Source organism: Seriola aureovittata, chromosome 6, assembly GCF_021018895.1.
Source record: "Seriola aureovittata isolate HTS-2021-v1 ecotype China chromosome 6, ASM2101889v1, whole genome shotgun sequence".
Taxonomy (NCBI): Eukaryota; Metazoa; Chordata; class Actinopteri; order Carangiformes; family Carangidae; genus Seriola; species Seriola aureovittata.
The window spans coordinates 29,172,614-29,665,057 of NC_079369.1; the positions used below are offsets into that span (position 1 = coordinate 29,172,614).

Consider the following 492,444-nt stretch of genomic DNA (forward strand, 5'->3'; position numbering starts at 1 on the left):
GTCTAAAGTAGAGTTATTTGGTCACAATCAAAACCGCCATGTTTGGAGAAAAGCCAACACTGCAAATGAAGAAAAGAACCTCCTCCCAACAGTGAAGCATGGTGGTGGAAATGTGAAGGTCTGGGGCTGCTTCTCTGCTTCTGGACCTGGGCGACTCCATATTATCCAAGGAACCATGAATTCTCAGGCATATCAACAAATTCTTGACCAGAATCTCCTGCCATCAGTCAAACAGTTGAAGCTGGGACGAAAATGGATTATGCAACAAGACAATGACCCGAAGCATTCCAGCAAAACTACAAAGGAATGGCTTCAGAGAAAGAGGATTCGTACTCTGGATTGGCCCAGTCAAAGTCCAGATCTAAGTCCTATTGAAATGTTGTGGCGAGACCTGAAGAAGATATTACATGTCAGATGTCCCTCCAACCTCTCTCAACTGGCTGAGTTCTGCAAGGAGGAGTTGGCAAAAATCCCCATAAGCAGATGCGAGAGACTGGTTAGAGGTTACAGAAGATGTTTGGTTGAAGTAATGGCTGCAAAAGGAGGAGCCACAAGCTACTAATAGAAGGGTTCACATACTTTTGCACATGTTACATTTTCAGAGTTTGTGAAATAAACCACATTTGTTGAATTACATAATGGAAAAATATCTCTTTTTGTGTGTGTGTGTCCAGTATTTGGAAAGTGTGCTTTACAAATTAGGATTTGGATGTCTGTTAAATAAGGTTCTTTTAATGTTTTTTACAAAAACAGTGACCATGTCTGGAAGGTTCACATACTTTCAAGCAACACTGTATATACTGTTACGTGATGTGAATTTACTGTACTATAATTGATGCTATGTTCTAAGTTTGATTGAATATTTCTCTTTGTCTATTTTCTGATAGTTCCATGTTCATAAGTTTACTTTCCTCAGCTACAGCTGTTATTATCTGTGAATTAACAGGTAAAGTTTTTTTTCAACTGCTTTCACACATTTTCTAAACTAGGTCTTATTTTTTCCAAACTCTACACGCATATCCATAAATTGCACACAAAATGCAAAGTGCCACAAATCTGCTGGACAAATGAAACACTGCAAAGAAAATATACGTACATACCATACACTTTTTTCAGTATAGTAATTTTTTGGATACATATTTAAAACTCTTCTGTTTTCCATAGGCTTGTATATACATTTACATGCAGTGTTCTAAAGTGACAGGACAGTGATCTGCACAGAGATTGAAATGTACACAGTACAATAAACACCAATGCAATGTTGAAACAGAATATAGTTATTTTTCCAACATGTTACTGTTGTAACTGCAGTACTGTGTTGTGCGTCTTAACATTTTTTGCTCCATATTTTTGCAGTTGTCTTTTTCATTAAGTCAGCCAGGTTTTTATCATAACATTAAAACATTTGGTGCCTAAGTTTTGAAGCTCTGGTGAAAAGGTTAGTGAGTGGCTGACTTTGCATGTTTCGACACATGAACAATTTTGATTGGTTGATTTTGATTGATTGGCTTTTGCACAGGTTGCAGTGTTACACAGTGCGCACAGGATTTAGTGTTATGAGAAATGCATGTTGCTGTTTTGAGAACTGAATTAAGAGTTGTGAGAATGATGTTTCTGAAGAGTGAATTGCATCAAAGCAATTGAGAAAAAACCATAGATTACTCTACTGAATCATTTTTAATCCAGTCAGTTTATGTGTGGATCACAAGCTCTTCCTAAAGAAAAACTAGTCAGACTAATGTTAACGGACTATTCTAATGTATTTTACCGTTGATGACTTCTACCACCCAGCTGCCTCTTGTCCCCTCAGGTATGATTCTGAACATGAACGGAGCACTGTTAGGACGAACATCCTCGTCACAGCCGGTCACAACAACGGTTTTCTGATCGGAGCACAGACTTCTGTGGGTGGTGCAGAGGGTGGGACAGTGGTCGTTGGAGTCGGTCACCTGAATGGCTATGGTTCCCGTGGCTGTCTTTGATGGCATGTCTGAGGATGACAACAGCACAGACTGTGAGACGTGAAGGTCAAGTCTGGTCTGTGAAGGTCTGTTCAGTGGTGACTAACTCCTACTGTAGCTTTATTACAAATATACATAATGTACATGTGACAGCCAACATTACACATATCTGAATAACCCTGATTTAAACTGTTGGTACTGTGAGGTTTCTTCCTCAGAGTTTCATGTTAAAATGTTATGGACATTATTTCAGCCCCGGGCTTCTTCTCAGTCAGACACACCTTGAGTTACACAGTGGTTTGACAGCTTCTGTCACAGATAAGCTTCATCTCATAAATTACATCTTGAAACTGCATTTCTTAAGTGCTGATCTTAAACATGTGGTGATAAATCACGTTTATTAATTAGAGATACTTCAGTGAAGGAAGGCAGAGGCTGTTAAACAGATATTTATCCTGAGGGCAGAGATGATGCCTTACTTTTTACAAAGAGGATTATCAAGTATTACCTTGCCCTATTGTTTACAATGAACCCAGAGTATTATAAAGATTATAAAGTAATACCTTTGGTTATGGCCAGAACTTTGGCGATGTAGGTACCGTTCACCAGGAATGGGGACTCTCTGTCTGGGACCTTGGTGAGTTTAATCTCTGCTGTTTCTTCATCAATGGTGAACCAGTTGTCTGGATCATAGGCTTTAGCATAACTGAACCACAACCAGTACATGTATGGGAGAAAAGGAACAATGACCAACAGTTTGACCAGAAGAAGAGGTTTGGTTAAAGGAGCAGTTCAGCATCTGAGAAGATCATAATCATGACATCATCACTTTCATGTCTGTGTCAGCATGGAGGAGGTCATTAGCTAAAGTTAGCATAAAAACTAGAGGCAGTTCACTGATGAATAGTACAATGGCTTCCCTCCCTCCAGGATTTATGCTAAGCTAACTGACTCTTTGTGCAAACAAGAGATTAATATCAATCATACTGATGAGGCTATCACTATGTTACCATAGTACCTCACTGGGTTGGTCACACATCATCATCACAAGGTCAACATTTCAGATACATTTCTGATCAGCCTCATTCTGACTCACCTGACATCCTCGGCTGGTTTCCCTGTGTCTGGATCGACAGCAGCGAAGACTGTGATCACTCCATCCTCAGGAACTTGATCTGGATCCTCTGACACAGGGACGGTCTTGGTGGCAGGTATGAATGCTGGACCCTCTGGCACATTGTTCACTGCAATCTTGATGGGATAGCTTTTTGCTTGTGGACTTGGCTTCGTTCCAGGCTTAACCCCAGTTCCAGGGACTACACCCCCACCCCCTTCTAGGTCCACGTTTACATTTAGAGTCACACCTGCATCCAGGTCTACCCCTGCACCTCCACTGCCTACAGCTCCAGTTGCAGCTGCAGCTCCGGCTCCGGCTCCTGCTCCGGCTCCGGCTCCGGCTCCGGCTCCGGCTCCGGCTCCGGCTCCGGCTCCGGCTCCGGCACCACCTTCTCCAACCTGAACATCCACATCCATCAGAACAGCACCACCCTCCACCAAGGGAGCCACGTTCTCAATGAGCAGGCCAAGCTCAAGATTCTGGATTTCTTCAAAATCCACAGCCTGTTTGGTCCAGGATGGGGGTCGATAAGGTCCAGAGAGAAAAAAACAAGAAATTAGAGGCAGGATTCTACTGAGGATGAGTTACAGTGATTAAAATCGTAATTTTTAAAGTGTGAATACCTTGATCAGCTTCAGGATGCCCACATTGGTGTCTTTGTCTGTCTCAATGGCGAATAAGTTGTCATCATTTCCTGTGATGATTGTAAAGACAGTCACCCAGTTGTCTGTGTGTTCAAGGTCTTTGTCCAGAGCTTTGATTTTCATCACGACCACGTCAGCGATGTTTTCATCCACTGCACCAGAGTACTGCAAACAGATCATGATTTAAACATGCAGTCTATAGTGAAAACTTTACAGAAGTCCTGCTGTCTACTCTGTGTGCTTTAGTTCTGCACTCTTCAGCTGTCTATGAACTCTGGACCAAAACCACCAGACCAAAATCAGGAAGTCCAGCAGGAGTCAGAGAAAGTTTGACATAAATTAATAATGCTTCAAATATAAATATACTATTTTAATGGGAAACTTTCCCATCAGCATTATAAAACTCTGTGTGTTTACATCAGGAAAACCTTACCTGTGTGTGTGTGTGTGTGTGTGTGTGTGTGTGTGTGTGTATCACGTTCCTCACCTCAGATTTTTCCAGAGTGGGGACATTGTCATTGATGTCCATGACCTGGATCTCGACAGTCCCTGTCCCACTCCGCCCCCCTTGTGCCCCTCCCAAATCAGCCCCCTGTATAATCAGTGTGTAGAAGTCAAGAGTCTGTGGAGGACAAACATCAAACACACGACCTTCTGTCAGTGGATGAAACGTGATCATACTGTGATGATCATCAGCTGTCAGTCATGTTAAACATCAGAAAGCGGAGCTGAAAAACTGTCTGATTCCATCTTAATGCTAAGTTTTACAGAACAGTGATTATTGATCACTGATTGTCTCCATGAGGAAAGAACTCTTTATAGGTTAGATGTAGTGAGTGTTTCTAATGACGGGTGAAGATGAGAAGATTAAAGTCTCAGTATGTTTTGATATGGACCCTCTGGTACTGTATATGGTGTATGTTCAGAACTGGTTCACACTCTGAGGCTGTAGCCTACGTGGACTGTCTTACCTCTCTGTCCAGTGTGGGTTCTTTCACATACAGTTTTCCTGTCTTTTGGTCGATAGTGAACATGTGACCTGTGCCCTCTGGCTCCTGACCCACAATGCTGTAGGAGATCTCCGAATTAATGGTTCCCTCCTGGTCATCGTCCTTCCCCTGAATCTGCATCACAAAGGTTCCTGCGGTGGATCACAACAGGACAAGGTCTTCAGTAGAGTCCATCAGAGCTCAGTGGACCTGTTCATACACTGTATCAAGACTGTCACTATACTACACACCATTCATGCGAATGTTGTGTGATATATGAACTTGAATGGAATCATACATGGACAGTTCAGAGCTGTCCATGCTGGTTCCATTAGCTCCAGTTTAAATGAGTCATGAGCCTGACAGATATAATGAAATGTGCAGAACAATTCACAGCTGTTTTTAAATAGCTTTCAAGATGAAGTGGTCCCAAACATGAGTATTACTGTGGCATGTAAATTATTATCCAGTAATAAAAGGTTCTAAAAGGTTTATATTTTTAATGCTATGTATAAAAATATCAGAGCTAGTCGAACATGAGACGAGGCCCCAGTGTTGATGTCAGAGGTCAGATGTCTGTACATCTGCTCAGTGACATCATCATCCTCCTTGTTCATCTGCTAAAGAGAGAATGAGGATGAGGAACAAGTTCAAAACAAGTGTTATCCTGATGAGCATAGTCACAAAAACATTCATCATAGACAAACTGTCAATCACTCTTTGGTTGATATGTTGCTAAACTGTGATTGGTTGTGACTGGTTTTACTGAAACACATGACATCACATGTTCCCTCTAAAATGACTGAGAAGGAAACAGCTGGTTACCTGTCTTGCTGGCCTCTGTGATGTTCCCAGTACACGGCTGAAAGTAAGGAGTGTTATCATTTTCGTCCAGGACTGTGACTATCAGGGGGATGTCGTCTTCTGCTGTGGTCCCATTTCTGTATTTAGCAGTTCCTTTTAGCTGCATGAGTGACAAGAGGACGTGGGTCAGGGTGAGACAGGTTAGGGTTAGGGTCTCCTTACCTGATTTGTTCCTCAACTTTCAGCCAAATCTCATGGCATTGATCAGCAGATGGAGTTTGGAAAAAATCTAGTAAATTGAACTGAAACTGATCAGACTCCATCCACTGATGAAGACCACAAGATGTGGCTGAAAGCTGAAAGCTCTTTATAGTCCAGGTGATGTGTTCATTTATTCATAAAAGCATGAAACAGTTTTACAGTTTGGGCCCTGAACATTTTCAGAAATGGAGCCATCACTAAAACACCTTGTGGTTGCCATGGCAGCCATTTTACTTTCCGCCATAGCCAATTGATGTATTTTGCCTCCTGTCTCCTGAACCACACGATAACACAGGTTTGATTATTTAATTTTTGAAACCTTTTCTTCACAGTGTCCTCCACATGGACACACAGCTGTACCTCCGTCAGCATCTCCTGCAGCCACAACCTCACAGCTCAAAGATGGACCGGCTTGTCTGAGGAAGAGTTCACCACAATGGTCTCAGATCGCTTTGGACCTTCCAGCCCCAGTCTGTTATGGGAGTTTGGTGCCACCTCAAGCTCTTATCCCCAACAGTGTCATCCTTGGTCCACTGTTGCTTTGAGGTGTTGCAACTTTGTTCGTTCCTCTTTCCTTTTGAACGGATGCTTAACGGATATTGAGTTGGCTGCTGGTGTGATCGTGGAGGAGGACTGTGAAGTGCTCCACAATGGAAAAGTCTTTAACAGAGCCATGAGAGGCTCTGTTGCCACGTCATCAGTGTTCCAGGTATCCTATGTGGTCGTCTTGGCTCTGGTTGCAAATGTATATACTAGCTGTGTCCCAATTCAGGGGCCATATCATGGAGGATCCACCTGTTGGATCCTTTGTGGCCCAGGAAAAGAAGGATGAATTTTTTTTGAAGGAGCCTTTGAAATGGGAGAGTCTAATCACACCGCTGCGGCGCAGTCTCACGGTCAGGTGTTTGTATGAAGTTCTTGCCAGTCCCAGATGCCACCCAAAGCTCCTCAGTGTCCAGCTCTAACAGATGTGCAATGGCTTGGACCACAAAAACTGTGTCCCCAGTGTCTTTTTAAATTCTCTTCAGATACATGGAGGCTGATCTGTTTCTTGTTTCTTGTGGGTGGGGGAGAAGAAGGGGTCCTAAACTGTACATATGTACCAAAGTTAGCATCGTTTTCACACATCGCTTGGACTAATAGAGGGAATACAGTAAGTGGACCTTGAGTTCTCAGGTCTAAACATTGTTTATAGATGAATGATGAGGGTATGAGCACCAGCGGTCTACCTGAGTTAACAGGAGGCCTTCGTATAGTGTTGAGCTGTAGGTCACGCTCAGAGCCCATACACAATCAATTGAAATCAACTAACTTTATTCATAGAGCTGAATCTTAACAGACGTTATCTCATATTTAGAGTAGGTCTAGACCGTAATGTATTGTACTGTACAATCACTGTGGGTACAGGAAAAAAAGGAAATTAAACCTAAAATCATGGGCATTGCCACATCTACAGGTGTATAGCGTGAGTAAATGTGACCTGTTTCATGGAGTGTGTAGACAACTGGATAGATTAAAGTAGGGGTGTATCTATTCCTTCAGATGCACTAAAACACTATGGTGGAGCTGTTCAGTCAAGGTCAGACCAGTTTTTCACCTGTTGACCTGCTAACCTGTGCCACCTGCAGGCAGTGAGTGTTACTGCATTATCTGCACTGCCCCTTTAAGATAACAAAGCAAAGCTTTAGCTCCCAATCTATTGTCCCAACAGTCATCAACAGGAACTTACATGGAAGTATGGGTATTTCTCCCGGTCCAGAATACCAGTGATCCTCACAAAGCCAGTGTCGTGGTCCACCACAAAGAGGTTGAAGGGAGGTTTGTCAACTCCTGGTCCAGAGAGATAATACTCCACCTTTTGATCTCGGTCTTTATCAGAGCGGATCTGACAAGAAAACACAGATATTGTTGCTATGTTGGTGTTTTAGTCAGGTCTCATGAATGTGTATTACTACTCCCAACTATATAATGTATTTCCAAATACCACATGTGTTAATATATTGTGTGTTGTGTTATGTTCAGAATCATTGTTCCTCCATCCAGGAAGAAAACACTATGTTCCACCAACATGGATGTAAAATACAAAGTGATCTGGGTCAAAGTGGTCAGTGAAACATCAGGCTCCAGTCCTCTAGTCCTGCAGCAGGTCTGGGCTCAGCCGTTTCATGTTTTTACCACAATCCTCCACAGGAACGTAATTTGTTTACTCTGCTAAAATTGAAATTCAAAACCACACAGTACTGCAGACTCAACCCCTACAATCTTTATGCTGAGAAAGCTCTTGCTGCACAGTGATGCACAGACATGAGAGTAGTATTGATCATATCACAGATTCTAATACTGAGTGCTGTAGCAGTAACTAACTTTAATATACATGGTGCAGCTACAAAATGTCTGGAAAAATCCTTTTAAAAAAAGACTAAAAAATAAAATAAAGTGATAATCCATCTTCTCAGGCTCCAAGCTGTTTGCTAGTTGAACCACAGTGGTTTGGACCAATCAGCATCCTTTGAGTGAGGAGCTACAGGCAGCTACAGAGAAGAGACTGTTAAAGTTTCCTCACAAAGTCGACAACAATCATCTATTGACTTGATAAGAAGTTCCCCAGACTATGTTTCCTCTCCATCACTCTTCTACTGTGTCATATGATGGACAGATATTTGAGCCAATCACCTGCTTCTAGTAGGCTCTTCAGTGATCACATTTGGATTCTTGGAGACTCTAAGAATCTATCAGGACTAAACAATCTATCAATCAATCTAAAATGTCTCGCATTCTTTTTACTTGCACTATGCTCATTATTCCAACAAGCGAGGAAAAGCATTGAGCCAGCTGTTACCTGTGTAAAGGTTCCTGTGTTTGGCTCCTTCACTCTGTTAAAACAAACCTTGTTTAGCCCAGGGCTAAAGCCGAGGACTGGAACTCATTCAAAGCCTCTTCCCTGCAGGGTCAGTGTCAGAAACCAGTTAATCCATCCTGACGCTTATTAAAATAAGATTTTAATTAAATAAAATCAAATGACCTTAGCGATGAATTCCCTATCAGTGTAATCATAGTTCTCCATCAGCTTGGCAGGTGGAAGTATCCACTCCCTCTTCTTCCTCCTCACTGTTTGTGGCCTCCTCTCTCCTGCCTCAGCGCCGAGCACCTGGAAGCACAGCAGACCCTTAAATCCAGTTCACAGGGACTCGAGGGAACAAATACATTCAGCACATAACACATGGTTGACATATTATAGTACAGTATAGTATACAACATATATACACATACACAGGGTCCTTCATGATCAGGACCGGGGTTAACCACTCTGGGTGGGTCCCATCCATCAGCAGTTGGTTCATCTGTGCTGCCAGGCATTCATGGAGGTTGAGACTCTGAACCAGTTCTCAAACGTCAGAAACATTTACATGAAGCGCAACACTCTCACCATGTCTAGCACCTGTGGTGCAGCTTTTTAATTAAGGTGGTTTGGTTCTTCCCCCAAGGTGGAGCAGACTGTCTGATCAGAGGTTTGAGAAGCTGCTGTTCATGAGATATCTATCTATCTAAACACTCACTGCTCCTCTTATGAGAGAATACTTTTCCTTATAGAGGCTGCAGTGTTTGTGGTTATGCAGTTTGATTGTTGACGCCTCCTCTGTGAGGTCAGTTACTCCAATGAATTGGATTCACTTGTAAAAGGAGCTGGCCAAACAGGTTGTAAACCTAATATGACACAACTTAAGACAAATAAATAACAAACCAGTTATCTCCATCTAAAGCTGTTTATAAGCTGTATGTATGCAGTTCCTGCTCTATCACTACCCAGTTTATTTTACCACTGTCTTCATCACAGTGGCTAATTACCCACTGTGCATTTAAATGTACTAATCCCTCAGGTGTTTTCACACTGGTCTGATCTGCCAATCACACTAGCTTAGCAGTTAGCGATGCCTTCTCTCTCTGTCTTGATCCAGATCATTATCTGGAAATACTGAATGTCTGATTTTTTAGGTAAGATCCAAACAGTATTTCTTGTCGTCTCGCAATGTTAAGGAAAACAATAAGAAAAATTCCTGGATCAGGATCTAAACACCTCTACCACTTCTGGTGAGAATGGGTTCAGTACGTTTTGTGTCTTGTTGACAAACAAACCTTCAGGCCTGTGATTCGAGTCCTGGTTCACTGCCGATCACTAAAAAAAAAAAAACGCCTTCGCTATTTGTTTATTTATTTACCTTTATTTATTCAGGTGAATCCCACTGAGATAGAAATCTAATTTTCAAGAGAGACCTGAATGTACATAAAAAAACATCATAAAACAATTCATGAACAGAAAAAGAATTACTATGACAAACAATAAACATTTGATACAAAAATATAATGTACATTGTTTTGTTCCGTTATTTAATTATTTATTTTTGTTTGGACTCATTAATTTCTTCATGTACATTGTGTAAAAGTTTTGAGTTTTGTTTTCTCATCATCTACACTACATGCTCAGAGGCTCATAATATTTCCATAATAATGATAATAATCATAGTCTGAGAGCCTGTTTTCATGACCTGTACATATACAACAGTATTTTAATATCTTACTTTATTGTAGACTGTACTGTTTTGCTGACTCTTCACATCTTGCTGTTGAGAATGCTCTTTTAGTGCTATTCAAAATGCACTCATAACTTAAAGCTGGTGCTTAATGCAAGCAAAAGCAAGTTCACGTTTTTTTCTAGAGCAAGAGATATTGATTTTTTCCACACTAAATGGTAGCAATATTGAACGAGTCACAGAATATAAATATCTAGATGTTTAACTAATTTTCATTTAAACATCATATTCAAAATCTCATCATCAAACTGTGGCAAAAAACAGAAACAGATCCAACTTTCCTTGCATTGTGGGAAAAGTATAGTTGAGGCAATTTCTCTATCATTCCTAGATTATGGTGATATTATCTACAGACATTCTGCAGCTTCCACTCTCAAACCCTGTGTCTCAGCTTCATTAACAGAGATCACCACTGCATTCTGTAGAACAAGGCTGGTTGGTCCTCTCTGACACCTGTACCTTTTCTGACACCTGTACCTTTTCATCCATAAAGTGCAGTATCCATATAGCACCATAATAAAGCTCTTATTGGACATTAAACACCCCGTACATCATCTGTGCCAGACTGGACCGCAGGACCAAACTCACTCTACTAACTCTCTTATGCTTCAAGGAGGGTTTACTCTCAACTTAGAAAATCTGCCTCTCGTTTTTGCGCACCAAACACATGGAATTATCTGCAACACACTCTAAAGATTGACATGCTCACCACACCTGGACAATTCAATATGATCATTTCAAACCACCTCACCTCAGTGTGCAAATGTTTTCACTGAGTATTGTCCTCTTTTGAATTTTAACTCTGTATTTCTATGTAGCTCAACATAATTGTAAATGAAGGAAACCTCAATGATCTTTGATCAAATGTTTGAGGCTATATCAATAAAACTTGAATTTTCATTTGATTTTTTTTGGATAATAAACTATGCTGCCAGTTTAAAAACTGTATATACAGAAGCATGACTTATCATGATCAGTAATTACATTTAATGAAGTCCCTGAGATCCTGCAGCATGTGTGAAGCTGTGAGCAGCCTCCAGGTGAACACTTACCACGGCCAGCAGCACTGACAGCAGCAGCAGGCCCACTGCTGTGAGGGAGAGTTTAGCCATGAAGACGCAGCATGCACCAGCCTGTTCTGTCAGAGTGTATAAACCCACTGAGAACTCGAGTCAGAACACACTGACGAGCCTTAAATCCTCTGGAGCTGAAGACACACCTCCATCAGCTTCACCCCTCCACTCTGAGCAGCCCCCTCCTCCTCTTCCCTCCCTTCCCTCATACTCTTAAAACTTCAACGCATGCATGTTTCTCAAAGGTGTGTCTGCTTAGAAAGGTTAAGGTTTACACTTGATCAGGCTGACAAGGACAGACAGGTAGAGTACACTGTAAAAACACTCCCCAGTCATGAAAATGAAAATACATATTTCATCCTCTTGCTGTTCTGCTTGGTTTTCTCCAGCACTCGTTCAACAGTCGTCTCCACAGAACATCACGCTGCAGTAATATCAAGTGCAGATTAAGTTAAGTGAACTTAAACATAAGGAGAGTTTTCAGCAACTGGTACAGATGTTTTAGTCTTTGACAGTCAGGAGGGACCACAAGCCTTACCCCAGGTTGTGCCCACACACACACATACACACACACACACACACACACACACACACACACACACACACACACACACACACACACACACACACACACACACATTCCAGTTTACATGCTGAAGAAGAGACAGTAAATCACAATGAGATCAGTAGTAGTTTAACACAAGTTCTAGCTGCTGGTGGCTACACCTCTCAAATCTGCAACAAAGCTGTAAATGAAAGTATTGATTCTGATCAATCACATCATATCAGTTTTCTTTTGCAGATTAGAATAGGTGTGAGGTATGATAATTATATAATTATAAAACTCCTAAAGTGGCAAAGAAATGTGAATGACCTGGTTTTCTGCCTTCACTGGTGACAAAACGATCTGATCTTTATCCACAGTTGAAGTCAGAACTTTACTCCTCAGTCTCAATTTTGCATAATCCCTGACATTTAATTCTGATAAACATTACCTGTCTGTCTGAGGTAGGTTAGCATCACTACTTCAGTTTAAGAACAGGAAATGTCAGAATAACAGTAGAGAGAATGAATTATTTCAGTTTTTATTACTCTCATCACATTCCCAGTGTGTCAGACATTTACAGACATTTTGTTGGTATTTAGTAGCATTCTCTTTAAATAGTTTAACTTGAGTCCAACGTCTCAAGTAGCCTTCACAAGCTTCTCACAGTAAGTCCTGGTCCATTATGCCACAGATCTGGTGACCTGAGTCAGGATTGGAGGCCTCCTTGCAGGCACACCTTTTCAGTTCTGACAATTTCCTGACTACGTTTTCTTTTCTTTGCCATTTTTATCTCACCTGGAGATCTCATCACACAGTCTCCAGACTGACTTCAGCTCCATTGCTCAATACAATCTGCTGTCCCTGTGTCCTTTTAGAGACCTCAGGGTATGATTCACTTTAATTAGACATGAATAACAGAAGATTAATGCCTATGAGGCCAGAAAAACTAAGATCATGCAGTTTATGGCTTCAGCCGGACTTGGATTCTTGTCTTTCTCTGTCTTTACCTGCATCATTAATGAAGAACTCCCGTGTGTTAATGACTCTGACCCAGAACAGAACTGGTCATTTTGATAATATCTGACTCTTTGAAACTGAACTGGGACAAAGCATTCCTCGTTTATACTGTCGTACCTGCAGAACAAGTATTTCCAGCTGCTCACTGTTGACATGTTGACTGAGGTGCACACAGGGCTTTTCACATAGAAAAACTTTCATAATGAAAAGATGTAAATTATAAAATGCTGTGCATTCTAAATGTAAAAGTAAATATTAAGTATACAGTTAGAAAATAGTCACTTCTTTACTTCTTGTCTTGATATTTTCAGGGTGAGGAAACAAACACTTTTGATGTTGCCTTGCCTTTATTTTTTATAGTGCATATCAATCAAGCTACATCAAGCTCCTGAAATTAATTTGCTCTGACACATTCTCAGTATTAATATAAATTGATATGACTGACAGTTTTATTAGTAATTGCTTGGCACAAACCATGGGTTACACCTGTCATCTATAGATCAAAGAACCATCAAGAGCAGGTGAGCTGAGACCAAGTGGCACCTCAGAGACTGAATCAAGTCTAAAGCACCTTTTGTTGTGTGCTCATGTACAGGTGGGCTGTGTGGACCATCCACCTGTCCCCATGTGCTGTGGGTGCACGTCCTACAATGACATGTTTGTGATCTTTCTCAACAATTCAAATGTTAAGATAAAAAATAAATAGGCTTCGTTGTGTTTACGGATGGAGAGATGCAGACCCACTGTTTTTACCAGAGGTCTGTTGATGTTTCTTATCTTCAGCTGGAATAAATATATTGTTATATCACTGTGGGAAAATCACTGCCATGTGAGTGTGCACAGAGGAATTCATTCAACCTTTTTTAGTTCTTGGTCAGTGGCGTGCCATTAGGGCAAGATTGGCAAGCAGTGCTCTTCCAGTTAAAGATAAAAATAGAAATCAGTTCTGATTTCATCTGATCTCAGACCAGAGTTGTCCCATGAAGGATCTGACGCCTGTTTACATTCATCATGTAATTTATTGTGACAGCAGCAAGGTTTTGGTTTCTATCATTTTCATGGGTGTGACCCCTTGACAAAGACTGGAGCTTGTCAAGCAGCGAGGGGAGAAGCTTTTCTTTGGATGCGTAATGAGGATAATCCTGGTGGGTGAAGTGGGGTGGGGGCGGGGGGGGGGGGGGGGGGGGGGGGGGGGGTAGGCTAGCAATTGGCAGTATAGCTGTGAACACAGCAGTGTTAATTTAACGCTGGATAAACGTATACCTTTTTAGTGGGCTTTGACTCATGTGTCTATACCTAACACAGACCACCAGCCCCAGTGGGCGCATTTACCATTAGTTTAGCAAACACTAAGTTATCAGCTAATGCAACTAGCTAGCTTGATTAGCAAGGTATATCTATAATTTATGTTTATGTCAGATATTAATAAATCATATCTATGTGCTTATGGTAAGTGCAAAATGAACTGAATAATTGAATTCTGGAGACTCTAACCAATCTAACGACATATAACATGTCAATATTGACAAAAGTTCAAACATTGATACCTTCAGAATATCTTCATAAAACCTTTGGAACCATCAGAACTGCTTCACTGGATTTAAGAATATATTATAAACACTGTGTAAGTAATGTTTAAACTTAAACCAGTTTTGTGTCTGTGTGTTTTGTGTTTTGTTACAAATTGTTAATACAATGAAAAAAATTATGTGTGATTTTTACTGCTTGTTAAAATGAATTTAATGTCATTCGAAGCAAATACAATTACTGTAGTAGTGTAGTGTGTATAGAAGGATTTGTAGCTGCTGGACCATATTCTTTTATTGTGATGAACTGGCATCATTTCATCCAAATTTGATGCAACCAAAACTCTTATCAGTGCCACGGGTGCTCAGCTGGAGAGGAGTGCCTCGGGGCGGAGCCATCTATTAATATTCCTGGAATTTTCTAGTTAGCAGTATAACACTGTAGACTTGAGGCTGATGGGAGTACAGCTGAGGCTTTGCAGGTAATTTGTCATAAACCAAAGGACTCAAATCAGAGAATCACCAGACTCATTACATCTCATCTTGAGGAGAACATGAATGTATATAGAAAAGTTTGTGGCAGTTCCTGTACCCTAATAAATAGTTATGTACATATAGCATCGTTCGCTAGAGGATAAGTCAGGGGATCACAGCTCAGTATCCTCTGTGGACCATCAATGTCTGTATGACATTTCATGACAATCCAGCCAACTGTTGCCGAGATATTTTATTGGTGGACTGATGAGTTGACTGTGGCATCCCTACAGCCACAGGGCAGACTAGGATTCTATAAAAACACATGAGTCTCATTTATCTGTTCCTGGGTCAGTACAGAAAGAATTATTGTTATATGAGAGTGTACTTTGTCTTGTGGTGCTGTTCTAACACATGAATGCTGCAACCTGCACATGCTATCAACCTGGTTCTTCTCATGTCTGCTCCCTGTGTGAACACCAGCTCGCCCTCTTCACACCCTGCTGCTCCCACACTGATGTGCCCACCAATCTACATTACATGGTTCTCTACTGAGGGTTAAAGTCTCAGCAGTGTGTGCCGCATGCAGGATGTGCTCAGTGTGTTCTGAATTTCCATTGGCTGCAGCTCAGGGGGTGGTGTTGTACGCAGACCGCTGCTGTAGTAGAAGTGTCAGGCCAGGAGAGTGCCATGCTGTTGGTGCTGTGTGAAGAGCGGCCATGCATGCTGCTAGAAGCTGCTACATTCAAGCCAATGAGGCTGCCCATGTGTGATGCTGGTGGGTGATTAGCTGATGTTGGCACACATACTCTGGGCTCTTGCCGTGGATACTAGGTGGTTTAGTTTTGAAGAAGGGTCCAATGCTATTTGGACCAAGGGTCCAAATAGCATTGGAACTCTGTCCCTTTTCTTCATAAATCAACAGACTGCTGCACACCATGCACTTTGTACATGGACTAACATTAACACGGAGAAGACGAAGGGAATGTTACTTTGCCTCTTGTCAGTAAAGATTACATCCAGCACTAAATTACCAGCATGAATGTGCTCGAGGCAACATTTTGATGACATTCTTTGCACAGTTTGAAGTAAGTTGTGACATGTTTTTTCAGCCTTAACAGGTTGAAGTCAATGTCTGAGTCTTTTGTGGTTGTTTTCATCCAGGTAACTGCTATAATCTGGTCTTGCTCAGGTCGTCAGCCATTGTCTGAACTGCAACTTTAAAAACTTTATTGCCGGAAAACTGAGATGGCAAACTACATGATTTGAATTTCGATCACAAGGCAATGGATTGTTCACATATCTTAAAAAGGATGTTATCATAAACTACTTAGGAGAAGCACGCAGATGCCACACTCAATCTTAAAGGGAGAAACGTGTACATTGCATCCGGTCTTAATGGGTTGAAGGAAAATCCAACATAAAGTGTCTTAGTAAGGTGTTGGACCACCAAGTGCTGCCAGAGCAGCTTCACTGCTCCAAGTCTATGAACTCTACTGGAGGATGAACCATTCTTCATAAACATATTCCCTCATGTGGTGTTTTGATGATGATGGTGGTGGAAAGCGCTGGACAAAGGAACTCACACTCCACAGTTCCTCACTGTTCACACCTGGGGACGACCCTTCCCCCCACAGACCTTACTGGCCAGCCAGTGTGGGTCAGCGTGTGAAATGTGACCTCCAAGGGTGTCACCAAACAAAACCAGATCTAATATATGGACACAACTCACTGAACTGCTGTACTAAAAAACTCAACAGAATATGTTGCACTGGTTAGTTTGTTTGTGTGTTTGCTTTGTGTGCAACATACAGTTGTCGGTTTATTAGGTACACCTAACTAGCTTTTAGCTAGGTGGACCCAATACTGGCAATTAAGTATTTTGTACACAGATTGTTCACAGTAAAAGAAACAACAGTTGACATTGGTTTTACAACAAACAGGTTGACCACAAAACTGGAAATGCTGTGCAAAATTTACTCTGACTTAAGTGAAATAAATTACTACTAAAATATGAAAGTAACAATTTGCATGGACATTACTGAGTAGAATGGAATAAAATGAAGAAGTTAGAATATCTTAAATTAAGTCATTTGGCCACTTAGTGTCACCAAAACTAATTAAAATTAGGTTGGTTCACCTTAATTGAGCTTTTAGAGAGTACAAAGTGGAACTAAAGAAATTGAGTTAGTCCAACTATAAAAGTCTCATGTGATATACTCAATATTGGCTAATTTGGAATTACTTAAAAAGATCCATGCAGTATTTTTTGCATAAACACAGGACACAAGGGGAAACACCCACTGAAGTTTTGGTTATACAAAGACCAGGTGGGTTGTAGCAACGGCCCTGGGACTCCATACTCCTTACTCCATACACCAGTACTCCTAGCAAGGTCACCAGGGAACACAGTCGTAAGCTCTAAGTCAACAAAACCCCCTCAGCATTCCTGCAAGCATAAGGAGCTGGTCCGCTGGTCCACTGTTCCATGGCCAGGCTGAAATCTGAATTGCTCCTCCTGAAATCCAGTCAGACGCTCTTTCCGAGCACACTGGAATAAACGGGGCCAACCCTTAAAGGTTGACCTTCTGACCTTCTGATCACAGCTCCTACCTGCCTCTGCAATTGAGGCTTTGAACATGGCCCAGTGGGACCCCACACTTTCGTAGGAAGTTGGGGATGTGGGAGTTGAAGACCTCATCGATAGGGGCCACTGCCAGAGCTTTCCTTTCAGCAACTCAGAGTCACAGGGAGGGGACCTTCCCATTCCACTGACTGAACTCACATACAGCAGCACTCAGCCAGGGGCTTGTGAGTATCCCCACACCCATCTGGTGCCTGTAACACTGGGTAACTCTAGAAAAAGAGAGAGTCCAATCCTGTTCCAGGAGTTTGGTTCCAGAGCCCATGCTATGCGTAAAAGTGACCCCAACTTTAATTATTTTGTACCGGTCCACCTCTCACTCCAGCTTAGGTTCTTTCTCCGCCAGAGAGGTGACACTCCACATCCCTAGAACCAGTCTGTGATGCCTGGAGTCAGCATGCCTAGGTCCATGCCTTTGAGCTTTGTGCTCACAGGGTGGCGGCATAGGTCAAAGCCAGCTCACCAGATGATTGCCGGTGAGCTCCCCTTCCAGGTCTGGCTCTAGGAGTAGGCCCCGTTTTCCCACTGAGCAAAGAAACGTCCAAAACACATGTTTTGAATGTCTTTGTCACACATTAGAAAGACATCCCCTCAAGAGTCAGAATAAATGTTTTTCTGACATCTTGAATGTAAAATGTTGACATCCACAGCACCTCTCTAGAAGGTTAAAAAACAACTTAAAAAAAGTTTAAATGTGGTCATTGTGAATGTCTTTTAAAGTTCTTATTGTCAACTGCAGACACGTTAAACATTATTTATACTATACATTTTGGCACTGTTCACAAATAATGCTCTCATGCTTCATTCAATTCAAAGCTCACTTTCATTTATTTCAATGTAATTTTAATTTTTAGTTGCACAGCAGCTCTATAGACCCACCTCATCCCCAGATAACAAAGTAAATGCAGCCCATACTTGAGTCACATGCTGGTTTTCTTCCAATATCGGCCCAGTTCAATGGCCCAAATCTGAGCTGACTAATCTCAAAGATGACTAATATTATTGTTATTATGATTATTATAATATAATGATTATAATAATAATAAACCAGCATAAACACAGAAGTAACAACAATGTTATCATAAAACACAGGGACAACAAAATACTGTGAAAAGTATCATAGTAATATAAAATAACAAAAGTTGATAGATAAAACCAGGTGACATATTCAATATCCAGAGAGAGTGGATAATTGATTCTTTCTGGCACAATGGTGAACATCAGCAGTAACATGTTAAAATTAATTTTTAACAAAACACTGATACGAATTGTTATACAAAAGACTTATTGAAGAAAGTAAGTGTGAAATAGATAGACATATAGACATATTATGACATAATGTGAAACACATAAGCAACTGCACAGTAATAAATCAAACCCCCATTATACCCTTTATAACCATGAACATGTAGCCTACACACAATATAAAAAAGTGTAGAAGAAGAAATGATGGAACATTTTGTCTGTTTTAATGTCAGAAAAGGGTTGAATTGCTCAACTGGTTTAAATGTTACATTTGCCATTTAAAATTTTTGACCAAAAGACATGACTCATGACACTGTGACACTGACTACAAAAACATTTTGTTAAGCATGAAATATTTACTGCAATTGATTCAACTCTTATAAACATGAGAAGAAAAGTAGTAGTGGAGTAAAGAATGTTTAGATCAAGCTTGGTCACAAGAAACTAAAATGTAAATGAGCACAAGTGGATGTTTAAATCTAATTGCTTAGAAGTTATACTACTATTACAGAATTATTGTAAATATCATGAGCTTGGCAGGGAGACAAACACCTCCCTCTCTGGAACTGTAATAAATTATGGTTAACTGTTGACAGTGGAACAGTTTACTACACTCATGAAAACACACTGCAGTGGTTTTCTTAACCTGGCAGTACTTGGTGATCTGTTTTCTTGGTTGTTTCTTGATTGTCTTTTTGTTCGTTTAGGTGCTGTTGTCCTGTAATATGTGGATATGTCAAACAGTATTTTCCCCACCATGATGTGGTGGAGGTTTACTCCCTGGCCATTATATGAACATTTAAATTATAATTCAGTAATCTGGAAAACAGCTGGTCAGGTTTGTAATGAGGAGAAATCTGTTCAGCCCTACAGAATTTACAGAATATGAATGAAACAAGCTATAAGAAACATCCCATCAGTGACACATTTTAACCATTACTGTTCATTGAAAACATCCCAAGAAAGTCATAAATACCCTGATTAGACAACATTTGACTATATTGTGTTTAGATCCAAAGTTTAGGTTGCAAAAAATATTTTTCCAGAAAACTGTGAATATAAATATATCTCAATGATGTGTGATTTAAAAAAAACGGGTTCACTTGTCTTCAAACAGTGCTGTAAAAGAGGATGTATAAGTGTCTTAGTGTCAAACAGAAGAAGTATGAACATGCAGGTACATGTTGCTAGTCGAACTGCTGTAGCCACACCTTCAGAGAATCACACATAAAAATACTTGAGAGACTGCCTTGCCAGAAGTTTGACATGACACTTCACTGAATTTCTCTGGTCTCTTGCACCACCTTGTGGTAGGTGGGGGTTGTGCTCACTGTGGCGGTAGAGGAACCCACCACACTGCCCTGAAAGCCAGTGGATGTGCTGCCCTTTCTGTAGAGTATTCTCTGAGAACCTGAAATATCACTCATCTTGGACAGACCTTGTGCTTCCTGGACCAGCTGCCCTCCACTGCTTGTTGGCCCTCCAACCACCAGAACTCTCTGAGAACCTGAAATATCACTCATCTTGGACAGACCTTGTGCTTCCTGGACCAGCTGCCCTCCACTGCTTGTTGGCCCTCCAACCACCAGAACTCTCTGAGAACCTGAAAGCCCTCCTTGCTGTAGGGTACCTCCCTGCACGAGGCAGGTCTGACTCCCTTTCAGCAGATTCATTGACCCAACGGGTACCTTGCCCTCCACGACCATCATGGGCTGGGAGCCAGTGTGGATCAGATTGGTACTGTCCCCCTGGATCCCGCTCCTCTCCACCAGTACCATGCTGGGGCCTTGGGATTGTCCACCAGACATCACTGTCTGACCCTGAATGACCATGCCTTGGGCAGGTCTAGTATGGGTGCCGTTAACAAGTACCATGCCCTGCAGGTTGGTGGCCGGTGCCTCAGCCAACAGCATGGTGTTCTGAACCTGTGGCTGGACTACATATTGCATTGGTTGCAGCAGAGGGGTGGAGGTGTAGTACACAGGCTGCTGCTGCTGTAGCAGGAGCATCTGGCCTTGATTTGCTTTCCCTCCTCTCATTGGGGTCATACTTTCCTTCACCATCTGAGAACGCTCAGATGTCTCCCTGACCACAGTCTGCTCCGTTTTTGAGACAGTTGGCTGCAACTTGGGTGAAGGGGGCAGCTGTGGGACGGTTATCAAACTTGACACTGAGGTCGGAGTGTTGATGGTGGTACTGGGCGGAGCGGAGAACACTGGTTTGACTTCAGTTTGGATCGTCTTGCCTCCGCACACCTCAGCCAAGGTCTTAAACTTTGGTCCGAGGTCATTGAGGAACTGCAGGTCATTGTCAGACTCCAGGAGACTGCAGCAGCCCACTGAGCCCGCAGAGGAACCCTGGCCCTCGTAGTCATAAACCAAAAGACTGTCCTTCACTCCAAGGTTCTCATTGCCACTGGTCACCTTCTGTTGAAAAGAAGAAATTAAATATTACCAATCTTCTCTTTTTTTGAGTAAGGACAGGCATTTTTTGGTATTCATGAATGCCTCTGAAATCATAACATTACAATTCTAATCAAAAAATCTCATTATTAGTCAGTAGAAACCCCAGATACATGTATGTTGGTATGTCCATTAATACACAGTAGGGCTGTCCCAAACGATTATTTTTTAAACGATTAATCTAGCGATTATTTTTTCAATTATTCGACTAATCTAACGATTATTTTTGTTATTAACCTAACAGTAATTTTATTGCGATTATTTTCAAATTAATCATTTAATATAACAATTTGCCCCGTCAACATCTTGACTCGCTGCACCATGGTGTTTCCTCCTCTTTCCTCCGCACTGTTGGTGTCAAGATTAAAGTATTCCCAAACTTTGGAGGACCGTGTGCGAGCCTTTTTTGCTGCGTGTTGCTCCACGCGCTCCGTCGTACTGCTGGTAGACGCCGCCATGTTGTTCAAACAGATTACACAGACACAAATCATTCACGTAGTCAATGACTTCAATTACGTCACAGCGTTGTCCCAGTCCATGTGCTGCGCTTGTATCCGGGTAAACCAAAGACGATGGATATAAACGGTCCCTTTAGAAAGTACCGGTTTTGTTCTATGAACATTTACCCTGTGTGGTTTTACACGACGCGTCGACACTAAAATTCCACGTCTAATAATTTTTATAATCGACAACGTCGATTACGTCGGATAATCGTCCCAGCCCTAATACACAGTGAGTTAGCTTAAAGGGCTCTTTCAAATAAGTTCTTAAAATTCAAGGTCAAACTTAAAAAAAACCTTTTGCTGTAAGTGACAGGACAAGGATAAGTATACAGTGGGATTTTTGTTGAACTGTAAAGGCAAAGAAATTTGCAGCTGAGCAAATTTGTAACAGAAAATAAAGGGTAGAAATTATTCCTCACCTGACTGTAGTACTGTCCCAGGAAGTGGTCCGACAGAGCCATGCCATCATAAATTCCTCCACCTCCTCCTGATTCTCTGCCCTCAAACTCAGAGTAGAAGCCACTGCCGCTCATCTGGTTCACCCCCTCCCATTGTCTGTGGTCAACTGCAAAACCGGCCCCGTTCATCCCATCCATGGAAGTGACTGACTGTTCCATTGCTGCAGTTTTGGTACCCATGCCTGTATCCACTTTGATCAAATCTCCATCTATTTGTGTTGGCAAGTTCAGCAGTGGCACCTCCTACAATAGGCCAAGGATCCAAATGTTAGAACAGATTCAGAGGTTTTTCTGCTGTCTAGTGGCTAAAATTAATTTCATGAAGATTTCAAGTAGATTTGGTGTCAATAGCAAATGACCAGCGTGTAAGCCAGTATTCCTGTCCTCACCAGTGGAGGTCATGTGTTCAAAAGGTACTAAATATGTTGATCTTACCGTGTTCTCTCCCTGGCCCTCAGTGCGGTAGTTAATGAGGTGTGATTTGGTGTCGAAAGGCATCTCAGTAAAGCCCCCTGGCAGACCCGCAGCCCCCCCACATTGGCAGAAGAGCAGCAACAGAGGAATGACTGTAAAAACAACAACAAAGTTTTAGTCTAACTTAGTGTCTCCCAAAGTGTAATGCGAGAAATGCAGTGGTCCCCTGGGTCCTCCAAAGAAGGAGCTACAGTTTCAGTTTGCCTGGCACAATATGTTGTAACAGGTGACCGTGTAGTTCTTTATTAACAACACCAGGTGTTTCTATAACCCTTCTTGTGTAAATTACTAATGCTATTGTGCCAAAGATTTACTGTTGTCCCTCACTTGTAAGTCACTTTGGATAAAAACACTAAATGAGTAGATGTAAATGGTGCATGTTTTAATGTCTGACATTTTTGACTTGACTGAGGGACTGCCCTCTTGAATGTTTTCAGATTTGCTGCCACCTGCTGGCGTTACCGACCATCTACAAGTAGAGCACTCTCAGAATTTACCTTAAATAAACATGGGGATGTTAGAGACTGTGATCTAATTAATTTTCCCCCTGCAACCACTGGTTCCTTGTGGTTGTTGAAACATTTATAAGGAAAACTTGTTGTATCAGTCAGTTTCTTACTGTAAGTGATTCGATCCTACTGTGCTAGAGTTCAGTTAAGTGCTGAACTTCTGTGGCCCCCTGTCATCTTTATGCCAGGTGAAATATAACGGTGTGGTCATACTTACGTGCTAACAGCAGCAGCCCCAGGAATAGCAGTCCAATGCCTGCAGGCCCTAACTCTGCTCCTTTGCTGGACTGACCATTGGCACCTCGTTTTCCACACACCACTCCATCCTCACAGGTACAAACTTGGACTGTCACTTTCTGTGGTTCTGGACAGACGTGTCCCTGCTCATCCTTCACTAAAAATTCCACTTCATAGAAACCAGGCCACATGGACTCCTGGGCCCTCAGGATAGCTGCAGTGTCTGCCCGCAACAAACATAAGAAAAATGTAGAAAATCAATATGCCTTACTCCAAAGGTAACAAAAGGTTCTAGAACTTCTGCAAGCTCATGATCTAAAGCTGCTTAACACTTGCTGCTTTTCTCTCACATACAGATGGCAGCAGTATTCTCCTTACCATTGAGATGCTCCACCTTCCACTTGCCCATAGTGCCTTCTGGGACAATGGCAAAGTCAAAAGGAGGTCCATTGGGGAATCCATCCTCATCTTTGGCGTTCACAATAACGTTATCATCTGTGGTACACATAGTCTGGATATCACTGGTCAGGGTGGGGCAGTGGTCATTAAAATCCTCCACCTGGATGGCTATGGTGCCAGTGGATGTTTTACCGGGCATGTCTGTGTTAGAAAATTACAAACAAGAACAGATCATTCAGCATGTTCCTTATACCTTTCCTTTCTTCAGACACAAGTTCACAGACAAATGCTTCACTCTCTACACTCTGCTGCTTGACAGGTGTACACAACTGGTTGTGCTGCTAATGACGTGTTTGGACTGAAGATGCAGATTTTCTCCTCCTTCATTGTTGTGAGTTTGACTTCTGTAGTCTTTGCGCGGTCTGTATAGATCTTAGATGAAGCTAGCTGGTAGTTATGTGTTCATGTGACTTGCACTTCCTGTATATCCAGTATAGTCATGATCCCCAGCAGATGACCCATTTTGCATAGCCTCCTAAAAAGTCAAAAGGTTGGACACACCTACTCATTCATAAGTTTTTCTTTATTCTAACTATTTTCTACATTGTAGAACTGAAGACATCAGAACTATGAAATAAAACATATGGAATTATGTAGTAAAAAAAAAAAAATACATTTTAGAGTAATTTACCTGAGCAGCTTTGCACAATATTGGCATTATCTTAACCAGCTTCATGAAATTGTCACCTGGAATGTGTTTCAATTAATAGGTGTGCCTTGTCAAAAATGTATTAGTAGAATTTGTTGCCTTTTTAATATGTTTGAGACCATCAGTTGTGTTGTGTGGTGGTATTGTTGGTATACAGTAAACAACCCTATTGGACAACGGTACTAATCTATTTATGTCAAGAACTGCTCAACTAAGTAAAGAGAAACGACAGTCCATCGTTACTTTAAGACATGAAGGTCACTCAATCCAGAAAATTGCAAGAACTTTGAATGCATCTTCAAGTGCAGTTTTAAAAACCATCAAATGAGGACTGTCCCAGGATTGGAAGACCAACTTACCTCTGTTGCAGAGGATAAGTTCATTAGAGTTTACCAGCCTCAGACATCAACAATGAACAGCACCTCTGATTAGAGGCCACATGAATTCTTCACTGAGTTTAAGTAGCAGACACATCTGAACATCGACTGTCCGGAAGAGACTGTGTGAATCAGGCCTTCACGGGCAAATTGCTGCAAAGCAATCATTACTGAGGGAGGTCAAAAAGAAGAATAAAACAAAAGCACCAGTGGAAATCAGTACTTCGGTCTGATGAGTCAAAATCTGAGTCCTGTGAGACACAGAGAAGGTGAACGAATGGTATCTGTGTGTGTGGTTCCCTCTATGAAGTTTGGAGAAGGAGGTGTGATGATGTGGGGAGGGGCTTTGCTGGTGACGCTGTCTGCGATTTATTCACACTTATCCCGCATCACTTCCACAGCATTCTGCAGCAACATGCCATCCCATCTAGTTTGTGCATAGTAGGATCATCATTTGTTTTTCAACAGGACAATGACCCAACACACACCTCCAGGCTTTGTAAGGCCTATTTAACCAAGAGTGGAGGAGCACTGCATCACATGACCTGACCTCCACAATCACCCAACCTAAATCCACTTGAGATGGTTTGGGATGAGTTGCACTGCAGAGTGAAAGAAAAGCAGCCAACGAGTTCTCAACATATATGAACTCCTGTTGGAAACCATTCCAGGTGATGACCTCATCAAAGCAAAAAGGTACCCTATTTGAAGAATCTACAATCTAAAACATTTTGTTCTGTTTAGACTTGTTTTGTTGTTTATGTTGGTGTTTGTTTTTGTTTACTATGTAATCGGTGGGATTGCTGAATGAAGCAATCCCAGTATATGTTGTTGTTTTTTTTCTTCCAACCCATTTTTTGGCCTGCTACTAGTCCCACACCATTTGTTGTAGAAACCATTCAAATGTTAAAATGTGTGTCTCGATCAGCACATTCCAGGCATTACTTTTCTCGGTTTTCAATGGAAGCATTGACTTCCACTGTAAAAAGAAAAAGAGAGAATGTTCAAATCTTTGAAACCTTTCTCCTGTTTGAACCTCAACTACTTTGCTATACTTTTAGCTAGAGACTTTATTCAGTCTTTCAATTGAATTCAACTTTTTGATATCTTGTACAGTTTTTCATTTATCGCAGTTTTAGTTTTATGCTTTCTTCTGATCACTTTTGAGTTTATAATGGGTGTGTGTTGCGTGGAATGTTCAGGGATAGAGTGGGTGACATCACCACTAGAGTGAGAGGAGGGATTAAACTGCTAAAAACAATTACTTTTAAACTCGTCCTCCAGGCCACAAATTTAACTCAATGCTCATGATTATTTCCCATCAACTAGACAAACTTGTCGGCTTTCAGACAATGTGACTAACAAAGCACAGAGACTCACAGAATCTGAATTGTGCCCTTTCAAAGTGGCAGGTTACCATCTCACTAAAGTAGGAAACAGGAAGGGAGGCATTGTTAAAATCATTGCATAGGTCATTACAACATGAAACAAATCTGCACTGTGTAAGTTTGTGTGTTCATGTCACATGGTCATGTTAGCTCTATGTCATCCAGCTGCACACAAGTGATGCTCGTTAACAGCTAGATTGATCTCTATAAGCTTTAAAAGCGCAGCCAGACACACACAGCCAGATTCATACACACACAAACACAAACAGTCTGTCATTCTAACGGACTCCATTTAAAATCGCTGCATAGGCCACTTTTTTGGCACCACAGACAAACATTTTATATGACTGCGATCAAGTCTCCTCTCTCACAAAATCTAAAATTCATGTGATAACAGTTACGATATTTCAACTGAATCCCTGTCCCACTCAGTCAAACCAAAGCAGTTAAAATCACCAGGGCAACCTCTGAGTGCAGGATAGGGGCTACACAGATGGATCAAATGACCTGATTAGAGACTCCTCTGATATCTGTGGTGTTTATCAACCACTTTACTGACATTTCTGTCAAAGTCCAACTACAGACTGCACCAACACTAAATACAGACAATGATTTACACACATTTCAACTGTTTTTACTGGAAATATGTTTCAGTCCAGTTTTATTCAGGAAACATTCCGCAGTTAATTTCAGTTTGTCATTCTAACTGACTCCACATTAAATATATTGTAATTGATAGATTACTTTGAAGCTACTTTTGACTCCACAGACAAGTACTTTATATCACTGTGTTGAGCAGAGTCTCCTTTCTCAGAAAACACAAGTCTTTATCTGATAGGATTTGATAGTCTTTGATTGGCAAGCCAGAGGTCTCAGCAGAGACCAGGTCTCACTCAGTAGGAATTGAGCACTTAGGATCACCATGGCAACCTCTGAGTGCAGATGAACAGACAGAGGTGATCAGCTAATTAGACAAATTCTGTGATGTCTGTGGTGTTTTATCAAACTGACATTTGGCTATCGCCAGTGCGGAGGCATATTGATTTCAGGATGTCTGTCCATCCAGACGGACAAAGGTCCCATTCTGGTGGACACAATATCTCAGTAACGCCTTGGCGGAACTTCGTCAAATTTGGCAAAATTGTTCACTTAGACTCAAGGATGAACTGATTAAATTTTGGTGGTCAAAGGTCAAAAGTCAAGGTCACAGTTACCTCACAAATAATGATTTTGGCCTCCTGAATGCAATATCGCCAGATCTCACTGAGAAAAGCCATTCAAATTTTGATATAATAATTAGACTAGAAGTCAAAGTCATAGTGACCTCAGAACACAGTTTAGCCATTACTCAAGACTAACACAGACAAACAGAGTTTGAGTCCATTTAAAATAATAGTTACTGGCATTTAACAATGAAGCTCAGCTTCAGATTTTTCTCAACAGCCAGCAACGCAGTTTGGTTTCAGCTTGGGGAGAAGCAGCAATCCCACCGCAATTTCTCGGGAAATTGCATTAGTTATAGTAGTCACTTGTTCCATATGTGTTTTTAGGAAGTTTTGATGCCTTCAGCATTGTTCTACAATGTAGAAAATAACAAAAAATAACCGTTGAATTAGTGTCCAAGCTTTTCATTGGTACTGTATGTTGGAAAAGTTTACCTTCTGAAATGCAGAGTACTTGAGCAGAGTATGATCCATTGACAATGTACGGTGATTCTCTATCAGGCATCTTGTTCAATTTGATCTCAGCTGTCTCTGGGTCGATTGTTAGCCAGTTGTCAGGATCTGAACCCTTCACATACCTACAGAAGAAATGCACTGTGTCAGTTATTACTTATTGAGTGTAGGAAACAAAGCTGACATTTTAACTGTAGAGGCTTTCATGTGTATGTTTGTGTATGCACTGACCTGACATTCTCAGCTGGTTTCCCAGTGTCTCCATCTATTGCAGGGTAGCGGGCAATAACATCATTAATGTTGATGGTGTGGCCTCCCTCTGAGATGGGAATAGCTTTGGTTTCGGGGTCAAAACGTGGCCCCTCAGGCTGGTTCTTCACATTGATTTTGATCGGATAGGTTTTAAATGTCCCACTTTGCCATGATGATCCTCCAGATCCACCTCCTGCATTGGCACCAGTTGCACCAGTTGCCCCCCCAGGTCCAGCTCCTCCTCCACCTCCACCTCCGCTACCTCCTCCACCTCCACCTCCTCCACCTCCACCTCCACCACCGGCCCCCCCTCCCCCTCCCCCTCCAAAGCTTATACCAGCTCCACCACTTGCCCCAGATCCAATTAGTTCAGCCTTGTTTCTCACAGATAGTCCCAGTTCAAGGTCTTTCACATCCTCATAATCTATAGCCTGTAAAATAGCAAACACAAACACAAAGAACACACATTATGACAATGTTGTTAAAGTTTGTAGCAGGCTTATTAAATTTAATTTTGTGTACATGCATAATATTAAGGTAACTTTGCCTCTATGACTCATTTTCATTGGTAATGCACATAAAAAGTATTGTAAAAGTATGATTTGAAGGGAGTATTACAATTTCTATTAGGGGTACACTGCTAAAACATTTTAAGATTTTTTTCAATAAATAAATTTAAAAATTGTCATGTCTTGGCCAAAACCAATATCAAACATCACCAGCCCATCAGAGAATCACCACCTTAATGTGGTAGAAGGGTTTGCATATGTGACGCTCATGAAATGTAGGTCACATTTGATGTGATTTTATTTGCTTTATTTTGAAAATATTATTTCTGGGAAATAATTATGGTAATATGTGCCAAAATGTTCAAATCTTATCTCTTGATAAGGGCAAAAGCCTTCTTTATATGATACACTTACAGCTACTTAATGTTACCAGTAGGAGGCAGTGTGGCGATTTGCTGCTTCTCTTGGACTCTCCTTGCGAGTGGACTTTTGTTGACTTCCTCATTCTACTGAGCGAAGCTGCACTGAACAGAAGCAACGGTCGCCTGTCTCATTATTTCTCCTGTTTTACAGGTTGGTGGTGTTTCAAAATTTGTATATCTACATACACGTGTCACTATATATTTGAATAAGATGTCAGATCGATTTTGTAAAGGTACTGAATGTGTTTAAATAGTTTTCTAAACAGGTGGCAATAATACGAGTTTTCTGTGTGCCGTAGGTGAGCCAAAATGGCGCCACTGTATATATTTTTTTTGTGACCGACTTACATCGTAGTTTATGGCTCCAGCGCATTATGTTTTGAGTTAGAAACTGTTCGGTTAGTACTTGGTTAGTACGTATTTTGTTAATGTGTAAGTAAATTGGACATTACAGTTATATATATATACATATTGGGATATTTGAGTATAATAAGCAGTTAAAATTGTTAAACTTTGTAAGTTTTCAGCTCAAGTCTTCAGCTCATACATCTATTGTGAACCAACAGTCATTAAAAGTAATATGCTAATTTTCTGTTATTTGCACTATGAGTGAGGTTAAAAGAGGGAACAAGTGAGTACCTATATAGTACATATTTTATGGTATTGTTTTCAGTAGTTGTAAACTAAATGATAAAGTCAGTTAATTGACTGAGTGAGAATATATTACTACAGTTGTATACTGAACTCAGGATTATTCCTTTGGGAGAAGTGGAAAATGTGTTTTGAATTGAGAAGTAAGAGGATTGTGTGATAAATCGCCTATGTGTATTTTGGTTTTGTTTTTGATATTCTGGATGTTGTATTGTTAAATGACATTTGAATATGGAATAGAATAGAAATACAGAATAGGGATAATAGAGAATGGTAAAGAGATTTTGCACATTGATAAATAAATTCTACTGAGCGAAGCTGCACTGAACAGAAGCAACGGTCGCCTGTCTCATTATTTCTCCTGTTTTACAGGAACCTTATCTGTTAACCGGTACTCGGCCTGAGACCTGTTACACATACACTCATTATCCTGGGAGATCATCTGTTGGGGGTAATAGTTCTTTATAGGGTAACTTAAGACAAGCCCCAGGTCACGGGTCAGACCAAAATTGTTTCAGCTACCTACCCTGGACATCAAGACTAGGCTCCAGGCTCTGGTTGCTGTGCCTACATCCATGGGACTTGGTCAGTCTCATTCTGTGCCTTGTGAACCCAGCACCCAGCAAGATTGGATGTGAGGGTGAGGTACGTACCCAATTATGTGGCCTTGCGGTGCTGAGTCCAGGCTACAAAACCTGGCTCTAGGGTTGTGAAACATCTCTTCTACCTCTCTGGTGGCAAAGGGGGAGAGGTATCAACTATCATTCAATCCTGAAGGTGTGAGGAATACCTTGCCTGATCTGAGTTTCTTGTTGATGGACTTAATGTTTGTCATGGAGTGTCCATAACAAATACATTATTTTAGCATTACATGGTTCCTAGGTTTACTTGGTACCAGAACACCTTAAACAAAATGTTGACTTTGTAATGACTTCATCTGACCTGAAGTTGACACTCTTGTAAAGAGAGGAGAAGAGATGTCTACTGATCACCTGGCTGTCATTGATGGGTGAGATTGCCAGATAGTCCTGGTAAACCCAAATGTGGCCAACCTCCAGAATCATTTTTCATGCATCCCTGATGGGGCTGGGGCCAGGGCCATCAAAATCTCCATTGCAAAGCTGGCTAGTTGGAGTTGTGGCCAGAAGGCTGTCAGTGCCTGTCCTGATGGCAACCAAAGAACTTGCTGGTGGAAGGAAACCACCAAGCTCAAGAAGGAGTCCCCTCTCGGGTGTACCCTTTCGGCCCAGGGTACACACGAAGCAGCAGTCAAGTATCAGGAGGATAGACGGACTGCAGCTTTTGTACTTGGAGTTCGGGGAGGCAATTCAAAAAGACTTCAGGTTCAGCTCAAAATGGTTAGTTAATGGTCAAAATGTCAAGACAAGCCAGGAGGGGGAGGTGGGGCTCAGTCTAGACTGTTGTCAGCAGGGAAGAGAACTACTAACCTTGATTTAGGATACTGTTGAAAGTAACTTTTGAACCCACCTGTTCTCAACAAGGGAGGCAGAGATGGAAGGCTTGAGAGGTGCCTTGTACATTTCTCTTGCAGAGTTCACGATATTATCAGACAATATCAAGGATGAGTTGGCGACCAGGGATAATTGAAGATTTACACTTCATCATTTCAGTTTCAACTCGGTAGATAACCGCCTCTGCAAATGTTGCAGGCAGAAGTTAGGTAGCTTGCAAACCCTCACCTCCTGTCCACACCCAAGAATTGCCCCTCATGTCTCATCTTCTCTTTGTTAACCTAAAATAAGAGGCTTAAACTTGGTTGACTCCACATTAGACACCAGCTTTGCTTGGCTCTCCACACCTCTTTAAGCTAAGCCCACTCCACTTGAAGGAGGCAACACTCGGGATGACAGCTCTGAAAATTCATTAATTTCAAATTGATTGGACATGTTAAAAGCCAATCTTACTGCCTGTACCAGCCAAAATGAGCAGTCTTGAGTTAACACTGACCTGTGACTTGCCACATGAGGCTTTTTTTGTTTCTTGCTGTATCTTAGTCACTATTCTAGTCATGTCTACACCTATTTGTCACAGGGTTACTGTGCGCATGCATCTGATCCTGGCGGGGCTGTTTTTTTTTGGTGGAGACTTCCTGTGCTTTCGCTGGGTTCATTTGACCCGAGAAGACACCTGGGTGCGGGAGGCACTGATTGGTGCAATGGGCTCCACAGCAGCGTCTTCTACCTACTTCCACAGCTAATCAACAGAGAGATGCAGCATAGGTGTGCACAATGTGTTCGCTGAGAGCGGCGGAGGAACAGAGCTAGCCTTCGTTCAGGTTGAGGCTGCAGAGTTTGGAGAATGGTGGACAGCCTGCAGGAGCCACGAGTGAGGCAGGGCTAAACAGACTAAACACACGCACACTGCCACAACAAGCTGCTCCATCAGAGAGGGACATGCTTCGTGGGATAGCAAAGGGGTGAATGTATGCTTCAACTCTCCTCCAGTTAAGTCTTGCTTCTTTTCCTTTTCATGAAATTGAATGTTTCACCCTGGCAGTAATGCTCGACGGCATCAAAGAACTTGATACGAAACTTGCTAATCAGGAAAGAGCCTTTCTTTTGTGTTTTGCCTATGTTTGCCTTGGTTTGGAATATTGATTTAATTGAATGATTATTTGATTTGTTTTGCTTGCCTAATGAGTCTGTTGATGTGAGTTTTCAATTCGTTTGTTAGTTGGTCCACGTGGGTGCTTCAAAGAAGGAGCTGATAAGACTGACTGCGCTACTGAACGCTGCTGGACCCTGGACTCTTTAACACTGGCACTCTTACCAGTGGTTGGAGAATTTGGGACTCTTTTTATTGTTTTAAAAATTGTTCTTAACTGATTTTTTAATTTGAATTTCATTTGTTTTTTTTCTGTAATTACACATTTGCATGCTGTTTTTGGATCAGTCTGCTCCCCAGTACATTTAAATTAATTTTACCTTCAAGTCACACCCATGACGAACTTCTTTCAAGGATTTCATTTCTTTTCTTCTTTGTGTATGTAGCATGATGACTGCATTTACCACAATTACCCCTGCACACATATTTCTTCTAAATTAAAGCTGCAGTACCTTGTCAAGCATTAGGATACCCTCGTTGGTGACAGGGTCGGTTCTAATGCTGAAGTACCCAGCCTCGTTGCCTTTGAGAATCTCAAACACAGCTTCCCAGTTTTCTGTGCCCTTTAGGTCCAGGTCTTGTGCTTTGAGTCTCATCACCTCCACACCCTCAGTGTTCTCCTCAATACTGGCCTCATACTGCAAGTAAAACACATTATGAGATGAAAGTAACAGGGTTAATTTCAGCAGGATTTGTTGATTATCATCTGTGACATCCACATTTCGATATATACTTTTATTTCTCAGCAAAAGAAAAAAATTTAGAACTGTGAGAAAGAAACCTACCTTGTCTTTTTCCAGAGTGGGAAGGTTATCGTTCACGTCTTGGATCTTAATGGTAACAGTGCTGGTTTCACTGTTTCCGCCTGGTTTGCCATTGAGGTCTTGTCCTTTCACTGTAAGAGTGTAGAGATCTGCTGTCTGAAATGAGAAAATATTCACAAATCACTCAGAGCTTGAGGCTGTATAACAGATTGCTGGGAGATGGGAATAATGTAGAAGGTGTGAATCTGAAAAGTTAACAATGAATATAATAAAGTTTGCTGCATGATTGCACCTTGGAGAGAGCGGTGCTCTTGTTTGCTATCATTTCCATAAATTATAGGATTCATAGCTAATGATTATGACAGTGTCATTTTGAATTAGATTGGGGACATAGGACCTTACTGTATGATTCAGTGAATTTACTAATTCCAGGGATGACAAGACGATGTAGAAAAAGGACACCTCTAAGTGCTTTGTAATGTATGTGGGCCATGCACAATTGAAGTGCTCGACCTGAACTCATGCAATATTATATTTCAGTCAGAGACACTTTTGTAAAAAGTCCAGATGTACAGTGACAGTAGGTAGATAAGTATCTTTAAAGAAGAAATGTTAGAAGCCTTGTGTAGCGAAATTAGTAAGGGTCATCCATTTGATCTGGAATTTCCTTGAACATCATCACTTTCAATAATGTTGTCTTAATGCTATAACTTTTTGTCGCTTTATGGTCACTAGTGTTTGTTTGTGTTAACAAAAACTATGGTAAAATAGAAGATGAGATGGTGACGATATGAGACTTCAGTCATTAAACATTAACTGACTAAATCACCATACATTATTGTTGAAGGGAAAAAAAAGTGATGTTTTAAAAAACATATAAAAATGAAATCTCTCTATACTTCACAATAAATTACATATACTTTGTTTTGCAAACAATTACAGAATCCAAATGTCCAAATCATCTTCCTGCTGACTTTACAAACGAACACACTACTAACTGTGTTGGCCTGGGCCGAGCTACTGTAATGTACTTTACAGCTACAGCTGCAGCAGCTTGGACAACATATGGTGAAGGAAAAGAACATGACAGCAACAATGAGAGTTAGTTAGAAAAAGGCAGCTGCATCAGGACGAGCGAGGCAAGCATAGCTTGACCAGTTAAAGCTAAAGATAGACATCCTGTGGAAGTGATATCTCTCCTTACATCTGATCTCAGAACAGCGTTCTGTCCGATTGATAAAGGCTGGAGTTTGTCAAACAGAGAAGGGAGCAGCATTGAGGATAATCCTGGGATCTTTGACAGGTGATTAGCTATAGCTAAAGTGTGCTTGACAAGTTGTACTTTACTCAGCTTCTACTGTTCTGAGATCAGTTATAATATTGCAGCATTACTCTCATGTGCAGACATGTGTGGAAACTAAACTTGAGCATTAGAAAATTACGCCCAAAGTCTTTTTTGTGGAGCATTAAGAGACAGCAGTAGTGAATAAAAAAGCTAATTACACTGATTTATCATCTCTGTGTGAGATCTGCAGATCAGTATGTAGGTTGTATGAGTAGCAGGAGAGAGAGAGAGAAAGAGAGAGAGAGAGGTGTTGCATGTTAGGCTGTTTGTCAGTAAATAAATGCTGGAACAAGTTGAACAACAATAAATGTGAGGATAACACTGTTTGCTTGTACTTCATACTGTACCTCTCTGTCTAAAGTATTTTTCACATAGATGGTCCCATCAGATTCAATGTAGAACATGTCTTGGGCTGGATTCTGATCTATGATGCTGTAGGCGATCTGAGAGTTCTCATGCCCTGGTTCATCAGCATCAGTTGCAGTGATTTTCATAACTGAGGTCCCTGTAAAAACAGAATTGAATGAAACAGTAGCATGCTCATAAGACATAAAGATGTTCTGTGGAGTTTAGTTGTACACAAACAAAAGTTGAGTACATTCAGTGTAGAGCTGGGGCGATTATCCGACGTAATCGACGTTGTCGATTATAAAAATTATTCGACGTGGAATTTTAGTGTTGACGCGTCGTGTAAAACCACACAGGGTAAATGTTCATAGAACAAAACTGGAACTTTCTAATGGGACCGTTTATATCCATCGTCTTTGGTTTACCCGGATACAAGCGTAGCGCAAGGGCTGGGACAACGCTGTGATGTAATTGAAGTCATTGACTACGTGAATGATTTGCGTCTGTGTAATCTATTTGAACAACATGGCGGCGTCTACCAGCGGTACGACGGAGCGTGTGGAGCAACACGCGGCAAAAAAGGCTCGTACACGGTCCTGCAAAGTTTGGGAATACTTTAATCTTGGCACCAACAGTGCGGTAGTCTGCAGACTCTGTGTGTGTTGGACGGTACAAATTGTTATATTAAATGACTAACTGGAAAATAATTGCAATAAAATTACTGTTAGGTTAATAAAAAAATAATCGTTAGATTAGTCGAATAATCGAAAAAATAATCGCTAGATTAATCGTTTAAAGAATAATCGTTTGGGACAACCCTAATTCAGTGTTTGTCACATGATGTGTATATTTGAGGCCTGACAAATGAAGCTTAGCGCAAGTTCAATCCAGAAGACTATCTCTATTCTATCTGTTTCAACCCACTCCTTGTAATCAGCTGATTTCAGGTACTTGCGAACCAATCGCACCCGGTCTCAACCAGCCAATCAAGTTTTCCCTGTAATACTTGTCTCTCCCGTTGTCAGCTGTCATTTCAGTGCGGTTGCTGCGACCCTCCAATCCATTCCCGTCTCCTGCCTGTTTTTCCCATTCCCCTGCACCCAGTAATTCTCTCCCACTTTCCACACCTGCTCCACATCAGTAATCAACCCTGGATATAAGCACCCACCTCTTGACACTCTTTGCCAGATTGCTCTTTGCGTCATGCAAGTCTTTCCAGCACTTTTTCCCGGACTGATCGCCTGTTGCTGACCTATGACCTGCTCGTCTGTCTCAGCCCCGGTGATCACCTCTGCCTTTCGTCCCTGACCACGAGTTCTGCCTGAGCGTCTCTGGTGTCTGTCTGCCTGTTTCCCTGTCCCTGCTCACCTGTCCCCCGGATCTACTCGGCATTCCTCAACGCTTCCTGCTGGTATCCGCTCTCCTGCCATCCTGAGCTTTACCACTGCTGTGAGTACCTGGCGCTCCATTGTGAACGGTGCTGTTCCCTGGTCCCGGTTCGGCCTCTCTGAACCGTGCCCCCCCGCCACAGACTCTCCCCCTGAACTCCAGACTCTTTTCTTCCTGCTCGTTTGCCATAATACTTGCTGTGAAGTTCTCAATAAAGATAATTACAAATTATCCTTTGCCGTTGTGCTGCATTTGGGTCCTACACAAGCCTGTTTCACCTCCACCCCTTTCACCTCCAGTCTTCATATCCAGTCAGGCCAAGTTCATCATCACTCTCTTCAAACCCAGATCTCCAGCTTCTCCTCTTCCTACCTCCAGGACCACCACCAGTGTCTGGATCACAGGGGGTTTCCTATATTTTTACCCCCTTATCACATATGATGACATCATGATGAGGTCTAACCGCCAAAGACTGTCACATCTCTCACTTTTCCTCTCTTGTTTTGCACATGGCAATAAAAAATTAATTTGTTAAGCAAATGAGTCTCTCCTGACTGATGTCTGTTGAGTGCATTTCCTTTATCTTAAAACATGTGCAAAGCTGATTTTCTGAATAGTTTGGAATTGTGCATTGTTTTCATCCATGTTTACTTCACAGGCTTCTTCACTGCCTTTGTTGGCTCATTGATGAGCCACAGCATTGAGTCAGGCACGGAACTGAAGCTGTGCTCAGACTGGCTGATGGTATCAGCTGTTTCATATATGATTCACAATGGCTCATTCACAGGTGTTAAGCTGGTCACATCCAGTCATAGTCATATAGGTGTACAGTGCAGACATAATAAGCAGTCAGTTCTCACTAACCTCATGTGCTATATCCCTGGTTTTGTTATAACTAAGGTTGTTTATCTGTGTGTTTTATTAAAGGCCATTAACTCTCTCATCAGAATCCTTGTGTCTTCTCAGATTCTTTGAGCTACTTCAAACAGCATAGACTTTTTCAGCAAAAAAAAAAAATTGTGGAACCATTTGGAATAAATGGTCAGTTCCTCAATGTATCTCTGACTGGTTACCAACACCAACTGTCAATCAGTGGAATATTGTAAAAACAAATGGCAGTGAATCGTGCTCCATAAATCCTCCACAGGCCATTTGGCCTCACGTGGAAGTGTTTTTTAACGCTGGGTCCCTCTTTAGTTGGTATGTGTATTAGGATGAACAAGCTTGCAGTTGACACATTACATGTTCTTTGCTTGTGGTTGCACAGTATTCCGGAGATCACAGGTGGCATTGATACGCCAAGAAACACAGCTTTTGTTTTTGTACGACACAACTCAGCAACACAAGGTACCTCTAAACTGCTGAGTGTTGAAACAAAACAGAAAAACGATAATGGCTTCATTCATAATGAAGCCATGAAAGATTACTTTGCCATGACATATTAGGATGAGGAAACAGAAACACTAACCTGCAGCACTGAGTTCATTCACCGCCCCCTGCTGGATGGCTCCAAAAACTGGAGAGTTGTCATTCTCGTCTCCAACCTTGAATCGTATGGCAATGTTTCTCTCTGCCTGCCTGCCATCAGTGAACGTTGCAACACCTGACAGCTGAAACAACAGAGGAAGAGGAACACTTTTGTCACATTTACCCTCTGTCAATGCAGGTATATTCACAAACAGCCTGTGACACTGATTTGAAGCAAATGTTTGCCAAATATCTCAACAATAAATATGAAAAGCAACAATTACTGAATGTGACATCAAAGTTATAAAGTACAGCAAAATAGAATCAAATCTGCCACAGATCACTCACATTATATGAATCAATGACCTCCCTGTCAAGCCTTTGGGTCACACGAATTAGCCCAGTTTTAGGGTCAACGACAAACACATGGAAGGGATATTGGTTTGCACCAACACCTTCCAAGGAGTAGCGAATATTCCCTGTGCCATCGTCAAAGTCTGAGTGAATCTGAAACAGAGAGAAGAGCTGGTTCAGTTTAACAAAGTAAAAAAAAAAGCATTTGCATAAGAAAAAGGAGAACAGGAAGTTGTAAAGTTTGAAAACTATCTTTCTTTAGAGGAGAGAGACCAAAAACAAACTGTAAACCATCATTCATTACTGAGCATTATCAATGTACATCTCAGCACTGTCCCTCAAGGATTTTACTGTCACCAGCTTGTCTGGCTACTTGTGCTTCGCTTTAAAGGTCTCCACCCTGTAGATCCTTGCTTACCTGTGGTAAAATAGTAATGATAATAATACTTAATTTTTACTTATAAATAATCAAATCACTTAAGCAAACTTTACAAATCAGCCAGCCTAAACAAGTGTTTTCAGCTCTGACAGATGTGCACTTGCACAGAGTCTGGGGGAGAGCATTCCAGAGGATAGGGCCAGCTGCAATAAAGGCCCTGTCACCCAGGGTGCGCAGTCTGGAGGGGGGCGTGAAGAGTAGATGGGCATAAGAAGAACATAGTGATTGAGTAGGTTTATAGGGATGTAGAAGATCGGATAGATAGGTGGCAAGCACCTATCACAGACTCAGAGACAGTTGTAGACAAGAAGTATTGTAAAATGAATGCAGTATTTAACTGGGAGCCAGTGAAATTGCTGAAGGTTGGTGGTGGTGTGCATGTGATGTCCCAGGCCTGTGTGTAACAGAGACTCTGAAGTCTATTTATTGCATGGATGAGAGTCTGTGCAACAGATTGGGAAAGAGAGGAGCGTCTAGAGATCTTCAGATGGAAGATGGCTGTTTTGGTGATGTTTTTAATATGTGTGTTAAAAGAGAGAGTGGAATCTAGCGATACAAGATTTTTTACTTCAGCAACAAGGGGTGTAATGAGAGGATGGTCAGATTTAGACAGGGAACTTTTTGAAGTGTGAATGGGGAAGAACTGAGGATAGCTTTAGCTTTATCCTGGTTTGAGGTCATTGCAGTTCATCCAAGTGCCTGTGGTTTGGTGTGAATGTAGAGTTGTGTTGTCAGTATAGTGGTGGAAGTTGAGGCCATGTCGACAAACTATGTCAGAAGAGGGAGAATGTAAATAATGAATAGTGATGTCCCAAGAACTCAGCCCTGAGGAACACTATGGGGAAGTGCCTTCTTTGTTGCAGAAGCTGAAAATGTTTAAGTGGCTCCATCTGGTTGCTGGTAATGGTTATTGTGCACTAAGTGCTGTGTTCCAGAGGATTACTGCACTGACCATTGCTAAAATTGATATGATGGGGTTGCTCACACATGGAGGAGCAGGTGGAGTTTGGATAAAAACTCTGTTATAAGTTACATGTATTGTTCATGACAATAAAATCTGAAAACTCAAAATTCAAAGTTAGGGCATAGCTTTAAAGAGAGTTGAAGTCAAAGTTCAGTTACTCACCTTGGCAACAGACTCCTCTTGAGTGTAGTCTTTATTCTCCAGCAGTATCTTTGGTGGGGGAAGCCATACTCTTTTTTTCCTTACCAGTTTGTCTCCAGAGTTGGCCCAGACCACAGCAACTGCCTGGAGCAGGAATACAACAGTTGTAATTACTTCACAATAAACCTTTATCTGACAGGTGAAACTATGCTCCACACATGTAAAGTCAGCTGCTTATCATTAAAGGTTGGCATATCAATAAATCCAGAGGTGACAGTTCCATTACTGGAGTCAGAGTATAGATCTTCCTGGTCTAATATTACTCTAATATAAGTGAAAGTTATTAAGTCAAAGTTTTATTAATTTTCATAGTCAACCTCCCTACAGACTCAGTGTTAAATAGACTGAAACACTCCAGTGCTTGGGATTATACCACAAATATAAATATACCTCTAAATCTGACTGGTGGTGACCACACTAGTCGACATCTTTGCACATAGGCCGATATCGTACAATCATTTGCTAATGATGAAATGTTCTTGTTTTAGTCCCTCATTTCTGTGTGAATAAGAGGGACTGGGGGTTGTGGTTTTTGTGTTTGAATAGCATGTCCACAAGGGAGCCTTGATACCATATATCAAGAATAAAATCACAAAATAGAAAACAAATTATTATTCTCACTACAATTCAATGACAGTCTCACTTCTGTCTTACAAGACCAGATCCATAGTGTTGTCTCTCAAATCCTAAACCAGCAACCCCATTCCCTCCTCCTCATCTCTGGGGACTTCAACCACACGTCCCTGTCCTCTGCTCTTCCTACCTTCACCCAGTATGTGGATTGTCACACCAGAGACAATAAAACTTTGGACTTGTTGTATGCTAATATCAGGAATGCATACACCTCACCCCCCCTCCCCCCACTGGGACGCTCAGATCACAACCTTGTCCATCTGATCACAGACCACACCCCTCTGGTGAATAAACAACCACCTGAGAAGAGGTCTGTGAAGGTGTGGTCCGAGGAGACCAGTGCCAGACTCAGAGATTGCTTTGAAATAACAGACTGGGAAGCACTCTGCAGCCCCCATGATGGCGACATCGACACCATGACCCACTGCATCACAGACTATATTAACTTCTGTGTGGAGAACACTGTGCCCTCCAAGTCAGTACGCTGTTTCGCCAACAATAAACCCTGGGTGACCTCCGAGATTAAGGCCCTGCTGAACGAGAAGAAGAGGGTCTTTAGATCGGGGGACAAGGAGGAGCTGCGCAGAGTCCAGAAGGAACTCAAACAGAAAATCAGGAAAGGGAAGGACTGTTACAGACAGAAACTGGAAGAGCGGCTAGTGCAGAATAACACCAGAGATGTCTGGAGTGGACTGCAGAACATCTCTGGCCAGGGAAAAGGAGTGAGGAGAGACCTGAGCTGTGGCGACAAGAACCGGGCCAATGAACTGAATCTGTTCTTCAACAGATTTGATTCTGCCCCCTCCCCCCTTACCTGCCCTGCACCCTCTTCACACCTCCCTGGGCCAGCTCCCCCTCCTCTCCTCAACCCGCTACTTTCAACTCCCATTCACCTACAGCCCTCCCCTCCCCACCAGTACAACTTCCCCCTCTCACCCCCACTACCCCCATATCCTCACCTCAGTCATCTTCCACCCCCTTCTCCATAACAGTTGATCAGGTGAAGTGTCAACTTAAGAAGATCAAGACAAGGAAGGCCCCAGGCCCGGATGGCATCAGCCCCAGATTACTGAAGGACTGTGCAGATCAGCTCTGTGGTGTGCTCATGCACTTGTTTAATCTGAGCCTGAGCCTGGAGAAAGTACCGGCCCTGTGGAAGACCTCCTGTGTGGTCCCGGTACCTAAAACCCAGCGCCCCAAGGAGCCTAACCATTTCAGGCCTGTTGTCTTGACCTCTCACCTGATGAAGACTTTGGAGAGGATCATCCTGAATCACCTGACACCACTGGTGAGCACACAGCTGGACTCGCTGCAGTTTACTTACCGGCCTAATGTTGGGGTGGATGATGCAGTGATCTACCTACTGCAATGATCACTGCTACACCTGGAGGACAGTGGGAGCACTGTGAGAGTCATGTATTTTGAGTTTTCTAGTGCTTTCAACACGATCCTGCCGTCACTGCTCAGAGTGAAGCTGGAAAGTGTGGGAGTGGACCATTACCTGACTGCATGGATGATAGACTACCTCACCAACAGACCACAGTACGTGAGGCTTCGTCACAGTGTGTCTGATGTGGTGCTCTGCAGTACAGGTGCCCCCCAGGGTACGGTGCTCTCCCCTTTTCTCTTCACCCTGTACACCTCGGACTTCACACACAACACCACACACTGCCACGTCCAGAAGTTCTCTGACGACACAGCCATTGTTGGGTGTGTTTCGGAGGGAAATGAACTGGAATACAGGACAGTCATCAGGGACTTTGTCAGCTGGTGCAAGATCAACCAGCTTCAGCTTAATGCCAGCAAAACAAAGGAGATGATTGTGAACCCCAGGCGGAAGACATCTCACTTCACACCAATGAACATCCAGGGACTGGACATCGAGGTGGTGGAGAACTACAAGTTCCTGGGGGTTCACCTAAACAACAAACTGGACTGGTCCACCAACACCCACGCTCTCTATAAGAAGGGTCAGAGACGCCTTCACCTGCTGAGGAGACTGAGGTCCTCCTGTGTGGGGCTCTCCTCAGGACCTTCTACGACTCTGTGGTGGCCTCAGCCATCTACTTGGCTGTGGTCTGCTGGAGAGGGGGCAGCACTGACAGGGATAGGCAGAGGCTCAACAAACTGATCCGGAAAGCGAGCTCTGTCCTGGGCTGCCCCCTACACTCCATTGAGGAAGTAGGTGACAGGAGGATGTTAGCTAAACTGACATCCATCATGAACAATAACTCTCACCCTCTGCATGACACTGTAGGATCTCTGAGTAGCTTCTTCAGCAGCAGACTTTTTTCAATACCTGGTTGGGAGGTCTATGGTCCTAAGGAGTGGTCCTGTGGTCCTGGGTGCCCCAATGTTTTATTCTGGATGCTCAGATAATTAAGGAATTTCATTGTAGTCCTCCTGACAAACCTGGTGGGTTGCCAGGAGGCTCCCATTAGAGGGGGGTACTGTCAGGGTTAGGCTGTCTCCGATCCCTTTCCCTGTGTGTTTTGTTTGTTCCCAGTTTGTCTTTCCTTCAGTTGTGTGCAGATGTGTTGTCCACCTAGTGTGGCTCTCCAGTTACTTCTTTCACAGCAGTACAGCTACAAGTCATCACCTACAGAACAATCAGCTCTAGCTTAAAAGCCCTGGCTCATCCCTCCGATATTTGCCAGATTGTTCAGTCTACCAGAGGTTTACAAATGCTACAGCCAACTCTAGTTCTAGTTTGTATTTGCATTTGTGATTGCCAGATCTGTGTTTACTCTTTGTTGTACCGGTGCCTCAGATCCTGTTGCCTGCTCCTCCTGTCAGCCACATCAAGCCTTTGTCTCCATCCCTTTGACCGGCCTTCTGTCACTATACTCGTTCATCTCTGCTGCACCCGCTCTCCAGCCTGTGCTATTCAACCAAACCAGATGCTTTGCATTCCCTACAAACCTGCCCCAACCATTCACCCTGTCCTCCACAAGTTTGCAATTTAACTATTTTGAACTAGTACTACTACTACTACTACTACTACTACTACTACTACTACTACTGTTTCTCACTTGTCTGCGTTCTGCATTTTGGCTCCGAAATTTTCCAGAAACCATTCTTCAGACACTGTACAGCCGATCTGCATGTCCTGACACTACTGGCTCAACTTCAGATGCTCGAGGAAGCTTTGGAGGTAGGTATGGAAAGGGATGAACCTGGATGGGTGTAGGAACTAACCCAGAAAGTGCAGGCTGCCACATGTCAAAAGGAACAGATCCCCAGGCCATGCTCAAGAGTTTGCTTAGGATGTGGACAGCCTGGCCACTTTGGTGTAGCACTACCCTGTTACACCTGTGAACTAAGGAACCAAATTCAGAGAGATTCCTGGAACTAGGTCCTGGACCTTTCTCAGTGGGGAAGCAGCAAACCAAGTCAGGGTGTTGCATCCTGCAGAAGATATAGACGATTGGCTGGAGTGGTTTACACAATGCTCAACCAGCCTGAATAGGGCACTGGTGATATGCATCTGTTCTATTGAGGCAACCACTGCTCTTTACTGGTGGACACAGGTTCTTCAGTGAACCTGGTGAGGCCTGATATTGCAATAAAAACAATTATTCCCTCACTCAAATGTCCCTCACTGTCAGTAGAAAAAAAGAGCATGTGGTCTCCACCTTTAGAATTGGCTGAGGCCCAACAAAGGCACTGCCAAAACTACCAAAGACGAAAATAGTCACATCTTTCCTCAATTAATTTCCTTTCAAAGAGTGAGGGTGTTCAGTTGACAAGTCATGAGTGTTTAACACAAAGCTGACATTAAGTGATTTTAACATAATCTCTTTTATTCATCTTCCTCATTTTCCAGATATTTTGAAGTACAAGTTCTCCTGGGACCTTGAATAAAGAAAGGTATGTGTATTTCAGATATTATTAGATAAAGACACAGCAAAAACATGAAACCTTTTCAAACACATAGTCCTTTGTTGTGAATATTGGGGCAGTTTGTTTTTTTGTTTTCTTTTTGTCGTCCTCGTTTGTTTATCTGAATTCTGGAAGAATTATTAAAAAATACAGTTAAATAATAAATGTATATTAATAAATAAAATAATTACAAATTAAGAAAAAAAAAAAAATTTTCTCAATGAGAGTAATATCAGCTGAAAATTATTTTTTAAAATTCTACAGAGACAGTGAATTTGCAAATGAGACAAAAAGGCTGCAAAGGTTTATTGTAGGGCTGAAATAAAAGATTATTTTCATTCTTGATCAATCCATTGATTTTTTTTCAACTAATCATTTAATTTAATTTAATTTCAAATATCATGACACTATGAAAAATGCACGATTTTCTGCTGTTTGTATTTTCCACAAGCAATCAATTACATAAACAACAAGGATGAAAAAGATGAAGATTATTACTTTCTCTGTTTGTCCTGTAGTCAAACCATGTAAATAGAAGTTACCTGAAGTAAATACAAAGCCTTTTAACCAGTGTTTTAGCGTCAGACTGAAGTTTACTGATACTTTACGGTGCTGACAGGGATGGAGCTGAATCTGTTTGGGCTGTTAACATTTTTGTATTTATCTGCCAAGTGCAAACGTATATTTGTCTCACTCTAACTTGTAATTAAATCCAGGAGGTTGATGTGGAAGCTTTTTTGACTGGAATGCTCATATCTAGCATGAGTTAAGATACTGCAAGGGCCTGTTTGTAAAAGTCTCCACTTGTCAGGTACTGTGTAGCTGCTGTGTTCAGAGAGAGGCACCACACCCTACCACTGTTGGAAAATTTAACTACTCAGTTAATACATGGGCATGTCAGGATAATAAAGGTATGAGGACAAGAAGAGAAGGGTGTGGCAGTCTTTTGTTGAAAAACAAGAGCTCAGTATGACTCACTACGACATGTATGAAAAAAAAGAATGAACTGAATCAACACTAATGACAGGGACCGTTTGTCTCCATCTGAGAAATACCTCTAAGGGCATTGCCTTCCTTCTCTCACTTCATTACTCAAGAATGACTACATGAACATGAAGTCCAATGGAGCGTTAAGGAAAAAAGAAGATCAGTCAGCCAAATAAGAGCTGGATTATTTCAGAAATCATAAGGCCTCGGGCAACAAGGCTGCTGTGTTAACTTGTTGTGTTCAGATCAGCCACTGAACTCCTGAGGAATTGGTTTGGGCAGATGAGGGAGCAGGAAGAAAACAGTTTGTAATGACATTGGATTTTCATGATACATGATGATTGTCTGTGTTTTAGAGCAGAAACCAGCTGAAACATGTTGAAATACCATAAGAGTAACATCCAGCTGAGGCTCAGAGTCAGCACAGTCTGCTTAAAGCTGCTTTCAACACAAATGTACTTGATTCAGTTCTGATGTTTCAATTATTTTCTCGAGTCATGTAACTTCATATTAATACTGGCAGCATGACGTGTTTTTAATTTCACGCTGAAATGATATGATTATGGATATTTGAACATTTTTCATTTTTTTTAACACAATATTCATTCAAATTGACTTTTAATAAACTGATGATTCAACAAATCTCTCCAGCTCAATATGAGAAATGATGTGATGGTACAGCCCACATCCTTGTTTCCATGGCTGCCAGGTATTTGTTAGGGTCAACATGAACAAGATCACTAACCCATGATGTGAGAGGGTGAACAAACCTAGAGTCCGTGTTTTATCAAAAGAGTATAATTTATAATTAGCATGATTTAACAACAGGAACAAGTAAGAAATGTAAATAATTTGTATGAAGTTAATGTGGTTGAAAGATTCTGTATATCTACAGGTAGCCTTGATAAAACATCATGGAAGTGTCTCAGTTCTGAGCTTTAGAAATATTAACTATAAAAACAGAATGACATTTACATGTTTATATCTGACACCTACACAGACTCCTCACACTCTATCATACAACATGAAGTACTTCAGTACTCACCACCAACAGCAGCAGCACAAACACGGGCCAAGAAGCCCGAACCATGACTGGAGCAAAGTCCCACTACCCGTTTCAAGTGAACCAGTAGAATCCTGACAAGAGTTCCTGACTGACTGTGAGCTGATGGAGGAAGGAGGAGGCTTATGAGAGAGGAGTGCTGCACCACACACACACACACACACACACACACACACACACACACACACAGGATCAGAGAGATACCCTACAGCACAAATATTTTAATGACGCATCAAAAGAAAGAAAAGGAACACAAAAAAACCCATCAATCACTCTGAACCAGATAAAATGCTTTCTATATTCCTTTTGTTTTAAACCCAGTTAAATGTTGAGGTATTTGCTGAGCTTTAGAAATTTTTCTATCAGGAAAATTGTGATGCAACATTACGGTGATTTTACCATCATATTTAGTTATCACAGTAATTAATGTAATAATTGAAGTGCAGTCGTCATTGATCAGCTCTACCTGTGTCTAATGAGTCCAGATGTCTCTAGTCTAGAAAGCTAATACAGAGTTTATTGTCTCTGGACTTGATCACATGTTGTTTCTGTCAAGTTTTACATCACTAAATCAAAGTAAATTCACTTCTAACTATTTATTTTTTTACTTGATGACCAGTGTGGTTTGGTAAAGTGTAGAAGAAGAAGATGTTTCTGTCATTCACTTATTGGTCACCAATCCCTTCATATGGACACTCAGTAGAGTTCATATGAAGCCACAGTAGTTAAGCCTGAGCAGATACACTGTGGATATATATATGTTCAGTTCTTTGTGAAAGTCATCGGTACTGTGAACTGTGACTTTGTGTTTCATCTGTTAGCTTTAATAATGGACACACCAACTCTTTCTAAAGGGTGAAAAAAATTCTCACTCACACCTCAGACACTCATATAAAATAATAATAACAAAGTTTTTTTTTACATATCATGACTGATTTTTTAGATGAAAGAAAGCAGCTTTGGTCATTATTTGGGATTTAAAATTGAAATAATGCCCAGGCTGGTGACCTCAGGTTTAACCTGTGGGGTCAAACTCAGGTTTGGAGAGAACTAGCACAGTTCAGGCTCTGTTTTAACGATCCAAAGCTCATGGTGTAAAGTTCGTGGTGCAAGTGCATTCAGGGTGTGTCCATGTCTTCATTGCTATTAATATTGGAAAAAACCTGTCTCTGCTCCAGGTGCATGATTCAAAAGAGTTGTACTTAATCTCTTTATAAATCATGGGAGTGTTTTGGGTGTACAATCCAATACAGTCTCCTGACCACTGAGTACAGTCCTGACCAGTGAATCCACTCTTGACCAGTCAGCCCAGTCCTGACGAGTAAGTCCATTCCTGACCAGTGAGTCCAGTACTGTAATGTTCACCTGACTTAAACCAACATCTAAACTCATTTTCAGCTGACCTTACTTGTGTGTAACAGACAGTGTATGAGCTCTGTGCGCCCTTTACTGGCACATATTACTCTCTTGACCATGTGCATTAAAATAAAATAACAGTGAATTACTGAGCCACTAACTTAAGACGAGGTTTTTATCGGTCAATCACTTTCAGCTGCCAAAACATACCAATGTACCAACAATGCTCCTGACCAACACGCCGATGGGTGCACAGATAGGCACAAGTGTATTTGCTATTTAAACAACGTGGACGTTGGAAGGGAAATGATAACTGGTCAGTCTGAAATTTGCAAGATAAGATAAGATTTGTAAGATAGGGCCCATAGTGTTTCTAGACCAACTAATATAATTTGATACTGTCCTCCTGTAAAGCCACAGGTCATCTGTGCAGCAGGTTATTATGACCCATAGTTACGTTTTGTTGCTAGGCAATATCTAGTGGTTGTAATAATGATGATGGAAGCAAAGGGAAAAGTGCAGTGACATAATAGAAGAAGAGAAAACGTCCACGTCAGGAGGAGGTTGTGGTGGATGGATGAATATGACTCAGGAGAGCAGTTTTGTAACCATGACAACAAAGATCATCTAATATTGCAGAAGTACTTATTTAACCCAAATCATGATCTTTTCCTACACCTAACCAAGCCATGACTTTTCTTATAGTAACAATGGTGACAAAGGTAGATAAAGTCAGCATGTTTATTGTTGTAACCATGACAACCAAGGTCAGGTACACCTGCTGTTTTAGGGGCACTATTTCAACGGACACTCCTATGGGTCATATCAGAGGGTTGAAAAACAAGTTGTTTAATGACAAAGTGTTTTGTCATCACTTGGATCCAGTGAAATATACAACGGTGTGTCATCAGCATAGCATTCTAAATGATGCACTGACAACAAGTGGCAGCAAGTCTTCCTAGCTCATAGTTTTTTGCAAAATATTTGTATATTTTTTGTCGATTGATGTTTTTTATGCTACGTTGTTGTTTCGTCTGACAATAGAGAAAATAACGTACACAAAGGAAGAACTCCTGGCTTTAAAATTTTCCTGATATGGAGTTAAACATCCCATACTGGCTGAGCTAAAGAAGCTGTACCATGGATGCAGAGCTGGGGCTAAGCTAAAGGCTAGGAGATGGAGATATAAGTTTTTTCTTCCATCGATCCTCATGGGAAATGTCAACTCCCTGGCTAAAAGTGTGATGAACCAGCACCCTGATGTATTCATTGTAATATCGGGGGGGATTTTAATCATGTCACTCTCACCTCTCACCTGACTGGCTTCACTCAGTATGTTGACTGTCCCACAAGGGAAAATAAGACACTTGATCTGTTGTATGCAAATATCAAAGAGGCCTACACTGCTTCAGCTCTACCACCACTTGACAGATCGGATCATAATCTGTTTTTTCTTCAGCCTTCCTACAAGCATACAATGTCCATTTTTACTGCTATGCCGATGACACACAACTTTATCTACCAATCAGACCCTGTGACCAATCCAACATAGTAACCGTTCACAACTGTCTTACTGAAATAAAATACTGGATGTCAGACAATGTCTTACAATTAAACCTGCAAAAACAACACAAATCCTTGAAAATTTTGTTTAATTGACAATTTCCATGAAGCCCTCAGCCAAAAATCTTGGAGTAATCTTTGATCAGGATTTGTGATTTGAACCCCAGGTGAAAAAAAAGTTGTTCAGTCACGTTTTAATCAGTTGAGAAATACAGCTATGGGCAAATCTTTTACTTCAGCCACCGATCTGGAGAAACTTATCCATGCTTTTATTTCCTACCGTCTTGACTACTGTAACTCCCTGTATACGTGTCTCAGTCAGAAATCAGTCCTCCTCCTACAGTTAGTTTAAATGTTGCAGCTCGGCTCCAAACTCAGTAAAAGAAAATGTGTTCACATCACCATCACCCATCTCAGCGTCTGTACACTGGCTGCCTGTTTATTCTAGGATTGATTTAAAAATTCTTTTAATTACTGTTAAGGCCAGGTTTGGGCTGGTCGCTCCCTATATTTCTGAGCTTTTATCCCCCTATAATCCAGGACTCATCCTGAGATCCTCTAGTTGTTCACTGCTGGTCATTCAAAGGTTAAGGTTGAAAACCAGAGTAGATGGGGCCTTTGCTGTCAGGGCCCCTAAACTTTGGAACAACATGCCAGAGGAGGTCAGACTCTCAGAGACTTACATACATATTACATATTTATCTAGTATTTATTATTTAGTGTTTGTACTACTTTAATTGCTGCTTTGCACTGTCTGACACATCCAACACTCTTGTCTTGTTTTTGTCTCGTTTTAACAGACAAAATTCCTTGTATGTGTCCACATACTTGGCCAATAAAGCAGATTCTGATTCTTAAGACACAATTTATAAAAAACCTTTTATTTTGTGATGCCTTTTTTAATTTCATTTTATTATTATTTATTTATTTGTTGTAGAAGTAGTAGTAGTAGTAGTATTGTTATTATTTCTGCTATATAAATAAAATTGAATTGAATTGAAATCCTGTATCGTGAGCAGCACATTGACCCAGACTCATTTATGCATCAAATAGATCAACACAGGACACAGCATGTTAATGTACATGCACTTCTGGATCTGTTAGAATACCTGAGAGGTCACCTGGGGCAGATTTGTCATGTTCACGTTCTGCAAGCCTCCTCTCCACCTCTAGACACAGTGAAAGTTTGTTCCCAACATTGTGAGAGGAGGAAAGGTAGACATGAGAAACTCCCATTATTGGGCCACTCCTATGCACTTAGCAGATGCTGTCACACCCAGAGACTATGAGTAACTCTGAATTCAGTCTTTGTGAACATAGTTGTGTTTGTGTCCTTCCCTCTCCACCTTGGTCCTCAGGAGCTGGCTCAGCACTCTCAGTCAGGTTATGTCAGTGCAGGGCTGCAACAGCTTCATGTCCCATTCTCCTGTTTGGTCACCTGCAGCCTCCCTGTAGTCAGAGTGTTTGTGCAGAGTGGGAGACCTCCTGTTCCATAGCTACAGGACCAGAGAGGACACCCAGGACTTGGTCGGGTACCAGACATGGTTAAGTTTGTTACTAAAAAAACAGTCTGTGGATCTGCCTGAGGACAGTTCAGCAGATCGACTAACAGACCCGGATATATTTCATTCACTTTCACACCAGACAAATAAAAGCAGCACATACTTTTTATTTAGATGCTGAAACTTTTGATGACAAATTACTGAATCAACTGATCGACAATTATCAGCATAGAAGCTGATTATCATTAGTTCACCACTGTGTACTCCCTACTCACATCCTCCTGCAACAGGGTGTGTGTGTGTGTGTGTGTGTGTGTGTGTGTGTGTGTGACTGACTGTTTCAACTAAACTAAACTATTCATCAAATTTAAAGAAGTAGCTAAAGATCACACCAGGGTTCTCAACAAAAGAGAACTAAAGGAGATAAAGAGCTAAAGAACTCAGAGCACCATCAGGGTCATCCAAGAGGTCATCCAAGAGGTCAGGTTGTCCAGACATGATGATCTCAGAATACTTTCAGTCAGACAGACAGTGTAAATCATGTTTTCATATATTTCAGTCCAGCAGAGCCTGCATCCAATCTACTCTTTATTTTTATAGGCAGACAGATTTGAACATCACCAGCTCAACAATGAAAATAAATAATAATAATAATGTAAAATGAGAATAATAATAGAATAATATCATGGGAATAAAAAATAATGGCAGCATATACAATGAAAAGAGGATGGAGCCCAGGAAACTCCTGTCTGTGAGGTCTGACTGAAACCTGTGATGTGTTCTGCGATCCACAGGGTCAAAGATCAGCAGATCTACAGAGAGGATCATAAAAACTGTTGAGGAAGCTGTTTCAGTTTCAGGTTTAAAACCAGACTGGACCTTTTCATCAATATGATGGTTAAAGGTATGTTAGAGATTACAGTCAGAGCAGAGGCTGCACCACAGCAGCTGGATCACACACTGACATCAGACTCGTGCAGTGTTAAAAACTGAACAGGTTGAGTTAGATACTGTAGGGGGGAAGTTGTAGGCTGCAGATGAATGACACAGGCACAAACTGGTCAAACAGAAGGGCACACAGGAGGAACATTAATGTGACAAACACAAACACCACCTGTTTCTAACGTCATGCTGATTAACCTGTACAATGTGTAAATATCCCAGATGATCATCTCTTTTCTCCTTTTAAAAAGTAATTTTAACTCGTGTTCACATGCAGCAACTTGAAATCAACATGATGAGGCACATTTCTATTTACGTGGATCAGGCTGTGGCTGTGAGGATCAGGTGTATTGTGTTTCTGTGATCATGTGCTATGTTTTGGTTTGGTTTCAGATGGATTACCAGTATATTTGGTTTGAAGCTGTTGGGTTAGGTAACACAGTGACAGTGGGAACTGAGAGAGAAAGAACCTGTAATGTAATTAAAGGGTGTTCTTTGTTTTCTTTGACCTTTGATGAATGCAGTCAGATGGAGGGACATGTGTATGTGTGTGTGTGTGTGTGTGCGTTAGAAAACAGACAAGCAGGGCGTGGTGTCTTCTTACAGTTACATGTCTGTCTGTGACTCATGCCTCAGTATGAGATGAGCTGTGTTGTGGTAACATTAACATGTTTATGCTGTGTCAGTGGAGATTTGTTGATGCCTTCAGCAATTTGGCTCGTGTATCCACACAATAAAATGTCTGGATGAGATGAGCATGGCACCTGGTTTTTAATTACACCCGAAACCTCTGGCTGGGGCACATTCAGATTCCTGTATTGATGTTTGATTGGTAAAATGTCTCAAGATTTAGGAGTTTTAAAAAGAAACATGATCACACTGTTTGAAACTCTGTGTGACCTGTGAAAGAGGTGCCTGTTCTTTATCTGTAGTTCATCTCAAAGTCTGATTTACATAAAGTCAAAACCTCAGAGCAGCGTCAGACAGAGGGACAGTCAAACATTTAGTGTTTAATGCACAAATTCAGCTGCTTTGACACATGACAAAATGTTCAACTATGAACAGAAAAATGTTGCATTCCATTGATGCTTCTTCTCTCGTGACGTGACATCACCCACTGGTTTGTGAATGGCCATTTTTAAACCTCGCAATCTCGGTCTTTCGGAGCTAGGAGAATCCATGTTTGGACAAGAGGATGGGGCTGGGGTTGGAGTGAGGGGTGGATCTAAGCACACCCACCTGCCTGACTGCACCAGGCACCTGACTGCACTGTGCTGAAACTAGCTGCTGCTGCAACAGGTGCTGTAAGCTGTGAACAACTATTTCTATATTGTGGTCTCTCGTGTCAACATTCCACAACAGATGAAATGGAATGCAAACCTGTAATTGTATAACTTTTGCAAAGGTACATTTACACTAAATAAAACAATAATTAATAATAATAGAATAAAAAAAGAAGAAATATACTTTTTTTCCCAGCCCATATCAATTTACTGTGTCACAATGTTCCTAATAAAATGAAACCATCTACAATTTGTCAATGTGAAATGCATTGGTGCTGAAAAACTCGTTTTTTTGCACTGCTTCAATTATATTATTCAGACCTATCCCCTGTCTCTCTTATACCCCTCCCAGCCTTTGCAAGCAGCCGTGAAATGTTATGCTCTCTCCTTGCCACATACCTCTCTCCGCTGGAAGCTTTTCAAATTTACAGATAACTGTAATAGTTGTTGTTGAAATATGTCTGTACAACGAAGCAGCTGTCACATTGACATGAGGTACTCTACAATACAAACATTGTCCAATCTTCCCCAAATTTTACATGTTTGATGACATTCTCACACTAAAGACATCTGCATACTAATATTACACTATAGTGACAGCACCACTTACTGAAAACAGGACATAAGTCTTATGTGACAGTCATATCATTTACATTGTAAGGTCTGATACAGAGCCTCATGTTTGTCTATTATGTGATATCTGGCTCCACCTAGTGGTCACAATTAAGAATGCATGTAAAATTTTTATGCTGCCACATAGTCTGTGCAATAAATGTTATGGTGAGTGCGGTGTCCAGCGGTGGTTACGATGTGCGACTGCTTCAAATGGTGCACTGCAACAACCTCACAGAGCAGCTTGAGCTCTGATAGAATAGACAAATATCCTCCAAGGTCAAAATGATACAACATCAACTCTGTGAAGCAACAAGTCGCTAACCTCCCATGTGAAGAAATCCCAATCTTCAGTGGTGATGTTTTGTTGGACGGACCATTTATCAGAGCTTTTGAGCATGTAGTTAAACTTAAGACTGATAGTAGCACAGATAGACTGTACTTCCTTGAACAGTACACGAGTGGCCTTGCCAGAGATCTTGTTAGGAGTTGTCTTCACATGATCCCAGATAGAGGTAAAGGCTTTGCTAAGAGAATACTTTGGAGACGAGTTCAAAATTTGTTGTGCTTACATGAAGAGGCATTAGAATAGTCTGCAGTTAAAGCTGAGGACTCGAAAGCATTACAAAGTTTCACCATATTCTTGAAATTTCCCTATAAATTAAGAGAGAGATGGCACTCATATATATGTGTGAATGCCAGGAGAAGCAAAATGGCAGCCCTCAATTCACAGATCTTGTAGCGTTTCTTGAGAGGCAAATGAGGATAGTTTCCGACCCAGTGCATTGACACATTCAAGATAAAACCACCAGAGCTAAAGAAAGAATGCCCATTAAAGCTAAGCCCAAATCCAATGGAAGCAGCTTTGCCACTAGTGTCTCCACTGCTGTCTTTCAGCCCACTCAAGAACTTCAAAGCAATAACTTTCAAGTTTTGCAACAGCAATCACTCTTTGGAGCATTGTAGTTAAGCCCAAGGCATGCAGGAACACTGGGGTCGGTAATGGGCCTGGCAACGTCCTTTCAGTTGTGCCTGTAAAGGTTAAAGCTGGTAAAGGTGAAAAGGTCATCCAAGTGTATGCCTTTGTGGCAAGGGTAGGGTGGATGCTCACTCACAGATGTCAAATATGTTTGAGAAATTTATATGGTTGCACAACGCCACCCTGGGAATTTCAGTTCTAACTACTAGACACACAGGTTCGCTCTATTTATTTGGCACGAGACATGCTTCGAGGTATAAAAATATATATTTTATTACAATCAGTTAAAATAAATATCAAAATCATTCACACACAAAAAAAAAAAAAAAAAAAGCTGCAACCGCCAAAACGCCACCCAAGCAGCAAGTAAAACAACAACAGCAGCAAAGCAGGCAGCAAGCTGGAAGTAGAAAATATATTATTAGCGCTGTTCAATTTACACTGAAAATGATGCAGTTGCAAACCTAAATACATACCTTCAGCAGAAGTGAATGCGCGCACACACTCATACAGGAGGGAGGATGAGAGGGACAAATCCGGACATCAGCATTTCCTACGACCACACTAGCATTAGCTGTCGGAATGCAAGTACCAAAATGCAGAGAGAGAGGACACTTACCATGCCAAACAGGAGTGACAGAGCAGCACACACAGCGGGATGCACGCTGTGGTAAAAAAGGAAGCCGGCCTTCTACTGGAAGTGAATTGGAAAGCAGAAGAGCAGGGGAGGGGGGCCGTTTTAAATACGGGCCCCTGCTCACGGATAGGCTATCAGGCCATCAAGGTGCGTTCAAGGTGCATTAGGTGCAACGCAAAAACTATGCTGCCACACCTTCATAGATCCAGGTAGCACAGGTACTTTCTGTACAGAACGCCTGATGCCTCAACTGAATATCAAAGGCAGAAGAGCAAATATGTTAATGAAAACAATGGGTCATGAGAAAATGAAAAATAAATAAATATATATATATATATATATATATATATAGTCTCAGACCTTGAAGTTTCAGGACTGAATGGAAACAATTTTATACAGTTACCTGATGCATTCACATGAAAGGAAATGCCTGTAATTGCTGATAATATTCCAAGAAAGGAGGATCTTGCTAGATGGCCATACCTGCAAAAGGTTGATATTCCAGAGATAGACAGCAGCATTGATCTGCTAATAGGAACCAATGCTCCCAAAGTCATAGAACCCTGGGAACTTATAAACAGTCAGGGAGAGGGACAAAGTAGACAAGATGCTGAAATCAGAACTGCAGCTTCCCTTAGAGAATTCCCTATTCTGGACTGACAGTCAAGCAGTACTGAAATACATTGCCAATGAAAGTACAAGATTCCACACATTTGTTGCCAATAGAATCTCTGTCATAAGAGAGAACACTAGAGTCCAACAGTGGAGATAAATTGACAGTTAGCCCAACCCAGCAGACGCCTCCTCCAGAGGGCTAAGTGTGCCAACATTCCTTGAGAATAGGCTATGGATTCATGGTCCAGAATTCCTTTGGGAGCCCAAGCACACATGGCCAGTGGAAACTGTCAATCATAATTCACTAACATAAGATACAGTGGCTTGCAAAAGTATTCATACCCCTTAGACTTTTCCACATTTTGTCACGTTACAACCACAAACGTAAAAGTATTTCAGTGGGATTGTATGTGATAGACCAACACAAAGTGGCGCATAATTGTGAAGTGGAAGGAAAATTACACATGATTTTCAATTTTTTTTTACAAATAAAAAACTGAAAAGTGTGGCTTGCAAAAGTATTCAGCCCCCCTGAGTCAATACTTTGTAGAACCACCTTTTGCTGCAATTAAGGCTGCAAGTCTTTTGGGGTATGTCTCTACCAGCTTTGCACATCTAGAGACTGACACTTAAAACTAGTACTTAAACACTTAAATGAGTTTGAAAAGCTAGAAACAAAACCATCAAGTGTTTGCAAAAACAGCACAATTTACGGACTAGATCCATTTTTGAAGGATGGGTTGGTGAGAGAAGGAGGATGACTGTCACAAGCAGCTATGTCTGAGACGATAAAGTATCCCATCATCCCTCCCAAACAGTCTCACATCTCCAATCTGTTGCTGCGCCATATCCATTAAAGGTTTGGCCACTGCGGCAGAAATTACATCCTTGCTTAACTCTTGAAGAAATACTGGCTCATCAGTGGTAATAGTGCATCAAGAAGAGTAATTTCAAGGTGCGTGACCTTTGAAAGGTAGGACAGTGGAACAAAAATCGCTAATTTGCCACAAGAAAGGACCCAACCAGATCTCCTAACCATTTACCAATGTTGTCATGGACTGTTTTGTCTGCTTTGCAGAGCCATTCATCTTGAGATGGCCTGCTCCCTCAACACAGACTCCTGTATCCATGCCATAAGGAGATTCGTATACAGATGAGGTCAGGTAAAGCATATCTGGTCTGACAATGGTACCAACCTCATCTGTGCTGAAAGGAACTAAAAAGGCATTTGTCCAGTTTTAACACCAGTAAGATCCAAAGTGCCATGCTTGAGAGGGGAATAGGCTGGAACTTCAATCCACCAGGGGCTTCTCACCATGGTGGAGTATGGGAGAGATTAATCTGATCAGTCAAATGGATCTTGAACTCTTTTACACCAACAAACTGTAGATGATGAAGGTCTTCAGACACTATTATGTGAGGTTGAAACAATCCTTAACAATCGTCCACTCACCACTACTTCCTCTGACCCCTTTGATTTGGAGCCTCTCACCCCAAACCACATCCTTCTGCTAAACTTTCAACCTGTTCAGCCTCCTGGTGAGTTTTCGGTGGAAACAAGTACAGTACCAGGCCGACTTGAGGGAAAATTTCAAAGTGGGAGACACTGAATCTTGGAGACAAAGCCTGATGCCAATGGACCGGTCCAGTAAAACTCAAGACAAAGATGGGCATCATAGAGTGGCCAATCACAAAACTATGCCCTCTCCTGGAAGAAACCTCATGACTGGCCCAAAAACTATGTATGTCTTTTGTCTATGTTACTTATTGGCTGCCTACATATTATGTATTGAGTAATCGTTTTATGTTAAACATGTTAGGGTCCGGATGTGTAGGAGCAAAATGTTTGAATTGTAAAATCTAATCCTTTTTTGTCTGAGTTGACCCCGCCTAGCGCCTGTGGCTGGGATGGAGCAGGAAGACACAGTCTTTTGACCTCAAGTCCTGGCAGCCACAGACAATGTCCATCTTTTTTATTAGAGAATCCTTAGTTTATCATTAGAATCCTTATTTTCATTCATGTTTTAATAATCTGACTCTTGTGTTAATTTACAATACATAATAAATAGTTCTTCATTTTTTAGGCATCTTTTTGTAGACCATAGATTTTTTTAATGTGCAGCTTCAAGACATTTTTGCTCAGCCACCATAGTGGTTATCAAATAGAATACGCTAAGGAATAACCACTACACACAGGGCAGTTTCTAGCTTTTTGGGGGCCCTATGCAAGATGCTGTTTGGGGGCCCCTATTTTGTCAAACTACGATGGGGGGAATCCAAACCCTTTAAGATGATCCGAGGAGATCCTCTCGGCTGAGAGGCGACACCCACCGGACGACGATATCGCAGACATCGCAGTCATCGCAGTCATTTGCCCAACACTATGGCAAGCCGTTTTAACATTTAATGGCGTTGACTATCCAGAATTAACATTGCACATATCAATAACACAATTTTGACTAGTCCTAATTACATTTTGACTACTCAAAACAGTTAAAGTTATCTGTAATTCAGTTTTTACTTGTCAAAATTGAATTACAGATATCTGCAATGACGTCACTGAGAAAGACATTAGACTCGTCACACATCTATAAAGACAATTGCAGATATCTGTAATTCAGTTTTAACTAGGGAGAATTAAAGTTAATGATATTGCAAACGTCATTTTGACTTGTCAGAATTGTTGTGCATGACGTTGCTCGTGCGAGGCTTCCCATTGGATACTGGCGCAAATGAACTGGAGGAAGAGAGAAGAGGCTTTCCATTGGATATTTGCCCAGCAAACAAATCATTTGAACAGTGTTAGCAGAAGAAATGGCAGTTGTTGTTGTGGATAAGATAATTAGAAAATGCCATGAAATAGAAGAAGCTCATAATCAAGGAATTTGTGGGGAACGAGAGGAGAGTTGTTCCATAAATTGATGTCGTATTGAGCATTTATTGTCTGCAGACACACGATTGCAAGCCGCTCCCAGCTATGGCAAGCCCCTCCTCCTACTTGCCATAACTTCTGACATAATTGCAACATCGTTTTGATTAGTTAAAACATAATTTAAGATATCTAAAAAGGACAATATAGATTAGATTAGATTAGATTAACTTTATTAATCCCACAACTGGGAAATTCATTTACCACAGCAGAAAATAAACATCTATAGAATAAAACATCTATGGAAATATACAACAAAAATGATACCAATATACACTAATAAATACAATATACACAATACACACGATATGTACATGAAAAAGTGCAAGTTTGCACATGGTCAGGAAGAGCAGGAGTTGTGGAGTCTGACAGCTGCTGGAATGAAGGACCTGCGGAACCTCTCCTTCTTCCAGCGAGGATGTAAAAGTCTGCTGGTGAAGAAGCTACTCAGAGACCCTACAGTGTCATGCAGAGGGTGAGAGTTACTGTTCATGATGGATGTCAGCTTAGCTAACATCCTCCTGTCACCTACTTCCTCAATGGAGTCTAGGGGGCAGCCCAGGACAGAGCTCGCTTATCTTTAACTGACGGGAGTTGAAGACATCAGCTGTCAGAATTAAATTGTAGATATCTCAAACTGGAATTATGTATTTTCAGAATTTAGTTGCAGATATCCATATTTGACATTGTGGCTATCTACATTTGAATTAAAGATATCTGTAATGAGAAACCCCATACACATGAATGAGAAAAGTGACATCTTTTGACCTAGGAAGAATGAAGTTGTGGATATCTGAAATGTTCATTTTGACTAGGAATAATTGAATTAAGGATATCTGTAATACTATAACTCACACTACCGTTATTCTCCTCACTGATGTTCCCTGATGGGACGTTAGGCTGTCAGTCATCCCATCATACCTGACGTCACTCATTGCCTGACAGCCTAATGATGATTTTGACTTGATTACCCCACAAACACAAGCTACAGCTTCCCTGTCATTGCAGCTTATTTTTGTTTATATCCTACATTCAATTTTTGAGCATATAAGTGCTTCACTAAACACATGAGGAGGCTTTGCTGGCTACAAATAAAGACAGGTAATTGTAATTCTCCCCAAATACATTGAGGCTGAACTTGCAGCTTGGGGCCCCCTAGTGGCTACGGGGGCCCTATGCATCGGCATAGTCCACATATAGCAAGAAACGGCTCTACACATGGTCTTTTTTACCCTTGCCTGAAAAAAAGTGATATTTGATAACCATCACTATACAAGAACAATGTGTTGGGACTCATAATTCAAGAGACCAGATGTTTCTTTGCTCCACTGGATAAAGGAACTCACACTCCACAGTTCCTCACTGTTCACACCTGGGGACGACCCTTCCCCCCACGGACCTTACTGGCCAGCCAGTGTGGGTCAGCGTGTGACATGTGACCCCCAAGGGTGTCACTTTTTCTCTTCTCAGCTTGCTCTGGAGAGCAGCTCCTGTTCTCTCCTCTCGGCTCCTCAAAGGGCAACAAGGCCCCAGCCCAGGTCAGCCTTGCTACCTGAGAAACCAGCTCTCTCGCCGGCCTGCTCACAGCAGCCTGCAAACGCTCTTCTCCTCAACAGCAGCAACCTGCCCCAGCGACCAGCGATTAACTCAGAATCAGCAGCTCTGACACAAGGCCAGCTGATTTTCCAAGCAAGTGTCTGTGGGGACACAAGCAAAGGCAAGATGACCGATTCAAAGTGGTCACTGTGACCACATGACCTGAACAAAGAAGACTACACAAGATGGCGGTAAACAAAGAAACTACTCAAAATGGCCGCTGAGACCACCTGGTGTGTGTGGGAGGGAAGGTGAGAGTTTCTTTGTTAGCTCATGTAATCTAAAGGTACCAGGTTAGAGGGAGGAGGTTAGCTTCATGCAGGTTCTAGAACTGAGACGTACTGCTATGTGTGTGAACATACGAGTACTCGATTAACTGTATGACTGACCACGACCTAAGCAAACATTACAACAAGAAAACACCAATCAACAATTACATTAACAAAGTTAAGACTTCTGCTGCTTAGCTATGCTGTGCTGTGCTATGCTGTACTGGTAAAGTTTAAGCCCAGTCAGTTAAGGTTACCCAATCCTTGGAACAAACAAAGAGGTCCTTTCCAGTGTTGTTGTAAAGTCCAGTGAGTTGGGAGGCTTCCTGGTGGAGTAAAGTCCTGTCTGGCTGTGTTGCTTTGCTGTTATCTCCTTTGTTCTCCTCAAAGAGTTAGCTGTTCCACGCTAACTCTGCTATGACTCCTGTTGCTTGGAAAATCAGCTGGCCTTGTGTCGTAGCTGCTGATTCTGAAGAGAACTTGGTTCAATCTCAGTTAATCCGAAGCAGGTCACTGCTGTTGAGGAGAAGAGTGTTTGCAGGCTGCTGTGAGCAGGTTGGCGAGAGAGATGGTTTCTCAGGTAGCAGGGCTGACCTGGGCTGGGGCCTTGTTGCCCTTTGAAGAGCCGAGAGGTGAGAGCAGAAGCTGCTCTCCAGAGAGAAAAGGGCCAGAGATCTGGTTTTGTTTGGTGACACCCTTGGGGTCACATGTCACACGCTGACCCACACTGGCTGGCCAGTAAGGTCTGTGGGGGGAAGGGTCGTCCCCAGGTGTGAACGGTGAGGAACTGTGGAGTGTGAGTTCCTTTGTCCAGTGGAGCAAAGAAACATCTGGTCTCTTGAATGATGAGTCCCAACATTGTGTTTTTACTCTGTTCCATTGTAAATAAATGTCTTTAAGTATAACTACTGGTGTGTTTAATGTTGCACAAGCGTGAATATTGCCAACCTCTACTTTGTAGAATTCCAGTCCTTCAACTTTAACTTACTGTCGACATGGTAATTTGGTTATAGTTAGTAAGCTAATGGTTAATCAGAGTTCCAGATTAATGGTAATAAATTGAGACTAAAACCATATTGGCTATTTTGCCAATTAGTTTAGGCTGGTGCCCCGAGGACTTTAATTAATTTAAAAGTTATTATTTACTATTAATATTTTTAATATTAATATTTTCTTAATTTATGATAGCCAATAAATTGATAGACAACCGAAATCCAACATATTTGGCACACATGAGCAGAACCATGCTGCTGAAATTCCATATGATAAAAAGTAGTCCTTTATTTTCCCCATAGGTTCAGCTGGAGACATCATGCAGAAAGCAATGCCATCTGTAATAAACTATTTTTGCTGCTTACAGACCATCTACAATCAGCAGAGCTAAGCACATAAGCATGTCACCTGTTTTGACACTGCCCCTCAAATAATCAGATTTGAAAATTGTTTTGAATTGGAATTGATGGGCTTAGTCAGAATCTTTATAATCCAAATGATACCCCAATCTGCATCGAGTATGTGTGTATTGAGGTAGAATTATTCTTTCCTCTCTTTTATTGTGGAGTGTGTGTAGGCGAGTTGCCTCATTTGTTGAGTCTTACACTGTCTTGCCTTCACTGGGTGCCAAACACAATATATCCTGAAAATTCTGATCAATTCTCTGAACCTATACTTAGAGGTTGTAATGACGTAACTGACAAAAGTCCACTCTGGTCTTTAATATACGTCATATCTTCCTCTGCTTGACCTTCCTTGACCTTGACCTCTCACCACTCTTTTCAGCTGTTTCCTGGCACTGTTTTCTTTGATATTTTCCTGTTCCTCATCATCATCAGCTTTATTCAAAGAGTTTACCCACTCTTTATTAAATGTGACATCACCATACTACCTACTGTGTGTCATCAAATACTTCAGTGCATTTTTGACCAAATCTGTGTGGATATATTGATACCATATTTTGTCATCATATTCATTTCTTGAAAGTGTATTTGTTTCATCTGTGTTATGAATAGGCACAGAGACACAACACAATTTCATAAATGTTGTTCCAAGGAGTTCAGACATTTAAGTGCTGCTAGAATTTCTTCCAAATAAATGTTATTGGTGAGACCCTCTTGCACCAAGTATTTTTTTGTTGTTGACATGTATAGGAAAGGGCTGCACAGTGCGGTTAGCGCTGTCGCCTCACAGCAAGAAGGTTCTGGGTTCGAGTCCCGGCTCGGACGCGGGATCTTTCTGTGTGGAGTTTGCATGTTCTCCCTGTGCCTGTGTGGGTTCTCTCCGGTACTCCGGCTTCCTCCCACAGTCCAACGACATGCAAATGGGGACTAGGCTAATTGGATACTCTAAATTGACCATAGGTGTGGCTGTGAGTGTGAATGGTTATCTGTGTTTATGTGTTTGCCCTGCGATGGACTGGCGACCTGTCCAGGGTGTACCCCACCTCTCACACCAAAAGATGCTGGCATAGGCTCCGGCCCCCTGCGACCCTACTAGAGGATAAGAGGAAGAAAATGGATGGATGGAGCTTAGCCAACCAAGGGTTAGAATAAGAATACTGTATTTTTGAGAATTATCATTTAAGTCTTATAAAAACCTAAAGACTCAAGATTTTATTGTTTTTTATTGATGCAAAACAGACAACAAACAAATAGCATATTACCATGTAAGACATAAGACAACAAAGCAATTAAGAGAAAATATAAAACATCATAACATGAAGTTGAATTTAACTACTCAACAGCCGAATATCCATTTTATAGAAAATGATCCTGTGTACATTCCACAGACCAGGCAAAAGTTAAAAAAAAAAAAAAAAAGGATTAAGACATAAAGCAAGATAAAGTCACTAGATAGGTCAGCTGGGATAGTTTCAGTGGGCTAGCTTGTTACTATTGTCGTTATTTCATTTTGTTGTTTATTGACCATGTACTGTAATGTTGACTCCACTTTGGGACACCCCCAGATCTTTAGGAGGGTACTGTTTGGATGGAGCCAGCTAATTTCCTGAAAACTGTATTGTCAAATTTCAAGTTGGGAATTTGGGGAAACTTCTCTCTCTCTATTAGCTGTCTTGCATTGGTTGACTCCCACAACAATCCCATCACCACCTGGACCTGGCCAGAGGAACAAGCTCTCATTCAGTGGATTACTTTGGCCTCCGGCACCACCTTGTGGTAGGTGGGGATTGCGCTCACCGTGGTGGTAGAGGAACGAGAGATGTCATTAATCTTGGACAGACCTTGTGCTTCCTGGACCAACTGCCCTCCACTGCTTGTTGGCCCTCCAACCACCAGGACTCTCTGAGATCCTGAAAGCCCTCCTGGCTGTAGGGTACCTTCCTGCACGAGGCAGGTCTGACTCCCTTTCAGCAGATTCATTGACCCTACAGGTACCTTGCCCTCCACGACCATCATGGGCTGGGAGCCAGTGTGGATCAGGTTGTTACTGTCCCCCTGGATCCCGCTCCTTTCCACCAGCACTATGCTGGGGCCTTGGGATTGTCCACCAGACATCACTGTCTGACCTTGAATGACCACGCCTTGGGCAGGTCCAGTATGGGTGCCGTTAACCAGTACCATGCCCTGCAGGTTGGTGGCCGGTGCCTCAGCCAACAGCATGGTGTTCTGAACCTGTGGCTGGACTACATATTGCATTGGTTGCAGCACAGGGGTGGAGGTGTAGTACACAGGCTGCTGCTGCTGTAGCAGGAGCATCTGGCCTTGATTTGCTTTCCCTCCTCTCATTGCGGTCATACTTTCCTTCACCACCTGAGAACGCTCAGATGTCTCCCTGACCACAGTCTGCTCTGTTTTTGAGACAGTTGGCTGCAGCTTGGGTGAAGGGGGCAGCTGTGGGACAGTTATCAAACTTGACACTGAGGTCGGAGTGTTGATGGTGGTACTGGGCGGAGCGGAGAACACTGGTTTGACTTCAGTTTGGATCGTCTTGCCTCCGCACACCTCAGCCAAGGTCTTAAACTTTGGTCCGAGGTCATTGAGGAACTGCAGGTCATTGTCAGACTCCAGGAGACTGCAGCAGCCCACTGAGCCCGCAGAGGAACCCTGGCCCTCATAGTCATAAACCAAAAGACTGTCCTTCACTCCAAGGTTCTCATTGCCACTGGTCACCTTCTGTTGAAAAGAAGAAATTAAATATTACCAATCTTCTCTTTTTGTTGAGTAAGCACAGCCATTTTTTGGTATTCATGATATAGATTTTTTTTTGGAATTAAAAGAATGTAGTTATGTCTCTGAAATCATAACATTACAATTCTAATTAAAAAATCTCATTATTAGTCAGTATAAACCCCAGAGACATGTATGTTGGTATGTCCATTAATACACAGTGAGTTAGCTTAAAGGGCTCTTTCAAATAAGTTCTTAAAAGTTAAGGTCAAACATAAAAAACCCTTTGCTGTAAGTGACAGGACAAGGATAAGTATACAGTGGGACTTTTGTTGAACTGTTAAGGCAAAGAAATTTGCAGTTGAGCCTCTCGAGCATTGACCCATTAGAACTGCTCTGTTTATTATCATTCTCCTTAAAAAAATGATTTGTTGTTTTGAGGGCCTAGACGTTTTGGCAATTTGGTACCCTTATCAATGATGAAAATGTACATGTTTTACAGGGCTTGCACATGGGTGTGGCAAAATGGCTCAATAGTGCCCCTTAGAAAATATTAATGAGATGCCCCTCATGTTGTGTTTCACCTCCATGTACGACATTCAGTAGGTGCATGTAACATTACAAAAATTACAACAAAGCATCTTGGAGGCATACCCCAAACCCAACAAGAAGTCAAACATTTTAAATGTACTCTGCAGTTTTGGCAACGTTAGTGTAATTCAAAGGTGTTGCTCTTTAATTAACTCCTACTAGCGATGCTCAATTGCAAAGCTTTTGAGTTTTTGTTGAACAGCGTGTCCATCGATAGCGTCCAAACAAGGTAGTAATTAAAAAATTTGGTATGGACATTCCAAGTCAGCAATTTGATTGTTTTTTGGCCATTTCCATATTTGGCACATGTTCTCAAGATAGTGAACACAAGTTGTGATACAAAAGATGCATTACATTTTGTCAGGAGCCATGTACTCCATGCAGGAAATAAAATCTTACTCATCAGTGCAGTGTCCGATCAGTTGATTTGTTTTCCCAACATTTGAAAAGCATCATGATAATTATATACAGGACAACAAAAGCCTATTATGGTAACAGAAAATAAAGGGTAGAAATTATTCCTCACCTGACTGTAGTACTGTCCCAGGAAGTGGTCCGAAAGAGCCATGCCATCATAAATTCCTCCACCTCTTCCTGATTCTCTACCCTCAAACTCAGAGTAGAAGCCACTGCCGCTCCTCTGGTTCACCCCCTCCCATTGTCTGTGGTCAACTGCAAAACCGACCCCGTTCATCCCATCCATGGAAGTGACTGACTGTTCCATTGCTGCAGTTTTGGTACCCATGCCTGTATCCACTTTGATCAAATCTCCATCTATTTGTGTTGGCAAGTTCAGCAGTGGCACCTCCTACAATAGGCCAAGGATCCAAATGTTAGAACAGATTCAGAGTTTTTTTTTGCTGCTTTGTGGCTAAAAAACATTTAATGAAGATTTCAAGTAGATTTGGTGTCAATAGCAATTAGGGTTGTCAAAAAAATTGAAACTCAGATACTAATTGATACTAAAAATTTGTATCGGAATAGATACTCGTTTGCAACAGTATCGATACCAACAGTGCGCTCTTCGCCTCCGCCAGTTGACACTTCATACAGCACCACTGCAGACAGGCAGGCACACAGCCCCTCCCCTCACTAGCAGCTGAACACATGAACGCTAGTTGACGTTCACAACAATGAGCTGTTGTCACCAGCATAAAACTACATTAACATGGCAAGCGCTGCTGCTGAAGGACCATCGCAACCTGTTTTAGTTGAAAATGCCATTGGAATTACTTTGCATTATTATTTAAACTGGCCAACAGCACACGTTAATGTGAGCCGTTTAACTATTAGCAATTAGCCGATAGCCACAATAGACATCTGCTAAGTTATCACTAAGCTAGCGGCTATGGCTAATAATAAAACGACTAACGTTAATGTGGGAGCTAGGCAGCAAACGTTATCAGTCCTGCCTGTCTGTAACGTTAATACACAGTGTTAATTTAACAGGATAACACAATTTTTTGTGTCTGAAAAGCGTTATATTTCTCTTAAAGTCCCAGATTGAAGCTGAGAAAAGTCAACCAGCAATTAGACAGAAACAGCGGCAGCCTACCCGACAATTCTATTTGATCAGCAACGAAAACATGGTGCCAAGTCACAAGAAGCAGACAATAAACAGGGCTGTAGCTCAATACATTTTTTGTTGCACTTCCTCAAACAACCTAGAAGTAGTGTTGTCATTGATATTATTATTTGTATTGTTCTAATCTTTATTAAAAAAAAATGTATGCATCGTAATTTCTTGTCATTTTTTCACCCAAGTAGTATTGAAAATTGTATCGAGTATCGAGTATTTTCCTGTGTATTGGTATTGAGTTTGAAATTCTAGTATCGTGACAACCCTATGCAAATGACCAGCGTGTACGCCAGTATTCCTGTCCTCACCAGTGGAGGTCATGTGTTCAAAGGGTAAATATGTTGATCTTACCGTGTTCTCTCCCTGGCCCTCAGTGCGGTAGTTAATGAGGTGTGATTTGGTGTCGAAAGGCATCTCAGTAAAGCCCCCTGGCAGACCCGCAGACCCCCCACATTGGCAGAAGAGCAGCAACAGAGGAATGACTGTAAAAACAACAAAGTTTTAGTCTAACTTAGTGTTTTCCAAAGTGTAACGTGTTTGCCTGGCACAATATGTTGTAATAGGCGACCATGTAGTTCTTTATTAACAACACCAGGTCTTTCTATAGCCCTTCTTGTGTAAATTACTAATGCTATTGTGCCAAAGATTTAGTGTTGTCCCTCACTTGTAAGTCACTTTGGATAAAAACACTAAATGAGTAGATGTACTGTAAATGGTGCATGTTTTAATGTCTGACATTTTTGACTTGACTGAGGCACTGCTCTCTTGAATATGTTTTCAAAATTTGCTTCCACCTGCTCGCGTGACTAACCATCTATTAGTAGAGCAATCTCAGAGTTTAGCTGTTAGAGACTGTGATCTAATTAATTTTCCCACTGCAACCACTGGTTCCTTGTGGTTGTTGAAGCATTTAGAAAGAAACACTATTTTGTGCCATAGTTCAGTAAAGTGCTGAACCTCTGTGGTCATCTTTATGCCAGGTAAAATGTGAGGGTGTGGTCACATATTTGCTGATTTTAAGTTGCTTTTCCACCAGAAGTACTACTAGCAACTAGGGCTGTGCGATACTGCAAAATTTGGTATCGATCCAATACCAAGTAAATACAGGACCAGTATTGCCGATACCGATACCGATACTTTTTACTACTACCATGTACTTTTGTGTAGGGGGGAGCAATGTATCATAATTTATTAAGTGAATGCATCATCAATATGCAAATTTGAATGAAAACTTGAATTTTCATGATTATTCAATTATTTTGTAAGTTTTCCTTTAATTAATCATGTTTATGATGATAATAAAACACAGGACAACGTTTTCAGGCAAATAAAAATACTTTTATTAAGTAACTCAGAAATGTTTAGGCCTATAGAAAACTTAAATTTCCCTTTTGGGGTGGTAATCTGCATTTGAAATGAACAAACTGTGAAAATGTCTTAATTAACTCTTAAATGTACTAATTAAGTTGTGCAAATATAAACAAAAGAAAATACTCCTACTGGCTCTCTGTCTTTTTGCCCTCCTGTGTCCTAGAAATTATCCCCTGAGAGTCCCATTTTGGGAAACTGTCCCCTTGTTGAGAGCTACAGCTTTATAGGTTTTTGTTCAGAAACAATAACTACACATTACATTTTATCGTTTGCTCTGCAGCTCAGAGTTCTGGTTGGGGTGTGTTTTAATATGCTTATGTAAATTTGTGGTGTTGCCACAGTACCTAATTTCTTTCCTGCAAACATTGCAGATTGCAGTGGTTTGGTTTGTAGCTGTAAAAAAGCTCTGAACGGCGCTCCTTTTCCGCTCTGCCATCATGCAGCCACAGGCAGTGAGTGAGTGAGTGAGTGAGTGGGTGGGTGAGTGAGTGAGTGAGTGAGTGAGTGAGTGAGTGGGTGGGTGGGTGGGTGAGTGAGTGAGTGAGTGAGTGAGTGGGTGAGTGAGTGAGTTTAGCAGTGGAGGCCGGGGAGCGGAGGAAATGGGAGGGGCTAATTGAGCATGAGTGAAGAGAGAGAAGAGCGGTGTTGTACGGCCAGTCGGTCACTCTGTAAATGCCTGGAGTTCTACAGAAGATAAACTGAAACTTAAGAATCGATGTCATCACACAAGTATCGATCAATACCCAATACCAACGTTAGTATCGATACTATCGATATTTAAATCGATCCGCCCACCCCTACTAGCAACCCCAGAGCACTGTGAGCACTGTCCCTCCTCCACCTCATCACCTGACAACGCTAATCTTTTCTGCTTCTCTCCGCTTCCTGAAGTCATGAAATTGGTTAAAAAACAAGAGTAAGCAAGTCCTACTGTCAATACAAAGGATATTGAAGAAAAGTTATGTTTTGAAAGGGTTAAAATTACTTTACATTTCTGAAATTTTACTGAATTGAAGTCAAAATCATACTGAAGAAACAATTTGTTTAATGGCAACAGAAATATAATCTGCATATAATCTGCATTTTCTGTCAATTTAAAGTCAGATCTCACTTGGTCAAAGCAACAATTTCATGTTTCTCAAGATTGTAACAAGGGAAGTATTATGCCACATGTCGAAAGACACACGTGCTGTCTATGACCTAGTGTTGGTCTCAGTTTTGAGTAATTAGCTCCGATGTTACCTTTGGCCTAAACTGGACTTAACCTCAACTCAGCCTGTCTCCGGATAGTTATGAACACAGTGAATGTGTTAAGTGTTTTATCACACAACCCTTTATCAGAATGAACATCACATTATACTTACGTGCTAACAGCAGCAGCCCCAGGAATAGCAGTCCAATGCCTGCAGGCCCTAATTCTGCTCCTTCGCTGGACTGACCATTGGCACCTCGTTTTCCACACACCACTCCATCCTCACAGGTACAAACTTGGACTGTCACTTTCTGTGGTTCTGGACAGGCGAGTCCCTGCTTGTCCTTCACTAAAAATTCCACTTCATAGAAACCAGGCCACATGGACTCCTGGGCCCTCAGTTTAGCTGCAGTGTCTGCCCGCAACAAACATAAGAAAAATGTAGAAAATCAATATGCCTTACTCCAAAGGTAAAAAAAAAGGATCTGGAACTTCTGCAAGCTCATGATCTCAAGCTACTAAACAATTGCTGCTTTTCTCTCACATACAGATGGCAGCAGTATTCTCCTTACCATTGAGATGCTCCACCTGCCACTTTCCCTCAGTGCCTTCTGAGACAATGGCAAAGTCAAAAGGAGGTCCGTTGGGGAATCCATCCTCATCTTTGGCATTCACAATAACGGCATCATCTGTGGTACACATAGTCTGGATATCACTGGTCAGGGTGGGGCAGTGGTCATTAAAATCCTCCACCTGGATGGCTATGGTGCCAGTGGCTGTTTTACCGGGCATGTCTGTGTTAAAAAATCACAAATAAGAATAGATCATTCAGCATGTTCCTTATACCTTTCCTTTCTTCAGACACAAGTTCAGAGACTAACGCTTCACTCTCCCTGCTGCTTGACAACAGGTGTACACAACTGGTTGTCCTGCTAATGACGTGTTCAGACTGAAGATGATGCAGATTTTCTCCTCTTTCATTGTTGTGAGTTTGACTTCTGTAGTCTTTCTGTATAGATATTAGAATAAGTTAGATAGCAGTTATGTGTTTATGTGACTTGCATTTTTCCACTTCCTGTATCTAGTATATTAAATTTACATTTCAATTTCAACTCCAATATTGTCAAGGCTGTGTGATTGGCAAAAACTGTCAGTGTTCTTGTTTGATTTTAACACTTTAGCCTGTACAAGCTGCTGGCAGAGTTCAAACTTCACATCCACATCTACTTTTCACTAAGAGAAGGTTACAAGTCTTACATGTAAATTATCTGTAGCTGGAGCAGATATATGTTGGAAGACTCTACCTTCTGTAATGCAAAGTACTTGAGCAAAGTATGTCCCATTGACAATGTATGGAGATTCTCTGTCAGGCATCTTGTTCAGTTTGATCTCAGCTGTCTTTGTGTCGATGGTTAGCCAGTTGTCAGGGTCTGAGCCTTTGGCATACCTAAAGAAGAAATGTACTGTGTTAGTTATTCTTATTGAGTGTAGGAAACAAAGCTGACATTGTAGTTTTAACTGTAGAGGCTTTCATGTGTATGTTTGTGTATGCACTTACCTGACATTCTCAGCTAGTTTCCCAGTGTCTCCATCTATTGCAGGGTAGCGGGCAATAACATCTTTAATGTTGATGGTGTGGCCTCCCTCTGAGATGGGAATATTTTTGACTTTGGGGTCAAAACGTGGCCCCTCAGGCTGGTTCTTCACATTGATTTTGATCGGATAGGTTTTAAATGTGGTCCCACTTTGCCATGATGATCCTCCAGATCCACCTCCTGCACCACTTGCACCACTTGCACCACTTGCACCACTTGCACCACTTGTTCCCCCTCCGAAGTTTATACCAATGTTGCCATTTGACCCAGATCCAAATGGTTCAGCCTTGTTTCTCAAAGTTAGTCCCAGTTCAAGGTCCTTTACATCCTCATAATCCACAGCCTGTGAAATGGCACACACAAACACAAAGAACACACATTATTATTAACAGTTTTGCTGCCTGTTTGTTTGACTTTATTCGTCAATACAGGCTCAAAAAATCCAGTCAAATGAGGGATGGATTTTATGTATATCCACAATGTTTCAGTCATGTGCCTAAGATCACCTATAAAATTAAACATATTGTTGATTTTTAAATGAGAAAAACGATGCTATAGAACTGAGGCGACATATTTCAATTGTGTCAGTTTGTGTGGAATGCATCAATGCGTCATACTATTTACATTCATCCCCATCCATAATGGCATCTAATACACCTAGACGCAATAGTATCACTTCATGCAAAAAGCCCGATTGTCCAAAGTGTGGGAATCAAACATGACACCAGGTTTCTTAGGACCTTGGTTGGGGTGATTTTGATATTGATATTGTGTTGGAGAGACTGTTTGGCCGGGATGACTAAGATCTCAGTCTTAGAGAGGTTAAGCTGAAGGTGGTGTTCCTTCATACATGTGGATATGTCAGAGAAACAGGCCCAGATCTGCTCAGAGACTGTCGGGTTGTCTGGCAGGAACAACAGGTAGAGTTGGGTGTCGTCAGCATAACAGTGATATGAGAAGCCATGTGAGTGGACAATTGGACCCAGGGGGGTGGTGTATATTTCAAAGAGGAGGGGTCCCAGTGCCGATCCATGAGGCATTCCTGTGGATGGGATAATGACGTGGGTGTCATGGTTTGGCATGGCGGACATTTTATGTTTGAGATTGCTTGGATTTTTGTCATTTCCTGTTTTATTTTGTGGTCAGTTTCCTTGTGTCTCTTGATGTTTGTACTTCCTGTCTTTGTCCTGTTTCCTTGTTTGGTGATTGTCTGCCCCGCCCTGATGTGTTTCACCTGTGTTCAGTCACCCTTGCCACACGTCTCTGTGCACCCCTTTGTCTGGGTCGGTTTGTCTGCTGTAATGGTCCTCGCTGTTGTTATCTTGTGTTTCCCCGTGTGTCGGCTTCTGTTCAGTTGGTTCACCAGAGTTTTGTAAGTAGTCACTTTTTTTGTTATATCATTGTTTTTTTTTGGTTTGTTGTTGTTTTAACATTTTTTGCACCAATCTCTTATGTGCTTGCATTTGGGTCCAGTCTTACCCCCAAGACGTGACAGAACGAACCAACCAAAGAAATGGAACCAACAGTCTACGCCAACTTCATGGATTTTTTGAGGTTGTCTCGCGGTCAGCCTCATTGCTCCCAGCCAGCAACCCTGTAGGTCGTCACATCCCCTTTGCATGCTGGCTGACCCTGAATCTCACCTGGAGGACCCTGAGTCCCCTTTCAAGGGCACTCGTCTGGGTATTTTTCCGGGGTTCCATGGTTGCCACAGAAGGTGAGGACATCATGGGTCCCGTCACCACAGGGAAACCAAGCCACAGTCCCAGGTCCCCAGCTTCCACCCCAAGCAAGAGTCCCAGGTCTCCAGCTTCCAGCCCGAGTCACAGCCCTAGCTATTCAGAGCCTTTGCTGTACTTTCCTGAGTCGACCATACTAGCTGACGCATCAGCTGTTTCAGTGTCAGGGGTCCCGGTCGGTGTCTCCCTTGTTCCTGAGTTGGTGGTTCTGGGCAACATCTCATCTGTTCCTGCATCGCAGGCCCTGGCTGACACATCACCAGTTCCAGTGTCGGGGGTCCCAGTCCACATTACACCTGCTACTCGTGTTTCGTCAGCAGCCCAGCTGGCTCCTCATTCCGAGTCAGTGGTCTGGCCGAGTCCTGTTCCTTGTTTCCTGTCGGCGGTCCAGCCAACTCCAGCTCCTGATTTCCTATCGGCGGTCTGGCTGACTCCTGGTCCTCGGGTCCAGTCGCAGTCCGGCCAAAGCCTGTTCCCCAGTGGGCGGTTTGGCCACCAACTGCCCCTGTTCCCCAGTCACCAACCCAGTCAACTCCTGGTCACCCAACCTGCGACGCGGTCCTCCAGCTCGACCTCTGGAGAGAGGTGGTCTTCGCCGTCGCCTCCAAAACAGTTCCGTTCGTTTGCCAGACCTTTAGGTCGCCCCACTGAACTGCCCAACCTGTCCGCATTGCCTCTGGGCCGTCCTCCCAAGTTGCCCTGTTTTGCCCTGAGCATCGATTGATGCTCTTATGCTCTGCCCCTGTGATCCCAGGCTCCTTCCCTTGCCCGGTTATTTTCCTACCTGTCCACTGTCTGGATTTTTGTCACTTCCTTTTTTATTTTGTAGTCAGTTTCCTTGTCTGTTGATGTTTGTACTTCTAGTCTTTGTCCCGTTTCCCTGTTTGGTGATTGTCTGCCCTGCCCTAATGTGTTTCACCTGTGTTCTGTCACCCTTGCCTCCCTTGTGTCTATTTAGTCTCTGTGCTCCCCTTTGTTTGGGTCGGATCGTCTGCTGTAATGGTCCTCTGTGTCGGCTGTTGTTATCCCCTGTGTTTCTCTGTGCTTTGGCTTCTGTTCAGTTGGTTCACCAGTGTTTTGTAAGTCGTCACTTTTTTTGTTATTAAAACATTTTTTGCACCAATCCCTTGTGCCTTACATGCAAGACATGACAGTGGGTCCTTGCATGACTCAAACCAAGAAAGCACTTTGCCCTGAGATGACCATGTCTGACAGTGCAGACAGCAGGTTGAGGTGGTTCACGGTACCTTCCCAGTCAGTAGTAGTGAGTGTGTGGGTGTGCACAGTGTGTGATTAATTTAGTGTAATGCAAGGGTTGTTGTCAAATGGTTTGTGGTTCAAGTTCAACCATAAAACTATTATTATTATTATTATTATTATTATTATTACTACTACTACTACTACTACACATGTAAACATTCAATCTATTTCTATTTTCAGTCATGTCTACACCAACTCCTTTCAAACTAATTTCTTTGAGCCTTGTATTGAGCATGATCACTGCATTTACCACAGTTACCCCATCACATAATAACCCCAACATATTTCTTCTAAATTGAAGCTGCAGTACCTTGTCGAGCATTAGGATACCCTCGTTGGTGACAGGGTCGGTTCTAATGCTGAAGTACCCAGCCTCGTTGCCTTTGGCAATATCAAACACAGCTTCCCAGTTTTCTGTGCCCTTCAGGTCCAGGTCTTCTGCTTTGAGTCTCATCACCTCCACACCCTCAGTGTTCTCCTCAATACTGGCCTCATACTGCAAGTAAAACACATTGAGAGGAAAGTAACAGGGTTAATTTCAGCAAGATTTGTTGATTATCATCTGTTACACCACATTTATATTTTCTTTTCTCATCAAATGAAAACACTCTAAGGATGAAATCTACCTCGTCCTTTTCCAAAGTGGGAAGGTTGTCGTTCACATCTCGGATCTTAATGGTAACAGTGCCAGTTTCACTGTTTCCGCCTGGTTTGCCATTGAGGTCTTGACCTTTCACTGTAAGAGTGTAGAGATCTGCTGTCTGAAATGAGAAATCATTACCAAATGAAAAATGTAAAGTAACTCACACAACTATGATTTGATCCAATGAAAAAGTTTTTGTGTGTAAAGTCAAACACTGTCTCATTTGTCTATGCTGACAAAGAAAACATTGTTGCTGTAGTTGATACTATACCTCTCTGTCCAGCGAAGACTTTTTCACATAGATGGTCCCATCAGATTGAATGTAGAACATGTCATGGGGTGGATTCTGATCTATGATGCTGTAGGCGATCTGAGAGTTCTCATGCCCTGGTTCATCAGCATCAGTTGCAAAGACTTTCATAACTGAAGTATCTGTAAAAACACAATGAAATGAAACGGTCATTAAACTGAACAGTTCATGTAGGTACAGCCTTCTATATTCAGTCTGATGTTCTCTGAAACCAAAAAAACTGGATGCATTTAATTTCACCCTGGCTGGTGTTGTGGGTCAGAAGCAACAGACTCAGCAACAGCTCAGAAAACAGTTTGACAGCAGTGCTATATAACTTTCCCCATTGTCCCCAGAATCTCAAGTGATGTAAACTTGTTTTCCAAAGCTGCTAGCTGCCTTTGTATCAGTTGATAAATATATTTACACACTGTATGAACCTTTACAGATAGATTAATCATTATGATTTCCTGTACATTTTGAGCTCCTTTGGTATGTTCAACAGGAATTCCCTCTGGAAATAATTAAGAGGCTTGGTATCAAGCCACAGAACTCCTTGATCTGTTAATATTTTGAATCTGTGAATGGTGTTTATGTCAAAACATGATAAAGAAAGAAAGAAGAGAATCATTCAGTTTTTAATAAGAAGATACAAGCCCATTTTGAAGATACAGGTACATGTGAATGCATGCAGAGCACTGACAGATTCATCATTTGTCAAAAATCTGAACCTGTATGATTTAGTTCAAAGGTCATTCAAACAAATGTTGTGCGTAGCCCCAGAGTGCAAGCTCAACTCATCACATTTAACACAAGGCTGTGTTCAAAGCTTGTTTGCAGAGAAGCTTTGTATGGTATGTGCACTCTCTTTCCATCTGGCAGTCTCTCAGTGACTACAGTAAAAAGGTATATTTTCCATACACTTTGTTTTGTCTGCACCTTTAATAATCAAGACCATTTAAAGTTTAACTGTCCTTCCCCACTTTCCTTGCACACACACAGGGTGTCGGTGACCTTAAAACAGCTTAGTAGTAGGGCTGTCCCAAACAATTATTCTTTAAACGTTTGATCTAGCGATCTTACGATCTAACGATTATTTTTTTTATTAACCTAACAGTAGTTTTATTGCAATTAAGTTTTGCTGCCATCTTGACTCGCTGCACCAGGGTGTTTCCTCTTTATGTGCTCATGCATGACTGTCGTGCTAGAGTGATATGCCAGATGCACTTTGCAGCGTCTGCAGACTACCGCACTGTTGGTGTCAAGATTAAAGTATTCCCAAACTTTGGAGGACCGTGTACGAGCCTTTTTTGCCGCGTGTTGCTCCACACGCTCCGTCGTACTGCTGGTAGACGCCGCCGTGTTGTTCAAATAGATTACACAGACGCAAATCATTCACGTAGTCAATGACTTCAATTACGTCGCCGCGTTGTCCCAGCCCTTGCGCTGCGCTTGTATCCGGGTAAACCAAAGACGATGGATATAAACGGTCCCATTAGACAGTTCCGGTTTTGTTCTATGAACATTTACCCTGTGTGGTTTTACACGACGCGTCGACACAAAAATTCCACGTCGAATAATTTTTATAATCGACAACGTCGATTACGTCAGATAATCGTGCCAGCCCTACTTAGTAGTAAGAGATAATAAAACAGAAAACCTACAGATTTAAAACCATAATGATTTGCTTTATTCACAATGAAGCCATGAAGGATTACTTTGCCATGACATATTAGGATGGGGATTTGTTCACAGAAACAGGAGCACTAACCTGTAGCACTGAGCTCATTCACCTCCCCCTCCTGGACGGTTCCAAACACCGGAGCGTTGTCATTCTCGTCTACAACCTTAATTCGTATGTCAATTTTTTTCTCTGCATGTGTGCCATCACTGAATGTAGCAATACCTGACAGCTGAAACAGCAGAATAGAAACACTCAGCTCTTGTCACCTAAACACTCTGTCTTCACAGGTATATTCACAAACAGTCGCAATTTTTAATATCTCAATATTAAATATTAAAAGCAACAATTAATGAATCAGGAAATGTGACATCAAAGTTATAAAGTACAGCAAAATATAGTGCAATCTGCCACGGATCACTCACATTGTATGTATCAATGACCTCCCTGTCAAGCACTTTGGTCACACGAATTAGTCCAGTTTTAGGGTCAACAACAAATACATGGAAGGGATCTTGGTTCGCACCAATGCCTTCCAGGGAGTAGCGAATATTTACATCATTTTCAAAATCCGATCGAATCTGAAACACAAAGCAGAAGACGAGATCATTATTTGTACCACAACACCCTGTAGATCCATGATGTCTATGATAAGACAGCCCCTTCTTTGTCTGTTCCAGTGGCCCCACTCTCCCAGTGGCTGCTGATGGTTATTCATTATTTGGTCATCCAAATGGCAAACACACTACTAAGGTCTAGTTGAGCTGATATTTGTGAACATGTATCCAGATATGTATGTGAAGAGCAGTGGGTATTTTGCCATATTGTTAATCTAAGTTGACTGATCTGTGACCTGTTATGCAGTGCATTTTCTAAATGATCTATTGGAGGAGCTGCTCTTCTGACTGAATTTTTTATTATCTGTCTTTGTGCTGGTTTATTAGGGCTCTAACCCTGAGGGTTAGGGTATACTTTGTGTTCGTCCTCAGCCCACTCAAAATGGAGAATTAACCCACATTCTCAGTTCCTCAGTTTCCTTCACCTTTTCACATGTGGGTATGAAGTCCACCCATGGAGTATCATATAAGATTTGATAAACAAATTCAGTGTTCAAGGGTTTTGAATACATATAAGAGAAGTAGTGCCTGCGTCTGAGTGTGAATTTACCAACATGAGGACTTAAGATTACTGAGAAGCAGTCAGCTTTTATTAGAGGCAGACATATTCATAATCATAAATGAGACGTCTTTCATATACCTGTTGAGTTTTATAAATGATGACAGTCTTGTCCTTGTCTAATCATGTACATTAAAGGTTTCAGTTCATGTTGGCTGAGGCATGTGGAGGTGACACATGTTAAACAGCAGCTCATCTCAGAGCAGACACTTCACTCATACTGAACTCCTTGGCTACTGTGCTACTCATACTATTTGTGCCTGCAGTATTAACAATGCCAAAATAAATAAATAGAAATAAAACTAAATTATGTAAATAACATCCATCAGCATCTTTCAGTTGGTGATGTGTCAGAGTTGGTGGGAGATCAGGGACTCACCCTGGCAACTGATTCCTGTTGAGTGTAGTCTACGTTCTCTGTCAAAGGCTTTGGAGGCAGAATCCACTCTCTTTTCTTTCTCACCAGGTTGTCTCCAGAGCTGAAGCTCACCACAGCAACAGCCTGAATCTGGAACACAACACATGTCATTACCTCAGTATAAACCTTTACCTGCCAGGTGAATCTCAGGTGTAGAAGAAATCTCAATAAAGTTTCATTTTTCAGAAATACTGTATGAAAAAAAAACCTCTCTTTTTTTTATATAACATAACAGTCAAGTCAACGTGGATCATCACTCTATAAAGTCTGATTCATAATTATTGTTTGATTATTTGAATTATTTGGTTTGGGATCTCTCTAATTTCCATGAGCTTCATCTACTACAATGCTCATGTCTGACTCTTTTCATCCTCCTGTAGTAACTGGGTTAAATTGAAACAGACTGTGTAAGACTCAGCAATGTGTCAGTACTTTATCCAGCTGAGCCACTGTCATATTTCTGTCATAGCTTGAGCATATCTTCACTATATCTTCTGACTTGTTTACTACAGGTATTATAGATAAAAGATATCTCAGATTGGTCTATAGTGTTGGTCAAGTCTTAATGTTGGTCATAATTAATTCTGATGTTAGTCAGACTGTTTCACAAAAGTAAAGACTGACTAATTGTAAGTCAAAAACATTAGACACCTTACCCTCAGGCTAACTAAGGCTTAAGACCAATGTTACCATGGTAACATGGTTATCAATGACATCTGTGCTGACCAGTAGCACCCAGCAACAATAAACAGGAAAACATGGCTGATAATTTGTGGTTTGTTAACATTGTTATGGAGAGAGTGATGAGCAGGTAAAGAGTTTTTATACCAAATCAGATTTTTCTTTTTATTGTTTCACTCTTCAAGTAAAACTTTCTTGTAACTGTTGAATTCTTCCTGAAGACAAACGTTTTCTGCTGAGGTAAGTGGAGCTCAGCAGTTGGATGCAGTTCCTCGGTCAGCCATTTTTTTTTTTTATATTGAAAAAGGTCTTAATTTACTCACAATTCTTTGTACCACAGTCCAGTTTAAGATAGTCAAGAACTAAACTGCTTTGTGCCACAGATAAAACCATCCACCTGTCAGGTACTGTAGCTGCTTGTGTTCGAAGGACAAGCTGCCACACCCTGCCACTCCCTGGACATGTGGGTCTGGGCAGGGCAGAATAACAGAGGAGCTCTGACAGATTTCCTGAGAAAGGAGTGGCAGGTGAGAGAAAACCTTTCTCGCCAAGTATGTATATGAAAAACTCAGGACTCAGGAGGCAGAGCGGGTCATCCACCAATCACAAGGTTAGTGGTTCGATCCCCAGCTCCTTCAGTCATTGGGCAAGGTACTGAACCACAGACTGCCCTGATGAGCCCCATCAGTGTGTGTGTGTGTGTGTGTGTGTGTGTGTTGTGTGTGTGTGTGTGTGTGTGTGTGTGTTTATGTGTGTGTGTGGGGCACTCTGAGTGGTGTAAAAACTAGACCAGAGCTGTAGAAGTCTATTTACAAAACCCACATTATCTTCATTATTCATGTTAGACATTGTAACTAGGGTTTTTACTATACTTTATCTCCTTTGTTTAATTATTCACACATAAATGATCTCATGTTGTCCTGAATCTGCAGTGACAACAGTAATCTGTCCAGTCTGAGTGAGGACTTGATTGAAGTCACCACCAGGCGGTACGGACAGAAACAGAAGAATATGGCAGTGATCAGGTTAATCCCAGACAATGAACTGGTTCAGCCTCTGCGCTCCTGATGAACTGTTTGGTCAGTAACACTTAGTTATGAATTATAGTCTGTGAATTTGTCCACTGAATGATGTTATGAGAATAAGGTGAGTTTTCTCGTCTCAATATCATTCCATTTAAACCTGACAACAGATTTCCAGCAGTCTGCCTCTCTGAAAGACCTGGCTCCCTGGGGCCTGATATGACAGGAGCCATATATATATATATATATATATATATATATATATATATATATATATATATATAGAGAGAGAGAGAGAGAGAGAGAGTGAGAGAGAAAGAGGGAGAGGCTGTATACAGTCATAGATATGGAGGCCGCTCATGTGAACACACTTTCATTAGTTATGATGAGAAAAGAAAGAAGTTGTTGTGCCATGTTTCTGAACAACAGCACGGCCAACATCTGTTCTGTGTTGCTATGGCAGCCAGGGATTTGCTATAAAGCAAAGGAGTAAACACACCTGAACATAGCATTAAGGTGAAGGAATCTGCCTCCAGGACAGTACACTGCCCTCACCTCTTCTTTTAATGCTAACATGTCTGTTTAGAAACATGAACTATTAAAAACAGATACTATGTCTCTCCTCACACACTATCATACAACATGAACCACAGACACAGTTCAGACTGGAACAGCTGAAAGACACAGGAAACCCCTTCAGTACTCACGACCAACAGCAGCAGCACAAACACGGGCCAAGAAACCCGAACCATGACTGGAGCAAAGTCCCACTGCTCGTATCAAGTGAACCAGTAGAGTCCTGACAAGAGTTCCTGACTGACTGTGAGCTGATGGAGGAAGGAGGAGGCTTATGAGAGGAGTGCTGCACCACACACACACTCTGGACAGGGGGTGGGGTAGGGTGGGGGTTGAGATAAGCAGAGGCGTTGTTAGGATCCTGAAGCTCTGGGGGCCCAGCCCTGAAGTCCTCATGATAACTGATACCTGCAGCGTTTTCAAGAGTCAGAGGAACAGGTTAGACACTGAGCTCTGCCAGAGGGTTCAGTCAGGTGCACAGGCCTTATCAACAGATAGCAAAGTTAGAGAAGTCTCACATTACAGCAGCAGGAGTAAAGCCCTGAAAAAAAACATAAGAGCATGGACAGTGATGAAGCATTCTGATCAAATCAGTTCTGAAAACTCACCTGGTCTCTCAGCTGCTTCAGTGTAACCTGTGACAAACAGCATCAACTGAGTGTCTGTCTGAGTCAGTCTCCTCTTCTTCACCTGTCCAGTGTCTCTTCTGTCTGTCTCACTCCTCCTCTCTCCTTTCCTCAGGCAGAGGATGCAGTCAGTATATGCAAACAGACCCAAGTTCCCTCATGTTTTGTTCTGATGATTAGATAATCTCATTCATCAGTTTATTTTATACACAGACTTAAACAAGACAACAACTGGACTTATAGGAGCAGAAGAAGAACAGTACCAGGAGTTCAGGAGTCTTATTTCAGAGAAGAAAGATATAAATGAACCCGAACCCCCTCCAAACAAGACTCCATGCGGTTCTATAGAGCAGTCGCACACTTCCTACAGTCTGCGTACAATCTGTGTGGACACAAATATGAAGAGATCCACACAGAAGTCCACATGGACCCACAAGGATGTGATTAGTTGACAATGTTTACATCATGTGGACTAAAGCGCACCCTAGGCCTCATTAACACTCGCTACAGACACCATGCACAAATAGTTGTTTTTCATTTACGCTCCACCTGGAGGACATGTTCCAGACATGCACAGTAGATAGTATTCCACACATCCAGAGGGTTGTGGTGGACCTCCTCACAGCTTCTCTGCAAACTTAGCATCTATGTTTGTTTTTCAACTCACGCACAAAACTTGCACCGTAGACCCTAGTGGACCCTCATGGACTCGTGGATATGTAAAGTATAGGACTTCAGTTAGTCTCTCCTCCTTCATGAAGACCCTACAGCTGCAGCGAACGTCTCATCTCACCGCGCTGCAGAACAGAGAGGCCCATTGTTCCCACCATCAGGCTATACAACACCTCAGCCAAAGGAAGTGGACTAACCTAATTATTATTGTTGATTTATTATTACCTATTATTATTATTATTATTATTATTATCAACAATGAGCTAATGGAAACATTAATTTCCCCTAGGGGATAAATAAAGTATCTATCTATCTTGAGGAGTGGGAGAGCAAGTCTGTTTCCATGGTTATGGGACGCTCTGGTTTTCCCTGTAGTTTTGAAACTAGAGTATAAAAGTGCAATGACCTTCCCCTATTTGTGTAACTGGTCTGGCACCATGAACAGTACACTAACACGCTAATGGACACATGAATTTCCCCCAGGAGATAAATAAAGTATCTATCTATCTATCTATCTATCTATCTATCTATCTATCTATCTATCTATCTATCTATCTATCTATCTATCTATGTGGCACTGTAAATGATTAGATGGTGCACTATTTGTGTCTAATATTTGTAGTTCCTGGATGTGCTACTACCTAGCTGTTTCTAGGACTCATCTTACCCATACTTCACTCTGGATTAATAAATGAAGTGAACTGTAAAATAAAAGGTGAACTGTGAACAGTCACTACCATTCTAACAGTGTCTGTATCAGTTTATATTGTTGGTCTATGTCCTCTCTGTATTTTTCCCGTCCAGACCGCTCTTTGTTATCTTTCATGTCACATCTTTCCATCCCATAAATCTTTATTCTTCTGTTGTGCTGTATCTCTTCTCCTGACCCATGATGCACCTGAGGCACTAAATAATCTGTCAGAGCTGCAGCTACAGAGCAGGACAGTAAGTAGCACCTGTAAGATCACCTTCAGTGATAGGCGCTAAAAGCTTTTCACCACCAAGACATCCTGTGGGACTAGATGGATGTTGTAATGCAAGACCAGTTTCTCTGGGGACTACATGCACAGGAAGTGTTACTCCCTCTAGTTAAAACACGAACACAAGGCGTTCTTGTAGCTAAGGGCATTTATTGCATCCATACCGTCAACATGCCGTGAGAACTGAATGAAGACGAAAGCCACTTAAATAATGAATAATTAGCATTGAAGCTTCGGTAAGGTAACATGCAGTTATCACGTGAACTCAATACTTACAAACATATAGAAATAAAATAGACTTGAATACCTCATTGGCCGCATGAACTAAAGGGTGTAAGAAAATGAACCTCGAGCCTTTTGAGTCTTCATTCAGCTTCATACACTTAATACAGTGAGCAACCTTTTTCCATCCTCTCTGAAGAACCGAACCCTTTTCATCCGTGCTCCTGCTCAGTGTGCAACTAACCAAAAAACCCAACCCACAACAACGCAAAGAACATTTGTTCCGCTATCAAATATTACACAGCTCTTTTTCATGTATATTTTTATATATTTTTATCCGATCATAAAATTATTCTAATTTTTAACTTAAATTATTAAATGAACTTAAATTGTATGACTATCTCTGACGGCAGCTACAGGAAGGTTTCAGAGGTCAGGACATGCCTGGATATCATGATCTCATACCATATCTCTCCAGTTCAGAGGTCATTAGATTGATGGAGGGGTAGAAGAGCCTCTGCTTGAGATGTTCTGAATCATTGATCAGGTCCAAGCTGGACCCCAGGACCTCCACAACAAAGTCCTCCATCCTTGTCCTCAGAGCTCCTGGATGTTGTTCTCCTCACATGTTGGCTTTGTCAGGACATAGATGTCTTCTGCCACCTGTGACAGCAGGAAAATTCTTCAGGAGTAGATCAACAGAGCACACCTGACATGACCATCAGGTGATGGATATTTGCACAAGCTCCCCCTGCTCAATGCGGAGCACTTTCTTATAGCAGCAAACTGGTCGTGGTTTAGTGAGTATGAGTAGAGGTTGTCAAGCTGGTCAAAACAACCACAAGCCTCAGGAATGGCCTTCAGGTGTTGACCAGGTCCAGGGTTAGGTCACACATTTCAGGTCAGCCATGTTGCTGGACACAAGAACCTGCTCAACTGCATTTGTGACCGCTGCTGGACTACAAGCCATCCAGTTTCTCCAAGCAATGGAATCAGTCGTTGATGTCAGCATCTGGTGAACATAACGCACATATACGGGATGTGTTTCTGTGTGTGTATCCATGGCTTCGTCTACACACATTATTGATTCCTTTATTTCTTGATATATCTCCACCGTGACCTCTGTGGAGCAACAACAACTTTTGAGAAGAAGCTTTCATCATCTAAGGCCGTGGCTGTGTTGTTTACCTTGACATGTATCAGCAGCCATCCTTATTCTAATCACAGCTGTTGATCAGATTGGTCTGCTCAGTGGAGATTCACACGGAGATGCTTTTTGCTGGTTGGTCTGTTCTTTAGGACGTTAACATCCAACTGGAACACAGGTGTGAACCTTCTTTTACCTGGTGAACTGCTCATCAATTCTTTGTCCCACTCTTCACATCTCTGTGATTCTCCCTCCATCATCTTCATGTTTCTTCATCTCATTTTACAACCATTTATTTATCAGTTACAAATATTTATGACTAGTAGAAGTGTAAAACACATCATCATTTATTAATGAGTTACTACCATTTATAACTGGTAAAATGAGCCTTATAGTAACTCATTAATAAATGGTGGTGTGTTTTATACTCTACATTAAGGCTTCTTTAACCAGTTATAAATAATAGTAACTCATTAATAAAATTAATGAGTAGTAAGCATTAATTTGATCTTGCCAAATAGTGAGCCTGCATCAACGTATGAAAACTGTGTTATAACTTGTTTATAATTGTTTATTTATGGTTTATAAAGCCAAATTAATAACCTAATTATAAACCATTTAGTCCTTCATAAGGGTAATCTTATTGTAAAGTGGTACCATGTGTCTAATTTTAATCATCACCTTGTTTTTTACACCTTCTGTTTCAACTTAACGTAAGTCTTCCTCAGTCCTCCTTTGCATTGGAAGGTCAGGGTCTGTAGGTGTATGTGGCATAAAATAGTAGCAAATACCAACATTTGTTATTTCTGAATTTTGTGAATGTAAATTCAGGAAATATCACACAACTCCCATTTAATATGTCCTGTCTTCAGGAGATGGGTATGTATAGGTCTGACAAGTATGAAAACATTGTGTCTGTGTTTGTTTGTGACCAAACAAATGGAGAGCGAGTCTATCATCCATGAAGGGAAAACACCAGCTACTACCTGAAACACATGCAGAGATCTGCTTTTTTCCACCAAGCAACGTTTTACTCTCCTCTTCAGAGAGGAAGTTGTGTCTGCTGGTTTTAATGTAGTTCTCTGTTTAAAAAATGTTGAATGTTTAAATAATTGTGATTATTAAACAGGTTATTAAGTCAAATTAGGTTTCAGGTAATCATTACATATACACAAACATGGATTTGGACACATTTAAAAAAGATAAAATAAATTTGTTGGACTATATGTGTCAGTTTGAATTTGGTGAACCATTTGGTTCTGGATTAAGTATCTACAGTCACGTCCAGTCAGCCAGTGTCCTGTATTCTAGAGTAAAGTTATTTACTTATGATAATTCCTTGACTTTACCTGTAGCCTATGCATCATTATCATCATCATTTCACACAATCAGAAATAAACTACAAGTAAAAGCACCACCATGATAATAGCAGTGGGGTCATGGGTTGCCATGACGGACCTTTTATGTTTGAGATTTTGTTTGGACTTTTGGCATTTTGTCATTTACTGTTTTATTTTATAGTTATTGTCCTTGTGTGTCATGATGTGTTTACCTTCTGTCTTTGTCCTGTTTCCCTCCTAATTGATTGACTGCCCCGCCCTAATATGTTTCAGCTGTGTTCATTCACTCTTGCTTCCCTTGTGTCTATTTAGTCTCTGTGCTCCGCTTTGTGTCGGTTTGTCTGTTCATGTCCCCTGTTTTACTGCTTCAAGTTCCTTGTGTTCCCTCATGCTTCTGGTTCCTGTAAGAAGTCCCCTGTGTTACTCGCACTTTGGCTTTCTGTTAGGTTGGTTCACCAGTTTTAAGTTCTTCTGATTATTAAACATTTTTCACTGACTCCCTTGTGTTGGCTGAATTTGGGTCCAGGTCACTGCAAGTACAAAATCCTGATACCTATACCTAAAACCCTCAAAATAAAAAATAAATGATCAAAAACATCTGTCCCATCAGTCCAAACATTAATTCAACAGGCAGGATACACAGTCAGCAATAAATGGTAAATAAAAATAAACGCTCAGTAGAATAATCAGTTGTGAAGACCCCAGACTTTCAGGTTATAAAATTTCAAACATTTTAAAGTAACTGCTGCTTTAAGTTCTTTGTAAAAATGTCACTATCTTTGCCTGCTTTTAAAGTGTTATAAGGCTCACTGACACCTGTGAAACTCTGCACACCACACTACAGTTCTACAGTTAAGTTTACATTTCTTTCTGTTTATAAGATGGTTCTCTCTAGTCTAGTGACAGATGGTAAGTTGGAACCGGGCCCCATTTTGTCATTTAGCTTAAATACAGGTTCATAATACAAGCATTGTGAAAGATATCACATTCAGTAATCTGTGTTAAATAGGGTCAGGGGGAGTCTTCTACTGTCTTCTGTAGAATCTGTAGTTTTTCCTGATAACTAGGCAAAGTATTATACCATGTAATATTCCAGTCATTTATATGAGGCTCAAATAAGGACTGATAAAAGGTTGGAAGTACTTCAAATACCTCAACCTGGAAAATAAACCAATGTATATAGACAATTTTTTGGTCAACTCATTGATATTGACCTTTAAGGTGTAATATGTAAGATCCACTGCCTAATACTATACTTATTTTAGCATATTCATATCTATCCTTACCATTTATCATACACACACAACAGACCTAACATGTTTGAATATAAAGAACGTATGATCTAAACTAATTATCCTATCACATGTTTGTCTGTATCAGGACCAGAATTCCTGATGGACCAGCACCTGCCTTTTCTTCCGCATCTCGCCTCATCAACCATCAACAACCACATTACAGTAACACCTTGGAGTATTATCCCTGCACAGAACAGATATGGTCTATACTGTGATCTTTTGCACATCCTACTCAGCAGGAGTTTTCACAACACTTTTGTACATAGTTTTTTTCATAGTTTTATTTTTTTTTAATATGTGTATCTATGTATATTTATGTATTTATATTTAATAATTGTGTTATATATATATATATAATATATATATATATGACTGTTTATGCATACATATTGCTCCCGGGATACAGAAACGTCACATGTAATCACAGAGTCGAGTGTCAGTACTGTTATATTACTGTCAGATATAAAAATATGAGAGTGTGTAGCATTTTGTGAGGTCAAGGGTCAAAACAAATGTGTTGATAACGGTGAGGGGCCTTTGTTAAAAAGGGAAAGTCCCTATGTTACCTGACAGTGACAGCGTCACTATGTCATTTATGAGCCAAAGACAAGACACAGCATGTGGATGTTAGACACTGATGATCTCCAGTAGAAAACAACAGTTACAGGTTTCTTCCTGCTGCTCCGGGGCAGCGTCTGCAGAGACACACCCACAGAGGACATGAAGTCCTACCAGTGAGTCACAGACGTCTGAGCCAACACAAAAACCAGGAGGAATGTTGTCTACTTTCCTTCTCCGACTCACAGTTCACTGCTCCTGTAGCGTCCATTCCTGTACTTTCATTTCATTTTGTGTTGTGACACTTTCTCCTCCTGTATGTGAGTGACTGTCACTAATGTTTGGATGGACTAAACGCTTTGGATAAACACTTAAACACATTATTGAACGTTCAGTTCTCTCCACCATCGCGTGTGTGTGTGTGTTTGTGTCAAAGAAGGAGAAATGCCTCATGAGACCTTTTCTGTAGCAGAACCAATAACACTAATGCTTATTGATACTATGGTCTTTAATCATTTAGCCGTGGGGCCTGTCTAATACCTGGTTTCAGTACCCATCCCTGGTGTGAGTCATTAACCATATTCAGCAGTTTGTTTTCTTGTTTGTCTTGTTTGTCTGGTTATTTGTCATGATGCTGTCAGAGCCTGTAATTACTGTCATGATCTTATCAGTTCATCAAAGGCCTCAGTCAGTCTGTAAAACTGCATCACCATCAGGGTCAGTGAGCACCCTGAAGTGTCTGACCCATCATCAACCTGTTGTACTACTGTCCAGTCACAGCAGTCCCGGAGTCTCTGCTTCAGTTTCAGGCCCTTTTTCATGCTGGCTCACTGTCACATTGTCATGGTTCAGTTTGGGACCAGACAAACCAACATAAAGATCCAAATGTTTCTTTTAGTCTCTGACAGGAAGAACGTTACGACTGAGTAAATACAGCAGAAATCAGTTACACAGCCGGTCCCTGAGGTTATGAGACAGTAATAAAGACAGACAGGAAGTCCAGAGTGAGGATCATTTCCAGAAGGTAACATCAAACCCTGCAGGTAAACATTCACATATCGTTATCAACCTCAAACATGACTTCATTCAAAACCTCTCACTAGCCTAGCACCAGCCTCAACGATAGTCTTAAGCCAAGTCACTAATAAGTAGACTGCAGTACAGGTTTGGACACTGATACGTCCTATCTGGACCTGGACCTATGACCTATTATTCAAAATGATTCAATCTTGAGTCTTTCTGTTTTAACCAGCACAGCCTTTCTAGCCTTCATGGCACTGGTCACATGACGCTACTCAGCTAATCATTGAGACTCAAGTCACACACAGGTGAGATGAGAGGAGAGGTTTTTTTTTTTATATACATGAGAGACAACAGCCAGAGAAATGAGTGAGGACAGAAAGAGAGGAGGCTTAAAGCTGTTTGTTTGGATGTGGTATGAAATCAGCAAAGAAGATTAAGGGGAACTTTTGTTAACCTTGTGAACTATAATATTCTTTCTTAGCCCTGGACTAAACCTTTTCCTGATGAAACATATACTTAAATAATTAAGTCAATACCATTAACTTGTGACGACCAGTGGACAAATGATTTGAACTAACGACTTTCCCGACCTACCGACTGACCCACTGCTCAGTCGACCCTTAGAACCACAGAGAACAGACTGTCAGGGTTCTTGTACCAGAACAAACCAGCAGCTTGTTGTGTGTCTGTGCATGTCTCTGGGCTGAGCAGAGATCCTGTCTGCAGACGGACCTGGAGCTGAGTGACCACTGTAAAACAAAGCTCACTTCAGGTGAAGTTTGTTTCTTCAGCAACAGAGCAGGACAGACTTGGTCCAATCTGGCCCCTCAGACTTCATGTTCACATCACTTCACAATCACCCATACAGTCCTAATGAGAGTGCCAGCCTTTGCTGGGACACTTGAATACAACAGAGCCATTGTTAATGTCATTAATAAGACTAAATCAGACTAAATTCAAAGTTAACTTGCTAACTTTTCTTTTCACTGTCTTCACCAGTGAATGCTCACTTATTAATTCCCTCCATGACTCGTGCCTATTTCTACACTGGTTTTGGGGACATACTTCCTTCCTGTGTGTCTCCCAGTTGAGCTAGGACTCTGTCATGCCTGCTGCAGAGAGTGTTTGGGCTCATAGTATCATGGGAAGTTTGTACTATCTGTCTGATATCATCAGCACTAACAGAGTAACGCTGTTGTTTGATTCGCCCACATGGTGACGTGAAACGGGGTCCAGATTTGTCAGAGCCTGTCAGAGTGTAGCTGTTTGTAATGAGGAACCAGATTTCTGATTTGCTCAGGAGACACCACCCAGTCAAAAGGTTTAGACAGTATTATTTTTTTTATTTTTTGCCAAATGATGGAAAGATTAAAAGATATTCTTTAATTCTCTGCAAGCTATAAGGATCAGACGAGGACTGCTGTGTCTCTATGCTCATATTTGGTTTGGATTCAGATGGATTAACATTGTATTTAGATTGAAGATGTTAGGTGAGATAATACAGAAAAAAACTGAATGACTGTGTGAAAAACAGAAGTTATTAGTTATAACATATGAACCTTTTACAAGCAGTGCCTCGTTAGAAAGCAGGTGCCCTTTAGGAATCTGTGTTACCTCTGTTATCTAAAAGCCTAACACACGTTATATAAGAAGAAGAAGCAGAGTTGAGGTGAATGAACCTGCTGCTCTGTATAGCAGCCTTTTGTCTGTCTGCCAGTCCTGCTGTTTACAGGGTGGAGGCACTCTATTCATGTTCTCAGAGAACCGGTTCTACAGGAAACCCTCTCCTGCCAACCAACCTACACACACACACACACACACACACACACACACACACACACACACACAGTAAGCAGCCCAAACATGTCCTGCTATGTTTACTGAGAAACACACCTACACTCAGAGACACACCCTGTATATCATACTAATATTCATGTGGTTTCTCATAAAACGCACTTAATAAGTAACTAATAATACACTACAGTGTAGTTAGACACACGTTGTTGTTCAAGTGTGTATTGAAATATTTCTCAACAATATCTTTCTGTAATCATATTTAATGATTTAATTACACTGGATCAAAACTCAGTGTTACAGTCCTGCATTATAACACCTTTATCTGCAGGATACCTGTGGAGGGGTTCAGTCACCCAGTGAAAGTAAAAACTGGACCTGGTTGTAGATACTTGAAGACATTTCACCCCTGATCCAAGAGGCTTCTTCTGTTCTTACTGACTGGTGAGGAAACCCAGGTACTTAACCTCTGTGGGTGTAACCTCTGTTGTTGAACAACATTACAGGTAATGGTCTCAGGGAATATGCTAACCTGCTGGTACATGTGCTGATGGACATCATCGACGTTGACCTGATCCAGGCCACCCTTCCCTCTGGTTTCTAGTCCACCCCCATCACCTCCACCCCCGAGAGATCAACAGTTGACTGATGTTGACTGTCATAAGGACTCCTGTGTACCAACACACACCAGGGTGAGTTAGAACAATGACAAACCTCAGTCAGCTTCCACCAATGAAGTCTACAAGTATGCAAGGACCTTTACTGTCATCTAACCTTACATTACTAGTTTTTTATAATCATGTCCTACATGATGATGATGATGATGATGATGGGGGGCTTTGGTGAGAAAAGTAGGAGTTAAAAGAGTTAAAGGGGGGTTAAAAACGAATTTAGAATTAATTAAGAATTGATTCAAGAATTTAAAATAGTATATAGCCATCCATAATAATAAGCGCAATATAATGGAATAAATGAGGGTTACCTAAAAGAATAACAAATGGTATAAGAAAAGAACAAATGAAAAGAAACAAGAAGAGCAGGAGGTTGGAGATAGGGATTGTGTCATTCCAAGTGACACAGGAAGTAGAGGCGTTGTTGGGTCTTCTTGGCCATGGATGTAACACGGCCATGGCCATCCTTTGGGATGATGGTGTTACAGGCAGAGCTGAAGATAGACATAAAGATCAGCCTAACATAGATATCCTTTCCATCCAGATGTGTCTGAAAATGTCATGTCCACTTTGTGGTTTCTTCTGTTACGTTCAAGGATAACTGTATCCAAATAGAGACAAAACACAAAAGGCAGGACGCTGCAGTGTAAATGCTTTAATAAACAAGAATGTCCAAAACTTAACGCAGGAAACTAAACAAAGGCGATCCAAACTCAAGACGCAAACTAGAAGAAACTAGAAGAAAACTGAAAACCCAGAAGAAGTTAACGCTGGTAGACACGAGTGAAAGCAGATCAGGTGACACCAACAGATACAATCACAATAGGAAGGAAGTAAAACATTTGATGGATACGCAAAGTAAATTATTTCAAAATGAAACAGGAAATAATCAACACAGTCTAAACAAAGTCTTTTCAGAGGCAGACCATGATAAACTAACAGCACATACACACTGACCTGAGACCAGGTGAGTGCTCAGTCACATTATCACCTGGAGTAAGCTCAGAGGGAAATGTGAAACTGTACATTATGTCAAGCTTTGTATTTTTCTGGTCTCGTAGCTTTCCAATGTGTTTAATTTACACTAGAATAAAATGACTGCACATGTAATTTACTTACTGTGTGTTGTGAGTTACTCTCCCCCCAACACAACTGTCTAACTCCATACAGATGGATTATTTTTAAAATAATTTTTTCTTATTAGTGATTGCAGGTTGATTGAATTTGGAGGTTGCAAGGATCAGTATAGATCAATATCTGAGAATCATCTGCTGTAAAACCTGTTGCAACAACATACAGTATTTCACAATCAGTCATGTCAGGACACTGTATGTGAAACCAAAATAGCTTGGCTATGTGTGTGTGTGTGTGTGTGTGTCTGTGTGTGTGTGTGTGTGTGTGTCTGTGTGTGTGTGTGTGTGTGTGTGTGTGTGTGTGTGTGTGTCTGTGTGTGTGTGTGTGTGTGTGTGTCTGTGTGTGTGTGTGTGTGTGTGTCTGTGTGTGTGTGTGTGTGTGTGTGTGTGTGTGTGTGTGTGTGTGTGTGTGTGTGTGTGTGTGTGTGTGTCCCTCCCCCTTCCTTCCTCGCTCTCCCGACTGAAACATGACCCTGTAGTAAGGGGAAACCTGTGGCACAGTAACATGAGCTCAGGTCACAACAACAAAGACCAGTGTTCACAGAAGGCTGAGGAGCTTTTAAATCAGCTTCTTCTTCATCATCTTCATCACTGATGGAGGAGAATGTGAGTTAGAGCAGAATTTGGTTGTTGTGATCACTTTGAGGTTCAGGCCTCAGGAAACAGAACCAGTCTTCAGTCTCAGAGGGAGGATACAGTAGTTTGGTTCGTTTGAGAAGTCTAAGCAGTAAATTACATTTTTGAACCCTAACACAAACACAGTGAGTTGAAGCCATAAGGAACTCAGTGTTTAACACGTTGTTCTACAGGTGTCACAGTGTTGTATCAGCAGCCACATCTGTCATAACCTGTCAATACGCAGTCAGCTGTATGTCGCCTGGAAAAATTTGTGTCTGATAACTGGCCGTTGCCTTTCACCTGGTGAGAGTGCAACACAAAGTGAGATATGGGGGATGTCGGCAGTGGCTTTGAACTATGACAACTCTAACACTTATGTAAAAACAACATCTATAGAGTGATGAAGGATGAGGTTTAATAACATTTTATTGAATCTTAATCCAGTTCTTGCTTTCAAATCCCTGATCAAAGATTTAGTACCGTAAAGGTTAGTCTGGGAACCCAAGTGCAGTATTCAAGAGACAGAAGGTGAGTGAAAACTTGATTGATGGGGCTGAGCAGACTGGAGGCCGGGGGAAAGGGACACTGGCTGAGGCAGGGGTTGGCGGCTGGAGGGAGGTGAGGGCTGGAGCTAGTGCAGGGAGCTAGAGTCTTGCAAAGAAGGGGAGGCAGGAGACAGTAGGGAGACAGGAATGAGCAATGGCAGGTTTAATGAATCCACTGAACTATAATACTGGACTGGAACATGGCTAACTGTGCGACAGGACCTACGATCTGGCGGGGTCGAAGCTGGAACCAGGTACCTGGAATCTGTCATTTATTTCAGACAGTGCGACAAACAAAATGTATAACAAAACCATATAACTTGAAATTTAACTGATTTATTCATACATGACCAGATGAGCTGACACTGACACTAATTATGTATCAAACCCAAAGTGTGGATGTTCTGTTGACTGAGTCTTATCTATGTTCAGTGACCTTCATTAACCCTGTCCTCTCTGTTTGTCCTCACTGAAATGGTCTTTGGTGCACAGTGGTGGAGGATGCCACAGGCACACCTTATGTTGTGAAGAGCCCAGTGCTTATAACTTCCCAACAATGGTGTCATCTGGAGAGTCGTGCCTGTGCGTGCCTGTTTAAGGATTTATGTGATTGCACAGATTAGAATGAATTTTATAACACATGCTCTGACTTGAAAAGCTGAGACTTAATACAGAGCAGATAGATAGATAGATAGATAGATAGTTTAAGATAAACACAAAGCTTGTGCTACAGAAAATGGACCAGACTGAGTGAATAGCTCCCTAAGCTTAACATGTCCTATGATAACTATTAATTTAGCTATACAGACTAATGAGCAGTGATAACTAACATGTCTTTGGAGTCATCAGGTGGGAACCTCCTTTCACCAGTGTTTCGTCTAGTTGGTCCCACGACACCTCCAGGAGGCTAGACAGTGATCACTCGCCTCCCAGAGTCACTCCCCTAATGCCAGCCATCACTGCTCCTCACACCACCACTATTTTCTTTATCTTGCCTATGCTACCACAAACAACACCATCATCAACTCTGACAAAACACACTAGCAGATTCAGCAAACAAACTCCCCTAAACAGAAAGTGGCGGCCATTTTGAATGAGGGAGGTAGAGTCAGGGAGAGGTGCCTTTTTGGGCTAGATCTCCCCCGCCGGATTAGGATGTGCTCTACCCCCCCCCCCCATTATTTCTTCTCATCCAAATCCACTGACTGGATCTTGCTGCCTCATCTGACATGTCCTTTACTGTTTTCCTCACACTCTGTCCACTTGCTCCTAACTCCCTTACCAAAGAGACTTTGCTACAAATCCTCTACATCCTACTTCCACTGGACAAATCCTAACTTTCCATCCTCGCTGCCCTGCTTTTGCCCCTAACTCTACATACCTGAGCTTTTTCCTTTCATATGTCATTGCGGTGACTGTGTACACCCCCCCCTCGGCCGTCGCCGCTGCAGCCACAGACCAGATCCATAGTGTTGTCTCTCAACTCCTAAACCAGCAACCCCATTCCCTCCTCCTCATCTCTGGAGACTTCAACCACACGTTCCTGTCCTCTGCTCTTCCTACCTTCACCCAGTATGTGGATTGTCACACCAGGGACAATAAAACTTTGGACTTGTTGTATGCTAATATCAGAAATGCATACACCTCACCCCCCCTCCCCCCGCTGGGACGCTCAGATCACAACGTCCTTCATTCCAGCAGCTGTCAGACTCCACAACTCCTGCTCTTCCTGACCATGTGCAAACTTGCACTTTTTCATGTACATATCGTGTGTATTGTGTATATTGTATTTATTAGTGTATATTTGGTATATTTTTGTTGTATATTTCCATAGTTGTTTATTCTATAGATGTTTATTTTCTGCTGTGGTAAATTAATTTCCCAGTTGTGGGATAAATAAAGTTAATCTAATCTAATCTAATCTAATAATGCTTCTTCAACTAAGGCCTCCCACGGAACAGTCAGCTCTATGAAATATACTTTCATTCTACTCCTAGACCACAAGACTATATCAGGCCTTAGCTTTGTACTGACTATTTCCTGGGGAACAACAAGCTTTCCTCCTAAATCTACCTGCATTTCCCAATCAAAAGCACCCTCTAAGATGCCTTGCCTCCTTGTTGTCTTACCAACTTTCTCTCCCTCTTGAACAAACTTGATTGCAACTCTCTTTATTTAAGGCCCTCCTAAATTTGCCCGCCTCCGTAACTCTTCGATTCCTGCAGCTAAGCTTTTTAAAACCTGGTTATGTCGCCACGTATACCTGCCTTGCGACAGACTAACTTAACAGCCCGACAGATATAATAAACAGTTGATAATAAATAAACAATAATAATTATATTAGTCCACTTCCTTTGGCTGAGGTGTTATATAGCCTGATGGCAGTGGAATCAAAGGATCTCCTGAACCTCTCTGTTCTGCAGTGCAGTGAGATGAGATGTTTCTGGACAGGGACATTTTTGTACTTTGAAATAAAGTCAGAGAAACTTCAGTAAAGATTGTGAGTTTTAATTTGAGTCAGTTTACATCAATATAAACAGTGTTGGAGATACAAACTGATAAAACTCCTGTTAATACCTGGTAATCCTCCTGATTGTATCAGCTTATTGTTGTTTAATCCTCTTGAATTTTGTTTCATTGTGTTGTGTTGTATTGTATGATGTAGTCTACTGTCTGATAAACATCTGTTGTATAGTGTTGTGTAGACTCTTGTGTAGTATTGTGCAGTGTAATGTAGTGACATATAGTTTAGTGTAATGTTGTACAATGTAATGTAGTGTTGTATAGAGTAGATAGATAATTTATCCCTGATGGGAAATTCATGTGTCCATTAGCTCATTGTTGATAATAATGAGAACAGTGGTGTATAGCCTGATGGCAGTGGGAACAAGGATCTCCTGAACCTCTCTGTTCCACAGCGCAGTGAGATGAGACATTTGCTGCAGCTGTAGCTGCTTCTCTGTCCTGCCAGAATGTTGCGGAGAGGATGGTTGGTATTGTCCAAGATGGCCTCCATCTTACACTGCATGTTTCTCTCCAAAACAGTCCTGAGTGAGTCCAGACTCCTGCCAAGCACAGACCCAGCCTTTTTGACCAGCTTGTCCAGTGTTCATGTCTGACATGCTGCTGCTCAAGCAGACTGCAGCATAAAAGAGTACACTGGCCACCACTGACTGATAAAACATATGCAGCATTTCACTGCAGATTTAAAGGGACCTGAGCCTCCTGAGGAAAAAGAGGCAGCTCTGACCCTTCAGGTAGATGGCATCCATGTTCAGGGACCAGGTGCACACCTAGGTATTTATAAGTGTGCACAACCTCAATGTCCTTCCCTCGAATGTTGACTGGCTGAAGGCTGGGCCTAGACCTCCGAAAGTCCATGACCATCTCCTTGGTCTTGGAGGTGTTCAGAAGGAGGCAGTTCTTGTTGCTCCATTCACTGAAGGCCATCGTCAGATCCCTGTACTCCTCTTCCTGCCAGTCCCTGATACACGCCACAATAGCTGTGTCATCTGAGTATTTCTAGATGTGGCAGGACTCAGAGCTGTATTTAAAGTCGGCTGTATACAGGATGAACCGGATCGGAGCCAGAACAGTCCCCTGTGGAGCCACAGTGCTGCTCATCACTGTCCCTGAGCCACAGTTACCCAGCCTGACGTACTGTGGTCGTCTTTTCAGGTAATCCACAATCCAGGACGTGAAGCAGGGATCCACCCCTATCCCTTACAGGTTGTCTTTAAGAATGGGGGGTTGGATGGTGTTAAATGCACTTGAAAAATCAAAGAACATAATCCTCATGTAACCACCTGGCTCATCCAAGTAAGAATGGGCCCGGTGGAGCATGTAAAGGACAGCATCATCCACTCCAATATGTTCTTTGTAGGCTAACTGTAGGGGGTCTAGTGCATGTTTAACCTGTGGCCTCAGAAGGTGGAGAAGCATTTGCTCCAGGGTCTTCATGGTGTGTGATGTGAGGGCCACTGGTCTGTAGTCATTTATCTCAGCTGGTTGTCCTGCTTTAGGGACTGGAACAACACATGATGTTTTCCACAGGACCAGGACCCTCCCTGTTTGTAGACTTAAGTTGAAGATCCTCTGGAGAGGCTCAGCCAGCTGGGCTGCACAGTCCTTTAACAGCCTCGGACACACACCATCTGGGCCTGTTGCCTTTGCAGGACGTAGTCTCTTGAGCTCCACCCTCACCTCCTCCGTTGTAAAGGACAGGGGACTTGACCCCAGTGTGGAGGGAGTTGCAGCTGCAGTGTCAGGTTGTGAAGGAGATGCCGCAGGAGAAGCTGCAGCTGAAGCAGTTGGAGAGAGAACAGGTGAGGCTGTGTCAAACCGAACAGGTTGAACTCATTGGCCTTGTCCACATCACCTGGGGTGTATTCTTGTATCTGACAAAACCAGGCTGAAACTAACGAAAAACTTGTTTAATCAAGGCTGACTCAAGACAAGCTTGCATAGCCTGGCTTTGTACACTTCCTTGCACTATATAAGCCCTGACAAATGATGGATGAAAAAACAATCAAATGACGCACAGAGAGTCAAAAGTTAGAGCGACGCTTTTTTCTGCGGAAGAGCAAATGCCCCCGATGGAACTTTATGAAGAATATAAAGACATACTCACAAAAAGAGGCAATACCGCTGCCAATATTAAGTCGAGGGACAAGTCTTGGCAAACTATAGTGGACAGTGCAAGTTTACTACAATTGTTTCATGTTACATGTGTATTGTACTTTGTAATATTACTCTGTGCTCTTTTATCTTACATAAAGCACTTTTTTTATGAATGAACATTCAGATTGGCTATACTATCAGTAGTTTATTGTATTTTTAAACTGTAGGTGTAGGACAACTTCTAACCAATATAACTGCAATACATCTAAGGTTTTTACTTGGTCCTATATAATATGTAATATGTACCATTGCAGCCACCGAAAAAAAAAAACAACAGGCCACTGCTACTGGTGGAGGCCCAGAAGAACTAACACCAGCAGAGGAAATGGCACTCAGTTCCAACAGGGGATGGCCACTAATAGAGGGAATAGAGGGGGGTAGCTCGTCAGACATCATTTCCCAAGGTGCTCGGGACCAGAATGTTAAAGATAAAGAAACTGGAAAGGGATGTAAGTATACATACACAGCAGAATGTCATGGTTTGAATTGTATTTAATGTTCTGTTTTTTTTTTCTCTCCACAGCTTGAACCAATAACTAAACAATAAAAGATTCAAAAAAATGTTGGTGCACGTGTTTTTGTTAAATTGTACCACATACGTTTTGAAAAGAAAATAACTCAAAAGGTCACCACAACAGCTTTTAACTGAAATAAGTGTCCCTGTCTAGGTCCCTCACTGTCCTTCCGTCCATTTGTTCTGGAAGGGCTGGGTAGATGTCCTCCCATTGCTCCTCCACCAACATTACAGGCAGTCTCTCCTGCTGTATGTTAGCAATGTTGTGGGGCTGGTGGTCTAAACGCTCTCTGGATTATTTGAGCATCTTCTGCCACAGGGTCATAAATAAATGGGCAGGACAAGGTTGGCAGGAAAAACTGTGGTCTACTGTCACTCTGTACTCTACAATACATTCTAAGCTCGCACTAATACTCTGTCTCTCTGTCCTCCTATGTTGGTCTAACCTGCCTTGGATGCACCACTTAAATAGCATGGGCTTGTGTGGATTGACCTTGATTGAATGATTATTTCACCAGCCAATCAGAGACAAATGTCTTAATGGTGTGTGGGTGATAATTATATTTAAGCTTCTTTATGGCCCCACGTTCTTTTTACTTAATTTGATGTTAAGCCCTTAGAGTTGCATTTGATGTGTTACTTGGGCTATATAAATAGGTTTTATTGATTAATTGAATTTGCAATGATTTGATTTTTTAAAGCTTTTTTTTAATTTTCACAACGTGATGTGAGACCAGAGAATCACCTAGCGGAACCATCGTTTCGGAATTTTTTTCCACCTGTCGGACATTCTTTGATGCACAGCTAAAGACAGCATAAGTTACCATGGTAACTAAACGGGAATTCATATAAGCCACGTTGATGGAATAGAACTCTCACTTAATTAAGCCAGACTTAAAGAAATAAGCGTGGCTTTCCCTTAATCTTGCTTTGTGGAATACACCCCTGGTGTTGCTTGGCTGTTCTTCTCTTTATAGCCAGTGATGGTCCTCATCCCCTTCCACACCTCTCTGGTGTTGTTGTGCTGCAGCTTCCTCTCTACTTTCTTTTTGTAGTTGTGGTGGTCTTAGCTGTTTTGTGAGTGAAGGATAGGAGTGTTTAAGGAGACACCCTAGAGAGAGATCAGGCGCCAGAAGAGGTGAGCACCCCGTCTGTTCCTGTCTCCAAAACATTCCTAAGAGCTGACTTTTATTTTTCATAATAAAATTTAGGGTATGTTTTAACTTCATATAGAAAGACCATGTTTGGACATAAATGTTGGCTCTGTGCCTCTATATGTTATTAGGAATCAGCTAGGTCATGAATATGTAACTAGAGGTTATTCAGCCTATAAATTGTATGGTTTTGGGGAAAAACGGGAGAAGATCCTTTTTGGCTTTGGGTCCTCTCACAGGCAGTTTTTGATGCTTGTTAAACGATGCTGTGCCTTTTTGTAATAAACCTTTTTATATACAACTGAGCCGGTGTCAGCAGAGATTCCTTCCTCATCATCGCATCATCGCTACAGAAGAAACCACATAGTCCTCCTTCGCCTGCTTTAATCTCCTCTTCAGCTCATGTTGCACACACCTGAGCTTCTCCCAGCAGAGTGTTGTGTAGTGTTGTGTAGTGTTGTGTAGTGTTGTGTAGATAGTGACGCAGCTGTGATTGTGTTCTCTATAAACAAACCTGACTTGATAGGACTCGTCTTGTTAACATGGAAAAACCACAAATGAAAGTTGGAGCAGTTCTTTGGAAAACACAAATCAGAAAACACCTTCCACTGAATGTGACACACACCCACATACACACAGCCTGACACACACACACACCCCTGGCACACAGACACAATGTAATATTTATGACATATGTAATTTTTCTAGGAACAATCAAAGTAAATATTTGTCAGAATGACTTCTGTGACATGCTTACAAACAACACAGTTAGAATGACCAGTCTGTGTGTGTGTGTGTGTGTTTTAGTTTATATGTGTATGTCCATGACCTTGGCCCCTTCTTCCTCTGTTTTACCTCCTTACTCTTGCTCTACAGCCAAGAGGAGGAGTGAGGCTGTGTGTAGATTGTCACATTGTTTTGTGCTCTGTATGTATGTTTGTTAACTGAAGGTCCAGGTAAAAGGTCCAGTGCTCCTTCAACCTCTAACAAACACTAATGATGCACCAAAAAAAAAACACACAACACATGCTTTTACTGTTAAAATCCATACTTATGACCAGGATACAGTCTGGTTTCAGTTTCTCTCTCTCTCAGTGAGACATATCTGAGTCACAGTCTGTTCATACTGATTCAGTCATGCCTCATAACAATTTTTTTTTAAATTATTATTTATTATTTTTACCCCAGTCCTGGAGGTTGGATCAAATGCAACAGCAAAACATCAGCTCTTTCATACTTCTGTAGTACTGGACATGGGTTCTTCTAACTTATAAATAGTTTATCCCCTGTCTTCAAACACTCTTCTCCTTTTCATATTATCCTATTAAACCATTATCTCAAGTCTATATTTCCTAACAAAATTTTGTTATTGTTGTAATTGTTGTAATTAATCAACTATTTTTCATCTACTCCAACATGAGGTGGTATCCAACAAAATGTATATTACTTCCTACTTATTGAAGATTTATCAGTCTCACATACAATGATTTCATGACAAAATGTGACAGGTCACCACTGAGACTTTAATTATATATACTTTAATCCAATAGAAGATCTCAAATATCATAGGACTACTGTGAAAAATAAAACATTATTGTTATTTAAATAAATGAATGTCAACTTATAAATTAACGATTGATTTTTTTTGTTTCTGTTTTTTTTCAGCATGTCGCTGCAGCAGATTTTGAAGAGCTCCACAAAGCCATACCAACAGCTCCCTCCAGTGGCCACGAAGGTCATTGCGCTCACAAAAATGGTGAAGGTCAACCAGTGGCCCGTCCTCTCTCCACAATAAAAAATATGGAGTTAGCAAATTTGGACAACAAAAACAGCTGTCTTGCCACAACAAAGCTTTATATCATACAACCCCTGTAGATGTAGCTCTTCATCTGGAGCAGCAAACCCAGACCGTCCTCCCACCTTTATCCACTGTCATGAGTATTAAGGAGATCACTGCCAAAACTGATCATCTGGCGAGCATTCAGGGATGTGTGACCTAAGTAAGTTTCTGGAGATTTTCCCACTGCCACCACACTTTTGAACATTTGAACCCTTGCATTCTAATTCACATACTTTGCAACATTGAACATATTAATTTTACTCCTTTTGACACAAAAGTCTCTTCCATACACTGACAAAGAGAATCCTAATTTACACTGGCTTCTAAATGAACAGTAGCCTACATTGCACAGAAGTCAATGAAAGATTGAAATACTATTTCCAATATATCAATTGCAAGTTATATATGTGCTACAGGCAAGCCTACATACACACCTACAAGATTTTAAAAAGTCTTTCTATTTCAAAATACACAAACTTAACCCCATCATCCTTTTATTGCTTACCATTAATATACCACGGAGACGCCTGTTATAGAAATGCCAGAAATGTAAATGTACTGTTGCCAAATCAATGTGAAGTCATGAGTTTTTTTTTTTTATGTAATTTTTTTTTAAGTCCCATCCACTATACTGTCACCCTGATGCTGCCATTCAGCAGCATCAGGGTGACAGGGGCCCAGCTATGCCCCTAAGAACTGCCTGCATCAAAGAGGTAGAGACTAAGTTTTACTCAGTACCAAAAATGCATGTTTTTATAGACGGTCAAGTGAAATACACAGTCAGTTCTCTAGGCATTGTGTGTCTCAATCACACTTTGTTCAGAACTGCTTATGTGGCCTGTTTTATTATTGCAGGGTGAAGCACAGATGAAAATCTAACTTTGGAGGGAGGCCAACCTGACCTCTATTGCTACAGGCATGCTGGTGAGGCTTACCCACATGAGGGTGAAAAAAGTCTTTATTCTTTATTTTTCTTCTTTGTCTTCTATTCTTTTATTATATATATATATATATATATATATATATAATATATATATATATAATAAAAACACATAATAAGTGAATAGAAACGTGTGTAAATGCAAAAAGTAAAAGGTAATGTACGATGTGTAGATCCATAGTATGGATATAAGTACAAAATGAAGATGTAAAAAGTAGATAAATAGTAATTTAAGAGTAAATTAATCTTAATATGCAAATGTAAATTAAGTGAAAGTGTAATATTTATGTAATGTAGTTAAACAGTAGAGTACTGGTGAAGATGTGCACAAAGGGGAGGAATTGTGTAACTTGATGACATTGGAAGGAAGGAGGACCTGAGCCTTGGCCTCATAATATATTTACATTCTATATGTTGTGCCTGTACAAACAGAGATTGATGAGGGGCATCAGCATCCTCTCTTCAGAGGATATACCGATCCTCGGTGGCACAGACACGGAGCATGTTGTCCCAAGAGATGTGTTCCCAGAGCCACAGCTAACCGTCCACAAGAGGATTTATTTGAGATGTGAAGACGGCATTATACAAATAGTAGAATCCATGCTACAAGTCCTGTCTTTTATTGTATTGTGCATTGTATGCTATTAAAAAAATAATTTTGTCACCATCTACAGGTACTTGAGTGTGTGATCTGTAGCCTCTTGTCTGTTTATACTGATACAGTTGAGGTAATTTGGCCACAACCTTTTCACAGCATTCATAGAACTTCATGTTAGTGTTCTTTAAAAAAAAAACTTATTTTCATAAAATGTCCTCACAGTGCTAATGTCATAAAAACATGTGCACACATTCTCTACAAATTAACTGGACCTTCAAAAGGAGCCATTTGAGGGAGATACATTTTCAAAATAAAGGAACCCACAGTGTGACAACTACATTCAGTTTGTAGTAAATTGATGTCAGTGGGTTGCAAAGCAATGCAATTCCTATGATCCAGCAAGGAGATGACATTTAACAGCAGGTGTTGATTTTCTCTTTATATATTTAGACTTATTCAAGTCCCTAAACTATGACTTATTTACAACAATATACAGTGGTTTGCAAATTTCATCTCTCTCACTTTCTGTCTCTTTGTTCTCCTTCAGTTACTCCTTCATGCAAAATCAACACTTTAATAGAGTTTGGCTTTTCTTTTATGTCTTTATGTTTTGATTAGTAGCTGCATTCAGCTGCAGTTCAGTCCTTTTCCTGGAGGAGCACTGCCAGAGCCCGACAACATGACCTCCAGCATGACCGGTGTGCATGTTTCTGACCAAACTGTCAGTAGAACCCTTAGCAACTAACATGCGTTCACATGTTGGGGTTAGATGTGTTAGTTGATAAAGTGAGAACCGTTAGAACTATAGATAGATATAGATAGATAGATTGATTGAATAAGAGATTTATAGATGGATGTATGGATGGATGATTGGATGGAAAGATTGATCGATTGATGGATTGCTTTATTGATTGATTGTTTGATAGACAGACAGACAGATTGATAAATACACGTATAGATAGATAGATAGATAGATAGAAAGAGTGAGTGAGTGAGTGAGTGAGTGAGTGAGTGAGTAGCTTTAGGGGGCTGTTAGATTTCAACTGGTGGCATTTCTTTCTCATACGGCTTCACATGTGTGACACATGTATCACAGGTGCTGTCACATGACATGATGCTGTTATCATCAGGGCAGTGAAAGTTACGTGTACTTTCTACTGTGTACTTACTTGAACTTTTTTGTTAAATATATTTTTGTATATTTTAAAATGTATGCTCAAAATGATCATGGTAGCAATGCACTGACAGCATATGTTAAAACGTTACGTTTTAGCACATTTTAAATAACATTTGAATGTAATGTAGTGCACTTATTCTATCTATCATAATAAGACTTTTAACTCACTTAAAAGGATATTACTTACTTACTAACAGCCATAGTTAATTCATGGATGTTTATAATGCTGAATCTGCACCATGTACCTTTTGTCTTTGCCAAAACTGTCTAGTCTTAAAGGTTAAATGGGTCAGTATTAAAGAAGATTTTATATTCTACATGTGTCACACACAGTCATGTAAATTATCTTACTGTCATGGGAACCTCCATACCACTGGTCATAACAATCCACAGTGGGATATACAGACTAGTAACACTGATTTCCAAAGGAAAGATTGACTTGAGCACATTGGGTCTCATGCATGAATTGTTCGTACGTGCAGATTTGATCTTAAAGCCTCTGGAAGCGTGGCTTTAAATGGTATAAATGTACATAGAATATCAAAGTTGAGTGACTCATTGAGCATCCACAAAGATCTGGGTTTAAATAAAACATTCTAAAACAGCTAATTTTGCTGTTTAGACCATTTCTCAGACTGTATGGGCGTGGCAGATCACATTTTGATTGAAGGGAGTCCCAACACGGAAGCCAAGCACTGCTGTGTGTGGAAAGCTGTTGAATGTGGATGTATTATAAGAGCAGGTCTTATAATATGGTCTTAAAATACATCCATGCTGTAGACGGGTGCAGCAGCTCAACATATTTTAGCGACTTTAAAAAGGATTACCTTAAAAAATCAACATGGTTTTAAGTGTACGCAATCTTTAGGTAGCAGTGAATATAGAGTTAGTGTACAATTCTCACAAAAATGAATAGACAGATAGATAGATGGGTTATGGATTGATTGATGGATGGAAAGATGGATTGCTTTATTGATTGCTTTATAGATAGATAGATACACAGACAGACAGACAGAGTGAGTGAGTGAGTGAGTGAGTGAGTGAGTGAGTGAGTGAGTGAGTGAGTGAGTGAGTGAGTTCTTAGCTTTAGGGGAGTGTTAGATGTCAGCTGGGGCATTCCGTCCTCACATGGATTCCCATCTGTGACACACGTACCACAGGTGTTGTCACATGACATGATGCTGTTGTCATCGGGGCAGCCAAATGGCTGCCAGTTGTCCGGGTAAAGAGCTGGTGTTTGCTCTGGAGCCAGTGGGGCAACTTGTGCAGATCGAAGCACCTTCTTATTTATCCAGGACCTCATCCTCTGTGGAGCTGGCTTTGTCGCTTTCTTAAGCTTTGAGGTTGTGTCTTTGAGTTCTTGTCTTAACTTGTGCTCAATCACAATCTTTTCATTCAGTAATTTGACAAAATAACTTGTTGTCTGAATCAGATGTTGGTGTGTTGTCCGCAGCCGCTCCTGTATATGTCTCCTCTCACTGCATTGACTCTGCTGGATCCTTACACTACAGTCAAGCTTTGTCTGTAGACAGTGAGCCTGATGTTGATAAGCTACCCTGGTATCTTTATCCACCAGGAAGTTCTCATCGTCTCCTATGTGGCGTCTTTTCAGGTTCAGGACTCTGACCCTTAGTTTCCCGGGCACTTCGATATCAGCCATGCACACAGCTATATCCTCCTTTATACGTAGCAGAGATGTTTTTAGCTCAGCCACCTCCTCCCTCAGCTTCATACGGTCTGGCTCACTGGCCTTTACTTTGTACCTGAGATTTGTGATCGTTTCATTCAGGTCCCTGTTTCTGAACTTCATTTTATTTAACTCTGCTGCTGTTTCTTTCAGTTTTTCTTGTGTCTTCATATTTTCCACCGTGAGTCTCTCGATGGAAGACTCCAGTTCTTCTTTTATCACCTCATAAAGAGCATTTCTATCCTTTGATGTAGTCCATTCAGACACAATGGTTGCCTTCTCGCTCTTTAAAGAAATGATCTCTTTTTGTCTGTATTTGATCACTTTGTTTTTTGCTGTGATAGTGTCCTTTAATTTGGACACTGTCTCATTCAGTTGGCACACCTTCTTGTTTAGCTCCTTTGTAGCCTTAACATGTTCTTTTATTTTGACATTCTGGATTTCGTACTTTGATTCGTTTTTATATTTATAATTTCGGAAGTCATCCTTCACTTTTTGAAGGTCCTCTTCTTTATCGAGCATTTCCTCTTTCAGGATCCTCAGTCCTTTTCTGTGCTCCTGTTTTGTCTCAAAGAGCGTTTGCTGAAGCTTTGACACATTCAACATCCCAGGCTCATATTTTTCTCTCAGTCTTCCTTCAAGGTCTTTCAGTGCTTCAGCTGCTTCCTGTTTTTGCAGCACCAGCCTCTCTTCAAAGTCTGCTTGCATCTGTAACTTTGCCTGTTCTGCCAGTTCTGCCTTTTCTGCCTGTTCTGCCAGTTCTGCCAAAGACTTTCTATCTGACTCTTGAGATTTAGTTAACTGCTGTTCAAGGTACATTTGAATTCTTCTAAATCGTTGTTCCTGATTGTCCTTGTCAGCTTTAAAAGCAGCCCTGTCCATGACAACTTTTTTATTTTCTGTGTGGCTGAGCGCTAATTGGGTTTTCAGCTCCTCATGAACATTTTTGGAAGCTTGCAGCTCTTCCTCAAGAGCCTTAATTTTAGCCTCAAGAGACTCTATTTTCTGGCTGTTGGAAATCTCTCTCTTTGTCCACTGCTCCTCGGCGATCCTAATTTCATCTTTGAATCTTTCATTCTGCCAAAGGAGGAATTTTTCTGGTTGTTTTTGTTTCTCCATTGTAGATGTGGAGCGAGTACACTGGTAGATCACACTTGCTGTGTCTGTTGATAACACTTGTGTCTGTCACAGTTGTCTTGTCTTGTCTATAGTATAATTCTAATGTGACAAACATTCCATCAGCGATAAAAGCCACAGGAAGTGATGACATCATACATGTGATGTCATGGAATCCTTTGAAGTTGAGCGGTTGCTGAAAAAATGGAAGAACAGACAGATAGACAGACAAAGAGAGAGAGAGAGAGAGACAGACAGACAGACAGACAGGTAGACTGCTCCAGCACCAGCTGGAGCATGCAGCAGCTGCAGCAGCTGCAGCAGCTGGAGCTCGCAGGCTCTCAGCTCTTACAGCTGGCTTGCACTCGCAGAAGGTGAAAGCTCCTGAAACTGGGAGCTGTAGAAGCTGTCACCTCCAGAAGCTTTCATTCAGCTATTAAATCTGATAGCATATTTTTATCTTGTACACCTCATGGTTTATTTGTGACCATGAAAAATCTCAAACCATCAATAACTGTCCACACTCAACTGGTTTTTGACTATGTGAAAGATTTTATCATGACTCACCTGTACACCAACAGTTTCAGTTCTGTAGCCATTACAGTTTTCGAGATATAAGTGATTTTATGTACTCCTCATTAAAATGTATAACACTTATTAGTGCCACGGGTGCTCAGCTCCGAGGCATCTATTAATCTTCTGTTTCGGGTTTATTATTCTTCCGCCAAATTTCGGCGCGTAACTCGTCCCGCAGCTTTGAGAAAACCCCGGTAATATATACATCAAAACGTGCGTCTTGATCCCGCAAGGGGTGCTATGACTTTTGGTGTTAAAATTCCAATTTTTCCCAAAGTTATTCCAAAAAACTGGGAATAAATAATGCATTAGAAATGCATTGGAATTTTCTTTAGAAACCCACCTTTTTTCTACAAAATTGCACCTTTTTTCTGAGTCACCCAGCTCTCTCATACCTGCACGTAGAAATGTGATTCAAACTATAAAACGGAGGAAAACTTCTGCTCTCTCAAAAAGATAGGAACTGTTTTTACATAACATGTAAACTTTTCTAACTGTGAGCACTCAAAGGAGGAGTGCAAATCACTTTTTCTTCAAAGTTAGAGTGACAGCGTCAGTTGGCTAGAGTGCGTGAAGCAGTAAAAAATAACCTTTATTTTTATTTTTAACTCGAGCTCGCGGCCAAACCGTAAAAAGGAGACACATAATTCTTTCTGAAAATGTAGACATAGTTGTTGGGATTCATAAAATGTAACTTTGACAGGCAGGGTCTGCACAAAATTTAAACGGGGGTGCCGAGTCCGGCAGCAATACCTGTCTCACTCTCATTGACACCTAATGTAATCGTCTTTTTTTTTCAAAAGAATCTCACTCTGTCTTCGCACTGAGCTTACGCACTCATTTTAAGGAATATCTGAATAAAATAGAGACTGTAGAAACTTCTGGCTTCAGTGTCTGGCACGGACTTTTCGGTTTATGAAAAGAAGTAACGGTTTTCTCATAATTTGCAGTTGTTTGAAGCCATGTAGAAGCCAAATTCTGGGCAGATTTTCACATTGCCATGGCAACAGCAGCTCCTGACCTGTGTGCGTGCGTGTGTGCGCCTAGCAACCAGATAACCAACTCTCCAAGCTCTGCTAGCTTTACATTAGCCGCATGTTAGGTCTTAAATTACATTTAGTTAGGTCTTAAATATGTAAGTCCATTTACTGCTTCCTTCGTAGCTTTTTGTTTTGTTTTGTTAAAAGAGTGAATGAAGTTGTGACGGTCTCCGCTGAGACAGAGGAGAGGAGAAGCTACTAGCCCTCTCTCGCTGTCACTTCTAGTCGCGTTGCTCTCCTCCCCAGTAATGTTAAATTTAGCACAGAAAAAAACATAATAGTGGTAATTTAAATGGCGGTTCATGGGATTTATTAACCCTCAGGGGTCCCTCTGTCCTTTTTTGGACATTTTCTTCACTTTTCTTTTTTGATTTGCTGATCATTTTGGCTGTGTTACAGCTCAAGGTATGGATTTCTGCAAGAAAGTGTCTTTTTTGACATATTTTTAAAATCTAATGTCAGTTACTGTTACAGGTCTATTATACACTGGTAACACATTTTGTACCCTCTGGGGTTCCTCGCGTCCAAAAAAGGACACACAAAGAAAATGCTATAAAATCATCATATATCAATATTTTTTTCTGCTTTTTTTTGCATACATCTCTTAAACCACTTCAGTTCTGCTCAAACCTACCAAATGTTTATTAGTTTTCGGGATTTTAACCCTTTAAATGCCAGTTTGTTGACATATTGCCTCTTGTTTTATTAAAAAAAATAACACAGAATATGAGATATTTCCCACATAATACATGATTGAGGGATGTGACATTGTTTTATATCAGAGTCTTTTATATCAAGACATTTCTCAAAACCAGAATATGATCAGGGTGACTTTTGAACACTGGAAATAAATCATGTACTCATCCCGGCAGTAGCCCCCGTGGCACTCAAAATTTCCCTGGAGTTTTCTAAAGCACTCATGTGAATGCTTCTCGTGCCATAAGCACTTCATTCAAAGTCATACAGTCTCTAGTACAGTATAACAGTAGTCTTATGTAATGATTTTAACGATGTGTATGACTCCGAATGAACTGTGAAAACTGTATTGCACCGAATAGACATCTGACGCTATCCTGATAAAAAAGACAGGCAAAGAAAAAAAAGGCACAGAGTGATATTTAATGATCTCAATGGTGTGTATTACTTCGAATGAACTGCTTGTGGAACGAGAAGCATTCAGATGAGTGCTGTAACGTTTTCAGTACAAACTGACATAACATTACAGACATGACTATTTCACTTTATATTCATCCTATTTGCAACTAGTACAAACAGGAAACACCATACTGAGGCTTTCCTGTTAAAAAGGACAGGTGAAGTGAGAAAAGGCACAGAGCATTATGATAATGTTAAGGTTGTGTTTGACTTCGAATGAACTGCCTTTGGCATGAGAAGCATTCAAATGAATGCTTTAACGAAGCAGTCAGAGTGCATTAATGTTTTCATTACAAACTGACATTGTTACAACCCGGCTCACTGGGGAAAGGGAAGCAACACAAAACCCAGTTGTTAATAGGTATGAGGTTGTTTATTGTAACATAAAATGTAAAAATAATGGTTTACATGGACAAGACAAACCAAGGAACGGGGCCGGTGGGTGCTGTTCAAAGCAGAAACAGAATATAACAAAAGGAGGACTCTCTAGGAGCTAACCAGTAATATTATTTAACTAACTCAAAGTAAAAGGAAAAACAAGGCTGGCTACCAAAGCTAACTAAAAACCAAAGACACAACAGGAACAGCACCCCTGCACCTAGTGTATATAACAAAAGTAATTTCTATAGGTGGAGGAATAAGCAGAATCAGTCTGTTAGTAAAATCTAAACCTGACCCCACTTCCAGGCTTCAAAGACTACCAGATTACCAGGAGTACAAAACACACAACACACAACAAGCTACCAATATCTAATATCTTTTTCACACAAGACAAAAACACTTCCAACAAAGAGGTGAGCTGCCACTAAAAGTCAGCCGCCCGGACTGACATGCTGGCAGGAGTTTTATAGCGCGTGGCTCCTGATTGGGCGGCTGTGATTGGCCAGCTGCAAACAGGCCGCACCAATCAGGAACCCAGGTGAGCTGAAGGCGGAGCTGCAAGGAGCCTGGAGACCGCACCAATCAGGACAGAGAGGGTGGAGCATCTGGGTGGACTGTGCAGGCAGCTTGGCAGACAGAGGAAAATTACACACAACAAAAGTGGACAGAGCTGCGGCCGTAACAGACATAATATTACAGATAAGTTTGTTTCACTTCATATTCATCATAATTTGCAACTAGTACAAACAGGAAACACCATACTGCGGCTTTCCTGTTAAAAGAGACAGGCGAAGTGAAAAAGGCACAGAGTGCCAGCTTGGTGTTTCCCGTTTGTACGAGTTGCAAACAGGACGAATATGAAGTGAAACAGACTTGTCCGTAATATTATGCCAGTTTGTACTGACATAATATTACTCATCTGACTGCCTCTCCTATCAACAGCAGTCCATTCGGTGTTATACACAGCATCAAGGTCATTACATATCACTCTTTTTTTACTTCTCCTGTCTTTTTTTTTTTTTATCAGGAAAGCCTCAGTTGGTGTTTCCCGTTCGAACTAGTTGCAAATAGGAAAAATATAAAGTGAAAAAGACTTGTCTGTAATATTATGTAATTCTGTTCTCAGAACGTCAAAGTGTTGATCTGAGCGTCTGTAGTGCCAACAGCAGTCCATTCGGTGTTATACACAGCATTAAGATCATTACATATCACTCTGTGCCTTTGTTCACTTCATCTGTCTTTTTTATCTGGACAGCCTCTGCCTAGGGAGCAGAATGCAAAAGCCAGGAATTTTTCAGTGAAGGAGTCTTGTAGGAGTTGTGTAGGATAGTAAATAGTCCTGCAGAACTTGTTTGTAAAAATGTTCTTCTGACGGTCAAAAATTAATTTTAGAATTCATCAATGTAATCTCCAGATACTCAGATATCTGGAGATTACATTGATGAATTCTAAAATTAACACAGATAAATGTTCACTTTCATCAAAAATATGATCTATTATATTATTATATATGATCTATCTATTATATAGATTAACAAAGATAAATGTCCACTTTCATCAAAAATATGAAACACTGATAACGGCAACGAAAGAGAGAACAAGGGCTAATGGAGATATGACTGACCCTTCATTATTCTTACCATCTTTCATGCTCAGAGAAGCAAAGCGGACTGCAAATCTGGTAAGTGTCACCTTGAAGAGAAGAAAATACCCATTTTATATTAAAAACCTGGTTATTCAACTTTATTAACTTTAAGATTTTCAAGACATTTTCTCTGCTTTTTATTAACAGATAGAAAACAGATATGTTACTTCAGGTAACACCACTATATCCCAAACTGTCATCTCTTCCAGTGAAAAACCAGAGGTCAAGAGAACCAGAGATCCACCACTGAACATTGATGTTGCTCAACACGGTGATTGAGCTGTAATATATCATGAAATGGGATCCATGAGTAAATAAATCCATGTATGCAAACAGAAAGATTTTAACATGTATAATATGTTACATGTAATAGTTATAATATGTAATATGTAAGTTATATGAGTGGGACAGATGTGTGGGGATCACTAAAATCATCCCCGTCACTTTGAACAGTCATGTTTTCAGTACATGTGGTCCACCATGACTGTCCATACTGTAGTAACTTGCTTCGGCTGTGGCTCAGGAGGTAGAGCGGGCGGTTACTAATCAGAAGGTTGCTGGTTCGATCCCCGGCTCCTCCAGTCCACATGTCAAATGGTCCTTGAGTGTGTGTAATGGAGATGCACTGTATGAATGTGTCTCTGAATGGATGGATGTGAGTAGTAGTGTAGTTTCACAACTTTGAGAGATTGTGAAAACTAGAAAACAAAATGCAGTCCATTTACTTTACATGTGTACAATATCTAAAAATGTGAAATGAGTGTGAGGGCAGAAAACCAGATTAAATGTTACAAAAGTTAGCATTTTCTAACCATAAAAAATCTGGTTTGCTGACAGCAACCTAAAGGTATTTGAGAGGGTATTATGTTTCAGGTTGTCCGTCTGTCACATTCGTGAACGAGATACCTCAGTCTTGAGGGAGTTTCTTCAAATTTGACACAAATGTCCACTTAGACTCAAGGATGAACATATCACATTTTGGTGGGAAAAGGTCAAAGTTCAAGGTCACGGTTTCTGTTGTAATCTCGGTGATGTTCTTATCTGGAACGCCCAGAGGGAATTCCGTTACATCTGGCACAAACATTCACTTGAATAAACTGATTAGAATTTGGTGGTCAAACTGTGACCTCACAAAACACTGTCCAAAACTCATGAATACTAACACTATACTGACACAATTAAGCTCAAAAGCCTATAAGGATAAAGGTCAAAGGTCATAATGTTCTGAACTGGCAATTATTATTCAATGCTGTCACTCATGAAGGGGAGCTTGTTGTCCACCATATTTCCTGCAATTTGGCTGGTTGGCAGAGGCGGTAATTCTTTATATAATATAATCTAATAGTGCCCCCAAATTCTTACATTTCTTCCAAACTCACTGTTGATGATTTAAAATTCACCTGTGGACTGTTCTAACAAAAAACTTTACATTTAAACTTTGTTTAAAGGAAAATTCTGATATGTTTTTGATTTAAAAAAAAAAAAAAAATTTTGATAAATATTTGTTCTGTCAAGAAATCCCATATGCAGACCCAGCCAAACAATGAACTGATTCCACTAATAAGTATTGTGTGTACATCAAAACCTGATCTCTTATTCCACTTGAGCTATAAAGCTCCATTGCTGTCCAATAATTATTGAAAATACATCAGTGAACCACACTGTTAGACCTGTTCCACATTGTACTGTTTTGACTCAATCATACACAAAGTCTTGCTGCCCCAAATACTCACAAGAGCAGCAAAAGTGGATTAATCTGCTGCTGAATATAGTCCCCAACAAATGTACTATTTACTCTAGTTTGAGGAACATTTCCCAAAACCGGCCAATGTTAACCTGTTGTGGAAAAATACTGAACCCTTTTTTAAACTCAAAAATGTTTTACAATAGGAACAGCTTGGAGTTATTATACAGTGCATCTGGAAAGTATTCACACCCCTTCACTTTCCCCACATTTTGTTATGTTACAGCCTTATTCCAAAATGGATTAAATTCCTTTTTTTCCTCATCAATCTACACACAATACCCCATAATGACAAAGCAAAAAAGGTTTTTTAGAAATTCTTGCAAATTTATTAAAAAATAAAAAACTGAAATATCGCATGTACATAAGTATTCACACCTTTTGCTATTACACTCAAAAGTGAGCTTAGGTGCATCCTGTTTCCACTGATCATCCTTGAGATGTTTCTACAACTTGATTGTAGTCCACCTGGAGTAAATTCAATTGATTGGACATGATTTGGGAAGGCACACACCTGTCTATATAAGGTCCCACTGTTGACAGTGCATGTCAGAGCAGAAACCAAGCCATGAAGTCATAGGAATTGTCTGTAGACCTCTGAGACAGGATTGTATCGAGGCATTGATCTGGGAAGGGTACAAAAAAATTTCTGCAGCTTTGAAGGTCCCGAAGAACACAGTGGTCTCCATCATTCGTAAATGGAAGAAGTTTGGAACCACCTGGACTCTTCCTAGAGCTGGCCGCCCAGCCAAACTGAGCAATCAGGGGAGAAGGGCCTCGGTCAGGGAGGTGACAAAGAACCCAATGGTCACTCTGACAGAGCTCCAGCGTTCCTCTGTGGAGATGGGAGAACCTTCCAGAAGGACAACCATCTCTGCAGCACTCCACCAATCAAGCCTTTATGGTAGAGTGGCCAGACAGAAGCCTCTACTCAGTAAAAGGCACATGACAGCCTGCTTGGAGTTTGCCAGAAGGCACCTAAAGGACTCTCAGACCATGAGAAACAACATTCTGTGGTCTGATGAAACCAAGATTGAACTCTTTGGCCTGAATGCCAAGCGTCACATCTGGAGGAAACCAGGCACCTCTCATTACCTGGCTAATACCATCTCTACGGTGAAGCATGGTGGTGGCAGCATCATGCTGTTGGGATGTTTTTCAGCGGCAGGAACTGGGAGACTAGTCAAGATCGAGGGAAAGACAAACGGAGCAAAGTACAGAGAGATCCTTGATGAAAACCTGCTCCAGAGCGCTCAGGACCTCAGACTGGGGCGAAGGTTTATTTTCCAACAGGACAATGACCCTAAGCACAAAGCCAAGACAACGAAAGAGTGGCTTCAGGACAAGTCCGTGAATGTCCTTGAGTGGCCCGGCCAGAGCCCAGACTTGAACCCGACTGAACATCTCTGGAAAGACCTGAAAATAGCTGTGCAGCGACACTCCCCATCTAACCTGACAGAGCTTGAGAGGATCTGCAGAAAAGAATGGGAGAAATACCCCAAATACAGGTGTGCCAAGCTTGTAGCTTCATACCCAAGAAGACTTGAGGCTGTAATTGCTGCCAAGGGTGCCTCAACAAAGTACTGAGCAAAGGGTGTGAATACTTATGTACGTGCGATATTTCAGTTTTTTATTTTTAATAAATTTGCAAGAATTTCTAAAAAAAAACCTTTTTTGCTTTGTCATTATGGGGTATTGTGTGTAGATTGATGAAGGACAAAAAAGGATTTTAATCCATTTTGGAATAAGGCTGTAACATAACAAATTGTGGGGAAAGTGAAAGGGTGTGAATACTTTCCGGCTGCACTGTATATAGTAAATTATTGAGAGACAGATTACCAAATGAAGTCTTTCCATGGATTTAGTTGACAAAAAGAGTTAAGCAACTAAATCAATTCTATTTAAGTTCAGCCTTGAGTCTTGGTTTAAAGCTCTCAGAAGGAAACATCTTGTTATAAATTTGGGTCTCATAATGGATTTCTTTTCTTTTTCATCCATGGATCATGTGATCTGCATTTTATGACATCACACTTATTTTGCAATGCTGCGTCATTCCCTCTCTCTCTGCCTGACTTTCCTGACTCTCTCTCACTGCACCTATCAAAAATAAAGGCAAAAAATGCCGAAAAATAACTTTAAAAACTTTTGTGCATACAACCTTTCCAATAGATTTACATTTCTTTTGTTGGAGGTCTTCAGTTCCCCTAGGCTGTGAGACAATCCGTCAACAGTTATGGACAAAAAACTCTGTACTGCCAGCATATTTTCATCACCATTCTTTCTGATGACAAGACAGGAAGTCAGAACCACATTTCCTTCTACACAGGGCCAACTGAGTAATGATAACATTAGAATATTAGCAGCTGTGAGTATATGCTCTCCAGTGTTAATCTTTGAGCATGTTGAAAATACATGTCCTTTGTGCTAATAAAAATACTATAAAGATAAGCAAAAGAAAAACCCCAAAACATTAAGACCAGTGTAAGTGATACAAAATAATTTCTAAATATTCATGACAAATAAGTAATGAAGACTATATTTAGGACGAGGCAGAAATTAGAGGGTTATGAGAGTATTCGGTCAAGAACCAGAATGAGGCATGACTCTGAGTCTTTCAGGGTTGGTGTTTTGGAGGTATTGGTCTTGAGTCTGTGGCACCAGTCCAGCAGGAGGTCATCCTGTCCCCTCTCCTCTGTCTTCTAATCTCTCCTGTTTTGTGCTGCGGTCACCTCTTCAGCAGTCCTCCTTGTAACCTCCTCATCAGGCCGCAAGGACTGATGGAACTGGGTGGATACGACTCAGAGGAGACACAAAGTTTTCCGAGGGTGTCTTTCTGGGTACGGCTATGTTGCATAGTGATCAAAACTTCCTAGGTACTCCAGAGCAGCTCGGTAGCACAGTTGGTACTGGTCCTAGTGTAAAACAAAACAATATTTTGGTCAGTTTGTAAGTGGAAAGTAGGAATTAAAGCAGTAATAGATATAGTCATGAGAGTATTTCAGGTAGGACTTCGGTAAGATGTATGTTTGCTCTTGTCTGCTAATTATAAAAATGTTGCAAACTGCTATAACCTCAAAAATGTACAAGTGGAATGTAACTGGGGGCAGTGGAAAGACGCAGTGAACAAAACACTAACGTATTATTATGTTTTAAATTGATATGGTGAAATTGTAACAACATATTTGCCGATTTATATGGAGCAACATTTTTCATTTAATGGGAGAAACACTGCATCAACACACAGCAGAAACATTACTGACACATTTAACATCCATTCTTACATTTTCTTGATATGCTTTGCTGCTGTGTTTTCTGAAGTTTGTTCATCTGGGTTTCTTCGTATTTTTAAACAAACATTGACCTCAACATGACTTCGACATGCTGGAATCTTTCAACTGTGCTATATTCTCTTTTTATTGACATAACATGTTGTTATGTTTTCTTTTATGTCACATTCACTTTTCTTTTTATTACTGATTCACTCCAGCAGCAGGGTATCATACCTCTGTTTGCACCATGGCTGGTCTCTGAGTACGGAGCATCTTGACAGTCTGGAAGAGGTCGACCACTCCCTCATACCTCATCCTCTCCAGGATGATACTCAAGGTGATGAACACACCGGTCCGCCCAACACCAGCACTAATTGACACAGATTATTAGAACCCCATTGCAAATCACCATGCACATACATCTGAAAGATAAGTCAACATGACAGCCTGTATCACATGGCTAGTGAACTGAAACTGCCTGATGGTCCTCAATGTGTTGACTTTTATAAAAGTCAGAATAAAATCAGAACTTCAGAGAATCTCCAATAGATCCTGACAGCAGGAGGACAATAAGTATGGACAATAAGTATATTGTCCATTCTGTCAAACACTGTCACTTTTATGCCAGCGACAGTCAGAGGCATTATGTTTTCAGGTTGTCCATCCATCTGTCTGTATGGTTGTATGTAAGTCCATCCCATCCTTGTGAATGCAATATCTCTCTGGATATCCTCCCTCTTTGGCTTGAGGGAACTTCTTAAAATTTGGCACAAACATTCATTTGGACTCAAGGATGACCTGATTAGATTTTGGTGGGAAAAGGTCAAAGTCATTGTGACCTAACAAAACATGTTTTTGGCCATAACTCATGAATTCATACACTTATTATGACATAATTTAATTAAAATGTCTTTAAGGATAAAATGAAGTGATGACCTTTAATATCCAAACAGTCAAAGGTCAACTTCACTGGGACATCATAATGTTCTGCAAAAGCACTTCTTTTTTTCAATACTGTAACTCAGGAAGGGGACAATGTGACCAAATTTTGTGCAGCTTGGCTGGTTGGCGGTCCTTCTAGTTTAAATTGAATTGCAGTAATAAACAGTAATAAAAACAGTAATAACATAAAAATTGATATATTAGTCAATTGATCAAATGAATTGCCTTGTTACCGTTAACATTACCATTAGCGTTACACACAACCCAGGTCAAGACTGAGAAAGTTGTCTGTGCACAGATTACCTAAATTGCTGTGCTGCTGGTGTTTCTGTTGTTTATATGCTATTCAGATCTGATAGTTTCTTTAGCAGTTACCAATGAGTTCTCTCTCTCCCTCCCTCTCTCCTGCTCTATCTGCTCGGTGTGTCTAATGTGCCTTAGTAAAAATTATACTTCATATACACACACACACACACACACTTACCTGCAGTGCACAGTGATTGGTCCATCTTGTCCAAATTGCTCTTTAGTTTTATGGACTTGGCCGATGAAGTCAATGAATCCCTCCCCAGTTTTTGGCACTCCTTGCTCTGGCCAGTCAGTGAACTGAAACTGCCTGATGGTCCTCGACTGACCATCCTGACAAACACACAGGAAAATGAGGACAGAGACTGTAAGTAATTCTGCAGCCCACTTCTGTTAGATGAAGTAGAGACCAGTGTTGGGGGTGATGCATTATTACAGACTAAGGTATTCCTGTATTCCTGTAATTCTAGGCATTAGATCACAAACCTAGAACAGAGAGATATATAGGCCTACATATTGCTGAGGTGAGCCTACCCTGGCATCTGTGACTTTGAACTCTCTCAGGATGTACTGGGGCATGTTGTACTCAGCCATGGGGTCCACAACGAAGTACTGGTAGCGTGCAGAGCGCTCAGCGGGCCAGTACTGATGGCACTTTTCCTAAAGAACGGACAGAAAGTATGTATCAAAACATGTAGTGCATTTGAACAAGACATCTGACTTTTGACCAAAGAAAAACCACCATAATTAAATAGACTGTAAAAATCAAAAAATAGGCAGCAAATTAATGTTGCTCCGACCCCACTTAGTGTGTGTGTGCTAATTCATCCTAAAATGTTACACATTTACACAGACTTTGCTTTTTGCTTTTTTTTTTGTCAGAGGTGTAAAACCACTATTCTTTTATCTTTTTGATATGATTTAAGGCTTTAATTTTAGTCCGTTTGTTTTACACTTGAGAAAATTATGTTATATGATAACATATTACCATAATAACAATAACAATATTAATAATAATAATGATAATAATAATAATACTGTGATGTCTTACCCGTCCTATCTCACGGAGTTTGGTGAGCATGACTACAATGGTAGAGTTGTGTTCCCACAACATTCTCCAGAAGTCCTCTGTGGTCTCGGCTAACGGGCCCTGGGTGGCCATGTATGCTTTCTGCTGCCTGCAAATCGGAACAGACATGTGTTAACTCCTCAGTTGGTTTCCATTTCAGCTTTCTTCCTGTTCAGCCCTAGCAATGGTTCCAGTGCAACATTTCATTTATACTTGTAGCGGACACTGGTGGATGCCAGTGACCGGACACCAGATTTATGGTGAGGACACTGGGGTGCTCTGGAGGATATGGGGAGCCTCCCATGTCCACTTTCCCATCATCAAACTATCACTTGGATAGAAAACAGGGGCGAAATGAGTTCCCCTCACCAATAGACTAGCTTTTAAAGATACCATCGGAATTTATGGCTAGCTCATGGAACTCATCCTGAACCAACACTCCCGCAACACATGGGAGACAAACACAACTCTCCCCCACAGACTGACACTGAATTCATGTTGCATCCCTGACACTCATCTGGGACTGATAGGTGGGTGCCACCTCTTATCAAATAACATGAAAAGGAACATTTAGCCCATCAAGGTGCTAAACCACCAGGATTCACACTCTTGACTCATTTCTCTCTCACAAGAGAAAACAACACTCTCACCTTTAACACCATTTCTCACCCAAAGGGGGGTCTCATGAGGAACCACAGACCCCCGCCATAAAACCATCCTACATTCCAAGCCGGACTGATGAACTATTCCAAATTTATAAAGCATGATTGAAATGTCATTGAACCGAATGTCCTATCACCAGGCAATTCATGCAGTATTACTCTGGAAAGATTTCCATAAAGTATGATCCAAAGTTCATTTCTTTAGCCCAAAGGGAGGCTGATTCTAAGGTAAATATCCACCACGTTACAATACTGATCCTAAGGACCACTCTGGATCCCTTATCCTCTAGGGAATTAACGGATAGATAACTTAATACATCACTTTGACATTACTGTTTCATATTGTAACTTAGCTATATATTTGTGTGGTTACAAATTGTTATCCTTTCGTTAATCCATATATTCTATGTGTACTATTAACCATGATGATGTTATTAGTTTATCTTGTATATTCCAAACTTTAGTTAGGTAGTTGATATAGGCCGTCGTCAAAATGAATGGGCCATGGTGGGAGTAGAATACGCAACAATTGCGCGTAAAACCAAATTAAACAAATTAACTTAAGGTTTTATTTCTCTCTTTCTTTATTGAAACAAAGAAAGAGAAGGAAGACCAACGGGGTGGTGACAATTGTCAAGCCCCCCCCCACCCCCCACCCCCCCAGCTACACACACCCCGAGGATAAAACAGCAGGATCCTCCAGGGCAAATCCCTTCTTCTTACAATCTTAATTCTTACTGTTACGCATATGTCTCGTCTTGCGCACTAGCTCACGTTTGTTTCTAGCCTAAACTTTACTTGTTACTTTGGTACCAACTTCGTGTTCTTTGTCCTAAATTTTCTTATACTTTTGTGCGCGATTTTTGTTTTACTAGTTCAGCAAGCCAAGCCTTCCAAATTGAGTATAAGTAATTTCGTCGTTTCCTTTTTTCGACAAATCCAACTTTTGTCTAGAAGATTTTGAAGGTTTTGCATCGTTTGGCCAACACCAACTGCTTCCAACTTATCTGGCAAATTAAATTAGATACTAGCGTTTATTCCGCTGTCAACCTCCGGCTACACGTCACACCAGGACCTGCTGACCAGATCTCGAGAGTGCCTACGGAAGAAAGTCTGCTGGCAGACTGCACCGGCGCTGATCCACCGAGACATCGGCAGAGCCCGTCACCCCTGGCAACGGCCGTCATCTCTGAGAGAAACCCACTTGGAGCGTGGCGTCCCCGTCGCCTAGCAACCAAACTCCGGGGCTCCAGCCAGGATCTCAACAGCGCGCCGCAACTCAAAGTAGGAAACTCCATCCTTTGCCCCGAAGTGGGTTGATGTCGGAATAATACTAATCCCGATTTAATAATTTCCCACCGTTACGAATAAAAGCTATACACATATCTAAATCCATTCTCTTTCACCATCGCCCAAATTACTGCTAGTTCAGCTGGTAGATATAGTTATTGTTAGTTATAGATTCATGTCATTATCCTTGTTCATTTTACTGTGTTTAGTTAGTCAATAAATATTATCAACGTAACACAGTCGTTGCCCTGTGTTTCTTTGAAGTGAAGATCGGAGATCCCTGTAATTGAGAAATCACAATTTCGGATGAGAGATTGATCAGAATAATCTGTATTTTAATCAAATTGTCCTCCCTGAGGACTGGTGCCCCATTCTTTTAACGAGAGCAAAATTTCAAATTGTGGTATTCACGCTACATACTGTAAAAAAAATATAGGTGATGGCAGATGAAAAATGATGCTGTGGTAAGTTATAACATCAAGTCATATATGTCATCATAAACAATCAAGGATCTTTAACATTCTGCTGTTTAGTTTGTTTTGCTTGGCTGCGATTAGATGACTTTTGTTTGTGAACATGCATGGCCAGATGAACCCATGGGTAAAAATTAGTGTATATGTGACATCTTATGTCATAATTGGTGATGATTTATTTAAATCCAAAACATGTGCCATTTAAACATAATATCAACCAAAGTAATAAAGGACTAGATTTTTAAACAACTCAATTTGTCTCAAAAAGCATAAAACTTTTCTGTTTGTGTGGCACCCTGGGCATTTCATGAGTTAAGATTGTTTCCAGAATTGTGTTTAGATTAGTTTATGTTATTAACCTGGCCCCCACCATTATTTTTGTGATTATTATTATTTTTTAATGCTTGTGTAAATATGAGAAGGGTGAGAAGAGAAGTTGACATAGTTATAATACTTCTCACCAATAGGTGGCGGTAGCGGCCTTGTAATTTGAATGACTGACGCTGTAAAACCGTTGGTTAAGGAAGTCCGCTCAGTCACATCAGAGACTGTCACAGTTACAGCAGCGTATCTGAGAACTCACAGGCTGTCTTTTGTTTTCTGTTTGGTTGCAGCATTTCTGATTATAAAAATAAAATCCTCTTACACCTGGATCACCAGCGTCGGCATACAGTGTGTAACATTTGCCGCTGACTTCTTTTAAATCAAATTTGGGGCTAATTGCAATGTGATGCAATTTTTATTCCCCTATTACAAAACATTCCGATCTACAACATATAACATAGGACCTGTCTTGAGGTCAGCTGATGATGTACTTTACCATGGCAACAAGAGTGAACGCTGGCGCAACTTGCTGCCGCTGCTCGCCGGTAACCTAACTTTTTAACTTTTAATTTTTTTTTTCAACTTTTCAGAAGTTCTGACTTATTTTATAGTTTCTATAAACCTAATCGGACCTTGTAATTGCCTTCATTTGGAATATTTCTACGATCTACTGGCACTACGTCCGTGTGAGTCTTAACTAGCCGACCGTTAGCTCACCTGTTCTGTTCCGGCTTGAGCCTCACGTGACGTTTATCTGGTGAACACTGCCTGAGTTCTCGTCCACAATGTGGACGGTAGGACAAACATCTTGTCCGTATGTGTCTGGCTCTTTCTACTGCCCGTCCACCTGCCAGTGCTGGTGATGCTTCAGTGCTCGGCCGCTGACCTGCTCCGGCTGCGCTGTCGCCTGCCTGGACCTGCGCCTGGGGCACTCCACCTTCACCCGGACGTCGCCTTCCGGCCCCGCCGGAGATGCATTCGCCGAGGGTCCCGCCGGAATTTCCACTGTGACATCTCGGCAGCGGTGGGGTCCATCTGGTCCAGCTCTCGGCGCCCTCCGCGCTCCACCGGCCGGGTTGTCGACCGCGGTGTGTTGACCCGCCTGGCCTCGTCGGCTGGCACCACCGCCGGCTGCGACGGCACCTCACTCGGCTTCGCTCTGCTGGACATCCGCTCGCTGACGGGCGGGGGACATCTCGTCCAGGACATCATCGCAGACCGTGGGCTAGACTTTCTTTGTTTGGCCGAGACATGGCAACAGCCCAGCGACTTCTCCCGGCTGGTTGAATCCACTCCTAGTGGGTTTGTTTACGTCTGTCAACCCCGTGGCTCCGGTCGGGGAGGAGGTCTCGCGATAATTTACCGCGACAAGTGGAAAGTCTCGCCGGTGTCTGTGCCCGTCTCCAGCTCGTTTGAATCCACTGTCTGCGAGCTGTTTGGTCCCACTCCAACCATCATTGCTACTGTCTACTGTCACTTTTGTATTGTTTTTATTTTTATATTTCTTTTTTATTGTTGTTAATTAATTCTTAATATGTTTTTTAATCTCAATTTGTGTAACTGTGTACGGTGTCCTTGAGTGCCAAGAAAGGCGCCTTTAAATAAAATGTATTATTATTATTATTATTATTATTATTACTTTAGCAGTGCATATTCCCAAAAAGTATGAAATTACCCAAACTATCAAAAACCAACTGACACAAGATAAGCAGCTTGGGCATTGGGGCCACTTTCTTTGGCTGGTTTTGTATATGTAAATTGAAAATCAAAATAAAATCTTTTCTCTTGCTTGTTATCTTAAAAAATGCAAACATTTGATAATATACAAATAACCTATAATGTTCATTAAGAATTATTGGTACTAACAGTAACCCTGCGATACTAATACTAAAAAACTGAATTCATTCACCACATCATTTTAATAGCTTCAAGTTCATCCCACAACTCTTGAAGGAACATATCTAGCATCTCAGATGTTAAATGTTAAATTTTATCTACCCCCCCTTAAAGTAAATTTGGTGAGTCAGCTTTTGTGAACATATGCATTGATATTTGAATGGTTTTGCTTGAATACAGACCCTTTTTGGCAGCAGTTTCCATCCCAGCTGCTAAGCCAAACTCTGGGCAATCCACTGGAGTACATACAGGACACAATGACTAGGAAGCAGAAGGCTTGGGTAATTCTCTCAAACCTGTGTGCCTGAGTGCTACACATACTGAGCATTCTGTTACCTGGTCTATCATTTGTGTCTGCCATTGATGGCCGGAGGCGGTGTTGTTTTTGGTTATGTGTCCATCCCTGTCCAGCTCTCAGATTTACCACTGTGCAACAAGCACTGAAACTGTTATTTAAATACCATAAAACAACAGCCAAATATAAACTTAGGAACCAAAGCTGCTGTCTGTTGCTGGCTGTTCTGGCTCACCACTGCTGAATGAGTAGATGAAATTTGACCAGCAGCAGTGGATCCTGGATGAGTTTGTTTAAGGTCAGATGTTGGCAGTTAAGAAGTTAAGAAGTGCATCATTACTGACCTCTGTGCATTCAAGAACACACATAGTTTGGCTACTAATAAGCATCCAAAACCTTAGATAGTTTTAACAAGCCAATGTTACTATATAATTATCAAAAAATATCAGACTGATCAGACAAATCAAACTCAGAAGTGTGACTCATTTAAGTTTTGATAAATACAGAATTATAGAATATTCCTTTAGTCACATTAAAACCAAACAACACTTTGACATTTTAGTAGGTTCTTCTAAATGAATCATAACAGTGTGATATGACAAAATAATATGTGGTTTAAACAGTCTTCTCTAATGTAGAGGTAATGATATACTGCTGGCTATATATTTAGCCTACTGATAGCTTTCTGGCTTTCCATCTTTCACCACCATGGACAGACACTGAAGTGATTGACAACAGCTTGAGGTCACTGGACACCTTCACTAATCATCATAATCATGTCTATCCCCCTCATATTAATCTAGCCTAATCCACAATGTGCACTTTAAAGGCTGAGCTCAAGAGAATGCTGGAGCTCCCTGTATCGCACCCCACTCTTAATTACTGCAATAGGAATTAGAGAGGATTACAAGACACCCTTGACTCCTTCTTCGTCCTCCCCTTAGGTGGGGCTGACCAGGGGACTTTATTAGGTGCTGACAATGGAGAACAAGATACACCCACCCTGCAAGATATACCCACCCTACAAGTGCAAGTAAAAGGGGAGTCCTGACTCATTAGCCTCTGCTTTACTCTGCTAGTGCACTGAAAAATATTACCAATTAGTGTTTACATTTCTGAAAAAGATATGCTTCTCTGTGATTCACAGTTAGCTGACATAGAGCAATGTCAGTGCTGATGGTTGTATTAGCAAATCAGCCAGACTCCAAACTTTCGCTGTCACACAAGTGTGTTGATACATACAGGAGCACATGTATTAACATATAACAAGGTCTTCTTTTCATTTATTTCATTGTTTGTTTCATAAGACAATTAACCCTTGAATGATTTTTCTTTTTCTTGAAAAATCCAAAAATCCAACTGTTTGAACTGTATTCCTTCATCACCATGAAAAACATACACTGTGATGAACCCCTTTTTGGAAGCAATAAAAGTGACACACAGAGCTAAAGGTCTCGACGTTAACAGATGTTAGTTAAAACACTGAAATGATTTATGCGAACTCACCGGTATCCGTCAATGAAGCTGGCGTTTATGTAGTCAGAGCCCTCCACCCCTCTGATTGGTTGTAGGCAGACACGGGTAGACTCAAAAGGCATGATGTTCACCAGGCGGTTTTTGAATTTGTTACATGGCAGGTTGGCACTGATGAATCTTGAGGTATGTTCTTTAGAATTTGCAAGTTTCTGCAGACACAGAGAAGAGAAAACATGTCTCTGACTCTCCTCAGACCACCAATCCACAGCCAAGAGGTGACTGCACTGCAGCGTCACAAGCTTGTCCAGCTCTGCCAAGACTGGTTATAGTAGCACTTAAAAAGAGCAGAGTGTTGTGTGTGAACAAGGTTGTTAAAGGGCACTGGGAGCCACTTATTGAGGCGTGAAAATTGTGCGCTTTGAGCTAATCGTCTTTGTTCTCTGAGTTAAAAAAAGGTCTGATGTCCATTGAAACTCATTCTGTACACATTGATAAATTAAAAAAAAAACCCACTCACATTTACTGAGAGCTGACGTAGACAGGCTAGTGCCAATGCATATCAAACCGAGAATAATAAAACTTTAGAAAGCAACATTCCAACTGAGTGTGTTTTTTGGACAGGTCAAAGGTCAAGTGTCATTTTGACAATTTGCTGTAAGCTGAGGTTTAAAACCTAATTATGCTCTGTCTGGATTTACAGCCATCCTGCTTGCTTGAACAAGCAGCATATTTAGGTTGTGACATGCCCCCCCCCCCCCCCCCCCCCCCAAGACAGGACTCGTTAAATCACTGTGGATTCACTAAGAGCAGAGAAAGTAATCAGGGATGGTGGAGTAGTTCATCCCATTCTATGGCTCCTCCTCTGAAACAAAATTCATCTCTGTTATACAGGATGAAGAGGGAAATCTTCCCTCTTCCTAAACTTCCACTGCAGTTAAAGGGGCATACCAGCCATTTAGTATTTTATTGTAATTCCGTGAAGTCAGACTTCATGAAAAAACTGGTCAAAATGGTCAACATGGATGCAACAGAGGCCATGGTATTCCTGAGACTTTTGGTTCCTCACATCATTCTTATTATAAAGTCATACTCAATGACTTTAGGCCTCAGAGTCACCAACGTAACATAAATTGCATTTTATCATATTCAATATATATATATATATGAAGTAAGATGCTTTTTCCCTCCTAAACTCTATCAGTTTCTCCTTCTCCTTCTGAAGCTCAGAAGTTAAGCTCTTGAAGACAAAAATGCAGTTCAACTCAATAACACAATCACAAACGAAAAGGTAGCTACCTTAAACTCCAGTTCCATAGTTGTGACAGTGTCTCCAGGAGGGATCTGGGTGAGCTTCTGGATGTGGGTGTAAAGGTTGCGTGCGGGGACTTCTGTATTGCCACATGCTGCAGCTTCTAGCAGGACCTCATGGATGAATATATACTGATCCTCTGTCTGCACCATGTAGTTCCTCTGAGCTCGCATACATGTCACATGACCGTAAATGTCTACCGACTTATCGTGTTTCATCCTCTCCAGCATGGCTTCGATCACAATGAAACATCCTGTTCTGCCCACACCAGCACTGACAGAGCACAAAGAGAAAATATGATTGATACTTCATAATTGTGGGTTAAGTATAGTATTGTATGTTTCCTCTGTTACCTTTAAGAAGGTACCAAAGGAAAAAGGTTGTGACATGTTGTTGAGCATGTCTAAATGCAAATGAAAAGCTTGCTGTCATAGCCTCTTATTTGCCACTGCCTCCCTGATTTACCTCCAGGAATTGTGTCTTGTGCACATCTTGCTCACTTCACCAAATGTATCATACAAATGGGGATAAATCACAGGTGTTTGTTGATTAGCTAATTGACTGGGCTCAAAGCAAGTTACTACAGCTTCTGTATCTTTTTTAGGTATTTGAAAATGTATACAATTTTCAAAAAAAGTCTGATTGTTAATGGATGGCCAACTCAATTTACAATGGCCTTGGTTTGTAAGTGCTTGTGTGCTTGTGTAACATACTTTTATCTAAAGCTAAATGACATATTAAATCATTGAGTGCTCAAAATATCTGTCAAACAACATCAATAAGATTAAATATAGTACAGAAGTTTAGTCATACCTTCCTGCTTTGACAGTCTTTTTCATTTTGATGTTAATATTCCTCTAATATGTTGACCTACTGTGGTATGACGTTCCCATGAGCTGGGTTGTCACCAGAACCGATACTTTGGTACCAAGTCCATGCCACGTGGCAAAAAACTGTAACTGTTCTTTTTTGCAGTGTCAAAAGTTGTTTAATTTTATTGTTATATCTATTATATGTCCATATTTTTTATGTCTCAGAGTATTAAAATGCTCTGCAATAAAAAGTTGACTGACTGTATATTTTAGCACAGTATTGTTTATTTTAAATTGTTGAAGGCTATTTGCCATTTTTCTTTGTTTATTGGTTTTTATTCATATTTTTCAATAAAGGAGTGAAAGAGAAAGTACATGGAATTTATTATGTTTTTTTTTTTTTACCGTGGTATCGAAATAGTTATTGAGAATCGTGGAATTTCACTGGTATTGGTATCGACTACAACATTTCTGGTATCGTGACATCCATGAGTACTCAAGACCAGAGGTGTACAGTGTTACACTCACAAGAACAATAACAAAAGTAATTGTGCAAAGAATGAAAAAATATTACTTTCACACCTCCACACAAGTGACCAATTGATAGGTACAGTGCATGTGCTTGTTGGTTTGTCTATTTCAGAGAGTTACACAATTAACCAACAGTGTGATGCCATTGGAAAACACACACATTTTGAAGTATAATTATGGCTTTGTGTTGATGTAACAGCTGGTTTACCTGCAGTGGACCACCATGGGTCCAGCGTCTGGAGGGTTGCTGGCCTTGACTCTGTGTAGGAAGGCCAGTGTTGGTGTGGGATACTCTGGCACTCCATGGTCAGGCCAGGCCATAAACTGGAACTGACGAACCTCTCTCTTTTCACTCGAGCCATTCTATTCACATTTACACGTTTGCTCATTGAAAAAATATGATTCAACACACTAAAAATTCCATGATTTGATTATGGAATTAGCCATCAATTAAAATATTTATTAACATAAATGCACTGCAATAGCTGACGATCAATCATCATGCTGCCCTTGATGAATGAAAACATTCAGTACTTAGTACAGAAAGTACAGTAGGGCAAATAGAGATAATACATTTATTACAGTGATGTAAAAACCAAAACATGATAAGCAATTAATCTGCATGTCTACTCTTGTAACTGCTGCAGCCGTTATGATAATCGTTATGATCATACTAAGTAAAGATTTCCATCATAACAAGGTGAATATCTGAAAGATCTTTAGGGCTTTTTTTAGTCCTATGCTGAGTTATGCTTCACTTTGCTGCCAAGACAGTCATACTCCATATATACGTACAATATACATAGAGAGTTCTCACCTTATAGAGGGCAAATGAGCGTACATTGTACGTAGCCAGCTCCACAGTGTCCAGCATGGTGACCTGAATCATCCCATATGTCTCTGTGCCTCGACTGGGCCAATACTGGTCACACTTCACCTGCACACAAACAGTGTGTAACTGATGAAGACAGAAGTAGTTTTCTTACAGTTTTGGAAAGGTTACTTTTGAAATGTAATAGGTTACAGCTTACTAATTACCCATGCAGTTAAAACCTGATTTAATTACTTCATCAAGTAATATTACATTTGATTTCTTTTCAGTACAATTACTGAAATTTATGTAGAAATGTCACGACCCAATGACCTCTCCAAGTTAATATATGAAAACACACTGCTTAATTAAGTTAGTGAAGGTTATCTCAAACGCATCATTTATCTGACCTGCCAAAAGATGCAAAGCAATATAATGAATGTTACTTTCTACATATAAGCTTATATGTAGGTATTTGTATTCTCTGTATTTCACAAAAGGGGAACATGAAGGCAAATCAGCAATGATATACATGTACAGCCAGATACACATAGCCAGACCCCCCCCCCCCCCACACACACACACACCACACACACACACACACACACACACACACACACACAGTTTGTCATTCTAAATTACATATATTGTAAGTGGTGGATTTATTTGGAGCTACTTTTGACACTGTAGTGTATTATCCGCTTAATTTCCTTTTGTTACAACATTCAAAATTGTTGCATGTTCTTCTTTTATGTATGTTTTATCCTAAAGTTCAAGAACGCTGTCAACTAAGGCTTTGTTGATGGTTTCCTTGAACCATCCAGTTCAAGTTGAAGTTTAAGAATGCGCCTTAAGGGGTGACACTGTTTATACATCTGTTTTCTGTTGTATATGTTATGAGAGACTCAGGACATGGGGGTCTCTGTTGACCTAAAAGGTAAAAGACCAAAGGTCACATTTCGTACGTAATCAATCTTTGGGTAAAGGCTCCTCTATTGAAAGAAGGGCAAATCCCAAAGGAGGGTTGAGACGGATAAATATAAGGGTTTGTGAGACAGTGGAGAGGAGATCTCACATTGGCAGAGATGCTCCAGGATTCGGCATTTTTGACACTGTTTCTTTCTTGTAAATAAATTTCCTTTTGATTGCAAGTAAAGACGTGTCAGCGGTGATCACTTCTTCACATCAGCACCTCAAGATACCACAACACCACAGACAAGTACTTTATCTATACAAAGATTGCGAGAACTGTTTTTCAGATGGCAAGAGCAGGATGAACAGGCCATTGAAGAGGGGGAGGACAGCTTAGGGCCAAGCAGTGATTTGTAAGTATCCTAGCAGTGGCTTTGCTGTAGAGTAACTTGATCCAGGAAATGAACTCATCACCAACCAGGAACTTTTCCAGGATGGCATAGAGGTAGGGCCATTCCACCTGTTCAAATGCCTTTTCCTCATCTAAGCTTAGTATTATGAAGTCGTCCAGTATTTTAGGGGACTGCATAATATTAAAAAGACGTCTGAGGTTATGAAAGGAGTTCCTCTTAGGGGATGAAACCTGTTTGATCAGTGTGCACCAGTTTACCAATTCAAGGACTGAGTCTTCTTGCAAGTATTTTGGCCAAGATCTTTTGATCTGTATTCAGTAAGGAGATTAGCCTATATGAACTAACCTCCTCTAAATCCTTCCCTTTTTTGGGATTACAGTAATAACTGCTTCATTAAGTGTTTGTGGTAGTGTCTCATCTCTATGTGCCTGATTATACATTTTAAGTAGATAGGGGGTAGGTAAATCATAGCATATTTTGTACATCTCATTACCTAACCCATCAGGACCTGGGCTCTTGCCATTTTTAAGCATTCCCACTGATCTTTTAATTTCCTCACATGTATTTTTAGCACTCAGGATTTTACAGTCACTCTTCAGTGTTGGTAGTTTACATTTGCTTAGAAATTCTTTTGTGTCCCTTGGAGAAGCAGTAGATTGAAACATATATAACCCCTCATAAAACTGCCCTTATATATGCCTTAAAGATTTCCCATATTTAACTTTATTTTCCAACTCCTGAGTGGAATCTGAAGTGCCTTTGGTTGCCTGGGCTAACTCCTTTAGCGTTTCATTCTGAGCTTTAACTTGCTTTTTTAACGGACTGATGGTTGCGTCGTTCTCAGCTTTTAATGAGGCGATTTTCCCTCTCAATGTGGTCATCACATCAACAATCTTGTCATCGATCTTGTTGTATATCTCAGATTTAACCCGGACCAGCTAAGCGTGCAGATTTGCTAGGAAGAAGGAAGGAAGCACCCACACGCACAGTGCATCGCAATAACCTCAGGCCACGCCCTTTAAATGTGCTGCAGGAAAACACAGTGCCGCCTGAACGACCTCCGCTGGTTGACCAGCAAACTCGGTTGCCACCTCCTACCTGGTGGCTTCCCAGATTAAACACAACAATCAGTACCACTGGTGAGCCAGAACACTTCAAAGTGCAGCGATCACAGCGAGCTAACTATGGGCTTCCTCCAGCCAGGTATTGTGCTGAGTAATTGGTCGGGACGAACTGTGTTAAAGGAGGGGGGGAATGTCAAGGTGGGACTTTTTTTTAGCTAAGCTCTTTTTAATCAACTTATCCTCATTTTGCACATCTGAGCAGTTTTGGGTGCATATGTAAAAATATTTATTATGTTTGGTTTTGCTTTTTTTTTTATATTGCATGATTTGGACTTGCTGTGGTGTTGGTTTGGTCTGAGGACTGGGTTGATGAATGACAGCTGTCCACCACTCTTCACCCCCCTGCAGCTCAGGATTGGACAATGAGCAACTCTTTATTTTTTAAGTGAGTTGACACAGGTGAGTACGGCAGAAAGCAGAGATTACGAGGAAGGGAGCAAAGGCTCGGACGGGAATCGAGGCTGCAGCACAGACAGTCCGCTGAGGGAAACCGGGGAACCAGACAGGAAGTAAGGCCTGAGATGAGGAGCAGATGTGGGAGGCTGAGCTACAGCAGAGAGGATAGGGGCAGTGGTTTGCATAGTGAGGGGACACGCAGAGCAGGATGCCAAACATGCCAGCGGCCATATTAACCACCTACGTTTCCACCTCCCAGGAAAAATAACAGGACAGTATCTTCTCTGAACATTTAACATAAGCATTGGACTCTGGCATTGCCATTTTAAAGGACACTCATCAGCGCTTGTTTCACTTTTCCTAACCTGCCATTTTATTATTTCATTTCGTGTCCTTTGCATGGGTTTTTTTTAACAGTGAATATTTGGGTTGCTGGTATTTTAAAGAACCCCACTACTGTGTGACACATGCATTGGATTTGTGGCCAGCTATGTGTAACCTCACATCAGCAGAGACTACAGAGGGACAGGCTGAGTTTGGGTATCAGCAGCATGTCAGAATTAGCTCATCTTACCACTGGAACTAGTGCATTACAAACACAGCAGATAAAAGAAACAGAGACGTATATCACTAGAAAATTGATATACTGATGGTATCCTCAGCAGTGATGTACTACAATGGAGTGAATGTCCACAGCCCTTTGTGATGTTGTCATGCAGAAAGTTAGATTTCTCATGCATATTTATCGTACAGATTTACAAAGGTTAATTTACAACTACAGAAATTGTTATTTGTTATCATCACTTTACAACCTGAAAATCACTTTGACCCTAATGTGCTACCATGCCTCCTTATTTTGGCAACTGGCATAAGCCAAAGTGATGTTACTTGTGGGAACATTTAAGGAAACATTTGGAGTGGCCCTGAGTTCGCATTTGTTTGTATGAATGAAGTGATTGAATGCCTGTTGCTTTGTGCCTGTACTCTGGATACACTGTAAACCATGGCCATTGTCATCTGAGTATAATTTTTAATATTTCTTAACATGAGAGGCTCACCCGTGACTTCTCCTCTAGACGCGTCATCATAACAATGGTGCAGGTCCTCTGCTCCCACACCATCCTCCAGAAGTCACTTAGTGTCTCTGGCAGCGGCCCTTGTGTGGCGATGTAAGCATTCTGCTTCCTGTAACCATCAATGTAATTGGCATTGATGTAGTCACTCCCTGGAACTCCTGCAGCAAGGGTCAAGTTGGACATTAGCAAGCAAATTAAAATGGGAACAAATCAGAAAACAGGGTGGTATTTTTACACACGTGGAACTCTGGTTTGTCTAATATAAGCCTGTTGAAATAAAGGCCTGGTTGTGAGGTAAATAAAGTAGTAGAGGAAGAAAATCTCCAAAAAGGCCTTAGTTTTTGAGATACTTCCACCGAGATAGAACATAGCCCAACCATGCTTTTTCATATCTTTTGATATATGTATTTTATGAAATGGATGGTGTCATAAAAATATTTTACTGACAAAAGTAGTTATATTTGGATCCTCCCCAAAACTGAAAATAATGAAAATGTTGGATTCTACAAACTAATAATAGACAATTACAGATATTACAGACACAGTAACAAATGGGGCCTTACTGGTGTAAATCTGTTAAGACAATGACATTAAAAATATCTAAACTGAAAAAAAACCTACAAATATTTCATTCAAACATTTTGAAGAAATGTGTTCATCATTTCCAACATTTGTTTCTTCTACTATTTAAGTAATCACTGACTGCTGACATCATCATAAAAAAACACAAGACCATCTTGAAGTAAAAGATAATGTTTTCACACATTAGTGGCATATCTTGCATTTAAATAGCACCTAGTATTAGCATTAGTGTTAGCATTAAAGCGTTAGCATGTTTACTTATTAATTTATTTTTATTTTATTAAAACTATTAAAATCTATTTTATTGGGACAATGCACATTAATGAACATCAGTGTAAAACACAATATGTAATGCCGAATTGTAGCAAAACCTCTAACATTTCAACAGTAGGCTAATCATTGTAAATTTTGTAAATGAATGCCTGTATTTTTATGGGTATAGTCTGTATTTCAGGATTCTCTTTAAGTAGATCCTGAATTCAAAAGCTACACTGCATTTTTGATCAGTTTACCCAGTTACTGTTACTACAATAGTGTTTACATGAATTTAGTGCTTCCAACAAACCAGTAGAGGGATTACAAAAAGTTCTAGATTGGGCATAGTTAAGAGATGATGAGGTCCACATACATCTCTACAAAGAACTGGATTGGATTGGATTCCAAAATTCCGGTGGCTTATCATAAATTATGCAGAGCATAATAGACCACAAAGACAGCAGACAGAAAATGGAATGAGGCTTTATCTACACTACCTGTCTTATGTGGAACAGTAGGGAGGACAACATTTGATTTAATATTGCTAGAATAAATGCAGCACGTTTTACCAATCAATGGTGGTGAGTCCTTTTTTATGCTGCAGTCTGTTGGGGCAGCAGCATGTCAAACATGAGCTGGCCAAGCTGTTCAAAAAAGCTGGGTCTGTCTGTCGCAGGAGTTTATTTGTCCAGTATCTGTACTTTACTTGAGTATTTTTTTTTTTTTTAAACTTATGACTTTACTCCACTACATTTTTATGAAGTACTCTTACTTTGAGGCAGAGCATTTAGTCAGTGAATTAGTTTTATTTTATTTTAAATATGTGATAGACCATACACTGTGTTCATCACAGGAGAAAAAACAATCACAGCCAACTCCTACACTGTCAGTCACTTTTCAACCTGTCCGTGACAATGGTAACAATGGTTGTGTTAGATAAAAATAAGGCAGAAGATTCTTCACTAGATATTTTAGAAATAAAAAAAGATTAATTTTGTTCTGGGCTGCACGGTGGTGCAGTGGTTAGCGCTGTCGCCTCACAGCAAGAAGGTTCCGGGTTCGAGTCCCGGCTCGGCCGTGGGATCTTTCTGTGTGGAGTTTGCATGTTCTCCCCGTGCAAGTGTTGGTTCACTCCGGGTTCTCCGGCTTCCTCCCACAGTCCAAAGACATGCAACATGGGGACTAGGCTAATTGGATACTCTAAATTGACCATAGGTGTGGCTGAGAGTGTGAATGGTTGTCTGTCTCTATGTGTTTGCCGTGCGATGGACTGGCGACCTGTCCAGGGCGTACCCCGCCTCTCGCCCGAAAAGATGCTGGGATAGGCTCCAGCCCCCCTGTGACCCTACTAGAGGATAAGCGGTAGAAAATGAATGAATGAATGAATAATTTTGTTCTAAATGTTTGCTGTGTTTACCAAACCAACCAAACTTTATCACTGCCATGCTGTTTTGCCATGTTTATTTTGTAACATGTTCTACAGGTAAAAATGTACTTTTGAATACCTGCGTATTTTTAAAATCAAGTGCTAATAACTTTCACTTGTATTGGAGTAATATTTGACCAGGAGTATCTATACTTTGACTCAAGTGATAGAGTCAAAGTATAGATACTTGTCCACCTCTACTAATGATTGGATGCCACCTGTATTGTTCTGTGATGATGGAAGGAAGGAAACCTCCAAAACCGACCTGGCCAAGAAACTGGAGCCTGTTGTGAAAAATGAGTTCCCCTTACCTGATGTAACAGGACCATCAGCATACATCATAGATGGTATTGCATTACTTCATAGTCTGAATCAATCTGGATTTAAAACATTCAATAAGAAATTCTGAAAAAAAATCCTTCCTTGCTATCCGATGTGGAGAAAGGCAATTGTGTACTATAGTTTTTGATTGGTACAACCAAACAGTCTACCACTCTTGACAAGTTGTGTTTATGCCATTTATCAAACTGCCATTTGGTGGTACAGCCATCACCATCACCAAAAGTCAGGCTTTGGAGTCCTGTGGGAAAGGGGTGACCCGTGGAGCCTGTAATTTATAGCAATCCAGCAGCACCTCAAGAAGAGTGAGACCAGACTGACTTTTACTGCAAGGGCAAACAGTGTAGTCAGACAAAGAGGTCTCCTTGTATTGCAGCCAGCTTGCAAGTTCTGTGCATGTGACCCTCTAGAGGGCCCCAATATAATTCTTGATGAAAGCACAGTTACATCCTAATTTTAGGGCAGATCTATCTGTTGATTCTATTGTATCTTAGAGAAAACAACATTTTTTGAATTAAATGTAGTTTTTTTTATTTTTCACTCTCCCTATTGTAATCTATAAAGGACAGGCGTCTCTACTGGCTGCACAATATGTTGCCGCCTGCCATAACATGAAGGACAGTGAGTGTGAGCTCAGCCCAAGACTCTTAAACTAATGTTTGAATTTCACTTCTTATGTGTGTGGTTTATAAGTGTGACTGTGGGAACGTATGACTTTTCACATCACAGTAGTACTGTATATAATATATAATAATATAATATATTCTGTCTTTTCCCCCCTCAGTGTTATGTTACATACAGTGTTGTACTGTTCTTTGTACTTTGGGAACATTATATCTAAACAGTCCTGCTAATAAAGCCAATTTGATGAATTTGAATTAAGATATGTTTTGTGTCCTTTTGTGTCCTCTTAATACATTTACACCAGTAGAGCCCATTGTATTTTTCACTGTGCAGTGCTGGTGAGACTAGTTACACCAGCAAGTTAACTGAATAGTCAAACAACTTGTTTGTATGTAACAGTAATTGTGGTAATGTAAATCACATTTTGTGGTATTGTATATTTTATACTTTTAATTATCTATTCAATTCCTGCCTGTATTCAATGTATGTTTAACGGTATGTATTTTCAAAAATAGTCAAATATATTTGTGAATTTCTTATTTCTCTGTATGCATTTCTTTGTTGCCTTGGTGAGTTGGTCAGATTTATGTGAAGGAAGCAGCTGCGGTCCCTTTTGTAGAATCCAAAATCTTTTTTTATTTTCTGTTTTGGGGAGGATTCAAATATCATCCATGTAAACTTCTTTTGCGCTGGAGGGATTATATCTCTCGGCTGGCCTTGGAACGCCTCGGGATTCTCCCGGAGGAACTGGTGGAAGTGGCTGGGGAGAGGGCCGTCTGGACCTCTCTGCTGAGGCTGCTGCCCCCGCGACCCGGATCCGGATAAGCGGGAGACGACGAGACGAGACGAGATGAGACATTTTTATACCATCCGTTTCATAAAATAGACTTGTCAAAGATATGAAAAAACATGGTTGTGTTTGTTCTACCTCACCTTTGGAGGGCTTTGGTTCCTCTACCAAAGGCCCAGATCACTATTTGAGAATTTATGGTATGACTTCTCTTGAGATGTCTCTCACCATCTACAGGTGTGAGGATGACCCTGGAGTGGTCATAGGCGATAACATTTGCATAGCGGTTCTTTGGCTTGTTGACCTCCAGGTTGGAATGCTCCCAGGTGAACTGCTGTACTGGATCGATAGACTGACACACAGGGAGAGGGAGAAACACAGAAAGGGATATACAGAGTTGGGAGGGAGAGAGCAGGTAACCATTTATTACAAAAGTGCCTGTATTCTTTTCTGAGGTTTAAAGTCTATCAGAGTTTAGAATGCAGACCCAATGCAGAATGTGACACAGAAACTAATTCATCATCGCTCCAGTCTGCGGTTTTATATAATGAAAAGCCGTAGATGAGTTTTAAGCCCTCTGGATACACACTGGACTTTTAAAATAACCCTCTTCAGCCTTCCAACTACCAGCTCAGCGCTTGACATTAAGAAAGAACCGATCCAGTGTTGAAGGATACATGCGAGTAAGGGTTTGGGACAATGATCTTTGATGTACATTTCCCCATAGCACCTCCTGGGCAGATGAGGACTTGTGGTAGATTCTATTTGTAATATAAAGCCAACCATGAAGCAGATGGGATATAGGGGGGTATCTGAAATAATACAAGCATATAACAAGCTAAGGCCTAGCACTGCTTAGGAAGCACCATGTATAGCTGTGGATAGGCACTAAAACATGTTTTGACCTACATTAGAGCATGTGTATGATTGAGAAAGAAAAACAGGTAATGTGATATTGAAGCATATTATATTTACTTTACCTGTCAGACTTTATCATTTTTAACCTTTTCACCTAAAACGAATATCTACTCACTGATTCAAATTCACTTTGTCCAATACTTATGATACTTTATGACTGGATAGTTGCAAAACTGATGACTGACATCAGCCTCAAGTGTACTTGTGTAATTTTAGCTGTATAGCTGTACAGTGATTTTGTAAGTATTCTACACTGATTGCTTCTTTGCTCCAATTATTCAAACTACTTTTAGTTGAATTTCCCCTTGATTGCGGGGCTGAACAGCTACTCAACCCTACAACTGATAATAATGACAATTGAGAAAGAGGTTAAATGCACATCTTATTTGGGCCGGCTAGGTAAGGTCTCCACTGCGCAACACTAACAAGCCTCTCACACTACTTCTATACACATGTATGTGCATGCACACTGTACAGTACAGCTCAACAAGTCCCTACAAATCAACAAGATATGTTATCTATGCCCTCTACAATGAAAAATAGAAGCATTTTCTGATCTGACATCCCTATCAGAAAGATAAAGTGTGTGCCTGGTATATGGCTGGACCTCCCATGGTCAAATGGTGATTTTATAACCACAATGTCAACTCACAAAATCACCAAACACATAGATTAAAGACATAGACTGTGCTGCGATTACACGCAGCAAAGGGCCACAGGCACTTGGCTGTGACTAGAGGTGGAAATATAATCAGTCAGTCAGTCAGTCAGTCAGTCAGTCAGTCAGTCAGGGACATTCCAGATTATAGGGCTAGACCTGCTGTTGCAGTCCAACCAAAAACAAAGAAATTAAGGGGTTAGGTTTAGGGAAACTTGTTATTTGGGTTAATATAAGTACTTAAGGAAACCTGAATAGAAAAGTTAATGATGCCTAAAGAAAGAAAAAAAGAAAGAAAAAAAGAAAACAGGAGCAGTTTTCTGTAAACATTTTTTTGTTGAAACACCCATCCACACCCTGACCTCCTGTCTTTAACAACCTCCTTTGCTTCCATCATAATTACTGTGACTGCTAAGCAGTCTTGTTTTGTATGTTGATTTGGGGCACTTGGTTTAAACGACTGATTCTGTGATTCTGTGTATTTCCTTTGTGTTATATTCAAGCAAACAAAAGCAGAATAATGATTTTCCGATTTTATGAAGTAGCTTTAATAATTTCATCCGATTTCCTCCTTTGCTTTCATCATAATTATTGTCGCTGCTAGGCAGACTTGTCTTGTATGTTGTTTTGGGTTTGTTGTTTAAGGGATGATGATGATGATTACTGATATTTTGGGTACACTGACTTTCAGTTTTAACTCTAAATGTAGTACTTGCAAATCTGCCTGACTATGCACATGACCTATTTACAGTGATGTTGCAGCGTTTTGCGATATCTGCAATTACTTTGCAGAGTGCAGTGTTGTCATAGCTGAGACAACCAATGGCCAAAACTACAAAAACAAGAATCAAAATTCTAAGTGTAATGGGTTACAATGAAGAGGGACTGAAATGGAGTGATCAAAAATGCCTGTACAATTTGTAATCTTTTCATCAGTGGTCAATAAATAGTATTTGGAGAGATCCCTTCTCAGTGTGCAGAGAGTGTTGGTTTTGGTTGTTTGGTTGTCTCTGAACATGTTAGGCCCCCCCTTGGCAAGCCCTCCTGCTGCACTGATAACAGTATCCAGTTTTAACTGTTGCTGCACAGCCTGGATTCCTATTGGCACTTGTAAGCAACTGGAACTTCAGCAAAGCAGATCATTGGGAAGTATTATCGATGATTGAGACATGCCACTCCTATTGCACAACTGCACAAATTTGAATTTCATGTGAAAGCAAAGTAACTAATTACAGTTTAGCAGTTAGTGTTGACTGGCACTTGAACTTATCATCATTCACCTGATACATTCACTTAACTTCTCTTAGGTAAACAAACAGATTCCGTCCAACCTTTCTTATTTGTCCAATTCCAGTTCTCCATTTACACCTTACAACTCAAATTCGCTCAAAATAAGAATTGGATGTCAGCATCAGGGGTGAGCTAGTTGCATAGACTGCATGAGCGAAACACTCATCTGCATTTCTCTGGCTACGTTCATCCATCGAATCAAAGAATCCTCTGATACCAGAGGGACCAGGAGCTGATGAGAGGGTATCTGACTCTGATACAGCACATTCATTTTCCCCTGGAGTGGAACTCTTGTCTGCTGCATGTTTTGAACATTGATGAAATTTTTGGCACTTTGCAATATGCCGCTGCATTTTTGTGGCATTCTTCACGTATGTCTTTCTAGAATATTGACACATATACACAGACTTTCCTTCAAAACCGTCTTGCAGGAGGCAGAAGAAACAGTATCGCATTATTTCAGTTCTCTGATAAGGGCCAACCTTCAATTTAGTAAATTTCCTGTTTATTCCCGTTTATTCCCATGGAAAGTTTCGGACTTTGAAAATTCCCAGAATTTTGCAGCCCTAGTCAACACTACATTTTGGCAATGAGTGAACCTACGTGTTTTTTACCTCCTTTTGTTGCCTCTCTTTGCTGCCTCAACATGGCTGGAAACGTACCTCCAATGTTTTTGCCATGCCTAGGAGAACGTGTGGATGCAGATTTTCAACAATTACTTGCTGGTTATAAATGCAACAGGAAATGCTTGGCCTGAGCCACGGAAGAGAGCTACTTTACTCCATTGCCTCAGATCCGAGGGACATCGGATATTTTACTCATTGCCAGATACAGGTGATGCCTCTGCTGTCACTGCAATAAAGACACATTTCACACCCAAAGTTAATGTTGTCGTGGAACGGCATGCTTTCATACAGCGAAGACAGGCACCTAATGAGACTATTACACAGTATGTGGCTGTATTACGGGACTTTGCTTCAAAATGTGGATTTGAACTAATTGAACATGTGACCAATTTCAGCATCAGGGAAAGGCTTTTGCTCAAACCAGATCTGACACTGGATAAAGCCATAACATGAGTGATCTCTGCAGTTCAACAAGCCAAAGCAATTGCAGCAGATGGTGGTGTTCCAGTCCAAGCTGTACAATCCCGCCCACATGCACCTCCCAATGTCACTGCTACATCTCAGTCTAATAGTTTCAGGTGTGGCTCTGACAAACATTTGGCTAATTCCCCTCAGTGTCCTGCAGCTCATGACCTATAAAAAGACAATAATCCCTGTGCTTGGCTGCCTGCAAGTCAAAGTGAGTAGAGGAGTCTTAACCACCTCAGCAATGTTCTTTGTGGTGAAGAAGGGCACCCTTCTCCTAGGAAGAGATCTTATGGCTGCCTTAAACATATACATTAAAGGCAATACTGTCTTTCCTCCTGTGTTGACCATGACCTCTGCACCTACTTCCTGCATCCCTGTTGCTCCTCAAATAAACTGTGCAACTGCTTCACCTGCTCCTGTGCTGGCCACAACCTCTGCACCTGCTTCCTGCATCCCTGCTCCACCTGACATCGGCTGTGCACACAACTTTGTGGATAAGGTAAAAATTTACCGTACTGTCAAACAAGTACGCCAGAAACTATGACGCCTGCCTTTTGCTCTAAGCAGCAGAACTTGACTGCTTCCTGAAATCTGGTGTCATTGAAAAAATTGATGCATCACCCTGGGTTTCACCTATTGTGGTCACAGGACGGAAAACTGGTGGAATATGGATGTGCACAGATCTTCGTGAACCAAATAAAGCTGTGGTCACAGACTGCTACCCTGCCGCATGTAGATGAACTACTCGCAAACCTACAAGGTGCAAAGATGTTCTCTACAAGTGATCTGGCTAATGCATACTAACAGTTGCCTTTCCATGAAAATAGCAGAGACCTCATAGCATTCATTCTTTTCAGATCCTGCAGAGTTCCCTATGGCCTGGTGTCAGCCCCCTAAGCCTTCCAGAAAATGATGGCTGACATCCTAAAAGGCCTGGATCATCTGATCATCTACGGCAGCACCCCTGCTGAACATGACCACAAGCTCGACACCGTCCTCCAGAAGACAGGCTGGACTGGTGCTCAATGACAATAAATGTCACCACAAGAAGCCCTCCCTACGCCTCCTAGGTCATACCATCACTGCAGATGGCATTCTTTCTTGATGCTGTCCTGAAAGCTCCTTCCCCATCTGATGCTTCTACCCTGAGGTTGTTTCTGGGCCTGGTATTGTGGTACTCAAAGTTTTTGCCTTACTTTGGAACAGTTGTGTGCCCCTATGCGTGCATGTGCTACTGACAAGGACAACTTTACATGGACTCCTGCAGCACAAAGCAGTTTTGAGGAAGTCAAGCAACTCCTTGTGGACAGTCCGGTTCTGGCTCTGTTTGACCCCTCTCTACGCCCTGTGATATCCACAGACGCAAGTGATTATGGACTTGGCTCTGTCTTTGCACAAGTACTGCCTGATGGCACAGAGAAGCCAGTTGCTTTTGCTTCCCGCACACTGACTGAAACAGAGTGGAAATACTCTACTGTTGAAAAAGAAGCACTTGCCTGTGTGTGGGCTGCAGGAAAATGGAGAACATACCTGTGGGGACGTTGTTTTACTCTCCACACAGACCACAAGGCGTTAACAACACTACTCAGCCCAAAAGGAATCGGTCAGGCTGATTAGACATATTGTTTTTACTCTGTCCATTGTAAATACATGTCTGTAAGTATAATCACTGGTGTGTTTAATGTTGAACAAGCATGAATATTGCCAACCTCTACATAGTAGAATTACAATCCTTCACCCTAACTTACTGTTGATATGGTAATTTGGTTATAGTTATTAAAGTAATTATTAATCACCCGATAATCTGAGTTAACAGATGTAATCTGTTCTGAGTTAACAGATGTAATCTGTTAACAGATGTAATCTGTTAACTCAGATTACACATCTCAGTTAACAGTATCAAAGCTCAGTCTACCCAAGCTATTTACTCCCTAAAGTAGAGAATCTTGTCAAATGGGCATGAATGTTGAACGAGTAGCTTGTTTTGTCCTTCGCTTCCTGTAGTCTTAATTGGACCAAGTCAAGGTAGTTGGTACAAATAGGGTTTATGTTCACACCATTTCACCATCAATGGCTTGCATCCTTTAGTGTGTCAATTATTTAAGGTAATTGCAAGGCTTAACCCTTGCAACAGGCAAGACACCCAGCTGTATGAAGCAAGATGAGAGTAATCAGGTAGTCAAACTTGTCTTAAAGACAATTTTTAACTTCAAAATTTGGACAAAACTGAGCTTATTTTATTTGGCCCTAAACACCTTAGACCCAGATCTACTTTTGGTTCCTAGAGTTTCTAAGAGTAGAATTGGAGCAGAGGTTCAGCTATCAGGCTCGTCTCCTGTGGAACCACCTCCCAGTCTGGCTTCAGGAGGCAGACACCCTCTCTACATTTAAGATCAGGCTTCAAACTGTCAGGTGAGCCCCTAGATATGCTGCCATTCCCCTAGACTGCGGGGGGAACTCCCATGATGCATTGAGCACTCTCTCTCTCTGCATTTACATGGTACTACTTCATGTATGATATTATATTCTCTCATTCTGCAGGTATCTCTGATCCTGGATTTGCAGGATCCAGATCTGCGACTACAACACTAATTCTAATCATTACAATGTTAATAACTCTGAGGCATTTAAGGTAAAAGCGAGTGTGGGAAGGTCCTGGTGTCCTGGACATTAACATCAGGTCTCAAGAATAAGTGGAATGAGGATTATCATTATATTATATATTTAGACCATAATCACGACCATCCTTCAGTCTCACAGATCCATAGTTACATTCATACCTAAAAATAACAACTGAATTATCAATAATAGAAGAATTAATTTAACACAACATATTATGGCATTTTACTGTGCTAAATAAGTAAACATGGATTGAACTCTATAAGTTGTTTTCCACATCTCCCAACTACAAACAGTCTGAAATCATTTTTGTTTACCTAGAAGATAGGAGAATAGAAGTATTATAGAACAGTATTATATAACCAACCTAATTTGAATACAATTGTGATGCAGGTTATGGCCTCAGATGACTCACCTGGTCTTTCTCTAATCTAAATTAAAACAATGCAAAGAATAATGGAGATAACTGTCTGCTTCAAGTCTAGATTGTGAATGGGGGAATCAGACTCAAGAGTGATTTATCAATGAAAAATGCATACAAGAGCTCTTCAGTTCACTGGGGAACTTGTTTTGTGAAGGTGTCAACAACTATAAAACAGGATTTGGAAAATCCTATCTCATACTCTTGACATAAACAAAACACAATCAATTTAACTTCACAAAACGATCTCACTCATTTTAGCCAAAAACCAAAAGTCTTTGGTTGCTTCACTTGAAAAATAAATATAAAGCAGGAAGTGTTACCTCGTATTCCTGAGCGAAGCGCAGACCATCATTGGCTGTAAGCCTCTCTATGTCGTCTGCCAGGTCAGAGATAGCAATGGGAGGATGTTCCCTCATCCCTGCAGCGAGAGGTGGAGCAGTAAGAACAGTTCATCAACATCACACACACACACACACACACACACACACACACACACACCACGTTGAAGGCTTAGTGCTAACTGGCCACAGTGATATGGGGTGACAGGAGGATGGCGTCTGACTGCGGAAGTTTTAAACAGCATGCTATGACCACATTCAGGATATAAGCATCAACAAGCATGCTGGTTGGTAAAAATACCATAAAGTTATAGGTGAGTGGGAAGGTCTAATACAGGTGGTTGGAGTGTATAATGCACTGTGTAATTTTAAAATTCTTGGTGTCTTTCTACTGTATTTAATTTAATCTCTCAGCTTAGATGATGATAATTTTGTGCAGAGAGCCAACATGGACAGACAACAGGAAGAGGAGATAGCGGTAGGCTGCTGTGTGAAAAAGAAAGAGGCAGGAATGGTAGGAAATATTAGTAAAACACAAGAGGAATGAAAACTAACTTGGAGTGTTTGGGCGACTGAGAGCACAGGAATCTGTGGGGGAAAGACCAGACAAAACAAAGAGCACAGGGATCGGTTAGGAGAAGACAGAGAAATGAAAAGAAAGAAGATAGGGAGCACTGAGACAGGAGTTGTATATCTGTCATTCATTCACCATAGCATGGATGAAATGATTTTTTCAGCCCTATCAGTGGGGTGTAGCTCTAAGGATGGTAATATTCTTCAGACAGTCCACCACCTAAATCCAGATGAAAATATTGTGATAATTATTGGATGAATTGCCATGAAATTTAGTGAAGGTATTCAAAGAGGATGGAGCCTAATAAATCTTGTTATCACCTGACTTTTCCTTCAGTACCATCAACAGGTCAAAATTTTAATTTGTCCAATACTTGGGTTATGTCCAAATTCCTGCAAGCTAATTTGCATGTCAGCAAATGTTAAGTACCAGGTAAAAATATTACTGGCATTTGAAATAGGGACCCAGGCAATCTTCTTCTGCTTTGGCAGTGACAGAGAAAGGATATCACAATTACATACATTACAGTAATTGCAGCATTTTAAAGACACCCATATTACTGTCAAAGAAAAAGCATCTCTACAAAAATGACATTTTAGATAATTAGATCTGAATCTATAGAATGTATAACAATGCAGGACTATTGCTACATAGAATTACAACTCTCTTTTATATTGCTATTGTTATTTGCTGAGGGGAAGATGGTATTATGGGGTTTCAAGTAATTATTTGGGAGGGTTGGTCAGTGCATTAAGTGCAGCGCTTATGGACAGTGTTTCCCATATTTTTGTGTGGCTGACTGACACGGACACAAATGATGAATTCAAGAAAATTTTTCTATTATGGGAAATGGTCTCAACCACAAAATATGACTGCTCGAACCAATATTGTTATGAGCACCCTTATGAATCTAAAATAAATGAGCTACACATAAAAGTATGCATCTGTATGAATAACAGTGGTCTAACCAATTACATCTTCATAACACCTTCTTGAATACTTTGAATGTTTGTAAACCTGATTTTAAGAGGTTTCAATAGCTAAGACAATCATGGTACATCAGGCTGGGTAACTTTGCCTCAGGGACAGTGATGAGCAGCACTGGGGCTCCACAGGGGACTGTTCTGGCTCCGTTCCTGTTCACACTGTTTACAGCTGACTTTATATACAACTCTGAGTCCTGCCGCATCTAGAAATACTCAGATGAAACAGCTATTGTGGTGCGTATCAGGAATGGGCAGGAAGAGGAGTACAGGGATCTGACGATGGCCTTCAGTGCATGGAGCGACAAGAACTGCCTCATTCTGAACATCAAAGACCAAGACATACAAGACCAAGGAGATATTCATCGTCTTTCAGAAGTCTAAGCACACCCTTCTGCCAGTCAACATTCGAGGTAAGTGGTGCACACTTATTAATACCTAGGTGTGCACCTGGACAGTAAACTGGACTGGTCCCTGAAGACGAATGCCATCTACCTGAAGGGGCAGAGCCGGCTATTTTTCCTCATGAAGCTCAAGTCCTTTGACGTCTGCAGTGAAATGCTGCACATGTTTTATCAGTCAGTGGTGGCCAGTGTACTATTTTATGCTGCAGTCTGCTGGGGCAGCAGCATGTCAGACATGAACACAAAAAAACTGGACAAGCTGGTGAAAAAGGCTGGGTCTGTGCTTGGCAGGAGTCTGGACTCACTCAGGACTGATGTGGAGAGACACATGCAATGTAAGACGGAGGCCATCTTAGACAATACCAACCATCCTCTCCACAACAAAACATCATCATCATTCATCTCACTGAGCTGCAGAACAGAGAGGTTCAGGAGATCCTTTGTTCCCACTGCCATCAGGCTATACAACACCTCAGCCAAAGGAAGTGGACTAATCTAATTATTATTGTTTATTTATTATTGCAGGGGTGGTGGTCTCATCAATCCATCTTTTATAGGTGTGTAAGTTGAGGAGTCTTTCTCACAACTACAAGAACACAAAAGACAAATGTCGCATTCGCAACCATACATAAGATAAATACTATCAAACGACATTTGCTCACTACAATGCAGACACCACCAAACATATACCCTACACAGATTACATACAAAGCAACGTTATGTGTAAACATAGAGTTAGCTGCACTGTGTATTGACATAATTGATGTTGTTTACACCCACAGTGTTATCTAATGTTAGCTTTGGCTAATACATATGTTGGTCTATGATTAAATAGCTGAAACAGCATATGAAGCAGGTACCTACATTAATATAACACCGCCACCCTTCCTTCCCCTTCCCGAAACAAAACAAGATGATTACCTGTCTAACAGAACTACAGCTACCATCGCGTCACTTTTTAGCTCCTATTTTCCCTCAGTTGAAGGAATTACTGAAAGTGTTCCGCCCCGAGGCATCTATTAATATTCCTCAGGCTTATTAGTGCCACGGGTGCTCAGCTCCGAGGCATCTATTAATATTCTGTTTCGGGTTTATTATTCTTCCGCCAAATTTCGGCGCGTAACTCGTCCCGCAGCTTTGAGAAAACCCCGGTAATATATACATCAAAACGTGCGTCTTGATCCCACAAGGGGTGCTATGACTTTTGGTGTTAAAATTCCATTTCCAATTCCAATTCTTTTTTCTACAAAATTGCACCTTTTTTCTGAGTCACCCAGCTCTCTCATACCTGTACGTAGAAATGTGATTCAAACTATAAAACGGAGGAAAACTTCTGCTCTCTCAAAAAGACAGGAACTGTTTTTACATAACATGTAAACTTTTCAAACTGGGAGCACTCAAAGGAGGAGTGCAAATCACTTTTTCTTCAAAGTTAGAGTGAAAGCGTCAGTTGGCTAGAGTGCGTGAAGCAGTAAAAAATAACCTTTATTTTTATTTTTAACTCGAGCTCGCGGCCAAACCGTAAAAAGGAGACAAATAATTCTTTCTGAAAATGTAGACATAGTTGTTGGGATTCATAAAATGTAACTTTGACAGGCAGGGTCTGCACAAAATTTAAACGGGGGTGCTGAGTCCGGCAGCAATACCTGTCTCACTCTCATTGACACCTAATGTAATCGTCTTTTTTTTTCAAAAGAATCTCTCTCTGTCTTCGCACTGAGCTTACTCACTCATTTTAAGGAATATCTGAATAAAATAGAGACCGTAGAAACTTCTGGCTTCAGTGTCTGGCACGGTCTTTTCGGTTTATGAAAAGAAGTAACGCTTTTCTCATAATTTGCAGTTGTTTGAAGCCATGTAGAAGCCAAATTCTGGGCAGATTTTCACATTGCCATGGCAACAGCAGCTCCTGACCTGTGTGCGTGTGTGCGTGCGCCTAGCAACCAGATAACCAACTCTCCAAGCTCCGCTAGCTTTACATTAGCCGCATGTTAGGTTTTAAATTACATTTAGTTAGGTCTTAAATATGTAAGTCCATTTACTGCTTCCTTCGTTGCTTTTTGTTTTGTTTTGTTAAAAGAGTGAATGAAGTTGTGACGGTCTCCGCTGAGACAGAGGAGAGGAGAAGCTACTAGCCCTCTCTCGCTGTCACTTCTAGTCGTGTTGCTCTCCTCCCCAGTAATGTTAAATTTAGCACAGAAAAAAACATAATAGTGGTAATTTAAATGGCGGTTCAGGGGATTTATTAACCCTCAGGGGTCCCTCTGTCCTTTTTTGGACATTTTCTTCACTTTTCTTTTTTGATTTGCTGATCATTTTGGCTGTGTTACAGCTGAAGGTATGGATTTCTGCAAGAAAGTGTCTTTTTTGACATATTTTTTAAAATCTAATGTCAGTTACTGTTACAGGTCTATTATACACTGGTAACACATTTTGTACCCTCTGGGGTTCCTCGCGTCCAAAAAAGGACAGCTTTTTTTTCATGGCAAACCATGACAGTTCAATTGCTGCTAAATGTGTGTATTGCATGCTGGCTTGTAACCTGTCATGTGTTTTGTGGGGAACTGATTAGGTTATCATTACAAGCCTCTGTGGGACATAAGCTGTGAATCAGATTCAGAATCAGAAAACTTTATTGATCCCCAGGGATAAATTTGTTTGCGCAACAGTTGCTCCTTAGCAAAGAACAGAGAATATGAAGTAGAAAAATACAATACAGATAAAAATAAAAATAAATGTCTACATATATATCTATATACACAAGATAAATATATGCATAAATAGAAATATGTAAAGAAATGTGTAAGTGTATGAGTATTAGAATTGCACTTTACAAATTCCACTTCCCTATACGTATAATGAAATAAAAATAAATTATGATGTGAAATTGACACTCAGAGGGAAGAGTTGTACAGTTTGATGGCCACAGCCAGGAATTCCTTCCTGTGGCGCTCTGTGGTGCATCTTGGCTGGATTAGTCTGTCACTGATCCTATGCTGCACCAGCATACCTTGGAGTGGGTGGGAGGTGTGGTCCAGGATCGTCTGTAGCTTAGACAGCATCCTCCTGTCTGGTACCACCGCCAGAGAGTACCACTCCATCCCGACAATGTCACCAGCCTTCTGGATCAGTTTGCTGAGCCTATTGGTGTCTGCCACCCTCAATCTGCTGCCCCAGCACACAACAGCAAACAGGATAGCGCTGGTCACCACTCATAAAACATCCTCAGTATTTTCTTGCAGATGTTGAAGGAACCCAGCCTCCTCAAAATGTAGAGATGGCTTTGACCCTTCTAGAGGACTTCAATGATGCCCAGTCCAGTTTATTGTCTATGTGGACCCCCAGGTACTTGTTGTCCTCCACAGTGTCCATGCTAACCGCCTGGATGGAAACAGGGTTCACCGGTGCCTTGTTCCTGCTCATGTCCACCATCAGCTCTGTTGTTTTTGTCACACTGAGCTGCAGGGGGCCGACATGCATGCATACAGCAAGCCAAGGGTCCTTTTCTCTCTGGACAGACACAGATTATATCTCCTCTTCTCCTCTCTTCTCCTCTCCCCTGGTTGCCATTGTCTTTGCACAGCTTTCTTCCTTCATTTCTTCGTACCTCCTCTGCATCCCCTGTGTGTCCTTCGTGGCCTCAGCGCAATCAGCTGATCCCTGGTGTAAAAAACAATGTGGCCATGGAGATGCTGTGCGGCAACTTGGCTGAATGAAAGAAGTACTTCCATGGTGAAAAAACACAACAAGACATTATCAACATGCATATTTAGAAAGGGATCAGCTTAACAAGTTATAAAGTAAAAAAGTTGAACCCATAGGGTTAAAAAAAAAAAAAAGTACGAAACAGGAGCAAGCGCAACAGGCTGCCGCATGTGCACTCAAGTTGGTGATTAATGCACAATCACAGGGTGATTAACAGCCTTATACAAATGTACAGATGAGAATATTGTGGTTGTTCACAGAGTACAGAAGACGTGTTAAAATAATGGTGTATCAAATCAAAAGTGGTGACATTGTTAAAATTTGTGAATTTTCCTTGAGAGTTGGAGACATAGTTGTGAAAAAGAAGTAAAGCCTGCACAGGGCTTGTGGATACCGCCTTTAGTTTAGACCCTGTAGTGTTTCAACTGGGTGCTGGAGCGCTCCAGAGAAGAATGGGACAGAACAGACAGGTGGCTAAAATTTTATGAAAATAAGATAAGAGATATCGCATGCACCTCTAAGGGGCCTACAGGACAGTGAATAGTTATTGCATGTGCAGCTCAGCCGCACTGGCCAGAGAGTGTATATAGTGCGTGTTAATACTGCTAAAGATAAGTAGTTGTTTAAATAGTAAAACAGTGTTCAAACTGTGTTTGTTGTTAAACTGTACATACCCTTAGGGAGACCAAGACTGATGAATGAGGGTGGTGAAGTAGTGGTGAAGATGAAGTGTCTTTTTTAAAACATCATGAGAATGATGGAAATATAGAGAGAGGGAGTGAAAACACATTTTTAGTTAGAGCAAACCTACAGAGGCAAGGAGGGTTTGGAGCTTTGGCAAGATGAACAGCAAATTAATCAAAAGCTGTGGCAAATTTCCAAGTTTGTTAAATGCAAAGGGAGTTTCCTGAAGCACAGTGGAAGGAGGTACACAGTACACAAATGCTTGTCTAGCAGAGGGCTTTGTGGAAAGCCCAACAATTTTTAACAGAGTGCTAGCTCAATTCCCTATGTGGATGATTTGTTAATTTGTTATCTGACAAAACAACAGTGTGAAAAAGACTCAAGGACACAAAGTCAGTAAGGAGAAACTTCAATTCTGTCAAAGAGAAGTTGAATACTTAGGAAGTAATCTGTGTGGGGATAAGAGGCTTATTGTCCACGTCACAGTTGTGGCTAAAGCTCCAAAACCAGAAACAGTAGGACAAATGCTCTTTTTTCTGGGTATGGCAGAATTCAGTCGTCTGTTGCTTTGTGACTATACTATCAAAACAGTACCTTTGTGTGCCCTCATACGGGAGGCAGGACAAACAAACAACTCAGCCTAACTACAGTGGACAGAGGAAGCTGAAGGAGCCTTCAAAGCACTAAAAGGGGACTTGCAATCTGCCATAACACTGGGAAATCCTGATTACTCCAAGCCATTTCATTTATATGTTGCAGAAAAATCTGGTTATGCAAGTGCAGCATTGATGCAAAGGACACCAACAAGCAAGCAGCCATTAGCATTTTACAGCACCAAAGTAGATAACATTGCCTGCCACCCTGTTATCAGGGATTGGCAGTGGCAACCTTCGCTTTTCAAAAGGGCCTCAACATTGTCAACGGGACACAAAGTGTTCCTATATACATCTCACCAATTGCATGCCCTTGCTCAAAAGTCCAAGGTTCATTCTAACTAAGCTAGAAAAATAGGTTATGAAGTTACACTTTCAGCACCTGAACTCACTATCCAGTATCCTGCAATTAGGATAGTGTTACCTATAAATGGAAGAATGACTGTGTCCAAGCAACAGATACTTGCATGCAAGCACGTGATGATCTGTATAATCAACCAATCACAGCAAATCATAGCAGATCTCACGTTGTTTGTCAATGGCTCCTGTTTCAGAGATGCTACAGGAAACCATGCTGTACTTGTGAGCAAGGCATGTACAATTAGATAAAGATAGCACTTTAACAGAAGTTCACGCAACCACGGTTGGACAACCATGTTTTGCACAGCTAGCAGAAATCAGAGCTTTAACAGCTGCATTTAAGTTGGCACAAGGACAGCATTTCAATGTATACTGAAGGGATATGTTATGTTTACTACTGTATGCTTTGAGAAACTGAGTGGAATATTTTCAATGTGGAAATTGTAATTGGGAATTGATTTTCATTGTATCGCCTCATGTCATGTTTATTTTGCTGTTAAGTAATACATCTATTCTTCTTGGTTTGGTCTCACACATACATTTAAAGTGTAATATTTTCAATGTGAGGATTACAATCGGGAATTGAAAAATAAATAAAGCCAAGTGTGAAAGGGGTGGTAGATACAGTGGTGTCTCTGTGAGTTGCTGTTAGCAGGCCGGCGAGAGCGGTTTCTCAGGTAGCAGGGCTGACCTGGGGCTGGGGCCTTGTTGCCCTTTGAGGAGCCGAGAGGAGAGAGCAGGGACTGCTCTCCAGAGCAAGCCAAGAAGAGAAGAGAGAGAGAAGAGGGCCAGAGGACTGGTTTTGTTTGGTGACACCCTTGGGGGTTACATGTCACACGCTGACCCACACTGGCTGGCCAGTAAGGTCCGTGGGGGGAAGGGTCGTCCCCAGGTGTGAACGGTGAGCAACTGTGGAGTGTGAGTTCCTTTGTCCAGTGGAGCAAAGACACATATGGTCTCTTGAATGATGAGTCCCAACAATTGCATGAATGAGAAGTTTGTGCACAATATAACACAAGGAAAGCCTTTTCAGCTCCAATTGCACACATTCCTCCACCAGATGGTCCATTTGGCACCTAATGATAGATTATGTGGACATGATAATACGAATAGTGAGAATGAGATACATTTTGGTTGTAGTTGATAGATTTAGCAGATGGATTGAAGCAACAACAACAATTCAATCAGTGGCCATGTTTTTGTGCAGAGAGGTTTTTCCACAGTTTGTTCTGCCAGATACTATCAGCTCAGACAATGGACAAGATTTTGTAGCACAAGCTACCAAGACAACGTTAAAGATACTAGGGATAGAGCAGAAGTTTGGGTGTGTGTATCACATTCAGTCACATGGAGCAGTGGAACGAGCTAATGGTACCTTAAAAGCAAAATTTGCTAAAATAATGGCAGACACCAATGTTAATTGGATGGAGGCTTTACCACTGGTACTTATGTCTATGAGGTCACAGACCTACAGACTAACACCTAAAACCTCACGAGATGTGCACAGGGCGACCAATGCCTGTGCCATATCTTAGAGGAGGACCCTCATACGGCTGTAAAGAGTTAACCAGTTATGTACAGCATTAACTTGAATCCATAAAGTTATCTTCCAACAGGTGAAAGGTGCCACAGAGGAGAGGGAAGCTGCTATCCCAGACCAACTGCAGAGGATGCGCCCAGGAGAGTGGGTATACATTAAGGCGTTCAAAAGAAAGTGGGACCAACCCAGGTCTGAAGGCCTCTTTAAAGTCATCTTAGCAACACCAACAGCTCTAAAGGTTGAAGGTAAGAAAGTTTGTGTGCACCTCAACCACTGTTGCACAGCAGATGACCCAGAAAGAACACTTGAAGTCTACAGAAGAAGTCAAGTATTGGCTCATTAGGAGCAAGGCAGGGAACTGAATCAGACACAGAAGATGAACTCACAAGCCCAGCAGAAAGTCAAAGAGGGCAGAGATCAGACACAGCAGGACCATCAGGAACATGAAGACAGAGAAACCAAATACAGAGGTTATGGAGATTAGGGGCCATAATTATGATGATATTCTTGCTAATACATGGAGTTTTAATACAGAACTGTAAAAAGTTAGAGCCAACGCTATAAAAAGGGCAGTTGAATAATTGTGCATTAGCAGGAAAAATCACAGTACCACTAACTAAACATGTCCAAACACTGACCCAAAGCCCAGATAGCAGCAAAATAGACAATCTTGCTGATGAACGGCACAAAACCAAAGGGGTGATGAATCAGTAAAACTCCATCAAAAACAAAGTGTGCTTAGAAGTCTACATGGAATATTTGGTAAACTGAAAACGTCAAAATGGGAAAACAATATGTTTTACCAGTGGATGCAGTATGTTGCAAGTAAGCATGTGGTCTTGGGTGACATGTTGGAACACTAAGAGAATTCCCCAAATGATGCCCCTTCCAAGTTTTGACTCAAAAGGCTAATGAAAAGGAGACATGCTTTGCATACTGTGTGGTACACATGGCGAGAGGATATGGGAGATGGAGTGACGATGGGAGAAATTGTCCTGTATACTTATCGGATGAACTTGAGTCTTGGATACCACCAAGGCTCTATGGCTCTATAAGGTTCTATAAGGTTTTATAGTTCTATGTCAATAGACGGATCTATTTGTCATGGAAGAGGACAACAATCCCAAACCTTACAATAGGATCACGGCCACTGGCAGATGTGTTTTGGTTGTGTGATGACAATAAAAAGTAACAGTAGTACTACCAACAAACTAGACAGGAATTTGCACACTGGTTATGCTGACAGGACAAGTACAGTACTTGGTTCTCCATCACAAAATAAAAGTAAAACTGAACGAAGTCTAAATTCTATATTGAAGACGGAACCACACACAGTGCCCTCAGATAATCAGGCAGTAGGGGAAGACTGGATCATTTCAGGACAAGTAATAGGGAGCATACCACAACTAATTATAGGTGCAATGACAAATGCACACTAAATAGCACATAACAGCAGATTGATAAACTATTTATGGTACAATCAGCAAAGATTTATTAACTGGTCCATATCAGCAATAGGATCCATGCATGAACAACTGCATGCAACATCCTTGATGGCTTTGCAAAATAGGTTTGCTTGGAAGAAATACTAGCAGAATAACAAGGAGTCTGTAGTTACAGTGGAGAAGAATGCGGTACTGTTATTACAAGCAAACAACCTGACAAAAATATTACAAAAGTTAAAGACATGAGGGATGAACATGTGGAAAATTCTAACCGGAATACCAAGGCACATGCCTGTTTAACAATCTGTCTTGGAGAAAATTCCTACAGTTCATAGGAATGGTGATTGGAACACTGTTGTCGATTGACATGGTGGATGTGTTGAAGTGGCTGTGGCTCAGGAGGTAAAGCAGGTCTTCCACTAATAAGAAGGCCGGTGGTTCGATCCCCAGCTCCTCCAGGTTGCATGTCGAAGTATTCTTGGGCAAGATGCTTTTCTAGTCTTACTGAAAAGACTAGAAAAGTACAATATAAGTCCATTTACCATGAGTTGCGTGTTTCCACTTATTCAAATAATGATCGACTTAGTAACCGGACAATTTCCCCTTCAAATTCACAATGAAATTCTGTATATGATCATCCACGTGAATGTGTGTATGAGGAAATGAATGTACAGGTAGCAGGTGACCAACCACTTGAATGTGTTTGTGAGGAGGTGGATTTGAAGGATGTACAGATCAATTTATTATTAATTAATAAAAATTGCAAAATAGCAGAGCAACCAAAAAGACAAAAAAAACATGGAAAGGAATCATGACCCAAGAATAAAGAAAAGGCGGAAAAACAATATAATGAACTCCAAACCACATTAGATCTCTTACCATATGGTCCAATACAGCTTCATGCGTCTAAAACTGTTTTACAATACTTAGGCTACTCAATGCAATCAGAAGGGTATCTGTTACTATCACCACCCTATGACATCTGTTGTATGGTGTATGGAAAGAGTTTGCTGCAAGAACTGGCAAGCAGCAGAATGTTACATACTAAGACAGTCCATACTGTTTGGCACTCACACTACAATAGCAAGGTATGGGAAGAAAAGCATAGAAAAGCTTTCTGGCAAATACAAACACAGTTACAGAAGGACAAACTTATGCTTCACACTGGTAGTCATGTATGTTTATATCATATGGACTATGCTAAGGGTTGTATGGTTAAAAAAGTGAACTAATTAAACTTTATGTTATCTTGATAGATAGTCATGGTAGAAGGCCCATACAATTGGGACAATAACCAACCCTTCTGTCCACCCTCAGAAGTCCACAAGAATCAGGGCTATTACACAAGGTGCAGATACGTCTCCAGTATAGACTTCAGGTAATCCCCTTTGATCCAGCTAAGATGAGACCAGGCATAGGGTTCTCCCCTCAAGGACCCTACAGGGAACCAATGGTACCAACAGGGATATGCTCCAGGCCCCTCAGGCGCAGGTCAAACTCTGCAGGGATGTGCTCCAGGCCCCTCAGGTGTGGGGCCAGCTCCAGGACCAGCAGAACTAGGATGGATGGCCCAGCAACTGAGAGCATCAGGTCAAGCAGTTCCAATCCAAGGATACCAACGTAGGAACCTTTCTACCTCCTGCACCACCACCATCAAAGCCCTCACTATTGTTCCAGCTGGTCCAACAGCAAGATATGGCAGTCGAACAGCAAGACATGTCAGTCGAAAAGCAAAACATGTCAGTCCAACATCAAGAGATGTCAGTCCCACAGCAAGAACCACCAGCTATGACCAAGAGTCAGAAGAGGAGTCCTACTCTCCAACCTCACCTAACCTAGGTCCTTCACCTACATGGCCATGGTCACCACCGAATGATCCTGACAGGCAGGCCCAACCTATTGAGGATCCACTCCCACAGCCATCAACTAGCGCTGATGCTGAACATCAAGCTGCCGATGCTGATCCACCCATTGAAGTTGGAGACAAAAACACATTGGCTGATATGATGCTGCAGTAGTTTTGCCACATGATATCCAACCACCCAAAGGAAGAGTGACAGGCACTGAGCCTCATGAGGAGTAAGGAGCTGAAGTGGCACTCTAACAAAAAAGACCTGATTGACAAACATTGTCGTTACAGACAACTTTAACAACATGTGTGGGAATTTGGCCCTTGACAAGGATCTTGTTGCCCACTGTATCAACATCCTTGTAGTAAACTTTCATTAAAATGCATTCAGCATTATCAATATACTGAATGTTAAACTTATAAACTCAATGTATCAGCTATATCCACAGCTGAAGTTAAGTTTGTTATAGCATGTAACCTTGAAGGAAGGGATTAAGTTCTTTTTTTTTTTTTAAATGGTTGGAAAGTCCCTGGAAACAATGGTATGAGGGTTCCCTGGATTTGAGGAAATCCAGGGAAGGCTGGACACCATTGTTTCCAGGGCGTTGATAGGTTGTTTTTAGAAAAATAGTTGGAAAATTCACCTATGAAGGAGGGATGGTTTTACTACATAAGATAAAAGATATAAGAAGGAGCTGGCTTGGGTTTGTCCTGTGAAATGGAATAAACTCTATTACATGACCATCTCCAGTTAATTCCTTAAACTTTTGAGACTCCAGTATCTGTGCATCACTGTTGTTACATGTTGGTGAAAATGTCCAGACTTAAACTCTGGCCCAGACCTGGACTCCTGCCCTCCAACAACTATCAAATGCACTAATTAAATCAGAATGAATATTAGTTGTATACAAATTTTCTAGGCTGTTGAAAAACATATTATGAATCATTCATTTGACCTAGCTTGGAGAGACAGTGCAACTATGCCAACCCAATGCGCACACAGAGAGGGAGAGGGGGAGAGAGAGAGAGAGAGAGAGTTATAGAGAGAAAGCTGGTCATATCAAAATACCGATAGAAAACTTATAAAGTATGAATGCTGACGGTTACCATAGTTATTTAACCCTTTATTTGTAGGTGTGTGAAAAAATTTGAACAAATCCTTTCTGCATGTAGAACAAATAAGGTAGACCACACTGCCTTTTTAATCATTGGGATTTATGCTGCTTCAACAACAATAAATCACTGAATGCCTTATGGACTGTATTTTCATTGTTTAACAAACTGTGTTCTTTTAGTTCCCTCACTCGTTAGATGGGCAATATACAATGCCTATTTGTAGGTGAAGAAGATACCATAATATGGTAAAGTATTATTACAGTAGTAAGCCAAAGCCAAATCCTGGATAGCCAGCTAGTATAGGCTACCAGCAAAACAACTGGGCAAGCATGTTTCCTACCAGTACACTGTAAGATGAATGACAAAGTTAAAATGTCCTCCTCTTACTCCTCATCACTAGTTCCCTAATCATCAACATTCTCAACTACCAGTTTGTTGTTGAACTATTCCTCCTCGTCATTTTCCTCATCATTCTCCTCCTCCGCCCCCTTCTTCAACTTCTTCAACTATCCCTGTCATGGCTGAGCTAACTGCACTCGCCCTGCACATTGCTCTAATTCTATGAAACAGTGGATTAGGTGGTCCTCGCTGCCGTCAGTTGCCCTATTCAGGCCAAACAACTTGAAGGATGATGCCACAAATGAATTTACACACTCACTCCCTCTCTCTCTCTCTCTCTCTCTCTCTCTCTGTCTCACACACACACACACACACACAAACACCTTGGAGCAGTCTTTCACCAGCTCTGTACTCAACTTCATGTGTCTACCTTGTGTCTGATAGTTGAGTCTCCTCATCTCCACAGGGTCTGAGGAGTGGGCCAGTAGTGAGTCCTTGAAACCTGCCATGTGCTCATCCTTGGCTGGAGATGTTCGCTTCCTAGGGGAAGAAGTGGCGTGATGAGAGAAGGTCACCATTTAACCATTAAACCATATAGGACACAAATTAGTGCAGTTTTGAAATTTAATGTGATGCAAAAATGTTTTCAGCATCATGTTCACATAGCTTTGATCATTGTTGAGATATTATGAAAGCTGTGAAGTGAGAATCTCTATAAATATCACATAGAAACCAAGCAATTGCTATGCGAGAAATAAGATTGAGTAATGGATTCGCAGTGTATTTTGGAACTTTGGACAAAACCTGCTTTCCCCTTCTGAAACATGAGATTCCTCTCTCAGAAAGAAAGAGCACTGAAAAGTTAAACAAATACTTAAAAAACGTGAAATCAAATTACTTTCCTCATAGTGTGTTGTGGATTTAATAGATTGGTTTTGGTTTTGAGCAAGGATATTCTTCAGGGTTTCGTTATAAAGTTCAGTGCCATGTCTTTAACACTGTTTGACAAAGGCATTTTTTGAAGTTAGGTGCAAACTAAAGGGCTATCATTGCACAATTTGGTATTTTACAGAGCAGAAAGTATGAATTTGAGGAAACAAATTAAATCATTTTGACAAAAAGTAAATAAACAAATTAGCAATTTAATTAGGAAGAGAAGAGATGAACACTAGGAAAAGAAGAACATTTATCAAGCTCTATATTGAAATATTTCTGTTTTCTGCAAGAAAGTATTGTTCAGGCATCAATTTTTATGAAAAAATTTTTAGATTTTTCAGGTGTGGCGTTTGTTTTGCAGGCAAAGCTGCAGGTGTGAGAGTGACTGAGAGATGAAAAAACACTGAGAGAGGATTATTCTGAGGGCAAGCTAAGCAGGATTTGTGAATTCAGCATTCAGAGGTGAACAGCAGAAAACACACCTGAAGAAACAAAAATGCTAAAGCGTACACAATCACTAACACACAAGACACACATGCTTACAAGCACTGTCGGTTAAAGCCTTTTTTCCCTTTTACGCATGTAAGGTAAAAAACGGCTTGAAGACAGCTAGAGAAGCTGGCATGACGCTGTGAAAGTGTAACAACAATCTGTCACGTCTCATCATCACTGTTAGAAAATACGAGGACGATGTGCAGAAGCGAAGTGGGACGTAAAGTAGTGTAAAAGAACTGACAGACTCACTAACCTTTCTTGTTTGCTGCATCCAAAGAAAGCAGGCAGACATTGAACAAGAGGGTGGAAAGACAAATATTAATTTGTAACATGTCAGCAGTCGGAGTACCACACAGCGTCGCAGTAAACAGGTGTTTAAAGTGCCACGCTTATCAGTTTGATACATCAATATGGCCACATGGTACGCACACACCATGTGTTGGACAAGGTGGACAAGGCAATGACATATCTCAAGAGGACAGATTATAGATAGAATTTTCTCAACAACTGCAATGAACGCTACCAAAAATTAGCGTTCTCGTGGACAGTATAGTATGTGAGTGCTCCACACACTTATCTGAGCTTCTCTAGTAATCTAATTATGTTCATTTGGACAGCTACAAGCCGCATTTTTGTTTCTGGACCCTCAGGGAAAATCATTGGAATTTATCTGTCCAATGCCTAGAATAATAATAGAAAAGAATTTGCTGTGTTTGTCCTTATAACCAATTTAAGACAAAACATGGGAGGATCTAGAAAATCAGACTAACATGTTTTGCACTAAGTCTGAGTTTGATGGGTTCATGCAGACATGCAGACACACACACACACACACACACACACACACACACACACACACACACACACACACAGTGATTACTTTTAGCACAGTTAGTTATGTATGTTAGATATTAGTTAGTGGTTTCCTGTTTTAGTTATTTTTCCTGCTGGGTTTGGTTTCCCTCAACAGTAAACTGCTGTCCAGGAGCCTGTTCATAATTCAGATCTCTCAGCAACAGACTTTTGGATAGCAATGGAACCATAATTAGGAACACATTTAGCAGTGATGTGGACTTAGATCAGCAAGTGATTAAAGGGTATCTGAAATTCAAACACATGAAGAGAGAACAAGAGTAAAAGGAGGAATGAAATAAAGACAAAATGAGTGTTGCTATTTGAACAAAGCAGCGGCCATATGGATGCTAGGGGGGGTTCCCTGGAGGGAACCCAAGACCTCTCCTCTGGTCCATAGCCCTCCCAGTCCACTAGGTACTGACATCCACATCCCTGATGGCGCATTGCCAGGAGGCGCTTAACAGTGAAGGCAGGAACCCCATTGCTGACCCAGGGGGATAAGAGTCTGGAGCAGGGAACCAATGCGCTTTCGTTAACAGGTTTGGCACAGAAGACATAGAATGTGGGTTCAACCCTCCAGGGCGTGGGGAGATTGAGGCATTCTGCCGTCAAGTTGACCACATTGCAGATGGGAAGGGACCCATGAAACATGGAGCTAGTTTATGGACTCCACTTGCAGAGGTAGGTCTTGAGCTGATAACCAGACTCTCTGACCAGGACGACAAGCTCGAGCTAGAGTACGCTGTTTTCAGAAGTTGGGCACGGGTCCCTCCAGGTACATCAACACCTGTGAAAGAAAGCCAATGCCGAGGAAACCCCCATCTCCACCTCCAGATCTGGGAACAAGGGAGGCTTTTAGCTCTAAGCACACTGGAAAGGAGAAAGACAAATGGCAGAACAGGGTTGGGTGTTGTGTGCATACTCAGCCCACACAAGGTTCTTACTCCAGGCGGAAGGGTTGTGTGTAGACAGGTCTCCAATTCCTGGTTCATCCTTTCTGCTTGGGGGTGGTAACCAGACGAGAGACTGACTGAGGCACCCAACAAAGTACAGAATGCCTTCCAGAACTGTGAGATGAACTGGGAGCCCCTGGTTGAACATAACATCCCTAGGGAATCCATGTATATGAAAAACATCACCTCTGCCATCGCCTTGGCAGGGGGTAACTTAGGCAATGGAATGAAATGCACAATTTTGGAGAAACGACCCACCACCCTGAGAATGGTGGTGTTGGGTCTGAGCTCTACCTCATGAGCTGGACACCAAATATGTTGGATTTCAGTTGTTTATCAATTTATTGGCTATCATAAATCAAGAAAATATTCATATTAAAAATATTAATATTAAATAATCACTTTAAAATGAATTAAAGTTCACGGGGCACCAGCCTAAACTAATAGGCAAAATAGCCAATATGGGTTTAGTCTCAATTTATTACCATTAATCTGGAACTCTGATTAATCATTAGCTTACTAACTATAACCAAATTACCAAATCAACAGTAAGTTAAAGTTGAAGGATTGGAATTCTACAAAGTAGAGGTTGGCAATATTCACGCTTGTGCAACATTAAACACACCAGTAGTTATACTTAAAAGGCATTTATTTACAATGGAGCAGAGTAAAATACAATGTCTAATCTAGTATATACAGGTGTGTGTGTGTGTGTGTGTGTGTGTGTGTGTGTGTGTGTGTGTGTATGTGTGTGTGTCTGTGGAGACACAGACAAATGCAAGATGGCCGACTTGAAGTGGTCACTGTGACCAGATGACCTGAACAAAGAAGACTACACAAGATGGCGGTAAACAAAGAAACTAATTTTTTGTTAGCCTAGCTTATGTAATCTAAAGGTACCAGGTTAGAGGGAGGAGGTTAGCTTCATGCAGGTTCTAGAACTGAGACGTACTGCTATGTGTATGAACATACGAGTACTCGATTAACTGTACGACTGACCACCAACTAAGCAAACATTACAACAACAAGACATCAATCAACAAGTACATTAACAAAGTTAAGACTTCTGCTGCTTAGCTCTGCTGTGCTATGCTGTGCTGGGAAAGGTTAGGCCCAGTCAGTTAACGTTACCCAGTCCTTGGAACAAGCAAAGAGGTCCTTTCCAGTGTTGGTGTAAAGTCCAGTGAGTTGGGAGGTTTCCTGGTGGAGTAAAGTCCTGTCTGGCTGTGTTGCTTGGTGTTATCTCCTTTGTTCTCCTCACAGAGTTTAGCTGTTCCATGCTAACTCTGCTACGACTCCTGTTGCTTGGAAAATCAGCTAGCCTTGTGTCGTACCGTGTGTAGAACCGAGAGGAGAGAGCTGTAGCTGCTCTCCAGAGCAAGCCAAGAAGGGAAGAGAGAGAGAAGAAGTCTAGAGGACTGGTTTTGTTTGGTGACACCCTTGGGGGTCACATGTCACACTCTTACCCACACTGGCTGGCCAGTGGGGTCCGTGGGGGGAAGGGTCATCCCCAGGTGTGAACGGTGAGGAACTGTGGAGTGTGAGTTCCTTCGTCCAGTGGAGCAAAGAAACATTTGGTCTATTGCATGATTGAGTCCCAACAGTCCCCCCTTTGTTGTCAGGATGCCACCTGACGTGTCATCCTGAGAGCATAATGTATAGTTCATTTGTCAGTTCACTCAAGGGGTAACATCCAGGCATTTGTCAACACTATCTATCTTGGCTGGGCAAGAACAATCAGGTTACAAAGCAGAATTCAGATAATAACCACAATGATGAAATCATGTAAAACAACTAACATGTTTCCTAGTTATTCATGTTGTTAGTGAGGAATGGAAAGTCAGTGATGTTAGTTTGTTAAGGTGAGATATAGAGGGTGGCACCTAGAATGACAAGATTTGGGGTGTCTGGGTGAATGTGCCATGTACAGTATATGCAATGTCCTAACTAACGTTGTTACTAATCTTACCTGTAAAGTATGGCTAAGGAGTTACCTACCTACCTGCAGAATTTGACAGTAGTGTCTGATTCGATTCAGAATTTAGTTTACTGCTGCTGCTGCTGACAAACCCATTGTGTCCATCTGCAAGAGTGTAGGGTACCCTGAGCATACTTACTGTCAGTACTCAGTGCAGCGATCTGCGGAGTGTGAGTTCCTTTGTCCAGTGGAGCAAAGAAACATTTGGTCAATTGAATGATTGAGTCCCAACAGTGATGTTACCCTCAGAAGGTGGAAGTCCAGTGACGGTTACCCACATCATAGTTATGTTTGGCTTTGGACAGTTTCCTGGACAAGAAGCTGCATAGATGGAGTTTGTTGTTTTTGGGGGACTGCTGGGGCCCTACCCCCACATAATAATACCATAGAAATATTTGTTTTTAATGGCAATATCATCGAAGATGAGAGATGTAGGGCCCAAGGAAGGATCCGGAAGAGACTATTAAAGAGGATCTGGATCAACCCACGTAGACTACTCTGAACTGGAACTCGGGGAACAGAAAGAAGGCAAACAGATAAGAGAACAATTTTTTCCCCAGCCTGTTACCTCTCCAGTGGCCAAGTTGATGCTGGGATTGTGCTGGACGAGCCACAGGAGACCCAGAATGAGTGGAAGGAGAGGTGAGCTGTGAGAAAAGTTCTTTGGAGTGTCCATGAACCATGACAATCTTGACAGGTTGAATGCAATGAATAACTCTGCAGAGCAGCCTTCCATCAGGAGCGTTAGCCTCAAGGGTCTTGGGTATGGAAAACACTGAGAGCTTTAATTATTTATTTATAATTATTCATTTACTTATTATTTTAGCTAGTTTCCAATCCATAAAGCTCTCGTCAGCACCAGAATCAACTAATGATGGAGTATGAAGACAGGGTGATTAGCTGAAGCTGAGTCAGGGGGTGAGATAAGAGGGCAGAAGAGGTCGTTTGGCTCACCAATGCCCTCTTCTACAGTGGTGATCGTCCCATGTTCACGGTAGATACACTGTCCCTCCTGAAGATGGCGATGTCACTCCTCTAGAAAGAGATGAGCTTGACCCAACTTCAAAGGCTCCATCAAGGAGTATGGGAGTGCAACAGGAGACCTCTGGTGAGACAAGGAAGTGGCATACCTGGATCTGTCTTTCTCTCTCTACATCAGTCAACTGTCAATCTTGATGGCTAGAAAGACGGAGGAGTCCCGGTTAGCAGGGTGATCTATGGCCTGATCTACGGAGTTGTGTGCCCACTCTGGCGTGGCCCAACCCTCAGCCCGACAAGTGAGATGAGAAATAATACAGGCTACCTTGGCTCGTTCCATGGGAAAGGCTGCCACCTGCATCTCAAACTGGAGCCCACAGTCCAACAGTTTTCAGAGTCTCCAGAAAAACGTTAAATTTCCACCATCGCAGGAGCAGAAGCCATCTGATGCAGAGCTGGCAAAGTCAATGAGTCAAACCGACTCAACAGCTGTTGCATTTGTTTATTCAGGTAACTGACTTGGTCTGAGATGGAGGACTGGATGCCCTTATGGTAAGCATTGAGCTCATGCACACCATGGAATACAAAGGGAAGCTGCTCCTCATGTTTTTTGAGTTGGCGGCCTTGAGAACGGATTGCAACCCAAATGGCGGAAGAAATGGCTGAGTCCATTGTGGCCAGTTTGTGCTGTCACAAACACTGGATAAGGACTCAAAAATGCACGACTCAGAGCAGCAATCCCAGGCAGGGTCTTTAATGGAAACCAGGTCAGTACATAGGAGGTCAGTCAAAGAAGGCAAACAAATCCAAGGGCTGAGGCAAAAAGCTGGGTCAGTCAGAAAACAGGTCATACACACATTAGACTATACAGAAAGAATACTTGTACGTTTGCTACAAAGAACGAAGATGAACTGGCACAGAAGACAGGAAGCATGCAGACTAAATACACTAGGAGGGGGAAGACAATTGGACACAGGTGCAACACATTAGGGGCAGGGGTCAACAATCACAGTAGCGGGAAACACACAATGGCAGGAAGTGGAAATCTGAAATGAGAGGAAAAGTTAGACAACCCAAAATACAACAGGAAGATGTGCTGTTGTAGAAAAAGTGGCACAATAACTGTAAATCAATTATTGATTACATGTTTATCAGTAAACATGCGAAAAGGGTGTTCAGTTTTTTCCTGCAACCTGAAAATTTTCTAATATAGTCTTCTGATTAATTTCAACTTAAGTATACATGTCACATTTAACTGGGAAATAGAAAAAGAGGGTGTGTTGCTATTTTTCAATTATCTTATATCCAGAGTTCCAAGGATCAACTCTGCATGAAAATGGTCAAACATACCTGTTTGCAAAAATGGTGGCTTTAAAAAGCTTCACCCCATAAATCACGAGTTTATATCATAACACATGCCTACTGTTTTGTCATACTCACCTCTTGAAGAGTAGAATAGCAATGACTATGACGATGATGAGAATGACAGCCAGGACTGGACCCATCACCCACAGCATCTCTGGGTCCTCAGTTTGTCGGGTCATCCCATGGTGGAGCTTCACCATGATGGGCTCGGAGAACGGGCTAGCCGCAAAAGTTGTGTGCTGCAAATGACCAGAAGATGTTCCAGTGCCAGGTCAGTCACTGAGTTTATACACAAGAGAACATCTTTGATAAAGGCCCTATTCAAACATGGATTACCTACTTTAGGTTGACATGCTGTTGAGTTAAAATAATCCTGTGTCATCCAGTTCTCATCCAGCTAATTTAGTTCTTTGAAAGCAGTTTTAAGTTTGGTAGGTGATGTGGACATGAATGTCTCGATTACTGTGTTGTTTATTGATTTCCAACAGCAATGTAGAATAAATTATATAAATGTTCTTGTCAGTGAAAATAAGTATTATTTACCTGAAGAGTAGAAACACTTAGCATTTTGAGATGCCATGATTATATATACATATATCTAATACTGGAAATTTGGATGGATAGGATTCAGTATCCTTCTGAATAATAAGAATTGCTTTAATCCAACTGTAACTTCCCCATTTCCAAATATAACGGTTGCCATATTTGAAAGTTAATTTATAATACTGAAAAACTGGTTATGAAACAGATATGGGAAATTTATTTCATACCCATCCTGCTGCTTCGAATGTAAACATGAGAAGACAAGAGCTTCTAGATTAGAGCAGTGCAGAAAATGTGATCCAGTAAGCATGTGGTAAATAAAACATCCATACTTTTCTTGTGGAAGATCCATACTATCACTCTCCCTGGGTGCTCTCACACTCATCATCCTACCATCATAAATATCAACTTTCCCAAGTCATTCGCCATGAGAGTGACATCACTTGGTATGCAGGAATGACACTTGCTACAGCTGTCCATTATCACTAATTTAGTTTTCAAAAAGAATTATTTATGGTTAATATCAATAGAATCTGGAAACACAAAGCAATTTGTAGGAAGTGGGTTAGTCCAGCATCACTGCATATTATTTTTGTGTCTCACATGAAAGATGGCTTCAGCCTTAAATATCATAGTTGGACTGTTGGGAGTCCACATTCTACCATCTTTGAGATGACTTTGTAACCCTTTCCAGCTTTATGCAAAAAACAATTCTTCTTAAAGCTTTTTTTCATCTTTTTTGCAACTCATGGATAGCATCAGCAGGTGTTTCTTGTGAATAGCAAACTCAATATGTCTGAGAATTTTTGGGTGTACTGCAACAGCAGATCAAGTTACACCATTGGTCGGCCAGCTGAGTGTTGGAGTTTCTCGTGTGGTTGTTGTGCTTTCAAAACAATTTAGGGGGAAGAAGCAGTAAGCAGCAGTGCCAATTTAGCACCTTTGTTGCTAGATTTACTAACTTTTCAGATCCCTTTTGCACATTTTTACAAGTTAATATTGTTGAAATCACAGTTCAGCCATTATCTGTATGTGTATAGTGATTTTGTCAGATCACATTGTGGTTATAAAATTAGGATTTTAGCAGTGCAAAGCAGCAGCTTGGAAATGGCTTGGAGGTTAGTGCTGGGTTGCTGCATTTCACTCACTATTTCATACTTGTTCTGTTGTTGGACAACAGACACAAAAATTTAAATGAGAACAAGCTTTATTGGAAATTCAGCTGTATTAAAATGCTGTATGTGAGCATAAAGTGTATGAGAGAATCAAATAGAGAAAGGGCTGAAACCAGCTGACACTAGACAGAAAGCTATATATTAGGTTTTGACCTAGTCTTGTTTGTATTATTTTTGCTTAAATACACAAATACACATTTCTTTTTATTTTGTGGCAAATTAACACTCATGAACACATGCTATTATACAGTTTAGTGTGTTTCGACACTCATTAGTGTCTACCTTAGTTTCGCCACTATATGTACTTATGTTTACTCTGTGTATTACTCCATGTACCACTGGAGACATGTAATTTTGTTGTACAGTGTGAAATGACAATAAGGACATTGAATTGAATTGAATTGAAATGTAAACAGTGATATAAGATATGAGGACCTCTCAGCCACTTTTATTTTGTCAGTGTGGATTAAAGCCCAGGTAAGAATTGTTAGTTTTTCATTGTATCTAAAGGGAACATTTATTATTTATTAGGGCCCGAGCGCCAAGGGTGCCAGGGCCAGAATGGTCCCTTCATTGAGATAATTGGTCCTATCATAAAGGACATAATGCTTATTTTTCAAATCTTTCGAAATTTTCATTTTATGAACACGCTTTTGAGGTCTTTAGGATGCATGTTAACTCACAAAAAACTTTGCATACGTTTGTAGTAGTGAGTAGTTTGATTTGATATTGCAATTGGGCATGTTGGCTCTACAGAACCCCCTAATTACTGAGAATGTTTTTGAGATGCTAGGAGTGCTCAAAAACTTACAAAACTGCACATACATCAAAAGTCTGATATGTCAATATTTGATATGGGTGTTGGGCTTGGGTGTGTCAAAAAGGGCACAAGGGCACCCTAGACAATTTCAACAAAGTAGTGTAGTAAATTTTCACTAAAATATACTATGCATTACAAACACATTGAATGGTAAACGTATATGGCACCACTACTATAACCTGGCATGCCCGGTTTAGGGAAATTCCACGAAAAAATTATACTCAATGATACTCAATCCTGCTACTTTCCACTGACACAGAGAGTTCAGACCTGTGGCTTTAACGTCACACGTCATGTCACCTTTGAGAAACTGGTCCCCCAACACCTCACGCCCCTGGTTCGTGACCGCCTCGATCCACTTCAGTCTGCATACCAGGCTGACATTGGTATCAACTTCTCCAGTGCGTTTGACACTGTTCAGCGACTCTCAAGCTCTCTGTGATACTGGTGGAGCAGGACCTTGTGACATGGATCACAGACCACCTCACATATGTCAGGCTATGAGGCTGCTTGTCAGATGTGGTGGTTAGCAACACTGGCACACCCCAGGGTAATGTCCTGTCACCATTTCTATTTACCATCTACACCTCAGACTTGGGAACATGCCATCTGCAGAAGTTCTCATACGACTCTTCCATCATCGGCTGTATCACAGACAATAAGGAGAAGGAGTACAGAGGCCTAGTGGAGAGCTCTGTTGGATGGTGTGACAGAAAACACCTGCAGCTCAACATTGGGAAAACCAAGGAGTTGGTGGTGGACTTCAAACACAGAAGGAGACCCCCTACCCCTGTTGTCATTAAAAGGGTGGAGATGGTGGATGGTGGAGATGGTGGATAGCTACAAGTTCCTGTTGGTGCAACCCCTATGACCAACTTTGTCATGTTTCTGCTTAAATGCATCACAGATAAAGAAACTGTCAGAAGAGTGAATGATGAATTAAAGGATGTTTTCTGTCTTTTCGTGTTCACTAATTAACCATTTAATTCACTGAGCAGCTCAGAGGCTATCAGCAGCTAACGGACACTTTTATGGTGGAATATTTTTTTTGCATGTTACTTGATGCATGATTGACTTATGGGAATCAATCAATACACTTTAAATGTCAATATGACAACTTTGACTGTTTTTATCAGCTCTCTACATATGAACACTTTAGTGATGACCGGATATTATGGATTCTAAGAACTCTGGATATTTTATTTCATCACTCTAAGAAAAAAAGTGGTGGAGCATTGTTCTGGTGGCTCTGGCAGCTCCAGCAGCACTACACCTATGCTCACCTGACCAGATCTCATTGTGACAGACTCAAACATCCACAGTAGAGAGAAGAGAAGACAAATATTAAAAGATCGATCTCAGGTTTTATGAATCGATATCAGATTATTCAAATGAAGATCGATTTTAATCAGAGAATCAATTTTTTCCGCCCAGCCCTAGTCATCAGTGTAGAGGATGAAGAGCAGAGGTGAAAGGACACAGCCTGAGTGAGGAGCCAGTTGAGATGTGTAAGAGGTTTGAGAAGGTGTTGCTGACCAGCACTCTCTGTGACCTGTTGGTAAGAAAGTCCATTATCCACAGGATTAATTGGTCATCTAGGTGTAGGTCGGTGATGAGTTTCTCAGTGTTGGTGCAGTGCTCTGCCTCACACATGGGCACCATTGTGTTGGGCATTGGCTATCATAAATTAAGAAAATATTAGAGAGAGAAGAGAGAGAGAAGAGAGAGAGAAGAGGGCCAGAAGACTGGTTTTGTTTGGTGACACCCTTGGGGGTTACATGTCACACGCTGACCCACACTGGCTGGCCAGTAAGGTCTGTGGGGGGAAGGGTCGTCCCCAGGTGTGAACGGTGAGGAACTGTGGGGTGTGAGTTCCTTTGTCCAGTGGAGCATCTCACCCACATCTGGTCTCTTGAATGATGAGTCCCAACAATAATAAGTCATCCCCCAAAGCAGTTTTCAATTCGGTTTTGAAGATTTGTGCAATCTCTCTGAGTAATGAGGAGAGAAGCCTCACTTATTGTAGCCTCTACCAACATGGAGGAAGTTTCCTAGCTAGGTAAGTCTCTCTGAGACCCTATTATCCTTAGCATGACCATGTTGCGCTAACCGCAGATGCAGTGTATGCAGTAAATCGCCCAACAATCAACTTACGTTGACTGTGCCAAAACAGTGCTGATGAAAAGGTGGCGAAAACCTTTAAGGTGGGCTAATTCTGCAGGAGCTCCCTCAATGTGTGTCTTATTCCACTGACTGCTACGCTGGAAGTCAGCATCACAAATTTGCATCATCATCATCATCATCATGTTTTATCTTTATCAATTTAAATATTAAACTGAAACTGGTCAGATAATGTTTTTGCGATGTTCAAGAAGGCACAGCTGTGGCTTACTAGGATTAATGTGTTTATTAAAAAGTTGGTTATATAATTGCTAACACACTTGGCTTATTAGATAAGCTCTCAAAGGAAAAGGTTAGGAAAGCAATCCTAACCCCGTCAACCTAACCCTTAAAGAAGAGCCCTGTATGGGGTTTTCAGTAGCTTGTGTCTTAATGGACCAGATAAAGTGCCCTGATGCTCCACGGAAAAAATGGCTTCACTTCCTGAGAGATACACCTGCAGATGACTCATGGACATGACTTGTATCATTGAGAGCCTGGGACTCTTTTGTTTCACAGATAGAAGGGAGGAAAAACATTGCTATTCACAAAAAACTCACACTGAAGCTGCAAGAATGTGACCCACAGAGTAGAAATCAAGTTTTTACATAGTTTTATGAAAACCCATCCTCATACAGTGGACAGCCATTCTGTCATCCTTTAGTGTAGTTTTATGATTCATTAAATGGCAAAAGGAGTCAAGCACAGCTTTACTGACATTGCACTGCTGCATACATGGCAGACTGTAATTGTAAGCTTAATCCAGTCTAATGATCAATTTTGCTTCTCTTTCACATTGCAGCTAGCTGTAATCAAAATGTTGGAGTATGTGACTTAAAATAATTGGTATGATACCATTGATCAAGTGCACAATAACAATATAATGGAGAAAATAACAAAAACCCCTTAGTACTCCCTGCATCCCTCTATCAGCATGTGGATAAACAGGTACTGTTGTAAAGATGTTGTATGAATTAAGCAAGATTTTGAAACCGTTGACAGCACTATTCACAACACTTTATGCATTCCTTAAATCATCTGACTGCAGGCTGAGCAGATGAATCTCTGGTAGGTAAGAGATTTTGGTCAGCTCTCTGCATCAGTTCTTATTGCCCACATGGCTGCTAATGAACTGTCATGAGAATATTTCTCATTATATTATAACAATGAATTTTAGTGGACTGATGAAACTAAGTTTGAAGATTTTAGGAAAAACATGCAGCACTATCTATGGCGTAAGGAGGGCAATGGACTATTCTATAAGGAAGAATGGTCCAAAATTCCTCCTTAACATTATATGGGTCTGATCAGCACCTACTGCAATGTTGAATGTTTAATGGGTATTTTCTAGAAACACACAAAAGATGATTGATGATTAATGATAATAATGATAGTTTATGTGATTAATAAAGAGATTAATAAATATACAGTTTTTAGTGATAGAACTACAAACCATCTAGGCCTTGTGACTGCCTACCAACTGGCCAAAGACATACCATCCTCTGCTCAAAGAATCTTAAGGACTATACACATGCATACACCATTAGTGGGGAATGGTTGCAGCTCTAAAGTGTATTAAAGGTATTACATATGCTCATATCCTTGTAAATACATAGAGGTCACTCACAGCTTCGTCGTCCATCAGGTCAGCCAGGACAAAGCAGCGATAATGCTGCTGGCCAGGGAGGGGTTTGTTGTAGTAGCCATTGTATTTCTTCTCATCACCCAGAGTGAAGATCTCAGGCAGAACCTCCAGTTTGGCAGTGATGTAGGGCTGCAGGAAGTCCTGGCTCTGTCTCCTCTTTCTCTGCACACTGCTGTTAGCACCGGCCTCCAGGAGCTGCCAGAGGGATGACACAGTAAGAGAGTCTGGAATGGACATATCATGAAGAGGCGTGGAAAATAACACATGACGGAACAAATTGATCCATGTAGGAGAAGCTTTTTTTTTTGTGCTTACCTCCACACAGACAATAAGGGACAGTAAAATATACTTTCCACATTATTTCTTTAAATACTTATTTTCTGTTTTATGTATATATATTTTTTTCCAAGTAACTTTATGGTTGCCAATCCTATCCATAATCTGTGACTTTTATATTCCTCCACATCTGTCCAACAACTTTCTTTCAAAGTTTGGAAACATACTATCTGGTCCTAATCATAGGAAAACATATATATTTTTAAACAGTGAAAACAATTGGTAAAGTTAAAGGAACAGTTCGACATTTCGGGAAATACACATTTTCACATTAAAGTCCTTTCCAAGAACAAGGTAAGAATAGTGTTATCAATCTCATCAGTAATGTGGAGTGTATTTTTAGCAAAAACTAAGCACTTACATTGTTAGGTATAAAGTTATTACCACCAATATTTTTTTTCCATAAAACTTTGAAAAAAATATGTTGTGATAAACCAGAGGGATCATTTAAGGTTAGACAAAGCTTTTACACAAGACTGATGACTGTCACAGTGCATTTGGATCTAACATAACATAAACATGGTCATTAAAACTGATAAGCTGAGCATACTACCCATGATGTTGTTTTTCTGCTGAGCACAGAACTTCCAGTGGTCTGAATACTACAGTTAAATAGTTAAATGTGAAAGGTGAGGCATCTACATCAATGGTCAAATCAAAGCCCAAATTTGTACATAGTCCATCCATCCATTTTCTACTGCTTATCCTCTAGTAGGGTCGCGGGGGGGGGGGGCTGGAGCCTATCCCAGCATCTTTTCGGGCGAGAGGTGGGGTACACCCTGGACAGGTTGCCAGTCCATTGCAGGGCAAACACATAGAGACAGAAAACCAATCACACTCACAGCCACACCTATGGTCAATTTAGAGTATCCCATTAGCCTAGTCCCCATTTGCATGTCTTTGGACTGTGGGAGGAAGCCGGAGTACCCGGAGAGAACCCACACTGGCACAGGGAGAACATGCAAACTCCACACAGAAAGATCCCACGGCCAAGCCAGGACTGGAACCCAGAACCTTCTTGCTGTGAGGCGACAGCGCTAACCGCTGCACCACCGTGCAGCCCGTGTACATAGTCATAGATAGTAATTTTCAGAATCTATAATGAGACTGAATTTGCTTAGGTATATAAGGATTGCCAGATGATAGCCCTGCCCCTGACCTTCGCTATAAGTTTCTGGACTTCTTCCAGGAAAAAGTTGACTCTATCCATCTGCAGCTTCTGGCACTTGCCCACAACTGGTTTTGAAGAATTTGAGGTTGTGACCATCAGGGGAAGTACAGATGGTCATGGGTTCATTAGAGAAGAGCAGCTGTTTCCATTCTTTCATGTGTGAGTCTGTGTGTGACATGTTTCACTGCCATCTGCTCCTGATCTCCACCTTATGTTAGTGTCGTATTTACATGCTACTCATCAATGTTCACTGACATGCAGAGGAAATTGCCATTAAACTCACTGGAGAAACTTAAATAGCACTAGACCACAAATACAAGTTTTTTTCAGTGTCTCAACAGCTCAAACACAATCATTTGTAAAGAAAAGCAAATAAATTTATCAACCAAAGTGGAATCCTTCGGGAAAACTGAAGCACAAGTAGGGTTGCAAAATTCCAGGAATTTTCATAGTTTGGGAATGGGAATATATATGATAATAAACAGGAATATATGGGAATAAATGGGAATAAACACGAAATTTACAAAATTGAACCAGATTTAATGCAAGTACACTTGAATGTCTATGCTATTCCTCAATCACATGCACACAGCACATTACTTACTGTAGGGCTATTGAGGCCACACCCCCTACATGCACTGTGCATTCCTCCATAACATGCACAGATGATTTCTAGAACCCTGGAGGACTGAAGCCACACATTTGAGCCCGCAGACTACATAAAGTCAAGTAAGTTTTGATAATATTGTGGGGTAAATATATTTGATCTTTGGTATTAATGTTTAACTTGCAAATATTAAATGAAATGTATTTATACAGTAGCTAGCTAGCTGGTAAGTTAGGTGCTAAATGTAAGCTAGGTAGCACCATTTCATTGACCATTTAAGAGGCTAGTTTGTCATGATGCTAGCTACCTCAAATGTGATGCTGTTTCTTCTGCCTCCTGCAAGACGGTTTTCTGTGACCATACAACAATTGTAAAATATTTTGAAGACCATTCCAGTTGTTTAGCTAACTATATATGTATATATTTTTACAAGTTTTTTGTCATCTTATTCTACAGAAAAATGCCACGTTCACCTTCCAATGTCTTTGTATATGTGGAAATATTGTGGAAAGACATACATGAAGTATGCCACAAAAATGCAGCGGCATATTGCAAAGTGCCAAAAATTTCCTCAAGGCTCAAAACATGCAGCAGACAAGAGTTCCACTCCAGGGGAAAATGAATCTGCTGCATCAGTCAGATACCCTGGTGAGGGAGTTGTGGGTTTACCCCACCTATAGGAGCTCTCCATCTGCCCGTTTGACTGGGGATAGAACCCAGAGGAGGGACGGGCAGTGGCTCCCATCACGCTGCAAAATTCCCTCCAAAAAACCGAGGAGAACCAGGCCCCCCGGTCGGACACCACATTGACATGGAGACCATGTAGTTGTAGCGCCTCTCTAGCATGGGCTACAATGAGAAGTGGCTAACCTGAGTTCTTTTCTATATTCAGAATAGGTAACTGTGTTACTAATAAACTTACTTTAACTTACCTTATTTGCATGTAATTCCCTTATTTTAAAATGTAATGCTTTTCACTTTAAATCTCTAATAAACTAATAACCATTACACCTTACTTGCAATTACCATGTAATGCAATGCCTCTGAAATTACTTTCACTCTTAAGAAACACTTTAACTCTCATAAGACAGTATTAATGTTCTTAGAACTATCAAACTTCAAAGTTACCATCCATATGTCCAGAATGTCAAAATAGTCAGTAATCACACTTGTTTATAACATAGTATGAGCATTTACTTAGAAAAGCAGAAAATGCCATTTAAACGTTTCTTTTCCAAATTTCTTTCCAGTTCTCAGAATACCTTTTACATAATGTATTCAATTCAACAAAATATCAATACCCACAATGCTAACCTATGGGCCCAAGCAAGTAAACCTATAGCCGGCAATAAAAAATAAACCAAAATACCCAGTTTTAAAGTTGCTGGCCAGAAAGATGCTCGTGTACGCTGCAGCCCAAAACAGAATGGATCCTTCGCCCGCAGGCAAACAAACATTTGTACCTCTACAATATGACTGTCCGCACGCGCAATCCAAGGTGGCAGGAATGAGAGAAAGAGTCCTTTGACCCCGAATGTGATTCGCTCATTTACAAAAGTTATAAAAATATAGTAAATTCACAAACTCAGTAAATATAGTAAATTCACTATCTTCCTTCCACATATTATTGTACATATGAACACATTTCAATATAAAATCTTATACAACAAATAACTACCATGTCAATGACATGTACACCTTAATGACATTACTCAACATGCAACCCTCCCAAACTGACAAAAATATAACTTCATTGCTGGTCAATGAATTCTAAGCTTTTAATTTAATTACTATTTATTAAACTATGAACTTATTTATTGAATTTATATTCTCTTGAATACACTGCAATATATTTTAACAGGGTTACACAGGCCAAAGATGTGAAGCAGGACCAGCTGGGCAGTCGCTTTGGCTCACAGTAGCTAGGGCAGAGGCGCGTGTGGGCCATTTTGCTGAAACAGTCGACCACAGTGCGGCTGACTGTTGTCGTCGGAAGGAGGAAGGCCCGTGACGAAGTCCAAGGAGACGCATGACCGTGGATGATGCGGGACTGGGAGAAGCTGAAGGAGTCCCGCTGGAGCCAGATGGGAGGGTTTATGCTGGTTGCTGACTGAGCAAGCTTTGACAAAATCGCGGGTGTCCTCCTTCAGGGTGGACCACCATAAGTGTTGGAGGAGGACGTCTTGAGTTACCTGGAAACCTGGATGGCAGGAGAGTTTGGAGATGTGGGCCCATTGCTACGTACAGGTGATTTGGCGGGCAGGCGCTGGGACCAGGTTGACCCTCGGTGGCCAGCCTCACTCTCTCCTCTATGTCCCAGGTCAGGGTGCCGATGACACAAGGAGAAGGAAGGATGGTGGCAGATCCCTCAGCAGAATCCTCCCCCTTCTGGAACTGCCAGGACAGGGCTTTATGCTTGACGTTACGGGACCCCGGATGGTAGGAGAAAGTGAATTTGAACCAATTGAAAACTAAGGACCAGCGGGCCTAGCAGGAGTTCAGCCTCTTGGCTGTTTGGATGTATTCCAAGTTCTTGTGGTTGGTCCAAACAAGGAAGGGTTCCTTGGCGCCCTCCAGCCAGTGTCGCCACTCCTCCAGAGCCATCGTCATTGCCAGCAATTCTCTGTTCCTGATGTCATAGCTTCTCTCAGGGCCAAGAGAAGAAGGCGGAGAGGTGAAGCTTCTGGTCAGTGCCAGATCTTTGGGACAGAATGGCTCCCACCCCTATATCGGAGGCGTCCACTTCCACCACGAACTGGCGCTTGGGATCAGGCATCTGGAGGATGGGTGCCGAGGTGAACCTGGACTTGAGGGTCTTGAAGGCCTCATCAGCAGCAGAGGTCCACTGGAAGGGCATTTTGGAGGAGGTGAGGGCAGTGAGAGGGGCGGCTGTAGTTGTGGACGAAGCGGCGGTAGAAGTTGGCGAACCCCAGGAAGTGCTGCAGTTGTTTGCGGGAGTCAGGAATGGGCCAGGTGGTGACAGCAGAGACCTTTGCCGGTTCCATCTGCACGCTGCCTTGTGCAACGATGTTCCCCAGGAAGGAGATGGGTGAAGCATGAAAATCACACTTCTTGGCTTTGACGAACAAGGAGTTATCGAGGAGACGCTGGAACACTGACTGGACGTGATGGATATGTTCCACCCGGGTCTTGAAGAAGATGAGGATGTCGTCGAGGAAGACGAAGACGAAGCAGTTGAGCATTTCTCGAACCACGTCGTTCACCAGGGCTTGGAAGATGGCAGGGGCGTTGGTGAGATCGAAGGGCATTATGAGATATTAGTAATGCCCTGTGGGTGTGTTGAATGCTGTCTTCCACTCATCACCCTCTCTGATGCGGACAAGTTGGTAGGCGTTGCGATGGTCAAGCTTGGTGAAGATGGTGGAACCCTGAAGCAGTTTGAAGGCTGACGAGATGAGAGGCAGAGGGTACCGGTTCATAATGGTGATGTTGTTCAGACCCCGGTAGTTGATGCAGGGTCTCAGAGTCTTATCTTTCTTTTTGATGAAAAAAAGGCCGGAGATGAGGAGGGGCAGATGATGCCTGTAGCCAGGGAGTCATTAAGGTAGATCTCCATGGCCTTCCTTTCAGGAGCAGACAGGGAGTACAGACAGCCCTTGGGTGGTGATGTGCCAGGCAGGAGATCGATGGCGCAGCACTATCAAGTGATTAATGGTGAAGGCCACCCTCACCTCCTCAGCGGCGAAGGTGAAAGGCTGAAGCGAGAATAGCAAAGAACCTTTAGGAAAGGGCCACAAGTCTCTGGGTCTCCATCATAGTGCTCTGGGGTTCCCACCAATGGCTCAGGGGCATCTCTGGGCGATTGGGGAACTGGTTCCTGTGCAGTTGGAGCTGGTGAGGGCCTGGGAGCAGCACGCTGAGTGAGGACAGTTGTTAGCTGCTGCATTTGTCCTACTAATGCCGCTAATACTGAGAGTACATGGATAGGGCGAAGGCACTGTTGGGGGGCAGGCAGGAATCTTGACCAATGAGGATGCAGAGTTGCAGACAGACGGGCAGGCAGCGGAGCAGACAAACCTAGAGGGAGCAGGCAGAAGGGTTGTCGAGGTCAGGTGGAGGATCGAAGAACCAGCAGAACAGGGAACGCCAAAGGCACTCACATGGAGGAGATGTTTCGCTTGGCAGGAGTCTCTGATGACGGCAAGTGGAATGGCACTCGAGTGAGCTGAAGCAGTCAAATGCCACACAGCCACAGGCAGATGAAAACCAGGAAGAGCACAGGCAAAACTCGTAGTCAGGGACTGTTGGGTTTACTGGGGCAGAGATGAGGAGAGGTGGTCAGAGTCAAGCCGAGTCGAAACCAAGAAATCAGACTGAGAAAGAGTGCTGGAAGGTCATGCACGAGAGCGAAGACAATCTGGTGATGAATGAGTGAACCGAGGCTGCTAAAATACTGGCTTGATTAGAGATGGAGCGCAGCTGGGAGCAGCAGGTGAGGATGGTGAGGCAGATGAGAAGGTGTGGCGGGGTGGAGAGTGAGACAGAGGCGGGGTGAGTAGAAAATCCCCACCGCAGCAGGAAAGAAGCAGAGCAGGCTAATAGCTCAGATTCTTCACCAGCATTACCTTGTGGCTGGATTTTTCCTTTCAAACTGTGGACTCTCCCTAAATAACAGTTTTGTACCATCAACCTGTCTTTGCAATATAACTTCTGCACGTGGGTCCAGTGAAAATGTATATTGGAGTAAGGCAATTCCTATTAACTCCTACACATTTAAATCTGATCCAATAGGCGTCCCTTTTTAAATGTGTAGCATACATACCTGGCCTGGCATCAGTCACAAGCCATTAAAAAAGTTCATTGTAAGGTCATGCAGAGTTACATACCCACAATTGACACTTTGTTACTCTTTCCACCATCAAACTATCAAGTTGATAGGAAACAAAGACAAAGGACCTTTCTCTCTCAGTCCTTGCTTTTAGCATGCCAGAGAGACACAGAACTAGACCATGGGTCAAAGGGTCAGTTCCAGAGGATCAACCAATGGACACCAGACAACTGGAGAATATAGGCAAAATCTCCAGTTTGTAACAATAAGACTCTGTCTAATGATATTTGATTGTTTCTTATATAGGACAAATAACGCAAAAAGGACTGATTATCACTAAGGTGTAAATCATGGCCTCTCTGTGCCATGCATGAACAAACACACATGCACACACACACACCAACCTCCCTTCCTCTGTCCCTCTCTAGATAAGAGTCATAAACTACAACCCATATTCCAATCCTGGGTAGTGACCAGCAGAACACTCTTCACAGACACAGATCTGAGGAAGAATATAAAATTAAATATCTAACTGTTCTGTAACTCATGAGATGTTTCTATGTAATAGTTCAATTCCAAACTTCTTTCCTATAGAATGTTTGAAATGTAACATGTTGACTTTAAGACAATGTCCTTCATGTGACCATACTGTCAGCATCCTTCACACAAGCTATCACACTATATGACATCCAGAATGGCCATATTATTATTATTACAGTTAAAGTGTTAACAGTTAAACTGCTGTATAATCCACATTTATAGACTATTAGCTTTAAGAAATGTTTATATTGTTGTTTGATCAGTTAACCACTCGTATTATGATTAATTTCAAGGTTTGAAGGATGTCATATGAAATCCACGCTTGTATTAATCCTGTCTGTCATTATTAGTGCCATTAGGTTTATATGTTATTTCTTTAATGTTTTATGGTCATGGTGGAAGAAGGATGTGCGAGTTTATAGGTAAACTCTAGAATTAAACTATTCAAACGTTCCATGGAAAATTATTCTCTTCTCCAAGTTGAAACAAAGGAGAAGACGGGTGACGCCCCTGAAATGCGCGCCAGCCCCCAGGGGATAAAACAGTAGCGATCAATTCACATATTGCTAAAAGCTAAGACAAGAGAAGAGAAGAGAGAAACAATGCTAGAAGCAGAAAGCTAGAGCTAGAAAAACGATGTAGATACTAGAAGCTGAGAACTTTGCTCAAAGTTCAGAGTCCCAGCTCAAAGCCCGGCTCTGTAGCCATGTAAACTCTTAGCTCTAAGCTGCTCGCCACAAACTCATGGCTCTTAACCATTTTTGCACCTTTTCACGTCCTTTATTATTTCTTTGCCACAGGCTTCAAGTAACATTATTTTGTCTACACGTGCGATCTTTTATTTTTATAAGGCAACTCAAGACCAACTGAACCAAAACAACAGAAGTGCCTCACAGTAACTTTGTAACTTTGAATTATTATCAAGTTTTCTTTTTTAATGATTTTTGACAACTTTAGAGTCATCTGGTCAACGCCAGTCTCCTCTAAAGTTATCCAACCAAACTGAAGAGCATTAGAGTTTATTTCGCATCAACCCGCAAGAGACACCAGCAGATAACATCTGCACGACCGCCTGCAGAGAAGCCGAGCAGAAATCAAGAGTTCCTGAGACAGAAAGTCTCCTGGCAAACTCCACCAGAGCTGAACCGCTGAGACACCGGCAGAATCCGTCACCATGATAACGGGACACGTCCTTCAGGAGAATCCACCTAGATCCCGCGTCTCCAGGGTTACCATGGCAACCACAGCCACCTGGGTTCCAGCCAAGGGTCCTCAGCTACAGCGCAACTCACAGTAGGCCGGTCTTAACACTCTGCTCATGACTGGGTTGATGTCGAAATATAGTCATATTTAATTACCAAATCTCATTCATAGATGTAGCATCATTAGCTGTACAGCCATAGTGTATAGCCATAACATATTCTCTCCCACCATTGCCAACTCATCACACTGCTCATTTCATTATTATTTTCATCTTTATGATTATTACATCTTGCATTTACTCTGTACATAGTAGTTTAGTTAATAAACTCATTTATTTACACCCAGCTGTTGTCCTGTTGTGTTCTTTTGACGTAGAGACTGGAGATCCATTGAATCGAGAAGTCATGGCTTCTGATATGAGATTGATAAATTTATCAATGAAGTATTTCATTGTTGTCCTCCAAGAGGACAGGTCCTTCAATGAGAGTAAATTCTAAATTATGGCGTTAATGCTACATCTGGAATGATCGACATGAAGGATTTGGGAATCCATATCATATCCCCTAATTCTAAAATCTTCAGCCTTAATGGTCCATAAAGGACGACATAAAGGATGACATCAACAGAAGGATCGCCTTACCTCTTGCCTTTGTCTCTTTGAGGTAGAGCAGAAATATTGAAAATTAAGATGCTACTAAGACTATTCCTCTTAAATTTCCTCAAAACTGGTTTAAAGACATCAAATCCAATTTTATTTGATTCCTATGGAATAACAGAATGCCCAGAATTGCTTACATGTAATTAATCATATCCAGATCCGGGGTCTGTGAAGCTGATTCTGAGGTAGGCAACTGGGAATGGCTGGAGAAGATCAGCATGTCTAGAAATAAAAAAATATCTTTGCCATCATTGTGGTACTGACCAAAACCACCACTCACCTCATTTATGTCCATGTCTTCAGGATTCTGCCATCTGCTCAGAGAAGCCAGGGTGACAGGGACAACCACTATGTAGTACCACCTGAATCAAACACAAAAGCACAACTGCATCACACACCCTTATTCCATGTATACTTAGACACATAACATGCTTTCATACATGCTATTTAATATTTCAGTCATCTACTGCTAATGTAGTGTTTGCAGTGACTGTAATTAACACCAAACTGCAACTTCAGTGTGTCACATCTTACTGAAATTTTTTGAGTGGAAGAAATTAAATGTGACACTGCAGCAGGCATCTTTCTCAAAACTGCCTGGAATTGTACAAATATTGTAAGCTTACCAACTCCTGAGAATAAACGAGACCTGAAAATTTTCTTTACAAGAATTCTACCTCTAGTCCTATAATCTTGATGACTCTGAATCTTAGTGACTGGTGTGGGTTGGCTTGTTGTTGCAAATATTCTCAAATCTGGGATGCAGCTGTGAGACTGCCACTCTTAGTTCATTTTCAATGTCAAGCTTTGTTCTTAATTGAGGCAACTGCAAAAAAACTAAAAGTATTTAACACAGGATGTGGTAAAAGGAATGAGTGTGGTCAGGGCTCTCATGCCTAGCTGTGGGTAGTCGTATTCCACTCCAATCCAAAATGCAGCCAATGTCTTGGACTTAAACTGCAGCATCATTGTTGAATCAGAGGATGTCATCCATGAACTGCTCCTCTCCTGCAGTGCGGAAGTCAGCAACTGTTATTGCACTAAAGGGTCCCGGATCCAGTCATATTGTACAGAATGATGCACTGAAAAATACCTGTGGAAATTTTTTTTCAAGGCAGAGATAGGTGTTTTCGTAGATGGGACCACCGTGTTCAGCAGCTTGTTGACCTTGATGAATGATTTCAGGCTCTCAACTGAATCAATATTCCTCTCTTTCACTTGCTGCTCCCACATCTCCAGTTTTCTTGTGAATGATGTGATTTTTTCTGCCAGCTGTGGAAGATGTGTATTGGTGCCCTTCATCTGCAGATGTAGTTCATTGACTTTCTGAAACATGTCGCTGAGTTTCATGAGGGGTTGTTCATGAGGGGTTGTTATTTTTAGAATTGTTGAACACCCTAGATAAAACCTTCCAATGTGATATCAGGGCTTGCTGGGAAACAAAACAAATATGAGATCAGGTCCCTTTTCCTTGCACAGTATGGGAAAAATCAAGGCTTTTAAATGTCTGTAATTACGTCATTCAGCTTGAGACTCAGCTGTTTCTGTGTATCATACAGTTTGTCCACTACTCATTGGTTGAAAGGCGCTTGACCAGAACTCGCAGCCCCCCTTGTTTCCCAGCCATTGTTTGAGCCCCATCGGTCATAGTCCTCCCACTTCAGATCATCAAGTAAATGTAAATGGTTTTGAACAGTTCTTCCGCACACTGTAAATAATTACCAGGATTTCACAATATTCAACTGTAATATTTCACACAAAATTCCTGTATTATCACTTTTACAGGATTTAACTTTAATTTTCACAATATAAGATTGTAATTTCGACATTTACTATAAAAACAGTGCCACCACAGTAAACTGCTGTGATATTTGCAGTTTCAATTATTACCAGGATTTCACAGCATTGTATTGCATTATTTCACCGTGAAATACTGTATTAAGACTATCCTCCGCAAAAACACAGCCAATTACATGAACCGCGCTGAATTGTGGGACTTAACGTTACCGCTGATTTTCAAAATTTAATGTTTGATGCCACCCGGAGCACAGAAAAGGAAAGAAGTCGGGTCTGCATATTCTGTCAAGGTAATTCACCCTTGTTTTCCACCTTTGCTTTCACTGCATTTTTACATTTTAAACGAGTGTGTTCGTCATATTAATTACCATTTTCTCTGACGCTTTTATTTCTATAGAGCCAGGTTTCCTCAAGGTAGCCGAGTGACGCCCGGCCCACTTCACTGGGCTGCGAGCAGACTACCACACCGGGGACTAGCACGCAGGTAACATAACTAACTAACATAGTAGTTAGATCAACTGTTTGTGTGAGCTATAAACCAGCGACGTTTTGTATGACGGCAGAGTGAATCTATGCTCCACATTTTGATGTGAGGCTGTGGCTGTGCAGTAGATAGTTTGGTTTGATACCGTGCAAACGCCCACACTAGCTAACGTCAGCTACGCCACACATGTTCAGGTCAGGCAGTGTGAGGAAAAAAGCCCGGTCAGTTATCCAGCACTGTGGAAAAAGTTGTTAGTGGCTAGCGAGGCTATTTCCAGTTGGACGTGGAGAAGTTTAGTTTTCTTGCATCTAGCTCTCTGTAGAGCAGAAATTAATATAAGTGAATTTAAGCCCATTTCACGTATCTGTTAACGGTGTTTGTCTTTTCAACAAGGCTTTTTCCTTTTTTTCCCCTTTGATTTGCATTGGTTGTCCTGGTTCTTTGTAGTTTTTGGCAAAGTCAGTCTTATTACGTGTCATTATGACACATAATGTTCTGACTGATGAATCTCTAAATCAGTGAGACCAGTGAACTGATGCACCATGCAGAATCTTTGCTGCAACAGTTGTATGATACAGTTATCTTATTTTACAGCCATGTGCCACTGCCGCTGATGTCCAAATGACAGAGATTCTGCCAAGCACCCCCTGCTTGATTGTACAAGGTACTGTTTGGATTTTATCTTGATATTTGTAAGAAATAGGTGAAAATTGTGAATATTTTATAAAAGATCAAAAAGTTATTACATATGTTCACATACTGTAACTTGCTGATTGGTGTTTTGAGCATGTTTTTGTTCAATTTTGTAGCTTGTCTCTTCTGATTCTGATCTCTTCTGATTATTTTTCTTTGAGCGTTCAATGTTGCTAAACAGCTAAATGAAACATTCAGCGTTCCACATCCTTACAACGGTACATGATGGGTATCTGTACATTTCAGGTGACCTGATGAAGCCAAGGTCGTGGATGCTGTCCATTGAAAAAAATGTTGTGATGGGACCACACGACAACATTTTGAGCGGGTTGGCTGCGCTTTTCGCCAGCTTCTACAATCTCAATCTCCAGTACCCTGAGGACAGTTCGTGCACTTTGGAGTTTCCTCAAAGGTATAGTCATTTTAAAATTAGCATTTTATTGGATTCCTCCCTTGACCCCCTTGTTTAAAAGGATATTTCACTCAAAAATGAGAATCAAACTGACTGACTTTCATTTTTGGATGAACTATCCCTTTCTAATAAATGTTTACTTACCATAATTGCTTGTATTGCTTTTATGCTTATTAATTTAACATAAAAGATCACCTGATTTTAATGCTTTATTGATTATTTGATTTACAGATGCTTCTTGGGCATCAACCCAGAAACGGGCTCGAAGGCGAAGAGGAAGCGTGGCAACATCAACCCACATGTGAGCACGTTCAGCAGGAAAATTGTGGACTTTGAGTGGCAGGCAAATTAGAAGGAACTTGAGAAAACTTTGAGAACCCCGTTTAAGGTTTATTTTGGTTCAAAGGTTTTATAAAGGTTTATTTTGTTCTATATAATTCAGTAAAATGTACATATTCTGTTCAGATGTTATAATACTGACTTGACAAAAAAGGCATGTCATGCACTTAACAGTTAAATTAAAAAGTGAGAGCGAATTATCATTTTGTTCTGTTTTCATTTTTTTGAGCATATGAAAGCATGGTTGTGTAGGTGCAGTAAAATCACAATTAACAAGTGAATGTTACAATATCTTACAGTATTATTTAAATTGTAAATTTACAGTAAATAATTGGCTAATAATTGCATTACTTTCACAGTAATTCACTGTAGATATTTTCACAGCAATTTACTGTAATTATTTCACAGTAGTTAGCAGTAAGTCCACAGCTAAATACTGCTTTATCACAGTAATTCCATGGGCATGGCAACTGTGAACTTACAGTAAAGTGTTGTAGTTTTATTGTAAATTACTGTGAAATAATTACAGTAAATCACTGTGAAATAATTACAGCGAATTACTGTGAAAGTAATGCAATTATTAGCCAATTATTTACTGTGAATTTACAGTGAAAATTCTTACAGTGCAGGTAGTGTAGAGATTGTATTACTTGTTTTTCTCCATCCTCCTACTTCTTTTATTACAGCTTACTTGTGGGTCATTTCTACAGAGAAACAAACACTTGAAACACAATTAAGGCCAAATATTGTTTACAGTGCCTGTCTTCTTGCCTGAGCTGGGTAATAAAAAATAACTTTGTACTAAACTGCAGCCTCTGCACTGGGATTGTCTTGGCTGATTAATTGTTGTTTAAAATTGTTTATTTAAAGCTTTAAATAAATTGCTTTCTGGTATTAGACAAGTGCTGGGGAGTGGCAGGTTACTGTTAAAATGGTCATGTGATTACGGATGTAATCATTGCATTGTAGGGACTGAATGTTTTGTTTTCTTAAAACTACTCTGACCTAAAAGAACTATCTGTTGCAGCATATAATGGAACAGCTGGAACAGAACAGGAAGTAAATAAACCGGACCTCTAATGGCTGTTGAAACTCAGGCAACAGCCATTAAAGGTACTTCATACTTCCATACTGCAGAAAAAATAAAAATGTGACAATCTTCCAGCACAGTGGTCCCCTACCACCAGGCCCTGGACTGGTATCTTGGCATATTTACCTTTTGGCATATATAGGCTGCAAGCATAGAACAAATTACTCATCTATTTATTCATTTTTAATCGGTTAAATGTCGTGATTAGTGTGAACAGCAGAAGATCTGGACACAGAACCAGGTGACGAGGTGAAGTAAAGATAACTCAAAGATTACTCGAGTTGATGACAACTATCACTGAACTATCACTCTAAGTGCAATAAAAAGTAAAAGGCCAATAAGAACTTTAGCAAACAAGCAACCAACTGAAAAGAGATATTTTCATTTATTTTGTCTGCTGGCTCCCAGTATCTTTTACACAACATCATGAGCTAATAGTGAATTGTTAGGAAAAGCTAAAATGAAAGCTGTCAGGATGTAAGTCTAACTGATTATCTTAGTTTACCATGAACTGAGCAACTGGCTGAGACAAACCAGTCCAATCAATTCAGACCCTGTGGAACTTGTTGCAGCGTGGTGAGAAAAAACAACAAAAAATGTAATTGTTCACCGAATTGAAACTTTGAAGAAGGGATATCAAATAAATATATGCAGAATGGTGATTTCAAAGTAAAATATCTCAAAGCTTTTAATTGAGTAATACCTATATTTCAACTTTAAAAATTTACTGGTGTTTAAATTTCACACTCCAGTATCATTACAACTATTATTTGCTTTCATATAAAGCCAGTCTTAATTACTTTCTGTCACTCTAAAATCAAACTGAGAGAGAGGAGAGAGGATACTTCAGAGCCATTGTTGAAATTACAAATCATCCTTTTTTTTGTATGATTTCCCCTCAGACATACAGACGAAACAGACCTGATAGGGGCTCCAGCAGGGACCCTGGGTAGACTGATGGTCACTTTACCACCCTCCTCATCGTGTTGGTATCGAACAGGTTTCATCTTCAGCAGGTCTGGAGCTGTTCGAATGGAAACCTGCTGCTGGAGGCCCCCAGCGCTGTTCCCCCGGCTCATCAGCACAAAAGAATAATCAGTATCTGGTTGCAGTTGTGTGATTAGCTTCCTCTTCAGGTTGCCTTGAACCTCCACACTCTGCTGGTTGTACAGGATCTGAAGCCGAGATGAAGTTTCTTACTAACACAGATACAGTTTAATTGCATAGATAATCACTGATTATTTGAAATATTTTTACCTTAGCAACATGTATTATAAAAGCTGAATATCATCAGTGTAATTGATGATTTTTCCCTCTTTGCGTTGTACCCTCTGATCTTACAGGGATATTCAACAATGTGGGAAATACTAAACCCAGCAACCTCACTGTGACAGTAAGACTTCTGGGAGTTGCTCACAGTCACTGCTCAGGATGTTGTTTGCCATGAAAATGTTCCAGCACCAAAGTTGCTATAAAACTAGACTTGCTAGGCGCTGTTTGCCTTCGCCAACCAGCCAAGTTGCAGTTAATATGGTCTAAATCTCTCTTTCCTGAGTTACCACATTGAATAATGTCCAGAAATGCTTTAGCAGAACATTATGATGTAACAGTGAAATTGACCTTTGACCATTTGAATATAAAATGACATCGCTTCCTAGAAATTACGGTTATATTCAACTAAACTGCAACAACAAATACATTTCTTGGAAACATAAGTGCAACTGAATTACATTTACTTAATGTTTGACCATAATATGCAATCTTGCAGTACAATCTCCACCTGTAGTGACTCCAGCATCATTAAACAGATTTACGGTTCTGTTTAGACTGTTACAGCACTGGTCTGGGTTAATACAGAAAATGTTCACAGTTACTTCAGAAACAATCTGTTTATCTACATTCAACCAAAACCATCATCTTTTCCCTGACCTTAACCAAAGCGCTGTTGCTGTTGCAACCCTGGTCTCTGTGACAGTCAAGCACTTTACATGTTCACCATCCACCCAAAACATTTTTCTGTTGCAGTTTAGTTGTATATAAATTCTGGCAGACAGGGTTTCCCAAAAAGCTTTCGGTTTTGGTTAGTATATTTGTTCACACAGCCAGGATACCTGTTTCACCCTGCTTCCAGTCTTTAGCTAACCTAAACCCATACCAAATGCACATGACACAAGACACAATATTTTTTCGAAACATATTGAAGAATTCCTTCAATGTCTGTGAGTAGGTTTGCTTTGGCTGTACAACAGCTGTCATATTAGGCCAGTGCTATTGTTACCTTTACTGAATATGATATTATTGTTATTTGTAGCTTCAATTCACTTTTCTACTTGCACCAAACTTTGTGACCTTGACAGTACTCTCTGCTTTTGATGTGTTTTTGAGGGCAGACATGCATTACAAGGTGCTAAATAAATAAATTGATTGATTAGTTGCTTACTATTATTTAGTAATATTATATATACAGAGCTACATAGTACCACATGCTGAATGACAAGACAGACAGGTCCCTTATAAATGGCCAGTCATAAAGTACAGTTAGAGGCCAAATTTAATATGGGGGATTGATTTTCTTTTTGCTTTATGGAGCAGCTCTTCTTGTAAGGATGCCGATACTGTAAAAAGTGTCACAAAGTTAGTATTTTGTTTGGTTATTGTAGTTGAAATGTAAAAAAGTATTTTTTCTTATTATAGTAATTTGATTATAATGTGTAAAAGGTGCCGCTTCCTGCCTGCACATACAGTCTCTACTATACAGAAGGGTCACTCACAATTGATTTAATACCCAACAGTAAATTACAACTCATGAATGATTAAATGAGCACTGACTACTAAGTTCTAACTTATCAGTTAATAACCTCTATCAGTTATTAAACTGAGTGTCTAATGTCTGTGTGAGTGATGCTGCTGATGTCTGGGTTGAACTGTGGGCTTATCTTACCTTAAGAGGCACTTGAGATTTGTAGGTTTCTGGCACTTCCCAGGTCAGCAGGACTGAAGTTTTCATCACAGCCTTCACACCAAAGTTCTTGGTGAACACTGGGGGAAGGTCTGGATGATTATTAAGTGGTTAATTTGATTGTGGATGTAACTGAGATGTTTCAAAGTTGATGAACTGGTGCACAAAAGCAAGAAAATGATGGTTTATCTCAACAAAAATAGAAGCTATCTGATGATCTGATGCAGCTTGGACAGAGTATAAACCCTGCTTGACATTCCTGCCTCTCTGATAAAGCTGCTTCCCTAAACCACTCTCCTGCAGTGGATGAGAAAGTTCAGTTTTTGATGTATTGTTTGTGTGTTCCATGAGTTTCCCAAAACAACTTGTAGAATGTTGTATCTTTTCTGTGGAGTTGATATACCTATAGTCATCAGGAACAGGTGCAGCAGCAGGAATGATGTGAGCTCAATGACAGTCTCTGATTTGAGAGATGGGCTTTGTGTAATTTTACTCCTAGATGGCACAGTAGCAGAAACTTCAGTGATTATTTAAATTTTCAGACATGATAACAGACCCAGTCAGAATTTAACAGTAATTAGTGTTCTATGTTTTTCTAAATATCAATAGAAAGCTATTTTTCACAGATTAAGAGAAGCTGAACAGTAATATCACATGGTATCATATTAACTTTGTTTCATCTGGAGATCAAAATATTTTATTTGTCATATCAATAGGATAATTACAGTAGGCTTTCCATTTTTTTCCACTTCCAGTCATATTTATAAATATTTGCAGCTATTGCTCCAGGGCAGTGAAAAGCTAAGTGAAAATATTTTAAAGCAACTTCATATGTCAGGGTCATTTAAAAAAAAAAAATCTTTGCAGCAGACTTCTTTCAGTTTTCAAACCTATGACCTCCCGGGGTCTGTTTCCCATACAATGACGCAAGTTAGCACTGAACTAACATGGTACAATGCATCATTAAACTAAGTTCTGACCATCGAACTACAATGTGTCCAGATGTGTTCGGTCTGATTTTCACAGCAGAAAGGCATGTTTTCTTTTCTTTTCCTTTATTTGTTATTCTAAGTGTAATAGTGAAAAAGATTGAACCAAACATATAGATGTTACAACAAACACGTGAGAAAACAACAAAGAAAAATAATAAGAAAAAACGAAATAAGAAAAAATAGAATAAAACACTTGTGTGTGGGTGTGTGAATGTGTATGTGTGTGTGTTTGTGTGAGACAGAATAGACAGAATGGTTTTGCATGTATGATGAGAACACATAACCACTCACCATCAGCTTGTATACGCTCATAATTATAACATGAAGAAGAAAGAAAAAAGGGAAAAAGAAGGAGCTTGTGTATGTGGTGTGTGTGTGTGTGTGTGTGTGTGTGTGTGTGTGTCTGTTGATGAGGATTGGGTTGGGTGTTTTAAATGTTTTTTTGTTTTGTATTTTTTTCTTCCTCTTTTTTCAGGAGGGTATTGCTCAACCTGGCTGATTGATTGTGGTGGGGGGTGGTGTCATGTCCATGAAGAGACGTTAAGTTATGTTTAGTTTTGTCTGTCCCGTGACTTCTTGTTTTATTTTGAAAACCTAACTCTCCTCTCGTTTCAGGTAACTTCCTCCTTCCCTTGTGTGTTTCCCACTGGTCTGATTGTCTGCCCCGCCCTGATTGTTTCCACCTGTTTCCCATTAATTGTGTGTGTATATAGTCTGCGTTTCCCTTTGAACCACGCCAGCCACGTTATCCCACGCCAGGTTTTGAATTCGATGTTATGTTTTGCTATAGTCTTGTCACCTGTATCCTGAGTTTTTTTTTATTTGGGTACTTTGAATATATATTCCTCTGTTAGAGTGATTTTCCTTTGCTACTTTGTTATTAAAATATTGTTGATTGGTACTTTGTCTTGGAGTCGTGCATTTGTGTTCAAGTCTGATTCATACTTTCATTACACAAACGTATACAGTATAAAATAAAGTAAGCATATTATATCCTTCATAGTTCAGTTGTGACAGGTGGGAGTTTTGGTGGGAAACCCTGAGATCCAGGGAAAGAGGGTCATCCTAACAACACCCCTGCTGTTATTTATGATGGGACCCACGCAACACCAGCCCCCAATCCCCATGTAGTACCTATCCCGTAGTACCTCTAGGGCAGTCCCTGTGAACACATGAGACCAGGGCCTGCACCGCCGCTGATCCACAAAGCTAGAACCAGAGGATTGTTGGATGAGAGATTGAGAATTGAATACTTTTGTGTTGATTGACTGTGTGTGTGTGTGTGTGTGTGTGTGTGTGTGTGTGTGTGTGTGGGTGTGTGTGTGCATGTGTGAGTGTAACAGCTATATAAAAGCTACTAATAGAGATGGAGAAAAGAGAAAAGAGAAAAGTAGTTATGCCTAAAAATGACAGTTGTGATGATATTATCAAGGGTTGCCATGATGGGCAATTCATGCTTTCAGCTTTTGTGTTATATGTATTAGTTTGGTCAGTTAGTCTGTTCATGTCCCCTGTGTTACCAGTCCAAGTTCCTTGTGTTACCTTGTGCTTCTGGTTTCTGTTTGAAGTCCCCTGTGTTTCCTTGTGCTTCAGCTTCCTGTTTAACTCCCCAGTGTTACTTTGTGCTTTAGCTTGCTGTTCTTGTTCCTTGTGTTACCTCGTGCTTTTGGTTCCTGTTCATGTCCCCTGTGTTATCTGTTGAAGTTCCCTGTGTTTCCCCGTGCTTCTGCTTCCTGTTTGGTTAGTTCACCAGTTTTTGTAGGTTCTTCTGTTTATTAAACATTTTTCATTTGTCTCCCTTGTCTTGGCTGCATTTAGGTCCAACCGTACTTAATATCGTGACAGTACGAACCGACCAAAAAAATGGACCCAGCAGCCTACGCCGGCTTCGTAGCCATCTTTTTTGAGGTTGCCTTACAGCAAGCCTAAATCTTCCCAGTCAGCACTCCCATCGGTTGTCAGACCCCCCCACCTTGGCTGACCCACTGTCAGATTTGGATGTGGAGGACCCTGAGCCGTCTCCTTTTTGGGGAACCCGGCTAACCTTTCCTGCTCCAGGACAATTCATGTTTTCAACTTTTGTGTTATGTATATTAGTTTGGTCAGTTTGTCTGTTCATGTCCCCTGTGATGCCGATTCAAGTTCCTTCTGTTACCTTGTGCTTCTGGTTCCTGTTTGAAGTCCCCTGTGTTACCTGTTGAAGTTCCCTGTGTTTACTCTTGCTCCTGCTTCCTGTTCGGTTTGTTCACCAGTTTTTGTAAGTTCTTCTGTTTATTAAACATTTTTCACCGCCTCCTTTGTGTTGGCTGCATTTGGGTCCAGCCTTACTTTATACCCTTACAGATATTACATGTCTGTAAATACTGTATGTCATTTTTAACACTATTCATCCCATATTCACTAATGAATTCCTGGCCTACCTGATTATCAGAGTACCTGAGTGGCTCAGTGGGCTAGACAGGTGCACATGATCAATTACTCTTGATCACACAGGCACATGTTCAATACCCAGCAGTGGTTCATATTTTTCATAATGTCAAGGGAAGCTCTTAATGAGTAAAAATTGATATATAAAAGTGCCTTATAGATTTCTATGTTGTCTGAGAATAATAATACTACTAATAATAAACTTTATAATTGTACTAATAATAAATGTCATTTCTATAGCACTTTTCAAAACAGCAGTTTCAAAGTGCTTCACAATTAAAAAATAAAAATGAGAACACAAGCTTCCTCAAAAGCCTAGAAATACACACATATACACATAAAGGAAATATTAAAGGCTGTCCTTTCTCATGAGATGCATAAGATGACAATCTTGGAAATGATGAAATGAATCCTGCAGGCCTAGAAGTTATAGTGTGAACAGGGAATTACATCTAAAGTACTCTTATAAGTACATTTTACATTATATATGTTTGTACAGCATGATTAGTGAATTTTCAGTTCACTTACATGGTGGCTACCTTCCTGCGACTGTATCTTTTGTCATTTATGTGCTCGTCATCCCCACTGAGTGTGGCCCTGCCCACTGCAGCCTATTTAAGGGAGTTTGGAGCAGAGTGATCTCTCTCTAGCACATCAAACAGCTCTTTGATTTCCTGGTTTCTTTTGAGGTTTGAGGTTGGAGGTTTGGTAGTCACGTTTTTGGTTTTTGCTTGTAAGTCTAGTGGTTATTTTATGTTGGGTTAGTTTAAGGGGGGAATGTTCTGGGTACTACAGTCCATTGCGTGGCTGGCCCAGACTTCCCCCATTCTTTTGTTCTTTTTGGCCAACCTCCAAAGTCTTTGTGGTTTTGGTTAATATTTGTTTTTGTGTTGAAAAATAAACAACACTTTTGTTCATTGAATGTTGCATTCATGTTGCTGCACACAGGTTCAAGCAATATGTCTTGGTGTGGCCGTAGCATATTTTGGGGCTCGTCAAACATTGTTTTGGTGATGTAGTTTTAGTACTTTTGAGCGGCATGTTTTGGGCTATTGTTAATCGAGCTTGTGGTGGTGTGCTGCCTGTTACGGGTGGTATATTAGGTGCTGTGTCCTCTTATGCTGACTGTGCGTGTGACTTTGTTTCCCGTAGCACTTTGTTTGCGCAGTGGGTTTGTTTGTTCTCGGTTAATCTGTGCATGTTGCTTGGAATTTGTAACACTTCGGTTGTGCAGTAGGCCCTGGTTGTTTTTGTTTACAATAACACTAGTTGCACAAGGAATTGTTATCAGGCAATGTCAGGCACTACAACAGCAAAACTTACCTAACTACAACATTGTAACACTTTGGTTGCTGCATTTTTTGTGCATGCTGTTCCAAGTTGTAGTTAGGTAAGTTTTGCTGTTGTAGTGTTGGGAGTTGCTCTATTAATGCCGGATTCTGTGTTGCTGTTTTTCTGGTGTGCTATGATGGATTTTGACCTGGAAGGCTTTTTATCTCGTCTAACTTGTGATACGTTGGAGGCATGCACTAAGGACAATCTTAAGGTCATTGCAGAGAGGTTTGTCATTCACATTAGTAAACAAGACAAGAAACAGGTGAATCATCCTATCAGGTGAAGCTGAAAGAGCTCGAGTTGGAGTTGCATAACTGAGATCTGAAGGAGAAGGAAATTGATTGCAATATTGAGGTGAGGAAGCTTGAGGAAGGTTAATGTGTTGCATTTGACAGAATTGGAACTTGGTGCAATGTCTCCTCAGGCTCTGCAGCCTTCACCTGAGCAATGGTTTTGATATTTTGTGTGTCGCTCAGGAGGTTTACGCAGTTAGGTCCCCAGAGAGTAGTTCAGATTATGGGAAGGTTAAAGCTGGTGTTTTGAACAATATGAGCTGGTGCCGGAGGCTCACAGCCAGAAGTTTCATAAGTCCAGAAAGTTTGAGTCTCATAGATACTTTGATTTTAAGAGACGTGTTGCCAATGGTTGCGAAGTCTGCTGCAGATTCCGGGGTCTTAGTGTGTGGTTTTGGTATGCGATACTTAGGTGCACCTTTGCATACGGTTTTAGTTAGATCTGGTTACAGGTCAAGTGGTTGTGGGTGTTCGCCCATGTTTCTCAATTAGAGGAGTGGACTTTATTTTGGGGAATGGTTTGGCTGGCGGTAAGGTGTTTGTGAAGCCTGAGGCTACGGCTGTCCCTGTGGTATTCCACACATATCCTGAGGTCTTTTCTGCCTGTGCTGTCATCCATGCCACATCTAAACATCAAGCTGTGAGCGAGGATGTTGACTTGTCTGACAGTTTTATTGTCACTGGGGAGTTAGACTTGTTTACCATTAAAGCTCCATCTGATAACCTGGTATACATTAGCAGCCTTACTCATTCAAAGATTGCAAGCATATTTGAGCCAATGTAATTTAATATTTGTAAGTGTTTGTGTATATGTTGTATAGTTTTATTTTGGAACTTCAGGGAATGGAGATGGACTTGTTTTTCTTTTTCTCTGAGACCTCAGCTTCAATCCTTCATTTTACCTGCTACTGCTTTTAAAGGAAATGAAAGAAGAACATGGGATTGTCTACCTGCTGATTTATGTAGTCCTCCTACTAATGAATTCATGTTGCACAGAGCTGTGCCAGGTTTATGCCAAAACCTGTGATCATTTGTCACATGTAGTCAGGATAATAAATCATGTTGAAATCATGGAGTAATGTACAGAGAGCTGAGGTCAAAGATGAAGCTACAGGGAAATCCATCACTGACAAACAGCCTGTGGTTCTCACCTGGCATAGAGGTGGACATGGTCCTGATCTGGATGCTGGGGCTGATGGGACCTCCCCCCTTACTGGTGAAGGCTTGGACTCTGATGTCATAGGTTATGTCAGGCTGTAAACCTTGGATGGTCATCTGTGTTCCTGTGGTATGGTTTGTGTTGTTGTGCTGGCTATTGATATCCCGATACACCACCATGTACTTCACAATCTTTCCATTCCTCTCAGCCAGAAGAGGGGGGTCCCAGGCCAGCTGGGTGGAGGTGGCGGTCAGGCCTACCACACTCAGATTCTGGGGGTAGCTGCTGGGAATGTCTTCAGGGATGCTGATCTCCTTCATATATTCCTCCCCATTGCCTGCTCGGTTTTTGGCGCACAGTTTGAAGATGTAGGTCCCTCCTCTGTGGAGGCCGGTAACTGTGAAATGATCATCTATCTTTCTGAAGTCCTTGATGGTGAAAGCTTCCTCCTCTGCTCTCTTGTATTGCAGCTGGTACCCAACATGCTCCCCCACCATCTCCTTAGGTGGCTGCCACTGGATAAGGGCAGTGTTCCCTATGGTGGTGCTGATCATCATAGTGGGTTTACCAGGCACTGGAAGACAGGAAATACTTTTCACAGTCACATGTCTAAATAACTTGTTCAATACCAAATTCATGAAAAAATAACAGCATTTTTCTTTCCAATAATAGTACTCTCTCAGTTGGGTGGAGAAAATGGTAATAGTTTTTACAGGATCTCATAATTACAAGGTTCAATATCATTAAAAATAGGTCAGGAAATGCATGAGCAGCCACTTTCTAAAGTTAAAACTGAAAGTGAATATATCCATAATGTCATAAAAATCCCTTATCGCACAAGAAAATTGTTTGTGAACAACGAGGGAAAGTATGGTAAGTCAATGTTAAACTTGGACTTGGTCTGTACCCTGTAGTGTATGTTTAGAACAGACACTTTGAACTGTAAGTTTAACATTCCCATTTCTTTCCTCCTCAAAATAGTTTGTAAAAAAGTAAGTCTGCCACTCAGACTAGTTTCAGATTACATCCCTTTTTAATTAGAGACATATAAAATATTAACCATTTGTGTTAAATTTTGTCATAATTGCTGTGTGTAGTCATGAGTGTTTAGGTCACTGTGACTTGTGACATTTAACCACCAAAATCAGTTTGTCCTTGAGTCCAAATTAATGTTTGTATAAGTTACATCATGGTGTTTCTGATATCATGTCCACAAGAATGGGACGGACAGACAACCTGAAAACAATATGCCTTTGCTTCTGACTGTTGTAGGAGCTGAGAAATAAAAGTTTTGAGCAAAACTCCTCAGAGTCAGACCAGTCCACCTCCTCAGTTGGGTGGGCGGAGGGGTCAGGTGGAAGGAACCCTCATTGTCAGATGGCCCTTCCACCAGGAGGTTCACGTCAGTGGGAACTGGCAGGGAGGAGGCGTGGACCATCAGACAGGGACCCCTCGGTGGTGTGGCGGTACTGGGGGGCTGGTCAGGGTGATGGCGGTGGAGAACCACACCTTCTGGCCGACTTGGCAGGCAGGAGCAGGAGAGTGTTGCCGGTTGGCCAAGGCAGTGTAGCGACTCAGAGAACACGCAGTGCATGTCAGGACCCAGGTTCAACAACAGCGGGGGATGAAGGCTTGGACGGACGGGCAGGAAGCTTCCCTCTCCAAGGCTGGGAAGAGCGTGGGCTGGTAGCCGTAGGCACATAGGAAGGGCAAGCCTGTGGTGGAGCTGGTCAAGGAGTTTTGGGCGTACTTCTGCTGGTTGCAGACAGAGCAGGCCTTGACAAAGTCGCGAGTGTCCTCCTTCATGGCGGGCCACCAGAAGCGTTGGAGGAGGATGTCTTGAAACCTGGATGGCAGGAGAGTTTGGAGGTGTGGGCCCATTGCAGCACCTCCAACAGCTTGCGGGACGTACAGACGGTTTGGCGGGCAGGTGCTGGGAGCACGTTAATCCTCGTGGTGACCCTAACTCTCTCCTCTATGTCCCAGGTAAGGGTGGCGATGACACAGGGAGAAGGAAGGATGCAGAATCCTCTCCCTTCTGGAACTGGGCGTCAAGCTTGGCATTGCAGGACCCCGGATGCCAGCGGGCCTGGCAGGAGTTCAGTCTCTTGGCTTTTTGGATGTATTCCAGGTTCTTGTGGTTCTTTTGTTATGGTTTTGGAATACACTGACAAACAATGTTGTCCTGCTATTAGGGATGTCAGATCAGTGTTTCCTCTACATTCATTTAGAATGTAGAGGAAACACTGCTAAATCATAGCCGCGGCTAATTTACCACATTCATTTTAAGAGTCAAAATGTGTTATCCTTTTAGAGCTAACCACAATGTTGGTGTTGGCAAAAAATCTACATGCAACACATACCTGCCCCTGTGGTGGTGACCATCTTGGCCTTGCTGCGAGCTCCATCACCTTTGGTAGTATATGCAGCCACAGTCAAAGAGTAGGTAGTGTCTGGGAGCAGACCCGTTATAATGGCCTCCTTCAGAGTGAGACCAAGAAGAAGAAAGAGGGAAGGAGAGAGAAAACAATAGAGGGAGACACAGGGAGAAATGGAGACAGAGGTGAAGGAAAAAGGAGAAGACAGTGAAAAAAGGGCAACAACATTCAGGTTAAGACCATAGAATGTATTGAAAATAGAGACATCCACTCCAGGTCTGGAAAATGAAGCTAATGCGGAAGTTGCTTAAACCTGCATTCTATCTAATGTCCCTCAGGGGGTACCTCCACCGGTTGCAAAAAAAAGTCAGATTGTATATTGTATTGTAGTGCACCTCCACCTATTTTGAGGCCAGGTTCCAGATAGAAGTGCATATTGCGGTAAGAAATGAAACAATAACCACACGTCATATACCTTATCCGCTGTCCTTGTGGCCTGACTTATGGGTAAAACTTCCAGAGCGTTACACACTAGGATCAGGGTTGTGAAGCTTGTCGGGGGAGGCAATCATGAAAAAAGGCTTTCACAGCGTTAGACATTTTGGATTTATTTCCTCAATACCATGTCCCCTAATGGTTTAAATGAGGAATTTGATATTAAACCTTTTTTTTTTTTTATAACATTCTCTACTCTGCGCACTAATAACCACTTGTTTCCCAGCGCCCTAAAACTTTTTGTATCTCTATAATACTTTTTGTATTTCTATGTTATTTGTGCTTATGGTATTTTTGCAGAACAGAGAGGTTCAGGAGATCCTTTCTTCTCACTGCCATCAGGCGATACAATACCTCAGCCAAAGGAAGTTCAGTGATAGTCCACAACTCCATTAATCTTCAGATATCTTTGCTTCAACTGGTTCTGTGTCTGGTGCAGCCCCTGCCATGCAGTTTGCTCTGTGAGTGTGTGTTTGTGCACTGTGTACCTGCAGCCTCTCCCGGAGAGCAGACAGAGAAGCAGTGGAAAGAGTGAAAATTGCAAATTTGGTTTGTGGACCTCTCTGACTTGTATAGAAAAACTCTGTGTAGAATTTCAGCAAGAAATTATAGAGAAACAAGTTAAAATGGTTATTTATAAAGGTTTTACAGCACTAATAGATCTGATACCACAATGATTTTAGAGGCACAGGCATATTCTGCTCCACAACTTTGTATACTAACCACAAATAAAAGAAAAGGGCTTGCTCCCTCAGCTTCTTAGAGGAAGTAAAGAAAAGCCATTATCATAAACAGTTGCAGGTGTAAACAGGGAGGTGAAGAGCAGATCCATTCCACTCTAAATCAAGAAATATCTTTTATATAAATCATTAGCGAGACAAAAAGTGACCTCAGTGTTGAGTAACCATCATTCTTTCATATAGTAACTAGTGCATTATTGTGCTCTATGCATTCATGTCAGTGTATTTGTACATTCCTCTAAACCAATAATGACTGGCCACACCGCTTGCCTATCATAGTTCCTTATTCGTTTATTATTATATTACTATTCGAAGGAAGCTGTTCTGCCCTCACAAAGGGTTATCCTCATGGATGTATTCTCAGCTGTACAAAAACCTAAACACTTTCCCAATTAAGGTCCAAGGAACAAGCAGTTGTTGTGTTTGGCTGTTTAATTAGAATTTTGTGTGAAACCATAATCCACTCCTCCTTGAACCGTCACCTTACCGTGGTGGAGGAGTTTGAGAGCCCTAATGACCCTAGGAGCTATGTTGTCGGGGGCATTTTGCCCCTGGTAGGGTCTCCCAAGGCAGATTGGTCCCAGGTGAAGGGCCAGATGAAGAACGGTTCAAAAGATTAATGAACAGAACAAACAAGAACCCCAGTACCCGGCCCGGTGGGTTACTGGGGCCCCGCCCTGGAGCCAGGCCTGGGTTTGGGGCCCGTGGGCGAGCGTCTGGTGGCCAGGCCTTGGCCCATGGGGCCTGGCCGGGCCCAGCCCGAACTGGTTACATGGGTTCGTCTCCCAGTGGGCCCACCACCTGCAGGAAGAGTTAACGGGGTCCGGTGCAATGTGGATTGGGCAGCAGACCAAGGCAGGGGCCTTCACTCCAGTGGACGAAAGGGTTGCGTCCCTGCGCCCTCGGGTCGGGGATCGGGTTCTGACAGTTGCCGGTGCCTATTCACCAAACAGCAGTTCAGATTACCCGCCCTTTTGGGAGACTTCAACATTCACGTGGGCAATGACAGCATGACCTGGAGGGGTGTGGTGGGGAGGAACGGCCTGCCCAAGCGGCGTTCAGTTATTGGACTTCTGTGCTAGTCATAGTTTGGCCATAACTAACACCATGTTTAAGCATAAGGACATCCATAGGTGCACATGGCACCAGGACACCCTAGGTTGCCAGTCTATGATCGACTTTGTAGTCGTATCATCAGACCTGTGGCCGCATGTTTTGGACACTCGGGAGAAGAGAGGAGCAGAGTTGTCAACCGACCACCACCTGGTGGTGAGATGGATCAGATGGCGGGAGAAGACCTGGCAGGCCCAAACGACTTGTGAGGATCTGCTGGGAAAGCCTGGCGGAAGAACACGTCAAGATGATTTTCAACACACACCTCCGGCAGAGTATCGATCGTGTCCCGAGGGCGGTGAGGGACATTGAGTCTGAATGGGCCTTGTTCCGCTCTGCTGTTGTTGAGGTGGCTATTGCGAGCTGCGACCGCAAGGTAGCTGGGGCCAGTCGTGGCGGTAACCCCCGTACCTGCTGGTGGACACCAGAGGTGGGGGAAGCCATCAGACTGAAGAAGGAGGCCTACATGGCATGGTTGGCCTGTGGGTCTCCGGAATCAGCTGACTGGTCGTCCTGGGCGTGGAACTGTGGACCAGCTCTTTACCCTTGTTAGGGTGCTGGAGGGGGCATGGGAGTTTGCCAATCCAGTCCACATGTGTTTTGTGGATTTGGAGAAAGCTTACGACTGTGTCCCTAGGGGCTCCCTGGGGGGGGTGCTCCGGGAGTATGGGGTGGATGGCCCCTTGTTAGCAGCCATTAAGTCCCTGTACCAAAGGAGTGTGAGTCAGGTTAACGTAGCCGGCAGTAAGTCGGACCTGTTCCCGGTGAGGGTTGGACTCCGCCAGGGCTGCCTTTTGTCACCGGTTCTGTTCATAACTTTTATGGACAGAATTTCTAAGTGCAGCCTGGTGGTGGACGGGTTTGGGTTCGGTGGCGGGAGGATCTCGTCTCTGCTTTTTGTGGATGATGTGGTCCTCTTAGCTTCATCGAGCACCGACCTTCTGCTCTCGCTTGGGCATTTCGCAGCCGAGTGTGAAGAGGCTGGGATGAAGATCAGCACCTCCAATTCTGAGGCCATGGTTCTCAGCCGGAAACGGGTGGATTGCCCGCTCCAGGTCGGAGGGAAGGCCCGGCCTCAGGTGGAGGAGTTTAAGTATCTCGGGATCCTGTTCACGAGTGAGGGTAGGAAGGAACGGGAGATCGACAGGCGGATTGGGGCGGCGTCAGCAGTGATGCAGGCGCTGAATCGGTCCGTTGTGGGGAAGAGGGAGCTAAGCCAGAAGGCGAAGCTCTCGATATACTGGTCGATCGACGTTCCAATCCTCACCTATGGTCATGAGCTTTGGATAATGACAGAAAGAACGAGATCGCGATTACTCAGCCTTAGAGATAGGGTGAGGAGCTCGGCCATCTGGTAGGGGCTCGGAATAGAACCGCTGCTCCTCCATGTCGAGAGGAGCCAGTTGAGGTGGTTCGGGCATCTGGTGAGGATGCCTCCTGGACACCTCCCTGGGGAGGTGTTTCGGGCATGTCCCACCGGGAGGAGGCCTCGGGGGCCAACCAAGGACACGCTGGAGGGATTATATCTCTCGGCTGGCCTTGGAACGCCTCGGGATTCTCCCGGAAGAGCTGGTAGAAGTTGCTGGGGAGAGGGCCGTCTGGACCTCTTTGCTGAGGTTGCTGCCCCAGCAACCCGGATCCCTATGAGTGGGAGACGACGACGACAACGACAACGACTATAATCCAAAAATAAGAATATACTATTGTAAATACGAAACAAAACCATATTCTTATACGATAATATAACATAAAATATACTCTGATTCTACTATACTATGCATGATACAACAATGCACATAAATTACTGCAATACTAATAATCGAACGTTACTTACAGATGATGCCATGTCTAACTGTGAAGGAGAGCATTGTGTCAGAGTACAGCCAGCACCAACATGTGGCTCTACCAGATACTAAAAGAAAGTGAAACTAATTTTAATCACTAGGGTCAACAAATGAACTACCCAGAACAACCACTAGGGGTTGGCAAAGCAAAGCAAACCAGACCTGGTTCCATCACACTCCCCACCTGGCATATTTAAGATGTCAAACTTAAGAGTTCACCTAAACATGTCACACCTTCTACCAAGTCACTTGGCTTAGTCCTTAGAAACAGTTTTGGTAAGCTGTCTTTTATAATTTTTCCCTTGACCTTTCTGACCATTCCATCATCATCATCAGGAAAGGGTCTTATGATCAGTCCTGTGGGCCAGTCATGTCTCTTGACTTGGTTGTCTTTCAGAAGGCCAAATTCAGCAGATTTAGTCTCTCTGTTCTCCATTTCCATTGACCCTGAAGGCTGCTGCAGTACTCTCTTCCACCTTTCCCAGAATGTGTTGGCTAAACTTTGAACTTGACACCATTGTCGTGTGAAGAGGTCACTATCATCAAAGTTGCCACCAGTTCCTTCTGGCAACTTTCTGTGTTAGGAGCATAGCTTTCTCTGTTAGGAGCATAGGAGAGGTGATAATTAGATGCTCCTCTGGATCAGTAAACACTGAAGTCAGCGGTCTGTAGTTGACTATAGCAGTGGCCACCTCAGCCATAAAGGTTGTCAGTTTTACAGGGCAAAGATTGAGGAACATTGTGTCCAGGATCTGATATGTGACTCCAGATGCATCTGAGAGAGGATGTGTGAAGAGTGAGGTGGGTTGAACAACCAAATGCATTCCTGATTGGAAAAGTAGATAGGATAGATAGGTAGGATCACTTCCTTTTTGTGATAACCTGTGGAGATGATTTGGAGTTCTTGACAGGCTCCTATAAAATTAGTTCCACAATCCGACCCCAGTTGTTTAACAGGTCCTCTAATTGCGAAGAAGCATCTCAAAGCACTGATGAAACTGGAATAATCCATCCATTCAATAACCTCAGTGTGTATCGCATGCATGCTCATGCATGCAAATATGATCGGCCAATGCTTGCAGCAATAGCTTTTGTTGATGCATCACAAAAGATGCAGACCTCTTTTCTCTGAGCTGTGGAGAGAGGGATTGAAGTGTAGACTCTTGGTATCTTCAACTCCTTAAGATCTTGAAGAGAGGTGCCCCACCTCTGCCACTCCTCGAACTTATCCTGAGGGAGTGGTGATTCCCATTCACAAGTGTCAGTTGTCAATTCTCTCAAAATAGAGCGACCTCTGAGACTGACAGCAGCAGTGAACCCTAGTGGTTCAAATAGGGTGTTGATGGTAGATAGTACACCGCATAGTGTAAAAAACCTTTTAGTGGCAGGAACTTGGATGGTCCGTGTATCTGTATCAGTATCAGGTTCTATCTGAGGCCTGGGCTGTGCTGCATAGAAGGAACATGTTGACCCATATCCAGATCTTGTAGGTTGGTAGCCAGGTATTCAACTGGGAAAGCTCTCATAACTTTAATGCTGTTAGATGCAATCTTATACAGTCTGAGATTGGATTGAGCCAGCTTCCTCTGCACTGGGGAACAATATCAGCCCATCATCGACATAGAAATGTTGCTCTTCAAAGCTTCTCGCTTTAGGCCCAAATTCCTCTTCACCCTCCATGGCAGTCCTCTTCATTCGGTAAATGGCCACAGCAGTGAGGGGGAGTTACTGAACACATGAACTCTCATGCGATACTTGCTTCTTAGTACGGGCGGGTGGAGCTGACAGAAAGGCTATGGTTATTTAGATAGTCAAGCTTTTTCTTTTTTATGCCCTTGTGGCATGTACTCTCACCAGCTGGCTATTGGGTTGCCCCAGATAATATTTACAAGTGTGTGAGCAGAGAGGTATCTCAAAATGCACAACACATCAAACCTTGAGGTGGATGAACTACAACAAGAAGACCATGTCAGGTTCCACTTCCTGTCACCAAGAACAAAAACACAAGGCTATAGTGGACACAGGCTCACCAACACTGGACAGTTGAAGCCTTGAAAAACATAGCCTGGTCTGATGGATCTGGACAGATGGTAGGGTCAGAATTTTTTTTTTTTTTTTAAAGATAGTGTTTTGGGAAGTAGGCTGCACGGTGGTGCAGTGGTTAGCGCTGTTGCCTCACAGCAAGAAGGTTCTGGGTTCGAGTCCTGGCTCGGCCGTAGGATCTTTCTGTGTGGAGTTTGCATGTTCTCCCTGTGCCAGTGTGGGTTCTTTCCGGGTACTCCGGCTTCTTCCCACAGTCCAAAGACATGCAAAATGGGGACTAGGCTAATGGGATACTCTAAATTGATCATAGGTGTGGCTGTGAGTGTGAATGGTTGTCTGTCTTTATGTGTTTGCCCTGTGATGGATTGGTGACCTGTCCAGGGTGTACCCCGCCTCTCGCCCGAAAAGATGCTGGGATAGGCTCCAGCCCCCCTGTGACCCTACTAGAGGATAAGTGGTAGAAAATGGATGGATGTTTTGGGAAGTTTTGCCTTTATTAGAATAGCTGTAGTGAGCGAGAGAGAGAGAGAGAGAGAGAGAGATAGGAAAGTCAGACTGGAGCCAATCCCAGCTGACATTGGGTAACTTAATGTGATCACAAAGAAAGACAATGAAGACATTGTCTCATGCTTCTGCCAGTGCTGTGCTATGGTCTGTTGTTTTTCAGCAAACAGAGATGACCCACAGAGGTTGCCATGTCTCTTCAGAATCAAAAATCTGCCTCAGGGAGATCTTAAAACCAATGGATTTGCTAGCAGAAAAGCTAGGAGTCAAGTCTAAAGCAAGCAGTGGTGGCATTAAAAAGCCAAGAAAGAAAGCCAAGTGGAACAATTGATGGATTTTTACACACAGCTCAGCTCAGTATTCACAGCCCAGCAAAATACAGCTTTTTGGTCTTTTCTTTGGTGATACCACACTGAAACTCAGGAACTTTTGAAGGTCATCAGTCAAGCTGAAGGCTGGTGTCCATTGCCCTGACAAAGACATATGGGCTGTAAAAATGGCTCAACACAACAGGTTATAACTGAGATCAGAGCCTCCTTCTGAAATAACTCATCAGCACACAAGAGAGTTAACTCATTCATCACAGAGAATGTTTAATGTCAATACAAAAGGCCACAAAGTATAACCCTCTCTGCTGTTTTTCCACAATGTTAAGGGGCAAATATGGTCTGTCAGAGAACTGCAAGTCAGATGGTCAGCTTGGGAAACACAAAACAAATGTTTAAAGTTCTTATCATCAAGTTGTGTTAACATTTAAGTAAACCCTTTACATATGCATTATATGCATTAAGGGGTGGTGATCTGGCCAAAAAATCATTTGGCCAGATCACCACCAACCCATCACAAACCCATTTCTGCTCTGATTTTATTATGAAAGTCCTGACTGGAAGCTGTGATTTGTATCTTTCAGATGTTATCAGCTCATCGCTATTCTTCACCCTCAATACTGTCTTCTGTTTATAAATTGTGTCATAACCAATCAGACTTTTTTCTTAGTTCATATGGATTATTCATTTGGACAGCGTTGTTATTTATTTATAAAATATGTGCAGGTGATATATGTAAAGTATTTTAATTTCAAAGTTTAGTCTCTGCCCTGGCTCATCATATTCCTAATAAGTGTGTTGGTGTGTGTCTGTGTGTATGTTAAGATAGAGAAGTTGTAGATTGGTTGTGAGATATGGGGCCCTTATCAGGCCTCCAGCCTTGCACAGATAAGTCAGGAAAGCTGCTTATAAGGGAAATCAGTTTAACTTCTCGTGGAGACACCAGCTGAGAGGAAAGGAGCTGAACACCACTTAAGTGAGTGATGTTAAGCAACCTTCGACTTTTGCTTCAGTATGCTCATTCTCACTTTTGCTAACTTGCAAATAGTTTTTCTCCTTTAATCTTGTCTTTGTCTTGGGTCCTGCTGCTTCCTTTCATTCAAGCAGTCTTTTGTTCTTGGATATCCTGTTGCTTTTATCTTTCTCTTGTATGCCACACTTCTTATGGCTGCTCATGTTAACTAGTCCCAGCCTGATTTTTACAAGAATCAAATGTAACAAGCCTGACAATCATCACTTGGAAGACAGATGTGAACTGAGATCCTAGAAATAACAAAAAGGAGAAACCCCCAACTAATTCAAATCATGCCTCTCAATCATCACGCTTAAATGGTTTTACAGAAACAGTTGTAATCTGGTGGTAGTATTCTGGTGGTAGTTCTCTGGTTACAATGGTTGTATAGAGAACTGCTCCAAATCAATTTTACTCTTAACATTTTGAAGTGTTTGTGGAAGAGAAAGCTTTGTCTCAGTAGTTTGGGTGGAGGATGAAGTCAGATCACAAAATAAATAAGTAATTAAAATAAAATAAAGAAATTAGGTAAAAAACTGAAATTATATGGTCTATTTACTGACATTTATATCAATGCGGGGAGCTGGAGCCAATTCCAGCTGACATTGGGCAAGGGCGGGATACACCCTGGACAGATCGTCAGTCTATCACAGGTTGACATATAGAGACAAACAATCACTCATACTCACACTTACACCTATGGACACTTTAGAGTTGCCGATTAACCTCTGGAATACCCAGAGAGAACCTATGCAGACACTGGGAGAACATGCAAACTCCACACAGAAAAGCCCTGAGCCCCAGGTTTGAACCTTCTTGCTGTGAGGTGACAGTGCTTACCACTTTGTTTCAACAGTTTCATCATGTAATGTGAATGTGAATTTTGTTAATTTTTATAACATGCACAAACACAGAGTGACAAAACTGTCATTTAATTCATATTTGCTCACATTCTGTATGCTGAATATTATTTTATTCATCCACATAGCTGACATGAATGAAAATTGTTAATTTCGTATTGTGAACAGTGATGGGATGTGTCCCGCCGGTGCAACTGCTTCTCTGTAAAGTGCAGTACTAAATTGATAATGTTCATTGTGATTAACTTTATGGCTTTCTGTATTTTGTCCCTGTTGTGCGGTTTTTCATCAATCAACCATAAAAACACTTATTTACCAGAAGTAACTGAAGTTGACATTTGTCAAGTAATAGCATTTCCCGGTTACTCATGGGAACCAAACTCTCCCTTCTTCAGCCCTTAGTTGGTCATTGTTACATCAAGTTAAAGAAACAAAAATCACCTGCTTAACGTGTCACTGAACTCAAGTGAAACAGTGTGACAATACCTGGGCTTCAGGATGAGAAACATCCATGATGATCGGCTGGCCATGAGGCTCCCCATTCTCTAACCTGGAGTAGACCAGCTGGTAGCCTCTGATCTGGCCATGCTGCTTCACAGACAGGGGAGACTTCCAGGTCACCCTGAGGGCAGTGGAGTTGAGGGCATCCACCTTCACCTTCCTGGGAGGAGCTCCAGACACTGCAGCACAACACAGCACACAAATTCCACTTAAAGTCTTTAGGGAACAATGAAGGTTTCTTTTTTGTATATTGTTTACAATTTGGTTATAACACAAGTCCGCTCACACTACCACAGTAAGCTGCCTGAATTTCATATTTGTAGATACCGCTGAACACAGTTTTTACAAAGGATTTCCTAATGAAATGTTTTGCACTGAATTCCATGAGTCCTTAAGCAGTATCTCTCTGACAGTTGAATTGCTCTGCATTATCAGAAAAATGACTTCTGAAAAATGACTTCTTTGACAGTTTCTTTTAAATTTTTGTCTAGTCTCCAAGAGCATTTTCTATAAAAACCATACAAGTTTCAGTGTCAGGAAGTTTTGGACAGGATTTGAAGGATCTGTCTTCACCTCCAGCATGAACAAAAACAGAGATGTGGTTCGAAATGTCACAATGTGAGTTTTTCTCATCCTGCTCACTGATGCATTCTGTCAGTATGGATATGTTCACTGACACAACTTCCTGCTATTCATTTCTTTGTGATTTCATGCTGCCAGTGCTGTGTCTTTGAGTGGGATCTGGTTTAGCCCAGTCAATACTGGTCATACTGATGTGTTGCATGGGTGGGTTACCATGGTGAGCTGGAAAGTTTGCGGTCTAGGTCATGCATGCAAAGAACTATTTGATGTATTGTCACATCTTAAATTTGTTGGCGGATCTCGTGTTTCTTCAAAAAACTCACATCAGACCATCTGAGAGATCTTGATATTTGATCAGATATTTCAATTCACATTTTCTAGTAAAGCCTGAGGGGTGGCAATTACTGAGTGACTTGAATGGTCAATTTCTCATTGTCACTAGGTACCCTAATTCAGTTCATGTTTGTGCTGCTAAATATTTATGGCCTGAACACTGATGATGCAGCCTTCTTCCACAAGACCTTTGACTTGTTACCTGACCTCTCTAGCACAAACCTGATTGTTGCAGCGGACCACAATGTAATTCTTGACAAGTATCTTGACAGATCATCAAAGAAAACGTGTAGCCCACCTAATGCATCTGTGGTGCTGAATAATATAATTTCTTCCATCAATTAAGTTGATATATGGAGGTTAAAACACCCTACAGATCGAGAATATTCCTTTTTCTCCAAAATGCATAAGACATACTCCTGTATTGACAATTTTTTACTGGACTTGAAACTCATATCCAATGTCTAATATGAAATTTCATAACATTTTGATCTCAGATCACCCCCCGACCTCAATTACTCTTGACTTGAACAAACCCTGGCAAGGCTTTAAATGGAGACTACGCCCTTCTTTAGGTTGTGGCTTTTAGCTTTACCGGCATGAAGTTGGTAAAATTGGAAAATGTATATCCTGTCACGTATTCTGTTGCTATTGCTTGTAATATACATCTTGTTACATATGCTTGTACTGTAAGTGTTCATTTGAAGGAAAACCACTGATGTGAACTTATAAACTTTATGGGACTGTTTTTACTTTGTCTTTCTTTCCTAAAGTGTCCTTCTGTTCAGACACCTGCTGAATGATTGACCCCTTTGCAAAGTCTTTTAATAAAACTCACAAAAGACAACTTGGTCTCAACCAACTTTATTGAATTTCCACCACAAACTTGACACCCCAGATGGGACATCTTGAGTGATTCCTTTCTGTCTCTGGATCCACAGGAAAACTGCATGCAGTGGGACTCAGTGAGTCTGCCATCACTACCTCTGCCTAAAAGTCCTTTGGAGATGAAGAACTGCTGGTCCGAGGCAGACTGGATCTTCGCTGATGTCCCATTTTGACAAAGATTCATGCTCCTGGATTGGTGAGACCGTTTTGCTTATACAAATAAATAATCAGTTGCAAAAAAAAAAGGTTTTCTGTCCTGTGGAATGTGAGTTTGCCCACAGAGAAAATTCTACAAAAATTTACCGGATAAATATTGTATGACTGACAAGTTACTTGGACTAAGGACATCAGATAATCACAAGATATTTCATCAAGTGAAATATAAAGAGAAAGTGATTTATAAACTGAGCGGTCAACGCTAGGAAAGACAGAGGATCTCTAGTGATTACATTTGATCAAAACAGCCCAAATTTAAAATTCATGAAAGAAAGATATGGTGATAGGAGTTTGGCCCGACTGTCAGAATGGATAAATAACCATGGTTTTCCCTATAAGTGAACTTTTACTGGGCAACAACTAACACAATTAGGAGCATCGTTGGAGGAGAAGCAGAAGGAGATTAAAGAAAAACGTGAGAAATTCAGATAAAGGGAAAAGGTGGTTTGAACCATTCCAGGGTGACTGGAGGCTAGATGAGTCAAAAAGGAGGGAGAGACACCAGCAGGCAGGGATGAATGCCGATGGTGGGGGTCTCCAGGTGGTGGAGAGGGAGATGAGGGACGCCGTCCTTCACTTGCCAAACATGACAGAGGGAAGAGACGGATTTGTTGCTATTTCACCCAAGCACCAGAGAAATACGCAGACTCTTCTGTGTTAGGTTCAGTCTCATGATATGGGCCAAGATGGAAAGAAATTTCCCTATCAACAATGACATATGACCTGAACAAGCTGAATAACAGACATATAGAGAGGTTGTGGATGCTCTGTGTGACAGGATCCAACAGGCTTATCCTTACCATCTCGACCTGAGAAAACAGAAACATCAAACAAGACAAAGTGGGCTTGAAAGGGCTGGCAAGAAAACAATGTGATACTGCCCTGGGAATTGCATCTCAGAGACAGATTCATCCTCAGGTTGGGACCTGAAATCCAGGAGTATGTGAGAACATACTGGGTGGGGTGTTACATGGGAGGGCTGCAAGCAGTGGAGAAATATGCAATACATTGTTGGGACTCATTCAAGAGACCAGATGTTTCTTTGGTCCACAGACTATTTCACTACTTAATGTGGATGTCAAAATACTTGCTAAAGTTTTAGCGTGCAGACTCGAAACTCTTCTACCCACTATTATATCACAAGATCAAACTGGGTTTATCAAAAACTACCACTCATTCACAAATGTGCGACGGCTTCTTAATATAATCTTCTGTCCTACCTCAACAACTGTACCTGAGGTTGTTATTTACTTAGATGCTGATAAGGCCTTTGACCGAGTAGAATGGGCGTACTTATTTTTTTCAGGGTTAGGGTTATATAGGAGCATTTCATATCATTGTTTGTTTTTTGTAATGTATTTTGATGACTCCCAAAATGCCAATAAAATATATTCACAAAAATAAAGAAAAAGAATGGACAGAACAGGTGTATTCATGGCTTTCGATCAGCAAGGACAGGAGCTGAAAGAGGATGGAGACATCGGGAGACGTGCTGTGGAGTTTCATTCAGAACTATGTAGTAATGAATACACAGAAGGTAAAGAAATGTTTGACTGTTTCTGTGGAAGTTTGCCTCATGTCTCTGAGGAGTCCATCCTGTTGCTGGAGGAGCCTTTACGCCTTCAGGAGCTGTCTGTACCCCTGCATAGCATGGATGGAGGTAAAGGAATTGATGGGTTTCCTGTTGAGCTCATGTTGAGCTTTTCTGGGACCAGTTGGAAGGAGATTTGCTTGCTGCTTTAAATGAAAGCCTAACAGAAAAGTCATTACCCCTCGGCTGCATGAGGGTGGTTATTACCTTTCTGCCAAAAAAAGGTGATCTTCAGGAGATCTAGAACTGGTATCTTGTTTCCCTGTTCTGTATTGACTACAAAATCTTCACCAATGCTCTTGCCAAAAGACTGAGGGAAGTCATGGACCATATCATCCATCAGGACCAGACCTACTGTGTGCCTGGCAGGTCTATTCATGACAATGTTAATTCAGGATGTTTTGGACATCTCTAGTTCATTGGACATAGACCTTGGTCTCATTTCGTTAGGTCAAGAAAAAGCTTTTGACCGGATTGAGCACTTCTACCTCTCGAAAGTTCTGGAGTGTTTTGGTTTCAAAGTTATGAGAGGAATAAGGCAAGGTTGTGCTCTCTTATATGCCACAAAGTCCATGTTATGTAAAATACGCTCCTCCATTGACTCAGCCTATGCTGATGATGTTATTGTAATGGTAAAAAATCAAACGGAAATAGTTTTACTGGAAAAAATAGTACAGAATTTTGGTATATCATCTACAAAAATAAACTGGGTAAAGAGTGAAGGTTTAGCAGTTGGTTCTCAATCTAAATGCCTGCCCAACCTACCAGCAAGACTAACATAGAAAAGTAATGGTTTAAAATATCTTGGTGTGTTTTTAGGAGATGAGCTTACAGTACAGAAAAACTGGGGCTGGAGCTCACATTGTCCTTACACTGGTTGCTGGAGGAGCTTCTGATCTACAGGGCCCAGTTGGATGTTCAGGATGGATCCTTGCCGGGCCTTACACATGCTCTGATTTCAACTATTAACACCACATTGAGACAGATCGTGGACATAGCTGGACCTGAACTGGACAATATATAAAGAATGTTTTTTTTGTGGGTCAGTTGAAACCATTTTGTGTCAGACTGAGAGATCATTTTGGGGTATAGCTTTTAACAAAACATGGTCTAAAATAGTTTTTATCTTTGGAGCAGGTTACAGTAAAACAAATGCAGTGAAATGGAAACTATTAAACTTTTGAACAGAACAGGCAAAACTGGAGGGTAGACAAGGGAAAGTGGTGACTGATCTTTTTCTGTCCACGGTGAGAGCAAGAGTATGGGGGGACTTTAAATTCTATAAAGCTATGGCTAATTTTCAAGAGTCGATTCAAATGTGGTGTTATAGCAACATAATCTGCTCTGTGGTTGAAGAGAAGCTTATTTTCAGTCCTTTTTTTCGTATCGAGATGTGTGTCTTGATACTTAGGGCCTGATTTACTTTACTATCCAAATAAAGAGTGCTAAATTGTGTGCCCACGCGGATAAATTGTGTGCGCTGCCTGTTTGCGCTGTGATTTACTTAGATTAACAGCACAATTGACTACAGGTGCAAAAGTGATTGAGCCCAGCCTATTTAAATGAGGATTTTGCGCGAGTTAAGGGTGTTCACCATGGCGAATGCAAACAAGCAGACCCAACGGAAGCGCAAAAGCAAATTTGAAGCCACGGAATTGGAGGTGCTGGTACAAGAGGCAAACAAGCAGATTTCTGAGTTACAGCAAAGGAATTTAACTGTTATTAGGAGGAACGCAATATGGGAGGCAATCTGTGACAAGGTTAATGCTGTGGGGAAAACCAAAGGAAGGATGAAATGAAGAAAAGGTGGCAAGACATTCGTAGAAGAACAAAGGAAAAAAATCGCACAGAATAACAAATCGGCAAATAAAACAGGTGGGGGACCGGCGGAGGAGGACCCTCTGTCTCCCATTGAACAGCAGGTGCAGCTGACATTCTGCGATGAGCAGATTACTGGGATAGAGGGCTATGACACCCTTGAACCACATGCAGACCAAGGTAAGACCATATAGTACAACAAGGCATTTCTTTTGTTGGATAGCTATTTTTAATTCATTCAGGTACACCACATAAGACATAAACGTGCGTCATGAACATTCTTTAGCTGTGCAATGGAAAAGCGTAATTGCCAAAAGGTTTTTTTTTGTTTGTGCGTTCCAGCAGGGGCGCAGAAGTGTGTGCATTTTAATTTGTTTTAAGTTTCAGGAAAAAATTATAGGAACTAGGCCTAACTAAATGTTTCCTATGTCTAAAAGAAAGTGGGCTTTAGTACATAGAAATGTGAGTTTTTGGTTTTGTCAAAATGGCACAAACAAGAAACACTTGACATTATGATGCAACATTTATTATTTAAGGATTTTCTGAACTCCTTTTTTTTCAAAACGAATGACTTGTTTGTTTTTTTCTTTTTCAAAGGACAATCATGGCATCGCCGGATAACCGATATGTCTCGATTATTTTTTCTTCTGCCATTAGAAAAAGAGTGACAAGAACAGAAAAGATGCGTTCTCTCCGTTGCCTGTCGTCCCTACGCCGCCTCCTTGCAACAATGACCGTAGCCATTTGTGAGCACAGCTGTGCCAGGTAGCCTAAGACTTGACTTTCAACTTTCAACTTTCAAAAATAATCAGTGCAATTAATTTAGTTTTGGTAAATCACATTGCGTGCGCAAAATGATTCTATTTGCATCTACTCCTCCAAATATTTTGCGTGTTCTGGCAGGCACGCTTATATTGCATATTCATGAAGGCAGAAGCGCATAATGGCCAGACTGACAGACGCAATCCTCGGTGCGCCCGGTTAGTAGATCAGCATCAACATGTGTTTGCGCACGTTTTTACGCACGCAAAGGTTTAGCAAATCAGGCCCTTAGTGTTCATAGTTTGATCTCTGTTACAGATAAATATGCTGTAAATACTGTAAGTTATTGTAAATAAAGTTGTTTTTAAAAATCAATACTCTCTCTCTCTCACACACACACACACACCAGAGGGTGCAGATCTGCGTATGCCCTGGTTGTCAATAATAATAACGCTCCATTTACTGAAAGCCATTATCAGATCCCTGTACTCCTCTTCCTGACCGTTCCTGATACACACCACAATAGCTGTGTCATCCGAGTATTTCCGGATGTGGCAGGACTCAGAGTTGTATTTAAAGTCGGCCGTATACAGGGTGAACCGGATCGGAGCCAGAACAGATCCCTGTGGAGCCCCAGTGCTGCTCATCACTGTCCCTGAGACAGTTACCCAGCCTGACGTACTGTGGTCGTCTTGTCAGGTAATCCACAATCCAGGATGTGAAGCAGGGATCCACCCCCATCCCTTTAAGTTTGTTTTTAAGAATGGGGGGTTGAATGGTGTTAAATGCACTTGAAAAATCAAAGAACATAATCCTCATGTAACCACCTGGCTCATCCAAGTAAGTATGGGCCCGGTGGAGCATGTAAAGGACGACATCATCCACTCCAATATGTTCTTTTTAGGCGAACTGTAGGGGGTCAAGTGAGTGTTCAACCTGTGGCCTCAGAAGGCAGAGAAGCAGCTGTTCCAGGGTGTGATGTGAGGGCCACCGGTCTGTAGTCATTTATCTCAACCGGTCGTCCTAATATAGGGACCGGAACAAAACATGATGTTTTCCACAGGACCCTCCCTGTTCTGTTTGTAGGCTTAAGTTAAAGAGCCTCTGGAGAGGCTCAGCAAACTGGGCTGCACAGTCCTTTAACAGCCTTGGACACACACCACCCAGGCCTGTTGCCTTTCCAGGATGTAGCCTCTTGAGCTCCGCCCTCACCTCCCCCACTGTAAAGGACAGGAGTCTTGATCTCAGTGTGGATGGAGTTGCAGTTGCACTGTCAGGTTGTGAAGGAGATGCTGCAGGAGAAGCTGCTGCTGAAGCAGTGGGAGAGAGAACAGGTGAGGCTGTGTCAAACCTGTTATAGAACAGGTTGAACTCATTGGCCTTGTCCACATCACTTGGTGTTGCCTGGCTGTTCTTCTCTTTATAGCCAGTGATGCTCCTCATCCCCTTCTGCAGCTGCAGCTTCCTCTCTACTTTCTTTTTGTAGTCCTCTTTCACCTGCTTTAATCTCCTCTTCAGCTCATGTTGCACACACCTGAGCTTATCACTGTCTCCATCCCTGAAGGCCTCCTCTTTCTGGTTGAGGAGGGTCTTGATGTTACTGGTGATCCAGGGTTTGTTGTTTGGAAAGCAGTGTATAGTCCTTGCTGGTATTGCAGTGTCTATACAGAAGTTAATGTAGTCTCCAACAGTACATTCCAATCTGTGCACTCAAAACAGTCTTTTAGACACTCACTGGCCTCCGGTGTCCAGTTCCTGAATGAGCGGGTTGTTGCAGCCTGTCTCAGTACACAGAGCTTGTAGGAAGGCTGAAGTAAAACCAGATTATGATCTTATCTGCCAAGTGGTGGTAAAGCTGAGCAGTGTAGGCCTCCTTGACATTTGCATACAACAGATGAAGTGTTTTATTTTCTCTTATGGGACAGTCAACACTGTTGCTCTGGCATCTCTGTCCGCTCGTACTGCAATGAAGCCGGGTAAATCCACACAACATTTTTTTTCATTTAACCAGGTCTCCGTGAAACACATGAGACTACACTCACGATATGTTCGCTGGTTCTTCACAAGTGCCTCCAGTTCATCACACTTGTTCGCCAGGGAGTTTCCCATGAGGATCAATGGTAGAAAAGGCTTATATCTCCATCTCTTAGCCTTTAGCTTAGGCCCTGTCTCCACGGTACAGTATCTTCAACTCAGCTGGTATGGGATATTTAACTCCATATCTGGTCAATTTTAAAGCCAGGAGTTCTTCCTTTGTGTACATTATTTTTTTCCATCGTCAGAAGAAATGATGTAGTAGAATAAAAAAACACATCAATCGACAAAGAAATATACTAATATATACAAATATATTGTCAAAAACTACGAGCTATGTGGACTTGCTGGTACTTGTTGCCAGCGCATTATTTGAATTATAGTGGACATACCTGGTTTGGCATCAGTCACAAGTCATTAAAGAAGTTTATTGCAGAGTTATGGATCCAAAATTGACAATTTGTTACTCTTCCTACCATCAAACTATCAAGTTGATAGGAAACAGAGACAAAAGACCATTCTCTCACAAACAGACCATACAGGTTTCCGAGGGATGCACACCCAGACCATGGGCCAAAGGGTCAGCTCCAGGGGATCAATGAATGGACACCAGGCAAACTGGAGAGCAAAGGCAAAATCTCCAATTTGTAACAGTAAGACTTTATGAATTTATATTTGATTGTTTCTTATATAGAAAAGTAACACCAAAAGTACTGATTATCACTAAGGTGTGAATACTGGCCTCTCTGCATCATGAATACACACACACACACACACACACACACACACACACACACACGCACACCAACGTCCCTTTACTCCACCACTCTTTGGATAAGAGTCATAAACTATAACCCGTATTTTAATCCTGAGTAGTGACCAGCAACACTCTTCACAGACACAGATTTGAGGAAGAATATACTATTAAATATCTAACTGTTCTGTAACTCATGTGATGTTTCTTTGTAATAGGTCAATCCCATCTATCCTATAGAATGGTTGAAATGTAATGTATGTAGGTAAGCTGTAGAATTAAACAATTCAAAAGTTCCATGGAAAATTACTCTCTTCTCCAATTTGAAACACAGGACACCCCCACCCTAACCCCAGGGGATAGAACAGTTGTGATTAATTCACACAATGCTCTATGCTCTTTGCCTATGCTCTAAGTTTTAGCTCTTAGCAACAGCTCTTAGCTCCTAGCTTTTAGCCACGGCTCGTAGCCATTTTGCACTTCATCAATCCGTCAGTGTCCTTTGTTTTTTCTTTGCCACGTGCTCCAAGTAACTAGTTCTTTTTGTCTACACACGCGATCTTCTATTTTTATAAGCCAAGTCAAAACCAACTGAACCAAAACAGTAGAAGTACCTCAGAGTCATTATGTAACTTTTAATCATTATCACGTTTTCCTTTTTGAAGATTTTTGACAGTTTTAGAGTCAATCTGGTCAACGCCAGTCTCCTCTGAATTTAAGTGGCTCCTCCAGCCAAAGTTAAGTGCATTAAAATTTATTTCACAATTACCTGCAAGAGAAGTTAGCAGATAACAAATCTACCCATGACAGAAAGTCTACTGGCAAACTCCACCAGAGCTGAACCACTGAGACACTGGCAGAATCTGTCAGTGATAACAGGACACAGCCTCCAGGAGAATCCACTTAGATCCCCAGATATTGTTTTGCATTGCTTACCTTGCTGTGAACCAACAGCTTGACCAATGATGTTAGAGAGGAAGCGCAATGCTCATCATCACCCCTATTGACAAAAAATGGTCTTGAGAAGCTACATGATGTCTGCAATAACTTTTGCCAGTAATCACCAAATAACCCAGCAATGTCAGCTACATGATTGCTTTAGTTATGGTAGCTAGTCTCCATGTCAATATTGTTTTATTAGACTAATAGAAATAATGTTGCACTTTTATGGCCTGCCATCAGGAAGTCTCTCAATAACTGGCCTAGGTTTAATAGTACATAGTGAAGATGGAGGTACAGTATTATTAGAGCTTCTAATGTAATGCAGCAGTGTTTTATTGTGTAGCCTGTTCATGTAGCGTACATACCTGGCCTGGCATCAGTCACAAGCTATTAAGGAAGTTCATTATAAGGACATGCAGAGTTACGGACCCACAATTGACACTTTGCGACTCTTTCCACCATCAAACTATCAGATTGATGGGAAGCAGAGACCAAAGACCCCTCTTCCACAAACAGACCATGCTGTTAGCATGTCCGAACGACACAGAACCAGACCAAAGGTCAAAGGGTCAGCTCCAGAGGATCAACCAATGGACACCAGACAACTGGAGAATATAGGCAAAATCTCCAGTTTGTAACAATAAGACTTTGTTTAATGATATTTGATTGTTTTTTGTATAGGACAAGTAACAACAAAAGGACTGATTAACACTAAGGTGTGAATCCTGGCCTGTCTGTGCCATGCATGAACACACACACACACACACGCACACACACACACCAACCTCTCTTCCTCTGTCCCTCTCTAGATAAGAGTCATAAACTACAACCCACATTCCAATCCTGGGTAGTGACCAGCAGAACTCTCTTCACAGACACAGATCTGAGGAAGAATATATAATTAAATATCTAACTGTTCCCTAACTCATGAGATGTTCCTATGTAATAGTTTAACCCCAAACTTCTATCCCATAGAATGTTTGAAATGTAACATGTAGATTTTAAGACAAGGCCCTTCATATGACCATACTGTCAGCATCCTTCACACAAGGTAACACACTACATGACATCCAGAATGTCCATATTATTATTATTACAGTCAAAGAACTGCTGTGTAATCCATATGTATAGATTATTAGCTTTGGGAAATGTTTATATTGTTGTTTGATCAGTTAACCACTTGTATCATGATTAATTCCAGGTTTGAAGGATGTAATATGAAATCAACACTCCTATTACTCCTCTCTGCTATTATTAGTGCAAGTAGTTTTATATGTTATTTCATTTAATGTTTTGTGGTCATGGTGGAAGACGGATGTGCGAGTTTATAAGTAAACTCTAGAATTAAATTATTCCAAAGTTCAGTGGAAAATTACTTTCTTCTCCAAGTGGAAACACAGGAGAAGACGGGTGATGCCCCTGAAACATGCGCCAGCCCCCAGGGCATAAAACAGTGGTGAACAATTCACACATGGCCTATTTTCTAAGCCAAAAAAGCCAAAACGAAGCCTGTTCAGAAGCCTATTCAAAAGCCAAAACCAGGCCTAAGCCTAAGTCAGGACGACAAGAAGATGCGAGAAACGAGAAACGATGCAGAAACTAGAAGCTGAGATCTTTGCTCAAAGCTCAGAGTCCCGGCTCAAAGCCCGGCTCTGTAGCCATGGAAACTCTTAGCTCTAAGCTGCTATCCACAAACTCATGGCTCTTAGTCATTTTTGCACGTCTTTTATTTTTCTTAGCCACAAGCTCCAAGTAACATGATTTTTGTCTACATGCGCAATCTTTTATTTTTATAAGCCAAGTCAAGACCAACTGAACCAAAGCAACAGAAGTTTCTCAGAGTAATTTTGTAACTTTTAATCATCATCAAGTTTTCCTTTTTGAAGATTTTGACAACTTTAGAGTCATCTGGTCAACGCCAGAAAAAATTTTAAAGTTATCCAGCCAAAGTGAAGAGCATTAGAGTTTATTTCGCATCAACCCACAAGAGACACCAGCAGATAACATCTGCACGACCTCCTGCAGAGAAGCCGAGCAGAAATCAAGAGTTCCCGAGACAGAAAGTCTCCTGGCAAACTCCACCAGAGCTGAACCGCTGAGACACCGGCAGAATCCGTCATCGTGATAACGGGACACGGCCTCCAGGAGAATCCACCTAGATCCCGCGTCTCCAGGGTTACCACGGCAACCACAGCCACCTGGGTTCCAGCCGAGGGTCTCCAGCTACAGCGCGACTCACAGTAGGCCGGTCCAATATTTAATCATCAACCCTAATTCGTAGATGTAGTATCATTAGCTGTATAGCCATAGTGTATAGCCATAACATATTCTCTCCCACCATTGCCAACTCATCACACTGCTCATTTCATTATTATTTTCATCTTTATGATTATTACACCTTGCATTTACTCTGTACATAGTAGTTTAGTTAAACAAACTCCTTTATTTACACCCAGTTGTCGTCCTGTTGTATTCTTTTGACGTAGAGACTGGAGATCCATTGAATCGAGAAGTCACGGCTTCCGATATGAGATTGATAAATTTGGCAATGAAGTAATTCATTCTTGTCCTCCTAGAGGACTGGTGCCCCATTTCAACAAGGGTAAATCCTTAAATATGGCTTAACGCTACATTCATGTGCAGCTGAATGATCATGACACATCATGTCTGTTTTGAAAATGAAAGCAATTTACTGTTCTGAAAGACTGTTGAAAGACTGTTCTTAACAATTACAATGATCAGGGGTATAGAAGCATAGTGTGCACTGCCTCATCAACAGGTTTGTTCACTCAACATCTCAAAAACTAAAACAATTGTAGATATTGAAAACCAAAATCCCTGAAGCAGTACTTCTGCAGCCAGAGCCATGGCAGCCCCTTCCAGGTACAGAGGGATCTCACCTCAGTTCAACACAGATCACGGAACATAGAGGTGGACCACAGAATACACTAAACTGAACTGCTGTCGATTTCAGGGCAGAGACCTTGAAAGACCAGTGCTGCAGACAGTCCAGCCACCTCTGTGCACACAGGCTGTCTTTGAGGCACTTGTCTTTACATGTCTTCTTATAATGTCTATTTATTCCTTATTGAAAAGTTGCCATGTTACAAGTCTTGCACGTTGTTACTGGCTGTGGGCTACACATCTACTGCCAAAAGGTTGACACCCAGAAGCATCCTGAAAACAGCAAAATAATAAGAAAATGATAAATGACAGGCAGAGGGTAGGGTCTAATAAATACACTGCCACACAATTCTAGTGGGTCATAAGTGATTCAGAGGGATTACTTTTGTTATAAGCCTATACATTGCTTTTTGATAAAATTCTGCAAAGTATACCTTTACAGTCCAGTTATTCCATATTGCTCCAGTTATTCTTGCAGACTGCATTGTTGTGTGTATAGATGTTTCACTGGAATTCTGTTGCTAGGGAACATCGCCAGCTAGAAGCCAATTCTACTTCACCACCACAGTTATATCCGATAAAACTCATTTATACAAAACTAATATAATATTAGACTATGATGTTTCTTTGGTGGGAAGAAAAACAGACAGTCAATCTTAAGGCTGTCATTAAAATCTATATAGACATTAATCAGTGTTTAACGCATGAAATACATTAACACATTAAAGAAACTAATCTTGAACATAAACTCAACTAAATTAACCACAAATATAAAGTTCATGCTTAGTTCTTCTGTTCAGGGGGGGCCTAAAAACATAGACCAGTAACAATGTAGAAGTCTGAGCACATTCTGAAAGAATGGCCTTTGCTTTATTCAGCGGCTATCTTGTTAGTCAGTGTGGGATTTGTGCTTTTGATAAATTCAGAAAATGTTGAGATGGGTGATATCAGGAACCATATGACGTTAGCTGTTATCTAATAGGCTACTATAATACTATGCTATGCTTATACTAATGTTATGCTAATGAGGGAGTAAAAACTATCAATTTCTTGCCGTGACATCGCCTGAATACGCACATCTGTGACATCTGCATGGTATTGTTCACACATGCATAGAGACATGTGGGACTTTCAGTAAATAATCACACAAGAATACATGCAACACACACACACACACACACACACACAAAAACACACACACACACTCGACGACTTGCTGTCATCTAGCACTAATGATGTAGACTTACCTGTCATATGGCTTCATGTGTCCTCCTCTTGATTTATTTGTGATAAGTGACTTTAAACATGAAACAGACGAGAACTAAAAGGCAATGATCAGGGGTTAAAGTGAGCCGGAATGATCCGAAACAGCACTCCAACACCTGATAATAATAGTGAATAAATCCGTCTAAAGAGAGAGCAACACAGGCAGGACAGGAACTCCTGCCATCAGGGCAATGGTCCTTTGAACTCCATTTTTGCAAGAGAAGTGACGACCGCTTATCCAGCAACACACAAATAGCTTCTGCCCCATCTGCCACATCCCACTTTAACCCCTGGCAACAATCAGTCACCTACACCAAACAACCTGAACAACATGTGAAAAGTGACAGTAGAAAACTGTAGTACTTACAGGATTGGGCAGTCCTGCCCTCAATAGCCTGAGTAAAGACTCCTAAACCCATCTCAGATCGTGCTGCCAGGGAAAACATGTAGAGTGTATCTGACTTGAGATCATCAACTGCATAGGAGCCTGCAGGGTTGAAAGTGACACGATGCTGTGGAGAGATGAAAAGTACGAAACCATAAAGACCATGGTACATACACATGTATAAAGACACACGCGAATGATCGTTGTCACAGAATATATTATCTATTGGATGAACTTTTATAATCTGGGTTTTCATTTGTTCCAGAATTCGATTCAAAACCAACAAAATCTTTTTGTGTGCTTCCTGAGATAAAACTCGTCATCTAATCAATCTGATGCAGGGGTAATTTAGGGTCTAGAATATGGACTTGTTTATTGGAAGACTGTTGGTGGGAAATAAAGGGAAAACATGCAAATCAGCAATACAACATATACATACAGAATATGCGATTGGGGAGTAACAGAATACATGGAACGGCGTTACGTAATCAGGATACAAAAAAAAGGTAACTGTATTCCGCTACAGTTACAGAAAAAAAAAGACGTAATCAGATTACAGGTACATTTAGTAAACATAGGGATTATTTCGCTACAACTACTACCTCTGAAAAATATTTTGAGTGTTATATGCTTTGTTAAACAATAGCTCTGGTTTGCTGGTAATTAAAGTCTGTCCCACATTCCCACATGTTGATGTGTCCTTGAGGAAGACACTTAATTACCCAAATTGCTGCGTCAATGGTGAATGAATGTGTATGAATGGTTAGCTTGATGAGCAGGTCAGTACCCTGCGTGGTAACCTGTCATCAGTGTATGAATGTGTGTGAATGGGTGAATGTGACGTAGTGGCCACAATGATTAGTAAGATTTGTAATTGTAAATAAGAAGATGTTCTTAATTGCCTGGATAAATTAAGGTTATATATATTTAGAAAAATGCTATATAAGTACAGTACAGTTCATTGCATGACTAACTTCAAGAAATGTTAATACATCTTGTTGGCTACATGGTTTAAGTAAACATACAGACAGAAAACACACACACACACACACACACATGTATTAAACATTTAAGCTAAATCAAGGCTGTTAGGTTTTTCAATATGATCACAGGTGCAGATGCATTAAGCTGAAAGGCCCAGTTAACATGATCACTAAACTCAAACACTGGCATTAGGGAAATGACTAGTAGATAACTTTGGGATATGTCAGTAGTACCTCTTTCAGGTGGGGATTCTTACACCTACTACCAGTGTGAATAACAATAGAAATCTTTGTGATCATAGGTATTGTTATTATTGTCACTATTATATGAGTTATGAGTTACTGAATAGATTAAGCATAATATATGTATATTACAATTGTTTAATTTTTGATTTGTGTTATTGCAGAGGAAGCATCCAAGACTCTTGCATCTGACCAAGGAAGACACCAGTCCATCTGAGATGAATGAACAGCCTAGTAAATCTGAACATGGACAAGAGGTCTTGTATCCTCCCTTCAAACCAGTAAAACTTGAACTTGGACACAGTACATCCCAGAGTGCTGTTAGAAGACTGATATTTGACTTTGTGATTGATGATGTTCAGTCTTTCTCCTTGGTTGAGCAGCCCTCATTCAAAAAGCTCATAGAGGGAATCAGTGGTGGCAAAACAGTCATGTGCAGAAAGACACTAGTGCAGCGTATAGAGAGGGAATTTGCTGCCATGAGAGAAAACTTGACTGCAACACTTAACTACACTTAATTACTTAATGGTTTTCATGATGCGTTTGTTCTTAATTTGAAAGTTCAATAAGTAGACACCTGATTTGTTAAACATGGTGTGAATGCTACATGAAAGACTAAAGTAAGATAACTTTGTGTTCACTGTATAAGGAGCAGACTTTATTTCTGTTTTGTATATTGTGCTGTAAGACCATACTTTTAATTTAAACTCAAAAGCACACTGCCTGAATTTACATTATGGTTTTCAATATCTTTCATTTGCTTGGCATTTTTTGCAGGTTAGGCAGGTGGACACTGGGTGTGTTTAAAATAATATTGGGCTCTTAATGTGCTCTTAATTCATAATGTGAACTAAAACACAGCATATTGTGTCTGCCATGTAAAAGAAACAGTTTTATTTTTGCTTAATAAACTGTACTGTGTGGTCAAGACTCGAGCACTTTCTTAACTATAAGCTACTACCTGAACTTGGTTTCCTCTATTTCTTTTACAAGGTTACCTTGTTCAGTTTTCTTACAGAATACAAAAAAGTTAGTCATTTTATTTATATTTAGTTTCTTTTGTCTTTATTAGCATATTTGGTATTGTAGTAATCCAAAAGTAATTGAAAGTAATCAAGTTACATTGCTTTAATATTATGGTACTTGGATTACGATTACTACATTTTTCAACAGGTAACTAGTAACTGTATCGGAATACATTTTTAAAGTAACCCTCCCAACCACAATATGCACATACTATACACACGGTCCATGCATAAATATAAAGCCTTTAAATATACCAAATAAAGAAACACATTTCAGAACTAAATTCCATCCCTTCAAGCTATGATACTGAATGGAAATGTTTTTAAGATTACGTTACCTTGTCTGCGGGATTGTTCACCTCCCAGTAGAGCAGTTCAAAGCTGATGATAGGATCTTGGACAGGCCAGAGCCATGATAGCATGATGCGTGAATCCAGCTCAGCCTCTGCCTCAAAACCAGATAGTTGAGCTGGAACTGGAGAGTTTAAGAGAGACAGACATTGAGGGATGTATTCAAAAATGAAAATACAAAACTAGACAGACAAGCTGTGAAGAGGAAGCGAGCACAGGGAAGTCAGGTATTGTGACATGCTGCAGTCAATATTCATCAATATTCAAAGCAGCAACCCAGCTGAGGAAATAGGAATCATCACCTTAAAATCCTCTCAGATGATGTCAACTAAGAATCAAATTCACTAACATGTTTCTCTTGGCCATGACTGCCAGACTTTACAGGTGTGTTATGCTGTCAGTTACAACAGCCAGAAATCCTAATTATGACAAGTAGGGTGGAGCTGAGGTGAAACTCATGTCAATCCAGCAAACACACTCCCAGATGCATTAAACTTCTCTTTGTATATATATATATATATATATATATACAATATATATATATACACATATATATATACACATATATATATATATTATATACTTTTTTTTTATATTTAAGATCCCCTCCAGACTTATTTCAAGACATGAAAAAATACTGCTTTGACTAATAACGTCTGTCTGATGGTTTTTCCACAAACCTTTCCTCATTTTAGGTAGTTTCTGTTAAAAATAGTTGTCAACACCAGCACAAAACAACAGGCAGACAATGTTAATGAGTAGCCAGTGAGCTTAATGTCGCATTTAGACAGTTAAAAAAGAGCACAGGCAATACCAAATCAGTTGTTGGTATTAGCCGATTACTCTTGAGTTCTGGTATAGAAATCAAAATTGTAAAAAAATACGTGTGACTAGCATCCCGGCTGGATATAGACGTTGAATCTACAGTATGACTTCAAGATCAGTGAGGATGAGACTGTGTCCTGTTACGGCGCTCTTATTTTGTATAAACAACTGCTTCTTTGAACAGATTTTGGTGCAGATGTTACTTCTACTGATATAATATAGTAGATAGCCACAAAAAAATGACATGACTTGGGAGAATTTTCCCTTAATTGCAGCAATGTGATGATGAAACAACGTGTACAAACAGCCAATCCTACTCAGTCTAAGAGTATTTACAAGACTTTGTTATATGCACTCCAGTAAAAATTATTTATGTGAGCCTGGAAGGGTGCTGAACTCTATTCCACAAATAAATATAATGGGTCGGCTGACTCTGGGTGGCTTTATCTTCCATTGCAGCTCTGGTATGATGTCATGTTTTTTCTATCCGTGCAAAGTAAGCTGAGAACACTGAAAAACTGTCCCTCTGAATGAAATATTCCTGTATGTGTAGTCAGCCACTTTGTCCTTGAGTACAAAGTGTGTTACACACACACAAACCCACACATACTGTACCTGAATATCCTTGTACTATATATTATACAGTAATAATATTTGACAGATTAATGTTTCACATTTCACGTGTGAGTAAATGTATCCAGACCTGGCTGTCTGGGGACTGCTGCTACAAATAAGTTCTTGCAGTAGCCTACATGTGTAGCTTAGTACAAACAACCGGGCATGAATCTTAACTAAACAACTCTCAAATTGCACAATAATTCATTATTTCATGTTGGTGTCATTTGAGGGAACTACATGCAGTGGTGTAGATGACTTTTAGCTGTAGATTGCTCACTCTCAGCTTCTTGTTATAGTCTACTGTATTTGCTTCTATACTAACAATAAATCCATGCACTACCAGCAAACTATGACTTTTTAATGTGCTGTGACTGCCAAGAGGAAGCAGAATGGAATATATGTGTAATCAACAGCACAGTATTTTTGTCTATAAATACTGTTGTCTGAATACTATTTCATCACTTTTCTAGTGTGATTCACTACATACCCAAAAACTGCTCAAAGTGAGTCTGTAGTGAGGCGCTGGGCCACAGCTTAAGTTCAATCAAGCTAAAGAGCCAGATATTTTTCTCAGGAGTTTGTGAAGAACAAAAACACAGCTACAAGGGGAGTGGATGTTGGCCTTAGGGTGTTTTCAGACCTGTTGTTTAGTTGATTTGAACTGGAAAAAACTACACATTGTTGTATTTTAGTTCTGGTCTGGTTTGTGTTCACATTTACTTTTTATAAAAGAACCATAAGTAAACATGATGACATGCAGACTAGCAGGAAACCCACTGATTGGAAAATTTTGGTGATGTCACCATGCATCATCATCATTTTATCATCAGGATCCAGTGGGAAAATCTGGTGTCAGTCAGCACTTTGGTGCTTATTTATGTTCTCTTGTGACATAAAGAGCTAACAAAGATATGAGGGATTATAAGCGTTATTAGTATTTAGACAGCAAGGGTAAAATCTCCACACTTGTGCTGATACACTTGCGTGTTACCATGGTTATTGAATGATTTATGATTTGATTATGAAGATTGATTATAAGTTCACTTCCTGAACAGTATATATATTACATAATGAAATGTGGCCTGAAATGGTTTAAGTTTGGTCTTGGTCTGGTTATTTGGGCCACACTAGGGTTCAGCTCTCTCACCAGCTAAAACTAACGGTAACACTTCCTGTGAGGACTACATCTATAGTGATGAGCACATTCATAGTAAATTATAATGCTCATTATAATCAATCATAATGCATTACAACTACACTCACAGACACACATAACGCTTTATGATGCACTATATCAACAGTTATAAATCTAGTTTATAATGACTTTTAAATCCAGGGGCCTTATGAGTGCTCTTGACTGGTTATAAACTACAGGCTGACTATATGTATATTTAACTAATGTATATATAAGTTATCAATATATGCTTTAAGTAAAGTGAGGTTCATTTTGTGCATCTATAATGCAGTATACTGTATCATGATGTTTCATTGTTGGTGTTCAGTAAAGTGTAACACATTTGCATGCATTTAAAAGAAGCTATGCTGCATTATAAGTCATTTCGTCAGATACCTAATATAGAGGATTACACTAAGATTAGTCTGCTTTAGGAATATAACGGTAAAGCTTAGTTTCAACCTGTAGGGGACAATCAACGTGCATATTTTGACCACAAAATGTATATTTTTAATTAGCTACAGATTTGGACCTGAATCAATCACCAACACTACTGAATACGTAGACATAATAGTTTACAGCTGGAAACATTGGTTTTGGGGTTTAGTTACTGTTTAAGGTATAAAACACAAAAAGGGAGAAAAAGACATTGTACATTTTTAAAGCTTTATTTTAGCAATGAAAACAGTCCTGTTAACTGTTCTACCATCTTAAACGTTAAATGCGTAGGATTTAGATGCATCTACTTGTGAAACTATGCAGCCACTGTCTCTATTTACATTCATGAGTGTTGAATTTCCTCCTATCATGAAAGAGCTGGCGGTGAGGAGGTGAAAAATCACGGTTTGAACTTCTTTCTTAATAAACTGTAAAGTGCAAACATGGGCATGGAAACTACTTCAAGCCACTGCTACAAATATACAAATATAACATACTACATACTGTAGGTGTGAACTGCAAACCTGACCTTTAACAATACAACAATTCACATGTTTATACTTGGGTGGCGATTGGAAGCAGAGTGCCCTCTTGCTTCATTTTCAAAATCTTTTCTTTGACCTCTGGGGTCATGGCACTGTGGCACCTTTCAATGAATGTTGACAGCTTTTCTTTCCGCTCATCCCAGGCCCCCACATTTCTAAATATCTCCGGTGCAGCAATGCTGATTTCAGCAATGGGTGCTGTTCTGGACACGGTGTTTCTGTCAGCACCAACGGTCTCAAATGCTGCTTTCATCAAAACCCCTCGGTTGAAGGCGTCCATGGCCATTTTGTATCGTGCTACGATGCTCCTGGTGTTTCTGGCTGTAAATGGTACATTTAAACCAGATTGTGTTTAAAAAGCTTGCTGTCAAAATGTGCAAACTTGTTAAAACTGTAATGAGCAATTACCTCTTCTTCTTCTCATCGGCTCATCAGTGGGTTTAACTTCGCGGGAAGAGGAGGAAGAGGGTGGAGATTTCAATCGGTAGCTCTTCATGGATGAATGTAGAATAGAAATCAAGGGAGGATCAAAACAGATCATGATAGTGTCAACTTTCAAAATATAAACAAATGCCATGGAATAAGCTGCTAGAGATTGTTTTTGGCAGTACAGGCTCAGGTAATAAAAAAAATGTCATCATGATGACATGCATCTGAATGTGTCAATTAAATGATACAGGTTTGAGGTGAGAGAGTGATAAACATGGCCTCTTCCAAGCAACCAAAACTTGTTGATAAAGCAGATGCACTAAGGGAAATATGACATTATTGCCTGCAGAACTGACAGTGAAGCCAAAGCCCTTATGTCAAGCTTTCAGTGGACAGCAGATCACTGCATAACAAGTAAAAGTTAAAATTAAGAGTGTGACCTACCGCTAATTATTAACTATCTAATTAATATATCAATATAACTCTTAATAGCGATACATCGCCCAGCCCTACCAGACAAGAAATGTGGGATTTGATTCATCTGTATGTGCCTTCGTTACCTTCAGATGAATCAGAAAGAACGGAACTGGAGTCTTCATCTTCCTCGTCAGAAGCAAAGCTCATCAATTGCTTGGCTTTGTTCCCATTCCCATGCTCGCGTTTGACACCTGCAAATAACAAAACAAATTCTGTGGCTAGTGATCTAGTTGTGAGAAAGGAATAAATATGAAAACACATTTTGTCTGTGTACTGAAAAAAACCTGAGAGTGAAAAAAAATATACTTGTACTGTATGAATGTGAATGGATAATTACTCACCTGACTTGCCGGACATGATTGTGGAATTGTCTTCATCCTTCTTGGAGAGTAGCTGATGGATGAGCTCATCCTTTTTCTTAAGTTCTCCTTGCAGATAAGTCTTATCATCTTTGAGGAGGGAGATGGTTTCATCACGAAATTGCCCCTTCTCTTTCTCTGCCTCCAGAAGTTCTTTAAGTTTTTGAACCTCCAGAACTGCATTTGGTGAGCCTGTTGAAATAATTACAAATGAAGTAACCCTTACATAAGAATTTCTCTTACAATAATAACAGGAATAAATAATAATAATAACAGGAGGTATGTATAATTGCAACACATAAATTAAGAATCCCTGATTGTGTATCTATGTGTGCCAACACAAAGGTCTCAAAGATTCTAAGATGTAACTGATTGTGTGCCGCAATTGGTCATTGTGTCACTGTACACTCATTGTAATTGCTGTGCATGTGGAGTCTGTGTATCACCTGCCTGCCCTGTCAGTTTTGCTTTTTTTTGTTTTGTCTTATATCAAGTGTGATATAATATGACTATTGCGTATGTGATGTTGATGCTGAAACAATATATTGAACAGCCACAGCATCAGCTGTAGACATGGACCACACTGAGAACCTACTTTATTGATCCCAAACTGGGAAATTCTCTTGTCACAGCAGCAAGACACAGTGTACAGTATAAAACCTTGTGTCACACATTATTAAAAACAATGCTGTTGTCAATATTTAGTAGTCAATGACCCACATCTCAACAATTTGTTACAATACCAGAAAAAAAGAATATTACCATACCTTTTATGCTGTTCTGGGGAGATGACTCAGCCTTGGGATTGGCTTTCACCTTGCGACGACTCATGGTTCTAGCAGGCTAGATTAATAAAAAGCAAGGCACATGTTATGAATTTCAAGAAAATGCCATTATTGTTACAATATATTATATATTTCTGCATTATGATATCAATTACAGATGCATTACCTGTTAATTAATTATTAAAACATGAGGGGTGCACTTCAATGAAAATTCTTCATACCTATGACAATCTAAATATAGAAACAATATAAAAGATGCCAATAAAAATAGTTGGCTATTTATGCCAGTTTTCTTTTGCTGGGACATGTCCACCTTTTACAACCGTGGAGCGGCGGGTGGGGGGAGGGGGTCGACATATAGTCCTATTTTTTTGGAAATCGAATTTTGGTCATCCTAGTTAACATCTATGCAATAATACAATTTTGAGCTTTTCAGCTATTTTGAAAAATAACAACAGCTATGAAATGAAATATCCTACAACAAGCTCGTCACAGGAGAAAATACTTGCAGTGTCAATTAGCAGGTTTCCTTGCTAGCAAGCAAACTCAATGTTAGCCCGGTCTGTTTGTAACTTATGTTCGCAGTCTGTATTTGCAGGTGATTTTATTTTTCGTTTATCTTGAGTCACATATTTAATTTGTCTTGCTACTTTTTTTTTTCACCTCTTACCAATATAACCAGTCAATGCACCTTTTTCAAGTTGAACACGTTCAGGAAAGTAAATGTGGCAGGAGGTCAGACTTCACCAAAGACTAACTGAATCGCCATGAGAAAGAAAAAAAAGGAAGTTAACTGTCTGGGCTCCTTCCTAAAAGCAAACTGATTTTTTGAATATTGTAGAAAGTAAAGTTTGTGGCAAACAAAAAAGTATGACACTTACACGTTTTTCAGCTCACAAACGCACACAGCTCAGGCGTGCGGTCTCGGTCTGCAGCCGCACGACGCCAGAAGTGAAGAAGAGAGAGCTGTTCCGGATTGTGCGCAATGCGCATGCGCGAGGAGAACCTCCCGCAACTTTCAAACTGAGCGCCATTTTGGGGAAACGAAAAGCGAGGGTGGTCTCAACATGGGTAAATTAAAGCAAGGATTAACCGATTTATTGCGTGCAAGAGATACTTTTGGCAATGGAAGAAAGATTGTGCTGTGGATGCAGAGGAAGGGACTCTTGAAGCGCCAGATGATGTGTAAATCATGCGATACTCCGATGACTGCTGTGCAGGTTTCAAGACAGGACGGCTTCCACTGATAAGAAAAGCTAGCTAGGCACTTTCAACAAGACTAACCTTAGTGGAAATGTTTTGCTTGTGTTTGTAAAATATATTGTCTTGTTTTTGAAAAAAATGGCTATATCATATTATTTACGCCTTGCAGTCTTGACGCGTTTTATGTGTGTGTGTAATCTGGGGTTAGCGCTCTACAAATTTTAAATTATCACTCCCACCCCCACCACCCCTTGTTTATTTATAAAAAATTGTTTTAGACCCGTTATTAAAAGAGGCCGGCTGCTAATTAGGGCTGTCTTTAAATTGAGGAAATACCATATGTTCAATTTTTTTCTCTTGTATTTTTTTAAATTTTGATTTAAAATATTCTACATTTTTAGGCTGTGCTGTCTGTGTTTGTAAAGCATACATGACCAAGTAACTTTTTTTTACAGGATTTGCAGGCGACACAGAGGAAGACGTGTTTCAGTTCGCCAAGGATCCATGTTCTACAAGTCCCGCAGATCCCTCCAGAACCACCTGGAATTCATTTACAGGTGGGTTTGTTTTGTCTGTTGCTGATGGAACTCAGTTGAAATCGGACCAATGAGTAAACAAAGCTATCTTGTCTGCACAGTGTTAAGATATCACTTAAAGGTAAAGAGTACATGCAGGTGTTTTATTCTGAAAGTGACAGGACATAAAAGTGGTAACTTGAACACAGAGTAAACTAATATCCAACCAGGATACCACCACTAATTACAATGCTTCAATATGCAGTTTGCTATGGACTGAATCAATGGATTAAAAAAAACAGTAGCCTATGTCAGCTCTGTAAGAGGGAGGAGACAGAGACAATGTGTTACCATGGTGACTGGCCCACAGTTAGAATGCATTTATGTTATTACTGTGCAGCACTTTGGTCAATGTGCTCTATTGATGAAGTTGGTGGTATATAATTGAAAACCCAGAGTTTCTCTCCTCTCATTTTTACTTTCTGGAATAGGCCTTTGGCTCATAGAATTAAAAAAGAAATCAGTGTGAGTTTTTATATTCAGTTTTTATCCATTGGGCTAGTGATCTGTTCTTGTTTTCATGTCTTTGTAGATTTTCCCAAGTCTGCGCATGAGGCAAGTTGACCTTATCGAGGACGGTGTTGCAGCAAGTAGCAGAACCTTAACAAAGATGGCTTCATCTTTGAGAAAAGTATATAACACCACATTTTTCGTTTAGTAAAATTAGAAATACCATTGGTAAACTGGCTTATAAGCCACATCAAGATAATAGGAGATTCTTCATTGCTCAAAAAAATATGGTTGGCTATACATTATTCTTTATGGCTATACATTATTCTCTTATGTCAGAAACCTACCATGAGTTTCCAGTTAGTATTTAGCATTTAGTAATTGTTGTGCTTTGTGTTTTCCTATATGCAGGTCTGCAGACGCGCTATTCACAAATTGCGCAGTCAAGGTAAAATGAAAGTTGGCGGCCGACATTGCTTTGTTATGCTGGATGAAAGTAAGTTCTCACACAAAAGGAAGGTAAGATACATTACCTACAGTATGTAGTATGTTATATTTGTATATTTGTAGCAGTGGCTTGAAGTAGTTTCCATGCCCGTGTTTGCACTTTACAGTTTATTAAGAAAGAAGTTCAAACCGTGATTTTTCACCTCCTCACCGCCAGCTCATTCATGATAGGAGGAAATTCAACACTCATGAATGTAAATAGAGACAGTGGCTGCATAGTTTCACAAGTAGATGCATCTAAATCCTACACATTTAACGTTTAAGATGGTAGAACAGTTAACAGGACTGTTTTCATTGCTAAAATAAAGCTTTAAAAATGTACAATGTCTTTTTCTCCCTTTTTGTGTTTTATACCTTAAACAGTAACTAAACCCCAAAACCAATGTTTCCAGCTGTAAACTATTATGTCTACGTATTTAGTAGTGTTGGTGATTGATTCAGGTCCAAATCTGTAGCTAATTAGAAATATACATTTTGTGGTCAAAATATGCACATGGATTGCCCCCTACAGGTTGAAACTAAGCTTTACCGTTATATTCCTAAAGCAGACTAATCTTAGTGTAATTTTCTATATTAGGTATGACGAAATGACTTATAATGCAGCATAGCTTCTTTTAAATGCATGCAAATGTGTTACACTTTACTGAACACCAACAATGAAACATCATGATACAGTATACTGCAAATGAACCTCACTTTACTTAAAGCTTACATTGATAACTTATATATACTTATGGCATCCTATGAGTCCTTAAAACAGTTGATTGTTGAGGTGTGTGTATAGAGGGGTATAAGTAGTTATAATGTATTATAAGCCCCATCAGTCAGCCTGTAGTTTATAACCAAGTCATTATAAGCTAGATTTATAACTGTTGATACAGTGCATCATAAATCGTTATGTGTGTCTATGAGTGTAGTTGTAATGCATTATGATTGATTATGATGAGCATTATAATTTACTATGAATGTGCTCATAATGCACTATAGATGTAGTGTTCATAGAAAGTGTTAGCGTTTAGGTATAAAAACACCCTGGAAACTTGACTCCAATTGAATGCCAATGTTATATGTAATTTGGCAACTGTTTGCTACCGCATTTGCCAATACAGCTGTAAGGTGATAATATGTCAGTGTACAACAACTTGTTCCAATGCATCCAAGAGGACACACTGATACTCTGAATATAGACTTAAACATGTCAAGAAATATTTGACATTTAGAATTTCTAGAATTGACTTCAGAATTTTCTTGTGTCATGGCTTTGCAGTGACACAGTCAGCTTGTTCTCACCTCCTTGCTGGGTCTTGATCTGGAGAACATCAGAGGGAGGCCCGTCTCCCACTGAGGTGAAGCCCAGCACTCTCAGGCTGTAGCTGATGTCTGTGGTAAGACCAGAGATGGTGGTGAGCTGGCTGTCATCTGTGTTGTGTTTCTGCCATTTGTTGAGTGGGGCATCATACGCAGAGCTGTAGTAGACCCTGTAGCCCCGGATTTGGCCGTTGGGCTCCTCTGGAGGTTCCCACTGGACAAGCATGGTGCTGGAACTCAGCATGCGTGCCTGGACGCGAAGAGGAGGTGATGAGGGTGCTTGCTCACTTGTACGGGTGTCCACAATACCACTTGGGGGGCCTCGGCCGATGTTGTTGACAGCCATGACATGAAACTCGTATTCGGAAAAGGGGCTGAGTCCGCCTATGCTGTATCGGGTGGTGGCTACTCCATCTACTTCCTGGAAACCGTTGTCAGACAGTTTGGCACGGTACTGGATCACATAGTAGGACACAGGTTCTGGGTTGCCAGAGTCCCAGGTCAGGGTGACACTGGTTGCTGTGGTTTCTGTCACAATGAGGGAGGTGGGTGGCTTAGGCAGTGCTGTCAAATAACATAGACAGACAAGAGAGTCAGACAAACAAGTCCCCCACAGTATTCTTTTTCCATCTCTCTTACATAAAGGTCTGGCAGGAGGAACACCTGTTGAAGCTCTGCACACATGGAAATGTTCAACACTGTCAGTCTAACACTTAATTCTCATTCAGGAGCCTTTCTCTATCCTTTCCTCATAGATCCATATATTCCATATATATATTGTTGTCAGGCATATGGGTGTACAGAGCTGGACAAGAGTATATGCGCATGTTTAATTCAGTCACTTTGGAAAGATACAACAAAATTATTCATCCATTTCATATGGAGCTCACCAGATGCCATAGGCCAAGAAACTTTCATTAATTTGCACTCTCAAATTTAATAATTTGTGTAAAATATTTTTCAATTCTGGCGTCATGTGGCGTAGTGTACAGTTCTCCTCCCCGGTTCGAGTCCCACATTGGATGGCCTTTGCTGCATGTCATTCCCCCTCTCTGCCTCCCCATTTCCTGTCTCTCTACTGTACTATCAAATAAAGGCATAAAAAAGCCCCAAAAATATACTTAAAATATAACAAAAAATATATATATATTATTATTTGAGTTTCAGCAATACGTGTGGTTTTATGTTGCTTAGCCTTTATATGTATTTTTCTGAACTGGAACCATTTTCTCAGAACTTAATTTTACTGGGGTCCAACTGGGGACTCAGTGCTTACGGCATTTGCACTCATGTGGTATGTGGTATATCCCAACCACTCGGCTATCAGGTCTCCCCATCTGTTTAAACTTTAACCTTAGTGTTTTAATTTGTCAAAAGTAAAACAATTAAGGAATTTGAGAGCACAAATGTCATTCAGTGATTTGTGCTGATCTGAAAACATGATTTATTGGTTTTGCATATTGATTTGTTTTTTTTATTTCTCCATTACATCTTCCAAACTTAGTGTATATCTGGACCACCTCTTGTCAAATCCTGATTTTATTACCACGTCATGTGATGTTAAGTTTATTTACTGTAATAGGGGCGAGGCTCAGAGTATTGGAAGCGCTCCTCCTCTTCCCTGCAGTTCCTGAGCAGCCGAGAAACCTGAGCGGCTCGGTAGATTGAGGTATAGCCCTCAGCCCCCAGTCAGCATCCATACACAGTTCACTCATGAACCAGGTTTATACCCAGTCTGTTTGAAACAAGTCTCTAAATCTAGAGACAATGAGCGAAGTTGTGGAGTTGTGGAGGAAATATGATCAATTAGTCAATCAACTAGTCACTCAGTCAGTCATTCAGTCAGTCAGCTAGCCAGCCAGTCGGTCAGTCGGTCAGTCAGCCCGCCAGCCAGTCAGTCAACCAGTCAGTCAACTGGTCAGCCAGTCAACCGGCCAGTCGACCAGTCCGTCAGGGACATTCCAGATTATAGGGCTGGTTGATTGTTGTGGTCCAGCAAAAAGATGTAGTATGGATATATTTGAATGGATTTTGAAACAAGGTCCAATGAGGCAGAGATTTTCTTCATTCTGTCAGATTACGCACTCCTACTGTTCACGCTGCAGTGTCACTGTGTGGACAGAGCCATTTAATCAATTCAGTCTATTCACTTTATTACCATTCTGCAATCTACCACAAAAATGATAGAAGAGAAAATAGAGAAAAAAATGCCTTGCACAGTTGAAACTCATTTCATAAAGATATTTATCATTGTTACGTTGATCATCTTGAATTGAATTTTAATCGACACATCTATCATGATGTGGAGGTCTGACTCTATTTCTTGAGTGTAACATGAATTTAAAAAAGCTCAGACTCTGGTCTGGACATTGTGCTACTGGAGTGCAAATAGATGTGCTTCAGTAAGAAGCAGATCAGTGGGGTGTGTAGAAATGCTCACAGGCTGTAACCAGAGACTTTTACATCCAACCCTCTGCTGCTCCAGTCTTGACACCTGCTTTATTATTATGCAGTGTATCCAATGCTTCTTTTTCAGTACAGACGTGAGCCTGAGCAGGCAATGGCTGAATGAAGCTTCAGATTTTCACAGTATTCTCATCAATCTGTTATGACAAAACTAGAAAGTGCATTTATATACTACTCAATTCTTTGTTAGGATGCTAGGATTGTGTTCATAGGCATCATCATTTACAATTTAAGATGCAATGTCTCTCTTACTATTCATATATTTGATTACAACTGCAACTGCAACTGCTGATTTTAACAGGAAAACATGATCAAAATGTTGAATTTGCATTAACAGCAAAGAGCATCAATGACAAATCAGGAACAGGAGACAAGAGGGAGGCTCCTTAGCAAAATGTGATCAAATATATGTATTTAATAGTGAAAATAGAAATAAAGACCATTGTCTAATGGGAGCCTGTTTCAGAAAAAAAAATCTGCTTCTCTCTAATGGGGCTTTCATACAGAAAACTACTTGGGCCAGCACACTGCTGCCTAAACACAACCAAACATTATTCATGCCTTTTTTTCTTTTATGGACAAAAAACACATAATCCAAGTAGAATGACCTCTTTACAGAAGTAGTTACAATGTAATGGAGTCCCAGACAGATCACAGCAAGAATTTTTTTGAGGGCCACTTTTGTGTTAACTTGCAATAACTTCTGTGATAAAAGGTGAAAAAGGAACGAAGGAAAAATTTCCCATAGAGAATGAATGATGAGACATTTTACAAATGACCAAACCCAGCCCTATTAGGAGCTCTACTGCTGCGTCATACTTCAACATAGAAAAATGGTTGAAATGTTAAATGGGTCACAAGACAAAATCACAGTTTACGTTTTCTGTCATTAGACCATTTCAGACTTTAGACTCTTTGATCTCTGTGATGTTAGTCCTCATAGAGAGAGGTTACAGTTCAGAACAGTAAACACAGCAGTAGACATGTTGAATTTACTTTGAGCTTCGAGCTTTAGGAACTGTTCAACCATCATAGTAGCTCTCCCATAGACTGCAATACAAATTCAGAAGCTGATGGCAAACAGCAGGTCTCAGGTCTCAGCAGGTGTTACTAACGCAGTATCTGAACAGAAATGGATAAAGCTGATTCTTTTTTGGCTAATTGGACTCATTAACTCTGGCTCTAGAAACACCAAAACCACATAGACGTGTTCAGGAGAGTCTTGTGGTGCTGACAGTGTCATAATATTGCTGATATGATCTACTGTTTTGTATTAAATGGCGAGTTTGAGAGGTTCACTGACCCCTTTCTCCCATATATTTGTATGAGCTCTGTCTTCAACAGCCAGACTCTGTCTCTTACACACACACACACACACACACACACACACACACACACACACATGCTCCTCCAGTTTAACATTTTGGCATCCAAATTTTCAAAGCACTGTACTTCAGTTAATATGAACTGCTTTTTCAACTATTTTAGCATTGTGTCAGAAATCTCCTTGTGTGACATTACAGGTTTTGCTTGTACATTTCTTCTTTTTTTCAGTCATTTTTTCATTTAGGCCATTTAATCTTCAGCAGTTGCTTCAGCTACTTCAGCATTGCATCAGAAATATTTCACCCTCAGCATTCGCACGCATTTCCCCCCTTTGGGGGATCTGTACAAATTAATAGTAATGAATGTAATTTTTAAGAGGACATGGTTGACAGTAAATGACGTTTCTTGCCTTAATAAAGGTCATGTTATAGAATCTGTTCTGGTGTATGCACTGAAAAAAGTATAACAAAGATGGTCTTTAAAATTATATTTTGTAACTCTATCAGTCTAAAATCACTTTTTTTTCCAGTTCAAGATTTTTGACTAAAGCATTAATTTTTATTCAAATTACATGAAATTGGTCGATGAATATAAATATTAAAAATTCTTTGGCTAAAATGAATAGTTTATATGTACATCGTAGTGTCCATATGGGGTGGGGTGACATCTGCTGTACGACATTTTCACTGATTCTAACATTAACTTGTAAAGTTAGAAATTCAAAGTGGCTGCAGTTAGATCATGTTTGGTAAGCTGCTCCCCAGTATGAATGCATGTAGAAGAGTGACTCAGTCCCAGAGTTAATGGCAGTAGTTCTTTTGTGGTAGTGATGCAAAGCATTAGATTACATCAGAATCCCTTGGTCCACACCTCTAAGTTTATCAAACTTTCAAGTCTTTCGAGCTTTTGAGTATTGGGGCATCATACACTGTTCAGACCACGAGTGTTATACCCACACATCACTATCAGGATGTATGGGTATAAGTGGAAGTGGAGGAACTGGTGCTTTGTTATCCTCCTTCAGAATTAAGCTTTAGGCAACAGGAAGTTTTTTTATTCACCGTAATAATTGAAAAAAAATGACCTGGAGATAATAAACCAATTTAAATCAATTATGAAAAAACTATTATTAACACTAACAGCGACTGACAGTAGTCAATCATCAGCAAAATGCAGCAGCATATCTTGTCCACAGGCAGCAGAAACAGAGAGAGTGAAAGTGGAACTTTACTGCACGTTCTGTTCCAGAAGTAAGAGATCCGGTTTCAAAATCCCATGGACATCTGATACCATGCAGCTCACTTCCTATGTTTAGATAAGGGAAGGTAGTGTTGTAGTAGTACTGTATTGTTACCTATGTGATCTTATTTTAAATTTCTTGTGTGTGTGTGTGTGTGTGTGTGTGTGTGTGTGTGTGTGTGTGTGACGTAAGGGAGGTGGGTCTGTGAGACATAGGTGATGTGTGTATGTGATGTAGGTGAGATGTGAGTGACTTAGGTGAGGTGTATGAGAGGCCATCAGGGGCATTATCTAAAATTAACATGCATATACACATATGAAACCATACTCATTCACATACTATACTGAAAACCTCACACACATACAAGTGAAAAGGTTTTACACACACTACTGAAACCCTATCACACACACAACTGAAAAATTATACTCACACATACACAATTGAAAAGGTCTCATATATACTAGTGAAACCTTTTACACATACTACTGAAATCCTCTCACACAAACAACTGAAAAACCATGCGCTCACATAAACAACTGAAACACTCTCACACACACACAACTGAAACACGCTCTCACTCACATACATAACTGAAACACACTCACATACACAACTGAAACGCTCTCACACACACACAACTGAAACACGCTCTCACTCACATACATAACTGAAACACACTCACATACACAACTGAAACGCGCTCAAACACAACTGAAACATGCTCTCACACACACAGCTGAAACACGCTCACATACACAACTGAAACGCTCTCACACACAACTGAAACATGCTCTCACACACACAGCTGAAACACGCTCACATACACAACTGAAACGCTCTCACACACAACTGAAACATGCTCTCACACACACAGCTGAAACACGCTCACATACACAACTGAAACGCTCTCACACACAACTGAAACATGCTCTCACACACACAGCTGAAACACGCTCACATACACAACTGAAACGCGCTCAAACACAACTGAAACGCTCTCACACACACAGCTGAAAAGCTCTTGCACACTGAAAACTCCGGATTTCAATTGAAACGGAAGGCGTTTCAGTTGAAGCCATGGTTTATGTTTGTTCAGTTGGTGTTACTGTGAAAGTCATGCTTTTATTTTGAAGTACGATTACATTAGCGACCTGGTCCGTGTACTTTGTGGACAGCGAATTTGTAAGTTGAAATAAAAATTTAGAAAAAGGGAAAGAAATAACGGTAAACCACCCGTTTCCTGTTTTTTGTTTTGATAATAAAAAACTGAGCATATGGTGCATTAGTCTTTCAGTGAATGTGCTTTGCCGCAGCTCTTGCTGTTTTCTACCAGGTAATACACAAAAAACTTAGGCAACGTTGCTTCGCTCAAGATATTACGAACTTTTGGGATAAAACTATATGAAAGGAGCAGAGGAGACAGACCCAGAGCCCGGGACTACGCACGGTTATTTACAAGTAAGTGAGTAAACTCTTGCGTTTAGTTTTCTTGCTAACTAGGAGTTAGTTAGCCTTGTCTTTAACATCACAGCTGTAACGTGTACTGACTTTGACAGTTTTTATTTTTTACAGTTTTTGCCCGTTGCTTGAACACATTTTGCAAAACTTTGCTCATTGTGCCAAAACTCTACACACAAGTAAACATGACACAACACTGGGAAATATACCATCCACCAAAACCTAAACTCTGCTATCAAAACCTAACAATCCTTTGTCAAAATGTAACTCTGGTGACAAAATGACACACACTTGCATCATATGCATACACTTTCAGATCAGGGGGAACACACTAGTCTACTTTATATAAAACACTGCAGTCTTTGATTTTCACTGTTTATTCAGAAGGCACATTTTCAGGAGGCACATTTTTCAAACAACCAAAAAAGCAAATAGGCCTACTCAGTATTGTACATTGCAGCACTGTACATTGCAGTAACATGAATTCAGATAAAGCAAAAAAAAAAGGCACCGGGGAAAATATCCCCTTGCATGTCGAAACCATCCATGGATTGCTGTCACCTGAATGTCGCCGCAGGCCTGTTCCATTGCCTGCAGAAGAGGCAGTTGGTGGTCATATACACACCATCTCCAAGCCGAAAAGAATTCCTCTATAGGGTTTAAAAATGGTGAGTAAGGGGGCAAGTATACCACTTCAAATTGATTGTGGTTGGTGAACCAGGCCTGGACCAGAGCAGCCCGATGGAAACTGACATTATCCCATACCGCCACTAACCTGGGCTGATGTGGTCCGTTCTGTACAACTATATTATGGAGAGCATCTAGAAATGTGAGTATATGTTGGGTATTGTATGGACCTAGTTTTGCATGATGATGCAGAACCCCTAGTAGGCTTATGGCGGCACACAATGTGATATTTCCCTTGCGCTGCCCCGGGACGTGCACAATTGCCCTTTGGCCAATTACATTACGACTCCGTCATCTTGTTTTGCTCAGGTCGAATCCAGCTTCATCAATGAAAATGAATTCATGAGGCTGTGCAGCTCCGTGCATGGCCAAGATTCTCTGTAACAAAAAAAAAAAACCCAACAAAACCAACATATTACTACAGTGCTACACATACAGAACCCCCCACCCCATCACATCCATGGATCCATGTGGTACTGATATGGTACATATTCAGCTTCTACTGGATTTCACCAATACTGTATTGTAAATGTAAAGGACAGTTACACTTACCTGTACATATTCAAGTCGAAGTCCTTTGACCCTGACACTGTTCCTCTCAAATGGGACCCTGTAAATCTGCTTCATGGTGATGTTGTGTTTTCCCAAGATGCGTCTGACGGTGGTGATGCTCACATTCTTTATGTTGTTGAACACTTGCCTGTCTGCAAGTATTTTCTGTCGTAGCTGGTGGAGACGGATAGTAGTATAGTATATAGTATATAGACAGTACTATATACTGTACTTTACTGTATATACTGTATCATCCACTGTAATGAAACATCTCAATATAAGTAATCATGGTATGTTTCACAAAAACTACCACTTTGGCTGCAAAAGGAGCATTAGCACCCTGCAATACCCTGTGCACGTGATGTGGTAATGTGATATACTGTAGTACAGTACTGTAAATACCATCTGAGTAGAGTAGAAGGTAGAGAGGTGAAGACATACCTGTTTTCCAGTCGGAATGTTCTTATTACAGATGCCACTGTGAAGCGGCTTAGATGTGGGTGGACTCTCTGCCCAGCTTCCCTCCGTCAGGCCATGGTTGATGACATGGTCCACCAAAGTTGCTCTTATATCATCAGAAATAGGGGTCCGTGCATGGCCTCTTCCACCTTGACCTTGACCTTGTCCTCCTCCTCCTCTTCCTCGTCCTCTTCCTCTTGCTCTACCTCTGCCTCTGCCTCTCGCTCTCCCTCCATCCATGCTTGCAAAGTTCTTGAAATGGCTAAACTGAGGGCTTTCTGTAGCTGGCTGATTGGTGTTCAGTTTCGCAAGTAAGTGCCTTCAGGTGTGTATTTGAGTGGTTTGCAATTACTCGATGTATTTTGTATTTTGGATACATGTGTTTTCCATATGGCACCCTGAGATCTCCTTTTTGAACGAAGTGTCTTATGTATGAAATAGAGTGTAGTATGCAGGACCAAGTGTGTTGCATAAAGGAGTAAATGTGTTGCAGAATTGCAACTAGAGTGCAAAGCAGCGTTTTTGTTTAAGGTATGGGTACATGTGTTTGAGGTATGGTAACAAAAGCTTCAAGTTGTGTTACTTTAGTCTAAGCATGGGTCTATAGTGTTCAAGCAACGGGCAAAAACTGTAAGCTCTAGTGTGTGTTAACAAATGTGTGTTGCAAGCATTGTGTGTGAGGTTACAGACTGTACAGACCAAAGAAATGTTTGGACTAATTTAATAAATGTCCTGTGTTTCTGTTTGATAGGTGTGGGTCCTGCAAAGCTGATGTATAACTCAACTGTGTGGCTGTCATCGACAACATGGACTACTGAGGCTACCTACTGTATGACTGCACCTGGATAACTGGAGAAGGCCAGGCTGGAATTGGCAACAGGTTAGCTGACACAGTTCAGTATGTAATTTGGGCAGTAAGATGTTAGTTGTTTTGGCTCTGAGGTTGAGCTTCTTTGATTTTAAATGAAACAATTACCTAAATTAAAGCACTGGCTGGGCATTGAGCAATTCAGAGCCATACTGGGTGAACAGTGAAGCAACCGAAGCCTCTTTTTTTTTCCTTTTCACATATTTTGGCAATTTCAGGACACTGCAGGAAGATGACAATCCTAAACATCAACAGAGGTTTTACCACCCAGCTGTGGGCTAACTTGACTGGCAAAGTCATTCACATGGCCTCAGTCCATCTGACCAGGTGTGTCACAAAATCAGACCAAAAGCTAAAGGTCAGTTTGCAGTTGAGGCCTAGAAAGCATCAAAAGGTCAGATATCAGAGATCTTCTAATGTATATGGAGCATAGACCAGACAGTCAATGAATGAAAAGATTTGAACTCAAATATCAGACTACATAACCTAAGTTTATTTAACTGATCAAATTATATTTGGTCCACTAAAATGGGGGAATTGTAGTTGCAACTAAAAACTAAACCTACACTTCTTACACTGTTCATCTGTGGATATAAACACCCTCTAAAGACAGAGGAGATATTAACCTTCATCTTAAAGCCAGATGTGGCACAAATCAGTGACCACAAAGCAAAGACAGTTTTAAACTGTCAAAATATTTTCTGTTTTAGCAGCATCTACTACACTTCCCCTCTCAAAGGAAAAACATCCAAGGCACTTTGAGTGATTATAATAACCATATAATTATAATAACCATATAATATAATGATGAACAGATAGTGATTTATAATACTTCGATTAAGTATTGGATTTAAACAGTGTCTTTTAATTTACTAGATGTTTAGAGAGGCTTATCTATGTACAGTCAATGTATAAACATATTAATTCTTCATCTTGTTTTTTGTCATAATCTCTGCCTCATTCAAAAATAAATAAAAGCAATACTCGTTGAAGTTATCCATTATAAATGTATCCATCCATGTTAATATGCCAAACACTAATGTTGCTTATTCAATAGTGATAGATAGTGGCAAAAGAATATCCTGACATACTGAGTTTTAAACAGTGAACATAATTTGCAGCCTTATTGTTTCTGAAACTGGGATAGGTTTTGCATAATCCTTAGTTTAAGTTGCACTGCCATGAATGCAGCATCCCTGAACGGGAGTAGTTACTGCATATACATGATAACTCATTCAGGTGAAAGAAGTTTTATGTATAATGTTAGTAAGTTATGATGTAACTTGCAAATACAGGTAATCTTCCCCTGATTTTTTAACATTGATCACAGTTAGATGTCCTGATTGAAGCTGAGGTTGGCAATATTTAGTTCATTGCAAGAGTTCATTAATTTAGGTCATTCGTTGTCCGCAAAGTACACAGACCAGGTCGCTACTGTCATTGTACTTCAAAAATAGAAGCATGACTTTCGCAATAACACCAATGGAACAAACACCATAGGCTTCATCCTTCCATTTCAACTGAAATCCTGAATTTTCCGTTGTGTGTGCGAGATTGTTTGAGTTGTGTGTATGAGAACGTTTCAGTTGTGTGTGTGTGTGTGGGCGTTTCAGTTGTGTATGTGAGCGCATACTTTTTCAGTTGTTTGTGTGAGGGGATTTCAGTAGTATGTAAAAGGTTTCACCAGTATATATGAGACCTTTTCAGTTGTGTTTTAAGTAGTGTGTGTAAAACCCTTTCACTTGTATGTGTGTGAGGTTTTCAGTACAGTATGTGAATGAGTATGGTTTCATATGTGTATATGCATGGTAATTCTAGATAATGTCCCCGACGGCCCCTCATAGAGGTGTGTGTGTGATGTAGGTGAGGCGTGCGCCTACCTGTTTGTGTTCATATAGTGCGTACATTTTAGCTGCTTTTTTTTATTTCTTATACATAACATTTAAATTCTATAAGAGCAATAATTACAAATGTAATTCATTTATTCAAATTCGGGTTCCACGTGAGGCCACATTCTACCAGATGCCCCTCTCCCTACAGAGTCAGGTTGCTTCTCACCTTTGACAGTGATCTGTGCCGTGGTCTCGATCATGCCTAGGGAGGATATTGCCACGCAGGTGTAGTTGGCAGACTGGCGGATGTTGGTAAGCTCCAGGACATTGCGGCCAATGGGCATCTCCTCCTCTCGGGTCAGCTCCGCCTCGCCGGTCATCCACTTGATATAAGGCATGGGAGCGCCGACCGCCACGCAGGTCAGGTTGACACTGCCGCCAGGCATCACCTCATGATTGGTGGGGGGGATGGAGAAACGGGGAGGCACACGACGAACTGCGGGGGTAAAGAGAGGTTGTATGAGAGGAGAAGGAGGTTGGGGGTAGGGGGTGTCACTGGACCACAGAGCTGACTCCATGTCTGACTGGCCTGGCTTGTACTGTGCAGCACTTTGTGTGAACCTGTATAATAGTAGCATTAATACTAGGCCTGGTGGAGTTTTACTGTCCCATCATGTTTCTTTATCTGTTTCAGACTATTTCATGGAGAGTGCAAATGTTTTTTTCAGCTAAGTTTAAAGCCAATTTATAGGCAGGTTTTCATAAATCTGGTTTCGAAGTGGTTTCAGCTCCTTGTCCTACATTTTATATTAGAGACTGTCATTGATGTTAGTCTAAGTTGCTTTTTAAAATTTGATGTGTATGGATATCTATCAGGTTTTAATGTTATAAAGAGAGATTTATTGTCACCAAGTCTGTTTCAGACGCTGTTACTACAAATAATTGAACTAGCGTTTTGGTTTAAATCCACTCTCAGAGTTCTGTTAGAGACCCTCAAGCAAGCCAGTGCTTTCATTTATGATTTTATAATATTTCTATGTATATAAATTTAATTTGTACCAACTAGTTTTTATTTTGTCATAAAGTTACTATTGCTAGTAGTGCAGAACTTTTAATCAATCTACTTTTCCAGATGGATTACTTGGAATAGATAATGATAGTCTGACTACAGTGGAGAGGATGTTCAGTGTCATGGTTTACCTTACATAAGCAAGACTCAAGTCTCTGAAACTTGATTTTGATAATGAACAGCAGTGAATGGAAAACAATGGCTGCTAGAAGTAGTAAGTATTAGTAAAAAACATCTAACACAGTATGGTTACTTAAAATGAGAGAGTTTTATGCATCATTTGTGTTTGCAATCTGTCATAAGCATCTGATTTTCTAAAGCTGGTTTCATGCTGGTTAATAGCAGTTCTGCTGTAGGTATTCTGTGGTAGGTGTTTTTTTTCTTCCACAAAAGTAGACACATAATTTATGTGTGTGTATCATATTGTACTTTAAATGCATTACCTACAGTGACTGTGATTAAATTCTTTCATTCACTTCATATGAGAAACGACTGAAAATACATCTACGCATGTCTAGTTCTCCTTGTCTTATTACTGAACAGGAGACTGTGTCTCTGCAACCACAGTGTTTACATTCTTTCTTTCACTGTGATAGAGTGTTTTAGAGGTTTTAAGTGAAGCTTTTCTCAGTCTTTTGTAAGATGAATTGTTTTTAACCTTGTTACAAGTTGTTGTCACTGTCAACAATCCCAATACCAGTTCACTGTGGTCAGAGATTATCATCAATGACTGGGACTTTCCTCAAGCTGTGCTGCTGGATTACCTCAAACTCTCATTGTGATTCTTCACTCACATCTACTGCCATCACTTTCTGAGTGCAACACCATGAATGTAATCAAGGGGAGACATCCCATTTTGAACATCTTAAAGTTCAACAGGTTATTTGACTTGGGTTGTGTGAGGTAATTATACGTGGTCAGTGTAGATTTGGATCAGTGCCTTGCCACTTGGGAGAAGCAGCAGGAGCACAAATACAGAAGCTGAGTGATGAGCAGCCTTGAACGGGGCCATTGAAAAAATGTGTTTTAGCCACATTTAGTTTTTATGTATTTTACACTTTATCAGCCTTTTTCCTTCAGCCCTACATTTTCATAACCCTTGAACCGTACTCCTATGCACAAGCACTACCACACTGAGCTCTATCCAACGCAAACAGCTTGTCTATGGTGTGATACAGTGTTTAAACCACAAAATCTAAATATCTTGATGTGTGAAAAAAAAGGCTTGCCTTTATGTCCTGTCACACCGTGGTGAGGTTGTCTTGTCCTGGGTTTGTTTTGTCATGTCTGTTTTATTTTGAAAAGTAATTCTCCTCTCGTTTCAGGTCACTTGTCCTTCCTCATGTGTCTCAGTCTGATTGCCCTAAGTGTTTCCACCTGTCCCCTATTTCCCTCCATGTGTTTAAATCCATGTGTTTAAATCCCCAAGATTTGGGGTGGGGGGAGGTCTGTGAGAGAGAGTGTCTGCGGGACAAGACTCAGGGGAAGGCTACCACGGTCAAAGATTTCAGTTTCTGCTCACCCTGTTACAGACTCCCAGTACCCCGAGTTGACTTCGGTACCCACCTGTTACCACCACCTCAAGGAGGTTTTTAATAAAGTCAAGGCCACGTCACTTCCACCTCATCTACCATATGACTGCGCCATCGACCTCATCCCCGGTTCCACCATTCCTAAGGGGCGGCTGTACTCTGTGTCAGGGCCCGAATGGCAAGCCATGAAAGACTATATTCAGTCATCACTGAAGGTGGGACTCATTCGCCCGTCTTCGTCACCTGCTGGAGCTGGTTTTTTCTTTGTAGACAAGAAAGACGGGTCCTTAAGACCATGTATCGACTACAGCCCCCTCAATGACATCACTATCAAGAACCGCTACCCTTTGCCCCTCATGTCATCTGTGTTTGATCAATTACAACAGGCCAAGATATTTACTAAATTAGACCTCCGAAACGCATACCATATGGTTAGAATCAGGGAGGGGGACGAATGGAAAACGGGGTTCAACACCCCTAGTGGTCATTATGAATACCCTGTTATGCCATTCAGGCTCACTAATGCTCCTGCTGTCTTCCAGGCCATGATTAATGATGTGTTAAGGGACTTCCTTGACCACTTTGTGTATGTTTACCTTGACGACATTCTCATCTACTCACCTGACCTGGACACTCATAGAAAACATGTAGCAGCAGTATTACAGAGACTACTGAACCATAGACTTTATGTCAAAGTCGAAAAGAGCGTGTTTCACGCCGATACCATCTCCTTCCTGGGCTTCATCGTAGCCCCTCTGAGGGTGCAGATGGATCCGGCTAAAGTTAGTGCTGTGGTCAAATGGCCCACACCTGATAGCCGCAAAAGAGTTCAGCAATTCCTTGGTTTTGCTAACTTTTACAGGCGGTTCATCAGAGGCTTCAGCGCAATAGTGGCTCCTCTGCATGCGTTTCTCCTGGTCACCAGAGGCAGAGGCTGCCTTCCAGAGACTGAAGTCCCGCTTCACCACGACGCCGATCCTCACCATGCCGGACACACGGCGGCAATTCGTGGTAGAGGTGGATGCGTCCAACGAGGGGATTGGGGCCGTCCTCTCACAGTGGTCAGAGCAGGATGGGAAGATGCATCCCTGAGACTGTCCAGAGCGGAGCGGAATTACGATGTCGGCAACCGGGAGTTGTTGGCGGTTAAGGTGGCTCTGGAGGAGTGGAGACACTGGTTGGAGGGAGCTGAGCACCCGTTCATCGTCTGGACTGATCACGAGAATCTGGAATATATACGCAAAGCCAAGAGACTCAATTCTCGGCAGGCCAGGTGGGCGCTGTTTTTTAACTGCTTCTCTTTTTCTGTTTCTTACAGGCCAGGGTCCCGAAACGTCAAGCCCGACGCCCTGTCACATCTCTACGACCCTGAGCCTGTAGCCAAAGAACCAGAGTCTATCCTCCCACTGACCTGTGTGGTTGGAGCGGTGACTTGGCAGATAGAAAATGAGGTTAAGCAAGCTAATGGTGAGGCTCCGCCACCTAGTGGGTGCCCCGAGAATCGATTGTTTGTCCCTGTCGATCTGCGCCCACAGGTGATTCATTGGGCCCACTCCTCGCTGCTTTCCTTTCATCCAGGAGTTCGGCGGACGGTGTTCGCCATCTCTCTGAGGTTCTGGTGGCCGTCCATGGAATCGGAGGTCCGGGAGTATGTCGAGGCATGTTCGGTCTGTGCGAGGAACAAGATGTCCTCCGGGTCCCGTATGGGACTTCTGCAGCCACTGCCCATCCCCTCCAGACCATGGGCCGACATATCTATGGACCTCGTCACAGGGCTCCCAGTCTCTCAAGATAACACCACAGTTCTCACTGTGGTGGATAGATTCTCAAAAATGGTCAGATTTATTGCCCTGTCTAAACTGCCTTCAGCCAAGGAAATGGCTGAAATTATGATTGACCATCTGGGCCCCAGTTCGTGTCACGGTTCTGGAGGGAGTTTTGCCGGCTCATCGGAGCCAAGGCCAGTCTGACCTCGGGCTACCAGCCGGAGGCTAACGGCCAGACCGAACGCCTAAATCAGCAGCTAGAAACCGGCCTTCGTTGTCTAGTGTCCCAGAACCCCTCGACATGGAGCAAACACCTGGTCTGGGTCGAGTACGCCCACAACTCCCTGCCCACGTCTGCCACAGGTTTTTCGCCTTTCAAATGTGTTTATGGTTATGAACCTCCTGTGTTCGCTGCCCAGAAGCCCGAAGTCACGGTCCCGTCCGCCCACGCCATGATCTGCCACTGCCAACGCATCTGGGCTGCTGCGCGGCAGGTGCTTATCCGCCAAGGGGACCGGACCAAGAAAGCAGCGGACCGCAAGGGCGGCCCGCACCTGACTACCAGCCGGGTCAAAGGGTGTGGCTCTCTGCCAGGAATCTTCACCTCCGGGTCCTCTCCAAGAAGCTGACACCGCGATTTGTGGGGCCCTTCCCCATTACCAAGGTCATCGGTCCTGCAGCTGTCCGTCTCTGCCTGCCTCGCTCCCTCCGTGTCCACCCCACCTTCCATGTCAGTCAGGTCAAGCCGGCCAAGGAGAGTCCCTTGGTTCCGCCCCCCCCTCTTCCTGAGATGATAGACGGGGGTCCGGTCTACAAGGTTAAACGGCTGTTGGCTGTTCGCAACAGGGGCCGGGGCAGACAGTACCTTGTGGATTGGGTGGGATACGGCCCGGAGGAGAGACAGTGGATTCCATCACGGTTCATTGTGGACCGTACTCTCATTGCTGAATTCGACCGCGACCATCCTGGACAGCCTGGACCGTCTGGCAGTCGGTCCTAGGAGGGGGGGTTCTGTCACACCGTGGTGAGGTTGTCTTGTCCTGGGTTTGTTTTGTCCTGTCATTTCCTGTTTTATTTTGAAAAGTAATTCTCCTCTCGTTTCAGGTCACTTGCCCTTCCTCATGTGTCAGTCTGATTGCCCTAAGTGTTTCCACCTGTCCCCTATTTCCCTCCATGTGTTTAAATAGTCTGTGTTCCCCTTGTCTTGTGCCAGAGTGTCTTCGTCCTCTTCCTGCACCCGAGCCTTTTGTCCATGTCCACAGCCGTCGCCAAAGTAAGCCTTCTGAACCTCGAGAAGAGTGATTTTTTTGTTTGTAAATTTTGCCCTAGCTAAAGTTCATAGCCCCTTGTTTTTCCTCATTAAGAGTGATTTTTTTTGTTTGTAGTTTTTACCTTAGCATATTTTCATAGATCTTGGTTTTTCCTCGTTAAGAGCGATTTTCATTTCATTTAGCCAGTTATTTATTATTCTAGATCCTCCGCTTAGTAGCGTGAGTAGATTATTTTTTGGTTTATTTTTATATAGTCAGGATTTTCCTCTGTACGGAGCGTTTTGTGTTTATCAGTTGGTTTCTTTTGATTAGTACCTTTTCCCTCCTCCTGGAGTGTTTTTTGTTCCTTAGATTCAGAGTCTAGTGTCTAGTTTGTCACTCTGTCTGAGGTCGCCAGAGAATTCAATAAAAGCCTTTGGTATTCTAATATCTCTGCATCTGAGTCCTGCTTTGAGTCACGGCCTGACATGTCCTTTAAGTTTTGCTTATCCGTAGACAGTTTGCTTTAACCTTGCAAGTATTGTCGTACCCGAGACAATACGTCCATATAATATATAAAATAACAATAGTATGCTTTAATTAATAAAATCACAACGGATGGTCAAATTGGGGATTTGAAAAACCACATACCATGGGTGCTGCTGAGGTAATGTAACACTGTGAGCAGCATGGAGCAAGTTTGAGCTGATTTGAGTGATATCTGTTCAAGTACAATTATCTGTTCATATGCAGTCTATGTCAGTTGTTCAATTGCGCTCTTCACCCAAGTTAAATTAATGGTGAGCCCTGCTGTCTCTACATCCTCTACAGGTTTTTATTCCTACCCAGAAGGTGAACAGCAGACCATATGGGTTTTCATCCAGTTACAGTTATACAAGAATTTCTTTATAAACACAAATGTTGTGTTTTAAACAGGAAAACTGATTCCTAATCAACAAAAGTAAAATGAGATTACAAAAAACAGTAAAATATAACTCACACAACCCAAGTTCTTTCTTTTTTTCCCCTAATGTACTCAAAATTCATCAGGTTGCTATTTGTGTTCTAATACTTCCATCTAGTGGACAAACACGCCCACATTAAATTAGTCGAGTATGACAAATTACATTTTCCTCAATGCCACCTTAAATCAATATTATTTCTTCAGCCCAATTCAATCAATATTATTTACTAACCTCCATTCATTCACCTCCATCAATTGTTTCTCTTTAAAAGGGCCCATGTTTTCCCTTAGACACTGGTGAAGTAGCAGCACCCAAATTTAAACACTTTAAGACATTCAACATTGATGTGTTAACAGGGTATTTTCTGTCTTCTGAAGGCATGCAAATTTGACATATTAATGCGGCAAGTAGATGTCTCCTAAATGTCTCATGTCAATGCCATCTTGACCTATAAAATACCAAGATTCTAGTCGTAAACAAAACCCAGCATCTGCTAAAGGTCACAATGTCAATGAGCCACCATTGGATTTTGATATCAACCTGATTTTCATCTCCAACCAAATTTAGCATCTGTCTAATGTTGGAGTCCAATTTCCGCTGTTTTGTCTGATGATGGAGAAAATAATGTATACAAAGTGTTGGGCCTGAACATGTGGTCGACCTAGAGCAGGCCTGCTCCGGCCTACATGTAACTTGTGACCTCAGAACCTAAGTTCTAGCCTCAGGCCTGAACAAAGGAAAGGGCGCCAAACGGCCCCTCACAGACTCCATCTCCCAGCAGGCCTTGCAGTTCACACCTGAGTGTGAAATCTGGGGGAGTCCCAAACTCACGCTTCCCATTGGTGGAGATGCAGGGGACCCCGGCGACTCCGCCGTGACGTCAACGCATCTATAAAGGTCAGACTCACATACTGACCGTCGCCTTTCCATCGTAGCTGTGGCAGAGGTAGCCTGCTCTCTCTCTGTGAACCAGTCTACTAAAGGAGGTAACAACCCTGTGCACGTTTTCCCCGCGGAGTTTGAAGATTCTCCCCTCGCTGGACGAGCTGAGACTCCCCCCCCCCCCCTTTTGTTAGTATATTCTTTTTTTTGTGGTGTTTAACGGAACATCACGCACGGATCCGACAAGAGATCTCTGCCGACGCAGATCACGATCTCTCTTACCCGCAGAAGGAAGAAGCAAATTCTTCACGGAGCACGGACAACTCGACGTTCGTTACCCTCTTATTAAGTCGAAATCGCTGGTTTTCTTCACTGCCAACGAGAAATCAGCAGCCGCAACCCTCACGAACGAGGACGGCACCGTCAGAACCGCATCGGAGCACCCGCGTTGGATTCCACCGACGGACTGATACACACCCCATCGCTTGGAGGCGATCCAAGTAAGAGGTTTACGTCTGGGCAGAGACTGTAGTAATCGTGTAATAACTTAGCTGTGGATGTTAGTTTTAACTTTGATTTGTTGTGTTCGAAGTGTACTGTTTCTTACAATACAGACCGCCGTGTCCGTGACCTGATATAGTTGAGAGTGGTGGGACTGCTGTGTGAGGCGTGCCGGTAGTCACCGCTCCTGATAAACTGTGTGTCCCGTTACGGGACTGCTGCATGTGCCACCACGGGTGTGGAGTGAATCGATCAGTCCTATAACCGATCAGACAACGGGCATACCGCTTCACGGCCGTACGCACACTCTCTGTGGACTGAATAACTATTCTTCCCATCCCGTGGTTGTTCGGCTCCGCCGTGAGTCGTTTGTTTTCTTTGCCACACCTACATAAACACTTACATATAGATTCATTCTTTACCACACATACCAGCACATATTTATATATTCGACGTCCCACCACCGTCAGACACGTGTGTTGAGGACTCGAATTAGGTGAACGGGAAGCCCGATCCCCAAATCGGCGTCCCATCTTAGGTCGTCGAGTCGAGACCTAATCCTGTCCGCCATTTTGGCTCACGTGGTCGACACGCTTAGACCCGTCCGCCATCTTGGACCTCTGCGGGACGCGATCGCTACCGATCACACCCGCCATCTTACCTCACACACACCCACATACCTACACCTAGACGCCCGCTTACACATACACACACACACACACACACACACACACACACACACACACACACACATACACACACATCACTTGATTGTATGGCTGTTTACCTCTTGTCTCATGTGTAGATTAGTTGATTGATGGTAGTATACTAGGATAAATCAAGACTGGTTAACTTTGTTAATTGTGGAGATTTAATAAATATCATTGTAATTTAAAGAGAAGTCTTTGGTCATTATTGTGTATGTTCATTGTGATCCATGACTGATTGAGAAGGTCTGAATACTCACGATCCCTGACCCAGAAACCCATTACTTGGAGTGAACTATTAAGGTTATGAGACTACAAACTGATTTGGTTATTGTTCCCGGTTTCCGGGTGGTGCCCCGCATTATTAATTAATATTGATTAACATAATAATACTGATTAATAATTAATTAACGCTATACTTCAATGATTTATTAAGGATTTTAAGGATTCTTAGTTAATAACCAAACGTGCTCCTACTGGACCCAATAAAGGGAAGAACTCCTGGCTTTAATGTTTAACAGATATGAAGTTAAACATCCCATACCAGCTGAGCTGAAGAAGCCATACCGTGGGTGCAGAGCAGGGGTTAAGCTAAAGGCTAGGAGATGCTTTTCTACCATCAATCCTTATGGGAAATGTCAACTCCCTGGCTAACAAGTGTTATGAACTGGAGGCATTTGTGAAGAACCAGGGAGCATATCGTGAGTGTAGTCTCATATGTTAAACAGCAACAGAGACGCCAGAGCAAGTGGAAAGAAAAAAGGTGGAAGACTGGTTCTGCTTGTGAACAATAGATGGTACAACCCTGGTCACATCACAGTGAAGGAGATGATCTGCTGTTGGGATACTGAACTGTTGGCAGTTGGTCTTAGACCGTACTATGTACCAAGGGAGTTCTCACACATTGTCGCCATGTTTACATTCAACCACGAGCAAAGCCCGCAGTTGCGTGTGACGCCATTCACAAGACTGTTGCGAGAGTACAGACCCAGCACCCTGATGCATTCATTGCAATATTAGAGAAAAGTCAGTCTCACCTTTCACCTGACTGGCTTCACTTGGTGTGTTGACTGTCCCACAAGGGAAAATAAGAAACTTGATCTGTTGTATTCAAATGTCAAGGAGGCCTACACTGCTTCAGCTCACATAATAATCTGGTTTTTCTTCAGCCTTCCTACAAACCCTGTGTACTGAGGCAGGCTGCAACCACCCGCTCATTCAGGAACTGGACCCCGGAAGCCGGTGGGTGTCTAAAGGACTGTTTTGAGGAACAGATTGGAATGTACTGTTGGAGTCACAGGAAAATTATAAAAGCAAGGACCCTGACCTTGATAGAATGGTTAAATGAACCATGGACTATATTAACTTCTGTATGGACACTGTAATACCAGCAAGGACTGTACACTGCTTTCCAAACAACAAACCCTGGATCACCAGTAACATCAAGACCCTCCTCAAGCAGAAAAAGGAGGCCTTCAGGGACGGAGACAGGGAGAAGCTCAGGTGTGTGCAACATGAGCTGAAGAGGAGATTAAAGCAGGCGAAGGAGGACTACAAAAAGAAAGTAGAGAGGAAGCTGCAGCACAACAACACCAGAGAGGTGTGGAAGGGGATGAGTTCAACCTGTTCTACAACAGGTTTGACACAGCCTCACCTGTTCTATCTCCCACTGCTTCAGCTGCAGCTTCTCCTACAGCATGTCCTTCACAACCTGACACTGCAGCTTCAACTCCCTCCACACACTAAGTCTCCTGTCCTTTACACCCAAGGAGGTGAGGGCGGAGCTCAAGAGGCTACGTCCTGGAAAGGCAACAGGTTCCGATGGTGTGTGTCCGAAGCTGCTAAAGGACTGTGCAGCCCAGCTGGCTGAGCCTCTCCAGAGGATCTTCAACTTAAGTCTACAAACAGGGAGGGTCCTGGTCCCAGTCCTGTGGAAAACATGTCTTTTTCCGGTACATAAAGTAGAGATAAATGACTACAGACCAGTGGCCCTCACGTCACACATCATAAGACCCTGGAGCGGCTGCTTCTCCACCTTGACCATGCACTAGACCCCCTACAGTTCACCTACAAAGAACATATGAGGATGATGCCATCCTTTACATGCTCCACTGGGCTCATTCTTATTTGGATGAACCAGGTGGTTACATGAGGATTATGTTCTTTGATTTGAAGTGCATTTAACACCATCCAACCCCCCATTCTTAAAGACAAGCTGAAAGGGATGGGGGTGGATCCCTGCTTCACGTCCTGGATTGTGGATTACCTGACAAGACGACCACAGTACGTCAGGCTGGGTAACTCAACGACAGTGATGAGCAGCACTGGGGCTCCACAGGGGACTGTTCTGGCTCCATTCCTGTTCAACCTGCATATGGCTGACTTTCAATACAACTCTGAGTCCTGCCTCATACAGAAATACTCGGATGACAAGCTTTTGTGGTGCGTAACAGGAATGGGCAGGAAGAGGATCACAGGGATCTGGGATCTGATGGACTTAAGTGAATGGAACGACAAGAACTGCCTCCTTCTGAACACCTCATGGACTTTTGGAGGTCTCAGCCCAACCTTCAGCCAGTCAACATTTGAGGGAAGAACATTGAGGTGGTGCACACTTATAAATACTTAGGTGTGCACCTAGACAGTAAACTGGACTGGTCCCTGAACATGGATGCCAACTACCGGAAGGGGCAGAGTCGGCTCTTTTTCCTCAGGAGGCTCAGGTCCTTTGACGTCTGCAGTGAAATGCTGTACGTTTTTCATGTCAGTGGTGGCCAGTGTACTTTTTTATGCTGCAGTCTGCTGGGGCAGCAGCATGTCTGACATGAATACAAAGAGACTGGACAAGCTGGTAAAAAAAGGCTGGGTCTGTGCTTGGCAGGAGTATGGACTCACTCAGATGTAAGATGGAGGCCATCTTGGACAATACCAACCATCCTCTCCACAACATTCTGGCAGTGTGGCACTCCTAGAGCCACACCACAAGTGTGATGAAAAGAAGTGTATATATACTTTAGTACCAGCAATAGTTTAAACATATAATTTAGTTGATTATTAGCATTACCATATTGTTGGTGTTCTTCCACAAGTCATACAGTCTTATCAACTTCTAATATTATTAGGATTTTCATCACTATTACTATAAGACTAACTGTTATATTAAATGATATTAATGGATAACTGTTGGGTTGGATTTTGTTGGATTGGGTTGGAAAATCTCTCAGTAGGCAATTATGGGACAATAAAGTAATGACGGATACATTTTGAGCAGGAGCACAGCAAAAGCTAGGCTTTGGCATTTCATTTCATGCACTGCCTTATATGACCGATGTTCCTACAAGGCCCGATGGTGTCTGAAAAACACATTTGTTTAGAATTAAATCCAAATATAATGTAATATAATATAAAGATGGATTATGTTTTTGTGCAAAAGTCTTAGTCAGCATAAATCCAACCCTCTGTGGTCCAAGTGTAATAATGTTTAAAACTAATGCTCAGAACAGAGTACTGTACTGTTATTTTACACAATATATAAACCTGGAGCTGGTTTGAATGACTATCTGTTCATGTTCAATCCTGGAAAATAAACAGGATTAACGTCAACAGTAAACCCTGGTTAACCTGAGGTGGAGCTGTGGTAGCCTAGTGTGCCTACTCCTGTTTTCCTTCCTTACAGTCATATTTACAGTTGTTTGACTCTATATTATATATTGTTTGACCAAGCTTGTCTTTATTCAGAATTTCAAAACAAGCCATTGATGGCACAGAGTCATTGTTCTTAAGTCCCAAATAAGCTGATTTAATCAAGACTCAAACATCCAAAATCGAGAATTGACACATGCTGTGTTTCAAGTTCTAAACAAATCATCATACACTTTATACTAAATGTTATGTCATTTCTAACTGTTTGTACAGTAAACAAATAATGAATGCTTTGTAAAAATCATCAGATCATTTAAGATTAGACCAGATTCATGACTGGAGTCTCAATCAAGTCAATGTGTCAGATATTGTGTTTACTGTGTTGCCATATGACATATTAGACAATGATGTATGTAAATGCCTTTTTTAGGAATGGATCATGTACAGTGGAAACCTCTTATAGTGGTCAAAGTGATTTATTTATGCATTATGGACTTATATGGATCAAAAATAATCTTTCTTATACAAATGCTGCTTAAATATTTTGCCTATATGCAGCAATCCTCTTACAGTGTTCACTTTGGTCTGTTCATGCTTGACAACATATAGAAATCAAATTAAAACAGTTGTAGTGTCCTACTGCAGCTGTCATATTCTGATGCTCTCTTCTGACTTATTTGTATGACACAGTATAACAACCAGTAACAACAATCCCAGCATGCCTTCCAACAGAAGTTTGCTCTGTGTGTATGTGCACTTGCTGTGCCCACTCACGCACCATGTGATCTCTTCTTCTGTGGTTAGGTGAGTTATTTTGGAACTTTTACAGTGTAATTGTTGTTCCCACTCTCTCGAATATATTCTCACTGTGGCATGTTCTGGGTCTACAGTATGCCGAGGTATCTTTCCAATTGATTGTCTCTGGAAAATCTCCAGAGACTCATTGTGGCTGCTTGTATCCAGGATTGTTTCAGTCATTACCCAAAGCTCATGGTCATACTTTGATCATGTTGGTTGGTAGACTGTGTGTAGATTGACCAGTAGATCAGGATCAGCTTATTCTTAAGACTGGTGCAATGCCCACATAAGTGTTCATGCTGCACCAATTCACCTTGTATCCATATTACCCACACTCCCTGATATTTGAAGTCCTTCACTTTGGGTAGTGACTCAAACACAAAGGAGCAATAAAACTACCATGGTCATAAAGATATTTAAAACCTCACCACCACATTAATCCCAAGGCACTGAGACTTATGCTGATTACTAACTGCAGTGCAAAGTTTTGGAATAATGCAATAACTACTGCAAGGAAACCTAAATGTATTTCTATTTTCCCACTGTGACCATTTAGAGACTCCTGAAATCATCACTTTTTTCAGTTGGATAAATGTATTGTCTTTGTGAATGTAAGACCTTCAGATACCACTGAGATGCTTGATTGTTGATCATTAGTACAGCACAGGTGTAAGCTCTGATGCTGATGATATCAATCATCATCTTCTTAAATTAACCATTTAGAGAACATAAAGTTACCTGAGGACATGGATGGTGGTCATGATGCCATGACAACAGCTTATTGAGTCAGAAGTTATATTATTATTGCTACTGTTGATTACTGAGGCTGAAATTGTCACTTAGTCACCATAATTACATTTAGGAGTAATAGATGCATATTAGTAGTGGCTGATAGAATGCAGACAAACTCATATCTTTACTGACATGCCAGAGAAAAGAGAGAAAGAGGGACAGGTAGAGAAGGAGGAATGAATGAAGAAGATATGAAGAGCCAAGTCTGAAGAAAGAAAAAGCTGGAGTCGTAGGAAAAGCTTTGATGGTTAGGGAAGCAAAGACCTGTTTGCATTGTCAGATCATGCAGCATTTCAGGTGATGTGGCATCATGCTTACTGCAGGATTCATAGACAAAGATTAAACATATACAACTGAAAAACATTGTGAATGGCATCACGAGTATAAGACGCTTTTTTATTCAACTGGACTGACAGCTCAGCTTCAAGTTTTATTTTATTTGTCTTTTATTACACCACGAAGGTCCCACTGAGATACAAGATCTCTTCTTCCAGCAGGTCTAATCTGTCATCTTTCTTCAAATCCATATTAATCTATATTAAAGTCAGTGCTGATAGGAGGTACAGCTCTCAGCAGTGTAAAGCAAATTCCACTCTGTGGCATTCAGAGTGTATGATGCATTGTGACATCAGAAAAACAAACCATCTCATAAACCTTGACCATCCCTGCAATCTTCCTCATTCAGCTCTTCATTCCAGTCCCACTAATGATTTATAAGTGACCTGGTCATACTCTTAAATTAAGTTTGGACTACCCAGGACCAAATCTCCTGTTTCCTCTTTCAAACTGAGACACAGTGAACATTTAGGCAATGAATGCTTCAAATTAAGTGGAAAGAGACGAAGGGAGCAAGATGATGCAAATTCACCCTTAGCAGTGTAAATTGCCTCAAAGAGAAATCCAGCTAATAATCCACAGTGTCATCAAAAAAGTAACAATCCGCTAATTACAATGGCTACTTAACAGTTACGACAGTACGTTTCATGAAATGTTATCACTAGTGAGGTGGTGAGGTTAGGAGCTTGTGGTGCTGCAAAGCATGAAGTGCTCTTCAAATATCAACTCATTGTGTGCAGCAGAAGTGGGCATAAATCTATGCTGCAGCTACGTACTGTCTGGATGTCAAAATAGAAATGACAAATGTGATGAGAAAGATGTTAAACTAATGGAGTCTTAGATTAAAAACACCTTAGTGTACCAGGGGTTCAATCTGTAACCCTGGAACATATCCGATAAGATCCTCACCGCTGCTGAGCCAACATTTCTCAAGTCGCCTATGCATTGAGTGATACATGAGGTTTCATCCTTTGAATTATTCTCTGTTTCTTTCTCTCCAAGAGGGGGGGTATAACACTGGAATACAATGTCATCTTATTCTGAAGAATTTGGTTTTATGACTGATGCATTGGATCTTGAAGCTGACAGTGGAGTGAGCCTTTAGTTCATCCTACACTGCACTGTAGCTTTGGGTGATAAATCAATGCAATAGACTTTACAATGGGCAACCAGTATCTCTGAATTAAGTTAAATTAAGTTTAGCTAAGTTTCGTTACGCTACAAACAATATAAAATGTAAAATACAATTATTAAAAAAAAAAAATAGTTTTGTTTGTAGCATAACATTCTGACTCTGGTGAAAACAGTCTCACTGCACAGGTTTAATTTTACTACTGAGTTTTGATTCAGCACTGGACAATCAGGGTGAATTGAGAGTCTCAGTTAGTATGAATGGTGCAGCTTCATCTCATGAAGACACACTACACTTAGAGACAAGGCATGCTTGGGATAGCTTAAGTTTCTACTGCCAGTCCGCTTAGTTGTGTTGCCTTGTTCGGTTTAAATGTGATTTGATATTTGGGTTTACTCCTGCAGCTACATTTTTCCATGTTCCTACTGGGTCAGAAATAACCACTGTAATCTTTTCCTTCATTTTGGATTTGACAGTTTCACATATTCAAAAAAGCTACACAAAATACATTTTGTGTTGAAAAATGCTTTAACTAAATTATATGATAACCATTCATTTTCTTTTACAATATTTTACTGTCATGGCTTCTCTAGTTTTCTTCTTCTACAATCAAAGCCACTTTATCAGGTTAAATGGCTTTGTTGGAGTTACCAAGAATCTAGCACATCCTTTTCCTAAAAGAGTAGTACTGCTTGGTAGTAAGTTTTGTTTCTAAAATTTGAAATTCTGTGTAAGATCCTTTGCGTCTGTCTTTATGTCTCTGACCTAAGACATAAAAAACCTGTTTCTGCAGAATAGAATATGATCAACACGCTGCACTTCAAGTCTGCAAATCCACAAATCCAACACAATTACTTCAGCTGGGCTGCAGTTTTCTCCAGTACTAGTTCACTTGACCTCAATTTCTGAGTTCCTCCACATTCTCCTATTAATGATGCAGCAGTAAGACTCTGGGAAAAAGCTGTATAAACATGTTTGAGGCTATTTGGTTCTCTTGCAGAGTTTAGTTTTGTAGCAGACACAGATAAGAGAAGAGCATGGTGAAAGCAGTGAGAGCTCAGAGCCTGCTGCTAAGTGTTATGAGGGTCAGAAAGCAGAAAGCTGAGATGAGCCATGCCTTTGAATTAGACTATAAAATCACAAACAGCATGCTGGAGAGGACATTATTTGCATTATTAGCATTTTGTGAAGTGAGCACAAACTCTGAATTTAGATTATCTTGTGAATGCAAATTACGAAAAGATTATGTTCCTCCATCAAGAAAAGTGCGTAACAAAACATCTTTGTCACATGTAAAGAACAGCCAGAAGTTTTGTCTGGGCAAGTGACAAAGCTTTCATCATAGTGAGGTTTAGTTAAAGACTACCCAAGAATCCCAAAGAAAACAGTGCATGGCCCTACATATACAATTACACAGTGTTCCTCCACACAGAAACACAGGAGCCTTGTACATTATTTAGTTTATGTTATGGTCAACAACCTTATTTATTTCATTTTTGTTTATAAGAAACAGATGTTCAAATGTTTCTTTCAGATGGCCTCTGCCACTGATCTAATGCAAAAAAGCCTGTCAGAACTGAAGAAAAGTCTGGATGTTTCATTGTTGCCAAGGTTACTGAATTTATCCAGAATCTGAAAGTTTGTTTGGCATGTTTTATCAAATAACCAGATATCTTCAAACGCAGCTATTCACCTTTTGGCCTGATAATCCACCCAGGAGAGTTTCATGCCCCTTCACTGTCAGTGAGCTTAACGTGAGGCCTTTCTTAAATCTAGACTCCACCTATCTGTTCTCATATTCTGATGAGTGAGTCTATATCATGTAGCTAAGGACTTCTTATGCCTTCTTGCAGTTGTTTTGTGACTTTGGGAGCTGACTTGTGTCAATTAGAGGTAAATCTGCATTTTTCATCAACCAGTGATGACAGAGGACATTAGGTCTTCAGATTTGGAATAGGCGAAAATGTACTTTTTTCAGGGATGTTCGGGAACCACGGGCTGGGACAGACCAGGTGGTCAGTGCCTGTCGTAGTTACCAGATCTGTGAAATTAGGGCTGATGTACACATTGCTACACTAGATAGATAGATAGATAGATAGATAGATACTTTATTTATCCCCGAGGGGAAATTTATGACAATGAAAGTTGATAAATATATATGAATGATGACACACACAGGCAGATAAATGTACTGTATATTACAGTGACCACCAAAGGTCTGATCATCTTGTGATATTAGCAATAACCCTGTTGCCTCAATTGCAAATTAAATGTCATTTGTCCTCCTTTCCTGCAAGTTCATCTTGACAAGTTCATCCATTTTAAACTCACTGTGGTCTGAATTAAGAAAGGCCCAATCACTGGACACCTGAACATCAACCATGTTGCAACATAGGGGGTTTAGTCACTCTTGCAAAAAAACAAAAAAAAGGAAAAATAATTTCTATTCTTCTATGCCATTTAAGTGTCGCATCCTTTCCTGGTTGGGAAATTTTTTTTTTTGTTGCAGAAAGCACCTTATTAGCATTTAAGACATGCTCATTTCACAAAATTTCAGAGGAGCAGGCTGCATGGAGCAATATGAGATGAGGTGCAAGGCAGCATATACTGAAGCTGTGGGGAGGGGTGCAGTTGGGGGAGCAAAAGGGTTGCACTGTGATGTTGGGGTCCTGAGAGAGAGGCTGGGACGGGCCTGAGGCGCCTAGCAAGATGCCGGCGCGGCACGGCTCCAGTCTGCCAGGCCATGGTGTTAGGAGGGAAAAGAGTGAAAAAACCAACCTTCCCGTTGATCTGAATGGTGAGATTTGGATTGTGTTTTTGGATGGTGGGGTGCAATGATAATGGAGGGATTTAAGATAAAACAAAAAAATAGAAAATAAACATCAAGAGGGGCAAAATAAGGAGTGAGAGGAAGAAGACAAGGAGAAACAGAGAGAGTAAAACAGGCAAATATCTGCTTATCCATTAATGAGTGAGGAACACACACACTCTCTCACACAAACACACACACACACACACACACACACACGGCACAAAAAATACAGTACAGTAGCCATAAAAGTGGATGCACAGCTGCAGATGCAGAAGACACATTACACATACCCACTTTCACCTCCCTGTCCTTAACATTGCTTCAGCCCTTCATAGCCTGTAATTTTAGGCAGCATGAAGGGGCCGAGGCTTGCTGGCAACCAGACTACACCAAGAACACAAAGCAGACAGTGTGTTACCGACTCTGGCCGAGCTCAGCCACAGAGCCCTGAAATGAATAAGCACATAAAAATGGCCCCTGACAGGATTACTCAAACACACCTTGAAATGTGTACTTCTCCTAACTGAGAACAGTTTAATTTCTATGGAGTAACACTTGTAAGCTAATACTGCGTTAAATGAGACTGTCCTGTTGGTCCTCTTAGTCACTAACTGATGTGTGATCTGGCAAAGACTACATTTAGAAAGACTACATTCATCTGTAAGACAGCACTTGATTTTCATTAAGATGTTTAAATACATTTTATCTACTCATCTTCCCATTCCCGAGCCGTGGATGAATTATTTCCCTCTAGAACTCGCAGTTAATATACACCTTATACCAGAAGGTGTTGAGATCCTATGAAAACAATTCTCAGTGTACCAAAGCTGAGCATCTATATGTAAGATCACGTTTGAACTGCAGTGAGCATCAGGCTGCGTCATCATAAATCTACTGAGTCCTCTAATAGGTGACATTGATCTCTAACCCTGACCTCCCTTCAAGTCCTCTGACCTAAGCTAAGAGCAGATACCTGCTTGGCAAAGCTACATTGGCTTAACAGTGTTTTAAAGGATGGAATTATTTGAGGGTCTGTAGATGATTTGGTCTGCTCCCTGCTGGTAGCTCAGACTTAATCTTGCTATTGGATCAGTGCCATGCAGGTTAGATGGTTTCTCAAAAACAAAGACTGACTTATACTTAAGACTAAAAAGTTATCCTACAATCAGTCACACCCCCTGACCACTGGTCTCAGCCACAGCTGCCTGAATTCACCAAATCAATGTGGTATCATCTTAATTTACTCAGTCTGAAATTCCCTCTGTGTTTCTGTGTCATCTCTTAGCTGGGCAGCCTCTGTGACAATATCTCTTTTGAATATGAACAAAAACATTCACAAACATCCTCTCAACTTTAAATACTCCCTCGTACGATCAGTAGACAAGGTGCAAACAAAACGAAGCACATGAAACAATGAAGAGCAGCAGCCTTCATATGTAGCTAGAAAGATAAGCATTGGACAGATGAACAAAAACATATACAGTGTGTGTAGAGTGGAAGAGCGACTGTGGACCTGACAACAAATACAGAGAAGGAAAAGACAAAAGAAACTAAAAGAATATGTAGAAAAAAAAGACACACACACAGACACACACACACACACACACACACAGACACACACACACACACACACTTTGGCAACATATGGCAGGTTGCACTGCTCAGAAGCCACACTCAGAAATTAAATAAGCTATCAGCACACCTGGAAATGTTAAAGGGTAAAACAACACAGGCAAGAACTTTGGAAAGAGAAGCAGAGATGACAAACCATGTACTTCATCATCAGACTCTGTTGGCTACAGCTCTGTTTGGTTTAGTGGAGGATACTTCTTATAAAAAACATGACAGATTAACTATCTTTATTTATGACTACTACAATACTTTCCATTAACTTTAATGAACAGGTTTTGTTTTTTAGTTCTAAAAGGCAATTTTTTATCTCAAGAGTGAGCACTGGGCGATCTCTTATTGTTATTCATACAGCATGCACACATGCTTGCACACGTGCTTATACACATGTGAGTATTGTATTAAGATACACATGAAAAAATCAAGACCTCATTTAAATCAGATTCTATGACTCTGTAAGTATGATGTCGCTTTAGGGCTGAGACAAGAGTACACATGAGATCTGTCACCAGGTCACGTCGACCAGTCGCTCTGATTTATGAGAAATGTTCAAAACAGTAGAGAATATCTTTAAAACAGCACTGGCTTTGACATTATTTTTTTTTGACTACATCAAAGAGCATTGTCAGTGGGAACATCAAATGAACAAGAGATTAAAGCAGTAATGAATAACCACCATTTTTTGAAAATAGCCTTTGAGAACCCGATATTGGTTGAGGCTAATTGAGCTGTTTGTTGACAAGGCCAACTTATGATACGCCCCAAGGCTCGCTTTCACCTTGCTACCTTTTGTTGCAGCACATTCAGCCGACTCAAGCTTTCAGGGGAATTTCCTGCCTGTTTTTCTCCCACATGGGACATATGTGAAGGTGTAAGCTTATCTTTGTGACAAGACTCCACGCGTATACCTCCACTTCCCCAAAACAAAGGCGGAAAACTGCAGCCAACCTCTCTTTCACCCCTGAGGAGTCACCCCTACCCTGCCGTCACCACTGAGGTTAGGCAAGTCAAATAAACTAACATGGCAGTGGAGCAAAATACATAAATCATCCCCAGGAGACGAAGATGAAACAGACAGGGAGACAGAGAGCACAGGAAGTGACAGTTTGAAAGCTGGACAGGCATCAACAAGTTTGATTTTCTCTGCAGCTCAATCCAGGAAGCCAGTTTCCTTACTAGCAGTGGTACAGTGGAGGTGACGAGAGAAGACCTTACTGCTGGAGGTGGCGACCTGAATGGCAGCAGGGAGGTGACAGTTGGGGTCAAGAGAGATCTTACCTCGAACATACAGGTTAGCCGGAGCCGAGTAGCGAGTCCCGGCACCGTTGACTGCCACACACTCGTACTTGCCCTGGTCTGACTCCTCGCTGTTCTCAATCTGAAGTGCTCCTGGTGAGGGAGGCCAAAATGTCACCGTTCAGGTCTGCACAAACACATTCAATACAACACACACAGACATGGTGGCACAGTAAACTGATTCAGACACACTAACACTAGTCCTGCATCACCTATCTGTACAGATACTTGGCAAAATCAACCCAAACCTGATCCTGTAATGTTTCCTTTCTATACATATAAGAAGAAAAAACTTATACTCTTATCTAATCATTTATGGCAATGACCAAAAATGATTAGGCTCATTCAAGATGACCCAGGACTTCTTGTAGTGTCACACTAACACTGTCAATGACTCATCTCATGAGAGCAAGGGCTAGGTGAATATATACAGTATAACATAAAGATGATTCAAAATTATGATTAATAAATCCACTCTCAGCCAGTCACATCAGTTGTCTCACTGCAGTCAACGGCTAACACACTCACAGGGAAGCATGATAAGAGCTCAACAAATGAAAATACGCCTCCTCAGGACATCATGTTGCTGTCAGGATGGTGCAGTATAAAATATGAAACACAACAACAGTTGAGAAGGAAGAAGTGATTTACAGAAAAAATCTCAGTAGTAGCCTGGAATCATCTCTTCCTTTCAGGGTCAACTGTTCCCAGATGTTCAGATCTGAACAGTATTTAATTTTCAACACTAAGTATTCAACATTGATTCAATTTCGAATTTTGATATTCAGTTGATAATATGATTTGATAATTATTTGCTTCATACACTTGTGCTGGTCATTGTATAAAACAGTTGGTAGTTGCTATATGTGATATTGTGATTTTACCACCTGGATCAAAGATAAAAGAAATTGAAACTGTTAGCAAAGTGTCTAAACTCTGTCTCAATGCACATAGACACATAAAATGTAATGTTGATTACTTGTTTAAATCCAGTTTAGTAATAACTTAGACCCCCTTTATTGGTCTAAGCCTTTAGTGCAACACTTGTGCAATACTTGTGTTTCCATTGGATAGACCCTTTCTCCCCCACCTCCACAAAGCACCTTTAATGCTCACTTAAGTTGTGGTTTGAAACTTTCATTTCAGGGAAAGAACATGTAAAACATAACTTACCTGAAACCACTTGGTTACATCAACTTGATAGTATTTACACAAACATTTAATATTCAATGGTCAGTAGAGAGATTAGGTTTGAGATCGAGAATATGAGTGTATCTGTGGTGATTATGCGATATTATATATTGACTATGAATGTGACACACATCATGCAGTTTTGCATTGGACAATAAGAAATGTGACAAATAAAATGTTAACATGTACATATTTCAGAATACAATCCTGAAATGCAACATGGGATGGGTGTGTATCACAATGTTCAGTGCTAGTTAAAGAAAAAAAAAAAAATCAAGCAGTCGAAACAATATGTGTGTAGTCACATCCCTTGTGGGTCTTTTGCAGACAGTGAGCCTAGAAATGAAGGAGGAGCAACCTCCATGCAGTCAAAAAAGGCCATGCTCACGCACACACACATACATACACACACACACACACACACACACACACACAGCCTTTCTCCTACATATCAAAAAACAATCTCAAAATGTCCATGAGACTGTAGACCGATCATCACACTACTGCTGAAGTCACTGAATCTATCTATTTCTGTATTTCCACTTTTCCATTTTGTGATATTGCCTTTCTCACTGCTCATTCAGAATTGTTCTGAAAATGATTCATTCTCTCTTGACAGTTGTAAAAGTTGCTGGTGATCGTTTGCTCTGACCTCTTGGCATGAAAAAGGTCAGTGCTGCTGCAGAAGGTGTGACTTCTTACAGATGGAGACTATGAAGCCCCAAACAAAATGTTACTTCCAAAACTTCCTCTGCCCTTCGGACATTGAGCTTTCAATAACGGTGCATGCATTCCCTCTCTGCAGCTTCTAAGGACAGCTTGCAGACAGAGGTCAAACTTTTATACCTTCATGACACAAAGTTTGTCATCTACAAACTATAAAGTGGGAAGTTATCATGTATGCTGATGGGCTCGTTTCCCTGATACGGCTCACTGGCCTAGGCAGTGAAATCTAGGAGAACTGACAGCGACACGTTAAAGTAGAAAGGAATGGGATTCCACAGTATATTGGATCTGTGGCATCCCGGATATATAGGACCTTTATTTGTATTTATTAACAGCCTTTTGGCATTGTTGGACTTCCATGTTGACTGATAGTAATGTTCATGAAGCAGCTGATGCTGTAAGGCTGTGTTTTGTGCTTTCACATTTAACATGTTTGATGTAGTTCATCGTGATGGTTTGTTTAGGCTGGTGTGAAACTCTGGACCTAACTGAGACCACCTTAAAATGTGGGTTTAGGTCCACTTCTAATTTGATCCTTTGTAGTGTGAAACCAAAGCAAATCAACTTACTGTCTGCTGATTGTGGCAAGTGTCAACAAAGTTTGACACTTTGACACAACATTGGGTAACCATGGTAACACATGTATGTGTGTGTATATACACATTATATAAACATATATATATATATATATATATATATATATATAACCAAGGAAAAGATGGCGCCGTTGTGTGTGGCTGGCCGTCTACCTCTGCTACCTTTTTTGTATATTGTCCTGTGTTTATCACTTTTATCTCACAAAGTGTCATCAACTACTGGTGTATGATCGCCTGAGTCTCTTAAAAATCCGCGTTTCTGTGGATAAACTACTGATCCAGGACTTTAATGATCAGACAAAACCACCGCCACCTGTTCTGGCGTCTGTACCCTCTTATCTATGGCGTCTTCCTGGTCGGTTACCATGCAACAGCCGTCGCAGAAGACGAGGAAAGAGAGGTGGAGTGAAAGATCTGAAAGATCACCTGGCTTCATCCTCCACGTACAATGCTCGCCATCCGCTGTTCGGTTTCTCCAGTGACTCTGCCAGTTACAACATCCGAGGATCCGTGGTTTACTCCTACCGATGGCTGCTGCCGGTAGTACCGGAGGCCGCGTACCCACCTCCCTGCCGCCGACCCGTGAGGATCCGTAGACGGGGCCGCGCGCTGGAGAATCTCCGTCCGGTCAACCGGGCCTCCCAACAGACGGATCTGCATCTGGTTCGCATGGCTCTTATCAACACCAGATCTGTTGCACATAAGACTTTTATCCTAAATTACTTTTTTACTTCGCATTCCTTAGATTTCCTCCTATTGACTGAAACCTGGCTGAAACCAGGTGAGAACAGCGCCTTCTCTGAGCTCCTCCCACCCAGCTGTTCTTTTTTCAGCTCCCCGCGGTTGTCGGGGCGAGGGGGGGGGGGACTTGCTGCTGTGTTTAATGACAATTTTAAATGTCGGCTTCTTCCCACAGGTACATACTCCTCGTTTGAACTGCAATTGTTTGCGGTGGAGTTTGCAAGTCCTGTGTTGTGCGCAATTGTTTATCGCCCTCCGAAATACAATAAGGGTTTTATTCAGGAGTTTTCCGAGTTTCTGGCTGACATGCTCTCAAAATATGACAAGCTCCTGATCTGTGGGGATTTTAATGTTCATGTTTGTTGCCTATCTGACCAGCTCGCCACTGACTTCAAAAGCCTGTTGGCAACTTTTAACTTGATTCAATCCGTATAAACCAACGCACCATCTTGGGCACACATTGGACCTTGTTATATCTATCGTTCTCTCAGTTTCCCTGAAAGAGATTTCTGAGACTGCAATCTCTGATCATCTCCCTATCATTTTTGAAGTGTTAGCCGCCCAACCAGCCAGCAAACCTCTTGCTTCATCTTGTCAACGGCGTATCATCACTCCCTCTACGGCCGCTGAATTTACTGCTGCCTTCAATGACTCACAGTTCTTTCCCTTGATCAGCCTGGCTCCCCCTTTTTGTCCTGATCATTTTCTTCCCGTCCTTCCACTCCACCTGTGCTGGGATTCTGGATGCTATTGCCCCTTTTAGGCAGAAACCTGCCAAGCCAAGAACTGACCCCTGGCTGAACGCCACCACCCGCACCATCAGGCAACGCTGCAGGCAGGCAGAACGTAGATTTAAGAAGGACAAACTCCAAGTGTCTCTGGAAATGTTAAGGGACTGTCTCACTGATTATCAGAGAGCTGTACGCGAAGCAAAATCTCAGTACCTCTCTAATATTATTTCTAGCAGCAGTCATCGATCTAAGGTGTTATTTGATACAATTAACGCTGTTGTTAACCCATGCACTTCAGCTGTGACTGATGTATCAATAGCCACTTGTGAGAATTTTCTTCATTATTTTGTTGACAAAGTGGAGTCTGTCAGAAAAGTCACTAGTGAGAGTGTTATTATGAGTACAAATAAGGATCTACCTGTTGCCCCAGCTCATTCTGCCGTGTTTGATCAGTTTGAGCTGGTTTCCTTTTCTTCTCTCTGTGACGTTGTGAAATCTCTGAAACCTACAAATTGCCCAGTGGATATTGTCCCGGCCAAATTGTTGAAAATGTTTTTTAATACTGCGGGGCCTAGTCTCATGGTTTTAATTAATTCCTGCCTTAGATTAGGAACTGTCCCAGCTGCTTTTAAACATGCTGTGGTCAGGCCCCTTCTTAAAAAGCCTAATCCTGACCCCTCAGTTTTATCAAACTTTAGACCTGTTTCCAATCTGCCCTTTCTTTCTAAGGTTTTAGAAAAAGTTGTTTTTATACAATTAAAATCCTTTCCTGAGGATAATTCTGTTCTTGAGAAGTTTCAATCTGGGTTTAGGGCTCGGCACAGCACCGAGTCTGCAATGTTAAAGGTGCACAACGACATTGCTCTGTCTGTGGATGCCAAGTGCCCTGCTGTCTTGGTGCTGCTTGATCTTACAGCAGCATTTGACACGGTGGACCATGCAGTCCTCCTGTCAAGTCTAACTAACTATGTTGGCATCCACGGCACTGCATTGACGTGGTTTTCGTCTTACTTGTCCAGTAGAACCTTCTCTGTTATGGTTGGTGACCTTTCCTCTTCCAGCGCTCCCCTCTGTTCTGGAGTCCCACAAGGATCTATTATTGGCCCTTTACTCTTCTCATTGTACATGCTACCACTTGGGTCAATTATAGCCAGGCACAACCTTTCTTTTCACTGTTATGCAGACAATTTACAAATCTACCTGCCAGTGAAGCCTAATAGTAACAGTGCTCAATGTTCTCTGTTTGATTGTATTGCTGACATTAAGCAGTGGTTGGCACAAAATTTTCTTCATCTAAATGATGATAAAACTGAAAGTATTGTGTCTGGGGATACTGTGACGGCTGGCTTTGGCACCTTGTCTTCAAAGCTCAGTCCAACGGTCAGAAATCTGGGAGTGACCTTTGACAAACAAATTAACAATGTTGTCAGGACTAGCTTTTTCCAGTTGCGTCTCCTGGCCAAAGTTAAAATGTTTTTAAGCCGTCACGACCTTGAGAAAGCCATCCATGCACTAATAAACTCAAGGTTAGACTACTGCAATGCGCTTTATGTCGGTGTCTCCCAGTCTTCTCTCGGTCGCCTTCAACTTGTGCAAAACGCGGCTGCCCGTCTTTTAACCAACACTAACAGACGGGTGCACATCACTCCTGTTCTTAACTCTCTTCACTGGCTGCCTGTCCGTTATAGAATTGATTTCAAACTTTTATTGTTCGTTTTTAAAGTTCGCAACGGCCTTGCCCCATCGTATTTATCTGATCTTTTAACTGTCCGAAATCCTGGTAGACCTCTGAGGTCAACAATTCAACTTTTGCCCAGATCAAAATACAAACACTGGGGTGACCGAGCCTTTTCTGTTGCTGCCCCTAGGCTCTGGAATAAGCTCCCCACCGAGATCCGCTTCAAAGCTAGCCTAAAAACCCACCTATTTAGGATGGCCTTCAATACCCAGTAGTATGACAACACTTTTCACAATCTTATCTTAATCAATTTTGTTGTATTTTATTGCTCTTATTGTTCTTTTATTATTTTTTTTTTAATTGTTTTTCGCTTATTTATCTCTTCACCTATTACCTGTTGTAAAGCACTTTGGTGCACCGAAAGGATTGTTGTAAAGGGCTGTATAAATAAAGTACATTTACATTTACATTTACATATATATACAGTATGTATTACTACAGCAGCTGTTTGTCTTGTTACTGTTAATAACAATGTGGGTTGTAGGTTTCCCGGCACTGCGTTTACACTGTGAGGGTGAGCTCTTCCTTTCAAAGAGCAGGTTTATGGTAATGTTGGATAAACCTAATGTGACACATTCAACTAAAGTCACATTATCAGCTTCTTGTGAACCCTAAACCACCATTTTGAGCTGAACCAGACACTTTTCAGAATTGGGTGTTTAAATTTGGGTTGAACACCAAACATGTTAAGTGTGAACACAATCAAAATGAGTACTTGGCTATGGCTAGCTAGTAGACATGATTCATGTGTGTTGCCTGGTTTCCTAATGAAATCATTTTTCAAACGAAAAGACTCTTTGTTTGTTTAATTATATTCTATATTATATAGCAGGTGTGTAGCTGCCTCTTGTTTTTCTCTATACACACTGAAAGCTTCTGTGCTGAAAGCAGAGAAAGTGTCGGAGCAGGCGAAGAGGCCAGAGGCCTGGAAATGTGGACACAGTGAGGTGACGGGAGGAGGAGGACGGAGGTGATGGAGAGGAGGTAGCAGTGAGGAGGATAAGTAGACATTTTTTGTACCCAGCATTCTTACCTCTGATCGGTGTACCACCTGGTGAGGTAATTTGAATGCAAATAAGATTAGAGATAACCATTAGTATAAAGAGAAGAGAAGAAAAAGTGAAACAGAGAAAGACAAGAATGGCAGGAGAGCAAAGAGAGGAAAACAGCAGTGACAAGAGCGACTGCTATTCTCACCCTGTTTAAAAAAACTAATCTGTAATTATGTAAGGTATTATTTAATGTTGACTAAGCAAAGCTGAGAGAGAAGAATAAGCTGAATGATTACTTTAAAAAAAAAAAAAAAACATTTCATAAATGGCAGCTGTGGCAATGTATCCTTGATGAAAGCTATTTTCTTTAGTACAAATTTGTATTATTTTCCACCCAAGCTCTGGATAAGCAAAAAAATGTTTCTTTTATCTGTGCATATAGATATACTTTACAGATTATTTGCATTATACAACTGGCTATTTACTCCATGGAGCTGGCATCCTGCTATGACAGTAAAGCTACTTATTCCCCACACCTGCATCAGTGCTGAAGCCCTATCAAGCTCTAAAATATGTATACTATAGATGTATTTTTATTTGGGTCATCTAAACTATTGTCAGCATTTTTCCTGTGTACTATTTAGGGCTGAACGATTTGAGGAAAATATATAATTGCAACCACTTGCAGTTTTATTTTAACAATTTTCTAGAAGTTAAATATACAAATGAGGTTTAAAAAGTTATGATAGGCCTACCAAATGTATCTTGTTTCTATGTGTAACCACATAAAATAATGCAGCTGCTTATTGTAGGGGTCCTCCCTGAGAAAAGTCTAAGAGTTAGTTCAAATACATTTATTGATAACAGCTACATACTTTGTCACTTATAGTAATGATTACAAGCGCGTACTGTTTACCTGCTTTGGCTAAAATTAAACTTCATGAACTGATAGAAAAGACTGTTTGAGCCCCAGAATCCTGGAGGTGCTGATCAGTATCACTGTGCCTTGGAGATTATATTTACACAGTTCTGCATGTGCAACAGCAAATACATTTTGAAGGAAAAGTTATTGCAGCTAGATTACATGGATGCATTATTTCCTCACAAAATGAGGTCAATTTTGTAAATTCATATTTAGCAAGTCACAAATACGTTGATACTAAACATGTCAATGAGATGTTCATAGACAACATGTTTGTTTTCTGACAAAATATCTGATCTTACAGCACGACATCCACCTGTAGTGACAGCAGCTTTATTAAATGGTTTCTGGTTCTGTTCAGACTCACATCTCTTGTAAATAAGCAATTACCTTTGTGAGCACAACTTAATTGGGAAAACAATTAAATACTATATACATTGTTATACATATGCTTCTGACTAACCAACTGTTTGTCATGCCTCATGGCAACTAGTCTGAAACAGATGTTCAGTGGGAGGAGCTATTTTTGATGCCCCTGGGTCCAAAAAAAAGTCCCATCCCATTTTGAGACAGCTGAAGCACTTTTATGGCTTAGATGGGCATGAAACTCTCTTGGTTAAATTATCAGTACAAAAGATTAACAACTGTGTGTCAACATATCTGGATTTGTGCTAAAAAAACAACCAGCTTCTGTCAATAAACATCCAGCCACTCATCTTAAAAGTCTGTTCCAATCCCGACTAACAGACAGTGGAAGCTCAGGATTATAGTGCTAAGAAAATTGACCATACAAGCACATTAAATCTTATCACGTCTGAATTCACAACTGCTCTGAGGCCCTGTTCAGACCTGTTCAGACCAGTTCAGATCAGGTATTAACATCTGTCTCATGTGATCCAATCACAAGTGGTCAGCTCTAAGTTCAGGATGCACCTAAAACGCATTGAAGACACATTTAAGATCCGATCACTCAGACAACATTCAGAGGTCATTGGAGGAGCAACTACGTCCTCTGATAGATCGCCTACTCCACTGATGTCCTCTGACAAAGTCTGGGTAGGTTTCATCGTGACCCCAAAATATTTTACTATTTCAAATGGATAAAGCCTTATTTCATTGTAGAGCTGTGAGCAGAGCAATGATTCACTCAACCCCTCCTGCTCTCTCTCTCACTCACTCACTCACTCACTCTCTCTTTTTCTCTCTCGCTCTCTCTCTCACTCACATACACACAAGCACATTGACAACAGACTTGTCTGTTGGACTGGCTAAAAACAACAACACATACTCGTTTACTCATATATAAAGCAGGGAAGTGAGATCAGATCACAAGTCTTCACTGGAGACCCATTGTTGATGTGAACTGACGTACTTAGAGCTGACCACTTTTGATCATAAGTTTACAGATCACAAGACGCATGTTAATGCAGGTCTGAACAGAGCCTGATTCGCACCTTACATTCAGAGGTCATTGGAGGAGCACCTACTTCCTCTGATAGATCGCCTACTCTACTGATATCATCTGACACAGTCTGGTTAGGTTTCATCATGAACCCAAAATGTTTTACTATTTCAAATGGATAAAGCCTTATTTCATTGTAGAGCTGTGAGCAGAGCAATGATTCACTAAACCCATTTGCATAGCAACAGCTGCTGAGCCTGGTGAATATTTAAAGTTGTCCACCAAACTGACAGAAAACCCCTAATTTGTCAGAAAAAGTTAAAATGATTAAAGCTGGTATGTGGCTAATATCATAATCCTGTAACATTATCTAGATGAGTTTCATGTTTTTAGTTGTAGATATTGATTAAAAAAAATTAAAAGGGAAATACACAGTGCTGAAAAACACTTGCACTTGAATTAAAAAAGTCTGCTCTTTCTAACAAACCAAGTTATACCAAATGGGTTTCCTTCGACAAAACCATCTTTGGCTGAGTCTATAGTCTGGACACCCGCATGCAAAGAGAAGGCCTACATCAAACAGAAAAATCTGGTCAACTTTTACAGTTTGTTTAGGTACTTAATTCAAATTGGAGCTCTTATGATCTGAAAATTAAACTCAGATCATGATTTAATAATGATTCATCGTTCAGCCCTAGTAATATACATTTTACTGAGACAGTAGTAGCATTCCCTCCTTAATCCATTTGCCATTTGGGCATATCAGGACATATGCAGGAAACAGAAGAGAGAAGGATGGTTACTATGCAGATGCCAGTGATCTGGATAATAAACCAAGTTGCTCTTGAGTCAATAGGACGACAAAGAACTGTCAGATAGGTGGTGAGAGAAAGCAGAAGGGGGAGGCCCTGGAAGCTGTGTGTCCCCTGTGGTGATGAAGGGGACATCAGCAGCTTTCAGAGGGCCAGGCTGTACTGAGCCCTGCCATGACTTTCTTTCACAGCTGTCTGACAGCTAAATGAAACCCACGCCACTTGAGCGAGAAATTAGTCATGACAGGTTTTGGGGTTAATTGTGAAAAATAATAGGACTTTATTATATTTTCACAATGTCAGGGCTGGAGGGATTTTTCCTGTAGTTGTGTCCATCAAAACAGGATGTAGAGAACATCATAGCTATTGAGTCACTGGATTAAACTGATGGTGCCAGATGCACCAGTTGCTTTCAGCTCGTCAGTTTTGCTCTTTCCAAGCAGAACTAATGAAATCAAAACAAAATCCTATCACATGGAAATCTGATAGGCTATTGATCGTTTACATCTCCATCAGTTCTCTCGTCATGGGGAGTAGTACTCAGCATATGAAGACAGCAGTATAATGTTTCCTATGTTTCTGGAGATGCAGTCTGACCACATAACCCTGACAATGTCATCATACTGTCATCAGTATTATCTACTGTAGGCCCAAGCTTAACTTTAACAGTAAGCCTTTATCATAAACTGAGAGGATGGAGTCTAAAAATGTGATCTTTTTCCAAGAAAGGGTCTGAAAAAATGTATTTTCTGATTTACTTTTATTTCCTAATTTATTTTGTAATTTTGTCCAGTTAATTACATTTCCGTCGCCCTGTACATCAATCCATAGGTGGTTAGAGTGACTAACAGGGCAGTGGATAACTCCTGGATGACTGCATCTTGTGCAGATATAAGTGAATAACATTATAATAGGGGTCAAAGCCCTGTGTTAGAGTTTAGGTGATTAGGTCATCATGCTTCCAAACAACAGATCTGAATAACAGACTCGTCCAGCTCTGGTTTCTCATCTGTGTTTGCCACATAAAAAGACACTGTCAAAACTTTCTGGGTGGAACTCACACTTTACCGTTTATGTTCACACATTCTAAAACTCACACCTAATGGAAGTATATTAGGCTAAAACAAGAAAATCACTAACTGAGGTCAACATCCTCAGGGCAAATACACACACTATGAACTTGACGCACATTTGTGGATAAAAGACAGAATATATCTTCCTGTGCTGCTTCGATTTTGACCATTAATGACTGTTGAGTCTCCAAACATTTTTCAACTGCAGTGCTATATTACTGAAGTTCCACTTTGACCACCAATGACTAATAAGTAATTCAACTAGGACCATCTTTGTCATACTTTGTTCACATATTGGCCACTGGAGTTGCTTTCTGAACAAAAAAAAAGTCTTCAGTGCTACTTGTGGTCTTGCTGTGACCAGTGTAAACATGCATTTATTACTGCGTGTGATCATCTAGTTGCTAAATCAAGGACTTAAAGTTTAGCTCCAGTGTTGTTAACCACAGAGTCCTGATGCATTAATCCTCTTCCCAATATCCTTGGACAATCAGATCGTCAGACCAGCACTCACATTGCTCATTGGCTGAACAGCTCAAGATTCAGTGGCTGGTCAAGGTCACCTCACTCCTCCATGGACAATCTTTGTTGCAATTACTGACAAAGTGTAGTTTTCAGAGCAAAGCTATTAGTGTTTCTTAATGGATCAAACTCATTTAATAGAATATGATTATAATTCATGAGCAAATCTACTCTACAAAAAAATCTACTCCTCTACATAATGATTTTTATAATATCAAATAAATGAAATAATTCTGGAGTGCTGACTTTACATGCTTCACATTGCTATATATTCAACTTGTGTGGAACAGGATGACTCTGTTTTATTAAATGAAGTCAGTCATCTGTGCTTGGCTGCTGTGGGACTGCACATGACGAAAAGCCCTATGAGCCAAACTGAAACAAATTGCCATGCTGTTCAGTTAATGATACATGGCATGTTTGGCCTTACCTAGGGCCCTGCCTGTAACTTTGGAAAATCCTTGGAGTGGACTTCAAAGCAAGTGATATCCTATTGTCTGTCTCTCAGCCGTTCCTCTCTGCTTGTGTTGGGAAGATAGCAACCACAGGAGGGGCCCCTCAGTGATTGGAAATCAGCTTCTTACCCTTGCTGCATGGGCTGTCAAGAAAGTGTTGCCTTGGACAGCCATTACAGAGCTATGTAGGTGCTTGCTATGTAGTTTTTGGGGTGAGAGAGAAGGCACAGGAAGTGACAGAAAAAGGCAGCTGATACGTTGTATGGCGGTCGGCTATTCAGTTAGCCGCGATCCAGCTCTGCTGTGAGCTGCTGGAGCTAGTTTTGTGGAGGAAGATGCCCTATCTGCTCCGCTGGATGCTGCACGCCCCCTCACAAAGCTGCTTCCCGTGGCTACCTCTGTGTTAATACTAACCACTGTCTGTGGTGTATTCAGCACTGTTGGCACACCAATATTCCAGATGCTGCTCAGGTAGTTACTGAAATCTATTATGTCATGCTCAAAGTGGGGAACATTACTTCCATCAAAGCTTACTGTGTTTTTGCTCTCTGAAAAAATTATGAGCAAAATCAACCTTCAAACTTTGGTGGAAATTATGCAATTTCTTCTTTGTGTATCAGTCCTCCTCAACCTGTTAAATGAGTGTATGGTCTTGTGTGTGTATGTATGTAGAATCAAAATATGATCATTTTGCTGTGGGTTTCATATGTGTTGTGGCCTTGATTTTCTAAATGTTCTTTACTATGTTTGTCTTTTTCTAAGACTTACATTTACGCTTGATAAAACATCACTGCTTGAAATCATATAACCTCAGACAGGATCAAATATTTTTCAGCATTATGGTGTGATTCCTCAGGCTGGATACAGTTTGAAATGTTTTAATACTAATGCTTAATACACTCCCTGCATTTCAGAGATGTTACCTTAATTTGAGAAATATAAACTTAACTGAACAACTAAAACTTAATTTACAACAATTTTCAACAGAACTTGACTTGACCGGACATTTGATTCGAGACCTGACAGTTTTTTATACTGGACTTGTTTAATTTTTTAAAAAATCTCACCCAAATTCCACCTGTGTCATATTTCTGAGTCGAGCCTGAAGTTGTGGACATAGATCTGTTGACATGATTACTTTACCTGAACGCAGCTGTTTTATGCGCCCATTGCTGCTGCCGATGTCCACTGGAAGAAAGTCTTTGAACCAGTAGATCTCTGGGTCAGGAAAGCCACTAGCTGCACACAGCATCGTTGCAGTACGTGTTCTCTCCACAACCTTTAGCTGGGGCCCCATGTCTATGGTGGGGAAACCATGAGGGATCTGGTCCTCTGTGACAAACACAAACAAACAAACAAACATTGGTAGTCTGACAGCTGGACATGATAAGCGGATGATGACATTTAAGACCATGTGGTGTGTGATTTTCCTGTTCATCCCACAGCCTTGAGCTTGTGAGGTCCCCCCAGAAAATTCAATATAGTAAAATCCAGCTGTAATGTAAATATTTCTGGGTCACTGCATGACTAATCCCACTATAGAATTTATGGTCATGGATCTATGTGAAAAAGAGAGAGGGTGATGCAGAGTGAAATGTATTCTGACTGAGAAAAGCCCTGACCATGTTCACATAATCTGAAACCTAGTGTGGGCAAATGCTAGTCCTGCTGAATTATGGGTGAAACATAGTAAAAACATATGCTGAAAATCCTATTCCACACCTCTGTCCATGCTGCTGAGAACAGACAGAGTAACAGCCAAGGTGTCAACACTGCTCCTACCCTCCCATATATTACACATGATTTATGGTCACAACCAATAAATAAGGGAAAAGATTAATGTGCTGTTTATAAAAACACAATAATATGTGCTATTTACATATATAGAGGATTCACATATTAAATGCATGTTACACTATTTACCTACAGGTTATTGTACCTGCATTGTCTACCTGTACTGTTCTGCCTCAATCTCTGGACTGATCCCAAACCCTTAAAAATCACATCTCACTCTGTATGAAGTTAATAGCTGCAGAGGGCTCCCCAAATTCATAATCTCTTCTGTGTTGTTTTACTTCCTGTTGTTGTGTAGTTTCCCGCTTTTGTGATTGTCTACCCCACCCTGTTGTCGGTACCTTATGTATTTAGTCTCTGTGCTCCCAGTCGTCTTTATCAGTTTGTCTGTTCAGTCCTTGTGTTTCTGTTAGTAACCCTTTCATGTTCCTGGGTTTTTGCCTGTGTTAATGAACTTTGGACTCCTTGCCACCCGAGATCGGATTGTTTCTGCATCAATGTAAGACTTTTGTTTTTTCAATGTTGCATAAATCTTTGAACTATACCAGCTCTGCCTCTGAGTCTTCATTTGGGTCATGAAATCCTAAAACATAACAGCACAAACTGACCAAGATGAACCCAGCAGACCTAAAGATTTCCCTGGAGGAACTTAACAGGGTGCAACGCTGCATCCAAGGACTTATTGTGTACTGGTTTAAGGCCCCTGGCATCAAGCAGAAAGAAGTAGCTCAGGTGTTGATTCAAAATCTTGTTTTGTCCAAACCCTGGCTTTTGAAATGCAGGTGTCACAAGGTGACAGGGGAGGATTTACTGGGTGCACCAAGATGGCTGCCTCCAGCTGCAACCAATCAGCCACTTATTGACTCGCCCATCAAAGCAGGTGTGTTGAGGCAGAGAGTATGTGGTGATTGGGCCACAAGATGTGTGGGTGTGTATATATAACTGCAGGTATCAGACCACAGGGGGGACGGGGAGATTGCAGAAGGAGCAAGGAGGCTGCTGAACAGAGGGGAAAAAGAAACAGCCGTGGAGGGGACCCAGGCTGGCAGGAATCTGGAGGAAACCAAAGCTAAGTGACTCTCTCTCTCAGCCACATTTCTCTCTACTCGTTCGAGTAAACTGTTATGTTGACCAGCTAAACCGGCGGACCAGTGGAGTGCTGTGAGACTCAGCCCTGGCGAGCATGCTATATTAATATTTTTTCTTTATCACTGTGTGGAGTGCAACCTATTTTTTTCCTTTTGTGTGCTGAGGACTCGACAGTCGGATAGGCGGGCCGGAGCCTAGAGCAGCCACTGAGAGTCAGTGGACTGGACTATTGTCAACAGAGAGAGAGAGAGAGAGAGAGAGAGAGAGAGAGAGAGAGAGAGAGAGAGAGAGAGAGAGAGAGAGAGAGAGAGAGAGAGAGAGAGAGAGAGAGAGAGAGAGAGAGAGAGATTTTTTTTGATTTTTCAAACCACATTTATTTGCTCAATGACAAAATTTCAATATGAACTAAATTAAATTCATTTCAACATGTGACCAAAAACCAGCTCATCGTTCTCCACAGAACACAGCTCTTGTTTGAGGCTCCATGTCTTCTTGAACTCTTCTACATTATTTACTAACTTAAAGAAACTGAAATCAGTTTTTAGTCTCGCCTTTAACATCAACTTATAAATAACTGTTGCATCAACATCTGCTGAGTCTTCCAACTTATTTTTTCTGCTCAGGTAAATCGCCATTTTAGCCTGACCCAACAAAAAGTTCAACAATTTACATTTGATTTTTCCTTTCCTGTTGTATCCGAAACCCAGGATGAACATCTGTTTTGAGAAAAACTCATCAAACAAACCAAACATCTGGAACAAAAACTGAAACAGAGACAAGAGTCGACCACACTCCAGAAAACAATGAAAAACTGTCTCTCTCTGTGCACAGAAGGGACAGGTGTCAGCAACATCTGGATTAATGACAGAAACAAAAGCATTGACAGCAACAGCACCGTGCAGAACCCTCCACTGTAAATCCCCCACCCTCTTTGTTAATGGTGGTTTGTACAAAGCGCTCCACTCAGGTTTCTGAGCCTCTGTCAAGGCCAGGTGAGTCCTCCAGGGAGTGTCAACTCGACCTTTCAATTTGTTCTGGTTTAAAACTTTTACAAGTAGATAGTACATTGTTTTACTTACCATGCTGCTCAGTTTGTAATCAGCAACATTCAGCTTCAACAACAAACCATCACATGTAAAAAAAGGAACAATGTTCACGTTTGGCAGAGGATCAGTAACATCTGGCTGAATCAGTCCGTTACAATAAGCAGCTATCAGAAACAGTTCAGAGGGAGTCAGCTGCTGTTTCCAGCCTCTCAGGAGGAGACTGATCACCCTGACTGACCTGATCCCCAAACGTGAGGCCAGACCTGCGGCGTTGTCCAGGCGTGGGCCACACACCTCCACCACACGGCCCAGCGTGAGGATCTGGGCCTCACACAGTTTCTGATGCAGGGTCGGCCCAGCTTCACACCGGAGACGAGTCCCGTGAACCACTGGCTCTTTCAGAAGCCAGAACAAAGAGACACCGGCCTTTGGTCTCTCCTTACAGAACAACCCCCAGACTCTGAAAAGTCCTTTATAAAAACATGGCAGGTTGTCCAACTTACATCCATTAAGATCCATTAAAAACAGCGACTCAGCCGGACCCAGCCCACCACACCGCTCCAGTATGGCTCGAGCTACAGGTCTCCAAAGCAGGTCAGCGGGTCCAGTCAGGAATCTTTGGATGAACTGGAGCCTGAAAGCAGCCCCCCTGCTCGCCAGGTGGACCAGACCGTGTCCCCCTTCCTCCTTGGGCAGAAAGAGGACACTCTGTGGGACCCAGTGTAGACGGTCCCAAAAGAAGTCCACCATGACTGCCTGCACTCTGGACAGCAGGTTCCCAGGAGGGTCCGTGAGCGCCAGCCGGTGCCACAACATAGAGGACACAAGGTTGTTGATGATTAGGATCCGACCTTTAAAAGACAGTTTTGGTAAAATCCACTGCCATTTTTTAAGTCGACCTTCAACCCTTTCCAGAACATTTTCCCAGTTTTTGGAAGAGAGGGCTTCATCTCCGAGGTAAACCCCGAGATATTTAAGTCCTCCTCTCTTCCACACGAGGCCTCCAGGTAAAATCAGCCTGTTAATCCGTCCCTCTCCGACTGCTAAGGCTTCACTTTTTCCCCAGTTCATCTTAGCAGAAGAGAGTCTATTAAAAACACTCACAGTGCCCTCCAGAACATTAATGTCACTTTGGTCTTTTATAAAAACAATAACATCATCGGCATATGCAGACAGTTTAAAACAATGTTCACACCCAGGAAAAGAAAAACCCGACACCCGTGACCTTAACTTGTGCAGAAATGGCTCTATGGCCAGTGCATATAGCATGCCTGACAAAGAGCAGCCCTGTCTGACTCCCCTCTGGACTCTGAAAGGAGCGCTCAAACCACCATTAATCTTAAGTACACTTTCAATGTCATTGTACAAGACCTGGATCTTGGCTATGAGACCAGAGCTGAACCCAAAAGCCTGCAATGTCCGCCACAAGTACTGGTGCTCAACTCGGTCAAAAGCCTTTTCTTGATCTAGAGAAATCAGACCAAGCTCACAGCCCAAAGAACCAGAGAGGTTCAAAATGTCCCGAATCAAAGTAATGTTATCAGATATCAACCTGCCGGGTACACAGTATGTCTGGTCTAAGTGAATGACATGCTCCATCACTTTCCTCAGTCGACCTGCCAATACTTTGGACAACAGTTTATAGTCCGTGCAAAGTAAAGACACCGGACGCCAGTTCTTAATGTCCTGCAGGTCTCCTTTCTTTGGGAGGAGGGTGAGCACAGCTCTCCTGCAGCTCAGAGGCAACCTCCCTGTTCTCAGACTGTCCTGGAGAACCAACAACAGGTCCTTACCAATGACGGACCAGAAAGTCTTATAAAAGTCTGCAGGAAGACCGTCAATCCCGGGAGCCTTCCCGCTCTGCAGGCTCTGCAGGGCCTCCTGCAGCTCCTGAGCAGAGAGCTGCGCCTCCAGCTCTGCATTATCCCCCTCAGAGACCTTAGGAAGGCCCGCAAAGAAGGACAGCGCCACCTCTGGTTCCTCCTGGAACTCCGCCTTGTAAAGTTCCTGGTAAAAACCAACAGCATACTGACGGATCTGAGCCGACTCCTGCAGCAGCTGCCCAGTGTCAGAGCGCAGAGAGTGTATCAGCCTCCTCTGACCATTCTTACGCTCCAGACCGAAGAAAAAATGAGAGGGAGCATCCATTTTAACCACATTCTGGAAACGAGAACGGACCAGAGCACCCTGTGCAGAAATACCCAGCAGGTCAGACAGAGCTGATCTTTTGCCTTTGAGAACTTGAATGTGTTCTCGTTCTCCTGTGGAGTCTGCTAAATCCTGCAGCTCCACCCCTTCTCTCTCCAGAGCTCTCATAGATCTGGACATGTCCTTTGTGACATTGAAAGTGTACTGTAGGCAAAGCTGCTTGATTTGAACTTTCCCTACATCCCACCACTGCTGCAAGGAACTGTACTCAGCTCTAGTCTGTCTGTGATTGTCCCAGAAACACTTGAATACATTTTTAAATACATTGTCAGACAGCAGAGAGACATTAAAGTGCCAATACGCACTTTTACATTTCACATTTTTTATAAAAATGGAAAAATGTACAAGGGAATGATCAGATATACCAACCGGACTGATAGAACAACCTTTAAAAACATTAATGTGATGTTCATAACAATAAAGGCGATCAAGTCTGGCCAGAGATAAAAAATTATCTTTGGAGTGAGTCCAGGTGTATTGTCTCTGATTCTTATTAAAATGTCTCCAAACGTCACACAGTTCAAAAGTTTCCAGCAGCTTAATGAGCCGACTGTTAGAAGCAGCGTGTGGTTCCCGATGGTTCCTGTCCAGTGAAGGGTTTTCTGTGCAGTTAAAGTCACCAGCCAGAAACAGATGCTCTTCACTGCTACATTCACTAACAACATCTTTTAAAGTGTCCAAAAACAACAGTCTTTCTGAACCCACACTGGGAACATACACATTAATAAAAACCATCTTCACTTTCTCAAAGTCAGCACATACTTTGAGCAGCCGACCTGGAATGATTTCATCAACAGTGTAGGAACAAGGTAAGAAATCTTTAGAGAAGAGAATACCAACTCCCCCACTGTTACTGCTCTTATGACTGAGTACAGCCCCCCCACTCCATTCCCTCTTCCAGTCACATTCATTATCAGCAGTGCTGTGAGTTTCCTGCAGGAACATGACATTGATCTTCTTGATGTTAATCAGACTGAACAGAGAGGCTCTTTTAACATCTTCTCTAGCTCCATTAACATTTAAAGAGCCAAGTTTAAAGTCACACATGTTTAATATAAAGCAACATCGTGACAAAAACAAAAGAAGTAAATAAAAGAACAGAAACTTAAACTTATTCATTATTAGCCATTGTAGCTCGAACCTTCAGCAACAGTTTTTTCAGTCTAAAGATCTCGGGATCAGTGAAAGACGGCTGCCCGACTCTCCCTGCGTTCTTCAAGAACAACCTGACAGAGTCATGGAAGAGCTGCAGGTCAGGAAAATACTCCTCAACCTTCACCCTCATCCCCTTCGTTTCTTTGAGGAAGGTTCTGACTCTCACAAAGGAATAACCACTCTGCATTTCCACCTGCATGTTCTCCTCCTCACTGTCACTGTCCTGTGGGTTCTGTGAGTTCTGTGTGTCACTGTGTGGGTTCTGTGAGTTCTGTGTGTCACTGTGTGGGTTCTGTGAGTCACTCTGTGAGTTCTGTGTGTCACTGTGTGGGTTCTGTGAGTCACTCTGTGAGTTCTGTGTGTCACTGTGTGGGTTCTGTGAGTCACTCTGTGAGTTCTGTGAGTTCTGTGTGTCACTCTGTGGGTTCTGTGAGTTCTGTGTGTCACTGTGTGGGTTCTGTGAGTTCTGTGTGTCACTCTGTGTGTTCTGTGAGTTCTGTGGGTTCTGTGCGTCACTCTGTGGGTTCTGTGCGTCACTCTGTGGGTTCTGTGGGTTCTGTGCGTCACTCTGTGGGTTCTGTGCGTCACTCTGTGGGTTCTGTGTGTCACTCTGTGGGTTCTGTGGGTTCTCCTCTAGCTGAGAGGAGGAACACTGTAGATCTTTCTTTGCCAGCCTCTTAGCTTTTGCTGTGTTGGCTCTAGTCTCCGTGTTCTTCCTTTTGACAGACGACTGTAGAAACACGTCGTCGTCCATCACACAGTCGTCCTGGAGGACAGACTCAGCCACACTGGTTGCTGTGTGTCCTGGCTGCTCCTGTCCTTCAGCCTGAACACTGAGCTCCTCCTGATGCCTCTGGTCAGTGTTGGAGACACTGTGGTCAGTGTCTGCTGCTCCCTGTGTCTCTGTGAGGTTTGGACCGTCAGCTCCAACAGGAGTCTCTGCTGCAGACGCAGCAGCCTGACGGACACTCGCTCTTTCTGGACACGAGCGGATCAAATGTCCCTCCGCTCCACATCCAAAACATTTTAAAGTGTCAGAAGTCACGTGAACAGTATAATCAAAATCCTCAATGCGATATCTAAAAACTATATTCAGTTCCTCGTTATTGTTTTTTAAGATCATGAACACCTGTCTTCTGAAAGACATGACGTGCTTCAGGTGCGGAGACTTGCAGCCGAGAGGGATCAGTCTGATCGCGACACTAACTGTCCGTGTCGGCTCAGCTCCTTCTCCAGCATCTCATTCCTCAGAAACGGAGGTACGTTAGAAATAATAATTTTTTTAGCGGGGCTGACCAGAGACAGCACCGGAGTCAGAGTTCCTTTAATCACAACTCCACTTTCCACCAGCCCGTTCACTTTATCAATACTGTCCAGAAAAATAACCACAGCACTGTTCATCCTGGAGGCAGATTTAACACTGCCGTACCCCACAACTGCCCCCACAGCCAGGCTGCAGTCCTCCACCGACACACCGACAGCCGGAGAAAGCTTCACGGCGTGACGGCGAGTCAGCTTCTCCAACCCGGAGACGCCTCGCGCCGCCATACTCGGCCGCTAGGCCGCGGCAGCAGCCGCCAAACAAAAACACAAATAGTCCCACAAATACACAACTCACACAACTTTGATGACAGACAAAACGAGCACAAACTCATCAACAGTCACACAGTGGAAGAAAAATCTGAAAAAGTTTGAAAAAAACTTACAAACTTTCACAAACGCTCTCTGCAACACACCGCTCCTCTCACACCGCCATTCACTCAGAGAGAGAGAGAGAGAGAGAGAGAGAGAGGGGGGACCATCTGTGCTGGAGCCCTTCTAACCAACGATTCCCCCTTCCTGCCTGGATGGTTGAATGCACCTGTGCCCATCTACCCCCCCTTCTCCAAACTAGACTTTTTAAAACCCTCTTTTGATATAAATAAAAAGAGCCTAACCTTTTAATTCTTGCGTGTTGGCATATTTGGGTGGGTGTGGTTTACTCCTCTGAGTAGCGCTTGGGATAGAACCGACACAGGCAGTTTCCACCTGTTACACATGACCTGGCTGGTATCATGGCCAACTCTACTTTGCCTCAGCCTGCCACTTCCTCATCCTGTTCTACCATGCTGCCTGCTTCTTAGTCGGCAAGTATTCAGCCTGCTAGCCTCCCGTCAGCTTCTCATTCAGCTAGCCTCCAGCCAGAACTCCAATTGGCTAGCTCCAGGCCTGCTAGCCTACAGCATGTTTTCCAGTCATGCTAACACTGGTTCTCGTAGCTTCCAGGTTGCATCCAAGCCAGTTCTGCAGTCTGCCTCCCTGTCAGCTAGCCTCTAGTTGGCTACCTCGCAGTCTGTCATCCAGTTGGGTAGCAATTGGCCTGCTAGCCTCCAGTCATGCTGGCCACCACATGCTAGCCTTCAGCCGGCACCTAAGCCTGCCCTCCAGTCAATTTGGCTTGATTTTGAGGAGCCTGCAGCCTTCCAGTCCCAAGCCAGCAATCTGTTCCTGTTCACGGGCTGACTAGCCCCAGCAGTCCGTTTCTGGGGAACTTGAGCTCAGCAACAGCTTTTCTATTAAGACAGACCCAGGATGGGGTTGAATTGTCTAACATGATGTCAAATTTCCAGACCCTTCAATTTGTCCATTTCATTATTGATATATCCTTCTCAATTTTCCTATACAGCTTTTCCATTTTGGTCATTTTCATTTAAACTTTTCCATTATAGGATTTTCAGTTAGCCTAGATATTCAGTGCTGTATGTAATGATAACTACTAGCTCAATGTTAATGCTCCCTTAAAAAGAACCATGGCAAGTAGCATGTAGTTTAACAAGCTCTCTGTGCCACTCTGCTGTGAGGAGGGGAGGATATATCCTATAATGACGGATAATAAATGAAACTCTAGGGAACAATGGAGAGGTGAGGAGAGAAGCAGGCTGCTGTTCGCTATTCTACTCTTACTCCTGGTAATCTCAAAGTTGTCTTATTTAAATTTTGTGTGTTCTTGGCTGGCTGATATGGCCACAGGTACATATTTTCAGGAGGCACCTCTGTTTAGAGTTTAAGTGGGGTGTGATGGGGGTGATGCGCTCACCAAGGGTAAGCTGCCTTCTGGATGGTCAGTAATTCCATCCAAATTTTTAAACTACGACGTCTTGTTTTTCATTTTAAAGTGCTGAGCTGTGTATCAAAAGTAAAGTAACGTTTGCTGCAGATTAATTTGTAATTACTTTTTCAATACTGAGTTTTCAAATAACTTGCCAGACACTGGAGCCAGCAGTGCTTGAGACTGCTCGTGCAGGTCTGGACAGGGCCTGTGATAAGACCCATAGGAGGGTCTCCTGCAGTGGCGGCTGCTGGTCTTATAAGGAGGGGAAGCTCATTTTCGGCCTACATCATAAAATGTCAGTTTATTTATATGTAAATTCGCAGAGTGACAGAAGAGAGTCGCCAAACACAACGCTAGTCGTTTTTAACAAAGACAAAGTCGCCGAGGATCAGTAACGTCTCCAGATCAACTCCGAACAACGGAATGAAAAACTTGAAAACTGCCTCGGTGGATGCTTATACTTCAAGATCGCTGATTCTCTCATTTCGCTGTCAATCAAAAAGGGACTCAGCCTCAGACAGATCATCCAATCATCATGCAGAAGCCGAGCGTCCGGGCCAGCCCACTGTCCCATAGACCCCCAGAGACGCTGAGCGTCCGATGGGCGGGACAAAGCCCAGCATTTATCCAATGACCGTCTAGTTTCGCTGCAGTGTAACAACCCACTCTCTGCTTCCCCATTGAAGTCAGCAGACGCTCGGCGTCTACACTGTGTAAAGCTCTGAGGCGCTGCGGGGATGAATGAGAAGAAGTCGTGTCGGTTACCTGTGATAAGGAGCTGATTCTGAACAAAAGATGAACGTGTTCTAGCGCATATTTAGTCAATGAAATGTTCACACAACAGAACATATTTGACCACTTATTTTGTTGACATTTTAGGGGAAGCTGAGCTTCCCTTGCAGTCTTAGAGAAATCCGCACTGGTCTCCTGATATAGGCGGCAAAAGAAATGCCACAGATGATCTGTTAAAATCATTGAGAAATAATAACTAGTAACTCGTCGTCACGGTTACAATAATAAATTAAAGCTTGTCATCTTGGAATATGCCCGTGCCATCAGGGAAGAAAAAAATCCATTGATGGAATAACCTGGTCATTCAGTATATTCAGGTAGTCAGCTGACCTCATTCTTTGAGCACATACTGTTGCTGAACCTAGACCTGACCAACTGCAGCAACCCCAGATCATAGCACTGCCCCCACAGGCTTGTACAGTAGGCACTAGGCATGATGGGTGCATCACTTCATCTGCCTCTCTTCTTACCCTGATGCGCCCATCACTGTGGAACAGGGTAAATCTGGACTCATCAGACCACATGACCTTCTTCCATTGCTCCAGAGTCCAATCTTTATGCTCCCTAGCAAATTGAAGCCTTTTTTTCCAGTTAGCCTCACTGAATAATGGTTTTCTTAAGGCTACACAGCTGTTCAGTCCCAATCCCTTGAGTTCCCTTCGCATTGTGCATGTTAAACATAGCCCTGAGTTCTACTATTGTTTTTCTTCGATTTGATTTCACCAAACGTTTAAGTGATCGCCGATCAAGATCATTCAGGATTTTTTTCCGGCCACATTTCTTCCTCGAAGACGATGGGTCCCCACTATCCTTCCAGTTTTTAATAATGCGTTGGACAGTTCTTAATCCAATTTTAGTGGTTTCTGCAATCTCCTTAGATGTTTTCTCTGCTTGATGCATGCCAATGATTTGACCCTTCTCAAACAGACTAACATCTTTTCCACGACCACGGGATGTGTCTTTCGACATGGTTGTTTAAGAAATGAGAAGCAACTCATTGCACCAGTTGGGGTTAAATAACTTGTTGCCAGCTGAAAGATAATTGCCCATGCAGTAATTATCCAATAGGAGGCTCGTACCTATTTGGTTAGTTAAATCCAGGTGGGGACTTTTTTTTTGGCCAGGCAGTGTATAATGGAGCTATCACAACTTCCTGTTTCAAAATTTGCCATTTCAATGAAAAATCTGAACAATTTTAAAGTCAATATGATCAATTCTCTAGGAGGGAGTTCTTTACAGTATGACTTCCTGTTTCATGAAAGATAAAAATTGGCCCCACCACCAGAGCCAGACCATTCAGCAAAAACTTACAATTTTGAAAGTGAAGCATAATCAATGAGTTAAGCATCTTCTGACCAAGTTTTGGACAAAATATAAAAGTGAGATAGTGAGTTGGAATAACGTCCTGTTGCAGAATTTGCTGGGCCACAAGAACCACGGCCTTAAATGAAAACTCACAATTGTTTGCAATTTAGCATCATCAAGGTTTGAAGTATTTTGTGACCAAGTTTGAGGTGGTTATTGTGAACCTGCTAGGAGGAGTACAGCAAAAAGTAAAACATGATATTTTGCGTTGCCATTGGGCGGTGCTATGAGTATTACTGAAAATTGGCATAGAAATGTCTTCAGGCCAGGTCTCTAATCAAACATAAAAAGTTTGGGGCAGATAGGACAATGTGTGCTAGAGTTAAAACAACTTTTACAAAGAAATTCACTTTGCTGCCATGGGCAGGCCGTTCCACAAAAACTCACAGTTTTCACAGTTAGGCATCATCAAATTCTTAAGCATTTCCTGACCAAGTTTGGGGTGACTGTGATCAACCTGCTGGGAGGAGCACATCAAATTGTAAAACATGAATTTTCCTGTCACCACAAGGGGGCTTTATGATAATTACTTATTATTATATTGGCATGTAGATGTGTTCAGGCCAGTTTAGGGCGGTTTGGACGATGCATGTTGGAGTTATAGCAAGTTGATTTTTCATAGCAAAACCTGACTGAGGCAGATTGGACAAAGTATAATGGAGCTACCAAAACTTCCTCTTTCGAAATTTGCTGCACAATATAACATCGCAAATGTCTTAAGATGAGACTGACAAAATATGATTTCATAAATTCTCTAGGAGGAGTTCCTTAAAGTACGTGATCCTTAAATTGCAAATGAAATTCCTCTTGGGTGTAGGCTATGGGAGGCTTTTTTGTACATATTGGCATATTTCATGTGCCTACCAATATTTTTGCATGTAGAAATTTGTAGAAAAAGTTTTGTCGGGTTGGTTGTAGGGGGCACTATCAAGCTCTTTTGCCACACCCATGTGCAAGACCCATGAAATACGTTTATTTTCACCAGGCCTGATGCATGTGCAAAGTTTTATTACATTTAATGCATGGGAGGCCCTCAAAAAGGTGATTCATTTCGGTGCTTGGGCCATAACAAGCGATACGGGAATAGATAAAAGAAACAACACTGTCGACTGGAAACAGGAAATGAACAGTGGGCTCTTGTATTAAAAGTCCAATGTTTTGTCAAATCCATCCACCTGATCTCCCCCCTATGTTGCTATATAACAGTCACCTGCCTCCTTTGCTCATTTCATAACTACTACAGACATTAGAGGGCTTTTTCACTTCAGTGTGAACATGTAGCGTTAACACCATAATTTCGTTATTTCATTTCGTTGAAATGGGGCACCAGTCCTCTGGGAGGACAACAATGAATTACTTCATTGCCAAATTTATCAATCTTTTATCAGACTTTCTGTCTCGGGCTCTCTTGATTTCTGGTTGGCTTCTCTGCAGGCGGTCGGGCAGAGGTGTTATCTGCTGGCGTCTCTTGCGGGTTGATGCAGAATAAACTCTAATGCTCTTCACTTTGGTTGGATAACTTTAGAGGAGACTGGCGTTGACCAGATGACTTTAAAGTTGTCAAAATCTTCAAGAAGGAAAACTTGATGATGATGAGGCAGTTTTGTTGTTTTGGTTCAATTGGTCTTGACTTGGCTTATAAAAATAAAGGATCGCGCGTTTAGACAAAAATAATGTTACTTGGAGCTTGTGGCAAAGAAAAATAAATGACGCGAAAAGTGCAAAAATGACTAAAAGCCATGAGTTTGTGGCAGCTTAGAGCTAAGAGTTTCCATGGCTACAGAGCCGGGCTTTGAGCCGGGACTCTGAGCTTTGAGCAAAGTTCTCAGTTTCTATTTTCTGCATCGTTCTTCTAGCTTCAGCTTTTCAGCCTCTAGCTTTTAGCTTTGTTTCTCGCTTCTCGCACCTGGGCCTTTTTCCTTCCTCTGACCATGTGTGAATTGTTCACGACTGTTTTATCCCCTGGGGGCTGGCGCATGTTTCAGGGGCGTCACCCATCTTCTCCTGTGTTTCCACTTGGAGAAGAGAGTACTTTTCCACTGAACTTTGGAATAATAATTCTATAGTTTACTTATAAACTCGCACATCCGTCTTCCACCATGACCACAAAACAATGAATGAAATAACATATATGACTATTTGCACTAATAATGGCAGAGAGGAGTAATAGGAGTGTTGATTTCATATTACATCCTTCAAACCTGGAATTAATTATGATACAAGTGGTTAATTGATCAAACAACAATATAAACATTTCCCAAAGCTTGTAGTCTTTAAATGTGGATTACACAGCAGTTCTTTAGATTAGATTAGATTAGATTAACTTTATTTATCCCACAACTGGGAAATTAATTTACCACAGCAGAAAATAAACATCTATAGAATAAACATCTATGGAAATATACATCAAAAATACACTAATATACACTAATAAATACAATATACACAATACACACGATATGTATGTGAAAAAGTGCAAGTTTGCACATGGTCAGGAAGAGCAGGAGTTGTGGAGTCTGACAGCTGCTGGAATGAAGGACCTGCGGAACCTCTCCTTCTTACAGCGAGGATGTAAAAGTCTGCTGCTGAAGAAGCTACTCAGAGAGCCTGTACTTTGACTGTAATTTGACTTTAATAATAATAATCATATGGATATTCTTGATGTCATGTAGTGTGTGTTACCTTGTGTGAAGGATGCTGACAGTATGGTCACATGAAGGACATTGTCTTAAAATCTACATGTTACATTTCAAACATTCTATGGGATAGAAGTTTGGGATTAAACTATTGCATAGGAACATCTCATGAGTTACAGAAATCATAGATATTTAATTTTACATTCTTCCTCAGATCTGTGTCTGTGAAGAGAGTTCTGCTGGTCACTACCCAGGATTGGAATGTGGGTTGTAGTTTATGACTCTTATCTATAGAGGGACAGAGGAAGGGAGGTTGATGTGTGTGTTGATGCATGGCACAGACAGGCCATGATTCACACCTTAGTGATAATCAGTCCTTTTGTTGTTACTTGTCCTATACACAAAACAATCAAATATCATTGGACAAAGTCTTATTGTTACAAACTGGAGATTTTGCCTATATTCTCCAGTTGCCTGGTGTCCATTGGTTGATCCTCTGGAGCTGACCCTTTGACCTTTGGTCTGGTTCTGTGTCTCTCTGGCATGCTAAATGCAGGGACTGTTTGTGAGATAAGGGTCCTTTGTCTCTGTTTCCTATCAATTTAACAGTTTGATGGTGGGAAGAGTCACAAAGTGTCAATTGTGGGTCCGTAACACTGCATGTCCTTATAATGAACTTCCTTAATGGCTGGCCTCATGCCCAGCAACACATAGCTCTGCTGGTGTGCTGATGCTGCCAGTCAGGTCTCTTAACTCGAAGCATGCAGATCTGAATCTGGTGCAGGTAACACACTGTCTATACAACCTCACATCAAATAAACTGAACTATCGCTTTAACAAGAGCAAAAGATACAAAACAGCTAAAAAGCACACAGCTGTGTTCACTGTTGCTGGCTGACATGTACACCAACATGAATCTGGAGGTTGTCAGTGAATGCCACACTGTGCATTTGTTTTAACAATGAATATTGAAGGGAACAAATAAGCTTTTTTTTTCAGCTTCTGGATTGATCTCATAACATATCTGTCCAATTGCAATTATTGGGGAGACAAATTTCCATATTTGATACATTAGGGGAACATGACCCCTGAGTAGAATTATTTGGAAACATTCCCATGGCTGTTTTCTTTAACACTATTACTTTTTCTACCCTCCTTCCTTCCAACAGCAGCTGGATCAACAAATCAACTTGCTTGATACACAGGTGTTGTACAAGCTGTTGAGAATGGCAGCAGCCAGGGAAAGAGAATTCCTCTTCTAATATAACACTACAATTAAGAAAATTCTAATTACTGCCTTCATCATTATGATAACCTTTGCAATACAGGCCATAATTTTGCAAAAGATTTGATACACACCTTCTCTAGGAATGCAGATCTGATTCGACTGTATTTTACTAATGTTATTATGTTATGTTCTCTTTTTCAATATTAGAGACCAAAATCTTGAAATGTGGCTCTTGAGAGTAGCTTCAAACATCTCATTGAAACATAATGATGTGCTCCAATGGTGTCAAGGTATGATAGAAAAAAGGATCAAAACATCCATAAAACTTCTCAAACCACTTCTGCAGAGTATCACTTTCCCTATGGAAGGAATCAATTATGTGAAATGACATGGTAAAATAAAGATAAATATTGGATCATTATCAGAACTATCCTATGATTGCTGTGGTTGGATTGAGAGCATGTATTTCAGTGGTCGGAGTAAAGCTGCTTAAAAAAAATGATCAGCTTTTGGGAGAAGTTAACCAATGTCAGTCTCGACAACCATTAGAGAAAGAGCACTGAGCAGACATTTGACATTCATGCAGTATCACAAACATTAACTTCAGGCCAATGGCATTTTCAATAATGCCAACATTTCAGAGTGGACTGGGTAGACGGAGGCTGACATGTGAGGCTTGGAACAAGGGCAAACATGCCTCTCTGTGCCTTATAACTTCTCAAAGGCAGCCCTTCCCCAACTCTGTCCATCACTTTAATCAAGCAGATGTCAGAGTGCCTCTCTGGAGAAGCTATATGCTCTAAATAAGATCTTCCTGGCAAATTTAAAGAGCCAGGAAGCGTCTCAGTATGAGGAAAGAGGAGGGGAGGGTAGGCTGGGCAGGACAAGAAGGGAAACAGAGATCTTGGCAGGGCACTTAGAACATTTGCACACTGCTTTTCTACAATGTAGGTTATTGACACATTATTTACAAAACAATATATATATGCATATATAATATATATATGCATGTATCATTGATTATCCATCTCTGCTTTTCTTTTGCAACGTTGCAGGGTGAGAGGCAGGGTATTTCTAAATAAACATAAAACAATATGTTTGTGATAATATTTTCAGATATTTATAGGCTTTTGTATAAAATATTCCCAAACAAAGTGTTATATGCAATCAATACCAATCAACAAATTTCAAGTCTCTCGAATAGCTTCTGGAGGTCTGCATAGATTCTACAAGTCTCTAAACTCTACTGGAGTGGTGAATGGCATTCTTCTAAATGGTATCCCTTAAGTTGGTGACAATGGTGGAGAGCTGCCCATATAGACCAAGATACACTGTGATTTTGGCCTGTCCGACAAAGACAGACAATGCGGTGAAATCTTTGGTCTTCAGTCCAAAAAGGTGATCCATTCTCTCGCTGAGACATGTCCACCAGTATGATGAAGCCAGTCTGCATCCACATGACTGTCAGACATTTACAACCAAATTCTCACACTATGACTTCTACACACTGGGAGATGCCCACAGACAGTACAGACAGATACCACATACTATGTTATATGCCAGGTAAAAAAAAACTAAAGAAACATTGCAATTATAAAGTCACACTTGACATAATATGAAATTGCAGGATGGCAGTTATCACCTGAATCTCCCATAGCCGGCTGATTGTGAAGGCCTTGTTGGTACCCATTCAGTATGCACTTGTCCCTGCAACATTTACATCCATATGTTTCTCCAGTCAATAATATAGCTGTTTTCTTTCATTTGCCTGTATGTATATACATTTATTGCCTGACACACACTCCATGACCTGCTCCATTCTCCAGACTGACCTTCACTGTTTTCATCAAGAGTAATTTGTTGCAAGGATTTATTTGCATTTATCATGTATCTCTGCCTCCCTATGCTATTATATGTATCATACACACACATAGGCATGCACACACATACACATTATTTAATAAGATGCTAATAGGAGGTTTTTGAAGTTGAGCCTTTGAAGATACATCCCCTGAGTGTCTCAAAGGCCTGTGGACTTTACTCACAGGCCACAGCTTTACACTTCACACCTTTGGTACATCTGAAGAATTAGCAATGAAATGTTTGTATTTTTATTTGTGTGTAATACAGAGCCTCTCGACCTCATTTTGAAAGAGCAACGACCAATGGGAAAACTCAGTGGATTGTCCCACTGTTGTGGTTTGTGATAAGACCTGGATCTGGAGATTGGACAATTCTAACATCCTTTCCGATATTTTAAACATAGCATAGTTGCTTGTACAGATAATAGAATCATTCAATATTGAATATGTCTGGAATAGGGTTGCAAAATTCCGAGAATTTTCAAAGTTGGGGATAAACGGGAATAAACAGGAAATTTACAAATTTGAAGGTTGGCCCTTAACAGAGAACTTAAATATAGTTGGGGAAAATATATTGTAGCATAATCTTGGCTAAAACAACCAGATTTAATGCAAGTACACTTGAATATCTATGCTATTCCTCAATCACATGCACATAGCACACTGCTTACCTGCAGGGCTATTGAGGCCACACCCCTACATGCACTGTGCATTCCTCCATTACATGCACAGATGATGTCTTTATTTGATCTATGGTATTAATGTTGAACTTGAAAATATTAAATGAAAATGTATTCATACAATATTCAGTAGCTAGTTAGCTGGTAAGTTAGGTGCTAAATGTAAGCTAGGTAGCACCATTTCATTGACCATTTAAGAGGCTAGCTTATCATGATGCTAGCTACCTCAAATGTGATACTGTTTCTTCTGCCTCCTCCAAGACAGTTTTCTGTAACCATAGAAGAATTTATACAACATCAATTGTAAAATATTTCTGAAGACCATTCCAGTTGTTTAGCTAACTATATATCTATTCATGCCATTGCATTAATGTTTTTACAAATTGTTTTGTTATCTTATTCTACAGAAAAATGCCACATTCGCCTTCCAAAGTGTGGAGGCATTTTACACAAGTTAATGTTAAAGGAAAGTCTTTGTATATGTGTAAATATTTTAAAGACATAAGTGAAGAATGCCACAAAAATGCAGCAGCATATTGAAAAGTGCCAAAAATGTCCTCTAGGCTCAAAACATGGAGCAGACAAGAGTTCCACTCCAGGGAAAAATAAACCTGCTGTATCAGTGTCAGATACCCTCTCATCAGCTCCTGGTCCCTCTGGTATCAGAAGATTCTTTGATTTGATGGATGAACGTAGCCAGAGAAATGCAGATGAGTGTTTCGCTCGTGCAGTCTATGCAACTGGCACACCCCTGATAGGTATTTTTGAATGTTCTCCGGCCAGCATACACCCCCCCAACCAGACATGCGGTATCTACTCATATGCTGGATTGCAAACAAAGGTCAATCAAGCCATTGTCAAAGCAGACTGTATTTCAGTCATCTCTGATGGGTTGTCAAACATCTGGGGATAAGCAATTATCAACTACATTGTCACCACCCCTCAACCCTGAATTCTACAAGAGCCGAGACACAAAGGACAACAGACACACAGGCCCCTACATTGCTGATGAGCTGAAAGCAGTCATTAATGACCTTGGAAGACAGAAGGTTTTCACATTTGTCACTGACAATGCAGCAATCATGAAGATTGCCTGGGCACACGTGGAGGAGACCTACCCTGATATAACAACCATTGGCTGTGCTGCCCATACTCTTAATCGTCTCCTGAAAGACATCATGGCACTGAAGACAATGGACACACTTTACAAGACAGCGAAGCAAGTTATGAAGTATGTGAAGGGCAAACATGTAGCTTCAGCAATCTACCTCTTAAAGCAAAAGGAAAAAAACAAGAGTACCACACTGAAGCTCCCCAGCATCACACGATGGGGTGGCGTTGTCATCATGTATGATGGTCTACTGGAGGGAAAGGAATCTCTGCAAGAGATGGCCATAGTCCAGACTGCAGGAATCGAAAGTGACATCAAGAGAATCCTGTTAGAAGATTTGTTCTGGGAAAGAGTGACGAGCAGCCTGAGAATTTTCAAACCAATTGCAGCAGCAATTGCCAAGATAGAGGGTGATGATGCCATCTTATCAAGTGGGTCTTTTTGTGTCTTTTTGCTGACCTCAAAGAAGAAATCCAGATGGTCTTGCCCACTTCCCTACTGCTCAAAGCGAGGAAACTGCTGTGGTCAAGTCATTGGAGAAGCGTCGGGAGTTCTGAGTGAAGCCGGTGCATGCAGCAGCGTACATACTGCACCCAAAATATGACAGGGGCATACACTCTGGGGAGAAGATTAACGGTGCTTACGCTGTCATTACAGCCATGTCTTACCATCTGGGCCTTGATAAAGGAAAAGTTCTTGGAAGTTCTGGGAAGTTTGGCGAAGTATCGAACTAAGCAAGGCCTTTGCGAAGGGGATGGTTTCTGGCAGTCATGCCAGCACATATCTACATCCACCTGGTGGAAGGGACTTTGTGGATCTGAGGCCCAAGGGCCTGTAGCCTCCCTTATCCTCCAAATCCCACCATCATCAGCCGCCTCTGAGCGCAACTGGTCACTGTTCGGGAACAGACACACAAAAGTTAGCAACGGGCTCACAAATGTGAGAATGGAAAAACTGGTGGCCATTCAGGCAAACCTAAGGCTCTTTGAACCTGACACAGAGCCATCCTCAACAAGGCTGGACAGTGACACTGAAGAGGAGGAGTTGGAGTCGGAAATTGAGGAGGTGAACATGGTAGATGTTAATGAGAGGCCATTGCCTGAAAGGGTTTGGCAAAAATGCAGAACATTTTTTTAACTTTTTGACTGGGTGGGGGAATGGGGAGGAGTAATATTTTATTCAACATTCATAAAATATCCTGAGGGCTGGACCATGCTGCCAGCCTGTACCGGTGAAAACTCTGGATCGCAAAATCAAACATCCCTAGTAAACCTCCAGCCCTTTTTAATTCCTCTTCAACTATTGTAGCTGACACAAACAAAATGTCGTCGTCGTCGTCTCCCGCTTATCCGGATCCGGGTCAGCAGCCTCAGCAAAGAGGTCCAGACGGCCCTCTTCGCCTTCCAGCTTAGCTCCCTCTTCCCCACAACGGACCGATTCAGCGCCCGCATCACTGCTGACGCCGCCCCAATCCGCCTGTCGATCTCCCGCTCCATCCTACCCTCACTCGTGAACAAGATCCCGAGATACTTAGACTCCTCCGCCTGAGGCAGGACCTTCCCCCCGACCTGTAGCGGGCAATCCACCCGTTTCCGGCTGAGAACCATGGCCTCAGACTTGGAGGCCATCCACCCCATACTCCCGGAGCGCCCCCCACAGGGAGCCCCTGGGAACACGGTCGTAAGCTTTCTCCAAATCCACAAAACACATGTGGACTGGATTGGCAAACTCCCATGCTCCCTCCAGCACCCTAGCAAGGGTAAAGAGCTGGTCCACAGTTCCACGCCCAGGACGAAAACCACATTGCTCCTCCTCGATCTGGGGTTCAACTATCGACCAGACCCTCTTTTCCAGTACCCTGGCATAGACCTTACCAGGGAGGCTGAGGAGTGTAATTCCCCGGTAGTTGGAACACACCCTCTGGTCACCCTTCTTAAAGATGGGGACCACCATCCTGGTTTGCCACTCCAGAGGCACTGCCCCCGATGTCCACGCAATGTTGCAGAGGCGTGTCAACCAAGACAGTCCTACAACATCCAGAGCTTTGAGATACCCAGGGCGGATCTCATCCACCCCCGGGGCTCTGCCATCGCACAGTTGTTTCACTACCTCAGCGACTTCTGCCCCGGAGATTAGACCATCCATACCCAGGTCTCTTGGCTCTGTTTCCTCCACGGAATACGTGTTGGTGGGATTGAGGAGCTCCTCAAAGTATTCCTTCCACCGTCCAACTATATCCTCAGTTGACGTCAGCAGTTCCCCACCCCCACTGTAAACAGTGTGAGCGAGTTGCCGCCTTCCTCCTCTGAGCCGCCAGATGGTTTGCCAGAACCTTTTTGGAGCCGAACAATAGTCTTCCTCCATTGTCTCACCAAACTCCTCCCACGCCTGAGTTTTTGCCTCAGCAACTGCCGTGGCTGCACTCCGCTTGGCCCGCCGGTACCAGTCAGTTGATTCCAGAGACCCACAGGCCAACCACGCCCTGTAGGCCTCTTTCTTCAGCCTGACGGCTTCCCCCACCCCTGGTGTCCACCAGCGGGTACGGGGGTTACCGCCACGACTGGCTACAGCTACCTTGCGGCCGCAGCTTGCGACAGCCGCCTCAACAATAGCAGAGCGGAACAAGGCCCATTCGGACTCAATGTCCCCCACCACCCTTGGGACGCGATCGTAGCTCTGCCGGAGGTGTGCGTTGAAAATCATCTTGACGGGTTCTTCCGCCAGGCTTTCCCAGCAGATCCTCAGAACCCGTTTGGGCCTGCCAGGTCTGCGCAGCGTCTTCCCCCGCCATCTGATCCAACTCATCACCAGGTGGTGGTCGGTTGACAACTCTGCTCCTCTCTTCACCCGAGTGTCCAAAACATGCGGCCGCAGGTCTAATGATACGACTACAAAGTCGATCATAAACCGGCGACCTAGGGTGTCCTGGTGCCACGTGCACCTGTGGACATCCTTATGTTTGAACATGGTGTTAGTTATGGCCAAACTGTGTCTAGCACAGAAGTCCAATAACTGAACGCCGCTCGGGTTCAGATCGGGCAGGCCGTTCCTCCCCACCACACCCTTCTAGGTCATGCTGTCATTGCGTGAGCGTTGAAGTCTCCCAGTAGGACAATGGAGTCCCCTTTCGGGGCACTTTCCAGCACCCGTCCCAAGGACTCCAGAAAAGGCGGGTAGTCTGAACTGCTGTTTGGTGCATAAGCACCGACAAAAGTTAGAACCCAATCCCCGACCCGAAGGCGCAGGGACGCAACCCTTTCGTCCACCGGGGTAAACTCCAACATACAGGCAGAGAGCCTGGGGGACACCAAAAAGCCCACCCCAGCCCTCCGCCTCTCACCCGGAGCAACTCCAGCAAAGAGGAGAGACCAGCCCCTCTCAAGGACTTGGGTTCTGGAACACGCTATGTGTCGAGGTGAGGCCGACTATATCTAGCCGGTATCGCTCAACCTCTTCCACAAGCTCCCGCTCCTTCCCCGCCAGAGAGGTGACGTTCCATGTTCCAAAAACCAGTTTCCGTAACCGAAGATCGGACTGCCAAGGCCCCCGCCTTGGTCTGCTGCCCAATCAACACTGCACCGGATCCCGCTGACTCTTCCTGCAGGTGGTGAGCCCACTGGGAGACGAACCCATGTAGCCGGTTCGGGCTGGGCCTGGCCCAGCCACCAAACAAAATGTCAGATGTATTAAATACTGGAGTAATAACATAGCTGTCATCTGTTAAAAGGATAGTTCTAGTTATTTGACATGGGGTTATGTGAGGTGGTCATATAGTCGGTACATTACCTGCAGCTCTTCTTATTCTGGTCAACACGCTCCCAGTTAGAAAAGCCAACCGAAGACCTAACAATAATGGTTTTTAACGAAATTATCCCCACATATACAGAGAGACACAAATGCAAAGAACCACACCTCAACACGCACACACAAGTACACGCAAATACACTGTGTTGATTTATCTTAGAGTTGCTCTCATACCTGAGTTAAAAGGCTAATTAATTAGCTTAATTAGCCCATCAGAATCAGCCCATTTTTGCCCAGTAACACCTGCCCCTGAATTTGGATTGCAGTCAATGGGAGGGGTGGAGGGTACTCAAAAGATATCAGAATGAGAACAAAACTGGGTGATACAGGACAAAAAAAGTCTACATTTTTGATGTTTTTGATTTTGAAAAATTACCAATGAAGGTTGAAAATTGTGGGATTTAAAATAGCTTGTCTGACTTTTTTGAGGAAAATTTTCAGGAATGTTGTCAGTTGGAGTGTGAGGTTAGCTCCAGTTAGTGAGTGGAGCTGTGCCTAAAGACAGCAGACATTGCTGAAGATGTAATAAATATAGCAATCCTGTACACTGCAGTTACAACAACACCACAATGAGCGAGCGAAAGAGGGAGAGAGACAGAGAGAAGCTACTCCTAACTGTTAAGCTAAAGTAACTAGCAGATCTCTGTGTGTGTGTGTGTGTGTGTGTGTGTGTGTGTGTGTCTGTGTTTGTAACCCTCATAGGCTATCAATCAGGCTGTTAACAAACATCACCTGTGAGCAACTGGAAGACACAGCTCAGATGAACATGTGACATGAACTCACACATATAGTACAGTATATGCTCTCACACTTGAGAGTAATAAGCATAAAAGTTAACTAGAAAATTCCAGGGAAATTTTGAGTGCCACGGGGGCTACTGCCGGGATGAGTACATGATTTATTTCCAGTGTTCAAAAGTCACCCTGATCATATTCTGGTTTTGAGAAATGTCTTGATATAAAAGACTCTGATATAAAACAATGTCACATCCCTCCATCATGTATTATGTGGGAAATATCTCATATTCTGTGTTGTTTTTTTTAATAAAACAAGAGGCAACATGTCTTCAAACTGGCATTTAAAGGGTTAAAATCCTGAAAACTAATAAAGATTTGGTAGGTTTGAGCAGAACTGAAGTGGTTTAAGAGATTTATGCAAAAAAAAGCAGAAAAAAATATTGATATATGATGATTTTATAGCATTTTCTTTGTGTGTCCTTTTTTGGACGCGAGGAACCCCAGGGGGAACAAAATGTGTTACCAGTGTATAATAGACCTGTAACAGTAACTGACATTAGATTTTAAAAATATTTCAAAAAAGACACTTTCTTGCAGAAATCCATACCTTCAGCTGTAACAGCCAAAATGATCAGCAAATCAAAAAAGAAAAGTGAAGAAAATGTCCAAAAAAGGACAGAGGGACCCCTGAGGGTTAATAAATCCCATGAACCGCTATTTAAATTACCACTATTATGTTTTTTTCTCTGCTAAATTTAACATTACTGGGAGGAGAGCAACGCGACCAGAAGTGACAGCGAGAGAGGGCTAGTAGCTTCTCCTCTCCTCTGTCTCAGCGGAGACCGTCACAACTTCATTCACTCTTTTAACAAAACAAAAAATAAAGCAACGAAGGAAGCAGTAAATGGACTTACATATTTAAGACCTAACTAAATGTAATTTAAGACCTAACATGCGGCTAATGTGAAGCTAGCGGAGCTTGGAGAGTTGGTTATCTGGTTGCTAGGCGCACGCACGCACGCACACAGGTCAGCAGCTGCCGTTGCCATGGCAATGTGAAAATCTGCCCAGAATTTGGCTTCTACATGGCTTCAAACAACTGCAAATCATGAGAAAACCGTTACTTCTTTTCAAAAACTGAAAAGACCGTGACAGACACTGAAGCCAGAAGTTTCTACAGTCTCTATTTTATTATTAATTATTTGTCTCCTTTTTACGGTTTGGCCGCGAGCTCGAGTTAAAAATAAAAATAAAGGTTATTTTTTAACTGCTTCACGCACTCTAGCCAACTGACGCTTTCACTCTAACTTTGAAGAAAAAGTGATTTGCACTCCTCCTTTGAGTGCTCACAGTTTGAAAAGTTTACATGTTATGTAAAAACAGTTCCTGTCTTTTTGAGAGAGCAGAAGTTTTCCTCCGTTTTATAGTTTGAATCACATTTCTACGTGCAGGTATGAGAGAGCTGGGTGACTCAGAAAAAAGGTGCAATTTTGTAGAAAAAAGGTGGGTTTCTAAAGAAAATTCCAATGCATTTCTAATGCATTATTTATTCCCAGTTTTTTGGGAATAACTTTGGGAAAAATTTGAATTTTAACACCAAAAGTCATAGCACCCCTTTCGGGATCAAGACGCACGTTTTGATGTACGACGAGTTACGCGCCGAAATTTGGCGGAAGAATAATAAACCCGAAACAGCATATCAGGCACTCCTCTCAGCTATTCTAGCTGTAGAGGAGTGCCTCAGAGCTGAGCACCCGTGGCACTAACTAGAAAATGCATTTCCTGTTGGAAATGCTGAGAGCTGAAGGAGATTGCTACTCCACAAATTGAGATTTGGTCCCACTCCAACCATCATTGCTACTGTCTACTGTCACTTTTGTATTGTTTTTATTTTTATATTTCATTTTTATTGTTGTTAATTAATTCTTAATATGTTTTTAATCTCAATTTGTGTAACTGTGTACGGTGTCCTTGAGTGCCAAGAAAGGCGACTTTAAATAAAATGTATTATTATTATTATTATTGCTGAAGCAATGCTGACGTAACACTGAGGAAGCTGATGCAACTGCTGAAGTAATGCTGAAGTAGATCAAGCAATTGCTGAAGCAGAACTTGTAAGCTGAAAGTTGAATGGGATGATATGGTTGAGAAATGATGGAAGCATCTCTTATTTACTGAAATACAATGCTTTGATAAAATGGAGGAGCTGAAATCCATTGGCTGCAAAAGCTGAGAACTGAAATATACTGTTGAAACAGTTGAAAGTCATATTATTTAATGCCAAAGGTGGAAGTAGTAATAAAAGGCCTTAAAAAATGTGAAGTAATATTTGTATTAGTAAAAGTAAGATGGACTGCATCCTAAACAGTAGAAACTTTAATTTAATATATGAACGAGCTGAAGAATCCCTTAATAGCTGAAAGTCTTGTGAACAGTTTAAAGTTTGAGTGAAGTCTGTATCTGAAAGTATGCTTGAGTAGTTCAATTTCAAAGATGTTCAAGTTTTTCAGGGGTTGAACATCGTCTCCATTCATTTACATTGTAAAAAATTGAAGAAAAAGCTTATTTAAAAAATTATGAACAGTATCAAAAAGTTGAAGGAAAGGATACATATCCTGAAGAAGCTGAACGTTTAGAGTAAAGTGGTTGATAAATGATAAACACCACAGATATTAGAGGTTATCCACGAATCAGAATGAGCTCCATAGGTAATCCACCAATTACAATATATGTAATGTGGAGTCATTTAGGTTGCAAACTGAAATTTACAGCCAAATGTTTCCTGCCAACCTGTGTCTATGTGTCTGATTTGTGTGTGTGTGTGTCAGTTAGAATGACAAACTGAAATGAACTGCCAAATACTTCCTTAAAACTGTACTGACACATATTTCCAAAAAAAACAGTTGAGATGTGTGTAAATCTGTCACGACCAGGCAAGGACTCAGGACACAGATGCAGGGTACAATAGACAGTTTTTATTGTTTCTTCACGGTGCATAAGTGGAGAAATAAATAGGCTATCAAACCTAATTCTCACTATATAAAGAGGCTATAAAAAAATATCAAAATAATAATCACTCCACTAAGGAGGAAAAACACAATGGGTTATTAAACTACTATCTGTAAAATAAAAACTCTCCAGCAAACTGGAGGCTCTACTCTATAAAAAGTAAGTAAACAAAAGATCACTCCACACGGAGGAAACAAAAAGCTATGCAAACTTAAACTATGACACAAAACTAGGAAATAAACTTACAACTCAAAATCTCTCACTTGGAGGAAGAAGAACGCAAAACTTTCAGGAACGCCGTGACAAAGGGCTGTGACGAAGAGCTGTGACGAAGAGCTGTGACGAAGAGCTGGGGTGAACACACGCAGACGAAACACACTGGCACAAGACAAAGGGAGACAGACTATTTAAACACTGGGCAAGGGGAACAGGTGAAAACACTCAGAGGGCAATCAGACTGAGACACATGAGGAAGGGCAAGTGACCTGAAACGAGAGGAGAGTTACTTTTCAAAATAAAACAGGAAAAGACAGGACAAAACAAGACCGGGACAAGACAACCTCACCACGGTGTGACAAAATCATTGCAGAAATGGTTGTGGTTGATAAACACCACAAATATCAGGAGTCTCTAATTAGGTCATTTGACCCAGATGTGTGCCCATTCCCTCCACTTAGTGGTTTCTATGGTGACAAAGCTGTCTCACTGGGTGCCCACCTGACTTTCTCTTTGAAAAAGGTAGCACCTGGAAAACACTGATTGAAGGTAATCCATCAATCAGAATGAGCTCCAAAGGTAATTCACCAATCACAATAAGCTCCAAAAGTAATCCACCAATTACAATCTATGTAATGTGGAGTCAGTTAGATTTCAAACTGAAATTAACAGACAAATGTTTCCTGAATGAAACTGTGTCTACCTGCCCGTCTGTCTGTCTACCTGTCCACCTTTATGTGTGTACGTTTGTGTGTGTGTCTCCGGTTTGTGTGTGCGCGCGTGTGTGTGTGTGCGTATGTAAGAGAGAGAGTCTGGGTGTTGAAGACACACAGTTCATAAAAATCTATGTGAGAAAAAGGTCAGCGAACCTCTCAAACTCCTGCCATTTAACACAAAACAGTACATAATATCAGCAAAATTATCACATAATCACCGCCACAAGACTCTCCTGAACATGTCTATGTGGTTTTGGTGTTTCTAGGGCCAAAAAAAACAGAAACAGGAGCAAGTTACAAAAAAGGGTCAATTCTGGTTTTCTCCTGAAATCAGCTCCTACATTTGGATTGCAGTCTACGGGACAGCTGGAGGGTACGCCCAACAGGACAAATTTGTCTACTAATGAGGTAGAAATTATGTGTCAAGATCGATGTGGCCGTAAGGACGAGTTACATGGATTTTTTTCTGACAGATTTTAGAGCTTCTCCCACTCTAGCGATGATGTCATCCACTCTAGCGATGATGTCATCCACTCTAGCCCTGAACATTCCGTGCAACACACACCCAATATAAAGTGATCTGAAAAAAATCATGAAACTAAAACTGTTATAATTCACCATGCCAGTTTAATAGCTGAATGTCTTGTGAATATTTTAAAGTTTAAATGAAGTCTATAGCTGAAAGTATGCTGAAGTAGTTGAATTTTGTTTTTGTTTTTTTGCAATATATTTATATATATTAGTATATCTTTTGTCAATCCATGTTTTTTATTCTACGGCATAGTTTCGTCTGACGATGGAGAAAATAATAATAATAGGAAGAATTCCTGGGTTTAAAGTTTACCAGATATGGAGTTAAAAATCCCATAACGGCTGATCTGAAGAAGCCGTTCCGTGGATGCAGAGCAGGGGCTAAGCTAAAGGCTAGGAGATGGAGATATAAGCCTTTTCTACCATCGATCTTCAAGGGAAATGTCAACTCCCTGGCTAACAAGTGTGATGAACTGGAAGCACTTGTGAAGATAAAGCGAGCATATTGTGAGTGTAGTCTCATGTGTTTCACGGAGATCTGGTTAAACGACAACACTCCTGACCCTTGTGTGGATTTACAGGCTATACAACACCTCAGCCAAAGGAAGTGGATTAATCAAATTATTATTGTTTATTTATTATCAACTGTTGTTGTAATTTTTATTATTATTATCAACAATGAGCAAATGGACACATGAATTTCCCCTAGGGGATAAATACAGTATCTATCTATCTTTAAAGAGTCCGAAAATTTCAAGGAGTTGACGACAAGAAAAAGCGTAATATTTTGAATATTAAGAATAGTAGAAAAATTTGTATACATCCGATAACCTACAGAACAAGCTGAACGTTTTCATAGTTGAACGGTTTTTGTATGAAAAAGTATGAAGGAGTAGTTAGAGACCTTAGAAAGGCGGAAGAAGTAAGAATAAAATGTAAAAACTTGAAGAACACTAGTGTGAATGCCTCAGCAGAATAACAAGAGAAACATTTTTGACCTGACAACAACCTAGAGTGGGATTGCTTCATTCAGCAACCCTGGTTTTATTCAGCAATCCCACCAATAATAAAGATTTGAATAACAAGAGTTTGAGGAGTGTATCTTTTGTGTGTGGTGTGTAGTTTTTCTTATTATGTGCCTGCAATGTAATAGCATTGAAGGCATATATTATTATTCTGCATAAGCAGTCACACTAAAGGGTATGCAGAATAATAATATATGCCTTCAATGTTATTGATATTCTATATGCTATATATTTTCAGTTATTCCTCATTAGTAGACAAATTTGTCCTGTTTCATTTAAGGTGACTACCTTGTAGCGTACATAACTGGCCTGGTATCAGTCACAAGCCACTAAAGAAGTTCATCCTTATAATTGTAAGGACATGCAGAGTTACGGACCCAAAATTGAAACTTTGCGACTCTTCCCACCATCAAACTATCAAATTGATAGGAAACAGAGACGACGGACCCTTTTCTCACAAACAGACCATGCTTTCAGCATGCCAGTGGAACACAGAATTAGACCAAGGGTCAAAGGGTCAGCCAGAGGATCAGCGAATGGACACCAGACAAACTGGAAAACATATGCAAAATCTGTAGTTTGTAACAATAAGACTCTGTCTAACGTTATTTGATTGTTTCTTATGTAGGACAAGTAACACCAAAAGGACTGATTATCACTAAGGTGTCAATCCTGGCCTCTCTGTGCCATGCATGAACACACACACACACACACACACACACACACACAAACACACACACACACACACACACACACCAACCTCCCTTCCTCTGTCCCTTTCTAGATAAGAGTCATAAACTACAACCCACATTCCAATCCTGGGTAGTGACCAGCAGAACTCTCTTCACAGACACAGATCTGAGGAAATATGTAAAATTAAATATCCAACTGTTCTGTAACTCATGAGATGTTTCTATGTAATAGTTCAATCCATACTCAAAACATCCTTCACACAAGGTAACACACACTACGTAACATCCAGAATGTCCATATTATTATTATTACCGTCAAAGAACTGCTGTCTAATCCACATTGATAGACGATTAGCTTTAAGGAAATATTTATATTGTTGTTTGATCAGTTAACCACTTGTATCATGATTAATTCCAGGTTTGAAGGATGTGATATGAAATCAACACTCGTATTACTCCTGTCTGACATTATGAGTGCCCTTAGGTTTATATGTTATTTCATTTAATGTTTTATGGTCGTGGTGGAAGATGGACTCCAAGTTGAAAAACAGGAAAAGATGGGTGACGCCCCTGAAACGTGTGCCAGCCCCCAGGGGATAAAACAGTTGGGATAAATTCACACTTTGCTGGAAGCTGAAAAACTCTGCTAAAAAATCAAAGTCCCAGGTTAAAGCCCGGCTCTGTAGCTATGTAAACTCTTAGCCTTAAGCTGCTAGCCACAAAATCATGGCTCTTCGCCATTTTTGCACTTTTGGGTCATTTTGTCGGCGTCCTTTATTCTTTTTTTTTCCCAAGTTTATTTTCATCTTTATGATTATTGTTCTGCCCTTCAGGCATTTATGTTTCATTCATGCATTTAATTTAGCGCGCCTTTAGTTCAGGTGGATCTTTATTTTGAAATCGTATTTTGTGCCAAAACCGAGATCAGAAGTGGCGATTGTACGGAAATCTGACGAACAATGCAGATGTTCATTTATTTAAAGTAAAGGCTTCTCACTTGTTGATTCCTCAGAAGAGTATGTATAACACATCTGTTGTAACTGAATAATTCATGTTGATTTTATGCTGTAAAAAACGAAGTTAAAAGGATATAGATGTTATCGCTAACTCGTTCATGCCATTGTTAGCTTGCGGAATGCTAGCTGTGATCTCTCATCAGTCAGATAGCTTGTCAGGCAGTTGTATAGCTCATGTTATGTGTATGGAAACTAGGATGTTAACTAATTTAGGTATTCTGTTGTTTTCTCCTAGTTCCACTCTCTTACTCTAGACTCTGTGTCTATCACCTATTGGATCCAGTTCAATGTGAAGAGTGAAATTAAATCATCAAACCAGGATTCAGGCATTCTTCTCATTCATGGATTTAAGAGAGTTTAGCTGACTGTATAGTTGGAGTTGCCACACTTCAGTGAGGACAGCGCAATTATTACACCTCGCATTTATTCTGTAAATAGTAGTTTAGTTAATAAACTCCTTTATTTACACCCAGCTGTTGTCCTGTTGTATTCTTTTGACATAGAGACTGGAGATCCATTGAATCGAGAAGTCATGGTTTCTGATATGAGATTGATAAATTCAACAATGAAGTAATTAATTGTTGTCCTCCCAGAGGACTGGTGCCCCATTTCAACGAGAGCAAATTCTAAATTACGGTGTTAACGCTACAACCTTAGCACAGAGACTAACAGAATTTAACCTCAAACTGAAGAGAGAACCCTCCAACTGTCCCATAGACTGCAATACAAATTCAAGAGTGGATTTCAGGCAAAAACCAGAACTGACCCTTTTATGTAACTCACTCCTATTTCTGCATTTTTGGCCCTAGAAACACCAAAACCACATGGAGGTGTTCAGGAGAGTCTTGTGGCGCTGACCATGTGATCATTTTGTTGATATTATGTCCCCTTTTGTATTCAATGGCAGGACTTTGAGAGGTTTGCTGACCCCTTCCTCCCATAGATCTGTATGAGCTCTGGGTCTTCAACAGCCAGACTCTGTCTCTCTCACATACACACACACACACACACACACACACACACACACACACACACAAAGGGACACATAGAGAGGTAGACAGGTAGACAGACAGATGGACAGAGATAGACAGGCAGATAGACACAGTTTCATTCAGGAAACATTTGGCCGCTAATTTCAGTCCACATTACCTATATTAAAATTGGGGGATTACTTTTGGAGCTCATTGGGAGTGGTGGATTACCTTAAACCAGTGTTTTCCAGGTGCTAGCTTTTTCAAAGAGAAAGACAAGTGGGCTCCCAGTGAGACAGAATTGTCACCATGGTAAGTTGAGGGAGGGGGCACACATCTGGGTCAAATTAGAGACTCCTCTGATATCTGTGATGTTTTATCAACCACTTTACTGACATTTCTGTCAAAGTCCAGTACAGACTCCAACACTGAATACATACCTTTCAACTGCTTTCACTGGAAACATGTTTCACTCCAGCTTTAATCAGGAAGCTTTCGGCAGTTAATTTCAGTTTGTCATACACACACACACACACACACACACACACACACACACACACACACACACCCCTTAAATCTAATTTTATACACACTATTTCATTTGTGTACTATGTTTTAGTCACAATGTCTTCCATGTTACTATGTGGTTTTTCACCTATAAAAAAATATATGAATAAATAACTGAGGTAAGTTGCCATGTGTATACAAACATATGATGGCTAATTTAAACCCGTAATGATAGTTACAAATACACCATTTACATAGTAGAACATAAGGAAACATCAGTGAGCCATGTGACTTAAGTATAGCTTATATATAAACTGAAACAGCTGCATAGGTCGTTTGACTGAAACCACACTGATTTATACTCATAATGAATGACAATAATAGTGGCATATCTTGCACATATTGACAGGTATTGACTCCCGCTGTTATTTGAAATAAATACAAAATTATCACCATTATTGTGTTCAAATAATCATAGTCACAACATCCTTAGGACTCCTGTCCGCTCACACCATCTCTCTGCCTGAGCACCATGTGATCCTCAGGGATAATTTCAGTGCATTTTACAGCAATATGCATATTAGTCAGTATCATATACACTAGTATTCCTCTCAAATTTCATGACCCAAAGTGTTGGTGAAGAGAGACGTTTTGCCTGATGGCAGTGTTACACTCAGGGAGGCATCTCTACAAGGTCAGACATGTAGCTGAGTGCCTGACTATCCAGCATTTAATAAAGGACCAATACTGTCACAGTATAACTATCTGCATTAGTGTTAAAATGACACACTATCAATCCAGGCAGACCGATAGAACGGTTACTCTTTAGCAAGTGAAGGCTGTCTTGCCTGCCTTAATGAACTGCTGTCTATTGTATTTGGGCTTGTGTGAAAAGTGTCACTGAAGATCTAAATCTGACACAGGCACATGGAGAAAAGTGACATCTGGAATTTCTGGAACGGTTTTCAGAAAACAGTTAAATACAAAAATCAGCTGCTACGTCTCAAAAATATCTGCTTAACTCAACATCAGTTGACATGTGACATGTGCATCAAGGCACAGTTTATTCTGTCTGTTACAGCCTTGTGCATTAAATTGTAGTCTGTTAACAGCGATTATCAGTTGGACCCATAACTCTCTCTTAACAAGACCATGAGTGGGTTTAGAGAGAAAGAGCCCTTTTTGCTGCAACAGGCTCCAGAGCCTCGGGCTGTGTTTACTGCTGACTGTATCTACATGGCAGAATAAGTATAATGGGCTCCTGAGTGATTTGGAAGTGCCTGCCAGAGAGAAAATCCCTTTTTGTCTTTGGTTGTTTGTCTATCCATTAGAGTGTTGATTAAATGAATGTGTTTGGCCACTGGCAAAGATCAGAGCTGTCTAGAGCTGTCACCAACAGGAGGCGCCCAGTCGATAGAACTTTCAACACGTTCCTGCTCAACAAACACAATCACACAGAAATACTAGACATTTAGCAGCCAAACCACACAGTGACATTTTGTTCCATCAAATAGGTATCATAGCTCAAAGCTGTTGCTGCAGTGCCTTTGGTAGAGATACAACAACAGGCAAAACATAAAACAAATGTTTTGAATGAAATAACAAAAAATAACAAATAATACATCAAGTATTCAAATGAACTGATACTAGTTTGAAAGAGGCGGCGCGGTGGTGCAGTGGTTAGCGCTGTCGCCTCACAGCAAGAACGTGCCGGGTTCGAGTCCCGGCTCGGACGCGGGATCTTTCTGTGTGGAGTTTGCATGTTCGGATGTTCGTTTGCATGCTCCGGGTACTCCGGCTTCCTCCCACAATCCAAAGACATGCAAAATGGGGACTAGGCTAATGGGATACTCTAAATTGACCATAGGTGTGGCTGTGAGTGTGAATGGTTGTCTGTCTCTATGTGTTTGCCTTGCGATGGACTGGCGACCTGTCCAGGGTGTACCCCGTCTCTCGCCCGAAAAGATGCTGGGATAGGCTCCAGCCCCCCCGTGACCCTACTAGAGGATAAGCGGTAGAAAATGAATGAATGAATAGTTTGAAAGAAAAAATTCGTACTTGGTGACTAATTACTATATGGAACTCTGCACTACGTGACGCACAGTTTTGTCTCATATTATCGAGCAAAGTACTGAAGTATGACAAGGCTGCCTACATCTCCCTGCGACCCCACCCCTGGATCGCCTGCTGCATCTCCTTTTCCCATATCAGCAGGCCAAACTCTTCCATCCCCTCCTCCAACCACATGTTAACAATGTTATAAGAGGAGGAAGAGAAGGAATTCAGCATCAGTTTTCCTGGTACCAAGGTTTTAGGTAATGTGGAGATGACCCAGAGTGTTCTTGATAGGCACATATTTACCACAAAGTAATTGCCTATATTGGTTCTAATGATGTCTCAAACTAGATGTCCGAAATATTAAAATATGACTTCTCACTTAAACACAGCAGCAAACATGTCTTCGTCTCTGGTCAAATTTCTGGGGAAACTGACACCCGAATGGTGAGGGTGCATGCCACATGGGCACAAATGCCGTGAGCAGCGAGTCTCAAGTTCCACTCCCAGCCGGCAAGGCAGTTTGCTGCTACTCTCTCCCTGCATTCCTGTCTGTCTCCACTTTGCTATCTAAGAAAAAAAAAGAAACGGCTAGCAGTCTCCACACCTGGCTATAGTCCATGTGGCCATTAGATGTGTAACATATCTTTTATTTATTCTAGAACCACAATTGTTCTTTAGGAGGAATAGTCTTCATCCTAATGGAAGCCTATTGAGACCCACATGTTTGTTTTATTGTTAGGGACCTCTAGCTGCTCTAGTGAAGTAGGAAGTTAGGTGTAGGGTTACTCGATCTTAACCATAGTCCCATCGTCCCCCTGTGAAATTGCCTATAGGCGATATGATCGTGGGGGGATTGATTCATGCATGTCTGGCAGCTGCTCACACCAGAAGCATTTTCTCTCCGCAGGGAAACAAGCGATTACACTCCTCTGCTCTGTCTTAATCACAGGTAGAGCTGATCTTTATAAAAGATTTCCACCTACTTTATGAACAGTTTCATCATGAGTGAATGATGAAGGAAATGAAGTTTTCTGTCTTTTCATCTTTACTAATTAACCATTCAATTCACTGAGCAGCTCAGAGGCTAGCGGCAGCTACCGGACACTTTTAAGGTGGAACGTTTCCTTGACTGTTACTCAGATGTTTGGAAATCAATCAATACACCTTAAATGTCAATATGACAACTCTGACCATTTCAATTTTTTTTATTAGCTCTCTACATGACGTACAGTGAGGTTCAGATTTTTAAGCACTTAAAATGTATATAAATATCAATCGGATTATTTGAACTATAGATATTTCATTTCATTGAGAAAAAAAAGTAGCGGAGCGTCGTTCCGGTGGCAGCTCTAGACCTATGGGGGGATGTTACATTATTTTACCCTATGACGAAGAGAGAAAGAGGAGTGACCAAAAAAGCGAGTGTGTCCCACCTTGCTCGCCTCTCTCTCTCATTGACTCCAAAAGTTCTATTTACAACCATAAAAAGCAGCAGGACAAGAAACTGAACTAAATGACATGATCTGTCTATATGTTGATCCCCTTCGCTCTTAACTCACAGCTGCTCCAACACACAACAAGCAGCTTTATTACAATAAGAGTGTGCAATCATGGTTATATGCACTTACATATGTTGGCAGTATCAATTTAACAGTACAAATAATGTTACTACATTAATGGGAAAAAAAGTCAAATATCATCTTGACATTTGCAAGGGCATGAGTAATCAGTGATCGTTCTAATGATCATCGGACAAAGTGACAAAGTCCACATTAGGAGGAGGTTGGACTACACCGACAGCATTTCACTACTGTAGTCTGTGCACTGGGAATGCAAGTGAAGCAACACCTATCTTGTTTGAATGTGAGTCCAAACAACCTGGAAAAGCACTACAACAACCTGCTCGATTATTGCAAAAATCATAATCACGATTATTTTGATCAATATTGAGATCATGATTATTCAACATGATTTCTCATTGACTTTGGAAAAAAACAGGAAACAAAAAAAAAAACAGATTTTAAAACAAAAAATGTTGTGTCTATGTAGTTATTCCTGTTATACACGATATAAGTTAAATATATCTGAGCATGGGATATAACACACTCCACTCTTACTGAGATGAACTTCATTTCTAAACTACAGTTCACATGATGCTCTGTCCATTTCAAATTGAATTTCAGAACACATCCAGAACAATCAGCTGGAGAATGGTCAGTTTTCATCATTAACCCATGTCCAATAATGCAGTTAACTCTGTGTGGGCTCCATGCGGCAGCATACAAAACACACCTGAGGCAACGGCAGAAGAGCTACGAACTATTCGGTAGAAAACTGTTCATTTTGCTTTCTGTATGTGCCGAACTTTCACCGGATGTGTCCATAGTTCTCTCCATAGACGCTAAGAGCAGGGTCTGTGTGTGTGTGTGTGTGTGTGTGTGTGTGTGTGTGTGTGTGTGTGTGTGTGTGCGTTGCACAGTGCTCCAAGGTGTGTGAGAGTGCTGCCCTGCCACTCAAACACAGGGTCAGGTAGAGAGATGCAGGTGAACTTCTGCATAGGGAACAGCAAAAATGCATCATAGTCAGAAACAGAATTGGTGACTGTGCAAGAGAACTTTTATGTTGCAACAACAAATATGGAATATATTTGCTTAATTTCTTCAGTACTGAGAGCGGAACCGATAACAATGGATGGTTTTTGTAGGGGGGATGAAACTTGTTGTGAAACAGATTTCGGCACAATAATCATCTTCTCTCGATTATCTTGTTGTACAATTGTAAGAGGCCAAATTGTAAATCGAAAATAAAATTTGATCAATTGCCCAGCCCTATTCTAACAGCACTGCAACAACCTGCAACAGCACCTCAACAACCTGCAACAGCACTGCAACAACCTGCAACAGCACCACAACAACCTGCAACAGCACCACAACAACCTGCAACAGCACCGCAACAACCTGCAACAGCACTGCAACAACCTGCAACAGCACTATTGTTACGGCCGTGGCTGTATTCTAAGGACCTTTTTCTCTCCCTGTGTGTGGTTGTGTTGTGTCCTGTCTCAATCGCCTGTTGTTGCCGTCTGACCCTGCGAGAGGGGATGCCCGTGACGTCACCGGGATTTCCTGGGAATGTTCCGCCTTTTCGCCGCACCTTCGATGCTCCAGCTGCAAGCCATCTCTCCTGATCAGCTGGGCCCGCCTCCCGTCTCCACCCAGCGTATAAAAGAGCTGTCATTTGTTTGTTCGGGGCGATCTGTGTTGCCCGTACGCAGACTCGCCACTGCGCTGTGTACCAGTGCTTGTTTTGGTGGTGGATAACTGTGTAGAGTCGAGTGAAACTCTGTGACAGCGAGGGTTGTTTTTTTGGGTTGTTGTCTAGCGTAAAGCCAAGTGCAGCTCTGTTAGAGAGCTGGTGTTTTGTTGTTTTGTTTTTCTGGTGTTCTTTTGTGTTAATTGCGTTATTGGGTGGCTCTGTTTTTCTTGTGCCGCCTATCTTTTGGTTAAACTGCTTACTTTTGTTAATAAATTACTTTATTTAACCCTTAACATCTTGGGTTTTGTGTTACTTCCCTTTCCCCTAACGAGCTGGTTGTAACAACTATAAAAACCTGCAAAAGCACTACAAAAACCTGCAACAGCTCTACAACAACCTGCACTAAAGAAACCTGCAACATGAAACAGCACTACAACCTGCAACAGCACTACAACAACCTGCACTACAACAACCTGCAAAAGCACTGCAACAACCTGCAACAGCACTACAACAACCAGCACTAAAGAAACCTGCACTACAACAACCTGCAAAAGCACTGCAACAACCTGCAACAGCACTACAACAACCAGCACTAAAGAAACCTGCAACATGAAACAGCACTACAACCTGCAACAGCACTACAACAACCTGCACTAAAGAAACCTGCAAGAGCACTGCAACAACCTGCAAGAGCACCACAACCTGTAAAGGAATACAACAACCTGCACTAAAGAAACCTGCAAGAGCACTGCAACAACCTGCAAGAGCACCACAACCTGTAAAGGAATACAACAACCTGCACTAAAGAAACCTGCAACAGCATTACAACAACCTGCAACAACACTACAACAACCTGCACTACAACAACCTGTAAAAGCGCTGCAACAACCTGCACTAAAGAAACCAGCAACAGAACTACAACAACCTGCAAAAACACTACAACAACCTGCACTACAACAACCTGCAACAGCACTACAACAAGCACTGCTTCAGCTGGGGACAGTAAAGGCAGCATGCAGCCCATCATTTTAAGGCAAACTAAACTAAACCAAACTTTCTGTTTGTTTCCGCTTTATCTGAACAACCGAGAAGATTGGACAAATTAGATAATAACAATTTCAACAGAATTTGAGATGTAATTTTCACACACAGGGTCATCATATTATTTTTTGAATTTGGTGATACCCCATGAGCAGAGACTTCAGAGGTCCTGGAAAAGGTGCTGTGGTGGGAACAGGCTGCAGCTTTCACTAGAACACACCAGCACCAGTTTCAGAAAAGGTATCTTTAAAGTACCATGACTCAAAACTGTCTCACTCTAACTGAACTGAGTTGAACTAAACACTGAACACAATGAGGCATGTAGTAAAGAGTCAAGTAGAGTGCTGAATGTGATATCTGTACACGAGGACAAGCTCTAATGTAAGGGCAAAATGGTGTTACATGAACATGAAAACCCCTTCAATTATTAGCGAAGTGAGCACAGGCTGGGAGACAGCAAAGGTAGGAGTAAAACAGCTGGTGTGACGACTGGCGAGGAAAGGGAGGAAGGCAGACATGCAGTCAGGTCTTACCTTCTAAGACAGTGAGCTTGGCGCTGGTGTTGATCTCTCCCACACTGTTGGTGGCTGTGCATTCATAGATGGCTTCATCGCGGTGGGTCCTTAAAGGCTGGATACGCAGCACCGAGCCAGAGCTGTCATCAAACTCAATCACCTGGCCAGACAAAAGCAGAGCAAGATTAAAGTAATCATCTGTGACATGCCTGTTTTTGTCCTCTCTGTTCGAGACCCATAAAACACGTGTCGATCTTATGAGGATGAGAACAAAGGAGTTTCAAGGATTCATGGCTATAACTTTCTGTTTGAACCCTTTAACATCCATCCCCGGATCAGAGTGTGGTCCACCAAATTGAAAACACTTGGGTAATCCTTTCATCTACAGGCAATTAATTATCTAGTAATTATGTGGTAATGTGAAGAATTTTCGAAGAACAGCAGTCAAGTAAAAATCAGTAAAATCAGTATAATGACAAGTTGTAGTAGTATAATAACATTACTGGGAGTAAAAAATGTAGTAATTACAGAGTAAAATTGAAGCAGAATAAAGACAGTTGGTCGGTATTTACATGAGGATCATGTTCTTTGATTTCTCATGTGCATCTAACACCATCCAACCCCCCATTCTTAAAGAGAAGCTGGAAGGGATGGGGGTGGATCCCTGCTTCACATCCTGGATTGTGGATTACCTGACAAGATGACTACAGTACGTCAGGCTGGGTAACTGTGTCTCGGGGACAGTGATGAGCAGCACTGGGGCTCCACAGGGGACTGTTCTGGCTCTGTTCCAGTCCACCCTGTATACAGAGGACTTTAAATATAACTCTGGGTCCTGCCACATCCAGAAATACTGACACAGCTATTGTGGCGCATATCAGGAATGGGCAGAACTGCAGAACAGAGAGGTTCAGGAGATCCTTTGTTCCCACTGCCATCGGGCCAACACCTCAGCCAAAGGAAGTGGAATAATCTTATTATTATTGTTAATTTGTTATGAACTGTTTTTATTATTATTATTAATAATAATAATAATAATTATTATTATTATTATTATTATCAACAATGAGCTAATGGACACATGAATTTCCCCTAGGGGATAAATAAAGTATCTATCTATCTATCTATCTATCTGAATTAACATATTTTTTTAATTTTTGTACAGATAAAAGATTCCATACTATGGTTGCAAAGGGGCAGAAAATTTCCAGTAAATTTCCAGAAACTTTCCATGGGAAGTTAAGCTGATATCCAAACATAAATATAAACATTTTGTTTTGTCATAAGCAGATATCCATGCAAAATAATACAATTAAAAAAACATGACATTTCAACAGATTTATTTGCGAGTAGAACTTTTTTATAACTTTACAATCAATTCTTTCATTGAACAACAAAAACATGAATATTATTATTATTATTATCAACAATTGGTGCCAAGAAGTGCCATATCAAGGTCATTATCTTGACACTACTCTACAAGTGACAATTCATGCCACAGCAACAATATACTGAGATGGACAAAGAAAAGTCAATGAAGGTTATTCGATAACATTTACTGTGAATGGAACAACCTAATCTTTTTTTTTTAAAGTATATTTTTTTGGGCTTTTATGAGAGTGACAGGAAGCAGGGAGGCAGAGAGAGGGGGAATGACATGCAGCGAAAGGCCGTCAGATGCGGGATTCGAATTGGGGCCGACTGCAGCGAGGACTGTAGCCTCTACACATGGGGCGCCTGCTTAAACCACTACGCTACACGACGCCCCGGAACAACCTAATCTTTGATCCATCTTTTATATTTATGATTGCTGATGAATTGCACACACAATTAATATGGAGACCAGTGTTGACTGGTAATGTGTGACAGTAATAAGTTTACTAAGATCATGACCGAAGAGTATAATGAACTAGAAAATTCCAGGGAAATTTTGAGTGCCACGGGGGCTACTGCCGGGATGAGTACATGATTTATTTCCAGTCTTCAAAAGTCACCCTGATCATATTCTGGTTTTGAGAAATGTCTTGATATAAAAGATTCTGATATAAAACAATGTCACATCCCTCCATCATGTATTATGTGGGAAATATCTCATATTCTGTGTTGTTTTTTTTAATAAAACAAGAGGCAACATGTCTTCAAACTGGCATTTAAAGGGTTAAAATCCTGGAAACTAATAAACATTTGATAGGTTTGAGCAGAACTGAACTGGTTGAAGAGATGTATGCAAAAAAAAAAAGCAGAATAAAGACAGTTGGTCGGTATTTACATGAGGATCATGTTCCTTGATTTCTCATGTGCATCTAACACCATCCAACCCCCCATTCTTAAAGAGAAGCTGGAAGGGATGGGGGTGGATCCCTGCTTCACATCCTGGATTGTGGATTACCTGACAAGATGACTACAGTACCTAAGGCTGGGTAACTGTGTCTCGGGGACAGTGATGAGCAGCACTGGGGCTCCACAGGGGACTGTTCTGGCTCTGTTCCAGTCCACCCTGTATACAGAGGACTTTAAATATAACTCTGGGTCCTGCCACATCCAGAAATACTGACACAGCTATTGTGGCGCATATCAGGAATGGGCAGAACTGCAGAACAGAGAGGTTCAGGAGATCCTTTGTTCCCACTGCCATCGGGCTATGCAACACCTCAGCCAAAGGAAGTGGAATAATCTTATTATTATTGTTAATTTGTTATGAACTGTTTTTATTATTATTATTAATAATAATAATAATAATAATTATTATTATTATTATTATCAACAATGAGCTAATGGACACATGAATTTCCCCTAGGGGATAAATAAAGTATCTATCTATCTATCTATCTATCTATCTATCTATCTATCTGAATTAACATATTTTTTTAATTTTTGTACAGATAAAAGATTCCATACTATGGTTGCAAAGGGGCAGAAAATTTCCAGTAAATTTCCAGAAACTTTCCATGGGAAGTTAAGCTGATATCCAAACATAAATATAAACATTTTGTTTTGTCATAAGCAGATATCCATGCAAAATAATACAATTAAAAAAACATGACATTTCAACAGATTTATTTGCGAGTAGAACTTTTTTATAACTTTACAATCAATTCTTTCATTGAACAACAAAAACATGAATATTATTATTATTATTATCAACAATTGGTGCCAAGAAGTGCCATATCAAGGTCATTATCTTGACACTACTCTACAAGTGACAATTCATGCCACAGCAACAATATACTGAGATGGACAAAGAAAAGTCAATGAAGGTTATTGGATAACATTTACTGTGAATGGAACAACCTAATCTTTTTTTTTTAAAGTATATTTTTTTGGGCTTTTATGAGAGTGACAGGAAGCAGGGAGGCAGAGAGAGGGGGAATGACATGCAGCGAAAGGCCGTCCGATGCGGGATTCGAATTGGGGCCGACTGCAGCGAGGACTGTAGCCTCTACACATGGGGCGCCTGCTTAAACCACTACGCTACACGACGCCCCGGAACAACCTAATCTTTGATCCATCTTTTATATTTATGATTGCTGATGAATTGCACACACAATTAATATGGAGACCAGTGTTGACTGGTAATGTGTGACAGTAATAAGTTTACTAAGATCATGACCGAAGAGTATAATGAACTAGAAAATTCCAGGGAAATTTTGAGTGCCACGGGGGCTACTGCCGGGATGAGTACATGATTTATTTCCAGTCTTCAAAAGTCACCCTGATCATATTCTGGTTTTGAGAAATGTCTTGATATAAAAGATTCTGATATAAAACAATGTCACATCCCTCCATCATGTATTATGTGGGAAATATCTCATATTCTGTGTTGTTTTTTTTAATAAAACAAGAGGCAACATGTCTTCAAACTGGCATTTAAAGGGTTAAAATCCTGGAAACTAATAAACATTTGATAGGTTTGAGCAGAACTGAACTGGTTGAAGAGATGTATGCAAAAAAAAAAAGCAGAAAAAATATTGACATATGATGATTTTATAGCATTTTCTTTGTGTGTCCTTTTTTGGGCGTGAGGAATCCCAGAGGGTACAAAATGTGTTACCAGTGTATAATAGACCTGTACTGGGGAGGAGAGCAACGCGACTAGAAGTGACAGCGAGAGAGGGCTAGTAGCTTCCCCTCTCCTCTGTCTCAGCGGAGACCGTCACAACTTCATTCACTCTTTTAACAAAACAAAAAAAAAAGCAACGAAGGAAGCAGTAAATGGACTTACATATTTAAGACCTAACTAAATGTAATTTAAGACCTAACATGCGGCTAATGTAAAGCTAGCAGAGCTTGGAGAGTTGGTTATCTGGTTGCTAGGCGCACGCACGCACGCGCACGCACACAGGTCAGCAGCTGCCGTTGCCATGGCAATGTGAAAATCTGCCCAGAATTTGGCTTCTACATGGCTTCAAACAACTGCAAATTATGAGAAAACCGTTACTTCTTTTCAAAAACTGAAAAGACCGTGCCAGACACTGAAGCCAGAAGTTTCTACCGTCACTATTTTATTATTAATTATTTGTCTCCTTTTTACGGTTTGGCCGCGAGCTCGAGTTAAAAATAAAAATAAAGGTTATTTTTTACTGCTTCACGCACTCTAGCCAACTGACGCTTTCACTCTAACTTTGAAGAAAAAGTGATTTGCACTCCTCCTTTGAGATCTCACAGTGTGAAAAGTTTACATGTTATGTAAAAACAGTTCTTGTCTTTTGGAGAGGGCAGAAGTTTTCCTCTGTTTTATAGTTTGAATCACATTTCTACGTGCAGGTATGAGAGAGCTGGGTGACTCAGAAAAAAGGTGCAATTTTGTCGAAAAAAGGTGGGTTTCTAAAGAAAATTCCAATGCATTTCTAATGCATTATTTATTCCCAGTATTTTGGGAATAACTTTGGGAAAAATTGGAATTTTAACACCAAAAGTCACAGCACCTCTTTTGGGATCAAGACACACGTTTTGATGTATATATTACCGGGGTTTTCTCAAAGCTGCGGGACGAGTTACGCACCAAAATTTGGCGGAAAAATAAAAATAAGCCTGAGGAATATTAACATTAAGCCCCGAGGCACTCCTCTCAGCTATTCTAGCTGTAGAGGAGTGCCTCGGAGCTGAGCACCCGTGGCACTAATTAGATTAAGACTTTTGAATGCATGACATATGAAGAGCTTATAAATCATGATGATTTACTATAAGCCACCCAGCAGTATATTCAAGTGGAGCTCATTAGTTGGCATTAGTTGCTTAATTTTCAATTACTTTAATTGTATAATGGTGCAATTTTATTGTAGTTTATTTTTTTTAATAAACACAAAAACAAACATTGTGAAAGTGTCACTTTGGGCTCAAGTTACTTCTCGCAATCTATGAGAAATAATAATCTAATGATATGTTTATAATAATATAACACTAAAGGAGGCCATATTTCTGCATTGAACTCAATGCAATGTTATACTGACATCATGAATATGATTATACTTATTATATATGTATGAAACTTTTATTTAAGTAACAATTTCAATGCATGACTTTTAACACTGTGGTTACTCAACTTAATTTAAACACTTTATGCCACTGGTCTAATTGGCAGCATCTCTGAGGCAGTGTTGTAGTCTACATGATATGCAGGTTTAAGCCATATACCCACTAAGAAAGCTCCAGAATTTCCATATAACCACTTAAAAATGCCCAAGGATGCGTAACAACATAGTTTTGTGACAGAACTTGCATTTCAGCGATTTGTTTTTGTAAGAAATGGGTCAGGAGATATGAACGTAAACTCAACAAACGTGTGTCTCAGTGTCCTGCCCACAGCACCATCAAGGTGACTGTGTCCACAGACGGACATAGACTATCTGGTTAGCAAGTGGAGCTGTGTGTCAAAGGTAAGACAGCACAAATGACTGAAGATGTAATAAACATGACAATCCTCTTCACTGAAGTTACAACAACACCACACTCTGATGAACAAGTTCAACTGTTAATTCAAGACACAAGGAGAGAAAGAGAGAGGGAGAGAAAAGCCAGTGCTAACTGCTTTCTTCAGTACACGGTAAAGGAGATGATTATGAAGAAAGCCTGGAAAAAGAAAAATCAATACGAAGGCCGGGTGCTAATTTTTGAACAAGACTACGTCATGGAAATATTCAAGAAGAGGAAGGAATACATAGGCATTAAAAAAAAGCCTTAATTGAGAGAGGTTTTTCCAGATGCCGCTGTTAAAAATCTAGATCCACAGCGAATACGGCCCCTGGACGTAAGACAATGCACAAGAGGCTGCAAAACAGTTGAACAAGAGAGGGCTGCAGGTGCAGGTACTGGGGAGAAGCCTGCAGGGGACAGATATGGTGGCGCAGCTTCAGAGAGTGTTGCCGTGGCAACAGGCTGGAGCGGCGGACAACACCGCTGGGAAGTGGGAGTTTATGTCTGTTTTTGGAATTTCAATTATTTTTCACTTGATTATGAGCTGCGCAATGTTCAAGCTGCTATTGTGTGCTGTGGTTATGGAAAGCTTGTAAGGAAAGTATACAGTATAACCCCACAAAAAGAACATGAGTAATATCTCACTCCTGTCAATGGAGAATGTGAAAAGGTTAAATAACCCAATAAAGCAGAAAAAAGTCATTCTAAAAATAAGAAAAGTTAAACTTATCTTTATCCAGGAAACACACTTATTCAGGAAGAACATGAGAAGCTAAAGAAATATGGTTTTGAAAACACATTCTATAGCATATATAGACAGTCACAAAAGAGGGTTGGCAGTACTTGTATAAAACTCAATTTTGAATACTAGAAAGAAACAAATGACAAAGAAGGTTATTATTATTATTATTATTATTAATAATACTTTATTGTCAAAGGAAAATTAGAAAACTATATGGTCATATATATGCCCCCCCAGAGAGTGACAAGAATTCCTTTGAAACTCTATTGACAGCCATGGCATCAGAATCAGAAGGCATTGTAATCTGTGCAGGGGATTTCAATGTGATAATAAATCACAAGATGGACACAAGTACAAAAAGAAATAAGACTCACTTAACTAAAATCATTACTACATTTTTGAAAGTACAGGGGCTGGTAGATGTTTCAGCCCTGTTCAGAACAGGCTGTTTCTGTGTCTGTAGCTTTAAATGCAAATGAGCTGCGCCTGACCACGCCCCTCTCCAGAAGGGGATGCGGCTTGGGCTTCTGGCACCGTGCTCCAATGTTTACGGTGACCGGCGACCTGGTGTCAGAAGCGCTTTGGTTCAACCACACGACTTTTATCCAGAATCTGAGCCAGAGGGAGAGGCTGCTGAAGAAGTTCAAACTCTACAACTGCAGCAGGACGTTTCTGAATGGTTGGTAACCAATTTTGTGTATTTTGACTTTACATTTTCAGTTTGTTGATGTGTGCTGGCACACAGTTACTAACATGTAGCTAGGTAGCTAATGCTAACTGTTACTGTCTCGTCATTACTGGAGCTCTTTTGGTAAATAAGCACTATTGTGAATAGTGTAATGTAGTTATCTGTCATGTCTCCTTAGATATACTATGAAAATGTTTGTTGTCTGACGACTGCTACAGGTGTTCAATGTCGAGACTAGTAAGATATTTTAATTCTGACAAGTAAATAATTTTTATTTTATTAATTTTTCTCCATGTTTTGAGCAGAGATGTTCATTATTTTGTGTATTACAATGAAAGCTGTAAATCAGCATAAACATGTCTGTCAGCAACATTAATCTTTAGTCAAAGACAAGGCTGTGCAGTGTTTTCTACACTACACTGTTCTCAAGCTCTACATTATATGCAATAAGTGACGTTATAAATTACCTGTTATATGTGCTTGATATGTAGCCAAACTTAGGTTTTGCTTCTTTGTAAAAACATATAGTTTCAATCTAAATAAAAGGTGTTAGGCAGTCTTGTTTTACTTCAGTGCACATAATTTTACAATGGCAATAACACAACACAAATGGAATAACACACCCTCAAATAAATTTGTTTAGCTGCTCTTTGATTTGTAAAGTTCTTCTATCAGCAGATAGTGTGCATATAATATATGAATTCAGAGGAGTCATTTCTTTAGAAACGATCAAGCATTTATTTACATCAAATGAGACACTTATAATCAGTGATAATAAAAAAACTGTAGGATTCACTGGATCCATAAAAGAAATTGTGAGACACAACATAAATACAGTATATGTTTGCAAGACTAAATGCCCTGTCCAGTTGTTTTAGTACAGTACAGTTGTTTAGTACAGGTATCTAGCCTATAGGAGTCGGTGAGCTGGTGCTTCCTCGGTCGCAGAATCTGGGTCGTCATTCCAGCCTGCGTGGTCCTACGCAGCGGTGCAGAGTTTCTTGATGCCAAAGGCCAGTACGTGGGTTTTAGACTGGCCCATGATAGAACCGGGACACAGAGCTGGATATGACCTCCTCCTTCTCAGGCCGCTCGAACTGTGCAGTGAGGTCCTCTGGGATGGGGATGGCCAAAGCAGCTTCTGTACAGGTATATAGCCTATAGGAGTCGGTGAGCTGGGGCACAGACACAAACACAAACACAGAGCAATATTACATTATAAGTGGAATTATTTAAACCTTGCAACAGGTAAGTGACTGTTAGGTTTATCAAAAGTAGATGCACTTCAGGTGGCTACAGACCTGTACTTCTGATGTGAGGCTGAAGAGTCCTCAAGGATAACTGTGTGCCTACAGTGGGTCAGTCTGGCATGCAACATCCCTTGTTGCAGGAAGCTGTATAGATGCACTTGATGTGCTGGCCTTGGTGAAACGGAGGTTAAACCAACATCTCCTCAAATGTGTAGTTATGGCAACAGCTGCAAGCAGTGCAAAAATGATAACAACAAATGCACTCAATTATGTGTAAATTGGGTTGTCAAAAGCTTGTAAATGTAGAAAATAGCTCACTATATGTGCAAAATGCAAAAAATGTGGATTATAGACTATCCCCTTTCACATATTCCCTGTAACTCTGCGCTTATGTAGATATTCCCTACAGGCACTGTATCTGTAAATGTGATCATAAACATTAAAATGGCCATCATAGGGCAGGACTCCTAATACTAACTTTCACAGGACTAATAAACAAGCCGAGAGACCTATGCTAATGACTGCAAAGCCTATGTTTGATCTGAATTTTACCGGCTTGACTTTACAGACAGCTACAACGCCTTTCAAGTGTGATAAAGTTAGCAGGGTGGCTCTAATCAACGTCACACAGCGATACTAAGCAGAGGAATTGCATACAATCTGTACCCTGCTATACCCGGCTGTGTGGACGAGCAAAACGTTGGTCACATTAGCTGCCATGCTAACAACACATGCAACATGCTCTCATGTACATACAGTAAAGCAACATAAAATGGTAAAACTTACACCTCCCAAGTTTGAAGTTCGGACAGTCGGTGCTGATCCATGTTTTATCTTCAGAATTGTAGTGAATCCTGCATTGTACTGGCCCTCGTTGAGAAAGCAGTGAAGTGAAATGGTTAGCCCGCCCCGGTAAATGTCCACCAAAAATAAAATAAAACAAATCCACTGGGTCTTCACATCCTCAGACGTAGGGTGTAAAAAAGATTTATGTGTTGGTTTGTACAGTCAACAACAGAGCAACTAGCGTGCTTCGCTCGTACTTTCATGCGAGGGAATAAACGATAGCGGCTGCAAGGCGGACTCAGTGGGCAGAACACACATCTAGCTCGGGGAGTGTCACCCACCTGGGGGGAGGTGTTATTCCCCTACATGACGACATCAAGGGAAAATCTCCAATTGGCCTGTGAGCACACATTTTCTGAAAGGTGGAGCAAGCAAAAGATGGAGAGGATGGACTTTTCTCATGTTTGGGGGTTTGCAGACAGGCTGGGGAAACATATTACTGTTAGAAAACCATGGTAAAGTGCATTTTGCATAATATGCACCCCATAAATTAAAGAGCATCTTCAGGCTGTCAGGTGTATCAGTTCGCAGGTGAGGACAACAGCAAGGGCAACCAATTAATTCTAGTCAGGCACTTTGCAGTCTGTGCATACAACTGATAATTAGAAATATGTACTCAGTTGTCAGTTTATTAGGAACATTTAGCTAAAACCGATGTAGTCTAATACGGCAGACCTGCAGTAAATCCTCCTTCATGAAGGTTATAATGTTCAGTTTGTATTAACATTGTTTTAGACAGTTTTGATTCAACTGATCATTATGAAGGATGTGGCGTGTGGAACTTATAAACTGTATTGCATTACACGGAGGGCTTTTAATTTGAAATGATTACAGGAAGGGTTGAGTTTGAATTAACACGTAATGCAGTAACTTTAACAAGGCAAGTGGGAGCTACTAAAAACGAGGCTTCGTACTAAAATACCGCTTTGACCAACTCTACATATCAAACAGAGGAAGTTAGAAATAAAGACCCGCCTCTAATAAAAATCTGCTAAATTCTGAAGTTGAAGTTAAATAAAAACTAAACTATTATGGAGCCCGGTGGAGGCTGTGCTCTGTGTGAGAGACTAAATAGAGCTGAAATCATAGCTCTGCTGTGTGACCAAAAATGCCTCATATCAATTTTCTTAGCTCTTTTGGAGCTTTCGTGTTGTGTTATGTTACAGTGCCACAGGTAAATGACCAAAGGGCTGCTAAAATAAGACCATGAGCATCAACCAGCTGGTCTGCTGCCCTGTTTGCTCTTCTCTTACAACAGTAAATAACAGAACTGCACTGTTGCACTGGGTGAATGTTCCTTCATTAGGACAAACATGACCATATCAGTCTTCTAAATAGTCCCTGCTCTTACCTACAGTATTATAAAACAACACGAACTTTGATAGTACAAAAGAAGCATGTTTCCCTGAGTCAGGTGAGTTTCAGATTTTTGTGAGTTGGTTTCATAGAAACATGAACAGAAAGCAACAACTTCCTTGAACAAAAGAAAGTGCATCCATAACTCTAAAAATCTGAAATAATCTGTCAATCACAATTATACATGTATACAAATGTATATCTAGCTGTAAAGTGGTTTCATCACTGTCAGCTCTATATGCTTACGTGTTGAAGTGTTGTTTGGATGCCACCTTGGGTCTGGGATCTAGAGATGTTTTCATTCTCATTACTGTACGCTTTGCACATTCATCTACAAGCCTTCCCACCAGCACACTACCCCTGTAGGAGCCTAAATGCAGTTAACTGATGTTGGACAAATTGGTTTCATTTCATATGTGTTATAACAACAATAGACAGTAACAGATAAAGGAAACTGAAGGACTATTTACACTATTTACAGGTTGAATTATTTACAGTTCATATTTCCAATAATGTAACACCATAAGTCAATTGTTTATTTATCACTAAAATGAGTGCGTGGATAGCTAAAAATATATATAACTTCTTTTGTCATGTTTGAAATATTAAGGAATAAGGTCATTGCCTTTTAATTACTTCACACCTGAATTGCTTTGATGTTTCAGGAAGGGGAGGGGCAGGGAGTGATATCAGGTCAGTTCGGCAAGCAGAGTGGAGCCACACACTTTTTTGACCTCTTTTTCTTTCTCTCGCTTTTGGTAATTATTTTAATGACCATGGAAACGGACAATGTTTTGTTTTATTTTTTGTCTGTTTTGAAGGAAACAGCCCAACTTTACATATTGTTCCGTGAAAGTGGATAATGTTTTTTGATGTTGACTAAGACATAGAGACTGAATAGAGAGTCAAGCTGAGGCTTCATTCCTTGGAAACCTACAACCCCTTCAAACTACAGATGCTTCAAACATTTCAAACTGAAGATTAACTTTACCTACTTGTGTTTATTTCACAGATGAGCCAGTGTATCGTATTTTAAATGATCAATAATAACATTTGGAACCTTGTAGGTATAAAATTTGTTATGGTGCTCTTGAATCTTGCACACACATACCCACACACACTGAATAAAACCTGACAGCCTAGGAGGCGCTGGCCTCTGGCTCAGTGACAATGAGTTATCACAGTTGTGTTCTCTAACCTCCCACTGCAGCTGTTTAACCTGAAGACACTGAACTGTGCACTCTGTGATGCTGAGCCGCAGGTATTCTCATTAGAATACCACAACTACCTAGAATTGCATTAAGTGGTCTCAAACAGGCACTAAATGGAGGAAAGCTGCTGTACATCTCATACATGTCATGGAGATGACGCGTGTTTGTAAATGTCTGTGCTTCTGTGTTTGGCAGTGTAAATTGCATGAGGTTTTGTACAACAGAGCCAAGAATTCCCTCTTACCATGTTGAGACTCTTATTTTGAAGGTGAATTTCAAAAAAGTAAGATAGTGTTTGTGTGTGTCTGTCAATGTGCGTGTGTGTATTGTTGTGTGTGGCAGTAGAGTTGTCTACCATAGAGGCTCCAAAAGCCCTATCTTGCCTGGTTGAGACACTTTTTTATAAGGTTATTATCCAAAGGTGGATATGGTTTGTGTGTCTGTCAATATATGTGTGTACATAATATGTGTACAAAAACAGGTTCTATACAAAATTGTTCTCACAATAATAGAAAGACATGATCACACACACATGCACAGTGTTGATTTGCCTTATAAATGCTCTCATACTTGAGAGTAATAAGGGTAAGAGTTATGAGTGTAATTAGCCAAAAAGAATCAGCTTTGTCCATTTTTCCCCAGAGACATAGAGATGGGGGAGATTTTGGCTCAGCAAGCCTCTCAAATAACTGCTATTTCTGAAAAAACAGTAAATCCTATCAGAACTATGAGCGGACTATGAGCGGCACAAGACCTTTGTGCACAGATTATGTGGCTTTGGTGTTTCTAGAGCCAAAAATGTGGACACAGGAGCAAGTTCAAAAAATGGGTCACTTCTGCTTTTCTCTGCAAATCAGCTCGTGAATTTGTGTTGCAGTCAATGGGAGAGGTGGATGGTACTCCCATCACTTTGAGGTTCACTATTCAAATTCTATAAGTCTCTGTACTTAAGTAGACACTTTCTATGAAACAGCACAAATTTGTCTACTACAGAGGAAGTCATGATGTGTGAGGACGGAAATATATGTTCAGAAGGACGAGTTACACAGAATTTTTTCCAAAGGAATTCTAGAGCTTCTCACACTCTAGCTGTGATGTCATCCACTCCAGCTCTGATCACTTCAATACACACCCATTATAAAATCTAAAACGGTCTAAAAATTACATAAAACATAAACTGCGAATTTGTGTAAACCTCAATAGTGGTCAAAATACCGATTTAACCCAGAAGAGTCTCAAGTCTTGAGACCAATTTAACGTTTCAACCATTTTTATACGTTGAAGTATGACGCAGCAATGGAGCTGATCATGTTTAAGATGTCTCCCCGTTCATTCTCTATTTCTATATCAAAGCCGCAGGGCTAGTTACGCACCGAAATTTTGATATGGAAGATGAATAAATTGAAAAAGTATGCAGGGCAGTAATATATGCCTTCAATGCTATTGCATTGCAGTGCGCGCGCACACACACAAACACACACACACACACACACACACACCTACATTGACAGAAACACACAAACACCATCTCCATAATTTAGATTAACCTTCAAAATAGAAGTGTCAAAATGGTAAAAGGGAATAATTAACATTGTCGGACAAAACCGTATGCAATTTATACTGTCAAACACAGAAGCACAGAAATTTACAGACACTAGCTATCCCAATGACATGGATACACTTTGTAGATAGATCGATAGATAGATAGATAGATACTTTATGCATCCCCTAAGAGAAATTCATGTGTTCATTACCTCATTGTTGATAATAATAATAATAATGATAATGATAATGATAATGATAATAATAATAATAACAGTTAACTAGAAAATTCCAGGGAAATTTTGAGTGCCACGGGGGCTACTGCCGGGATGAGTACATGATTTATTTCCAGTGTTCAAAAGTCACCCTGATCATATTCTGGTTTTGAGAAATGTCTTGATATAAAAGACTTTGATATAAAACAATGTCACATCCCTCCATCATGTATTATGTGGGAAATATCTCATATTCTGTGTTGTTTTTTTTTTATAAAACAAGAGGCAACATGTCTTCAAACTGGCATTTAAAGGGTTAAAATCCTGAAAACTAATAAACATTTGGTAGGTTTGAGCAGAACTGAAGTGGTTTAAGAGATTTATGCAAAAAAAGCAGAAAAAAATATTGATATATGATGATTTTATAGCATTTTCTTTGTGTGTCCTTTTTTGGACGCGAGGAACCCCAGAGGGTACAAAATGTGTTACCAGTGTATAATAGACCTGTAACAGTAACTGACATTAGATAGAAAAGTGAAGAAAATGTCCAAAAAAGGACAGAGGGACCCCTGAGGGTTAATAAATCCCATGAACCGCTATTTAAATTACCACTATTATGTTTTTTTCTGTGCTAAATTTAACATTACTGGGGAGGAGAGCAACACGACTAGAAGTGACAACGAGAGAGGGCTAGTAGCTTCTCCTCTCCTCTGTCTCAGCGGAGACCGTCACAACTTCATTCACTCTTTTAACAAAACAAAAAAAAAAGGTAACGAAGGAAGCAGTAAATGGACTTACATATTTAAGACCTAACTAAATGTAATTTAAGACCTAACATGCGGCTAATGTAAAGCTAGCGGAGCTTGGACAGTTGGTTATCTGGTTGCTAGGCGCACGCACACACGCACACAGGTCAGCAGCTGCCGTTGCCATGGCAATGTGAAAATCTGCCCACAATTTGGCTTCTACATGGCTTCAAAACAACTGCAAATTATGAGAAAACCGTTACTTCTTTTCATAAACCGAAAAGACCGTGCCAGACACTGAAGCCAGAAGTTTCTACAGTCTCTATTTTATTCAGATATTCCTTAAAATGAGTGAGGAAGCTCAGTGCGAAGACAGAGAGAGATTCTTTTGAAAAAAAAAGACGATTACATTAGGTGTCAATGAGAGTGAGACAGGTATTGCTGCCGGACTCGGCACCCCCGTTTAAATTTTGTGCAGACCCTGCCTGTCAAAGTTACATTTTATGAATCCCAACAACTATGTCTACATTTTCAGAAAGAATTATATATATATATTACGCTTTCACTCTAACTTTAAAGAAAAAGTGATTTGCACTCCTCCTTTGAGTGCTCACAGTTTGAAAAGTTTACATGTTATGTAAAAACAGTTCCTGTCTTTTTGAGAGAGCAGAAGTTTTCCTCCGTTTTACAGTTTGAATCACATTTCTACGTGCAGGTATGAGAGAGCTGGGTGACTCAGCAAAAAGGTGCAATTTTGTCAAAAAAAGGTGGGTTTCTAAAGAAAATTCCAATGCATTTCTAATGCATTATTTATTCCCAGTTTTTTGGGAATAACTTTGGGAAAAATTGGAATTTTAACACCAAAAGTCATAGCACCCCTTTCGGCTCATCATCACTGTCCCTGAGACACAGTTACCCAGCCTGACGTACTGTGGTCGTCTTGTCAGGTAATCCACACTCCAGGACGTGAAGCAGGGATCCACCCCCATCCCTTCCAGCTTGTCTTTAGGAATGGGGGGTTGGATGGTGTTAGATGCACATGAGAAATCAAAGAACATAATCCTCATGTAAATACCGACCAACCCTCTTTATTCTGCTTCAATTTTACTCTGTAATTACTACATTTTTTATTCCCAGTAATGTAAGAATGGGGGGTTGGCTCATCCAAGTAAGAATGGGCCCAGTGGAGCATGTAAAGAGCGGCATCATCCGCTCTAATATGTTCTTTGTAGGTGAACTGTAGGGGGTCTAGTGCATGTTTAACCTGTGGCTTCAGAAGGTGGATAAGCAGCTGCTCCAGGGTCTTCATGGTGTGTGATGTGAGGGCCATCGGGCTGTAGTCATTTATCTCAGCTGGTCGCCCTACTTTAGGTACCGCAACAAGACATGATGTTTTCCACAAGACCGGAACCCTCCCTGTTTGTAGTGTTGTGTCTTAGCTGCTCTGTGAGTTACAGATAGGAGTGTTTTTAGGAGGAGACTCTAGGTGTAAGGTCAGGCGCCAGAAGATGGTGAGCACCCCCTTCGTTCCTGTCTCCAAAACATTCCTAAAGCCTACATTTGTTTTACAAAACACAATTCATGGTATCTTCTATCTTCATATAGAATGACCATGTTTGGGCATAAATGTTGGCTCTGTGCCACTATAGGTTATTAGGAATTAGCTATGTCATGAATATGTATTTAGAGGATACTCTGCCTATAAATTGTATGGTTTTGGGAAAACGGGAGAAGATCCTTTTTAGCTTTGGGTCCTCTCACAGGCTGTTTCGATGCTTGTCAAATGATGCTGTGCCTTTTTGTAATAAACTTTTTTATATACAAGTGAGCCAGTGTCTGCAGAGATTCCTTCATCATCATCACATCATCGCTACGGAAGATACCACAGTAGACTTAAGTCAAAGATCCTCCGGAGAGGCTCAGCCAGCTGGGCTGCACAGTCCTTCAACAGCCTCAGAAACACACCATCCGGGCCTGTTGCCTTTCCAGGACGTAGCCTCTTGAGCTCCGCCCTCACCTCCTCCACTGTAAAGGACAGGAGACTGGACCCCAGTGTGGAGGGAGTTGCAGCCGCAGTTTCAGGTTGGGAAGGAAATGCCGTAGTAAAAGCTGCAGCTGAAGTAGTGGGAGAGAGAACAGGTGACGCTGTGTCAAACCTGTTGTAGAACAGGTTGAACTCATTGGCCTTGTCCACATCACCTGATGTTGCCTGGCTGTTCTTCTCTTTATAGCCAGTGATGGTCCTCGTCCCCTTCCACACCTCTCTGGTGTTGTTGTGCTGCAGCTTCCTCTCTACTTTCTTTTTGTAGTCCTCCGTCGGCTGCGTTAATCTCCTCTTCAGCTCGCTGGTTCTTCACAAGTGCCTCCAGTTCATCACACTTGTTAGCCAGGGAGTTGATATTTCCCATGAGGATTGAGGATCCTAGCCTTTGGCTTAGCCCCAGCTCTGCATTCACGGTACAGCTTCTTCAGGGATCTTTAACTCCATATCTGGTAAACTTTAAAGCCAGGAGTTCTTCCTTTGTGTATATTATTTTCTCCATTGTCAGACAAAACAATGACATAGAATAAAAAACATCAATCGACAAAAAATATACTAATATATACAAATATATTGCAAAAAACGGCGAGCTACGTATACTTGCTGCCACTTGTCAGCACATAATTTGAATAAGAGTCTCAAAACGGTAAGAGGTAAGGTAGGTAATAAAAGTTTGATCTTAGAAGCTATCATCTATTTGTGGAGATAGTGGTATAGCTTTAATGCGGACCAACTTCTGTTAGGGCATGTACATGTGTATATACTGTACATGTCTTGCTATGGTTGTGGGGACAAAGTTGGGTTTTAGAAACCATCAGTGTGAGGTTATTTTGGCCAGTCGTGACAGCTTCAAACTGATTTTTTGAAGGACACCTACAGTGACTGAGGTCAGTGTCAGGATAAGTCTCTATGACTGAATGAAACTGAAAGTAACGTCCTTTTGAGATTGAAATGTGAGGAGTGAAGTACACGCACCAAGAAGCAGCACATTCAAAATTTCTCCAGGAATTTTCGAGTGTATGCCTTCAATGCTATTGCATTGCAGGCACATAACGACTATGCTGTCACTACACTGACTATGCCCTATGCTGCTCTCTCTGTTTTGGACACAAGGGCAAAGAGCTAATGAGTATTGAAGGTAGGAGAAAGGAAGATGCTGCACATTGTAACGCATCAGACATGGAGCTTTGAGGCCAGCTCCTGGGTCATACCTCAAAGCGCTGAGAGCTGACTTTCTTCCCTTTCTTCATCCAGGTTATGCGAGGTTTGGGCTCACCCACTGCCTGGCATACGAATGATGCCACTCCTCCCGATATCCCTGTCTGATCGTCAGGGGACTTGATGAAGCTGGGCATGCCTAAGGGAGAGAGATGATGAGACAAAGGCGAGGGAAGGAAGAGAGGGAGAGCAGGGAAGAGAGGATGAGTATGAGTATGAGATGGAAAACCCTGACAGAGAAACAGCTCCAGGCAAGTTACAGGGATTTTACATCTGGTAGTAAGTGTTGCAATAACAAAATGCTATCTCCTGCCTACAGCCACACCTAGTCAAATGCAACGCCAGTGAAAACAGCCGAACACTATTCTTCCCCTGTTAATAAACAGCATCTGTCAGTCTTATTATGGTGGCAGGGAGCAGACAGAGTTAATGCACAGATACAAACCTTGAAAACTCTGCTTTGAATGCATGAATAAGTATCATAAACCAACACTGGTTTTACTGAAGCTGTGCACTGGGACCATGATACTGTATATCACTTAAATAAAAACCTGAAATGTTTACTCTTCAATCTGCAGTGAGAGCTGTGCATAGATAATAGTGTAGTTCAAATAAATAAATCAGATTCACACTTCATGTCATGGTCATGCGTACATTAAAGGTACAATGTCATGGTTTTGACCAATATTGACACTACAGAGTAAGGACTTGAACAGAGGGCAACTCTTTTGTCTGCATTTGGCCCTATACAAGCAAACACACAAGGACACATGCATTTGCTCCAAAGCACCCAGCATCACACAGAAAAGCAAAAGCCAAAGTTGTATCTTCTTTTTCTATTTTTGGTATGAAAATAACAAACCAAAAACAAATTATTCTTGATGTAAGAAGATGTCATTTTAGACACAAGAGCTTTAATGCAGGACAGTTCCAAAGTACTACAACAGGACCCCCAAGTTCTTTTGTAGTACTTTGTGGCGGTAACACTCACAAAGCTCTCCTTGGAGACAGACAGCAGGAAATGTGGAGTGGTGACAACTAATTCCACGTAGGAGCAACAAAACCATGTTCCACCTCAGAGACCACATTTTTATTCCGCAAGAGAGTGTCATAATGTCTGCGTTCAGAGATATGCTGAGACAGGTCAATGACACTTCAAGTGTTGGGTGCTTGAAGGAATCAAAGTATTGTCATCATTGCGTCAGGTAATTTGAGTCAGTAAGCTACATAAACACAAATGCACATTGAGTTAAAGAGGTTTGCTTATGTGCCCTTGAGCAAGGCACTTAGCTCTCATTGTCTGAAGTGGAGCTGCTCTGTGGGAAACTCATCACCTCTGTGGTTAAGGTTAGAGAAAGATGGTGGTTTAGGTTAAATGTCTGAAGTCAATGTGAACTGTGTCTGTATTAAACCAGACCAGGATCGTTCACTAGTCGCTATAGATGGAGATTGTTTGTTTTCCACTAGAATATCTGGTCCTTCAGCCCTTTGTCTGTGAACATTTTACTAATGTGTTCAGTATCAATGTACTTGTAAATTATAAGCATTACGTTTCTAGAAAACATGATCTGGTCGCAGTTACGTTTCCTAGAAAACATTTTAGCGATTGCATATTTGATGTATAGAAAAGTAATTTCTAGGAGACAGGGTTGCCTGAAAAGAAACAGGTCAATCAGTATTCGTTTTCACAACATTTCAATATGGCAGCATGCAAAGAGCAAGATGAATGTTCCAAACAGGGATTAAATCCTGTTTACCCACTAATGAGCCATGAAGAGCGTTTTGCAGGGAAGACATTTCCAACTTTTGGCAAATAGTATAATGTATTTTTGCATAGTGCTGCCCTCCAACTTGCATCTCAGAGTCAAGCCAGCACAAAAGGCTTTATCAGAGGTTTCAGAGGAAGAGGAGGTGGGTGGAGGAGAAGCAAGTGGATTGTACAGTCATTGAGCTATTCATTTCCCATGGCGACTGTTAGGTGACCTTGAGGCTTGGAACTCTTAATGTAAAACATGCTGGTGCCCTCGCCTCACTTCACAGGCAACTGTTAGTTGTCTCTCACTTGCATTCTTCTCTCAGCCCGTGCTTGCTGTTTTTCTTGAAATGATTTCCTTAAAAATATGACAGTTTGACTGCTCACGTGTAATCCGCAAGGACAGGTATTTATGATGAGAAAAAAATGAGAAAGAAAATGTAAGATTTGTCTCTATTCAAAAATGTATGTCAGAGAGGAAATTTATGATACAGCTGCAGTATCTCCTTTGTAGGTCTGACCATCTAATGTTATCAATATAAATATTGTGGATGGCTTTCTGCAAAATAATATGTTTTTGAAACTAAAAATTCAGTTCTGTCTCAGAACACACTCACAAACCCATCTACTATTACACCTCACAAATATAACAACCAAACACAGCAGAATAAACCAAGCATCAGATTCATAGTGACACAGAGATTGAGATCTTTAACACATTAACAACACACAGCTAATGGTTCAGATCCTGCTAACCGCTTGACCGAAGAAAAAAAAAAAGGACTTTTTAAGCCACCATCCTGTACTGAATGATTCAACATTTATATTGTGCATCATGTGGCTTTTTTTTTGTCCAGTCCAGTTATATGGCTGGGTTGGGGCTTTGGGAGTTACTCCAGGAGTGAATCTTATATGTTTATATGCTGGCCATCTAATCTGGCCATTGATGACTATGATTAGAACTATTATGGACACTAACAGAAAAGCCTTTGACAATGTAAATATACATTTAAACTACAACTACAAATCAGATTCTCCAGATGTAAGGGAACATGGTTGTTTAGTACAAAAGCCAAGAAAAATCACATCATAATCATTTTTATATTTTTTTTCAGTGAAAGTGAAATGCAAAAATGACCATGGCATTTAATATATATATATTTAATACATATAACCATTCGCTATAAATGGCCAAATCTGATGGAAGATTTGACTTGACTTACTTTGGGAAAGCTTTCAATAAAGCAAACATGAAAATGGAAATCCTTTTCAAAAACATTCTTCTAAATGGAAAAACATTGTTGGCTGAAGGAGATGAGAGATTGAACATTAACTGACGAACATAATTATTCAGCACCCCTACAGTAAACGGAAAACCACAAAACAACTGTAGATACAGTGTGACTAGCATTGCAAAGCGGCTAAATGAGCTGGTAGATGGCTTTGCTCTATGCCAATCTCACAGAGAACATTCATAACTAGAGCCACAGATGGGAGAGAGGCAGAGAGAGGAAGCAGCCCACAGCAGAATGAGCTGGCAATGGCTCTTTATGGAAATCATGAGGTTCCCAGATGCTCGAGGGGAAGGTCTCTCTTCACAGAAGGAAATGTCTTTGTCAATGAAAGACGGGATTAATTCAACTACTGTTGGCTTTCATAAAACGTTTTTCTGTATAACGGACAAAAATGAGAAACCCATGAATCAGAAATGTAGGTTTAAGACCATGAGTTGGCTGCCAAGTTGTCAAGCAGTGGGTTCTTAAACAAAATACAGTTAACACACCCTCTATCACAACAAACAACAAATTGCCTCAAAATAAGTCCAGATCATGTCTTAGCTCAATGGAGAAAAGTGTCAGAGCAATTAGGACAAGTCCAAGTCAAGCCTCAAGTCTTGTGAAAGTAAATCTCAACCCAAGCCTGAGGGCTGTGAGGGTGAGTCCAAGTCACAGGTATTATAAGCAAAGGCCAAGAAAATTACAAGTTTTTAGGTCTGTAAATGCTGATCATTAAAATCATTTTGAAAGCAGTGTTATTAGGGTTTTTATACAAATTATACTTCCTCCGACTCTTCCAACTCTCTTCCGACAATTCAGAGGAGCAGATTGATTCCAGTGTTAAACTACCGTATTAGTGTTATATATCCCCCTCTTATTGTCACACGGTGAGGTCAACTTTGGGTTTGTCCTGTCTCCATGTCTTGTCATTTCCTGTTTTATTTTGAAAGGTTAACTCTCCTCTCGTTTCAGGTCACTTGCCCTTCCTCATGTGTCACCTGTCTGAGTGTCTTCCCTGATCCCAAATTGCCTTAATGTGTCTTATAGTCTGCGTCTCCCTTTGTCTTGTGCCAGAGTGTCTCGTCCTGTCGTGCACCCCAGCTTCCTATCACAGTCCATGCCTTGCCTTTGTCTCTGCATTATCGTACTTATTCTTTACCTCCAAGTGAGCGATTTTTGTTTGTATTTTCATAGTCTAGAGTTTTCTGTTTGTCAAGATTGTAGCAGTTTTTGTAGCCTCCTTTTGGAGTGATTTTCTGTTTGTATTTTGATAGTATAGAGTTTTCTGTTTGTAGCAGTTTTAGTTGCCTCCTTTTAGAGTGATTTTCTGTTCGTATTTTGATAGTCTAGAGTTTTCTGTTTGTCAAGTTTGTAGCAACTTTTGTAGCCTCCTTGTAGAGTGATTTTCTGTTGGTTTATTCCTTTTGTTTTAGCAGTTTTGTCCCTCCATTTGGAGTGGTTTTTTGTTTATTAGATTTTTCTCTATAGCATAATTTTCATAGCTGTTTTTATTTTGTCCCTCTCTCTCTTGAGGTTGGAATAGATAAATAAAGTCTGCCAAATTGTTACTCTGCATCCGAGTCCTCTTTCATGTCCAGGCCTGACACTCTTCTGAATCAGGGTGCACTGAGCCTGGTCAGGGAGACCCTGCTTGACATGCTCTGCCTTCGGGCCTGTCCGCCTCGTCATGTCAGTACCAAATCTAACACCAACATTGCCAAGACATTATTCTGTTCCATCACAGAATCTTAACTAAAATTACAACCTCACAGTTGTATGCCTCAAGCTGCAGGAAATATGATCACAATCTCCCCTTCCTGAGCCAAAAAAGTGTTTTGTGAGGTCAGTGACCTTAATATTTGACCACCAAAGTCTAATCAGTTCATCCTCGAGTCCAAGTGAATGTACCAAATATGAACAAATTCCCTGAAGGTATTCCTGAGATATCGCATTCACAAGGGACGGACAACCCGAAAACATAATGCCCATGGCTATCGCCAGCGTGGCCATATGCTGACCGTCAGACACCAGCCAAACTGCGAACTCAGAATTGTACTTCAGGACAGTACTTAGGGTAAATGTACTTAATAACGTTCCACGACTGCTCATACAATTACTTATGTAGCTGTAGGAAAAAAAATATTACTATCAAATTATGACTATGTGAAGAATTTCATCATGGGCCGCCTGTCTGTCAAATTTAAAGTTATAATCTGTAACTTTTTACATTAAAATGTCTAAAAACTATTATAACATTAATATTTATGTTGTAGAGTTGTTTTCTGACATTATCCCAAATGTTTCTATAATTTCTCAAACCAGAGAAATCTGTTATTTTAATCATGGCAACAGCCCATGTCATTGGTTGCCTGTTAATGACATCATATTTTCTATGATCATGTCTCAAGCTAAACATTGGTTTTTATCTAGTTTTGAGCCACATACACCTTTTACACCTTGGTGGTTTTCAACTATATATTTGTACCAGATGAAGGATTTTAGTGATCGGACGTCTGGAACTTAAGTTATCAGAGAAAAAAGCTGATTAAATTTTAGACAGCTATGATCCCAGCCGCTGGAGACGTCCTGTCCTGTGTCCAGTGAAGAACAACCTGAATCTCTGATATTTAAAGTGAAACTACTTAATGGGTGTTTCTTGTGGTTTTAATCGCCCAGCCTGTTTATTGTGGAGAGGAGGACACCTCTGTGGATAATTCAGCTACTGGTAAAAGACTTCTGAATGTCTGGTTCATAAGTTAAGTGAGAAACAATCAAAACAAAGGTTACCAGTAATCTCTCGTCTCTGTCCTCCGTACAGCGTCGGTGAAACACTGACATTAAATGTAAAACTGCTTTATTCAGTGTTTTTAATGGTTATAATCACTGGGTCCGTTTGGTTTCCTGAACCACTGACAGTGAACAAATCCAAAGCTGGAGAAGTTCACAGTAATGGTGGTGAAGACAACAACTCCTATGATCCCTTGCTATGTCATGACGTCACCCAACACTGTTCTTTGTTATTTTTTTGATTAAGACCCCTAGAGGAAAAAATTATGGACTGTGTTTAAGTTCTGTAGCCTTTACAGTTTGTGAGATATTATTGATTTTATACTTAAACACGCTGTTTCCAAGCTAATATGGCCTGGTCATGCTTGATTTTAAAAAGTGGAACCATGTTTCTAGTCTGTCTAGTACTGATTTCATTACGGAAATTGGCGTAGCTTATGTCAATCTCTTGTGCATCATCCACAGAATCCATGGACAGATTTTTTTCTTCTATATGCCTATCGGTTGTGGAGCTATGACCGAAAACATTTTGCAATATTTGTAGGAGAGGCAACATTACTGTAAATAGATAGATAGATAGATAGATAGATAGATAGATAGATAGATAGATAGATAGATAGATAGATAGATAGATAGATAAATAGATAGATAGATAGATAGATAGATTGACAGACAGATACTTTATTTATCCCCTAGGGGAAATTCATGTGTCCATTAGCTCATTGTTGATAATGATAATAATAGTAATAATAATAATAATTTAAGTTAATAATAAATAAACAATAATAATTTGATTAGTCCACTTCTTTTGGTTGAGGTGTTGTATAGCCTGATGACAGTGGGAACAAAGGATCTCCTGAACCTGTCCTGAATGTTGTGGAGAGGATGGTTGGCATTGTCCAAGATGGCCTCCATCTTACATTGCATGCGTCTCTCCACAACAGTCCTGAGTGAGTCCAGACTCCTGCCAAGCACAGGCCCCGTCTTTTTTACCAGCTTTTCCAGTCTCTTTGTGTTCATGTCTGACATGCTGCTGCCTCAGCAAACTGCAGCATAAAAGAGTACACTGACCATCACTGACTGATAAAACATCATCTGAGTATTTCTGGATTAAGCAGGACTCAGAGTTGATTTAAAGTCCACCATTTACAGGGTGAACAGGAACAGAGCCAAAACAGTCGCCTGTGGAGCCCCACTCGACAAGATAAGAATAGTGATGGCGCGAAAACATATGATGATGCCAAGGGAGCGACACGGGACTTGAGAAAGAGGGGACTAGCAGTGGAAACTCCGATGGAGGAGAGGGACGCGCTGACAGCCAGAGGAGGAGACCGCGCACCGGCATTGGAGTAGGAGACGGTCTGGCGGCGAGGAGAGGAAGCCACGGAGGAATGGCAGCGAGTAGGTGGGGAGAGAGATCGGAGAGGACAAAGGGCGACATGCCGAGCGAAGGAGAAACTACAGGAATTCAAAAGATATAGCTGTTAAAGCTGATTTATTGAGAATAAGAGGGAAACGGGGAATTTGCTAAAATCCAGATATAGGCTAACGTTAGCCCAGGTTCTGTTACATTTTATTCTGTAGAATAGCAAGGTGCAATAAAAATCTTCAAAATGTTATATTTTGGCTAAAAGATAGAAGGGTTCTTTATTTTTGCTCATGTTCTGGATATTAAGTGAGTTTAACAGTAATATTATAAATAACTATAAACAGCCTAAGGGCACCAATGACTGGATTGGGTAGTTTGTTATGTTTAGACACAATAATTTTAAGTCTAGGGAGAGGCCCTCTTATCAGAGGACTACCTCTCCACTCAGTAGCAGGGGCGCTGGGGACATGGAAAATGGCCCCGGAGTTTGGAGACCTCCTCATTTTATGTTTTTGTATTATCTGTATATAGTTATCTAGTTCATACCTGTTCGGGAGCACAATTGAGATCACAAATGAAGCGGAAAAATGACTAACAGCATTAAGATAATATCATTGAATGTAAACGGTTTGAGCTCACCAGTAAAGCGAGGGAAGGTTATGGGAAAATTAAGAAAGGAGAAAATACAAATTGCATTTTTGCAAGAAACTCATTTAACCCAGTCAGAACATGAAAAACTTAAAAAGTTTGGCTTTAAGAATATATATTACAGTACATACAGAGACGGCCGCAAACAAGGCGTTGTAATATTGCTGGCTAATTCAATACAATTTTAAATGTGAGAAGGAATTCAAAGATAAAGAAGGAAGGTTTATTATGATAAGAGGAAAGATAGCGAACAAATCAATAACACTAGTTAATGTATATGCGCCTCCTGAAAGTGATAGGCACTTCTTTAAATATGTATTTGATGTTATAGCTGTAGAATCGGAGGGAATTACGATTTATGGTGGGGATATAAACGTGGCGCTGTGTCATAGAAGTGATACTACGAGCCTTAAAAGAAACAAAAAACAACTATCAAGATTTGTCAATATCTCACTGGAGGAGATGGGTTTGGTCAATGTATGGAGAACTCTGCATCCATTAGAAAGAGTGTACACACATTATTCTGCTGTCCACAAAACACATTCAAGAATAGATTACTTCTTTGTGAGTGTTGGAGACTGCTACATGGAAGAGGAATGTAGTATTGGAGGGGCAGTAATGTCAGACCACAACCCACTCTACTTGAAAATTTGTTTAAACAATAGAAAACGACAAACGGCATGGAGACTAAATACAAGCTTATTGAACAGTGAACAGAGAAAGGAAAGGATTAAAACAGAAATTATGACATACATTGAGGAAAATGATAATGGTGAAGTGGATCTAACATTATTTTGGGATTCATGAAAGTTGTTATCAGGGGAAAATGAATAGCTGAAACAGCACTGATTAAGAAGACAAGACTAGAAACATACAAAGAATGTACTAAAGACTTGGATGAAGTATAAAAAAAAATTAATTATCTGAAACAGAGGAAGGTAAACAAAATACCACCCTAATGGGATGAAGCAATAATTACAGTATTGACAAAACCTGGAAAAGATAAAGAACAATGTGGGAATTATAGGCCAATTTCATTATTGAACATGAATTATAAAATATACACATCAATTATCTCCAACAGATTGAAGAAATTTGTAAGACATAATAGAAGATCAGACGGGATTTATGAGATATCGTCAAATGCAGGACAACATCAGGAGAACCTTACATATTGTAAATCAAGCTCAGAAGAAAAAAAAAGAGTACTCTATTAATAAGTGTGGATGCAGGGAAAGTATCTGACTCTGAATTCGGACTCAATAACAAATCAATGGGATGTATAAAAACACTCTACCATCAAACCAATGCCAGAATCAAAATCATTGGTAGCCTGACTGATAGGATAAAGCTTCAAAGATCAACTAGACAAGGATGTTGCCTGTCACCGACACTATTCACTCTTTTTATCGAACCGTTAGCTCAGGCAGTTCGACAGAATGATGAAATCAAAGGAGTCATTGTAAATAGAACGGAACACAAGATAGGTCTTTTTGCTGATGATGTCATAGCCTATCTTGAGCACCCAGATGACTCACTAACTGCACTGATAAAACTATTTGAAACATTTGTCCACCTCTCAGGATGCAAAATAAATATATCAAAAACGCTGGTCTTAACACTCCATTATATTCCTTCAAGATTGGTACAAGAGTCATTTAATTTCAATTGGAATCTAAAAAAGATTAAATACTTGGGGGTCTATATCACTAAAAATCCAAATAAATTATACAAGGCAAATTACAATAGTATAAATCAAGATGTACAGAAGAATGTTGAAAGATGGTCTACACTATCATTAGACTTCAGCTCAAGAATAGAGATTAGCAGAATGAATATACTACCTAGGTTCTTATACCTGTTTCAGACTCTACCTATAAATGTTCCACAAACTCAATTTGTGAGCTGGGATAGAATAATATCGAGATTCATATGGGGAGGCAAAAGACCCAGAGTAAGGTACGAAACCCTCCAGCTACCTAAAGACATTGGAGGCATGGGCCTCCCAAAATTAAAAGAATATTACCATGCAGCCCAGCTCATGTGGCATGCTGGTGTAAACCAGATTATGTGGCAAAGTGGAAAGATATGGTTTTGAAATTTTGATGGTTACCCTATCCAGAGTATCACTGGAGATGGAGAAATTTACAAAAATATACAGAAAGTTATGGACCCGATCACCTCATTCACTAACCAGACAACACAAAATAGAGGATATAAACAACTTAAAATGGGTAGCATTTGATATTGTTCTTTTATTTAATTTGTTTGTTCCTTTCCTTTTTTGTGATGTCCTTTTGTTGTTGTTGTTGTTAAAAAATAAAAAGGAAAAACTCATAAAAATCAAAGTTAAAAAAAAAAAAAAGAATGGGGGGTTGGATGGTGTTAAATGCACTTGAGAAATCAAAGAACATAATCCTCATGTAACCACCTGGCTCATCCAAGTAAGAATGAGCCCATGGAGCAGGTAAAGGACGGCATCATCCACTCCAATATGTTCCTTGTGGGCGCTCCAGCGTCGTCATGATGTGTGATGTGAGGGCCACCGGTCTGTAGTCATTTATCTAAGATGGTCATCCTACTTTAGGTACTGGAACAAGATGTGATGTTTTCCACAGGACTGGGACCCTCCCTGTTTGAAGGCTTAAGTTACAGATCCTCTGGAGAGGCTCAGCCAGCTGGGCTGCACTGTCCTTTAACAGCCTCGGACACACACCATCCGGGCCTTTTGCCTTTCCAGGACGTAGCCTCTTGAGCTCCGCCCTCACCTCCTCCGCTGCAAAGGACAGGAGACTTGACCCCAGTGTGGAGGGAGTTGCAGCTGCAGTTTCAGGTTGTGGAGGAGATGCTGCAGGAAAAACTGTAGCTGAAGTAGTGGGAGAGAGAACAGGTGAGGCTGTGTCAAACCTGTTGTAGAACAGGTTGAACTCCTTGGCCTTGTCCACATCACCTGATGATGCCTGGTTGTTATTCTCTTTATAGCCAGTGATGGTCCTCATCCCCTTCCACACCTCTCTGGTGTTGTTGTGCTGCAGCTTTCTCTCTTCTTTTTGTAGTCCTCCTTCGCCTGCTTTTATCTCCTCTTCAGCTCATGTTGCACACACCTGAGCTCCTCCCTGTCTCCATCCTTGAAGGCCCCTTTTTCCAGTTGAGGAGGGTCTTGATGTTACTGGTGATCCAGGATTTGTTTGGGAAGTAGTGTACAGTCCTTGCTGGTATTACAGTGTCCATCCAGAAGTTAATGTAGTCCGTGGTACATTAAATCATTCTATCAAGGTAAGGGTCCTTGCTTTTATCATCATTCATCATTTATCCTGTGACTCCACAGGATATTCCAATCTGTGCATTCAAAACAGTCTTTTAGAGACTCAGTGGCCTCCGGGGTCCAGTTCCTGAATGAGCGGGTGGTTGCAGCCTGCCTCAGTACACAGGGCTTGTAGGAAGGCTGAAGAAAAAACAGAGCTGAAGCAGGGTAGGCCTCCTTGACATTTGCATACAACAGATCAAGTGTCTTATTTTCCCTTGTGGGACAGTGAACATACTGTCTGAAGCCAGAGAGGTGAGAGTGACATGGTTAAAATTCCCCAATATTGCAATGAATGCATCAGGGTGTTGGGTCTGTACTCTCGCAACAGTCTCGTGGAGCGACTGCAGGCTCAGCTCGTGGTTGAATGTAAACAACAATGGCGACGATGTGCGAGAACTCCCTCGATACATAGTACGGTCTAAGACCAACTGCCAACAGTTGAATATCCCAACAGCAGATCTTCTCCTTCACTGTGATGTGACCGGGGTTGCACCATCTATTGTTCACAAGCAGAACCAGTCCTCCACCTTTATTCTTCCCACTTGCTCTGGTGTCTCTGTCCACTTGTACTGCAGTGAAGCCTGTAAATCCACACAACGGTCAGGAGGGTTGTCGTTTAACCAGATCTCCGTGAAACACATGAGACTACACTCACAATATGCTCGCTGGTTCTTCACAAGTGTCTCCAGTTCATCACACTTGTTAGCCAGTTGACATTTCCCATGAGGATCGAAGGTAGAAAAGGCTTATATCTCCATCTCCTAGCCTTTAGCTTAGCCCCTACTCTGTATCCACGGAACAGCCAGTATGGGATGTTTAACTCCATATCTGGTAAACTTTAAAGCCAGGAATTCTTCCTTTGTGTACATTATCTTCTCCATTGTCAGACGAAACAACGACGTAGAATAAAAAACATCAGTCAGCAAAAAAATAAACTGTAGCGTACATACGTGGCCTGGCATCAGTCACAAGCCATTAAGGAAGTTCATTGTAAGGACATGCAGAATTACGGAGCCACTATTGACACTTTGCGACTCTTCCCACCATCAAACTATCAAATTGATAGGAAACAGAGACAAAAGACCCCTCTTCCACAAACAGACCATGCTGTTAGCAGGAACGAACGACACAGAACCAGACCAAAGGTCAAAGGGTCAGCTCCAGAGGATCAACCAATGGACACCAGGCAACTGGAGAATATAGGCAAAATCTCCAGTTTGTAACAATAAGACTATGTTTAATGATATTTGATTGTTTCTTGTATAGGACAAGTAACAACAAAAGGACTGATTAACACTAACCACTTAACCACTTGTATCATGATTAATTCCAGGTTTGAAGGATGTAATATGAAATCAACACTCCTATTACTCCTCTCTGCCATTATTAGTGCAAGTAGTTTTATATGTTATTTCATTTAATGTTTTGTGGTCATGGTGGAAGACGGATGTGTGAGTTTATAAGTAAACTCTAGATTTAAATTATTCCAAAGTTCAGTGGAAAATTACTCTCTTCTCCAATTGGAAACACAGGAGAAGACGGGTGACACCCCTGAAACATGCGCCAGCCCCCAGGGGATAAAACAGTCGTGAACAATTCACACAAAGTCAGAAAAGCCAGAAATGTTAGAGGTCAGAAATGTTAGAAACGCGAAAAAATTAGGAAAACTTGATGATGATTAAAAGTTACAAAATTACTCTGAGGCACTTCTGTTGTTTTGGTTCAGTTGGTCTTGACTTGGCTTATAAAAATAAAAGATCATGCATGTAGACAAAAATGATGTTACTTGGAGCTTGTGGCAAAGAAAAATAAAATATGCGAAAAGTGCAAGAATGACTAAGAGCCATGAGTTTGTGGATAGCAACTTAGAGCTAAGAGTTTCCATGGCTACAGAGCCGGGCTTTGAGCTGGGACTCTGAGCTTTGAGGAAAGTTCTCAGCTTCTAGTTTCTGCATCGTTTTTCTAGCACCAGCTTTTCAGCCTCTAGCTTTTAGCTTTGTTTCTCGCATCTTCTTCCTTCTTAGCATCTCGCAGAGTTTCTAACCTTTTCCCTTTTCTGACCATGTGTGAATTGATCACGACTGTTTTATCCCCTGGGGGCTGGCGCATGTTTCAGGGGCATCATCCGTCTTCTCCTGTGTTTCCAATTGGAGAAGAGAGTAATTTTCCACTGAACTTTGGAATAATTTAAATCTAGAGTTTACTTATAAACTCACACATCCGTCTTCCACCATGGCCACAAAACATTAAATGAAATAACATATAAAACTACTTGCACTAATAATGGCAGAGAGGAGTAATAGGAGTGTTGATTTCATATTACATCCTTCAAACCTGGAATTAATCATGATACAAGTGGTTAATTGATCAAACAACAATATAAACATTTCCCAAAGCTAATAATCTATACATATGGATTACACAGCAGTTCTTTGACTGTAATAATAATAATATGGCCATTCTGGATGTCATGTAGTGTGTGTTACCTCATGTGAAGGATGCTGACAGTATGGTCACATGAAGGACATTGTCTTAAAATCTACATGTTACATTTCAAAAATAGTATGGGATAGAAGTTTGGGGTTAAACTATTGCATAGGAACATCTCATGAGTTACAGAAATCATAGATATTTAATTATATATTCTTCCTCAGATCTGTGTCTGTGAAGAGAGTTCTGCTGGTCACTACCCAGGATTGGAAATTGGGTTGTAGTTTATGACTCTTATCTAGAGAGGGACAGAGGAAGGGAGGTTGATGTGTGTGTTGATGCATGGCACAGAGAGGCCAGGACTCACACTTTAGTATAATCAGTCCTTTTGGTGTTACTTTTCTATATAAGAAACAATCAAATATCATTAGACAGTCTTATTGTTACAAACTGGAGATTTTGCCTATATTCTCCAGTTGCCTGGTGTCCATTGGTTGATCCTCTGGAGCTGACCCTTTGACCTTTGGTCTGGTTCTGTGTCGTTCAGGCATGCTAAAAGCATGGTTTGTTTGTGGGAGAACAGGTACAGGTAATACACTAAAAACTTGCACAACATTGCTTCACTCACGTTATTACTTACTTTTGGGTTAAAACTATACGAAAGCAACAGAGGAGACGGACCCACACCCCGGGACATCGACAATAAACACACAGTCATTTACAGGTAAGTGAGTTAACTCTTGCGTTTAGTTTTCTTGCCCAAAAGCACAGCCAATCGTTAGCTAACAACAGCAGATAGCCGTTAATAGCTAGTTAATTGATTTGGTGGACAGGCAAACTGAAAGCTAACTGTTGTAGCTGACACACAGCTGTATGCCAACGTTACTTGTTTATTATTACTGTAAGCTCTTCTGCATCTCAGAGGGGTGTTCACCAACATAAGGCTGTGGGAAATGTCTACATTTACTGTAGGAGTCAGCCTTGTCACTAATATCACAGCTGTAACGGCTGCACTGACTTTGACACTTTTTATTTATTAAGCTCTAGTGTGGTCTTTATGTTAACAAATGTGTATGTTACCAGCATCATGTATGAGAATGCAGACTGTACAGACCAAATAAACGTTTGGACTAATTTAATAAATGTCCTGTGTTTCTGTTTGATAGGTGTGGGTCCTGCAAAGCTGATGTACAACTCAACCGTGTTAAAGGCCGTCATTGACAACATGGACTACTGAGGCTACCTACTGTACGACTGCACCAGGATAACTGGAGAGAGCCAGGCTGAAACTGGCAACATGTTGGCACCTCCTGCTTTTGTTGGAAACTAAATGTCAGTCTTTTTAAATAATACATATGAAGAGATAAGATGTTTTTTCTTAAATTCTAATAAATGATGTGCATGGATTTTTATGTTTAGGGGTGTTAATAAGATGTATTACCTTCACATAAAATAGGTGTTTTGTAGTACAACTCAACGTTTTACAATAAGTGACAATACAACAAGAGCACAGCAGAGATGCAGCCAGTGTGGGCACCAGTGCAGGCCAGTGGGGCGAGGACTGATATGGCATAAATGACACAGAAATCCACTGTGGTAACTTTGTGGTCTCCCACTATTGTGAGTTTTTTGTGTGTGAGCGCGTTTCAGTTGTGTGTGTGTGTGTGAGTGTTTTATTTGTGTGTGTGAGTGTTTCATTTGTGTGTGTTAGAGCATTTCAGTTGTGTATGTGAGTGCATTTGTTTTATACTTTTTCAGTTGTTTGTGTGAAAGGATTTCAGTAGTATGTATAAAAGGTTTCACGAGTATATATGAGACCTTTTTAATTGTGTATGTGTGAGTGTAATTTTTCACTTGTATGTGTGTGAGGTTTTCAGTGTAGTATGTGAATAAGTATGGTTTCGTATGTTTTTATGCATGGTAATTCTAGATAATGTCCCTGATTCCCCTCATATGTGCCTCCCTAAACCTTTTTTAGAAAATGTTCCATCAGAGGGGAACTGAACCGTGATCTGACGAAATAGCAGCAGCAGCAGCAGCAGCAGCTGTTTTAACCACCAAAAGCTGGAGGAATGAGACCATGTGTGCTCTAAACATTCCTGTTCAGCAGCCAAACCCACAGACACTGGTGTTGGGACTCAATCATTCAATAGACCAAATGTTTCTTTGCTCCGCTGGACAAAGGAACTCACACTCCACAGTTCCTCACCGTTCACACCTGGGGACGACCCTTCCCCCCACGGACCTTACTGGTCAGCCATGGTCAGCGTGTGACATGTGACCCCCAAGGGTGTCACCAAACAAAACCAGTCCTCTAGACTTCTTCTCTCTCTCTTCCCTTCTTGGCTTGCTCTGGAGAGCAGCTCCTGCTCTCTCCTCTTGGTTCTTCAAAGGGCAACAAGGCCCCAGCCCAGGTCAGCTCTGCTACCTGAGAAACCAGCTCTCTCACCGGCCTGCAACCAGCAGCCTGCAAACACTCTTCTCCTCTACAGCAGCGACCTACTTCGGATTAACTGTGAGTGAACCAAATCCTCTTCAGAATCAGCAGCTACGACACAAGGCCAGCTGATTTTACAAGCAACAGGAGTCGTAGCAGAGTTAGCGTGGAACAGCTAACTCTGTGAGGAGAACAAAGGAGATAACAGCAAAGCAACACAGCCAGACAGGACTTTACTCCACCAGGAAACCTCCCAACTCACTGGACTTTACACCAACACTGGAAAGGACCTTTGTTTGTTCCAAAGACTGGGTAACGTTAACGGACTGGGCCTAACCTTTCTCCAGCATAGCACAGCATAGCACAGCATAGCATAGCACAGCATAGCACAGCACAGCATAGCTAAGCAGCAGAAGTCTTAACTTGTTAATGTACTTGTTGATTGATGCCTTTTTGTTGTAATGTTTGCTTAGGTTGTGGTCAGTCATACAGTTAATCGAGTACTCGTATGTTCACACACATAGCAGTACGTCTCAGTTCTAGAACCTGCATGAAGCTAACCTCCCCCCTCTAACCTGGTACCTTTAGATTACATGAGCTAGGCTAACAAAGAAACTCACACCTTCCCTTCCACACACACACTAGGTGGTCTCAGCGGCCATTTTGAGTAGTTTCTTTGTTTACCGCCATCTTGTGTAGTCTTCTTTGTTCAGGTCATGTGGTCACAGTGACCACTTTGAATCGGCCATCTTGCCTTTGTCTGTGTCCCCACAGACACACACACACACACACACACACACACACACACACACCTGTATATACTAGATTAGACATTGTGTTTTACTCTGCTTCATTGTAAATAAATGCCTTTAAGTATAACTACTGGTGTGTCTAATGTTGCAAAAGCGTGAATATTGCCAACCTCTACTCGGTAGAATTCCAATCCTTCAACTGTAATTTACTGTTGATATGGTAATTTGATTATAGTTAGTAAGCTAATGGTTAATCAGAGTTCCAGATTAATGGTAATAAATTGAGACTAAAACCATATTGGCTATTTTGCCTATTAGTTTAGGCTGGTGCCCCGTGAACTTGAATTAATTTTGAAGTGATTATTTAATATTAATATTTTCTTAATTTATGATAGCCAATAAATTGATAAACAACCGGAATCCAACATATTTGGTGTCCAGCTCATGAGGTAGAGCTCAGACCCAATACTGGCCTCTCACCAGGTAATTACTGATCATTCTCCTATGGGAGATAGAGAGCATCCTCACATGGACAACATGATAACAGCTGCTTCAGGAACAGGAACAGGAACCATGATGAGCGTCTGAGCTCCAGAGCTATCAGGGTTGCTAACAACTGTTCTTCCTGCCCCCCATCCATGAACTGATGAACACGTTAATTTATGAGCAGTTAAATATTCCAGTAGGTTCCATTTCAACTCATACCTGATGGAACTGGTATTGGCATTCTATTCACTTTTATCCATACATTTAAATTGCTGAATTTATATTTATGTCTTACAGATAGCAGAAAGGTAAGCAGGTGGAAAATGACTGTATATGGGACATCCTAAAATGACTGGCCTTTAATACTACGTCACAACTATTCTTCTACAGACAGAAGTGTTCCTCAGTTTACTTTGTTTCACACCTCATTGTCAGCCACTGCAGCACACTTCTTTACAGGCCTGTTTCTCATTTGGGCTCAAGAATTTAATGGTGTCTAGGCAGGTAGCCAGGCAGTCAAATGTTGTGTAAAGTTGAATAAAGCTGTGTTTCATAGGCAATTCACAGTGTGACAGTTTCACACAAAGGGTTTTCTCCGCACAGAGACTCATTAAACTGTGGAGCTGAGAGGGGGTAGCCATGCAAATCAACCTCTGATCAGTCAAAGTGACATATAAACAATCTGGTTCCCTGCTCCTGGACACCCGAGGTAGAAACAGTGCAGCTCCTTTCAGACTTCTCTTAGCCTTCATCTGAGCAGCAGGGAGCGTTCACGCAAGGTTCTTCAATAACAAGACAGGCTGACATGGAAAAAGGAATCAATTAAGCTGTGCCGAGGTCAATAAAGTTTGCCTTTAGCAGGAATAGAACAAGTGGTCATCAATGATGAGTCAAGGTTGAAATGCTGAAATGGGCAAAGTAAAATGCCACCAATATTGCCTTGTTACCAGCTGCGTTCAAAGTAGAGAAAAGAGAGACTGGTTTACTTTAATAGAAAATGATTTGTACAATTAAGTTAGTACAAAATGCTTGGAGCAGCAGTAAGTTTGCATTCTGCCACAGAACTACAATAAACATTTGCTTTGCTTTCCATGGCCTTGACTAAGTGTTTTCGCTGCCTGGGTTTAACCAGTCCTTAACCACAGCTTAACCATGTCCTTTCCTTAACCTTAACCATATCATAGTCGTCATGCACAGATATTGTAGAAAGAAATCATTTTGAAAACAGCAATAAATGTTTCAAAACATAAGTGAACGTTGTCCAAATTTGCAGAATTGTCCAATCTTTTTGTGACAGGGTTGAAATTGTTGAACACAGTGATATTACGGATTGAAATAAAGCCCAAGTTGTAACAAACCATAGTTAGCCCTTCAGTTATCACTGAAAAACTACTGTCTAAATGAATGGCATTGTTTTCCCATAAGCCATAAAAAGTATACAGAACAGAAACAGAATATTTACATAACTTATCAAGTGACACACTCTGTGGAGGGTGGAGTCTGTCAGCTACATACTGCCTGTTACTTCCCTCTTCCAGGGTGAAACAGAAAGCAGGCAGAAATCTGATACATGACTGCACTGAAAGAAGACAGGAAAAGTCTCTGAAGAGCAAGCTGACTGCTTTCACCTCTCAGATATACAGGGGGAATGAACTAAACAATGCACCAAACAACTTTAAGGAACACCTTGACTCACCAGGCCATTTTTGCGAAATAGAAATACTTTATGTATTTGCTTTTCAGTTAACTCATAAGTTGGTTGTTTGGTCTATAGTTATGAGTAGTTATAGTATGGAGTTGAGGACCTTATTTCTTAATTTCAGGTATAATGTTTTCTTACAAACCCCTGCCATCTCTCTCAAAAAACTGCTCCAGTGTTAATCTGCTCTGCTCCTGTTCAGAACTGTTTGTCTGTTCTTATATAAACTCCTGTGCCTCAGTCTGAGTCCTCCTCCTCTCACTCAGGCCTCTTCTGGATGTTCATGAAACTTCAGCTCTCAGATTTCTGCTCTCACTCTCAGATTCTTGTGAAATGACCCTGTCAAAGTTCCCTACCACTTACTGTTGTTCATAATCAATTAACTGTTAACCGACAATAAGAATTTAGATTGATTAATACTATTAGTTAAATAGTTCAAATATGCTGGGGTATCAACAACACCACATCATGTCCTCATGTCTGTTGCTGAGGACTGAGCTCTCTTTATTTTATTCTGAGGTCTGAAAAATGTAACTGCAAAATTTCTGTTTTGTTCACCTGTTGTTTCTGATCATTAATCAGCTGAGAGCTGAGGAGGAGGAGGTTTTCATTACAATGCTCTTGGTGTTGGAGGATTCAGTGTGTGTTTTTTGTTAATCTGTTTATACATTAGAAATTCTGGCTACTATTTGCTATTTATCTTGATGGGTTATTTAATATTTTCCTACACAGGAGAAGATATAATGACGGTTCTACACAGCACACTCAGCACCGGAGGATTCAATGTGTAGTAGTAAGATAAAAATATAATATTAGATTGTTAATAGTGAATAGAACAACATAGAGGAGCAGGATTCAGACTGAAGCACAGCACATTGGTGCAGCAATAGTTACAGGAGCAGAGCAGATTAGAGAGGGAAAACCTTACAACACATGAAGAAATAATGTCCTTAGATTGAAAGACCATGCCCTTAAATAAAAGGAAGAAAGAACTTCATGAACATTAAATTTTCTTTTCTTTCAAATCAACAGCCATATAGTTAGTCCACAAATCCAATGGCATAATTTACTGGCCCATTTAGCTTGAGACTGAGTGTGTGATAAGATCAAGACAGGTGAATAACGGTCTCTCACCAAGCTAGCACATACCAGAGATGCACTCAAGTCAAGTTCAAGTCAAGTATCAAGTGCTGTAGTGCTTGGTTGTGTAGTTTTCCTAATAGTTTTGCCTTCTAATAATAGCCAAAGACTGTATCGCTTGTCTTACGTGTAGGTTTGAAGTGAGTGCATATGCTAATTAGAGGAGAGCTGCAGGAGGGAGGCTGTATGGCAAATTCTGGTGTTTTCTTTTTCATTTTTTCTAGATTTCTTCCTTGCCCAGCTTTAACTCACTATCAGCTTGATCTATTTATTGGCCTCATCACTAAAGTCAGCTAATAAATAAAAGAGGAAGACACTAGATCTGATAATCACAGCAGTGTGTCAAGTACACATCTCTGACAATCTAATGCAATCCGACAGGATACAGAATTTTACTTTTACTTAGTTTTTCATGCTTTTGGTTCATCATTTGAAATGACATCACAATGTCACAATCATTTGAAATGATGAACCAGTTCAAATGTTTTGTCCCCTTCCTGTATGTCAATGGGGAGGGCAAAGTATTAGAATATTATTATTAATAGTAGAATATTATTATTAAAATATTAATACTTGCACGGACACACAAGGAAACACACTGCACATACACTAGGCACAAATAAATGCATGCAACATGTGCCTCTGTGATTTCATCATAACATAATGCTTTTATCCAATCTGAACTGACATTGTGACATTAAATAACATTAAATCACAGGGTTCTTTCAATTGTTTTACGAGAAACATACAAACTAAAAGTATACCAATAGTCTGAAAATACATTTTGCTAAAAGAGAAAAACAAATCATTTTCCAATTCCACTTTATGACATGATAATCCACACATCAATCCTCTGCCAACAACAGCATTAAGATGAAGCTTTACCTCCTCATCAACCAATGGGTTGTCTTCTAACAGTGGTCTGAGCCAGAGCAGCAGACTGAACGGGGTTATGAACAGCAGAACAGTAAATGTCAACAGTTCAATAAGTCTCACCAAATCGTTTCTGTAATTAGCTAAGCCTGAGTGATTGATAATATATTACAATGTGAGGGTCTTTTGTTGCAGTGAACCTCCACTCACAGAGCAAGCTTGATGATTAACAGCTAGTAAGAGGGAGAAAGCACCAAGGTAGAATTCAGGATTATTAAGATATGCATTTAAGTCTATACAGCCATACTAAACAGTCATACTAAACAATTTTACCTTCCTGTTTTTCCCCATAGTCTTACTCCCCACAAATAGGTAGTCAGTCCAACAGAGTCAATACTCTTCCACTGGAGAGAAACATTGCTGCCACTTGCATTTGTTCTTATAAATAATACATTCTTCTCTCCTGCTCCTTGTTCGTGACCTGCACAATTGCCTCCCACACAGCAGTACCAAAACGCTGCATGAAAGCTGGAAGGCAGGAGGCAAAGAAACAGGGAATAAACTGAATTTATTTTGCAAATCATTAAATGTCATGCAGGGTTACAGCTTACTGGCCTTAAAGTGAGCCCTGGTAGGAAGAGAACACTGCGAGTGCTTGAATACCAATTTTTGTGTACTGAAATTATACTATTGACTCACAGGTGCTACTGTACAAAATAGTTAATTAAGTGAGGTATTTAAACCCAGAGGGAAAAGCTGCTAATTATTAGGTTAGTAGTAATTACCAGAGCACTCTAATTCTCTCTCATTGTTCTTTTTGTTATAAAAGATAAAAGGATACGCGCAAAGAAAAGGCAGAAGAAACCTCATTCATTTTTCAAGTCAAGTAAGTCATATAGTCATGTAAGTGGTGTTATAGTGACATGGGCCGGCTAGGTCTTTGGAAGAAAACAGAAAGCGATTGCAGTCATTCAGTTTTATAGTAGTACATTGATTTTGTTCTTGCATTCATGCTAAGTAGGTGTTCATTCATGTAAATTAAAGCTATTTAATTTCCTTTCCAAAAAAAAAAAGGAGAAAAAAAGGATCTCATCCCTGTTACTGGCTTCTGCTTGTTTAAGAAAACACATCAGGCAACAGTGTTAATGAGGATGAAGGTATTACCGCACAGGTGAGCCCTCATCTTATCAGAATCAGAAATAATTCATTGATTCAAGAGGGGAAAGAGTGTTTGTTAAAGTTGTTCCAGCATAGAGAAATTATAAGAAAACTAAATGTAAAATATGTGTATATACTAGAACAATATGTATGGAAATAGAAATATGTAAAAATGTGTAACTCTACCCTGTGTAACTGTGTGAATAACATTCAAATAGTACACATCAGTTACATATTTGCCCAGGGTATTGCACAGAAAAATTTAAGTTTGAAATGTTGTGCAAAATAAAGTCCTGTCCGGGACGGAGTGATCCGGTGCCTGGCTGTCCACCCCCTTGGCAGCGGTGGGCTCCCCGCCCGGGGTGCCGCTCCCCGCCCGGGGTGCCGCTCCCCGCCCGGGGTGCCGCTCCCCGCCCGGGGTGCCGCTCCGTGGACCTTAAGTCAGAGACCCACTGCTTTTTCTGACCCAGTGCACGAGGTGAGTGATATAAATACACCGGGTGTGTGAGAATGATGTGAGAGAGTGTGGGGAGAATGTTTTGAGTGAAGCAGGAGAAAAAGAGGTGGGAAGGGACAAAGAAAGGAATGAAAGTGGTGTGTGTGAACCAAGTGGCAAACTTCCGTGAACTGCCATTTTGAAGCCTGGAGTTTGGCTTAATGGATGTCGCCATCTTGGTTTTTCGGAGCCAGAAAAACCCATATTTGGACGAGAGGGTGGAAATGGGGGGGAGTAAGGAGTAGATCTGACCTGTGTCCCTGAAGACAATAAGCACACCCACACCTACAGTGGCAACCTAACCACAACAGGCTCCTGGCTGCACCATGCGAAGACGCTAACAGCGTTAGCTTTCACAATTCGAGGTAAACTTTAGTAGTAGTCCCAGAAGCTATTTGTGTAACAGATATTGGTAGGACCCAGTTGCAGCACCACACACCATAGGTAAGATTGGTAATGACCTTTGATTATGAACCAGCAGAGGTAAGGGACACAGGTGGGTATTAGGGGTAGAGGAAGGGGTCCGGGGCTGGAGAGCCGGGGGTCAGGTGAGTGGAACGAGGTGACTGAGCTCACACACACAGGGGAAAGTTCGTGGACCCGAAGGCTGGGACTGGCGGTGCCGTGCGTTAGGGAGCGGGCTGGAGACGTCATTGAGGGAGCAGGAGGATCTGAACCAGGTGAGCAGTCAGCGGGGCAGATGAACGTGGTCGGGGACAGAAGGCTGAGGCATTTGCCAGGGCAGAGACAAGGCAGGATGGTCAGGGACGAGCAGTGTCAATAACGGGAAGTCAGTCCGGAGACCTCAAACTGTGAGTGTTCTACAAACTATGTCACACACGAGGACTGATAATGAATAACAGCTTCTGGACTTTTTGCACCTTACCTCCTTCACTTATTTCCCCTGTGAACAGACTGTTGCACTATCCTAATTTAGCTATTAAGTATTATTTTTTACATTTCTACTATAATTTCTACTTTTTACTAAAAATGATGTTGCACTGGGGATTCATCTACCTCTCTTTATTATGTAAACTAAGTGAAGTACACTTTTACCTTCATCCACAACTGTATTTTCAGTTACAGTTGATTGTAAATTGCAAACATTATTTCATTCATCCATTTATTAGATCCTTTTGTACACCTCTCCCATGTTGTAAATTGTTGAAATAAATGCAGTTTTTAATGTGAAATAAAGTTATATATGAAGCTTTGCTTTAACTTTAACACAGTACATAATCATACAAGAACACATTGATGGAAGTTTTTCCTGAAGGCTATTTGTATGTTGGCTTTAATCAACAACATAAATAATAGAAATGTTTAAATGTTGCTGTCATTGAACATTGACAATGAAGGATCCAAAGATAGATATTCTAATGTGTCCCTCATCTTACCAATTTTAACCTTCCTGTCGTGTTCGGGTCAAATCTGACCGATTTACAACTTAAAACACTCATAAATATTGTGTTTTACATCTGATTGCCTCAAGGCCTTATGATATCCTCCACACTATGCACTTTAACATATAAAAGTGATGATCACCTCTTTCATTGAATTTTGAGTGTTTTAATCAACCTTGTTACACCTGTGGTGTTCCCGGTCAAAAGTGACCGCCATAGGAAATGAATGGGTATCCAGACTATATTCATCCATCAGACAGAAAACATCCTCATACAGACCACCCCAACTCACTCACTCACTCACTCACTCACTTACTCACTCACTCACTCACTCACTTACTCACTCACTCACTCACTCACTCACTCACTCACTCACTCACTCACTCACACATTTCAGACTGAACAATGTCTTTTGCGGGTACACATCTCTTTCCCGCGCTTATGTGCCGATCGTCCCACGTGAACCAACTTCCTGATGAAACAACGTATCATATCTTCACACAGACTAGACAGGTGTCTGTTATGTGAACCCATCTATTTCCCGCACTTTTGTGCTTATCCCCCACGTGAACCGCACCTTCCAGACTAATCAATGTATCATCCTCACACGGACCCCATATATATATAGCTTGATGTTTGCCTTGCACTCCTTTTACTCTGAGCACAATGAGTAGGCAACTGACCAAGCGGTTCTCTGTCGAAGAGGTTCTGGTCCAGGTTTTTGGACATGATGGACTGAGGACTGAAATTGAACCAGAGACAGAGGAGGATGTCTCGGAAGTGGAAGGCAACACAGATTTTGATCCAGACTTTGAGGAGACTGACCAGTCAACAGATGGAGAGGGAGAGGCACCTGATGAACAGGCACCTGAGGAGACATTCCAGTCCAAGAGTGGACACTTGCTCTGGTCTTCATCCACCCAGGACAGAGGAAGTAGAGCGAGAGTGGAAAACATCAACATCACGCTGGGACGCTCAGATCACAACGTCCTTCATTCCAGCAGCTGTCAGACTCCACAACATCCTGACTATGTGCAAACTTGCACTTTTTCATGTACATATCGTGTGTATTGTGTATATTGTATTATTACTGTATATTTGGTATATTTTTGTTGTATATTTCCATATTTCCGATGTTTATTCTATAGATGTTTATTTTCTGCTGTGGTAAATGAATTTCCCAATTGTGGGATAGATAAAGTTAATCTAATCTAATCTAATCTAAAGATGACGTCAGGGCAAACACGGTATGCTACATCTCGTGTGGATGACATCAAGTCCAGCTTCCAACCTGGAGAGAAATTTCGACCTGATAGACCTCCAATCCTACATAGGTCTGTTGATTTTAGCAGGAGTATATCGCTCAAACAATGAGGCTACAAAAAGTCTGTGGGATGCAGAGGGATCTTTGGTTTTCCATTTATTTTTTACATTACATGTACATTTTGTAATACATTTTCAGTGCCTATTTGTATTTTCACTGCAGTTATTTTATGTCTAATTCTATAAATTCATGTTAAACACTACTTTGAGCCATTGTTCACAGCTAAAGAATGTTGAATAAAAATTTGGTGGTGAAAAATGGTTTTTGTGCTAATTTAAGAGCAGTTAAAACAGACCGGTCAATTTTGACCGGGAACACTAAAGTAAGGGGCGGGAGGTGAACACGACCGGAGGGTTAATAACACTGAAAACACTAATTCACCAAAGTGTCCTGTTAGATTCATCATGAGGCATTTGGTAAATTTGGAAAAAAATACTCAGTATAATTTAGTCACAGTAGGTGTATTTATTAAAAACCGTTTCAATGACAATAACTTAAGTTATGAATAAAAACTAATGTATTTGAGCTGTACTATACTGACAACTGCTTCAAAATCTTAACCGTCTATTTTTGGTTCATACTATCGAGTGCGTATGGTTAATACATATGTCTATGAGGTAACAGCCCCACACATCTATTAAGAGTCTCATTTTGCTCCTGATTGTTCAGTTCTAGCTGTTTCCTACTAAACACCATTTTGATGTAAAATTGGTCAATACCTTCACCTGTGAAGGTGGTGACTGTGCTTGAGTTGATCCATGACTTAATTACAATTTAATATTTATAAATTCTGTTCTTAAAAATGTTAGTGAGTTTGGTGTTGCTCCACTTGAACCAGTTCTCCACCTGAGACCAAGAACCACCGTCAACAGCTGCAGTCCAGGACGGTGGAGTTACGAGACCAGAGACCTGCTGCAGGCAAGACCCTATGTGACTGTGGGCCACAGCTCCACACATGTAAACAGTAACAAAGTAAATATTAGTTGCATTTTTATCAATCAGTTTATTAAATTAGCCTTTGATTATGTTTAGATTAGAAAAAAATTGGCCCAAGGCCAAACTTACTTGCCGACCCCTGATATATGGTGAAAATCATTTTAAAACAAGACAGTGATTATCTAGTCTCTCAGTCAAGGTTTAGTTACAACTCTGAACTGACACTGACTATTGATTAAATATTGAATTTAAAATGTTGATTGACTGGACATACTGGGCAATATAGATACACATCTCTCAGCAAATAATAACATCATGTGTATAACATCTGGTACATCTGGAATATTCATCCAGAATAATAACACTCAAAGCTCTATGTGAGGGGGTTGATGCTGAAAAAAAGGCCAAGAAAACTTGTACCAATAAACATGAGTGTTGACAGTATATATAATATTCATCAGCACTTTACTCCTGTGCTCACATCAGTCTCAATACTGTGAGTATGACTCAGTGTTGAGTGCTGTAATTTGATGGCACCCTTACTCCCTGTATCATGGTAGACTGATATACTGCACTGCTGTATTGTATAAGGTTTACAGTACATACAGTACATGATGTCACCACGCTCCCAGTGAGCGCCAGTTCATCTGTGTGAGCAATGATGAGACGACACAACACAGCCGTCCGCATCAGTCCGCACTTTATTATTAAATAAATATGCCAAGAGGCTAAAGATGATCCGAGTATGTTCTGCTTACCCTCCATACGCAGTAGAGGACTGCGCACTCCAATAAAAACCTTAACAGGTTATCGGCCCAGGCAGAGTTGGACAGAAGATAGTGTGGCATACAGAGCCATCAGTGGGTTGATATACCTACATTATTATTATTATTTACACGTTTAACATAATTTCCATTTAGTATAGCTCATGTTCAGAGTGTGGTGAAAGTTGTCTGTGTTTTATGATAAGGATAGGTTGGTTTTGAAATATGTAGTGTTATCTAGCAGCATGCAGTGTATAACTCCGACAGGCAGCACTAGCGCGTTCGCTACACTATGTGTTCAGGGACAAGGGAAGTCTCGCATGAACACGTTCAGAAAACGAGAACACACACTTGAGTGTGAAGTTACTGTGTATGTGTGGTGAACGGTGATGATAAAGTACATATGTTTGCTCTTTGCAGGTAAAAAAGGGAGAGTTAGAATTGTGTAGTTGATGGGTGAATATGTTGCGTCGTGGTTTACGGTGCCGGTTGTGTTATATGTGGGATTGTTTATGAACGTTATTTGTTCAGCAAACGTCTGAGAGATGCAGGCGAGGGCATGAGTGATAGATTAACTGTTGCCATGATACTAGGTGGGCACCCAGAGTCCTTCAAGCCTCTAGCTGTCCATGTAACGCAAAACGAAGATAATGTTACGTTGGCAGACTTTAAAAGAAGACTACGAGTCTATGAAGAGGCAGAGAAAATGAACACGGCAGAGTCTACAGATAATGTGATGAAGACACATGTGAGACAAGGCAGAGGTCCCACTAAGACGCATGCTGCCAACAGAAAAGATGAAGATGCCAATGTTACATGCTCCAAGTGTGGAATAAAAGGCCACAAGGCAAGAAAGTGTTACAGAAAAGTGTGGTGCAGTTACTGCAAAAATAATACACACCAAGAATCCATGTGCAAGAAAAAGGGGGGACAAGATGGTGCCAGAAAGGTCACAGAGGAAGAAAATGGCAACCAAGATCATCTCCTGAAGGCCAAGCACACAAAGAATGAGAGACCGCCAGACAAAGTAAAAATCAATGGCATCATGGTGGATGGAGGAGCGACATCCCACATCGTGAACGACATAGGAAGGTTTAAAAGCTTTGATGATACCTTCCAGCCGGAGACCCATTCAGTGGAGTTAGCTGACGGCACCAAATGCAGTGGAATAGCACAATGAAGGGGAACGGCGATGACAGAGCACGGCTACGGGATGCACTGTACATGCTTTCATACCCACATGATATCTTTTCAGTGAGCAGGTATTTTTGTTGGATATGATAAAAACACAGCCCAGCTTACCTAGTGTACTATCCACACACAGAGAGTGTCCAAAAACACAGGTTGGTGAAGTTCACAACCAAAACAGCTAATGAAAAAGGAACACAAACATCTGAGTCATACATAGGATATGGTGATGCTGGTACATCCCAAGGTCAATAACAGTGAAGAAAATGTTGATGACAAAATGCAAAATGTACCAGGTCAAGTAATTCAGAGTGGTGTTTCTGGGGCTTTACCTGAACAGACTGAGAGCACACAGCCAGGTAGAGTCACTGAGACTGCAAACAGAAGGAACCAACAGAGAATCAGAAAGAAACCAGCTTACTTACAGGAATTTGAGACTAAGGATACGGTGGACAAACTGCAAACATGTGTGGGCTCTTGTTATAGAGCAGTATGTGGCATTCCTCAAACTTACCACGATGCCATAGCGTCAACCCGGTCAAGGCAGTGGAAAAATGCCATGAACGAGGAGATGCGATCACTGGAGGAGAACGAGACCTTCAGCCTCACCCAATTGCCACCAGGCAAGTAGGCAGTGGGGGGGCAGATGGGTCTACGCACTAAAAAGTGACATAGATGGATAAAATAAATACAAAGCGAGATTCGTAGCAAAAGGCTACAGTCAAAAAACCAGGAAGCGATTACGAGGAGACATTCTCACCCACAGCTGACATGACAAGTGTGAGAGTGATCATGCAAAAGGTAACGCAGGAAGATTTAGTCCTACACCAGATGGATGTTAAAATGGCTTATTTGCATGCACCAATTGACTGTGAGCTCTATATAGAGCAACCAGAAGGTTATGAGAAAAAGTCAGAAACAGGTGAAAAGCTAGTATGCAAGTTGCAAAAGTCTCTCTATGGTCTAAAGCAGTCAGGCAGAAACTGGAATGCTATGTTATATACATGTGTGACTGAGAATGGTTTTGTACAGAATCCTGCAGATCGCTGTGTGTATACAAGGGAAAAACATAACGAAAAGGTGATGTTACTTGTATGGGTTGAAGATCTTATCATTGCAGCAAGCAACGAGGGTGTACTCAACAGTGTAAAGATGATGCTCACTGAAAGGTTTAAGGTGAAAGATCTGGGAAAATTGAAGCATTTTCTGGGGATAGATTTTAACCAAACAGATGGTCAAGTTAAAATGTCACAGAAGAGATATGTGACCAAAATACTGGAGAGATTTGAAATGCAGGATTGCAGGTCCAGAGAGACCCCTTGTGAGTCAAAACTAGAGTACATAGAAGATGCTGAAAAGATGAAAGAGCCAAGAAAGTAGGCAGTGGGAAGTTTAATTTACTTATCCACATGCATTAGACCAGATATCACCATTGTGGTCAAAAGTAAACTATCTCAGCACTTTTCTGAACCGACAGAAGAACACCGGAACACAGTAAAACATGGTACAGCAGAACAGGAGTTATGCTTTAAAAGGAGTGGGACAGAGAAACTAGGTCTCAGAGTGTACAGTGATGCTGACTGGGCATCAGACAGGTGTAGTACATCAGGATATTCTGAGTGAGAGAAGTTCCCTGATCTCATGGAAGACAAGAAAACAAGCGACAGTAGCACTGTCTACTTGCGTGGCAGAATACATATCCTTCGCCTCAGCTATACAGGAATGTATGTACTTAGAGCAACTACTCAGGGGTATAGAAAAATACCAATATGCACAAACAAAGGTGTACAAAGACAATCAGGGTACTATAGCACTAGCCAAAAACCCAATAAACAGGCAAAGGTGCACATTGACATTAAGTACCATTTCATAAGAGAAACTGTAAACAGTGGAAGGGTCATTTTGGAATACTGTCCTACTGAGCAAATGATTGCTGATCTGATGACAAAGTCAGCCACCAAGCTAAAACTAAAGAAATTTGCTCAGGATTTGTTTGGCACTTAGACATGCAGAGTGTTTTGTTTACATGGCTAAAGGGAAACCATGTTTTTGTATTTTATTTTCAGATAACCCAGAGAGCTGAGAGCAAGTGGGGGTGTTAAGTGTTGTAATTTGATGGCTCCCTTACTCCCTGTATCATGGTAGACTGATATACTACACTGCTGTATTGTATAAGGTTTATGATGTCACCACGCTCCCAGTGAGCGGCGGTTGTTCTGTGTGAGCCATGATGATGAGAGGACAACACAACCATCCGCATCAGTCCGCACTTTATTGTTAAATAAATATGCAAAGAGGCTAAAATGATCCGAGTATGTTCTGCTTATCCTCCATACACAGTAGAGGACTGCGCACTCCAATAAAAACCTCAACGATCAGGAAGGTACAGACATCTTGTTCATTTTTTAACAGTACAATGGGAAGATCGGGCGACTGCAGTGATAACAATGTGACACTGAGAATGTGGAGCTCCTCAGATGAACACCAGGTATGAGTCCAACCCAGTGAGAAGCATAGGATCAAAATGTGGCAAACCTATAAATCCCACATCTTCACATCACATTCACATTCAACACATCAGTGCAGGAGGGTTACACATCTTCAGTGATGCAGCTGGAATCAGTAAACAGTAATTCATCTTCAAACTGCTGCAACATTAATTTATTGAAGTGAATATTTTTTTAGTAAAACCTTAAGGGCAGTACCGTAGTTATGAGTGTCAATCACACAGTAAGGTTCCATTTAAAAGCAGCTCTGTCTGTAAACCTCTTAACATGTGGGGCAGCCTGAGCTGTATGGATGACATCACTACTCACTCTCTGTGTTAGAAGGCAGCATCAGTCTAGTCAGCAGCAGGAGATGAAGAGCTCCCCTGGTGAATCTGAGGTCCATGCTGTGACTGTCGCTACGGCCCTCTGGTCCTCACACTCCTGTTGATTGGCTATGACCTCACACGATCACAGGGGGACACCTGCAAAGAAACAAAACATGTTTAAGGTAGAAGTTCAGTGTGTGTCAGAGTTTCCGCGTCTATAGCGTTTTCTTAGCGATATTTTTATCGTTTTTATAAATACTTTATCACGGATGTTTTTTTCTTCAGTACACCAGACTTTATTATGAGGAATGTGTTATTGAGTTCCCCGCCCAGTGACAGTAAAGTCCAGCACTCCTGCAGGGCAGCATCTCACTCTCAGCTCACCTGTGATGTGATTTTGCCAAATTATTAGGGAGAAGTGTCTAAAACTGATGCAGTGCAGTACAACAGCCTTGCAACAAACAATACTTTTCTTGATGGTAGTAATGTTCAGTTTTGATCTTTTTGGCAGGTGCAGTTGTTGAACTTTTCAACTACAGTTGCTGGATTATACCATGTTATAATATAAAATGTCATATATATGTTTTATAATATTATAATATTTTGATCATCCCTTTATATCAATAAAGATAGACCAAATATTAAAACAGTTTGGACTGTTTCTAAATTTTAACACAATACAATTCAAACTACAGCCTCCAAACTGTCCATGAAGAAAAATCACCTCTGTAGAGCAGCTTCAACAATAGTTCAGTGTTAAACCTTCATGAAGGCGAGGTTTACTGCAGGACTGTTATATTGGACTACATTTAGTTTACCTAGTTTTACTTGATAATGTGGTGTTATGGCCCAGAGGTCATTTGGAGCACGTTTCTGATGTGTAATTTGTGTGTGCTTTAATGTTGTGCTTGTGTTGTGGATATCTCTCTCTCTCTCTCTAGGGATCCTGCTGAGGTGTGTGTGTGTGTGTGTGTGTTGGGATGTAGGTGTGCAGGGGCTGATTGAATGATTGACTGTGTGAGTTTGTAGGTTGTTCCAGGGAGCTGATTGGTGCCAGCCTCCAGGCTTGCAGTTTTAAGGCCGGCTTCTTCCAGCTTCTGCAGGGGCTCATCTCTTCCCACTTCCAACCAGCCTGCCAGCCAACATGTTCTGAAAGTGTACATAGTTACTTATGTGAAATGTCAGCCCAGGTGCCCTAGGGGTGGGTAGCAATTTTGTTTAACCCAATTTTCTCCTGTTTTTGTTAGGTTAGGAGTTAGGTTACTGGCTTGTTTTTTTGTTCCTCTTTTGTTTGAGTAGGTAAGTTTAGGTTCCTTAGTTTTAGTTACTTCTGTTTGTTATTTTGTTGCTAGCCCACCCTGAAGATAAAGAAATCTTGAATAAAAACCCTAATGGGCTGTAATTCCTTGTGGCTGGTGGTTCTTGGGAGCTGGGAAGAGGGGAGTCTCTCAGTATTTATGTTGGGCCAGGGTTTCCCTTAGGCCGGGTCGTAACAGTGGCAACTGGGTGTATGCTTATAAATACCTAGGTGTGCACCTGGACAGTAAACTGGACTGGTCCCTGAACACGGATGCCATCTGCCCTCTCCACAATATTCTGGCAGGACAGAGAAGCAGCAACAGCTGCAGCAAACGTCTCATCTCACTGCGCTGCAGAACAGAGAGGTTCAGGAGATCCTTTGTTCCCACTGCCATCAGGCTATACAACACCTCAGCCAAAGGAAGTCGACTAATCTAATTATTATTGTTTATTTAGTATCAAATGTTGTTATAATAATAATAATAATTATTATTATTATTATCAACAAAGAGCTAATGGACACATGAATTTCCCCTAGGGGATAAATAATGTATCTATCTATCTATCTATCTATCTATATTTGTTACATGCATGCTTTACTGATACAGCTGTTGGAGTGCACAAATATCATTTAAAGGTCCATATAGTTTGAAGGTAGATGTCCATGTGTTGTTTGATCAAAATCAGGTCTAGGTTCTGTATTAATACTGTGAAAGTATCAAAGCACTCAGTCCACAGAGAAATGTACAAAGCCTGTATTCATAAACTCAGCCTTAAATCCAGCCATCTGGATTTCTGGAACTTTGTGATGTCAGGAAAAAGCAGTGTGCTCTTAGCCACACCCAAGCCCCACCCACTTCGACCCACCATCCAACCTTGCAGGATTTTGTTTGTTTTGAGTGTTAACCTGAAGCCTGCTATATTTTTATTGGAACACTCAGAAAACAGTCAGCCAATCAGAAGAGAGTCTCCTCTCTTACCAGACCTTGGTTGGTCGAGTGTGGGGCTTTTCTCATTGGTTGTTTGATTTGCTGTGAACATTTTCTATTATGTCATCAGGGAGCATTTACAGCATTTCGACAACAGTTTTTAACTCCATCCCCAGTATCACACATTTGTCCAGACAGATACTGGTTTTGATCTTGTCTTGCTTTATTTGTTTTTATTTTTTTGACAAATGAAGAAAACAGGAAGCATGCGAGATGACATATAACAACACTGTATACTTAAGGTATGCTCTTTCACAATGAGGCTGTGGGGCCACCCCAACAAAAATTCACCCTGGTATAAGAAGATTAATACGCTCCCACTCCTGAGGTTAATAAAATAATGCACTTAAAAGGTAAGCCTGCATGACTTTATTATAAGCACTGGCTTCTTGATATTTTTCCTATGGTTTCCATGTGACCACTGGAACACCAGCCCAGCCACTAGGGTTGTCACAATACTAGAATTTCAAACTCGATACTGATACCCAGGAAAATGTTCGATACTTGATACTGATTTTGATGCCACAGGGAGAAAATATGACCCTTACCCTAACCCTTTTTTAAAATAAAGATTAGAACAATACAAACAATAACATCAATGACAACACTATTTTTAGGTTGACTGAGGTAGTGCATAAAACAACAACTGTAACTATACTGTAAGGTGTATATATATGACATGCAAATGTATTCAGCTACAGCCATGTTTATTTTCTGTGCTTCTGGTGACTTGGCACCATATTTTCGTTGCTGATCGAATAGAGTTGGGAGGGTAGGCTGCCGCTTTTTCTGTCTAGTTGCTGGTCGACTTTTCACAGTTTTAATCTGGGACTTTAAGAAAAATATAACACTTTTCAGACTCAAATAATTGTGTTATCCTGTTAAATTAACACTGTGTACTAACGTTACAGACGGGCAAGACTGATAACGTTTCCTGCCTTTGCTTACAGTTTTTTCTGAATGCTTAAGCGCTAATCATGTTCTTGTAGCACAATTTCTAAAACTATTAATACATATAGCAAAACCACTCACTGAGTTAGCCAAACTAAAAGCGCAAATACTGCTTTGCACTCAGTTTGTAATTTTGTAACACACACTTTGCAAAACTGTAGGCACAATTCACTGCACAGCACTCTTTTTGCAGAACTTTAAACACAACTCACTGCTTACACTCAATTGCCAAATTTCCAAAACACTCCTAGCAAAATTATACACATGTATGGCTATTATTTACACTATTTTGCCAACTGTCTGGCACACTTTCACATGTGAAAACAATTTTAGAGAATTAGTTCACTTTGCAATCAGCCTAAGCACTATAAATAAGCCACAGGTAAGCTGTCTGTGTGGAGTACAATGGAAGGAGCAAGAAGAGTAAGAATCAGAGGAGGCCGAGGAAGAGGACGTGGAGGTGAAGGAGTTGGAGGAAGAGGACGTGGACGTGGAGGTGAAGGAGTTGGAGGAAGAGGACGTGGAGGTGAAGAAGCGAGAGGGTTAGAGGAAGTTAGAGGAAGAGGACAAGGAGGAGCAAGAGGAGGACGAGGAGGGGGAAGAGGAAGGGTAAGAAGAAGAAACAGAATAACTGATGACATCAGAGCAACAATAGTGGACCATGTCATAAACCATGGAATGACCCTGAGGGAAGCTGGCCAACGGGTTCAGCCTAATTTGAGCCGCTACACTGTAGCGAGCATCATTAGGACATTTCGAAATGAAAATCGGTAAGTACAGTCACATTGCACTAAGATTTGTAGCACTGCCCTACTCTAATGAGAAACACAACAATACCATACATACAAAAATTCTGAAATTGTTACTTTACAGAATTGCTAGACGTCCAGATGTTGGGGGCAGAGGAAGAATGTTCACTCCAGAGCAAGAGTCCCATATAGTGAATATGGTGATTGCCAATAACGCAATAAGACTACGCGAAATACAGCAGCGTATAATTGATAATGACACCATCTTCCAAAATATACGCAGTGTGAGCATGTCAGTACTAAGTCGTGTACTTGCCCGCAACAGAATAAGGATGAAACAAATTTACAGAGTTCCTTTCGAAAGAAATAGTGAACGTGTGAAGCAACTGCGATATGAGTACGTGCAGGTAAGCTATAGTGTCATTGGTTCTGAATTTCGAAGTGCATAGGCTAGTGTAGTGCTGTGTATGGGCCTGATGTGTTGCATTTGTTTTGTCTTGTCCAGAGAGTAATGGAGCTGGAGGCAGATGCCATGGGACACGAGCTGCTCTTTGTCGATGAGGCAGGTTTTAACCTCAGTAAAACAAGGAGGCGTGGTAGGAACATTATTGGACACCGTGCAATAATCAATGTCCCAGGACAACGTGGTGGTAACATCACCATGTGTGCAGCTATCAGCCAAAATGGTGTTGTTCACCATCATGCAACCATTGGCCCATATAACTCTGCACACATGATTGCATTCCTGGACACCTTACACGACATTCTCACTGTTCAGAGACCAGAGCAGACCCGATATGTTATCATATGGGACAATGTTAGTTTCCATAGGGCTGCTTTGGTCCGCAACTGGTTTACCGATCACCCACTCTTCATGGCACTCAACCTCCCCCCATACTCTCCATTCTTAAATCCGATTGAAGAGTTCTTTTCTGCCTGGCGCTGGAAAGTCCACGACCGCCATCCCCATCAACACGCAGCCCTTTTACAGGCCATGGAGGAGGCATGTGGAGATATTGAGCAGGCATCATGTCAGGCCTGGATACGGCATGCAAGGAGGTATTTTCCCCGGTGCCTTGGACTGGAGGACATCGCATGCGATGTAGATGAGATTTTGTGGCCGGACCCAGAGAGACGGCATGATGTAGGCTGATTGTCTTTTTTTTGTGAATTTATTATTTTGTGTTCTGTGCTGTGTCTTTGTTTTGACGAGTGTGAATAAACACCAATACTTGAAGTTTGGATCCCTGTGTGTTTACAGAACTATGACAAAAGTATGACCTCAAACTGACCTAGCCTACCTTGTGCACAGAGGAAGCAAAAGCCAGATGTGTTTTGTATTCATACCATCAGTGTGTAGTTGGCACATTATGTGCTTAGTAAATGATGGCATGTGTTTACTGTTTGATACGAAAACACCATTTTTACTAAGGTGTGAAGAGTTAATCAAGCTGTGTTCGCTTTTGCAAGAGAACTATAACGTTTTGATAATTTGGTGAAAGGTTTTCTCATTTGTGTGTAGAGTTTAGCAAAAATAGCCAATGTTGCAAAAAATGTGCTTAAGCATTCAGAAAAAACTGTAATGTAGTTTTATGCTGTCGACGCCAGCTCAGTGTTGTGAACGTCAACTAGTGTTCATGTGTTCAGCTGCTAATGAGGGGAGGGGCTTGTGTGCCTGCCTGTCTGCAGTGGTGCTTGTATGAAGTGTCAACTGGAGGAGGCGAAGACAGCACTCTTGGTATCGATACTGTTGCAAATGAATATCTAATACAATACAAATTTTTAGTATCAATTAGTATCTGAGTATCAATTTTTTGACAACCCTACCAGCCACACATTTCCACATACTATAGCAATAACTGTCACACAGGCAGTATGTGTCTACACTGGCAGGTGTTTATATGTCTGTGCCATTCAGTATACTGTATGTTAAATATACTTGACCACTGAAAAGTTTATACTGTGGAATACATTTAAAAGAAAAGAAAACCTACACACAGTTCATGAAAGCCTTGAATGTTTCCACACAGTTGAATAAAAAGCCACTTTTCAGTCTGAAAGTTGAGCAATTGGAGAAACTCTCACAGATGTTTCACAGTAAGTTTGGGGAAATCTTTGACAAGTCGTTAGGTGTTGCTCTGACAGGGGCAGGAAGGAGATGAAGTACTGCATTTCAACAGCATCAACAGCTTTTCTTCACACCACTATGTCATGTCTGCCACCAACAGTGCAGAGCCAGGTGCAAAACAAATCACAACACATCCACTGTACAGCACCTCATACTCTACAGACAGCAATCTGTACGATTCATGACAAATACCCACATCTGGTTACTCTTTACATTGCAGCAGTGTTTTAGTTCATGCTGTATGCAACATAACATTAAACATGTGATAAATGTCAAGTGATATTAAAAGTGTTAAAGGACCAGTTAAAGCAGCATATTCCTGCTGTGATAACCTGATAGGTCAGTTTGTTCAGTGAATTCAAGTAGTTTTGTTGGTGTTATATTACGGATACCTGTTATGCACTAGTACTAATGCTATGATATGTAGCATGTCTAAGAAACGTATGCGATGATAGAGAGAGAGAGAGAAATAGAGAGGGAGAAAGCATTTTCTATGACTTACAAAGAGAAAACTCCTGCGACACGGTCAGCCTCAGCTCCATCTCTGTAATGTTCAGTGCAAACGTTGTGCCTTTTGAAAAAGATTAAAATGAAAATTTTAAACCCAGCAGGTAACACTGAGTACTGGTTCTGCCAACACAGAAAGTTCAATGAATGATTGCTCTTGATTATAAACTGAGTTTTTCAGCAACATGAATGTGAGCAGAGACTCTCAGATACACAGTGTTGCATTTGAAGTATTCTCCAGTCAACTGCCCTCAGCTTCTAACAACCAACAAGCTTTTGTTCATGGTGTCATCTATTAGCAAAAAGGGGATATAATATCAATAAGAATTTCTTTATTAGTGTATAATCACCTAGAAGTAATCATAGTTGTGTTTTCGTTTGCTTAGAATGAGCCATTTATATCTATCCGCCATGTTGTGCCACCATCTTTCTACAGTTGCCCAGAACAGACAAACCGAACCAAACAGTGGCTCTATATGGGGCCTTTCCTGTTTTGTATACGATTGTATATGGAATACGAAAAGGAAGAAAGGAGAAAGTGGTAATGTGCAATGTTTTGCCAAATGGAAGATCACATGGGAAAAAGCAGGGGTGTGTGAACCATTGTTGTCAAAGAAGCAAAAACACTAAGAAGCCAAACAATAGCAGGACAGGTGACAGCAGAAAACCAGGATCAAAAAGGTGTGGCCGTTTCGAAAAGGAAATTGTTGAGGAGGGACAATTGTTTTCAGAGTTACACCGAAGTCGCCTGCTATCTGCAGGACAGGTAATTTAGCCTACCAATCTAATTGTAATCTGTTGATTGATAGCTTTAGCTAATGCAACAACATGGCTAACACTAACTAATGCTAGTTACAAGTACAAGTTTCCTTTCCCCCCATGTTTTTATTGAAAATATGTAATTAATATCATGTTAATAAATTTACAATCATGTGCCAAAAGTAAAATTTATCATTATGTGGATCCAAAATATCCAGTGACCTTTCAGAGATTGGCCCACAGCTGCTGAAAATCATTGCCAATTAAAGTGTAGAGCTCATGTGCTTATAGTAGACCTTGTAATTGCTGAGCTGTTCTTCATTTAGTTTGGTTTTATATGTCCAGGTGAGCCGACCCTCCCTGCACCTTGGGATGTAAATGAATGTATTACAGGTGTATGTCACTGTGTGATGTAGCACTTATTTTCTTGCTGTTGTTGCTGTTTCATCATACTCTGAGTGTGTGTCATGGTGCCAGGAACATGGCAAAAAAATAGCTGCTGTTTCTCCTGTCCTCGCTATTCTCCTCCTCGCAAACTTTCCTTTTAAAATAATTTGTGATTTGAGACGGGGAAGTTTTCAAGGAGCTGGGTGTGCTTGGATGTAAAAGATATAATATTCATTCCACCTTTTATGTGAAAAGAGGTGACAACTGGTTTGGTTTTACTTGCTATTACATTGTTCACAGCACTTTCAAAACATGACCGAAAATATGGGACAAATTGCGTCCCGTATTGATTAAAATCCACCAAGTATCGAGAAAACAAGTACTAGAATTTTGGGCAGGCCTATTCACCTATTCTACTGTATTTAGAATAGATAATCTGTTAAGTTTTTCAGTAATTTTTCTCTGTTTGTTTTCCAGGTCTTTGTAATCACACCACCACACACAGGCCCCCTACAACTTGTTCATCTGTCCCAGATGAACAAGATCCCAGATCCCAGATCTGTTGATGAGATATATCAGCATTCAGCCCTTATTAGCCTTAGAGATGCAAAGGACCAGATCAGAGGGCTTGAAAGGCACCAACAATGACTGCTGTGGATGGAATCACCTAGGATTCATGTGCTGAGGTTTCAACACATGGCTGCTATCTGAGTCCCTGACTATAACTACCATGAGACAGCTGACACCTGAAGAAACATATGTTGCTCAGTGCAAAAGACTAAGGCACTGCTGGGACTTTACATACCAAGTTGTTACAGAAAGCATAACATTAATTATGTATTAATCAGTAATGACAATAATTGATTATGTTTTTATGGTGTGCTCTAAAGGCTGTCAGTTGTTAATAATGAAAAACTGATATTGATATTTGTGTGATACAGTTTCAGAAGGCTGTACAAGAAAAACGCCGGAAGATACAGAGTGTATGCCCTGAAATGTGAAAAAAACTATGTACAGTGGCAAGAAAAAGTGAACCTTTTGGAATTTCATGTTTTTCTGAGTAAATTTGTCATAAAATGTGATCTGATCTTCATCTAAGTCAAGGGTATTGACAAATATAATGTGTCTTAAATAATACCACAATGAAAAATTGATCTTTCATGTCTTTATTGAGAATAACCAAAAAATCCTCATAGTGCTTGTGGAAAAAGTATGTGAACCCTTGAATTAATGACCTCAAAAAAGCTAATTGGTGTCAGGTTTTAGCATACCTGGAGTCTCGTTAAGACAATGAGTTTGGGGGTGTGGACTAAAGCTACTTTGACTGATAAAAACCCCTCAAACTTTTGGAGTTTGTTTTGCAAAAGAAGAACACGTTTATGTGCCATGCCTCGCCAAAAAGCTTTCAGAGGATCTACGATCAAGAATTATTGATTTACATAAAGCTGGCAAGGGTTACAAAGTGATTTCAAAGACTTTAGAAATTCACCAGTCTACAGTTAGGCAAACAATCTACAAATGGAGACACTTTGGGACAGTTGCTATTCTACCAAGAAGTGGACGCCCAGTCAAAATGACACCAAGAGCACAACGAAGACTCATCAATGAGGTAAAAAAACAACCCCGAATGATTTGAAGGCATCATTGGAACTGGCTAACATCTCTGTTCATGAGTCTACAATACGTAAAACATTGAACAAGCAGAGTATCTACGGCAGGACACCACAATGGACTGCTTACTAAAAAGAACATTGCTGCACGCCTGAAGTTTGCAAAAGAGCACATTGACACTCCACAGCGTTATTGGCAAAATGTTTTGTGGACTGATGAAACTAAGATTGAACTATTTGGAGAAAACACCCAGCACTACATCTGGCTTAGAAAGGGCACGGCATATCGTCATGAAAACATCATCCTAACCGTAAAGTATGGTGGAGGAAACCTCATGATTTGGGCCAGCCTGCAATCATTGAGGGGAAGATGAATTCCCAAGTTTATCAGAGAATTCTTCAGGATAATCTGAGAATGTCTGTACATCAGCTGAAACTCTCTAGAAAGTGTGTGATGCAACAGGACAACGACCCAAAACACCGGAGCAAGTCCACAACAGAATGGTTCCAGAAAAACAAAATCCGAGTGGCCAAGTCCGAGCCCAGACCTCAACCCAACAAAAATGCTATGGACTGACTTACACATGAGACGTCCAAAGAATATGGCAGAGCTTAAGCAGTTCTGCCAGGAAGAATGGGCAAAAATAACTCCTCTACAGGAAGCGCCAGTTATTAATTCTAAGGGTTCACTTATTTTTTCCACTGCCATTTTGAATGTTGAATGAGTGTGTTCAATAAAGACATGAAAGATCAGATTTTTTTCTTGTGTTATTATTTTAGACACATTATATTTGTCAATACCCTTGTGTAAGGTTTGAATGATGGTGAACCCTTACAATCAGGATGAAGGCCAGCAGGATTGGAGTACAAGCATGAGAGAGGACAGAATCAGGCACACAAAAGTTGGTTGCAGAGCTCTTAGTTTACTGGTGAGCTGAGGCAAATGACACAAACAACATCCAACAGTTCTTACATAGAGGTCACAGGACGGCTGGACAACCAAAGCAGTCTGACTGGTGTAGCAGGTTACATTGGATAGCAGCGGCAGCGGTGATGTCCAACCTGACCCCCATTCTCTGACCCCCTACCCTGCTTTCCCACCTGGTATAAGTACCCATAGCCTCTACCAAACATCACCTAGTGCAGGGACCCTAGACACTAGCACCACACATATTGAATACCTTTACAATTTAACCACTCTGATATTTACATAAACTAACCTTTGGCCTAACACAGATCAAAATAGAATACATAATAAACTAAAGAAATACCCAACAAAAGCCAAACTTAAGTAAAACCCCTCTACCCACTCCCCTCTCTCCTTCCTGCCCACTTGGTACAGCCTGATGAGGTAATTGACACCTGCTGAGTCTGGCAGCATTCCCATGTGTGCACTCCATGAAAACACGCCCCCCGGAAGTAGACCTCAAACAGAGAGAGTGGTTAGTAGGGGTTCCCAAAATAAAAGCACAACAAAAAATAAACTTCCTGTGTTAGCCAATGTGCATAGTTTTCACCTTAGTGAGGGGGATGCTTGCCAGCTCCCTCACACTTCTCTCCCCCTTCGGCAGGCTCGCCAACCACGTTGCGAGACAAAAAGTCAGCCACCGTGTTCTGCTTCCCTGGCCGGTAGTGGATGGAGAACCGATATGGTTGAAGGGACAGGAACCAACGTGTGATCCGGCTGTTGGTATCCTTCATTTGCTCCAGCCATTGCAGAGCCTTATGGTCCGTTTCCAAGTTGAACTCTCTCCCGAGCAGGTAGTACTTGAAGGTGTCGATGGCCCATTTAATGGCCAAACACTCCAGCTCCACTGCAGAATACCTGGTCTCCCTGGGAAACAGCTTCCTGCTAATGTATGCCACTGGTTTCCTTCCTTCCCCCTCTCCTTGCAGGAGGACCCCACCTATCCCTCGGTGAGAAGCGTCTGTCTGGACTATGAAGGGTAAGTTGAAGTTTGGGCTTTGCAGCACAGGCTCCTGGCACAGGGCTGCTTTGAGGTCCTGGAACGCCTTTTCCTGCTCCTCACCCCACACCACCTTGGTTTTCGCCGTGCTGGTGAGATCAGATAAGGGCGCCGCCCTTGCAGAAAAGTCCTGGATGAAACGCCTGTACCAGCCCACCAGACCGGGCCAGTAAAACCGGCTCGCAATCCTGTCCAAAGTCTTTTTAGCCCCTAGATGACCTGCCCAGGGAATACTATGGCCCAACTTTAACACCTGTTCCCGGAGCCCCTGTGGAACCACCAGTCTTTCCCTGTCATCTAGATTGGCTTTGTAGTACAGCACCTGGTCTCCAAGGAAGTAACCCTCCCCTGCCACCTGACCCCGCTGCACTACAGCTGCTTGTTTAAAGAGGTCCTGCAGTGATTCATCTTGTCTCTGAAGGTGCAGACAATCACAACTTTTATCAGTATCACACACCTCTGGCTCTGAAAGTCCTGAACCTGTTCTAACGGAACCTGCCATTTTCTCTTGCCTTTTCTGTCTCCTACTTTTCCTCACCTTCACCGGACTGTCAGTAAAAACCTCAAAGTAAGGTAATTCAGAGAGAACATTTAGATCCACCTCACCTGAATCCTGGTCTGGACCCTGACTCTCTGGGTCACCCTGTGCTGTGAACTGGGGAACTATCTCCTCTGGACCCTGAACAGTTTCAGCTAATACTGCCTGCCCCCCGCCCCTGCCTCTTAACTCGGCCCTGGACTGGGAAACATGCTCCTCCAGCTCCTGCTGCGATGGTCGTGTGCTCAACTGGGGCTGGCTCTCTTCCCTCTGCTGCTGCTCCACCTCATCACGAAGGTTATTCATTTGGACCTGCATTTGGCGCCATCTTTTGTCCTGTCTAATTGTTTCTTTGTCCCACCTGTCACTCAGGTCACGTTGGCACTGAAGAAATTGCTGCAACATGCTGGTAACTGAGTCCATCTCTGCAGGTACCAGGTGCTCCTCCCTAGGATGCATATTCAAAGGCAGCCCTCCTGCAGCACCCTCTTCCAGGCCATCTTCAGCCACCTCTGTCTTTGGAGCTCTGCCGTGTGCTTAGGTCCCATACTGTCAACTCTCCACGCTATACCCCTTCAATCTGGCCGCGTCTCATCCCACTTCTGACACCACATGTAAGGTTTGGATGATGGTGAACCCTTACAATCAGGATGAAGGCCAGCAGGATTGGAGTACAAGCATGAGAGAGGACAGAATCAGGCACACAAAAGTTGGTTGCAGAGCTCTTAGTTTACTGGTGAGCTGAGGCAAATGACACAAACAACATCCAACAGTTCTTACATAGAGGTCACAGGACGGCTGGACAACCAAAGCAGTCTGACTGGTGTAGCAGGTTACATTGGATAGCAGCGGCAGCGGTGATGTCCAACCTGACCCCCATTCTCTGACCCCCTACCCTGCTTTCCCACCTGGTATAAGTACCCATAGCCTCTACCAAACATCACCTAGTGCAGGGACCCTAGACACTAGCACCACACATATTGAATACCTTTACAATTTAACCACTCTGATATTTACATAAACTAACCTTTGGCCTAACACAGATCAAAATAGAATACATAATAAACTAAAGAAATACCCAACAAAAGCCAAACTTAAGTAAAACCCCTCTACCCACTCCCCTCTCTCCTTCCTGCCCACTTGGTACAGCCTGATGAGGTAATTGACACCTGCTGAGTCTGGCAGCATTCCCATGTGTGCACTCCATGAAAACACGCCCCCCGGAAGTAGACCTCAAACAGAGAGAGTGGTTAGTAGGGGTTCCCAAAATAAAAGCACAACAAAAAATAAACTTCCTGTGTTAGCCAATGTGCATAGTTTTCACCTTAGTGAGGGGGATGCTTGCCAGCTCCCTCACACCTTGACTTAGATGAAGATCACATCAGATTTTATGACAAATTTATTCAGAAAACCATGACATTCCAAAATGTTCACATACTTTTTCTTGCCACTGTATACATCTCTGAGTTGCAAGATTGTGAAAAGAAGAATCAGTAGTGGAGTAGGGGAACCTTCGACCAGATGATCATTTTCTCCTATCCTTTGTAATGTGTTTATATGTATTTAAATTACAATAAATATAGCATGTATATCTGATCATCTTTTATTTATTAATTACACTTGAATTCAAACTTCAATGGATCATTGAATAATAAATACTTGTACTTAAAATAAATTACATAATTTGAAGAACAATAATGGACTAGAAAATTTCTAAAGAAATTTTGAATGTGCCTGCTACTTGGTGCGTATCCATCACACATGTTCCAATCTCTACAGAGGACATGACGAGTTTCATTCATGTTGTAGAGAATTATTCTAACTCTGACCTCAGTCACAATCCCTCAAAAAGCTCTTTGAAACAGCAAGGACTGGCCAAAGTGACCTCAAAATTATGGTTTTGAAATTAAATTTGTCCCTACAACCACAGCAAGACATGTATACACACATGTACATGCCCTAACAGAAATTGATCTGCAATAAAACTTACTGTGATTGTGAACATGAACAACAGTAAAAAATGCTAATTAATGCTAGTTAATCAGTCTAGTTGTCATGCCCTCTGCCTCCTCGGCCTCTCCCCCTCTCTGTGCAGAGAGGTCGGCTGTGCTGGAGCCCAGGTGTCGCTGATCGCTGTCTGCAGCCTCAGCCTACTTAAGCTCCCTGCGTCAGTCAGTCAGCGCTGGATTGTAGACTCAGCTACCGAGTTAGTTCCGTCTCCAGCTCCTGAAAACGTATTCTAGTTGTCTCCATTCAGTCTGCCGTATACCCCTTCTAACCTGTTTCTCTTCTGCCCAGGATCACCTGCACTCCCACCCGGCCTCCAGCTTCCAGATCTCCTGCCCGGCTCAGCTCTCCTGCCTGCCACGCTCCTCCAGCCATCATCCGCCTCATCATCTGTCCCTTTATCTGCCCCGCACCTTCTCTTACAATAAAACTCCACCATCTGCCTCCAGTCTCTGCCTATTGAGTCCACCTACCTGGTCTCTAACACTAGTTAGCCAATCACAGTCAGCTGTGTGAAAGTTTGGGCAACAACTGCACTTGTGCACTTGTGTGTGTCTGTCAAAGTGCGTGTTTTGCAATGTGTGTATTGTTGTGTGTGGCAGTGGAGCTGTCTACTGTAGAGCCTCCAAAAAGCTTGTGTTACCATGTCGAGACACTTATACAGTTAATATCCAAAGGTAGAGATGGTTCGTGTGTCTGTCAATGTGTGCGTGCGTGGTGCCTAAGCTTAACCTTCAAAAAGTCCTTTGAAGTTGTCAGGATGAGCCAAAATGACCTCACAATAATGGTTTTAAACTAAATTTGTCCTCACAATTATAGAAAGAGTTAGGGTTACGCAAAGAACTAGGGCTGCCACTAACGACTATTTTCATAATGATTAATCTATCGATTATTTTATGGAATATTTGATTAATCTAAACAACTAATTTTCCTCCAGAAAATCTAAATGACATGCTGGCATGAATAAACATTTTCTCAAACACTTATTCAGTGTAAATTCTCATGCAGCAGCAGACGACTTTATCAGAGAGAGTATTTATCAGCTACAAGGAGAAAGGATATTAAAAAGCTCCGTCTACTAATGAACAGACAACACTAACATGAAGTAATCCTTCACATGCTTTAGACTGATCTCATGGTCCTCCCAAAGTCAAACATTATCCAGCTGTAGGGATGGGTATAGTTACGATTTTATCTTTATCTTCTCCATATCCTGATTGATTCAGCTCAGACTATGACTGGCTAAAGTCCTCTCACTTCTTCTTTGGGCTGGAGAGGAAAACTGGACAGAGGAGGATGATGCGCTCTCTGTGCTCTGGTGATGGGCAGCTGCTGCAGGAGTCTGCAGAGATCCGCAGGTATGACCCTGCTCCTGTGACCCTGTTGGCTAAAGCCCAAGCCATGACTGTGAACTTTTTCTGGGACCGCCTGCACTGGGTCCCACAGAGTTTCCTCTTTCTTCCCAAAGAAGAGGGGGGTCAGACACTCGTACACCTGGATAGCAGGGGGAGAATTCATACGGAGGCTGCTGACAGGAGCTACAGACCTGGTGTGGAGGCGCTGTCCTGGCTTGCTTGCTGGGGACTAAGGACTGGAGGAATCCTTGTTTTTAATTGACTTGAGAAATCACAGACTGAGAGATCTTCCAGGATTTTAGTCTTTTCAAAATCTGGGGGCCTCTTTAAAAAAGAGACACTGCAGAGAACTCGCTATTCTAGATTTTAAAAGAACCTGTTGTCTTTGGAACTCGTTTTAATGTGAGCCGGACTGTGTTCAGTTTCAGGAAAGTTCCTGGCTGCAAACATCACCACACTGGGATACATGGTGGACCGGTGTGGACCGGTGTGGACCACAAATGGACGATGCTGCTGCTCTCTCCTTTGCTGTTAGGGTCTCTTCAGTGAGGCTCATCAGTAATATGCTGAGAGTCTGGAGGAACCAGCTTTCCTCAGGTGAATGAACTATATTTGTCTATCAGTCTGACAGACTTTTAATGCACAGAAACAAAGATCCCTTTCCTGTGGAGAGTCTGTCTCTGGATTTTAAAACTGTTCTGGCTGGTTTTTGGAGCATGGTGTGTCTGGACCCATACATCACATCACAGGAGGAAAGACTATGTACAAACTCCTGGTCAAAGTGATTAATAAAGACAAACTGACCGCGGAGGGTTCACCTGGGTGTAGGTCCAGATGTGGACCCTTCATGGAGAGCACTGTACAAACCACCGTTAACTAGAAGGGTTGGAGACTTACAGTGGAGGGTTTTACATGGGGCTGTGGCTCTCGATGTTTTTGTGTCTATTTTAAATCGTGTTGATGGAAGGTCTCCATTCTGTTCCCTCAGAAAAACTGTGTTTCATTGTTTCCTTGGCTGCAGCAGGCTGAAGGCTCTGTTCCTGTTTTTAGAGAGGCTGTTTCTTTTTTGTATGGAGAGGTTTTTTTTACCAAATACATGTTCATCCGTGTGTGCATTTATGTAAATATTTGTGTACATATGTATGCGATATCATTTATTTATTATTTTGGGGGTTTGTTTAGTTTGTGTTTTTTTTAATTATTATTCTTTGTGGAGTGTAATTTTGACTTCTGATTTTGATTTTTGACTAGTTAAATAAAGACAGTTGAAAAATAAAAATAAAAAATCTCTCTCTCTCTCCCTTTTACTGTAGCAAACGTTTTATATACACTCTACGGTTGCAACTGGAATGGACTGCCTAGAGGAACATCTCAATAGTCAGGGCACAAAGGATTCTGGGCCTTGTAGTAGGCTATTTTACGCTTTTGAGCAATACAGAAAATGTCACCCATTTTCACTGATTGACAGCAACAAAGTTAATTTACTCTAGTTCTGTATACTGATGTAAATTTTGTGGTACTCTTACTTCACTTGAATATTTCCATGTGGTTCTACTTTATACTTCCCACTTCACTACAATTCAGAGACCTATGCTTGCAGACTGCGTTGTCTTAAGTCTATATTATTGTCACAACGTGGTGAGGTTGTCTTGTCCTGGGTTTGTTTTGTCCTGTCTGTTTTATTTTGAAAAGTAATTCTCCTCTCGTTTCAGGTCACTTGCCCTTCCTCATGTGTCTCAGTCTGATTGAAGTGTTTCCACCTGTCCCCTATTTCCCTCCATGTGTTTAAACAGTCTGTGTTGTCCTTGTCTTGTGCCAGAGTGTCTTCGTTCTCGTCCTGCACCCGAGCCTTTTGTCCATGGGTTAGGTAACCCTAACCCTAACCCATGGGATAATTCAAAAAAGTATAATATATAATTAAAAAACTTGAATACAAGCTTAATGGCTGAAAGGCTTGTCTACAGTTTAAAGGTTGAATGAAGTCTGTAGCTGAAAGCATGCTGAAGTACTTAAAGTTTAAAGAGGCTGAAGATTTCAAGGATTTGTACATAGTCTCCATTAATTTGAATGGTAATTCATAAAAAACTTGATATTTCAAAAAATTATAAATAATATCAAAAGGTTGAGTACATCCGATAATTTTGTTTTGATAGTTGAACTGTTTCTGTAGGACAAAGTATGAAGGAGTAGTTAGAAGCCATAAAAAGGCGGAAGTTTAAGAATAACTACAGAATGCATTTCTTGTGTGTGAATGAGATTGTTGAAGCAATGCTGAAGAAGCTGAAGCAAACACTGGTTAAAGGTAATCCACCAATCAGAATGAGCTCCAAAGGTAATCTACCAATCACAAAGAGCCTCAAAAGTAATTCCCCAATTTTAATATGGGTAATGTGGAGTAAGTTAGATTTCAAACTTAAATTAACAGCCAAATGTTTCCTGAATGAAACTGTCTTTCTGCTTGTCTATCTGCTCATATGTCTGTCTACCTGTCTACCTTTCTATGTGTCCATTTGTTTGTGTGTGTGTGTTTGTGTGTAAGAGAGAGAGTCTGGCTGTTGAGGACACAGAGCTCATACAGATCTATGGGAGGAAGGGGTCAGTGAACCTCTCAAACTCTTGCCATTGAATACAAAATGGTACATAATATCATCAAGTTATTACACGGTCAGCGTCGCAAGACTCTCCTGAACACCTGTATGTGGTTTTGGTGTTTCTCAAACCAAGAATGTGGAAATAGGAGCAAGTTACAAAGAAGGGTCAGTTTTGGTTTTCTCCTGAAATCCACTCCTGAATTTGTATCGCGGTCTATCGGAGAGTTTGAGCCTGCTTGCATCACTTGGAGGGTCACATTTCAAATTTTGTTTGTCTTTGTACTAAGGTAGTCACTTTATATGAATGAAAATTGTCTATTAATGAGTTAATAAGTTACAAAGATTTTTTTCAAACAAATTTAGAGCTTCTCCCACTCTAGCAATGATGTCATCCACTCTAGCCCCAAACATTCTGTGCAATACACACCCATTATAAACTCAAGAATGATCTGAAAAAAAGCATGAAACTAAAATTGTGATAATTGCTATACAAGATATCAAAAAGTTGAATACAAGTTTAATATCTAAATGTCTTGTGAACATTTTAAAGTTCGAATGAAGTCCGTAGCTGAAAGTATGCTGAAGTAGTTGAAGTTCAAAGAGGCTGAAGCTTTCAAGGATTTGAACATTCTCTCCGTTCATTTGAATGGTAAAAAAAATTAATAAAAAGCTTAACAGTTCAAAAAATGGCAAAAGAATTGTATACATCCGATAATCTACAGAACAAGCTGAATGTTTTTATCGTTTTTAAGTATGAAGGAGTTGTTAGAGACCGTAGAAAGGCGGAAGAAGCAAGAATAATAATATGATGAAAAGCATTTAATCCTAACTGAGCCAAACCACACCAACCCTGCTCTCCGGTGTCAGACCCCTGTGCATGGCTGTTACTGTAAACACCTCATGGTATACAGCACATCTCCAAAACTCAATCTCCAGCTAAAAACACTTGTGTCTTTTTTAGATAAGTTGCTGTTACAAATCTAATGAAACAAAGCAGGATGAAAGGCTTTGTGCTGATGTGCCAGGCTGGTATTACTGTGAGAAATGTTCCCCTGACATAAACGCTGCTGATTACATTTGTGGCAGGGCCTGTTAATTACAGCTACCTATTTTGTATTATTATGGCATAATTAGACAGCAACAATACAGTATATTACAGCAAATTACAAGTCAGTGAAGCAACCAATGATGCAAGGAGGGGGAAAAATTAGAATTTTTTGCCTTTATTTGCTGTTGCTGATTTCTTACATTTCTAAAATCTCAGAAAAAAGCCTTTAAGCCCTCAAATCTTTCTGAAGGCTCCCTAGCAGAATAAACGTATTAAAATGTAAACATTTTGCTACAATTTAATGTTTGTAACACATGTGCAACACATATACATTGTGTTTCACCAAGCCAAAGGCCAAAGGTTAAAGGCCACAGACAGACTGGAGCTTTTACAGTGACACTTTCTGACCGGACTGCTGCTCACTGACCACCTTCATAATTACTGTTAAATGTGAACGTTGTTGATCCACCACGTCTCCAAGCTGCAACATGTTTATTTTCTGCTGTAAAGTTGGACATTTTAACATGGGAGTCTATGGGGATTGACTCACTGTTGGAGCCAGACTCTAGTGGTCATTAGAGGAACTGCAGTTTTGGTACTTCCATCCTCCACCCTTCAGTTTTCAGCCTCAGAGGCTGATACTTGGGTTAAATACAGAAACTAAAATTAGTCTGTCCAGACTCATAATATGTGAAGTGAAGACTTTGAAGGAATTTTAATGATCCCAGTCATGATCCAGTTTGAGTTCTGTAGCCAAGGACTTCCACAGAGAAACAGTGAGTCTAGCACGCTGTGTTACTGAAGAAGTTATTTCAGCATTTGAAAATGAGTCCTACATTAGCAACATAACTAAACTAAAAACCCTGTAGTGGAGAACATGAAACAGTTTGCAGCTTAAAAGGATTAACAGTCTCTGAAACTGCTTTATCAGATTGACCAGCTCAGTGTGGATTCATCTTAATAAATGAAAGCAAAGAAGACATTGTTAGATGAGGCACATGGGTAAATCTGTGCCTGGACGTTTTGTATGTGGACAACAAAGTAAGTTTCATATTGTGAAATACAGATGCAGGTTCACAGAATTGAAACTCAATACCTGCTGGTACAAGTATCTACCCCACCCCCGTCATCTTCCTGTGCATCAGCCATCAGCATACTATTGTGCCTGTGGACAGAGGGGTCTGGGTGCCAGTGTTATAAAATGATTCCTTTGCATGGCAACTTACAATAAGTTTAGGGTTATGGTTTTGACTAATAAACTATTGTACCATATGATTAGACTGATTAAAGGAATAGTTTGGCACGTGTACTTATTCACTTTCTGGGGTAGAGTTACATGAGAAGATCGATGCCACTCCAACGTCCACTGAATATAAAGCTACAGCTTTATGTTTAGCATAGCTAAAATACAAAGTACAAAAACAATTCATAAAGACAATTATTTGCCGATTGACAGGAGGTTTTGAGCCGGATTATTTCTTGGCTGGGAACTAAGTCTCCACTAGTTGCCTGGCAACGGCTCAGAGCGAACCACAGATAGTGGACTGAAATCTTGATCCAAAAATCAACTTATGTCTTTATGTATTAATTTAAAACAAAGAGGATTCACTCATGAAGTGAAAGTACATCTGTCCTCAGCTTTTATCTAGAATTCAAGTTTGACACAAAAATTTTACTACTGACCAAATGCAAACTGTGATGAAAGTCCTGACCCTCGAGGAACCAGAAAGACCAACATGGCAGAGGGGCCTCTAAACACAGACCTGTTTCCCATCCATTTTTCAACAAACCAAACTAGTCTACTTTGTCTAGTGCCACTTTTCTTGAGTCACCAAGCTCTCAGGGTAGCTTTATGCCAGTGTGCCAACACAGGCAACAGCTGGTAACTGGTAATAATTTCTTAGCACCATGACATACAGAGTGATTTGGTTCTTGGTTCAGTCTTTTGGTTGTGATGAAAACAAAGGGACTTACATTAGACTAGAAATTACAAGAGTTCAGCAGCTCTTGGGAAGGATCTGAAGTTGATTATGAATCAGATTCTAAAACACTGAACAAACCTTGAAGGACTATCTCTGCAGCTACAGAGCCCCTTGATGGGCAGCCGACTCAGAGACAATGCTATGAGGAGCCTGTAACTGGCATCTAAAGGCTGCACATCACAGCTTTCCAGAAAAGAGGATTCCTTCAGGCTGATATAATAAAAGTATATCATATCAGAATATTTACATCTATAGATCTCTTCCACTTGCTGATACATTAGTCACATATTTCCAACATCTAAAGAACTTGAATGAAATGTGAAAGTATAACGACGAGGCAAAGGAGGAAAAAGTTAATCTAATTACAATTTTAAATGTTGAAGTGTCATTCTACAAAGAGCAGGACCTGAGGATTAACACACACAGACCTCAGTGATGGATGACACCCTAAATAACCGAGGCAGGAAAATGAAATGCTAATAAATTCCATCTATTTTCAAGTCTGCCTCTGAAGCTTGTGGAGGAGGGAGGGGAAATCACAGAGGGAACCAGTACAGTCAAATGCTTAATGACAACTCCAGCTTGATCTCCATCCAGCTGTAGTAGAAGGTCTCACATGGACTACGGACATCAAAATGTGTGGTTATGTTTATTTGTGGATTTATGGTGCTGATATTGAAATTAGGGAGTAAAAGAATTTCAATATATATATATATATATATGTGTGTGAACACTTCTAAAACAGATATGTAAGGATACTTTACAGTTTAACAATAAACTTTATTGTCCAAAATGACATCAGTGCAGTGAAACGGTAAACTTCACTGAGAATTGTATGGAAAAGGAACAATTTAAAATAGTTAATTTATTTGTTGTACAAGTTGAAATCAAAACCCATTTAAAAAAAAGACATGTTCCAAATTTGTTTACTAATTTTCCTACAGAGCATCAAACAAACGACCAAAAATGCGACACCTCTGAAAAATATTAAAGAAATGCAAAACTAAAATATAAGGGTTAGAAAAGTCATTAGTCCCCTACTTTAATACTTTAAAGAGCCATCTTTTGCTTTAATTACAATCAATCAATCTTTTTGGATATGTCTCTACAAGCTTAGCACACCTAGACGGGGGAATTTTTGCCCATTTTTCCTTGCAGAATTGTTCAAGTTCATTCAAATTCTGTGTTGAGTGGCAATGGACTGCTCTCTTCAAGTCCATCTACTTATTTTCAGTCGGACTTAAGTCTGGGCTCTGACTTGACCATTCAAGGACATTCACATTCTTATCCTTAAGCCGCTGCATTATTCTTTTGGCGGTATGTTTAGGATTGTTGTTGTGTTGGTAAATGAACGACCTGCCAATCCTCAGGTGTCTAGCCAGGGGACGCAGGTTTTCCTCAAGAATTTGGGTGTACTTGGCAGCATCCATTTTTCCTTCAATCCTTGCCAATTGTCCAGTCTGTCAGGCTTTCAAACACATCAGCAAAAGACCCAAACACACTAATCAAACACAGTCAGGTTTCCAAAAATCAGGTCCTTTAATCCTAAACAGGTTCAGTACACAGGAGTCAGTCAGAAAAGGCAACCAGATCAAAAAAGGCTGGGCTGAGGCAGAGTACAGGGACTAAATACACAAGGGAAGCAGGGAAAATGAGGCACAGGTGAAACGCATCAGGGCGGGGAGGACGATCACAATGGTGGGGAACACACAAAGGCAGGAAGTGGATCTGAAACGAGAGGAGAGTTAGACACCAAAATAAAACATGAAACAGAACTGAAAAAGTGAGAAAAAACAAATATGACCTTGTGACAAGGCGAGGCATGACACAGTCCCTGCTGAAGAGAAACACCCCCACAGCATAATGTTTCCACCACCATGCTTCATAGTAGGTACGGCGTTTTTTTGGGTGGTATGCTGTGTTTGGTTGTTGCCAAATTCAGTCCAAAAAGTTCAATTTTGGTCTCATCTGACCATATCGCTTTTTGCCACATGGCATCAGAATATTTCAGATGTGTTTTTGCATAGTGCAAATGGGACTGTGTGTGGCACTTTTTCAAAAAGGGCTTCTTTCTTGCCACCCTGCCATACAGGCCAGCTTTGTGTAAAACTTGTGACCGACCAATCCCAGCCATAAAAAGACTTGTAATTCCTATAAGGTTGGCTTCTTGTGTGCTTTTCTGATCAATGTCCTCCCGGCTTGGAGATCCAGTTTGGGTGGACGGCCTAATCTAGACAACGTGATGGTACGCTTTCCGCTTCTTTATGATGCTCTGAAGAGAACTCAGGGGGATAGCACATATTGGAGAATATATGCGCCAATAAGATATATATTATAGGCCAATATCAGCTGATGAAATCGGCTGACTAATAAATCGGTCGGACTCTAGTTTGTATCTGGGATATAACACACCTCCCTAAGCTCTTTGTCAAGTCTTCATCAAAGAGATGACACATCATCCGTGATAATCAATTCTTACATGTAACCTCACACAATAACTCAGCAAACAAGCTCAAATCTGAATTGCACACTACACGAAGGCAAAATTAGTTCCATTAGCACAGGAATCTTGAAGGCAAGCAAAGACCTCTCTCAGAGTTCTGATGTGGCGCCCAGCAGTGGAGCAGCAGAAGGACAGGGAGGTCCAGTGACAGAGGAGGAAGGGGGAAGAAAGCTTCCAATGCTGGGGTCATTAGCAGCAGGTCACTGGGTATAGAAAGTAGTGATTAGGTGATGACCTCCAACAGCTAACACTGGTTCACATGAACCTAGTGGGAGAGGGAAGTTTACTCTTCTTCTGCTGAGCCTCATGTTTTTCCTCTTCAACTGCTCCACAAATTTATTCCACACCACACATGTCCACAATAAATATTGACTTTAAAAACTATCTGGTCAACACTGAACCACCAGAACAACAGGATATGCCATTAAAATCCAGCATTGAATTTAAAATCCTTCTTATCACCTACAAAGCTATTTTGTAGCTTTTCCACTGGCCAAAAAACACACTAACCTCTGGCTTTTGTCAGCAATGGAGAAGGGAACAATCAGCATTCACACCAATGATGTCCAATGATTCTGCTGTAGTTTCAGATATTTATCGGCTCTGGCTCCGATCAGCAGTGATGTAAACACAACACCTTTTCCTGCTGTGATGTCTTTCAGAGCACAGACACTGTACACATACCTGTCACCTGTCCAACACTGTGCTGTTAAACCAGAAACACCAAAGCTACATTACACGTGGGGATGAAAGAGTTAGCTGCAGCCCAGAAATAAGTTTCAAAAACACACAATCACCGGTCAAAGCCTCTTGCAAAAAGGCTCTGGCACTTTTACAGGAGCACCAACCAGAGATGAGATGTGGCAGGTCTGTTTTACCAGTCTGCATGGTGGCTAGCAGCTCGGCCAGGCCGATAATCGGTTGACTCCTATTTTGTATTACTACTCATGTGCACTATGTGGTGCTAGAGACCACGCACCAAACATGCATTATGTTCCTGTAAATCAAGTCTAAACCAGGCCATGAAAATGTCATGTCAATCAAATAATGATTGTCACTAAAAGTTTACTTCCTTTTTTTCAGTAGGTGATGCTATGATTATGGCATCATGTTATTATGCAGATGTCTTCAGTGTGGGACTGTCATCAAACGTGAAGTTTGGGGCTGATTGGATAGTGTATATTTGAGTTACAACAACTTCCTGTAGTGAAATTTGCTGCAGCCCCACAGACATGCCCTTAAATAAAAACTCACAGTGGGTGTAGTCAACCCACTACGAGAAGCACATGACATGACATTTCATGTTGCGCTATGAGTATAACTGAATATTGGCATGTAGATGTATTCAGGCCAGAACTCAATCATGGGAATTTGGGGTAGTTTAGACAAAGTGTGCTTGAGTTCTAACAACTTCCTGTTTCATGGCGAAACGTTGAAATTTGCTGCACCACCACAGATAGGCTGTTATACAAAAACTCAAAAGCTTCTGAATGTAACATTGTAAAGGTCTTAAGATTAGACTGACCAAAAATTATGTCAATTTGATTCTTTCTCTACAAACTTTTGTTTTGTAAAAGTTTGTTAAATTCCAATGCCTGTAAATTAGTTATTCAAAATATCCCATTTCCTGTTGGGTTTAAGGTATGGGTACATCGCTTTTTTTGTGAGTCTTGGCATGTTACACATGCTTACTGACTTTTGTAAATGTAATTGAAACACAGGGAGAGTTGTGTCTTGTTTAGATTTTCTAGGGGGAGCTATCGAACCATTTTGCCACACCCATATGCAAGACCAATAAAACACATAAATGTTCACTAGACCTGACGTGTGTGCAAAGTTTCATGAATTTTTGAGCATGTTTAGGCTCAAAAAGGCGAATAATAATGTACGAATGAATTACAATAGGCACCTCGCACCAGTTTGTGTCCAAGTTTAGTTTCCACACACATCTATGCATGCGGATGATGCTGCAATATCATAACTGATCTCAGAACAGTAGACGCTGAGTCAAGGACAGCTTGACAAGCACACTTTGGCTATAGCTACTCAACAAAAATCTCAGGATTATCCTGTTTATACAACAGCTGCTACTCAAGCTAGCTTCAGACACAACACCCTGCTGCAGATCCTTTATGGGACACAATGCTGTTCTGAGATCAGATGTGAGGAGATATATAACTTCCACTTCAGTATCGCGTTTGCCCTGACGGAATGCCACTTTTAAGTACATTGCTGATAATACTTCTGTAATTTTACTTAAGTACCACTTTCAGGGCTGAAGCTTTTACTTATAATGGAGTATTTTTACAGTATGGTAAGGGTGCTTTTATAAATCCACTGCTGGATAGCTGAGATTTACTTTATTTTATTTTTATCATTCAAACAAACAGGACTATGAACATATGAAACATTGTTGTAAATCTTACTGTTTCATGCGAAATATGTCGAACAAAAATGACATAAATGAAAGGTTTGTAACACTTAGAGCTTCCTTCCATTCCTTTTGGAAAGGAAAAATTTCTAAAGAAAGTACATATATAATTGAACAATTAACAGAATAAACATTAAAAATAATCTGACGGACCTCCTTTTTCGTTATCTGGCCAGAACGTTTGTTTTATATTTTTGTTGACTAAATATCTGTGGGGTTTAGAAATGTGAAAAAAATCAGGATGTTTCACTACACACAAATTTTACAAACTAAATGATTTATCAGTTAAAAGACTGAGTGCAATATCCTGCTGTTAGTGTCTTCTTTAACACAGTTACTTTTACTGCTTCATCATCTTTATGTTGATCTTGATTTGAGAATTACTTTACAAATAAAATGAATATTAAAATTATTACTGCAAGACTTTATATATGAAAATCTGTTTGTGTTGAACTTAGTGGAGGTGAAACATATGAAAATATCACACACAGCCATTTGAACTCTTCTTGGTAGTTCAAGTCAGAGCTGCTTCAGAGCTCTCCGGGGTGTAAAGTGAACAGCCAGCGACTCTGTAACCAGGGCGGCCGTCCAGCAGCCAATGTCTACATGCATGATGTCACAGAGGTTGCAGCTGGAGGCTGAGAGGTAGGCTCACCTGTGACCCAGCACAGGTAAGACAGGCTACTCCCTCAGAGGAGAGCAGGAGGAGGGGGGTTAGCTTTGGTTGGAAACAGTCCTAGTCTCTAATGGGTGGAACTGGGCTTTCAGAGTCATTAGCATAAAAAGCCTCTAGCTAAAAGGTTAGTAACAGGACAAAACAACCACTTGATAGTGGTGGGTCCAAAAACACGAAGTGAACTTAAGACAGAAAATATACTGTTGCAGTGATGAAACAACACCTTCATCCATACACTGCAAACAACACAGTGTTCTTAACATGATGTCAACACACCTGATACAGTAAACGTGTTTTGAAAGATGTTTGTTATTGAACACAGTACTGTTCATACTCCATGTATCTGTAAAACCTTCACTGTCCATGTATGACATCTGTGGGGAGAGCAGCTGGTTCTGAGAGATTTTTCTCCACTTATCATTATATGAAAAAAAAAACCATTCATGTTGTTTGTTTTTTTCCAAGAGTTTGGCAGTCAGATTTAAACACCAAAATACTCACAAGCCTCAGTCACCTTTTCGATGAAGAAGACATTCGGAGGTACCATAGTTACTTAATTCATCTAAACTGACCCAGATCTGCGAATTGTCAGTTTTGTCAACACCATGAGGTTCAGTTCATGGTCCCTGAGAACCAGTTCTTCAGACATGCTCTCCAACCAAGTCGGAAATCACAAGTGTTCATAGTGTATAGTTCCTTATACTGGAAGTGCAGAGTGAAGACACATTTTCACACTCTGCAGGGAGACAACATTGTTGCACTAAGCTGTAGATGAAAAATGCCACAAACTGAGCTAGAGAAAGAGAAGTCCACGGCTCCTCTCTCACCTCCACACAGACAACCAATCACAGCCTGGAGTGGCCGTGGATGTCAATCAGACATAGACCTCCTTATCCGATGTTGGAAAGGTGTTAGGGGAGGAGTTTCTGATGCTATATGACTATGTTGGGAACAGCACTAAATTTGTTAATGAAAACAAGACTAAAAACTAAGTAAAAAGGAACCTTTGAAAATGAGGATGATGACGATTTCATCAACTAATAAAATAAAACAATAATGTGAAAGATGACAAATGTATATATATCAGCCAGCATGCACCTGTGGGAGCACACACTACATCTCCTTATTGAACTGCCTGTCAATAACCTCTCAGATCACAGATCCAAACAAAATGTGTCAGGTTGTTGAAATGCAGTAATACTAGAAGGAAATGATCCCCAAATTTCAAAGAAATTGGTTAGAAAATGTCTTGAGGAAACACTAAGGCTTAGTCAGCCACTGTGCAGCATCAGCTATATAGTGCAATGAACTGGCTGGCTGCCCATATGAAACTTCTGATTGAATGCCAAGATCAGAGGCAACCTCCACCAACATATATACTCTCTCTGAAATAAGCACATTGCTCATATAATAATGCTGCTTGTCTGCATGACTACGCCATACTCAACTCTATGAGAGTTGAGAAATTGCAGAGAGTGCTATACTGTATACTCATACTGTACTTTGGGCTATAATATGCATCAAATGTATTTTCTCAAGCAGTGCCCAAAACGTATGAATATGTAAAATAAACAAACTGCACAAACACCATCAAATAATTAAAAAATATGTATGAGGTGAATCAGTTTATCATCACCTAACCTGGCTTCTGATTGGTTGCAGGGCGTGGATTAATTTTTAGTAACCATTGTGTTAGTAACTTTTAACCAGACAGCTTTAATGTAGGTGATTGGTGTTCTAAATGACAGAGCCACTATTAAACTGTAAGTACAGACAGCAGCAGCTGAAGCTAAGCTTAAGAGCTTGGAGCCTGACTTATTCTATAAAAAACAACAAAAATCAGTGAGAACCGCACATGTTTAAATGGGTGTCTTACCGCATGAATCTGGAGGTCTAAATAAACTAAAGGTAGGAAGAGGAAACAGGCCTAAATAGAGGAGCAGAATAATGTTAGCCATCGTGAATCTGAGGAAAAGCTGAAGGAGAAAGGGCAGAAAATGCAGAGGAGAGGTGACCAGAAAACAAAGAGACGAGGAAGAGTCACAGGAAAGAGCGAGAGAGACAGGGGGGAGAGAGAGGCCGCCTGTGTATCAGATAGAGACAGGGAGAGGGCTATGTAGCGTTAGCTCAGCAGTACAAACAGATTGATTAATACAATGTAGCAGAACACACCGCACATCACATGAGATTGACAGCAATCAGTGAAATTTCTCATAGTAAAACTTCTCAGTATATAAAGCTCATGGCCAAGCCTGGATAACCTGTGCAGCTAGATGTTGCCTAGCAACGCAAATGACAGGCATTCTGAGGCTCAAGTGTTATGATGTTTAAAACAGGAAAGAGATCAAGATTAGTGATAAGTGTAAATGAATGGTTGATACTTGTTGTTTGATCACATATTAGGGCTTGGACAATTATAGACCTGGACAATAATAATGGGATTGATATTCATATTTTTTCCAATGATCAGGATCATTATTTCATTTGATTGCAGGTTAAATGGCCTGATAAAAGTCTGATGAAGCCGCATCTTTCTGAAAGGTTACTGCAAGAAAAATCCAGCGCTGAGACCAGAGACTGTTTTTTCAAGTAAGAGTAGAGAATGTAGATTTCAGTTGCAATAAACATCACAATCATTCTGTTCTCTTTCTAAGATGAATTTCTTTTTGGCTGAAGTGTCTCTGCTGCCTGATGCCTGAACTTGTTATCTTTGGGTGTGTCATACTAAATCAAACCCTCTCTTCCACCTAAGTTTTATGCACTGTGCTATGCAAATGCTCTGCAAACAGAAGGTGATAGCTAGCTAGCTAACATTAGAAAGTTTAGCAAACATCAATATCAACAATCCTAGAGTCAAAGCTGTTTTTGCCAATCGCTAAACAGGCTAGCTAGCAAGCTCCATGAATGTGAGTATTATCTGGGTGCACTAGGTGGAGACAGAACATTACTTGCCTCACAAGCAGAAAACACCGGTGTTCATTCTTCTCTCAGTTTTACTGAAGTCACAGGGCAGAGCAACTTTGTACTATGTACCAGAGTCATTTTACTGGTTTTCTTTATCTCTAGTTGTAGTTGTTACAGAATTAAAACCCTTGCCTGTCCCTGCCTGGCCCTTGGCTTCCTGGCTTGTGCTAAATAACTATCATCCATCATCCATGAGTCTACATTGGTTCTTTCTCTTTGGGCTGTAGTTTAACCCCTGTACCATTTACCATGTAGCTGAAAGCCAGAGTGAGAAATGAGTTCAAAAACACTTATCATGGGAGAGGTCTGAAGCTAATGAGATCACAGACAATGAAGCTTCTAATCTTTTCTCACCATGTTTTCAAAATCTCATAAAAGGGGTATGATCTATCTGCCTTACATTTCATTTAGCTCTGCTGCTCTCTTGTTATAGCCCAAGTAATCTCATTGTAACATGGCGATGCTTAATATAGGCCTAGCTTATTGTATGAATGCTGCAGCACATACAGTTATATCTACAGTTATACTGTACCTATTTGATCAGGAAGTACATTCTATGAATATTACATTCAGCATTTTAGGCCTTGGTAAAATTATCAGTGCACTGATGCATCAAATTTGTTTTACAAATAAATATCTTTTGTGAAAATGCTGATACAGACAACCTGCAGAGTTCCATTTAGCTCTCCATAGGATGAACACATTTATTTCACTAAACTACAGTCCATGTAAACCATTTAATGGCTTCAATTGATTACTTCTGGAAATTTGGTTCTGTTATAAATTAAAATGTGTCATGGTCTCAGCCTGGAGGCTCCAGGGTTTTGGTTTTTTTTTTTTTACTTTTTTTGACTTTCTTGATTTAGTTTTCTGTGTTTTGGGGTCTTTGTTCTGGGTTTTGAGTATTTCTGGTTTGGGTATTTCTAGTGTCTAGTGTAGTCTTCCCTGTCTTGTGCTCTGTTTCCCCGTGCACTTCCTGTTTTATTTTGATAGTCATGTCGCCCCAGTGTCTGAGTTCTAGTTTTGCTTCCTTGGGTTAATCATCCCTGATGTGTCCCACCTGTGTCTGCTTCCCCACCTGTTCTCCATCGTTAATCAGTTCCGTTCCTTTAAAAAGCCCTTGCTCTGTCTTGTCTTTGTGGGATCATTGTTGGTTATGAGGTTTGGGGTCTGGGCTGTTGTTGACATCGGTGCATGTATGGACTTTGTTTTTTTTTTTCTTTTTGGTTTGAATAAATTCTTTAACACTGGTTCCTCCTCCGCATCTGGGTCTCTCACCCTCACCCCTGCCTCATCAGCTCATGACAAAAATGCACATAACTCTGTTACTTCAAGTCTGATTAATTTGAAATCTTTCAGCATAACATCAGTGTCTGAAAACATTCACTGTAGTATTCATCAACAGTCATGGCACGCATCAGCCAATCAGCACCCAGCATCAAAATGAGGTAATCTTTCTGAGCCTGGACTGTTGCAGGAATGAGATAAGCCCAATCCAAATGTCCCCTTTAAGCCCTAAACCCTGAACCCTTACAGACTAAACTGACATCACCTGGTGAGTGTTTGAGGGCAAGAGGCTACAAGGGCTCAAATGGTATAAAGAGGAATTGGACAGCACTTCCAATCTAATGTCCTTACCCTCAGATACAACTGTACCAGTGGCAGGTGAGCTGGACCTTTGTGTCATGGTTACAATAATATAACAACAACAAACAGTTCTGATTATAAGTTTCACAGAGGTCTCCTGCCTGTGTTTTGTGGACTCTAACCCCCTCCACATGCAGACTTGGTCAGCTGACTTCCTCTTTTGCTCTTGTCATAATTACAGCGGCTGCTGGAAGTTGAAGTAACTCTGTGTCTTAATAAGCTGCAGCTCATTTTTTTCATGGTGACTGTTTTATTAATGATAGTGAGGCATCCTGCAGTGTAGATGTATTATCAGTAATCAGTGTGGTTGTGGTGCCTCATGAGGTTAGGGAAGTCACAGACTGGAGATTTATGCCTTGGCAACGTGATGCACATTTTGCCATTTTCCTCCATAGAATGCATTAACATTTTCTTTCTCGAATTACAAATACAGCCTCTGTTCATCATTGGGTAATTAAAGGTCTGTCTAAAGGTTTCCTGGTGGTTCCCTGACGGCCACAAACAACGCTTTGTGTGCTGCTGATCATGGAGGCCTGACAATCTGTCCAATCACACCTGCTTTCCCAACACTTCTTTCCCACACATGGTAGTTCTACAAGAATTAGTGGGAGACAAACCTGCTCTGAAATCTGAAAACACACGTGCAAATTGGAATACAACGTCACTGTGCTCCTTTTAAGTGATTTTTAATAATAAATAAAACACAATAATAATTCAATTCAGTTCATGAGCCACTTCCTTGGCAGTGGGAACAAAGGATCTCCTGAACCTCTCTGTTTTGCAGTGAGATGAGACGTTTGCTGCTGTAGCTGTTTCTCTGTCCTGCCAGAATGTTGTGGAAAGGGTGGTTTGTATTTCCTAAGATGGCCTCCATCTTACATCTCTCAACAACAGCCGTGAGTGAGTCCAGACTTGCTTTTTTGACCACCTTGTCCAGTCTCCTTGTGTTCATGTCAGACATGCTGCTGCCCCGGCAAACTACAGCATAAAACTGGCCACCACTGACTGATAAAACATGTGCAGCATTTCACAAAGGAGCTGAGCCTTCTGAGGAAAAACTTTACTATCCAGGTGCACACCAAGGTATTTATAAGTGTGCACCACCTCAATGTCCATTCCCTTGAATGTTGACTGGCTGAAGGCTGGGCCTAGACCTCCAAAAGTCCATGAGTATCTCCTTGGTCTTGGAGGTGTTCAGAAGGAGGCAGTTCTTGTCACTCCATTCACTGAAGGCCATCGTCAGATCCCTGTATTCCTCTAGGAAAACTACATCAAATTGGAAAACGTGACATTTCCTGCTGCCATAAGGTGGTGCTATAACTATAACTGAATATTGGCATTCATATGTGTTCAGGCTGGGACTCTTATCACATATATAAAGTTCGGAGTAGTTTGTATAATGCATTCTGGAGTTGGAGCGAGTTGATTTTTCATCACAAAATGTCAAATTTGCCACGGGCAGGCCCTCCAGTGAAAACTTAAATGCTTCGTTTGCATTTATCATCACAAGAAGTCTTAAGATAAGATTGACCAATCTGATCAATTCTCTAGGTGTATGTTAAATTCCAGTGCTTGTAAAATCCAATAATTGCACCAGTAAATTGAAAATGACAGACTTCCTGGATTTAGACTTTATTGTAAACCTTGACATGTTTTATGTGCCTGCCAACTTTCGTGCATGTAGGTGAAACCAAGGGAATATCAAGGGCCCTTTTATATTTTTTAGGTGGCGTTATCATGGCATTTTGCAACATCTATGTGCAAGACCCATAAAAAATCTAGATTTTCACCAGGTCAGACATGTGTGCAAAGTTTCATGAGTTTCTGAATATGATAATGCCTCGAAAAAGGCAATTTTCTGTACAGATGGAAGAAAAAAAGAATAAATACTATAGTTTCAACCAGCATCATTTGATGCTCAAGCCCTAAAAAAGAGAGAGAAAGAAAGAAAAAAAAAAACGACACAGGGTAAACATTGGTATCACCTGGTTAGCCACTAAATATTGTATTCATATAAGGGCCCCATATTTTACAAAATACTTCCTGCCTGTTTTAAAAAATGAATTGTTCACAGTTGGCTATTTTGGTCATTTCTCCCCACCACTCATTGAAAGGGATATTTTTTGTTTTCTAGTGCCTGAGCGTAATCCTACAACCTGTGGTAAGAGCCAGTCAGCACCATAGTCTGCTGTACCTTCTGGTATTATGCCGAATATGCAGAAAGCAGGGCGCTGTAGCATCTCTGTACCAAGTACTTTGCTTTTCTCCTTTCACATTTCCAGCATATAGCTGAATCCAGTCATTTTAGTCTAGCCATTTCACTCCCCTATGCACGATCCTATAAGTAACTAACCAAGTCTCTGATGTCTTACACCTAACAATTTTCTCCCACACCTGATTAGCCGTCTCCCCTACTAGATCCTCCTCCCAAACTCTCTTCAGACCACTGTGTTTTAGTGGGTGAGACTGTCTCATACATCTGTGCATGTTTTCCAATACAGAGCTTTTTTGCCCACCTTCAATAGCTTGTTATGCCTTTGTTTTTTAACGAAGGAAGGCCATGCCCTTGTGACTTGGTGTGCAAAGATTCTCTCGTAAATGCCAACAATGGACTTCTAAATGGAATTTATCGCCGTTTGTGATATAAAAGCCTGAATGGGAAAGGTTTTCTTTCAATTGAGACCTAACTTGAAGCTTGATCTTCTGCAGTATATATTTTGGACAGCTGATTAAGAGAAAAAGCACAATGGTACCACTCCACCCTGGGCAGACCAAGAATCCCATCCTCATTAGCAGCCACTGCACATTTTTTTAATGCAGTGCTGTTTCTGGTGAGAATATCTGGTGGCAAACATCCTGGATAAGCTTTGATGTGTTTCAGTGAGATGGTCTGAGAGTAGAAGTGGATGGAGATCTCCAAGCAACTGCGTGATGTGCCATCTCACTTTTTGGCTTTTCTATCCATCTGTTTTGATTTGTATTTGAGAACTCTGTATTAGTCAAGCATCTGTGTTAAAGCATTGCTCTTCTAGAAGATTCAAACCAGATATTACAAATATCTATTAATCAACTGTAAGTATGCTAATTGTGGATTATAATAATTACCTATGACATAGTAGCAGTTAAAGATGTAAGAAACTTTACAAATCTAGCTGCTGAGGTTGAATTAATCTCAAAACTAATTTTTTAATTGATTTTGGCAATTGTTCCTATAAATCTGTCTTTCAGAAGTTCAGCAAAATTATGGAAGTGTAACAGAAAGTATGTATGTGTGCCTAAAGAGTTTTAAAGGAGCTATTTGTAAGCTTTGTTACTGCTATATAGCTTAAAGAGTTAAACTTCCTATCGGCTAAAAGAAGTTGATGATGATTTTAAACCTGCTGTTGATAAACTAAGCGGGTGATCTTACAACTCAAAAAAAAAACCTTTGATCTTTCATCTGGAATCAGATCCCTCTGTAAAACCTTGGAATCTGTTGAATGAGAACATCCATGCCTGGATCCGTGCCTGGTACATGAATTATCACCATTCTGTCTTTTCCATTTGGATTGCTGTTTGTTTCGTATTATTAGTTAAACATTCAAACTTAAGGCTTCTTATACCAATATGTACCAACCCTAGGCACTCTGTAGAAGCCCTGTTGCTATGGAGAAAATTGATATTTCTGCAAAACTCCCAGTTATGGGCTGCGGCGATGTATATAGCACTTTTTCAGTCTTATCAACTACTCAAAATGGTTTACACTACATGTTAGTATCATGCACAAGGACACTTAATGTGGACTGGAGGAGCTGGGGATCAAACCACCAAGCTTCTGATTGGTGGACGACCCGTCTTACTTGCTCCTTGTTCAGAGACAGGGTTTTTTAGGGTTTAATACAAGGTTTATTAAAAATCATTACTGCAGTATCTTCAAGTGGCAACTATGGTAGAATTAAGGTTAGGCAAAGCCAGTGGTTATGATAAAAACAATGGTTCAGTATAATTGATGTTAGGCAAGACACTCAATTGATGAGGTTTAAAAAAGAACAAATATGCATATAAGAGAAGGGACACACATTAAAGTCTGACGCTCTAAATGTCCATCTACCAACCTGACCTGTTCAGCCCTCCTTATGGCATTGCCACATAGAGGACACACTTCCTGTAATTGTGCGGGACAGTGGCAATGCTGGATAGCTGGATTTAGCTGCTGTACAAACATAAACAAAACAAAGCCCCGACACACACCTGTCATAAGCTGGGCAAGTTATCCTCATCAGGTGAACAGTTTAAACTTTTTCATTCAGCAGGTGAAACTGTTTTCACCCAGAGGACCCATCCAAAGCCATCTCACCATACAGCACATCAGCCAACTCTAACTGGTCCGGGCTGGAGGTTTGCCTCAAACAGTCCTGCTCCTAACACTCCTATCATTGTTGCTTCATAACACTCACGTAGTCCATAGATGATCCCAGGGGGGACAATAATGAGGTGATAAAAACCCACATGTTTCGACCTGATGCACCACATGCTCCACATCTGCACAGGCCTTGGCTTTTTGTCCCATCAGGAGAGAAGATGTAGATAATCACTAGCAAAATGAAATCTAATGACATGAGCAGTTGCAGCAGTAAAGTGACACGTGATGTTTCTACACTGATGCAGCTTCATAACACCGATCAGTTGAGCAATGGTTTAATATCTGTAACAGTGAAGGACAGCAGCACTGTATGATGCACCAACTGTTTTTTATGCAAGCTCACACGTGCACACACACTATCTGGAGCTAACATGCATCAACTCTCCACAAAATCAGCCATCTTATACAGTGTCTTGACTCCTTCTTTGTCTGCATGCTGCAGGTGTCAGTTGATGTGTGTCATGTCAAGTGGTGCAGAACTACATTATGTGACCAGTGCATTGCACTTTCATTGAAGTAAATGTGCAAACAGTATTGGTGCTAAAGCCATAGGCGTGCTGTACATGTAGATGTGGATGGGTGGGACACATCCTAACCAGTGTCAAGGTGTTGTTGAACTGTCCCTATCAATATTTTTATAATCTGGAGTGATCTCTCATAGAGTTGTTGGTCTAAGCAGAGAGAAGGGTTTATATGTTTTTGGTAAAAAAGTGAAAAGTGGGATGGTTGATAAAGAGAGAGAGAAAGTGAAACACATTGTCACTGCAGGCACCGACAGCAACCTCTGAGAGATGAACAGCTTGATATAACTTTAGACAGTCAGATGATATTGCTGTATATTTAAATTCCAGGAATAATATCAAAAAATATATAAACATACATGAATTTCCTCTAGGGGATAAATAAAGTATCTATCTATCTATCTATCTATCTATCTATCTATCTATCTATCTATCTATCTATCTATCTATCTATCTATAATATGTGTAAAAAACATATTTTTTTAACTTTATTTTTATGAAGTCATTTTTCAGTACACTTAGAAAGAGAGAAAGAAAGGAAAAGAACAAGAAAAGGAACAAGACAGAAAAAGCACAGATGGAAAAATATACATACGCATATATATTATTACACAGGGAGAGAGGAATCATTGTAACAATGTGTACAATAATGTACACATGTAATGTAATGTAATAACTTTTGCTGTCCGCCATTTCTTTGGGATCAAGTTTGTCTTTACGATCCTGGTGTAGAATTCTGTCAGCCAGGTTCGGGCTTGGGGGCCAAGGTGTTTAATGAACTCTGGAGAGACAATGTCCTTCATGTGACCATACTGTCAGCATCCTTTACACAAGGTAACACACTACATGACATCCAGAATGGCCATATTATTATAATTACAGTTGAAGAACTGCTGTGTAATCCACATTTATAGACTATTAGCTTCAGGAAATGTTTATATTGTTGATTGATCAGTTAACCAATTACCCTAACCCTATTATGATTAACTCCAAGTTTGAAGGATGTAATATGAAATCGATATTTGTATTAATCCTGTCTGTTATTATTAGTGCCATTAGGTTTATATGTTGTTTCATTTAATGTTTTATGGTCATGGTGGAAGATGGATGTGCGAGTTTATAGGTAAACTCTAGAATTAAACTATTCAAAAGTTCAGAGGAAAATTACTCTCTTCTCCAAAAACAGGAGAAGATCGGTGACGCCCCTGAAATGTGCGCCAGCCCCCAGAGGATAAAACAGTTGTGATCAATTCACACTCTGCTCAAAGCACAAAGCTCTAAGTCATCAGCTCAAAGTCCCGGCTCAAAGTCCGGCTCTGTAGCTGTGTAAACTCTTAGCTCTAAGCTGCTAGCCACAAACTCATGGTTCTTAGCCATTTTTGCACCTTTTCACATCCTTTATTATTTCTTTGCCCTGTGCTCCAAGTAACATTCTTTTTGTGTACATGTGCAATCTTTTATTTTTATAACCCGAGTCAAGACCAACTGAACCAAAACAAAAGGAGTGCCTCAGAGTAATTTTGTAACTTTTAATTATTATCAAGTTTTCCTTTTTGAAGATTTTTGACAGTTTAGAGCAGGGATGCCATGGTTACGGCCCGCGGGCTGGACCCAGCCCCATTGTACATCACATCCGGCCCGTGGGTTGATATGGGAGAGCTTTTTTTTTTTTTAATTTAATGTTTTATTTTTTACAAAACGCCAAAAATGTGAATTAAATCAGATAATTTTGTTAGGTAAAAATGTGTTATGAACGAATAAAATAGGTTACATACTTTATTAATCCTTGAGTCAGTGTTTGGTCTTTTCAGTTTCGAAAGTGTAATTCAGCCCGCTGAGGTCTCGAATCTGGCCCCCTGACCAATTTCACCCTGGCATCCCTGGTTTAGAGTCATCTGGTGCAGGGAAGCCTACCAGAAATCAAGAGTGCCTGAGACAGAAAGTTTCCTGGCAAACTCCAACAGAGCTGAACCGCTGAGACACCGGCAGAATCCATCACCATGATAACGGGACACGGCCTCCAGGAGAATCCACCTAGATCCCGTGTCTCCAGGGTTACCACAGCAACCACAGCCACCTGGGTTCCAACCAAGTGTCTCCAGCTACAGTAGGCTGGTGTTAACCTTCTGCCCATGACTGGGTTGATGTCATAATATAGTAATATTTAATTACCAAATCTCATCCGTAGACATAGCATCATTAGCTGTATAGCCATAGTGTATAGCCATAACATATACTCTCCCACCATTGCCAACTCATCACACTGCTCATTTTATATTATTTTCATCTTTATGATTATTACACCTTGCATTTACTCTGTACATAGTAGTTTAGTTAAATAAACTCCTTTATTTACACCCAGTTGTTGTCCTGTTGTATTTTTTTGACGTAGAGACTGGAGATCCATTGAATCAAGAAGTCATGGCTTCTGATATGAGATTGATAAATTTATCAATGAAGGAATTCATTGTTGTCCTCCTAGAGGACTGGTGCCCCATTTGATGAGAGCAAATTCTAAATTGTGGCGTTAACGCTACATGACGAAGAGGCACACATTTTAAGTGAGACTCATTTGAACTGTAAGGACTTGTGTGGGCATTGATAGATCATTGTAACGTTTGTTTGACTAAATGATCAAACAATGAATCAAGAACAATAATCAATAGATTTTCTCAGCTGCTGTGTTTAAAAGTAAAATCCATCCAGTCTACATAAATAAATTAATTTACATAGACTGAAACCAGCTGATACTGGACTGAAACCAGCTGACACTAGACTGAAACCAGCTGACTCTAGACTGAAACCAGCTGACACTAGACTGAACCAAGTTGATATTATATACAGTAGTTGATTAATTTCAACGATTGATTTTCCTTCAGAAAATCTAAGTGACACTCTGGTATGATCAAACATATATTTAGTATAAATTCTCAGGCAGCAGCAGATGACTTTATGAGAGTATTTATCAGCTATAAGGACAAAAGATTAGTCTGCTAATGAACAAACAACACTTGCACATGAGGTAATTCTTCACGCTTGTGACTGAGCTCACTGTGTGCCATAAACAATGATAATCACAAAATAACACTATAAACAAGGTCTTGTTGTCTTGTGATGTGCTCATCCTCCTAAAGCCAGACATTAACCAGCTGATTTTATCTTCATCTTATCCATAAACTTATTGATCCAGCTCAGACTATTTCTGGTCTGAGGATTTGAATTGATTGTTCTGGTTAGTCTCTGCCAGTTGCTTAGTTTACAGCAATCTGCCACATTTTAAGATTTGTGGTAAACTAAGATAGTCAGTTAGACACACAGCTTTTGTTGTAGTGTTTCCTAACAGTTTGCTATTAGTTTAACCAGCACAATGTTGTTGTTGTTGGAGGAAATGGATGAAAATATCTATTTTCTGTTTGTTGCTTGTTGAACAGGTGGGTTTGATAAAGTTCTTGTTGGCCTTTTACTTTTTATTGCACTTACAGTAAAGTTCAGTGATAGTCATTGTCGTTTCTTGCTATATGCAGACTATGCAGATGCATAGGGCTCCTGCAGCCACTGGGGGCCCCAAGCTGCAAGTTCAGTCTCAATACATTTTGGGAGAATTAAAACTACCTGTCTTTATTTGTAGCCAGCCAAGCCTCCTCATGTGTTTAGTGAAGATTTTATATGCTCAAAAATTGAATGTAGGATATAAACAAAACTAAGCTGCAATGACAGGGAAGCTGTGGCTTGTGTTTGTGGGGTAATCAAGTCAAAATCATCATTAGGCTGTCAGGCAATGAGTGATGTCTGCCGACAGGTATGATGGGATGACCAAAGATCCTCTATCCACTCTACTCTCTCTGGAATGACTGACAGCGGTCAGCGAGGAGAATAACGGTAGCGTTAGTAAGGGTATCATGGTATTAAAAAGGACATATCCCTCTGGTGCAGAAAAAAGAAGAAAACTGCAGAAGAAAAACGTTCATAGGAAAAAAGGTAAGGCATTTGTTAATGATGTAAATTCTCTTGTGGGGTGGAAGGGGTAGCTATAATGTTTGTCAATTTTTGGATAGTTTTTGCAACTTTTGTCCTGCTGGCTAACTCCGCACGCCTCAGCTAAATCGATACATTGGCTAGCTCAGCTAGCTGGCTAGGACTGTTTGTATGCAAATAAACCCAGCTTTATACAGTGTGTGTTATGAAAGGGCTAAAATGAAATTGTCATTTGAATGGACTGTGATGTAGGACTGATTGACTGAAGTGACACCCGTTGTGTTAGATTATCGTAGGCTGCAGAGCATTTTGTTTTGGCAGCTCAGTAACATTACACTTTGGGAGTCATTTTATAGGCCTATAATGTGAAGTGTGTTTCATGAATATAATGTATTATTATTAGGCCTGTTAATATTATTATTATTATTAGTAGTAGTAGTAGTAGTAGTAGTATAGCAGTGGGTTATTCATACAGCACTATGAATTTTGAATGATCACTGTGTTAAGCGAGATCTCTCTCCTATTGTATTTTGTGGTTACTTGACAACTGTGCTGACTTAGTTGCAGTCTGTGCCTCATTTATTACAATATTTATTGTGATAATGTAGTTTACTAATTTGAACAACCCTGCTCTATTCCTACAATAGAATTAAGTTTTTGATGTTGTATTTTTTTATTCAAAAGAACCATAATAACACAAATTAAAGTAAATTAAATGTATGCTATTCTGTATATGACCACTAGTTCTGCCCTCAGTAAGAATACAAGGTAAGACCATATCATCAGTTAGATACAAGTTATCCACTTTGTAATACCCTGCAAATATAGGTGAAAATATTCCCTCTATTTCATATAGTGCTCATCAGTAATTTATCATTGTTTTTATTACTTTAAAGAGTACAATGTGCAGATGAAAGCAGAAAAAGGCTGAAAGTGACAACTTTGAAATTGGGTGCATGCTTTAAAGGGACACTGTATATTGAAATGTATAGTTATACATTTATTTTTAAAAAACAGATTATGAATTTCTGTATTAGTGCAACAACTGAGCTTTGTCTATGCAGGTGCAATTCTGAAATACTTTGGAGCTCCAGTCTAAGCAGAGCCAGCCAATTTATTTATTTTCATATAGTTTTAGGTGGGAGGGGAGAGGACTTTTATTTAGTTTCATGTTTAAGAACTTTGTTCTCAAAATTTAAAATAAACATTTTTGAGGAAAATGCTGCATCTGTTGCATTTATTGACATAGAGGAGCCTCATTGTTTACCTTTTATTATCATTTTCTGTAGGTTGAAATTGCTTGGGTAAACTTGAGATGTTTAATTCAAATTTGACAGAGTTTTTCACGAATCTCTCTTAAAGTGTAACAAATTGATGCATCTCCACGGATCATCTTAAAGGGTTTGGAATCCCCAAAGGAGAGCAGAGAGAGCAGAGGACAGAGAAGCAGTGTGACTATGGATGATTTAGAAAATAAATATATGGTGGTTAATAATGACTGGCCGCCACAAATAAATCAATGTATGGGAAACAATTTGGCGATGTAAAATATTGACGTCAACACATTTTCATAGTTAACATTGTCGATTATGGCGACTAATCGCGGCAGCCCTAGTCAGTAGACTTGGAGAAACAACGATTATCATGAAAACATATTTATTTAAATACGAAACAATATAATGCCACTTATTTGACTCCATTCTCAGGAAGTCACATGAGTCCTTGGAGCACCCTTTAAGAAAAGGGATATTATTGTTGCTTGCTAGGAAATGTTTTCCACATTGAACATATATCAACCTTAAACTGGAAGCCTTCACTGATTAGCCCATAAACACTGGGTAATCTGTGTGTCCTCCTTGGACAGATGTCTGGATATAAATTTGTCTGAAAGAACATAAAGAGGCAATGTATATCTTTGTATCCCCCCCTGTCTGTTCTGTTCCTGATGCCATGACATGGTTAAAATACAGACAAATTGAACTGAGAGGAGCTTTAGACAGAGGTGCTGGCTGAAAGTGTGCTGGTTAATGTCATGTGGGTAAGCAGTCAGGTTTAAAGATACTGCTGGTCTGCAGTATCTCAGAGTGCGCTCTGAGGACCTCTCTGTATTAGCAAAACTGCAGTCAAGAATATGAATGTGTAACCATTATTATGACATTTTTACACTTGAGGTCATGCACAGAAGCTCTAGCTGTTAGTGACAGTGACACAGAAAATGAAAAATCGGATTCATGATAAAATATTCTTTCTTCACTGTGACATTGCTGAAATGTGTCTTAAGTGTAGGTGAAAATGTAAGTGGACAGTTAAGCAACTTGTTCCTAGGGGTATGTAGCCATAAACATGTTTTGAGGTATCAAACTGTTTTTTTAACTGGTGTTGACCTTTTCTTGAAAATAAATGCAATTATATCATAAAAAGATTATCTTATATTAAGATATTCAATATCAGAAACTTGTCAACAATTCATAGACTAATTTTCTTATTTGTTTATAACAGAATTACAAACACATTTAATGAATTCAACAAACATGTCACTGCTAAACTTTTACTAAGCTTTTTTTGCTCTATTAATATTAATACATATTTAATTATGCATTTATTAACCGTTAACTACACTAACTATGCTAACTATGCCAGCTGCCTACTCAAGAAATTTCCTGTGCACAAGTGGAAATTTACAGCTGATGATGTCACAATAGGAAGACTATGGTATCAATAATATTTATGATTGATTCTCAGGTGAGGATGACTGAATGGACTGAAGAGGTTTGGACAGACACAACACAGTGAATATAATCTGTTGCTGACACTGGTGAATGACACATGACATGATGTGAGGATCAGACATCAGAAAGAAACAACACAACACTGTTCTCTGGTTGTTTATAGTGAGTGAATATAAAGAGAGAATATGGCAGCTTTTATCTCAGGAGGAGGGGTTGGAGGGAGGGGGTGGGGGTGACTATTACAGATGACTCTGCACTTTTATGGCAGCACCTAGGGACAGCGTCCTCACACACACACACACACACACACACACACACACACACACACACACACACACAACACATACACACACATTGGTCTTTATATAGTTGTGAGGACACTCGTTGACATAATGCATCACCTAGCTCTTAATCTAACCATTAAAAATAATGCCTAACGCTAGCTCTAAGCTAAGCCTAAACCTCGATCTAGACCTGATTGTAACATGAACCTTAAAACCAAGTCTGAACCCTCAAACAGCCCTTTGAAGGTGAGAGTACTGACCACTGACTCTTCACATGCACAAACACAAAACACAATATACATAGCAAAATAGAACATATGTGTATCCCACGTAATGAATACAGCTCAACAAAATGTCATATTACTGCTGACAAGACTGGTTATTTAAAATCTATTTTTCTAACATGAGAAGAGCAAATAAAAAAGTATGTGCAGGTTTCAGACTGACAGGGAGCCTATTCCACTTTTTAATAGCTTTAACGGCAGATTGTGCAGAGGCGGAGCCTTGTTTAGCGAAGCTACAATCTCCCCTGCAGCAGACCTTGAAGCTCTGCTCATGTACTCACAGCTGAACACAGGTGAAGGAGCATCATTATGAATTGAAAAATATGTCTGAAAACAAAATTAAGTTCTCAAAGCTTAATGTTTTATATTTGACAAGTATATCACAATGGGGCTACTGCAGTGATTTCCTGTCCAGGACTTAATGGGCATGTTTGTGAAGTGTCCTCACAGGTTTAAAGACTGTGACCAACATGATATGCTATAATGGAAATAAGAAAAAATTATTCTAAGTATCTAAGTCTGAAAGGCTTCAACTGTTAATGATTATTAAATATGTCTACAATTGACAATGTTATATTTGAATACATGGCTCATCTTTTTAATATGCCTTTTGAATATGACTAGAGCACAAATATTTGATGACCATTCAAAATAACCAAGTCAAGCCCTAACTGGTGACATACAAGTAATTTACACCTACTGCTTGAAATGTAAAATGAATATAGTTCTTGAACCACACAGAAGAAGGCCATATGGCAAAAGAAGCTCTTAATAAAATGTTATTTATGAAGCATAACCCCTGACTGTCTCTTTATTAGATTCATTGGGTTCACAAACCAGACACTCAGAATTATAACCAAGCCTGGTTGGACTAAAGTAATTTTTTCCCACAAAAACAAGGATCAGTCTGTCCACATAAAATGATCTCCAATATCAGCCAGGTCAGAGTAACTTCAAGAACAGGTGCTTTTAATATTCTGGAACGAGCAACTAACTGATCAAGTGTGTGAACTGAAACTAGAGAGACAGAGACGGTCAAGAAAGAGCAGGAGAGTAATGTGCGTGTGTGTGTGTGTGTGTGTGTGTGTGTGTGTGTGCACGCATGCTTGCATTTGAGTGTGCGTGTGCGCAGATTTCAGGTAAACACCTGGAGAAACTAAATACTGCAAGGTTGGATGGTGGATACAGATGGGCAGTGCTGGGGACATGGCTAAGGGTGGTGACTGCTTTTCTGCAGTTTCTGAATACAGGCGACGTGCATTTCTCTGTGGACTGAACACTTTGATACTTTCACAGTATCAATATAGAACCCAAACGGGCTTTATAATATAAATATGCATGGAAATATCAATTTCTAAAATATGGGATCTTTAAGCCTAGTGTAATGTAATGTGAAAGGTGTCAAACAAACACAGTGAGAATTACCAACTGTGAGTTTTCCCTCAGCTGCATTAAGCTTTTGAGCCTCTTTCAGCTCGGTCTTGGGTTTACAGCCCACCACATTACTGTTATGTTCAGTCTCTCATCAACCTGGTTTCCAGCAGCAGCAGGCAGCTGTTTTTCAGTTAAACACCTCTGATAAATCCACTTTACAATGCCTGCTCTGCACCACACAGCAGATATAGTTAGAGATTAGCTGTTGCACATAGTGCAGTATTTAGCCTGTAAAGAGCCACAAATATTTCTAAGGGGGTAGTGGAAACCAAGTCATAGCTGTGTGTGTGCTGGATGTGTATATAGGCAACTAACACATTAGCGACAAAGACTTCATGCAATGATAATATGTCAGTTCTGTTTACTGCTTGTTCCACAGTGCCAAAGTGGCAAAAAAATATCGCACCTCTACTGGGGTCGGTTTTAATATTGCCAAACTTCTCTTTAACAAAACTGGATCAAACCTAGTATCTGTCTGGACCTCATATCAATGTGTGAAACTGTCAGCTCTGTCAGCAGGTTTCAGCCTAGTATCAGCTGGTTTCAGTTTAGTAACAGCTGGTTTCATTCTAGCATCAGCTGGTTTCAGTCTAGCGTCAGCTGGTTTCAGTCTAGCGTCAGCTGGTTTAAATCTAGGGTCAGCTGGTTTCAGTCTAGCGTCAGCTGGTTTCAGTCTAGTATCAGCTGGTTTCATTCTAGCGTCAGCTGGTTTCAGTCTAGCGTCAGCTGGTTTCAGTCTAGCGTCAGCTGGTTTAAATCTAGGGGCAGCTGGTTTCAGTCTAGTATGAGCTGGTTTCATTCTAGTGTCAGCTGTTTTCGGTCCAGTATTGACTGGTTTCAGTCCAGTATCTACTGGTTTCAGTGTAGCGTCAGCTGGTTTCTGTCTAGTGTCAGCTGGTTTCAGTCTAGTATTGGCTGATTTTGGTCTATTGTCAGCTGGTTTCAGCCTAGTATCAGCTGATTTCAGCCTAGTGTCAACTGGTTGTAGTCTAATATCGGCTGGTTTCATTCTAGTATCAGCTGGTTTCAGTTAAGTGTCAGTTGGTTTCAGTCTAGTGTCAGTTGGTTTCAGCTCTGTATCTGTTCTCTCAGCTATATTTACTCTAAATTGATCTCCCACAGAGAAAGTTAGAAGAGAAACAATATATTTTTTATTTTGTCTCTCACACAGAGCACCAACCCTGTCTGGGTAATAGCCTGCTGCTAGAAAGAGTGAGTGCAGCACTGGAGACTCTCCAAAAAGTCAATAGATGTTCTTTTTTGTAAAATAAAAATAAAAATCTCTAAATCTTGCAACACATGCGTTTAGTTGTCAGACAGTGCAGACTGTAAATGCCCCCTACTAGAAACTGTTGACACCAATTAATTTTGAAAGAGCAACGGCCACTGGGGAAAGTCAATCAGTCAGCTAGTCTGTCAGTCCATCCGTCAGTCAGTCAGGGCTGTACCCACTGTTGTGGTCCAGTGAAAATATAGTCAGTACTACAGCTCCAACAATATTACTTATATTTTGCCCAACATAGCATTTTCTGCCTCTAGCAACTGAAATAGTTAACCCAATACAATCATAAAGATATAGTTTTAGACTCTTTAAGTTGATGTCTCACCTGCATCCATCAATGGTTATGCTTTTCAACATTCTGCAGATCCAATGGGTTCAAAAGACAGGGTCTGACCACAGTACTACAAAGTGCATTTTGCATTTTTAAAAAAAAAAGATCCACTCAAAATACTGACATGTTTCTGTGGCAGTTGTTAAAAAATATCCAAAAATGTTAAATTAACTGAGGGTGTGGCCTGAAAAAGCACTGACTTAGTACTTAATGTACTGCTTTGTTTATCTGCTTTTTTTCTTGGCATGATATTCCCCTGATGCTATGACATACAAGGCGTTGCTCCACAGCCCTGCCCAGTAGTATCCTGGGGATCAGCAGATTGCCAGGGCCTGGGGCTCAGCCAGGCTCAGTGGGTCACATCCCCTCAGAGCCCGGGCCAGTCTGCAGTCAAGCCAGAAGCCAGACCTCCTGTCACCGGGGACGTCACGCTTCCAGAGAAACAGGGCCAGCACTCTGCCCGTCTTCTCCTTACTGTATGGGCACATCATGTACCGGACATATGGTCTTGATTCATATCCTTCAAAGAAATCACCTTTGTGACATTATAAGCTTTAAAATCTCAGAGCAAAGACAAATAGAGACAAGACAATCATGACTGTGACAACCCTCTCCACCTGACACGAATGAGCTCTGCAAGACAAGTAGTGGGAAGCCATTAGTGACAATGTGGGAGGTCACAGTAGGATGGCAGCTCTAGTCTGAGGCATGTAAAACATTTACTGGTGGACAAAAAGTATGAAGGTGTTTTTGGTGCAAACAACTGAGAACCTGTGACAAATTTGAGGTCACAGAGAAAAGATGCTCCAGGAGTTAAGAAATTAAGAAACTCATATACTCATTTTTTTGCTACAGTTGCTGCAGTGAATGTGGTGCAAAACACATTCACACATCCGTATCAAATAATGTTAAATTATGGACAAAATTTGCACATCTGCAAATCAAAATGTGAGTTCATGCAATGAGAGTTGCATATCTGTAAAATATTTTCTCACAAATACTTTTTTTTCTTGGATATTTTCTATTGCACAAACAGAAGTCAATAACTACAGTTGCTTGAATCTTCCGCTATGAGTCTCGAATGTTCTGCACGCTTTGACTTTAGCACCGAATGTCTCTGGGAATGTGGACCAAAAGGGATTTGTACCTCTCGCGCTCACCTCTTATGTAGAGGCTGCATCGGCTGCTGGATCAACGTTGCAGCCATGTTGGTTGGACCAGGCAACTTGGTATAATGTACAGAGGACTCGACTGCACTCCATGTAGTTTTACATTTCACTATTGTTACAGAATATTATTGTATCATAATTGTTATTATATTATTGTGTCCTTCAACCAGCCAGCTAGAGCAGCCAGATCATACGTCAGGTAATAATTTGAAAATTTGAAATTAGCAACTTCTTGACCTAAAGGTTTTCATTGTTATCGTGGTCTCCAAATCCAGCATAACACTTTCTGGTTACATTCAAAGTCCCTTTTCTTTGGTGGCCCCAAGAGCCTGCTGTAGCTTCAGAAAATTCACAATAACAGACAAAACTCAAGAAAATGAAGAAAACCTCACCAATTCTACTTTCTGTGACACACATTGTGATTGACAGTTGCTCTCTGCTACTATTTGGTAGTTGTCTTCTGCCACTCACTGTGTTAGTTTCATTTTGAGTCATTACTTGTACCTCAAAATTTCCTATATTTAGTATAGTATAGTATAGTATATAGTATAGTAGTGGATGATATATATATATATATAGAAACTCCACCTCTGTGGTCCTCTTACTGGATCTCAGTGCAGCTTTTGGGCTTTTTTTATGCCTTTATTTGACAGTATAGTGGAGAGAGACAGGAACAGGGGGGGAAAAGAGAGAGGGGGAATGACATGCAGCGAAGGGCCGTCCGATGCGGGATTCAAACCGGGGCCAACTGCAGTGAGGTCTGTAGCCTCTACACATGGGGCGCCTGCTTAGACCACTACGCCACACGACACCCCATCAGTGGTGCTTTTGATACCATAGATCATTGTATTCTCCTCGGCCGACTGTGTCTCTGATTTAGTCTTACTTATCTGACTGAACACAGTGTGTCTTCTATAATAATACTATATCAACATGTTCTGATGTGAAATATGGGCTCCTTTCTTGGCCCACTGCTTTTTACTCTTTATATTTCACCTCTTGGCCAAATTATTCAGTCACAGAATGTGCACTGTTCACCCTAACCCTGACACCATCTGTTGGACTTTCCTGTACTACGAAGCAGGATTTGAGGTTATCGAGGTAACTTCAGGTTTAACTCTGGTTTTTCAGACGGTGGTTCACTTGTTACTGGGGTAAATCACAATGGTAAGTTATGCTGAACTCCAAACCTGCTCAGACGCAGGTTAACTAGAGGATTAGATCAAAACCTGTCCACAGCCAAGCTACTGACCAACCAGATACCTGGGAAAACTGATTCATCCTTCCTACAGGATGGGAACTAAAGACTTTACAATTAAGTGATAAATAATAAGGAGTCATAAACATTTATATAAATCAGTGGAATTATTTTGCTGTTCCAGACCTTGCATGTGTCCACTCTGGTTTTAAAACCGAGCTTCTAACAAACAGAGGAGAGTTTATCACACTAAATAAATATATAAAAACTATTATAGCTTCATTTCAATTGAGAAAATATTCTTTAATCATGCATGCACAGCACACTGTTTGTAGTGACGTGTCCTGTAAGAAGTTTGGAAAATTACACCATAACCCCCCCGCACAGTGCGCTTGCCTAAGCGGTGAGCACAGTGCAAGTCACATTCTGTCTTGAAACCCCATAAGTGTGATGGGTCCTTGTTAGCTCCTGGGCCCTGGTGCAGTACACCGTGGATACCACTACAGTTGTTTAAGCGCTAAGTTTATGCTTTGAACAGGGTTTATGCACTGAACCAAGTTTTTTGTACCAAAGTTAGGCATTAAACTGAGTTTATTAACATAGGAACAGTGTTCAGGCACCATAAATTAGCCTAGGAGTTTCATCACTAATGGTATCTTAGTAACTGAGGTTTGTGGGATCTTTTGGATGTTAGAAAAGTGAGCTGCTGTTTTATAAGGTAAGAGCTTTTCTATAGAAACAAAATTTGTTAAATCCAAATTAATAAATTTCATTTCTTTCTGTCATCAAGTTGCTTCTGTAATCATTGTTTATTAGCTACAGCTGATATAATCTGCAGCAGTGGTGTCAGTGGTCAGAGTCGCCGAGGAGCCTGCTGAGTATTACTCTTTACAGTGTAACAAGGAGGACACATAAAATGATTGATAAGACACTGGTTAACATCAGAACTTTGTGAATCCAAACATGTTACTAAAGGAGACTGCATCCAAAATGGAGCTGATGAACTGAACTGTGGTCCATTAGACTCAATTGAAGTGTTGTCAGCCCTGGTCCAGGACAAGAATGAATCCACACACAGCACAAAAGCAGCAGCTGCAGTCCTCACATCAGTGCAGACAGCAGCTCTGTTCAGCCACAGTGCTGCTGCAACTGTTCATTCAAACCAGCATGAGAGGAAGTTTACAGCTGATGGCTTCACTTCACTAACAACTCTGACATGGGGACTGAAGACTGTTGTCATCAGCGGTCATATTTGCCAGTTGGTGGCAGTGATACCACAGTAAAGACTATGAATGCACTCTAAAACCCATTAGTTCCAATGGGTTACACCGCATGCACAGCACACTGTTTGTAGTGACGTGTCCTGTAAGAAGTTTGGAAAATTACACCATAACCCCCCCGCACAGTGCGCTTGCCTAAGCGGTGAGCACAGTGCAAGTCACATGCTGTCTTGAAACCCCATAAGTGTGATGGGTCCTTGTTAGCTCCTGGGCCCCGTGCAGTACACCGTGGATACCACTACAGTTGTTTAAGCGCTAAGTTTATGCTCTGAGCAGGGTTTATGCACTGAACCAAGTTTTTTGTACCAAAGTTAGGCATTAAACTGAGTGTATTAACATAGGAACAGTGTTCAGGCACCATAAATTAGCAACAATGGGAGAATAACAATACAAAATAACACAATCATTGTATTAATACTTTGTTACTGAACCATTTATCACTCAGCTGATCAGAGGGAGCGTGTCTATGTTCCCACAGCCCTATGTTCCCACAGCCCTATGTTCCCACAGCCCTATATTCCCACAGCCCTATATTCCCACAGCCCTATGTTCCCACAGCCCTATGTTCCCACAGCCCTATGTTCCCACAGCCCTATGTTCCCACAGCCATATGTTCCCACAGCCCTATGTTCCCACAGCCCTAACCCTAACCCTACTTTTCAAAGATTTCTGTGAAAAAAAAATTCTAAGAAATGTGAACACTAATCAGAGCATGAACATTAAGTTGGCATTAGCTCCCTATGCTAACCATGGCGTTTAAATTCATCTCACATACAGGTTTTAGTATCCAATTTGTCTCAGTAGTCATATTAAAATTGTATTACTCTTGCCATCATGAAAAAAGTGACATCATTATCCCCTAATATCTATGAATATGTATATATTCTGCTAAAAGAAAGAATGTGAAGGTTTGTTTACATTCAGTCCAGCCAGAATAACAATTCTCACATGTAGTTGGAAACAGTTCCTGTAATCATTCATCATGGAGTCACATTAGGAAGGGAACATTTCATGGCCATTTTAAAGAGGAGGAACCACTAACTGTTTGATAACATGTGAGAATTGACACACACACACACACACACACACACACACACACACACACACACATTAAATAATGTATGTATAGCTACATATATATATATAATGTATGTATAGCTGCTCACTGCTGGGACAGAGGTGAGAGTTTCGATCTCTCACTTTATATCCCAACAACGACAAATGATCTAAATAATCTAGCCAACCTCAGTGAATCCATGGGCCTGTTTATACTCCTCTCCCTGACCCACACAGATGATTCAATAGCTGTACTGATCAGACATCAGATAAGTGCAACAACAGAAAACTATGCAGTCTCTATGACCATATGTGTTCAAATCACCAGATCCACTGTCTTCTCTTCAACAAGAAATGGAAAGCATCATGTTAACTGTCATTATGAACAGGAGCAGACCCTGTAGAGACATTTCCAACAGACTTGTAAAGTCTGTTGGAAATGCAAATGACATATGCATCTTAACAGATCCACCTCTAATGCTCTGTGATCTGGAAGAGGAAGCAAGTGAATGTGGCAGGTCACTCAGTGGGATTGGATCATGCTAAACCACACCTTGATCTGTGGTTAGAGAGGCCATGGAGATGACACTGCAGAATGGTTTGACTTAGAAACGCACCAACCGCAGAGTCCCGTCACGGAGCACAAATGTCAGCGACTGACCGTCACGTCACACACAGTGTTACATTTGAGGGATGACGCGATCAACCATCACTGCTGTTAACACGGCTTCGTTTAACACATACAGTAGCTTTTTAAACAAACACATCAGCACTGTGACTGTAGAGACAAGACAGAAATAAATGATCTTTAGATTATAAAATGACCAATTAGCATTTCTCAAATCCACAGCAAAGTGCTGCTTGACTGCTCCTCTGCCTCATTTGAATGCTGATGAAAAGAGCAGCAGATAGTTCCTATGAAAACACACACTGTACTGTGTGAACAGTTTCAATACAGAGCAAATACATATACCAAGAGTTATTAGTGAGCCTCTTATTCATGCCAGCAGAGTTAAACATTAATTAACAAATGTGGACAGAGATTCATCAGTATTCAACAACATTGCCACTCACACTTCCATGTGCTGCAGAACTTCAAGATAAAGATCTGCTGAGCAGGCTGCTGCTGTCAGAGGAAGCCCTGACACATCACCCTTTGAACAGCTGCAGGCATTGATTGGTATGAAAATAATACTGATTGTTTAGTGCTGATGGTCAAGGTGAGCTGATGTATGTACTGTCACATCCTCTGTCCCCTATTTGTTTTCCATTCTTTGTCATCTTTCTGTCTGAAGTCTCTCTCATGTGTAATCACACACACTGATAAACTGTATACGACTATACAAAAAACTCAGTGTGTCTTTGTTTCCTCTTGTTGTTAGACTTTATCATAGCAGCTGAATTGAATGACATTTTCTTTTTTTTAGTCTTTATATTAACAAATGATGCTGGGTTGTGTACTGTGACATGTGTCACCTGCAGTGACAAACCTACACTCTGCTTAGCTCTACAGAGCGTTTTAGTATTTTAGTTTTATGACCTTTACTGTTTCAGTTCAGTCTCACTGCTGTCTTTAACATCCCTTCTAGCAGCAGCAGCAGCAACAGTTCAATGCTCTGATGAACCCTCTGTTCTCTACCTGTCCAGCAGCACACAGCAGACAGACACTGACGCATAGCATGAAAGTTTGGTAGAGACCAACACCAGGGTCAAAAGATCCTGCACACAAACATGAGTGCATGTGCTAAATGCTCAGTGCATTCAGGGATGGAGCTGCAGGCATTATTGAGATAAACTGGCCACAAATTAATTCATTTCTCACATAAAGAAAGATTTCATTTGGTGACACCATAACAGCTGTAACATTTAAGGCAGTTGTGTGTTTTGCTGTCCTCCACCATCACCACTGGTTGATGCTAAATGAATGATGGGATAACTCTAAGTTGGTTTGCAGTGGAGACAGAGAAAGAACACAGGCATGTGGACTGTATTGGTTAAATGCAGACGTTGACACATCACCAGCTCATCTGTGACTGATGTAAAATTAGTTCAGGTTCAGTTCAGTTATAATTCAGTTTAATATTTACACATACACATTAAGTTCAACGTAACTATGTCTGTATAAGACATAGAAAGAAGTGACTGCACCAGACAGCATGTTCATGTTAAAGTGAGTGTACGTCCCATGTGAACTGTAACCACACTGTATACAGGATGTCAGGGCTGTCTGCTGGAGGAGCCAGAGAGTGAAGATCATGCGTCTGTGGTTCTGTCTGTGATAAAAGACAGGCAGACTGCTCGAGCTGAATCGTTGAATTGAATAAAGAGACAGTTGTTGTGAGCCTGTTCATGATTGATAGTAAACTGTGAAAGCTCTGTATAGAAACTATCTATATCTCCTTCTGCTGCCAAACACTATGTTCCCACAAACTGACAATCCCCTCAAAAATGTTTATGAAATTGACAATGAACTCACGCACACAGCATCTAGTGTCATAAAGTGCTATTACAACACGGTATGGGATGCAGCTAGTTGGTTAGCATGCTCATTTCAGTAGATATCTATAAAATACAATAGATGGAGGTCTTGGTCATGACATTATCACTGTGGCTCCTTCACATACTATTGATGGTGTTAGTTCATTATTGAACATTTTAAACTAAAGTTCTGGCCAGATCTTACACGTTGCACCTTTAAATCACATTAGCAAAGTCTTTTGCTTAGGATTTCAGAGAGTTTTACTTTAAATGTATATTTTGGCTTAAATTATACTCTGGATCATGATATTTGGACTTTGTCATAAATCATGCACACTAATAGAAGAGCGCCTGGCCAGTACCCAGTGCAAATCTTCTTTGTCTATTTTTTTTATTTTTTTTATTTTGCAGTCTGAGCCATTTTACATGTGTGTTGTATCACACTGCGGAACTTAATTTTCTATTTACTCTGTTGAGTAAAAAGGACTGAAAAGGATTTTGATTTCAATCATGCATATCTTATCATATTTTGAATGTTTGTACCTCAGAGCTTTTAAATGTTCTGCTGTTTGGCAAGTGTTTGTCATGTTCTGACTAAATAGAACAGTTTAAAACCACAATTGACTGTTTGGTTTCGTCAGCTTTCCCTCAGGAGCAAAAATCAGCCTTTAAACCTGATTAAAATAACGATTGTGATAAATATCAATATCGACTGATATCAAATTTTTTATCTTGGCAACAGTTTTGGCCATATCGGCCAGCCCTAGTCAGACATATACTTCCGTCCTACTTGGATTGCAGTGCTATAATTATAACGGCCTTTAATGTACTATAATGATCATGTGGTACTTTGTTGTGACCCATATGCACCAGAGGGTGAACCTTAACCAGTTAGAAGTATTTGTAACATTAATATGCTTTTGTGGTATCAGAAATCAGGAGCAGGTAACTTTACAGGGGGCTTTTTATTTGTGTAAGTCAATGTACAACAACCTGTGCAGCTACATCCATTTCATCCACGCTTGTTGTAGTCAGTGCTTGAAATGCATACTTGCATGCATTCTTTAATATTTTTTTTCAACTTTTCAGAAGTTCTGACTTATTTTATAGTTTCTATAAACCTAATCGGACCTTGTAATTGCCTTCATTTGGAATATTTCTACGATCTACTGGCACTACGTCCGTGTGAGTCTTAACTAGCCGACCGTTAGCTCACCTGTTCTGTTCCGGCTTGAGCCTCACGTGACGTTTATCTGGTGAACACTGCCTGAGTTCTCGTCCACAATGTGGACGGTAGGACATACATCTTGTCCGTATGTGTCTGGCTCTTTCTACTGCCCGTCCACCTGCCAGTGATGGTGATGCTTCAGTGCTCGGCCGCTGACCTGCTCCGGCTGCGCTGTCGCCTGCCTGGACCTGCGCCTGGGGCACTCCACCTTCACCCGGACGTCGCCTTCCAGCCCCGCCGGAGATACATTCACCGAGGGTCCCGCAGGAATTTCTACTATAACAGCTCAACAACAATAAAGTCCAGCTCTCGACGCCCTCCACGCTCCACCAGCCGGGTTGTCGACCACAGTGTGTTGACCCACCTGGCCTCCTCGGCCAACACCACCACCAGCTGCGACCACACCTCACTCAACTTCGCTCTGCTAAACATCCGCTCACTGACAAGCAAGGGACATCTCGTCCAGGACATCATCACAGACCGTAAGCTAGACTTTCTTTGTTTAACCGAGACATGGCAACAGCCCAACGACTTCTCCCAGCTGATTGAATCCACTCCTAGTGGGTTTGTTTACGTCTGTCAACCCCGTGGCTCCGGTTGGGGAGGAGGTCTCGCGATAATTTACCGCAACAAATGGAAAGTCTCGCCGGTGTCTGTGCCCGTCTCCAGCTCGTTTGAATCCACTGTCTGCGAGCTGTCTGGTCCCACTCCAACCATCATTGCTACTGTCTACCGCCCCCCCAAACCAGATAGTGACTTTTTAAATGACTTTTCTGCTTTCCTCTCCCATTTATCCTCTCTCTCACCAAATATAATACTGCTGGGTGATTTAAATATCCACATGGACATAATCAATCTACCTCTCACCAAAGACTTCACATCCTGTTTAGAGAGTTTTGGATGTCAGCAGGATACCACTATTCCCACACACTCCAAAGGACACATTCTGGATTTAATCTGCTGCTCTGGTGTCACCCCCCTTGAACTTACAGCTGATGAACTCCCCATAACTGACCACTTTCTCCTCTCATTTACAGTGAAACTCATTCTTTCCATTTCTAAAACACCACGCCTCATTTCATTCCGGAATATAAAGAACATCAACCCTGCCACTCTCACATCAAGTATCCACTCCTTCTGCCTCCCTGACATCCACAATCTTTCCACCCCTGATGATTTGGTTTCTCGCTACAATACTGGACTTCATAATATTCTTAATTCTCTTGCTCCGTTAAAAACCAGATCTGTGTCTTTTTCCGTCTCCGCCCCTTGGTTCACCCCTGATCTTCGTCTCATGAAAGCCAAAGGTCGGCAACTTGAACGACTCCATCGAAAAACTGGTCTAACTATCCACAAAGAAATGTACAATAACCATATTTTACATTATAAGGACTCCATTGCCACCACCAAAACCCACTACTACTCCAGTATCATCGATGCAAATAAAGGAAACTCCAAGCAACTGTTCTCCCTGCTCAACAATATCACCCAACCCAAGGACTCTCTCCCCCGTCACTTATACACAACCTCCTTCTGCAACTCCATTATGTCTTTTTTCACTGCAAAAATCAAGAATATCCACCAGCACCTAGGTCCAAATCCTCACCTCAGCATCTCAGCCAACTTTCACCCATCCACACACTCATTCTCATCCTTCCTGCTCCCCACTCTCTCAGAAATCAAAGAACTCATTCAGAAATCCAAGCCATCCACTTGTCAACTGGACCCCCTCCCCACACAACTTGTTAAAGCCTGCCTTCCCTCTCTGGTCCCCCTCATTTCTGCCATCATCCACTCCTCTCTCACCACTGGAACTGTCCCTACATCTTTCAAAACTGCTGCCATTACTCCAATTCTGAAAAAACCTGGCGCCGACCCCTCCAACTTCAACAACTTCCGTCCTATCTCCAATCTACCCTTCATCTCCAAAATCCTCGAAAAAACTGTTGCTTCCCAACTCCATTCTCACCTATCCCACAATAACCTGTATGAACAGTTCCAGTCCGGTTTCCGTCCACTCCACAGCACTGAAACAGCACTCATCAAAATCACCAACGACCTCCTGATGGCAGCTGATTCTGGACTCCTCACCATCCTCATCCTCCTCGACCTGAGCGCAGCCTTTGATACCATCTGTCACACCACTCTCCTCAACAGGCTGTCTTCCATTGACATCACCCACACTCCATTAGACTGGTTCACATCTTACCTCTCTGGCCGCACTCAGTTCATTCAACTCAAGTCCTTTAAATCCATCCCCTCCCCCGTCACTTCCGGTGTGCCCCAGGGCTCTGTCCTAGTGCCCCTCCTCTTCATCATCTACCTCCTTCCCCTCGGCAATATCTTCCGCAAATTTAACATTGACTTCCACTGTTACGCTGATGACACCCAGCTTTACCTCTCCACTAAACCCTCATCCATTCTCCCGCCCACCTCCCTAACTGATTGCATCACTGAAATAAAAACCTGGTTCACTCTAAACTTCCTTAAATTAAACAGTAACAAAACCGGGGTTCTCCTCATTGGCACCAAATCTACGTTATCCAAAACCAACAGTTTTTCTCTCACCATTGATAACTCCTCCGATTCACCCTCCCCCCAGGTTAAGAGTCTGGGTGTCATCCTTGACAGCACACTATCCTTTCAATCCCACATCAGTAACATTACCCGGTCTGCCTACTTCCACCTACGAAACATTAATCGCCTCCGCCCCTCCCTTACCCCCCACACTGCCGCCATCCTTGTCCACAGCCTCGTCACTTCCCGTCTGGATTACTGTAACTCTCTCCTCTTCGGCCTCTTAAATCCCTCCATAAACTTCAATTGGTCCAGAACTCAGCTGCCCGTATCATTACTCGTACCCCCTCCATCCACCACATCACTCCTGTCCTCCAACAGCTCCACTGGCTACCGGTTCAGTTCTGTATTCATTTCAAAGTCCTTCTATTAACATTTAAGGCCATCCACAACCTCGCCCCCCCATATCTGTCCGACCTCCTCCATGTTCCCACTCCCTCCCGCTCCCTCAGATCGTCTTCCTCCACACACCTGTCTGTCCCCTCCGCCCGTCTCACCACCATGGGGAGTAGAGCATTCAGCTGCTCTGCTCCCCGTCTCTGGAATCTACTACCACCCCAACTCAGAAATATTGATTCATTCCCCCATTTCAAATCACAACTCAAAACACATCTGTTTAAAACTGCCTTTTCCATCTGATGCCAATTGCTCTGTCACTTTTGTTTTGTTTTTATTTTTATATTTCATTTTTATTGTTGTTAATTAATTAATTAATTCTTAATGTGTTTTAATCTCAATTTGTGTAACTGTGTACGGTGTCCTTGAGTGCCAAGAAAGGCGCCTTTAAATAAAATGTAGTATTATTATTATTATTATTATTGTTTAATATTTGAGGACGAGACAGTTGTGAGTTCACAGCATCAGATATTCTCTCTGAATGGTGCAAGTGCTGGTGAAACACTGGCTCCTACAGACTGTGGAGAGGCTGCTTTTATGGAAATGGAAAAGGTTAATATCAGCATTCACTCCGGCTCTGATCGGCATCGATGTAAACACAACACCTGGGTGAACACACTTTGATTGAAGTGACTGAAACGTCTCACACGATTCAGTTCCTGACACTTACAGGAGCACCATCAAACTCTTCTGGCAGAGTAAATGGAGTCAATCGCCTTTTTTAGCTTAAACATTTTTGGTTAATATGTGTTGAAAAACCTGCTTAGACACAGACATTTTGGTGTAAAAAGACTATTAGTTATGTGACGATGCAAAAGGACAAAGTTTTTGAGTTTTGGAACTACAGTTCCCATCATGCTTTGTATTATGTAAACAGTGCAAAATATTGCCATGGATACAGGCCATATGTGAGTCCTGTTTTCCTGGCCTACAGTCAGCAGGCTAAACAGCTAACGTAACAGCCAGCTCCATTCTCCCACAAAGTTTAATCCAAAGAACTCTACAAAATAATAGAAAAGGAGCTTTTTTCCTCATTAAAATTAATTGGTATATCACCTCTCTTTGTTTTATGATCTTTGTACATCAGGTCTACAGATTCCTCTTTTCTTTGATTCAGTGACTGGCTGCAACAAATCTATGCTACATTTCTGTCACCCAATAGGCCGGGGTCACTACTGTCTCATGAAAACCATGAAAAAAACTCCTGCTTCGGAGCCTCCGGTACAGTCCACTGGTTTAATGTCCTCATCAAATGAAACACATAAAATCCAAAATGAATAAAACTATAGAATATAACTGAGCCTACAAAACCAACCGCATGAGAGAATATTTTATTCATAGTCATTTGCTTCAGTTCCAATCTAGTGGCCATGTCAGGGCCTGATAGATCTCCCTGTCCTCTCTCTCCTTTGTAACTGGCCACTCCATTACCTGAATCCTGTGAGAAGGTGGCAACATAAAAGCCCTATAAAAGACACTTCATATGCTTCCCTTTACAGCTTTCATATTGTTACCTGTACTGCACAGTCATAAATACCAGTCTTTGTTATATAACAAGTCACTGGAGATGGATTGTGTCCCTGTGAGTGACTGGTTAATGTTTGATTTGAAATATTGCTCATGAAGCAAAATGAAGCAAGATCAGTCATTAAAGTCCAGCATGATGCTGTATGTTGCATTACACTGTGTTTCATGTTTAACAAATCCCTGCTAACATCATACTATTTGCACAATCTCAGTCAATTTCACATCTGTTTACAACAGTAGTGTAGTGTTTTCTCAAAGGGGTGATTTAGTATTTCACTTCCAAAAAAACAGATTTTAAAAAGAATAGTAAAGATCGGAGCAGCATAGGCCAAGAAAACTCCTATAATGCAACTCGATGACAGATTTTGTTGACAGCAACTAGCTGCCTGGTGGACACACATCTTCTCCACTTTTTCAACATGTCTAACATGCCTGCAAAAAATCCAAGGAGATTTCTTCTTCTTCAAATCTCTTCATTTGAACACGTTTGGCCTAAAAGCTAAACAAATTTAATACTCAGACTCACCAGGTGTAACTCGTGTGTAACTGTAGAAATCTAGTGGCAGCGCAGCGAATTTAAACGATTTGCCATGAAACAGAAAGTTGCTATGACTCCAGCATGCATTGTCTGCAAGCCCACACTTTATGTTTGATAAGACTCCTGGGCTGATAATATCTACATGCTCATAGCGCCCCCTTGTGGTGACAGGAAATGTAATGTTTTAGAATTTGATATGCTCCTCCTAGCAGATTGATCACAACCATGCAAAACTTCGTCAGAAAATACTTAACACCTTGATGATGCCTCAAGGTGAAAACTGTGAGTTTTCATGGAACAGCCTGCCTGCGGGGGTGTGGCGTATTTCCATGTTTTACCATGAAAAATTAAGTTATTGTAATCCCAGCACACATTGTCCAAACTGCCCCAAACTTTTTGATGATGTGAAAATTATGACTTTTCATTAAAGGATGTGGCTCTGATGGCACAGTGAATTTTGCAGCAGGAATTTATTCTCACTCTATTTTGCGTTGTCTCTGGCTCCACCTAATGGACACAATTAAGAATGCAAAGAAGGGGCGCCTCAGTGGCTCACCCGGTGGAGCGCATACCACATGAACTGAGTCCTAACCACAGTGGCCATGAGTTTGAATCTGACCCACTGCCCTTTGATGCATGTCATTCCCTCAGTCTATCTCCCTGACCTTCTCGTCCGTCTATTACTGTTCTATCAAAAATAAAGGGTAAAATGCCCAAAAAAATATATAAAAAAATAAAAATAAAAAAAAAGAATGCAAAGAATCATGCAATACATGTCTCCCTAACCCAAGCAGGGAATCTTAAACCATGAGCATTGTGTCCAGTGGCCCCTACTGTGGGCACCCCCGAGGTGCGCAGAGTGCAAGGGCCTGCTCAACGCTGCCTGCAGCTTTTATTTTATTTCGTTTTTGTGTCCCTTGGTAGCTTAAATGCAGTAAACATCCAAACACTGATCATTTCAGTTTAAGTAAGCCCATAATGAGAAACAAAACTCCCTTTGTGATACAACACCTTGAAAAGATTCTGTTATTGTGTAATTAGTCTAATATAGAAATCCAGGTTCAACAGTGTTTCACCAAAAACAAGAAAAGTGTAAATAATTCATGTCATGCTCCACTTATGTAAATGAATCTTCCTCTTGTGTCCCTACAAAGGGAGAGCTCTGACTCTGTGAGCTACTGGTGGCCATGTTTGCTTGTCAGAAGCATTTGTTTTCCTGCAGAGTGCAAGCACGCAGCTACGGCAGCAGGTCTGTTCGGTGGTTGGACTTCAGCCCTGATCTGGAACAACATGAGGAAGCAGCCACATGGCCACGTGCAAATAACTGGCAGGTTGTTGTGAAGGATGGTGAGAAAAAAGGAAATACAGTGTTACACAGGAAAATGCCCAGCAAAATATTGAAGAAGCTTCAATTCAGAAAAGCAAGTGAACAATTACAGCATAGGACCGTGTAGTGACTGTGTTTTCCAGCAAGATATCTTAATAGCTACTGGCGGACGGTCATAAATTTAATGTGCACGTTCAGCATGTCGCTCCACCATGAGGTCAACTTATCAACGATAGCCAGGAAGTAGAGAGGTGCAGCTAAATCAGGCGCTGGAGCACACTGATTGATTTGCCGCCTTTAATTATGAAACAGATTAACAGTTCAACACGAGTATGTCTTCATCAGAGACAAAGTTGAACCTGACAAACGTTTCTGGTGGCTCATCACACACATCCACAGGGGTACTGATGTCACACTTTGACCTGCTATCTATAAAATTCTGGCTACAACTAGTTCTGGGGTTAAATAGCATTTGTGTCGATTCCGAATCATTTCAGATCTCTTATCAAATCTTTTTAAATGGTTGGTTTGGTGGAATTAAGACATCTGTTAGTTATGAACATGTTCAGCTTTTATTTCAATCAGTTAACTGACAAAACAAAGTAACGAAAAACAAGTGTTTAAACTGTTTTATTAAAACAAAAGCTATTTGATATTTAAGAATCTAGTTTCTTCTTATCACATTAAGAACACAATTGCTGGTAACAGAAACCTAAACCATGGGTGTTTTACTGAGTTTAGGGGTTGTAGGGCTTCCTCTGCTCTGTGACCTTCATTAACCATTTGTTTGTGCCTCATTGGGGGGGCTCTGCTGCTGCAGAAGCTGTAGACAACACAGGGAAAATAATATTAACTCATTCATTCTGTTTCAATTGAAGAAATCATTGCTGCAGGTCACAGAATCTGATGCAAAATACGGTGAATCACCAGCTGAGGCTGAGACTGAGCATTTGTCACTTTTAAGAGATAGAAAAGTTTACTTACAGTAGATATACTGGCCCCCCAGCATATAATGTTTGTCCCGCCACATTGTTTTGATAACTTGATTTTTTTTCCAGTATCAGAACCATAGAACAGAGACTCTACCCCCCCCCCCTGCTTATTATATTACATGTGGTGAGTGAATGACAGACATCAGGCTGTGGGCTGCTTTGGAGTCAGTGGGCGGAGCCTGGTGCTGAAATACATCTCCGTCAACAACAGTTACCCACAGAATCACTTCCTCTTTAGCCATTTTGCTTTTGTTTTTGACCAACGCTTTATTTCAAAAAATTCAAAATTAGATGACATTCAGTAACTAGATTCAAGATACAATTTGGCTTTTAAATAACCAGGGTTAGTGCTCACTTAATGGAAATGGCAGTTCACAAAGTTTTTACGCGTCAATTGATTCCTCACAAACATCTTCACTGATGAGGAGGTCAACTCACTGCAAATTATGCTGCAAAAGGCAGTCGCAGACTCTGCACCTCTGAGCGCATCACTCACTCCCCTGGTCGAACTCCACATTCAACCAGGGGAGAAGTATGACTCTAAACTCCAGCTTTTCAAACATGTCCACTATGGTTTTGCCTCTCTCCTGTAGCTGCAAGTTAAGCTGGTGTATGTGGCCAAATATGGACATGAACTTTTTTATCTTCCAGACAATAAGTTTGGTCAGCTGCTCCTCTAATCTTGCTCAACCTAAGAAATGCCTTGACCTCATCCAGTCGCACACAGCAGTGGTGCAGTGCTCTGCCTTTGCTTAACCAGCGCACATTAATCTGTAGCAACAGGTCACTGCGGGTGGACTGTTCTGACTCAACCACAAGTTGTCAGAAAAGGCGATGCTGGGTCTTTGATGTACCCCTGACAAAATGACACTTTATCCACAACTTCCCTCAGCTCACCATGGAACCTGGCACTGGTGGATGAGGCGATGCGACCAAGGTTCGTCAGTCTGCTCACCAGACCTGTGCTCTTCTTTCCCGCCATCATCTGTCACCAATGGTTAACCTCCTCAGATGACCATGACTGCAGCCTGAACAACTGGTCCAGTTTGGTCTCCAGAGGTGTGTCCCTTTGGTGGAACAGAAGACAGCAGCAGCTTCCTGAACTCCTATAGTAATAACACATTATAATTGACCTGACTGAGCCCATTGATAATTATAACTCCCGGCACAGCAGAAAGAGGCACCTGTTCCATCCACTTCCCCCAAACCTGTCACTAGAACCTCTGTGAGAACCATCGGTCACGGCCAGTTGTGGCATCTGAGCATCAAGATGCTTTCAGGGACACACTCGTCTCTTTCTGTTGAACTGTGAGCTGGATGCACCAGGATCGTGCTGTTGTAACTGCTTCAGCTCGATGGCACCACTGTGAAGGAGCCTTGCTTCGTCTCATCCCTCTAATATTATATTCCTCACCAACAGCTACAGCTTTACTGAAGATAAGACACACCAACTTTACATTCATGAAACCAGGTAGGATGAAACGCAGAGTTGTCTTTCCATTCTTCTTCTGTGCCTTATGTCAAATTTCCTCTTTAGACTTTTTGATAGTGACACTTTTCTCTAGCTAGAAAACTTAAATGTTTAGCTGATTTCACTCTGCACATAATTTAATAATAACACATAATGTAAAAAAAACACTATGTTGGGAGCCCCGGTGGCTCGCCTAGTAGAGCATGTACCATGAACGCTTAGTCCTAACCATAGTGACCCAGGTTCAAGTCTGACCCTGGTCCTCTGCTGTATGTCATCCCCTACTGTGTCTCTCTTTCCCTGACTTTCCTGTCACAAATGTTGTGGGGTATGTTGTATACATGAGGAGGTCACTGATGTCAAGGGATAATTCAGAGAGTAAAAGTATGTGAAATAATTATTAGTAAACATTTATTGTTCATAATATGGATAAGGGTAAATATTTTATGTATTTTATGACTTCAAATGCCAGCAACGCTCTTACACCATTAAACCCACAATAACTGATTTTCTTTTGGTCACTCAGGGACATATCTAGGCTTGGTAAAGTGATGTGATGAATTCGTTAGAATGTGCTCTTCAGGCAGTTATGGAGCAATATACTGTTCTCTAACATGTTCCCTGACACTGTACACTGAGACTCTCTGAGAACAGCTGAGTGACCCCCTCACATCGTCACATTGTTTTCATGTTGTCATTTGATGTACTTTTATTATAAGATTTTAACAGTACTACTACTTTTATCAATACCACTTATCGATCCGGCGCTTTAACAGTACTCTTACTGGTACTTTTTGTCATTTGTAAGAGAAAAAAAAGAAAATAAGAACCAAATTAAAATTGCTTATTTTTTCATATGCACTTGATTAACTCTCCGCCTGTATGTGATACACTCACTGGCTGTTTCCAGAGATCCCCTCATACACACAGGGTCATAGAGAGAGGTCTCTCCTATGGATTAGGAACAGTGAAAATGCATTATTCATTGACGAATGTCTTAATCAGAAACAGAGTTGGTGATAGAATGTGTGGGACAACTTTTATGTTGCAATTATAAACAGGAAATCTATTTTCTTCATTTCTCAAGTACCGAAAGCAGAACCGATAATGTCGGAGCTCATCGATCAGTGCCCGTTCAATACCAGGTTTCAGAACCCATCCCTAGTGGTGTATGACATCATTATGACATCATATATCACAGGTGTGGGAAACAGTTCATCAGTGAACCAGCTAAGATCCTGCACAACAGACTGAAGGAAGACGAGAACATAGACATCATCCTCCTGTTGTCGTGGGCCTGAAGTTCCACAAAGAACAAAACATAAATGAAGTGTTCAAACAGTCAAAGCTTGTGATACGATTATTTTGTCAAACTTATCTATTATAGAACTCAAATGTTACACTGCTTGTCTGTTGGAGATTCAGCATAAATATTCTGTGAAATCTTCTGAATTTTACTAGAGAGCTTAAATGTCATTCTTCAGTGTGATATTACTATCAACTGTAAGAGACTGATTAGCCGTAATACAGTGAAAGCCTTGAAAATGATGATGAGGGGAGGTTTTACATTCAGAGAGCATCCAGGGGCAGGTCACAGATCCAACACTAGAATCTATTCATCCATAACATCCAGGGGTGTGAAGCAGAGTGGAGGGAGACTTCACAGACATATACAGCCAACCACTTCATTTCTATGTCTGCTCTTAACATCATATCTCATTTCTTTCAATGATTTCTAATATCCACAACGAATCAGCCCACAGCTCAGCTCCTGATCTCCAGTCTCATTAACTGATGCACAGCAGTAAATAGCAGGGTTATAATTCGGACACGGAGGCCAGCAGCAGGCAGGATACAGGATGTGCACAGGAGGACAGAAGGTCCAGAGGAGCCTCTCAACTCCTGATCACAACTACATGAAACTGTTTCAAATCTCATTTTAACAGTGTGAACATCAAAGTGCAAAGACTGCAGCCTCAACAAGTGAAGAGTAACTGACATGGTCACACACACACTCTACAGGACGAGCAGATTATTTTCTCAATTAATCAACTTAATACACTATATTTAGTGTATAAAATGTTAGAAAAAATGACAAATGACTCCCATCGTAACTTCCTAAAGCCCAAAGTGGCATTAGTTAAAAGTTAAAGACTTTCAGTTTACAATTAAAAAATATTCTCATGTTTGAGGTTGTATCACTTGCCAATTAATATTCTGTTGATTACATTGATTAATTACCGAGTTGTTGCAGCTTTAAACCTTACTCTGTAGTATGTCATGCAGTTCATTAAATTGTTTAACAGTGATGATCTTTTTTATTTTCAAAAATTTATTCGGCTAATATTTCAAGGGCTGGGGCGACACGTTGACGTAATCGATTATGTAAATACATAGATTTATGCAACGTGCGTCGACGCGTTACAAGGAGGAAGTAAGATGGCTGCGCCCGGTCAGAGAATGGACTCCACCGAGAAGCAAGCTGAAGCGAAATAACCTCTCCCACAATCATCTCATGTGTGGGAGTATTTTAAGCAGGGACCGAACAACATGGTGCTTTGCAAGCTCGGCAAATTAGAAATGACTTATCACAGCAGTACTACCACGATGCTCCAGCACTTAGAGCAGATCTTAATTTTGGAGAGACTTTAACACAGATTACCAGTTAAGACTGGGCACTTTTTTTTTTTGAGGGGGGGGGGGGTGTGTGCCCTGCAGTGCATTAATTGTTTGTTTTAACCCTCTTAAGCCTGTGGGAGCATATACGCTTGCAAATTTCACATTGTCTGTAGCGCGTCAATGCTCTGCAACCGTTTGTACTAGAGACGTGCCATTTTTTTTCTCCTTAAACCAGACGATCGGAGCTTTTAATTAAGTCCCTGATCGTCCGTGTGTCATCACTGACTTAGATCAAGACACTAACATTAAAAGTTATGCAATGGTTGGAGAAGTTTTACTGTTTTTCTGGCACATTGCTGTGTTTATCAGAGGTGGGACCAAGTCATTGTTTTGCAAGTCACAAGTAAGTCTCAAGTCTTTGCCCTCAAGTCCCGAGTCAAGTCCCAAGTCAAGACTGACAAGTCCCGAGTCAAGTCCCAAGTCAAGACTGACAAGTCCCGAGTCAAGTCCCAAGTCAAGACTGACAAGTCTCAAGTCAAGTCCAAAGTCCTACAGTTTGAGTTTCGAGTCCTTTCGAGTCCTTTTAACAGAGTAATATTTACACAGATCATGTATGCTTTTAAGATCTGTATTTAAGGTAAACACAAGAAACTTGTGCTACAGAAAATGGACCAGACTCAGTGAATAGCTCCCTAAGCTTAACATGTCCTATGATAACTATTAATTTAGCTATACAGACTAATGAGCAGTGATAACTAACATGTCTTTGGGGTCATCAGGTGGGAACCTCCTTTCACCAGTGTTTCGTCTAGTTGGTCCCACGACACCTCCAGGAGGCTAGACAGTGATCACTGGCGTCCCAGAGTCACTCCCCTAATGCCAGCCATCACTGCTCCTCACACCACCATTTTCTTTATCTTGCCTATGCTACCACAAACATCACCATCATCAACTCTGACAAAACACACCAGCAGATTCAGCAAACAAACTCCCCTATTTTGAATGAGGGAGGTAGAGTCATTTATCAAAACTTTTTTTGCAAGAACATTCTTCAAACACATTTGAAAAAAACGCAAATGCAATTATTTGCACAAAAAGTTCTGACATTGTATTCCCAAAGCATATGCACATGCACTATAACTAGTTCCACAGCAGTTTCTGTCCCATCTTGTATTTATATATTGTGTCTGTGTGTGTGTGTGTGTGTGTGTGTGTGTGTGTGTGTGTGTGTGTGTGTGTACATGTGTGTGTGAGAGAGTAGGATGGGAGGGGGGTAACAAATACATGAACATAACAATGAACAGGGTTGTGCTTTTTCTATGTCAGGGCCCTATGCTGCATTGCATTTGAAAAAGATCAAATTGGCCAAAAGTCTGTGAGTCATTTGTGCACGATGGGGACGTAGTGTGATGCCACCATGGCTGAAAACTCGCTCCACTGGAGGCAGGCACTGCCAAGACTCTGATGGCCACTCGGAAGAGTGAAGGAAGAGTCTTCATGTTCAATGTCCAGAACAAAAGGGCGTTCTGTCCTTCGGCTGTGTCAAGGTAGTGACTTAGCTGTAGTGCTGGAGTGGTCCCAGCATCCTTGTTCTGCCTCTCATGGTATGCAGCAAACAGCCCTTCTCCTTCTCTAAGGTCCTCTTGCTCGTCTTCATCAACCAGAGGCACAGGTTGCTCAGTCTCTGCAGCATCTTGCAGGATCAATTCTGACAAAACATGTAACAACAACAGCAGAAACAAAAGAGCCCTTATTACAATTAGTGTTTGTGATACAGTGTTAAGACTGTAAAATGTAATTATTGTTGCAGTCAATTAGATCAGATTATGAGGAAAAAAAAGTTACATTAAAGTCAATAATATTTACCTTTAACTCGTTGTGCCACCTCTGCCTTGATGTCACGATTGACCAGCACATGGCTCCAGCTGCTTTGAGGTAGACTGGGTCTGAAAAGGGGGCAGTGATCCCATCTTGTGTCCTGGCCATTTTCACGTTGATGAAGATCCCAAGAAATCTTTTGTTCAGGGATGCCTGGAGACTTCTGACCAGGTTGCTCAGGAAACGGACTTGAGGCTTCAGCTTCTTAAGGTGGTAATTGAGGGACAAGATAGATGGAACAACGGCACTGATTGTGACAACTTTCTCCCCCTGTGTCAAATCAGTTGTTTCTCCAAACGGCTGCAAGACGTCCATCAACTCCTTCAACAGATTGCACTCTCGTGGTGTGAATGACAACTCTTTATGCCCAGCCTTTTCTAGAACAGCACAGAGCTTTATATGATCACACTGGAGAACTGCCTTCACTTGCCTGATTCACTGATTTTTTTTTTGTTTTTTGTTTTTATGGGTTATTAACCTCTATTATACAATACTGAAATCTTTATTGAGTGACACTTATTATTATCTGAGGTTATGCTGATTCTAAATATGTGAAGTACTTGGTAAAACTGTTATAAATTGACAATTTTATTAGGAAAAACAAAAAGGTATTAAAGAACGAAAACATTGAAATATAAATGACAAGTTTTTCAAATTTATTTGGGGTAAATTGTTATATTAATCAAGTAACAAAACATAATAAATGAATCAATAAACAAATAATTGGTAGGCGCAGCCCTAAATATTTCAGTTTTCAGAAACCTTTGTATTTGCTATTTGTAACATTGCCACATAAGCACTGTTAGTATTGACATCTGTTTACTGAGTTCAGCGTCAAAACTTCATTCATTAACTCATCAACAACTGTCTCCTGAGGTGGTTAACTCTTGTGGATAGCAAAATGAAACTTCTGGCCCAACATTTGTCTGGGTCCTTGGCCCGAGTCTGGCCCTTATACTTCTGCATCTGGTAGAATTGGTCCAGAAGTGGATGGAGCATCTAACAATCATGCTGTATATGGGACAGGTTTGGGACATGGAACCTAGTGTACACTGGGCCAGAGGAAAATAAGCATGTGGCCAAAGTATGGGCCAGTTATATTTTGCTATCTGGGACACAATACGGCTACTGTCACTTTATCTAGAATTTGTTTTAATGAACAAATCATTATATTTCTGGGTGAAGTATAATGAGAGATTGTTGTGACCATAAACCTTGTGTAATGCAAACAGAACTCTATCAGAACCTGCACAGACACGGACCCGTCGCAGAGATACTTTTTCTGTGTAGGTAGGGAAGTGTTGATAGGATCTTGCATGAGATGAAACGACTACACTGGCAGCAACACTTTGGCAGAGCAGCAAACAAAAGTCTCAGTGAACAGCTTGGATGACTTATCTGTAGATGAGTCAGTCAGTCCAGCAAAAAAACCACATCATCACTGAAACGAAACAGAAATACAGCGCTGACTGTCCACGTCACTGCAGACAGGGAACAGTGCGCTGAAAAGTCCAATATGAAAGTAATTCCTAGCTTACTGTATTTTTCAAAAACCCAGTAACATCCAATTTACAACTATTTGAAACAGACCAAAGACGAAACAATAAGGAATCAAAATGATTCATTTTTTATCAATGAACTTAAAGGATAACTATCAGTGGACATGCTCTGATATGGACATATGCAGCTGACAGCTGAGATCGGATGATAGCAGGCAGCAGTCTCTGTTGTTACAAAACTTATGATTAAGAAATGTGCTTTTCTTTGAAGGTGCTGCAGCAGGAAACGCAACCTGCTGTAATCTGATCTCATTCTGAAAACAACTGTGGTACCAGATAAATAAAAATAAAGTGTGAGCATCTGCTTTCTTTCATGTCTACAGGAGAAAATGACAAAAAGACGGGATGTTTCTGCTGAGGAGTGAGTGACAACATCCAGAGATGATCTTAACTTCAAGCCCAAGGTGTGGTCCCAAGATCAACAATGCCCAACGCCCAACAATTAAACATTTGAGCATCAGAGCTGGACCAAGATCTGAACTGAAACTGAACTTTGATTCTGCATGTACATGGCCTCTTTCTGGCAACATTCACAAAACAAGCAGCTTGTTTCAGATGAGTGTGTTTGTTTAGAGACATTCACCTTAGTGAAAGACAGGAAACATAATGAGGGAAGTAGTTCACAGCTCCACATATTGATTTTCATTTTTTCATTTATTTCAAATGGGTAAAACTTTATGTCACTAGGGAGCTTAATTCACCCATCCCCTCATGCTCTATAAATAAATAAATTATTGTTATTATTCATTTGAGGAACGTTAAAGTTTTCCATATTACTTGACACAAATCTGTTCTCATATTTTTCCTCTCATCAGTGGATGTTTATGTCACATGTAAGTCGTGATGTATTCATTTGGTCTGTTTCCATTGGACTTTGTCACACCTTTTGAAATATTTAAAGACTTTTCTCATTTCCAGTGTCACTCCATTTTTTATGTGAAAATTTCATAAAAACAGGTGGATGAAAACCCACCTCATGATAAGAAATGTTTTCCTTTAAAAGATCAATAAAGGTTTAGCATTCTACAGGCGAACTGATGCATCACTGATGCGTTCGTCTGTCTGTACTAAACTACAGCAATAAATGCTTTACTGGCAACATTTCTATATATATATATATATATATATATATATAATATATATATATATATATATATAAATGTTATAAATGTTTGAAAATACTGAAAACTTCAGAAACAATGTGTCCTCAGCTGTCAACCTCTGCCTTGAACAAAAATATTCTTCAATTTGCATCACATGAGCTAGACATGGGAATGTCTGGTGAATGTCTTAAAATTCAACTCAACAATTAAGGTTATTAATTATAGCCACAAGTAGCAATTCGCGAGTTCTAACCGTTTTGCGCTTACATGAGGGAAGCAGCCAAATTTTAGCTAATCGATGCTTTGGTAGTTCTACTCCCTATAACAACCTGCAGATACTTGCCAGTTTTACAATGATCGGACAAATTGTTAATGAGTTATGGCCAATATTAGCTAAGCTCCGACCTTCACAAAGATATTTCGGTCGATGGTGGCTATGTTTTTCAACCGATCTCGCTCATTTGTAATAGAAATGTGGCTCTCAGTCCCCCGAGGCAGTATACCAAATTTGGTATTGATAAAGTCATAATTTTAAAAGTTGTATTCATTTGACTGTTTTAAGGTTATGCTAATTAGCACAAAATCAATAATGGTAGTCCCTATTATCACAGAGGCTTTTTGTAGAGAATATTAACCTGTAGCTGAGAGGTAAATTTGAATATGATTGGAGCCTCGTTGTGGCAGGGGCAGCCTTTCAAATTTTGTACAATTTTTACTCTTAATTAATAATAGTTCCACCATATGGCCGAATGTGACTGTGCAAATTTATTGTGAAGCATTTATACACCATTTGGAATCACGATACCAATAATATGAAAATAAATAACGGCTATTTTTTTTTTCTTTTTTAATTTTAAAGAGAACACCTCGTATTTTGGAGATCGAGGTGATACTGAAAATATTTCGTAGACTAAAATATACATCACATCTTACAACGTCTCCATAGTAACGTTTACAGCCTACTGCCTCTTCCTGCCACCGATAGGTGGGTAATCTTGAGTTTGGGACCCCCGGTAAGCTAACCATGGATAAATCCAAAAAAAGAAAAGTCTCAGAGGAAAAAACTGGCCTGTTCTTATTGTTGTTTACTCTTCTTAAAACTATTAGGCTGCAGCTATATGTTTTATTTATTTCAACGTGGGTTACTTTTTATTTTTTTAATCCTTCACAAATAAGAGAAGAACTCAAATAGGCTTGAATAGTTCTGTGTTTTATTTAAAAGTAGGCAAACATATGCCAGTGTTTTTTTCTCCTATTCATAAGTTTGGTGTTTTCCTTTGTAGCAATGAAGTGTCAACAGTTTTTTTGTAGTTCCTATAATTTCATAAATGCAATAGTTATTTTATATATAGTATAACTATACAGAAAACCTTAACGCTGCGTTATCTTCATTTTAAGGGTTGTATAGGTTTTGCGGCTTCAGATGATTTTTCTTTGTGCGAGAGGGGCCAAAAATGGCTCTTTTAAGAGTAAAGGTTGCAGACCCCTGACCTAGACCTAGAGGTCAGTATCAAAATGCTTTGGTAGGCCTACTCCCACATTTCATGATGATCTGACCAATGATTAATGAGATATGACCAATATTGTCCAAGTCACACCTTTTGCGAACATATTTTACGACCAATCTTGCTCATTTATAATAGAAAACTGTATATTCATCTCCCAAGGCTGTATACCAAATTTGTTTTTTCTAATCTTCTATTCACTTTACTGTTTTCCAAATTATGCATATTTGAGCAGATTGAGCTGAACATGTATGTTTTACATTTTAAGTCAAACAGACAAATGGTGTGAGTGGTGTTGCTGTTTGTTATTATTAGAACGATTACACATGCACATGTGTATAGCTGTGTCAGAACCTGCGTTGACATGATGCGCATGTGGATATGCAACAGACTGCCCCAGTTTCAGTTAACTGTCTTAGATCTATGACAGAGCTGTATGTAAAGGCCTATGTGCTGATTAATCTCTGAAAATGAATCTTTATTCTTTTTGTAAGGAGGTGTGTGTGTATAGACCTACTCTCTCAGGTTATTAAGGGAAAACTGTTTAAGTTTCTTGAAAAGAGACACAAATATTTTAAAGTCCCTGCAGTTATTTTTTGTGTATATTTGAGACACCTGATGACATAAGAAGGAGGAAAGAAAGACATATTCATCCATATACAGGGTTAACCGAAGAGAATAGGAATAAAGAACTACAATTGATGTTTATTTTTGCTAATAAAGATTTGTAATAAATCTCTTTATTATTTTGGTGTGAGTGGGGGGCTGCAGTGGAAGTGGCACAGCTGCCATGCACATGCAAGGCAGACAATGTGACCGATGCCATTCATTTTCTGAACCAATTCTTCAGTTACTGTTTCTAACCACAGATAAACTTGCAGTGGCGCTTCATTTCTTCTGCTCTCTCGTCACTTCCCTCCACTCAAGACACAAACACATAGACCTCCTCACCTACGTCACACATGCAGAGTTTTCTGGATGGGCAGGATAGTGTGTTTGTGAGAGGGAGAGAGCGAGAGAGCGAGAGAGTGAGAGGAACAAAACATCAAAGAGAACTTCATGCCGGTGGCATAAATCAATAACAGTATGTGATCATTTATACTGTATGTTCTCAATACTGGGCGGCACAGTGGTTCAGTGCTTAGCACTGTCGCCTCACAGCAAGAAGGTTCTGGGTTCGAATCCCTTTCTGTGTGGAGCATGTTCTCTCCGGGGACTCTGGCTTCCTCCCACACTCCAAAAAACAAGCACAATAGGTTAATTAGCGACTCTAAGTTGCCCATGTGTGCATGACTGATTGTTTGTCTCTATATGTCCGCCCTGTGATGGACTGGCAACCTGTCCAGGGTGTATCCCGCCCTTTGCCCAATGACAGCTGGGATTGGCTCCAGGCCCCCCGCAACCCTATAAGGATAAACGGTAAAGATAATGGATGGATTGATGTGATGATGTTGATTTACTACATCCCACCCGGAACAACCCGTGATACATTGAATATGTTCCATATATTTTCCACCCCTTGGTCGTGGTTAGGGAAATGTTTAGGTTTAGTTGTGATGGTCAAGGTGAGAGTAAAGCTGGGCTCAGACTAAAGGATTTTGGTCCTGGACCTTGGTCAGTGTCAATGTTCAGCTCAGATTATCTGGTAATGTGAGGGGTTCACAGATCCAGCGTGCTCACAGATTCATTATGAAATCATCCTGAGTTAGAATTTGGGATGATTACAATTATGATTATGTCAGTCCCAGAGCAGATGACAGTGTTGCCAAGGAACATCGAACAGCCCTTGAGGTTAACGTTATCTAGTATACTACTGCTGACAGATATTAACCCGTTAAGCCTGACAGAACGTTCCACTACATAATTGCCTGTAAAAAGTTTATAGAACGCTGTGGTGGTCTCTTTTTTTAATGTTTCTAAAAGACGATGCTTTAACTCTACCAAAACAAAAGTGTATTTAATCCAAAGAATATTTGTTTGGCAATAATGTCAATATTTCTGTTTCAAAATAAGACCCCTATCAATGCGATGGTACATGTAATTTTACACGTTTCGCACAGCTGATTCAACTTCTAGTTTATTTTGAACTTTGTATATAGTAAGTTTTATGTTTATTTTTCACTTTTACAATGTCTACGATGTAGAATCAACATAATAAAGCAATTTAGATGTCCTGGAAGAAGCATTCAGACATTCAGAGGCAAAATAGAGACAAAATTATACAATTTAGTTGTTTCTTACACGCAATGATTGAGAATGGTAGAATCTGATGATGCACAGGGTAAATGAAGTGGAAAAAAAACCCTTTGGCATAATTTGGTTACCCTGGCTATCCAAGAGTCCAAATGGAGAGTCCTCCTGTCCCCATCCCCACTAAAACCTTCGTAGAATTTGTGTGCTTTGTGGTATTTCTACCTACGTTGTTACATGTAGTCATGTAGTAGTCATGAAGTCGCTGAATGAAATCAGTAGCATCCCAGTGCGTGGGACCATAGTTACCATGGTGTTATCCACTGTCTAATTTAAAATAAATTCTAGGCAAGGAAAAAATAAAGTATTTTTTCTTTGGTTTATCAGAATTTACTCAGCTATAGTAACAGTCACACTGTTACTGATGACATGGAATAAATTGAGGTCTTACCTATCCATAGTGACCAAGCTCTTCAAATGGACCTGACGGTTGTGGAACTATTCCTGATCTATTTTGGGTATGTCTGTCTAGGCGAGGCACACACCCCAGCATCCCTTGGGCTTAAGAGGTTAAATCTGACTCAGCTCAGCTCCAGTTCTGGCTGAAGAACAATTGACCTGTGTTGAAACATTGTCTCATACAGACTCTTCAGTCTTCTGCTTTTCTTCTTTCTCAATGAAAAGTTTTAGCGATGTTACAACATGTTCTTGCACCACGGTCTCTTCTCCCTGAGATCACATGAAGTGGTGCACTACTCTTCGATCTTAATGATATCTCGTAATGAGCGACGCACCATTGTTTTCAGATCTTAGTGTGAGTTTGAGATCAGAGAGAAGATTTGTGAAGTTTATGTGTGTGATGCAACCTGATAACAAAATCAGTTAGGTCCTGTAGTGTGAGGAGCTGATGCACTTATGGAAGTAAACGTCCCACATGCAGAACAGAACACACTCCCCCTGCCTTTATCTGCATCCTGCTTCCTCCAGCCTCCCTACCATCACTCCATCTGTTGCACTCTTTCACTGCCTCAACCCCTTCCCTGTTCTCCATCCAGCCTAATTAGGGCTCTGTCAAATCCAGGTGAACTGACAGCCAATTACCACTGTGTCACACAAAGTGATCCACTCCTCTTCCTCTCCTTCCTCTTCCTCTGCCGTATTTGTTTTAGTGCATTTGGATGTTTGAATTCAGAGCATGAATAGGGCAGCTCTCTGTTCTGGCTTTAGAAAAATGCTGAAAGAATGAAGTACAGAGAACTACATCAACCAATATAACAGACTAATAATCAGCATGCAAACGCAGACATCAGGAGCTGAGACTGAATCTAGAGTCTACAGCTTAACTTCCTACTGAAACACAGTTGGTTTTTCAAGAGAGCAGCCCGAAAGGTTTCCCTATACAAAAGTCATGTATTTATCTATATACTGTAGTTATAATGATTATTATACACAATAAAATATGCCATTGACAAATAACTTCTATTTTGATAGCATGAATGTCTTGCATAAGAGCAAGTGGCACTATGTTCACACAGGCTCACAGAGCATTTCAGCTGGAATAAAAGAATCAAAGCAGGAAAGTGATTCTTCTTGACTTCTAGAAATGAGTGGCATGTGTCAGAGCAGCACATCGAGAGTCTCATCAGGAGCAAACAATTAAAGGAGTAAATGAGAAGGTTGGCACAGCTTCGATCCATATATATCGTCTCATATAAACGGACGCGGGCCAGCGCTTTAACATGCAAACAATGTCGATGCACAGTAAAGGTTGCACTCTGCTAAATGAGTGACTCTTCGGTCATTTCAAAGGCACAGAATGAAAAAACTGACTGTGACTCATTCTGACAAACTCCTTAAATCCACCTGTAATTTATGAAAGAGCCGACAAAAACACACAGGCTGCACTTTAGAAATGCTTCAGCACCATCACCACAGAAAGGTTCTGTTAACAAAATTCAACTATAAAAGTTTATATTTTTATTTTCTAACAAACTGCGGAATTATCAGATGAACTCTTTATCCGCAGACAAATTGGGACAAGCTGCATTACTCCCTATGACACGCAAACAATCTATTTTTGCGCGTTATTAATGTGAATCATGCTCGCTACATGTCAGGTGCATTAAGTGTCGCAGGTTCGGTTCCGTCCTGCACTGGGGTCCAGTCTGAGGGACGTTCCTCTGACTGCAAGTCTCCACACAGCGCTGCGTTTAGGCTGAAAGAACATGTGTACTCACCATCGTCTATGGTTCCCTGGACGTTTCAGACAAGAAGAGTAGCGCGGTTCAAACACACGCACAGTTCAGGAAAGAGTCTCCCAGTTCCTCCAACACTTGCTCTAGTCGCCCCAGGTGAAGAGGGAAAAAACTCCGTCAGGTGAATCATCTGCTCCGCTGCTCTCGCGGTTCCTCTCCCTCGGTGCAGGTCGGTGTTGACGGTATCAGCGGTATCTGCTTCCTTACCTTCCGCGGTGGGTGCTCTCTGTCAGAGCAGCATCCCTAACACTTCGTCCTTATACACCCTCGGGAGTTGTCGGCCATGTTCGGCTGTTTCCGGAACCGTTACAGTAAAGTATGGGCTGTCCTTGACGTCCACGCTCTTTGTCGCACATTGCCGAGTGTAAACTGATGTTATTTTTAACATCACCAAATCCCCCATGAAATCATTAAAATGTCACCATCACACCTCTTAACTTGTTAATCATGTTAAAGGTAGTTTTCCCAACACACAGCCATCACATGGACTAATGTCAGTCATCTCTTTGTTTAGTTATGAACGGGAATTCTTCATGTTAAATCCTGATGTTAAATATTGGCATTATGAAGGCAAAATGCAACAACAAAGTCCGGATCGACAGACGGCTATTAGCTACCACATAAATGCTCTATTACCAATAAGATTAAAGAATACACGTCATCATTTTACATAATATACTGGATATCCAACAAATCTATATTTATCCAGATTTTTAGATACTGAAAACAAATGTAATTTTTCCAAAGAACAACCAGAATCTTTCGAGCTTTTATGTACTATTGTATACATTCAGTTACTTTTTGGACTCCAATGAAAGATTGCTATGGCATTTGATTTTCATGTAATCATAATATTAAAATTGACTGTAGACATTTTATTACACATTTTGAATTCATGATAAATGTCACATTAAATTCAGTAAATTTCACATACATTATACAGAATAAAAGTCATCCCCCAATTTCACTGGGTTTTAGGTGACTTTAAACTTGTAAACACTAATAAAAGTAATAAAATTGTCAAACTGTATAGTGAAGTCTTCAAAGAGGAATAACATGTTTTTTTCATAATTTTATAGTAATGAAGTTTATTTATCCCAACTGTTCTTTATTACTGTCATTAATATAATTGTATATTTTTATTGAAATTCTTATTCTTGATTCTTTGTATACAATTACGCTGTATTCACTGTTTGTATATTTATTGTTTTTCAATAAAGACTGGAGAAACAAAAGTTTAAAATTATGCATATTTTTTATGGAAAGATGATATTACGTCCTGTACGGCGACAGACATGATTTCTGCAGTGAGCATAAGTCCAACTGTTTCCTCAGAAAAAGATTTCTCACAGCTTTGACTTTATTAAAACAACGTTTATGTTACACAGAGTAGTTGTTCCCAGTCTGACAGTCAGGATCTCCTCAAGAGCCTTCAAGCTAATGGGATCTGAGGGGTGGTGAGATGATTAACAGAAGAACAAAGCAGAGATTCATTCAAATGAGTTTTGAAAATAGCAAAAATCAATGTTGTTACCTTGTTGCTGTAGGCAGTTGTTGGCTGCATACAGCTCATATTCAGCTGTCAGGTCATCCGGGAGTTTGTGATGTCACAATTATACAGTCAATTCTCTCAGCACAGGTTGGCCATGTTGCTTTTTAACAACACAACGCGAAGCAGTCAGTGTAGAGGAATCACTACAAAATCATTGGATGTCATGAAGCCAATATGTGATTGCATAGCTTTCCTAAGGATGGTAATATTCGATGGTAATATTAGAGACCAACGGCTAAAGTTTGTTTTTCCTTGAAACACCAGGGAATTTTAGTCCAAATTTGGACATCAATTTGGCTCATTGCTGACTAGCTGTCACCATTTGCATTTACCGGTGAATGTTACGAAGATTCAGGAGCAGTTTGAGATGATTTTTGGTTCTTAAAACTACAAACATAGCTGTGATGGGTTGGCGGCGCGCACTGACACAGCAGCTCTGCTCTCCCTGAAGTGGTTTGTTGTTTACTAGTACTCAGTAGCCCAGGATTCAGTCCAGTATCTATAGTCCACAGTTATCTATTCAGTGAGTTCCAACACTGAAAAAAAATGTAAGACGCTAGTCCAGCTGTAGCAATGGAACAATCAAACATCACGGAGAAAGTGGGAGTTATCACAAAAAAAACAAAAAAACTGCTAATTTCTTAAGCAAAATGCAAATCCTCCTCACAGAAATCATCACATGCCGTATACTGCACTTCAGGCTGGCGTGCAAAACACATGACAGTCACCCCCTCCTACCACACAAGCCAACATAATTTCATGTAGGCCAACACATCATGACAGCGCATTGTAGTGTACATACCTGGCCTGGCATCAGTCACAAGCCCTTAAGGAGGTCTCGTGTAAGGACATGCAGAGTTACGGACCCACAATTGACACTTTGTGACTCTTCCCACCATCAATCTATCAAGTTGATAGGAAACAGAGACAAAGGACCCTTATCTCACAAACAGTCCATGCTTTTAGCAGGTCCCAACAACACAGAACCAGACCAAGGGTCAAAGGGTCAGCTCCAGAGGATCAACCAATGGACACCAGACAACCGGAGAATATAGGCAAAATCTCCAGTTTGTAACAATAAGACTTTGTCTAATGATATTTGATTGTTTCTTGCATAGGACAAATAACAACAAAAGGACTGATTAACACTAAGGTGTGAATCCTGCTCTGTCTGTGCCATGCATGAACACACACACACACACACACACACACACACACACACACTAACCTCCCTTCCTCTGTCCCTCTCTAGATAAGAGTCATAAACTACAACCCACATTCCAATCCTGGGTAGATCTGAGGAAGAATGTAAAATTAAATATCTAACTGTTCTGTAACTCATGAGATGTTCCGATGCAATAGTTTTATCCCAAAGATATGTTTGAAATGTAACATGTAGATTTTAAGACAAGGTCCTTCATGTGACCATACTGTCAGCATCCTTCACACAAGGTAACACACACTACATGACATCCAGAATATCCATATGATTATTATTATTACAGTCAAAGAACTGCTGTGTAATCCATATGTATAGACCATTAGCTTTGGGAAATGTTTATATTGTTGTTTGATCAGTTAACCACTTGTATCATAATTAATTCCAGGTTTGAAGGATGTAATATGAAATCAACACTCCTATTACTCCTCTCTGCCATTATTAGTGCAAGTAGGTTTATATGTTATTTCATTTAATGTTTTGTGGTCATGGTGGAAGACGGATGTGCGAGTTTATAAGTAAACTCTAGATTTAAATTATTCTAAAGTTCAGTGGAAAATTACTCTCTTCTCCAAGTGGAAACACAGGAGAAGATGGGTGACGCCCCTGAAACATGCGCCAGCCCCCAGGGGATAAAACAGTCGTGATCAATTCACACATGAAAAAGTTAGAAACTTTAGGAGAAAGAAAAAATCCCAGAGATGGTTAGAAGGTTAGAAACTCAAAGAAACTCAAGAGAGTAGAAACTCGACGAGATGCTAACAAGGAAGAAGATGCGAGAAGATGAGAGGAAGCTAGAAACAGCCAGATGAAGGCTAAGAAAAGCAATGCAGAAACTAGAAGCTGAGATCTTTGCTCAAAGCTCAGAGTCCCAGCTCAAAGCCCGGCTCTGTAGCCATGGAAACTCTTAGCTCTAAGCTGCTATCCACAAACTCATGGCTCTTAGTCATTTTTGCACTTTTCACATCCTTTAATTTTCTTTGCCACAAGCTCCATTTAACATGATTTTTGTCTACATGCGCGATCTTTTATTTTTATAAGCCAAGTCGAGACCAACTGAACCAAAGCAACAGAAGTGCCTCAGAGCAATTTTGTAACTTTTAAATCATCATCAAGTTTTCCTTTTTGATGATTTTGACAACTTTAGAGTCATCTGGTCAACGCCAGTCTCCTCTAAAGTTATCCAACCAAAGTGAAGAGCATTAGAGTTTATTTCACATCAACCCACAAGAGACGCCGGTAGATAACATCTGCACGACCGCCTGCAGAGAAGCCGAGCAGAAATCAAGAGTTCCCGAGACAGAAAGTCTCCTGGCAAACTCCACCAGAGCTGAACCGCTGAGACACCGGCAGAATCCGTCATCGTGATAACGGGACACGGCCTCCAGGAGAATCCACCTAGATCCCGCGTCTCCAGGGTTACCACGGCAACCACAGCCACCTGGGTTCCAGCCGAGGGTCTCCAGCTACAGCGCAACTCACAGTAGGCCGGTCTTAACACTCTGCTCATGACTGGGTTGATGTCGAAATATAGCAATATTTAATTATCAAACCTAATTCGTAGATGTAGCATCATTAGCTGTATAGCCATAGTGTATAGCCACAACATATTCTCTCCCACCATTGCCAACTCATCACACTGCTCATTTCATTATTATTTTCATCTTTATGATTATTACACCTTGCATTTACTCTGTACATAGTAGTTTAGTTAATAAACTCCTTTATTTACACCCAGCTGTTGTCCTGTTGTATTCTTTTGACGTAGAGACTGGAGATCCATTGAATCGAGAAGTCATGGCTTCCGATATGAGATTGATAAATTTGGCAATGAAGTAATTCATTGTTGTCCTCCCAGAGGACTGGTGCCCCATTTCAACGAGAGTAAATCCTTAAATATGGCTTAACGCTACAACACTCACAAGCTGGATGTGAAGGTGACCACAATGTAATATATACTACAACCACTGTTGTCTTTTGTAAATTGCAGATATATATTAGTAATCGTCAGGAAAGCTTCCCTATAAATGACCCTACCACATATTGATATAGTATCAATATAACAGTACAGCTTTCTGCCATAGCTTGGACCATCGAACTTTGGGGGTATTACCTGAGCAGCACGGAGAGGTCGTCTCCTGCTCTGCGGAGGCTTGTGCGTGCGCACTGATTGCTCATATTGCAGAATCGAAGGAAAAAATAACTAGAATGACAGCCTTTACATCAACCTATTGTATTGTTGATTTATTTTTGTTTTACTCTATTTTTTTTCAAGGACGCTTTCTTGTTGTTCCGCATGTAAAATGATAGCTCATAGCAACAATATAAACTCAACAAAATTCTTCGTAATAACTAACAAACTAAAAATCGTATACATTAACTAAACGAATACTTCGAAAAAAATATGCATATTTCTAACTACAAATGTTATCAAAACTGATTTTAACTGTCTTAAAATGTTGCATTTTCCACTAAGAATAAAGGGATATGCAATTTTGCTTGAAGCTGTCACTGCAGGGGTTGGTGAAGGCACACAGATCTTATGTCTCTAGACTTTAGTAAAATTATGCACGAAAAAATTGTGCATAAACTTTCGTAAGATATCATACGAACCGTTTCAAGAAATTTACTATTTAAAAAAAAACTTTATTATTGTGAATAACTTCAAATTGTGAATGCAGGACTTACTTTCATTCAAATAAAGTAAGTATATCTTCCACCACGTCCAAGTGGATTGTAAGAAACTGATTACTGACTTTGTGCTATTTGATTTAAGCTGTATTGTTGGGAACTCATAATTGATTGGAGGTTGCAACACTGTAAACTTGTCGATGTTTTGCTTGGCATCTTCTGAAGGACCATCCGATAGGGTCAATTTCTTGCAGACTCTGCCTAACACGCCACCTTTGAATGCATAACCCATGTGACCTCAAGCTCCCATGCACATATCGTTCACCTGCATTTGTGGTAGACTGAAGAATTGAAGCAAAAGCTCTGTTCAGGTTGTCATTTGATAGTGTTGCATATGTCAGTGGCTGAATGCCAAGCTGTTGTCTGTACCTGTAGAGAGTCCGACAGCTTATCCCCACATGTTGCGATGCTTTGCCAGTTCATTCCAAGGGATACTAAATGAGAGATTTGCTCTTCTGAAATGCTGTATCTAGGCCTGCCTTGATATCCAGTCATGGTAGGTGGAGGCAACAGGACATAACTGTTGTCAGACCTGGTTCTTTGTCTGGTTTCATGACCAGTCAGTAAAAACTGAAGACATCCATACAAGGACTCTAATGTACTGATTGCTTCTATATTTCTTGATAAGGTTTGAATGTGATCACAAACTTCTCTATAAAGCCTCTCATGAACAAAATAATCTGTGTCTTCTCTCTTCAGTTGTTCAATACATTGTAAGACATTATTAGAAAAATGCCTAATGTTATTCTCATTGCTACTTACTCTGAAAAATGCAAAACTGCACTAGATAAGAAAACAGGATGACTTTTAATAGCATCATTGTATAGTTCTGCTATTTAACACGAGGTTAGGATAAGCTGAGCAAGTCTTGCACATGTATTTTCCTGGTTTGAGAGTGACTTTCTGCTCAAGGAGGAACTTCCTGTCAGTGAAAGTAATGGAAACCAAAAAGGATGAGACTAATGCATGTGAGTGTCAAGTATATACATATGTGAAAGTGACAGTATATTGTTTGTGAGTAGATTGATTTCAAATGTAAGATATATAATGTATGTATGTGAGAAAATGGTATATGTTGTAGCGTTAACGCCATATTTTAGAATTACTCTCGTTGAAATGGGGCACCAGTCCTCTGGGAGGACAACAATGAATTACTTCTTTGCCAAATTTATCAATCTCATATCGGAAGCCATGACTTCTCGATTCAATGGATCTCCAGTCTCTACGTCAAAAAAATACAACAGGACAACAACTGGGTGTAAATAAAGGAGTTTATTTAACTAAACTACTATCTACAGAGTAAATGCAAGGTGTAATAATCATAAAGATGAAAATAATAATGAAATGTGTGTGATGAGTTGGCAATGGTGGGAGAGAATATGTTATGGCTATACACTATGGCTATACAGCAACCTAGTCATGAGCAGAGTGTTAAGACCGGTCTACTGTGAGTTGCGCTGTAGCTAAGACCCTGAGCTGGAACTCAGGTGGCTGTGGTTGCCATGATCTATGATCATGATCTATAAATGTGGATTAAACACCAGTTCTTTGACTGGACTAGGTATTGGACAATGATGCCTCGTCCTGATTGGATGTACTGTCTGTCGGTCTGCGAATAATGGATGTAGTTTCTTTCGCGGTGTTTTCACTCAGAAAAAGTAGTCTCGCATAGAGTGTTTATGGTGTTGCTAGTTTTGAAGTTAGGAGCTGGAACAAAACAAACAATATGTAAGTTATGTTGAGTTATGTTAAGTTTAATGTTACAATATTTAGCGGCAACCCGGAAGCTAACTTCAGTGTCGTCTCAATCTGCAGTATTTTAGTTCCAGTTCAAATTCAAAGAAAATGGAACCAAACATCGATTTGAAGAGTGAAGTAATTAAAGATTATTTCGATCAAGGCTATACCTACGCAGTAATACTTGATATGCTGTCAACGTGGCACAACATTAAGATGAGTTTGCGCACACTGAAAACCCGGTTAAAAGAAACAGGGTTATTCAGAAGGAAGCATGTAACGTTATCCCCGTTAGTAGATGTGAGGAACGCAATTTTGATGGAGTTGCCTGGACCAGGGCGGTTGTTTGGCTACCAAACTATGTGGAAAGTGCTCAAGCAAAAGTATAAACTAACAGTTAAATGGAGTGCTGTGATGAGGTTGTTGTTGAGGTTACATTTTTTTCTTTTGTTCCCAGGGCAACAACATCTCGTCCCTGTACTCCTCTTTTCTGGCCAACATTACTGATCTACGCTGGCTCATCCTGGACCACAACCTGTTTGATAACCAGAGCCACCTCAGATCAGTGCCCAGCACCCTACCAGCTTGACTCAAGAAGCTGCGACTGGCCCACAACCAGCACACCAGCAGCACCAGCCCTGGAGCTTTCCAGAACCTGCACAGTGTGATGCTGCTGCTGCAAAACCATCACAGAGGGAGACTTCAAAGGTAGTGTAAGGTGTTATTTCCTTTCTTTATACTGCATAATCTACTTTGGGATGGAAAGAGAGACATTACAGCACAGCTCTATGCTTTGTTCATGGAAAAACACAATAGACAAACATAAAAGAAAAGGATTTCCATTACGTGGAACAGTGGTACTTTTACATGTTTTTCCTTTTGTTGTTTGCTATAAGTGTTCATTTTACAGAGGTAGCTATTATGGTGGTTGGAGTCAAGGAGTTGTTTAATTCAACAGTGATGTGATTTCATGTCTTTCAGCAAATATGTAATGCATCATAAAATCTCACAAAAATCTCTTCTGTCCATAGTTTAATTTGATATTTCCAAAATGTTAAACATCTCTACAAATGAAAATTAAGCAGATAAAACTATTTAAACACAAGTAATGAATAACTTTTTCATGGCAAAGCTTAACAACAGCTCAGTATGCAGTATGAACAGTAGTCATTACTAATATTTAAATTAAAATAGTGAACTCATAGATACAATTGGCTTTCCAACCTCAAATCGTTGCATAGTGATGTGTCAGTGATTGCTACTGTAACTAACATGATACCTGTTTGGTACATCTGAACCTCTTACTGTACATGTTGAGATAACTGTTCTTTAAAATACCTCCCATGTGTTAAAGGTCAGTCAGTTTTTGTAATTACTTTTTGTTGTGTTGATTAGGCCTAACCTACATCTTACACCCTGATATTTGGCCAAGATACTGCTCTCAACAGTCTGACTACAGTCATTACAAAAACAAAAACACACACCTCATTGTCTAGCTAGCAGTGTGACAGCTTGCAGACTGTCTGCCACAGCTTACAGTCTGGGCCAAGGGAAATAATTTCGTATTCAAGACATGAGAGAAAGGTCAGGAACGAAAAATTATCTAGGCTGGCAAAGAGTATTTCTCAATGTGATAACTTTTATGCTTCCTCCCAGTCCCCAGATATTTACAAGGAAGGTCTCTCCTTTCATGACTCATCACACTACTGAGCTCTTGCTCCAGTCGAGACCCCGGTTCTATGAACATGGTGACAAGGCCAGCAAGCTACTAGCACACCAGTTGCGCCAACATTGCGTCACATTTCTCAGATCCAAACAGAAACAGGTAAAACTACTGACCCTTTAGAAATTAATAATATTTTTAAGGAATTTTATATATCCCTTTACTCTACTGATCAAGGTCCATCTCTTCCTAATTATGATACCTTCTTTGAAAATTTAGCTATTCCCTCTACTGGTTTATCAGATGTGAAAGAATTAGAGAATCCAATTACTATTTCAAAACTTCACGCAGCTGCTACATCTCTGCATAATGGAAAGTGCCCAGGCCCGGATGGTTTTCCGTCTGAATTCTATAAGAAGTTCTGGCACAAGCTGGCCCCTTTACTATTAGATATGTTTAACGAATCACTTGTTGCTGGTCATCTTCCTCAAACTCTTAATCAAGCCTCTATTTCGCTCCTCTTGAAAAAAGACTAGCTTTGGAAAAAACTTTATTTTCGTGGATTCGGTTACTCTATTCTTCTCCACATGCTTCAATTAGGATGAATCATATTAACCCTGACTATTTTCACCTTTTCCGCTCTATGAGACAGGGCTGCCCCTTAAGTCCTTTTACTATTTGCTATTGCAATTGAACCCCTTTCAGTAGTGCTCTAATCCAATCCCCATTTTACAGGCATAATAAGACATGGTATGGAACTGAAAGCCTCACTTTACGCGGATGATCTCCTTTTACACGTTTCTGACTTGCCCACCTCTGTCCCAGCTTTACTCACCACTCTTCAGTCATTTAGCCTGATATCGGGATACAAACTGAATTTGAGCAAAAGTGAAATATTTACTATTAATACAGCCGCTAAAGATTATCCCTTGCATAATCTACCCTTTAAAATTTCCCAACACAGTTTCACATATTTGGGAGTTAAAGTCATGCGAAAAATGGAGGATCTTTATAAAGCAAATTTTGTCCCCCTGCTGATCCGAATTAAAGGGGATTTTGATCGCTGGTCCATTCTTAATCTTTCTCTAGTTGCATGAGTCACTACGGTCAAAATGAATAATCTCCCACGATTTTCCTATCTAGTATGATCCTGGAGTTTGTATGGAACAAAAAGGTTCCTAGAATGCGTAAGCAGTATCTACAAAGGCCTAAATTGCTCGGTGGCATGGCGCTGCCTAACTTTAGATTTTATTATTGGGCTTCCTATATTAGAATTTTTAAACACTGGCTTCAACTGGAGGCCTTTCAACCCCCTCTAGCATGGCTTACCATAGAATCCAATTCTGCTAAACCTGCATCGTTAAAGGCTTTGCTACACTCCCCTATTCATTCCTCCACTTCTCCATTGGGGCGGCGTCAGCAGTGATGCGGACGCTGAATCGGTCCGTTGTGGGGAAGAGGGAGCTAAGCCGGAAGGCGAAGCTCTCAATTTTCCGGTCGATCTACGTTCCGATCCTCACCTATGGTCATGAGCTTTGGGTAATGACCGGAAGAACGTGATCGCGAGTACAAGCGGCCGAAATGAGTTTCCTCCGCAGGGTGGCCGGGCCCAGCCTTAGAGATAGGGTGAGGAGCTCGGTCATCCGGGAGGGACTCGGAGTAGAGCCGCTGCTCCTCCATATCGAGAGGAGCCAGTTGAGGTGGTTCGGGCATCTAGTGAGGATGCCTCCTAGACGCCTCCCTGGGGAGGTGTTTCGGGCATGTCCCACCGGGAGGAGGCCTCGGGGGCGACCAAGATTATATCTCTCGGCTGGCCTTGGAACACCTCGGGATTCTCCCGGATGAACTGGTGGAAGTGGCTGGGGAGAGGGCCGTCTGGACCTCTCTGCTGAGGCTGCTGCCCCGCGACCCGGATCCGGATAAGCGGGAGACGACGAGACGAGACGAGACGAGTAACTGTTAAAACATCTCTTAGAATCTGGATTCAGCTTAAGCGCTTCTTTGGCCTACAGACTTTTTCTACCTACGCTCCACTAGCCACTAATCATGTTTTCCCCCTTCCCTGACAGATATGGTCTTTTTAAGGTGGGAAAGGCTTGGCGTCAACACCTTTAAAGACTTGTATCTTGATAATGTTATTGCTTTTTTTTCAGCAATTGTCAGACAAATTTTCACTTCCTAAGCAACATTTTTTCGGATATCTGCAGGTCTGGAGCTTTTTAACACATTTCCCATGATTCCCCACCTCCCCAACGATTCTGTTCTGGATAGTTTCCTGACACCGATCCCAAGCTTAAAAGGCTCCATCTCATATTTATAACCAAATTTATCTTTTACGTCCGGACTCCTAAAATTCTACTAAGATCTGGGAGAGGCAATATCAGAGGATATTTGGGCGGAGATTTTAAAGCGGGTTCATAAATTCTCTATTTGTGCGAGGCATAGCTTTATTCAGTGTAAATTGGTTCATCGCACCTATTATACTAATGCCTATTTGTCAAAGCTTTATGATGGGGTGTCCCCTGCATGCAACAGATGCCAGCATTCACCTGCTGATCTTATACATATGCTCTGGCTTTGCCCATCTTTGCATAAATATTGGACAGAAGTTTTTAATATAATTTCTGTAATAAGTGGGGAAAAAGTTCAACCTGATACTTTCGGTGCATTGTTTGGAGTCTTTCCTATGTTACCTACTCTCTCTGCAGTTAAAAAAGACCTCCTGGCTTTTACCACTTTTCCGGCCAGGAGACTGATAGTAACTAAATGGAAGTCACAGGCGTCACCTTCTCATATCCACTGGGCTTGAGACAGAAAAGAAAGGGGCTAAACAAACAGCATTATCTCTCTTGTTTGTCATAGTTGCACATACATTAAAACCTACTCATATATATCACTACATCATATTTGTAAGACAAATCTGTGTTGTCAATTTTGTTGAACAAGGGGTGGCTCAACTTCCCCACAGGCTCAAATCACCCGCACTCCCCTGCAGTCTGCATCCTCACGCACAATGCTGGTAACATACACATTTGTTAAAGACCACACTAGAGCTTAATAAATAAAAACTGTCAAAGTCAGTGTAGCAATTACAGCTGTGATGTTAATGACAAGGCTAACAAAGTCCTACAGTAAATGTAGACATTTCACGCAGGCTTACGTTGGTGAACACCCTCTGACTCACTTACCTGTAAATAACTATGCGTTTATTGTCAAAGTCCCGGGGTTTGAGTCTGTCAGTTTCAGTTGTGTTTGTGAAAGTTTCAGTTGTGTGTGTGTGAGAGCGTTTCTGTTGTGTGTGAGAGTGTTTCAGTTGTGTGTGTAAGAGCTTTTCAGTTGTATATGTGAGTGTGTTTCAGTTGTGTGTGTGAGAGCATTTCAGTTGTGTATATGAGCGCGTTTCAGTTGTGTGTGTAAGAGCTTTTCAGTTGTATATGTGAGTGTGTTTCAGTTGTGTGAATGAGAGCGCTTCACTTGTGTGCGTGAGAGTTTCAGTTGTGTGTGAGTGTGTTTCAGTTGTGTATGTGAGCGCGTTTCAGTTGTGTGAGTGAGCGCATTTCAGTTGTGTGTGTGTGTGTGTGTTTCAGTTGTGTGTGTGAGTGTTTCAGTTGTGTATGTGAGCTCATACTTTTCAGTTGTGTGTGTGAGCGCATTTCAGTAGTTTGTGTAAAACATTTTCACTTATATGTGTGTGAGGTTTTCAGTATAGTATGTGAATGAGTATGGTTTCAATATGTGTACTGTATATGCATGGTAATTCTAGATAATGTCCCTCACGGCCCCTCATACATACTGGTCTGGGGGCAGGAGAAACTCCTTGGGCCTGTAGCTGGGATTCAAGTAGCTCGGCTTCTCTTAAGGCTAAAGACAATTTGGTGGATGCAATGTGGGCGCTTTTCCGTGGAGCCTGCGCTTCTTCCAGCAGGAGCTCGCCACTGGGATTGAAATCCTCCAGGAGATCTGATTCAGAATCCGATATGATTTGGCAAGCGAGGATGCAGCTGAACAGTATCAGATGAGCAATCGCCATACAAAGGTTCTTTGCGGTGCTGAAATGACAGCTAAATGACAGCAGAGAGAGACAACTTTTAAAGTTTGACAGCTTATGTGACGCTCATGAAATGTAGGTCACATTTGATGTGATTTTATTTGCTTTATTTTGAAAATATTATTTCTGGGAAATAATTATGGTAATATGTGCCAAAATGTTCAAATCTTATCTCTTGATAAGGGCAAAAGCCTTCTTTATATGATACACTTACAGCTACTTAATGTTACCAGTAGGAGGCAGTGTGGCGGTTTGCTGCTTCTCTTGGACTCTCCTTGCGAGTGGACTTTTGTTGACTTCCTCATTCTACTGAGCGAAGCTGCACTGAACAGAAGCAACGGTCGCCTGTCTCATTATTTCTCCTGTTTTACAGGTTGGTGGTGTTTCAAAATTTGTATATCTACATACACGTGTCACTATACATTTGAATAAGATGTCAGATCGATTTTGTAAAGGTACTGAATGTGTTTAAATAGTTTTCTAAACAGGTGGCAATAATACGAGTTTTCTGTGTGTCGTAGGTGAGCCAAAATGGCGCCACTGTATATATTTTTTTTGTGACCGACTTACATCGTAGTTTGTGGCTCCAGCTCCAGTGGAGCTTATAGTTATATATACATAAAGAGTGAGGAGTCTTGAATGTTAATAACTGACTTGAATCCGCATTCAGTGGAATTCAAAATGAAAAAAATCATTCTCTCCAAAGGAAAAAAATATTACCTGTCGGTTATTAATCTCAGGTGTGTATTCACACCCCAACACCTCCCTACACCCAGATATTAAATATGGAAGTTTTATTTAAAAAATGTTTAATGTCCAATTTTGCAGTGAGGAGACATCACAACATTGTAAGACATTTCAGTGTTTCAGAGGCTGTTACTGCTCTGTGATGACTACTCTGCCTCAGTGGTCATAGAAACATATTTACTACAATCAAGCTTAAAATGGTTGTTTCTGGCTGTCCTCCAGTGTGTGTGTCTGTGTGTGTGGCTTTTCCACATTAAAGATGTTCTTTTCAGTACACACATTGTGTGTGTGACCTAGTTATACTGTGACATTTGCAACATGGAGGAGAGCTGATAACCCTGAGAGGGTGAATGTTTGCTTCATTTCTTTTCCATTCCCTTTTAAATAATGGTCTGGTTTTAAAGTTAAGCCTCACAAGAGGGACACCATTAATGTTGGACCTTTGGTTGTCTATAAATTTATTGGCTATCATAAATTAAGTAAAATATTAATATTGAACTAGAAAATTCCAGGGAAATTTTGAGTGCCACGGGGGCTACTGCCGGGATGACTACATGATTTATTTCCAGTGTTCAAAAGTGACCCTGATCATATTCTGCTTTTGAGAAATGTCTTGATATAAAAGACTCTTATATTACAATTGGACAGACTAAAATATAATGTCTAATCTAGTATATACATGCTCCTTGTTTGGTTAGTGAGGTCCCTGGGGAAGGGTCGTCCTGTGGGGAAGTGAGTTCCTTTGTGTTTATAACAAAGTAACGTGGTTTCCAGAATCTTGAATGTACTAGAGTCCCAACAATCTGCTTTAGGGGGAGAAGGTCAAAGAATCTATGTTTTTGTGCTCAGCTGTGGTTGTTGTCAGTAGACAGACTATATGTAAAGCTTGTTTTCTAGTTAGAACTTTGTCATTGTTGTTACAGGACAAAGACATTCTCACTGACTTTTGACAACTTTAAACTCTTTATTTAGTTACAGAAGAATGAAACCTCTTCATCATCTCTATACAGTAGATGCAGGCTTAATGTAAGATGTTAAGAGTGTCGATTAAGATGTGTACAACAATTTCCTTTAAATGTACAGAGTGGATAAATCACTAGACCTGAAGCCACGATGTAAAGCTCGGTGTACATTTGTTTTTGCAATCTAGCTATTTGTAAGTTTTGCTATTGCTAGTTTATTTCTCCTGTAGCAGCAGAACAGAGCCACCACATCCCTTCAGTGTAGGGGTCCAGCATTCAAACTTGGACCATTCTCTCGGTGTTCACCACACATGACCCGTCCCATCTGTGAAGAACATGGTGAAGGACAACTCATTTGACCACATCACTTTCTCCAAATCTCTGTAGACGAGAGCCTCTGATTTTTTGCTTGATTCATCTCTTTAATGAGTGTCACTGCAGCTCTACTATAACGTCCCTTTCAGGGTAATTCATCAAATGTGAGCTGTCCACCACGATTTCCAAACCTGTTTACTGGGTCTGCCACATAGGTCTAAATGCAGATGTCACTTTAATCCCTGTTCCTATAGAAGCACCAGCTGAGTATCTTTGTGACAGAAGCTCCTGTTCCGTGTCCCAACAATGAACCTCTTTCAAAGTCAATGTTCTTTTCCTCATCACACAATCATTTGGGCCTGATCAGCATTTCCATACTGCCCCAGAGAATGACGGGATTTTAATTACTCCATTGCACCATGCAGTGCACCTGTGTGGAAGCGTCTGCATTTAATATGTTTCTTCACTCATTTATTCAGATTTTTACTGTAATTTGTCCACATTAAAATGTCTAAATATTTTAGTCTAAAAGTCTAAAGACAAAATTAAACTGCTTTGTGGGTGTTTTTGCTGGTTTTAATCCCCAGGTCTGTTTGTTGTAGAGAGGAAGACACTTCTGTGGATAATTCAGCTGCTGGTAAAAACCTGTTGAACGTCTGGTTCATAAGTTCTCAGAGAAACAATCGAAACAAATGTTACCAGCAACTGTCTTTGTCCTCAATACAGTGTCAAAAAAAGAAAAAGAAAAAAGGTCATCCTACTTCACCTCTCTGGAGTTAAAAGTTCTATGTGCTTATCGCGAATTTGAGCACATAATCATATTTGACATATTAAACAAATGAAATATCATTCAGAGGTTGTTTCAACTGGAGGTACCTTTAACCCCAACAGAATGTTGCTCAACACACATAGATGTCACTCACCAAATATCCTGCTTTGTACATTAATATTTGAGTTCTGTGGCTGAAGATATCCCTGGAGAGAGCTCACCTCCCAGGACACAAGTGCCTACACACGATGTTAGCGTGTGTGTGTGTGTGTGTTTATACTATGTATATATATATATATATATTCCTTTCGGGGAATTTCATTTCTACCAACAGTCTCTTATGGTGTCATCTGCCTCCTGCCACATCACATATCCTTACAGCTGTAAGTGCACAATTCTCCAGAGATGTTACTGAAACAGAAAGCTCTTCTTCATCACAGGAATATGATGATGATGATGATGATGATAAGTATGATGATGAAGGAGACACATTGTCTGCTGCGATAGAGGGGGAGTCAGAGTTTTGAGCAGGAAGAAATGTGCAACTTGCAACTGATGATAGTAAGATATTATCTCATATGAGTTATTATTTGTCAATCTGCCGCAAGTACACAACAAAAATATTTTAATATGGAATAGTTCAAAATTAACTGAGCTTCACAGTGAAGGAGCAGCTTTATTGGTCATGACTGAAAGCTCTATCTTACAAGAAACAGCTCTCTCAGGTGTTAAATGAACATTTTCCAGCCACAACTCCTCCTGCCTGAGGGAAAAAGAGAGGAAACATATATATGGCCTAATTGCCCATCACCAATTTTTTAAATGTTCATGTATATAATAGATTAAATAGATTTAAAACCATATACTTTTCTATATACATGTATATGAGTGAAAAGTTCATGTCCTTATATTAGCTGTGTTCAGTCTCTGCTGTCCTTAGCTGCTCGCATTTCTTGCACATGTTGCATATCAGTTTTTGGACTGGAGCAGGAAAAGGAGGGGCAGAGGAGAGGCTGGTGCCCAGGGCCTGTGGGGCACTTGTTGAGGCCACAGGAGCCAGCATCACCAGCTGAGGGCAGGGGAAGAGCAGCATCACAGCTACTGGTGTCTTGACTTCCTCTACTCTTGCACTTGGCCCACCAGGCTGCTGGGCAGGTGATACTGGTGAGCTCGGTCTTGCTTGGTGCCGTAGTATTTGACAGGACGGTGCGTGTGGGACTGAGTCAAAATAAACTATAGTGTGTGTGTGTGTGTGTGTGTGTGTGTGTGTGTTCATGGTGATGAAGGAACATGTCATCCAGTGCAGTAGTGTGGTTCACTGATGTGTATTCAACTGCATGGCAAAGAGGAATAGGTCAATGAGGTTTTAGATACAAACATAATACTTTTTATAATAATACTTGCTTTGTCTGGGATTTATTAGGATGGGACTCATTGACAATAATAGAATATAGAACATCACTAGATGTTATCTAAGTGTGACTGTCTGCATTTCTCCCTGCTCCATTCATCCTCAAAAATATTTTGCCAGACACATTTGCAAATTGAATGAGAAGAACCTGCTGCAGGTGCAAAGTTACATTACCACAGAAATCTTTTCTTTCCTTAATGAAAACAGTGATTGAAATGCTAAATGTAGCACAGGTGTAGTCTTTAACCTTTATTCATGACAGTGACTAAAGAAGCTACTGTGGACACATAATCCTGTCTGCGACTTTAAAACCTTGATGCAAATTAAGTCAAATGTCTGAGAGTTACTCCTGAAAAAAGGAAGAAGCACTCAACTTGTGCTTCTCCATAAATGAACCTGTTTACCCTGCACAGAGCATCGCTGTATTCAAATAGCCTGTGTGTTGTGCTGCAGGCACCCCAGGCTGCTCTGGGACCACTTTACTTCCTTACAGTTGATGCAATAAAATCTCATCCACATGCTAATTCTGTCCCACTGGAACATGCATTGCAGGGGCAAATGCAATGTATGGAAATTTTGTTTCAGGACACATCAGCATAGTGCAGATGTAAAATGGCTTTTGCAGAGGCAGATTGAACCCTGTTAGCTCTATAGCAGTGACAATGGGAAGTGTAATCTGAAACACTGCTCTGTAAAATGTTACATTTTAATGTTTAAACTTGAAATTCAAATGTATACCAAATTTATTAATTCTCTGTACAAACGTCAAATTTTACAATGTAAGGTCCCATTCAGACAGGTTTTATTTCACTAGGTGAGGTGGGATGATTTTATCATTATAGTTCTTGGTCAACCTCATTTTCTTCTTTTAATCACCTCAGTGTCAAATTTGACTTTTGTCTTATAAATGTCTTCACTAATTTAATAAAGGAAAATTGCTAATACCAAAATATAGGCATGAGAAATGAAAATGAGAGCCCGTGAAACGCACATCAAACTGGTTGTTGTGATGTCAGATACAAGTAAATACTGGTAAATTGGTTTGAAAATAGTGCTGAGCAAAAATAAACAAACTAATCATTTTCTAGTAGCATTTTTGCAAGTTCCACGAGTTCCTGCTCTCCAGGTCAACTATGACAAAAGGTCTCGCCTTCTCTCTCCTACTCAGCTTTTATATGTTACCAAACTAACTGCCAGCCATATAAATGAAAGCATCAAAGCCCTAAACAGTGTTAACATCCACTCCATGAAGTTCATCTTGTGTGGTAGGTGGAAAGTTTCCCTAAGGGCTTACCGTAGCTGTATGTGCTCACTGCTCAGACCACTGAGTTAGCTTTTTAACCCTTCAGTTATTATTCCTTGTTCCTGCCGCCTGTGGATTCTCCAGGTTATTTTTTTTTATTCTGCTACTGTCATCATGAGGGTTATATCCATTCTGAAACCAGGACTTTCCACAATCTCTATGTTGTGAAGACAGAACCATGACACCCCCCACCCCCACCCCCTCCTGTTGAGCTCTGATCATGTAATTTTCATTTTTCATTTCACAATTAACACTATAACACATGTAAATTTAAACTTTACAGGGCAAGCTGTATATATTTTTTTAATATTACACATTACACCTATTCTATTATTTTCAAACTGTGTTTGTCATGTGACTATTTTGGTCCAATCATGAGCAAGTGAAATATTATTCTACGCTACATATGTGTCTATGAATGTAAATTACACTAAATTATGCATATTCTCTCTAAGCATAAACTTTTTGATAGTGATTCCTGAGGCATAATCCTTTCAGGTAGCAGAGCTAACCTGCAGTCAGAGAAGTCTTATGTAAAATAGATGCAAATATGATGCTAATTCCATCCTAAGCAGATCATATGCCAGCACAAATGAACATCATATGGCACCAGGTGCACTGAGATATTCTATAGAAGTTGTCATTGTGTTTACAAGGGCTTAAAAATGTTTTTACTGCTTAATGGAATCGTCATGCTTTAGAGAAGTGAATCATCATGCTTGATGGTTTCTGTAGTTAGAAAATAACATTTCAAGCTATATTCACAACTGTCTCTGCCCCCTGTTACAGATCACACAGTGTTTAACGGATTTTCTACAAGAGGCTGGATGCTGCACCACACTGAGGGTACTGATACCTGGCAGGGATCAGGTCACTCTTGAAGTGATAACACAGACGTTGTGGATTAGATGTGCTATGTGACGTGCTGAGCATAAAATGTAACTTGAGTAGTCAAGTGTCACTTTACTATAATCCTACTTCTGGTGTCATTATGTACATTTCAATATCTGTAACTATAACCGGAGACTACAATGCACCTTGTCACATAAAATGCTGTGATACAATGCGCATTATATCCTAATTAACACAAATTAATATTGTTATGAAATTGATTTTGTGGAAAATATTTTAATTCGATCTTTCAAAAAACTGACCCTTATTAATAGCCACTTATTTCTGCATTCGTCTTTCATTTGAATTCTACCTTTGTAGGCGGTCTAAGCTGCTCTGTGTGTGTGTGTGTGTGTGTGTGCACATGGAACCTTTTCTTAGTATAAATACCAACCTTTAGTCTGAGCTCCTGGTTGAAGTTCAGACTGTCCATAATGAATTGAAGTCAATGTAATGTCCTAACTGTGCAAACGTTCACTGGTCAAATAGTTTTTTTTATCATAATTGACTTTTAGCTTCCAGCCATACACACATTATGTGACACACAATAATGAGTAATACAACATAAAACATTCAGAAGAACATTTAACAACATTGTTTAAAGCTCCCAGGTTTACCTTTTTATGTTTATAGATCCTGTAAAAATTAACTGTCAGGACCACTTGTTTTTTTTTTTTTTTTTTGTATACCACACAGGGGTAAGATGCATAAATGATGCGTACATACAAAAACCATGTGTACACCATTTCCCGTGCATAAATTGGTATTTATAAACACATTCATAAAGAGAGCATGCGTTGACAATGTGTACGTGATCCAAGTTACAGTGAAAATACAAAATAAGTCGAGACACAGAATTTAACATAAGATAAAATAACGAACTTCACAGAGTTTCTTTCATTGTCATCATAATACGTTTTACTGTTTACACAGCAATAATAATTTTGCATTTATAAACAGAAATAATTGTGTTTTAGTCATTCTGTAAACTGTTTCTTACTATTTGAATATTTACTAATTACAATCTTAGAGCCTGTCTGGAACCTCATTAAGACATTTCTAGTCCCAATAAATGAAGTTCGGAGTAAGACAGGACTTTACACTTGCAGTAATTGTACTAAAATAAACTGATGCTTGTTTTTACCTCAGTTTTGCTGAAATTGTTCTTCTTCCTCGTCTTTCTTCTCTGTGTCTGATAACTTGTGGCACAGACAGTGTTTTTTATACAAACTGACTGGTCAGTGCCAAAGACAGAAAGTTTCAAATCCTACAAACAGGTACTTTAAGTGTACTGTCATAGAGTGTAGCTACTCATACAGACGAGTATGTGACATCTTGAATTTTGTATTAAATGAAGTGGGGGAGGTGAGATGAGCAGGTGGTGGTATTTTTCTGTGTGCCAACATATTTGAGCCACGTATGAACTGATGTAGTTCAGGTTGTGTTTTAGATCCATGCTAATTCATGCTATCATGCTAAAGATGTTAACTTTAAATTTAAAGGTAACATCTTTAGCATGATACAATTATTTCTCATATGTGCATTTTGGCCTTAGAGTTCCCTATGTTGTAACCTATTTTATTTGAGTATGCCAAATAGGCAAAAACTACATTAAAAAAGGTGGATTTTATTTGTGTATGTAGAAGCTGTAGCGGCTCAGTGTTGGACTGTGGTCAGGCTGCACCCTCCTCCCCATCTTTTGTTGAAATCCTGAAACAAGTCACCAGATGGTCTCCCCCAGGATTCAGCTACTGAGGGGATGTATGCTGGGAAAAGCAGCTAATATTAGACATATTAAAGCATTTCTCAAGGTATTTCCACTGACAGATGGTTTAAATGCATCTTTGACTCGCAGCACAATATGAATGATATCTAAACATGCAGAGGCAAAACTGCACACTCTTATCTAAGGCTGAGCTGGGCTTTAACTGTTTCCAATGTGACTAAACCTGAAACCTTATTATTCTGTAGACAAAGAACATGAGATCAGTTTTGCTCTCAAATGAATAATAATAACAACCCCTTAAATGTTGTGGAAGGTTCTTATAAAGCTTTATCCTTGACCTTTAATTCATGAAGTCCCCAAGTGACATCTCCTGAACATACTGGTGCAGTCATGTGACAATGGGTGAATTTGTGTACCCATGACATAATTTCCAAAATGGTGGTGTGGCTTGGTTAGCTCACTTGACAGAACTCGCTAATTTTAGAAAGCTTGTTTTTTGTATCAAAAGGTATGTTTCAACCCATTTAAGAATTGTAATACATAAATAACATGTCTGTAACTGATTATCTTACTTTACCACAAATCTTAAAACGTGGCAGATTGTTTTAAACTGAGCAACTGGCTGAAACAAACCAGAACAATCGATTCAAATCCTGTTCTGAATTTATTCTTTTTTTAAAACAAAAAAAATTCAAGACTCCAGACAATACATTTAACCGTGGTAAATATTCATAAGCCTTCAGGTCACAAATCCAGAACTCACCAGAGTCACATTTTGATGTTTCCAGGTGAATGTTTCCTTTACCGTCAACACACCATTGTAATGTCTGTGGAACCATTGTGAGAGTGAGATCCCAATATAATGGTCTGCCTGTGACGGGCAAATATAAACAACAGTAGAAATTAAACATGAGAAAACACAATATAAAGATAGTACTTCATATACAGCTTGCAGTGCTCAGTGCAGCAGTCTGTACACTCTTTGAGCAAAGTCCAAACCTGGGTAGACGCTGCCTTTACAATTTAAGTGAGCACATTGCACCAGCCTGTACGTCAGCTGTAATGCAGGTGAAAAAGCTTCTGCAGGAGTCTGTAAGTATTAAAGGTCCAGCAGCTGTTATTAATACAGTCTTTGTGTGTGAGAACGTTTATATGTAGCCGGCTCACAGTTTGAGTCTGGTTCACTCAGTGATAAAGTGTATGAATGTAGATTTGCCCCAGTAACAACCTCTCTCTAAATAAGTAATACTCCTGAAACAGCATACTGAGATTAACTATAATAGTTGAGAACTATGAACTCTATGAACATGTCTGAGCCACAACTGATTTCAACAACATCGGATTTTTCTTGTGCATCACAATCAGCACAAACCGCTTTGTTTACTTTGTCCTGTGCTGACCACCCGGACAGAACAGTATCTGTATCTGCTCAGGCGTGGTCACTGGAGTATGGGTAGCTAATCTCTGTGGAAATGCAGCTGTTAGCAGCAGGCTGCACATATCTCACCACTACAGTGTCACAGTAATCTGTGTGAGGTCACCAGCAGCAGGAGATCGAGCTTAATTCCCTTTTGAACTGAGTGTGGCATTGCTTTCTTTGAATACTAATGTGTTTTTCTGCAGAACAAAGTTCAGGGTGGAAGTTAATTATACTGCATGTGTCCCTGGCTGCAACACTGTTGACCCTAATGCTATTAAAACAGGAAAGGATGGATTATACAGGAATCACGCTGGAAAGTTGCTGCACACACAGCAACTTCTGTTGTATAAAAAGTCGATGAATGTTGAGAATGTGTATACATAAAAATCAGTTTTAAAGAACGTACCATGGTCAGACAATTCTGACTTTTGATTGGTTGGAAGTTGTGGCCTAACTTTCAGTAATGGGATGTTGTAGGTGTTTGTTTGCACCAGTATTAGGCTGCAGGTAAAGGCAGCATCAGCTGAGATTTGTGTAACTATCAACAACAAGAACCCAAAACCTTTTTCACTGAGATCCTGGTTAATGTGGAACTGGGCTCTCAGGCATTTTTTCTTAAATACTGTCACTGTCTGCTAAATGATTAAATGTCATCAGGCAAACATTTTAAATGTGTATTATGTCAGTCTTAATGTCCAAGTCCAAGGAGAGGAGAGGAGAGGAAAGCTTTTACCAATCCTTTAATGGTCAAATTTATCGATTACATTAGAAGACACATTAAGATCAGCACAGAATACTATTGTACACATTGTACAACAACCTTTCCCCGATATGCAAACCAATAAAAAATTTTCCATGACATTCCATGTTTCAGAAGTTAAGAGCAAGGGATTTGTGTACCACAGTACATAGAACATCTCCATATCCCCAAACAGAAATAAACTAAGTTAGAAATCATTCGATCGTACGTGAACTCGCTTTTCAGCTGAGCAGCCACCAGAGCCCTGGTGCCTTTCATCTTGTTCCTCCTACTGAGCAGATTCTCATTTTAGTCTGACCTATCAGGGAGTTAAGAAGTCACAGGTTGCAAAACATTGCGTCATCATCATCATCATTTTGTTATGATCGGGTATCTTGTATATTTCGTTATTTAAATAGTTTATTTTTGTGTGCTAAAGAAAGCGATGGCCATCGGCGCTGCAGCCACAGACCAGATCAATAGTGTTGTCTCTCAACTCCTAAACCAGCAACCCCATTCCCTCCTCCTCATCTCTGGAGACTTCAACCACACGTCCCTGTCCTCTGCTCTTCCTACCTTCACCCAGTATGTGGATTGTCACACCAGGGACAATAAAACTTTGGACTTGTTGTATGCTAATATCAGAAATGCATACACCTCATCCCCCCTCCCCCCACTGGGACGCTCAGATCACAACGTCCTTCATTCCAGCAGCTGTCAGACTCCACAACTCCTGCTCTTCCTGACTATGTGCAAACTTGCACTTTCTCATGTACATATCGTGTGTATTGTGTATATTGTATTTATTGGTGTATACTTGGTATATTTTTGTTGTATATTTCCATAGTTGTTTATTCTATAGATGTTTATTTTTCTGCTGTGGTAAATGAATTTCCCAGTTGTGGGATAAATAAAGTTAATCTAATCTAATCTAATCTAATCTAATAAATCCAACAAACCATAAACACAATCACAATATAAGGTACCTGCACGTAGAAATGTGATTCAAACTATAAAACGGAGGAAAACTTCTGCTCTCTCAAAAAGACACAACTGTTTTTACATAACATGTAAACTTTTCACACTGTGAGCACTCAAAGGAGGAGTGCAAATCACTTTTTCTTCAAAGTTAGAGTGAAAGCGTCAGTTGGCTAGAGTGCGTGAAGCAGTAAAAAATAACCTTTATTTTTATTTTTAACTCGAGCTCACGGCCAAACCGTAAAAAGGAGACAAATAATTCTTTCTGAAAATGTAGACATAGTTGTTGGGATTCATAAAATGTAACTTTGACAGGCAGGGTCTGCACAAAATTTAAACGGGGGTGCCGAGTCCGGCAGCAATACCTGTCTCACTCTCATTGACACCTAATGTAATCGTCTTTTTTTTTCAAAAGAATCTCTCTCTGTCTTCGCACTGAGCTTACTCACTCATTTTAAGGAATATCTGAATAAAATAGAGACTGTAGAAACTTCTGGCTTCAGTGTCTGGCACGGTCTTTTCGGTTTATGAAAAGAAGTAACGGTTTTCTCATAATTTGCAGTTGTTTGAAGCCATGTAGAAGCCAACTTCTGGGCAGATTTTCACATTGCCATGGCAACGGCAGCTCCTGACCTGTGTGCATGTGTGCGTGCGCCTAGCAACCAGATAACCAACTCTCCAAGCTCTGCTAGCTTTACATTAGCCGCATGTTAGGTCTTAAATTACATTTAGTTAGGTCTTAAATATGTAAGTCCATTTACTGCTTCCTTCGTTGCTTTTTTTTTGTTTTGTTAAAAGAGTGAATGAAGTTGTGACGGTCTCCGCTGAGACAGAGGAGAGGAGAAGCTACTAGCCCTCTCTCGCTGTCACTTCTAGTCGCGTTGCTCTCCTCCCCAGTAATGTTAAATTTAGCACAGAAAAAAACATAATAGTGGTAATTTAAATAGCGGTTCATGGGATTTATTAACCCTCAGGGGTCCCTCTGTCCTTTTTTGGACATTTTCTTCACTTTTCTTTTTTGATTTGCTGATCATTTTGGCTGTGTTACAGCTGAAGGTATGGATTTCTGCAAGAAAGTGTCTTTTTTGACATATTTTTAAAATCTAATGTCAGTTACTGTTACAGGTCTATTATACACTGGTAACACATTTTGTACCCTCTGGGGTTCCTTGCGTCCAAAAAAGGACACACAAAGAAAATGCTATAAAATCATCATATATCAATATTTTTTTCTGCTTTTTTTTGCATAAATCTTTTAAACCACTTCAGTTCTGCTCAAACCTACCAAATGTTTATTAGTTTTCAGGATTTTAACCCTTTACATGCCAGTTTGTTGACATGTTGCCTCTTGTTTTATTAAAAAAAACAAGACAGAATATGAGATATTTCCCACATAATACATGATGGAGGAATGTGACATTGTTTTATATCAGAGTCTTTTATATCAAGACATTTCTCAAAACCAGAATATGATCAGGGTGACTTTTGAACACTGGAAATAAATCATGTACTCATCCCGGCAGTAGCCCCCGTGGCACTCAAAATTTCCCTGGAATTTTCTAGTTACCATTAATCTGGAACTCTGATCAACAATTAGCTTACTTACTATAAGCAAATTACCAAATTAACAGTAAATTAAAGTTGAAGGATTGGAATTCTACAAAGTAGAGGTTGGCAATATTCACACTTGTGCAACATTGAACACACCAGTGGTTACTTAAAGACATTTATTTACAATGGAGCAGAGTAGAACACAATGTGTAATCTAGTATATACAGGTGTGTGTATATGTGTGTGTAGGGGTATGTGTGTGTGTCTGTGGGGACACAGACAAAGGCAAGATGGCCGATTCAAAGTGGTCACTGTGACCACATGACCTGAACAAAGAAACTACACAAGATGGCAGTAAACAAAGAAACTACTCAAAATGGCTGCTGAGACCACCTGGTGTGTGTGAGAGGGAAGGTGTGAGTTTCTTTGTTAGCCTAGCTCATGTAATCTAAAGGTACCAGGTTAGAGGGAGGAGGTTAGCTTCATGCAGGTTCTAGAACTGAGACGTACGTTATGTGTGTGAACATACGAGTACTCGATTAACTGTATGACTGACCACCACCTAAGCAAACATTACAACAACAAGACATCAATCAACAAGTACATTAACAAAGTTAAGACTTCTGCTGCTTAGCTATATTGTGCTATGCTGTGCTGGGAAAGGTTAGGCCCAGTCAGTTAACGTTACCCAGTCTTTGGAACAAACAAAGAGGTCCTTTCCTGTGTTGTTGTAAAGTCCAGTGAGTTGGGAGGCTTCCTGGTGGAGTAAAGTCCTGTCTGGCTGTGTTGCTTGATGTTATCTCCTTTGTTCTCCTCACAGAATTAGCTGTTCCACGCTAACTCTGCTATGACTCCTGTTGCTTGGAAAATCAGCTGGCCTTGTGTCGTAGCTGCTGATTCTGAAAGAGAACTTGGTTCACTCTCAGTTAATCCGAAGCAGGTCACTGCTGTTGAGGAGAAGAGCATTAGCAGGCTGCTGTGAGCAGGCCGGCGAGAGAGCTGGTTTCTCAGGTAGCAGAGCTGACCTGGGCTGGGGCCTTGTTGCCCTTTGAAGAGCCGAAGGGAGAGAGCAGGAGCTGCTCTCCGGAGCAAGCCAAGAAGAGACGGGAGAGAGAAGAGGGACAAGAGATCTGGTTTAGTTTGGTGACACCCTTGACCCACACTGGCTGGCCAGTAAGGTCCGTGGGGGGAAGGGTCAAACAAATGGTCAGAATGATGCAGTGATTTTCAGGAAGTTTACAGTGATCTCTTTGGCAGAACAACCTGGGCTATATTGTACTGAGTTTACTGGTTTATTGAGACTGAGGCCCATCCACCGGTGGTAGGATGGCAACAGGTACAGAGTCTGAGCTTGTAAAAGAATAAGAAGTGAGCTGAAAGTTAAGGCATAAAAATATGTTTTAAGTTTAGATTTGAAAGTCTGAATGGAGTCAGTCTGATATTGGTAGGGAGTTTGTTCCACAGCAGAGGGGCCCAATAAAAAAAGGCTGTGCAGCCAGCTGATGTCTTTTGAACTCTGGAAACGGAGAGCATGAGATGGACTATAAGGTTTAAGCAGATCAGTATAAATGAGCAAGTCCATTTAGAACCTTATATGCCATCAAAAGCACCTTAAAGTCTGATCTGTTATGGACAGGAAGCCAATGAAGGGAGGCTAAAATCAGTGTAATATGGTCAAATTTTCTGGATTTGGTAACAATTCTAGTTGCGCATCCAAGCTATGTTATGTAGGTGAAAAGGGCAGTCTTGGTGATAAAAGGAAAGGGAAGAATCGAAAGTAAAACAATGAACAAAGACAGATCTACTGAGTCCATCCCCCACCTTTAAAATAACACTGGCTCAAGTGTACAACAACTCAATCCATGAAGTGAACTTTTCTCCAAAACCTTTTAATGTTTCAAACAAAGAGCTAACAGCTTGAAAACAAATTGTCCATTATCATACCTTCAGGGACACAGTACGTCTGACTGTAATGTAAATTTCCTCTTTTTTGGGTAAATGTTAAAACAGCCCGTATACAAAAAGTCCCAGAATCCAAGCAGTCTGTGAACCCTTCATGCAAGTCTTTTCCCATCAGGGTCCAGAACATCTTGTAAAGCTCTGAGGGAAGTCCATCAACTGCAGAGGCTCTACCAGAGCTGAGCTGTAAAAATGCTGCAGACATTTCATCATAGGAGATGGGGACTCCAGCAAAGCTACTTCTGCTTCACCCAGCTGAGGCCGTTACACCACCGAGCACTAAAGAGGTCATTGTAAAACTCTATAGCCAGCTTCCTCATCTCTAATGGATTGGTTGTTGTTGTCCTATTTGGAAGCTTGAGATTCATCATTACATTATTTTCTCTAGTTTTTCTCTCAAGCTTAAAGAAAAAAAAAAGTTGTAGGATATCTTTAATGGTAGAGATTTGAGTTTTAATTAAAGCACCCTTTGCTTTCTCATGTAAAACCTACCTAGAGCCTTTTCCTACTCTCCCAGGTCCTGCTGCTATCATTCCCTGTGATTATTTCATCCTCCTATATCTTGATTTCTTTCTCTAGTTTTTCGATCATGTTCTAAGGCTACTGTGTGTTTTTTGTACTGCTGACAGCCTTGTCATGAACACATTGCCAGTAGGGACAGTGTTGAGATTGTACTTGCATGGAAAAATCTGCCATTACCAAATGGGGATGTAAAAACCCAGCAGGTGATATTGTGGACTTAAGTAACCCGTTGTTGTATTTTTGATTTAGATAAATCCTGTCCAACCTGGCAGCCCTCACATTACCCTTAACAGCTTTCACCTATGTATATTGTCTGACTGCTGGGTTAGGTTTCCTCCAAATGTCTGTGAGGTCATTTTCTGTGACCACACTGGACAGAAGGGAGGCTGACGATGGATGAGGCTCTCATGATTTTCTATCAAGTGTAGGATGTGTCGTGCAATTCCAGTCCCCACCCACTACTATCACTGAGCTACTATTTAACTGTTGAAGTTTGTCATTTAGTTTTTGTTTTTTAAAAAAAACAGCCTCAAACAACCAGCACCAGAATAAAAAACAAAAGATACGTCTCAAATTGTTGCCTGTACTATTTGGACTCTGCCCTGTTCTACATTGCATGCTGAAACATTAAATGAAGTTAAATGGAGGTGCTGTGAGAATAGAACAGCTGTTATGAATAAGGTAAGGCCCTTCAAAATTTCACCTGATGTGCTTCAGCTTCATGCATCTTTCTGAGAACCATAACTGAGTGAAGGCGTTTCAAAGAAAGGGGATGTTTTTTTTTCCTTCCAACCTTTTGTGGACTCCATCAGGAGGCACTTCCCCATCCCCCATCATTCCCACAGCCTTCAACTGGTCATCAGCAGATCTGTCAGGAGAAACAACAGAGCATCGTGAGAAATTTGACTCGTGTTGTTTGACTCAAGATCACAAGTTGCCATGGTTACACAATCTTTAGAATATATTGATCAACAAACACAGACCAGGAAATTTGTCAATTTTGGATCCTGGACAATGTTATGTTATGACCCCAAGGTAGTCTAGAAGAGTAATATCATTCTGGATGGAAAATATAAGTCAACAATATATGAGTATGACTACAGGGAAAGCTACGGCCAAACATACCAAACACAATGAAAAAAATAGAAACAAAATCATCACCACTAGCTTCTTGGCTCTTGTAGCTCCCCCTACCTCGGCTGTGATTGGCTGCAGGTCCCCTTATGCAGGGAATACCCTGACATGATTTCAATCAATCAAAAGATATCCACTTTACAAGTGGACAACAAACTGAGTCAACCTTCTTGAAGGAGGATGTATAGCTGTTCTTATTGTTGGATTACGCTGCTTCTGTTATCTAGGTGTACCTAAGAAATGGACTGCTTCCATTTACACCTTTTTTTCTAGTCTTATTGACCAATCACAGTGCTTTACACTACAAGCCACATTCACCCATTCACTCACACAGTACTTTAATCTATTACACTCACACACTAATGATACATATATCTATATCTGCTTCCTGAGTCACAGCCAGGTGATCAGTTCTGTCTTGTTAATTCAATCATTTACTGTGAGGATCTTTGTTAAGTCTAATTAATAATAATAATAATAATACATTTTATTTAAAGGCGCCTTTCTTGGCACTCAAGGACACCGTACACAGTTACACAAATTGAGATTAAAACACATTAAGAATTAATTAATTAATTAACAACAATAAAAATGAAATATAAAAATAAAAACAATACAAAAGTGACAGAGCAATTGGCAATTTAATTTAATGCTCTAAATCACTGATAATCTAGGTTGATGGTGATCGCTGTGCTATAAGTAACATGTGCTATAAGTAACCTCAGCTATTGATGGTCACTCAAACATTATGTCTCTGTCCATGGTGCTGATTTTCATGTCATCCTGTATGTTCCCCATTATTCATACCAGTTTACTGTAATACCAGTGTTGGGGAGCGATGTCCTAAATCGTTTTTCTTCTTGCCTTTATTATAGTTACAGTGAGAGAGTGACAGGAAAGTTGGGAACAGAGAGAGGGAATGACGTGCAGCAAAAGGCCACAAGCCGGACCCGAACCCAGGCTGGCAAGCCCAAATGGCACAAGCCCTACCAGGTGAGCCACCGAGGCGCCCTGTAATGTCCTAAATCTTCCCGATTGATCAGCACATCATGTGTCACATCTTCAACTCATTGCAGTGTCGTTTCAGATCCTGGATGGAATTATTAGTTTAGTTCAGTGCCAATTTCGTTCTCTCTCTGCCGCTCAGTGTTTCCAGTGTTTTACAACAACATTTTTATGTTGGGTCCGGATTGGATATTAACTAGAAATTCTGAATATCACTGAAAAAACCATTGATTTACAACTTTAAATTATTAACCAGTATTATTATGGTAATTAATAGTAATTAATAATGTGGGGCACCACCCGGAAACCGGGAACAATAACCTACCAGTCTTAACAGACTTAACTATTAAGTCTCATAACCTTAAAGGGGACATATTATGCTCCTTTTCAACAAGTTTGAATAAGTCTCAGAGGTCCCCAAAGCATGTATTTGAAGCTTTTTGCTAAAAAATCCACTCCGATCCTATATTTCAGCATGCCTGTAAACCCCTCTTTTTCAGCCCTGTTCAGAACAGGCTGTTTCTGTGTCTGTAGCTTTAAATGCAATGAGCTGTGCCTGACCACGCCCCTCTCCGGAAGGGGATGCCGTTCGGGCTTCTAGCACCGTGCTCCAATGTTTACGGTGACCGTGACCGGAAACCTGCCGTCGGTAGAGATTTGGTTCAACCACACGACTTTTATCCAGAATCTGAGCCAGAGGGAGAGGCTGCTGAAGAAGTTCAAACTCTACAACTGCAGCAGGACGTTTCTGAATGGTTGGTAACCAATTTTGTGTATTTTGACATTACATTTTGAGTTTGTTGATGAGAGCTGGCACACAGTTACTAACATGTAGCTAGGTAGCTAATGCTAACTGTTACTGTCTCGTCATTACTGGGAGCTCTTTTGGTAAATAAGCACTATTGTGAATAGTGTAATGTAGTTATCTGTCATGCCTCCTTAGATATACTTTTACAGTCTGAAAATGTTTGTTGTATGTAGACTGCTACAGGTGTTCAATGTCAGTACTAGTCAGATATTTGTGCTGACAAAGTAAATAATTTTTCTCCATGTTTTGAGCAGTGATGCTCATCATGACATCTTCCTTTATGTAGTAAATTTATTTTGTGTATTACAATGAAAGCTGTAAATCAGCATAAACATGTCTGACAGCAACAGTAAACTTTAGTCAAAGACTGAACTGTGCAGTTTTCTACACTACACTGTTGTCAAGCTCCACATTATATGCAATAAGTGACATGTTATAAATTACCTCTGTTATATGCACTTGATATGTAGCCAAGCTTACTTCTTACCCACCTTAGCTCCACTGTCTGTCAGTGTTTGAATTTCATAAGCTTTATATTTTGGTGAATGTTACCATTTTTCTCTATATTTTGGACAGGTGCTCCTGTGGAAACTGTGCAACCATGCCCACAGAAGCTGAGAACATCTGCTGCTAGGAGATACCACAGGTAGCATTCTCACTGGACAAACTAATCACTAATTTGTTTTGATTACATTACATTTATAATCAACCATAGAATTTACCATTTGCAATTAACTGTAGGTTACCAGATGGCTATGGGAGATCGTGGAAGATTTACCATGTATGGTAGACCGTCCTGGGTTGGAGCCGCTCTGCCTCAATGTGTTCTGCCTGCAACATGTACCGCACTGACTATGGTCCTTTACGGTTGAGAGGAATACACCAGTACGTTTTGATTCTTTGTAAAAAACATAGTTTCAATCTAAATAAAAGATGTTAGACAGTCTTGTTTTACTTCAGTGCACATAATTTTACAATGGTAATAACACACCACAAATAGAGTAACACACCCTCAAATAAATTAGTTTAGCTGCTCTTTGATTTGTAAAGTTCTTCTATCAGCAGATAGTGTGCATATAATATATGAATTCAGAGGAGTCATTTCTTTAGTAACAATCAAGCATTTATTTACATCAAATGAGGCAGTTATAATCAGTGATGATAAAAAAACTGTAGGATTCACTGGATCCATAAAAAAAATTGTGAGACACAACATAGATATATGTTTGCAAGACTAAATGCCCTGTCCAGTTGTTTTAGTCAGTACAGGTATCTAGCCTATAGGAGCTTTGTGAGCTGGTGCTTCCTTGGTTGCAGAATCTGGGTCGTCATTCCAGCCTGCGTGGTCCTACGCATCCATGCCGTGTTTCCTGACGCCACAGGCCGGTATGTGGGTTTTAGACTGGCCCATGATAGAACCGGGACACAGAGCTGGATATGACCTCCTCCTTCTCAGGCCGCTCCAACTGTGCAGTGAGGTCCTCTGGGATGGGGATGGCCAAAGCAGCTTCTGTGTATGGTCCCAGGTCACAAAGACTTTTTCAAATATGAGGTCCACCACATTCCCTGTTTGATAAAACACAAAAGATTTTGTTTACATTTTTCACTCTTTTTTTTTTTTTTTTACAAAACAATGACTGAGTCTGTTTCAAAAATTCATCTTTACTGTATTTTGTTGTTGATGGAACTGTCATAACATTATATGTGCAATACTTAATACAATGTGTACAAAACATTTTTTGGTTGAAAAATAAAATAATATAACACTTATAGAATGTCGCCTCAGTCTTAACTGGTGTAGCTCTGCATTCTCCCTTCATGGCCTTTGGAAATTGGACCTTGAACTTTTGTTTGGGCTTGTGGTCGGTCAGCATTTTCATTGTAGTACATGGCAGCCAGGTGACAGATGATGACAGAAACCTTAGCCTACACACTCTCACAAGTTCTAAGTAACCACAGCTTCATTTACCTGCACATTATTCCAAGACTGATAAATGACTGTTAGGTTTATCAAAAGTAGATGCACTTCAGATGGCTACAGACCTGTACTTCTGATGTGAGGCTGAAGACTCTTCAAGGATAACTGTGTGCCTGCAGTGGGTCAGTCTGGCATGCAACATCCCCTGTTGCAGGAAGCTGTATAGATGGCCTGAACAGAGGAAACAGAGGTTACACCAACATCTCCTCAAATGTGTAGTTATGGCAACAGCTGCAAACAGTGCAAGAATGATAACAGATGCTCTCAATTATGTGTAAACTGGGTTGTCAATAGCTTGTAAATGCTGCAAATAGCTCATTATATGTGCAAGATGCAAAAAATGTGTATTATAGACTATCCCCTCGGACATATCCCCTTAACTCTGCGCTTATCTAGATATTCCCTACAGGCACTGTATCTGTGAACATGATATAAACGTTAACACGGCCGTTATAAGGCATGACTCTCAATAATAACTTTCACAGCACTAATAAACAAGCCCGGACACCTACGCTAATCACTACAGAGCCGATATTTAGTCCGAATTTTACCGGCTTGACTTTACAGCTAAAACGCCTTTAAAGTATAATACATTTAACAGGGTGGCTCTAATCAATGTCACACGGCGATACCAAGCAGAAGAATTACATACAATCTGTACCCCGCTACACCCGGCTGCGTGTCGACGACGCTAAACGTTAGCCACGTTAGCTGCCATGCTAACAACACACGCAACAGGCTCTCGTGAACAAACAGTAAAGCAACATAAAATGGTAAAACTTACAGCTCCGAAGTTCAAAGTTGGGTCACGCACAGTCGGTACTGATCCAGGCTTTATCTTCAGACTTGTAGGAAATCCTGCATTGTACTGGCCCTCGTTGAGAAAGCAGTCCGAGGTGAAACGGTTAGCACACACGTACAACACTTTCGGAGTTGGAGCGGGAACATTTCCATCAAAAATAAAATGAATCCACTGGGTCTTCAGATCCTCGGGCGTAGGGATTAAAAAAAGACTTCTGTGTTGGTTTGTGCAGCCAACAACAAAGCAACTACTGTGTTTCGCTCGTACCTTCGACATTGTTCTACCGAAAGCCGGTGTTCGCGAGGGAAGTAACGATACTGTCTGCAACACGGACTCAGGGGGCGGAACATACACCTAGCTCGGGGAGCGTCACCCATCCGGGGGGAGGGGCATCGCCCTTCTTGACGTCACCAGGGGCGAATCTCCAATCCGCTCGTTTGAGCACACATTTCTTGAAAGGTGGAGAAAGCAAAAGACGGAGAGGATGGACTTTTCTCATGTTTGGGGGGTCCGTAGACACGCCAGGGACACATACTACCGATAGAAAACCATGGAAAAGTGCATTTTGCATAATAGGTCCCCTTTAATAGTTCACTCGGAGCAATGGGTCTCTGGGGTCAGGGACCGTGAGTATGTAATGAAGGATTAAGTTCGAGCTCAGACCTTCTCAATCAGTCTGGGATCACAATAAACATACACAATAATCAGGGGCGTGGCCACCGGGGTGGCACCGGCTACCCCTGGAATATGATTGGCCACCCTGCCTGGCCACCCTCACCAGAGCTGCCAATCAGTTTGTCCGAGTCGACATTCAAAAATATGCAGGATTCACTCTGGATGCACTTCAACTCTCTCTTGCAGACTTGCACTCATGCTTGCACTGTTTCCATGAAGAACTTCCTTCCTTCTTCTGCAGGCAGGAGAGATCGTTGATCTGCGACAGCAGAAATCTCTTTTGGATCCGTAAGTCGTGTTTACATAAACACAAAAGGGGGGAAGTCTCAACTCGTCCAGCGAGAAAGTTGGGGGAAGGGTTACCTCCTTCAGTAAACTGGCTCACAGAGAGTGTCTGGTACAGTTACAATGGAAAGGTGATGGTTGGTGTGTGCAGTTGACCTTTATAGATGCAGTGATGTCACGGCGAAGTCGCCGGGGTCCCCTGCATCTCTGCCAATGAGAAGCGTGAGTTTGGGACTCCCCTAGATTTCACACTCAGGTGTGAACTGCAGGGCCTGCTGGGAGTTGGAGTCTGTGAGGGGTGCTTTTTGGCGCTCTTTTCTTTGTTCAGGCCTGAGGCTAGGAATTAGGCTCTGAGGTCAGGCTTCAAAGGTAGTAGGACAGAGCAGGCCTGCTCTAGGTTGACTATATGTTCAGGCCCAACATTTAAAATCAAAATGTACAGCAAACTCACAGCAGAAAGCTAAACACAGCACAGCTCTCAGAGACCAGGGAGGTTGATAATGCTACTAAATGTAAAGTTGAACAGGCAGGACAAAACACAAGGAGAAGACACCCAGAGGTCCTCTTCACTGACTTCACCCAACAAAAAGGAGGAAAGAAGAAGAACAATCTCATGTTCCTCAGTGATGCCATCTAAATTTCGAGCTACATATATCTTTGCAACAAATATGGATCCAGTGAGGGCACTGGCTTAGGAGGTATGTTTAAGGTCTGTATAGATGGATGGATGGATGGATGGATGGACGGACGGACGAATGGACGGATGGACAGACAGACAGATAGATAGATACTTTATTCATCCCCAAGGGGAAAAGATGAACACATTGACACGTTACACCACAGGACAGAACCTGGAGTCCTTCAAAGAGGCATTCCCCATGTTGAAGGCTGAGGTGGACACCAAGAGAATCAATGTCCCCTCTCATGGTGAAGATGATAGGCACCCAATAGAGAACTCCACCCCCTTGTTGTTGCTCTGCCCCTCCCACACCTGCGAGCTCCACCAAGTCAGCCTGACAGACCTAGTCTCACCAGTCTCATCATCACAAGTATAAACACAGAGACTCTCTGGAATCTGAGTCAACTGTACATCTGTTTTGGTACTGTCATGTTGTTTCTAAGTTCAGAAAATGTGTAATGCAATGAAGCTGTGCTTCCAAGTAGACTTTTTTTTCTGTGATATTAGGTGATATTTCTGAGTCAAAGGGTTACATTATTAATCTGATCATTATATTAGGGAAACTATTTATTTTTAAAGCTGCCAATGAGGGTTCCTTGAACATCAACCACTCTTATTAAATGTCATTTTACTTTGGAAGGATATATTCCAAAAAGAAATGATGACCTTAAAAAGTATAGGGAAAGATGGGAAAGGTTTATTGAAGTTGAAGGCTGGTGAGCATAGCCGTTTCTTGCTATATGCAGACTATGCAGATGCATAGGGCTCCTGCAGCCACTAGGGGGCCCCAAGCTGCAAGTTCAGTCTCAATACATTTGGGGAGAATTAAAACTACCTGTCTTTATTTGTAGCCAGCCAAGCCTCCTCATGTGTTTAGTGAAGATTTTATATGCTCAAAAATTCAATGTAGGATATAAACTAAGCTTCAATGACAGGGAAGCTGTGGCTTGTGTTTGTGGGGTAATCAAGTCAAAATCATCATTAGGCTGTCAGGCAATGAGTGATGTCTGCCGACAGGTATGATGGGATGACCAAACATCCTCTATCCACTCTACTCCCTCTGGAATGACTGACAGCGGTCAGCGAGGAGAATAACGGTAGCGTTAGTAAGGGTATCATGGTATTAAAAAGGACATATCCCTCTGGTGCAGAAAAAAGAAGAAAACTGCAGAAGAAAAACGCTCACAGGAAAAAGGTAAAGCATTTGCTAATGATGTAAATTCGCTTGTGGGGTGGAAGGGGTAGCTATAATGTTTGTGAATTTTTGAGCAAGTTTTGCAACTTTTGTCCTGCTGGCTAACTCCGCACGCCTCAGCTAAATCGATACATTGGCTAGCTCAGCTAGCTGGCTAGGACTGTTTGTATGCAAATAAACCCAGCTTTATACAGTGTGTGTTACGAAAGGGCTAAAATGAAATTGTCATTTGAATGGACTGTGATGTAGGACTGATTGACTGAAGTGACACCTGTTGCGTCAGATTATCGCAGGCTGCAGAGCATTTTGTTTCAAATGTCTGCGATGTCATCGTCCAGTGGGTGTCGCCTCTCAGTCATAGACCTCCTATGCTGTTAAATATTGTCAGATCAGATTGTTTTATGATTATTGTATTAAGTTTGCTCATTTTATAGGCCTATAATGTGAAGTGTGTTTCATAAATAAAATGTATTATTATTATTATTAGACCTGTTATTAGTAGTAGTAGTAGTAGTAGTAGTAGTAGTATAGTAATGGATTATTCATACAGCACTGAATTTTGAATGATCACTGTATTAAGAGAGATCTCTGTCCTATTGTATTTTATATATGTATTTTGTGGTTACTTGACAACTGTGCTGACTTAGTTGCAGTCTTTGCCACATTTATTACAATATTTAATACCCTATTCCTACAATAGAGTTAAGTTTTTGATGTATTTTTTTATTCAAAAGAACCATAATAACACAAATTAAAGTAAATTAAATTTATACTATTCTGTATATGACCACTAGTTCTGCCCTCAGTAAGAATATAAGGTAAGACCATATCATCAGTTAGATACAAGTTGTCCATTTTGCAAATATAGGTAAAAATATTCCCTCTATATCATATAGTGCTCATCAGTAATTTATCATTGTTTTTATTACTTTAAAGAGTACAATGTGCAGATGAAAGCAGAAAAAGGCTGAAAGTGACAACTTTGAAATTGGGTGCATGCTTTAAAGGGACACTGTATATTGAAATGTATAGTTATACATTTATTTTGAAAAAACAGATTATGCAGTGCAACATAACTGAAATGATATAATATGAATATATGCTTATGATCAATTTTTCTTGTTATCCTAAGGAGCTTTGTCTATGCAGCTGCAATTCTGAAATACTTTGGAGCTCCAGTCTAAGCAGAGCCAGCCAATTTATTTATTTTCATATTGTTTTAGGTGGGAGGGGAGAGGACTTTTATTTAGTTTCATGTTTAAGAATTTAAATTTAAAATAAACATTTTTGAGGGAAATGCTGCATCTGTTGCATTTATTGACATAGAGGAGCCTCATTGTTTACCTTTTATTATCATTTTCTGTAGGTTGAAATTGCTTGGGTAAACTTGAGATGTTTAATTCAAATTTGACAGAGTTTTTCACGAATCTCTCTTAAAGTGTAACAAATTGATGCATCTCCACGGATCATCTTAAAGGGTATGTAACCCCCCAATCTTAGTTTGACAAAATAGGGGCCCCCAAACAGCATCTTGCATAGGGCCCCCAAAAAGCTAGAAACTGCCCTGCTGGGGAGAATTAAAAAAAAACCTCAAGGGTAAAATTCAAGATGTAGGCATGTATTTTATGTATTTATTTATTTATTTCTTCTTCTTCTTTTCTTCTACATAATAATGAAATCTGGATGTTTAAGCCTCTTGGACATCTGGCTGTGTGTCCTGGGCCTTGCACCCAGGTGCGTGAGGCCCCTGGAGCCGGAACACCAGCTAAGGGCCAAGGGTGGAGCAGGGAGGAGTTGCCGCTGGGGAAGCAGCTTCACAGCCGCTGATGTCATGATTGCAGGAAAACCCTCCTCCTCACCTACACCTGGCCCACCATGCTGCTAGGCCGGTGTCACTGCACATTAGCTGGGGAAGAGGGTCCACCACCATAGACAGGTCTAGCCCCTGTATCACCACTGCGTTGTCCTGCCTCTTCACCCTCTTATTGTGACACTGCACTAGTGGTGTGGTTCACGTCCATTAGCTGCTGGTCTGCTGCATAACTATTCCATAGGTCAGAATGCACTGCTTGATGTTCCTCTAGTCCTCCAGCACACTGTGTCAGTCCCCCTGTGGGACTGTGGTGGAGGCACAGAGTCTGACAAAGATGGTCTCAATCAGGTGGCAGCAATCTGGGTAAAAGAGGCAGTGATGGTAAATGTGTGTCTCTTCACACTCCTGCCTCTTCTTAGGAGACCTGAACCTCCCCCTGTCCAGCCTGCTGTGGTTTATGGCAGCATGCACCCCCCTCTGCTCATCGTAGTCCAGCAGGTTCCTGAGCAGAGAGAGAACACAATATGTGAACATGTTGACAGGGCACAGAGGGAAAGTAGCAAGACAACAAATGTTCCTGACCTGCTGGTTGGTGAGGGCCAGAGAGGGCTGGTTCCTTAGCTCCATCAGATCCTCAGCTCCACCAGACACACAGCACCACCAGACATTCAGCTGCACCAGCTCCACCAGATCTTCAGCACCACCAGATCTTCTGTCCAGCTGTCAACTCTGTCCAAACTAATCAAATCAAAGTGGACTATTAATCTGGCTTTGAAAAGAAGCTGAAATAATGAAGAGATGAAGAGACCTTGAACTTGTGGCTCTTCTATCTTTTTTGTTAGATTGTGTTGTTTTTATATGTTGGATAACCACAATGGAAATCAGACCTATCGACTAATTGTGATTTAATCCGTTATTATTGCTACAGAGACATCATGTATTTTGAATAATCAAATAAACTGACTTGATGTTTGTCACATTAAACTTGTTGTGGAGCTGGACCACTGACTGGAGGATGCAGCTGAACCAGAAGACCACAAACAGCAACACCTCCTTCTGTGTGAGGACTTAGTGACACATGTAATTTACAGCTGTGCATAGCAGCGAATGACTGCGTCTGTGCTCATTTTGCTTCAGTGGCCATGGAGGCTCCCCACCGCTGTCCCCGGGCAGCGCCGCAAAGAGCTGACAGACTATCAGCTGGTGCTTTAATCTCATTTCACATACAAAGAGAAGGGGACACAGTGAATGTCCTCCACTTGCCCATAAGCAGGTGCTGCGAGAGTCAGCTGAATGTTTAGTGAACACAACATAACACAGCCTTAGTGCTGTGTGGACAGCAGAATGATGTGAACTTATTTACTACTTGTTAAGGGGGAATGCGACAGTGCCAATAGATGACGTTTCCAGACAGTGGGGATCATTCTGTCAACATGGCCCTCGAGCAGCCTGCAGGGCCACAGCTCGAGTGTTAGTTCTGCTCCTCCACACAAATGTCCTGCACACTCTGTCAAAGTGAATGCACTGATGAGTTCTCCTTTCTCTCCCCTCTCACTGACAGTATGGTTTGTATCATCTGATTTTCTACTGAGCCTACCACACAAAACTGAAGATCCACTTACATGCCTTTCCCAGGAACTTCAACTACATCGTAGTCTTTATCAGAGCAGTAACTGGACCTGTCTCAGGGACAGGCCTCTTCAGAAAACAGAAAAATCATAGTAGGAAAAGCAGGTTTAAATAATAACGAATGGTGCCTGTGTGTTTCATGCTGTCATACTAAGACACTTTAATAGAGCAGTGGAGGTTTGTTGTTGAGACTAAACTGCACGTGCGAGCGGAACAGGCAGACATCACTGTGAGCTGGTGTCACAGAGGTGACATCAGGAGGCAATGAGAGCTGGAGGGAAGCTTGGATGTTATCAGCCTTCTTCACATCAAGATGTGACACAATCTCCTGCAGAGAGATGAGTTTATGTGACAGGAATATTTCTCCTGGATTCTCAAACAGACAATTGTTCCTGGACTTACAAAAGTTTGATGTAATAATACGTAGAAATGGATGAGGATAAAAACAAAGTACAGACAAAAAAAAAAACATTTGCAGCAATAACCATCGATGAAAGAAAATTATCCAACGAGTTAAAATTCTAATTGAACTGTCACACGAAGATTAGAAACCAGTAATAGAAACATACATGAGCTAACTATTGTTAAGGTGGATATTTGTTATTTAAGTATCTGAGTGCAGATATGACAAGAGTTGTTCATTTTGACAGTTATGTAACCACTTCATAAATACATCAGTCAACTATAACTGAGCACACAGTAAACGTAAGACTGACTTCATGAAGCGTTTCCTCCAGCAGTCAGACAAACATCCAGCTCTGTGGTGTAATAAGATTAGGATTGTGCTCCAGCACTACACCTGAGATCTAGATCTGCTTTACATCCTGTCTTCACAGCTGAAGAGGCTCCAGAATCTTCCAAAAACATCCCCTCTTTTTGTACAGGCTGAATGTCTCTGGTTGGATGCATGGTAAAAATCTAAGAATAACTGAAGGTGGAAAGAAAACATTTTATATTGTGTCACATGTTGGGGTTTTAATAGGGGTTACACTTAGACCAGAACAGACATTTTTGTCTGTGACACTGTGAGACTATAGACTTGTCTCTACTTATCTCTGCTGCAACCCTGTGACAGAAATGGTCCATCATGTGTGTAACTTCATACATGTGAAAAGCTCATAAGCTTTTTAATCTTTCCAAATATTTTTTCACCAAAAGGTATGTGAGCCACAGGTGTTTGAGCTTGAATTTGCACAATATCTGAAACACCATGTACAACATGTTCAAATGATGTGTTTTCACATCACAGTTTGTGGTAAACATGTGAAGGTCCTCTGTCTTTACCCATCTCAGGTTTTAACAACAGTTCTTCTCCTTTTTTTTATGTTTCCTGAGTTTATGTAGTTGTGGCCCTTTATAACTTAACTTAAAAACAAAGTGCGACAGTGCAATAAGTTACAACAAAAACTGACAACGCCACCCTTTGTTTTAAAAGAGGTAAGAGTCTTCTCAAATAACTAAACACGGCTAAAAGGATCAATACAAAGTTTAAAGAGCAACGTCATTAAAAATGCAGAGCGGAGGGTGTTCTGGCACAGTTTTGAATAAATAATTAAAAACCGGAACAAACAAATAGCCAGTCGAAGAATAAACCAATTACTGTGGCGCCACAAATTAACCACGGTTAAAATGAATCAAGTTAAAACAATGTACACAACACAGAGAGAGATGTAGGGGGAGCAGGAGTAGCCACGCCTGGGCCGATCGTCTTCTTCCACAGGCCCTGCGGGTGACAAATAACACACGGCCCTTGTTCGTGCCGTTCACATCTCTCTCCCTCTCTCTCTCTCTCTCTCTCTCTCTCTCTCTCTCTGTCCCCGGCTGATCTTCTCCGCTGTCGAACCCGTCCTGATCCAAACTCCACCTGTAAAAATAGCTGTCCATCTGCTCCAATGCCAAACCCATTGTCCATAGAGTCACTCTCCTTCGGATTGGCTGAGAGCCGAGTTGTCCAATTACCCAGGTGCAAGTACTCAGTCCAGGGGCTCAAAGACAGATACACACACACACACAGGCACACACACACACATACACACACCTGTATATACTTTAAGTTAGATATCGTATGTGTTACTTTGTTATATTGTAAAAAAAAAAAAAAGAAAAAAAGGCTTTAAGTATAACTACTGGTGTATTTAATGCTGCAAAAGCGTGAATATTGCCAACCTCTGCCCTGTTGATATGGTGATTTGGTTATAGTTATTAAGGTAATTATTTATCAGAGTTCCAGATCAATAGTAATAATTTGAGAATGATTGAATATTGGCTATTCTTGCATTTTTAGACTGGTGCCCCTGAGGATTTTAGTTCATTTCAAAGTTATTATTTAATATTAATATTAATATTTTCTTAATTCATGATAGCCAATAAATTGATAAATAACCAAGATCCAACACCAGTAAAAGCGATTAAATGGGCAACCCCAAAAAACATTGAAGTGACCTACATTATTTTCAATGCATAATCTCCAACAACCTGTACTTTGATATTTTTTCTGCACCAGTGTGTCTTGTTACATTTTTTCCATATTCTCTCCAAGATATAGAGCATGTTCATTTCTGTTGCTCATGAATCTCTTCCCATTCGTCCACTGACATCTCAATATTTGGCTTTTTTCTCCCACGACTCTTTTATATATAATGTATGGTCTCCTTTTAAATTTTCCACTCCTCGTGGGGGAGTAGGGGGAGGTAGAGCACAGCCTAATCCGGCGGGAGAGAGTTTAGCCCAACAAGGCATCTCTCCCTGACTCTACCTCCCTCATTCAAAAAAACAAAAAAAACATCTAGTCCTACACAACAGAACAGAACTGTTTAGGGGAGTTTGTTTGCTGAATCTGCTGGTGTGTTTTGTCAGAGTTGATGATGGTGTTGTTTGTGGTAGCATAGGCAAGATAAAGAAAATAGTGGTGGTGTGAGGAGCAGTGATGGCTGGCATTAGGGGAGTGACTCTGGGACGCCAGTGATCACTGTCTAGCCTCCTGGAGGTGTCGTGGGACCAACTAGACGAAACACTGGTGAAAGGAGGTTCCCACCTGATGACTCCAAAGACATGTTAGTTATCACTGCTCATTAGTCTGTATAGCTAAATTAATAGTTATCATAGGACATGTTAAGCTTAGGGAGCTATTCACTGAGTCTGGTCCATTTTCTGTAGCACAAGTTTCTTGTGTTTACCTAAAATAAATGATTTTGAATCTATTGAATCTTCATATGCTGAGGTAAACGATAAAATAATTACCTGCCTCCATCTTATCGAGGGTCTCTCTTCTTATTGTTTGCTCTATATAATGTCTCATTTGCAAGTGTCAAGTGTATGAATAAAGTCTTCACTGGTTCACCCATAATGATGATCCCCACATGAATTAATCTCCTCGCTTATGTGTTTTCTTCATTTATTATAATCTATTATAGCCTGTACAACAGCTCTTCAAACAAAGGAGAGCCAACCCTCTTGGTAACTGTGAAGTTCTATTTCTAGTCCTCGGTATCTGTCCTGGCCTAATATCTAGAGATCACTTTATCCCACTCCATGGATTCTTTATCTGTCACCTCCACTGGCAGAGTCTGGAATAACCTTATTCATTTAAAAATGTCTCATGGAAATGAAGCCTCTCCACATCATTTCTCAATTATATGTTGCATTACATGCAGAGTGTGTCTGATGTTGTTTCTATCTCTGTTTTATAACAAAAATTAATTATTTCTGGCAGACTTTTTTCTACACACCAGGTTCAAACATCATTAAATAGTATATAATCTTTACTCAGGACACTCATGGGTCTGTAGCTGGAGATTCTAACTTATCCTTTCTTTCCTTTGGAATAACATATGATGTCCTCCCTCCATGAATATGCACATTCTCTTTTAGCTCCCAATTAAACATGTTCCACAGAAAGAGATCGATGATTCCCTGAGTGGTCGGGTCACTCTGAGGTGTACCCATCCCCGCCTGGGGACTCATGAGCCTTATTTAGAAAATGCTGTTGTTCACTTGCTGCTTTTTCAGCCCATGAGTCAGCAGTTTTGTAGATTTACTTCTGGCTTTATCATACCTTTGTTTCATGAACATCATGAATGGATATCATTCATCCCTTTTTTTAATTTCCTGATTCATCTCCTCATCCAGTGTGTCTCTGCATTCTCTTTCCAGCCTTTTTTAATCTGATTGTTGGGTACTCAGTTTCTTCTATTTTCACTGGTGGGGACACCTCTCCATTATCATTATTATGTCTGACTTTCCTTTATCATTTTATTCTTTATATGTCTTCTCAGTACATTCCAAGTCAGTCTCCATAGACTGGCTTTCTTCTCATTTGTCAGACATAAGGTTGTATATACTTTTTCTAATTTATGTGTTCCTCTTGCAGAGGAGTCTAATTGTGGGTTAAGTCTTAGATTCAGATCAATGTCCAATTTGAGCCTGAAGGGGCACAGGCATTGAGGACAGTGACCAACTCACCCTCAAGGCTCCCCTAAACCAAAATGTATGTACTGTTGAATTAAAAAAGTTTCTCTGACCTGGACACCATAAATGTTGGGTCTGTAGACACGGGGCACCATATGTTAGATCTTCAGTTGTCAATTCAATTTATCAATTTATTGGCTATCATAAATTTAGAAAATATTAATATTAAAATATTAATATCAAATAATAACTTTAAAATGAATTGAAGTCCTTAGGGGCACCTGCCTAAACTAATGGGCAAAATAGCCAATATTGTTTCAGTCTCAAATTATTAATCTGGAACTCTGATTAATAATTACTTTAATAACTATAACAAATCACCATATCAACAGTAAGTTAAAGTTGAAGAATTGTAATTCCACTGAGTAGAGGTTGGCAATATTCACACTTGTGAACACCAGTACACACCAGTAGTTATACTTAAAGACATTTATTAACAATGGAACAGAGTAAAAACACAATGTCTAATCCTGTATATACTGGTGTGTGTGTGTGTGTGTGTGTGTGTGTGTGTGTGTGTGTGTGTGTGTGTGTGTGGACATACAAAGGCAAGATGGCTGATTCGAAATGGTCGCTGTGACCACATGACCTGAACAAGGAAAACTACACTGTTGTTGAATTTTCCAGTGAGTTGTTTGGCTTGTTTGGTGAAGTAAAGTCATGTCTGCCTGTGTCATCTCCTTTGTTCTTCTCACAGAGTTAGCTGTTCCACACTAGCTCTGCTGTGGCTCCTGTTGCTTAGAAAATCAGCTGACTGACCTTGTGTTGTAGCAGCTGATTCTGAAGAGAACTCACTCTCAGTTTATCCTAAGCAGGTCGCTGCTGTTGAGAAGAGTGTTGCAATCTGCTGTGAGCAGGTAGCAGGGCTGACCTGGGCTGGGGCCTTGGTGCTCCTTGAAGAGCCGAGACGGGAGAGGAGCTGCTCTCCTGAGCAAGCCAAGAAGCAGAGAAGAAAAGAAGAAGAGCGAGAACAAAGAAGGAGATCTGGTTTTGTTGGTCACATGTCGCACACTGACCTACACTGACTGGTCAGTGAGGTCAGTGGGGGAGGGTCGTCCCCAGGTGTGAACAGTGAGGAACTGTGGGGAAGTGAGTTACTTTGTCTGTGGAACAAAGAAACATGTGGTTTCCAGAAACTTGAATGTACTAGAGTCCCAACAATATGAAGTTTTGTAACGCTGATAATCAAAAGCAAAAAAAGAGGAATTTATCACAAAGATATCCTTTATCAATCCAAAAACAGGTAAAATATCGTCCACATCTGAGATATTCATAGACTTCCCACTGATGTCGTTATCACCTTATACAATAAGCCTTTTCACAGAGACGACAGATTGTGTGATGTCCATGTGCAAAAAATCTGAGTATAGCTTAACATAATCAATATTTGTCACCTCTGACACAGGCCCCAATTCTCTCTCATTTGCAAAAATGGAATGCTACATGCCTTCATTCTGACAACATTCAAGTAACTGATTATGTTTTGCAAGTGATTTACAAAAAAAAAAATGTAACTTAGAAGCCCACTGCTTATAATAGCTGTGCTTTGCCTCAAATCGCATGCACACACCCCCTATAAGAGGACAAAGAGATTTGATTTGACTAGGAAGATGCATCAGGGAAATATTGTTTAAACGGAAATAAGTGTGGCTCAATCATACTTTTGAGCCGTAATATGGTTTGTAAAGAAATAACAGGAGCAAAAACTACCTGAACAATCTCAATCAACTTAATATTACATTTACCACACTCATTGTCCGCATTATTCAAAAGAAAAGGTAATATTTTCAAAAGTAATTTTGCCCACAAGACTGTTTCAATTTGTTCTCATCACCTGCCAAAGTGCCAACACTAACAGGACATGGCTTATCCCGTATATCAAGAGGTGAGTAAGGAAAACTCTGAATGGCTGAATTGAACACTAATTTTACCCGTCCTGAGAGGAAAAGGTGTTTTAATACAAGCAGCACAAGCTGCAGATTGCTGCTCTAAAAAACACTCAAGCATCTCAAATGAGCTGTTCCAGTGAGTGCACACGTCTTGTTTCAGTTTGTGTTCTGGAAGCCTAAGTAACTTCTGCTTCTCTTTGAAAACAGCAGTTGCGACCATGCTGCAGTGGAAAAATGCCACGACACGTCTCACTCTCCCTAAAAGCCAGCCAGCACATTTGAGGCCCTTGTTGTGTAGCCAGGTTTATAGTATGTCTGAAGTATTTTATGTGTAGTGATAAATTTGCCTCTACTCCGGCTACAGACATGTTGCTGGTGTTATCTGTGACAAGTGCCACAATTACTGTTCTCTTTAGTATCTTCATACAAATGACATTAAGATTTGACAAATAAATTACCAAATGCTGAAAGGCCATTGCAATACATATCCAGGAAACATGTACGAGAACTACTGGCCATGAGTGAAAATTCATCAACATGAGCAATTAATATTGGGGATAACTATTTAGATTTAAAGGAAGGTGTAATCATACACATGTAAGCCTTGATATGCTTGATTACATTTCTTCAAAAATGATGATGGTCTTGTCCTTTCTGTGTTTTTTTAAAAGCATTTCACTCACTTGACAATATTTCTTTTTTGTGAAAAAGACATTTTGATGTTTGTTTATTGTTTTTTAATGCAATCCGAATGTTTTATAATGACAATAACCGCTGTGTTTTCTTAAAAAGGGTTAGGGTTAGGGTTACTGGTGAGCTGGAGTGTGATGGCTTGGGGGAAGAAGCTGTACTGTATGCTTGAGTTTGTCCTTGGTCATGGTGCAATTTTGTGAGATATCCTGGATTGATGGGAGTGAAGTCCCAACAATCTTCTCAGCTGCGCTTGACAGTCTCTGCAGGGACTTCCAGTACGAGGCATTGCAGTCTCCATACAGTTGGTCAGTGTACTCTCACTGATGCCCCTGTAGAACGTGGTGAAGAGAGAAGGGACAGGTGTGCTCTCCTTTGTATGCTGACTTTGTATAACCCTGGACATGAATCTGTCCTCACATATATAATCCTTATTTGGTTTTGTCTGTTTTCACATGTAAACTCCTCATCAGGTACTGTGGATCTGTTCTTACATGTGCACTCCTTATTTGGTACTGTCTGTTACAAACTAGGGGGTCCTTGTCCCTTGAGCACGCAGCTGCTTCTTTTTGACAGCTAGCTTAATAATTAATAATTAATAAAAATTCAAATTTGATGCCATTAAGTTATTCTTAAAGCATTGGCTTTAAAGAGAACCTCCATATTCGCTAGAATCCTGTTATCCAAGTCAGAAGGGTTTTCATGTTTATTTAAACATATAATGTTGTGCCTTCAATGCAATAGTACGGAGCCCCTAAAGGGACATGGGGAAAATATTTTTTTTAGATATGTTTCTCGTGCGCACGAGAAAAACATCTCGTCCGCACGAGAAAGCATTGGATGCGCGCGCATGTTTTGTGGGAGATCCACTGCATATGGTTTGAGGTCTGTGTGAAAATGCCAGTTCAGGAGTTAATTCGGCTGTATTTCCAACTAGGACTTCATTGTAAGGACATTGCTGCTTTGCTTGCAAGTCGTCATCGCTATGTTGTGTCTGAAAGACATTTAAAACGAATTCTGAAGGCATGTAGTCTGTCTCGGCGCAAGGGATACACCTCTTTGGATCGTGTGGTTGATTTCATTCACCAGCAGTTACAAACAAGTGGCCAGCTGTGTGGGTATAGGTGGATGTACACCAAATGCAAGGAGAATGGATTACATGTCAAGAAAGAAGAGGTACGCTTAACTCTTAAAGAACTTGACCCAAGGGGTGTTGAACTCAGAGGAAGGAGACGGCTCCATCGTCGAAACTATTTTGCAAAAGGGCCCAATTATATTTGGCACTTTGACTCTTATGACAAACTGAAACCATTTGGTATCTGTATAAACGGTTGTATTGACGGATTTTCCCGGAAAATTATCTGGATGAATGCATTTACGACCAGCAGTGACCCCAAAATCATTGGAGGCTACTATATGGAGGCAGTGAAGAAATCCGGTGGTTGTCCGAGGATTGTCAGAGGCGATCGTGGCACTGAAAATGTTAAAGTCAGAGACTTTCAGCGTTTTCTCCGTCGCAACATTCATGACGGCTCTGGTATTGACAGCCACGTCGAAGGGGCAAGCACAGCAAATCAGCGCATAGAGAGTTGGTGGGGTTTCCTCAGAAGGGAATCAATGGAGTTCTACATCTCTCTGTTCACTGACCTGAAGGACCGTGGTTTGTTCGGTGGTACATACTTGGACCGAGGTCTAATTCAGTTCTGCTTTATGAGCATCATTCAGGTAAGCTACAATGCATTGTTATATCTATTTTCATCCTAAATTGAGGCCCACAAATGTTCGTTTTTTCTTTTAACATCCCCCCATGAGCAGACAGTGGTTGTGAATATTAGGACTCGTGTCTCATCATGTCCATCTGTCTTATCAGTGTCCTACATTAGCCTATTAATTCAAAATTAGTGTTGGGGGGTTTGGTAGGCCTAATTTAATTACAAAATAAACAAAATTGTAATCCGTTACATTACTGGAGAAAAATATCTAGTATTAGGCCTATTAATTTACAGTTACTTATGTAAAAT

At 41.0% G+C, this 492,444-nt stretch overlaps 5 protein-coding genes and 1 long non-coding RNA gene across 13 annotated transcripts in view; 1 reads left to right on the forward strand and 5 right to left on the reverse strand.

The window, feature by feature from the left end:
- The window catches only part of LOC130170397 (uncharacterized), a 21,118-nt gene extending 9,616 nt beyond the window's left edge, over nucleotides 1-11,502 (reverse strand). The window contains exons 1-10 of the mRNA XM_056377640.1: nucleotides 11,418-11,502; nucleotides 8,799-8,924; nucleotides 7,506-7,661; nucleotides 5,537-5,675; nucleotides 4,694-4,863; nucleotides 4,210-4,344; nucleotides 3,702-3,887; nucleotides 3,058-3,581; nucleotides 2,525-2,667; nucleotides 1,769-1,990 (exon numbers count right to left, since the gene is read on the reverse strand). Coding sequence (XP_056233615.1) covers nucleotides 1,769-1,990; nucleotides 2,525-2,667; nucleotides 3,058-3,581; nucleotides 3,702-3,887; nucleotides 4,210-4,344; nucleotides 4,694-4,863; nucleotides 5,537-5,675; nucleotides 7,506-7,661; nucleotides 8,799-8,924; nucleotides 11,418-11,477 — 1,861 coding nt within the window. The 5' untranslated portion in view covers nucleotides 11,478-11,502. The remainder of the gene's footprint in view (nucleotides 1-1,768; nucleotides 1,991-2,524; nucleotides 2,668-3,057; nucleotides 3,582-3,701; nucleotides 3,888-4,209; nucleotides 4,345-4,693; nucleotides 4,864-5,536; nucleotides 5,676-7,505; nucleotides 7,662-8,798; nucleotides 8,925-11,417) is intronic.
- A 6,948-nt stretch (nucleotides 11,503-18,450) lies between these two features.
- On the reverse strand, nucleotides 18,451-46,462 carry LOC130170450 (desmoglein-2.1-like). The gene is made up of 14 exons (XM_056377724.1): nucleotides 46,361-46,462; nucleotides 39,775-39,897; nucleotides 38,204-38,362; nucleotides 37,857-37,998; nucleotides 34,999-35,156; nucleotides 33,328-33,462; nucleotides 32,995-33,180; nucleotides 28,315-28,766; nucleotides 28,066-28,208; nucleotides 23,913-24,134; nucleotides 23,515-23,757; nucleotides 22,750-22,880; nucleotides 22,276-22,557; nucleotides 18,451-21,317 (listed from the first exon to the last, which is right to left on the reverse strand). The coding sequence occupies exons 1-14, from the start codon at nucleotides 46,403-46,405 to the stop codon at nucleotides 20,166-20,168; spliced, it is 3,573 nt and encodes a 1,190-aa protein (XP_056233699.1). The 5' UTR covers nucleotides 46,406-46,462; the 3' UTR covers nucleotides 18,451-20,165.
- A 16,800-nt stretch (nucleotides 46,463-63,262) lies between these two features.
- LOC130171429 (desmoglein-2.1-like) lies at nucleotides 63,263-80,881 on the reverse strand. The gene is made up of 14 exons (XM_056379447.1): nucleotides 80,730-80,881; nucleotides 78,281-78,409; nucleotides 77,151-77,306; nucleotides 76,816-76,957; nucleotides 75,027-75,187; nucleotides 74,739-74,873; nucleotides 74,423-74,608; nucleotides 71,077-71,456; nucleotides 70,823-70,965; nucleotides 70,091-70,312; nucleotides 69,691-69,933; nucleotides 67,307-67,437; nucleotides 65,903-66,184; nucleotides 63,263-64,791 (listed from the first exon to the last, which is right to left on the reverse strand). The coding sequence occupies exons 1-14, from the start codon at nucleotides 80,772-80,774 to the stop codon at nucleotides 63,799-63,801; spliced, it is 3,348 nt and encodes a 1,115-aa protein (XP_056235422.1). The 5' UTR covers nucleotides 80,775-80,881; the 3' UTR covers nucleotides 63,263-63,798.
- Nucleotides 80,882-115,989: 35,108 nt separating this feature from the next.
- ptprfa (protein tyrosine phosphatase receptor type Fa) lies at nucleotides 115,990-443,442 on the reverse strand. 7 transcript variants are annotated; one of them, XM_056377834.1, is made up of 34 exons: nucleotides 443,154-443,442; nucleotides 366,497-366,651; nucleotides 335,447-335,592; nucleotides 317,704-317,845; nucleotides 278,679-278,867; nucleotides 272,391-272,408; nucleotides 265,617-265,727; nucleotides 244,752-245,021; nucleotides 233,620-234,201; nucleotides 223,932-224,068; nucleotides 221,325-221,469; nucleotides 206,853-207,046; nucleotides 197,415-197,532; nucleotides 195,044-195,625; nucleotides 188,828-188,937; nucleotides 186,808-187,061; nucleotides 181,352-181,385; nucleotides 171,750-171,962; nucleotides 165,500-165,663; nucleotides 159,549-159,560; nucleotides 158,295-158,404; nucleotides 144,768-144,800; nucleotides 144,195-144,292; nucleotides 137,100-137,223; nucleotides 132,838-133,013; nucleotides 128,941-129,060; nucleotides 128,332-128,486; nucleotides 126,768-127,053; nucleotides 125,502-125,680; nucleotides 119,038-119,164; nucleotides 118,521-118,646; nucleotides 118,165-118,319; nucleotides 116,973-117,108; nucleotides 115,990-116,381 (listed from the first exon to the last, which is right to left on the reverse strand). In XM_056377834.1, the coding sequence occupies exons 2-34, from the start codon at nucleotides 366,570-366,572 to the stop codon at nucleotides 116,313-116,315; spliced, it is 5,391 nt and encodes a 1,796-aa protein (XP_056233809.1). In that variant the 5' UTR covers nucleotides 366,573-366,651; nucleotides 443,154-443,442; the 3' UTR covers nucleotides 115,990-116,312. The 7 variants fall into 7 exon arrangements, with proteins under 7 accessions (XP_056233809.1, XP_056233804.1, XP_056233806.1 ...); XM_056377829.1 differs by having other exon boundaries at nucleotides 181,352-181,433; nucleotides 443,154-443,441; XM_056377831.1 differs by having other exon boundaries at nucleotides 181,352-181,433; nucleotides 188,828-188,925; nucleotides 443,154-443,440.
- LOC130170512 (coiled-coil domain-containing protein 106-like) lies at nucleotides 227,158-229,360 on the reverse strand. The gene is made up of 4 exons (XM_056377837.1): nucleotides 228,792-229,360; nucleotides 228,534-228,641; nucleotides 227,953-228,034; nucleotides 227,158-227,865 (listed from the first exon to the last, which is right to left on the reverse strand). Exons 2-4 carry the CDS (start codon nucleotides 228,570-228,572, stop codon nucleotides 227,555-227,557), a joined length of 432 nt encoding a protein of 143 aa, XP_056233812.1. The 5' UTR covers nucleotides 228,573-228,641; nucleotides 228,792-229,360; the 3' UTR covers nucleotides 227,158-227,554.
- A 30,685-nt stretch (nucleotides 443,443-474,127) lies between the features above and the next one.
- LOC130170459 (uncharacterized) lies at nucleotides 474,128-475,918 on the forward strand. 2 transcript variants are annotated; one of them, XR_008827990.1, is made up of 4 exons: nucleotides 474,128-474,268; nucleotides 474,898-474,967; nucleotides 475,063-475,206; nucleotides 475,639-475,918. It is a non-coding gene; the product is annotated as an uncharacterized LOC130170459 (long non-coding RNA). The 2 variants fall into 2 exon arrangements; XR_008827989.1 differs by lacking the exon at nucleotides 475,639-475,918 and having other exon boundaries at nucleotides 475,063-475,267.
- The last annotated feature ends 16,526 nt before the right edge of the window (nucleotides 475,919-492,444 follow it).

Excerpts from the sequence above, each read along its gene's own strand:
- ptprfa (XM_056377829.1), bottom strand. The coding sequence starts at position 366,572 with ATGGACCTCAGATTCACCAGGGGAGCTCTTCATCTCCTGCTGCTGACT. Across the intron at positions 221,470-223,931 it reads TGAACAATCCCGCAGACAAG|CATCGTGTCACTTTCAACCC; the intron begins GTAACGTAATCT and ends ATCTCTCCACAG. Across the intron at positions 118,320-118,520 it reads TCAAAGTCACAGATGCCAGG|GATGGTCAGTCGAGGACCAT; the intron begins GTAGGCTCACCT and ends TGTGTTTGTCAG.
- LOC130170450 (XM_056377724.1), bottom strand. The coding sequence starts at position 46,405 with ATGGTTCGGGCTTCTTGGCCCGTGTTTGTGCTGCTGCTGTTGGTG. Across the intron at positions 37,999-38,203 it reads AGGTCATTGATTCATATAAT|CTGTCAGGTGTTGCAACGTT; the intron begins GTGAGTGATCTG and ends CTGTTGTTTCAG. Across the intron at positions 21,318-22,275 it reads TGGGACAGTACTACAGTCAG|AAGGTGACCAGTGGCAATGA; the intron begins GTGAGGAATAAT and ends TCTTTTCAACAG.
- LOC130171429 (XM_056379447.1), bottom strand. The coding sequence starts at position 80,774 with ATGGTTCGGGTTTCTTGGCCCGTGTTTGTGCTGCTGCTGTTGGTC. Across the intron at positions 71,457-74,422 it reads GTATCCTAATGCTCGACAAG|GCTGTGGATTATGAGGATGT; the intron begins GTACTGCAGCTT and ends GCCATTTCACAG. Across the intron at positions 64,792-65,902 it reads TGGGACAGTACTACAGTCAG|AAGGTGACCAGTGGCAATGA; the intron begins GTGAGGAATAAT and ends TCTTTTCAACAG.
- LOC130170512 (XM_056377837.1), bottom strand. The coding sequence starts at position 228,572 with ATGAAGACTCCAGTTCCGTTCTTTCTGATTCATCTGAAG. Across the intron at positions 228,035-228,533 it reads TCTTTCTGATTCATCTGAAG|AGCTACCGATTGAAATCTCC; the intron begins GTAACGAAGGCA and ends TCATCCATGAAG. Across the intron at positions 227,866-227,952 it reads GCCGATGAGAAGAAGAAGAG|CCAGAAACACCAGGAGCATC; the intron begins GTAATTGCTCAT and ends TACCATTTACAG.